The following is a 576,716-nucleotide window of genomic DNA, read 5'->3' as shown; positions in this document are numbered from 1 at the left end:
GTTATAGGTTCTCAGAAGATGAAGGCTCCATACACTATATCCAGAGAGCACAATCTTTTTCTTTCCAATACTTTTTTTTAGTCGGGAGAAATAAAAGAAATGGCTGCTTCTTTGAGTTTAATGGCCTAGCTATGCTCTTCAAAAAGCCACTCAAACTCACTGGACCACTGATGATAAAACCATGTCACAAAACTACTTTTTTTGCTCTCTAATAAAGCAGACATATTGTTTGGATATACTACAATTCCTGACCAGCAAAACTTAAGCTATTTACCTACTCACGTGCTTTTCCTCAAGGGTTGCAGACTAACACACGTGACACTTACTAGAAATGTTTGCAACCATACTCAAACAGATTGCTTCAAAACACTGAAAATAAAACTGCCCTTTCTTCAGGCTCTCAGGCATTCTTAGAAGGCAAAACGCTGCTGAGTGCAAATGAAGGGCCAGATATTGATCTCCTTTACCTATCAGAACTATAAATCCCTTCACATGAACAGAATTAGTATGATTTATTTTAATATATAGAAAAAACCCAGTCCCACAAGTTACTGAGCATACACAGAGTGCAAAGTACATCCAGGGTAGCTGGATGCAAGGGACATCACCCTCAAGGCGTCCTGGTAAAATTTAGATACAGACTGAGCCTTGAATTTGCATTTCCTTGTGTGTATTAGATGATATTACCAGCTGAATATAGCCTAATTGCAGTATACTGCATTTTAATTACAGATATACAAATGCAAATTATAAATTAAATGAATAATTATAGAATAATTACTATTCATCATCAGGAACACTTACTGTTCTATTTCACTTGTTATCTGAGAAGTATTAAAAATGAAAAGCTATGGAGCCTTGCAGGGTAGAAATACCACAATTGCATTTTTAACTAATTTGGAGTTCTCATTCCTTAACTCTCTCAAAGAAATTCAAACACTGTTTTTATAGCTTAATAAACAATGTATTTTTCTAATTAAAAGGTTTGACTACCAATTTATTATTCAGATCCCAAATTCCTTTGCAACACATTCATCTTAAATGAAGAATCTCCACAGACTGCAAGATCATCATAGAAATATTTCCATGGCATCAAGAACAGACAGTTGTCAGTGAGCAGAGACCACATGCCAAACTCCAACGTGTTCAGTTCTCTGCAGCTTTTAACACAAATGACATCTGGGACGCCCTTGACAAAGCGCTACTGAGCAGCTTATATGTCACTGACAGGGTAGACATTCAGCAATAAAAGAGTTTTTTCTCCTATGGGACTTTCAAAGTGGCAATGGGCAACTACTTATTCTCTCCCCTAAAAGATCCACTCTTTTTTTTTTCCTAACTCCAAGCAACCCGTACAAGGGAGGGACAGAAAAAATACTGAAATCAGTATTGAATTTTTTTTTTTGTTAATCTGTAAATAATTGTGTATTTATTTTAATGAAAGACAAAGGAATCCCTTTTCATAAGCTACCATAGAGAGACTAAATATGGGGCAGATTCAGACTGGAATCACCAATGAAAACCTAAAGACACCTAAACTGAATTAACCCAGATCTGTATCAGTGGCCACTGAGTCAGAATCTAGCCTACCAGTTAATAGAATAGATTAAAAAAAAAAAAATAAAATAGATCTAGCCTTGTAGGCAATACATCCTACAATTCATTTTGGAAGAGATAGAGGAAGATTCTGGAAATTGGTACGTGGAATATTTTAAAGTTGCTGTGCTTTTGACACTAAAGTGATGCACAACATTGGTCAACTACAATATCATCTCAAAAATTCTATGGTTTAACACAATAGTTAATTTTCTATATATATTAGCCTGAATCAAATGCCTGAAACATGCTTGCTGGTTTTGATGAAGCTTGTTCATGAAATGTCCAGGTTTATGCTTTGAAGTCTCTATTTTCATGAAAAGGCTAAATAAATGAAAACTCCATGATGTCAGAAATATTTTACATCTGAGACTAGTATATCCAGATATTTTCTTCTTTTATTTTAGTGCTTTCTCCACTTTTGAAAATCACGACTATTTCTAAAACTAAAAGCTTTCAATCACCTGAAAACGGGCCTAAGTACGAATCCTTTCAATTGGTGGGGAAAAAAAAAAACAACTTAGGCTGTTTTTTCCCCTTTATACATTGTCTGACATGATTCATAAACACCCAGAAACCTTCTTGGTTAAATTTTAAAGTGTTCTTATTTTCATAAAATCCTAAGTGGAAAAAACCAAGGCAACATCACCTTCACTGGTTGCTGTAAGTTTATATAACACAGTAAATTTGAGAGAATAAACAGAGGCACCAATGTGCTAGAGTTACATTGGCTTGGTTTGGTTTTTTTTGGTTTTGTTTTTGTTTTTTGGTGGTGGTTGTTTCCCCCCCTCCCCAAGAGCACTATTGTTTTCAGCTGTCACACAATCACTAAAAATCCTAAAGTTTTTAATTAACTTATAACTCCAATTAAATGCGTGTTTGCAAATCAAACAACTTTTCCAAAACACACATTCTTCGCGTGACACGATGACACAAATACCATTTTAATTCACTTTAAATACTTACTTCTCATTGCTCAGTGACCATGAATGAGGGACATTTATTGCTACTGCAGTGACCTAAAATGTAAGCACTTCAGCTTATTATTTCTTGCTCTTTGATCTCATTCAGAGCGGAGTTATGCTCTATGTTTGGGTACCTAGGCCAGTCAGGCTTCTCAACTGCTTAAATATGAGCACGTCAAAACCTGCTTGTTGCTTAGGGCTATGTACATTGCCCTCCCAGTCACTGACAGATACGCATCACTAAAATTGTAATACTAGACCTTTACCACTAGAAAAACTTCTGGTAGGCAGACAATGATACACAGTTACCTAACAGAGGTTCGTCTGTAAACAGTACTGATACATACTGAGCCATCGATGCTGTGGTCTGTAAATCACCAACAGGGTGACGCAAAATACATTGTAGTAAGACTGAAGTAGTATTATCCTTACAGCAAGCAAGTACCTTAAAAACACACTTTGACTTATTTGGAACACTAGGGGATAATTATTTCCCTTTCTTATTTGTTATTCAGAAAATGGTACATGCCTGTGCATTAGGTTGCATGCTTATGGGGCACTCAAAGTATTTTGCCCACAGAATTTGCAGCAGCTTGTGGTGACACCATGATCTATTGTGACATACGGCTTCAGCTTGAAGGATGCTTAATAGAAGAAACCGGGATGACAAAATATAATGCTTTAGTGCTTCTCACAATCAGAAAGATTAAATCACTAAGAAAAAGTGGAATTTACCTCAGATATATACTGAAAGGGATATTTCTTGGAAAAAAGAAATCAGAAAATGACTCTTTGTAAGCGCAAGGAAGGAGCATGTAGTCTCTGTAGATACCTTTCTGAGCGACAAAGCACATGATGTTTATATTTGAGTATTTTCAAGATGATGTAGCACACTAAGTTAAATAGGAGGAGACTGTGCAATCTGTCAACAAACATGTAGGATGAGTTGTTACAAAGTATATACCTGAAGTGGATAATTATCAATGTCAGTGATTCTCAGCACAGCTAAATCACTTGTGTATTCAAATCTTTTTAAATTGTATGCTCAGTACTGGACATTTTAAGTGAAACCACTGCCTCATCTCATTTATATTATCCCTTGATTCCACTGAGGAGACATTGTGTGTGACAACAAAACGTGGCCTTTAATGCACACCCTGACAGCAAATAAATCCCCTGATGACAAAATAGATGGCGCTCTCTTGCACCTCTGGGCTTTCTCAATATATTTTAGTGAACAGTTAATGGTTTTTTTGCATACTTGTGGAAGAAAATATATGATCCTACATATAAAAGTCTCACATGGGGAGTACGTAGTGTTTGTTCCTAAGCGACAGAAAGGAGCGGGGCGGAGGGAGATAAAAAAAAATCAGCATGCAGTTTTGAGCTTTCTAACCTTTCCTATAATCCACTTAAAAAAAGACAGAAGCATGCCCTTGGCACATGTTAGTCAGAACAGCAGTGCAGCAGACATAATGGCACATAACTGACAGATTCTGATCCTGTTGTGGTAGTTACAGCAACAGCTTTATGATTAGGAAGCTCTCTTCACTTTCTCATTTGCATTAATCCTCTTCTATACTTGATTTAGTGCTTCAGTGATACTTATAATTTGTCATTACCTCTGCCTGTCTGATGCTACAGTCCATTCTCAGAGATGCAGAGTTCAGTATTAGTAAGGGGCATGAAGCTGGTCCTTCCTTTGCACTGCTGCTCTAGCCCTGCTCCCACTCACACTTGCATCAGACTCTGTTCTGCGTTCTGCTGTTTAAAGCAGCCCATACCTACTCTCTACAGAAAACTGCTTACAGGCTTTTCAAAAATGGTCTTACTGAATATATTCTTATAAGCCCAATTTACATACAATTTTTACTACACTGAATTTCTCTCCCATTCTTATCTCCCATTACCTTCAATAACTGAGAGACGACTAAGTAGTTCTATTAATTGGTAAGTGTATTACATGTTTTGAACTGTTGCTATAAATAGGGTTCTTTTCTGCTGTGAAAACAGAAAGGCTGAAATGCCTTTCCTAAGGCTTTTTGTTTGATGGGTGCACTTTTCTTGAACAAGAAACCCTGTACTTTGAAACAAAACCTGGACAAGCAGATTTAGCACAGAACTGTCCAAAGCTGTCTTCCTTCCCTACCACAAAGCCAGGAAGAATAGGGCGCTCTGGCTGTGCAGTTCTCTAAGTAGAAGAAAATGGCTGGCAGATCTGCATAGCATGATTTCCCTGATTCTTCACCATTAGTCTTAATATGAATTAAAATACCTGAAATGCTGTCAAAGTGGCGTCTATTACAAAACCTGTTCCTCCTTTGCCTGCTTCCATGTGTCTTGTAAACTCTGCTTCCTCTGCTAAGGCAGGTCTGGCTAGCCAGTGCTTCAATGCTAAAATCAAAATTCAAACCTTTGCTTGCAAATGCTTTGTTGTTGGCACTAATTCAGTTAATTCACAGCTGCAGAGACATTAAGTATGATCTGCCAGGAATAGATCACTGTATTCAACATTATTTTAGATATGTTATTTGTATCTAAAACAGAAGAGGCTTAATGTCTGAAGAATTATCAGTCTACTAAGCCTATAGTTGATTGAGCATGAAATGTTTTTATAATCAAAATGATCATCCCGTATCAAACCCACCTCCCAAAATTCTTTTTGAAATAAAGTATGTACAGATGTCTTCCAATGTATAGGGCACAGAAAGCCTTGAGTGAAGAAGTCAGTAAGTAGAACAGCATGCTGACAGGCAACTGAATCAACTAGAGAGAACTCGTCCAATGACAACAGGTCACCTGCTGACTCTTTGAAATGTTACTCATAAGTACATTACTTACTAATGACATATTCAAAACACCATTTCAGGGATAACCTGAACATAAGTCTTTTTGTGAATTGTATGGAAGATTAATCAGTGTATTAGGAAGCATATGCCACAGTACCTAATAAGTAAGAATTTTATCATGAGAAAAATTATATCATTTCAACTGATTTTCTGCTACACTTACAAGCACAGAAAAGATCTTACGATTTCGTTGACGCTTTTACATAGGCTTTGCACAGCCCATACAGTTGTGTAGTCTTCCATGGCTATAGCTACTCAGCACACGATTGGAACTATCAGAACTGCTTTAGGCAGTTCCCAACATAAGAACTGCTAGATTCAGAAAAAAGACAAAACTGGAAAGGCATACAGTATGTGTTACGTTGCCTTGATCTCCTGAAGGTCACAGCAAGAGAACACAGCTCTCCTGATGTGTAGGGGATGGATTTGTTGCCAAATTTTGGGAGAAAGTCTTTGGGTCACTTCTGGACTCCAGGACATTTTATAGTTAACTGTATTTTAACTACAATACTTTGGCTTTGGAGCAAATCAGCTGCCTTGCTATACTCTAATCATGACATCCAGAAAACAACCAAAAGTAAGACCTTGCTGAAAACCAGATGCATCTGAAAGCAGAACTTTCTGACTACACAAACAGAATAAAAACACCATATACAGAGCAGAACATTAGATTAGCATTTTATTTTGGAAATGGGCACTGTAACATAAAAAAAAAAGACTTCATTTTCTACTTGTCATTTTTAATTGCATCAAATTGCAACGATTTCATTGCATGATGAAAGGCTGAGCTACATTAACCATATGGTGCTAGTTTGAATCACATGATATAACCCTTATTCTCACTACCTGTCACTTTAAGGCAGTGGCATACGAGCAAGCATGAAAAAATATTTTTGTTTGATGGGTTTTTCTTTTTTGTTTTAAACCCACATCCCATGCATCTGACACTTTCTGTGAATTAAGTGTCAGGAGAGAGCAGAATATAACATATTCAGGTGTACTTTCAGATCATAATCTAAGTCATATACCACTTCTTCAGTTAGCCACTTTAAAAAACAAATTTAAAGAACATCCCTGTGATCAAATGTTGCAAATCTGTTTAAATGTTTTGGATTTAATTAAGAGATTGTATTTTGACTGAAAAATTAAAGCCATACTGTGGGCTGGATCTTACTTGATCTGGGAAAGACTAAAAAGACTGCATGAGAAGAAAAGCAAGCTAGACTGGAGTTAATTTAAATATATTTAACCAACCATTGGGAAAATGCATCAAGAAAAATGGTTTTTTTTTCTGTCACTTGAGGCCTTCACCTCAGGATTGCAATATCTCTAAAACATCTTTTCAACTAGAATGTACCGGTGTATGGACAGGCAATGAAATAATCAGAAAATCTTAAAACTCGCTCTATGCATATAAGGTCTATGAGAAAATGAAATCAGGGATTTATGCAGAGCATGTGCATTATGTTCACACTTTCCACATTATCTGTATGCTTTCATATCACCAAAAGTGGTGGTTTTTTTAAGATTTGCAGCAGTATATTTGAGGCATAGCATATTAACTTGGAGTCCACTGAAGCCAATGAGACGTAGCTCCTGCCTTGTGCACTGAAGTTTTGCCACTGGTTCCGGTAAAAGCAGCATTAAGTTCATTATTAGACTAATATCTGACCATTTAAAAAGTGGTGTGTGTTTCAGTTGCAGAGGAAAAAAAGCTGATTTCCAAAAAGCCCTGTCTGCTGATTAATAAGAACCTATATACTGATATACTTCATTGAAGAAGAGTAACACATCACTCAAACTCCGGGTGGATACTCTCAACCCAAGATGGCATTCAATATCAGGAAGAGCACCAATGACTAGCCCTCTTCTCAATCTTTCAAATACTCTCATGGAAGTTGGACCAGCCTTCCCCAGCTACGATCCCCAACAAATAAATAAGTCACAAGAGAAAGCCGGTATGTAGATATAACACATCTTTCCTAATAATCCATTAAATATTATGGCCATAGTTTACACAAGAAATGTATGATTATTCAGCAGGGAAATGTGATGTACTATGGATATATGGAAAATTCCAACGAGAAAGGATTAAGTTGACGGTGTGAGAAAAGGCATGATGCAACAAATATTATATTCCGTAGTATAGATACGGTATGTCTTGTCAAGGAAAGAATTTATGCTCCTTTTACAATTTATACCAAGTTGTCATCATTAAAGAGTGAAACAGAAATAATTAGATTCTCATACAGTCCTAAAACTTTCTACATGCTTTAGGACACAAAGTTCCAGTGAGGGCCAAAATTGCATTAGGGTCATAGCTGCCACCTATCATTAACTTTAAAGGCTCTCTGGATACTAGTACATGAAAGGGTGGGAAGTAAAACTCAAATTCAATGGCTGTAACTCATCGGCGAGTTTGTAGTCAACGCTGTTTGTTCCTGTTGCTGCTGTTTTTACTAAAGTTGTAAAGCATTTGAGGTTATAAAAAAGAAAATAAGTCAAGGTTACTTTAAAACAAAGCTTCATTAACAGATTTTTAGAAAGTTAAACCTTAACACCTAGTCTTAATTAAATTGTACTTGAGAGAGCAAATGGTTAAAGGTTTTGTCTGTGATGGTTATTTAAAATATGAATAACATGAAGATGTACAGAAAAATCTACCTGTAATCAAAAGATGCAAGTTGGATATCAAAATACAGCACTCACCCTAACTTAAAATAATGCTCAGGGTACTTGGTCCACCTAGGAGTCAAAAGAAAGCTATTTCTGAAATATTACTCATCTCACTGCATTATGAGCAACACAGTACAACATTATGGGAAAGATGTAATGGCCAAACTTTTTCTTATACTCTATGCAAAGTCAATACTGCCATGTTCCTACTGTTCAAATTAATCAGGCATTTATTGATTTATCAAAAAACAATGCTTGCCCTTGTACTCACACTTCTAAGTCTTCATAATGCATATTCTGTGTTATATTCTTCTACTGAAAGTTGAGATCCTTGTTCTGAAAATCAAAACCGCACAAATGAAAGTGCAAGTAAATATTACTTTTTCATATTCATTGGTAATTCACTATCACTAGTTGGTAAATACCGATGCTTTTGATCATACTGACTAGCACCCAGTCCATACAATACCCAGCTCACAACTTGATAATCAAGCATCAGACTATCGGTCAGAATAAATTGGTCATACTCATTTCAACTTAATTAAGAAGTTGAACTGACAAGACTGTTGTGACAGTAAATGAAAACAGCAATAGTTAGATACCAGGAGAACATGCATAAGAACAATCATATACCTGCAGCTACAGGATATTAAATAAACCTTTCCAAATTATTTGGGGGGGCCGAGGTGGGGGAAAATAAAAAAAAAAAAAAAAAAAAAAAAGGAAAAAACTTACACCTACCTCTATCTTTGCTGGAACTTAGAATCTTATGTTCCCTAAGAATTGGTCCACGTTACTATGCAATGATACATCCTGAGAAGAGGTTGTGTTCTCGTGAGCTCAGGTGACCTGGAACAACATCAATAAAACAGTTCAAGGTTAGATTTATATGTGCCAAATTTCAAACTGCTGAAGTGTTCTCTGCGTGTACCATCCAGCTTTGGAGGTAAAGGTATTTCAGTCAGAGGCTCTTTAAATTTGCGTATTTTTAAAGTAAAAACAATGGGTTTTGTCAATAAGCCCGCACAAGACCTACATTAAAATGTTTGGTGGTGGTGGTGTTTTTTAAGCCTGCGTAATGTTAGAATGACTGTATTCTTCTGAAATAACTGCGGGCTTCTGGAGTATTCAAACAGCTTTTTCTGCAGTTTAGTTTTACATTAATATTTGCAAACAAAACCTTAATAGTACAGGCCGAATGTTTTTCAGTATAAAAGTAATCAATTCTCTATTTGAATGGAAATGACTGCTATATTTGTATACAATTACACAGCTATAGGCTAACAAATATTATATTTACAGTGTGACTTTGGTTATTTATGGACAGTAAGTGTTCCCAGGAAAGATATTTCAAGACTAGGGATCCACTTAAGCACCACAAGAAGGAATAATGCATTTCACATAGACGTATTTGACACAATGGAATAAGCTTGTTCTTGACTGTCATAGTCAAGAGGAATATGGACATTTGAATTTGCATCTTAATTTTTTATTTTACTGAAACAGCAGCCAATGTACCACATCTCAAAAACCCTTTGCTCTTTCTCAGCTATGAAATATAATTTAAGCACTGATGTTGCAAACTTTAAAACAACTTAGTAATAACAGACTATTAAAATTATCATGCTACATATAATAAATATACTCTTCTGAAAGACCTTAGTATTGAGAACATAAATACCGTACAAAGATCATGGGGTCTGTAGAGCTCATTCTAAGTCAAGAAAATGACAACAGATGATCCAGGAAGGCATTTCAAGGTTTCTTCTTGTGAGTTAGACTTAATAAAATAATCCCTGACAACACTGATGTTACTTTACACCAGGGGTTCAAGTGTATTTGCTTTACGTGCTCAAGGCTGATGACTGATTTTAAATGCTGACTTTTATAGCACATTACAGTATTCAGTTGGACAACAACAGACAACTAAGCAGATGGATTTTAAATCATATAACTGAAATCAGGAAGGGGGCATTCATGTGCAAGTATTAATACATCAGCACTGAAATTTATGACAGAGGAGATACAATGTGTTTTCTCTACAAATTACACAATATTCACTGTGCATACTGTAGTTTTAAGGATGTTTAATCACTAACTCTACATTTTTGCATCCAGTACTAATTTAGAAACTTTCCTTCTTCATTTTCTGTTTTTTGTTTTAAGTATTGAAGCAAATTTTTAAATGCAAAAACTATTACAACTAATTGGGCTAACATACGTGAGAAGCAAAAGATTCAACTTCCCCCCAACCCAATGAAACCTGTGATGACACATGCCAGGGAACACAGCTCGGTATGTTTTATCACAGAAAGGATATCCCAAATCCTCAGAACTCTGTTTCCTATTTTAAATAAATAAACGTAACAGAGTGCTGAGGCCATAACCATGGGCTGAGTAGCGCAAACCACTGAACATTCACAGCAAACCAGACAATCTGTAAACAAGCAAGCAGATGCTCTTAGCATAGCTTGGCAAGGCTGTCCAACTTGCATGAACTAGAAAGCCACTGCTGTTGAAATCCAATTAAATTTTTCCACTGCAACTAAGACACAAAGAAGTTGCTTTATACTGAAAAATTAATGAAAGCATCAGCATAATTGACATAATTCCTGTCAAAGGGAGATCTTCGATTGATTTCGACAACAGATAGATCACATCTTTCGAGAGGAAACCTCACAGCTTGGATAAATGCACTCTGCACTAGGTTAAAAACTGGCTGGACGGCCAAGCCCAGAGAGTGGTGGTTAACGGAGTCAAATCCAGTTGGCAGCCGGTCACGAGTGGTGTTCCCCAGGGCTCAGTGTTGGGGCCGGTCCTGTTCAACATCTTTATCAGTGATCTGGAGGAGGGGATTGAGTGCACCCTCAGTAAGTTTGCAGACAACACCAAGTTGGGTGGAAGTGTCGATCTGCTGGAGGGTAGGAAGGCCCTACAGAGGGACCTGGACAGGCTGGATCGTTGGGCTGAGGCCAACTGTATGAGATTCAACAAGGCTCAGTGCCGGGTCCTGCACTTGGGTCACAACAACCCCATGCAATGCTACAGGCTGGGGGAGGAGTGGCTGGAGAGCTGCCTGGCGGAAAAGGACCTGGGGGTGTTGGTCGACAGCTGCCTGAACGTGAGCCGGCAGTGTACTCAGGTGGCCAAGAGGGCCAATGGCATCCTGGCTTGGATCAGGAATAGTGTGGCCAGCAGGACTAAGGAAGTGATCGTCCCCCTGTACTTGGCACTGGTGAGGCCATACCTTGAGCACTGTGTTCAGTTTTGGGCCCCTCACTCCAAGAAGGACATTGAGGTGCTGGAGCGTGTCCAGAGAAGGGCAACGAAGCTGGTGAAGGGTCTAGAGCACAAGTCTTACGAGGAGCAGCCGAGGGAGCTGGGGTCGTTTAGCCTGGAGAAGAGGAGGCTGAGGGGAGACCTTATTGCTCTCTCCAACTACCTGAAAGCAGGCTGTAGCGAGGTGGGGGTCAGTCTCTTCTCCCTAGTAACAAGCAATAGGATGAGAGGAAACGGCCTCAAGCTGTGCCAGGGCAGGTTTAGGTTGGATATTAGGAAAAACTTCTTCACTGAAAGGGTAGTCAGGCATTGGAACAGGCTGCCCAGGGAAGTGGTTGAGTCTCCATCCCTGGAGGTATTTAAAAGAAGGGTAGACGTGGTGCTCGAGGACATGGTTTAGTGGTGGACTTGGCAGTGATAGGCTAACAGTTGGACTCGATGATCTTAAGGGTCTTTTCCAACCTTAATGATTCTAGAATTCTATGTAAAGGCATAGATAAGATTCCAAATCTGTTTGACAAAATCTTTTAAAACTATTATGTTAATGCCTTACTTCAGCATCTCAGCAATATTAATGATGTGATGAACAGAAAAAATAACTTCAAGTTCATATCTGTATTTCAAGGTGAAAAGCACTTAGACAGACTTTGTGCAAACATTAGGTAGTTTTAAGTAAGCCCCATATCTATGTTAATGAGACTACAAAGGAGACTGCATTGTTAAATACTGTACCCACACAGTCTATTGCCAGTACATTAGGAAGGTAACAGTGTGAGTGACCTTGAAGAACGTTAACACTCACCAGAACAGCACTGAGCCCGCCCCTGCTGCAAAACTACATTCTAAGTATGAACAAATTGATACAAAAGACTCTGTATGTGGAAGGAAAGGAAACTGGAGGTTGAAACTATGGGCTACCTCTGCAGTGAAACCATTCTGCACATTAGCACAAGTAGCTTACTCATGCTTTTACTCAGTTGGTTCATCCTACAAAGTAGTAGTTGTAATTTGCATCTGTTCTTAAGGCGGGGGGGGGGGGGGGGGAATATAGGGAAGATAGGTGAAGTGTTATCAGAAGCCGATTTTGATCATATAAACAGCTTATATAACACTGCAGCAAGTGCCTGGGAAGCCCTGCAGGAAGACTGATAAATGAGATCATGATAATTCTACAAGAACAGATAACTGACATGGTTCATACTGAAAGACAGATTGATTGCACAGAATACAATTCAATAAATATGAGAAAGAGGTGAAGGTAAAAAAAAAAGTATTAGAAACTAACAATATAGTAATAAGGTCATCTGAAATCAGGAATAGCTTGAGGTTCATTTTCTTTAGGAGCTTGTAATTGACTCTGAAGCTGAGACATACAGAGTCAATTGCCATTGAGGTGTCTTTTCCTTTTCAAAGAGTAACTTGATGGTTATGCCAATCCTCTTTCAGTAGCATCATAGTCCATGTACTGCTACTCTTATTATTAGGAACTCTGTGAGCTGTAGTAAAGATTTTTCTACAGGAAAAACAACAGAACTTAAATGAGACACTTTACCATACTGAAAAGGCTCAGTTTAAACTGATAAGTACTAAATCATGAATCATGGAGCTAATCTGATTTAAATTTTAGAAATCATGTCAGAAACTAATATCCAATAGGAATTTTGCTAGAATAAGGCCTATAAGGCCATATGCTATTTGTCAAATACCATAGCAAATGTGTTAATAAATATTATTTACTTTATAAAATTCTTTAAAGGAACGCATTATCCAAACAGCTTGCTGACAGAGAGGGGAAGGCAGAGAACATGAAAGGATCTGAATAGCAAAGCCAGCATAAATTTGTACAGTAATAAAATAGTAATGGTGAAACAGTGACTTAATGTGACATAGAGATGAAAAGAGATCTTGTCATCTCAGACATTTCTGCGAAAAATGCAAAGCATCCTGCCATTTTCCAGTGCAGATATAAGTTTCTACCACTTTCCGGAGCAATCTATGAATTGCCACATAAATTGTATGTGAAGTGTAAGCTGGTTACAAGACTTACAAGAGTAAAACGCTAATAGAAAATATAATTCGTTTGTCACACTAACCATGCAAAGTATATGACAAATTATCTTATTTATGAGGTCTCCTGGTATAAGCACATAGCATACTGATTGATGTGTACAGAGCTTGTGGAGATCTGAGAGAGTTCTGAGCGTTTTGAAAGGGTATATGAATTAGTTTGCAGCTTATACTTTCTTTACCTTCTCACGACTTTTCTTGTTGCTCAGACTCATTTTGTTTCCTCAGTGAATCCATCTCATCCATACTGTATACTGAACTGGTACACAAGAAACGCTTTACTGTCTTATGGTACCACTTCAATAACTGCTACATTCTGTTGACAGCTCACATTCATTCTACCTTAATCCGGACTGTATTTCACCAAAAGATACTTGCTATAGATCACTGTAGATCCTTTGAAAGGATACTTTCTTAATATAAAGTATCTCTCTTTCATCATAATGTTACCCCATTCTTAATTACACTTGCTTCATTATATTCATTTCATGATTAACTGTTGAAAAAAAATTGTCTGGTTCAATAAAAAGCTTTTGGACAATAATAACTGAAACTAAAATTCCAGTTGAGTCGAAGACATGGGGAAAGAAATTATGAAGACCTGTGTACATACAGTGATACAACGTTGTAAATCCAGTTCAGCACAGAACCGATTCCTTTCACATTGAATAGCATCAGAAGGGAACATCTCATGCTATCTCATAAGCACCCTAACCTTAGCCCAAACCTTCAAGCAAAATCTGGACATTGTACCATGCCTTATCACACTTGAATATAAGCTCCTTTGTGCTTATACAATTTTAAATATACAAATCAAAAAAGGAGCAGTGATCTATACTTAAGGGGGTTTATTTGAAAGTAAAAAAGGATGACTGCATGTATTAACTAATTCTTTCTATGTCCTTAAGAAGTCTCACTTTTCTTAACCTTACAATCTAAAATGTTAGTGTTTCTTATTTTAATATTTAGTTCATTATTTTGCTAGATACAAGAAAAACAGCAAATGCATGTAGTTTAAAAGAAATGTGGAGGTGATTGCTCATCTGTGCTACTGAACTGGGACCTTAGTTATCTTCCTCCCAGTCTACTGGTGCTACTTCACTTCCCAAGTTTTAAAATGAGGCTGAGATATTTACGTTTATTATGGATATGATCTATGTATTCCAAATAATGTAAGATCTAAACTGCAGCTCTGGGATGCAAAAGATTGTTCTATGCTTCTTGTGATTGTCCTTAGTTAATACACGAATGTTAAATTTGATGTAAGTTCATTTCACCATTTTAACATTAATATCAAGTATTTATTTCTATGCCCCTGTGAGATGGGACTCTATTTTTTTAAGCTATTTTGAGAGAATAATTTCATTGTCTTCATTTAGTGAAAACATTATTTTTCTCCATGATATATTTGGGAAGAGTTTTAAAATGACATTTCGTCCCTTATCTCCATCAGTCATACTTTATTTCTTCTTTTCAACATATTTATTATTTATTAAAATACACTACATTCACTTTACTAACTCACTCTGGTTCTTAGTCTGATCTAGCTTACAGGGCTGTTCAGTTGCTTTGGTTCCCCCCCCCCCCCCCCCCATGCCTTCCTGCTACCAAAACAACTTTCAGTCCAAGACTTGAGGAGGCAAGAATACTCAACATCCTCTCTCATCTTGAGCATCACAGATTGAACCTGTAATGTCAGCAGTTCAGCAGTGAATTACTATTACAGAGGGAGAACACACCTGTCACCTTCATGAAGCAACATCTCCACACCTCATTGCCGCTTGAAGCCCTAAACTTGACAGTTAAGTACTGAAGGGTTCTAAGGAGGAAGGAGATCAAGGAACTAGAATGATCACAGGCTCATTAAAATTATGGTTACTATGCATATTTGTAATTCAGATTCAATAGCTGAAATATTTATGTGTAGAAAAATAATGAAATATACTAAGGTAGGTGCTGAATATTTTGAAATATACTTCTGAGCAACCACTATGTTGTGATAAAAACAAATAATTTGGTGCTAAGAGAACTCAGAACCTGATAAAATACCCGGTGATTCTCATGAAAGCAGACTTCCATGCCACTGCAGTACATGCTGAACTGACTTTTAACACTTCAATTCTATGGGTTTACCTGAGTAAAAGGACTACACAAACTTGTATACAAAACTAATGAAGCAGTTTAGACAATGCAACTTGAATAGCTCTGAGCTTTTCAGGGTCCCAAACCCACCGTGCATATCTGGAAATATATCTTCTTCCCAGCAGTTCCTATTAGCATATTAATAAATATTTCACTCTCAGAGCTGTCTATGTTCAGAAGTTCAACAGAGCAACTTCTATGGAGTGCAGTTGTAGCAAGATTCATCCTTTTGCTTTCTGAATTCAAAATACAGCAGATGATAGAATAATCTTACATCACATACTAAAGTCTTTGTATTATCAAGTACAAGAAATGACTGGAAAATTACAATTTAAAGCCCCAATAGGGTATACAAGGGAAAACGTGGTTTTCAAAATGAGAGTAATTCTGTATTTTTATAGACAGATGAGGAGCTATGTCTAAGAGACAGTTTGTAATCCTTGAGTACAGTGTGCTTATGCTTGTGCCAAAAAATAGATCCAAGGCTAGTAGATACAGTGCAGGCTGGAGTGCTCAGAGCCTTAAGGATAATGTGGTAAGATTTATTAAATGATAAAAGGACAAGGCTGCCCCTGGGTGATGAATTGGAAAGAACATGAGAAGATAATGAGCAGGTTTTGCTTGTCTCAGCAAAGCCACATTGATATGTCCAAGTAAAATCAGTGAAAGAGTGACTGCACAGACTAGCTGTTCTTGTCAGAAAAAGACAACTACCTACCTGTTGGGATAAAATGATTTAAATTAAATAATACATCAAAAACACTTAATTTGACATACTTCCTCTTATCGTTCATCAGTGCTAGTCAACAGCGATTTTCAGAAAAATGACGGTGTTTCCTCTACTGCTGCCACATTACAACATAATAACCTACATCGCACTTATTAACATGTATTAATTTATAATCTTCTTAACGGTAAAAAAGTTGAGCAGGCTAAGCATTCAGAAACAGAATACACTGGGGAAAACAGACTATTTAGCGTAAAGGAAGTGTACTTCCATAAATTCATAGTTCCAGGAAATTTTAATTTTCAAGAAAAATCATCTACCTAAAAAAGTAACGATCATTGATTTCAAAAATTCTTCACAAAGCATTCCATATATATATAGAATATATATATATAAAATACATAAAATATATTTTAAAACAGTATTAACAGCTTACAAAAGGGTATTTGCCTGCTTATTGAAAGGAGAGATTATAATATTTTTAACTGATTTGTCTATAGTGCAAGGACAGTTAATAGAGAAGAGGTCTGATGCCACATTTGTAGCACATAGTTATGATTGAGACAGTTGTTTCATTCACAAGGGTTCTGTAACTCAAGAGAAATAGGATTGCTAACTCCAGAAACATTGATAATATAAGAAATACCTAGCTAAAACTTGTATTTTGAATGACGAATTTAAACTATAACTCCAGAAACATTGATAATATAAGAAATACCTAGCTAAAATTTGCAGATAATTGTTTTGATTTTAATAATCCATATGGCCATTGCCATGAAAATCATTGCTATTGGATCAATAAGACAGTGCAGAAATAACGACTGTACTTACTCATTGGTACTGTGTTTCATTCACACTATAACATTTAGGTAGTCCCTACATTTTTTGTTGTAGGGACTAAATATTTGCAGATTCATATTGACAAGGAAATGAAGATAAGATGAGCAGGTATTCTTAGTCAAACCTCTAACTTCTGTCCCATTTTTTTCATCTGACAGTTTTAGTCACTAGCATGCAACAGCTACTCAGCACAGCCACAGTGTTTGCCTTCATTCTCTTACGAAGAGTGTGTTCTTGATGCATAGCACACTATGCTCCAGAGATAAGGGATGGGGGTCAACGTTGGACATGAAGGGTTCAGCATTTAATACAAGAAAGTGCAGTTAGAAACCCAATAGCCCATATAAAGGTTCAAGATATCTGAACAAATGCCCTACTGTCTGTTTTGGATCCAGAAGACAGATGCATTTGGGGTCAAGACTTTCACTCCTTCCACATCAGGGAACACATGCCCTACTGTGAGAGATCATTTCAGAAGAAATTAGTGGACTAAATCAGGGAAATCTCCTGTGGTAACTCAGCCATAGTAATATGGTACTATTATCCTCAATCAATAGGTACTCAGAGCTGTTACAGTTTATTATTTTTTTTCTTTTTTAAATAAAATCCTGGGTTTTGCACTATAATTAACCAGGTGCGTTACTAAAAAAAAAAGTCTCTGAATAGGCGGTTCTATCACTTCAGTGCTGATGCATGCCTCAAGATGCAGCAAAACCAAACAAAAAGTAAGAAACCCCAGCCCCTGCAAAAGGCAAAGTCGCTCTACTCATTGTTAAGAGAACAACTTCCATTCATTAAGGCTGGCTCCTGCATTGCTTACGGATGCAATATTTCCAATGTACTCTTCCTAATGAATCATTCCTAATGATTCCTAAACAACCCGAATTCTGCTTGTGTAAAGTTGAGAAAACATATTCAGCATATGAAAAATTGCTCACTCTTCAATCAAAACGCGTGCATCAATTCCATAAGAATTTCTTCCTCATTCTTAACTCCACCAGACCCTTCAAACTTTATCCTGAGTCACTACTCATTCTGTTACACAGAGGTACCCCGAAGCCTGTTCGGGCCTTCCAGACTATGTAGAAATGTTCCCATTCATTCAGCCAAAGTTTTGCTCTAAGGGGTGAAAGTGTAAAATTGTATTTTGAATGACGAATTTAAACTATATGAAGCTAGCTAATGTTCAACATTGCATGGCGTTTGTATACATGTGAAAAATAAAACTGAGCACTGGCAGAAGACACTGTGATGGAGCCCTTGTGAGACCTTCCATTGAACTCAAGTCTCAGCACTGCAGTAACTGTGCCATTTTTACCATAGTGGATGTACAGTGTCATGCAACATTACATACCACCCTGTTAAAGTTCATCGCTCGCAGTCAAAGAAGTGCACATAGCAGGTGGAAAACAACAGGGCATATCAGCACAGAACACACTAAGTCTTTCTACTTTTGTTTTATCCGACAATGATTATGTTATATAACAAGAGATTAAATATGTCAACAAAAGATTTGATAAATGTAAAATGCTACTGTAATTGCTGATGCTTTAAAAAATTTCAGATGATTGTTTCATACTTGTATTTCAAAGCACTGAATGTAGAGCCAGATAAAAGGAACGACTTTTTTTCTTTCCATTAGCTTTTTCACAGCATAAGAATCTTATTACACTTTGATACTGCAATTTAGTAGGAGGTAAGGACTGTAAGACAGCAATTTATACCTGGATATTATCAGAAATCTCTGCTTGACTACAGAAGTGTACTTTGCTAGAAACCTGCAAAGTAATTTGTTAATGTTTTCAACACATACTGAAATTACACATTTGAATTCAAAATCTCTTAGTACCCAAATCCTTTAGAAATGGCAGTTATAGAATTGTGGTGTACTTGCTTTAGGGACAACAGCCTATTTCTTCTGCAGGGTATTTAGTTTGAAAACAACTTTGCAACAAAAAGAAAGTAACAACGTAACAGGTTATCACTATGTAACAGACTTGCTGTCCATTAATTTCCTTCCCTTTCTCCTCCTTTCCCTACCTTAGTATGATCCTTTAGGCAGGAAATTTTCACCTAGTGACGGCAACAGAGCTAAACTAATTTCCCATGGAGAGGTGCATTATTTTTTACCTAAAACATAACAGAAGTGTCTTGTCTTTGCTTACTTGAAGCTGCAGTAAATACTACTGTAACACATCTGCTGAGTGACAATCTGCTTTTGACAGTGTATTGAGTGCTATGGATCAATCCACCGATGCCTTTTTAGCTTGTGAATATTTCTTCTGTTCACTCAGCAATGAAGTGAAGATTCCCATGAGAGCAGGAAGGGAGAGTACTGCGAAAGAACGTATCAAAAGGAGCAGCCTCTGATGAATAAGTTGAAGGTTCATGATTTGGCTGTATGTAGCCAGGTCTATTTTAATTTAGGAATAACGGGAATACTGCACATCAGAAAAACAAATATGTCAGGCCACAATACTCCATGACAAGAATTTCTGCCAAAGAATGAAAATTGCTATGTTCTAAATCCTCAAGAATGTCTGTTTAGGGACATCACTATTATAATTTTATTCTACTTACTATTCAGGCTGCAAAACAGATGAATCCAACCAGCAGAAATTCTGTTCAGTCAGATTATTTGTGACCTACACAGAGCCAGATCACTAACTCTACGTTCTTCAGCTATCATTAGAGGTTTCTCACGCTGACGAATATGAATCTATATACTGCTGTTACTACAGGTTCGCAAAGGTGAGTCGACATCTTGAGATTAAAATCAGAAGATGCAACTTTATTGAGAGGCAACGTATCAAGCAGCATCAGAATCGAATAATGAAAAGGACATGGAAATAAATCATCTCAAACAACAAGATGAGCTGATGCTGCTCAGCAGCCCCTGAACTGAGATGTCTTGGCTAAAGTACTGTGGGATTTTCTCTCTGTCAGTACCTTACAGCATGGATACGCAATTTCATGTCAGAGGTAAGCAAAATGTGTCTTGGTCAGTAGAGTTCTCAATTTTAAATGGTGACCCTAAAGGCAATATTGCGTGTTCTTCAATTTAGCCTTCTTAGCGAAAATAACACGCAAACAAGCACATTAAGCTCATTAGGTGCACAGGGTGCCTGTATTTCTGATGAACAAGACATAAAATTCCGTCTCACACAGGGGGAAAAAAAAAAATCAATGAGAACTTGGTATACATATGCACACATACAGATCATATAAGGACATATGGTCTGAATTTGGGCTATTATTTTACAGGTTTGCCAACGATATTATGTAATATTCTAAGGAGCTTCTACTATTCCAGTGACTAAAAAATCATGCACTTATTAAAAAGTCACAGAACACAGCATAACCTTGAATATATTTACTCTCACACTATATTCTATTCCTCCTCTTTTACAAAAGGAAGGCTGGGGTACACAAGAAGTCGGCAGTGGAGATTTGGTCCTCAGTCTAAGAAGTTTAATGTAATATACATTTTCTCTATTAAGGTACTTTAGAGACCTAGGATATGCAGAAAACTTGAATCCATTTTAACTTGGACAACCCAAAATACCCATTTTTTTGAAGTCTGAATACCAGATGTATTCAGACACATTTTTGTTGCATTTGAGTATTATATACTTAAGAGTGATGAAGCACTGAATCCAAAAGTAGGCTCTAACTACTGCACTAGGATTTTATTTAATTGTATCAAAAATAGTTTCATTTATTTCTCTTTATTTATCTTCATATACACATACACTTGAAAGAAGTACATGTGAATACACAAATAGTGGAAAGCCTCAAAATGTAGCTAAGGTAGATATGTAAATGTTCAATGAAGTTTATGTCCTTCCTTCTGTAAATTCTCACCCCCTTGCCCCAGGTGAGCATCAGCTCAAAAACATTCCAGATCTTGGTTGATAAAGGAAGTTAAGCCCTATGGAAGAACTATATAAATTTCTCTTTGCTAGGTTTTGTGCAGGAGACACCTCTAATAAGGGCAAACAGTTTCCTGGAGTGCATCAGTACTACAAGATTACAGAACTATGAGCTGGGCAGAAATATAAGTCCACCCCAGGCTATGACGTTTGTCATTAGCTGCTGCAGGAGCTTGTAGTATGGACACAAGTCATCAGTTGCTCAGCTGTACTTCAACTGTGAAAATGGCAAGCAAAATCAGTAACACCAGAACATACTGTCTTAGCAAAATTACACTGCTAAATTGGGAGTGACTGATTAGTCAGATTGTAGTCTGCTTCGTGAGGCATGTTTCACAGAACTATATAGAAAGCGTTTATACAAATGTCTCATAACAGCTCTTACTCTGAAATGCAACAAGCTACAATTAAAAAGAAGTTTGCTTGTGTATTCTTGGCACAGCAACACTGCAACCTGTCTTTGGTGAAGACAGACTGCCAGTAATTTTTTTTACGTAACTTCCATACATGCCATCTGTCAATAACTCTCCAGAGACCTCTCATTTATTTCTAAAATTTCCAGCTATATCTGACTCATTAATTAAAATGAGGTATTAAAGAAAACTAGCGAAGAAACATTTGCCTTTAATATCATTTGACTGGAAACCAACTGATGAACTTCAATGTTTCCAAGTTTTACTACATTTTCTCATATTAAAGCTCCAGGTAGTGTTTTAAGCCATAACTATGAAAATACTCAAGGTCTAGCTTTTCCTATATTTATTTTACCAGCCTATGTAAAAACCTTATTTTTTTTCATCTTCCCACTTTCAGTCCATAAAATTTAAAGACAATTCCCATTCTCATGAGCTTTAGCAAATTACCAGCAGTAAAAATGTCGGGTGTCAATACAGACAACTCTTCTGGTATAGAGGAAATCCTCAAATAATAGCATGTAAATGTTTCCATTTTCCCAACACTGTCAGTTTGAGAATAGAAGATGTAATTTAGAAGACCGAGAAAGAAATTATGGAAGGATGTAACTGATGAGTCAGATGCACAAACAGCATACTCAGAAGGTCAAACTTGAACATGCACAGACATCAAATGTGAATTGTGAGTCTTGCTGTAGGATTAACTTGACTTAAGACAAGAATGGTAAGCAAGGATGGATGACAAGATAAGTTGATATGGGTAGCACTTAAACAATCTCTGAGTGAAACAATATAATGATGGGCAGATGTAATGAAACAAGAAGAGAGCTGGTAAGGGAGACAGACGTACAACTTAAGAAATCATCTACTTCAGCCTCCAAAAAGGTTAGCAAAATATTGAACAGAAGGATCATAATCCCCTTCACAAAGCAAATCAGCATCACTTGAAATTGAAGGTAAGATCTCCAGCAACTTTTACTCCCTCAAATATCTGAACAGGAAAGAGGAGGGAGAGTAAGAGAAAGGAAAAAATAAAACAGTGTAAGTGACAAAGAGAGGATCTAGAAAGCATCTAGGTCAAGAAATACATTATAAGAGGGGAACAAAGACTTGTTGACCAGGAGCAGCGCAGAGTTTAGGGAAGAAGGATTAATACTGAAGAAAGACCAGATATACTCAGAGCACTGCACAGGAGATAAAGCATAAGAGATTATCACAGGCAATGTTTTGGTCAGAAACAGCATGAAGCAAAGTAATCAAGCATAAGAAATATGTAGTGGAAATATTTGGTACAATGGCACAAGAACAATAATTTCCAAATGACTGCAGGAAAAGTGATTTTAACTCTTCTTGGTTTATTAAGTTCAAAATGAGAAAAGCTTGTAAGCTTTACATCTTGTTGAAGCTTTCCAAACATCAAAGAGCTGTTTCCGTATGTTAAAGTCAAAAGTGAAGCTGACTACAGATGCTACAAATAGATTACCAGTTTGACCTGCTACCAGAGAGACATGCCATCAATTCTGCCAAGTTTAAGCTGGCATGTCACTACTGCCTTTACTGCACTGCAGTATTTGTTTCCATTTGTATTACTGGAAATCTATGTAAAGGAGATCAAAACTCATAGCGCTAACGTCTGCATACATGGCCATGGCAGACATCCATTTCCCTAAATCTAAATAAAAACCACATAGGTAGAACAGTTATAAAGGCAAAGAAAGCAAATTAGAAATCTCAGTTTTGTCCCTGCGGATATACATTTTCAGCAGCTTTAGTGTAACACCTCTTATAAACACCAAGACACCAGTGTCACACAGCAACTCGCCTACAGAGCTACAGAAAGAACCCAGGGCTGGTACAACCTCTGACCACTGCATTGCTACAAGACAATGCCCTTACATGGGAGACCCAAGCCTGTCTATCAGCAAAAAGGCTCTAATATTAATAGCTACAGTACGACACAAACATCACAGACGTGATGGAGTGAGGTATCAGACTACTAATATGTATCTGAGATATCAAAATATTCAATCAATAACTGTCCATATACATTTTCCTCAAGACCTGTAAATCAACTTTATTCTGTTAGCAGTAACAACCATTTTTAAATTATTTTCTGAATTTCGACCTTTTATTTCTAGCAGTTTAAGCATAGTCCCCCACTCCTTTCTCCCCCCACCCCCCCAAATTAGCAAGAAGGCTGAAGAAATAAAAAAAATAAAGACAATTCAACCTTATTTATAATCCATAAGATTTTGTGAGCACTGAAGGCTAACAACACAAGTTTGGGAATTTTTTATAAGTCCTACTATGTGTTTCTGACAGATGGTTTCCAAAATACAACAACAGTTTAACTGATCATATTACAAAAGGAAGACTCACCAACAGCTAGATTAACACCTGAAAACAACTGGTTACTTCTTATTGAAGCTAACACACAAGAGGCCCAGGCTGGGACACAGATAGTGAGTTATACCACTAATAACTGACATTATTAAATTTTTGTTTGTTTGCCTGCAATTTCAGTGTTAATTTAAAAGACTGAGGGATCTTACCAAAACACATCAAAAGACAGAAAGTCATTATCTTATGGAAGAAGAGTACCTAATTCAAGATAATTGTACTGTAACAGCCCTTTGGCAGTTTTCATTCTCTGGGAAAATTGCCTTCCTTTCATGATATTGTAGAACCCCATCTGCTATTATTGCTCATTTGCATTTTAATTTTATGAGGAATGCCTTCCCCAAAACCAAACACCAGAGTTTGTCTTCTTACAACAAGAATGGAAGGCCTTAATGTCAGAAGACATAAATGACACTGATGTCTCGTTTATATAAACTACAGCAAATTCAGCAGAAGAGCTGAGCAGCACTGCACATTAGGACTATGGATGCAACGATGCAGGCAAGGGGAGAACAGATTCGCAGGTATATTTTTACTGTGTGGTGCAATACTGAAGCAAGAGCATCATGGTTTATGTTTGTGTATAATACTAACTAGGTGATTAGGTAGCAATGAGCAAAACTAGAATGACTCCTATTGTGGTCATCTAGACATATCTAGAGACCTACCTTCCATCTGGATTGTAAACTATCACATATGTGGATACACACACAGAAGCACAAATTGCAAAGGGGTAATGCAGGGCTGCAAGAGCCTGGCCACATGCCTCTTTTTTTATCCAGACACTTCTTAATCACTGCCACATCTCCTCCTAGCTCTGCCATCAGAAAGCCTCCTATTCTACCACTGTGAAACTCCAAATCTTCTGCCTGGTCAGCAAGACCACATGCAGAAGATTTGGCCCTACTTAACTGGGATTCAGCATATTTGGTCCCAGTCACCTCCTGCCCCACCTCTGCCAGTTCTGCATGTAGGCATTATGATTAGGCTGCTCTCCAAGCACTCCCAAGATGTTTCCTAAAGCGGGTCATTAGTTTCAGTTACCTTGTGGCAGGTACACTAATGCTTTAAGCGTATATATTGCAATACATCTGCTAAATGGCACAAAGGTGAAATCTGAACGACACGTTCTGTGGTTCAATTAGTGCTACATTTAGTATCAAGTATGTGCCTGTAGACACGGCTTCCTCCCTCTCAGTATGATTTTCCTGGACTTCCCTAAAGGCAAATAGTTCTAATAGTTGATAAATTTTTCTCATAACTATTAGTCAGTCATAGAATTACCTGGTAATAAATTCTCAAAACCAAAAGTTGGCCTTCACAGGGGGAGGAGAAAACCTTTACTGTTGATATTAACAATAAATTTTGTTTAAATAAACTTTTCTATGATTCCTTTAAGAAGGTCCTTGTTTAACAAGGGGAACCCCCCGTTACTGTAAGTTTCCCCTCACAAATTTAATAAAATGTTGGCTCAGTACAAATATTTTAGTTTCACCAGAAGAAAAAGGAGAAACAATTTCCCAAACAATATTTTTTCAATTTTCCCACTAGGAAAAGTTTTGTTTTGGTTTGTTGGGGGGGGGGTGGGGGGTGTTTTTGTTCTTGTTGTTTTGGTTGATTTTGGTTTTTTTAGGAAAAAACACACAAACAACCAACACTACTCTTTAAAAATGACCTGAAAACAATCTCTTATGTGTAATGATGGAGGGGGGGAAGTAGTTTTCAAAACTACTTTACTTACAAACCCAAATTACTATACAGGAAGGGTACAGGAGGGGGGGGTGGGGGTGGTGGTAAGAAAAGGTAAAGACGGTCGGAATAACATTTTTCTGCCTAGCCAGCTTCACATCTGGTACTGTCTTTATTCTTCTGCTATGTTACACAAAATGTAGCATGATAAACTGGTTTTCAAGAATTTTCTCTAACCACTACTTTGTTTTTCTGTGCTTATGAAGGGAAAAGCCTCCTTTTTGTAGTTAGTGGTTATTGGATATATTTAGGGAAAAAAAATCGTTCAGGACACAGGACTGACATTTTGAGGTCTGTTTCCAGATGAGTCATCATATGATGCCAATAATTTAAATTCTGCCCATCAGTTTCCTCTCTTGCTGGAAATAAGGAAACATACTACACTTTCCAAAACATTAAGATATACAGTATTAGGACTGATTGCCCATCCTAGTGTATACTTCCTACATCTAAAAATTTTGTTCTCCTGAAGTATTCTGATCTCGTACTGTATTTAGAAACACACATAATACCCTGTTCTCTGCTGATCTGCGCAGGCCCCCAAATTCTCTTATTCCAAATTCTCCAAAATTTGCTGCCATGCTTCTGTTAAACAGCAGCAGCAGCCACCCATATTTTTCTCTGCACATAAGATTAGTATAAAATAGAGGATAATTTCATGCTTCCTTATCATTCATGTTTAACATATGACTTATATTCAGCTTGGCATCTTTATGATGCTTCTGTAGCAGGTTTTATACTCAGCTTTTATCAAATATTCTCATCTAATTGTAAATGCCTCTGTGAGTCATGTAGCTGGCTATAGATGTTGTCAGTGAGTCCCACTCTCTGCCAAGTCACTTAGTGCCAGGGGCTGGACAGAGCACATTTACCATACCAGCCCACAACCATACAATGACACTCCATGCAACTCAAATAGCTGTAGCATTCCCTAGCATTGAGCTCTTTTTTGAGACCCTGCCAATATGGTTTACTCGTGGCCAGTATTGCACCATACTATTTGTTGTATATTCTGAGCAATATACATTTTAATTATAAACACGTTCTAGGAAATTGCCACTGGCAGACAAGATGCCAAGTTACAGAAGTTTGGTGTGTCTGCTTGCATCATGAGGTCCGAGTAGATACTACCCCTAATAAAAAAAGTTCTGAAAAAATACATCTTTGAATCTTTTTCTTCTCTTCCTCATTTTTTAAACTGTTCTCCTAGGTCACAGAGTATAATTTCTTTTGAAATTACTACCAAGAACCATTGCATTTCTACAGAAACAGAAGTAGGAGAGTTGCTTCAAAAGTCTACATAACTGTGCAGCTTCTAACCTAGTAATAACTCCTTCAAGGCAAAACAAACTCTCTTAGTAGTTAGTGTTTTTTAACCTCTTCCAAACACATGAACAACAAGGAGAGAGCATTTATCTCTTTGATAATTTAAATTCATCAGCTGTTTCTCAGGGAACCGTTTGCAAAAATAATTTATGTGCAACTGTTTAACCCAGATTGATTACATTGCCAAGTAATATGTCAATTATTTGAGACATCTAATTTACAGTCTCACAATAGATATTTTACTAAATTTTGCATTCATCTGTCACAGCTGCGTTCCATGACTTGACCCTGATCAAAATTCAGACTGTTCCTTTCTGTGGCAATTCTTTTTGATGTCCCATTCATCTTTATAATTTCAATAAAATTGGGAATAAAAGAGGAACATTCTAGCCTCTATTTACTGTATATTTTACCAGCTGTCTGCAGACCCTTGCTATAACAGTACAGCACAAGGGGTTGACTGTGTTAGATCCTTCCCTCCTCCTGAGTCTTTCAGGAATGAGACAAAGCACTCAGCAATATCTCCCTCTTCCACTTGTAAGACGACATGGAGTGTTACAGACAAAAGAAATCAAAAGCTTTAAAACTCCATCACAAGGAAAGTAATCTTCTAACCATACTGTGAGCCAAGACTGAGGAATTATGACTGATGAAGTATTCTAGAACAACTAGAAAGTTGCTTCTAGAAATCTGTGAAAGCAGTGACGTTCTTACTGAATTACTGAGCTTATCATAGCACCAGCAGGGAACAAAATGGGAATGTAAGAATGTACAGTGTTATTATTTAAATAGACATGCTGTCGGTGCCTGACTGTCACCTGCATGAGTTATCTTTTCTTTGTTTGCTCAGGAACAAATGACCCTTCCAATTGCAACTGCATAAGACATTAAAGTAGGTAGAAGATTGAACCAATCTTTCCTCTCACATGAGAGCTTATAGCATATGTTAAATTGCTACAACAGCTTATTTCAGTGACCTGATTGTATTTGGGAGAAATGCAAAGAAATAGGATAAAAGGCTTTGGCAATTGTCAGACTGCATAGAAATCTACTGGCTAAAGCTGTCAACTGAAAGATAAAAAATTATTTTATAAATCAACAGCTGAGTATGGAAAAATAAATAAATTAAAAAAACATCTCTGAAAAAGAAACCGAAAGGAACTGGAAATCGGCCTTGAGAGATGGTATTAGACCGACTCCTACTGCCAAAGCTCAAAACCATTAGGCAGAGATGCTTCCTAACGTAAGAAACAAATGCAGCATGGGTTCTTCAGTAAAGAAAAAAAAGATAGCAAAGACATCTTTTCTTGATGATGAGACAAGCTTTATGTTGAAAGAAAAGAGAACTTCATACAAAAATGTGTATTTGACTAGAATTCCTCCACATCAAGGTATTAATATGCCTCCATTTGCTGTCAGTATAGCAACTCAAAGCATGACAAAAACAATTAAATGGTGACAAATACAAGCAACAAGGTCACCGGCTAGAAGGCCTCAGAAGTTTTTCAAGTGCAATGGGATAAATGAATGCCAGTTTAAGAATTTCCATGTCAGTAAACGCCTTTCCATACTCTTAAGCAAAGAATATGACAGACATCCTCACATAGAACAATTTCCTTGTAATTTAACTAGATTCTTGGTTGCTGCATTTTCCCATCCACAGCAGAAACATTAGTGCAGCTCAACAAAGCTACGAAGAACAGTAATACCAAGAAAACACGTAACATATGCTGATGTTTGGATGGAAAATCCAACTACCCTGAGACACGGTGTTTTCAACATCATGTTACTTGAAGCTGTCACGCTGGCCAAGAGGGAAAATGAGACTTGCTTAATGTTGTGATACTGCTGCTACCTCTAAGCAGTCGGACAAAGATAAACACAGATGCAAGAGACTACAGCCACGCCTGGCAGGAAGCTGGGCTCTAGTACAAAGCGCAATATTACTGGCAATAACTGCCCTTAATCATCAAGGCAGAGGCACAGCTTTACCTGTCAAGCTAAGGCACAGCCCTGCTTGCCAGTGAAGACAAGTTAGGAGCTATACCAAATGTACAGGTTGGATCCGGTCATAAAAAAAGTACTAAAAATATATGTATACCCAATTCCACTCAAATGACCTGTGTTTTGAGCTACTGGTTTTCAGCATCTACTCTCTCAATATAAGTGTGTTTCTGAAGAATCCAGAGTAATGTGATTTTATAATACTTTATCAAAGAAGTAGCAACAGGTGTCTGCAGACAAACTTCTTGTTTCTTGAGGTTCTGCTCCCAGGTTCAGTCATTCTACCATAATGAACATGTGACATGGAAGGGGAGGATAGGGGAGCAGGGCTTGCCTCACCTTGAAAACAGAATGCTGGGCTGGATGGCAGTGGCAGGGAATGCCATGTAACCTGCTTGCTGTCTTCACCCACCCAATAGAGGTTACAGAAAAGATTCTTTTTGGATGTGCACCACAAAAGGTTGAAAGGCAATAGTCACAAGCTGCAGCGTTTTTATTTTGTCAAATAAAAAAAAGACAGGAAGACAGATGGGACAAGCTAATCGATTTTTTTTTTAGCAGCAATCATAGCAAGTATGAAACAGGAAGAGGGAACATCACTGTGACCACAATGCTAATAAAATTATCAATGCATAGTGCACGTATCATTATTTGTTGTACAATGCTTTTTTATTTGATAATCCAATTCTTTTTTATTTTAGCATAGCATCAGTAACAGAAACATGATCAGCAAAGTCTTTGATGAACAGATCTGTTTTGTGTCCTTAGAACAAAAACAAAATACAGGTATTTCAAAAGACAAGAAACAGTCCTTCTTCCAGCCAATATCTAAACCAAAACTGTTTTCCTTGACTGCACTCTGAGAAAAATCAGTTCTTTGGCTGACTGAAGACATGTTTGTATCCTTTAAATTTGCCACCTGAAAGGTTCTTTTACGGGATTCCCTCCCCGACCCTTGTACTTGCAGTATTTCAGTAGAAAGCTAGATATTTTACTTATTTTTAATGATTTCTCCATGCATTTACTAAATGTTGGCTCTAGGCCTTTCCAGACAATGCACAGGACATAATGACAAAATATAGTTTGATAATCCCCACTGAATTGTTAGTTGACATTTCCATCAATAGCCACCATCAAGACAGAGGGGAAAAAAAAAATCCTTACTAAATTACTTCCACCAAAAATGCCAGTTTCAGCAGGTGCTAAGATTAATTACAGACCTTTGCCTTCAGCTACATAGATCTCAAAAGAAAAAAAAAAAAAAGCAACACTTTTTAAAGCCTCTGCTGACAAGAGAAGCTAGGTACTAACTTGGGACCCCCAATTTATGTTAAATCAATGCAAAAATCAGTTACTAAACCTAATTGCTGATCACATCCTCCCATGACGTTAAGAGAAGTCTAGTGCAGACTAACCACACGCACTTGCCCTCCCATATTCACAAGGAAAGGTGTTCTGAGGAACTACCATTCGGAGGACGTTCTTCTAAATATCTGAATCCTGAGCAAGCTGCAACCATTACTCATAAATCCACTGCTAGTAAGATGGGATTTGGATGGTTGATACTATTTATTTCTGAAAATAAGGCAAGAACATTAAAAATTACTGTAGATTAATTTGATACTACCTTTTCTAATTGTTTCAGAGTATCATTTATTCATAAGGTTCTTAGAGAAAACAAATTATTTCATGGACAAAACAGAACTTTTGACCTATTCCACAGCCACTGATGCCACATATCTATGTGTATGTCATTTACTGACAAGGGAAGCAGACATGTACGTATTGCCATCCTTCCTGATTCTTGACATCAATCAGACTGCTAAAGCTAACTGTTGTTTAAAATGTGCTAGATGGCTATTCATTGTTATAAATAATTTAATTTCTATTAATAACATAGTTGGCTGCTAACAAGCTCTGGAATTGCAGTTGTCAAAAAGTAGACATGTGAAACCTGTGAAAGGTACCTTGCTCCCAGCTGATGCATTTCATTCAAACTTAACAGAATTCAAGTCAGCAAGAGCAACACAATTGCCCAGACCTTCTCTGAGCAGTACGATCTTCAAACAAGGCCAAAAGTCAGATTTTTATTTCACCAGGATTGAAACACAGAAGCAACAAGTAAAAAAAATGTAAAGCAAGCAGACAGGTAGAAGAGAAATAAAAAAAGGGGTTTAAATAATTCTTCTCAGGCACACTGTGTTTCAGGAGGCTCGTCCTTTACTTGATTTCAACCAACTCAATGGCTTTCTGAGTACATCTAACTATATACAATCCCCTCTGGTCCCAGAAATTACTTTTTTTGGGTCATGTGTGGGACCTGTCTGCTCTCTCCTCCTCACACAGGCAGTACAAGGAGCTCCTTCAAATTAGCAATTTTACAATACTAAGAACTACTGATGAGACTATTCTTTCCAAAGCTCAAGCAAAACAAAACTGCATTTTTAAAAATATGATCTAGTTTGAAATAGAGAAATTCTCTTACTTTCATCTTTCCAAAAGTATCTCTATTTATAAATGTGCCCCAACATACACCTTGAACCCAGTAACACATATGAAGCTCTTTGTTTCATTCCAAGTAATTCAATACGTTGATGAGTGGCTTCAGGAAACAGAGAAACTCAGTAGACAGAAATTTGACAATAATATTTGATTTCAGTGTTGGCTGATATAAAAAAGTGTATATAACAGGGTTAGATATGTTTTTGTTAATTCCTCAGAGTCTAGAGCAAGCATAAGCAATAACAGCAAACCCTGCGGAGCAATCCCAGGGCAGGCGGATCTCCTACTGTAATTACAAGGTTTCCAAGACTGCTTGCATGGTCCAATTTTAATGCAGAAGTAGCAGTTAAAAATGCTTCATGTATATCCATCAATTTCTTAAAGAAAAATTAAGGCAGATTCCCTGTAATATTGTCTTTGTAGCTAAGTAAAGAAAACCTGAAACATCTGTATGTTGCACTATAGAGTGTTTTCACATGTAATCTTCAAATTCAAGTCCATTTGAGAGAAGCTGGTAATTTTTTTTTTTAATACAGCTCTTTTTTGTACACCTTAAGGAAAGATCAATGGTTTAATCAGTAAATAAATACCAATGTACCATATAAGGCCTAAAACTGAGGAGACATGTAAATTGCAGTAAAAATTTATATAGTCCTGAAACAATTGAACAAAAGTTTTTCAGTGAAACCTGCAGCCTTGAGAGTTGAGACAGTAAATCTTGGTGATGGGTTGAAAATGTGGCAGCTGTAAAGGAGACTTCGAAAGTGACACAAAGATTACTTTTTGACATCTGAAGACTTCTGACAGTCACCTACACAAAACGATGGTAAAATTCATCCACCTCTCATGAAGCCAAGATAATTGCATTTTATGTCAGGAACTCCACAAGAATGAAGAAATTCACTCCTCCTCCCAGATGCTTGCTGACAAACTTCAAACATAAATTGAATTTGCTGAGTGATGGTTTGGAAAGCATACACAGAGACAGCCTTTGCCATCATAGAGATGGTTTGTGAAAGCCATGTATTTTTATGTTTCCACGCATGCTACTGACATCTCCAGATATATATTTGAGCGTCCTGTTATTACTACTCCTCCTGCTGTTTCTCCCAGCTAACAACAATTATAAGAGTACTTTAGAAGATGGACTTTTAGGAAACAAGGCGGAAATACAACAACTGCAAATCACTGCAAACACCATTAACTATCACATCACTGCCCTGCCCACATTTGCAATTCCAGCTGAAGAACTACCAAGCTTCTTGGTTTGAAAAACCTTCTTGCACTTACAGAAGAAAACATGAAAAAAATTCTGACAGCACAAGAAGTTCTTTTCCTAAAATGCTACTGCAACCATTCCCTCAAGTGATTCCATCCAGACTTTCTAGATCAACTCACAGAAATATTAGAGAAGTTTTCTACACATAGATGAATTCTATCATCTAATTTCACATCTTTTGGGTTCTGCATTAGGAAGTTCACAAAGCTAAATCCAAATATTGCTATCTTTTATATCTATAATTGGATTTAATCCAGATGCTGTTATTTATTTCTAAAACAAATAATATTCCCTATCAAAACTTTATACAAGAACGTGATTACATGTTCAAGAAGTCATAGACAAAAGGGGTCATCTTTCATTCTGTTTTGTTGTTTAGTAACTAAAGATTGCCATAATGTATGCAATTAACCTTTTCATCTATTTTTCTAGTAGAATACCTGGAGAGAGTAAGTAGCCCTTTTTTTTTTTTGTTAAGTAAAGAAAACTTCTATGCCATCTGCGTGAACGCACCTGAAGTACAGCAACACAATTTGCAGGGGTTCTACAATAGTGATAAACATGTCTTAAGAGCTATTAAAGTTATACTAAAATGTTTTATATTTGGAGCTTTAAAAGCAGTTGTTAAGCAATGCCTTGTAGTTCTTCTATATAAACTGTATTTTATTTAGATTTGTATTCAAGTATTGGCAGCCCAAATGCTTTACTTCGATGTCATTATGACAAGTTATTGTGGAAATTGTGTAAAATGTTTAAATCAGAAGCCAAGGCTTCAAAATTATTCTTTCTTATACTATTTGTCAATACTCTACTAAATTATAGTCTCTTAAAGAGAAAATGGCTTTTTGATCAAAAAAACTACAGAAGCATTTCAGTAACTTATTAAGTTTTCTTTCAGTTCTTATATTCTCTTTGATTGTACAGAAACAGCAGTAGCAATAACATTCTCATTTTGTGTATAGCCAGCCATATGGCATACATATATACTTTTAAAATAGAAAATCCTGTCTTTTGTCCTATGATTTGTCATGGTTTTTAAAATGCACTATACAACACTAAATTCTATACAATCTGTGTGTGGCAACCAAAAAGTACAGTATAGCTCACAGTCAATAGCCAAATCATCTACCAGCTGTTCCCTGAAGTAAAATGCATTCATGTGAATCGAGCAGATACGACTTACTGATGAAAAAGGTAGCCATCATTCACAGGGAACTTGGTTTTATTTTAAGATTAAAACCAGCACAATGTGTCTTTTCAGAATAAATATTTTTCAATAAGAGACTTCCTTTCTGAATTCTGCTCAGTGCCTGTCAAAAGACATGGTTAGTGATAGTCACGCAAACAGAAATCTGACCACTGTGACAGATTAGGCACATACAGATGGGATGCTAAATAAAAAAAAAGAGTTTGGACCTACCGCATTGGCCGTTGCCTTCCTCCTTGAAAAAGCATTTAGGCCACTGACTATAGTCATACAGCTACCGGATAACTCCTGTCTATCTACAGGTGTATCTTTGGGCTAGAACAAACAAATCTAGAGAAGAAATTTCCAGACTTGGAAAAAAACCTCAGACGTTAGTCTAAAAAGACATGCAGAAGAGTAAAGGAGGAATTCCTGTCAAATGCAAGCACAGAATCTAAGCTCAGAACAATTCTCTGTATTTAGGTATTGGCACGTGCATTCCTCCAATGCTTGTTTTTAATTCCCAATATTGTTTCCAGTCACAGCCAACAAAAAAAGTCTCTGCATGAAGACAGGGAATTGTAAGAAGGTACGGAGTGATCACTGCCCATTTCTGGAGTTAACCTTTTAGGTTTCCTTTATTATGCCTCTTTGAAGAGCAAAGTTACTCAGCAATAATGAGATGGCATTTAACACGGTACATTCAGGACTAAGAATTCTGTAGAATTCTTTCTTTCTTTCCAGAAAGAAGAGAAAGAATTCAGTATTACCTTTCCAAATTTCTCAAATTTTCCATAGGGTAGCCTATATCATAAGGGACACACATAAGCCAGCCTAATGATCAGGCTGCACTTTGCAGGACTCCAAGTCACTTTCCCATTACAGCCAAACAACAGATAAAAGAAAAGTAATTCCTCATTTCATATTCAAATGCAAGTGCATGAGTTAGAAATGAGATGACAACAGCATTATGACACTAGCCCAATTTAAACGTAGTGCAATATGTGACAGTCAAAATAGAAAAGAAGTCCTGATTTCCTAGAACTGGGTTTCTTTTTCAGTAAAACAATAATAATAAAACAATCCTTACTATAAATGAAGAGTAGAATCTGAAGAGTTTAACTCTCATTTGGGCAAGTTACACATACTCTTCATTAATCAAGATTTTTTTTCTTCCAATTTATTACTCTGCATAACAAGCTTTTTCTCTGTTACTTCAGGACTTATTTTCAAGAAATAAACCCAAAAAACCCCTATTGCTTATAACTGGCAAATAATTCAAAGGCAGAGAAGTGGAAAGACATTTTCAGCAAATTATTTTCCCTTTTCCTTTCATGTAATTGCTTAGGGTAGGATTTCACCTCCTTGATAATGGATAAGAATTTCCTAGCATAAAGCCAACTATACTCTAAAGAACAAATTCACACACTTTCAAAAGCTCTGTTAAAAGCATATAGCAGTGGCCAAGAAGCCAGCTGTAACACTGCACTGACAGAATGACAATCAAAAGAAAACAGAATTGCAGTAAAGACCATGAGATTATTATTCTCTTCTGACTTTGTTGACTTGAATTCAGATCAATTAACTTCAATTGAATACTGAAGAACAGAACAAGTTACAGAAGGCAACTAAAATGATAAAATGCTAAACTAAAATGAAATTCACCACCAGAAGAAATGTTAAAAAAAAAAAAGTAAATAATGAAAAGAAGTAGGTTGCTTTAGTCTAACAGTACCCCCAGATAAACAAACCAAAACAATAAGATGCCCCTGCCCCTTCCATCAAAATTCCATCAAGGACACAGAGCAGTGAGATGCCAGGCTGCGCTAAATAATGAAAACACCGCTCTCTAGATGGTTGTAGTCACAGGAAAGCTACTCTGTCAGAAACCTATTAGGCCAAAGAAAGGTTCTTCCTGTAATACATCCTTAGTTGCCCTAATTTCTTTGTCTCTATCAGCCTTAAACCTATTTAAGTTGTCCAGCCTTCCTATTCTACAACATTTCTAGTGATTTTATCCAAAGATGGCAGAATCAATACAAACAGCTTCACAGATATCCTTTGTCTGATGTGGGTTGGTTTATGCTACACAGCTCCCTTGGTTTGCTTTCCAGTTCTCCCTCCTTTAGCAATATTAAAATGACTACTGCAATCTTTCAAGTCAGCTGATATTCAGGCATTAAAATAATCTTTGGAAAAAACTCTGTCATTTTCTGTAAGGTCATACTTTGGACATCCCTCTTATCTCATTCTCTAGAATAAGCACAGTATTTTCAAGAAACTTTAAAGTTATTTCCTGTTTGTACAAGACTATACGAATTTAATTTATAGCTACTTTATTTATAGGTATATACTACAGCACCTCATCCATGGAAAGGCCAAAATTAAACATACTTTCCAAATCTATAAGAGTTGAGGAGCAAAACGTTTCAAGCTCCTGTTGTTTTTCCTTTACTAAGCTGGTATTCCAAATCACTGAAACTGCTGGTCTTCATAGCAATTCCAGAACACAGGAGACATTTGCAATGTAGGTATACCAACTGTAGACCTGTTATAGCACTGTAAGAAGGATTTGATCATTTGGCTATTTCTATTCTTTTCAGGTTACATAATTTTCACTGTTCGAGCCCCTTACAGCCTTTCTTGTTGCAGATAAAGTATACAACGTTTAATCTACAGTTTTACTCATGAGATTTGAATATATAAAATGCAAGATGCACTTTCATGAAAATTAATATAGTAGCATGAACTGCACAGCATACAGCTCTAACAACAGCTTTCAGATAAGATGTTGCTGACCATTCCAGAGAAGCAGAGATGTATGGATAGAAAGCGAACCTGTGCCAACAGTAACTAGAGGCATTACAAGCAATGAAGACTGAAGCTTCAGTTCTGTATGCAGGAAGTGTCTGCTTCATGTCTCATCACCACTGTCCACCAGTCCATCTTCCAGGATACAGCTCCATACCAGGCTGCCTTGTAACTTCCTGCACTCTAAAAGCCGAGGGCTTATACCCACTGGTGCAAACCTAATTTGACCTTATTAATAAGTTAATAAGATACCATTGTTCACTCTTTGCCTTTTGCACTTCCCCAATGAGAACGGATCATTGTCATAACCTGCCTTTCAGTGGGGGTTCAGTAATATTAATCTCAAAAGACAGCTAGCTACCCATTGCTACCAAAAGCATCCCTTAGGTGTGAGTTTGACACGTCTTGCAAATTCTGCTGGTGAAGACAGCAATCTTCCTTTCTTGTTACTAACTGTAATGGTTGGCAGGCAAATGGGGAGGGGAGGTAATAATCTAAAAGATAAGCATCTTTGCTGAGAGGTTTAACAAAGTTTAGTGATTTTTATGTCATAATCAGTGCTGTTAAAATTATTTTCTGGATAAAAATATTAATCAGCATGTGAATTGGGTTTTAAAAATATCAGATATGAGAGAAACTGTTCCATTACAATGCTGCCTAAAGGTTTAAAATCTGCACAATATCTATAAGAACAAAGGAGGAAAAAGAAAAGGTCAGAAAAAGTTGGACAAAAAAAATTAAGCTTTCATCTTGTGAATAATCTGTAGGGGAAAGCTGCATCTAATTAAACTGCAAAGTTGAAAAACAAAAATTCTTGTTTTTAAATAGGAGATAAACTTGGAAATAATCTGAAGAAAAAAAAAAAAATGGAATTTTTGGCTGCATCCCTTAGTTACTCATAATTCTCGCCTGACACTTGCTAACTTAATTCAGCAGCTACTTTTTAACAAAAATGTAGGCAGAGGCAACTCATGGAGTAATTCGTAGAGAAGGACATCTCTGGTACCTGCCACTTCTTTTGTGCTCTTTCTTCTAAACAAGTGAAAGTCAGCTGAAGAATCACACTGCCACCTTCAACAGCTGTTTCTGAAGCAAAGCTCTCCATCACACCAGGAAACTCAGCTCAGAAGTTCTGCAGTGTAATCTAGTTTCCACCACAATATCAGCCAGGAAAATACATTTCTTCGCTTTCTGATTACAGCATTTCTCTGAAACAGCTGCGCAGGACCACTGCTTAAAGCAGTTGATATCCTTTCTCACTGGAATGCGATAGAAAGATAAGCCATCTCAATACAAACATCTCACATATATTACCTTGGCCCAGAACCAAGGCACTCTGGAATGTAATTTCTAGACAGCACAGAAACCTGAGCAAAGAGTGCAAGCACAGAAAATAAAACAAGGACATGGTTCCCTACCAAAGACATTAAGAAACAACTAGCTTCTTGTGACAATACTTGCAAATACCTTCTGCGAAGCAAATTTTAAAAGACAGAAGTGTCACCTCAACACGTAATTCACTCTGATAAAGCCCAGATCTAAAAGCAGACACAAAATCATTAAGTTAGGTGGCTAAGCAGTAGCTGTATACACAGGCTCCAGCTTCTCACTTACTCCTAATGGAAATTAATAGTCAAGAGATCCCTTGTCTTGCAAAAATCTCTCCCTTATAATTATTCTGCTATTTGTGGGCTAAAGCAAGGTAAACACCCTCTTAAATATTTCTCTTCAAAGGGTAAGTGATCCATAACAGGGTCTCAAATAGCCTTATAAGACTATAAGGTCTTTTCTCAAATTATAAGACACACTTGAAACAGGAAGATTTGTAGACAAGAATAAAGCATGCTTATTCCTTTCTTCTTGTATCAGAGGCAGTCCTGACATACCATTTGCTTTTGCTATTTATGAACTACTTGTATGAACCATGGAGGAATAAATGAGATTACACCATTTGTTAATTCTGTTGACTCATCCAGAATGGGAAGATTATTACATTACTTTGGATTTACATCAACTAATACCAGTTTACCCCAGCCCACTTGCATCAGTATACCAAATGATAATGACTGGTTTTAAGCAATCAGGCACACAAATACACTCCATTTTCAGTTTAATTCTGTTATATTGAAACTAATGACAGTAGTAGGTCTAAACTCACTCTTGTTGCAGGTTTTCTATAGTCTGTCAAACTCTGATTACATTTTAGTGAAATACAGATCTACCTGGCATTCACAATGGCAAATCATGATCATCAACATCCTCCTCTGCAGAACATATTTGTCCTTATTGCCTCCCAACTCCCACTATCGTAACAAACACTAAAACATAATTGCCCTCAGAATTTCATTCACAAAGAAAGAGAAAAACCACTTTCTCAGCAACAGTTCTATTAGCTATACTTGGACAAACAGGACTAATCAGCAATAAAGTCATAGGGTTTTGTTATTAAAGGAAGACAACATTCACAGAAAGTATTCTCTATGGGCACAGTATTGTGCTACATAAACTTGCCTACAGCTTAGTGCAGTGCGCCTGGCACGCTCAGCTTACAAAGCTTATGCAGCAGTACTTTAAAATGGCAGGCTATTAAGTGCCAGTTTTTAACTGCTCAAGCAAAAAAAAAAAAAAAAAAAAAAAACACAACCAAACAAAAAAACCCTGGAAGTGTATTTCAGGTAATTGATTTAAAATGCTAAGCCTCTAGATTTAATGAACCAGTACAAGTCTAACAAAGAATTTATGTGCATGTACACACACACGTACACAAAACCCCACCCTCACAAAATTAATACATATTCCTGGATAGACATCCTGCTGGAAGCAGTTTTGAGGCTAACAGCTTCTTTATTGATCAGGGTCTCTGACATAATTTGACACATAGCCATAAGGCTCAAGCATTTTGCTGAAGATGAGTTTGTGCAAGTAGATAGTTAATATGCGTATCATGGGTTTAATGACCCTTCTGGACTGGTTGATTTTTAAATTACTTTCCCCCCTTTTTGCATGTTACCCATCATTTCCAGAAAGGTAGGAATTAACGATCCTTTTAAAATAAGAGAATAGTTTAAGAACTGTGTTTATTACTCAGATAATTTCTCTGAACATGCAATTGGGAGGTTCCATAATGACCAATTCTCAATACTTGTAGTTCCGCTTGTTCAGCCTACAGTAAGACTTTGTTTTCTTCAGCTGTTCTGAAAACTCCTAAAGCCAAGCCACATTGCTCCCTTCTCATGCACTATCAAAAGCAATAAAGATTTACAGGTCAAATTATGACCAACATCCCAGCAGCGCATTACTGATGACAAACTTGCACCAGTGTAACAGAGCAGGAGTATAAAAACTCTCTCACTGATAAAGCCACAGGAAAAGACCTGCATTTCACTCACACTCAGCTGTGCTGGTCTCCAGTGTTTGATCAAAAAGAATATGAAGATGTATTAGAAAAAATAATAAAAATCCTTAAAGTGCCCAAGGAATAGTCCTTGCACTCTCAACGTGACAAAAAAAGGTCACGGAGGGATTCTGAACTGGCCACAGAGATAAGAACCGGACACAAAGGAGCCAGTGGAGAGACAGTTCAGGCTAAGGGCAGCATAGCAAAGACTCAGAACAGGAAAACGGGTGAAGTCATAACAGGAGATAGTTGCTACTTCTGCGAGGTGGTGTATCACCCTGCCTTGTTTCAGTCCTCCCTCTAGCCATAGCTGGCACTGCAGCTTCAGTTAGGATGCAGATTTATGATGACTCCTTGCATGGAGTTCACTCTCACCTTTGGATTCATTAGGAGGAGCTATTCATAGTCATCTTTGCATGTGATAGGTCTAGCTTTAGATTTCCAAATATCCCTCCGCAATGACCAGGAAGCGTATCTTAATATGATTCTAAACACACTTTGCGAAGCTGATGACATTCCACCTTTATTATACTTGGAAATTGGTAGAGTGGATTTGGGAGTTTTTGAGGACCACTTGGAATGGTTACCTTAATTTAAAGGCTGTTTATCTCATTTATTATTAATTAGCTTTTATTTACACACAATTAAGCACACAGCATCTACGTCTAGAAACTAAATTCTATTCATAATAAAAAATTCTATAGACCTTAGGAACTGGGACTGATTAAGATGCAACTGCTGAAGTCAAATGATCAATCCCAGCATTACATATAGAGGTATTTAATTGGTTTTCTTTACAGATGCTATTCAATCTGTTCAACTGCTTGGCAATGTTAAATGGCAGCAATTGACTTGTGTGGAAAAGATCATTTGCAAAGGTCCCAAGAGAGACATCAAGGGCTTCTACATGTACAAAAACTCCAACTTAATAGATGGCTGAAAATAGATAAGAGAGATTATTTTGGTGATGTCTAGCCAGAATGTCTCTCTAATTCTATTTATGTCACAGTACTTCTACCGGTATCACATTTTGCTTCTGCTTATTCAAGTAACAAAAAAGGAAAAGCAAATCTATTGTATCAGAAATGCATTATTACAGAAAATATGTTCAGAGCACTGCTTGGGAAAAAGAATTTGATCATAATTATTCCTATATAATTGATGCAAAATAAGCAGGAAGTGTATCATCAGCAAAATATAAATTTCCATGAAGGAAATGTAACAGGACCGCATCTCATCAAATTTCAGACTTCAATGAGAATATAAGGCTTATGACTTGGTTTCACTGCTTCCCTTGGGATAAACTGATGTTGCAATGTTCATAAATTCTTTAAATTAAAACAATGGCATTGCTAAAACACTATACATTCTTTCTGAAAAATTCAGTTTGTTAATCGAAAATCTACTTTACCTGTATATTAAATATTATTAGTATATATTAGTATTATATATAAATATACTATATTATTCATCCAAGGTACAATAAAGGTGTAAAGTCATCATGCTGTGTACATACAGCTGTGGCTGACAGATCGGTATAGCCCTCTTATCTAGTAAGGCACGAATTGCATATTTACAAAAAAAAAAACCAAAACCAAAACCCTCATAAATGTACAGTTCACTCCTTTCATAGTGTTAAAGGGACCTCACGATCAGTGATGTTGCATAAAATTTTCTATGCTTAATTCTGCTCTCATTTAAATCAATACAGTTTACTCTAACTTCACTGTGCGCCTCATGCATCATCTGAGCGAAGAAAAATTGCTCAGGAAAGTGCCTTCCTAGCAAACCAGGACCTGAGTAATAGCACCATCTAGGGGCATCAGTTTCTGAAGTGACATTTAACCATAAATTATTTGTATAGAGCTATTTTAAAAGCTTTATCTTCATTATATTATCATGAAGCAGTCTGAGGAACTTTGATTTCTTTCTGAAAGCTTGTCTTGCTATCCTGTTCAGAGCGTTGAAGGGTTGGGGGTTTGTTTAAGTTTTCATTTCTCTGTTGTAATATAAACCGCACAAGATAATAGATCAACAAATCAAACTGACAGAAGGAATTTAGAACCACAGCTGAGCAATCATAACTATACTTGACATTTGTTCTTGCAGTATTGCGTAGTCACACTAATAGTTTTAAAGTTAGTTATTTCTGAAATTTAAATGGTGCAATAAAGAGAACCAGACTGTGCATTTGAGGGGTTTCTAGTGAAATTACTGTACTTCTTCCCTTCACTTACAGCAACAGAATATTCCATAGGAAAGAAACTGATGCAATGCAGAGAACTAACTTAATGGGCTTCTTAAAATTTTCAAGCTTAGAAATATCAGGCAAAGTAGACACCTGCAATAAGCAAGCCAGACAACTTGCACAGAGAAATGAAAAGAGGGTGCAGAGCAAGACAATGAAACTCCACTCTTCCCATGGAATGACAAGGCATTTAGAAAAACAGCTTAGGGAAATAAATCCTTGGCAGTTATCACATAACCTGTAGTGAATTTCCCCACAGGTCTCTTAAAATTTGAGTACTGATGTACACTAAATCCAAGTGAGGGTTGTCACTGAAAAAGGTCATTCTGTTTAATTGTCAGCTAATCAGCTCCTGTTCACCATGCAGCTACGTGAGCCCTCCTCCTGACTTCGAGAAGCAACCTGCAAACACATAGTGCTGACAACCCCTTTTGACCACAGCCCACACACAGCTCAGGCTAACCAGCAAACTGTATTTAACACATTTTTTTAACAGTTTCCAAAACGTGCCTGATAATCAGCATGGTGATAAGAAAAGAAGCATGAAAGAGAGCAGTTCGGTTCGTTTATCCCTTATCTCGGAAGTTTAAAACCTCTATCCGCTTCAAGTTGATTGGGAAAAAGGGCATAGTGCATCTCAACGTTTTAAAGTTTTAAAGTTCCTTGTAGAACTGCAGTGAAATAGAAAATAAGTAACAAAAAGCCAAGGGGGAGAAAAGGACACAACAGTACTTGCTTTCTCCATCTGCAACTTTATAATTAAAAAACAAAACAAAACAAAAAAACACAGAGGCTTACATTCCTGTGAAACTTCTTACCACTAGATAGCAATCTGGTAATTAGTGGATTCACCTCAGATTTGGCAGACCACAGGTCGAGCTTACCACTTGCCACATTAAAGTTTGGTTCCAATATCTTTAATGACTGCCATGAGGAGTCTATGGAGTTGTTGTCTCTCTCTGTACTGTGAATATTATTTAACATAAATTTTAGCAGTAAGCGAGCCAAGCGATATGGGGAACACATCAGCACTTAGAATTACTCTCAACTTTTCAGCACTGCAAGACCCATTCTGAAAACTAAAATTAAATAGGTGGACACTGTAAATAAGTTTCCTATATAGAAGTCACATTTACTAGACATTTCCTGATGACCACCATGACTGTATTATATTAGAAACACACTTCCATATATAAATTGTATGTAGAACTACTTTGCACAGGGGAATCCATGCATGCAAATCCTTGATTTTTAATAGTACATCTGATAACATGGCTAATACAATCACTAGCAAAATACATTTCTTAACCTTAACTTGGGATCATTTATGAAAATCAGCTCAAACACCTGTACTCAACCAATATAAATAGATTCAGTAATAATGCACAACAAATACATAATATGTATCTCTCTAGCATCAGCAGAAATCACATCAACAACCTAACCAGACCTATTTATATAATATACTGCTCTCACCATAATTACGTGCACATGCATGAAGATTCTGCCCTGTTTCTCTTTTCCATGGCTCACCCCCCTAGAAAGTTTAGGAAAGTTATGAGCAACTGGAAAACCTCATTAGGAATGTAAATGCTGAGCCACACAAGGGAATGCTCTAGCATACTTCGTCTAAGATCACAAAACTGAACAGAATATATGTTGCCATGTATCTAAAACTAATACTAGTCTAAGTCAGATATACTGCTTTTATATTCAAAACTCTGCTGGAATTTTCTTAGAGGCTCTTCTAACAAATACATTTTCTGCACACATGCACATGATAACCGTCATCTTCACATACAGCAAAGATGTAGTATTGATGTAAAATGCAGCAGCTAATTTCTTTTATTATAAAATATAGTTCATATATCATAATGCCCCCACTGAGAAATTCTTCCGTTTTCGTATTTTAAACCTCATGAAGCAGCCTAGAACGTATTTTATTATGCTACAAATTCCTGTAGCGACATATATTTAGCTACCTTAATTATTATCATCTTTCTGAGTATGGGAAATTCACAGCTCTCCATGATTGCATGCTTTCAGCAATTGCAGGTTCTAGCTGCAGCAACAACACAAAAAACTCGTAACAGACCTGTAGTAACCTCTATTACAAAGAAAATGAGCCATTAATCTGTGCTGCTACCATTAATCAGTATGCATAAAACCACTGGATTAGTGGATGGAGGACGTTTAAATCCTCAATTCTCAATTTACTGGGTCTTGCACACAATGTTTAAGGAGTTCCACTCTGCCTCTGCCCCAAGTGCAACAGATACCTTTTTCTACAGCTCTGCAGGAGGAAGATCGGTACATAATACAGTCCATCATGTTCATACATTGCATCAAGTCACCCTTGTTCTGAACTGCAAGAAGTCGGGCATCTGAAAGCGAGTTAGCCGATCCGTGATTAGAGGCTCCAGTGAAGACCAATCCAGGGTCAATTTTGATAAAAACAGTAACCAGTGTTATTTTTGAACATGGCCCCACAAAGCTGATGCCTCAGGCCATAGTTTGAAAGGTCCTATACAGCCAGCTGTCAGTGTGCAGTAAGTCTGACACATCAGGACTCAGTGTATGAACATAAGACTAAATTAAAGTCCCTGGCAGGTTTTTTTTACATAGTCTTTGACATTTGCAGGCACATTTGCACAATGATTACTTATCTAGCTGATGGTATGTGACCTTTTCTAATGGTATGTTTGAGGTAGAGGGGCAATACACAATGAAAGACTACTAAAAAAAAGACTTTGCCATTTAACCATTGTTAAATATCATTAAATGACAGTGTTTTGATCTACAAGCAACATTTTGCTTTTTTAAGTTCTATTCTGTTCTAATTCTATTCAACAATTTCTAATTGTTGTTCCAGAAAGAGAGCGACATCTTAAATGGTGTAAAACTTGCACCAAAAATCCAAAATACTGGCCATCCAAAGCTTCTGCAAATACACACATAAGTCTGTTACCTTTTGAAACACCAGACCAGAGCTGTGTAACTCCAGAAGAAGAAAGTGTACCAGCAACAAGTACAGAAATAACCAGAAAATATTGTGTACTGCTATCACCACAAGTCAGAGTCCCCACACTATGAATTGTGACTATAATTCTAACAGGCTGTTAGACTTAGCCTGTATAAGCAGGAAATATGGATAGGTAAGATTGCTCCAAGTTATAGGTATATTAAGCATTTTTAAATTATTTAATTCCCTAGGAGCATTCCTTTTTACTAAGGCAAGAAATCCATTATTACTGCAGTGACTAGTCCTAACTGTACTAATTTTTAGAATATTACTAACAGCTGTTTGTAATTTCAAAATAAAAGAAAACAACCCCCCGCTCATTTATATTTTTAGTAAATGAGATGATTGTTTTATTCCCAAGGATTTTTCTTGCCTTTAACATCTCCTGCAGTCTTGATCTATTTTACGCTTTCCTTGGACCTACTTTCATCTTTTGGAAACCAAATAATTTCCTGTGTAACTCAAAGAGAAAAATTACATGTATCTTTCATAGCATAATGTCAACCTTCTCCCTCTGTTTCCCACTTCTAATGAAGTTATTACACACAAAAAAACCCAGTATCTCAGTTATCATCTACTCTCTACAGGAGAAATACACGAAGTATTAATAGTCCCCAATTTCTTTAGACATAACAAACATGGATCTATATCCTATAGCAGTTACCATACACTTAATCATTTTATATACATTAGATAGATACTGAAACACATACACATATACGGAAAAAGAGAGGTACCATCTGTACATGTAGTACTATATAAAATTAATTCTATACCAATAAAGATCTCCTATATCTGAAGATACAGGTAGATTTGTACTGGATATTAAATTGGATTTCTTCTCTTTGTTTACATTATAATACTGTCTAGCTTTGGATAATCCATAGTACAGCCTCTCCTAATCCCCCCTTTTGTTATTAACGATTTGCAATAACTTTCCAACTTCACCTCTGCTGAAAGTATCCTGTCCTACATTGAAATAGTGCAAGACAATTTGTTAAATAAGCATATGTAGTTAACAAAGCTGACATCTCAAGAAAACTTTCTTGTATGATACCAAAGTATCAGCTACTGTATTTTATTATGAATATCTCAAACATTCAGCACTGATGATACCAGATAATTGAACAGCCCTGAAAATGATAAAATGTTCTGAAGACAACACTGTAAACACTCCTAGACCTTCAGAATATTATTTTATTATTTTCAGAATATTTATTATTTTATTTTATTGTTTTATTATTTTCAGAATATTATTTTATTATTTTCTTGAAAGAGCACTACAGTTTCTTATTAAAACTTAATTAATTCTTATTATTTTTCATTGCGATTCTAGTCATTAAAATCTAGTTTAATGGTAACATTCTGCACTGCCAAGATATTAGCATCTTAACAAAAAAAAGCTCAGACCTATTAAGGCTTACATAAAAATTAATGACGAGAGAGTTCGTGTGACTAGTCACACAGAGGAAGGCAGGGTGTCACCTGTTTTTCCTCTTGCAACAATAAACAAGATTTCATCGAGCATTCACCACTAGAACTACAGGACCTCTGATTTATGGCCAAAAATTATTTAGGGGAAAAAAACACTGTGTTGTCTAAGTTGATCCACTATTGAGCACTGCTGTAACTCACCTTGCAGGTTTCCAACCCGAAGTTAGCTTTTTAAGAATGGCATTTGCTAGGCAGTAGAACAACTATTCTGCAATCCTGTAATGTTTGGAGAGCTCCTTCTCACACTGTATGCTCCTTTCACTAGAGGAAGAAATTCACTCGATTCATATAAAGCCCATGGTATTGGAATCTAGACAGACAAACTGGAAAGGCATTATAAGAAGATAAAGCCATTTATGTAATTGGAAAGAGCAAGGTAAATGAATACTTCCCCATTGTGACTCCTAATGTCCAAAACAGACCAGATGGGACTTGACTTTGCAAGGTCTCAGCCAACACATCTGTCACAATAAACTGCAAAAACCCCTTAATTTAGCAGCCAAGAGATAGAGGTTTGAATCATCCCTCCTGGGACTTCAGTCTGAAGCTCCAGAAAGACTTTATATTTCAAAGTTGGTGTTCAGACCCCAAAGGCATCAGTTCTTACTACTGCTGTCATTGAAATAAATAATTTTACAAGTGTCACATTTTTATGGTAGCAAAATAATTCTATCTGTAGTAATGAAAGCACCTCTGTAATAACAACCTTACACAGCATTTATACTCTTTTATAATACTTGAAAAATCACTAAAATGAGCTTTTCTTCTAAAAAATAAATGAGAAATCTACCCCAGTACAATAATGTGCATATTTACATGAGAAAGGAACTTCCTTCTCTAATGTTACTGTATAATAAACGCAATCAGCTTTTTTCCTGAAACACTAAAATCTCCTATTGGTGACTGTTAACACAGACAAAAACAAGCAAATGATGGATTGAAGACATACAAGCACACTTACATCACTATACTTTCTCAAAATGGTAAAAGCATTATAAATTCTAGTACATTCATTTACTGAAGTGCTGTATTCTTTTGATAAACTCAATAAATATTGCTAACGCACCATGTTCCTCATTAAATTAACAGGAGTTTATTGATTGAAGCATATGACTGCAAGCTGTTTCTCTCCCAGAAGGGAGCAGACATTCAAACACAGCACTGGGTAGGTAAACAAAATAATGCCCTGTTCTCTTCTGATGTAACTTAATCTCACTTTGCTAGAGAAAAAAAACCAACATGCTTTTATTGACAAAAAAAAAAAAAAAAAAAGTTAACTGATGTAATCAGAGTTAATTGTAATAAGAGCTAATGGAGGAAAATCAATGGAAAAACCTACCGGGTAACAAGCTCAGGGTAACTCAGTAGCTGAACAGGAAGTATGCCAAATCATGTAGCATAAACCTTGATTCATCAGTGCCTGCAAGGTAACTATGCAGCTTCATTAGCATTTTAAACCAGGAAGACTGCAAGAAGGAAGTTCTCTGAAAATAAAGAGTACTTGCAAGTTATCACAAGAGGCCAAACCCAGAATTACTTACTCAGACCAAACTTTTCTATATTTCCCCCCCAATATTTTTGTCAAGTGCATCTTAATAATATATATGTGTGTGTATACACACACATACATACAAATTCGAATACTTGAAGCAGCTGTGACTGGCACAGGGCAGCCATCGAGCTCCTCCCACAGAGGGTAACCCTGCAGCACCCCCTGCTACCAAACCCTTGCCATTTATGCCCAATACAACAGCTTTGACCTCCAACGCATCACAAATTTCCTTGGACTGTACCCGACTATTCACTCCTTGCAGTTTTGCCTGTCACATATTGTCAAAGCAAAGAAATTTCTGAATGAGTGCCCCTGCCAATGGCTCACTAGGCTGCAGCTTGCTAAGTACCAGCACGCAGATCACCTGTCAAGCCATTGCAATGAATCTGTCATAGCAATATTGACAACAATTAAAAAAGTAATCTTAGAAGCATTTCACCCTTCTAGAGACAAGCCGACAAGTTCATTGTAACTCAGATTTGCAATCCAAACTTACATCTCTTTGCTGTAAGTGTTTACTGCCTAATCACCACTTCTCAAGCGTAACAATACTGTAAATCATTCCTGCCCTTTCCTTCACCCTCAGGTCACCCAGAACACCCTAAAAAAAAACTCTTTTGGACTTGCCACAAATGCCCTATGAAAGAGACAAACCTCTGAAAACCAAGTGCTTTATTAAATATCATATATATCAGCCGAATTTATTGAATAACTGTAAAATTATGTCCTCATCTTTTACATTACTTTACTAAACCACTCTGTGGAACCAATTAATTACAAAATACCTTAAGCTGGGAAAGGGAACGGCATATGCAAATTAATGTCATACTCTTTACTGAGAAAGAAAAGCATATTCTGCTAAGCTCGCCTGTATTGACAGACATGATCCAGTCAAATATCACTGAAAACAGATAAGAAAAAGGGCTGGATTTGCCATTGGAGAACATGCAGTTTGCATCAAAAATTCACACTGTTTGCATGCACTGTTGTTTTGTGTATTTTAATCACCTTGTTTTTCATTGGAAAAAGAAGCAAAATGACTCAGTCTCTAAAATATTAATAATTTATCCTAAAATAGAAACAATTCTAATGTTTCATGAGAAAATGGGCCTATCTTGTTTCTGTAAATGGTCTGCACCTCATACTGACAAAGGCTGTGCTTGGGCAGCTTTCAATCAGAAAAACAGAATGCCTAGTATCCTTTTCCCTATTCTGTTATCTCAGCATTGAAACCTTCAGATAGCCCTCTACGTTATGCTAACCCCCCCCCCCCCCCTTGTTTTGACTGGGATTTGTGTAAAGACCATCAATCCTAACAAGAGGAAAAGAAAAAAATAACAACAACAACATAATTCCACCACTAAAAGAGACAAACATAGTATTAAAGTTCTTTTAAAGTTATGTTTCCTCTATTCTGCCAAAATCATAAAAATGTAGAAGTGAATTGAGCACAAATGGTTCACTGCAGCATTATCATTACCACAGCGAGTGAACAGGAGACTGGCCTAAACAATCTTCCCCTGAAGGTTTAATCTCCAGTTTGTTCAGAGTTCTCAGATACTTCAGGAACTTGGCTATCAGCCTGTTTCCTCAGTCCTGGAAAGTCTGTAGCCACATGATTGCTTGTGTTAATGTTCAATGAATAACTTATAATTTTCTGATATTCTATAGTGCCTAAGTAGTTATCTGCTTGGGAACTAATTATTCATTCGTCTCCTTTGAAGGACATTTTCTCTGATGTCCTTTAAAATTAATGCCATGAAGGCACAGTTCTGCAGCACCCCATTACACTACTTTATACAAGGCTTTCCGCAGTGTGATGACCAAGACACCTGACAACAGAACACCAAAGGCTGATTTGTACACAACTCCCTTTCTTCAGTGGTGGTCTACCACAAATGCCCCAGGTCTCTTCCATGGCATATATAATTACCAATTACCTGTGAAAACAGCTTTCACTGTAGTCACCATGGTATCAAACTTTTGTCCAAAGCACACAGTAATAACTGTGCTCTTCTCCCATTTCAGGAATGAACTCTCACAAGGCCTCAGAAGTCACCTGTGGCATGAAATCCTGTTCACATTAATATCAAACATACTTATCAGGTATGTTCGTAGAAGTTTTCCTTTACCGTCAGGAACAGAAGATCCATTAGAAAAAGCAAGCAGGCCCTGCAGCCAGAATCCTTCTTCCACTTCATGATGAAAAAGAGGTTTTTACACTGATCATATTTATGGCCAACAGTCAGGGGACAAGAAGAATCTTCTCCAATAGTGTCTGTTATCTACCGAGGCTCTCCAGTCTTGTTTTGGGAAACTTGTGGTCACCACTGCCACAATAATTGACTGCTGCCATCTAGTGCATTCCCCCTCTGGCAGCTGCTGCTTGTATTGCAGAACTCTTTCCCTAGACCAGCACTTTTAGTTACTGTCTTCAACATATTACATAAGATTGCCAATAGGTCTCTGTTCCTCAGGATATTATTTTCCCGTTTTTTTTTTTTTTTTTTGGAAAAGCATCTTATCTTCAAAACTATGCATGGATATGAGGAACAGTTATCAGGGCCGTGAGTGTACTAACAGGCCTTAACAGCCCTGACCAGCCTCACCTGGGGCCTCCCTCCACACCCCTTGCAGATGGGCCTAGGGTCTCCATTTCAGCTTGTGCCATTAGTCCCTGCCTGAGCTCTCGGTTACGCCTGTCTCTGCCATTGCCATGCCTATGCCTGGCCGTGAACCCCACTGATCTGGATCCAGACCTGTGGGCCGATTTCCTAGCTGGACCTTGACTCAGCCTCACCACCGTGGAACTGTCCAGTAATCACTGGGCTGTGTCTGACTCTGGTTACCATCGCTGGTCGTGGTCCTGACATGCCAATTAACTTTCTAGCTTGACCTTGGACCTGCCTCATCACCACAAACTTCCCTAGTGATCCGGACATTTGGTTGAACATGGCCACTATCCCCAGTCCTGTCCCACCTGCCTTGGCTGGCAAAGCCCCCATGCCCCCCACCCCTTAGGGAGCAGTCTGACAATCCGTTGCTGCAACCTGACAATGACAACTCCATAATTCACTCACATATTGTTTCCTTTTTAAAGAAGACCGCAAATGCTACTGAAGTATCTTTCACAACCTTGTGAGAGGGCCTCATCTCTGTTTTACATTATAAAGGAAATAAAATGGAGCCAGGTTAAGATATTTCTCCAAGGCTGTATATTGCCTGCCACTACCGAAGTTGACTTATACCGTTGCATTCCTGATGAATCCCAGGGCTATCATAACAAACTCCGAGAAGCAACTTGTGCAAAGACACAGGGTTTGGTAGTATCAAAAAATCCAAAACCCTACAGCACTGTGTAAAATTAGGAAAGTCATAGATAAAATACTTTGAGGTCTAGATATTAAAAATGCGAACCATACTTGCTAATATTTGTAAATGCTTTGATGGAAGTCAAAATTATCTAATTAATCACTGTTCTAAAGAACTGTGAAGTGCACGATTTGACTTCATAATAATAGCATGAAGTCATTATTGTATAATTTCATTGATCATCTGATCTTCTGTTTCATTGGATCATGTTCCCCAAGTATTTATTATAATAGTAAGAATTAATAAGTGCCTTGGACAGAAACTAATTAATTTCAATTTCAAGCCATATCACTGCTACTCAGGTTCTTAAGGAGAAAATAATCCTACATTGCAGCCAATATGAAATATTTTCCTTTTTATGTTCATGGCTGATTCAACATGGGCAAAAGATTTTTATGCTGAAGCTACTTTATTTTTTAAAGTTTCCAATATATCTAGATAAATACTCAAATAGAAAACAGACTGCCAAAGGAGAGTTGATGATTCACCTTGATGCTGAGTCGATACACTCTTAACACTGAGTATCTGCCTTCAGAATAAAAAAGGATTTCTTTCCTGCATGGCACTGAAGACACTGAATAAGGTACAAATCAGTTTGAAAAGATGCATCACAGACAAAAATAATGTTCACCGAAGGAAGCTCACACTGAAAACAAGACATGCACATTTTTCCATTGCAATTTACACTTGCTAGCAAGAAGGGCATACACTATTTCTGAAACACATGAAAGATCCATCTTGTATAATTTCTACTTTCTGAATGGGAAAGATCTTTCTATTTTAGTTACATTCTGCAGAGCCATTAAGTGGCATCCATCATTACTTGCTCACTGAGGCATTATACACAGGAGAGAGGAGCATTTAAAATGATTTAAACCAAACTTAGAAAGACTCTTGATTGCTTTTGAGTCTTTTAACTTCCAATAGACCTTCTGCCTGTAAAAAAAAAAAAAAAAAAAAAATAAAGGAAGCTACCCTGGCTAAAGCAATTTGGCACATTATTGATTTAGATAACTGGCTTCAAGACAGCAATTTTTAAGTCACACTGGAAAGCTGAAATAAGTTAAAGGAAAAGTCTCCCCTTAGCCTCTGCACACATTTTTACCGTAATTGTAACATTTATCTTGGTGTTTGAGAACAAACTGCACAACTCCAAATCATGTCATAACTATAAAAGAACTTTTATCACCCGTTAAAATTCTGTTACATTAGCAGTCACTTGCCTTTAGAATTTTCACTAAAACTAAAGAAATCTTTGGGGCTAACCTATTACCATTCACCTGCATAGAAGAGTTTTTCAAAATACAACTACTTGTTTGTCCTGAGACATGAATATGTGCTGTACATAATCTTATGCACAGTTTTCATGTCAATATACATCTATGATTAACCATTAAGATGACAGCATGAAGATATCAAAAGTTTGCAAAGCTTTTTAAAATGTTTTAGCACTTTATAAATTATTTGCATTTGCATTTACTATTAGCATAACATGTGCCTTGCAAGGAACTTCAGCCATAAATCAGGATCCTGACGTGCAAGGAATCAGAAAAAACACAGAGCAGAAAACATCTCTGTACAACTGATTCTATGAACTACAAGAAAAACAAGTAGCAGAAGAGACTGAAGGCAAACCAGAAAAAATAAAGACATTGCACTAAAGAAGTTTTCACAAAGCAAACCAGCATTGTTTGTTGATGACAGTAAAGCTCAGAATTCAAAAGAACAAAGAAATCTAAGGCTTAATTAATAAAACAAAAGGATGGTTTTACACACTCAGTGTAAATACGGTGGTGCAGATGAGAATAAAGTCACTTTAATCAAATTTTTACACAACATTGGGAAGTAATACCATATATTGTAACTACTACCAGAAAACATCTTTAGTTTCTTAAAATTTAGGTTACAGGGAGTATTTTTTATGGAACACAGCAACTCAAATGAACTAAAGCAAGATTGTAGCTTTTGAAGCTTTTGAGATGCTTGAGATTTACTCCCTGTATTATCCATTTACTGTATGCCCCATCAAGTTGTTTGAACTCTCCAACAGAAGCAACACTTTGGCACAATTATGTGGTACAGAAAACAATAATCTGTTGGTTTGTCATCATTAGTTCCTTCTATAGACACTGTGTTTAAAAAAAATTAATGAAACCAATGACAACATTAATATTTAGTATACAAAGGTCTAGAACAGGGCGGGGGGGAAACAGGTAAACTCCTACAACTGAAAGTCACTGTCCGGTGCTCACAAACTGCACATGTACAGAACCAACTTTCTTGGCAGTTCCCAAGTTCTGAAAGTACAATCTCGTAACATGGATGCAAGGTAACAGATACAAAATAAATAGTGCAAATATATCATATAATAGGAAAAACATCTGCAGAACCATTAATGATACCAAGGTTTATTTAATAAGGAGGATGTTACCAGAATTCAGAAGCAGGCACCTTGGCACAAGAAATCTAATTTAATATCAGGCTGCTTTAAAACTTGCCACTACATTATTAGTTTAATTTAAATGGTTTGCAAACAAAGTGGAACTCCAGATGAAGGCTGCAAACACAAAGTATAACCCACATATTCCTCCTGAAAGGAACGTAAAATAGAATATTGCAATGTTAGGCTTTTGATTCATTTCTATGAAAGGGTGAAATATAGCTCTCTTGTATTCACGTTACAATCTGAATCTGATTTCTCTCAGTGCCAGGAGGCACACAAGGCGCGAACATCGTTCTTCCACTTCGATCGGTCTGCGGCTGCGTGCTCTGGAGTCCAAGGGCCACAGCGCAGTCTTCTGTTGGTTTTTTCCTCAGGACATGACCGATCCCGTTCCATCTCCTCCTCCTCACTTCACTACTGATTTTCTCCATCTCCGCCATTTCGTTTTTTTTGAAAGTTGATGCTCGTCGTTTCTGCAACTTTTTATTTTTTTTTCCGGGAGGAGGTAGTTGGCCTCCTGCCCAATCCCCATGACTTGGAGGGCCAGTGGTTTTTCTGTCAGGGTGGCCTTCCCTCAGGCTGTGTTGGTTTGCGGTACCTTCTTCAATTTTATCCGGTGCACCCTCCAGAGAGGGATCCCCTATCCACCAGCCAGGGGACGCGCCTTCTAGCCATGTAGCCCCAGCCGAAGGATTCACGTTACAATGAGCATATCTAATTAGCTATTTAGACAGGGTTTTCTTTTGTGGGTTTTTTTGTTGTTGTTGTTTTGGGTTTTGTTTGTTTGTTTGTTTTTCTTCTTCCTTCTCCTTCTGGAAGATCCACCTTTACTCAAATCTCTCCCCTATCCCAGTTAGTTCACTGACACCTTTCTGGTGGGTTCACTTATGACTGTTTCATCAACTGTAAACAACCACAGATTTCAAAGCATCTTCACAAAACTGTCTTTTATCATATTCAGAGCTCCACTGTGTCTTAGATGAAACTCCCAAATAAATCTTATTTTTAGCATGCATTCAACCTTTTCTGCCTTAGAAAATACGAAAATCTCCCATTGTTATCCCCTACATATCCATCTTTCTTCGCTTTAAAATCCTAAAAAGAAACTGAATTCTTTCATGCTTGCCTTTCAGCAAAATCCCCCAATGGGTGAGTAGGAAAGTTCAGTGCTTGCTATAATATTAACTCACAGGTAGTAAAAATCTCTGTAGCAGGTCAGGAACAATGCGGATATAAGAGAACAGTGACCCATTATTACGTTCTCCCATACCATCCTGTTCTTAATTAACGCTTCATCATTTTAAAGGATAACTAAAACTACTTAATATTCAATTCTGAAAGCGTTCTTTTAATTGAAGGCCTAGAAGGCTGCTCTTCTTCAGCTGTCTTGAATGCCATTTTTGAAAACTGAATCATGGCTCACCCACTGTTTAGGACTTGTGCCATTTCCTGCTAGAACTTGTTTCATTTCAAAACATTTTTATCACTGTTTGGGACTCCACCTACACTTAAGAAAGGCACTCTACAAGTAGCAAGTCAGTCTCTGCCATTTGACAGTTAAAGACTAGGAAAAGGAGAGGGAAGATGTGGTACTTCCCCCACCACCATCTCCACCGCTGCAATTTCTAGAACAATAGAAATAGTACAAAGAAATTACATAATTGAAGAGTGAACAGAAATCTCCCTACTTTCACTGTAGTACCTCATTCGGAGAGTTCTTTCATCATCTTCCAGTCCACATAGAAATCCTGGCCCACAGAGGTCCTAAGCCACTGCCTTCTGGAAGCCTGAAGGCTATACTAGAGAAAGGATTATTCGCCCATTTGCTTGTTCTTCTGTTTTAAGAATTCATTAGTCAAAACAAGTGTACTTGACTCTACATAGCATGATTCCTACATTGAACAAATCAGTTTAAATCAGCTGATTTCATTAGAAATGGGTTGATTTATTCTAGTTGAGAACTCTGGGCTACTGCTCTTGTTGACAAAATTCTGATGTTACTTTTTGTTCAAGGATTAAGCTTTGAAGATAATTATCGGTATAGGCCTGCTCACAAGTCTGGACAGAATTTAAAAAACAAGCGTATTTTTCTTTTGGACTAATATAAAGGACTTACCTCAGTTTGCACCATTAATCTCTACAAATGAAACAAATGAAAGGATGGAATTTTTCAGCCACTGGAATAGACTCCTGCCAAAGGAAATCACCTACAGCACCTCCAGAAATGCTCTCCTCAGGAGCTTTGAGAAGCTTTGTGCTCCATCTGCACAAACACGGCTTAAAGGCAACATGTGATCTAAGATTTATGTAAATGTTCATTTAATTTAGGACAGAATATTCAATGTAATGTTTTCCAATCACCACCTACTTCAGAAGATGCTGCAGAGTCACCTAATTTACTTTTCCATCCCTGGAGACTCAGTGCTTAGTATTCTAGTCTTATACTTGCCAAATGCAAGACTGCTACTCACTTTGGTATGCAAATCTTAGGAGTCAGGAGACAAAAACATCCAAGTTAACAAAAATAAGGTGGTTAATTATGTTTCATATTTACACACATCAGACAAAAAAAAAAAAAGTCTTTTTCATCTGTGTGTTTCTGCAATTGCTAAAGCAAGAACGTTTCTTTCATAGATAAAATCCTGTTTATTCCAACTTCAGTTTGCTTGCAAAGCTGACCACTGCCTCCATATATACCTTCAGAGATGCCATTTCAAATTCTGAGCCCTGCTTACGTTTTATCATTTAAAAGGAAAACCTGTCATGTTAAGCAGTTCTCAGAACAATTCCTTTCAGGTAGGTTAAGCCCCTGTAGTATGTAGATTAGCACATCATTGTTCTTTGAACACTTACTCATATTGATGTGATGGAAAAAATAGGTCATCCTTTCACACTCAAGCTCTTCACGCTTAGGACTCAGTTTTCATTGTTTATTCATCTGAGTCAACAGGCCTGAATTGCTAGGATTCCTGCAACAGACTTCTAGGCAATAAGAAGAAAAAACACTAAATTTGCCAAAAAAAGATTAATTTGTAATAGACATGAAATAACATGCTCAGATTCATCCAAACTATGTGTTATGCAGACTGCAGATAGAGATGTGTAACTAATACTAGCATAAAGGCCATGCTGTAACAGTCATCTGGAATAAGGTAAAGAACCCTTGTAAACCACGTTAAAAAAACAACCCACCTTGGTCTGCTGTGCCATCCTCCCAAGACTCATTATGGCTTTGCCTTATCACTAAAGCCTGCACAGAATACCCACCCACGCTCCGTTACAAATAGTATGAAAGTTAGAAGTATATAAACTTAAATGATTAATTGCATATATATGAAATATGCAATTAAAAGCTTATACTGCTTTTAGTATTTAGACTACTTTTTTTTCCCTTCAGGATAGCCGTTCTTGGAAATTTTACTTTCACATAGGACATTTGTTGGTTTCCCATAATTTCTGATGAAGAAACCATAACAACATTTATTTTGATACCATTTGTTTGGCATGTCACAGGGACTTTTAGACAAACGAGTTTGTCACTATAAATGCATTTCTCAACCTCTCAAGCTTTTGTTTATTTTCTTAAATCATAACAGATTTTCTTCAAACAGGGTTTGACAGCAAAATATGAGGAAATCAAGTATAGCAAATAAGCCAGAACTGTTCAAACATGATTCCTGTCATCTACCATGCATTAAAAATACAACTGCATACCAAGAAAAATATATTTCATCTTTGCATATTGCAGACAACCTGATTGAACAGCAAAAAAGGGAAAATTATCCATGGGAACATACAGAATCCTAGCTTCTTTCGATACTGGAAATATGGTCTAACACCTTACCTAAGATCTATATGGCACCTGACATTTTATTTTACTCATGGAAGCTCAGAATATTGCATGAATGCATGTCATCCTCCAGAGAAATGAAACTCAGCTGAAATGTATGGTGGGATTAGGTGGCATGTGGTACCATTAGCAACCTACATAAAAAAGCGATTTAAAATTATCATTGGCACACCATCTTTTGTGAATTAGTGCCTCTCCTTTCCCCTGCCACAGATAGCTTATAGCCATGAGGCAGTTTCAAAATATTACCTGTGCTCAATAGATCTAAACACTGAAACGTGTTCTGCATCTCAGCTTACATTCTTATGTGCCTGAATATGAGTACAGAAGCTTTCATCAACTGTTGATGGCTTCCTTAGACATCTACGTCTAAATGTTTTCAAATTTTGAAATTTCCCTAGCAGTGTTCGCAATTTACAAATCCAATGTAAAATTCCTTGGGTTGGGCCAGACAGTGCACAGAAGAAAGCAGCTGTGCACAGACACACCAGTCCCACGTGGACCCTCCTCCAAGACTCTCTGAATTGGAGTTGAGTATGTATGCACTGTTAGAATCTGCTGCCAAACCAGTCTGTATCAAACTGAAATTTCTTTCAATATTTGTAACGTAGCTGTCTTCTAACCCAATCAAAATAAAAGTAATATCTTTCACACCAGAGTATTTTTCAGCCACAGAAGGAAACTGTATGTTTCTCTCTTTAAAAATCTTTCTACTGTATGTGAAGATGGCTGTGCAAAGGCTGGGGACAGCGCAACCATCTTGTATAATCACACCTTCATGTTTAACTATTCCATGCGACATGGAGAAGCTAAGAGAACTAAGAGGAGACACGCACAAAGATTGTAAATATCAAGAACTTTATTAGGACGTATATCTGATACACTATCAGATAGTTGTACCAAATAGTTGTATCAACCAGAATAGTCGTACCAAACTATTCAATTCAGCGTCATTACCCCTAAAAACTAATTGAGTTCTTTCAATTTAAGATGGGAACATGAAGTTACTACTGTATCCTATAAGGCAAAAACAGTTAAATTCCTAAGTCTCTGAAGATGGATAAGATTCAATTTAAATTGCACTAAAATGTAAGAATCAGTTGAGAGAGGCAGTGGATTCTTCTATGCTACAGGATCTACCAATTGTTCAGCACTTTCAATATTACTACAACAAAAAGCAAAACTAACCTATGTTCACGTACATAAGTAATTCTCAAATTACTTTCAGTAGGAAGCCTCAAAGTGGTTTGAATTTTTTTTATGAATCTGCTCAATGCATTCTGAATGGGGTGTTTTAAGTTCTACATTTAAAACCAGTCAAAAGTAACAGACAAGGCCCAAAGCGCATTAATTGCAATGCTAGATCTGAAAAAAAGATTGCCTGCTCTGCAGAGCCCTTCCAAAGCTTTCCAACGTGATCTCTGAAGACCTCTCGCTGTGGTTCCCATACTAAAACACCTTCAGCAATTAACACTAGCCTTACCATGCCTTTTTGACCAATAGCAGAATTAACTATGTGCCTCTATTAATCAAAACTTGTCTATAACAGAAAAAAATCGGTGTCTTCTGGTGGTCTGTGTCTGGAGACAGCTGCACAAGGTCTTTTCATTCAGGTAGAGACAAATCAAAACATATTGCTAATATAATTTGAGGAACATTTTTACATGATCCAGCAGATAACCCATCCCACACATGTCAGGGGCAAAAGATCACACAATCATCTGGGCCTTTCTTACCTGCATATTGGATAATAATTCAAACATAAAAAAAACCTCTCCATTATCACAATAATTGGACCTGAGGAGGGGAACAAAACTTTATGGTGTTTTAAGACAACTGTACGTTTCTCAGGATGCCATTAGCATTGCATGCAGGCGGAGGAGAGGAGAGCACAAAGCAACAGGAAATCAGTCTTTCATATACAGTCAAGGACACCAAGATTTTGCACATTGCAAAATCGGCAAGTAAATGGTTAGGTCTAAGCACTTATTTTTAAATGAAGTGTCTGCATGCAAAAAATTTATAGCTCTGCTCTTTTTTCCCCCCTGTGTAAGCAAAGAAAGAGGTACTAACATTAACTGGTGTAGTCATGGTATTTTCAGAATGCTTCTCAGCCTCCTTTGTTTAAGGATATTTCAACAGTAAAAAGTCACCACAGTTGCCAGCAAAGGATTCAGCCACTAGCAGGAATCACCAAATACCTTTAACTTGATATATATTAGGCAGGCACTGCATTACAAGTACAGTCTTCCAATAATTATTTTCTAAGCAAGGTATTCAACATGCTTGCAAGCCCTTCTGCTACAACCAGTGCTGCTTCTTGATTTATTGATCCATAAAAGATCAAAAGACAAAACTAAAGTTAGAGACTAAATATATGAAAAAAAGTTTTATCAAGAAAGTGGTATGTACTCCAAATACTTATAATCAGCCCATGAAGAGTAAAAGTTTATCCTCTCTAGGTACTTCAGTGGTATTATTTTGATATATTAACCCTGCAAAATTTACTCTGAAATCTGCAACACTATACACGAGCTAAAAATTAAGCACTTCTCTCTGCAAAGGACTGTGTCTTTCCCCTTCCTCCCCCAACACAAATCCTCAGTACAACTGGACTTGGATGACAATTATTTCTGCTTTGAGAAAAGTTTGTTTGCTTCATGCTAACAGTGAACAGGAGCATAACAGTGGAACCAATGGTGACGTTAATCAAATTTAGACTCTCAAAACAAAGGGTTCAGCTGCTGAAGAGATACTGGCATTTGCCTTTGACAGAAGACCTATTTTATTATCATCATCCAGATTAAGGATCAAGAAATAAAGGCCACATTCTTACTTACACTCCTGTGAATTATATATTTAATGGTCCCAGACACGAGCTAAAATTTTGCTAAAAAGGTGAAAAAATTCAATTAATTTCAATTATTTCTAGAGAGAAACTTACATATAACCTGATCTCATCTGAAAAAATGCGCAGGATTTCTACTAAGCTCACATGAGAAAAAAAAAAAAAAAGGAAGAAACTGAAAAAAAGTCTCAAATTTTTAAGACTTGTTTGTTATCTACCCAGGAATGGCACTTGGAAAGGAGTATCTTCTTGGCAGGGAGCTGCCTGTTAGGCAAGGCCACTGACTCATCTAAAAAAGAATAAAAATGACTCATCTAAAAAAAGAATGAAAGATACAGGAAACAATGAAGAAAAAAAAATGAATTTTCCAAAGAAATAGACCCATTTTTACAAAAATATATACTTTTTTTTTTTTTTTTAAAGCTAATGAAAGAAAATAAACTTTCAGTGAAAAAACAGGTCAGTTAACAACTCTCCTAACACAGACCTCAAAGTATGCAACAGTCCTGCTGCACAGCATTGCTCCATCACCAATAGAACCAAAGCTGGGGCTTCCCCATAGCCAAATAAACCCAGTCTTTTAAACCACAAGTCACAACGCACTTCTAAATCTTGTCCAAATGTAGAAGGGCAAACAAGTAGCACTTAAAATATCTGGCTTCTATTAAAACATAATTGCCCTGCTGACAAAATAAAAAGGGTACAATGTAATGCATGTGATAAGAGAATTCTTTCTGCAAAAGGTTTTCTTTACCCTAGAAGAAGTTATAATCTGGTCTCTTTGGCAGATATTAAGACATGATGTTGTTCCTTCAGTAATGACAGTTAACGCTGTGATCACTGATAAAACTGACAGCAATCAGAATACATTTACACTCAAAAAAGTGGGAAACTTTAGTCTTTAAAACTTCTAGAGTCCCATAATGTCCAAACGTAGGTTTGTTTTCTTACAAGAGCTGAGGACAGTTAGTTTCTAATACATAGAAGGAATAAAGCTGAAAAAGCATTGAGACACTATCATCACATGTCCAGACTTGGATCATGGCAGTTAAAGAAAAGGAACAAAGGATTGTCTTCACTCAAGTTAGTAACTAATTATATATCTGCCAAAATCAACTGACACTACCCTAGTACAAGAGGCAAATAAAAGATCAGAACTTAGTCCCTTGTTAAAAGTACCTGCCTTCCACTGCTCGGGACCCCAGTACTTTCAGTCCAGATAAGCAGTCACAGGTGAGCATACCTCAGGTTCATAAATTACTTATATAGGCATTACCATGCCACTTAAAATAATGAAATGCTTTTTCTCCTTGCAAATCTGCCAGAGGCAAAGATGTGAGCCAATCTTCATCTCAAGTGTTCATGTGCATTAACTGCCTTTTGCTATGACTCCATTCCTCCTTCAGTTTTAATTTCTAGAACAGTCATTTGAAAGAAATCTCCATTATCTACTCACACATCCAATCCTCTGAAAAGGGCATTCCAACCTCTTGTTTTTAAAGTCTTTTTGTTATGTAGGGATCACTTCATATTTTATTCTCAGAAAGCAGGCACCTGCTCAGCAAATTGATTACAGATTATTTCACTACATATTAATATAACCTCAGATTTAAGCAATGTAATAATTTAAAATACATAATATCCTGAATAGTTAAAAGCTACCCACAACAAAAGGGAGAGATTTATTTTACAGGGCTGATTAGCCAGCTGCAACTGGAGTCTGCTATTCAGTGTGTCTTCCATCACCAGTCACCTGTTCCAAATTCCTGAGGAAGTGCAGGGTAACAACGCTTAAGAATGCAAAAGTCTGTCATTGAGATTACTACTATACTGCTGTTTGCGAATGAGAGCTCTAAGAAAGCTAATTAGAACTTCTACTTTAAAGCAATATGCTTATTAGCATAAATGAATAAATCTGTCATTAGAAAAGAAGAGATACATCAGACTGTGTTCCATTATTCATATTATAGTCCTGATTTTTTTTTTTTTAAGAGAAAGACACAATTCATGAATTTTAAAAAGAACATACAAAAATGTGATGGTTTGGCCCCAGCTAGGAGCCAATCACCCACACAGCCACTCACTCACACTCTTCCACTAAAAGAACAGGGGAGAAAATAGGAAGAACAAAAGGGAGAGAATTCAAGGGTCAAAACAATGACAGGAAAAATCACTCACCAATTACTGTTGCAAACAAAACAGACTTAACTTGGGGAATTTAACTTAATGTCAGTTAATATTTTAATTACTGATTCAGGTATTCAGAAACAAAGATGACAAACAGTGAAATGAACGCTTACAGAAAATACTTTTCCTCCCCCTCTGCCAGGCTCAACTTCACTCCAGACACATCTTCATCCCCTCACCCCCGCTCCAGTCTCCACTCCCTTGTCAACCCTGCAGGTTGCACTCTGTCCCTTCAGGGCCAGTACCTGCCCTGCTGTGGGTTATCCATGTGCCACAGTCCCTTCGAGGATGTTACTAGCTCCACCATGGAGCACCTCCTACTACTCTGGCCTTATTGTTCCTCTTTCTGGGGACTTTCTGCCCTTTCTTAAATAAGTTCTCACAGAGGCTTGACCAGCTTCACTGATGGGCTCATACATGTCCTGCAGTGGGTCCACTGTGGAGCCAACTGCATCCAGCACAGGGCAGCCCCTGGCCTCTTCTCACAGAGGCCAGCTCTGCAGATCCCTCCCTTCACCACCACCACCAAAAACTTGCCATTTATGCCCAATAAAAAATAAACTATTGAGATAAAAAAAATTCTTGAACTCTTCCTGCCTTTCAATAGTTAATCTGTATGATTATTGGTTGGAATCTTGGAAGAAGAACTTGCATCTAGAGCCAGCCCCATTTATTCTCTTGGCTCTCCCTGCCTACATCCAGGCGTCCTTCACTGATAGAAGCCATGTTCTCTGACTTGGTTCCAGCACATTTGCCCTGCCAAGGACAGCAATGCCTAAAATCCTACTGAGAAAAGAATGAAGCATGCCTCTATATACAAGAATCCCCCATTCCTTAATTCCAAATTCTAATTTCAAACAGCTCTTAATCATTTAACAGCTTTCTGTTAAAGGTATGTACCACATAAACACTCACAAAATCTTCATTTTGTAATAAGTTCCCAGATTCACTGATCAGTTACTACACACATTTTATACCGATTCATTCTTCCCCACCATTTTCTGGGCCAGATCACCAGCAGCCTACAAGGGAAAAGAGCCTTTCCAACAGCTATGTAATAAAGGTAAAAAGGATTCTTGTGACTGTTAGTGCTTCTGAGTGCTAGGGAAAAACAGTACAAAGAGCAGCTCTTCCCCCAGCATCTGTACTCCACCAGGCTCTGTACCTAGGAAACATCTATAAACCCTCACCAACTGAAGCTCATTGCCTGACCCACTCACACTCCGTGAGTCACCTCTACTCACTCCACACACAACCACGTAAATGGTAAAATTATATCGTTCCTAACTAGTTTCCTGTGGATATAAAAGAGACTTTTCTTTTATGCAGCGGTTTGAATTTTGTTATATGTTTACTGCACCAGTGCTTCTGCCTAGCTGACCACAGAAGGTATTCTATGTATATGTATATCCTATATGTATATGTATATCCTGTACACATGTGAAATTAATTGGTTTTATACTAAACCACAATTCCACACTGCAAGGAGAGAAAGTAGAAGAAAAAGATGGTATACACTGACAGTACTCGGCTTAAACATAACGCTTTTCACCTTTCCCTTCCAGGGAAACTGCCACAGTCAAAGCTTACTAATCACATAGCCTTTCTATGACTTGTTACCCTTCTTTTGCAGTGCTACAGCAATAATCAAATAATTAGATTTCCTAGCACACACATTACAAAGTTGATTGATGCTCTTCCCTGACTCCTCTCATCAATTCCCCTTGTGCTGCTGGCAAGTCTGAGCAGAATCTGGTCATAGATAAGCAACTGTATTTCAGATCCTCTCAAAGAAAACATAGCTGTTGAAGCTTCTTTTTCTTTTTAAAATTTTGCTCGTATTAGAAAAATAAAAACCTGTTGAAAAATAAATAACAGAAAAGTTTGTTTCAAAGGAGCATTTAAGACTTTTTAAAAAAATATATTTTTAATATACCTTCTGATTAAGCACAGTAGCAAGGCATAGTTTTCTGGACTTTCTCGACAAGTAAAACAGACACATTGCTCCTTTCAGACGTTATCTCACACTCTTCCAACAGGAACACGCTGAGCCACACCAAAAGGTACCTGCAGCCCAGTACCATTTTTACAAACTCTGCCTCACTCCTGCTCCCTGCCCCAATCCCCTTTTGCCTGCCATCGGAAAAGAATACACTGAAGGCAAAATAGAATGAGAAGCCATGGAAAGCAGCATAAAAAGACAAGGGCTGATACAAAGTCTTTCTGAGCCAGGGTCCAGTTCCAAATGTTTGGAAGTCAGGGACTTTATGAACCGGTCTCTGTCCTTAAAATCACTCAATAAATTTATTTTTCATTAATTTACTTAACCTTAAATAGATATTTGGCATTTGCACATGCTTTGGAGAAGGAGTTTCATAGCTTACATGTCATTGAAAAAGTACCTTTTGTTTGAGCTTACCACCTTCATTCTATGCTCCCTCTGTTATAAAAAAGTACCAATCATATACTCTTTCCATTATTTTACAGACCTTTATCAACATCTCATCTTAGTCATCTGTTTTCCAGCCTTTTCAGTCTAGTACAACTAACATGTTTTTCTCTGTTCCTTTCTCAACAATTCTGGACATTCACATTGCTTTTTACCAGCCCATGATGCTTCCATGGAACTAACGTTACTCCTGAGGAGTTCATGGTGAGCCCACGGCTCATTGCTTCATATGCAACATTAGGATTTCCCCATCCATGTGGACCACTTAAAATTCAATGTAGCTCAACATAAGCTCACATTTTAGCATCCAGTTTCTGGAACTCTTTCAGCCTTCAGAAGTGTAAATTATTTAGTACAATCAGCACTTCTGATTAAACTTTCACTCCTTTACTAAGCCTCTTACACAGACACTGTATTCCCAAACTATAGCCTTTGAGTTCAGTCACTAATGTATTTTCAAAATTCTACAAGACAAACTATCCTTCCTTACGAGCCTTCAATATTCACAGAACTATTCAGTCCCAAGGGCTTGTCTGAGCTTAATGTTGTAGTAGATCCAAGGATTACAGCAAACTCACTAAAGACAAAATAAAGCAATTAATGGATGAGATATGTGAGTTCAACTCCTATGAGCCCTGTAAAAATTAGGAATGCTGGTGGATAAGAAGTCACATTTAGCACAGTGTGCCAGGATCATTTTTCACACAAGTTAACCTGACACAGAAAAAAAAAAAAAAAAAAAAAGATTTCCGAGATAAAAAATGCTCAAGTGTGAAGAAATAAAGTGGTCTATTATTTTTGTCATGAACCATAATAAAATTTTTGCACAGGAATACTGTCCAAACAGAACTTGTAATCAGTTTGACTATAATCAGTTCTAGCATCTAAGAAACACAATCACAGATGACAAACTCAAGTTAGATCAGCTACCACACTGAATTGGTCAACTTAGGCAATTTACATGCCAGAACAAGAAAACCAACAGAACTAGATTCACATTTTTTGTAAAATTAAAATCAAATTACAGCACAGGAAAGCAAAAAAGGCCCTAACAGCTCTCTTGTAACATTTTCAGTCAGAATCAAAGTTATCTAACCATTTAGACTGCACAATTAGAACAAAACAATGTTTTAAATTGGCCTATGAAAATAACCTCCCTGCAAGACATAAGAAAATAATCACAAAAATAGAATGACTTTACAACTATCATAGCAGAGCTTTCTGTGCATACTTCAAGTTACATGAAGTTCTTACCTTTAATAGGGTCTCAAAAGAATCCATACTGCAGATCCAAAGAGAAATTTGTTATCTCAGCACTGTGCAATTCTTTCAGATCTTGTAAGTGGGACACGTGGGTTTGGACTACAGGTATCTAACTTAACCTAACTGTAATACTAAGAGAAAACTAAAATACCACAGAAGGGAAATTTCCTGCCCATTGACACTGGAGCTTCATAAGATGACCAGCAGGAAACACTGATGGCATGTGGATCTATCTTCTCTTGACTTTTGACACATCACTCAGTGCTATTAGGGGTTCTTCCTCCTAGTTGGGAAGAACTACCTGGTACCCTCTCCTGAAGAAAAAAATTTAAAACCATTCTTAAGCTTTAAAGTATCTCCGAGAAGGAAGGCTGCCACTACCATCCTTCTTCTTTCCCCATTAGCTCATTCTTCTAGGAGTCTGATGAGGTTCAATTCCCTCTTCCACCTTAATTTACAGCACCTGTCCCTCGGGAGCACACTTCACAACCAGGCAGTTGCCTGTTGTGAAATTGACCTATTGAAGCTATTGTGTTTTACACACAGAATTTTAAGAGTCAAGAAAAAAGAGCAGGGGCAAGGTCTCTGACCTAGAGAAGAGGCCATGTGCTGTAAGTGCCACATGATATTAAACAGCCTCTGAATAAACTAAACAACAGTACCTGCAGCAAGGATGAGTTCTTCCAACTGAGAATCATAACCACTAGATGAAGGTTCACTCTTCAGTGGTTTCTTTTTGACTCATTTCCTCTACACCAGAACAGATTCGTTAAGAGGAAGAGAAAGTATCTGTACCACAACACACCAGGGTAAGCCTGCTTACAAAGAAAAGGGAATAAAGCTCAAGCCTCCAACACATTCAGAAGGAAAACTTCCCAAGCACAGGGAAAACTTTTTTTTTTGGTGGGGGAGGGCGGGGAGAACCTACGCCTTAGAGCAGGCAACAGCCGAACAAATGTTTAAATATTACAGTTTTGCATTTAGGTGACTGGATTCCAGCTCACGTACACATTATGCTCTCATTTTTTTTTTTATTTAGTCTAGATTTGTGTAACCAACAGTTTTGTCTTCCAAACACAAATACTCTACCATCCCTAGTTCTAGCTACCACAACTGAGAGCCACAATATGTGAGAACATGTATTCATGACACCATGCATGTTTTCTAATGAACAGCCTTCAAACCATACATCAAAAAAGGAAGGGTGTTAACACTCAATACAATGGAAAATGGAAATAAATAGTATACTGTGGCTAGTTTAAACAGACACCTGCTTGAGAAATAAAAACCTACCACCGATAAACTGCAGTAAGAATTGGGATATAAGACTTAAAAACTTATGAACTTGCTAGAGATACATCTACTCTGGCATACCATAAAGCAATCTCAAATTAATATCCTGTAAAGTGATGAATATCCTCTTAATTCTGTTAAATTGAAACATCTTGAAAAGAATATGAAACATGTCAAATCAGCAATTCAAATTTGTGGGCAGCTTAATCTGTCAAAACTGTAACATTAGGAGAGTCGTTATCAGCAAAATGACTCTGCAATTGTTTCAATACAACTCAGTTCATGAACTTACACTAACCTTTAACCATTTTATGCACAAGGCATGCAGCAAATGTCTGCTTTGCTCAGATCAAATTTAAGGTAAATACACGCTTAGATAGCTGTGAATAGCTATGGGCTTTCTTAGAATTCGCATTTATAAGACTGCATGAACTTCCAGATAGATGCTTGTACTGAATTCTGAAGATCTGGGCCCTTATACATTCTTTTTTGAGCCAATATCTTTCCTGCTCAAATTCAGTGACAGAAAGGTTCAAGGATATTGTTTTTTGGGGAAGAATCTGATTATTTCTAAACATAAGAATGTATTCAATTTAAGGTAAACATTCTTTTACATCTTACCACTGCAATTTAAAAGTTCTAAAATGAATTTTTTTGATGTGTTTAAAAAAATTAAGCTCTTAATTCCACCAGTGAAGTACATCATTAAATAAAATTCGAAGAAGCTTGCCTGAGCACTTCACCCCCTCCCCAGTAATTATGCAAGTATCAGGCATTTGGAGTTGTTCAAGAAGCTGTGTAGGAACCTGAAGCTTGAAGGTCAAAGGCTAAAAAAGGAAAAAAAAACCACAAACCAGCAGATCTCTGAGAAGAAAAAAGAAAGAAAAAAAACCCACCACAACAAAAGCAACAATCCTAAGTCATTAACTCATGCCACAAATTATTAGTGTTACATTCAAGTAGGAAATAAGAGCAGTTATAAAGATGTGCAACAAAATGTATCTTTCTGAATATTTTTTAAATATTACAGTTACATGTTTATAGCAACCAAACTCCTAGTTCATCAAGCACCCTATACTCTACTACATGCAATGACACTTCTTTAGATTGTAACTGCAAGATTTGTTTAGGTGTTACACAACTCTCAATGGAACTTCATTTTACTGTATAGTCTCCTCTCCCTATGTGATTCATTTGAATTAGATGTGTAAGATACTGACCTTCTCTTCTTTAAGCAATATTTGAAATTAAACATCTATTTCCACCAATGTTTAAGCACTGACTTAAGCACTGACTGCACAATTTCTATTCTTTCTTGTTCTTCACTACCTCACAAATGATAACATGGAAGAGAATGCCCATTCTAATACGGTTATGTATGTCAATTCTACAGTGCATAACAAGGCTTGCTATCAAATAAATATTAAGTAACAGATGCTAACGTTACTCTCTCTATGTATTAAAAGCCTCAGTCACATTCCAAACATGCACCAATGTTTAAGTTCACTTTTCCCAATTTCTGCACCTTACAAGTCCAGATTTGCTTATTCACTATCCACTCCAATTTTCCTAGTCGGGACAGCCAGGAATTTGCACTTAAGCTGAAGTTCTAGGGTAGTGACATGCCTCCAGGGCCTAGGTCTCTAAAGCAACACTCAAATATCTAGCGAACTGTGCATCCAAGTGGAAGTAACGTTTGTGCTCAGAGGTACTAGAAAAGCGTAAAACGCCACTGTTAACACCACCCTGAATTTAGTCCTCATGTCAGCTACCAGATTTGACTCTCTTGAACAGCTGAGCCCCAACGGAACACTTCTATCTGGCCAGCCACTGAACCTTTATATTAATGGCACATTGCAGAGGGGGGGCACCCACTTGCTACACTATATCTGAGGTGGACTCCACAAATATTATTTAGAATGTGAAAAAATTAGATTAGCAGGTTTCCTTACTTAAAAGAAATATGAATGTATAAGCAGTAACCTCTACTTTTTTATTTTGGAAACTAATTAAAGCAGTCATCGCTCAAATGTCATAGTTTCTCAGCCTTGACAAATCCTCAAAATATTTCTAGCAAACAGAATTGAGCACTGAATTGTCTTATGAATTGATTTTTATTACTTATTGTTTCTATTAAGGTGGTTTGTTTGGTACACTGAGTTCTACTCTGTTTGACGAGGCCATGCGTTCAGATTACACTGGACGGTTTGGATAGTCTAAAATATTTGTGGCACAGAAAACAACACTGTCTATATAAACAGTAGGCAATTGCATTTCAGTTTATGATGCTTCATGTTCTTCTTTATATCACTTTGCAAATATCATGCATAAATTTCCAAAGAGTTCATTTCAGTTAATTCAACACTCAACATCCTAATAGTCTTCTAACATCATACAGTGCACTGGGACCAAAGCCAAGTCTTTTATGAAAGTACAGAACACTAGAAAGGCATTTACAGCCTCAATCTCCAACTGATGTATTCATAGAGCTTCTAGAGCAGAATCTAGACCAAAGTAGGTTTTGGGATAAAATGCTGATTTGAAGGATTTGTCATTTTTTCAAATATCTCATAAAGCAGTATTATTTTTGACAGAATATTCATGCTGTTTTGATGAAGGAATCAGAAGTCTGAACAGTTAACGTACACATAAAAGCTACAGGAGAAGGCATAAAGATGAAAGCAAAGAATGTGCTCATCCTTCCTCCTCCCCAGATAGACAACAGCACAATTCTATTTTTTTGTCCTCCTCCCACAATATATATTTTCTTTTTCCTTGTTCTCTCCTCCCAGTGCTGTATTGTTCCCATAGTCATTACTGCAACATTTAGCTACTGAAGCAAGACCATGTCAGATGCCTTTCACTGCTGTAAAAAATGTTCTGCTTTTAGCCAAGCTCAGGTATACTTGGTTGTCTTGAAGCAAGGGACTCGAGCATGATCTTTTTGCTGGCAACTTTCTGCCCTAGTTCTATCCAGTTAAACTCCAGTGGAATGTTTATGCCTAAATGGCTGTAGACAGATGCAAGAAAAAATTCACTGAAGTGATTTACAGTTAATCCTTCAGAAGAAATAAAGACTACCAGTTTCAACTGGGAACCAAACCCTTAATCCTATCCAGCAGCTGACATTAAATGCTTAGTTAATCAAGCTTAACTGCAACCATCAATCTATCAGTTGCTTAACTGCAACTATCATTGCTTTCTGCTTTCCATGGCACATAAGGGATTAGGCTTTATTATGAATGACTTACAGATGCTAAACTCCTTGCATAAAAAACCGCCAGCCTTTAATGGCAAGGTATACTATGGACAATATCTATTTTACTAGTTTAAAATCCTAAAGATATTACTTCAGTTTTCCTTTTTTCTAAATGAAGATAACAATGTTTAGGTTTATTACCATTATTGCTCTTCATTTGCAAAGGAAGATCACAACAATACACTTTTTAATTCTGCAGACAGTAACACAACTGCAACTCATACCAGCTTGAAAATGCAGGCATTATGTTTCGTAGTAAACTCATCACCAGTAGGTAGCCTGTTGTAATTAATATATAATTAGCTTGAGATAGTACTTTAGGAATATCATGGTGAGCTCATTCAGATACTTGCCACCAACTGCAGCTGCTTCTTAAAATTTAATAAAAACATAATGGAAAAAAAAGTCTTGTTTAAAAAAAAAATCTCTGGACTAGGAATTCTCCAGCACAATCTAGAGAAAGAAACCATTTGAATCCCTTGAAATACTGGCATGCATCCATCTGCTGTACCTTACTGTATCCGACACGTCATGAATTGCATTACCCAACTGTGGTATTTGTCTCAAACAGTGACAGAATACTCACTAAAAACAAAAAGAAGAAATAATCATTATGTTGCCAGACAACTTCCAGGGCCCAGTACTTTCTCTTACCATTGCACCACAGCCACCTTGTAATGGAAACAGATCTTGTATTACCAAGCTCTAAGTATTAACAAGCTCTAAGCTTACTCAATAGTAGTCCCTTTGTACAAAATTCTTCACAAAATTACAAAAATGCTATGCATTCTAATGCGTGCACTTATATCTGTAATTTTAAGATGTCTTGGTAGAAGCCATCTGAAATAGTGGTATAATCACATTATTGATTAAGTGATTTTGCAATAACACACTCAATTAAAAAAGAACCAGAAAATACCTATGAGAAAAAGGGAACAGTGAAACACCCCAACTTGCATTAATGTTCTCCAAAAGTGCAGAGATGCTGTAGCAAGTCTGACATATCTGCCAGGATCAAATAATTGATTAAACTTGTTTTTTGTTAAACCAGCGCTATCTTTGCATCCCTTATTTTTAAATAAATGTTTCCCCATGTTAATCTCTGAAGCAGTCTCCAATAAGCTATTTAATACTTGAAAATTGTCAAAGCACAGTTATTCTGTTAAATATGATCCTCTGAATGGGACTTTGCCCATTTCTGATTTATGACTATTAACTATACTTCAGTTTCAACATCATCTGATAGAAAGACAAATTAGCATGTTCTTAATACAATTTCTTCAGACACAAGAAGTCCAAAACTTGTGTTGGGAAATCTGTAAATGTATATCCCCTTTGTTCAAAAAGTTTTGTCGAGCCATTGTCCTTTGTGTTCCAAGGTAGAGAAGACATTGTTTAAAACAGTGCTGCATAGCAATGCAATAATCTTGGTCACAACCTTGTTTTACTATGTTGTTATAGCAATGGAAAAGAACAAGCAACACCAAAAGGCAATGTTTCTCTACAAATGTTGCTAAAATAATCTGTCAGTTTAAAAGTTCAAACAAAAGCCAGCAAAAATCCAATACAGCTCTCAAAGGGCTCTTCAGGTGCACGCTGGCTACAGAACCATCTCTATTTCAGAACTGAGGAAATGGTTGGCGTGGAATCCACAGGAAAAGACAAGAAATCTCTGTAGTTGGAAATTACAGTATTTATAGAAGCTGCTTGTTGGATCATTTGCTGTGGTGAAAGACACTTGCACGCAAAGGTCCAGCCCTTAAGTCTTCTTCAGAGGCTTCCCATGGCGTGTGTGCATGCTGGACACATGGCAGAATTTTTCCCTGTACAATGTGAAAACTGAGCTAAGCTCTGTTATGGTTTAACCCAGCAGGCAACTAAACACCACAGAACTGTTCACTCACTCCCCCCAAGTGGGATGGGGGAGAGAATCAGAAAAAAAAAAAAGGTAAAACTTGTGGGTTGAGATAAAGACAATTTAATAGGACAGAAAAGAAAGGGAAAATAATAGTAATAATGATAAAAGAATATATGAAACAAGTGATGCACAAAGCAATTGCTCCCCACTCCCTGACCAATGCCCAGCCAGTTCCTGAGCAGCGGACCCCCAGCCAGCTTTTCCCGTAGTTTATATGCTGAGCATGACATCACATGGTGTGGGATAGCCCTGTTGGTCAGTTGGGATCAGCTGTCCCAGCCGTGTTGCCTCCCAACTTCTTGTGCACCCCAAGCCTACTCGATGGTGGGGTGGGGTGGGAAGCAGGAAAAGGCCTTGACTCTGAGTAAGCACTGCTCAGCAGTAACTAAAACATCCCTGTGTTATCAATATTATTCTCATCCTAAATCCAAAACACAGCACTATACTAGCTACTAGAAAGAAAATTAACTCTATCCCAGCCAAAACCAGGACAAGCTCTCACAAAGCAATGTATAGCCCAGTAAGTTCTCATCCCTGAACATCTTCTGAGCCTGTCCACAGCTTCAAAGAAGATTATTTTTTCATTTAGCTTTCAAACAACATTCTCGCCACTTGTAACACAATAGCCGGGAGAGAGGAATTTGTGAGACAGAATATGTAATCATTCCTATGAAAATCTCATGAAAGAGAGAGCACCTTAGAGATTTTTTTTTTTCTTGGGGGGGGAGGGGGATGTTCAGGTGTGACATTGCAGTGTTACAAATCTGACTCAGATTAATGAAATTAGGTACACCGGGCAAACATGCTATACTTTGGATTTCTATATGGAAGTGTTATATTCTCTTCATTATTACTTTATCAGGAAAAAATAGAAATTAACTGCCTGATTCATATCCCTGCTTAGAACCTACCCCTAGCAAAAATGATCTGGATTAGTGGCAGAGAGGGTTTTCTTGGAAGATTCAGTACTCCCACAGTCCTTTGACAGAAGAACAATTGCAGGTCTCTTGCACTAGTTCAACTGAACTCCTTGTGCAGTCTCTTCATTATGAAATAGGCAAGCTACTGTTAAAGAATTTGTGCTCACAACTTTCCCATTTTTTGAAAGCATACTGCAATATTCTGAAAATGAAAGGCACTGTACAAAGAAAACTCATGCTACTTCTCAAGCACGGCTAAATGCTGACTTATGTTGAAAAAATAAAACAAAAACAGACAGTTACAGAAAAAGCACAGCAAAACAAGCCAAAATGATGTATTCACACTGACATTATCATCTGTAGTCACTACTGATTGTCGTCTGGCCTCCTCTATTGTGACGCACCTTCAATCTCAACTGTAGCAAACATTTTCTAACTGAAAAGCTACAAAACATACGTGAATAGAAATCTGAATTAGCAAGTTGCAGAGGAAACATAATTCGTACCTAGAAACAGAGTTTCCATTCCTTCTGTTCTGCAATAGTCAGAATTCCAGTCATGGAAAAGACTGCTTTCCTTAATGGCATTAACTTAAATGAAAATGAATGGATCAAGTTTTATTTCAAAATTCTCTTAGCTCTGTTTCAAGTGCCTGCAGGCTACATGCTGCCTCAGACTATATGCATCTACATCAAGTAAAAGGGAAGTGACCTTCTCATACAGGTGCTCTGTATGAGCACAGACTCTGAAAGGATCTAAGCTTCAGAATTAAATTCCTGTCCAACTTTTCTGTTGTTGGGGACAACTGAAAAAAAAAAAAAAAAAAAAGAAGTTGCACCCAGAATAGGCAGAGCTTGGGATGCATTCAGTTGAAAGCACATTCAAATATTACCATGCAGATTATTAAAACACACTAAACCACAAAATGTGGGTATGTAGCTGAAATACATGTGTTTAAATATGAGGTCCCACAATACTAAATTTATCTAGATGAAAATACTGAAAATATTTATCAAGACTCTTCAAGTCATTTTCAAAGAGTGGCAGATTTTACTTTGCAATAAATATTAATAAACTTCAACTGAAAAAATAAAACTGTTCTCCTTTAGTAAAAAGTGACTTTGCATCCTCTGTGGAATACTAGGAGGCTGTAGAGCCAAACTGAAAGAAGCAAACTAGCTGACAACTACTTTCCAGTATTTTATTGCATTCTTATTCTGAGTGGTAAAGATAAAAAGAAAGATGCAAATGCTGTATTCCATGCAGCTATGCTGCCATTATTATCAATGAATCCAAGACGACTCATGCTGAATTATACAATGTCTTTCCAACACAGGACTGAAAAGATGCCAAATGTACTGATACTGTGTTAATGTGGGGAAACTACAACTTTGCAGCTGGAAGCAGGGTGAGGGGAAGGCAGTCATTCCCTCTGCACTGCTAAAAGAAAAATCACCAGTTTTCAGCAGCAGAAGCTGAAAAGGAATGGCAGAAGTGGCAACTGAGTTTTATAGCACTCTTGATCTGATCAGTCATTGCTCATGTAGACAGCCAAGTGTTTCAGCCTTTTTGCTGAAAACACTCATAATCACAGTGGATTTACTGTTCCATTTCAGTATGTTATTGAAGCAATTCTAGGAAAAGTGACAACTCAGGAACCATAGGACTATGCTAAAATGTTCAAAGTTCTGTTATTTCAGAAATCTCACAACAGAAAAGAAAGTCTGTATTTTCACATCAACACTGTAGAAATTCACACCTAAAGAATGGCATAGCCTAGCAATTTGTGAAGGCATGTTATTTAAGCGAGTGAGCCTTGGATTATATTTCTCTTGCTGTTCAACAGGAAGTGTCTATGGACTGAAAATTCAGCTTGCAAAAGATAGAAAAGGCATGCAAGGAATTAGGAGCAGGTACGTGTCATGGTTTAGCCCCAGTCGGCAACTAGGCATCACACAGCCGCTTGCTCACTCCCCCCACAGTGGGATGGGGGAGAGAATCAGAAAAGTAAAAGTCAGAAAACTCATGGATTGAGATAAAGACAGTTTAACAGGTTAAAGCAAAAGCCACACACGCAAGCAAAGCAAAAGAAAGAATTCATTCACTACTTCCCATCGGCAGGCAGGTGTTCAGCCATCTCCAGGAAAGCAGGGCTCCATCGCACGTAACGGTTACTTGGGAGGACAAACACCATCGCTCCAAACGTCCCCCCCCTTCCTCCTTCTTCCCCCAGCTTTATATGCTGAGCATGACGTCATATGGTGTGGAATAGCCCGTTGGTCAGCTGGGGTCAGCTGTCCCGGCTGTGCCCCCTCCCAGCTTCTTGTGCACCCCCAGCCCACTCGCGGGTGGGGTGGGGTGAGAAGCAGAAAAGGCCTTGACCCTGTGTAAGCGCTGCTCAGCAATAACTAAACCATCCCTGTGCTATCAACACTGTTTCCAGCACAAATCCAAAACATAGCCCCATGCGAGCTACTGTGAAAAAAATGAACTCTATCCCAGCCAAAACCAGCAGAGTATGCAAGAAAGATGATTGAAAGAACGAGTGGAGAAGAGTGGCTTTAAGCAATACAGGCCTTTGGTTGGAAAAATAAATCCACTTAAAGTAAAACTTCAGCCTGTGGTTTCCCAGGCCAGACATCCGAGTTCAACACCAGCATGACAAGAATAAGGGCTTGTACATAAGACGGAACAGAGGTCTCCAGAAAATACAGAAGTGGAGGATCCACTTTTTATAACTAGGGAATGCATAAAAGAACACAATCCATATGAATACATATTTAAAAATACATATTTATTAAAAAAATCCCCAAACAAGCAAAAAAAACCCACCAAACAAAAACATATCCCTGAAGTGGGATACAAATCTAGCTGAATGACAAACTATTGTTCTGTACCACAGAAACAAGTACTCAAGTGAGAGCTCATGAAAATCCAAAGAAATTGGATGCTCTCAGGAAGGGGAGGTTGTACATAAATTTCACCGACTTACTCACTCCTGCTAAATACCCAATCAAAACAATAGTCATTTCTGTCACCATCCCTCTCACTCCAAATACGCCTATTTCCTGAAATTAAGCATAGCTTATTCCCTATTTCACAGGATACAGAACATCCAAGACAAACAGAATCACTTTATTATTTTTATCATTACTGCCGTACTGTACAGTCAAGAACAGAAGTTGTTTCAGAAGACTGCTTAGCCCATCTTCCTGTCCCGAGGCAAGATTCAAAAATAGACATCTGTCTAAACTATCCTTATCCTACAACAATTCCACCATATCCCCCCCAGTCAGAAAATAATTCTGTTATTTACACATGGTAAATGCAATCTTCCTTCTTGAAAATTAAGTTGCCTTTTTCCCCCCCTATCCTTGCAAGACTCTTTTATTGATCACTAGCCTCCTAATGATCAAAACAATTACATCAAAAAACCCAAAATAAATTCACACTGTGGACTGTTAAATCCATGTCCAGGCTTCCTCTTCTAGAATAAACAAACCTAATTCATTTAAAAATTGCTCATAGTGGATAGAGGCAAACACATTTATTTTGGTTTCCCTTTTCCAAACTCCTTTCAATTCACCAGTAATACTTCCCATGTGACACAGGACTGCAGTACAGATGTTATCAATGCTAGTCAGAGAGAAATCATTACTCTCGCATGAACTCAGGTTGTTCAAAAAAAGTCACTGCTGGAAGTGTCACCTGTAGTTATTCATTCAGTGTGATTTTTTGTAATGCAGTTATTCTCCAGTTTGCATTTGATCATTTAATTTCACATTCCAAATGCAGTATTTTATAATGTAACCTTTCTTTATTTTATTTCATTTTATTGATTTCAGATTACAGTTACAATTCACAATTTGGCTTTCTAATCTTCCTTTAAAAGTGCTTGCATAAAACATGGAGATAGCATACGTATTCATACAAGTATACATCAGCAAGAATTAAGAAGAAGCTGATCCATTGTCTGCACGTCTTCCACACACATATTACCTGTTGCCCTCATTCTTTACTTATATTAATAACATAAGAAGCATTTTATGCTCTGCATCTAAGTCCCACAGGTTATACTTACTGACCCGGTACAACAGCATAACTTACCAATTTACATCAAGAAAAGACAGGGCAAGTCAGGCATTTTTAGGATTTTTTTTTTTTTGCTAAGGAAGATTATGACCAATGTAAAAAAAAAAAAAACTGGGGGGAGGGGAATCCAATTATTACAGTTTAGTTTAAAAAAGTGATGTTTTAAGAAAAACAGTACCTCATGCACTAATGACATTTTAAAGTAAAAGAACTATGTGTGAAACTGCTACAGCAAGAACATGATTAAAAATGGACCCTGTGTTCTAAGTGTTAGAATGTGAAGTATGCACGGAATTTCTCTCTCCTTTTTTTGGAAGTACTCTTTCAAATAAACACCTTTTCCCAAGGTTATCTACTAATAACTATAAAGAAGTTATTAGAACATTTGCATGTATGTTTTTCCTTGTTCTCTCCTTCACTACTTCATTGTTAAAATAGCATAAAGGTTTACTGCTGCTATAGGCTCCCAATTCTTCAGACTTTTGAGTCAAAATACATCAGAAAAGTCTGACTGGATACTCGTGCATTTATACAGCTGAGCGCACCACTCACCTATCTCCAGGATGAAAACTGTAAAGTATTCCTACATTTTATTCTCCAATCTTAGCCAAAACTCAGCGCTGAGCAAGTTGGTTCAGTTACCAAGCAAAAATAATTTTTCAGGCAGGTGCTTCTCTGTAATTAAGCTGGACTGAATTTTACAAACTCTCATTTCCCTTTATTCCGCAGCAGCCAACCTAGCCCACCTACCCTAGTGAATTTATGACAGTCTTTTTAAGCAAGCCACATTCCTGGTTTGTCTTCAGCCTGTATCCTTAGTGTACTCTCTCCTTCTAGGGCAACAGCAAGCATTTCCAAGAAAAGTTAACCTTTACTTTGTAAAAAAAAGTAAGCATTCTTTCCACGAAACAAACACGAAAGCCAAAAGACTTTTTCAGACAGCAGGAAATCTGGTTGAAAGAGAACATCCTAGTGGTGGAAATACAGTGTGTGATTATGTTAGCCGTTTGCTCATCTCTACTGCTTGTAAAAACAACCACAGAGTGGGAGAAGCATGTTGGATGCTTCTTGGAGAAACAGTAACATGCTACTTTACTTTGTGTTACCCGTTTTTTGATTTTAACTAAGTAGGCCTTTTGACCTAGCTATCTGAAGTACCTTCTGCAGTCTGACACCACCTGACTGTAAATTAGAACTAGCAGCACCTATTTCAGGTGGCTGCTGAGACCAGCAGCAATAGTTCTGTCACAAATTGCAGGCAAAAAGCTGCAACAGGGGTGGAGAAGACTGTCTGGAACTTAAACAACTTTAAAGTTCTGGAGATGTAATAATGTGAACAGTAATTAAGAAAAAACAACAGAGGATACCTCAGACTTGCTCCAAAGCAGCATCTTTGGCTCCAGTAACATTTTTTTCCACCAGCCTGTTTCTTCCTATTTCACTCTGAAGTCAGACGGTCCATCCCTTCCAAGGCTTATGCAAAGCTGAAGCAACAGCCAGTCATGTCCTAAGGGAAAGAATGCACAGTTTAGCGTACTTCCCAGGGCAACACATTTTCAATTCCATTTTGATATTTTCTTGCAGGTCATAGTAGATCCATTCATACAATAGAAACACTTTTCACCAATACCACTTTTGACTGCCTGGTATTGCAGTCTGGCATAGCTCCCTTAGTTTCAGTGGAATTTTGCCAATTTACTCTCCAACCATCAGATTCATGGTTCTGTAAACTCTTATTACCGATCTCAGAGTTTTCCGGAGAAGGATACCATCACAAAGCTCCACAACATGGTATCAAAATGGTTGTTTCTCCCTGTCAAACCTTGTGCTTTCTTTCAGCCCCACACCGCAGGGACACACGACAATAAAAAAGCCAGCTAGTAACTTGAATTGAGAAGTAGGAACTGTCTGCACGTGTTTACCGTTACCAGAGCCTGAGCAATACAGGCAATAGCTGCTACCTCTTCCTCACAAGGGCTGACTCTTGGTCATACATCTTACTATAAAGCAAAAATAATTACCTAATGCAGACAGTTCCCTATCCCAAAAGGATCCGACTTCCAATGGATTACTATAACACTGCTATCCACTGCCATTTCAGTCACCTGACTTAAGATTTAGGAACTGGAACTAGAGATGCTAAGATCCAGGTAGTTATAATCCATGGAATTGTACCGGATCATTCACTAAGGTTTGAGGTGATTTGTTTTGGTTTTGGTTTTTTTTTTTTTTAAAACATATATAGCAAGAAAATCAAATTGGAATGCTGGGGAATTATATTATTTGCATTTATTTATCAAAAGAATTTGCAAAGGTACAGTTCATAGATACAACTTTCAGATTCCAGCTTACCTACCACACTGGAGAAAGGATTACCTGTGTTCCAAATAGCAGCTACTCTGGCATGAAGTGACTAATGATTTTACAGTTGCTGGACACCAATGAAATTGAAAGCACACAATGTGATTTTCTTGATAATTACTGATATGCTTCTCTGATCCATTTGCATACATATGTCCTAGTAACTCCAATTTCAGTGCAGGTGCATTACATTAATTTCATATTATGTGCACTTTAAATATTTACTTTTCTATGCCTTACTCAAAATTACACAATGAGTAAGTAGGAATGGAGTATGAAAGTTATTTTAATATTAGAGTAAATTTGCTTTTGGTTCCTGATGTACCCTATTGGATTTTTCCTCTTTTGAAAGCCAGAGTCTTCCTTCTTCAAATATTCACTTTTCTTTCAATATATCCCAACCAAAAATGAGTAACAGAGAACAAACAAAATAAAACAGCCCAATGCAACGAAGGAAAGAACAGAAATTATATACAGTCCCCAAAGCTGTGCCAGACATTTCTATGCATTTATTTATTTCCTCTCCTCCACTCAGTAACAGTTTCAACTCTCTACCAGAATCTCTGCTTTGGATCTCAAGATTGCAATCAAATCTTCTCAGGCATTTCAACTGTAGGAGTCACCTGGTCGAAGACAACACAACTGACATCCTGTTCTTAACATTCTTCATAGTTCAGAGAAAGAAACTATGGAACACTTCCCTTCAACTTTCTGAAGACCACCAACAGTAACCAACACTCCAGACTCTCACCTGTTATGCTTTGAATCCACCCTACTTCAGTAAGGACTGAACATTTGTCCATAAGCAGTTAACAAGTCTCCAGAGCTAAAAGCACCTTTTGGTACACATTCAGCAGTGGAAGCCGCTGACTGGAAGCACTGATGCCAGTTCCAAGTTCATCTATGCCTACTGCGTATCTGGTTTCACTTACAGCTGTTCCATATCACTCATTAAGCTTTCAGAAATCCACGCATTTCTAAAAAAATCCATAGATTTCTAGTAAAATAGAAGAGTAATAATAAGAAGGGGTTGTACTACAGCATTTTTCTCCCCTCTTTCATAAATTACATATGGAAAAAACATTGAGAGAAAAAGCTCTACTGAACAGTAATTTGTTCTTGGTAGGGAGCATTAATATCATCCAGACTTAATTTGTCCATGCCTCCACATCACTGGTAAGGAAAAAATCCTTGCATTTTAGAACCACTGGAGTTAATGGGCCTGTTTTTCTTCTGGCAGTTGAAATAGAACTCAAGGTCTAATACAATTTTACTTGGGTCTTATTTTCCTTAGCAATCTAGCATATAGATGATCTCAGTCAGTTAAACACAGAAGTGTTCCCAACTTTATTTAAGAGAAGTATGTGGGGAAAAAAAAGCTCTATTAGAGACAAGTTCAGCGCTTATGCTTGCAAGTGTTAACTCCCACCGAAGTCAATAGCAACTAGCCCCCTGACAAAAGCCTCTCATAGCATTTCACGCAAATGCAAATTAGTAAGCACAGAAGAATTTTCAAAACCAGCAGACCAAGGACACAATTTCCCTTCTCTTCTACCAGTAGCAAATCTAGGAGCAGGATTCAAAAGGAGACATCTTCTTAGAACATACGGGAATGATTCACTTGCATCTAACCTACTGCTCCGGAAAAGACTGACTGCTGCTGCAGTGAAGGAGAATGCACCTTGGAAACCAGAAAACAAAAGCTCAAAACAAAGAGAAGAACTGGCATTTCAGTATGGGTACAACTCCTAAAGAAGGTCAAATTTGAGGCCTTAACATAAAAATTCTTATTTTGTGTCATGACATAGAGAAAATCTAAGATCCACTTCAATCTTCTGAGCACTCATCTACTAAAAAAGAGCTGTTTGACATGTAATTGCAATAAATTGTATTTTTTAGTGTGGTAACAAGTAATAGTTGATGAACAGTAATTCAGTTAAACAAGCTTTAGACAGCACAAATGAGGTATCTATGTGTTTTTAACAAAGCCTCTAGGAAGATTTAAGTCAAAACTCTTATTATTATTATTGTATATCTCATTATCTGTAACCAAAGCCTTGCCTGCTAGCATACGGCCAATTATAGTAAGAAACACAAAATCAGTCAGGGAAATTTAAAAAAAAAAAAAAAAAAAAAAAAAAGACATACTAAAAAAGCTGACAGATTTCAGCACTTACCAGGCTGTTAGGTACGCCTTTTAAGTACATCTTTTATATATTTACTGCCTTCATTTTGGATGCTTTTTTCATCACTGGCCCTTGTCCTAGGTACACCACAAAAATAAGTGCAGTTTCCCACTAGCTGGATTATATTACGCCTTTACAGAGAAGAATATCTTGTGTGCAGTGTCCTGGTTGGCTCACTCAGAATATTAAGGCGTAAGTCATCAGCATCAATTAAGCACAAGGCTCTATCCGAGTACAAGCCAGAGAGAGACTCAGTAGACGGAGTCCAGTGAAGGGTCACAAAGATGATTAAAGGACTGGAGCACCTCTCATACAAGGAGAGGCCAAGAGAGCTGGGACTGTTCAATCTGGAAAAGAGAAGGCTCATGGAGGATCTTATCAATGTGCATAAATACCTGATGGGAAGGACTGAAGATGACGGAGCCAGGCTCTTTGCACGGGTGCGCAGTGACAGGACAAGAGGCAATGGGCACAAACTGAACAACAAACAGGAAATTCCACCTGGAAGTAAGAAAACAAAACCTGATATTCAAAACCTCATATTCAAAACCTGACCGGACACAGCCCTGGGCAACCTGCTGTAGCCGACCCTGCTTTGAGCGGGGGGGCGTTAAAGTAGGTGGTCTCCAGAGGTGTCTTCCAACCTCAACTATTCTGTGAAGAACTTTACACTTTTTTGTGTATAGGTGATATTATACACTCTCTCTCTCTGTGTATATATACCTCAGACTCCCCCCACCAAAACCAACCAAATGAAAGGCTGCTGCTCATTCTTAATCAATGCTCAGACCAGCCTACCTACAGAACTCGCATCTGTGGAGAGCCAAAATGAAGTTTTCTGGTTCTTTTAAGAGCAATTCTTTGATTTTACCTCATCAATAAACTCTCGATAATGGTTTCCTTTGGTTCCCATTTCCTTTTAAGACTATGTGGCTAGCTATGGCTACATAGGACTGCTTGCATAAGAATATTCTGAACTGACAAAGTTTAACATGGAAATAGGGTGTGGAGTAAGGCATTAAAGATGCACATTTTGCTCTCAACAATTAATCAGCGTGGGGTTGCATACAGCTTACACAACCTTGGCCACAGGCTCTGTATTTACCTCTAGACGGGTCCACCCGTTGCATAAATCATGGAAAGCAGAGAACCCACTGCTTGTGGCCTGAAACAGGCGGCTTCTGGCAATATGACATCCTTCTCATGCTGCTCGGGCTTGAAGGCTCTGACAAATCACCACATGTATCATGACCACCTCACTTCTGAACAAAGATGAACAAGAGAAGAAAAAAAAAAAAATACTGCACCTGCCACAGGACTCCTAATTGATTTTAAGCATAAAGAACACATGAGAGAAGAACAAGAAATTTATTATCATGTAATTTTGTGACTTAATAATTCAAGTTCTACTTTTTTTAAAAAACCAAACGTCCATTAAACACTTACAGACACACAGCTCGGCATCTGCAGAGCCCTGCGGGAAAGCGGGGGGAAGGCGGCCCCGGCCGGCGCCCGCCCTGCCGCTGCGCACGCCCAGGCCCGCTCCAGCCCCTAGCGGGGAGCCGCGCCCTGCCGCGCCCGGAGCCCTGCCGCGCCCGGAGCCCTGCCGCGCCCGGAGCCCTGCCGCGCCCGGAGCCCTGCCGCGCCCGGAGCCCTGCCGCGCCCGGAGCCCTGCCCGCCGCGGAAGCCCGCGTACCCGACGCGGCCGCGCGGCACCGCCAGGCGCCCCCTCAGCGCGGGCGGGGGAGGCAGCGGGCTCGCGCCGCCGGGCCGCCGTCGGAGCGGGAAAGGCACGAGGCGGCGCGTGGCGGCGGCAGCGCGCGCCTCGCGCCCCGCCGCGCGCAGGCGCCGGGCGTCCCCGGCCACATCGAGGGCGTTTGAGCTCTTCGATGCAAACAGGAGCATGGATTCCGGAATAAAACACCGGGAACTAACGCTTTTCTTGAACTGTGCAGAATTTCTCGCAACAGCAAAGACGACAGGTCAAATAACATTAAGGTATCTCCATAAAGGTTTAGGTATTGTTTTTCTCCCTTGGAATTTCATTGATTTATAGTGAAATTATAATGAAATTTGTAATGAACTGCCTGTGGTGCTGGTCTGGGTATGCCAGAGTGGGGGAAAAAGGTACGATCCTTCATCAGCTACCCACAGAAATTCTACCTAGAGACTGCACGTTCCCTCAGCACCCAGGGTACTTGTTTTACAGTGTCAAGACATCGTTTTATGGTATGAACCCACTTCAGCTGCATCCACGCTTAGATTATTTTGCTGTTACATTGCTAATTTTTCACTGGTAAAGCACTAACTGAAAAACAGATGCAACTACAAAAAAAGAATTGCAAGATTCCAAAACTGGGAATGCCAGCCCAACCAAGGCACAGCAGGCACTGCTGCGCCAGGGGGTTTATATCCCGCTTCCTGCAAATACAAACCACTTCCTTTGCTGCGTCTATATGGGGAAGGGACACAGCCTTATCCTGTACGTTGACACCGAAGTTGAGCATATCCTGAGAGCAAACCTGCACAGGAGATGAACAGGCCCTGACAGACCAGCGGGAAATGGCCGCCTTTCCCCTGCGTAACACGCGTGGTTGTCTTAGGGGCAGTCTGTCGGGATGTTAATGGTTGGACTCGATGATCTTCAGGGTCTTTTCCAACCTTAACAATTCTAGGATTCTATGATGTTGCTATCACTTCTGTAAGGCAGTAACATAGGTTATGCAGCCTTTTGCAACATGATTGCATTTTGCCCACTCCTGAATTTGCGTAAGGATTCCCTTAGTGTGTTACACCCTTGTTGATGCTTGCGCTTAATTCTGAAGAACCTCTGGAAGAGCAAAAACAACCAAATAAGAAAAAATTCGTCACGTAAATTCTTCTTGAATTACTTTATTTTTCACAATAATAAAAAATAAATTAGTCATAAACAAAAATAGTTAACATTTTTTCATCAAAGAGAAGGTGTATACAATATGAAAAGGATGCTGTACAGTTCTGGTTCAGGTGCACTGCCATGGATACATATTCCTGAACGAGTCAGAAAGCAATTTGCCTATACTCTCCCCCTTTAATTCACTCAAGGAACTGGCTAATCAGAAAGTTTAGAAAAATTGTATTATGGATTTACAGTATGACATATATACAAAAATATATATGTAATACCTGTGCTATAAGATTCCCGAGAAAGCTGGGTTAGTATAGTGAAAGAGCTGGACAAAATTTGAATGGTATATGTAAATAAATACATATTAGGTCCCTTTTAATAAAAAATCTGCCTCTTCTAAATATTTGAAATATTTTGGTGCAGTGGCTTGTTCCATAGACACAGCTCAGAATTACATATTTCCCATAGACATCTTGTATTTACAAATAACAACAAAATAAGTTATAATAAAGTATATCCTTCTGCCAAAATCAATTATGAGGGTCAAGTAGACAATTTTATACATATTTAAAAAGTCAGGGTTTCTTTTGTCTCCAGTCCTTCCTGATCCTCTATGTAGATCCTGAGTGGCTATGATGGGACTTCACAAGCTCGTATGTACCCAACCCCTGCCAAGGCCACTGGTCTCAAGAGACCCAAACACAGCTTGGACAAAACAGTTCAGGGCAAGCAGCAATGACAGACTGTCACTGGAAGGTCAATGATTTCTCAAAAGTAAGCTCCCCTCCTCTCCAGATATAGTGGTAGTTATCTATAACCCATTATAGTAAATGGGGATATAGAAGATTGGGAACTCACATTCTTAAAACTTCTGGTTGCTAAAAGCTGAAAAGCAAAGAGCTGAGTTCAGGCCTGGTACGAGTTCTCTTAAATGGAATTTTCTCCCTTTCACCAGGTTGGAATTTCACCCACGCTATTGAGATACTATAATGATAACAAGTTTGTTTTAAAATATATTGAAAATGCTTAGTGGATGATTTTTCATTTCTGATACAGAAATAATTATTTTACTCCGTTTTCTAAACAACAGCTAATGTATCCCCCACAAACATATTCTGTAAGCTTAGGGATAAAGGAAGTTTACTTTCAGTGTTCAAAATTTCACGTTTTGTGTTCCAATTACAGACATGCACATAAATTATCTGCCCAATACACAAAACAGCTCTTAAAGAAGTCAGAGGCACTAAGTGTAAGTCTCAAGAAAACAAGGTAGACACACAGTTTTTCCTTTTTGAGTGTGAAGAGGAGAATTCTCTTTTTTTATGCAATAGATATTAGATATGAGAATGAAGGGCCACTACATACTTCAATAGCTGTGCAATCACAGGTTCATTGCACAGGAATTAATTCAGTAGGTACTTTAATATTATGCATTTAAAACTAGCCAACATGGACACACATGCACAAAAAAAAAATAAAAAATCACTGGACTGGCAAGCATATAGCTCTCTTAATATCTGCGCTTATTTCTAGCACAGATTCTAATCAAACAAATGGCCAGTTCAGGATTTTCAGTAATTCTGGCAAAACTGAATATTGTCATCCAAAGGACAAGGGGATGGAGGTGAGATAAGAGGAAGAGGAGAACACTTATGGGTGTAAAAGGGAGACAGGTCAGGATGAGGATAAAGAAAAGCAAAGCCCTGGAAAGTACATTTTACTGCTTATGGTGGTATAGATTGTAAAGAGTGGAAGCAAAGTATTTCCTTCAGGAAGGCATAACCTCCCCTTTACTATCCATAAGCTGTTTCCAGCACCTACCTCCTTCCTCCCTCAGTGGTGACCACTGGCACCTTCTAGGACTCGGACGTAAGCAAAGTAAGTAGCAAGGTCCTGGCAATACTGCTGCCCCATACGTTCTGTTCTACACGTTTCATGTACTCACTTGAGTCAGGGCTATACTGACCACTTCCATCAAGCCTATGAACAAGTAACCTAAAATACGTCTTTGCATTAACATGTTATGAACATGCTCTGCAACACATTGGGCTTTTTCCTGTATAAAAGGACCAAACTCTAAACTGCACCATATTGTCATAAAAGTAGGATCTAACCAACAACATAAATGTTAAACACTGCTTTGTTCATACAGAAAGTTCTCCATTTGCTGAAGTATTGGAAAAAAAAGAAAACAGATTATGCATGTAATGAGGAAGACACTAGTTCCCTGTGCAGGGATCCTGAGGTAGTCCTGCATGGAGTCAGTGGGCATACACTACAGCTGGACTTCAAGGCTAGCAGGTGTGCAAGAACACCCACGTCTCCTGCACTGCGCTCCCCAGCACTCGACTGCCTGCTAACAAGCCCCTCCCTAATGCAGAGCCCTGGGGACTGAAGGTCAGAGACACTAAAGCAAATACTAACTCTGTCTCATTGCTGGCCAAGTCAGACACAGGGTCATTCCCACAGGAACAACCCTCATGCTTCCACACCGTCTTCTTCAGTTTTCTCAGCTAGCGAGAGGAAGGGAGAACTCCCCAAATTCAGTGCTGCTAATAAGTGCTCTCAAACTTGGCATGCAATTGCTATACACAAGCAATTCTACCTACATATGCTTGGATCTGACATTGCACAGGACCTAGCAAACCCTGATAGACCCTTGATAACTTGATAAACAACTGCACCAGCAGTCCTCAATTGCAGAAGGAAAGTGCTTTGAGACACAGAGCCTGCTCTGGATGGAGCTGATTTTGGCCAGCTGCAGGTCTGCAAGAAGAAAGCTTATGCTGATTTTACCCCATAAGCAGTTAGACTGCTTAGACTCTTTAAATCAACCATCTACAGCAGTCTTCCTACACTTACTCTGGTCTTACTCGATTATGTAAGGTGAAAATCTTTAAGGCAAGGAAACATTTTTTTTCCACTATTCTGTGGGATTTTGACCGATATTAAAACATCAGAAAAAGAAATTAAAGCATTCAAACTCAGAAGCCTGCATCATTTCTTACTTATATTGGTTTTACACCTGCTCTGAGTCTACTGCATTCATTAAGGGCACCTCTGATTTACAGTGACAGTAAAATCAGGCCCTCTGCAGGCATAATCCTAAATTGGTACACTGCTCTATTAAAACAAACACTTGCTAGAGTCAAAATTTCAAAAGTGCACTTTGTGTGATGGTGAAAACTTAGTGTAGCACTTACTTTGTGTAGATAATTATTAGTACATCAAAGTGCTGAAAAGAAGGGTTCATTTTGCAAGAACAACTATTTTGATTATGCTGACACACGAGAAGAGATGATAAATGATTAAGTTTAGCAGCATTCTGGCAGTTTCCTTATCATTAGATGTTTAATTAGGTGAAACAATCTTGTTTGTTTTATCTGGTACATCTGAAAACTGTCCCTTTACTAAAAAAAAGTACAATTTGTATAACCATAACTCACTGCATTCAATTCACAAAGCTGTACACCTTAGGTGTAACACAGGGTTATATTGCTATGTGTATGTATATATTCTTTGATATTAAGCTCCCATGAACTCTGCTTACTTCAGTGGCAGCTTAATGGAGCCTACAAGATGATCATCTGTGTAAAATAACCCAATGGCCATATATTCCAGAGCAAAATAACATTTTATAAAAGACCAGGATTGCCTATGTGCTGAGTCGCTGACTATCTCACAGCCAAAAGTGTGTGCAAGCAGATTACTTCCTGTGAGCTGATTGCAAACCTGATTACTTCTCTGCATTTCATTCGCCTTGTGGTTTTCAGAAAGCTTTTTTATGGAACAGGTATTTCCCTCAAGCTGACAGGATACACTTCCTTGGGACAAAAGAGACAATACCAAAAATTATATACTGTATGTCAAGATTTGCTGCAATGAGATATCCAGATGAAAATCTGTATTCCAGATTGGATTCCAGAGTTGTTTATGTTGCATTTTCTCCATGTCATTCTTTGGTCAAGAATCTAAGGAATATAGTATGAGCACAAATCTGTAAGTTATCTCCATGGATAAATCCTTGTAATACAAGGGAACAGGACTGTGAAAGATTCATGAACTCAAATGAAAAGTTTTCTAATTAGCATTTCTGTTTCTAACAGCTTTATATCAATTAATTACAGTGAAAAAGCCCAAATCAAGGTGTACAGAAACAACCAATGACATTATTGGTTTATAGTCACAAAGAGTAACTTCAAATTTTAGGGGAAATGCTTCTTCATTTCACTTAGCCGAACAGTGGTAGTTCATCATGTCCAAAATATATTTTTCACAAGTGACCGAATGAAAAAATCTAAGGTTTTTCTCAATCCAAGGCATCTTTCAGACTACAGGAGTTCCACCGTCCTGTGGCTTCCAGCACACAAACTGCCGTGACTAGTACCACACCCAGCAACCTTTGCCTCCCAGTGCCCCATCCTCTCTACCAAAGCAGTAAGAAGAATACACAATGAGGCTCAAACATGGCTCTTCATCAGTAGCAGGACACCTTAATCACTGTTATATCACATCACTGGGAGGGACTTAACATAGATTAAAACTGTTTTTCAACTCGGACAACAGGCACCTTAGAAATAGATGCATAGCTGGGTATCACTAATTTACAAGCAATATGCCATAATAAACAGCTGAACAAGCAGGTGTTTATTTTTTCCCTCGGCCTTATTTACACATTTGAAAGACCTCTCAGGTAAAGGCTAGAGAATGTGTAGATAATGCAAAAACTTTCATCTGCGCTGCATAGCACATTCTATTTGCTTTTAGCAAGTCCCAAGGCTGTGTACAGTAATTGCAGAAATGAAAAATCACCACACAAATTCAGCTCTAAGTCTGGAGCCATTCTTGAGGAGTAGAAAAGGAGTGATATGAATAGATCTGCGGGATGGAACTTGACTAAAGAAAGACAAGTATGTTGTAATCACTGATCAAAACCTGAAGATTGTCAATAGCTAAGATCTCCTTTTTACAGATACTCAGCTACTACACTCATACTGCTGCCTGATACCAAGAGTAACAGACTAGTATAAAGCACAGAGGCCTGCATCCTTTGGTGGTTGTTCCAGAAACTGGTGACATAGCCAGACTAGGTCTGCACAAAGTACTTTGGTACGGTAGTTGTTAAGCAATAGTGCAGAGACAAGACATTAGGCAAGATACCAGTTCACCGAAATAACTGCCCTACAGGAAGGAGACCTTGCCAATGGAAACAATCACTTTTTTTATACCCGCAAAGGCACTTCACCTTTCTGGTCAATCTGTCTTACTGACAGCTGCAGTTGTTGAAGACTTAAGGAGCTAGACACTAGTGGCACTTACATGGCACAGTATTTTAAAATCCATACAGAATTAGAAAAGTGTAACTTCAAGAGTTTATGAATTAAATATAAAGGCACTTTTTGGCAGTCAAGTGTATATATACTTGCTGCCTGAGGACAGGACGTTAGTCAAAAGTACAACCGAGAGAACTTAACAGTGACTCTAATATATTATGAATGGACTGAAGTAATTACAAATATACGTTAGAGTGCTAAGAAACTGATGATAAATGGGTCTTCAAGAGTCTGTTTCTTTGTGAAGTTATTTTTCTTATGTGCATGTTTCACTGATTTAGCCATCTAATTTAAGGCAGTCCAAAATACCAAGTAAGAGTAAGCACTCAGAAAATAATGCAGCAGCTGTATCCATACTGGTCAAATATGTCCAGTAATTGCCTGTGATTGATTTAATTTTCATTAATTTCACAATACTAAGGCTGGTATGTTCTTTAAATAATTATCTGATGAGCAGGTGCAAAGAATAGTATCATTAAAAATTAATGCTTTAAAAAGATCATCGTTTTACAACAAACATTTTAAAAAAGATAACTGCACGATAACTGTAACTGAAAGGGTGTGAGATTTAACCATAGTCTTGATGTACTCAGCAATATAAAAAATCATCTCTAGGAAGCTAAAACCTGCTGTAGTCAAAACAGTAACACTGTTCGAGCTCCATCCGAAGACTGACATTGATGCTTTGAGTAGAAGAATATTTGTTATCTACGTCCTAGAAACCCTGATTGTCTGTTTGCCACACGTGTACAGGATGCACAACAGGCTGTTTTGTAATAGGTGTAGACACAGAGCCGGGCCTGAACCACCACATTGCAATTGTAGTATTTATCTTTGCAGTTCTCATCTGTGGAGAAAAAGGAAGAAAGAGAGAAGAAACTGAAGAAAACAGTATTAGAGCAACAAATAACCAATCCCCTTTCTTTTTACCATGTAAAATCCCTTGGGCCTGTATTTAAACGTTCATTGTCAGGTTAAAATAGGCTACCTATGCAAATAAGCTAGATTATTCAAGATTTTCTAGATGTAATATAAAGATATATAAAACCGGGGAAGAAATGTACCTATCCCCATTTATAGTGTTGTGGGGTTTTTTTGCCGTTTTTTTAAACCCAAGATTTGTCTTGAATAAAGATGTTAGGAAAGTCTCTAGTGTTCTTCACTTCAGTACCTGTCCATACTAATCTCATGTGGCAGTGTACAGATGGCACCAGAAACTGCAAATGTTACTTTCAAGTACTGACAAATCTAAATACTGGAAAATAGTAAACCACCTCCCTCCTTACAAATATTACAGACAGTTTAAAATAACTAGATTAAAAAAGACAGAAGTTGGTGTTCTTAATGTTCCCCATTTTCTAACCTGTCAGGATGTGGTCTATTCACATTCTGAAGTTTTCCTTTACAACCACTAGGGTTAGAAATACTTTTAAAGCGACAACTAAGATTTTCATATGATCAGGTATGTCATCACAGAGACTGAGGTATTAAGGAAAAGACTGAATGACAAAACACTAATAGCAGATGTAAAAATGAGCAATTCTGTACAAACCTGTTTTAAATAAAAAAATAACAACACAAACACAATAAAAAAATTTTAGTAATATTGCTATACCTTTTTTTTATATAGTTATCTTAAGTTGAAGAATAATTCTCAAGTGAAAACTGTTGTAGAACATACGAGTTAAAACTGTTTCTAAATACTTACATCTTCCTTTCCCTAGTCATTCTCATTACTATTAAAATCAAATCTGTATGGATGAATGACTAATTCCAATGCCAAATTATGTGTATGTGTACATTTACTATATATAAAAGAAAATTGCTTAATTGCCCTTAATGTCTTAGTAATGTTAGTGGTTGTTATAGAACCTGTTACCAAACACAGTATATCATACACGATTCTTTTTTTGTTTTAAAGACTCTGCCAAGAGAAACCTTTGAGAATGCAAGGAGGCTGCATAAAAATACCCTGTATGTACCATTTTCACAGAAGAAGATTTCACACATTCTCAGCAACTTTAAAAGTAAGCCAGTTTCTTACATGTTACAAAGAAAACGTTTTTAATCAGAAATGAAAACCTACTTTTACACCATAGAAAAGAGCTGTATTTTGTGTAGAAATAAAACCCTGAACTTGATAAAGAAAATACACTCTAAAACCTCTGCAAGATTAGTAAATATTTTCTCCACTAGATGGAGTTCCATAGTTAAAACAGAAGCTTCCTCTCCCTTACCTATTTCAGGGGTACAATCTTGTGTGTTACACGGTTCTTTTTCTTCAGGTTTAAGCTGTGGATCACACTGAGTACTGGCTGTCATGTCATCCGATAGACATCGTACCTCTCGAACCCGAAATCCTCCTTCACAGGATTTGGAACACTGAAACACAAAAGCTGAAGTTCATGAAGACCATATGAGATGTGCAAATACTGAAAGAAAAAAATGGGAACCTTGAAGCCAGACCCAGGTATTGCTGTAGCCTTTTATCAACTTCACCATTTCTGTTGTTTTTTGTTTTCTAACTATAAAGCCCTTAACATACAGGTGCAATTTTGTTAAAGGTTCAAAAACATTTTTGACCACAGGGGCAACAACTGGACAAGTAAACGTGGCAGACACTGAGCAACTGAAAGCACGGTAGAATATTTCCCTTTCTGAATTTATTAGTTAGCTTCTTGCTTCTCTAATCAGTCTTGTTCTTCTCTGCTTATTTATACATATGTCCCAAACGTACTCTTTCCACAGTGTTCACATTTCTTACTTCAAGAACTTACTGCGCTGAACTTTACTACTTGACTGCAATGCCCTCCACTGCCCTTTTGCCTCCATTTATATACAATCAGGAATAATTTTAATTGCCTTTTTTCTAGCGCTCAATTATTTTTCACTTCTTGCAGCACAACAATTTTACTAAGCATTATCCGTTTCTTTGAATTTCTAAAGAAAACATTTCTGTGCTCCTTCAAAGTCTGTTATGAAGCCAGAGACTTTTGTACTTGCTTGTCACGGTATTTTTAAAGCCAATTATTACACATTTCTGCCCATACTGAAGTAAATCCCCTGTTGACTTCAAGAGTTTCGCCTGAGTGAGGTCTTTGAGATTTGGCTCACTGTCCATTTTGACCTAAATGCTCACAAACTTAATTAAACCTGGGTCATTTATAATGATTAAAACCTTAATAGCCCCAAACTAGTAAGAATGTTTTCTTTCTGACTTTTTTGGCATAAGTATTTCTTCTCCTAACATTGCAAAAACAACTTATCACTATCATAAAATCAGATATTATAGCAAACTAACCAAAATAGTCCCAATAATATATTCTTAAATTGCTCTTTCATCTTTCAGTACAACCTTTCCCCACTTTAGAAAAGACGTAGCCCTGAGGTGGCAGTAATAGAACACTTACGTTTTTTTATATAATCACTCTTGTTACATGCCTGTATAGAATATTGTAATTATCCCACATCCAACAATAAGAACTCCAGTTCAGGTTTGTAGAGATCTTAAGCACTTAAAATGGAACCAAGACAGAATTTAGATGTTACATACAACACACTATACACAAACCCCAGCATTCTGTGTTAGCCAGCCATTTATCTCCATGGCTGAGAGGCCACGCCATTTATCCTAGGTCACATAAAAAGTCTGCTAAAAATACAAACTGGACAGGGCTTTGAACCAGCTCTTCTGCTTACAGGTAACCCAATAATCCTTTCTCTTCAGGTCTAACAGTAAGAACTACCACATACTCTGGCGATACCAGTAACAGAAGGAGTACTGAAAAACGCTTAGAATATGATCTTGTAAAACCCCAGCTAACATACGTCTTTGTTCCTACAATGAAGATGGTCACAAAGGCTTAGACCTTTAAGGATTTTTAGACACCAATTCTTAGGAAGCAGGCACTTAGAAACTAACTAGGGATCTCTAAATACCTATCAGATTCTGAGTCTTAGCACCTTGTTACTTCTATGCCTGCCAAAGAGACCATATATTTCCACTTTCAGAAGGAATCTATCTGCTGCATTCTGTGGTTGCAGACGGCTGTATCTCCTGTGGCTACACACCTGAAGTTTCACATTTGAAAATGGGTTTGCTAAGGGGAAGTTATTTAATCCAAACTAACAGCTCAGTAAAGAATCCAAAGAATTTCCAGCAACATCAAAGAACATACTTCGATCTACATGGCTTTATTATGAGTCTAACTTGGATGTTGTTTTCAAATAAACATCTATATCTGCAATTAAGGAAGAAAAATCAGCATTCCCTTCAGCTGATTTATTTTGTTAAAACCATTCTACCTTCTTTTCTGCTTTCTAGTGCTGCTAGTAGGACAGTCAGATAATTGAGCATTTAGTAAAAGGGAAAACCACAATAATTTTGCTCTTTCATGTCACATGGATGAGGTATTTTCAAAGGTTCCCGACTAATGGAACTTAAAATGAAGGCATCTGAGGTGCTTCCACATTTCAGAGCTGTCGTTGTGAATTTGATTTAAGGCTCAAGGAAGCCACCATTTTTTATTTTATAAGATGACAGTGGACTTTCTAGTTTTCATTTAGGACAAAAATGTTGATTTTATAAAAATCCAATAAGCTTTGTCAGGTATATGAAATGATGGAAAGATAGATGAAACCAAAGCATTTTCTGGCACTGCTGAATGTAGCTGGTCCACTTCCAGGGGAAATTGAAGATACATAAAGCGCTACAGTAGGTTTTCTCTCAGTAAAGTTCGAAGTATTACAGTGAAGAGTTTACAGTAAAATATTATGGTAAAACTGACTTTACAATCTGAATACATCCCTCATTCTCTATTGAATGCTCCTTAATTTTAATGAAACCAGAGGTCTGAAAAGAACTGCACGACATAGCCTCATTAAGGGGCAAACCAACTTCATAAAACAGGAAGATTCTTGGAAGAAGAGATCAGTGATGAAAAGACAACTATGCAGTGTCTCCTTCTGGTCAAGATACTTCCTAACTTTCCTAAGCTCCACTGGGTACTGAAGAGGATGCTTTCTTTTTAGTATCATTCCTGTGCAAGATTAAGTCCATTTCATTTTTCCAAATGGTGTTCCCTTTCCATATACACGGAAAAAGGTGTATCAAACAAAACTAGTTATAGAAAAGCATGATAGACTTACTGTGCTCCATTCTGTATGAAACCACTTAGATCCACAGGGTTTGAGGTAGCAGGATTGCTGGCTGGGAGGTTTTTCCAAATATGAACATTCATAGGGGTTCAAAACATCAAAATTACCTTCAGTTTTCCTAACACAAATGACTTCTCTCTGTTGAGTCCCACTGCCACATTCAGTAGAGCACTGTATCAGAGAATAAAAAACAGTGGCGGAATTTGTTATTCTGCTGATGTCCTTCAACTTGTTTCCAAAGTAACATGTTTCTCCACATTATTAGTTTCTGAAATAAAACAACACACGCACATACACACACATATACTTGCATTTTCAATTAATATTCAAACAGGAAAATGTGTAAAGTTTTGTTTATTCCCTATTCTTGGACACATACCTAGACACTAACATCCAAAATCCATTTCCTTACTTTTATATGTTCTTTCCTCAGTAAAATGAACTTAGCTGTATCTTTCCTTCCATCACTGGCATATGTATGACTTGAAGAGAAAGGAAAAGGGTAAAGTATTCTTTAAGTTCCTGCGGTAGGGTTTTTATCTTTCAGAACCAGAATAGTAGCCTAGATAAATCTTGGGTTATTATTATTATTTGTATGTAGTACTAACATAGTAGCCAGCAGTCCCAGTTAGGAACCAGGACATGAAAATGCTGAAGGATATAGGAATAACTTAATTCATCAAGTGACTACTGACTATAAGTGCCAGGTATTCGGTATTTAATTTTTAATCTTAGAAATGGTTACAGTGGTTAAAACTGTACTTCTGTGAATTTTTATTCCACATGGTACCACAGACTCAAAACATATTTCTAATTATTTTTATGAAGAAGATGACATATGACTGTAAGGGTGCTTTTGGAGAAATCTAAAAGTGTAATTTTACCTGTAGCTACAAAAAGAAACTGGTATTTAGTTTTTTTAATAAAAAGAGAAGCCTAACTTACTTTCTCCATAAACAGTGTTACTGCTTCTTGCTGAAGCAGGATTGTATGCACTGCACTGAAGCTTTGAGGTTATAAGGTTAGAGCACAGTTTTGCAGCTTTACAAATCCCCGCATTCTGTGTGGTTTTTAGAAAATGCCTTGATCTGCCAGGGTGTTCTTTTCATGTTTGCAAGTATCTATGTGATGCAGTGTTGATTCCAGTTCTGAAAAGCAAATTTGACTCACATAGACGCTTACTGCCCATTTAAAGGTTAAATACACACACAATAACCGTTCCTGGCACTTGTAAAAAGGTTTTTATAAAATGATTCCAGCAACATATTCGTTTCTACGTTGCATAAAGGACTACGATTTTAAAGGCTTTTTCTAGCCTAAACCAAGCAAATGTTATTAAAAGTGGGGATTTTGTTTATATTTTGGGTGGAATTTATGATCGCTTTACCAGATACCCACAAAACCCTTGAGCTGAATGAAGAACCTTGAGATGAATGCACCCAAATAAATTCTACAGGAAATACGTAACTGCACTTTCTTTAACACTGAACATCTCTGTCACTGTTCTCTTTTAATGGTTCCCCCAAAAGACAATATCTTAACATTCAGCCTTAGCTCTAGCAGAGCATAATACGGAAGATCATCCACCAGTGCTCTCTCCTGCTCTGGTCTACTGACTGTCTGCTTTCATTTTGGTATTTAGAAGTCAGGATTTGGCTGGTAGAATAGATGTTGTCAGACACTTCTTTCAGGTAACATACAGCAAAGACTTTCTACCCTTGGTATGCATCAAACAACTCAATCTCATGCAAAGAAAGAAGGCGAATTAGCTTAAAAGAACAGGAAATTGTGAAGGATGGAAACTTTCTTATTCAGAGCAGAATGGGGAGAGTTAAGATGACCTTACTGAAGGCTTCTCTCTGCAGTAGCAAGAATGGATACAAAGCTCCTATTCACCTGCATGGAGTGGTGTAAGTAACAAGGCCCAGATTTTATCTGTTATTAGAACTGCAGCTAAGTATGTTTTAAATCTGAATTTGTTATTACTCTTATACAATACAAATAATTATCACTTACACTTGAAAGCATTAGCATAGTAGTAGCCCTGTAATCTCCATCTCAGCTGTACCAGTTTAATTTCCAACTCCTTATCACCTGGAAGGATCTTGGAATCTGAAATGCAGTGAGTTAACAGCACAGCCAAGAGACTTTTCCCTAACAACTCGATCAAGTGCTGGTACCAGCAGTCCAAAAGGCTCTCTAGGCTATATGAGAGCTTACACAAAGGGACAGAAATGTCTGGGCACCAGCTGACAGCTGCTGAAATGCCTTTGTTCCTGACAGCAGGAATGTTTATTTAGAATGAGAAGGACTATTGAGGTGTGGATCAAGGGAAGAATTTACCTTGAGGAAAGAGCATCAGGATACAGGCCACTGACCAAATTTTGTTCTTTTCACCTGTTATCACAAATTTCAGCACAGCCATACTGAAGCTAACTTTTAGGTTTAGCCATTGCTTTTTGTCTTATTTATCTTTTGGAAATTATATACATATATATACACATACATATATATACATATCTCTCTCTCTCTCCATGCAGATATGCATGATCACAAAGGCTCTACTTTAAAAGGTGCAAATCTGTTGCTTTAGCGTTCACCTGAATATGCTAAGCAGCTTTCTGTTAGCTTTCATTTTATCAATACACTGGGTCAGTAGATGAGAAATAAAAATGAAGATACAGAGGAAGAGAAGAACAAAATCTTATCTTCATCAAAGTAAGAAAACAGCAGGTGCTGGAAAGTAGTGAACATCAGCTCAGCAAAATACAGGAAAAAAATATCCAAATACTCCACAGCGATGTAGAAATACCTTACAGCGCACATCTTCATTGCACAAAAATACATTTTTTAAATTAAAATACCAGCAGACAACAAATACATAGGTTAGATATAGAGCTTACCTGTGTCCAGCCCCCAGCAAACCACTCCACTTTACCAGCACAGGGTCCATTATTACAGGCCGTTGTTTCAGAGGGTCTGTTATTGCCACAGCCTTCCAGAGGCAAACTGCTGACATGGTTCGTCATACAAACCACTGAACGTGTACGGACTCCGTCACCACATTCTGCAGAACACTGGGAAGCAAAAGACAGAACGTGTTCACTAATCTGTCCTCCAGGCTGCACAATGAAATGAGGAGAAGCAACAATCATGAAAGTAAATGAATTTATGCAAGTCGATTATTATTACTTGTAATTCAGTTGTAGCAAATCATCTTACAGTTTCATACTTTTGAATACACTACAAGTAGTACCTGTCCTTTACAGTCACAAATGAAAGAAACTGAACGATTAGGGAAGAAAGAAATCTCTTTTTTATAGCTTTTTATTAGCCTTCTTATTTTTCCTTCCTTCTTTCCGTCTGTAAATTCTTCCAGTTTCATTTTATTCATCTTTTTCCATACCAATTAATAGACCCGAAAAGGGATAATTTCAATAAGTAGCTTTTCAGACAGCAGTCATATTTCGGCCTTTGCCTTGTTCTGTGAGTTTCTCCTCCCACCATTCAAACTGTCAGCCAGGTGAACTCTTACACTGGTTAAAAGGACGAGGCTAGGAAGACTCTGAGGGCAGTGGCATTGGTAGTAAAACAACTGCATAGTGCATCCTGGAACTTTTTCATATAACGAGTTGACAGAGTATGAGATCACAATAAAGTAGAGAAATGTAAAATTTTTTGACAGGTGGTTTCAAAAGATTCAGGTAAATCCTCCGCAAATAGCTGTAACTTCCATTAATTATTGCCCAACTTGTTTCAATTTTAAGTTACTAATTAGTTTTAGCAGAAGAGGTGGCCATAGAAGTTTACGTAAATTCAATAATTGCTTTCTAATGATATGACTTCCCAGTAACTAACCTTCACCACTCTCAACTTTCCACTGCTCAATTCTGCAAGCTTAATTTGTTGCTTAATTCTTTCTTAATCTTCCCTTCCTTTCTTTTTCTTTTAAAATGCATTTGTCATTTCATGTCTAGACCATTAAAATAAAGAAAAACCCATGTTCAGCTTGCTGAAAGATACATATATAATTGAATTTAAACAATTACAATTACATTACATATGCAAAGAAAACCACAAATAAGTATGTAGCATATGGGAGAAAAAGATGCATTTGATTGACATCTCAGATTTTATTTTTAACATACAATGTAATTAGTTAGGAGAAACTGTGTATTACTTCCATAATGAACAGTACCCTTCTTGTGAATGAATGTAACCCTGTATTGGAACATTTTTTTAAATTTTATTGAATAAAAGTAAGAATGATTCAAAGAACTAGTAATGAGACACAGATTTGACCACTGGCTTGATTTGGCTCCCATCGGTAATAATGTAAGGGTTCACATCCAGTAGTTCAACTACAGAACAGCAGATGCCATGATAGCACCACTATTAGTAACGGATTAACCAATACAGTCATGCATCTCCTCAAGAGAGAGACCAGTGACTGAACGTACAATTGGTTGCAAACTACTCTTTACTCACTCGCACTGAAGAACACTGGCTATTTGTGTGAAACATGTTATATTTATTCCACAGATACAGCATAGAAAAACATTTTTCCTATCAGAAAGTTGGTTTCTTTCACAAAATGTTCAAAGAGAAGGGCAAAGCTTTACTGAAGTGGAATCCCTAGAAAAATAAAGAAGTGATTCAACTTTTTACAAGTAATTTTTTTAACAAACAAAATACAGTTTTGGAATAACTGGAAATTCAGAATGTAAAGAGATGCTTATGTACTCCACGGGAATAGGAAAAAATTGCTCATAGTTTGGAATGGTTTCTTCCTCCATCTGCAAGATCAAATAATTAAGCTTCTCTTAAATGATGCCTGTAAGTAACATAATGAACTTTTTGTTGGTGGCGCACAACAAAATTTTCCACTTTCACGCAGATATGTAAAATATACTTACCCCCTCAGCAAACCAGATTTGATGGCTAAGGAGGTCTTTTCAAAGTAAACTGGCAAAATCTTGAAAATACAAGAATGATGTAAATTGTGCTAGTAGTGAACATTTTCCTGTTTAGTAAATTAAAACTAAACTAAACTAAACCCATTTCAAACAGTCCACTCCTAGGTAAACTGACTGTTTAACTGAGCCCCATAAAATGGCTACCTTTCAAACCCACTGTACAGAAATAAATTTTGTGGCCGTTCATATTTTATCCTTGGCAAGTATGTTCAATTACATTATGCATAGAGAACTATGCACATACTCTGCAAATACTTTTCTTATTTCTAAGTAATTTTCATTTGACAATCTAATTTGCTTTTCTGCCTTGCAAACCGGAGCTGGGAACAAGTTTAGTCTATAAAGTCATCCAGAAAATCTCCATAGTCTTATGTTTTAAATGATTATGCATGAACTAGGCTTACATATCAAATAACAAAGGAAATACCAAATGGGAAGGTATAGGGTTGTCCCACCCTCTGCTGCAAGATTTTACTACAGATTAACTATCCTCAAAGGATTTACAAAGCAAACTTAAACCTGAATGTTTCTGCGTTAAGTATTTGGGTTTTCATGTTTTTTTTCTTCCTTTCAGTAAAAATCTTCCATGTGAAAGCCATGATTTCCAAAGCCCAAGGCAGGGAGTAGGGAGTGTTTGGATAATGAATCCTCTCCCTTTGGTTTTCACAACTGACACACCCACTACTTTCCATTTTATGCCATTGATTTGTTTCATTAATACCTAGTAACAGCCATAACCTAACATTGTATGACATGAGGAACTTGCACAGGCTGCAAGTTCTCTGTTCTGGTCCTATTATTAAAGATATTTTGTTTCACTGTCTTGTTTTAATTGGCAGAAATTCCTCAGAAACCTTAGTCTGTGGAACACCCTCCCTAGTTTTAAGGAGTCTGCCATTTCTCTTCTTCCTGAGGTCCTTCCCTCATGAGTTCAGTTTCAGAAGCTTTCCATTCCCATTAAAAACTAAAAATGAACACCCCCCTCCCAATCCAGTGCTCTGATAGTTGTCAGAAAACAACTGTAACAGCAGTCCAGGAAAATAAGGCTAGTTCCTGCAAACTTGGAAATGCCTGAATTTTTGTCACAGCCACAGGGCATGGTAGAGCAAAAAAAAACCCTTAACAGTGCCAGTTCCCTTTCACTAATGTGCCAGCCCTACTCATTACCCTCAGCTGGGGCAACAGACCACAAGAAAGAGGCAGCAGGAAATCTACCAGAACTGGAGAGTCCTTTCACCCAGGTCTCAGCATCATTGCTAGCCTTAATTAACTTTTTAGATAGCAACCAATTGAGGTCCAGTAAAACATCCCCATTTGTGCAGGATTTCTGTCTACCACGCTTAAACTTTCATCATCTGAATTATTCCCCACAAGATAGTAAAGTTTTTTATGAATCATCCTCCTGATGTTACACTACTGCAAAAAATAAAAATGATGATCTATGTTTGAAATACATTTATGAAACTCCTTAGCATTATTTGACCTACTCTGAGAAAATCCCTTTCAGAAGGGATTTTAGAAGGATTATGTAATCTTTGTTTTCCCAATAATAAACTAAGAATTGTATTTCAGAAGCTCACTTCTGTCACAACTCCAAGACCGGGGGCAGATTTTCAAAGGACAGAAAACTGTTGAGAACAGTCTTGATTTCGGGGGGGGGGGGAGGCAACGGGGGCAGGGGGTGTAGTCAGAAATATCCTTATGTAATCCTTAGGTATTGCCAAAACACTTTCTGATACCTGGATTTAAATTATTTCCCTTTAGAGCGCATCTATGCATACAGTAGGTGCTGGATCACAAGTCAAACCATCCCTGTATTGAGTCTAGCAGATCCATGATATCCTTCCAAGGTAACAAAAGTTTTGAAATACGGTCTTAGAATTTTTGGACAGACTTCTTCACTACTCTGGCTCATACAATAAATATCACTTGCCATGAGAGCTGTAAGGACTTCTCAGGGCCTGAGTGCACCAATATGCCTTACTGGCCCTGACCAGCCTCACCTGGGGCCTCCACTCACACCCCTGCCCATGGCCCAGGGTCTCCATTTAACCTCAGCCCTGGTCCATCAGTCCCTGTCTGAGCTTTATCAGAGACGTGCCTGTCCCCAGCCACAGCCTGGGCACAGGCCTCGTTGATCCCTCACCCTTGGACTCACTTCCCAGCTTGACCTTGACCCTGCCTCATTACCATGGACCTGCCCCAGGATCACTGGGCTGTGTCCAACCCTGGCCACTGTCACTGGACCTGAGCTGTGGATTGATTTCCCAGCTTGACCTTGGACCTGCCTCATCACCATAATCTTGCCTAATAATCTGGACTTGTTTGCCCCTGCCTGCCACCTAGGAGCCTGCTCTGCTGACCTAACTGGGATCCTGTGGGCCCTAGCTGGCAAGGCGCCTCCCTGCCATGCAGACTTTCATATGCTGATTTTCATCTAAAGCAGCTGAATTGTGGCAAAGAAAGGTCAGCTCTAGAGAAGAAAACAGATATGTCTGTAGGTCTTGGCCACCCTTCTATCAATGTCTCCTTCAAAACCCTCCTGGCTGTATGTTTCATTACAAATCACAAAGTGAGTTACATATTTATACATAAAGAATGCAAAACTTCTATTTCCATATGATTCCCACATGAAATCAATGGAAAGGGATATTTTATCTTGTTTTCATTTTATACTTAAAACAAATAAACGGTGATAATCAAAAATAATGAAAAGCCTGCACAAGCTCCATGGTGGTCTCTCTTCCCCCCGCCCCCCCCCCCGGATCCAGGAGATTTTACGTGAGCTATCCAGATTTAAATAAAAAACAGTGAAAGAGGACTGTGAGCCACAATATTCATTGGTGGTTCCACGTTTGACTGGTCAACAAACCCACTTGTACCTGTTAGGTAATGTTTTAGGATTGTGAGGAATAAAGCGTTGATTTTCGCAAAGCATACTACAGGTCTCTAATGGAAGATATTACAGAAGCATCGCTGTCTCTCCTTTTAATGAAGAGTGAAATCCAGAGCATGTGTTTGATCTGTTTTGATTTTGTTCCCTGATGTGCAGCATTTTTTCTTTCTTCCCAAGATTTTATTTTGGCCTCAGAATCTCATTAACATCTAAGAAATGTTTGTATTTTGGCTTCTTTTCTAAGTATGCTCTAAACATAGAATGAGAAACAAATGAACAGAGGAGATGGCAATGAGGAATAAACAAAAATGCAAGAGGGGAATGCTCCAGTTAGCTGGAAGGAAACACTGGTGAATCTCCCATTGCTGTAAATCAGAAGAATGCAGTTTCCCACTTCTGACCCATAGGAGAAGTAAACTTTCCAGCAATTAGAGCTGTCAAAGAATCAGTCATGTGAAATGTTTGCAAGAATCATCTGCTCCCATCAATCCAATTTTGTTGCTAAGTTCAGTAAGGTTCACCAGCTTTACTGATTAATGGATGCAGTTTGGTGGAACTCTGCCATTTTAACACAGTATGACATCCTAAGAGAATTATCAGACAGGAAGCTACCTTTCTACAAACGCACATAAAAATATCAGAAAAGTGTGTCCAGACTCTATATGATCAAAAGGGGTTAAAGATCATGTAGAAGACAAAGCCATGAAACTGAAGTTAATTCTCTTATTTATACTCAAGATAGAGCAATAAATGTAAAGACAGGAACATACAAAGTAAGATGAGTCTCGCGTTGCTGCTAGAGACTTCTAACCTGTAATCTTTCCCATTGAAATGAGTAGAAATTTCTGCTTCTCTCAAGATTGAGCCTGGGGGATGTGGTGTTTAGATCTACTTCAAAGACAAATAACAGAGCATATACTTTTCAGAAAATAAAGGTTTGATTCTTAAGGATGAATTGCTTTCCTTCCTTCCTTCCTTTATATGTTCCACCAGCGTGCACATGGTGGCCATACAACTCATAAGCTTTGCAGTTAAAAGTGTGTGTGTTACATACATACAATGGACTTTGATAGCTGTTTATCAAAATAGCTCAAATCAAGAACTCTATTGTTTTAAGAACATGGAGGGGTTTTTTTAATTACTTAGGATTAATTATAAGTATAAAGAATCAGCCTGTGCAGAAACTGAATCCAAGAAGGCCAATGCTATGGGGGAAACAGGTAGGCCATAAAATACATAGATCAATGTTGTGGGAAAACAAGACAGGAGCACGTGGCAAGAAGGCAGCCAAGTGTTATTTACGGAGTAAAGCTACATACAGCCCCCCCCGGGAAGCAGAGACAACTCCTACACACAACTCTGTATGTACTCGGCAGGTTTTTAAGTGCACATATGTTTTATTGCAGAAGTTACATTTAGGGAAATTTAATGATATAATCTTCCAGCTCAGAACCACAGAAACTATTAATGAGAATGAAGGCAATTAGCATGATTTTGCATCAATTAAAACTTTGCAAGGTTTCAGTAAAATAAGAAAACCCAAAATCTTTCCACCAATCCTAAATTAGATCCTGTCCTTTTCTTAAAACTCAGATGTGACTATTCATCTCTCTCTCTCCCTGTGTTAAAGAATACCCTTGTCAAATTCTGCACAAATATATAATCACAGTTATCAAATCCTGAAATTTAACATCTGTTGGCAGAAAAGACAATTGTAATTTTTATGTTACTGTGCTTTTTCTTGATGTTTCGCTAATTAACCAAGGCTACATTGTAATGCCCCACACATCACATAAATCTGGACATGGACGTTTGATACATCCCTTGCTGAAAGAGAAAGTATGTGCCTAACTGATCTCTGACAGGCCTCTGGAAATCTCTACTTGCTGCATGTGCAACAGTACACATGAAGTGTTTGCAAAATGGGTTCAGAAAAGTACAGGCCAGGCCTTCTGTTATGGCTGTAACCAAGTTTGAACTCAACCATTTCAAAGTTCCAATGTTCTCAAAAGTTATGATAAGTTCTTTTACCTCTTATTTCTAGACACGGCTGAAATGTCAAAATACAATGGGAAAGACTGTTCTGTGGTATTTCCAGCTGGGACTTGAAGTAGGCATGTAATAAATCTCACAAAGAAGGTCTGTTCTTGTGAGATTTCCACCACAGTTTTGCAGACTCAAGAGGTTTGAACAAGCTTTTTTTACGCATTTGAACTTTTGGCTGCTTATCTGAACCATTTGTGGCTGCCCATCGCTGATCTATGCTTATTGCTGAAGTGTGGCTTGGCTTGAAGTACTTTTTAAAGAATTGTTTGGGGAAATTGCACATGCAAAGTCCATACACCTGGGAATGCCCATTTCCATTCCATGACAGAATTCTCCTCTTGTCTTTCAATAGAAACACACTCCTCTGCAAAGAGAGAGAGACTTCTGATCCTAAAATACAGCCCTTGAAAGGCACAGTAAGAAACCTAATGGCCAAAGGCCTGACTTTGCAAAGCTATTGACTACTCCTATATTCCACTGACTTCCACTGGAACCACTGCCACTAAACATCTCGGAACATCCGAGTTACAAGGGATGCGTGAACCTTAGCAGATTCTGTACATTCTAGCCCAAATCTAATTTCTTCCTGAAATAAGCCGTTCCTTCCATTCTCTTTGTGAATCAAACTCCAAAGCTACTGCTGGCAGAACTGATACTGAATAATGCCAACTACAGTAGCAAGCATTTGGAAGAAATTAATTTGTACCCTTACATAAGCTGAGAAGTTAACAAAATCCATTCGTTACTCTCTGACCCTAAAATGTTTGTGGTAAGAAAAAGCTCCAACATTTTCCACATTACCTGCTTCGTTTTTATGTCTCGTTTAATACATATAAATAAGCACAGTAACATTCTACAGTCATAACCTTCAGCTACAAAAACTACTTTTAATTCTGCAGAGGACAAAATATCAATGTAGAGTAATGAAGAAAACATTGATGCTAGAGTCTTCATTGGAATGTATGTGCTTTATGTGGTGGAACTGCACTAGCTGATAGTAGCTGGGCCAGTTTTTTCAAGAAAGATGTCTTTGAGAGTAGAATGCATTTTTGTTTCTTACTTGTAAAATATCATTTTAATAGCACTGTACAAAGAACAGCTCTACAAGCTAAGGAAAAAAAAAAAAAAAAAAAGGCACTGCCATTTCCCTTACAGCAAAAACATTACCATTTGCACCAATACCTGTACTTTACCTGGTAACTTTCTGTCTGTGCTATGCAAGAGTGTACACTGAGTGAATAACAACTGGGAAAAAAAGTTCAAATGACAACAACAAGATTTATTAGTGTATGGGTTTTTTTTCCTTGATAAAATCTATTTGAGTTGTCCGGAGGCTGAAAATTTTGCAGGCCTTTAATTGTAGCAAGAGTCTGATCAGCCTTTTTAAAATTATGCGACAAATCAGGTACCTGTCCTACTTGTGAAGTTCCTCCTCCTTCTCTGCATCTAAAACGTGGAAAATCTTCCGAGTGTTCAAACTAATGCATAAACTATGATCCAGACATTCCTAGCTTTCAGAGATACTACCACAAAATGATCTAAATAAGGAATCCGTGGAGTTATGAATGTAATCTTACAGCTTCAACGATAAATTATATTATTTGCCTGCCAAAACAACCAGTCAAAGAAAAGGGAGATGCAATCAGGATTTTACAGACTGAAGGCTCAACTTGTCTACAGGTGAAATTGACACGCAAGCATCCACAAGAGGGACCAAAATACCAGGCTTTTCTTAGCCCATGTTTGTGAGCCTTTTAATGAAAGCATATAAATATCCCTACTGAACAACAGCTCTGAGCCCAATCATGAAACACGGTAAATCACCACTGTTTTTATTGCTTTCATGCAGAGAATCTGACTCATTGGAATAAAAAAATACATCCAAAAGCCTGAATCAACCTTGCCTGAGTTTATGAAGTTGTTCCCCTCTTTTCACAGCTATAGGATAATTGTTTTGTGGCTTGAACTTAAACCCAGACATCAGGCCTCAAACCTCCATCCCTTAAAAAAACAGTAGGGAAACTTTTAGAGTATGAATCTTGAGAGACTCAGGGCTAAGCAAGGCAGAATAATAAATCTCAGCACACTCAATATTTTGGGAAGTTCAGACACAGAGCCAATTCTAAATCCAGATGTTTGGCCATGTACCCACAGGCTTGCCCTTTCTATGCATTCTTGTATCTAACACAAACTCAAGACACCCTTGGGACCATTATTGTTTTGTTTGCTCTTGCTTATTTAACAGATCAAGGATAAACATGGAAAATAAGATCACTCCTTTTATGGCTGTACAGATGTCTATTTTTTAATTCTGATGCACTTAAGTTGTTTTAGAAGATTTGTCAGTACAAAGATAATGAGAAGCCTTACCCTGTCACTCCACTCTGTAAGGAACCAGCTCTTAGCACAGGGGCCCATGTCGCAGTTCTCAATATCATTTGGCCGCAGCTTCATGTTACATTCCTCGTCATCAACAATGTCTCCAAGGTTGCTGACACATTTCACATCTCGGGTCCTCTGCCCCACTCCACAAGGCACTGAACACTGTAACAAAACGAAGGTTGCATCAGGACTCTATGCAAGAACTGCAGTGGTTCATCAGGGAGCTGGGAATGTACAGCTCATTCATTGCTGCTAAGACATCTACAGAAGCTATAGAACTACTCTAGATTGCTAGGAATAAGGAATAAAAACACATTAGTAGTTTTAAATCATATTCTCAGCCTGTAGTATTCTACAGCATACTATGCAGGTACATTTGGAAAACATAAAATTACTCCCTATCTTCAACAGGCCATGCTGCACCCTATCAAAATGAACTGCTGGTGTTTGAACAGCAGGCTGACATATTCGGCATAATTTTGATCTTGACCTATAAGCACATATGAAACAAGAGAAATGCAAAGAAACACAACTTCTGAATCCCTCTTACAAGTAAAGGCCGCCTTCTCCTGTTCTCTTTTCTTCAGCCTCAGGGAACACTGACAGCTATTGATATCTCTGCCTGATGATGTGAAGCATCCAGATCATGAAGCAAGATGGGAACATAATTTTCTGCTCTGTACGCATGAAATGTTTTTATGAGTCCTGTAAACACTCTAGAATTAAAGGGGAAAATCTCTGGGAATTTGAATATTAAAAACTGCAGTACCTGCATACAAGGGTACCTAGCAGAGCTTCCAAAGGCAGCCTCATTGTTTTTCCCTCACTTTCGAACGCTTAATCATGTCTACTATATATATATATGTCAAAGTTATTCATCATGTAAAATATATTCCCTACAGCAAGACACCTCACAGACTTCATCTTCAGACTGCAGCTATTTCTTCAACTGTTCACTCTAGAACACTGGCCAAAACCCAGACTAGATGCGAAAGGTCATTAAGTACCAAAATACTAATAAAAACAAACATCCCATTCCTTATGTCATAAAGGAGGCAAGTTGTCCAGAGTTACTCTCGGAGTCTAGTCTGCTGACTCCAAACTTGAAATTACCACAATGCCATTTTTTCTCATCAGATTTAGATCAAAGTTTTTGACATTTGTATGTCAGAAAAAATGTTAAGCACATGAAGATCTTAAGATGGGCTTACTTTTAAGATCACAGACCTGTCTCCAAAGTGAAAATCTAACTGTACTTCAGTAAGCAGAAACACAAACAAATGTTCTACTGAAACCAGTTTGCAAATTCAATTGCTCCTTTCTTTATGTCGGATCTTCCTCATGCCAAGAACTTTAATTTTACTTCCAAGAGGAAATTAATCACAGAATTTTATTGGAATTACACTTATATTCAACCAGCTACAATTTCTAAAGCATTTGTTTAGCTTGATTCACCATATGCAGTAAACCTCTAAAGGCTTCGTACACCAGAATACCTTTCAAAATGCAACAACACACAAAACCAGCTCCCCTTTCTCATCATTAACACAATAAAATAATCAAAACTTTACCTTTAATATCAGTTTTACTGTCCTTTAATTCCAGATGGATTTTAATTCTTCATGAATAATGAATTAACCAACCAACATATCTTTACATTCATCTGTCTAGGTATTTCTAATTTTTTTGTCAGGAATACATCAACATATCACGGATACTTCATGACTAGGAAGCTAACAATGCCACCATCAGCCTCAGAAATGCAGCAACTAAGGGAGTTAACTCACACAGGCTTTACCGTGGGGGAAGACCCACTATAAAGCCACACGAAGTCTGCCGCATGACTCTTTAGCCTACTGTGACTGCGTGGATGGAAAGCTTGCTGCTCCTGCCAGTGCACCTAGGCCACGCACGACACACTGCGTGCTGCGACAGGCGTTCCAGCACAGGCTGGGGCAATTAGGAGCAAGGAAGCACTTCAGCAGAAATGAAAAGGAAAGTTTAGGTTCAGGGTTTAAGCTGGAATTTTTCCCCCCACATAATTCAGCAACTCTAAAATTTTTTTGCTTTGTTTCATGGCTAACTGAAAGCGATTTGTGTATCACTACACCTAAAGCACCATGATATTTTCTCTTTCACACAATGGCCATGAAAGTATCTAGAATGGTTGTTAGGTTGGCCAAACCTTTTGTAAGCAACATTGAAATTAAAGCTCAAAACTACCATCCACATTTATTTGAAAGCCTTGGCATAGCCTCAAACCAGCTACAGTAACAGCAACTACTACTCTATCCTCAATACATACATAAAGTTAAATAACTCCTGAAACTAAACACTACATGCTATGAGAAAGAGGAATAAGTTTGCCACCACAGGCAAACCTATCAGGACTCTCCCAACTCTACTTCATATAGTACTTAAAAAAAAAAAAAGCATTGCTCAGAAAGCTTGTATACTTCTGTACACACATATCTGTGTGTTTTGTACTGTTCAATCGCTCTTTTTCAGCTTCTTTCCGGTTATGAACAATAAACTTTAATGGTCATAATTGAGCAAGGCTTTCTTGATCTAAGATTCACATATTTCCAAGGCTTTTCACATTCCACTTCCCTGTTTTAAACAAAAACAATTTTCATGTTTGATTAGTGATACCTGGAAGAAAATTCATATTCTTTCCTGAGGTTTTATGCCCCACATTAATTAGTCATACTTACTGAAGTCCACTCTGTCCTGATCTGCCATTCACTGCAGATCTTCAGCTGGCAAGTACTGGTTGTCTCTGGTTTCTCCAGGTGATGACAGCGGTATTGCTGAACTGTCAAGGTACGATTGGCATACATTTGCCGGCATAAGATCTGTCGATGCTGCATACCAAGGCCGCATGTTTTGCTGCACTCAGACCACTCTCCTATATCCCAGCTAAAGGAAAAAAAAAAAAAAAAAAAAAAAAGAGGACATATTTTTTCAGTAAAGACTTCTCTAATACTAATCTTAACAGGACTTGAATGACAGGAGTCTGATGCTGGTACAGAATCTTATAAAATAACACTTAAGTCTCTGCATGCATAACTTAATCCTTTATGAAGATAATGTTATATACTTGTAACCAATCTTCCTGTAGTGGTTGATAATAATAAGCATACAAACAGATTGCACAGTTCATGGTTTCAAGACATATTACAAACATTAATTAAGCCACTAATAGCTGTTTGTTTTTTTAAAGAATCTATCTATAATACATATAATTACTCTAATGACACTTCCCAAAAATTGAAGATGTGTTGCATAAAGCTTTTCTGCAGCAAAGGCTTTAAAAAAGGACAATACCACAAAAATCACAAAATGCATCCAGGCATTCATTCATCAGTAAAATTGAAGTAGTAAATTATAAGCAATGAATAAATACATTTAATTTTAGAGATTAAAAAAATCATTTAAGGGATCTTCTCATTCCAAGATTTCACTGTATGTATTTAATCACTTTTGTATAAACATGTCATTTTCCCCTTTCCATTTTCATTTCAAGCATGAAGATAGACACAAATAAGGGAAGTATCTGAACTGTTCATTTTATTTCAGAACTCTTGTGGAGAGCAAGCAAAATCTCTGTACTCTTTTTAATAAATATTTACACATCTTTGTTTACATTCTTGATATTATCCTGTGTAAACAAATTAAGCTGAATTCCTATGAGTTGTTAGAAAGAAACAGGTGAGAAAAATGCTTGGTGAGAGAAGACATCTCCAAGTAAACGGCTTCAGGAGTTCCTGAGTATCTAATATACACTAGGAAATTGCTTGTCAGGCATCGCTAACACCATAACAGCACTTACACCATTAGAAACTTCCATGGGATAAGGAGTGGCCACTTGCTGCTCAGAAGAGAACTGAAAAATGCAACCGCAAGAGAGGTGGAAAATACAGCTGCTGACCTGAAATAAAGTTGCTATAATGGGAACAGGGTTTAACCCTTTTCTCTTCTTGGTATACACCCTGGATGAATTGACCTGGATTGATCGACAGCGGGATCGAGTGCACCCTCAGCAAGTTTGCAGATGACACCAAGCTGAGCAGTGCAGTCGACACGCCTGAGAGACAGGATGCCATCCAGAGGGACCTGGACAAGCTGGAGAAATGGGCCTGTGTGAACCTCATGAGGTTCAACAAGGCCAAGTGCAGGGTCCTGCACTTGGGTCTGGGCAACCCCCAGTATCAGTACAGGCTGGGGGATGAAGGGATTGAGTGCAGCCCTGCCGAGAAGGACTTGGGGGTACTGATAGACAAAAAGCTGGACATGAGCTGGCAATGTGCTCTCGCAGCCCGGAAAGTCAACCATATCCTGGGCTGCATCAAAAGCAGCGTGGCCAGCAGGTCGAGGGAGGTGATTCAGCCCCTCTACTCTGCTCTGGTGAGACCCCACCTGGAGTACTGCGTCCAGCTCTGGGGTCCTCCGTACAAGAAGGACACGGACCTGTTGGAGAAGGGTCCAGAGGAGGGCCACAAAATTGATCAGAGGAATGGAGCACCTCTCCTATGAGGAAAGGCTGAAAGAGCTGGGGTTGTTCAGCCCGGAGAAGAGAAGGCTGCGGGGAGACCTTATTGCGGCCTTTCAATCCTTAAAGGGGGCTTATAAGAAAGATGGGGACAGATTTTTTAGCAGGGCCAGTAGCGATAAGACAAGGGGTAATGGTTTTAAACTAAAAGAGGGTAGATTCAGACTAGATATAAGGAAGAATTTTTCAAAATGAGGGTGGTGAAACACTGGAACAGGTTGCCCAGAGAGGTGGCAGATGCCCCATCCTTGGAAACGTTCAAGGCCAGGCTGGATGGGGCTCTGAGCAACCTGATCTGGTTGTAGATGTCCCTGCCCATGGCAGGGGGGATGGACTGGATGGCCTTTAAAGGTCCCTTCCATCCCAAAGCATTCTATGATTCTATGACTTTTTTTTTTTTTTTTTTTACTATTTAAAAGAAGTTGCTCAGCCAATTGTAAGTCCCAGTTTCCTGCTGGCAGGTGTCTTTTCATAAGGAAATCACACCTGAGCTGGTTGTATCAGTGTGCTGGAAACAAGGACTACCACTTCAGAATCCAGTCTTCAAGCTGAAGAGCTACTGAATTCCAGGAAAGAGAGGTGATGTTTATGAGGGGGCTGTTGGGAGCATTATCGGCCTAATCTCATCTTTAAATATGACACCATGGAATGAACAGGTGGGTACTACAGCACACTAATCCGATGTGGAGTGATACAACCTACAGAGCCTCTTTAGACAGGTATACGCAGAAATCTGTCACCTGAAAAAATGTACCCATAGAGAGACAATGTATAGTGTGCATGCCTGAACAATCACACAAATTCTGAGAAACTACTACACGCGCTTGTTGCCAATTTCCCTTTTGTCTTCTCTAAATGCTATTGCTCCCTGTGAAGGGGAAGAAGGCCACCAACAACTAAGGAAAAAATATCCACTACACTTTATGACAGAAGTGCGTAGTACATAGAAGTTCAAACTAGTTTCCTACTTAGAATAGCCTCTTTCACATGGAAAACTGCAATGACATTGGCTGATTTCACTTGACTTAAATTGTAATATCTTACAAAGCTGGACATGGGAAGAGGTTGCAGGCCTCCTCTTCTGGAATGGGTTTGGTGCTGCTGTCACAGTAACTCTCGGATACCTCCTCGTGAGTGATTCTGTTGACACAGTGGAAAACTGGGTACTGCGACCCTGAAATGAAGAGGAAAATTAGGTGATGCATTGCAAAAGACTCGGCAGTATAAGCCATAACAGTAGCATCCAACATTGATTCAGAAAGGAAAAGCATAAATTAACAGGAAACAGACTAAGATTTTATCCAAAATTTCCAAATGTGAGAGTTGAATGCTATACTGTTTATGTTGTAGTATTAAGGGAAGTCCTTAGTATATAGAAAGCACAGCATGGCATTATAGGAAAGGTTGAGAAAACATGCTCCTTGGTCTTCATGAGATCTTTATAGTGCAGAGAGTATAAACATTAAGTATTCAGGCAATTTAAAAAAATGCAGCCAAGCAGCCACAACACAGGCTTGAGAGGAGGAAAAATCTAGTAGTCATTCTGTTGTGCTTCTGGAAAAAGACTGAGCCTCCTTACTTTAGAGTTACGTGGTGAGTAAACACATGAGAATATTATCACTTTACCTGTTTTTTTTAAAAGATGCATAAGATAAAGCTTACAGGTTAAACATTACTGTAGACTACAGACTCACTAAAAATTACTACTCTCCATATTTAATGCTCGGTCTTTAAATAATTTTCGTTCTGGAGCAGAAAGACAGAACTCTACTTCTATTACTATTGCAAATTGACTACCAAAATGATGACAAAGAGCAAGGTGCTAACATGCCTGCTTGTATCTGGCAAGTGAAAAGTTGGAGTACATTAACAAGTTTCCTGACACAGGTGATCGAGGAGCCAACCAGGAAAGGTGCTCTGCTCGACCTGATACAGGAAAACAAGGAAGAAAAAGCCAGGGATGTGAAAATCAGGGTCAGCTTTGGCTGCAGTGACCATGAAATGGTAGAGTTCAGGATTCTAAGAGGAGGGAGCAAAAAGCAGGACCACAACCCTGAATTTCAGAAGAGCAGACCCAAACCTCTTCAGAGATCTGCTTGGAAGAATCCCATGGGATAAAGCCCTAGAGAGAAGAGGGGTCCAGGAGAGTTGGTTGATATTCAAAGACCACCTCCTCCAAGCTCAAGAAAGGTCTATCTCAACAAGTAGGAAATCAAGCAAAGGTGACAGGAGGCCTGCATGGATAAGCAAGGAGCTCCTAACTAAACTTAGACATAAAAAGGAAGTACAAGAGGTGTAAGCACGGGCAGGTGATCTCAGAGGAGTACAGAGATGCTGTCTGATTGTGCAGGCATGCGGTTAGGAAAGGCGAAGGCCTGCCTGGAGTTGAATCTGGCAAGGAATGTGAAAGGCAACTCTACAAGTACATAAACAGCAAAAGAAAGACTTGGAAAAAATTTCCTTTTAGTTCTTTTTAGAAAGTAGTACAAAAGTCTGCTGATTCTCTCTGCCGTGTCTATACCATGTAAAGTGGCAGCAACCGCTCCTCTCACTGTGGTACAGCAATGGCATAGGACACCTGCATGGTAACAGCAGCCATTTGGTTACAAGAGCAACAGGGCTCAGCCAAAGAGAAGTGGTCAAGGTACAACCCACAACTGCCAGTTCAACCACTTGAAGTTAGACCCACTGACTTAAAAATTGGGTGATTTTAGTTGTTTTAGACTATCCTACAACAAGTAACTCCAAATGACTGATTATTTATTGGTATTGAAGACTTGTTAGTGCAGATATTCAGAATTACACAGAGAAAGAAACCACGAACAGGTGAATTAACTCTGAACTGAAAGAGAAACATTTTGCTTAGGTTAGACCTAACTTTCTTCCACAGAATGCAATAAGCACAACTGGAATGTTATTCAACCAGACAAGCAGATACACAGTTTACACTTCTTTCCTCCCATTTTTCCTGGAACGTTTTCCTATTTTTGCTGGAATGCTCTCCTTCTCAGATGTCACGTTTGTCATTTTGCCTTTGAGATGCATGGATGATGCGTGATCATTCTGAATAAGGCTGTATTTTTCAAGTAAAACTATACTGACTGACCTTGATATTAACAATATACTTCAGAATTTGGGGAAATATAGTGTACATCCTGAAGACAGAGTCATAAATGCCTAATTCTCAGTGTCTGCAACCAGAAATAGAATGAGACAAAACCCAAAATTCAGGTGGTTTAAGCAAGCACTTTTCCAACAGAACTCATATTGCTCACACTCACACTGCTCTTGTCTGAAACACGTTTATCTAGGAAAGCTATCACTCTATCTCAGGAATGCGCCCTATACAACAGTGTCTCTAGACCAAGCATCAGAAAGATTACAGAATAGTGGTTTTTCTCCATGTTACTGGCAAGATAGGAGGAAGCAGGGCACGAGTTATCAGTACAACTTCACCTCTCCAGAAAATAGACCTCTCTTTTCCTTAGATCAAAATATATGTCTACAAAAAAACAAACTGCCATGCCTCTCAGTCAAAGGCAAAAAGAAGTCCCATCTTGCCTAGAAGACCCAAGCAATTTGCACAGAAAACTCAGCTGCATCTTTGCTGGTATTTCTGTCTAAAAAGAGTGTAGAAAAGGCCTAGGTTGTAACAGTTAAAGCTTACATACCTCAAATGTGGGTTTACTAAAGCCTGCGCTGTCAGTGACACTGATTCATAAGATGGTTGACACTACAAGTCTTAGGCCACTGGACTGAAGGTGAGTTTTCTCCAGTTTTCCATTTCTAATTATCTACTTGGACTTGCAGTCTTTGTCTAAGATCTGTGGTTAATTAGCTCCACATTTTTTATCTCCTGGAGCTCAGAACCTCTATAGATTTAACGGTAACTGCTAAATAATTTTTTAAATATTCTGAAATTAACAATTCAAACATCTCATCCTGAGTTTACTGAAATAAATTTCCTTTGTCATGCAACCAACAGGTAACTTACTTGAAGCAATTTTGACTGGTATCAATATCGCTGTTATTGTTTTTAGCTCTATCTGTAGCTATAACATGGACACTCATCTGGCCTTGGACCAAATTCACAAAATGTCCTCTCAAACTAATTAGGAAGCAAATGTTTTCAATGTATACAAACTGGTGACAGTCAGCTGAGATCCCTCACTGGTACGTCTTTATTTCAAAGCTCTGTGATTTTTAAGGTATGGCGATGGGTGGCTATGTATAGTACAAAAGCTTTCACTTTTACTATCACAAAAACTTATTCTTCCAAATAATTGCTTGTGCTATGCAATATTGAATCTGTGGTCACTGTGAATGTCTTACAGCAAAGATTAATCTGGCGAGCTCCAAGTAGTGTATCCATCACATCCCGAAAGCTCACTAATTACCAGTCCCTTTCCGTCCCTCTTCCTTCCCACTTCTCCCCTATGAAAACCTCAGTTTTCTGAAGTCACATTATTGCTGTTCCAGCAATGTCCAATGAAGCAAAGACATGGCTGATGGAATCCCTGTGAAACCTTCCCCTAAAGATCAGAAAACTGTTGACAAAGACACAAAAAGCACTGAGGGTGTGTGTATCTGACAAAGCTGGAGAGGCCAAATGGAAGGATAAAGAATGCCAAAGAATGTTGAGGAAAGCAGCTGTGTATCGAGGGTGAGAGAGAGAGCAGCTTGCCATAAAATCCTGAGATATTTCCTTTCAGAGGCAAATGCCATATATTCCCTTTTAATTTACATACTTTGTATTTCATATTTTTATTTTTGTTGTTTCTACCGATTTAAATATAAGCACACATAATAGCACTGATATGTCTTTTACTTGTAAGATAACAGAAAACACAGGTCCAGCAATGCTTTGTGCACACAAGAGCTGCTGAATAGTCACACTGCTTCTCCCCTCCATGCTTCTCTCCCACGCTGAAACCCTCCCATGGGTCATCTACTTTCTGTGCATGGTGTATGAAGCACTTACCTTTCCCACATGTAGTAGTGCACTCAGTTTTTCCAATCTGTTTCCAGTTGTGCTCTCGGTTTTGTCTTGGTGGTTGCACAGCAGGCACCTGGTTTTCTGGCTGATGAGAAGGAAATCTTCCTGGCTGAATAACTGGAAAAGTTCCAGCTGACTGTCCAGTGAGAGTATCCGTCTCCCTATGCAAATCCTCATCCTCATGATTTGTACTTTCTGGCATTCCTAACTGACCATTCAAGGGCTCCCCTGATGATGGACAATAACAAAAAAGTAAAATCATAAGCCTCACTTGCAAATATCAGTCTGTGTTTTCATCCACTAATAATCACAACTGGAGCATCATAAAACTTGAAAGCAGCTTTCATCTGCTATGCAGAGACCTCCTAATAGTGTCCTGCAAAGATTGTGTTGTTTTAAACTAAGATAACCACGTCTCAGCCAGCAAATACATTAAAAACTGAAGAATCTCCAAACACACTGTAGACTTAATGCACCCAGTGTCAAAATTTCCCAAATCTTTTTTTTTTTTTTTGTACCATATTCTGTGTTCTGTGTCTCCCCATGTCACAGCACAGCTGTTCCTCATTACAGACTGCAAACACACTTAGAAATTTGTCAAGGCGAGTCACAAACATTAGAAATAGGACCAAACTCGCTTGCAAATTTTCTACTGTCCTTCAGAATTTCATACCAGTACACACAGCACAGAACCATAGCTCAGTCGGGAGCACGAGCTGTCCAGATTCTGGCTTGGGAAGGCAACAGTTTTGTGTTTGATCCTCTCCAGTTGGGAGAGGAAAGAGAAACTGTGAAGGGTTGTTTTAAATTATCTCAAACTCTGAAGAGAAAAATCATGTTCTATTTCATTTCTGAGACATGGTTACAACACTCCAGCTCATGCAAAGCCATGGTTAACATTTTAACAACAAAATGGTTACTGAAAGTAGAAATATGTGACCAGATTTCCTGCTACAGCATAAATAATCCCTGCCAGTATTAATTCACTGAAGTTACCAAATCTGTACAGACTTCTCTTTCAACACGTAGGGTGAAATTCTGGGCCTCTCCCATATCAATGGCAGTATTTATGAATTTATTTATGAATTTAATGGTATGAATTTCTCCATTAGCTTGTTGGGTAACAAACTGTGTTTAATAATAGGAAATAGTGGCATTTTACCTGGCCTCCTGTGAGCAAGCAACTGAGGACTAATGACATTGTCTCCTGGAATGATATACTCATAATGTATACCTGGGTTAGGCTGCTGATGTATCATCTAAAAAGAAAAACAGCCATATATTCAGTTCTTCCACTTATTATATTACTAATACTTAAATACATATTTGAACTGATCAACTACGTAACATTATTTATCATTGGTCAGGGTAGAAACAACGGTTAATGACCGTCTCTAAAAAATGCAAAAAAAGATATTTGTTTCTGGAAAAAATAAGAAAATACAGGTCACTGTGTTTGCAAACTGAGCTAGCTGGTGATGGCAGAGAAACTGTTTCTCTAAATCTTCTTTGAAAAATGTAAAACTGACATGCTCGGGGCCAAGGTGTGGCTGTTGCCTGCACCAGCCGTGGCCTCGCCTCTCGCCAGCGTGGGCATCAGAGGCTCACACCAGGCCACAGCAGCAGAAGAGATGGCCCTAAGGTCTCCAAAACATTCTCAGATAGAGGGAGCTTGACAGATGCCTGAGGAAACATAAGCAAGGAAGAAACAAAGCAGAGAAAAATAAATACCACAGACTTCAATCTACAAATCTAGCCAACTGCCTTTTTTAAGGTTTATCAGTTGTACTTGAATGGAGCACATGCAGACAGCACATACGTGTTATTCTGTGTGTACCATCCCACAAATCAAACTGTTCCTTTCATCGCCATGCAGCTACCTCTGCACCACTCAATGAAGACTCAGCAATCAACTAGCTACAATTACTAACATTATGCTGCTCTCACCATAAGCATTGCTCAATAAAGACCACAAGTGAACAGATTACAAAGGCCCATATACTTGTTACAGCAGCTGAAGAGTGCCTGTGCAACCCTCCTGCATCCTTCCATGCTAATTTTCAACTGACTGAAGATGTAACGTAAGTGCAGACTCCCACTGCTTTACAAGCTAGCCACACCAACTCTATCAAAGTGTTCGTTATGAAACACAGGAGGGAACTGTAAGGTTTTCTCCTTTAAATGTGAAAACGAAGCCGAGTGGTTTCCCAACGCTGCTGCACAAGCCCATGTGAGCTGACATGAGCACGCGTGAAAGTCAGCGTCACTTCTTGTGTGCCTGTTTAAGCAGTTAGGCATAATAAGACCTGAGCAAGATATGACTTTATGAAACCTTTTTAGAACTGTTAGCAGCATGCTACGTACGCAACTGGCTTGTATTACGTTGTTGCTGCTGCTGAGAGCCTAAGCATACTCACACTAGAAAGGCAGGGATGCCATCAGATGCTAATTTCACTAGTTTAGCTTTGATTACTTCAGTACTGCTTCTACTGACACCACTGCTTTAAAAGTCCTGAACTCTTTGTGGGGATTGGTCTGGTAGAAGCCTCAGATTACACTTTAAGTACCTTTCTTTTAAAAACCAAACCAAACCAAACAAACACCGGAGCTTGCACTAGCTCTTTGGTTCTGACAAAGCATGGGCTGGAATGAAAAAAGTCATGCTATGCCAATGGCTTTATGACACAGCAGAGCACACTTACGCTTCAAGGTTCCACTAAATTCGTCACACCAATTAACACCAGCTACGGATTCAGACCTTTGTTTTTCCTTGTGTCAAAAACACTTTTTCCTTGCCAAACATAATAGCTGTTCCTCTAAACTCTGTCCCTCAGAGATCATTCACCTTTCTGAACCATCTAATAATGCATTGCCTGTAATATTTTTTGTAAGGGTTGGTCCTTCCCATGTCACTTTGTTATCCAAAAAATACACCCTCTTTGTGTTTGGTCCTGAGAGAACTGAGCACTGTGAAGCTGACTTCAGCGGAAGAGTACCCCCCACCTTCCAGAACCAGGACCTGTTCTTAAGACGGTTCCAGGAACAGCCTTCCAGTGGTTCCCATGGTTTTTCCATCACATTTCTCAAACAACTGACAGGCACATGTTATAAAGAGCTTAACTGATGAAGTCCCTATGAAGATATTGTCATAGCTTTCCTGCAGGAAAACACCTGGAATTATACAAGAGTTTTGCTTTGAGTTAGTGGACCTAAGTCTTTGTAGCCATGTATACTTCACACTTGGACAAAACTTGCATCTCTCTTTATCTTGCTAATTATAACCTGCTGTAACTTGAGAGAGATTTTTTCTCTACATTTTTAGAGTGGAAGAAAGACAGCATGATCTCAGGAAAAAGGAACAGAAAGCCATTTTAAGTTCCCATCTGCAAATCTCTTCATTTTTCTACACAGAGCATAAAGATCGTGAGTATGGATGAAGAGAGAATTATGTGATTCAGGAACTGCAAGACAAAGTCTGAAAAAAAGACACCTGTATCTGCACGGCTACAAATTTCAAACCCGTAAGAGAGGCTGTGGCATACTGATGATTGATTTTCTTTCATCTAGCACTATCCATTTTTATCTTCCCACACTAAAATGAAAAAGACACTAAACTATCAGCTTATAATGAATTATAGTATTCCTCACATCTAAAGGAAACATCTCAGATAAGAGGACAGTCAAATTAGATGTGGCAATCCATAGTAGCAGCCACAGAGCAAAACTGATAAAGCTATGCCCATCAGGCCAGCTTTCTTATATTCATTGCAAAAGCAAAAAAAGAAGAGACTAAGCCTAAACTAAAATGTTAAAATATGATAAATTTAAGCTTAAGGGTTTTTTTTTTTTTATGGTATTATTTTGGAAAAAATCTGTTTAATCCATTTCCTGATCCTTTTCTCTCTGGGTCATTACGTATTAGGCATCAATCAGCTGACAATAGAAACTGAAGACCAAACCTCAGCTCATAGCATTCTGTAACTACACAATGATATGTATATTTTAAAAAACATGCAGTCTGCATTGCAGAATCTAGGAGCCAAACCATTTAATCTTCCAGGCTTTTGCCAGTCTTACATTGCAATCAATCAGAAATTACCTGAAAAGAAGTAATGTTTGCATAATTATTACATTGCTTTAAGACACCATATAGCAGATGGGGAATAACCTTGCCAACTTCTAACTTTTCCGAGTTAAGTAATCAGGGTAGTTACTATTCATTTTTCCACGAAACAACCCAGCACACTCATTTTTCCACCCCATATTGCACTTAAGGGCAAAAAAGCCATAGCTGGATGAAACAACCATATCACCAGTTAATCTAGTTTTTTCAACGAGTGGATTTTACCATGTGAAAGTGTATAATCTCAGAACACATCATTTATTTTTGAATAACTTGTAATCAATTACAGTTATATTTTTTATTTCAATAAGATGCAGTAGAAGTCCTATCTGAAGTAAACAGCTTTTTCAATACGATTCCCCCCTCTTAGGCACAATTTGTCTTCTCTCTTCCTTTCTCAGAAGGTTATTATCTATGGTCTCCTAGCACAGTTTTGTATTAAAACTGCTCTGCTGCAAATCCCACGTTCTAGTTTTTTGGACTTCCGTTTCTTTTAAAGAAAACCGAGATGGTATCACTCTGTGAGAGGCCTTGTCTGATTTAGGTATTTCCTTCAGTTCACTGTAAAATTAAAGTACGCCAAATTTGCTTGCGTAGGAAAGTATCTGGAGAAAATCCAGTTCACAAAAATCCCCAAACCAACCCCAGACATTTGTATGCTTTATCTCTATTTTACTGAGCAAGTAAAATTGGTTTTACTGGATCAGTAAAATCTGAGAGAAAAAGGCTTCATCATTATTTAGATTTCCTACGATCTGGAGCACGATGGGAGCAACAGCAAGCAATAGTAAATATCAAAAATAATGTTTCAAAATTAAAGGAACAAAACAGTAATAAAATATTGGCACTGAATGCAATTTTACTGTTGCATGTTAACAGTGAATTGAACAATTTTTGTCCATCAGGAAGATTAATCTAAATACAAGAAACTTACATAGACATCAAGGACTTCATTTGTTGGACCGTCAGCTAAAAACGACTCTCCTGCAGTGCTGGAGATTTCATTGGGGCGTTTATAAGTGAACATTGTCCCACCACCTTCATATCTTCCAGGTCGATCAATTGCCCAGTTTCCATTGATGATGGACCGTCCTGATCGACTCCGCAATGCTGTAGAGGATGGAGACAGAAACACAAGGACTTTGATCAGAGGAAATCACCTGCACATACTGGTGTCCAAGCAAATCCCCAAAGGTGCATGACACTGTTAGGTGTTCTTTGATGACAGGGGACAAAGCTGTGTGGCTGTTGAAAAGAACAGTTATATCAGTAGTTGTGCAAAAGAAAAAAAAAAGCCTAGAAAACTTTGTCCAAACACTTGGTATGTTTATGTTGCAAGAAAAGAAAGAACAAAGATAGCTTGGAAACCTTTTTCAACAGTTTCTCACAGGTTGCCATGTGACTCTCAGCCAGCCAGCAGCATGCACTGAACACACATGGATGCCGAGGAAGTGGTTTTCCTCCACTTCCTTCCCATTGAATTGACTGTTTTGTGATTTAGACAGAACAAAACACAGAGGCAGATACAGAAAATCAGTACATTATACAATGCAGAAGCAGCAAACAATTTAGGGACACATGAGTATCCTGGGTTGCCAAATATTCCAGTTATTCTTCATGAAGCCATTTAGTTACTCCTTCCATTTCCTTTTCAGAACACAACTTTTTTTTTGCCAGAACATCTGCAGAGCATCTGCAGAGCCCCGATCTGCAGCACTGTTTGGAATGACGAGCTCTCTGAAAATGCCAGGAGGATATCTTGTGTAAGGAAAAGTGACTTTGCAAATCAGATTCTAGCTAGCGAAGGATAAAATATGGATTCAATATCCAGTTGTGCCGCCCATTCCCTTTGTCATCATGGGCAAGTCACCGATTTCCAGGTGCCTCTGTTCCTTCTTGTTCCTACTTTCTCTATCTGTCTATGTGACTATAATATTAAGTCCTTAAGGTCAGAAACTCCAGCCACATACACATACATAATTTTATGCAATATTACAGTTATATTTTTTAAAATACAGTAATACCTTGAAGCTGAAACCACATCAAGACATTGTTTAAGTACACAGGAAAGACAGGACCCTTTCTCTAAAGGCTCTACTCAAAAGATTTTCAATTTTATTACAGAAGAACTTGCTTTTAAATACAGACTTTAAACCAGACAACAAAATCTACTAATATCCTTGGCTGCGGGTCATGGTTCAACCCAGCTGGCAACTAGGCCTCACACAGCCGCTTGCTTACTCCCCCCACAGTGGGATGAGGGAGAGAATCAGAAAAGTAAAAGTGAGAAAACTCATGGATTGAGATAAAGGCAGTTTAACAGGTTAAAGCAAAAGCCACGCATGCAAGCAAAGCAAGGAATTCATTCGCTGCTTCCCATCGGCAGGCAGGTGTTCAGCCACCTCCAGGAAAGCAGGGCTCCATCACACATAACAGTTACTTGGGAGGACAAACACCATCGCTCCAAACGTCCCCCCCTTCCTTCTTCTTCCCCCAGCTTTATATGCTGAGCATGACGTCATATGGTGTGGAATAGCCCGTTGGTCAGTTGGGGTCAGCTGTCCCGGCTGTGCCCCCTCCCAGCTTCTTGTGCACCCCCAGCCCACTCGCGGGTGGGGTGGGGTGAGAAGCAGAAAAGGCCTTGACCCTGTGTAAGCACTGCTCAGCAATAACTAAAGCATCCCTGTGCTATCAACACTGTTTCCAGCACAAATCCAAACCAGCCCCATGCGAGCTACTGTGAAGAAAATGAACTCTATCCCAGCCAAAACCAGCACATTCTATATTGCTTGGCAATTTACTTTTCAATGCAAATTAAAGCTACGAGCTTTGAACTCATAAAAATGTAGGGCTGAGGACCCAGTTATTCCAGAGACTGTTTCTTCTTCTGTCACAACTGCAATGTTCAGTTAATATGCTCTCAGCATTATACACAACTATTTATGCTGCTGGGAAAAACTTAAAAAGCCTACATACATGGCCTAAATGATGGGAAATTATATTAATGTTGTTAATTCCAAAGTAATACACATTAAAGAAGAAACTTAAATTGTTCTTACATATTCCAGACATCTGAATTAAGTGAGTTAGTTAATAGAAGCAGTATTTCTGCTTTTGCTGCAGGCCTCTCAGTGAAGAACATCAGTGTGACTGTGTGGTGAGAAATGGTTACGAAAAGTCAATGTAAAGGCGCATTATGTTAAGATAAGAAAAGACAGCAATAGAGAACCACACTGCAAATATCATTGTTCTTTTACATAAATTAATGATTTTAAGTGCAATACTATTGCCACATTTCAGAAACCGTGTCAATCACTTCATTACTCTTCTTTCAGTACCCCCTCGTTGAAAGCAAACCTTCTGTATTGAGAAAATTCCATAGTTACAGATAAAGATGCAGACAAATATAGACATATGGATTAAAAATCAATTATTCCAATTAAAAAAGAAAAAAAAGGAAAGTAATGAAAAAAAAAGCTTTTAAATTCAAAAAGAATACTTTTCACATGATGTGTGTCTATAGGCCTATCAGCTTCAATCCAACAAGAAGCTGTTGAGGGGAACACTTTAATATAAGGGACTGACTGGACTTGTAGAGATATTTTTTTTTTAATTAATAGAAGTAAATAGCTGCAAAGGAACATCCTAATATTGGAGGTTTGAACTTCATAATATCCTATGTATATTAGGCTAAGACCTAAGAACTCAGAACAGAACATACTGGGCAAAGGGATAGTGACACTGTTAGTGTCCTTGCCTTGCTAAGTTGCAAGATTCAAAGTCTTTTTCCCTTACGGGAGTGGTTGCTGCTGACTAATCAACTATTTTCAATTTGCTTAATATTGATGAAATTGTTTATAGAAGATGACTTCATTGTGGTTTTTGATAAATTCTGTAAATAGTGCTTAGATAACATGATGTACTGATGTCTCTTGTAAGTCCTTACCATTGTTATTCATTAATGAAAAAGCAATGGTTCATTAGACAAAGGGGGTGACTTTATCAGTCTTCAACCAACTAGAATTTTCAGTTATGTTTGTGATTTCAAGTCAGCTTGCATTAGTTTGCCTTATAATACATGCAAAAATAGAGGTATGCAATACTAATATATTATCTAACTACTAATAGATTTGAATTGCAGTTGTATGGGCTTTATTAATTAACCCTGCACTAAACTGATACAGTCACTTTTCTGTATGACTACAGTCATACTTTTTCGAAGTGGGGTAACAAATGACATGAGAACACGTGTGCAATTTGCAAATTTAAAATATAAATTAGTCTTTATTATTAGTGTCCCAGTTTGTGCAATAAAAAATTTTAATAGGATCAAATCTGTTTTTCATTAAAAGGAAAATAAGGTAGTAACTGAATAGAATGGGTATAAAAGTAGATAAATTAATTTAAAAGACTTTATATTATTGCATTCCTTGCTTTCTACACTGTAAAGAAATGTGTTTTTTCATCGTTCTGGACAAAATGTAAGATGTAGGAAGGTTAAGGATTAAAGCAATTGGTTACCACCTGTTCTGAACCTATGAGAAAGCAGCCCATATTGTTGACAAGTCTTTACTCTCAAGGAAATACATAGGACTGTCCCTGGACCACTTGTCCCTGTAAAGAGCTTTGATGGGTGAGGTTTCAGACTTTTACTTCTCCCTATGCAAAACACTCAGTGGATTTGAGTAGCTAGACAGAGCTGCACCCACATAAACTCAGAAGGCACGAGGCGCAGTGGAGAACTTCCCACCTTTTTGGACTTCTAAAGGACAGCAAAGTTAGTCCATATCATCCCCAGAAGAGCACTAAAATAGCTGGCATAATCAAGAACCTGGCACATTTGGCTTGCAACTGAAGTAAAAAATTTAAATGACATTAATGGTTCTGGATCAGACCCTGTAAAAACGCATTCACACATTTTGAAATTTTATTTTAGTTAATGCTACATGTTTATTTTCCCAAGAGCAATCATATACCCACTTGCTTCCCAGGTCTCATTTTCTGACACATTAACAAAACAGTCTCTATACTGTAAACATTAGTTGAAAAATATTTTATACATCAGCCACGAAAATGGCATCATTATTAGTCATATAGTGCTGGGAGGAAAAATTACAGCTCACATACTATTGCATACAGGTTAAATATGAAATCCATTCACACTATTTACATGCTATTTACACTTGTTACATTTTAATTCAAACAACTGTGGAGTAAACGCTTCTGCAAAATTTATTGGAGACTGGTTTTACATTGTTTTTTAATATGGCACACTTCCTTAACTTTATGATTTGAGTATTTTTTCTTATATTGCTGCTAAACAAATAAAATAAATGAATTATCAAGAGCTCTAGCAAATAAAATAAATGAATTATCAAGAGCTCAGAAGAAAGAAAGAGAGCTGGCTAAGATTAAATTGTTGTTAATAATGAAGCTGTAGAAAGATGGCTGTCTGAGAAACTGAGACTCCATTAAACTTTCATTTCAAATCTATCATATGACAGGTCTGAAAGAGGCCTCCCCATAAAAAGGGAAAATGTGCCTCTTTTATGTTTTGATCACTCCGCAGTTGCCACCTCAACTCTGCCCCGTGAAGAATTTTTATGATGCTAATATTTTTAGCCAAAGCATGAGAGATTATGAAAAGCTTTACCGTTAATTCCTCATGAGGAATTCCTCATACAGTCTGTAGCTGATTTCATCTATCTTCCATCCTGGGATCAGCTTCTTAACTAAAACTTTGTTTACAGTGGCCTTCAGTAATGTTTTGCACTAGAGAGATGGAATATTTCAGGATACAAACTCTGATCAACACTTCTACTTGGGCTACAATTCTATGACAAAATCTCAATAGGTCTTCTATTTCAAGTATCTGAAGAGTATTAATTAATTTTCTACAGTTCAGCTTACAGCTCTCCTTTTAAAGATGTTTTGCAGCTCCTGTCTTCCTGTTTAACAATTCTATACAGCCTCCCCTACAACTCAGAAAAAAACTAGCAAAAGAGAATTTAAATCAATGGTAGTCGATGCAGTGGTGCAACGGAGTGAAGTTCTGTAAAAAATGACCTCACATCCACTTTCAAGGTCAGTATTTCCAGTTAGAAGTTGTGTTTGATGGTTTATAAGAGTAGCTTTTGTAATCCTAATTTAAACTACATCACTGCAATCAGAAAATTAAAAAATCAATTTCTCCACTACTTTAAAGATAATTCTATTACTATAGTTCCCTTTTGTTACGTTTTTCAATCTTGCCAACTTTCTCAATTCTAGCTCACTACATGCTCCAGCTCCTGAATGTTAGTGACTACTTCATACTCTCAGGTGCGCTTAAAAAAAGATAAAACCAAAACCTACAAAAAAGTTTGTAACACTCAGAACGAGAAAAATATACGAAGACGTGAACTTAGTATACATCAAAGCTAGGGTCCAAGTAAAAAGACCCCAGTATTATTATTATTATTGTGAAAAACATCATCCAGCCTGTATCAAAACTTTCTATAAAACTTTTAAATATGTAACAACAAATTAAGAATCTTACACAGGAAAAAAGGCACTGCTCCTTAGCATTTACTAACCCAGTTGTTCTGGCATAAATGTGTCACTCCTCTTTCTCCTTTCCCCTCAGCTATAGCTAATTTAACAGCTAAGGTAAGTTTTGGTGTTCCAGATTTTAAAAGTTTCACTCAACTTTTTCAAACAGGCAATTTCTTATTAGAACTACAGCATCTCATTTACAGTATTACCACCAAAAAAGAACAACCCACCTTTAAAAAATCAGAGTGTGGATACAATTCAAGCAAAACCATTTGCTCTTCTGCTCAAAACTCTCCTACCTTAGATTAAGTGCCTAGTGATGCTCAAGCAGATGGAGAAGAACTTGGAAAAAGTTGATACCAATGCATATCTCCTGAAGACAGTTTTCAAAAATGTGCTCTCATTCCCATGACATCAGCGAATACGCATATTATCAGACATAAGATAACTGCCTGATTAATTTTTTGCTCCTCTGTAGTCTCCCTGTTTCCAGAATTATTGTCTGATTTTTAATGACTTGGGGTCCCACTTGGTTAAAACTGACCAGAAAGTCTTTCTAGCCCTTCTCAACTCTGAAAACAGAGTAAATAGCTGGAATTTGGCCATCTTAAGATGCTGCACCTGCAATATAATAATTATTAGCCTGAAAAATAAAATAACTCACTCTGTCATGAATTGTATGTGTGAAAATAACTGCCTTGATGAAAAGAAAATGTTGTGAGTCAGTCACAGTGAAGTAGCGGTGAATCAGTGAAAGAATATTACATGTACAGATCCACTGTAGAGGTTAGAGAAATAACTCTATATGAAAAATCCTAATATACTTCCAGCTACCAAGTTAAGTTTGAACAAAATTAGTTTTCCAGATATTTTAAAGTTGCTAAATTAGTAACAAGACTCATTAAATCTACAGCGGAAAAGGATTTCAAGACTTCCAGAATTTTTCATTTCATAGTAAGTTCACATTATGCAAGAAAAGCCTCTTCGTGTGGCGTTTTCCTAAGTCTTAATTCTGGGAAAAGCCCCAAACATTTGCTTGTGAAAATTAAAGTTCGCCTAAACTCAACGTAAAAATACATTCAGCTTGAGTTACAGGGCAAAGGTTCATATCACATCTTAATTTATCTCATTATTATTATAACATAATACAACAAAAACGACAAAAAGAAAGTGAGCGATTAAGTAGGAACAAATGGCAACTGCCTCTATAAGATACGTAATTTACAGTGTATTCATGTTAATGTGCCAGGTATTGCCAACATTACACATGTGGAATTGTTACATCCCATCAGACAGCATCATTTAAAGATACTCCAAAATATGAAGAGAAAAACAGAGTCTCTGTTTTATTCAGCTTACTTAAATACTTCTGGATATTGACAGAAAAAATGCCAGAAAAAGATTCAAGTACTTGCAATAAATGTAATGATTAATTGAAAGTAAAATTAATAGTTTAGCATTAAATACTAATACAGACATTTTTACACATGCAAAGAAAAAAACCCTGAATTTTATATATGAATGTTTGGCATGAGTGAATGACTTAAAATCTAATGAATTGTTTTTGAACATCTACTATGAAGGTGCTAGACAGTTTTCAAGGGAAACAATTCTGGGCAGCAGAGTATTTACAGATAAAACTTACAGTGAAATTTTGGAACAAACCGTTAGTTTGGATTTGAATTTGGTGGATGGGTAAGGAAAGCAACAATTTCATAGAACTATGTGAAGGACAGCTATCTGAGCAACTTCTACAACAATTAGCAACACGGTGCAAGGTAAAATAAGAGTTTTCAATTTATTTATCCCCATGTTCCTCAAAGTTAGGTTTTGATAGGTCATTTCTGTACACATTCAGTTTTAGCCTACCCAATGTTAAACACACCTTATACTATATGAAGTATGTCCGGTCTGGCATTGAAAATTTATAAAATACATGCTAAAAGCTTTGTATGATCCAGAAAGAATATACGTGCACTATTTCCAGCCCAAAGTCCCACCTGTGCTTCAGAAAACTGGAAACATCCCGATCCATATAAGCAGTTTGATATATTTTGTAAACTTATTACTGAATGACTCCTATTTTTTCTAACCACTTCATACCTGAAGAGAAATATTTTATGTGTGGGCCTAGTTCCTCACTATCTGCAACACATTTTCACCCCAAATTGCATAGGCACAGTACCAATAATGAAATGAAACCTCTCAAACCTGGCAAACAGCACTAATATTGAGTAACACAGTATATTTATTTTCTGTCCTAAGGCCTTTTTGTCTGGGAGAACAGTGTCCTAAGTCCTACTTAATTGCTTTACAAACCACATAAAGTCTTTAGACAGACAGAATCAAAGTTATTTCCCATGTATTAAAATTATTAAGTGTCTCTCATTTGGTTCTGACCCAAACAGAGAAGCAGAGAGTAGTTCCTCTCTGCTGGGAAGAGGACTGCATGGTTGCAACTGTGGTCAGTGGGAAACAAAGTGAAGGCTTGTGTTGTTGAAGTTAATTGCAAATATCTCGCTGGTAATTTAATGGTAATTTAATTTAACTGACAAGGTGCAGATGCACTCAAGATGCAAGACAAAGATTGATAAAACATGGTAAAAAATTATTCGATAAATTTCCTCAACAGAGGCACCTAGAAAAGGCGAGTAGGTGAGATGGATGCGGCTCTCAAGCCACATCTGTTTTGCAGCTGCCAATTAAACCAAAGCATCTTAAGGGCAAAGTGTAGCAACCATCTTATTTTTACACCTCAGCACAATTTTTACTCAACACATCACATTTGGAGCACATTTTTGGCGTTTTACTTTAATAAGCATTTTTAAAAATAAATTCTATTGCTGTTTAAGTTGAATTAAAGTGTAAGAATGTTTTGGCTAAACTAGTTTTCTTTAGAAATAACACTTTCCCAGCATCTTTAAAGAAAGTGCCCAGAAAAAGCTGCAGTAAATAACACTACTTCTGAATAAGTACTATGATGAAAGAAGTGAAAGAAACACACAACTTCTGCTATTTATTTTTCCTGTATGAAAATACATTCTGTGGAGCTTTCAGAGACAAATCTAAAATATTCACACACTGGATTATAAAAATCAGTGCAGAATGGTGCATCTTGTAACACAAAACCATAAAGATACCCTTTGGTGAAATCTCTTGTGAGATAAGTGACTCAGTTTCATGGTGAAAACCATGCATAACTTGGCAGTGGGGAACGTAACAGTAAGAGAGACTTGGAAGGGGGGGTGTTGTTGGAAAAGTCCAACCCATGGACTGCATCAAGCTGGCCATTAACTCTGAACAGCACATGCTTACAGCCTGTTGACCAGCTGTATACCACAAGTTAACTCCTAAAAGCACTGGCTACTTCTGAATGTGTATAGATTGTAAAACTCTCTCTCCAAAAGTACTTGAAGACAACTTCAGATACTTTAAAAAAAAAAAATAAATTCAGTTTTACAAAACATAGCTTGCCTACCTGCCTGTCAGCCTTGCAGTACGGAATACACAACACATTTCAAGTCAATGAAGAAAGAGCCCATTGACCACAGTCTAGAAATACTGTAAGTCATATTATACAGCTACTAGGCTACTCAAAGTATCTCTGATGCGTAAAGAGAAAAAAAGCCAAATGCCTAGACACTCAACTACAGTTTTAAAATAATAAAATATGCATTAGTTCAAATGGATTCTCTGAAATAACTCCTTTCCAAAAGCATAGATACTTGCTATTATTAGAAGACACCTTAGTTAGAGAATATTTAGGAGAAGTTTGGCACACTTCTTGTGAACTGAATTATGCATTATTTGCCTCTGACCTTTTGAATTCAAACTCCTATTGAAGCCATGGCAAAGCTCCCACAGGACTCTGAGCTTAATTCAAGAAATATTAGTAGGGCTAAGAATCTTGTAATCAGCAAGAATCAAATGATCTTTAACAGTCTGATCCTACAAAACCCTTATTCTAGAGCCAACTGAGGATATTAGAAAATGGTCAGCAGTTCACTGACTGGGCCCTAAATTAGTAGCAGATTGTATACACTCAGTCTGAAGACAGTATTTCTGCAGGTGGGACATCTTAATCTCCTGCACTGTATTTGGTTTCTTCACTGGCAAGCAAGAAAGGGTAAGGGTACAGATCTTCCATGACAAAAATGGGGCATCTTCTAACAGTGAATAGCTGAGACAAAGTGTTGCTGAACTTTCAACCATTTTGGAAGTTCAAAGCCATTACTTGTCACTTAAACAGTGTCAGAAAGGACCCAGATCAGAGAGTGGGACTCCCCACTGGGAAGTACTATATGACCTTACATAATCCTAATGCAGATGAATACTTTCTAATACAAACTTTAGGACAAAAAAACCCCTGTGTATACCTCCACTATTCCGCAGTCCAGGGAGGACCAGAAGCAAACATAATACAAAAGCATAACATGACTTTTCACATGTTTTTTTAGATCCTGACTGAAACCAAGAGTAAGCTGGATCCTGTGGTATTTCCAGTCCTTTTTCAAAGCCTAGAAACCAGAATCTTCTGCACAAGTATCCAAATTTGAGATACTTAGTCATATTTGGATCTGGGAAGCATCTGGAATGTTTGTTCTATCTTTCTATACAGTTACCCAAAATAGGGTAATATAGACCCCATCCTTACAAATCTTAATCATTTTTTCACCTACTAGGAACTTAAAAATCTACTTTTTAGAAATCCAGCAAACATCTTTCCTTACATCTTTGAATAGCTTGGGCACATGCTTATTTCCCAAAGTTATTGTTGCATGTCATCCATGAACTGAGTAGTATTCATAACATTGCCAGTTACCTACGACACATAGTGTTATTGCTAACAATAGCATTCAAGCAATTGCTTAAATATTTTCATAGTACAGAGGAAAAATGGTGATAAAAATACTACATTTGCAATACTATTACAAGAAATTATAATTCAAGTATACTATTATTTCCAAGGAAAGACTTGCACAGTTTTCTTTCTTATCTAAAATATTAACAGTAGACTTCAGATCAATATTATGTTCTTCAGCATAATCCTGCCTAAGGAATTTTTCTGGTATTCTACTTGGGGACCTATCAGACCATGTGAAAGAAATCCTGCTTCAAATAAATTTGAAATCCTGCTTTCAAATAAATTTGAAACAGTGAATTGCATTAAACTAATTTTGCCAAATTTGTCCCGAGGTTCTACTTCAGCAGGTTTTATCCTTCCACAGTGACACACTGAAAAAAAGCCAGTACAAGAGATTCCTGCTCTGCTGTCTTAGGTCTAATTTACTGTTGTCTAGTTGTGAGGGAACAGACATCTTCTGAATGCATTTCCTAATTATTATGAGAGCCATCTTCTTTTTTTTTTTTAAACACGGTCTAGTAAATTTGTATCGATTTGAAAGGTGGGCATGTAATCTTTAGTGTTAGAATGGAAATAGATTACTTAATGGTAAGTTAGAACAGGTGGATGAGAAATCAATTGAGCTGATGGAAAATTTATCTTCAACCTCTATTACTGATTATAAGCTGGCTTTTCTGAATCTGCAGTTTCGTACCGCAGTTCTATGTTATATATAGATGTCACAAAACAATCTTCATTACTAACACTAGATGAGTGTGCTGGAATCCAATTCCTTCAGAGCTCATTTACTTTTTGCCATTCATCTTGCTTGGCCACTTTTCTACAATGCATCCAGCAGGCTTAATGAAAACAGCACTGCCGGTTCTACTTCAGTTTCTGGGCAATTTCCTCTTCTGGATTTCATGCAAGTGCTGAGATGTTGGGAATGCAGTTGCTTCCAAGGACATGCTTAAAATAAAGAACATGTTTGTTAAGGTAGTTCTTTAAGACCACATCCTTCTCCTGCCTTATCTGTTTCATTTAACCTCATTTTTGGTCCAAAATAATCTGACAGTATTTTAAAATACTTAAGATTCTCTGGAAATATCCTCTAGTTTTGATACATTTTTCTTTTGTGTTTCACTGTGTTACAAGCAAGTCCAATACTCATGAATTGATAAAGCTAAATTACAAAGGTTTTCTGTGCTTCATCAGCTGTATGCTGTGATCAATCTACATTTCAATTCTGAATTATGTGCAGAGATGTGTCAGTGATTGCAGCACTGCATTCACAGAAGACAGATTATTGTAAACTTTTCCAAGGGTTTGTTGCCTGGAGGAGACATACTCTCTTCTAACTTTTCATTTCAGATTTTCTGACTACTATTCTAAGCTCCCCTGCAGCCCACTGTTAAAAGCAGTCTAAAACCAAACAACTGACTGCCCCTTCTACACTATCTACAGCTGCACTAGATGGTAAAGCTCAGCAAACAAAACCAGACAAACCCCCAAATCCAAATAATATTACTTTGGCACAAAATGAAATGTCTTCCTTTGGTGTCAGAACATTAGTACCTTTGGTCTGGCTCTGAAAAATGTAGCTTGGATTTGAAATTTGTGTCAAAATAAAATTTTGAAAATATCGTGTCACAAACGTCTGTTGCTTTCCTGAAAAAGCTGTGGCCAAGTACTAGAGGAATTTGACACAGATGCATACATAGTTTTCATCCTGCCTCAGCCTTTTGTTGAACTTGCTACTTTTTGGCAGGTATTTCCCAAGTTTTAATTACAATGGCAAGACAATTTTTGTTCACTTGTGTAATCTTCTTTTTTTTCTTTCTATGTATCAATTTATCAAATCTCTGAAGCAGCAGCATGGGTGAGGTCTCACAGTAAAGTACTGCTGTCAACATAATTTCTTTATTTCATGATAGTTCTGAAATTGTTCTCAGAGAAAGAAGTTTAATCTTGCTCAGAGCTCCTCATGTGCCTGTTCTTGCAGATCATCTCAGGCAACAAATCCCACTATAGCTTTCAAAACATTCCCAATTTTTTTCTACCTGCAAAAAGAAAATACTATTTACTTGTTTAAAGGTAAAGGTTCTACAGTTAATCACTGCGAAGAGAAATGCTCATTTTCTGCCACTGCAGCAAACAGTCATTTTCCTTTTCGAGCATTCATTAAACTGTTGCTCTCTTAACTTCCCCCTGCTGATGCAGCCTTCTCTTCACTCAGTTATGCCTGTCCCTTCTTTCACTTCTGACTTCAAAACCCATGTTGATGCATCAGCACAAGGAAAATGCTGGGGCAGCAAAGCAGAACAGACAATTAACTACTGCTGCAATAAATAATACAGGCTTTGAGAAAGAAAACTGATTTATCATATAGCCATACGATCTATTCAGGCCCAGACACTACAGCAGGTTCAAAGTCTTGACAGCTTCGATAAAATCTCCAAACAAATTTCAGATTTAATCTGCACGTCACAAAAGGGCATACATCTTTAGCTCTTATCAGAAGAGGATGCAGTATTTCCCCATGTTTTTGAGTACAGTCTTCCCTGATAGGTATTAATAATAGCCAACTGAAACAAAAACACATTAGCTAGTCTGCCCTTCCTCTTTTGTTATGTCTTTTTGATGAGATGAGGAGCAAAATGAAACAAACACACTCTCTGACTACAGTATTCTCACACTTCAACTTTTGATACTCTGGCACATGCAAGTTACTACAGAATTGCATACAGTGATATCTGACATGACATTTGCAAAATACGTGATTATATGGCATTTATTGTGCTTCAGTGTCGCTACAGCTCTCCCACACATCATACTCAATCCCACTGGGGAACAGAGTGCAACACTGAAAATCTAACCAGGGACCTTTTAAAAACAGATATGAATAGCAGTGTTAATCAATCAGAGGATTTATTTTAATCCAGCTGCTAGAGTAAGACTGTAAATATATGTCCGTATATGGGCTGGAACTTTTGAAACAGGGAGTTCCTGAAGCAGATTAGATGATGCAAGTAAAAAGGTTAATTAAAGCAGAATTTCAGCATTTTGGCAATTCTTCCACTGCAAGGCATAAGCACTCCTTATGAATTACATCTTGGGTTTCATTTTCAGTTTTTTTTTCTATTATTGCTTCGCCTCTTTAAAATTGCTCTAATAAAAAGCCTTTTCCCATTTTTCAAACAGGTGCTTTTAAGTGATTGATGACTTTTCATATTATTATTCATAAGTACAGAATTAATAACACTTACATGATTCCCATGCTTTCCATAGGGAGTAAGTTATGCAGAGGCAATACTCTGCAAAGTTGACATATGACTCTAAATAGCTTACCTGGAGCATACAATTAGTTTCTAAAAGCATTTATTGTAGGACATACTAATATTTACAGAGAAAGAAAATGAAAGAACAAGAAGAAACAACAGAGATGAGGTTCATCTCTATGCTAGTGTTATGTTTACGAGGACTCCAGCACAAAAGTAAACCTGCTTAGTCCTCTTTAGCATGATGGGCTTTATTAAAGTAAGGAAAGTGCGGAGGCATTAATGGTATGCTGTTAACTATATATGCAAATGTGTCAGGATTTCAATAACCACTACCACAATTAAAGATACAACAATCCAATTCTGCACCAAGGGTGTTTCGACTCGCAGTTTGTATCAAAGTGTATAGACTGCAACAAGCAAAAAAATCCCGCAAGAAATGACATCACTCCTAAACACAGTCATTGTATTTTATGAGTAGTATACTACAGTCCTCTGTACTGGAGGGGAAATAAGACACAAGTTATCAAAAGGCGAGCACAGTATTTGCTGAAGGTTAAGAATCATTCCAACATTAATTGAAAATGAGTAGGTTTCCTATTATTCTGTAAATGAGCTAAACTAAAAGGACTTACACAGTCTTCACAATGAGAGCATATGATAAAGAACGATGAGCTTTCCATTTCTTTTTACCTAGCCATTCTCTATAATTATATACCTCAAATACATTTTATTAAGTACTATTAAAATGATCTATAAAAAGCTCATTCTCTTTTAACTTGCACAGAAATTTCCCTCAAGTTGAAAGGGTAGGAGGATATGACCAAATTCCCAATTCCATTAAAGTCAGTGTAAATATTCTGCTATTTTCAATGGTATATAATTTTACCATTGTTCAGGTTTGTCCTGAAAATACTGAAGAGGAAGGACAAAAGGGCTGGCACAAAAGTAGACTGAGTCAAATGAAATGGGAAGAAGATAAAGGACAGCACTAAACCCCAGAGGAATGGAGTAAGAATCATGCATGTCTTGTATCTGTAGAGAAACTATGTTAAATGTATATGCAGTTGCACATCTACTATTCTGTTTTAGGAAATACAGCACCTCCAGGGAACTCTTGTGGTTCAGAAGGACATAGGAATTGATCTGCAGAATAACACACGTGTAACTCATAATTGTGGGGGTTTTCCTACACAGAACTTCAAGAAGTCTTTTCACATTCTTACTTATACATCCTTAATTTCTTTCTTTAAAGAAGGCAGGGTTAAAGGTTAAAGTTTCTAAGTGGCAGTCTCAGAACTTCAGCTCTTACAAGGCTTAACAAAAAATTCAGCCTTATCCCAATGAAAAAGCACGGCTTGAATTTTTAGCAACTTATTTCCTACCATACCTCAGTAACCCTGGGAAATACCCTTCACTGGCAATAGCTGTAAACCAAGTATTTAGAAATAACAAACAACATTCAGGACTAGTAGTCTCCAGGAGAGACACATTTCCAACGTAGCATGTGATATTTTATGCAACTCCCTCTGAACCTGCAGATTATAGTATTTGGCTTGGTTACATAATTTCAGTGAGAATCTGGTTCTTATATTTCAGGAGCTGATGGGACTGGCTGCTAATGGCTCCGAACGTGATAGCTGAGCTTTCTGGCACAGCTCAGCTGCACATTAGTTAGCCCAGCACAGAAACTCAGCACACGTTTGGCGTAAGTCCTATGGGTGGATAAATGCAATTGAATTATCTTCTAATCTAGACACTACTTCAGTCAGAAGGGCCAGATTAGTCAAATGCATATGTGCAAATACCCCACTCTTATCTCCAGCTGGCATAACAAAAAATGTTTTGTACCTCCTTGCACTCCTGACAATTGCCAAGAACTGGAATAGTTGTAAGACAGCTAAGTTAAAACAGCAGATTGTGATACCTCTGCAGAAAAACAGCACTGTATCTCATGAGAATCAAAAGCTGAAGTAGAAAGAATTATAACTGCTTCTTTTGTTTGCTAAATAGCTTTAATTCCTTGCAATAAAAAACTGGAGCTAATGAATATTCCTAAGCTGTTTCACATTTCAAGGGGAATGTCTCAAGAATTTTGGATGCTCTGTGTTGTAAAGTTGAATACTGTAACTCAAAACACACAGATCTGTGAGCTGCAAAGCACTGTTGGGTCCCCTAGCTTAGACATGAATTCCTCTGGCTCTGTGTCTGTCATTCTCACTCTCTGGAGGGCTTTTGAACCTCGTGTCTGATTTCAGGCAAGTCTGGCAAAGGTGCTGAAGTCTTAAATACAGAAGCATTTGAACAAATGCTGACAACAGGATAGAGAAGACATCTAAAATAGTTTTTCCCCTACTGAAAAGCAGGTTACAGCATGAGACCACAGCTATCTGTAACGGTAGGCCAGCCAGTTGGCCTAGCAGCGTATGCAGAGTTTAGAACGAGGGCACAAGGTTCTACACAAGGTAGATCTGAACAGGGCACTGGCACGGAGACTGAAGTTACTAGACCAAAGAGAGATCAGAGGTTATTAAGGCTGGGAGAAGATTGGCTTTGATTAATTTAGTGGCCATTATGGTAAGGATACAGGAGCTTTGATTAGTTCAGTGGCCATTACAGTAAGGATACAGGCCACAAACTAAACCACAGACTTACTTGCACTGTCCATGTTCAGTCCTGAAAAAACATTCAATTCTTCACTTATTCTCTCTTCCAATAGAAGCTGACAACAGTGTAGTAAACCTTGGTCTTCAGCTTAGAACAACATTAATTTATTACAGATCCTCACAAGTATTTGGCTCTTAGCAAATTAAAACAAGATACAGACTAGTGAAAGGCTGTCTCCATTTACCTGAGAACACTTTGCCAGAAGATGAGTCCCTGGCACATCAAAGCTGGGTGGTCAGAGGAAAGCTGGAAGTACAGCAAGTCAATTCAGCATTGGTATCCACTTTCTCATACATTATTTTCTGGCTATAAGGACTCAGGGCAGTCTCACACATGTTATTGTTTATGTCAGTCTGCACATTTAAACATAAAAAAGATGCTTTGGGACTGAACGGATTTGATATTTATTTGACAAAGCTATCAAACCATGTGAAACACACAACTGATACCTGGAGGTAAGCCCAGAAACCTATAGACATGACAAAAATGGAAATAATCTTATTTTATTGATGATTTTTATAGGTCCAAGAACAACAAAGAATATGACTGAATTATTTCACAAAAAGATGTACAGGATTATCCCAAATACAAGTCTATTGCTTGTAATACAGTGTATCACTTCTCATTCTATCACTGTTCTTTATTCTCAAGCTACCTATTAAGCTAATGAAACAATAATTTTCTCTGATCAAACTTTTTCATGGAAATACGGAAAAAAAATATGGATTTGCAAGTTGTGAGTCTATCCCAGGTCACTAAATAAGTCTGGCTAGTTAATGGCAGTATTTTGTCTGCAGCATAGATAAAGCAGTGGAGTCCAGTTCTGAACAGACAGTAGAAGAAAGTGAGTTAAGTATCACTAGTACAAACTATATAATTATTTTGCCATCAGGAATTTAAAGTTTTTCCAACCATATGTGGGAAAGAATATATAAATTAGAAGAAAGTTGGTTTTTTCCTTCTTTTACCAAGAAGTTATTTATTTTCTCCCACCTACACTGTGCAAGTAGATCTCTGGCAAACTGCTCTGCAGACAGTTGTTAGTATTTCACAAGTTTGATCTTCTCGACCTTCTGCTTCCAGTCCCATACGTCTCCTCATCAATACAGTGAGCAGAGACTGTTACATACACAGACTAATACAGGCCCAGATTTTCCAGAGGAGCTAGGGGAATCTCAGTAGCAACAACAGGCCAAGTTTATGCTCCTAAACCATGAAATATGACCACAATGAATTTATCAGGCTGAATATTAAATAGTCAACATTTCAGAAGCAAATTTCTTATTTCTCCTTTACAATTCCACCTTAGAAAAGAAAAATCCTTGTCTTTATGTTTTTGATTAATTCATATTAAAGTTTGATAAGCTCTATCTTCTCCCTTTAATGGAATTTCTCCAGTGTCACTTTTTCAGAACTATAAAAAGTCATTATCTATAGCCCTAATTTTCATTTAAACAAAAGTTCATATAATCCATAATCTATTTTTTCTGCATTTCAGACAGCATTTTTCACACTGTTTAGATTAACAGTGAGTTCAGTTTTTTGTAGAAGTAGAATCATAGAATGCTTTGGGATGGAAGGGACCTTTAAAGGCCATCTAGTCCACCCACCCTGCAACGGGCAGGGACATCTTCAACCAGATCAGGTTGCTCAGAGCCCCATCCAACGTTTCCAAGGATGGGGCATCTACCACCTCTCTGGGCAACACGTTCCAGTGTTTCACCACCCTCATTTTAAAAAATCTCTTCCTTATATCTAGTCTGAATCTACCCTCTTTTAGTTTAAAACCATTACCCCTTGTCTTACCGCTACTGGCCCTGCTAAAAAGTCTATGCTCATCTTTCTTATAAGCCCCCTTTAAGGATTGAAAGGCTGCAATAAGGTCTCCCCGCAGCCTTCTCTTCTCCAGGCTGAACAACCCCAGCTCTTTCAGCCTTTCCTCATAGCAGAGGTGCTCCATCCCTCTGATCATTTTTGTGGCCCTCCTCTGGACCCTTCTCCAACAGGTCCGTGTCCTTCTTGTACTGAGCACCCCAGAGCTGGACGCAGTACTCCAGGTGGGGTCTCACCAGAGCAGAGTAGAGGGGCTGAATCACCTCCCTCGACCTGCCGGCTATGCTTTGGTTGCAAAAAAATACATCTAGTACACTTAGTTTCATACTCAGCTGGGAACATTTTTTTCCGTATTTGAGATAAATAAGTGTGTCTTTTTACGAACACTGTCTATGAGTAAAGAGCTTGTTAAAGATCTACCCTCCCAAAGGACATTTAAACTGGCTTTCTGTTATAAACACAAACTAAATAATCACTGCAATGGCAACGGGTTAAACATGTCTAGAAAAATACTTCATGCTACTGAATGATAGCACAGATTCTTACCAGAGCACAAAAATCTTTAATTTTATATGACCTATTTCAATCTGATTCAAGTCAAAAATAGGAGTTTTATCAGGGAGAGGGTAAATATAGAGAAATCAACCTTCTTAATCCAGTTCTTAATCCAGTGGGCTAGACCATAATGATTGCCATAATTTGAAGTGGTTACATTCACAGGTCACTGCCAAGTCATAAATCAAAGCACTGATATTTCTATGCACATCGTATTCCACTGAGCGAGTACCTTAGAGATCCCCTCCCATACCCTAGTACACTAACAGAGCTAGCTACCACTTCTTTGGTGGGTAAGCTGTTTATCTGCATATACTGTGATCCATAAACGCCTTGTAGTATAATTCTGCAAACAAATTTGACTTCAAGTGCCATCTTGGGATCGAGTGCCACTCAACACATTGGCTCAGAGTCTAGAGTCCTGCTGGGAACAAAAGGAGATCAAAGTGCCTGGCACTGTCTTGGTGAATGTTCATGCTCTATCAGGGAGCACTGCCAGTGCAAAGCCCGACTCCACTCTCTTCTGCAATGTAACAAGAGGGTGAAAGTATGCTGGTTGTTTGCTTTAAAGTGGGAAAGGACATGGCCTGGGAGAAACTCTGCTGTACTGCACTGTAATTTCTGCTGAACAATCCCCTTTCCTTCTCCCCCCCTCCAGTATCGTTTATAGCCTAAGTGACCCAGAATCAAGGATCCAAGATCTCCTTCTGCTCAGTCCCCTTCTTCATTCAGGCTGACCTCTGCCTACAGAATCCTGAAAATTAAGTTTGTCAGGTGACCTCCTTGTAGCATGGAGGTCACTGGCAAAGCACTCCTCATCTTCAAGCAGGAAAACATTTCACCCAACACATCCATTCCACCTGCAGCCTTTTTATGCTTCATAGTGTTGATTCCAATAGTTAACCATGTCAGCATAGTTCAATAGCTACCCTGCTATTACACTACTAATATTAATGATAAAGCACCACTGAAAGCTTGTTGACTTTGTTTAATTTCGACTGTTTAAAGTGGAAGCATACAATGCATCTTCCAATTTAGCTCTTATTCCTGACCAATGAAATACAGAAATAGTCTAACTACTGACCAAAAAGCTAAGAATTTTTTTTTTTTGGAGAGAAGAGAGCCAAAGAGGGTCAACTATATCAACTTAGGAGAGGCTTTAGGATCCTTTAGAGTCTAGGCTTGTGGTATGCAGCTGCTTTATACACTGCACAGCAGGACTGGTGGTAACTGCCAAAGTTTGCAGAGTTTGTATGGTTATTATATAACATAAAGCAATTGAATTTGAGTAAGTCATTCAATAAAGCTATTGAGTCACCTACATTTAAAAAAATGCACAAAATAAATTTAAACAAATTAACTGAACCAAAAAAGTCTTTATCAGAGATTATTATTACCAATCCAAGTAAACAGCAATCCACAGATACTTCTTTGATGACTTTTAGTAGATATGTAAATCCAGGTTAAAATTCTCCCTAGCATTTTAAAGAATGCATTTCCCATTATACTGCCTTTCAATTAGCATCTTCTTTCCTTTACTTTCTCCAGCCCTTTTTTTTCTTTTCTATTTACTCATTTTTTGTTTCTATACTAATTGCAAAAAAAAAAAAAAAACCCTAAACTAAAACACAAACCCTGCACACCTCATGCAAAGAAACCATAAGCAGCTGATCCAACAAGAATGTCTCTTCCACTCAAGCCAATAAAATCATTGCATACATCTGCATTGACGGTCTCTTCTGCTCAAAAAGCAGCACTGCATTGCTAGCCGGGCGAGGGAGGTGATTGTCCCGCTCTACTCTGCACTGGTGCGGCCTCATCTTGAGTACTGGGTGCAGTTTTGGACGCCACAGTAAAAAAAGGATACAAAGCTACTGGAGAGTGTCCAGAGGAGAGCCATGAAGATGGTGAAGGGTTTAGAGGGGAAGCCGTACGAGGAGCGGCTGAAGTCACTTGGTCTGTTCAGCCTAGAGAAGAAGAGACTGAGGGGAGACCTCATCATGGTCTACAGCTTCCTCACAAGTGAAGGAGGAGGGGCAGGCGCTGATCTCTTCTCCCTGATGACCAATGATAGGACCCGAGGGAATGACAGGAAGATATGCCAGGGGAGGTTTAGGTAGGACATTAGGAAAAGGTTCTGCACCCAAAGGGTGGTGGAGCACTGGAACAACCTCCCCGGGGAGGTAGTCACAGCGCCAAGCCTGACAACATTCAAGAAGCATTTGGACAACGCCCTCAGACATATGGTGTGAATTTTGGGGTTGTCCTATGCAGGGACAGGAGATGGACTCGATGATCCTTGTGGGTCCCTTCCAACTCAGGACATTCTATGATCCTATGAAATAAACCCCAAACCATAACCCAAAAACCAACCAAACAAAAAAACCAATGAAACAAAAAAAAACCTCAAAACAAAAACCCACAACCAAAAAAAGCCAAGGTAAAAAAAGACATGGAATAACGCTGCAAACCACTGCAATATAAATAATGTACTGGCTGAGCAACACACATGAAGTCTCATTGGCGTAACACACACAGACAAAAAGCAGCAAACACCGTTCTCTGAACAGTGAAATTCTCTGAAGCTCACTACTGCTGCCCAGCTGATCAGCTAATGGAGTTTTCTGTCAAAGGAGTTGTTCAATACTTTTCTCAAATACATGATGTAAACACAGTTTCTTCCCACTTCTAAATGCATCACGAAGAGAAAAGCTGTAAGGCTTTGTAACACCTTTTTTCAGCTATTACATTCCAGAAAAGACAGATGCTAGGTGCCTCATCGAGACTGAGCTAAATGTTAATCACTCTGGGACGCAGACTTCTATCATCTCTCTCAGTTTGGAGTGCGGCAGGAAGCTCAGCACTTTATCCAGCCAACTGATGCTGTAAACAGCATAAGATCTTCAGTGCACTGATCAATAACCAATAATGGTTTCCAATGCTTATTCAGGCAGGGTAGGAATATTAAAGCAGCAGAAAAAGGGCAACACACAATTGGATTAAATTTCTAGAGAATGAAGATCTTCTACACCTATTGCCCAAAAGCTGTAGTCTCTTAATTTGTGTTTGTGCATACATACAGGCCTGGGAGCCACCAACATATCCATGTTAAAACCCATTCAAAGACAAGAAATATTGCTGCACACTGAGTTGTCTACAAAAATGTTACTGCAACCTCAGCTTTACATAACATACCAAACAACTGATCAATAATTTATTCAACAGCTCTTTTCCCATCTCTTAGGTTCATTTCTGTCTACACTAAATAGGAAGATACCATAAATCTGATACAGTGAAGGTAACATTTCTCATTTAAGTTGGCAGACTGAAATAGTATTCATAGTCTTCAGTATGACATATTTATCTTTCTCCTTTTAATCAGTCCTTGTTTCAGTGTTTCCAAGTTCACAGCCTGCTTAATTAACGATTATTTTACTTCCAAACTAAGTATCATGCTTACATTATTTAAGGACCGTAACTCCTAGGGAAAATATCTGACCGTGAATTGACAATGTGAACTAAATAATAAAGATCTTTCTGGGCGATATTGATACTCGCATATTCCAAGTTCAGTGAGTTTCAACGCTCCATATTTTTCATTTATAATCCTATCACAAATCCACACAGTAACTTCAGTGGTTAACAGCATTTCCTGATTAACTTCAGTGAAGACAAAAACAAACCCCACCCCAAATACCAAAACATGAACTGGTTCCCTTTACAATGACTTACTGTCAGATACAGTTTAGGATAATGGTCACTTGAGAGAGAAAGGAATTTTTGGTAATTCAGTGGAGAGAGAAAGTATTTTCCATTTTCATACTAGGATATACCCACAAATACCGATGACTTTATTTTGTTTTGCCTTTCTTTTCCATTCATTTAATGCGTCTTTCTCTCGACTCTGTCTCACACAAAATCTATTCCATGTGCTTGCAAGCATATCTTCATGAAAGGTATTATTATTATTACTAGGTTTTAAAGTTCTTTATTCAAATCAGGTGTTAATACATATTGCTTTACTTCCCAAGTAAAGAGCCAGGCCTTTCAGCTCGTCTAAGGCAGCACAGTTCCAATGAAATCAATGGCACCATTGTAATTTACAAGCCGCTGAGGATCTGCCCCTGCTTGTTTGAACAGCAGATTTTTTACGTCCACAAGCACATGGGCATAAAAGTCTGCCGAAAGTTCAAAAGCATTTTTAATTTTTGTGCACTTCTTTTCAAACACTTTTAAAGTTATTTGGGTAGTAGAAAAAACACTTTATCCAGCTAGGCTCCAAAAGTGTTTAATACAGTTCATTGCAGGAGGAGTGCTTAATGGGCATTTTCAGGCTGCTCCTTATCCTGCTCACAGGATCGTGAGGATCCAATTAATTAATGTCAGGAAAACACTTTGAAGATAAGAAGTACTTTCTGTGATGATTTTCTCAAAGAACCAAGGAGCTTTTGTTTCAACAGCCGAATTCTGGATGGAGGCGTGAAATACAAACCGATACATGGGTGGATTTCAGCAGAAAACACCACTGAGAGAAGGTGAAGGAGGGCAGCCTTGCACAGCAGGAAGTTTTAGTCACTGTTCCCACCTTCCCTCTGGAACTATTTACCATGCTGAACGGATTTTAAGTGCTAAACAGCTACACTGCTATTTATTATTAATTTTAAAAGGCAGTGTCTTGAAATACTTTTGGAACATCTTGATGCTCTATGAAAGTCTGGGAGCCTTTCAAAGAACAAGAAACCTAGGCGACTCTGCTTATACTCAAAGGCACTATGTATGTAAAACCACGCACAAGATGAAAGGTCTGGCCCATTATTGCATTCTCTCAGAAGATCAGTTCTAGAATTTTTCTTATATTGATGTGGACTCCAAGAAAGCCAGATCACCATGACAGTTAAGAGGTTCAAAATAAGTATTTAACTTGAACCACCATCATTGCTCCTGGGGATGCAAATATGCAACACCTTTGGTAGCACTCTCACTTTCATCTCTGTTGTGAAACCCAATACTTTGCAAAAGATTACTATAATTTATTTGACACACAACACGCCAAAACAGAATCTGTACTTCAGACTCTTAAGTACCTTAGACCAATTAAATACATTATCATTAAGGCTTGAAAATCTCATCTGCATATTGTATTTTTAAGGTTTTAAGTTGCCAGAGTCAGCACATATGCAAGCCCAAAGAATTCCACTATTCCATTATTCTGCATCATTAGGGAGAGTGGAAATTTCACCCTTGCAAGTGGTGGTACTGAACTGCCTTAGAAGAAAAGAACAAGAGGCGAGAACTGCAACTTGGACATTAAAAGCTGTTTTTCAGTTTTCCAGGGAAGAAAGCCATAGGATGGCTGCTATATACTGGAGGAGGGAAGAAAAAGCACAAGCAGGTGGCGATGCATAACAGTTATCAGGTCTTGTTAAAATCTAAATCCAACAGGAATTTGACTCTACGTACACAATATTGTGCCAATTTTAAGACGTAAGTATACTAGAATGAAGGAGCAACAGATGACTTGCGTATGAGCAGATGCTATAGTCAGTGCTTACTGTTCAGTCTTGTTAATTCATTGTACTTCTAACACATGATGAAAAATCAAAGATAGTAAATGAAAATGGCACAATTCAACCAAGTGAAAAGAAAGCAGCATTAGTCCATGACTAAGGACGCTACCTTCAGCAGGAAAATCTGCATCCTCAGATGTATAGGCAAAATATACCAAGGAAATACTAAAGAAAATTTTAGACTTCATTACACAGTAATGTTATATCTGCTCTGTCACTGTATTCCTTTGTTTTAACATGCAGCACTCTCAGTTTTAGATTCTAACCTTGCAACCTAACAGATACCTTATTAACTCTTTAATACTAAGGAGCGTTGAGGGTCTCAGCTTCTTTAGAGGGTACTCATCAGGACCTGCAGAATTAAGGCCAATGGAGATGCATCTACCTAATTCTGAAGCCTAGCTGGGTTCCAACATGCCTGATTTTGGTCGGACTTCATAGGAGTCCTGACCATACTACCATTGTTTTCTGCTTAAAAGAAGTGATGAAGCTAGCAGACTGAAAAAAACCTTCATCAATTCACCTCCAGAAAAGCATTAAATTGTGATTGCTTCATCTGCATTAGGGATGATATTGAAATAAAATGCAAATGCTTACATCCCATTCCACACTCCCTGTCTCTTCCTCTTGAATCTTTAGAGACATTGCAAGGTGGGAAAAAAACTATTCCATTTGATTTCACCTTTGCTTCAAAAGTGTATGCAGTGGAGATGCTAAAGATATAGCACACATTCTAAACTGAAAAACAACAGAGAACAGTGAATTTTAAGATCCCTTGTTTGCTTTGTTTCTCAGTTTAACTTTCAACGTCAGCCAACAAAATCTAACTGAGGAACACGACTCTGGCACGATAGAGTATCAAAGATCCTAAGGCGTCAGTCTCACCTGATTCTCAATAAATACAAAATAACATTCATCTTCCAAGGTGCATACAGAAAGTCACATTGCTGTTTTCTTAAGTGTTTAAGTCTTTGAAATAATTGTCTGGTTTTATTTTTACAATAACATTGTGTTCTACTTGTTAGTATGCTCATTTCACAGCCTGTTAACTGAAGACAAATAAAGGCAAAGAACAAAGATGCAAGCTGCACTGTCCTAAATAGCTTGTGAAAACACTACTTCTGTTTGTTGTATGGTCATTGGACTTACTTCTCCCTGGGTTCCGGGCACCCACCTCTCCCGACACATGAACTACCACACACAGTTTGTTATAAGGAAGCACTCCACAAGGCCACCATCAGTACAAGGTAATTCAAGGTTAACCCGAAAACATTAATAGAATTTCCCGTGTTTATCTTTTTAAATTAAACTATCTACAAGGTTCATGGCAACATACTAAATTACAAATACGTGATACTTCTTCACAAACTAACAGAATGGAATAAAATCCTGGCTTTTCCTTTGCCGTTCTCCAAAATCTGTCTTCTGCACAACTGCTCAGAACTGAGCCCACACTGAGAGGCATGGGGAAGGAACCCTCTGCTTCATCCGTAAACCAGTGAACCTTTGCTTATAAATAACTGACAAACTTTGCAGTTTCAATGCACAATACCTCTCCCTCTAATAGAGCTAACCACTGGTAGTTAACAATAAACTAGGTCCGTTGCTCATTAGGACTGTATGAACAGTTTCAAAACAATCCATGAAGAACAGTTTTGAACCAGAGACTCAAAAGCTTTAGGAATGAACTATGATGTTCTATTAGGAGAGACAAGGGTTATAGGAAAAATTAATTTCTCACTGTATCAATAGATACAGTCTGAAGAAACCACTAAGTTCTTAAGATTACGTGCTTTTTTCAACTGACACATTGGAGACATTTTTTCAAAAGTCCACTTTGTTAAAAATGCAACAGAAAATGACGATATTGGAAATTTACAGTCTCTTAACACAAATTTAAGACAGCATCATGCTTCTTGATCTTTGTTTCATTGGCAGAAGACAACTGAAGAAAGGTATTGTCTGTTTATAATGTAAATTTAAGCTCAAACCAATCCCCATGGCTTGGCCTTCCTCTGCATTAATTCAGCTTGGGGAAGGAAAGAAAAAATATTTGGTAAGAACAAAAAAAATCAGAAGGAACTATCGTTCTGGATATATAACAACCTCTTCTAGCTCTGCCAGACATTTAAGGAAAAGTCAATCCCCCCAGTCCTCTGGAATACAAACCTAAAAGAGAATGATGAAGTGTTATGACAGAAATTCAACAGTAAACTTCTAATTCCACTTACTGAAGGAATCTTTATTCTGCAGTCTGACTGAACATCTGCAGATACACTAAGACGTTGTGGCCTTAGGTCCTTACAAGCAATTTACAAGACAAATGATGGGGCCTCTTTTTGCCAATAAAAATGTATCTCTTTCCCAAGTTTTCCAAAGCTCTGGTATTGCTTACCATTTAAATGTTCTCATGCTTTGGTTAGAAGTACTCCTCCTTAATGGAGCAGCCCTGCTCTTGCTCCTCCCTGAGGTTTACCTCCCATAATTTCAGTAGAAACTGCTACACAGAATCCTTATTTTAAGTTACATTCAGATGTTCCTGCTTTGTACCAGCTACAGACAAAGAGTTTTATAGGCGCGGAGGAAACAGCTGTAGCCTCATGCCATAGCAATCACTTACACCAACTGACTGCATGCTGACTCAAAGCTGTGTATTATTTTCTTCGGTAGGAGTGCTGGTGTAGGTGAATGTAGGTGAATGAGGTGGTATTAACCTCTTAATGCAGATTAGCTGCAGCTGGACAATCATGCCCTTAACAAACCCCTTTATTGGCATTTTGTGGTTACTGGTGGTCAACAGATACCCAGTTTTTCTATCTCAGGGTCCCTAAGCCATGTCTAGATTAGCAGTGCAAGCTGGTAACCTTTGATAAGTAGCTCACTAAAAACAAGTTCATAATCTCACAGCAGACATTCACCTGACCCAGAACTCTCAGTCAGACTACCAAAGTTTTCAGAATTACAGCAGTTTAACTGCAACACAAATATATAAAATAAATGGAGCCATGACCATGAGGTAACTACTGCTGCCATGGGTACAAATAAGAAAGGAATATTGGGTCTGTAAGGCTTCTAAGCACCCAAATTTTTCTGACATAAAATGTTTGAAGTAATATTCAATAGAAAACAAAGACACTGGGCAAGTTAAGAAATAAAGGATAAAGTTTAATCTCCCTTGACTAACTTAATCACACAGTCTATAAATCAAGTTTTAAATCCTCATATATATTGTGTATTAGAAAAGACTTGGATTTCTTTTAGAATTTAATGCTGCAATATAAAAATATTCTCTGCAGATGAAATCTCTTTATTGGATCCAACCATGAAGCCACTAATCATGTAGAATTTCTAATGGGTGATTATTTTACTAGAAGAGATTTTTAAAAGGGCAAGAAACAAAAATGTTGAAACTGAGAAGTTCAAAGGGAAATAAGAGAACCACAGGAAAAAAAAGAGATGAAAATATATTTCTTTTACAGAATCAGACAAAGATATAAGAACACATTCTATCTGACTAGATGAAGGGATGCTTAAGGAACAAAGAAGGGGTTTTGCTATCCAGAAGAGAATTTTGCTCAGAATAAAGTAAGATTAGGGAATCAAAGAATGCTGTACAGAAACACCTATGACGATTGAAACCAGGCTCCTAACCATTTTTTCTGAAGTTTTGTTGTGTAGCATTCAAACAACTATTTAAATTAGTAACAACCTCTCCTTCTGGCAAGAAAAGGAAGAAATGTGTCTTCATGTGATGTGGGAATTTGCCTATGGATAGTTTACGAACTTGGACTGACACTGGTCATTCTCTATGTATAGCTAAGTCAGAGTACAAAATTCATTTTGAATTAAAATTTGTAAGTAAGAGGAGAAAAGTATTGTATCGGACCCATGACTAGCAAGGTAAGATCACTACATCTTGATCACAACTTTAAAAAAGAACATGTTTAGTCAAGGTAGTGTTTACTCCAGGTAAAACCACAACTGAGCAACAGATTACATATGAGGGACTTTAATCAACTCACAAAGCTCATAATTTCCACAGAGTACATGACATTTCCAAGATGATCCCTTGTTGGCCATCTCAGAGACAAAGGAAGAATGGAGTGAAAGCAGAAAGTCAGCTGCATTAGTGAGAGGAGAATCCATGTTACTGAATACTGGTCAGCGCCATGAAATGTATGCATCGTAAGGTGCTCAATTAACACACACTGTTCAGAAGAGCTTAGATTTTTTAAGAAGCCTCGAACAAACCACGTGTTGATATTCCAAACACTGTGCGCTAAGACCAATGTTCAAACAGGTATTTTCCTGCAAATTACTTGATGGTTTGGTCATCAACTGGAAGACAAAAATAATCTAAAGCTTTGAGGTCTACGAAGTTCACATTAATTGGGTTCAGATTAATAATAACTGTTCAAACAGCCCATCTCTTTCATTTTTTAATGCATTTTCTTTGAAATTTTGCATTCAAGTTCCTAGGTTCTGTCCATACCTGGAAACAGAAATATAATCAAAACACTGTGAGAAAGGCTGAAATTAAAGATTTTGGGGTCTGACAAGAGGCAGGAAATACTGAAAATCTTACAAAGTCTGTTCTCCAGAGGCTTCCAGGCCAAGGGGGTCTGCAAAGTTATATAAGCAACCACATTGCTGGGTGCTTTACAAGTCAAACTGAACAACCAGCCTTTCCGAGTTTCCTCTCACTATTTTGCATACTTCTCTTTATCCCTCTCCCTTCCTTTCAAAACAACCTTTCTATATTTCAAGACAAGGACAAAAACATTCCTTTAATATAGAACTTATGAAACAAGCACCTCAGTGGGACTCATTGCTGCTGGCTGTTGTTCAGATGATGTATTTGCAGGGCAGATCATCAAAGCAACAGCAGGCTTCAGCTGGTGAACTGCTGTAGCGATAGCCGTTTTTATAACAACATTGCTTACAAACAAATGGTAAAAAAAAAAACAAAACAACACCTCTGTCAAATGATGACAGAAGTAGGAAACACAGGAAATTAAAACATGATTTCTGTAAGTTCCAAAGCTGGTCATAACAGATAGGAGCCAAAAAGCCTAGCCAATGGGTGCTGGAAAGAAATATTCATATTCTTCTTCAAGATGCAGAGGGAAAAGAGAAAAAAGGCCAGGAAGCCGTTTATCTGGAAAAGCAGCAACACGAAGAACTCTCCTTGAGATTCAGGCCAGATGGAAAGCCACCAGTCTCCCAGGCCAGGCACCCAGGCTTCTTGCTCAGCACCCCAACTTAGGGCTGTCTCCCAGCAGATCTCCCACAATCAGCAAGCAAGGAGAAACTCATTTAGAAGCTTGTAAGTGCAATGGCAGGTGACATGCAGAAGACTGTTTTGTAAGGCAGTGGTGGAAAGCTGTGGCAGAGAAGTTAACCCAGCCGTTAAGGCTTAACCACTTTCCTGAGGCCAGGGGAAAGAGTACTTCCCATCACCCAGACACGTAACACGGTCTGCCTTTTTTTAAGATCTGCCACTTAATATATAGAAAAGAATAAATCAGGTTTTGAGAAAGCATTTCTTTTGTATGTTTTCAAAATGTGCCTGGAACCCTACAGACCACTATACAGTGTTAGATATTAGCTGGCTGTTTAATGAAGGCAGAAGGGAAAAGGTCACCTTGGAATTTACTATAATAAGTATAATAACCTTGCCAGAAACTCTAAAATGTAATTATTTAAGCAACACCAGTATTGAAAAAATATATGGTCAGCAAAGAACAATGTCCTAGATATATTCTGGTTCAACTACAGGTCATTAGACTAGGTAAGACTCTTGTGCAACTTGAATTCAGGGGAGTTGTATTCATTAACGCTAGGGTTGAATTTCATCCAAAGTCTTAACAACTTCAAGGGTTTTAGTAAGTGATCAGCCTAGCCAAGTAATACATGTTGGCTACAATAAGATGAACATTTATTTAGTGAAAGAAACTCTCCCTGCAGAAAATCAATTTGAAACTATTTTAAGGACAATAATTCAAAGGATATGTAAATTTAGGTGTGTGTCCATGAAGAACCAGGCGTCTTAGTAATGAACTTCAGGTAAGAAGTGTTAGAAAGATAGCTGTTGCACATTTCTATCTGTCCTAATATACTGTCTCCTATTAGTTTTTAACTCTTTTGCATTAGAAGCAAACTTGCGACAGTCTTTACTCTCCTTGGTAACTTATCTACACATGCATTATCCTCAAACATAGGCTGAACTCCAAAGGTCAAATACTGACATAACCTGCAAGGACTTCAAGCAGCACTGTATGAGATCATAAGTGAAATCCCCTTAATGCAGCCTCAGGAGTGTTCACACTGGATTTTGGATTGCCTCCCATCCTATACCTTACATGAAGCTGTCCCACAGTAATTCTTCAGTCCTGGATTTTTCTGGTTTTGTTCTTTTAAATTCAGTGATAAGCTCATATGGTTTTCAAAAATCATTATCTTGTAAAGGCTTCACAAGTGAAAGATCCTACGCTCTCCTTGGCTTTGTGTGTCCTAGATTTTTATCTAGCATCACCACAGATGGGTGAAGGCCCACATCTGGGCCTTCCAGATCCCAGAATGAACTAACCCACGTCACAACACACATCCAACTGTGGCTAGAAAGCCCAGGCAGTAATCTCAATTGTCCTGCAACCTAGCATTACCTTTGAGGAAGGAATAGTTTAATAAATAGAATATTATCAATAATGCAATTAGTATGCAGAAGAAATGACAAAGCCTGTTAAATGTACCATAGCGAACACTTCATCCTAGCTATGACTTTTTTAATAGGGAAAAACCACACTCATTGTGACAGGAATATGACCACAGAAGGCGAGATCCAAACTCAGACTGACCCAAAAATTCTTGACAGAATATGCTTCTAAGATTTCTGTCGTCTCCAGGCATAAAGCAGAGACTCCTCGTGCCTCTTCACCATTGTCTTGAATCCTCCCAACAGAATGTGGTAGCCACATAGCCACTGGCTATGTTAAAGGTAATTATCATGACCCAGAATAAGAGTAGGGTGTAGGGCTCACACCCACTGAAACTATAGTTTGCAGAGGAAGACCACGAAATGACCAAAAATCACCCATGTAAACAAGTTTTGCCATAACCAACTAACCACAATACTGTACTTACTTTTCAGCTTAAGGAAATGCAAGTCTCAGGCCAGCATATGTAGTCTAAATGTAAATCCTGAAGCGAATCTGTCAGCAATTAGTGCAATATTAACTCACACACACTGGACTGGGTAGTTGCTAAAAAATGCATGTTTGTCTGATCAGACTCTGAGCCTCTGTCATGGAAAGGCATTTTCCTGGATATGTCAGCATTAGACACTTCAGTACTGAGGCTGTTTTTAAATCCATGTTGAGAAAGACAACTCTCTTAGTAGACCTGTGTTAGCTTTGAATTAAAGCTTGGCCACACAGACAATTAATTCAAATTATTATTAATTCAGATAATCAATATATCTACAACTAAGCAACCAATGCTAACTAAACTGAATTAAGTGGAAAAAATCAGAATCTTCTCTGCTCATCAGGTCTCTTCTAAAACTGACATACAATTGAACCTTTTGAGGTGGCCAAAAATTAGTTAATTTTCTATTAATGGCCAATTTTGGAGAGTCAGAAAACATCTAACCAAACGTAAAATCTGAAGCACTGCAGGAAAAGACTGAGAGTGGAGACAAGGAGATAAGGCAGAAGCAAATAAGCAGGAGTTATCAACTGATATTTTCATTACCATGTTTTTATAGGAATGCTTGATTTTGCAAACATTTCAAAAAAAAACCCAAGTTGTTCCTCCTTCTCTGTAGTATTTCCTGACTCTTCAGTTCAGTATTCAGGAAATAACTACGCAACAGATTTGCTAGGATTCCTAATCATAAAAAGCACATTTAAGGAATATTATTCAAAATATTCTGGTCAAGTTTACACAGAGATTCTAACGCCTCTTCAGATATTAATAATTTCCTCTGAAATTTCCTTATGGCTTGAACTTGCTGTGCTTAATTTCAGTTTGTTTAAGAAGTGATTCCTTAAATCTTTTCTTCACAGTTTGGAGCACATCGTTGTCTGTACAAAGAAATGTCTTTGTTGTTTAACTCCAGCAGAGAACAGGCAAGAGGACCAAGGACAAAAGGTAAAAAAAACAGTTATTCTAATCCAGATATTGTAATTACATAGTTTGTAAGTAATGCATTCAGTAAGCTGTACATATGAGAGAGACACTCCAATTCCAATGCATAAACTGACACATATAGAGATGCACTCAGTGCATAATATACACCGTAAGAAGTACAATGTCAAAGTCCTTGTGGGGGTTTCACAAGTCCGTCACAATAAATATACATAAGAGCATAGCTTTGGGTTGCAGCACTTTGAAAATTCAAATGAAAAAACTGCAGATTTTGTTTGTGAATAGAAATGTAAGAATTATCAATGGTGCACTGATAGCTCTCACTGCTTGTTTGGGACAGCCACTGAACTCAATGCACACCTAAGGACTGTAACAGAAGTATACTATAAGCAGATCCCTTGTATATAAAGTAAGTGAGAAAACAGAAAAACTCCTCTCCTCTGGTATATTCTCGCATGTTCATTCCAAGCCCTGAAAATTCAAACACATACCCTCTCTCCTCCATATTACTATATAGTTTCTGTTGCAGCTTTTTTGCACAGAAACCTTTAATCTTGTATAAAAATTTTTAAAAACCCAAATCATTAAGAGCAATTTAAAAAAATGTATATTTTAAAGTGTATTAATTGATCTATTTAGCACCACATGAAGGAAATCAATGAGTTAATTGCTAATATATAAATTATAAAACTTTTCGTATGATCACGTGATATAGCAGTGCCTCTAACAATGTTTATCTTCTAAATTCTCCGCCAGTGTTCCAATCTAGCTCCTTTCTTTGCTGTAAATTTGAATCTCTAAACTGATTTCAAAATGTTATTTTAAGCTCAAGAGGTGCTAACAATATTTGATCATGAAACATACCGTTTGAATGTTATCTGCTGCAGGGAATACTGAATCAAAATATTTTTTAGAGAATCTTTTCACGGCCCCTTTAGTATCAGCCACTGTTGTTATCATACGACAAATACCTTAAATGCATATTCATGTTCAGGCACACCAATATTCACAAGAATGCTATTAACATCTCTTAGACTTTTGTTTAAAAAAAATATTAATGTGCAACTCCTATTTTAATCGCAAATACTGTATACTGGCTTGTGCTAATAGAAGATGCTAGAATAGCAGAGTATCATTTTACAGAAAGCAGGGGCAATGGATTAGATCCAAAGATGTCCCTATCTCATTTAGTGGCTGAAATAACTTAATTCCATGAAAACCAAAACTGAAATACATAATATATTCCCCTGAAGGAACTGTAAAGCAATTAGCAATGAAATAAATTTCACTATGAAACATCTTTGTAGTAAATAGCATTCAGGTAAGGCACAAAACATTAAGAGACTTGCCAAAACTCTAATGTATATACTTTCCCTTTCATAAGATATTTCATAAACATCTACCGCCAGCCATGGCAGGCAGTATGTCTGGTACCGTTTGCAGAACTGAATCTCAAAGTGATATAACTCCAGATTCAGACAACTGCTCTAAAAACAAACTGTTGCTTGAGTTACGGGACATTACCAGATTCTTTTCAATTAGAATAAGTTCATTACACACGGTAAGTGGATTTCAAAACTAATGCGCTTTCAACCATTGTATCTTTCACTTTTGTATTAAGCTAAATTTCAATTTTTACTGTTGATACCTCCTTCCCATCAGATTCTCTTGCTGTTGAGGCTATGGATGTGGATAACAACCAGCGTCTTTGAATTAGGTTCTCAAGACCCAACATGCAAAAAAGCACCTTCCAAAAAATCACTTCAGATTCATGTCATTTGGCTTTAAAATTTTGCCATTATCCCACATCCCAATGATGCTAAAGTATTGATATTCAAAACCACATGCTTTGCAGCATAAGTGCTGTAACGTACTGGTCCCACTTAAGGTATTATGGTCCTACTTAATTCAGTGGCAAGCTTCCTGCTTCAGTGTATGAGAACTGGCCAGCTGATGATTACCAGTGGGATAAAAAGTATGTCTTTGTCTCTTTTCTGTGCAAGACTAGCATGTGACAGAAGTGCTTTGCCAATGGAAAAGTCTGCCCAAGGTCAGCAGTTCTGTTGCTGAAAGGTCTAACACATCAGCCAGTAAGAAAATATTGCTGAAAACTACTTTGAAAAGCAAGTCATTCTGTACATAGCTCAGGACTGTACAGCCTATAGCCTTGTTTACACTTATAGAGCCCAAACCTAAATTGTAATATGTAGCTTTTGCTTCTAACTGTAAAAAAAATACTGAAGTAAATCTAGACTGATTAATACACAATTAATAATTATTAATAGCTATTATTTAGCAGTCCAAAACTGGACTGCTTCTTTCCAAACATACACACACAAGAAAAAATACAAGATGTTTCCTGGGGAATTTCTGATCTGCCTTATGGCTCTACTAGAGGTAGTTCATTCTGGCTCACTAAGAAAGACCGGTTAATGTCACAGGCCATTCTCAATTCAACTGTTAAAATATTTTCCTTTATCAGATCGACACTCTTCCTACAGTAAAGATCTTCGAGAAATGGAAAATCCAAAAGGATTCTTAGCAGAGGGGCAGGCAGGGAGAAGAAAAGATTATGTTTGTGCTGTATGGAATTCATTCATTCAAAAACAGAACACCCCAAAAAAAGAAAACATAAGCAAAAGAAAACAGAAACAATGTTGTTGAAGGTTTTTAAGGTATACAGAAATAAAATAGTATAGATCACTAGATGCACGAGAAATCTATGATTTTGTAGTTTTTATGAAAAGCTAATTACAAAGTTACATGAACAACCAGTTGAACAACCACTGAAATAGCCTATCTCCTTAAGCTGAATATTCTGACTACCCAGATAATGGCGTGTTCCAGAAACACTAAAAGCTTCATATACCACTGTCATGTTTTTTCTCTTAATGAAAATTTATTGTTTTCAAGTAGCAAGAACTTATAAATTTTATTCTGCAATCACTCCAACTTCTGTGCAAAAACCAAAAATGCAATACTTAAAATTAGTAAACCTTAATAAGCTACCATCATAGTTAGCATCATCATTAGAATTACGCTTTTTATGAGGGTCACAGGTTTTGCAGCCATGAGCAATAGATTACTACAAAAAGTTCACAAAAGCAGCATGGAGAAGCTTTCCAATGTCTGGACGACTTTTAGCTGAGTTTGAAAGTCTTTGGGTGACAAACCTCACATTCTTGCCTGCTTTTTCCAGCACCTCCTGATTTTGCAGAAATACCTCCTTGTGAAAACACACTTTCCTGATTGCTTATTTGCTTAGTACCTTTGACAAAGCAGTGAAAAGGTGGAGAGCTTTGTAAAAATTGTTTAATGAAACCACACGGAACACAAGACAGCCTCCTGAACAGAGACAAGCAGGATAACTCAGATTCCCAGAAACATCTGCTGTCATCTTCTAAAAAAATTTTAGTGACCCTGAGCTGACTTACGATTTTGCACTGAAGAAACCACAAAATGTGCAAAGTGAAAGGAAAACCAAAAGCAACTAACTTAAACCCCTTGCAACAAGATGAATGTTGCTTACAAGCAGCTCTGATGGCTACAGCTGGACTATGACAGAACAGGGACCTGAAACTTCCAAGTTTTGCAAAGCACTCAACTACATGCTGAAAGGAATGGCTGCTGGATTGTTTTTCTTGGTGCTGCTGCAGCATAAGGATGAGTTTGAGATCTTTTTTGTTTTTTAAGGTTCCAGACTTCTGCTTATTATCATAAATACAGAGAAACCAGTAAATACCAGATCTGAGTTTTCAAGATTTCCAGCTCTACCAGCATTACGTGCTCTATAAAAATGTGCATGTATACATTTTGAATGCTGTTTTATCGGTGAGAAATTTGTGACCACCAATATGCCAAAAAACAACCTCCCAACTACCATTTCACTTGTCCAATAAATTGCTTGATAAACCCTTGAATAGCTTTAGTTTTCTGATCTGTTAGAACATGTTCATTCCTGTCCTGGTGCAACTCACCTGCCTCAATAAACCAATTTATCATGTAACGGTGTAAGCAGAGAGACTGGGAGTCCTTCTAGCTGGAACTATAGCCTCAAGAATTCCTAACAGGGGAGGGAGCTGGCAAATTTAGCAGACTAAATCCATACCAGCAGCTTTAAAATGAAACATATGAAATGGATTAAAAAAAAAAAAAAAAGAAAGAAAGAAAAGATGATAGCATAAACCCAAGAGCTCAGGGGATAAGGAGATAAGGAGTAGCATGGGAAATAAAAACTTTGCCACTTTCCCATACATGCCAACAGCCTGGTTATTTTTAAGCAAAAAATGTTACTCTTTTTCTGTCCTGCCCATTCCAAAAATGTTCAAGTGGCTCAGGACATTTTAACATAGTTAAGGGAATTTTTCTGCCAGCTGTGTTCAGATGCTGGCATGTAGATCTACAGAAAAATTACATTCAATGTCATGATTTTGTATATTAGTAACGTGGCTACTTTCACTGTCCTGCCAAGTAAGCTGCATTCTCGCCTGTTTTCTACTGAATGTACAAGTATCTATGGAAGCTCTTTAGACAGAATTATTGGCTTTTTTTTGTCGTCAAACAAGTTAGTGTTGATGGATGCTATACAAACTGTTTGCATCAAAAAATGAATGCTAGTATATATAGGTGTATGTAATGTACCAAAACCACATTTGGATGAAACCAGGACAAATTAGAACTGGTAAGACCACCCTACAAGATGTCCAGAACATGTGGTTTTCTTGGACTGTGGGTAGCTTATATTATTTCTTCACTTTTGAAGAGTCACTTTTTTGGTAAAATTATGGAGTTCACATTACAGTGCAGACTGTTCCCCACAATAAACTCCCATCTACAGGCAAATGTTTCTGTAGAACTAGTTACGGCTCCAGTGGGAATTAAGGAGAAGAAAGCTGAAAAGAGAAGAGAAGCAATTCAATAATGAGCACTTTCCTTTCTTGTACTTGAGCAGTAGCCGAGATGCTTACCAGCCAGAAGTGAGATAAAGCAGCTGTCAAACAAGAGTACTGGGATTTGAAACTTCCAGTACAGCTAGATAGTTCTAGTAATAATTACATCAAGCTAGCAAGAAAGGCCTCGTGTAGCTCCATTTTTATTATTTGCTACGGTAATTTTTAAGACAGATCTAAGGATGGACTGACAGGTGAAGAGAAATTAAAGGGCAAGGGGCAGGTTTTACAAATCTTAATCGGCCCCTTTCTCTCCAGTCCACTCAGCAGAATTGGCTCCAAAACAGAAGCACGAATGTAGGCAAACTAAGGGCTTTGTAACCTGGGAACATGAAAGGTTACACCAGGGAACGGCACAGTTCACAAATGCACGCAAGACAGACATAGATCTGCAGAAATTTCAAATAATCTCTAATTTGCAGCACACTAGACAGATCTAGAAATATGCCACAAGATGCTCTGATGTTAGTATAAACATTCCAGGATCCTTTACGGTTTTGAATTAAGGACCTGCTTCAGAATAAACAATTATACAAATGACCCTGCATTCTGCAGATACCACCTCAATATCACATTATCTCAATACAAATTTGATATACTTTCACTTTAAAAGAACTGAACTTTTTAGGCAATCAGAAGATGCTCTTTTCTCCTCAGGCAGCCTTGATACACTTTACATAAATGAGCATGCCGCTTGGCTGAATTCTTGGTCACTCAAAGAAGGTTAACGATGTGGGAAGCATAATCACCGCTGTGGAACCAACTAATAGGAAAACACCAAAGCCAAGTCAGACAGACAGGAAAATAGATGGTAACAGGTCTATGGTGTTTGTCACGCGAGATCAAGCCAGAATTAACAACTGCCAGTTAGTTCTGATCAAAATGCCTGTTCAATGATTTTTTTTCCTCTCCTCTCTTGCTGTTGACATCTAATTCACACTGCTTAGAAGGCCTTTCAAGGCATAACCTCCACCCAGTTGCACTAGCACACAAAGAATGCTTTATTCACTGAGATGCAACTTACCCAAATAGTTGTTGCTCTTTGACATCTCAGTAATGTTGATTTTAGTAGCTCCTTCAGGAATTTCCACTATCTTGTGGTAGCCAAGATTTGTTAGCGTGTGTTTGAAAACTCCAGACACAACCTTGCAAGCAGTGTTGTCCCCTCCACATATTCCACACTTGTCAATCACCTTGTCTGAACCCAGATAGTCGTCACAACCAATGCTCTGCAAAATAAAATAAGATTTCTTTTTCCAACATCTTACAACTGCAGACTTCAGACATAACAACCGAGGACAGTATGACCTTCATAGAACATTGAATCCTTGAAAAGATTTTGTGAATTAGCATTTCAGCAATTGCTTCCCTTGTTCTTCTGTATGCAAAAAGGCAATAAAAAACAGAGGGTTCACAGACTTGGGATTTCAAGTTAGTGGACAGGTTTTTACAGCCTGTTACCAAAAATACAAGAACACACTAAAGAACACTAATGCATTGATCATTGCTGATTACACCCTCCTCAGCTGAAAGAAAAGAATCTCTTAACAACATAGTTCCGTTAGCTGCTAGTCAGAAAAGAGGTGAAAAGTTACAATTTTGTTATGATCCAAAATGGACTTTTTACAAAAGCAGAACTACTTTATATATATAAAGTGTCGTCTTAATCTCCTCTAAAATTGAGCACTGAGCCTATTGTCACCAAAAGAGCTTTCTAAAAAGTCTTTACACTGCATCTAGACAGTTATAGAAGCGATCCTCCTGTTCACTGAGTAGAAAATCTTCAACCCACTCAGTAACAACCACTGGGATAGGATAGTTTAAAAAAATTAAATAATTTAAAATAATGTAAATTAAAGGGCAGAAAAAAAATGTTAAAGATTTGACACAAAGCAGAAAAAAATCTTTCCAACTTATTGCACTTCAAAAGTGCACATACTGTAGAGACCATCTCCTCTTCTACAGAACCATTTCTGTTCATTGATCTTGCTGTTTTGTATTTACAGACTTCAAACAACATTTATGATGAATGCATCACCTACCTATATGATTAATTGGCACATTGAAAAAAGAACTTCTCATTCTCATTCAGGTGAGAATGAAATATTACATGAGCCAGTAGAACAGAAGCCTATCACATATTTTATGAAATGTAGTAATTTGATGGAAAATATTCAAAATAAATGAGGGAGTACTGTTCTACTATTTCAAGTTGTCAAAAATACTTGCAAATTCTTGATGAAAAAATGGCTAATTATTGTTTTATGGTCTTTCCTGGAAGCAAACATCCAAGTAAGAGGGGGAAGAAAAAGAATTTTTTGATACCACCAACTTACAACGTAGGGAGTATCTTGAGCCTTGGCATCACTGTATGTCTTTCCTATTCCCAATATTAACACTTGGCCCTTGCTGCAAAAAATGTTCTAAACTGCAAGCCAGAGTCTGCTTAGTTCCAATATAAATATTTAACACCCAACATCTTTTTTATGACTATCCAAGAAACACAGATAAAACCATCTAACTCTTCACTGCCAGGATCATATGGAGCTTGACAATGATACCTGTTTGTAGTCATGAAGCAAGAGAACGAAGAAGATTCCCAAGCACTCTGTGTTTCACAGTGGGGTAACCTGATAACTAAAAATCTGTTCCATCCTATCAAATCTCATGTGAGCAGATTGTTGCATGATTTCAAAGAGATTTTGGATTCAAACAGAAACACTTGGTTTAACACCTTGCATTTGCATTGCTTGGTGGAAATCTTAAAATCATGTATGGGTTCAATTTTTGTGTTTTGCCTCAAAATGCCTTTTATTAGTAACAAAGTAATGCATTTTCTTAAACATAGGAATTACAAGTGTCACTACACCAAATCATACAATATGATTTCAGACCTGCTAAAACAATCTGAAGAATGTGAGTGATCTAGATTTAAGACAGCTGTGCCCAATGACTGATTAATCTCTGTACTAGTCCTCCTTGAAAGATATTTTGCTGAGAGTATTTACACTTTCTCTACCACATACTTTTTGGATGGAAATGTAGTGGCACTTATCACCAGCCTATGTTATACAGTGACTTAGCAGGAAATTTCCACTGCCAGCAAGTTGTTTTATGGAGGGAGTGCTTTCAAGTATGAGGTGTTATACAATATGAATTGCTAGCATAAATGTTTAATGGTGTTCTCCATCAGTACTGAGTCCCACACAGGTTAATACAATTTTCTTCCCCTTAGCAAATAAAAGAGAATAGAGAAAAGTGTGTTTTATTCATTGAGACCATAACACAGAACTACTGTGGGTCAGTCTGAACAGAACTACTTTTCACAGAAGAAACACAACCGATCAGTACAGATGGGATTCCTTTGTAGGGAATAAATATCAAACCTTTTTTAAATTCACATGTCATTCTTAGTCAAATGTTGACTGACATACAAAACAGCTGTCAATCTTTGGCTGTACTATTTGGAACTCTTCCCATATAGGGTAAAAGGAGCCTGTGTCACAAAAAGTGCCTGTAATGCTTAAATGCTCTTTCACAGAAATGACTGAGAAAGATACAAAGAATGAATTACTTGAGACAAGGACCTAATAATCTGAAACCAGCAACTGACAATGAGGAAAAAGCCACAGAACGACAAGTATATAAATAAGATAAATAATAAGATAATGAGTAAATAGCACAAGATAAATAAGATAATAAATACAATAAATAATAAGATATAAGTAAATGATATATATTATGCAGCGTGCACTCATATGCATTTTACATACCAATAGAACAGGTATTTAGCAACAAATTACAATTTTACAAAGAAAATTAGAAATCTTTACTGGGGCATCTACTGAGGCTTCCATGGAAATGATGTGCTTTAAAGAGGAATAGGTTTCAGAGGAAGAGGCCAATTATAACTAATACATTCTAGAAAACCTTGACATTTGCTTAATACTGTTTAGGCAGACATAGAAAAATGATTGTGTACTCTAATATTACCAGATCCAGCAAGTATATCATAAAGCAAGCCCGTGTCCCACGTGTTTTATGGGAATCTCCCTTTCTAACTGCATAAAGCATAGATTTCTAGCACTAACAGGTCATGACATATTGGATCAGACACCCGTTACTGGTCCAGGACTCAATACTCAGGATGTCCTGGGCCTTGGTCCAGAGTAATTTTGGGAAGATGAAAGACACACCTTTCTGGCAAGCTGATTCTGTTTTCTTTCTGCTCTTAAAACAGCTGCTTGAAGCTGTGCAGAGATTTGGAATGGTAGTCATCCTTGTAGAACTACACTGGTAAACAGAACTCACCCAAATGAACCAAAAATGTAGAATCCATGCAACTGCACTGAACAGATAATTCAGCATTTTTTTTCTTTTTTTTTTTTCCTTCCTGTTTTGACTATAAATTTAAGAAGTACCACCTTGCTGTTTGGTTAACATACATGCATATAAAAATATGAACTGACTTCTAACATCTCTCAGGATGTGGTATTCATTACATTTAAGCACATGTATACACAGCAAACATAAATCCCCTTATCACATTGCCTAATACACTGTGATACATCAGCAAGAAAAAATGATGTTAAGGAAAGAAGTGATAGAAACTGGAATTCACTGTGAGTGTTCCTTCCAATACTTGCTGTGAGAACATGAATAAGTCTTAACTATGTCAGTAGATATAAAGATCAGAAGTTTTGCTAGATAAGCAGATAGGTCTGAAATCTCAGATAAGTCTCCTTGTACAACTCTGGAAGGTTAAGATGTAAAGTGGGTGCCAAATACATTAACACCCAACTTAACAGCCCAGTACACTCTCACAACGGTGAAAGAAGGTCTCAGTCAATGAAGAATTCACAGTTGTTTTTCATCATGTAAGACACATTTAAGGAATCCAAAAGCAGATGGCACTTTTCGAGCCACATCACACACAACATTCCTACTATGAATGTAAAAATATTAGGATTGTGAATATGAGATGAACAAGAAGACAAAGATAAATGCATTCTGCCCACCAAAAGGATTTTGGACAGGACTACTGCAAGCTGTTCCTTGGCTATCAACATGAGGAAGTCTAGAACACATCTGTCCCTTAAAACATTTTCTTGCAAAGTACTGTTTCTTAGAAGAGGTACTTTTAACGTGCACTATCTATACATCTTCTGTATTGCTCAACTATTTTTGCAAAGTGGTTCAAGAAACTCAAGTTACAAGTTAGCACGAAAGACGCTGTTCAAGAATTACAGCCAACTCTATGCCAAAATTAATTTAAATAAAAACCCTTGAGAGAAACAAGGGACAATCTGGATGAAATATTCAGTGGTGGACTTAATAGGGATTTAGGACTATGTATACAATAGAATGGGGCTGGTGCCAGGCATTTGAAAACATGAAGTGCTGATCCTTGAAATGGAAAACAGATGTTACAATTCCAGTACTAAATGATTGCATTAAAAATTGCGATCTATGTGGTAGAGCGGCATAAATAATATAACATGACAATAACTTGCTTCGATTGCTTTAGCTGCACTGTATTATCAGGTAGGAAAGCCACAGTTATGAGTTGTAGTATAGTAACATGATTTACTTCAAAAATCAGTTATATTGACAGGTAGTTAGCTAAAAGTTGTAATACATAAGTAATTTGGAGTCCGGGCATCCATGGCGCTAGAAGGCAGAAGACTAAAAGGTTTACTAGAAGTCATACTTAACTATAAAGTCAAAAATTCTAAGAAAAGGGTCAGGGACAGTTACAGATGTACCACAGCTGATCCAGCTGCTAAAGAAATGTTAGGCAGGGTAATGTGAGAAGAGTAATCAAGCAAGGTGCATGGTCTAAAACACCACCCACAGTGGGTAGCAGAAGAATACCTGGCTACTGGTGGTAGACCTGTTTTAACACTTTATATTATCAATAAATCCTAGTTCTACAAATTGCTGAGGCCACTGCTAATTAAGTTTTATATCCTACTGTCCTGTGAAACAGAGCTTCATGGGAGCCATCACATTTGCTGTTCTGCTTGAGCAATACCATGCCTTCCCCAACTTGGTATCACTGATTTAGCCACCAAAAAACACAGACTCTTTCACCTGCTCTGTGGAATAAATAGAAGTATTGAGATTAACTATTAGCGTTGTGGGTGATTTCTGGGGGTTAACTACAGGAGATGATGCCTTTACTTTTAAGTTACTGTTTTCTCCTCTCCATGTTCTGAAAAACTTGGTACATGAGTCTTATAGGGTAGCATAATGTAACAGTATCAGAACTAGTCATACCTCCTTTCTCAAACTTCTGGTCATCCTTCCAAAGTAGTTCAACATCCTTTGATAGTGAATCCAACAGAAATCATGATATATCAACACCACTAAAACTAGCTTTGCTAGGTGATAATATCTTTTCAATATTCTAATTTGCAGTTAAAATATTTACCTTTTTTCCCTTCTATAAAGTATCAAATTATGCAAAAACATATTTTGAATATATTGGGATTTATGCTGTTTAATACCATGTAGCTTCTACAGAGAAGCAGGATTACATCAATTGTTAAATATTATACTGACAGGAAATATTTCATAAAAATTACTGGATCTAATACTAAGGATTAATTATTTACTGCATTTAAGGAACAGGAAAAGTAAGATCCTCCAAATCTCACATTAGCTGTTTTGAGTCTCTTTGCCTTGTAAGTATCCAGGTACCTGAGCAGAAACTAGTAAAAATACTCCATGGTTTACATTAGAAAAATACCATGCAAGGGTAAGAATATCTGCATATTGACACAAACCTACCAAAGCAAATGGGTAATCCATGAAGCATTATCAACACATGGAATGACTAATTTTAGCACACATATCCTGTAACATTATTTTGTGTTGAAAATAGAAAGATCTGAAAGAAAAACGACATCCTCTAAGTGTGTCTAGATGCTTCTCTGTTAATACTTAGCTCTCCACTTGCTGTTACCTAGTTTCATTTGTACTGTTAGCGGCTATAAAATGACATAGGTTCATCTTAATAATATATTATTTAACTCTGAAAAGAGATATAGAATGGTGATTGCACGGCATACAGAGAATGAGATTCAAGCGTGAACAGAGTAAGAACTATTCTTAGGCAGTCTGCCACTTAAGACAGAGAATACATAGTCATTAGATGTATATATTAAGGGCAAGCAAGAAGGAACACAGATTATTTAGTTTACCCAGAAGGTAAAATACCCTACAGTTTTCATAGGTACCTTACAAGGACTTTAAATTAACAAGCAAGGATTAAGATCCAAAACAGGATACATGACTCTAGAGAATTCCACACAGAGGGCATGTATTCTCCTAACAGTGACTGCAAGAAATATAGTAGACGGCCCACATTCTTAAGCCTTTAACAAAGACCATTTAATAAAGTATTTTGAAATACTAGGTTTGAGGGTTTTGATGTAGGAATACTAGCTGATAAATCATAAATCATATACTATCATATATGTCATCTAGCTGGTATTATCAAATATGTCACCCTTACAGTAACATTATTTTCTTCTTGTCTTTTTTTCTGGAATATCTATGACATGGCCTAAAAAGAATAAACACTGAGGCAGTAACACTACCATTCAAACTCTCCATGAAACTACTCTCGTCAGACTTCACTTAAAATAAGCCATCTACTGAATTAATTCATAATGATATGAATTTTTGAGGAGAAGATATTTACTAGGACTCATTTAGGATTTTGCAAAAATTATATTTAGCTTCTCATTTACATTCAGATAAGGAAGATGGGATGAATGGGTTCTAACTATGTATCTTTTTTAATTAGGTATCACAGATTCTGATCCAAATGTCAGGAGTCTGGCATTTCCAGCATTCATATTGTAAATCTGCATATATCGCACTATAAAGGAACATCACTTTAAACCAAGCCAAGATAAAGCAGCATTAAAGATAGACTGGTACTGGAATAATTATTTTGAACTTCTACCATTATATGATGCAGAAAAAACAAACAAGAGGAAGAAAATGCTTTAAAGGTGACCTGTAAATAGGTGATAACTTCAAGAATATTTGGTAGATGACTTAAACATGGTCTTCTCAGCACACAGCTATTATTTTGCTTTTTGTGCTTCTCAGGTCCATGAAAAGAGCTGAATTTGTTTTTAAGAAACCCTGCGGGTTTTTTTCCAGGTATCTTGTTATTTCTGTAGCTTATTGTGCTTGCTTATAATTGCACCTGAGTAATCCATTCCAAGGATGCACACTAACAACTTTGAATAAAACACCAGCACAACAACAAAAAAGCAAAAGTCATTGTGCTCTTCATCCATATAAGCAATAAATGGAAATACATAAAAAGCGTGTGTGTGTCTACACAGTTATACATCTGCCCCAAAATGACCCTTATCCTGTCATATCTGCACTACAGGCTATATAGCCTGGTTTCTTTTCTTCCCAAAGGGCGGAATTGACCCATAATAGATCAGCAGTGATACAGGTGATGAATTCTGCAGTTGCAGCTTATGTAGTAGTCATTATTGGTTATTATTGTTGAGGAGATTCTGCCCTACAAACAGCACGGGAACAGTAAATCCAACACGAGTTCAGCATCTGAGATAAGATTCTCAGTTGTCTCGCTTCTCTGCTATTCTCCTAGAAATTACCATTTTCCTTTCATTTTCCTAGATGGTCTACAGGATTATTTTCACTAGTACAGAACAACATGGAGTGCCTTATAGCTCTTGGTCTACTGTTACTATATTCTATCAAATGAAGCATGTAGAGAGTAGACTATACACTGTAATATAACAATTTTCCCACAGAATCATGCTACTAGTTACTACCGCACTATCTTCTTAGGTTCTACTGGCTGTGTGGTGCTGTACAACAACAATTTAGTGCTTCACTTGCCACTAGCTTAATTTAGAATTTGTCAGAGAAACTGAAGTTCCAGTGATCCGTAGCAATGTCAGTAGAAACTGCCTATTCTGAGTTTTCCTCTCTTGGTCTTCCTCTTGAGAAAGACTTCCAAGGTCCCCAGACACATGCCTAACTGAAGTCCATAGAAGAAAATTTTTCTACACTTACCTAATCCCTCCTTTCAAAATAAATTAAATAAACTATGGCATCTCTGAGAACAATGAAGGAGAAAAATAAATTGGGGGGGGGGGGGGGGGCGAACATCACAAATGTTTTTACAGTTAGTTTCATTTGGCTTTTCCCTGAACTCTAAACATTTTCCTGAACATGTTTATTTAGGTCTACCAAAAAAATGCTCATTCAAGCACAAAGAAATCTTTCCCAAAATCTATAATAACGCTAAAACTGAAAGTCAAGAAAGATGCCATAATAAGCTAGAAATACAGCAACGATTTAAAAGAAAAAAGGAAAAAGTTAAGATTCTTAACAGATAAATAAAGGTAATATCAGAGCCACTTATGCTAAAGCTGAAAGGTGATAAAAGCATGTAAACAACAAGACAATTCTTCCATCATTCTTGGTCTTTTCTACCGAATGCTGGAGCCTTAACTTTTTAACTAACCCTGCTCTACATTGTTCATGGTTCTGCTGTTAAGAGAATCATCTTCGACCTTCTTTCATCCCCATTTTAATCAACAGCTTCCTATATTCCAGTCAAATTTCTAAGGTAGTCTGAGCTTTCCTTGCTATGTCAGATATCTTCTCCATATACAGTCTGATGTTTTTACTTCCCAAGCCTTTCAAACAGAAATGGAAAGAAGTTATCTTAATAATTCACTCAGTAATGAAATGGACACAACTGAACTTGCACATTAGAAATTCAGTGTTGCCCCCCGGACGCTTAGGTGAGGTAACCCTATGTACAATAGGTAAAACAGCTTCCCAATAGCTGAGATGCTAACTTAGAGACTTCTTCACTGACCAGGAATATAACTGTATTTTTACAAAAACAGTGCTGCTGTATATTTTTGTACCAGTTTCATTAAAAAATAACTTATCTATAAGAGAAATCAGTTTCTGTTTTGTGACAACATACAAAGCGCTTCACCAGCAAGCCAAGGAAGAGATTTAATGTCCTGGAATTTTCATACTGGTTATGGTCTAAGTATAGCCTGGAGATAAGTAGGAATTTGTGACTGCATGTGCGCAAGCAGTTGGAATGGTTGGCAGATAAATAGCATAAAGACAAACCGCATGGTATTTACTGCTAGAATACAGGCTTGAATTTGAGTTGGCTAGAGGGGAAGCTCCAGATCCTCAAGAGACACTTTTAAGATAAGCAGTGGATACTTAATATACCTTGAATCTGACAACACTATCTTTAAGTTATTAAGAAGCAGAAAAGTAACTACATATAGTTAGAACCTCTATATTCCTCAGAATAAAATTTGGTTTTATTCATGCAAAGCACAGAAATGCCTGAGTCAGGGCTTGCTGTTACAGGCATCATTGTACCTAGGCATTAGAGACAAGACATTCCCCCAAACCCTGTAGAAACATGGCATAGCTGACCCACCCAGCACCATGAGATGTCACAACACCATGTCCCACAGCAGAATACAGCTGCCACAAACACAGGAAACGCCAGGATGTCTGACAAAGAAAACCCTACAACCCACACATAGAGATGCAGACTACCAAGCCACCCTCCGAACACCACAGTCCACCATCACTCGCAAGAAAGTCCCAACCAACATAGGGACGATGATTGAGCTGTTCAAGAGCCACAAATTAGTCACCCATGGACACAGCGAGGAGAAGGGGTGAATAAGCAGCTGCCTTTTCAGATTGTTTTTAAATCTGGAAGGATATGATTGCTAGAACAATCTGCAGTCACACTGGAGATCTCTGGGAGAACCCCAAACTCCTTCCAGACCATGCCTCCATTATACCACTATTTTTACTTGGTTCCCTGTAACCAAACCTAAAGCTGGTATTGACATGTCACTCCACAAGAAAATTGTTTTGCAAGTGGAATCAAGTTAGAAACTCTGTTGATGCAGAAACCAGGAAAAAAGTCTCATTTTCCCTGGCACTGTAGGGCCAACACAGCTATGGGAATGTGAGACTAAATTGTTTCTGGTTTGTGCATCAACTGAAAATAACTAGACTCCAACTGTAGAACAATGACCTGTAGGAATGACACTCCAATAGCAGCTTAACTACATTTTTAATGCTTTTCTAATAACTTGTATTTTCTGCTTCTACAAACATACAATGAATAATATAAATTTCTCTATTATAACTTACAGAAAAACATTGACAAATACTTTCTAGGAAGCTCTCCTTGCAGTATTTAAAGTTCAGAATACACTATATAGAAATCTGCAGGAATCTTCGCAGCTGAAAGAGGCCTTAGGAGGAACAGTCATCTAAGATCCATAGAGCTCCTCCTCTTGGTGCTCTCTTGATCCTGAAAACATATCATTGCGTACTTCTGGTATTATTCATTTTGCCACTTTTTACGCTACAAGCAACATCTTGTTTCTCGCTCCATCGGGGGGGGGGGGGCGGGGCAGGCAGAATTGACTCAATCTTAGCTATTCCTTTCTTCTACCATTATCACCTCCCTCCTGTTGCTGCGCGTTGATATACTACTTCCATTCTTGAGAGCACTAACGACTCAACAGTGTTTTTTCCTCTTGGCTGCTAACATATGTTTCATTTCAAATGGAGACAGAATACAGGCTGATCTAGTTACCACAGCTTAGTAATGTTTTTGAACATGTATGTGGCCATTTGTGTTTACAGAAAATTACTCGAATCCCACCATTCCAATTGACTGCAAATGGTTAGATAGATGGCTGAGGTAAAGGGGAGGAAGACAAAGAGGAAAAATGTAAAAGAGAGCCCAGACACGGCTAATTAAACTGCAGTTTCTTCCTTGTGAATGCAATTCTCCTAGTATTTGCTCAACTTAATGTACTGGTGAAGCAAACGCTGTTGGATGTTTTTTGGCTTTGTTTGATTTTAATTTCTCACCTTCTGTGCTTGAGCAAATAACTGGAACCATTTAGAAGTCATTTACTTTTCCTAAATATACTATTTGTTTCCTTTGTGCATTTTGCTCAAGATGGACAAGGCATTCATTGTCTTGTTAAATCTTCCTTTTCATTTCTGGTTAACAGCATTTTGGTATTACTTAGAGGTGCTGTAATTTTTTAAACAGGCATTATTTGGAAAGCCCACAATAGAGGAAATTAAAATGACTGAATTCAACAACTGTACTTTGCAATGTCCACTATTCCATGATTCTAAGAACATATACTGCAAAGCTTTTATTTGTATTGCCATGATTGAATTTTATTTATTGGCTTTGGGAAATATCAGCTTTTCTGTTCTCTCACACCTATAAGCAAATTCTGAGCACCAAGGTTAGTTGGTTTAAACAGAGAGCTCTGCTTTACATATAAGCTCAACACTGAAATGTTGTCATGCAGTATCAGATTCGGAAATTCCACTTCTCTGACCTACCTGATGCAAGAGAGCCCTATGCATTTTCTGAGGCACTCATTTGCTGGCAGTCAGACTGGCATTCAGAATTTAAAAGCCTTTGGGCAGGAGCATGACAGAAGCAAGAGCTCTTAATAGAAAAAAGTGTATACAGGTAACATGGCATGAACTGCTGACAATTAAAAATTACATGTGCTACTTCATGACATTGTGTGAATTATTACTATCAAGCCACTTTCACACAAGGACATTTGGGGTTACAACATAAAGAGCTTGTCAAATTACCAGGCATCCAGGATTTCACTCCTATGGTATTCCACTGCTGTCTCACTCAGGAGAAGTTGCCAGAAAACACAAGTCTGCTCCGTTACACATTTAGAAAGTACTCTACCCTCCACCTTTACAGGAATTCCTTGCTTTTCCTCCTCAGTCCTTAAATGGATTCTTCTTTCTCCTTCCCATTCAAAAACCATGCAGGGATGAAGTCAGTCACAGGATAAAGCTGCTCAGTTGGTGTTTTGTTTTCTCACCAGCAGTCAGTTGCACTCAGTATCCAACTCTCCTTCCTTTGAATATTCCAGACCTCCTCATGATATAACATCTAGTGGATACTGGACCTTCTTTTTTTTAGCTCCCTTGTAGTGCAATTATGCTAAAAGATGGTGCATCACCTTCATATAAAATGTCTCATTCAGTGACCGTGGTCTAGACACACTCAGCTGAGTCCATGCAGTGGGTTCTTGAGCCAAGAATACGCAGGAAGCTTTGAAAGGATTAGTAAGAATGTTTTCTTCTGAATCTCTTCTAATCCTTCCCCACCCACACCCCCCCCCCCCCCCCCCCCATTTAGTAAGCATAGTATACGTGCAGTAAGTGTTCAGATATTCCAAGATTTGTCCAACAATACCTACTTCGTGGAGAAACACATTTGTATTACATTAGTTACTCTTGATTCAAATCCCACTGAAATCAGTGGAAAGGCTCCCTTTGAAATCAGTGGGAGTTGAGCCTAGGAATTAGCTCTAGTCTCCAGTGAAATGCCATCTACGAAAGATACAAGAATAAGGATAATTCACTGTTCTTGATTCACCAGGAATAGCTTGCTGAGATCACGATTTACTTCATGGCCCTTTGTAAGCCTGGAGGATTTTCAACTTAAAAGTTGTGGGATTCATTGTACCACAAATACAGCATGATTAATGGCCTTTCAGAGCCCTTTCACCTCAGACAATAACTTAGGAGGTCTCCATAGGGACTCTTTGTCTGTATCTATTCTTATAAAGGTCTTGAACTCTGAAGGAATATAATGTTGTTCATTTTCTGGGCTGGTTTATGATTCTACTGTTTAGTCCTCAAATTTCATCTTACGTTAAACAAACCACAAGCCCACCAGGACAACTACAAAAAGCTACATGATACGAAGGAAAAAAATTTGAATGCTATCACCAATAGCCTTTTATACTCAGTGGCTGCTTCACAGATACCTTAATCTCTTTCACACTTTAGCCACTGGAAATGATCATTGCTGTTGTAGCCAGAACCAGATTTGTTTTATCAATCCCAATTTACCCAACAGGTTTACCCACCTCAATGTTAAATTCACACCTGCAAATACTGTTACTGACTTTTTAGCAAAGCATTTAGTATGTAAATATTGTTGTCTATAATACACAACACTTTTTTCCTGTCTATGACAGAGCCTTCAAGCTAAAGCTACAAATATTTGCCTTTCTGGGAGTACTCTTACACACTAGTTCCTTCACTAAGATCTTGCCTTCAAAACTTTTAAGAATCACACCAGTGTTGCTGTCGCAGAGGTTAACTATGCTTTCCCCTGGTAAGTCTGAGACTTCACGTGCATTTTTAGTGATGATATCTGTTCCCCCTTCTGTCATCTATTCACAGAACTTGTTTGCAATTTCTGAAACAAAAGTTTGCACATATGCTCCTGAGGCCAAATTGCATACAGACTCCTTTATTTGTTATTTACAACATTCTCTCTCACATAAACAGAACTGTAACTAACTACAGGATTTATCCTCAGGAGTCTCTAAGAACTGATACAAGATTTAAACTAATTTAGCAAACACTATGCCCACCTTTAATAAAGTATGAAATCTGAACACAAGCTTTGCTGCTTTATCGATCTGTTATTCATCCATCAAATATCCATTTGGGTAAGACAACATCTAGATGTACTATGTAATCCAGTTTAGCCTTTTGACAAAGAAACTTATGAGAAAGTCATTTTATTAGAGTTCTTTTGATTTGAAGACCCGTTTTGAATCAATTCCTTCCTCACTGATCCCACAAAAAGGCAGCAAATATTGTTGGTCCCCAATGCAACACAGAAAATATTGATGTCATTTAATACACAGCCTGGAACACAACTGTGGAAGCTAAGACAGACTGTCAGTGGGAATGGGAAGAGCTGGGGAATCATGCCCGTCACTGAGACTCAATTCCACTGCAACTGGAAACAGGAAAATTGGGCAAATAATTAGCTTGAATAAGCTCTTGGGAAACTAAACATAAAACACAACTCACCAGAGAAGCAGAAAGCAAAACCAGAGTGTTTTTTGGCTCATTGCACCTTTCCAGTTCTGGGCCTGAAGCTGCTTAGGTTTAGTTCCAGTTAAATCAACATCAGTCTAATATAAGTTGGGTAACATGGTTTGGTAAATCAGCCCACATTGCAAAACATGAGAGAAATGAAAAGATCACATGATGAAAGCAGGCTTACAAAAAGGGGCTTTGGCCAGGAAGGCAGATTGGTTCTTTTTCCTGCTTCCTAAACACAGTGTGAGCACCTCGGAGATTTCAGTGCTGCAGCTGCATCTGGTAGTCAGAGCAGGACTGGCTAGGACTTCTGGCATTGCACTCCCTAGGAAGGTGTCCAGACACACTACAACCAGAGCTTGGCAGCTGCAGGATAAAGCCTCTTTAGCCTGTTTTCCCAGGCTCTGAACTAGACAAAGCCGAGTTTTGTTTATTGCCTGTTTCAGGTCTTGTGTACCACTCTTGGGAGGTTAGTGGCCCAGGCTCAAGGCTAACTTTTATAATGCAGCCATCCAGCCTTGAACCACAGAGCTGAGATGCCTCCTGCCCTCCTTTTTCCCAGGAGGTGCTTCTAAGGTCAGGGTCTCACCACTGGTCTCTGTCTGAGCTACGGTGCAGATACACCTGTGCCGGATCTTGTGCCACCCTGATTCTGACCTTGGTCCTGACCTGCTGACTTCATTTTCTGGCTTGACATAAGATCTAGCTCATCATTAGGGACTGACCTTGACATCTGGACTGTTGGCTGAGTCTGGCAACCACCAGCAGACCTGCCCTACTTGCTCTGGAACTGGGGACATGCCAGTTTTTTGTAAGGCCACTGCCTCCCTGGTTTGCTGTGATTCTCAGCTCCAGGCTCACCTTCTCCTATGGATCAGCATGCCCTTGCTGCTCCTGACACTGTAGATGAGACTGACAAAATTAGTATCTCTTTTTCCTCTGGCTGTCAAACTACCCCACCACTCCAAGTTCCGGTGAAAGGAAAAAGAGATCTCCTGCTTTGAGCAATGCAGCTTGCTTACTGAATAGAAAACAGAAACCCCAAATAAGCAAATTAATATTGCTCTAGATAAGCTAAAACTCTCTGAAGCAAAATAAGCAGAAAATGCACAACTTTATTTTTTCCCCCTAATCAGGGGGAGCTTGCACTGTGCAGTTGTTACCCACCTTTTACTGTATGCCATGATGTAACACTGCAATCAACAATGGTTCAAAACCTAGACAGTCTTGAAATTCTTAGTAATGTGTGATAAGAAGAAAACAAATGTAGACTATATCTGTTCCTGCATGCTCCTACATTCTTTTTAAAGTTAAGGGGAAACACTCGTTTTTCTTCTTAATCTAGGAATGTTAAAAGATTTGACCAAAAAAAAGATCCTTGAAAGGTTTTAAATTACTAAACAAAAGGCTGTATTATTTAACACTACTGGGAACAAATGCTCAGTCCCCTCTCGAATACGGTGGGGTTATCTGGTGACGGTTAGACGGAATCTAAAGAGAACCTAGAGCTTGGGTAGCTGAGAAAAAGGGAAACTTACTAATTAAAAGACCTGCTTTTCTGCAATTTACAGTCTTTACTAAAGTTCTACATATCATGTAACAAATTGCCATTTGAACCAGATCTGTGATCCACACAAGCTAACATTCAGGATCTCAGAGTGACCAACAAAGGTGCAAGAACTGCAAAAAATCATAAAGTAGTAAGACTCCACAGTAAGGCTAGCAGAGTTTGGTTTTACTCACAGCCATTGAAGCCAATGTTCTTTGACTTCAGAGACTTCTTACAGAATAGTCATATACTAATTAAGAAGGTTAAAGTCTCAGAACATCAATTAACAATACTGGAAAATACAATAAATCAAAATCCTCCAATCCCCAAAGAAAATGTAACTAATTTCTGTCACAGAATTTGAAACTAAATTTTACTATCCAATCTCACCAATTTGTGTCCCACAATGAGATACAAGGTTAATAATGTTGTCCACAAGGTGGCACTTAAAATCCTTGTGAAATCAAAATGTAGAAGGTCCACGCAAGAAAAAAAAAAAAATTTCATAACACCTAAACACAAAGTTTGTGTTGCTCTTCTGTTCAAATTAGTCTCTACTACGTGAGTAACAAGTACTGCTGTTTTGTTATCAGCAAAATGTTCTTAAAATTTATCAGCCAATCCAAAGATTTATTTTGGTTTGGGAGGCATTTTAACCTGACATAAAATGTTATTCGAGACTGAAATGAAGTAGAAACTCTCAAACTGATTTTTCTTGCGTCACCTGCTCTCCTTGTCTGGAGACCAGGTGGACTTCATTTGTCAATCATAAATATTTTAATCCAAATCCTGCTGTCTTTCTTCAAAAGGAATCCTCATTGACTTCAAAGTCGACATCAACTGGAAATTTGCCAAGTCACAGGAGTTGGCCTCTTTATGGATTTGACATGGCAAAATTATGTCAATTCCATGGTCTTCACAATCCAAAATTTAATAACAAATTTAAATGACTTTTGGTTTTAAGTGTATCAAACAGAAGTATATATTCTAATTTTTTCCACTCACTTGTATTTTTGTGTAAAATTAAAACATTAGGGAGCACTTGAGCAAATCTTATGTACACAAATCTTTGGGACCAGACGGGATGCAGCCAATGGAGTTGGATGACAGCACAGCAAGGTCAGGGTGATTGGTGGCAATGCCCAATGACTGGAAAAAGCAAATGCCACATCCATCTTCATTAAGGGCAAGAAGGAGGACCTGAGGCTCAGTTGCAGGTTGGTCACCCTAATCCCAGCCCTCAGAAAGACTGCAGAGCCAATCCTCCTGGAAGTTATTTCCAAGAACATGAAGGACAAAAAAATTATTGGGAACAACCATCATGGATTTACCAAGGTCAAGTCATGCCTGAACAAGCTACTGTCTTCTATGATTAAATGACTAGTTCAGTGGGTAAGTGGAGAGCAGTGGATGTTTTTTACCTTGACTTTAGCGAGGCCTTCACCATAGTCTCCCACAGTATTCTTAAAGCCAAACTGGAGAAATCCAGACTGGGTAAGTCGGCAATACGGTGGGTGGGAAACCAGTTGGATTGCCAGATTTAAAGGGTAGTGATCACTGCTCCAAAATCCAGCTGACAGTTACTAGTGGCATCCCTCTGGGAGGCCTACTGGAGTCAAAACTGTTTAACATTTCGTTAAGGATCTGGACAAAAAGACAAGATTGTGTTGTCAGCAAATGTACAGATGATACCAAATTGCGGGCAGTAGTCAAGATACTGGAAGCAGGACTGCTACTTAGAGGGACCTTGAGAGGCTGGAGAAATGGGCAGACAGGAACCACATGAAGTTCAAATGCAAAGTCCTGCATCTCGGACAGAATAACTCCATGCACCAGTATGGGCTGGGTGCTCACTGGCTAGGAAGTAGCTCTGCAGACAAGGACCTGGGGGTCCTTGTGGACAACAAGTTGAACATGAGGAAGCAGTGTGCCCTTGCAGCAAAGACAGCAACTGCACTCTGGACTGTACTAGCAAGGGTGTAGCTAGCAGGTCAAGGAAGGTGATTATGCCCTCTATTTGACACTTGAGAAACCACAAATGGAATACTGTGTCCAATTCTGGGCTCCCAGTACAAGGCATTTACTTTAAGAATGTTTTTGAAGAGAAAGCATTAAAAGCTTCTGAATGTGTCAAAGACAAACCCTTCTCTTCCTCTTTTTCCTGTTTTCCTTACCCAAGTCCCTCTTCTACCTTTGCATCCTCCAAAAGAAGAAAAGTGAAAATACCACGAAATGATACAAAGAAATGTGAAACCACATAAAAAAAAGAATGATCATAAAAATAAAACAATACGAGTTATCAACTGTTTCCACTGGACATCTTGTAAGATGATCTGCATCACTTCCTTTTCATATTTTCTTTTCAAAGTTGCACCACCAACTAGCAATGGTTCTTTCTTATCTCTTATTAATTCTAGTTATGTCTCTGTTGGTTTTATGAGACATAGTCATTGTAAAATAGGCAGTAACCTTGATTAAAACTGGCTAGATGTAGACATCTACATTTATACCTTCAAGAATTAAGATTTCATTTATGCACTAGCATTAAAAACCATGCCATCTTTAAACTAAAACGAACATAAAGCAAAGATCCTTTTATTCTTTCAATACCAGATTTCTTTTTCTAAAGAAAGCCTTGAGCATCTTTTTTCAGAGCCAAATTTGTATCACAGACATCTCACAGAAATTAAAAAATTACTTTAAAAGAATACATTCAAAATTTTAAATAGTAAGAAAGGCCAAGGATGTTTGGCAAGAACAGCCCATTGCTCATTTTCTCCAGATGAATATTTATGTCTAAGAACTCCTACTTCTTTTATAACCAAGCAACACCATAAAAATCAAGTCAGGGTTTTTTTCCCCCTAAGTAATGGCTATGTAAGTACGTAGCTGAGAAATAAAATGATAAACATTAAAGTACGCCCCTTTATACCACTAGTACCTCTCTATTCACTCCGAACTCCAACTTCCAGGAGTTTATATTAATATAAACTCAGCTGCCTTATTTCACTTTAGGTTGTACCCCACAGAAGATCTATACCCTGCCCTTCATTTGCATGTGCAACTTAACATTTGTGCGTTCTGTTTCTAATGGCTCAAATCCCCAGCAAGTAGTGAATATACCTTTACAAACCCCAAACACACACAAATTCAAAGTAGTAAATCAGAAAAATGAATGAGAGGCAGTAAGGTTAGTTAATGAAAAAGCAAACACAAACATTAGAATATATATATTTGACACAGAGTTTCAAGCCCTGTTTGAACAACTTGAATTTTCTAAGTTTCTCACTGTAATTAAAAGCATTTGATGCACAATACTGAGGAGAGAATATTAAAAAACAATTTTGGCATACAAATGATGATCTTTTTCTCAGATCAGTCACTTCAACCTGGGTAAAAACTGTAGGATAAAATTTAATGTAAACGTTAGTAAAATCAGATCTTAACAGAATTCTACACCAGAATGGGTGAAGTACTTAGCTACAACAAAATGGTGCAGCTCTGTCTATGGGGTTCTATGGCAATGCACATCACATGAGGATGTCACGCACTCCAGAAGGTATTAGTTCATCCACAAAGTCATTTATGATATTGGACTGGAGGAGTTAAACAAGTCATTAAACGCTTGCAGTAATGTTTTAGTTTGGTGTTTACATTCTAGGCTCCCCTTTTAGAATGTGTACAAGGAAGCTTGGATAAAGAGGGCATCACAAGAGATACTAACTAATAAAGTCCCAGTTTCACTAACTTCACTCAGCTGGAACTCACAGAAGTGCTGCTCATTTAATCCTTTCTCTCCAGGCAGGAGGTACATTAGATTAGTAACAAGAAAGCATATATTGCTTTGGCATCTGAAAGCTTTGGCTCCTCATCTTTCAGAATTACAGTTTGCATTAGTGGACTTATATTCCGTTCCCAGACAGCCCGTTTCTGACACTTCCACCCCAACTCTTGCTTCTTGCCTTTGATACATCTCTCTTCTCTCCGCTAGGGAGGACCCTAGGTTTTTGGGGTCTTTTTTTTGCCCCCAAGCTTAAGCAAGGCTGCCTAGAGATTGGCTGGATGGCTCTCTCCTCAACATGTGAAGAAGCCGAGGATAACAATACTGGTTTTCCCTGGCCGCTGTTAAAACCTTTGACCCTCATGTATGAACTTACAGATTTAACTCCTACAGTTAGATGAAGATTATTCCTTTCATTGCTATCTGTCTGTGACCGGTATTGTATGAGGCATCAGTGAAGATTTTATGACTGCTAGACAGTAATAGCTAGCACGTGCCAGTATATCCCCTCTCCTGGTGGGATTCCCACCAATGTACACCTCATTTACCAGAGCTATTTGTAAATGAGAAGAATTATACAGATTTCCAGGAACTTCTTTCAGCTTTGCTGATCCCTGAGGGAGCCAAAACGTATGTGCTTCATAGCATTCTAACAGAACAGCAAGCAACTTACACCACACAGCCAGCTTTTTAAGCATTTTACTGTATGAGGTAGTTAACGTGTACAAACAAAAGTGCAAGGTTCAGTAGTGCATGTCCTGCAGTGGAAACAAAATAAACCAAGTGTTCAACAGTGAGGAACCATGCCTATACTTGTAGAGCAAGAGATACCTTCAGAAAAATTCCAAAGACAGAACACAACAAAGACAGTACAGCCTGCTTGTCTAACATCTTGCGTGTCTTCAGGATTGCAGCCTAACCCTCATTTGCTTTACAAATCAAAGGAGCTGTGCTGAGAATTTACATTCAACCACAGGATAACAAACAACATTCTAATGGCTCTCATTTGATTTGTGGTTAGCTATAACCATAATTTTTACCCAAACATTTGATCCTGCTTTGGCTTTCCAATATTTCCTGCTGTCCACAGACCTAATGCTCACAAATCTTTGATGCTATTTACAGCCCTTCACAAATAAATTGTGGTCACATCCAGATACCACCCACTTAATTAATCACAGATTTTCTACCTGCACAATAGCTGTTTTCATTACCTATCTGTGCTTTATGTTGAACTTAATTTTGTCAGCTAAATTTCCGACAGCAAGAAGAAACAAACTATTCATTTTTGACAACCTTAAGTATCCAAATGACATTTATGGTATCTAGATATGCACCAGTTTAATGCAAAAAAAAGCTACTCACATAAAGACATATAAAGACTCTTTCAGTAAGACATTCAATGGTTTCTTGCTGGCTAGAGAATTACTTGAGAGAAAAAAGGTTTTATTCTTGTTACAATGGAAAAAGTAAAGCCATCCAGGAAAAGTAATCATGTGAAAAGATGGTCTTAAAGACACCAACCAGTAACAGCTGATATAAAAGGATTAAAAATATAAAGCATGCATCTCACTCACACTGATACCTCTGACAGTTAGCAAAACAATTTCTCTGACATTGTTTTTGTTCTAAGGAAAGATGCTATTAATGGGACTTGTAGCTCTCCCATACACAGAATCAATTTGAGGTGTATGAAATCAATTTGAGGTGTACGAAATTGCAAGCTGATCGCCAGCAATACTGCAGCAATACAAATACAAGCTAATTGTATGAAATTGCAAGCTAATCGCTAGCAATACTGCAGCAATAAAGAGCTGAAATTGAAACAGACCATCGCTGGCTATTGCCTTATCAAAGTACAGACAGCTATTCAACTTTGAGACCTCTACTTTACAAATACCTTATGACAGAAGTTTGTTACTCAAGTGTTTTGAAGTGGCCGTGTTAGTAGCATTTAAGAGTGAAGGAGATTAAGATGCCTCATCATAATATATACATTCCCTTGGAAACGGTAAAACATACATCAAAGGTGAGTGCAAGGCCTGTAGGCCTTTTTCTTCATTTGATCGCATACAATTCAGTCAGCAGCACTCATTTCTGCCTGGGTTAGAAAAAATCTGTCTTAACCATCCAGGAGCCTCTTGGCACTGAATCCAACCACAAACACATGACCATAATACAGGAGGAGACTAGTTTCACCATGCCTGGACCCTAGGGTCAGCCTGTTCACATACGTATCTGCTGCTAGAGCATTCAGCAGAACATCTAGGGTCCTGGGGCTTCAGTTTTGTGTCTTCATACTTTCAAGTGGATCAAATTGCTCACGTTCATTAAGGATGGGAATACTGTGATAGAAAAAACAACTAAAAAGTACCTGAAATTGAAAGTTTGACTATTTTTGTCATCTGAACGTTACATCTGCAACTGGAAGCTCCATATCCAAAAAAGTTCTAATGCTCAAGAGGTACAATAGGTTCAAATGATATATGCATCTCCAGAATGCACTAATTGCTTTTTCACTTCAGAAAACTTAAACCACGAGGATAGTAAAGTTGCTTTAGTCTGAGACCAGACTAAATCTAATCTAAAATAAATATTCCAAATCAAATATAATGAAGCACTCATGTCTGCTTGAATATACTGACCTGCTGCAAATATGGCAAATTATTTGATATCACAGATTCAGCAAGAGTAAGCAAACTTCATGCTTCTATTTATACAACTCAACTGGAAAAGCAGAAAACCATTTCAATATCTAAGGCCAGATACCAACTCCACACATTACAGTTCTTGAAGAAGGGTATCTTGTTTCCTAGAATCCGCACACAAAGATGAAGTGTATGTTTATGATGTGGATCATAAGGCTAAGGCCTTCAAAAATGCAGACAGGGCCTGGATGTACAGATGTACTGAATCCCATAACAGTGCGGTCTGAAAATTCATGAAACATTTCTTAAAATCTAGCCTAATTCGACCTTGTTGGCAATGACAAGAAACAGTTAAATAAAATAATACAATTTATGTCATTGATGTTAACTCTATGCCTTCTTAAAAGACCTCTTATCTAAGTGGCTAAAGCAAATGCATAAGTCAGCACCACCCTGATCATATCTCAGTATTATTGTTGGCAGGTAGTACTATGCCCATTTCAGGACTAAATGAAAGGTCTCCACAATTCTCTTCAAAAGCTTGATACTTCAGAAATTAAGTGTAAAACACAATATAACCCACCCAAAGATACGGCTATTTCCCCAATATAACATATCTACTCCTTGCTGTCCTCGAACAATTGCATTTTAAGTTTTCTCCTGAACTCTTACAATACCTACCATTATTACGTTCTGGTTCATGAACATCATAAAAAGTGTAAACAAACAGTAATAATATTTGAAGACAACATCAGGAAGAGAGCTGAAGAACACAAATAGTCTCAGTTACAACTTAAGTTTAAAATAGCCCCCTGAGCATTACAGGCAAACATTCGCCTCTACCCACACAGCAGTGAGAGTCTCTGCTTCCACAGTAAGTATTTAATTGTTTGAAGAACAGTTCTATGACATGATGACCTCTATGATGCTGTTTTTATCCTGCCATGTAGGAAAAGGCAATGGAAAAATGAACTGGTAGTCTTTCCATTTGAATGATGGAAAAATACAATAAGTTCCTTCTGAAAAATCAGAAGTGGCAGAGCAGCCCCTCCACAATGCAGCAGACGTCTCCAATGTCACAGCCAGGAGTGGAATCCTCCATTCAATACAATTCTATTTTCTCCATCCTTGGTGCTGAACAGCTATATCATATCATATCATATCATATCATATCATATCATATCATATCATATCATATCATCCCAATTAGCATCCATTTAAACAACATGGGTGATTTTGCACAAATTCAAATGCTCTCTCTTTTTGAAGAAACTATATACTACACAGAGCTGCAACAGAGATACTTGTAAAGAAATCTTTCAAACTTAAACGTTCAAGTTTTCTACTTTTTAGTTATCAGACAAACAAAACAGATTTTATCCTTGCAAAGCTCTATTTGAGTTTGCAGTCTTGGAATACTACAATTCTGCCTGTCCTACAGAAAATAACAGCCCTTAAAGCATAAGAAGGGTGAGGGGGGGGGGGTTTATTGCAAATCTCCTGCAAGACAAGTGGAATCTAAACACTCTGGAGCTTTACATACTCTTACTGACCAGAATTTAGGAAAGCAAGCAGTGCACTCTAGCTCTGTTACATGAGTTAATTACAAAGCCCGTTTAATATTGAACCATCTGGATTTTTGGCTGTACATCAATCCTGTAGGGCAAGGAGATGTGTGAATCCAAAAGGGAGGAGACCACAAGAGCAGAGGATGTGATGGCATAGAACAGCTCTTTCCAAGTGTGTGTCTGCAACACAAGTAGCAGAAATAGGAACACCCATTTCCTATAAATGCAAGCAATACCTGAGAAAACGCCTTTCTGGAATACTCCACACAGCTGCAGATCACTTCTCTTTAGGATCTCACGTGGCCCTGAGCATTTGTCAGACTTTTTAGATTTATCTTGAAAGAGACGGTTCTTTGCTCTTCAGCCAGCAAGGACTGGATTTAACTAGTGCTTTTTTCTTAACATGGTGTTATTGTAAGGTTTGTGCCAAAGTACAATGCTGAGATTCAACAAAGCAAACTTGAGAAATATTCCATCTGATAAAAAGAAAAAATGAAATTTACTATTATGTGAAACATAGTCTTTCCAGGAACTGTTTCTTCTTTATGTAAGTTCTTCCTTGATCATCTTGCAACCAAGATGCTACAGGTCTGCAACACATTCCCATGGCTCACATTCTTCACTCATGTTGTTTTACTGTTTCTGGGTTTAAAAGAGTAGCCCAAATAACTTCTTGTCTATACAGTATACTAAAACATTGTTTTAAATACAACTGTTTTTTACTTCAGTGGGAAGTTTCCTCTACTACATGATCTTCACCTACTTGTGAGAAATTATTTGCAGAGATGAGTTTCCTTTTTACAACATGATTTTGCGGTAACAGACATGGGATGAAAGAGTAGCAGCATGCCATCCCTACTTGTAGAGCTCATGTTTGAAGATGGACAGAATACATTTCTGAAAAAAACACTTAACTAAAACTATCCATCTTTCTATACCAACAAATATGACATATAAAAATAATAGTAATATAGAATACTGTAATTTTAGACAAAAACCAGTCCTCCTTTTCACTTCTTTTAATAGACTGCTTATATGGGACTAATCAGTTTACATCATTACGCATTTTTCACGCGCAAACACTATCAAATAATGAACGTAATGTTTTGAGTGACATTTCTGTAGCCAGAAACCAGGGAATTTGATAAAGTCCAGTTCTTAGGATGCTGATTTTCTTCAAACTCGGAGCGGTAGACCAAAATCCCTTTTCTAGGCTCCTAAACCTATTCAGCCAACAGTGAAGCAGTGTCTCACAGAAAATGAAAACTTAAGAATGGTCTTTCTAAAGATAATGACACTGAACGTACTAAGTTCCTTTCCTGATTACCTCTGTATATGATTCATAGGGTTTGCATAGGGATTAGATTTAGAAGCTTGTATTACAAAAGAGTTATTCTTGAAACCTAAGGGTTTTTTTAAGCTGCTGCTTAACTAAGCTGTTTTAAACATCTCAAAGTAGACATGAAAAGGTAAGATATACTAAAATTCACGGGGAAGAGACCTCTTTATCACTAAAAATTTAAAATAACTACTTCCAAACCACAGAATACCTATGTGGAGATAGACAGGTAACACTTGAACTGTCCTGTACAATACAGACTACATACAAATTTTCCACAACTGTTATTAAGTTCTTGAACAACCTTAACCAGAGATGCAAAGTAGTCTGCTGTCCTCACACTCCTCTTCCCTTGTTGGGGTAACTCAAGGGCTGGGAAACATAACCAATACTTGCTTTACGAGTAAAATTTGGACACAAGGAAGAAAATAGCCTCCTGTCAGCTTGTACAAAGCTGTTACAAGAAGGGCCTGATTTGAACAAAAAGACTTTCCTTAGTGATGCAAGAAAAGACAATCCACAGTTAAGCAAAGTCAAGGTCTCAGTTCAGCTTTGCTTTGTCTCTTTGTTTTACTCATCACCACGCCAGTGCTCTTCAAAACAAAATAAAACCTGACAGCCGAATTAGACATGGAGCAATAAAATACAGCTTATTAACTCATTCTCACAGGTTCGTCATTCCAGGATGCAATTTGCTATGTTATGAAGGAAATAATTAACTAAATCCTTGCCTCCTGAACTACATAGAGTATTATTAAGTCTAGAAGATACTGTGAATGGTTTCCACTGACCATATGGTATAGAACTGGAACTACTTATACTAACAACAATCTTGACACTTTCAACATACAGTTTTTAATTCCATTCAAAATTTTTCAACATTTACTTATATTCTAGCACAGTTTCTTGATATTTGCAGGATCAAGACTCAGGGTCAGGCATAAGCAAAAAGCTATATCTACTATCTTAACGTATTTCAATGGTGCAAAGTTTCAAATATTTTTATTTCTGTTCATCAGAGAGAAAATGTGCAAAATATCAGTGACAAGGTCCCTGGAAAACTGTATGCATTTCTTTGTTTTGATTGGCATACAAATAAGGAAAAAAATGGGGACTAATGCCTGCCTTGGAAGAGTATGTTCAACTTCACCATCGTGTTAATAATGACTTCATTCGTAATTTGCACTAGACGTTCCTGGTTCTTAGTATTTTCTTGCTAATGTGAAGATATTCAGGTTAGCAAAGAAGCCCGAGTATGAAGAGCTTCAGAAGAATCTCAAGGCAGTGAATGGTCAGGCCCTTTGAATGACTAGATTCAATGACCAAAATTCTTCAGCTATAGCACAAGAACACAGAAAAATAAGAAAGTCATGTCAAGTCAGATCAAAGGTCCATTATTCAAAGCTATCAACAATGTATGCGTAAGAGAGATCCTAAAACCAGGAAAAATATATGCTATTTTGACAGTATATTTTTCCAGGCTGCATTTTTTCTTTGAGGCACAAAGACTTCCTAAGTCAGATATAATGTGCTTCATATCATTTAGTAGTCTGTTATTGAATATGCTCAGCTTCCTTCCTAAATTTTAGCAGCCCTGATTCCTATGTCAGTGAGTTCCACTGTTTAACTACATGCCATATAATTTTATTTTGAGACTAACACTAGGTAATTTCTGCCAATGCCTTGTATTTCTTGTCTTGAGAAAGACAATGACAATCATTTCCTCTTCACACTCTCCGTGAACTCTCAAGTCTTATGGACTTCACTCAGTCATTGCCACCCAAGTTATCTTTTTTCCAGACTGAAATGTCCAGCCTATTGAATCGCTGCTCATGCTATTCCATTCCCTTGTCATCACCGTTGGCTTAACTGCACCTACTGTAGTTCTAAACAATCCTATTTGAGATGGGGAGGCGCACACATTTGATATGCACATGCACCACGTGTATGTTTGTCTGTCTGTACATACTTATACACAGAACCACACACAGAACAACCGATTCTGTTTTCCATTGCTTTCCTAATTCCTAACTTCTGATTTGCCTTTTTACTATTTTACAGCGAGCTGACATTTTCATAAAAACATCTGTGTAAGTCCGAATGTTTTTTCTGAATGGCAAACTAGTTTACTATCATTATGGTTTTTTTTTTATTGGGGATATCTTTTCTTCTGTGGATGACTTGCCTTTAACTGTGCTGAACAGTATAAGCCTAAGTCAAGACACAGTGATAAAAATAAATATTTTCTTCCATTAAGAAACCTTAGAACCGTATCTTCTCATGCTTGGGGTTTATCTCTTAACCAGGTACTTATCTATGGTATGATCTTTCTTCTTACCCCATCACAAATTAATTTCTTTAAGGGCCTTTATTGAGGGAACTTGCACAGAAGCTGTGGAAATCCAAATAGGATCTTCCTTGTCCCATTATGTTGATATACCCCTTCAAAGAGCTTAAATAGATCACGTGAGCTTGATTCTCCTTTAAAAAGTAAAGCAAGCAGCTACATTCATTACATGTGAAGTGAGATTCTTGAGCACAAGGTCATATGAAGTCAAATTATGACATAGCATTTGTTTATATATGAGAGGATTACTAACACTTGAAAACAGTTTCTAAACATTACAGAGATTTGAGAAAATTCACATTTATATTTGAATTAAAAGATTTTTTGTTTTTCCTAGTCTGTTTGTTTCAACAGACTAGTTCTCCTCCTCTTCCAATCTCATTCTTCGAATATATCTTTAGTGCTTATGCAGAAGGCTGTTACATCTAATAGTTCTTAAAAATCTAATTGTTTTCAAGATACGCTTTTAGGAATGTACATTTTTCAAAGTTCAATCCTGTTTTAAACATCATTATAAGCTCTGTGCAGACAGAGCCACAACCACACTCACAGTGTTTTCTCAGGGTGGAACTCATTAAAGGTTTGGTTAATTTTGGCATGGTAAGAGAAAGTCCGATATACCTGCAAATGAATGCAACTGTACCACTTTCACAATTGATCCAAGTATTTATGAGGTCAGCCCACTGCTGTCCCTCATAGTGTTCTTCCTATATTGTTTGCTCTAAAATGTTTTTAGAAGGTAACTGCCTCTGCTACTACCTTTCTTCAAATCACTTATGAGTGCTTGATCTCAAACACCGTTTCTCTGTTTCAGAAGAATATTTTTCAACATCTTTTTTCTTCTGTCTTGGATATCTTGACAGGTCAAAAGAGATATGAAAACTGCAGGCAGTTTTACAAGGTGAGATCTTTCCCCAGAGCATCAGCCATTTGGAATGCCCTGTAAAAGTCACAGCCACAGCATTTGGATTCTTTTCTGATTTTTGACATAGCTGATTTCTCTCTTTTCCCAGAGCACTCAGGTTCAAAGAGTTGCATTTAGGCTCATGCAGTTCTTCAAACAATTTTTGTGCTATAGGAAAGATAAACAATAACCAATTTTTGAGCTATAGAATTCCATTCAACTTCTATATTCCAGTTGTAAATGCTGAAGAATGCACAGGCTGCAGCACACAGTAACAGGCTATGCCTGAATGAGAGACAAGATTTGAAATTACAATGGACAATTTGAGATTACAAATGCGACCTCAAATTTTATTTCCTTTGGTTTTCCTTTGGTTGTTAGGGAAGAGCTGAGAATCAAGCTAGGTAAATCAAGGGCATCTGAGAACTACTGAGAATCTCTGCAGTGCTGACTCAACAGCTGTTCAAATACTCAAATCTGAGTTTAAGTTTTGTTATGTCAAACATCATCTGAATTTCAAACACAAAGATCCCTTCTCATAAAACAGGAAAACAATTAAAAGGAACGTAATACTGTATCTCCTAGATTACTAGAAAATGGATATATGTGCAACAAAGGTCAGATTTCAGGAATTTGACTTTTGTTTCTTACTGTCCATGGTCACCACATAGTCACCATGTATTTGCTATACACTTTGTATCCCCATCACTACTTTAACACAAATCCTGCCACTAGGATACAAACAAGTGTCATTTGTGGACGGTTCCTGTAAACACATTACATGAGGTGGGGTTCACACCATGAGTACCTACAACTGCACCATGGCCACTGGCCTACTGCTGGAGCTACATCCAGACTGCACAAGGCATTCAGGCAAGGAAGTCATCAATTTATTCAGTCACTGCAGTTTTGTCTGCACGTATTTATACTAGAGAATATATGCAAAAGAAGGATCAAAGTTTGAGCCGGGTTATCTTCCCAGAGAGGTACATATATTACACAAGAGTAGACAGAGAGGACTGTCTGTGTTTTTAACACTATGAAATGTACTCTGAGTCACATGTAGCATCTGTCAGCTCTCAGTCCTTACATTTCCCCAGCTCCAAAGATGACTGCTGATGATTCTGTGTCTTTTAGGCATTTCTGTTTCCTGGACTGATATAGTGCAGAGAGAAAAGGAACGAGCTTTGAGTAGTCATCTAAACATGGATCAGGTATTTGGATTTTTTCAGCAAAGATGAGTTAGAGGACAGAATATAAAAAAAGTTTTTTCTCCTATTATTTGAGAAACATCATTTTGACAACAGCATTCTTTTACATTTCAAATGCAAAGGTTAAAAAACAGAGTTACTACCATTGTCATTCTGTGCCTCATTGATAACATATGGAGGGATTGTGTAGCAAGTTTTATGACTAACTAGATGAGCAAGAAGTGAAAAGATAATGGAAATGCAGCAGTTAATTTTGTCTACTCGAATCTTGGGTTTTTTAATTTCCAAGTGTTTTTTCTCATGATACCAAAAAGGGTCGCTTTTTTGTTATACTATGTAGACACTCCCTCCCCTCCCCAAACCTGCAAAGCAACAGGTCTCAGTGAAGAATTATTTTATATACAATTTTCAAATTCAGGAAATACTTCATTCAACTATTGTGACAAGGATTATATTCCTCTGACAGGCAGTCATTGTATTTGTCACCTTCCCACTATTCAAAAATATCTGGAGGCCATTTATCTTGACGTTGGAATCAAATCAGTAATGCTTCCAATTGGAGTAAAAAAAAAAATTGTAAGAACAAAAAATCAAAGATGTAAGATTTATCCACATTACCTCAGCATTACTCTCCTACATGTATAATCTGTTACCATCAGTACACACATATGTCACAGTTCTAAGAAGCCTGTACAATGAAATGGTGGTTTTCCTTCTATGTGTAAACCACGAATCTCTGAATAAATGAGATATCAAGTTGCATCCTTCCCTTCCTCCTTCCCTTTCTTTTTCAGGTTATCAGCAGGAGGTTTTGCAGACCACATCCTAAAAATAAAAGCTGAAGAAAATTAATGGAAAGCACTGGTCCTTGGTCGGATCCGCATTACATTCCAAGTGGTATCTGTGCACGTTTTATGGTTGTGGTGGGTATCGCAGAAATGTGACCTTAGAAAACTGTTAATAAAGTTGGGCTAAGTTCTCTGAATGATCTGAAGGACCATGCAGAAGAGAGACTGTTGTCTGCATAGATTCTACTCATTGAAACAAGTGCTTTTCTGGTTTTCTAATAAAAACACATTAGGAAAGGCTTTCTAATCAAAACACAACTGAAGACTGTTCTACTAGTCTCTGTATAGGTTTCTTTTATTGCCAAAGGTCATATATGCAATAAATTCTACTCTAGCCACAATATGGTATTAACAGTGTTGTGCTGCTAGGTTGCTACCAGCTTCATATTAAGTGTCAATGGCATGAAAACTGCCACACATTCACTCTCTCAAGTGCACTTAATTACATACTGGAAAAGTGCAGAGAGAGTAACAAGAATTTGCGTATGTGTATATATATTATAAAGAAATACATCTGCATATTCTAGCCTAGCACGTTAAGGACATGTTCACATTCTTTCCATTATCAATTATCTGAGAAAATGCAGTGTGTGTATTCATAAATACCCACGTCCAAGGCAAATGATCCTATCAAGATTTGTTTTAAATTCCATTTCCTAGACTAATCAAAGCTAGCTCATTGTTGGAAAAACTTCATTATACGTACTCATTCTTTTTTTAATTTAGAAACACTACATGCGAGGCAGTGCATGTGATCCTATGCACCTTCTATTAATATTAAAGATTTCTACAGCTGTGACTGTCAAGATAAAAAAAAACGCAACATTGTTGACGTTCAGATGAGATGGGCCTGAATTTTACTATGTAAGCTCACACCTAGTTTTTCTTTTATTTAAGTATTTATTGCAGTCTGTGTTATAAGTGTTGATTCCTCAGGATTCAGTACAGTCCACTCCACTGATAAGCAGAGATAAATGAATGCCAGAAGTCTCTCAGAGCAGCAGAATTTGGATTAAAAATAAAATGCCTAGAGGCAAAGCAAAGCATAGTCATTGCTGACCTGCTTCAATCTTCTCTTCTACTGAAGAACAAAATAAAAGTTAAACTAACATAATCTGTTAAAAAAGCAAATTTCCCGTTTTAACAGGTAACAATTTGGCTACCTCATCCAAATTCTCAGTGGATTGTCGAAACCTAAAATCCCTGAGGCAAATACTACACTGCACACAGTTTACAGACAGGTAAACTGAGGACAAAGGAAGTACATAACTAGTTTCAGCCATTACTAGCATTACAACTCTTGTGACCTGCTGTGACATACAGAGAATCCATCTCTTACAAGATCTTTTTTATGGGAAAGAAATGCATGCAAACTTCTGCAGAATCCAATTCATAGTTAAGTACCATTGCATGCCAACACTGCTCCCCAGAATACACGAATCTCAGCTTGCTAAGCCACTCAGACTTCTGAACTGTCTTTGTTCTGTAACAGGAGTTTTCCAAGTTTACCTGCTTCATATGCGTAAATAACTGTCCCTATGGGTATAGTGTATTTAACAAATACTTGCATGTTTTGAAATTTCAAAGTTAAAAGAAAGAAATATTTAATATTTTCTGAAAAATAACAGACCTAAAGTGGTCTAAGGCTAAATAAAAGTGGCCTAGTGTACTATTCCTGCAAACCTCTGTCTCTTCCATTCTCCTTAATAACACAGAAGTCAAGAACAGAGACTGTGTGAGCTATCCTTGAGATGGGGGAAGTTAGATTCACTGTCTTTCTAATAATTCCCAATGTGAAAAGGACTCTCGCCATTACCAGTAGACTAGTCCCAACTGGCTTTATACTAGGGTTATGTTTATTCAAGTGTTCTCCTTTATGAAGGAAAAACTTGGCTTTATTTCAAGGTAAAGAAAAAACCTCCAAGCAGCAAAATATTTTAAGGACAGATGTCTGATCTTAAAACAGCAGCTAACATAGCCAGACTATATCTAGGCAATAAACACTTACTCATCAGTCCTCCCTTTCAACTGCATGTATTTCTTTTTATCCACTATGTTGCTCACAAGAAAGTAGCACAGAAAACAGTGTTCCCTATTATCTCCCAGGACAGCTTAAATTAATTCCTTTTATTCTAATAAAATTTGAAATTCTATAACAAGTGTTGTTTTTTTTATTTTCCCCCCTCTGGGCGCTTAATTATGCCTATTACACCTGGAACTGTGCTACTGAGAACTATGAGGTGCATGGCCCAAACAGCAGCAACACCCAGGAACTCAAGGCATAGCGGATCTCCTATGAACCCCACTACCGCTTTGACCTTTCTTCACCCTGCTATGCTCACTGCTGCTCCACTTATGTCTTTACTTCCTCACCACCCTGGTGTACCCTTTTGAGACTACTTGCACTGATGCAATTGCATCCCCAGCAATCTTTCAAGTTACAATGTAGCTTTAAAAAAAAAAAAAAAAAAAAAAAAGAAATAAAGGCAGAGCTGGTAACTATAGTAATGGCTAATATTTTCAAATGCTTTCCAATAATATCCCTGTTGCTTTTAGATGGTTATAGCTTGGCCAAAACTTAACAACCCACACTGAAAATTTCCTTGCCAGGTACTTGAAACAAGCTGAACATTTCTTTTCAAAGAAAATAAACAGTAAAAATAATTTCGTTTTTTCCGAAAACTAGGATTACATGAAATATTGTGTTTTGTAAATATTTTTAAAAAGAACTTATAACTGGTTTACTCAGGAATTCTTGTACTTTTCTTTTTTAAGATCAGGGGCTCAAAACTGGCAAGGAGGCTGAGAAAGTATCAAGGATGTGCCCTTTTCTCTTCTTATGAAATGGTGTCCATGTCTAGTCAAGATTTAAACCCGAGTATCACCATGCCATCTAGTCAACACAGACTTGTTAAGAATTAGGCAGCACAACACTAAAAAAATACCCCACCCATACCGTGCATGCTCCAGAGTTTCAAGTAAGTTCAAGACTGCCTGCAATTGCTACCGTCATGAAGGAAAGTGCATGAAAACAGCCTGCTATCACTGAAGCAGTACAAGCAGCTCAGAAAAAGTGTATTTTACTGTACATGACCAAGGAAGAGACAGTCAGTGGGTGATAAGGACAAAAAGAGAAGCTGGAGCACAACTTACAAGAAGCATATTCTCCCAGCACCAGGACAAAAGAGAAGGCGGCAAGTAGTTTACAGCCAGGACCTGCAGAAACTGTAGCAAAGAATCCCGAGTCTCAACACTTTAGCTGTTCAGCAAACAGCTGATATCCAGTGGCTTTTTATCTAATGACTTTTATAAGCTTGCTCGCCTCTGTGAGAGTCAAGGTGATTCCATGATGGAATCTCTGGGGGGGAGCAGGGTTTTGCAGCTTTCCTTCTTCAGAAAACAAAGCAAGTTCATATGACTGTTCCAAACACAGGAAAATGACAACATTAAAGTGTATCTTTCAATATGCTCTCAAACTCTCTTTATCCCCGCCTCCCCAAACTCTGCATTAATTCCCAAGGTCAGACTTGAAGAGCTAGAGGTGCTCCAAAACACAGAGGTGCGGAGACGTACCCCAACACTGAACTCATACTAACTAGGTGGGGTGGCACCACCAGCAGTTAAGAAACATTCTTTCTTAGTAAGAAAATGCTACAGATTTTATTGAAAGGTCTGGCTTACCACTTATTTGGTTAGGTATTCAATAAATGCTCTTTTGCCCCAAGGCATGTTGAAAAGGAAATAGACAGTACCAAGTCTAGGCTTCAGAGCTGGAGTTTCAAATGGGGTAGAGTGCAGGCAGGCAGAACTCTCAGCTTCCTACTTACTTCTCATTCTTGGCTGCTCCAAGCTCACACTCATTTACAACAGGTTTTCATGGTCGCCCCTGGACTTGTCTGAAGGCCGCACGGCCACGTTGATGTTACACAACAGCACTAGGCCTTTCCCTGTCAGGAGAGGAGGTTTACAGACACCTTCTAAGGCCTAACCTCAGCCCTTCCCCGAAGAAATACTTCAGCTCTTTAAATACCAGAAAGTCATAAACAGCCCATGGCAGGAAGTGGCATCACCATGTTTTCAACTTTAGTCTGCCTACATATATCCAGCATCTCTGTCCTCACTGTGGTTTAATTAAGTCACAACCTGCAGTACCAGCCTGCAAAGTCATCCTAATACTCAGGAGCAAGGGACTGAATCCAGCATTCTCCCTGCCCTGAGCTGGAAGTGGTACCTCCCAGACAAGACAAAGTAAATTTTAACAGCACCCCTATCTGCTTTGATGGCACCCCAAAAGCCAAGGGATTATCTAGCACCAATGTACTGCAGCAGCAAGAACGGAGTTGCTTTTTCAAGAAGCTCATATTCAACAATGGGAGGTATTTTCCATGCTTGACTTCTACACTAAAAACTAGAATCTATCATATTTATCATGCTAACAGCAAAGCACATGCATCTTTTTCCCAGCACTTCTGTTCTTAGAACGTACAATCCATCTGTTAGTAAATCAGCTTGGCCTCAGGGATTATGTAATATTCTCACTCACTCGCTGTATGGCACCAATTACACACAATCTCAGTTTCAGTCATATTTTAGTCATTTCAAAATCTCTCACTCCAAACCACCGGTGAACTCACTGATGTAATTTAATTATCACACCTTGTTTGTGCCAAGACATGACAGGATTAACCACACAGTCTGCCCATTCTTGATCCCCAGCTAAATCACAAAAACAACTCTTCTAGGGCTCTTACTCTTTAGGCTTATTCTCTCTACTCCAAGTGCCTAATAAAGTACATTATAGGAAGCCAAAGTAACACCACATTTCTATTCAAGGCAGATCCGTATTTAGGCTCTTGCTGGAAATAAATACAAATTTTCCTCTGGCCCTAAACTGAGGATTTTCTTCCATTTAATTCTGCCTTTTTAAAATTTATTACGCTGCCAGTGAGTGCTTTTCAAATAGAAAACTGTTGATTTCTTTCACTTAGCTCTATTGTATCTACTGTGGCTTGAAGGCAAAAACATTGCTTTGCCAGCTGCTGTGAAGAATCTGAGTCCCACTCCTTTTTCAACCCTGCATGCTTTTCTCCAATCTTTTCTCTCTACTTTATTACTCAAGTATCTGTTTATTCATGATGGCAGGGGGAGAAATGATAAAACACGTGTTGTACTTAACCTTCTAAATACATTATCTGGGTACTGAATTCAACAGTAATTCTGCTACTTCATTTATTGAAAAAAAAAAAGATTTCTCAATCAGGCAAACTCTGTGGAAAAAATGTATCACTTTTCCATGATATTATTCAGCAACAGCTAACGAGATGTGCGTACCACCTAGCTATATTTCCCAGTGCCTTTGGACTGTGATTTATTGAACTGGTCCTACGCAACCAGCAGGCACTCTGACTAATATTTAGGTTGGTATAGCAATTCTAACCGCCCAAATACAACCATACAAATGCTCATCACAATATGAACAGTGCAAATTCTCTGACATCCAGCCAGACACCCCAGACAACTGTTCTCCTGTCCAAGACTGTTCTGCTTGCTCTGTCTTCTAGAAGACCACAGCTCAAAAACTCTGGAATAATTTTTATGCTATTCATCAAAATAGAATTAAAATCCATTTTGAGCACAACTACCCATCTAAGCTTTTATGGCACATACAACTGATGAGAGAATTAACTTCTGTATCCTGGTCAGATTCTAACTTGCCTACAGCTTCTCTCTGAATTTGAAATAGAATTCAATTCCTTATACATGCTATTTAATTATTATTTTCCTAAACACCTTCCCTAACACCCACCACAATATAATCACTAGCCAACTGTAGAGACACAAGACTACCAGGTATGAAGAACAAAGAGATTTTTGATATGTAAAACCATCCAAAAACCTAGGAAAAGCATTCTCTGAGGTAAAGACCTCTAGGAAGTGGGAATAACAAAGCCTTACTGAAAATAAGTCTCTCAGACTAAGGCACATGAGACTTGCACAATCCCAAATAAGAACCCTTCTGCTAAGAAGAAAGAGCACTAAGCTGCATCTCCTATTTTATTATTTTAAATTAGGAGAAAAGGAAAATCCAGAAACAATATGGGCTTTACTTACATGAGAGTTAATGTAATTTGCTGAGAATATGGTGGGAACTCCCTTTGCTTAGAAAAGCTTGTTTCAGAAAATGTATTCTATATAAAGAACAGAGGGGGCCTAAATTCCACCCTACATTATTCCTCTGACTGCCAAAGAAATTGTCAGTACCCAAATGCAAAATTAATCCATACTCTGTGCAGTTCTCTAGGATCAGTTCAATAAAAGGAATAGTCAGTATTTCAGTCAATGAGATCATGTATTTTCTCTTACAACAGGCAAAACTGAAGAAGTAGGTATGTTGTGCTATGAAGACTTCAAAATTTTGAATGACACTGAATTTTGTAGCCCACTATCTCAAAGCAAAATACTAGCAGACAAATTAGATTATTACATGCCCTCTTCTCCAATGCTTTTTTTAATTACAACAAAAATTCTAGTCTAGGTTGAATCAAATTAAATACTAACTACTAACAAATAACTTTAACACAGAAGCATACATATACCACCTCATCCTGGTTATGCCAGTTTAAATGTTGTGCACACATACATGAAATAGAAAGTAAAGCAAATTAACAAAAGGCCAAACTACATAAAACAATATGACCATAGTTACCAATGTGCACAACATAAAATATACGGTGACTGCTAATAAAAAGCACCGCTTGTCTGTAAGTTATCTCACAGTGTCCCACATATTGCAGGTATTTTATACTGTTCCACACAGGGAAACGCATGAACAATTGCTGAATAATAAGTGCCAACCTATGTTAATTCCTATATGATAATTGCTAAAACACTGGTTAAGTAGTCAGGTAAGTTGTAGCCAATGGGATAATTACATATACTGACACAAAACAAAACCTTTAGCTTTATGTTTATGTTGTCTTTAGGCAACATAAGAAACTCATCCACACACATGTATTATTTCTGATCAGGGGAGATATATCTCCACTTTTGCAAGGCTTATGTGCTTATCGTACTCTAAATTTCTTAAGAAGCAGACATTCTCCACTGATAAAGGACAAGGCTTGCAAGACATGATACAGAACTGACCAGCCTCATCATCCTTCCAAGTGTCTGTCACTTTGTTTGCGTCTTTATTTTCACTACTGCTTAAAAGTCTACCCAGATGAAAAAGAAAAGTGATAAAGACCAGAATGTTTTTCACTATACAGCTACTTAATGGTCTTGGGATAACAAACACATTCCGCTCAGGCCTGCTGAGCTTAACTAGACAGCCACTTCTCCAGGATTTGCCTGTCAGACCAAACATTATAAAAGCTAACATGGACATGCAGTGGAACACAGGGCAGATGAAAAACAAAAGCCTAAGCAATGTTAGGGAGCAATTGTCTTTAAACATTTTTAAATGTTTGCTTACCAGGACTACTAAGCACTTTTGTATGAAAGAAAAATCACTTAAATTCTATTAAATTTTTTAAAGCCAAACAAAACATCCCAAAGACCTAACTCCACTGTGAGTTTTGACTACAGTGGAGATCTTAGTCTGAATATGGCCCTGAATGAGGTCTCCAGGACAGAGCTATAACTTAACAAGGTGTGCTACAAATAAGCAGAAGTTAAAAGGAAAGTGTCATAAACGTGTGTATAGCAGCAACAAAAGCTACAATACATCCCAGAAAAATATGCAAAGACATCTGCATTTAAGAGCTAGATATGTCTTACCCAAATGGATGCCACAAGGTATCTCATACTGATATTTCATAAACAGCTTAATAATTAGTCCTCATAAAAATGAGACTAACTATAGCATCCACCCACATGAATTTACACAACTGCAGAAAAAACCAAACACCTAATCATTTCCTCATTCCAGTCCTGCAATATGCCCAGACTCACTTGACGCAACAACAACAACAAAAAAAAAAGGCAAAATAAACTCTGCTCTTTTCCCTAGCACAAAGTAGTACAAAACAAGTAACTGCAAAAGCAGGTAGTACAGTGTCAACAAAATTTCTGGCAAACTTAGGTTCTTCCAATTAGAAAATAGCCAAAAGATATATGAAAACAGCCAACAAAATACCAATGGCAAGCAAGGAAAGAACCAGGCAAGAGAACACACTGTTTGATTTCCTATCTGAGGAAGGAGAGAAGGAAGAGAGGTGAATTTCCACCTGGAACAAATCCATAAAATAGTCCAGAGCACAGAATTCTGGCAGCTGTATTTGCTGTTATATTGAATCAATATCCTGATCAAATTTGCCAACACTCATGCAAGCATCTGTTTTCTGCATTCATACCTATGTAAATATTCAAGAAACACAGCTCTCTCCTAGGCAATGGGAGAGCATACAGCGAAGAGCAGAATTCTCTAACCACAGAAGAACCATAAGAGGCAGGGTTTCCCAGCAGCTCTCCGCAAGAGTAAGTGGAGGGAACAAAATTTTCTATTAGCATGCTATCAGCATGCACAGTCTACATGCAGAACCATTTACAACTAACCATGTCCACCGTTTCACCAGCTGTATTACACAGTAAATTGATCATATGTGCACAAAGCAGCAGAGTGATTGAAAAAGGAAAATTTTCTATGCATCTCATGATACATGAAGCATATGTCATTGAAAAAATGCATGCAATAATACAACAAAGTATTAAAAAACACATAACAAACTAGAGATGAAAGAAAATACAAGCAGGAAGGAAGAAAAAAGGAGGGGAAAAGACTAATTCATCAATAAAACCATACCACTATACAAAGGAAGTAAAGAGCTGCCCTCAGAAATTAACTGAAAGTCAATCAGAAAACTCTTTCATGAGTCCTAAGTCAGCTAGGTGGGTATAAATAAAAAAACAGTAGTAAAATGCAACTTATGCTTTCAAAACATTAAAAATTACAATTCCACGCAATCTGGGTCTTTACTCCTACAAGAGTCACCTGAACAGAACAGCCCGCAGGTATAGTTTCTAAGCAGTTTTATTTTACATAACTTTGGAACCGTAAAGTCACAGGATGATGTGCTCACTAGTCCTTAAAAGCATCAGGGAACACTATCAAAACGTGCAATATCTACGTATGCCAAAATATCTGAAGGGCTATATAAACTGCCATCACCAAGCCATTGTGAATTTGGTGACAATCATTATTCTAATAGCCCCCCAAAGGGACCAGGGGTGGAGATTGTAATGGAAATACCTTTAAATTGTTGTAACCCATGATTTGAGCTGCGTGTTATAGAAATTACTATAGCAGGAACCACCTGAACCAATGGAGGAGAAGCCTTACAAGAAGCAGTGCAAGCGCAGCAGTGACCTGACCTGAGCTGGCTCTGGTGCCCAGGAACTCCACGCAACACACCACCTCTCCTGTCCTGTTATGTCCACCGTAACAGATGGAGCCCAAAGTCAAGGACCAAATGAATTCAGTGGATATTTATGGACATTCAAAAGACATTTTATAGGGGCAGTCCATAGACTAAGGGAAAAATATCTGTGTATTGTATCAAAGGATGGGAAGAGGGGTAGTGGTTAATGAGGATGTATTGGATAGTGTGCGAACTCAGCATGATGTAGAAGGTATGGAATAAAGGGTGGAGGATGTATTGGTTTTGGCTGGGGTAGAGTTCATTTTCTTCACAGTAGCTAGCATGGGGCTATGTTTTGGATTTGTGCTGGAAACAGTGTTGATAGCACAGGGATGCTTCAGTTACTGCTGAGCAGTGCTTACACAGGGTCAAGGCCTTTTCTGCTTCTCACCCCACCCCACCCGCGAGTGGGCTGGGGGTGCACAAGAAGTTGGGAGGGGGCACAGCCGGGACAGCTGACCCCAACTGACCAAAGGGCTATTCCACACCATATAATATCATGGTCAGCATATAAAGCTGGGGGAAGGAGGAGGAAGGCGGGGACGTTCGGAGTTTGTCTTCCCAAGTAACCGTTAGGCCTGATGGAGCCCTGCTTTCCTGAAGATGGCTGAACACCTGCCTGCCGATGGGAAGTAGTGAATGAATTCCTTATTTTGCTTCGCTTGCGTGCACAGCTTTTCTTTTACCTATTAAACTGCCTTTATCTCAATCCACGAGTTTTCTCACTTTTACTCTTCTGATTCTCTCCCCATCCCACTGTGGGGGGAGTAAGTAAGTGGCTGTATGGTGCTTAGTTGCCGGCTGCAGTTAAACCACGACACTATGTTAATATCCAGCATGTGTCTGCAGTCATGCAATACGGACAACTCATTGTGTAAGAACAAATATAATTCCACATGAATATCCTAGACTGCATTTGTGTTGCTTACCTCTACATTTAACATCCATATAATTCACAAATTAAATGAAATAGATGAAAAAATTGCCTGATAGTTCAATTTGGATGAAACTCCAGCGTTGTAATAAAAGATAGATAGTACAATGTTGTTTTAACAAAATTTACTGTAGCCAGGAAACTACTTAAACAGCGTAAAGGAATTAAAAGTATGTTGCATAATACTACTACACTGTGTTTTTAGTGATGACGGACTGGCTGTGAAATTAGAAGAGATTGTCAAGACATCAGTGCTAGCTGAGGAAAATCAGTTTTAAGGTAAAGAGATCAATTAAAAGATTAGCAATTAGATCAGCAGAGGATACAATGAGAGAATTTAATAAGCAAGCAAATTGCACAGACTAGTCTCCATTCTGGTGCCAGTTGATGGCTGGTAAGTGATTCTATTCCTATGGAAAACCTTGAATTATTTTTCATTAGTTGGATTACAGTTATGTGTAGAGAATGGACTGTAAAAACTCTTACAAAAGGAGTTTCTTGAAATATTCCAAAAGACAGTAAGACATAGAGTGTCTTCATAATATTCTCACAGAGGTAAACCATAACACTGAATGACTGGGTGACATCTTCAAAATGAAGTCTGTGCAGAGAATTGTACCAAAAATATTAAGATTGGTATGGATGACAACATATATGAGCTCCAGAAGAAACAGCAAAGCAACAGTTTAAAAAAATGGCCTGTGTTGATAACAAAGGACACTGTTCATTACAATAAAACTGAGGAGCATGATGTTTATGTCAAGACCAGACTCTGGCTAAAGCAGGAGGGCAACGTGGCTACAGCGGGTCACATGTATCATTCCTTTTCCTGTTGGTGCAACAGGAAGACAGACTGTTGCCATGAAGTTATCCCTAACGAGAAAAAAAGGACAATGTGCAGCAACTCTGCTTTGGATTTACGGAGTGAGCTTTTGAGTCAAAAAGTCACTCCTAAATAGCTTTTAGGTTAGAAAAGATCTGTCGAAAACCTAAGTCTTCCTCATTAAGCAAGAGACAACCTAGAAGACAGAGTGAGGACTGGACAGCCAGCATTCCTTGCCTTCCACATTGCACAGAAGTGATCCCATCCAAACCACTTTGACAGATATGTCTTGGTGTTTCAGAGTATATGTGGGTATGTGAGCGGGAGTGGTAAAATCAACTTGCCTCGAGATTTTGCCATAAAAAAACACTTTCTCCTTCCGTAAGATACTGTATTTATCATCTTAATTTCCTACATCTGTAGAAACTAAATACAGCTCTACTGTCCATTTCCTGATGCGAACACAATTGTTATTTATGCTAGTTGAGCCCTTTTCTTGAATTACATTTCATCTGTTGATTTAAATTACTTTAAAAGGACTAGGAAAATGAAGTATTAGAGTAAATAATGAAATACCATCATAGCCCTATGTACTCTTTCTGACTTAATGAGGACACATTCAAAATTCTAGCCAGAAAGAATCTACTTCATGAAGGCAGATGCATACCATTCTTCACTGCTTCAGTATTTTTTTCTCAAGTGTTTTTGCCATCTCCCAGTATAAAATGATTTTTTTTCTGGATACAGTGAAGACATCGCTTACGACAAGAGCAGATAAAGACAACACAAACATTAATGCTTCTAATGGAAGACAGTAGTTTTCAACAAGAACACTGCTGTAATTTCAGCAAATCTTACAGAGCAGTAATAAAAAAGTAAAAGGAAATCACACGCTTCTCAAAGCAAGCTGGTAGAGAGAAAACTGCAAAATTTTTAGTATTACCGCCTCTTTAACCGTGAACCACTTGTTAACTTACACCCACATCCTCTTTCCGTATATTCTTTTGAGGAGTGAATGCAGACTGGACTAATCCATCACTGATTCTTGTAGGTAAGAGATAATTCCTGAAACACCCAATGAAGAAGCAGATGACCAACTATTCTTGAATAAAAAAACCCTTCAATATATTTAAACTTCTACTACCTGCTGAATCCTTAGTAAAACCAAGATACAATACTTGGCACATTCATGGCAATTTTGCTTACCTCTTACTACTATACAGGTTCATAACACCTAAGAATCCAGCACCTATTTTAGTTTTCTAGAATGCACATCTCAAAGCTGTTGCAGCTTCCAAAAGATGCAGTACCACTTAACAATTCTCTTTTATGCTATATACTATTTATTGTCAAGTAAAAAGTGAAGTCTTGCACTAACATAAATGTTATTGGGATTGGCTACAAAAGAACAGTTAAAAAGAACTTAATGAGACCATCTACAATTACCAGCATCTCTAACAACTGAATGGATGATACTGGCTCAATGTTTGGTTAAATCCGGTCTGGTTAAATCCTTTACACCAACTGAAGTACTTGACCTACAAATCTGAGTTCCCTTTACTGTGACTGCATGCTTAGTATCTGCTGAAACTTTAAATATAAAGAAAATGAAGCAAGTGGTTTCCATGGCTTAAGCCTGACTAAAGGAGGTATTGGTATTGATATTCAAGGGTTTGCTGAAGAAATTGCCTTTGTCATCCGTAAGCCTTTCAATCTCAGCCTCAGTGAAATAAAGGAATGAAAAGAAAAAACAGGATAAATAGTTCACATGCAGGACACCCTTCATCAACTATTCATGAGGCAGCATGGAAGGATCTTCCAGCCTCTGTGAAATTCTACAGCAGTTGCCATAGGTTGTTGCATTTGTAAAGCAGTTAACACTTGACTTCTGAAAAGCAGCAGATAGGAACTCAACTCCAGAGGAGAGTGAATGGTTCTAGAAGACCCAACGTTTATACACTGCACATCTGTTTGAACTTTAAACTGAAGAAAGCTGGGGTAAAGATCCTCATGAAGACTCACCATCCTTTACCAACAAAGTGCCGCTTGGCAACAAATGAGTCACACTGAAAAATGTTTATGTAAAAGTTATAATCAGAACTCATTTACAAAACTTACTGTTTCACAATAAGCTGCTGACAATTTTCAGTAAGCCCTAAGATCTTTTCTTAAGATTTGCAGGGTGAGCTCCATAGCAAGCCATATTTTCTTGTTAATTTTGCCCCTAGAAAACCTCTAATCTGTTAGATAAAATTTGGAATACTTCTTTCTAGAATTCTAAAACTTGTCCTTATCTTCAATGAAGTTGAAAATCCATTATTATTATTATCAAGCTAGCCATCAGTTCTAAAACAAACCATTTACAGAAAACAGTTTCTCTGGCACTGTTGAAAGATGTCAATGGTTTAACACTGTTAATCAGAGAGAGACTATATTACTATAACACCAACCACAAGTGTAATTTTAACCCTTAGAGACAATCACTAAATATATGGAATGGTAGACACACAGCAACTTTAAGTAAAGGCTATTTCTTAATGTCAGGCTGGTTCTCCCCCCCCCCCCCCCCCCCCCCCGCTTTTCTTAATCAGTAAGTGTAAGCAAGTACAAGTAATTGAACCACCTGACCACTGGGAGTGGAATTAATTAAAATTTAAAATAATTAAATTAAAAGTACGCTTCAGCAGTTAAGAATTAGAATGCATTTATGTCCTGAAGTAAATTCTCATTCTGATGTTAAATCAATCACTACTTCAGTCTTGCCAAAGTATCAGAATACAAAGCATATCACCTACTCTCATTCTACTTATTGCTCAATTCAAAATTTGTTATCTCACATTTCTAAACTCAGTCAGGACTATGTAAGAGTCTTAATTTCAAGTCTGTGGATTAACAGATACTTTTCCAAGACCTGTCCTCTCAATTTGGAGAATGACTGCAAGTCTTATATATTTTGCTTGATTCACCAAGCATCACTGAGTGTTAACCTTTCTTGCTGAACAGTTAACACCCATTCCCAAACCACTTTTGTAAAAAAGCAGAAATGTTTGACTTTCTATTGATTGACTGATGTGCTTGGCCAGATATTCTCATTCTTTATGGAAATATAATTAGGCATTTAAGCTAGATTTTACTATTTTGCAATCCTGCTTTTAATCGCATAGGTTATAAATAACTGGTGTGTTACATATAAATGACAACAAGATAATGGAATCACTACTAGTAGGGGTAATTACATGAAACCCCTTTAAAATTTCTTCAAATTTTCTTGTTATTTCACACTGATAAAGCACAGCAGTGCTTGCTGTAATGACAGTTACAATGTGAGGTACTTCTCCTTGATTGGAAAATTCTGCCTGATGGTCTTAAAATTCCCAGACCTTTGCAGAATCAGTCCAGATGAGTTTTTGCCAACGACCCTCCTGCTCAAGAAGCAAGGGTGAGCTATGTGGTAGTGGGGACCATTGTACTGTCAGACTACAGAGACAGCATGCTAGAAAAGAAGATTCCATATTCCCATGTCAATGCTGAACAAACCGCCTGAAGTGCAAACTAAGATGAAGCAGAGACAGAAGTTTCCACTATGTGCTCTGTACATGAAGCAGAGCCAAGAGTTTCCACCACTCTGTGCTCTGCAGCATAAGACCAAGCAGATATTCAAGCACACAGGACAGGAGGAAAAGTAATTCTCTGCTCCTCCACTACCGTGAGGAGATCAATGACCAGGAAATTCAAGGAGTTTCTGCAAGGAGCACAGACTTGCAAAGTAGGATCAGGAAACTTTATAAAGACGACAGAATTTGGCCTATTATATACTTACCATATTACTTTTAAAATATTTTCTTTCTGAAGAATTTATCCCAGGTTGCAACCACCATTTCATACGAAGCTTTAAAGAAGTTGCTACATGATGTTTCCTACAATCCATCTATTAAAAATCTCTATGCACAGATCAGAGTTCAAAGAAATCAGGATGTAAATCTGTTTGCCCATATGTGAAGATTAGTTTCCAAAAGAACGATTTGTATTATTCTGGATACAATGCATACAGTCTCAGTATAAATAAAAGTCATATCGTAGAGAGTTTTAGAAACCTGATGCTAGAATTAAGAAAGAGCCTAAATATTCTACTCTCCAGCCTAGAGCAAAATCAGCAGCACTTTGAAGTTCTGACACAAAATCTTCAAAGTCTGCCTAACATTAATGAAGAGTTTGGGTTGATGCACACTGTTTAAAAGGGACTATGAAATCTGTAGGCCTGAATAAACTATCATGGTTTAGGATCCAGCCCTTCCAACCCCTCCCTACAGTCTTGTGTGGCTCCAGACCTTCCTGGCAGACTTCCCTTCTTCCTCCTAGCTTTGGCCACAGGATACACCACAGGATTTATATCCAGAGGCAGGGTTTCAGGATGCCAGGGTTCAGCACGAGGTCTCATCAACGTTTCCCTGTTCTGTTTCCACATTCCTTTATGTTCTCCAGCGCTATACAGAACACCACAGATTAGAGCTACTGTGGTACCTAATCCAGCCACCAACGAAGAGAGGAGATAAACTGCTCCTAGAAAAGCAAACATTCCTGTGCAATTCCTATCAACCACCACCTTGGCTTACTGTAACATTTCAACAGGCCGCATTTATGACATACCCTGCCTCTATGAGCATGAAAGCACAAAAACTAATTTCACATGAAAAATTCCAGGCCTCACATCCTGTTCAGTATTGAACTCATCAACACTATTGTACAAATAGCTAAGAAGATGCTACTGCTACATTTTTGCCATATAAGTACTCCAGGCTTGCTTCTCCAATATCTTGCATTTTGCTTGGACATAGGCACGGGGGAAAAGTGGGTGTAAAACACTAATATTCTGATTTGTTAATATTTAAAGTTCATTTTGCACTGTTGTGTAAAAACTATATGCTCATCTCAGTACCTGGGCAGTAAACACTGTGATGAGGAGAACTGTTCTAACTGCATTTTACTGGATAAGCTTTTAAAGCAAGTTGTAAGCAGTAAATAATTGTAAGATGGACTTTTTGTATATTTATTATATTGGGTAAATAAATAAAAGTTTCCTGGACTTGGTTCAAGATTTTTATATTTGTGGGATAGTTGCCAGTCTTTGTTTTAAACTTCAAGCAAGAGAAAGCAAGTACACTGTTATATTTCACAGAACATCTATTCTGTTACCGCATGACAAAAACACCGACCATACTAATACTTACGCTAATTCATTGAAGAGTATCTCCTTAAACTTGGCAGTAAAGTACAAAGAATTCCAAATGTAATTCTTAACGTCCCCAGTCCCAGACACTGGCAGAGTTTAGAAGCCAGGCTTTCCCAAAAGGAATGCTTTTAACTTCAGCACTAACAGGGCTGAAATTATTGTAGAAAAAAGTGTACTTCCTTTATCCTTCAAACACCCACTGTCTTCTGTGCAATTTAGCCCAAGCTTATAGAAAACTCTATGTTCTAAGTTTGGTGATCCAAATCCTTCAGTCTTTACTTAGGCAGAAGTCCCACTGAAGTCAGTGAAATCAGTGGGAGTTTCGCCTGGGTAAGAACTGCTGCGTTTGGCTCAGAACATACATGGCTCTGTAAGCTAAGAAGAATGTTAGGAGAACGTGAGTTAAAGTCATTGCTGCATGTAAACAGCTCATGTTTCCAGCCATGAAAATCATAAATTACTTTACAATATGCAAATGAGCATCTTAATAATTTCATATTACTTACATGATGTTGTAGAATGCATACGACAAAAGGAATAGAGAAAGGCTTGTGTGACTACTGATAGTCAAGTGACTGCAATGCCACTAATTCTGTGTGCAGTTGCAGCTTTTCACTACAACCTCTTACTTGGCAATCATGAAAAAAAAATCTGGGACCTAAAATAAAAACTCCACTAAAAAAGACAGGCAATGATTAATTGAACGTGCAGCTCTGCTTAGAGCTGTGGATCTCCTGAGTGGGAAGCTCTGCTTAAAGCCGTGTATCTCATCTTATCTGTGTCCTATTGCAACCCATGGGATACTATTCTTGAGTATGTCTCATAGCCCCACTAGAAAACTGTGGAGAATATCTGAGATAAAGAGAGATTTAGGTTCAGAGAAATGCTTCATAGAAAACAAAGCACTCTGTTACTTAATAGGTCGAACAGCACTGTTGTGACATGTCCCTTCTGGGTTTTCAGGGCATCTTAGCATGCCTGCGCTTGCCTGCGTAAGTATATTCTCTCTCACACATATATACGTGCATTCTGTGTGAATTCAGTTTATGTTCTTAGATTTGGACAGCCCTAAACACCAGCAGTATTGTGCGAAAACAGATGTGGGGACTTTAATAATGGTTTAAGAGCGAAAAGTGATTCAAACTGAAGTGAAACAATTAAAACCTTTACAATGAAGCATAAATTTGATTAAACCCATTTTAGACAAGCTTCGACATTCCACAGAACTACATTCTAAGTATCATGCTTCATTTTTAATTTGCTTCTGCATGTTTCCCTTCCCCCTCCTTTACAGCTTCTTTTAAGTTTAGATTCAAATTCATAAATAGGTTTCCAAGCCTCATAAAACTCAACTTTTGATAAATTTAAATAACTTTTTTGCTCACTTCGAGCATGAGACCTTGATAAGACTGCATGACATACCGCTGTCAAAAAATCTAATACCGTAAGTTCTGCCTTTTGATTTTTTTTAAGTCTTACTCTTCTGCTCTGCCAGTATGCACACACAAGAGTTGGATCCGCTACCTGAAATTAACTATCAGAGGCATTTAGGCCTCTCCCTTGCTCCTTGAATGGAGATTTAAGGATTCAGGCTCCACCCAGGCAGCAGAATTTAAGAAGTAATAGGAAACAGATACAAATCTCTTGCACACTGATTTTCCACTCTCCTCAGTATTCTCTGTTCTGCACCTGTAAGAAACCAAGACAAAGCATTCTCACCTGTGTATCAACCACACAGTATTTTTCAAAAGACTTATGTAAGCTGCAATACTCTCTACACGTGATCTTCACAGAAATTCACTGGCTTGCTAACTGGTGGAAAGTCCTCAATTCAAACTCAAATCTGAGGAAGTTATATGTAAAGAGCTCTGAAAGTTTTAAAAACAACTTTTCCCATATTCAGTACATTTCAAAAGGAAGTTTAAATTTTTCTAATGAACTGATGGAGCCAGATGAACTACACAAATATTTCAATTGTCTCATCATTCTCACAGAACTGTATGCAGTCCTACTCCACTAGATACAGAAATAAGATTACTTTTTAAAAAATCTCTCTGTAATCTTTAAGGCCTAAAAACATAAATAATCCTTTTATTTACTTATTTATTCTTTTATTCCTCCCCAGCAGGCCTCTTTCCATCTGGGTTCGTAAGAAGACTTTGGGAGACAATCACATAGGACAAAAGTGGTTGCTGGACTTCAGCAAGAGAAGCCTGTGGAAGACAAGAAGGATTTGCTGCAGAGGAGGGGCCACACAAGCCTGCATTCCAAATATCAAAAAGCTACATTAATGGAAGACTTGTCTGCACCAAAATCCTATATTTCATGATCAGCCAGTGAGTGTTCTCGCCCTCCAAAACCTCAGGGAACAGGGCTACCACCTGTTTGCCTTCACTTCCCATGCTATTCCTACTGCAAGTCCTTCATGACGTGCAGAAAGGGAAAAACTCCAGCTTTCCCATCCAAATCAAATTATTGTATCAAAATCTAAACTAATTATACTTAAGAGGGGAAAAATAGATGCAACAGGATGCAAAATAGTATTTCCAGAAAAGTTCATATCTGTAATACAGGCACAGATTCTCATCTTCCTCATACAAACAGTTGTTTTCAATAAAAACAAATCCGTCTTCTTTGTACCCTTAATATTTTCAAGTAACAGGAACAGAAGGGAAGGGATTCTCTCCCTCAGGTTTATCTGAAAGAAGCTAACAAACACATTGACGTTCCATTTGGGAAGGAAGCCACGTGTGGTAATCTGTTACGATCCCACTGCTGCACTTGCCTAAAAAAATCTGGGTGAAGGCAGCCAAAAAAAGGGAATTTGTAAAGTCAGATGGCCCTGCAAATGGATTAGCATACATGGTTACCATGCACAAAAGCAGTGAGGATGGATTTTATCTGGGAGATGGGAAGAAGGTATGAATTTGTGCTGCTTTACACAGAGTCGGTTTAAACCTCTGTGGCATTTTTCTCCCTTTCTTTTCGTCAAGAGTTCTGAACTATGCTGCAGCAGATGTTACCATTAGTTATGCCTCCACCTGTTTTAAAAGCAGTAGAGGAACTGAACTCTTCACATTGTTGATGCAGACCAGTGCATTTCAGAAGGGACAAAGCTTACAGCAACAGAGAACAAGTCAGAGGACAAATAAATACTACTACTTTAGCCTTCTACATAATTGGAAACCACTAACTCTTCAGATGAAAAATAGACGCTGTTCTACCAGGTTGCCATGGTAGATCTTAGAAAGACACAGACAGTTTTATGGTCTTATAAGTGTTCTTCACTGAAAAGGAAACTTGGAAGTAATAAAGCATTTTCTTACAACTGAAGCCTGACCGCAACTGCTGCCAATTCAACAGTAAACTGGCTTCAAGTATGTGGAGTCAGATGGTTTCAGCTTCACCACTACAGGGAAACCAACTCTGTAGCCTGGCACAACCACCATCTGGAAATCTGCCATGATTGTGCATTGAGTTAAGCTCCAGACAGACTGTAAGGGCTGAACTTTAAACCATTTGTATTCTTAACGTACACAAATAAATTTATAGCCGCATAAAAAAAATGTCATGCTTCAGGGATTAACCTCTAATAACCTCTCTTGCTATGTTAACAAAGATATTTAAAATCTGCCTCTCCAAGTTACACAGGACTCAGGTTAATGAAGGCAATTCAAAAAGAAATTTTAGGGCCTCATTATATCTAATAAGGGATTAGTGACACCAGCAATTTTTAAGACCATTTGTGGACACTTTGATGCTGCCCTGTGGCTTGGGACTCCCTCATTTTACCTCAGGATTCACAGATGAAGGTAAGTTTGGCAAGGTGAATAGAACGTTACAGAAGTGAGTGGCATGAAAATGGAAATAATTTTCAGAATGTCATGACATACTGCTTTCATTGTAGGCATTCTACCATCTAACCCTTTAGTGTCAGCCCTGTTTAACAGATGAGAAAAGTAAGGTCAATCAGGTAAAGCAATCGGCCTTAAGATTCATCGAATCATAGAATACCAGGTTGGAAGGGACCTCAAGGATCATCTGGTCCAACCTTTCTAAGATCATAGTTGTTCTTAGGAAGCAGAGTTTGCCAAGGAAGAATAACTATGGCTGAGCAGTACTTATGTGACACTAATGCAGCTACAGACACTACCAGAAGTTTCCTATTTCTTAAGTCAAGCAAAAGCAAGACAAGAAATACATGGCAGAACAGGGACTAGTTAACGGGAAGTTTTAAGATCTGACCAGTTTTAAACACACTGAAAACTTTAATGGCTTACCTATACACTTGAGACAGGCACCACAGTTTTTGGTAACAGGAGATTACGTAGAAGAAAGTAATCATACATTCCCAGTCAGAAAAAGTTGACAGCGTTAAGTCTGTCTTACCTCTGTTAGAGAATCCATACAGAAATGATCTGTTCTGAACAGAAACAAGGCCCTACAGAGATGTTCATGACCTTATGTATTTTCTGGGAAATTGTCAAATATTCAGACTGTCCAAGTTTTGTAGGTTTATTTCCAAACAAAAGGCATATTCCTAAATTTAACTACTTATCTCAGAACCTTCAAGGACAGAAGGCAAAAAAAAAAAAAAAAAAAAGGGAACAAAGATGGAAATTGTCAGGTTTAGAAGGAAGATCATAACAGAAGGTGACCTGCAACAGAAAGTTGGACATGCTTACCCACAAGGACAATTCTAATCCCATATTCCAACATGACTATTACTGCTTCTATTTGTTGTCTAGACAAAACAGTAAAAATACTTAAAAGTGAAAAATACCAGGGAGAAAATTTAGTTACATTTTTTAGAGCTTCAAGGACATGAAGTTTAGTTTGACTTCTGACCATGAACTATAAGGTTTCCACAGTTTTTATTTTATCTGAAGAAGTTCAACAAATCCCTAGTAGAAACCATTCCACAGGGTAGATGTAAAAAAGAAAAATAAAGCCAAAAACCAGGAAACACCCAGCCACCCAACTGCTAAAGCAATCCATTCAAGCATCTGATAATATTCTACAACTGTTGATGTGACTTCACAAACCGTGGTCTGTAGTCTGGGCTTTATGGAGCCTACACGTACACAAATACACATTAAGGCTGCAATCCATTAAAAATTGTGTATACTTAATTGAGAAGCAAGATTACATTACATTTTCTATCCAGAAGATGCTATAAAATACAATTTAGTAGTTTATATTCACTGGTGTCAAGGACACAATAAATACCAATAGCACATCAAGGACATTTTGTCAATAACAACTGACAGAAGCATGAGTGAAAAACAGCTTTTTTGTCTGATTCAGGAATTATTCTTAAAATGGTATGTTCTGATGAAATGTTAAGAGGCCACGAAGAGACTAAATGCTTGCATTTATACATACATCCAAATACATTGGTAAGCACGTGGATAGATTTTTTAATAGAAACCCAGCTGTTACTCATTTTCTAGAATGACTTTATCACAATTACAGTTAAGTTAATTCTTCATGGTTTAAACACCTTCAAACTCAGAAGTCCATCATTTATACACAAAGTTAAAAGCAGACAAAAGGGAGAGATACACAAGGGAAGTGGGCCTCTATGTAAACATCCCCATAGGCAACTAAACAGAAAAACTCCAGCAAAATTGTTTGTTTGGAACAAATAAATATGAAATTTCTTACATAAATTAGTTGAATGTTGTAGGCCTACCTAAATGTCATTGCAGTAATCCACACTTTTAGGGGTTAACTGCATGTTTACACTCCAAATATCTTAAGATAAAAGTAGAATGTGAGTAGTAATTTGAATTAAAACATGACAAAACTTACCAATGTGACAAATATAATAGCTATTATCAGTATTTTGCTTTCATTACTTTTATTTACATCTGAATCTTAGTAATAAAAGCGCTTGTTATTAACCAGAACACATGTACAAAACATTGTTACATTTAATCCTCTCCATACTACCTTATCTTTAACAAACAGTACAGAGCTTCATTTGATTGATACTACTAGGACCAACAAATTGTTTTTATTTTTATTTGAAGGATCTGTTTTGAAATAAATGTTAAGGTATGATACCTTATCAAAACAACCATATCTAAACAACACAAATACAAGAAAGTAGTATGTATTGTGGGTCCTGTTACTTTACAGACTACAGTGTCTCCTGCTAAGAGGAATCTCTCACGGTTTAGCATTGTAATAATGCATCTGTGGGACAAAAAATTTAGGAAAAAAGATATCTTTTCAAATACAAAAAAATATGAAGACTTCACTTAATTTTTGGTTTACATATCTATGGATTTCTAAATAGAAGTATACTATTAGTAAATTAAAATGCAAAATTTTGATTCAAGCTTTAAGCAAATTTTATAGGAGGAAAAAACCCCACAGGTATTTATTGCATTGAAGAAAATGTCTCTGCTGTCAGCCTGCTTGCCTATAAAACCATGAACAACAGAAAACTGAAACCAAAACTTGTATGGAGGTAAACAGTACCTAAAAAAAATTGTCATTAGCTGGATAGCTCTCTAAATTTTTACACTTGTTCTCCAGAAGCCCTGAATCTTAAAACAAACAAACAACAAAAACAAAAACCAAAAAGCACCCCTCCTCACCCCCCCCCCCCCAAAGCTATGGAAGACTTTTTAATCCTTTCACTGTCATCACTATAACCCTCTGAAGCATCCAAGCAATGATGTCTGAGAGGTCTGTAATTATCAGGTAATTATCATACAATGATTTCAGATCAGATTAAAAATTAACTACCTCTTCATACCTGTAAGTTTGACAATTCAGTGAGTGAATAATGTATTAACTGTGTTAATTAGACAAAGGGTTAATATTCTCATAGACCTACACCAAATCGTGGCAAATGTCTCCTCTTGGGGGGGGGGGGGGGGGGGGGGGGGGATGGGGGGGAGTGGAGTGAGGGGCCCCAAGGGATACAAGTATAAAGGAAGTCATTTCCTGAAGGCAATACTTTATAATACTAAGATAATGACGCTGAGGAAACTATTGGACAAATCTACGAAAAAGATGCATCTTGTTTATTTCCTTTTTTCACTTAGGCTTTAATTAATTCTGAAGTATCAGCAATCAACAGTGAATGAGGATCAATTAATGAAAGAACCCTGATTGTTGTATGGACAAGCAGAGTTGCTTCTACCATGGACTCAGTCAATGAATAAAAACCTATCAAAGCAATAAAACTCATTTTCTTCAGTTATAACTTGGTTAGCTTCTGATATTTTTCATACTGAACTACTGAATTCTGATTAAATAGTTTTTCTCCCAAGCATAAAATTATGAGTACCTTTGAGACTTTATTTTTTCTTTGAGGAAGAAAAGAGTTTTTTTAAACAGGAAGAACAGATGCGATGACTTCATTTTTAAACATCACTACAAAGTCACTCTTAACAATGTCTTCATTATTAATCTCAGCACTAGCTGATTGCAAAAAATGTTACTTCCCTGTATCTGCACCAGCAGGAACCCTTGCCCTAATTCATTTTTCATAAATCTCACATGTCTGAAGACGTCATTTACCACAGCATCCAGGTCTCAAGACGCTGCATAAGAAATACACACTTAGAAAGAATCCTTTACAGTCATGCTTGCAAGTCCCACATAATTAATATTATTCCTAACTTTTCCTTAGTTGCCAGTAACACTGTGGCCTTAACGCTGCTGGAAACATGGTTCCATTGCTTTGTGTAGAAACTCCTATCATCTTCAGAAAGTAATGCTCACTATGGTCCTATCTGAGCACACTATTTCAAGGGAACTTCCACACACTTGAAGCTGTGAACATGTTCAAGTATTTGCTGAATGGGGCATGTCTCTGATAAAGGGGTACAAAAATTTAAGTGGTATATGGTTTCATTTTTAATCACAGCAGATGCTGAAAAGTTAGAAATTATGATCTTCACTAGTTACTGTAACTGTCGTGATTACCAAACAAGACTACTACCAGGAAGATGATCACAACACTGACACAATATTTTCCCTTAAATGTAAACATCCTTTGTACTTAAGACAGATTAAAAAACTTTTTAAAAGGTTAAAAAAAATTCCAAAAAAGGAAAACTGGGATAATCCTGTAATAATTGCTGTAATACCACAAAGTGCTAGGACATAATCACATATTTTTATGTTTCTTAAACACACAATTGGAAAATACTGCGTTTGGTCTTTGACTTGGCCTGAGAACTCAGCTAATACAAGCCCTTTGAAGCCATATGCAAAAACTTCATCACATGCAGTGTGCACATAAGATGACAGAAAAACTTACACTAACCACCAATGATGGCACACACAGCAGTTCTATCATGTAAGAACATTTACCATTTGGAAAAAAGAACAATAAGGCTGAAGTAACACTTTCCCCCCCATGCAGTATTACTAATTATATATTCATCCAGCTTACAACCTAACTCTCCGTGAAACTGGTTTCATTAAAGGTCCAGACTGAAACAGAGTTTGATTCTTCCACCCACTAGCAGAAGGTTGTTATCCAGGCAGAGCTGTATGTGATTAATTGGTACAAGGCACATGCCTGGACGCTCCTTGAATTACACACAAACCATTCACCAGTCTCCACCTTTTGACAATGTATTAAAATTAGATTAAAAAAGAAAAAAAAAATCCAAAACTTGTCATGCCACAGTACTTTTATGAATGAAAAAGGGACAGCATTTCTCCTGAAGTTTTAGCACTGCCATTCTAAAATTGAAAATGGTTTGCACAGAGTTTAGTCAGCTCTTACTATTTTTAGATATGCCCCACATCAGATGTTTTTTTCCTGCCTTATGTTACAGAATACCACATTTATTTCCAGGTCCTCCCAACCAATGCATTTACAACTCAGCCATTGTACAGGTATTTGTACAATGCATATAGGAAAACTTGCATCTAATCAAGGCAGCAGGATTTGGCTAATGACATCTCTTTCCTAAATCCCGAGTTGCCTAGAATGAAACCCCATTTATGACAGTTTTAAATCATTGACAATTTGGCTTTCATCATCTTCGTCTGAGCCAAGGCTTCACCTTGACATTCCCAATGTTGATCCTCTACTTTTTGCTTCCCTGCTATGTCTCCCTAATGAAGTCTCCAGTAGTTTTCACAAGGCTGATTGCTTTTGAGGTCATTTCCTTACATTCCTACAGATCCATGGCCAAATCCTCTTAAGGCAAACAATGTTTTAAGCAATAGTGTTCACTTCTTACTTTCTGAAATTTTGCCAAACTGTTTATGATAAAGCAGAAATTTCCTTCTGACTTGAAGCAGAAGTATTAGAATTTTCTAGCAACATCAGTCTGTTATCCAAGAACTACTTCTCCTTTACAGGGAGATGTGAAAGTTCTACAAATTTTAACTTGCTTGCTAGGTATTCCCAGCTTTCTCTTTAACAGAGAGAAGAACCCAATCCTGAAACTTGAGTGAGAGCAGTGCTATAGTGCTATAAACATTGAAATTTGTTCTTGCAAGTTCTGAAATGTTTCTCCTTCACTAAAATACAGCTTCACCAGCTCTTTAATGCTTCTCTAGCAGCTGGAAACAGCTGCAGATGTTAACTTTTGATGTCATCTGCTCTCAATCAATTCTTAAAATGAATGGTTGCATATACAGCTGGAGCTACACCAACTGCCATTCTTTCCCAGGACTAATGGACTTCTGTGCATCACGATACTGACTTCTGACAACATGGAAAAATGTATTAGATCTTTCCAAGTAACTCCTACTTTTTCAGCACACTGTATCTTGTCTTGTAAACAGGTATTTACTGATTCTTCTTTCCTAAAATTGCCTTTGGGAAAACCATAAAAGAATGAGACAGTTCTTTTTTCACAAGCAGAATCTACGGCAGTGAGAATGACAAAATAAAAATTAGCCTAATGACTCAATGTATCCACTACTAAAGCAAAAATGATGGACAGACAAAAAACATGCTTAACAAACAACATTTATTATCACCTTTAAAATAGTGTGATACTTAGGCAGTTTGTTAGGAGTGAGAACAAAGAAACCAGAACTGTACTTGATAGATTCCTGGCCTGATTCTCACTGAGAGTAACGTTCCTTTAAAGCCTCTCAGTAGTGACACAGCTATGAAAAGAAGTTAGTACACCTAAAAATAAGACTAAGACATCTTTCTAATTTCTTCTGAATAAGTTATTACGATTGTTTACCTTTATTTGAACCCAAAGCATGGTTTTACTTAGCTATTAACAATTTTTATGTGGTTAGAAACTGATTTCTACCATTACAAATAAAGCATCATGATATTAGCTGTCACTCCTTGTATTTCTCACTCTCATATGCCAATGATAAGTGACCGTCATTCAGAAAGAATAGGCAGGACACAACTCAGTCTCTGCTGATTTGCTTTTATCAGAGATAATCCCCAGTAGCCACACTATGACAGCTGGATGCATTAGGTATTTTCTTACTTTCACCATCAGAATGGTCTGATAGTGGAGCTGCTTATCATTTTGCTTTGCATTAGCTTTGTTGATTTCCTGGACCATAATAGAACAGCTGAAGAAATACCTCTGCTTCTTATGTTGATCATTCTTAATTACTGGTTTCTTTGGTAATGCGTTGTTCTTCCGGGTGCCATCATATCACCAATAATGAAGCACCTCTACGAACATAACATGTTACGAGCGTTTGGTGTATGCTCTATCAGGCAGCCTGATAATAACATTGAAGAGCTAACCTTGAAATACTAGACCATCACTTGACTACCTGAAAATTTCAAAAGGATGAGATGCAGCCACAGAGCAAATGATGCTGTAATCACTGCACGTCACGAGCAGGGTATGCGTGCGCTATCCGTAACAGCATGGGGCTACAATGCCCCTATCACTTACCCTCTTCCAGTTCCTCCACAGTACCAAGAAAATCTGTGCCTGATATATAAGCAAATACTTAACAAAATTGTCTTCAGTTCAATAGATTGGCTCAAACAACATAATTTTACCATTTCAGCAAAGAATTTTCCATTTAATGAGGAAATAACAAAAGTCATTTATATAGTTATTCTGTGTCCTTGTGCTTTTCTAGAGGATATTGGCTCATACCTAACATCAAAACAGTTGGTGCCCCTGGCTAGAATACTTCACTATCACCTGCTCATTTGAGCACTAAATAAATCTCAGTTTTCAAGTACTTACAAGCAAGAGTCCAGCACGTGTTTCAAATGCTCTATTCATGTACAGATGTTAATACACCCTCCATACACTGAATGTTATCAAATGTGTTTTTGTTGTTTCTGCAGCAGTTACTTAAAACTCATTTCAAAAGTATACTGAAGTTGTTACATTAAGAGAAAGAAGAGAACTCTCCTTAGAGGGGGCAATTTTTTAATGGTAAATCTATTAACTGTTTGGGATTAAAATGCAGCATTTCCATGTGTTTTTTACCATTGCTTCTATAATTTCAACTTCCAAGGAGCAAGGAGGCAATCTTATATTAAAATACCAAGCTTTCTACTGCTGTGTTATCCTTTACCTGCGATGACTTACATATTAGTCAATATCTTTTCAAAAAACAGTTCTAAAGAACCTTTTCAATTTTTGATGAAAGGATTAGTTTCTAACCGACATATTTTAGCAACAAAAGGATTCTTCCTTTAAGTCAAAAATGTTAAAGGATTTATTCCCACCACCATGACATTTTGGGAAAAATCTCACAAAAAATGGAAGCAAACATTATGCTGCAGTCAAAAAGCAGTTATGGTTGGAAGAATTAATTTTTTGACTCCTAATTCACCTCACTCTCCTGCGTCTGCCAAATAGGTGGGAGTGGAAATTTGTTAAAAACTTCTGTCTCTTGATAAAACCTTCTTCACAACCCACACACTGGGAAAATAATACCTGTAACCCATGAAGAAACAGATCAACAGCTTCAGGCAATCACATACACAGGCAAACCTTTAATTTAATACTCTCTCATGCTCCACTTTCATGTGTCTCATTTAGAAGGGGTCTTTAAAGAGAAGCAATGTAGCTGCTGTCAGTGATATAATTGCTGTGTTGGTGCCTTTGGGTCCTTAAACACACCAGCAGATGATGTTTGATCCCTGCTGCTATCCTTTTGGCAGCAATGCATAGTAAGTGATATGGAAGGAATAATCAAGAAAGCTACAGATCAAATAAGGATAGGGATATGTGTCACACATACCAGCCCCCTTCTATCCACTGTCTTTCAAACACACAATGAAAATTTGCTTTACGTTCCTGATCACTGCATAATTCCCTCCAACTCTTGACTCACAGGCTCTGAGCCTCAGCTCAGTGAGTACTGCTAGTAATCCATCTACAGCAGTCTACCTGCAGGAAAGCTTGTAGCAAAATTACAGTCTTGACTTTTAACAGCAGGGCATTTGTTCAGTTACTTAGCACAGTCTCTTTTGTGTGCCAGGTCTCATTTCCAGAATGGCCCTGGTGGTAAGAGGCTGGGTAATTCTACTGATCAACTACTTTCCTTAAAAAGTGTACATCATCCACATGCAAACATAACAGGGCTGTACATAAAACGAAAGATAATCTCAGACTGGGGTGGGGGGTGGGGGGAAGGCGAGGGGGAGTGTTTTAAGAAGTGATATTACTTAAAGGCAATCACCAGGAGTTTACAAGAACTTCCATTCTTTTAATTAAACATTTTATGAGTCTTGGAACACATTCCTGTGCCCTATTATACATCAGAGCACTTAAAAAAATTCAGAGCCTTATAACATTACCATAAAGAGACAGGAAAACCGAAGAAGTCTTCTTTAGAAGAAAGACCTATTTATACAATGACTTATGATTTAAGAACAATTACAGGGACTTACTTTACTTACTAGATTTTATTCTTCCCTTTTCTGTTGTTTGTGAACACCTTTCAATACATCCTAACATAAACTACTCACCTCCTAAATTCATTGCTCCGCTTATAAGCTCAGCATGTTTGGAACAAATATTAAAAATCTAAGAAATTCAAGATAGACTCACTGTGCCAGAAGAAAAAGCATTTTCATTATAGTGATAAAAATACATTCATTAGCATTCAATTTTAAGTGAATTATTACTTCAAAAAGCAAAGATGAAAAAAAAATAAAGCAAGTAGATCAAGAGAATGGATACTGATAATGAAATACAATAAAGTATTTTGTGAACCATTAGTTTCTAGGTAAAATAGTATTTCCAGGTGTAAAATTAATGCTAAATTCTTTAAAACATATGTCTATCTAATAAGTAATCCAACAAGTTTCTAGGACAGCTTTCCAGAAAATGGTCTATGAACCATGTCTAAGAAACAAATTAGTTCATCCATCACACACAACCATTCATTTGGTAATGACTTAATGAATTTAGCTTAACTATGGTAGGACTGAGCATGATGCTGTAATTACTGTGGGAATTACTGTAGCCCTCAATCTGCCTTTTAGATGTTTATAGCATGGAACAAGAAGCTCAGCATAGCCTGAACCAGAGCCCAAAGTCAAAAGGCTTTGGATCTGGGCCTATGATCTGAGAGCTATTAAGGAGGTATCGTTACAGACTTCTGCCAGTACACACCGCTCTGCTAATATTTCAGTCCTGCCCTTCCCACAAGAATAGGCAAGGATACGCAGTATAGGAAGAACTAAAAGCCCTACAGAAATCTTGAGAAGAAAACTGGAAGAACATTTATTCTATCTGATCATAAAAGGTGAAATAATACCTTTTGAGTAATTTTGCTAGAATGTAATTAACTGTAAACTGAACATCCTACTACACTAAGTTTACATCAAAGTTTTTAAAGCAAAATAGGGTTGTGTTACTAATACTGCAGTTGAGACAGACAGTAAAGCTAGGAAGAGTGAGGCAAGAATGCCAGAGGTCAAATAAACCTGTTCTGTAGTACTTACAGCAACAGGAATACTGAGCATATTCTTATAATTTGGCCACGTCTGTGGATATTTACTTGACAGGATTATTTTTCAACTATAGTATGTCTCACTTTCAGATGTTCTACTGGTGATGTCAGCAATTACTGCCGTATGTAAATTACCATCTGTTTTTTCTAGCTCAGAATAAGGTAATTTTAAAGTAAATCCAAATAACTTTCTTTTACATATGCTAAATAAATAAATGGTTCAATCTCTCCTTAGTTACCAGGCCACAAAGGCTCTCAAACATTCTCATGCTTCATAAACAGAAGGGTTAAGGGTGATGTTTTATGGGAAAATATAGTCAAGGTGACATACCAATTTCTCAGGAGAATCAATGGAAGCCCTATTAACCTTGGCTTGCAGATGGGAACACTCAGGTACAGAGATGAGAAATTATTTTTGTCAGTATGTCAGTGGGAGGAATTATGTTTTCTTATACTCTGGCCCCATGAAAGTCAAAAATGGAAATGCTTGTGTTATTGGGTCATATCATATGTTCCCCGCCTATAACTGAAGAAGTCGTATCAGTAACTGTAGCCTGGTGACTGAGCAGACATAGGTTAACTAGTTCATTTCCTGGCCATACAGACTTACTTTGAGACAGTGCTAGGATACAAAACCATTAAGGTGCTGGAAAGGCTGATTTGGCAAGCATATCTAATAGTTCTTCTTATTGACAACTGTTTTGAGCTTCCAAATGGTATTATACCTCTGCGGCCCAGGAATTTGGAAGTAATAGCTGTGTAACAGCACTCCCCTACCTCACAGGACTATCATAAGGATAAGAAAATTAAAGACAACAAAATCCACAGATACAACCATAATTAAGGCCATGCCAATATGGCTGGTAACGTAAAGCTGAATGCAATAAATGAGGATCATTAACAGTCATGTAGTGTAAGGATTGCCATGCTCATTTCTCCACACTGTCCTTCCACAGAAATGTGCTGAAATTTCATTAGCCTACTCTTGTGTGACCTGCTGATTAGCTGTCAGCCCATGCCTCTTCACACGCACACACCATTTGCCCCACATGCATCAGGTCTGACCGTCTAACACTGGAAGATTCCACTGAGTAAGGTCAGAAATTTTACTCCAACAAGTCAGAAGAAAGAGAGTTCTTCCTTGACAAGAAATAAGTCAGTCAAGAAACACTGTCAAAAAAGCCATGACCTCAAGTTGTTTGTTGTTGTTTTTTTTCCTCTTGCTTAAGCAGTCTATTTCGGAGATCAGCAAAAGAAAAAGCTCCATTCATATTGTACCACACAGAAATAAGTCACAATGCTGGCATGAGCTGTACTCCCCAGCTAACCTCAGAAACCAGCTGGGCAGGCAGGAAAGAATTCTGCACAGGGCTACATGTACCCTGAAGATGTTTTTTAAAATTATTAAGGTTTTTTTTCCACAGCCCAGTAGAGCACAGAGTTAATTCTATACATATATATATGCATGCGTATATGCACACATGCAAAGTTTTAGAAGCAAAATCACAACTTCAAGCTTACAATAGGGATTACAGGTCTTTAACAAGGTAAGAAGGATAATAATTAGGAATGGCAGAAATGGTTCAGTTCTAATAGAAACTCTCTTTAGTCTCTTCTGAAACTAAAACAATGTATCTATTTTTAGGCATGAATGAAAGCAGTTTACCTACAAAGATAGTGTTAAAAGCATTTATTTTCATGTAACTTATTAGTATATTTTCTTTTGGCCAGAAAGGGAACCTTGTCTCTGAGTGCAAAGTGTATATAGTTTGGATTAAGGTCTGAACCAAATCTTCTAAAGTTTGTCATTAATTCCTTTGCCAGTTTTTCAGTTATATATGCGTTAGAGCTCTACATGTTCTTAAGTTTCTTGCAATATGTAGTGGGGATTGTGACACCTGAACCTGTCCAGAACCGAATGCTCTTTTAAAATGTTGACAAGTTCTCTTTGCTTTTCTGGTTCCTGTGGACAAGTTACATACTGCAGAGAGGACAGCCACTACAAAAGTAGAAATGAATGGGGAGCTCACTACAATAGGGTCCTCTGCATTTCTGTGTGTTTACTCCTGGTCTTGCAACTTGGGACACTGTGTGAAACAACTGTTCCAAGTATCAACCCATAAGCCACCGATTAGAACCAGCGGATTCTCTAGCATACAAAGATTCAGACTCCCTTACGCATTTTAGCACATAGAACTTGATGTTTTCACCCTTTTTATGCCCAAATTCCAAAGGGAAGTATCTCACATCTGTGATTAAATAAACACAGCATTTAAAATAAAAATATATATTAAAACTGAACAACGTCCTCAGAGGCTGTATGTTCTAGGCTTCATGTTACCTGCTTTATGCAGAAAGCTACACCGTATCTAGTATTCAGATATTCTTAAAGCTAAATAGTATCCATATATTTAAATCAAAATTTTGGTTCTGTAAACAACTTTATGTATTATATTAACTGTAGCAAAACATCCTGTTATCTGAACAAATACTATTCAAGACCTGAAAAATAATTAGGTTTAAATCTTAAAAACCAATTCCTATTCACTGAAACCTGTTGAAAGTTCTGTGTTAAGTCATATATCATGTATTAATTTGATTAGTCAGATTACGAGTACTTGCCACATTAAAATACAGATCAAATCAACATTTAAGTTACATGTGAGGCTTAGTTCCCTTTGTCTACACGTTTTGTCAGCTAGACTGAATTTTTTAAATGCTAATAGAAAACAACACAAACAAAACTCAAAACTGTACAATTTGATTTTGCTTTTTTGCTGAGGAGGAGAGGCTGGTGACTTTAGTACATTTGCGCAGCTTCACCGACACCTGTACTAGTTCAAGTAGTACTGATAGTACTGATTCATGGCCAATGTGTACAAGATTAAAGAAGCTACTACAGTGGGAGGAGAATTCAGCTGCAACGACTAAAATCTCAAGGAAGGTGAAATTCTCTTCTCAAAATACAAATACCTATCAAATATACTGAGAAATCAATACTTAAAAGGCTACCTGCTTGACAATGAGTGAAGAATAATGATATGCTTAGGAAGACTTGAAAACATGGAGAGAGAGGCTATTCCTCAGGAAGACTCTCTAGTTGCTCCAAGATGTATCTAGTCAAACCAATGATTTTCATACTAGAGATTATTCCAAACCACCAGATTAAAAGAAGTGGGAAGGAAGAAACCTTGATTAAGTATTGTTTTGAAATTAGGAGTTCAGGCCTCATGCATTCTGCATAGTATCACATATCTTTACCCTGCTTCATCTTTACTTTCTAATTCCTCATCACACAGGTTTCCCATCTGATGCCAACTTAGCCTTAGCTCTTTCTCAGTCACAGAAGACAGCAGCACAGTCTGTTGATGAGGACAACTGCTCATGGACACGCCAGAGAGAAGGAAGCTGAACTCCGATCCTCTAGCGAGGCTGAACCTGGAAGCTACCAGCTAGAGCTTCCAGCTATGGATGAAGAGAGTCACGCTCACTTCCTAAGAAGCACACAAAAAAAATTTTGGTCTTGGCCACTGCAAATGTGGTCTAAGTTGCAAAGCTATACAACCTTATTTCCCTCCTGAATGGAAAAGTGATGCAATGCAGTTTCACTGACTCAATGCCAAGTCATTCCTTAACAACAAATGAAAAGCAGAACATAATTATACACACATTAGAACAAGTGTTAGGTTTTCCTTAAGAATTATAAGGATAAAAACATAAGAGTTGGGTTTTTGTAATTGTTTATTTCTTGAATGGTCAAAGTTCTGCAGCATTAAAATACAGAGAGAGCAAGCTCTCAAGAAAAGCAACTTCCCATTAACTTTATAATCTATCACAAACTGACACTTGTATGAACAGAACTTTTAAAAATACATACCTATAAATCAATTAAGATATTCAGAGAAGTAAACAGAACAGTTCAAAGGAGCACAAAACTACAATACAGGTTCCTTTTAAAAATGGCTTCTCACTTATTTTCCCTGTCTTCAATTCACTGCCTGTCCACCACAGGAAAAATCTGAACTGAGTAATTTCCTAGAGAAATAATATTTATATAGCTAAGGTTCTGCAGCTGGAGCAGGGAAATGCACAAGATTATCGGGTGGTCTCTTACAATACAGGACAAAGAATTACTCTATTAATAATAGTAGACAGTATATTTTCTATTATATAATTTTCAAAATTAGCCATACGAACATAATAAAGGAGAAAATTTCTCACTACCTACTAAAACCTACAACCTAAGATTCATTGATAAAGTAACAGGCCATTTTTCATATTCTCTGTGCTGTATTAGCTGAAAAACTAAGAAGAACAGTACAGTTTAAAGTACTTGGCATATGGATCACAGCGCTAAAACATTCCACATTGCACTTTTACTGCAGAAATTCATTTCCAGGTAAGAACACAGCATTGCTTTTATTTTACTTGCTAATGAGGGTAATTGGCAGGCAACACTGCTGCTGCTCTAGATTTGTTCTTTATATGGATCTCTGAAGACCACATGTGCAGGCAGTGGTGACAGAAATATTTTCCATATGAGCCACCACACATTTTAAGGTCCCTCAGTCTGGACAAGGTGAGTCCATCTGTCATTTACTGAGCTCAGTAACAATCAACCAGGAAGTTAAAAACTTCAGTGACAACTAGAGGGCAATGATCACCTTCCAATTGCTCTGATCATCAGTCCATTTAAATTCCCTGAGCCTCTGCTGAAAACTTTTCCCTGCTTTAATTAGAACAAAGGCAGCACAAGATTTCATTAAAAGACATTTTCTTGAATGAAAACCATTACAACTTCTCTTTTTAAAACACCCTGAAAGCAAAATACAGTTTATATCTAGACATCGAGCTACAGAGAGTGTCAACCAGACACTGTTGGACAAGGTGTTTTTTCCAGTTCACTTCCACTTTCTTTTACCAGGGAAAGTAATTGCTCTGGACTTTATTAGGCTACTATAAACTTATGACAGGGCTAACAAAAGACAAAGCTCTAAAGCAGAATCACTGTTTTCAGAAGATTTAGTTAAGGAAGGCATATTATGGAGCAAAACTATCCAATGATCCCTTTAAAATGCATAACTATACATCATATTTCAGTTAGAGTGAGGGGGAATGAGTATCAAATCTGTGTTCTGCTAGTAACTTAATTAGATGGACTATTTCGTATCTAATAGTACTATGCTTGATGAATTATTTCCTAAATGACAAACATTTCCTAAATGACAAAAAAAGCTGAAATTTTCTGCTTTGGTATGAAATAAGAACTTGATGAAAACCTGCTCTGATGAGAACAAAAATCTGCAAAACTGCTCTTTGTAAATCAATTAGCAACTTTTTAGAGCATAGCAAAGGCTATTCTATTCCATTACTTAAGATTTCTCATATTAAGAATGCATAAAGTCCCTCTTTAATGATATGACACACATTTTTAAAAAATAAAAGTTCTTTCTGCCCTGCCACATACTAAACATTACATATATTTGCACAAAAAGAATGTTATTAAAGTAATGGAGCCTGGAATTTTTACATGCTCACATCCCCAAAATATATCCTTTGTAAAAACTTTTTCAATCATGCACGGTTTTTGTACAAAATCTGAACAGTACACTACCATCTACTGCTGCAGAGAGTATCGTATTTCTCTGTATGTTAGCAAAGAAAAATTCACAAATTAGTCATCTCTCACAGAAAGCATACTGTATATCAAATTGAAAGAAGCTAACTTTCAAACTACTCTCCCTTAGTACCTATAGGCTTTGGGGAAAAAAAAAAAACAAACACAACAGACCAAAACAAACCCCTAAAACTGAACCAAAACAAAACAAAAGCTTTTTACACATGAAGCAAACAATGCAATTCTAAAATGTCTAGCAACATAAAAATCATTCACAATCCATCTTAATAGATAGGAAGAAAATACAACTCTTGACAAGACGATTTTTGACAAGGCATTATACTTTGCTTACCTCACCCCCAGGTCTTGCTGACGCTGCTGTTTGAAAGCAGAGCAACGTTAGTATCAGGTAGCTGACAAACATTATTACCCAAAGTGAGAGCTACCCTGGAGGAGAAAACCCTCTGCCAAGTCCTAACAGCTAGCAGATGCACTTGTGTCTCAGTATCACAGCCCTTACTTCTTCTAGGTACGACTCTTTCTCCCTCTCCCCCTTTCTATCGCACTCACTGTACGACCAGGAGCTTTGCTCTCAGCCACTGCTCTGAAGACAACTGGTAAGTTGATCTCTTCATGTAATGACTTCTCCCTGCTGGGGGAGGGGGCTCAGCCAGCAATGAGCTGGGGGGCTGTAGTTAGTATAAAGCAAAGAAGGGGAGGGACAGAAGTGGTCACTGCCAAGTTATGCATCTGCTGTGATTCATGGAACAAGCTAAATGGTAACCTTTAATGCACGAGGAGGTTTGGCAATGCGTTATTGACTTAGGCAGGCATGATTGGAGAAACAGGCTAAAGCAGCTTGCAAAAGATGCCTGTTGATGGTTAGACGGCATGTGCTACTTAAAGGTACAGCACCTCCTTTTCTTGAAGAAGTTTAGAATACATCAATCATAAATTAAAAACTCATCAGGAAGCAGCCTATGGTTTTACAGTGAGCCCTGCATCAGCACAATCCTGCAACCTGAATGGCTTGATCCTGCCAGGGACTCAGTCAGAAGCTGCCGGCTTTCACTCCTGGCCCAGAGGGAACCCAAGTGTCCATTCGCTCTCGAGAATGTCACAACTGCTTCCTGAAAGGGACCCCCATCCTTTAGGATAATCCTGGAGCAGGATATGCATGTAATCTCTCTTTCTTTTTCATATTATAGCTGAATAAAACAGATTTTGATTTATAACAGTCCAACACATCAAATAACCTGCTTTGACTAAGCAAGCAGAAGTACAAGCCTTTGAAAATAAAATCTTTACTTTTAGAAGATGAGTAAGACCTATTTTCAAATAAAGAATAAAGCAGTATTGAAAGCCTGGTACAAAGCTGGATTATTACATCTCGCAAGCAGACCACTGAGTGTTTGTCCCAAAAATGAGTACAATTGTAGAGAGCTATAGAAGTTGGAGGGCTTCCCTTTAGTTGAGTATGTCTGATTGTAATCTACGCAATAGACATTTTCTTGTGGTGAACTAAGCAACATAAAAATACAGAATATAGTTTTGAACCCCAATGTTCTATCACGTTCAACAACGGGAGAGAACAACTGTTTTCTAACATACACGGGACGCTCCAGTCCTGTATTCCCATTCCTTCCCTTTCTCATTTTACTTTTTAACTTCTTCTAACTTTACTGTTGCCTATTTAAGTACTTTATCATGGGAACGTGAGACGTTCTGTCTTTCTTAAAGTTCCAGCTCCTGAAGTCAAGAAATCACACTATATTCTCATCTTTCATGTAAATACATATTTCTTATCCTCATGGTTGCAGGGGAAATCTCAAAAATATGACCCAACAATAACCTGGTCTCATATGTCAGGCAGTAAACCACGTGAGCTCAGAATACAGGTACTTTAAAATATCTCAAGATTTTAGGAGGCAGGAAGTAAAAATTTTGGTGAAATTGAGAAGCACAACATTCCTAGGTATTAGATTTCTTTTTGTAATTTGGTAAGCTGTGTATACACAGCTGAATATGTCAGACACCTCACCCTATTTTTAAACTAGCTTTACCAAGTCTTCTTTTCCTCTGTTATGAGGGATGAAAGATACAAATATTTTCCCTCTTTTTTTAATATTCAAACAAATCATAACAACAGACTACTTTTATGTATTAGAGAGTTTTCAGAATTGTAATTAAATACAGTCAAACTCCTAAACCAGTAGAGAAAATGACCATTCTCACTGTTGCTAAAAGTCCAAATTCTGCTGTATTTGGATTTGGATATCTGGTTCTCCAGCATAGTAAAATCTTACCTGTATTAACTAGACATCATTATCACTGCGCCTCATCCCTCTCAGGCCTTTCCTTTTACGGACTACTACTATTGTCCATAAGGAGTACTCTCTCTTCTCCTGCCTAACCGGACTCACAATGCTGTGTCTCTTTCACATCTACAGAAAAACCTGTCCTTTTTAGCCTCTCAAATCAGCAGACCACCTTTCACAGGTGAACCTTTTTTTTCCCTGTCGTTACACAGCCTTGCAGCGCTGTGGTTCCGACAGCATTACTGCCAATACCTGCTAGCACTGCGTTCAGCAAGGGCATGCCAGGTAGGAAGCAATGCAAGGTAGGCCAAGCAGGACTACGGGTCTCAATGGCAGAAGAGTCCCCTTCAGCTGACTCCCCTCAAGGAAACAGTACAAGCTTAAGATGATTCAAAAAGCCAGAGTGACAGTTTGAGTATGGAGTTCATGAGTAGCTCTTCTGAATGATGGGAATGATCAGAGGCAGCCAGCCACAGAGTTGTAAGAATGGTGACTGACAGCAAAACCTGCAGTTTTTGAAAACTTGACACTATAACCTTAATGGTACTTTCTGACAAAAATCATCCAGAACTCTCTGCTACTATGTTGATTTCACAAATACAACACCTCCCTTCAAGACCTAAATGAAAGAAGCATTTTCCCCCTTTTTAAGGCAAGCTGAAGGTTTAGAGATTACACCATTGTGCTGACAGCTAAATGCAGAGCTGCCATTACAGGTACTTTGTACACTGGTTGCCTATGGCAAAGTCTCTGGACTAAAAATGTAAAGCCAAATAAACTTTAGGAAATTTTCCATCAAAACCCTGTCAGGAAGCCAACCTGTCTTTCCTTATTTTTTTGAAATTATGTAGATGTACCACGAAAGGAAAAGGGATAGTGAGCAAACTGCCAACTAAACCAGAGTTGAAAACACTTCCAACGTGAGAGCTCCAACTATGATACTTAAAACTACAGTTCCAGTGCTTGAAAAAGTTTAAAAAGAATACACCATTTCAGATGTTGCAGTGTGTAACAAAAACTCCAACGACGAAAGTTGCTTCATGCAGATTGACTACTGTTTCTGTAAAACAAAGCTGTGCCTTTTTCTGCAGTTCTTCACAAAGTAAACTGATTTTTGTGAATAAATATATAGCATAGGCACAAAATTGCCAATCCTCTCTTTTTTTAATGGCAGGTAGACAAGCAAAATTAAAAAATTAGGAGTTACTGTGATTTTAGTCTTCTCTCTGCTGATCATTCCAGAAAGCAGTATATCCTCTGTACATAATAAAAATCCTTATCAAAGTCTAACTGAATATTACAAGGATGACTTTCTGAGCACAGAAAACTGTACTACATTCCCATTTAACAAGTCATATAACTAATTCTTTCCATACGCATTTAATTTTTCCTCTACAAAAACATACAGGCAGAGTTCCCTGAAATCCAGAAGCTGCTGTTCTGTTCTCCATGTTAAGACAAGATATCTGTCCATTCCTGCTACTACACTTTCAAGCACTATCCAACTGAACTGGATGGAATTGTGCATGTTCACAGCCACAGCCTTTCTTTGCAGCACAAAGTAATTTGAAATTTAACACTAAGCCAAACTTGCACTGCTGCAACCAAGACCAGAATTTCTCTGCAAACCTTGACAATCACTACAATAGAGATTACAAAACTACTGGTGCAATAGAAAAAGATCAGTTTATGACTGAAGAGCTATTTCAGATACGAAGTTCTGCAGTAGCAGATAAAGAAACCAAAATATCTTGCAATAGTAAAATGGAAGACATGAAATATCTCTAATTTCAACACAAAAGCATCCTTGCTTTTACTTAGAAACATACAAACAAAGCAAAATAATACCCTAAATATTTTGGGTATATAATTTAAATAGAAAATTAAAAACAAAAACAAAAACAAAAAAACACACCAAACCAAACAAAAAACAAACAAACAAACAAACAAAGAAAACCAGAAAACAACTTCAGAACCTTTTGAGGAAAGTTCCTATCTCTTATTCTCAGAAATTAAAATACACAAAACACACAATGGACCTTTGGAAAGTATAGTTCTCATTAAAAAAGTACTGACTTTCATCTGTGAACAAATTCACTGTCTGTCTCAAGGGGTTTGTAAATTTCAGTCCGTTTATGAAGTTTGCTTACTAGCTGCCTCCTGAGGCAATTGCACCTAAATCTCAAACAAGGACAAGTTTGTTAAACTTGTCAAAACCAAGCAATTTCTCTTCTATGTCTCTCAGCCTTCCTGTAATTCCACATGAAATCATGAACAGTATGCTCAGGTACAATCACTCGCAGTTACTTCTTTCTGCTAAAGGTGTATTTGCTTAGAAAGTTGATCAAATTCCTAATATTAAAGTAATAGTAAGAGAAAACATGAGTCAAAACAATATTTTAAAGACTTCCTTTCTACTTCCTACAGCTTTCACGTTTGTAGAGCTTAACTCCCAAAATCTTAAAGCAAGTTAACGTGAAGTATAACTACATATTTTAGGCTGAATTACTTTAGAACAAGACAATGATGATTTCTGTGTATTTCATAGAATCACAGAATCATAAAATCATTAAGGTTGGAAAAGACCCTTAAGATCATTGAGTCCAACCGTTAACCTAGCACTGCCAAGTCCACCACTAAACCATGTCCTCAAGCACCACATCCACCTGTCTTTTAAATACCTCCAGGGATGGAGACTCAACCACTTCCCTGGGCAGCCTGTTCCAATGCCTGACCGCCCTTTCAGTGAAGAATTTTTTCCTAATATCCAACCTAAACCTGCCCTGGTGCAGCTTGAGGACGTTTCCTCTTGTCCTATTGCTTGTTACTAGGGAGAAGAGACCGACCCCCACCTTGCTACAACCTCCTTTCAGGTAGCTGGAGAGAGCAATAAGGTCTCCCCTCAGCCTCCTCTTCTCCAGACTAAACAACCCCAGCTCCCTCAGCCGCTCCTCCTAAGACTTGTGCTCTAGACCCTTCACCAGCTTCGTTGCCCTTCTCTGGACACGCTCCAGCACCTCGATGTCCTTCTTGGAGTGAGGGGCCCAAAACTGAACACAGTACTCGAGGTGCGGCCTCACCAGTGCCGAGTACAGGGGCACTATCACCTCCCTGGTCCTGCTGGCCACACTATTCCTGATCCAAGCCAGGATGCCAGTGGCCTTCTTGGCCACCTGGGCACACTGCCGGCTCATGTTCAGGCGGCTGTCAACCAACACCCCCAGGTCCTTTTCCGCCAGGCAGCTCTCCAGCCACTCCTCCCCAAGCCTGTAGCGTTGCATGGGGTTGTTGTGACCCAAGTGCAGGACCTGGCACTGAGCCTTGTTGAATCTCATACAGTTGGCCCCGGCCCAACGATCCAGCCTGTCCAGGTCCCTCTGTAGGGCCTTCCTACTCTCCAGCAGATTGATACTTCCACCCAACTTGGTGTCATCATTTCAAAGTATTAATACATACAAGTGAAAATCATTAGTCTAATTCGCATTTTGTCACTACGGGTACAACGTCAATGCTACTGAATTGGGGAGGAAACAGAGGGTTGACTGGAATGTCTGCTGGTACTCAGCTGAAGCATGCAAGCCGATGAACTATTTAAAAGGAAAATAAAGGCTGAAACAAGTCTGCTGCTGCAGCATAACCCATAAGCCCTTTAACTGTTTCTTAAAACAAGTATTTAAAATAGCGTTCTTTTAATTCGCTTTGGCCAGACACCATCTTCCTAGAATCACTAACACAAAAAGCAAATTAAGTAGACACTGCATATTCTATTCTTACTTAAGAAAAGGTGTTGGTTTTTTATTTCAATGTTCCATGTAAAAATTTAACAGAGGAGAAAAAAGGCTGAATGTACTAGAAATTTAGTACAAGTTACATGAGATGCTGATGAATAACAAAAGAAAGATCAAGTGGAAAATCTACTATGTTTTGGTTTTATTTAATTGGTCATCTTCCCCAGTTAGTGATCTACAGGCTACTTACAACAAAAAAGGAACAAAAGTTTAACAGAGAAAGTCTTATATGCTTGACAAAGTCATGTATAAAGATGGCTGCCATATTTAAAGCTGTCAGATAGGCATTAGTAATTATCTCATTATCTCATATTAATAATTATCTCATTTCATTTTTTCCAGGAAGCATTACCTTCTGAATTTATTATTCAGTTATTTTAAGGTTAGACTAAATTACTGCTGTCCTTTACCCTGAACTACTGAGAGACACCGACCATAAAACTTCACTTAACATTTCTTCTATGAATTTTCTTGATTTAAAAAAAAAAAAAAAAAGTTTGTGTTTGTTTAAACGCTTGAAATAAAAGAAGTCTCTTGCCACTGCATGTGTGTCTCTGAGCAGTCAGGGAATTTAGACAGCAGAAAGAATGTAGATAAAACAGTGTACTGAGGAGGTTGCATGCAGAAAAATGCCGCTCCCTGCCCTGCCTTCTTGGATTCAGAAAACACTGCAGCTGAATCACCAAGGGATTTCTTTACCCGTATGGAGGCTTTTACATCCACTTCACTGGTTTCTGCATTTCAGTGGCCAGACAGGGTGAAGAAAGAGAGCAAGAGATTCTCTCCTATACTCTCCCTTCTATAGTTAAAGCATTTCTCCTTGCTATTGCAGTCCTTTTGAAAGAGGCATGCTCATACTCACACTGAATCTGAATTTCATCAGCATCTCTCTCTTCTGTTGACCAAGAACAGACGAAATAACAATAGGTACAAGAAGGACCAAGAGGGAGTATTTGGACTTTTATACATGCCATTAAAAAATACAAAACCCACACAGCTTGGGAAGGAAGTCAAAGTGTGAGCTATGTATTACAGCCTAAAGGCTAAGTATATGGAGCTCTATGAGAGTGAACCCCAGACACTAAGCAACTTGGAGGAAACAAGTCCCAGAGCCTCACACGTATTTCAGTGCACCTCAGCATCCTTTCTTGGTTGAAGTTTTAACTCAATTTAAGCATTTCAGACACTAACACTTTTCCAAGTAACTCCCAATGTCTTATTCATATCTTTTGCTCATTTTTTTTGTTAAGAAAGCAGTTGGCTTCACATAATTTCTTGTCAAAAGAAACCTTTAAGGGGATAGTTATGCCCATAAAAGAATTCCTTCCAAAACTGAAATATTGATTGGCTACCAGAATACACCGTTGCATGGGGCAGCATGTCTTCCACTGTTATCTTACATAACAAAGCTAGGGATATTCTTATCTACCTGTATGTCTCATCATTTTTTGATCCCACTGTACAGTTATGGAAAAGACAAAGGGATGCTGTGGAAAAAAGATCTTTAAAGAGTTTTTAATAAATTATTCCATACGGTCGCTTTGTGTCCTTCCTAATACTTTTATTAGGTGACAACTTTCCAACTTACCTTTTAACTTCTATTCCTGCTTATTTCCTTTTCTAAACTGAACAATCCTCATTTTTCCACTTGTTTCTCATCTAAAGTCACTCCAAGTTCTGGCTTTTCCTCTGTTTCTCATCTTTTTGCTTCGTTGTTGTGAGGAAAGAGAGATTTGATCAGATCAGTTTAGAAAGTACACCATTAAAAAGGTATTATTGCATCCTGTGGAAATGGCATTACAAAGTAAGTTTCAAATAGGCGTCTGTGTATAATGAGGTCAGCCCAGCTTACCTTACATCACTGGAAGTTTGTCAGTTACTTCAGTAATAACATGTTAGTCTTCATTATCATCTTCTTTTTCTCCTCTTACCACCATGGTATTGGCAGTGCATGGTGCTTTTATACTACACTCAAACCCTGAAAAGGAAATCTGAGCATTTCCTTCCTCTTCTCCCTACTCTTAACTTCTTAAAGCTCAGACTTTTGATTACAAAGCCAGACTTTACTCAAAAGGTCCACCTTCAAAGAGGTGAGTATTAACCTCAAATTGATTTATCATCTTGAATCTTTCCTTCAGTACTAAATCTATTATCCTTTTCTCTTTTCTGGCACTACAGTGTGCTAGAGGGAGGAAAAGACCCTTGGTCATTACCTGCTCAGGGCTGGGCTAGAATGCATATTTTTCATGGCCATATTCCAATTTTCTGTATTTTGATGATTGAATTCTGGTTTATATCCCAAGTTCTCAAAGCACCTCTTTGCCTCCCCAGACAGTAGTTGCATAGTGCAAGTAGAATAAGATGACATTTATGAGGCATTCCTTCCTCTGCCCAACACTACATTTTGAACAAGTGGGCACCATGCTCTGAACTTCTAATTTTTATGAATACCATTCATTTTGTGACAAAATTTGTTCTCTCTGCATCTGTTAATCAATGTCTTCTGTTTTCCTAGTAAGGCATTAAGATTTTTAGCTCCATATTCTGGACCTCCTCACACTTTATTTTAATATTATTTTCGCACCTATTTTCATAACACAAAATTCAACATTATTCATGCTGTCCTACCTCTTCCTATACATGAAAAAGTGGTGAAACCAAAAGGTAAAGAGTTCTTTCACGGATCGTATTTAATCTCTTTCCTTGTATGCATAAAAAACAGACACACATTTCTAGAAAACTACCTCTCATCACACTAGTTTCACATAAGGCATTTTGATCTGTGTTTCATGTTGAAGTGTAGCAAATGAGAAGCCACATAAAAATAGAAACTAAAGGAAAAAAACATGCCTTACCCTTTAAAATATGTGAACTGGTTCGTTCACACCTACCACAAAACTGGAAATAAACTACTTGGTACCACTGCTATGTTTGCATACTTCATCTAAAATAAGAAATGGGACTAGGCCTGTTTGTCCTTTAAAAAAAAAATCCCCCTGAAAAACTGTAAATAATCTTTAACTAAACCAAATTAATTATAAATTACAGAAATAATGCATGTCTATTTCCTGCAAAATGTAAGCCTCCCCCTAAAGAAAACATTCTAAATATAAATTTGAATCATGGTATTTTCAAATCTTTCACTTCTTCATGAGGGATAAAGGCTTATACTTCTAACTCTACATGTAGAAAGTATTTTAAAGATACAATAAGGAAAAAGGTGAGGCCTCTGGACCATGTAAGTATACTTATTTTTTAATTACAAAAACAAATAAACAGAGGTCCTGGCGACAAAGCACAAAACTGCATGACATAATAGGCCATGACCTATGCTATGAAATATCCTATGAAATCAGAACTATAAAGGAGAGTCTTTTTTCAGGTCCAAAACTAAAACGCATTAAACCTAGATTTTAGCACTAACACACATTTTCCCAAGTGTCCAGCTGGCAAATGACATCAAACATGCCATCATAAAATGATGGGAACAAGCTGTCTCCAAGAAAGAACTAACTAGTTAGGATTGCAAATGTAATCATAATTTTCAATTTTGCTTGGAAATGTTCTTGAAATTCATTCAGAGGAGGAAGCCCTTGTAGAACATGTTTTCATGCATATACTTTACCTGTCCTGTTATTTTCTACGTTGGTAGAAATCTCAAAACCATAATGATACTCTGTCAGACAGGGGAAAACAGATCTAGAAAGAGCTTTGAAAATCATTGTGAGTCCTACCCAAGGGTGGAACAACTATAGCACATACTAGTCCAATATGCAGGTAGGAAATGTGTAAAAAACACTGTGGTAAAAGCTACATTTGTAAGAAATGAGCATCATCATCTGCCAACTAAAGATGAAAAGAAAGCTCAACAAAAGCTGGCCAACATTTTTCATGCTTACTACTTAACTAAAGCAGTAAAACAGTATCAGTCAACCTTCAAAAACTCTGTCAGGTAGCAGCAACAGCTGGCTGCTCCCTAAAGGGATGGAGAGCCAAGTGTCAAGCATGCCAACAAGGGCAGCAAGGAAGTCGCCTTCACTGGCTAGGACTCCATCCCACTGCCACCACAAGACGGAGCAGGGCAGATCCAGGAGTGGCAGTCAAGGTTAAACAAGAGTCAAGATCACCAAACAAGTCTGTGGTGACAAGGCAAGTCCAAGGTTAAGCCAGGAAGTCAGTCCATGGATCAGGGTGCAAATCAGCAGGGTCCATGGCCAGGTGAACGCATGGCTGTGCCTGAGCTGGAGAGAGGCATGCCTCCAAGGTAGCTCAAGCAGGGACTGAAGGTCCAGGGCTGAATTTAAATGGAGCTACTGGTCCCGTGAGCAAAGATGTGAGGGGAGGCCCACTAGGGTGAGGCTGGTCAGGGCTGTTAAGGCTGATTAGCATAATCAGGGCCCTGAAAGTCTGTGCCTATGCCAAAATTCGCATTTCTAACTGTGTGTATACAGGGCTAGCAATAGTAGAAATCAACTAAGCAAAAGGAAGAAGTTACGAGACTGTATCAGGCAGCAGATAAACAGTCTTGAAATGGAGGTAACCTTGAGAAAGGAGCCAGCACTGCATACATTACACACAGTATTTAGGGGAGAGGACTAGATCAGCATTCCTCCTAACAAAAGAAAGTAAACATCAGACCAGGAGTCATACAGCTGGAGCACCACAGCCAAGGACAATTCTGCAGCACAGGCACCTCTGTCCTCTGATGTCACAGAGGTAATGAACTAGAGCTTACTTCCAAAAGAAGAAGAATGGGAAAAAATCTTGGAAGACTTGGATTCATGATCAAATTGTATTTTCTGCAGTTTATGGGAATACCAGGTTTCTCCTCTCCTAACAGAAAAAATTAAAATAGCTGTTGTGTTGCAAAGGGAATTTATATGCTTGGCTAAAGACTCGAGATTTAATTGCAATACTGATCAAAACACACTGGATTAAGCTCTCATCCTGAAACCAAACACAGGAATAAAGAGGAGGAAGATTTCCAAAGTAATTTCATTACACAACCCAGATACCTGAAGTGAGCTGAGAGAACTAATCTCATAGTAATGTAACTTATGCTTTGGGCAGCAACCACATCCCAAATTTTCCCATCTACTTACAAACCTCGGGAGCCAAAGATGCAATTATTCCTTCCCAAAATCTCTTCATGTTCTGTTTGATTCCATCTTCCCAGTTCACCACCTCTTCCAATAAGACCATCTGATTTAGGCATACTATAGCATACAACCTCCCCCTAACTGCATTGCAAATTAAAAGAATTAACACTAGCCTAGGTCAAAATCTACCCTGATAGTAGACTAAAGGCTCATTTTTCATCACTGGAGGTCCATGCCAGGTCAAGAACGCACAGCACCAACAGATCAGTTACACTGCTGGTGCAAATTAGGTACAAATTAGAAGCATAGCTGCAGTGCAAGAACAAGGCTTCTCTTTCTCTGCAGATGTATACCATACAAAAATGAATTAATTCTTTTAATTAAAGAGAAACTGTGTATCTTTACTGTCTTGAAGAAAACAAAATTCTAGGGAAATCTGATTGCTTACATAATAAATTTTTGGATAGTTTATCTTATAAACGTGCTTGTTTTTAAAGTAATCACATGAAACAAATGTTGCCCATAAGAACCAAATGAACTATCAGCCTATGTGGAGTCTTCCAGCTGTCCGGAAAGTGGTCCCACATGCTTAAAAGTTTGGGAAGTACACAGGTAGAGCAGATACCTGGACTTTACTTCATTTTTCTAGGTGTCTTGCAAACACACATGCCATTTACAAAGAGAAAATGGCCAATTCTTGTGCATGGTTGATTTCTGCAACACAGGAAATTGGAAACATACAGCTATAGATTATGCTAAATCTTGAGCTACATCTTGTATATGAATTCTGAAAATTCATATGCAGTTCAAACTAGATAACGAGGATCTTAAAATAATTATGCATTCTTGTGTCTCAAATATTTAATTTACTATAGGATCATCAACACACAAAACTGATAAAACCTTGTATAAACAGCTGATAAGCCTCTGAGTATTCAGAGCATGTCCAGTACAATTTAACTTGAAATTTGTCTTCCTGAAACAAACAAGTGAAACAAGTTCAGTACTGTCAGATTTTCTCCCAGGACAAACAACATGCCTAAATTCAGGAACACTTTTCTACTATATAAGGAGGAGAGTCAAGCCCAAAATGACTGCATGAAATAGTTAGATACTCTGAAAACATTTTTTAGAAAGTTAGTTAGCATGCCATTTTATTTTTAAGCAGTTACGTACAATTATTAGCTACACAGCTAAATCTACAGTATACAGCGTAAAATCTCCACATAATGGCACAAAATGTGGAAACACTGTTTGCTGATAACAAGGTGTAAATAAATGTAATATGAACACTAAGAAAAAAAAAGAATTTCTTAAAAGGCCACATAGAACAAAGGTACTGAGGAAACTTTCTCTAGATATATTTTGAAAGATGCAAATGGTGCTGATTACTTTATCCCCATACTCAGACTGTCTACGTGGGTTAAAGCTAGCAATAACACCAGTTCTAATCTTAAAGGCCCGTAGAGAGACATAAAACTTGACTGTTTGAGAAATCTGGTTGTAAAAGCACATCTGTGCAGCCAACACCATCACACGGCTGGAAAACAATCAGAATTCCAACAAAAAGCAAGTGAACAAAATCACAGAAAATTCCTTCAATGTGGAAGGAAGATTTCCTCTGAAGATTTCCTGCACAGTTCCAAGTCTTTTCAATACAGTAACTTCATATTTGTATGGATCAGGTCTTAAATAATTTTCAGCCAATGTTTCAGGAAGACTTCCTCACAATGAACTGCTTCTCAATGACTATATCACTTAATTTTTATATACAGCTCCATATGCTAGCTCACATTCAATGAAACAAGTCATGGTACTCACCAGTTAGTTATTTTCCTAGCATAACAGCATTATAACCCTGCCGTTCCATTGGTAGCACATTTAGTTTAGATTTGACTTGCCTTTTTCACATGTATTTCACAAACCACATATCACTACTGTTTTAGATATGCTGTCAAGGGATTAGTGCAAGCATCCAAAACAGTTACAAAATTTAGAATTATTAAGAATTATTTATATATATATATAAAATATATTTTTCCTATCCTCAACTTTTTGTTTGGAGCTTTTCAGGGTTTTGTTTAGCTTGCTCATTTCACTGCAGATATTACTGAATTTAAGAAAAGATGACTCTTGAAAGATAATGAGCTTAGTGATACTTCCCATAGGAAAGAAACTCTGGCAGAAAATAGTGTCACATGATACCTGACATTACCATTACACTCAGGAAACCTGGAGAGGGATTTCTCAAGGCATCAAAAGGACACAATTATCCTACAATACAGATCTCCAGATTATCCCAACGGAGCTATTACAACTTCCAGCACTTAAAAGAGAACTTCCCAAGAGAATTCATGAACTTCATCAGAACACCCAGATTTCTAAAGTGTCCTGGTCTAATGGATATGGTCCAAATTGTTAGTGACAGGAATTTGACCAAGCGACTTCAACCCGAGATTAATGATCACTTATTCAGAATCACCAATACACACTAGCCAGGTATGCATTACAATCATGCTCCAATAGGAAAGAAAATGCCATCTTAAGTCATAATTTGTAAGGATTAGGATTCTTCTAAAGCTGCTGATCAATCCAATTACTGATGACCTTAAAGCACTACAGATATTTCAAACTTCACCTCATCAGACAAAACAGATTCCAGAAAAAACACATCTCAAAAAAAAGGCAATTATTATTTTGCTCTCTTCAACTGAGAAAATTTCTGGTACCCAGGGGCCTGCACATTAACAAGTAAGCCTGTGGTGTAACACAGAACCGAATTTTCTTTTAAACATTCTCCTGCATTCAAAGGTTAGTAGTCTAGCCATTGAGTCATCATTCATGCCAGCAGTCTATCCCTTAATTTAAAAAAGAATTACTCAAAGCTATATAGCAACCCAACGACATGAGCTGGTGAAGGATGGTAAGTATAACTAATACCACAGCTACTCTGCTGATGTATTTGGAAACCACTTGAAGATCAAAGTGAGAGCTTGCCATGATACTAGACAGCTGCATGGAGAATGCTATTTATTATTAATACTCATCATCTGGAAAAAGTATACACAGATACATAAATTCCCCAAACTCCAAAAAAGTAAACAAAACCAGACACCACTTCCAAACTGGCAGGGTTTTTTTTTGTCTATATAAGTTTGCAGATTTGTCATTACCTGTTTTAGAAGCAAGTTTACAATTAAGTACAGTCATTTTATCCCTTTCCAAGGAAATACACCAAATAAAGTGCAATGATAAGGTTTTCAGCATGTGTTCAAACCCACACACAATAACAAATATCCAACTAATGTTTTAAACTATTAGGTGTGGAATCTTTTATTTTTGGGGGTCAAAAATTACTGCAAAGTCAGTAATAGTTTTATAGTGTCTCAGTTAATTTATATTTAACCACAAAAGGTGGGATTGACTGGAGATTGATTGCTTCTCTTTCAATCTCAGTAAGCATTTCTTTCATTTTTATAGTATCACAGACAGACTTTTACCTTCTTTCTTTTTACTGAAAATGAGTGATATTCTTCTCTCTTACGAAATGTTTCATAGATAAAAACTCACAGTGCAAAATTCTACATAATATGCTAGAATAGAAGCCTAGTTCATACAAAATATGTATTGTTTCAAGTTTCTAAATGCAATATGTGCAAGTAGATCAAGAGAATACTTTAATATACATGCTAAAATGTGATGGTAAATGGCTTTACACAAATTCAATCTGCCATGGACCACCGACGACTACTTATCCAATGCCAAAATAGACAAAGATTAAATCAAGCATTAATCTATGAATTAAACTATTTATTATGAAGTATTATCATGGAAGACTATGCATTTATCTTAAAAGGGCTTTTAAAATCTCATTCTTTAACCTTCCAAGCACTCCTTTTGCATCAAACAGATTAACGTTAATCTAAATGTAGTATTATCCTGGTACTTTTTTGCAGCTTTTCCAATCCTTCACCTCCATGTTCTCAGTTATCTTTCTTTCTCTGATGTCATTTTCAAGTAGACTCCTCTATAATACCCATTATTAGTCCCTGTTTCCTCACAATCTCTCAGCTTGATTGCTACCATCAGATAACAAAACAGCTACTTTGCCAATATATTAGAGGGAAATAAAAATAACTGCTTCTCCAACAAGTATTTGTAAACAGCCTGACTCCTTGGGGCATGGTCTTATAGATAAATATTAACTTTAAATGTAAAACATTTAATCTAAGTGGCACACATTGCTTATTTTTCTCTCATTTTCATGTCTTGTGACATTGGCACAGTAGAATCAGCGGGTTCTATGTGAACTAATTCTTAGGACATATAATGTATTGCCACTTCTGAAGATTTTTTGCAACCTAGAGACACTAAAGAAAGTGTTTAGTAAAGACTGGATTTTAATTTGTAACCTTTATTTCTAGGAAAAAAACTTACCTTTTGCTTTCCTCTAAAAAACTGTAACTGCAAAGGATTCAAAGTCAGATACTGTACTTAGTTTTACCTATTAAAGTAAATATTCTTATGTCCATATCTAGAAAATCATCAATATATCTAAGAAGAAAGAAAAATTTCCTAGAAATTCCTATCCAAGATCACTATTATATGTATTATTAGGGAGAGCATAATCAACTTTAAGAGTATTAAGAGATTACCAATTAGGTTCTTCAATACATCTATCCTACTACCCTAAAACTTTCAATCATTGCCTTTAAATTTGTGTAGGAGTCATAGACCATATTCCCTTCATTGTGGACAAAAATACAGTACACATACATAATTCCACATCTACCCTTCATGCAATTCACTGCCAAGGTGGTTTGGCAAGCAGTGAAGATATTTCAAAGGAAAACATATAGGGCCTCACTCAGCCATGTTAATGCTCCTTCGCATTCCTCTTGCAATATTATACTGCCCATAAGGCTTACTTAAGTACAAGAACATCTTCGGCAAGCAGGGCTTTCAAAATAAAGACTCATGTGGAGAATCCAACATCAGCACCAGTACTTAGTTTCACCTTCACACAATTGCCATATTACTAAAAGAATTTGTAGTTACATGAGAACAGAAAGTGATGTATAGGTTTAGGATTGCAATCAAATATAACTTTCCCAACAAATTTTAAAATTAAGAAAGTCTGCTGATGTCACCTGGTCATTTTGCATAAAAATAAAAAAATAAACCCCATGCAGACCTAAATATATAAACAAGCATACCACAGCAGCACTGCAGAGAGTAACTCTGGACGAAGAATTTTTTTTTTAATGGGCATAATAGAGGGGAAGTGGGGACTGTCCAATACATGGCTGAAAAAAATAACATTCAGACACCTCTTCCCCATCAAATGTCTTCTCTAAGCATGTTTATGTTATGAGTAGTCTAGCACAGTTTTAATTGGAAGAATACATAGGGTTTTAATCCAAAAGAGAGTAAACACCCATTATGCTTAATTTAACATTCCTCTTACAAACTGAACAACAGGAAAGTTTGATCAGTTACAGCATGGTGCATCTTACACTAAAAGGACAAAAAAAAATTGTCAGAATTATGGTTATGAAAAAAAGTGCTGAAAGCAAAATATCCTCTTGCATTTACATATGGACCAAAAAGCAACTAAGAATCTGAAGCCAAACTCATCAGTGTAATTCCTAAAGCATAATGAGAAAAGACAGCAGATAACAGCTGCTGTGCAATAAATGACTGTTACTAGTTTATCAGACATGATCAGAGTTGACCACAGAAGAGTTTAGAAACATGATTTTAAGGTAGCTTTCTTTTTACTTCGGTTTTAGTGAGACTATAGAGAACATTTTTGTAAGAGTCAAACTTTTGAATGCATTGCATGCTGGACCCATCTTGGTCATAATTTGTAAAGTATGTGTATAAGGGACACATTCGCAACAAATTTCTGAGCTGGAAGTTGCTTTTGAATTACTTTCAAGTTCAGAAAAGTGGATGGAATTATGTTAAAGAAATATAATCATTTAGTTTTACACAAAATTAAGTTCTAATGAATTTGGTCTAGAAGAGACTTGTTATGCAACATATGATAATTCTGCATCTAATTCTGCAGTTCTGCCATAAATTCAATCAGGCTTTAGCATACCAGTTTAATACTGCTATTACTACTCACATCAATCACACAATGCTTAATCTAAACATATGTGTGCTTAGTCTGTGGGGGCACTCTGTAATACAGAAATTGCCAGGAATAAATTGAGCATGTGAACCTATCTATTTAAGGAGATTAAACCCACTACAATAGTAACAGAATAAACACACCACTCCTTTGCAATAGACTGATAGTATTTTTTTTTTATCTCTTGAATCACACTTTTGCAAATACCATCTTAAGATTTTGAGACTAGTTTCCTATCATTTCATATAACAGGCTATGAAGTCTTAAAAATGCACCCAATTCTGTCTCCATTTGAAAAAAAGAAACACAGCAAAACCAAATTCTTGAAAATTATCTTACAGTCCCTCTTTGTAGATCAGAAGCTGGCCAGGGAATAATCTTTCCTTTTACAACTAAAATTCCAATCGAGTCCAAGTTTAAACTTGTATATTCAGAAATATTTTTGAGAAAATAAAAATCTTAAACTTCTGTGATTAATTCTACTTTCTTCTAATAATTGATGTGAAGGTCCTCCTTCCAACTTACATATACAGTCATCTCAACTGTTCTTTGGTGAACACTATACAGTTTAACAGGTACACACTATGCACAGAGCTTTCTTCTTTAGTTCATTAAAATGTGCTCATTGCATCCATCAGCCATAGGAAAGCTGAAGAAAAAAACTGAAATCATGATGATAAAGAGCTTCTTTAGCCTTCAAAAGAAAAGCATACTCAGGGATGCTCCATTTAACACGTAAGCAGCAACAGATAGAGCTACCAAACCCAAATTATCAGAGGACTTCATATTCCGTCAGCAGAGAGGGCAAACTGTGACCATCATCTCTATGGAGATTCAGCACTGGCCTTCATTTTACTGGTGCTATTTCCAAATCTGCCTTTTTTTTTTTTTTTTTTGGCTTGGAGAATCGCAAATGCACAGCACCTCTAGGGTCTGTTGTTCAACTACAGCCTGCTGACAGACTGCTGAACAGCTACCTGTCGATTTACAGATTATCTCACCATGCCCACTTGATGTATTCTGGAAACATTTATCGTCTTAAGCTGTCCTTTGGAATACCTGTTCTATATCTCAAAGTGTCTTTTCCATACATGTAAAAAAGGTTGGTGTAACTCTGTAGAATTCACTAGGTTGTAAAGCTGGGCATAATGTTATACATCTGGATAGCCTGGACAAATACACAAAAGCCTTTAATTCTCTCAGGTCAACATTTCCAGGAAGAATGAAGGACATATTTTAGAGGAAGAGATGAGGCCTGAACATATGGTTGCCATAACCAGTGCAGTATAAGTTAATACAGAAAGACTGGAAAGAAGGATAGGGTAGCTCATCCAATTTCTCTTCATGAATACATTTAAGACACACCCATAGACCTCATATAAACAATCTGAAATATCACATGCATAACAGGCCTAAAGAAAAGGAGAAAAAGAAGGCCTTTTGCTAATTTTCTAGCTAGCAGCAAGTGCAATATCCCTCTTTGGAAAGGGAGCTGGAGGCCAGTGGCAATAACAGAACAAATTAGCTTTATTGGCCTGGAACGTTTATGATTAGCATGGGAGGTCTGAAGCCTGATGATCACTACAAAAATAACATTTCACTTTGATGCACGTCTATCAACTCCCACTATATTAAAACATTTTCCTTTCTAAATGTGGGTTTCAGCTGCTGTGTCTGGCCACCATGTGATATGAAAGTGAAGATCTTTAGCCCGTGTAACATATTGTTTTTCTAATCAGTATTTTGTATAACAAAAGTTAGCAAACACTGAATATTCTGTGTGCTTGTGTGCTTGCAGTGATTTAAAAAGAGTTCAGACTAATAGAAAATACTCATTCTTGGAAACCCATGCTGGAATAAGCAGCACAGGTTTGCCACTAGAAGCAAGACATTTTATGGCACATTGAGTGGACAGTTCTGATTTTTTTTAAATGAAACTATAGAAAAATAGACAAAATTTGACTGCATAAAGCAAGGTCAAAACTGCACATTAAAAGTGTATGAACTACTGAATGTTCACCATATATCCTCTATGAAACATATTGGAAAGAATTAATTTGTGTGTTGGCAGAAGTACAGCACCTTAAGCACTTGTGCAATAAAAATGTCAGACACAACAATCAGAGAGTATGATACAGTATTCTTCTTGAGGGTTTTAATATTTGTTACAAACTGATATATAATATAAGCTAAATCTTTCTTTGCGGCTGTCTTCAGTTTTTTCAGCCAGAGGCAAACAATTCTTTACAAATGTGCCACCTCAGCCTCTCACTTGAGGATGTGGGATTGGCTTCCCTAAACATGGGTTGTCTTAAATTAGGTTTACAGTAATTAAGAAAGAACTGCAGTTGTACTGAGAACCAATTAAGGAAAATATGTCTTGAGAAGGAGGCAAAGACATTTACACAGCTGTTGATAACTTACAGCTTCATGTTTTGTTGTTATACAGCATGTAAACCTCCCTTTGTCCCCTCATCATTGTGCAGTACGAGAAGGGTTAATGGTGGTCTTTTGTCTATGGCAATAGTCAGGAACTCTGGAAAGTTAGGTTCTTACACCTAAGCAGAAGTGAAATGAGCTGTCTATGTTTCTAGATGGACATCCACGTACAAATACAATTCAAGATCAAGTTTAAATTTAAAGGCCAGCATTGAATGAAGACCAAATTTCATAATTTTGGAGAAATTAGTGAATTTACAGAAAAATCAGAGAAATTTAGAGAAATCTGACATAGATTGAAAAACTATCAGGCTGGATTGTGATCTGCAGATGAGGTTCCAATCATCACTTCCAAAACTGTCATGATTTTACATTCAACATTCCTTCTGGCCAATCCCTAAATGAACAGAGAGATGAGAAACAAGTGTTAAAAGTCTCCTAGATCCCACATACACAATGACAGCTTCCCTCTTCCACAGTCTCGGCGCAGTTGTTGCCAAGGAAATTACAGAAAGGCCTCTATCAGTCTTTACTGCTTGTGTGTCTGTCTTCTTATTAGACAGCCATGCAAATGTCCTTGTAACTTCTTTGTGCAATATTCTTTCAGCTAGTGGAGGCACACTGTCCTAGTTCTGGCCAGAACCTTCTGCAAGGTTGTCTTCTAGCCCAATAGCTATTTGCAGGCAATCACAATAGTGACAACTCTGCAAAGACTTTCCAAAAAGTATAAAAAAAATATATACCACTTAAAAGTATTTAGAAGGCTTTGAGTATTAGCTGTCTGCAATATTCTTAGTAACTTCTTTTCTAGAACACTTTTGGTGATCCCCAGTTCTCTTCTTCTGCAAACACATCTTGAATCCTACACAGAAATTAACAGAGATTCCAAACATTTAAAGCTGACAGTTTATATGTGCAGAATAATGTATGGGTTACAAAGTTGATTGGGTATTACAGTTGATGAAAGCATGTACTATACAAACCAATAAAACTTAACAGATTGATTTAAAATTCACATTAGACAGCTCAAGATAAGCTTCTGCATGAACTATTGGTCAAGAACAGCTGTCATGATTCTGTGATCAAATAGCTGGTGACACCAGGGAAATTTAGTATACATATGCAGGTAAGTTGGAAATTATTTTAGACTGCTGTCATTATGCAAACAAAACAAAATGAAAATTAAACGGAATGTTCTTTGTCATAGCTGAAAAAGGGAAGGGCACATTTCAGACTGAAATGTCACTGAATGTCTCTTGGATCTGCTTCTAAAAAGATAATATTCACAATTTTGCCAATGACTTTAATGGGCAATTAGGTGGCTGACATGAATTCATTAGTAACTTTTTGTTTCCCTTGCTAGTCAGATATTCATGTTCTTCATTTCCTGTCTTCTGTTCTACATATTTTTATTCAACAAACAGAACAAAATCTGGCACAAACATCAGTCTCTGATCAACTGAAGAACCAAAACTAGGCAACCTTTCAACCGAAATCAACAGGATTACCCAATGTCAACACAACACTGGAGTATTTGTTGATTTGATGGAAGAAGCACAAGACTGCACATTTAAGATACTTAACTTTGTTTCATGCAAGATTAAATTCAGTTGACTTACTAACTAGCAAATAGCTCACCCATGAAGAGACTTAGAATACTGTGGACAGTTTACCATCTATTAAAAGTTTAAGACAACCAAGATACGGTGATGACATACATGTTGTCAATCTGATAGAGCAAATGGTAAACTCAGACACATGGCTTCTGTTTGCTCTAACCCACTCTGACTGGTCTACTACATTTAAACTTTTTAATGAGCATATTCCTGGCCATGCTTTCAAACCTTTGACTTTTCACCAGATTGTTTCTAAGGTGTGGGCTAGTGCTTATAAAATATGGTCTTACACCAATCAGATTTCTGCTTCTGGCTATACAGTTTTAATGGCTAACTGTAGTTTAATTCAGTTTCCAGCACCATGAGTCAGAATTAGTATGGAAGATATACAGAGCAAGGGAGAAACTTATAATAGCAATTAATGCCATAAATTAATTCAGGACAACATCTTATGTCATTACTGCCCATATAAGCACAGTAAGAATGCAAAAAAAAATGTTAGATATTTTAAAATATTTTTAATTGAACTCTTAAACAGTGGGAAAGTTATTGTTGGTCTGAGTTGGTCATGAGCTAGTAAAAATTTTGCATTTTAATTAGGTGTGATCTAATCACCTTTCACTGCTCCAATGAAAAACCAAATGCTTTATCCTTTCCAAAGCCAGGTTAGATTAAGATATTTTACAGATTATTCTCAATGTTGCTTTTAAATGAACAGACTAGTTGTGTATATAGTAATGACTTTTTAACCAACATCACTACATAAAAATATGATAATGTAGGTATCCGCTGCCCATCCTCGGACACAATATTCCCCAAGACAGAAAATTGCAAATAAAGGGAGACTTGGAATTCTGGAAAGACAAGAAGGCAGTGCAGCTGCATTAGTAAGTTTGCAAATATTAACATTCCAGCTGAATATAAGCGTGCACAGAAAAGGGCCATTAAAAATGGCAAAACAAAGGATGATATTATTTTTGCACTATGTTCTTATTCCCTGCACAGATTTCTTCTATCCGTGTGGTCCCTTGTCTAAAATGAAAAACATTCCTGGAGGATTCTCAAAATTGTAACGATGAGGAGTAAGGAATAAGGAGGGGCTAGAGAACAACTACTGAAGCAGGGGTTAACACTTTGTTAGTAACAAAACCACAGAACTGATATGGGAAAGGAAGAGGCTGATGATGGGAAGATGTGCATAGAGTGGTAGGAGGAGGAGTCAGACTAATACTCATGATTAAAATGAGATGAGAAACTGGAAGATAAGCTTGATGGTGAAGAGAGAAAAGTGCAGGGACTAAATGGTTTAGGGGTGGAGTATCAGGGCTTTAGTATGAACCCATGGGTAAGTGAGGACTTACTCTTCTCAGGCAGAAATAAGCTTTTTAAGGAGAGTTAGGCTGTTCAATTCTCTTCCACCTTCCCATTTCTTGTAATCAGACCAGCTATCCAGCTATTTGTCACCAGAGAAATAAAACTTCTGTTCCCTTCCTGCTATATTCCAGCAAAGGAACCTGAGGATAGAACATAAGCACAACAGGCACTGTCCGTATAACTGGAACCTCTGTGTGCTATACAAACAGAAAAATAATCTGTTCTGTAAATGGAACGTTAATATAGAATGCCCAAAGATTTGTCATGTATTTTAGAAGGATCCTATGTAATAGGAACATAACATCCATTTAGTTGCATACTATTAGCACTTCATATCCAAGTGAAGACATTAGGAATAATACTTTTAAAGTGATTATCTCAGGAAATAATGAAAGACATTATATAAAATTATTCAGGTCACAATATAAAATGCTTGCCAAACAGGCAACAAGGACAAAATGGAAGTGAAAACCATCTTACATGAATCTTATGTCCATCTTAGGAAGGATAATGAACAGCAAGTTAAACATGCTATATTAAAAAAACAAACAGGCCCAAACAAACACTTTCTGGCAAGATAAAACAGTTTATCCTACTATATAAATAACACCAGTGGTCCTTCAGAATACGATTTTAGCTTATAAAGAAAAGATCATTGACTTCTTGTGTAGAACAGGTTGCAGAGGAACAGCAAAAATCTACACAGGCACCACAAACACTGACTGGGCTAAACTACCATGATTTTATCCGGAAGACTTTTTGTTCCTCATTGAGTGTGAAAACTCTAGAATAAAGTATAGATAATTCATCTAAGTATTGCAGCATTTCAATTTTAGCTAACCACTATTTGATAATTTAAAAGTATAGGACTTTTACACATGGCGCACAATTAAGAAAAATATACTAAAATGGAAAATTAAAGAATATATGTAAGAATCACCCTTCATAAAACAATAAAAAACCATACTTGGAAAACTCAATAGAACCCCGTAAATTAGTTATCACACATGTAAGAATGTCCAATAGAAAAACTGTGAGCAAGGCTCAAAGATCTTGGCCAGCTAGAAACAACCAAAGCCAGCTTCTCTCTCCTTACCATTTATAAAAAAGGCTTTCTCTCTCTGCAAATGACAGAGGTACTGTAACAGTGACATTCCATTAACATTATAACCATGAATGGCTTTGATCTGTATTTTATCAAGTAATTAAAAATTATATGGCTTTTCCATTGTTTCCCTGAACTGTTAACCCTTTCCTGACAGGAACTGTGGGTGGCAATAACATTTTCCCTATACAGTAAGACAGAGAGAGCAGATGCAATGCCTACAGAAAAAGACATTCATAAATATCCATCAGCTTTCACAGAAATGCCTTTCCTCTTTGGTAAGCAGAGGCACATCAGTGACAGTGATCAGAATCAGGACGTGCGCTGCTGACCCACAGAGCTACTGAGAATGATTCCTTCACAACCCTCCAGAGATTCTTCTACAAAAAAGCTTGCCAGCAATATCAAAGATAAGGGCAACTAGGAAGCTGGAGCTCACTCTGTGAGATCTGAGTCTCTTCAATTCACGGAAAAATCTACTCATGAAACATGGCACTGCTGCAGAAGATTTCCGAAAGCAAAATTTCATCTTGAATTTCACATTCAAATTTTAATAATGAATCTTCAGTGCCTAGCAAATCCAAAGAAAAGTTGATGAAATCTATTTATTTAAGAAGCCACTTTGCTCTTGGGGAAATTTTCAAAAGTACCTGAAGTGTGATAGAACCACAGATCCTTGTGCAAGTCCACACATCTTTTGTGTTTATACTTCTCCAGTGTTTCAAGAAAATCTCCCCCATAAAGCAACAAGAATATAAAAACATCCCTAAAAGCATTCTTCTCTCTGAAATGACTGTTCCCTTTATTCAGCATTAGACTTCTGCTATGTTTCTGAGAGTGCTACCACCTTTTTCTAATTTGGAGAATAAGCTTGGCATTTTAAATTACAAATGTATTTTCAAACTATTTTTCTAGCAAGCAATTTAGTAAAATATTTCAAAAACAGAACAAAGCACTCAAGAGTAAGTACCTGGAACACATTTTTTTAAACATGGTGACAGTGACTTCAGGACCCAGTTACTCCCAGGTTGCTGAAGGTCTTCACTAACACATGTATTGCAGTGCAATGCAGAGATACCCAAGTCAGTCTTCAGGAGATCTGGTCCAAGTACAGAATATAATTTAGCTGTGACAAAGTAAAGCAGCCACCACTGAGTTAGGTCTATGTTGCCAAATGGCTTCCACCACTGTTCCAAAACTCTCAGACCTTTTACACCATGCTATGCCCAGAGCTATTACAGCTGGTATAACACTGTAAAAGAAATGCTCAACAGGATTAAGAGGGAAGAGTTTGTGCAGGAAGTCTGCAACTGTTTTTTAAAATGAACTCCTGATTACATTTTACATTTCGTATGTAATCAAATAATCATGCTTTCTTTGTCCCTCAAAAAGAAGAGCTTCAAAGAAAAAAAACCTGTCACGAGTCCTCAATAAAAAAAAGCAAGCAGTAAATGGTATAGGGTCAAAAATTTGAAATATATCTGGCTTTTTGTTTTCCAACATACCCACCCTATGAGTAACTTTAGCCCCTGGAGGTTTTAAAGCTAGCCCTGTAAACAGTGATGTAGGTGACTAGTGCTGGAAGAGCAGAGTGCTAGAATTGCTCAGCCTGAGCTCTATGCAGCTGTACCAGCTCTGCGATCCATAATCCTTCTGTGCCAGGAGTCAGGTTTCTGCACACAAGGTTCACCGGCAACAGTGCCAAGGAATTAACCAGACACTGAAGTCACAGAGGGGGTCTATATGATTCCAGAAAAGCCAGTCTGAACACAGTAAACTACTTACTAAGGCTTCTAAAACCTTATAATAGAAATTAATTACTCTCAAGTAGAAGGCTGGCATGCCGAAATGTGTTCAGAACCATAATATTCTCTAGATGATAGCCCTAGGCACAGCTGCGGAAATAATAATCCACCATATGAAAGCTGAGGTTTACTGGTAAAAATTTCCACAAAAGATTTGCATAAATCAGTGCACCCACTCAACACAAACACCACGGAGCAACATCCAAAGATACCTGCTTACAGTTCCCCACTAAGTGAGCAGAGAGCCGCCTGACAGCTAAAGATGGTATGTTTTGCAATTTTTTTTCATACACTGTTACTTCTAAAGAAATGCCTACATGATACTTTGCAGGCAGATGCAACTCACTCTGTCCTCCTTCAAACTGGCCAGACACCAACTCTGTACTGTATAGACAAAGGGCAAAAGGTGTAAAGATTTAACAGTGTTTAGTGTGACTGCATGCCTTTCTGAGAGAAAGTACCAGTACCAGGCACGCTCGGTATCAGCATCATGTGGCTACAAAGCTTCTGGATGGCAAGGAGCATGAGCCAAGAAACCTTGTATCTGTCTGCCAAAAAGCATGGCAAAAGATCACTTCAAAGCAAGCTAGAAATAGATCATTTGAGTGCATGAGGCTTTTGGCTGAAAATTTTTGACCAGATGTCTCATGTATACCTCAGTCTCAGGGGTGCCACTTTATTTTAACTATTATCTTACAAGAGACTAAAACAAAAAAAGAAAAAAGAGAGAAAGAAAAAATGAAGGTACACTAAGGAGGGAAAGATTCTGAATTAAATCTCTCTGCAGAGACACCACATCTTTTGGATCAGCATAGGGAAACAAACTCAAGACATTAACTAATAAAAATTAAAAAACAAACAAAAAAAATTAAGTCAAAAGCTTCCAATCAGAATTTTGTACACTCCTCTGTAACAGCCAAGAGAAATCACATGTTCCAGGCAAGACTTTTTGATTTTGTGGGGGGTTTCAGAAGCTGACCAAATAGCAAGGCAGTAAAACCCGCAGTCCTGTTGAACAGTACATTCGCATTATCTGAAGGACATAAATCACAAATTATACAGAGATGCAAAAGAGCATCATACTCTACTCTGTATTACAAAGGGAGGCAAAAGCAATTGCTGCCATTTGAATTCCTCGCTATTTACTTGCAAACTGTAACCCTATCTACTCTGCGTGTTCAGACTGAAGCACATCTGACTGAGTTCTGCAATGAATTTCTACTGTTACCAATGGCAGTCTCATGTTACTCACTGTAGACCGATAGTGTCTTTTGAGCCATGTTCTGACTTCTCCTAAAACCTTTTATGTTCAATCACCGACAAGTTTTCCTTTTCTGTTTAAGATCCTCTGCAATAAAAGAATGCAAGTTAACACCACCAATTATTTAGGGTTGCTATTTTGTTGTCGTTTCCAATGTTAGGCAGATAATTTTTAGAAACGTATGAGGCGATAGAAACTAAACCTCAGGGACTGGTGATGAGAGGAGGTCATAACTTTTGCAAATGCTGACTTCAACTTTTCAGTGTTACTATTTAGTTATCTGGCAATATCATTTTATCCATAAATCATAGACCACTACATAGCTAGGAAATACAATTGCCAGGTGGACGATGCAGAACAGACTCCTTGTGCTACTCTGACACTACTGAAAACACTTGAAGTAATGAGTTCTGATGCTATGTGTAATGCCCCAGAATAATTTCATTTATAATCTATTAAAAACTACATGAATGTGATTATTGTATTAACAAAAAATAACAGTGTTCTCTCAAGCATTCAGGTTGTGTCCTTTTAAAGACTGGGTGATCGTTTATCTTCTGATGTGTATTTCTTTATATCCTTCCACCCTAAAATTCATGACAAAGCCAGAAAACACAGACTACAATCATCAAAAGATTAGATCCATCCTGATAGCTCCTCAAGTTCTCAGAAGGTTATTACCTGTCTTGTAGAAGTAAATTCTGAAAGCTCTCTAGTGAGCAATGCTGTCTCCCATACCATTAACTCAATAAGGCTGACTCTTCAGCAGGAGGCATGAGGTGCCAGCAATTAGCCTTCATGACTGGCATGCCCAGGCAAAAAGAGCAACCACAGAAATACGTTCTTCCCTAAAGGCTCATCAGTGTAACACAGCCTCATATAAAACCAAGAAACCATCATCCCCACAGAAATACACATCTGCATTCTCTGTTAGCTTGTCAAGAAAGAATGTATTTTCTGAAACTTGGAGGTGCAGCACCGTAGGCATAATTCTTCCTGAAAATTGTCTTAAAATTCTTTTCCATCTGAGTACTCTTCACCTGTATTGTCAATCCTAGAATCAAATAGACATTTTCACCTTCTTCCATTGATGTGCCTTTCAGGTGGGCCTGTACACTCAATTACCTAGTTAGTGCAAGGCATCATGTCATTACTTATTGTGTTCACACCATCACATTAATTAATTATTAATAATCTGTCAAGTAGAGGCTGAATCTAATTACAAAGGGGTTCCTAGGAAAGAAAATCTTCTGTATGTGAACCTTTAATATTCCATTTTGAATAGATGCTCTGACAATAATTTAATGCTTTATTTCCAATTATAGTATTTCACTTCAGGGTAATACAAAGCTTAACTACTTTAAGTCCAGCTCAAACTGAAGTTCTGACAAATGTGTGTTCTCTCTTGCTGAAAAAGAGAAGGCAGCAACACTACAGTTCCTCAGCTCTAAGCAGTTAAATATAGTAGCGGCTGCCAACTTAGAAGAACATCATGGTAATCTTCGAAAAATTAAACTGTGTTTATTTTCACACGCACAGATAAAGGCAGATCTTAATACCTTCTGCAGAAAATCAGTCTTTGCTCTCACTTGTATTCAGAATCACACTGAGTACTCTTACTCCAGGTACAGCAACCTCTTCACTTGCTATATGCAATAAATCATATCTTCAAGTATGTCTGCTAAGGAAGGACTTCCCCAGCCAAGGAAAGGAAAGGATTGCATTTCCATTCAGATAAATGATCACAAATTACTTTTCAATTTTCAATTCCAGGGGGAAAAAAGGGAGGGGTGGGGGTGGGGGGGTGGGGGGGTTGGGGTGTAATTTTTTTCTTCAATTTAGAACCTACAGACCAGCCTCTGAAGATTATTAATGGAAGATAACTGCCCCACCCCATCTTGATTCAGAGATGTACCCTCCAAAGTGCAGGTCATCTGGGAGCAGATCTTGACATAGTCTGATTATTTGTAATTAGGGAAATATACCTACGGTATAAACGTGAGCCTGAACAGTTTGTAACAGTTCTTAATAAAATACAGGCTTTCATGAAAAATACAGACTTATTAATTCAGGCACTTTCTTCCTGTGTGAAGAAACTGTTAATTCATGTCATAAACATCTACAGATTCAAACAGAGGGCAGGTGTGGGCTCTGTTTGTTTGTACCAATTTACGGTACAAATTTATAATTTATTATAAATTTATGTTTATTTATAAATTTAAATTACAACTTATATCTTACAATTTATAATACAATTTACAATATCTTACAATTTATATCTTTTGTACCAATTACCTTGGTACAAAAGGAACAGGTGGGCACTGTAACTACATTGATGGAATAATAAAATTAAAAAAATTCAACTAGCAGTCAAAATAAGAATAAAAATACATTAGTAGCACAATGTAGGTCTAATCCAATATTTAACACTTGAACTCAAGGAAATGCTGCAGAAATAAAAAGCACATCTTATTTTCTTATTCAGGACATATTGGAGGAAGCTGAGAATGTTTCAAACTGGATCTGTGCTATTTTACAGAATTTTCAGAATTTGTAGTCAATGCAATGAATTTTATAACCACTTTTCATTTTAAACACATGACTGTTCAGAAAATCTTTCAGGACACAATTATCTTGAAACAGGCCTGAAATATCTGAATAAAGTCCTATTCCATATGTGTTCTAACTCGTGTATATGAAGCTAAAAATACAGAGCTTCTTGTGTATGTCTGCATATGCAAAGTACAATTAAGTGTAATACCAGAATGTCTTCCATGATCCAAAAGCAGAATATCATGCTAAATATTTAAATATTCTATTTGCCTAACCAGCAAGATAACATCAACTTCCCTAATACAGTAAAGTTAAATTTCATGACTGAGACCACTAAGTATTACTGAGAAGATTTAATGATATACTGAGTTATTACTTATAAAAAAAGATTAAAAAAAACCCTTAACACTAAGTTTGCTGTACTTTGCAGTCCTCAGCAAGGTTCAACTTCATCATAAAAGGAGACGTGGTGTATTGTCAACTCCACCAAAATTTTTAATGTATAGTATTATTTGTGGCCTGTGCTGCCTCCTAAGAGAGTGCTGGACAGTTTACATGAAAACCTTCTGCACTGTTATTTTAAGTGCAAAAATCATGTACTATAAACATTATCCTGATTTGCTGTAGACGTTGTAATGAGAAGAAAACAATGATAAATTAATAATCTCTCAGAAAAAAAGTTATCTGAATTTATACCAACCAAGTTTCTTCTCCCAATCAAAGATGGTGTGCAATTACCACCTAAAGTACAAGTGCCCTTTACATTTTTAAAATACATTTGTACAGAACTGGATTGGGCACTTGAATTACATAGCTAATCCTCGGCATACAGCTTTTCTGTAAATCTCATTCCACAATTACTACTCTGACCAACAGCTGGTTAACATGTGTAACTTATTTTTTTCAAGTTACCTTTTCTTAATTTTCATGTCGCTGCCAAAGTTGCAGCTGTTAGAGCTAGGAGTTGCCTATTTGAAATCCTTAGGAAAAATCAAGGTTGTTTTTTTATCTGGCTAGCCAGTAGGTCCTGATTTAACTTCCTTAGTATGTCTGAGATTCTTTCAGTAAATCAAAATCAGAAATATTAACAAAAACCTTTGTCTGCTATACCAGATAAATTGTTTAATTACCTATTGATTTGCTTAGGTATATGAATGGGTGTGTTGCACTACATATTTAGGCACACAATTTATGTTAAAGCAAGAGTCATTAGATTAAATGATGAGTTAGCTAGACATAATAGATAAGATTTAGACTTCTGAGTCTAATTCAGCAGAAGCAAGGCAAAGGTTAATTGATTAGCGCACTTAGAGCTACTGAAACATATATGAAGACTCGGCATTTCTGCCTTGAATGAAATATCCAGGTACAAATGCTTTTCATCCTCCTTCCTCCTCAAAGCATAAACATCCTTCAGCAGAACTGGTGTGTTCACACTGACTGAGAAGGGAGAGGAGCAGGAGATGGAATGTGAACAAGAAGGTCAGAACCCACTCACAGCATCAGAGGAAAAGGACTAAGAACAAGTGCAAGTATCCATCCATGACAAAATCCACTATTTCACAAGGGATGTGAGGTAGGTGGGGAAGGGAAGAAACACTAGGGCTTCTCTAATTATTCACGTGTCAAACTGTAGACATGGCACTTCAAATTTTGCATGTGCTTATAACAAAACCAAAAAGAAGCCATTGTGTTCATTACTTCAGCTGGTATACTGTGAAGTTACATCATCTCATATAATAGACAAAATTCTCCTGACATTTATACCTGTGCAATCTAAACAGATGGGCTGATATCTATTTTCCATATACTGACATGAATGAAAGTATACCTACTTATATTTTACCTTATATCTTAAATGGCATTTAATAAAAAATTTATAGCCATAGCATATCCAGTTCTCTTCTAGAAGTCTACCCATAGTAGTAAACAATAGGCAACGAAGCCAATTCAGTGACTTATTCAAAGCTCTGCTTAGAAGAGCATACACACCAAACTATTACTGGATCACAGTGAACAACCAACATGCTTTACAAACCTCCAGAACTCTCCCTGGTGTGCAAGAGTCAACATAGCCAATGGCAGTTTCTCTGACAACATTCCCCCACATAATTAGCCTACACTCTTTTAAGAATGAACCAGAACTCCACCACTGCTGGAGGAACTCTGCAGCTGTTGGTTTTGGATCTGTAACTGCTATGTAAATTTCCAACAGCAGCCTATACAGGGTTTTCCGATGTATAACCTTTCCACTTAGCTTTTTTCTGGCTTCATAACAATAACTGCTTAGAGAGACAAAAGCAATTTGCAAAGAGAGCTTTAAAATAAATTCAGTACACTAGGTCATCGTTGTGTCACTCCACAAATACCAGCATGCCATCATCAAGATGCCAACATACTTTGGATTTGAAAATATAGTGTCCATTCTTTTAAAATATGGAAGAACTTCTCCAAATATAAACCACCATATAAATATTCACTGGGTCACAGCACAGAAATAATTTTTGTCAAAAGCTGTTCAACAATCCTTTCAATACTATGCTTAGCGTAAGAAAAATATTTCAGCAAATGCACATGTATCACTGACTTCTGGCTTTTATACCATCCGCTAAATTCTGAAGGTTTTTAAAGCACAGAGGCTTATTATGAAGTTTACCACTCTTGCAGTATTGTTACACCAGTCCTCCCCCTTCTTCCACCTCAAAATGTTTTTACAAAATGTCTTTGAAGTCAGGCATGTCATAATGTGGGCTCCACCACACTAGGTAAGACTAATATGCAATATGCTTATCTAATGGTGTTTTTGAACTAAAGCTAATCACAACAAGTAGATTGATCATAGGTTTTCTGATTATTCATCAAAATTGTTATGAATGATACAGCAGGAATAAATATGCCAGTCCAAGAGAAAAGGCTGCAATTATTGGATCTGAATTACTGAAATCCTCAAAAGTCAGAATATTAAGACAGGATAAATTTACAAAGACCAAATAGCAACACTGACATCAAATTACTCAGTTACTGGGCCAAAACTATCAAATTCCTTCCCGTCCCACCCTAAGAACAAACAGTAAGATATTCTCTCTTACAAAGGAGGCACAATGAAGCATAAAGCATCAGCAGGAGAAAATGATGGGCAGATAAATGGCAGGAGACAGTATACAACTTGTTGAATTGTTTCAGATATTGCTGAAGGAAGGAAACCCAGTAGGAATAGATGACCACTTCTACACCACAGCAGGCCAGAGGTGGCTCAAATAAGAGAGGCCTACCACTATTTAAAACCTAAATATATAAAATAATAAAAACTAAAAAAGCAAGTCAAATATGGAATTGTCATTATAGAAGCTCACAGGAGGGGGTGGGGGGCAGAGGGGAGGTATATTTTCTCATCATTTGGGATTATCATCTGGCTATAATGTGGCTGCTGCAAACATATCCTCAAGGAATCTGACTGAATCTGAATAAATGAAAGATAAAGCCTCCTAAGACTAGTGATATTGAACTGTCACTGTGGGACAGTAAAGCCCACAGTGAAACTTGACCCCTACTGACATTAAATAAATAAAAGGTGTCAGAGTTACCAACTACAGTGAGCATAAAACTGGATTGCTGGTGGACTAAACCAGGATGACACTGCCCTTATAAAAGTGAAATTACATCGTGCTAAAAATACTACCAGAAATACAACCCAAAATAGTAAAAAAAAAAGCTCTAAGTAACAGGAAAGGCTTAAAACAAAAGAGAGTGGTATAGACATTCCATCCTCATACAAGTAAAAAAACCTACAGGTGTAAATATTGATTTTTCTAGCAATTTTATCTGCTCTGATAGTTTTGCAGCACAAATACATGACACAAAATACCTGGGGAAATACATTTGGGCCTATCAGCTATAGCAGAACACTGAAACCTAGATGCTACACTATATTGAAATTTGACGCTACTTAAGTTACATTTGCAAAACCCACTGTTTTAGATTAATCTCTGGCACTATCCTGTTGGGAGTATGTAGAGGGATTAATATCTATGTTGTTATACTTACACTTTTAAAACTCCACAAATACAAAGAAATACAATCCAAGAATTCGTAAGACACCTTATTTATTCTTTGCTGTATATAAAATTCATGCATTTCATTATTAAATCCTGAAACTTAAATTTATGCATTTCCCCAAACTTCTCAAGCCCCCAAGACAAAACAAAAAACCACATATACACACACCCAAAAAAAAAAGCCCAAAAAATAAACCTTGCGATCTCAACACACATTTTTCTTCTCGTAAGCCTTAGCATTGACCTATTTATTCCCTAAAGAAAAATTCAGTCAGAAACAGCAGCAGAGAGCAATTAAACAGTATCATAGCATTCAGTCCATTTGGGGTCATTATTTGTTAGTTTCAACAACTTTGTCACTGTTATTTGAAGTCTGAAACCAACTCTATGCTACAGCTGGGAAAAAACCTCCACACTTAGCATCTGAAAAGCATTCAATTATATAGTAATACCCGATATTGTGTAAAGCAGATGTTCTCAAACTAGAGCCCACTGCCCTCATGAGATGAGTAAAGACCTTCTGGGGGTCTGCAAAGTTCCTTGATTTTGCTTGTAAAATTTGCGCAGTTACCTAACTGCACTTGACAGAGGGAGGAAAGGGTCTCCAGAGAAAACAGTTCTGCAAAGATTAAGAAAAGGTAATCTGATTTCACGGTATGCACACAAGTACAAACTAAAGATTTAAAAGGCTCATATGAGTTAAGATCTGAACAATATTTATTTTGATCATGCTATGGCAATAGAGAAAATTTGGAAATAGAAACAAATCTCTCATCTCCTTGTTCAGGGAGTTACCTGAGCAACCTGGACAGAAGGGGTTTCTCCCTCACCTGTCCACAGCCTCCTTCTGGCCACTGTCACTGTTCCTGCTGTAACTCCTAGTGAGCAAGAGAAGAGACAGCAGCAAGCTGGGGGAATCGAGCAACTTTTCTTGTCTTCTTATGGCTTTTGGCCTTCCCCTCCCAAGCAGAGTCGCATACTTCTCTGCCACATGCAGAATCAGAGAATCATGAAACTATTTCAAGGTCAAGAGACAAAGGTCAGCTCCCACAACTATGAAAGTTGTGGGTTTACTGTCATGCAAGGCCTCGGTCCAAAAAAGGCACCAGCATGGGTATAACTCTGCAAATGAACGCAGCCTTTCTAAATTCGTCTTAGTATCACAGTATATGCTGATCACTAGGCTGCTGTGAGATCTCTTTCAAAGGCTCCAGTTCAGAAATAAACTTATTTGCTTCTTATTTTGTATGAATTCTCTTTTTGATGGGAAACAGTCATGGTATTGCTTTGTTTGTCTGAATGCAGATTTCTGCTCGGGAATCACTGAAAAGCCAAAGAAAATTTTATGTTCAGAAAGTAAGGTCACTCAAGGAAATTGCTAGTTTGCAGTAGTTCAGTAAAAACACAGAGCCAAAAGTCCCATGTGAATAATGACCAGCTCTTAGAATGATGCTGTTCAAGATATAAGCTACTACCATGGTAACTCTCTGTATTAGGTGACTGCTATAATTTCTCACAGATATACACTAAAAAATACAGCATATGATGGAATTCCTATTTCAGTACAACAGCAATACTCATTATTCCTTGAGGATTTTGTGTCATTAATTACTAATTTTTTTCATCTAGTACAACTTTTTTCCCTACTAAATATGTATTTCTGATTCTATCCATGTGAGATACATCAGTTAAGCATTTTCATTAATATATCCGTGCTTAGAAAAGCTTTTTTGTGTTACAATACTCAGTCAGTCAGTAAAGCTTCAATTCATCAAAGCGCTTAAGCCTGCACCTAACGCCAAATATGCACATAATCCCATTGACTTTAATGGGACTGCTTACTTGCTTAGTTAGGCATGTGTTTAAGAATCAAGGCGCACGTAAGCATAATTGTGCTCTTTGGCCTGGACCCAAGCCCTTAAAAAAGGAAATAAGCAGAATGGAGAACAAATGTTCGGTAGAGCCATAAGAAGGCACAGCAGCTTTCTAGGGAATATGCACAACATAAAAAATAATTTAACTATCTTAACAATCCTAACAATCAGAGTTAACTGGGAATCCAGTTATTGAATTCCACCAAGATATTTTCAAACCTAAACTAAGCGTTTTTAAGTACACTTACTCAGTAAAGGTGTTGGAAATCATAACTAAAAGAAAAGCTAATACTAGAACATACAAGCACTTTCTCCAGGTGCATTCATGCTGCTTCACACAACTCATCCAGTTACTAAGGAACATAACTGTCCGATGATGCTGAGCACTGACACTTCCCTCTCTTTTTATGAGCTGAACTTAATTTGAAATATTGTTAGAACAATGTATATTAAGTCTAAATTTGGAATACAATTTCGACTAGGTGCACTAATGTAATCAAGAATTTAGTCCTGCTGCTTGAACTTCTACAAGAATTCAATGCCCCTCTGGGTTAGTAAAAGGCTAACTTAAAAAACGTACTGGATACTGGCAGTGATCTCCTCCTAGTACTCCTCAATGCCCAGAGTGAGGGCACATGCCCAAGATGTGGAAATTCCAAGATCTAGCAAGACTTCCCACAATTTTCATGTGTGTTCTCAAGCAAACACAGCTGATCTGAATGTGGGATAATGCTTTAAATTCCTCAGTGTTTTCTGTGGGAGTTACTCAACGCTGAGGCAAAGAACAAGAAAGAGAAAGGTTCAACAGCCTGCAATGGATACTTACCGGGAAGGTGGGACCCCACTCCAAGTAACAACCATAACTTCTATAGGAAGTGGAACAGCTGCCACAGTATTGGTAGGTAACACCATGCCCAGTGTATCAAGCAGCATGGTGACTGGGATAATTCTCAAAGCGATGGAACATAGCTCCAAATCCCACTGAATTTACTACAATGTCAGAATTGGAAAAAAAATTTCAACCGCCTTTAAGGCTGGTAAGAAATAGAAGATGCTTCCAAAAAATACCCATTTTCAACATTTTCCAACAGAATGCCTTGAAACAATTGTAGTAACAAATTAATCTGATTTAATTTGCATTTACTTGCAGTTTAAATGCTACAGACACTCAAAAGCTGCAGTGTTTTTTGCCAAAACAAGATATGCAACAAAATCTTATAAACAGTGTTTCTCATGTCTAAACACAGCCTCTCTCATTGGAATCTGCTTCATGACAGGAACATCAAAGCAATGTATTTGAGAAACTAAATGAGGTGCCTGGAAGACTCATCCAAGATAAGACTGTTTCACATCCAACCCGATCTAGAAAACTGAGTTATAAAAACTGCACAGAAAAAAATAGGATGTTACATTCCTTTTTTTTTTTTTAAAAAAAAAAAAAAAGGCAAAAGAACAATTCCTCCCGTGTCCATGAAACTCAGGAACTGCTGCTACCAGGCTAGGTTCATTCTTGCCACTGCATAGCAAGTTAAACACAGGAAAACCTGACAGGTGGAACACAATGCAAGTGGTGAAACTGAGGACTTTTGACTTCTTCCCCTTTCCATCACTGATCTTCAAAAGAGTGTAGTGGCAAAGGTAGCAGAAGCCACCAGTACATGAAGTGGCAATGGTTTCATTTATATTATTAAAATTATTTGAAAATACATGAGGAGTGAGATTTTTCTGAGACTGACAAGTCCTCCTCATGCTTCCTAGCAAGCAGGGTAGATAAAGACAGCATGGTTTTGATAAAAACAAAACAAAAAGCTTTCTATTTAACAAGACTGGAATTCTCTCTCTCAGAATGGAACTTAGACATTTGACAGTTCAAATGACCAAACACCTAACAGCTAAGATTTTTATACTTCTATAAAATAGCTACCAGCAAGTTTAACATGAAAAGAACAACTCTACAAAAAACATTTGCTGAGCAACGTGGTCCCAAGTTTCAGTTATACTTTGCAAAGCTGCACTGCGGGAGAAAATAAATAAGATGAACCCATTTTTTAACAATGACTCATAGTGCAAAAATAAGCCTGAAGCTTTTCTTAAGTACTGTTTTCACTGGCTGGTTGATATCGCAGTGCAGAATTTAAAACTAATACAACTACAAAAACACAAGGCTTTAAACCCCTAATATATTAAATTCACAGAAAGCACATCATGGTTTGCTTGTACTGGCTCCTGAATAATACAGAAATATACACTGCTTTAAGTATCTGGTACAACTGAAAGGTTAAGCAACAACAACTGGAAGTCCACGTTTTAAAAAGCACTGTACAGCAGAAGTCAAGCATCTTATAGTCCAGGAAGATCCAGTTAGCTAGCACTGCTGTTCATGATCTACTTTTGGCTGTTTTAATTGGTTCTGTCCAGTATCTGGTCTTGTGAACTATCTTCATCTGGACAAACGACAAGGACAGTAAAGCATCCATGAAGTATACTTTCCACAAAGCTACTTTTAAAAGGCAAGAGGACTCTAGAGCTCCAATGAATGTGTCAGATCATCTTCATGTTTTGGTACTGATGGAAGAAACACTGCATAGGCAAGATAATACTTCTGGAAAATCACATGCAACAAGCAATGACACATATATAGAAATTTTATTCTGAAAATTCTTAGCTTTACCTTTTTTTGATATATAGATTTACTACTTCAGGGGGGCAGAAATCAAATGAAGACTGGAATAAAGAGTGAGCAACTAATACATAAGGAAATACAGAAACAATGATATCGGAATCTAGTTCATCCCATTTGATTTTGTTGCTGAAAACAGCAGTGATCTCAGAACTGTATGGAAGGTGTAAGAAAATCACAATGTACAACTATTACTTCCAAAACAATAACTTTTTTTTTAATGTCTTGCTTTCCTAGAGAACAGAAATTTAAGCCTTGTAAGTACATCAGAGGGGGGAAAACAAACCTACAAAAGCAATTGCAAGCTCCAGCCTAGCCTTAGTAGCTGTACAAATTAATTAGTATCCATAACAGAGGTGAATGACCTTAGAGCAGTCTAAGAGTCCACTGCAAACATTCCAGAGTTCAGAAGTCATGTCCGTCACACTGTGACTCTGTGTTGGCAAAGGGGCTTAACAAACTTCAGGCACATAAGATAAACTGCATCTGCCACATACAGCCAACTGTAAACAAATAAATGTCGCAGTAATAAAATTTATTTGTTTTAATAAAATTCTATGGGCTGTAAAACAATATCCTTGTGCAGGTAGGATTTCCACAGGTCAAAGACTTTTCAGTCATGCCCCATTTCTTGAAATGTGAGCATAAACTGCAACAATCTCTTCAAAATGAAGGCTTGCTGTGGTAGGAGACACATACAATTATGACAACTATTTTCCAGTCTTAAAGAATACAGACATTTTAGGCTGCTTCCATGCAGGCCACTGTACCTATTTAAGGGTTTAAATGCTGAGTATTCAGACACTAATATAGTTTCAATGCATACATATTTCTTCCATTCAATTCAACAATAATCTGATGGAAAGACCATGCCTCTTTATAAAACTCAAGGGTTGCACAAGGCCACCTGAATCGATTTTAAAAGTTGTTTCCTCCCTCTCAGCAAACATTGAAATGAATATTTTAAAATTAAGCAGTCATCTGGCCCAAAATTTAGTGCCCAATTTACCTGTGTTAATATTTTATTTAAATAAGCTTTAGCGAATGCGTAATCCATCAAATCTCTCAATATTTCACATTCAGCCCTTCTCCAGTTTTACTACTGAAGTCACCTTAAGACACACTTTTCTCTACATGAACTGTTTATGAGAATCTTAAATCATGAAACGAGAATATTTCCTAACTGCATAAATATGTGAACTTTTATTTAAAAAACAGTGGAAAAGATTAGCCAAGTTCTTCAGCTTTAGCCACATACACAGCTACAGTAAAATGAGGTTTGGCCTATCAACACAAACCCCAAAAAAGATGTTCTGCAATGGCTAAGGTAAATTCAGACATACTGTTTTTTGCGTCAGTGCCCCTTGCGAGTGTTGGTTTGGATCATGAAAGCTGCTAGAAAAATTAAAAGAGCTATTCTGAAAGATGACATTTCTTCAAAAGGTTAATTTATTTTAGGAAAATTCATTTTCTAATATGAATAAAATCAATACTCAAGCTACAGCTAGTTACTGAAATTTAACATTAATACAGATGAACAGAGCTACAATAATTGTATAACCCTTTGCCCACAGCAAATGAAAGGTAATGCGATTATCTTAAGTCTCTAGTTGCAGCAATTCCAGGCTGCATTATTTCTTACTTGACATGAACAAGCATCATAGTCACAGGTGGTTACTGGTTTTTAGCTAATCTGCAATAATGTGGTCTTGCAACCAACCCCTAAAGTACTTCCAAACCTTAGCAAATACCAGTTGATTTAAAGCCACGTTTTCTTCAAGCTATTTGTTGTACTGCACATACCGCACACCTATGTGAAACATACACATTTCCTTCCCATACTACCCAAGCTGTGTAAGACTTCAAAGCCCTTCATTATCTCCTCTACAGCATGCTCCTTCTTACCAGTGTCACTGCAAATCTATAGCAGAACAGTCTTTATTTGGTTCTGCTCTGATTATCACCAACAGAAGCATCAAGTAAGTTACAACTAGAGAACCCCAATTCTTCCTTTTCTCATACTTTCCACCCTACTAAACTGGTTAAAACTCTGTGTGCTAAAGAGAACAAATCAGCAACACAGCTATGATGTAACACAACCCTTCTAGGAAAGCAAGAATACACATTTTATTGTAATCATATGTCAAGAACGGTGCTGAGGAAGAAGCATCTGCTTTGTAAGAACATGTATTTAACACTATAGCAGGAACTTAGTCCCCTTCAAAAATGTTATACTAAGCAATTCTTCCACCTTGCATTTTATAAGATATCACCAATCCACACTTGAAACATCTACATGAATTCATTAGCCTTGTGTGTAAAGGCTCACACCTCTCTGCAGAAAACAGCTTGGGATACAGGGAATAAACATGGACAGGAAGGGAAAGAAAGTGCCTCTGTCACAGAAGAGTTTTGGACTAGGGGACTGATTTTACTCATAACTAGTTTTTGAAGTTGCTCACTAGTATTCTGCAGATATTTTTCATATTTACACAGGGACCAAATTGATATGCACATTCCTGCTTCTGTCATCACAGTTCCTTGTGTGTTCATGAACTTGAGAAGAATAAGCCAGACTACATATAAATAGCATCAGCAACAGCCCAATATCAGTAACTAACAAGTCTATGCTGTTTCTAATTTCTGTAAGGTCAAATCCTGGCAAAAGACCGTTATTAAAATTATAGGCACAGCTCTAGTATGGAGAGGGAAAGGCAATGTCTGTAAAAACATTTTGCATTTTATAGAAGAAAACAGATTTTTGTTTCAAAGTCATCTTTCCCTGCTATGAGATACTTATGTTTCTAATTTCCACTACACAGGGTTTGTTAAAACTACACACAAGCCAAACTATACTAAAACACTGCCAGTGAACTATTAGGATTGCTTGACTGCGGGCACAACAGCTTTAACCTTGGCCAAGTTTTCATTTCATGAAATGCACTTAGATGCCAGGTTAAGCTGCCTCAAACTACAAAGCTAACAATGTCACATGGCAGACATTATTGATACATTTAAATGCACCATAATTTAAAAAGAAAATCTATCAAGTTTAATGCATGTGCTCAAGTAGGTTTTTACAAGAGACTTTGAACAGATCAGGTGTCACCGTTTGTTACAAAGAGGGAACAGGAAGTTATTCACAGGCATTTTGACGACTTCTTCATTGAGCAACATATAAATACTCTTGCTCAAAGATACAGTATTGTCAGAATTCCAGGAAAATTGGATTATATCATCAGCAACAACACAGTATATTCCTGTGACTGCAGAGGCGCTGTGGCCATAAAAAGGATTAAAAGCCAATCTTATGTAATAACATCACATTTGTTCTGTTTTGTTCAAGTTTTGCCACCGTTTCTCCCAATGTGAAAAACCTGTTGCTGGAGTCTGCAGGACTTCAAGAAAAGTCAAATACTATGGCACTTGTAGGGGAAAAAAAAAAGATAACTGTCAATATCAAGATTCCAGTTTCGCTGCAAAGCCACAAGAAAGTCTGGCTGATTTCAGGTTCTGTTAAAATTTCAATTTCAACCAAGTTTGAACAAGCTCATTTTGATCTAGCTGTACGCCATTTTACAATCTCTGATCTAATCTTATTAAATTTCACAGACTGAGGTGGTACCAGATGACATCCAGAACACTTTTATTTTGAGCTTTTGAGAAAAGCTCAAAAGCCTTATGGGAAAAACTTAACCAGTGTGAAATTTAAACTGAAGGGAACTCTGCATAGGCTCCTGTGAAACTAAACTGTATCTTGTATACATCTTGTAAACATAAGCTGCTGCATCAAAAATGAAACTCTGGTCTCAGCAAAGGATTAAGACTCACATTCTTCCTCTCCCTGAGAATATTCTCCCACACCTTTGTTTTGCTCAAGGGCAAAACACAACTTCCTGCAGATTAATGTGGTCAAAAGATATAGAAAGTCCACAAAAAAATTGTTTTTTTTACAATGAAGTGCAACACTTTGCTATTAATCCAGTCCCTATGTACATTTCACTACCATTAGGTCTCACAAATTGCATTTCTCCTGTAAAACAAAGATTGGCCACACTATTCCCATTTTTGAGATGGGGAATCTAGGCATTAAGAGCACATTTGGGACAAAGATGCATCACGTGGTGGATACAAGAACCAGTTCCCAGCAAGCCACCCAAAGGAAGAAAGTCACAATACTATTGGGCTCCCTCTCCATTAAAAAAATTGGTTCTTAACAGGGCTACAGAGTCTGAAGAAGAGCTTTTGGGTCCAGTTTGCACATTCAGGTATCCTTACACAGTGCTGTATTAACGATAACCAAAGAGGTTAAATGAAATATCCAAGGTCACACAGGAAATCTCCTGCAGAACAGCCCTGCTCGTTTGACTGGAACAGGGATCTGAATCTATACTAGCTCTTAGGAGCAAACAACCAGCCACTCTACATAGTCCAGTGACTTCATCTCTCCATTAGATACTGGCAAGGCTTGAACTTTCCTGCTTTCCAAGTGTCTCTTCTTTTACACGTACACTACCACAAATTTAATGTCTGTGTTCCTAACATGGTAGTACCTTTTTTCATGTCCTTCATTTAAAACAGTAAGGCAACAGTTCAAGCATATTTTAAGACAGAACAGCTCCTTAACTATTTGTTCTGGGTGCATCCATACATGTGTGTCCAAGGGCCTGCATAAAAAGAAAAATATATGCACACACAGCACTACTCTCTCTCTATACGGATCTTCCTCTCAAGGATTTATTTATTCATGTGACAAATTTGCCCAACCCAGTGTATCAAAATTGTAATTTTTGTTTTAAAAGAAGTGCCTAAAAACATACTGGACCGTTTCCAGGCTCTAAAGTAATATTATAATGTAGCTAAATGAAAACAAAGCCTAAATACTTAATTTCCTGCAGACTAGATTTCCAAGATTGCTGTTCCAGTTTCCTGATTAAATAATAGGTATTTTGGAATATTCTGTTCCAGTTCTTATTAGTATTTTCAATTTGCTCCCAAAAATAATCAAAACAAAATTAAGCATTTACTTACTATTTGCCTCCTTAGTAAAAAACAGCTTAGGTCAGACTAAGCTGCACTGTCATCACTTTCTAAAAATTCTTCTACTTTCATTAAGACCTCTGGGTTGTTGGCTCCTGATAGTTTATTATAATTTCTTAGTAGTTTTGTAGTTAACAAAAAAAAAAAAAAATCCTACAGTGCTTAAATTCTAAAGTTTCTGAAATGACTGAATTTGTAATAACATTTCCATCTTATCAGTAATTTATCACTAGTAACAGTAATTAAAATGCTACCAATATTAACCTGTAACCAGTTGGTATAGTAGTGCTATAAAAGAAAAGATGAGCAAACCTTTAGCCAAAAATATACTTTCATACTGTACTTCTAAGAACTCTGACTTGAAGATGAGCTCTGAAATATCACTAATTGCTAACACTACGCTAGCACAAAGGAGGTGCAGCCACAAACTAGCACAGGGCTATCCAACTGCAAACAAAGAAAACCTGATCCCTAGACCATGGACATCACAGGAGACAGCGTGGATTCAAACTGAGAGAGAAAGCAACAAAAAAAAAAATCAAAATGAAAATGAAATACTAATTCCATTTATTGTTTTAATGATTTTTTAGCACTCACCTCATAAATCCTCACACATGCAAGCCTTTATCTTTCCCTACAACCGTTCATAAATAGCCTCCCTCCTACTTCATGATCCCATCTGCCATGTGAACATTTCAATCTGCTAATAAGCTCTCTCTAGCATATATACATTGCCTTTTTAAAAAATTTGTAATAACGTATAGTAGTCTTATTGTACATTCCAACCCCACTGCAGGTAAAACTCTACAAACGGACACTCAACAAGCAAGCAGAGAGAAAGTACACAATCAAATGAGAGTTCTCACAAAATATGCCATACCATATCAAGCCTGCTCTTATACTGTACAACTAAGTGTTCCCCCCCACACCCCAACCCACCCCGGCTTTTCCTATGTTTATCATGACAAAATCATTTGTGGTTGTTTACAGTGACAGTCTTCTAGTATAAACACTACCAGACAACAATGATTTCAAGAACACAGGTTCTTCATTTTTATTTTTGTGCATGACACACACCCTGCAATGATAAAGTTCCCCCATCCAGCATTTCTCTGGGACAATGGCACAAAACTGATGCAGCCCAGTCCTGAACTGACCAGTGCATCACAGCCTCTACTGACATAGATACAACATATAGAGAATAAACCAAAATACCACTCAGTCTACAGGGGGACTACTGACAATGTCTAGTTTTAGGCATCTAATCAAGGTGCCAGGATCTCTTTATACATTCTGCAGAGAGGAATATATAAGCCCTTTTTGGGAATCCTAACCTAATCACCACAATGAGATGCTGAAAGTCAAATGGCTTGAACATTTCCAAGCTGTGATCTCTAGCACAAGAAACATAATCCAGCCAATTAACAGAGAAAAATTCCATAACTTAAACCACAGATCAGTTTGTTCTGATAGTATCATTTATAATTTAGGAATAATTGTGAAGTTTTCATCCATGTTCTAAATAGGAGAACAAGAATGAATATTTATACAGTCAGTCACTTTCTTAAAAATTTTCTCCCCATTGCTTGCTTGTCCAGGTGTTAAACAGACCCCTTACATCTGAGTTTCAGAACATTATTTCTGCTGCAGCCCTCTTTGTTTCTTTGCAATAAAATCTAAATTACTTTGTTTCCTTTTGCTGTTTAACCTCAGAAGAGGGTCTTGTACTAGCTACATGATTCTCTTTTACAATCGCTTTCCCATCTCCCTCGAACGAATTTCAAGTGGTTGAAATTTCTTCTATTTTTTTTCTTTGAACTGCTGTAATGTAACACAAAACAGATTTGGTTCTCTCGGTTACTTAAAAGGCAATAACTATAAATTAGTAATTCCTGCATAAGAGACATCACGTGAAACACTACCACCTCAACCATGGTACAGAGTACACAGTTCTTCATCCGTTTGCCCCTTTTGTGAATGCAGGACCATGCTGCAAGCTATCTTACTACAGGCTATCACAGCTTGTTTTGTTAGTATACATTCATGAATACTCTGAAAAAAGGACTGAGAAAAAGGAAAAGTTTTGAGATCACATTTATTTTGTATTTTTATTTATACTCCCTTTTTCTTGTCTACACTTAATTTCCACATCATGGAAGAAAACTAGTAATTCAGAAGCAGAATCGGTGATCAAGAGCTCAGTTTGTTTATGAGACTGGTGTGTTACTGAATGTTTCTTAATAAACACTCTCAGCATCGTTTGATAGTAGTATATTACTATATTACAGGACTTTATCTTGTTTCTTTAAAAGCGTGTTAGGTGCAGAACATGACTCTACTGGGAGAATTACTAAATTGCATGCACTGCTGTTTGTACTGTGAACTCAAAACAATCAAGTTCATCTCTCTCACTTCCTACCCAGCAAACGCTGCCAGTTGTAGGCCTCAGAAAGACACTTAAAATTACTATCAACAGCTTCAAGCAAAAAAGAGAAACTTTAAACAAGAAATTCAAAACTAAAAGGACTGTCATTGAAAAAAGATGCTACACTAAAATGCTGAAAAAAAGGTCTAAAAGACAGGAACAGAAAAAAAATGACTGGCAGGGAATTACAAAGGTTTGTTTACTCTTCAGCTGCTGTCTTGGAGTCATCATTAGAATCATCATTAGAATCATCAGCTGTCTTGGTGTCAAAGACTGAAGAAGTGAGTATATACTCACTGCTAGACCCAGAGAAAGTCAGTAGCACCCAAGAGTGATCATTTGACTATTCCAACCTAGGGAATACTGACAGATTAATAAACAAACCTGGCTTCACTTGCAGCCTGATATATATCAATCTGTTTAATTAGGGAAAGAAACAAGGCCCAACAACATACAGTATTTTTTATTTTCTATTCCATTAGTAACCCCAGCATTCTTTAAAACTTTGAATTTTCTTAGTTCTATTTTGGAATTTTTAATGTATTATTTTGAAACTAGTTCAGAGAGAAGAGTACCTCAAATGTAGTAAGATTCCCTAATTGTGTCACTTAATCATTAGAGAGAGTAGCATTTACTTTCAGAACTATTTTTGTAGTGATACAATTAAACTCAAAGCTGGTATGTATTTTCTAACACTGTTATCCAGCCTATGAAGACAGATGCATACTGCAGACTAAGGATTACATTCTACCTTTTTAGAAAGACATCTGAATCTGCAAAGTAATTGTTAAAAAGAATTGCAGAAATAAGAACAAATTAAAGCTACACACAACTCCTTCGCTTTCCTACGTCTCAAGCTGCTTCAGATAGGCAGGTTATACATTATTGACTACATTTGACAGGAAAACAAACAGAGACACAGAGTGGAGCACGGAGATAATCAGAATTTAGATTAGCCATTCTATGGTGCATTTCAGCATCTATTTTTGCTCCAAACTGAAGTACACCAAACATTTTCCAAGCAATATGCTATGCAGAATATTTAAAAGCAGTTAAAAAACATTTTAGAATGAAGACATTCTGTAAAACCATTTCAGGTTTGTTTGGGTTTTGGTTCCCCCCCTCAAATTTCACAGTTTTAACTTCATTTTATTTTTATATAATTGCATAACACTACAGCAGTAAGATATAATATAATTGGAAGTTCTAGTGTTTTATTTTTTAAATCTTCAGAGTTACACAAGGAAGATGCTTCCTCTTTGCCATTTAAGAAAATGATCTAGATAATTTGATCTAAAAGAAGGAATATAATTCATACAATTATAAGCATCAGTTAACCTTAATTACACATTCTATTGATATGCTATGGAACTTGAAATGATAAATACAATTTTACAAAGCATTTCATTTTTTAATTTTGGTCAGGACATTTTTCAAGATCGAGATTTTACCTCAGGTATTTGACACTGGAATTTTTTATCACGTAAGAAAAAAGTTTGTTTAATCAGGCTTTTTCTAGCATTAGTATTGTATTTTACTTTTTCCCAGCCACTCTGGTGAAAACATTTTAACATACAATGATAACCTTTTCTCCAATACTTAATCTGCAAGCCAAATTTTAATATTATTGAACTATGTTGTGTCTTTTCACAAGTTTCTTGTCAGGGTGTAGTTCAACAAAACAGTGAAATCTCGCTTTGAGGTTCCAAGTGTTGGAACAAAAAAAAAAAGGTTATGTACACAATTATGACATACAGATCTTATATAAATTCACTCTCATTAAATTACATTTATTTAAAATTTTGATGTCTGCTTAAGGTTATTTCAGTGGGTTTTATTCCATACCTATACTGCATTAATTTAATCAAGAACAGTTTGTCCCCCCATAACTGCCTTAAAATTGGGGAGAAAAAAAACCAAAACCACTAGCATAAATGCTGTATTATATGGGCTGGATAAATATGTCAAATGCCATTGTAAGTAACATCTGACCCTGATCACATCTGTATTACTGAGTTATTTATAATGAGACTAAAGAGTGCAGAATTATAGATTCAGATAGCAGCTTCATGGAAGAGTGAGGAACTCCATCCTTTGGATTATGAGATTCTTCGCAGGACAAGAGGTTGATAGACAAGGGGAGAAGAACAAATACACAGATCTAGGTCTTACTCATTTTGTTTCAACTTAACTGACTTGAATGGTTTGCTATTCACAATTTCCTGTCATCAGATTTTACGCCTGTTTTAGCTCAGTTCAAAGGTAGTAAAGTTATCCTTTCGGTATCTTTTACATGCAGTGATTGCACCTCCTGTGTATCAGCTATCAGAAGTAACTTAAATTAGGTCATGGTCAAAGATCATATACCAAAAAATATTTTAGTGTTTCTTTATAAATGAAGGAAGGCAGAAAGACTTTTTAGACAGGGAGGTCAAGAAACCTTACAGCGGCTCACTTACTCTCTGTAAAACATTTAACAGAAAACCATGCAAGCAAAGGGAAGAAGTGGCAAAAGGAGTTATTTCTTAGCTCCCAGGAATCTGTTTCTGCCATTAACATCTCATTAATGCCAGGCAGGTGTTTCCCAATGCAATGCTTGGCATTAGCAAGTCTTTATGAAGAGAAACAATGAAGAGTCCCATTTCCAACAGTCAAGAAATTATAACGGTGTGTATGAAAAGGCAGAGAGAAAGAGAGCACATTCTATTGTAACTATAGTTTTTCACTTTTATGGTATATTTTACAGATCAACCGTTTTTCCTTGAAAGAAAAAGCCTCCAACAGAGGCTCCATACACAGTATGAGTAAAACTAAATAAAGATCTGGCAAAATGATGATTTTTGCCTCTTTGAATGCATCCTACCTATTTCTGGAAAAGGTCGTGAGCTCAGAGCACAGTGTCCTCAGCTACTATTGATAGAAACCAAACAAAAAATAAGAAAAAAGCAAGCCTTGAATATTAAAAAACTATAGATTTAATTTCCATTTGATTCTGAAATGCATTTCAGCATCTGAATGCCACTAGGCTCCGTAACCTAGTTCTCCACTTCCACAGAGCAAATCTTGTGTGCCATCATATCCTGGGCAAAGCCTTGGTGACAGTTCTCTGCAGCATGTAACTTCTTAACATGGCGGCTCCCACGGTAAAAACAAGGTAAGTGATTCACTATTTCAAGGCCCACTTTTAGGATAAGGTCAAATAACCAGAAACAGTTCATTACATTGGTCCTTCTCAAATGCAAACAATGCTTGACACCAATCTTCACTTGCCTTTCTGCTACTTAGGCTAATACCACAGTACTGATGGCCAGAGCACGCCACTGAGGCACAGACCAATGTTTCATTTGGTACAGTTTCTCAGGCTTTTTTCAAAGTCTTTGTATCTCAAGACATAGAGCTGTACAAAGTTCCTGTGCAGTGAAGAATACACCCCCCTCTTCTGAGCAACCAAGCAAGATGAACAAGCAACCACAAATATTTTCTGTAATTCAGCTGAAGGACAAATACAGATATCCATGTGCCCTTGCTTCTGCTATATTAATCCAGGTATTAGGTTCTTCCTTGTGTTATTATTGATAAAAATGAACACTCTAATGCCTAAGGAACAAGGAGAAAAGCTTCACAGAAGTTAGCACTGTATAGAGTACTTGCTCAGAAGAACCTACAAACTTAATAGAAGAGGATACAGAAAGGACTTAAGTTTGGCTCCAACTTTAAGAAAGTGCACACACAAAAAAAATCCAAATCCACCCCAGACCCTTTTTTTCAGTGTAAGCAATCAACATTACACAAGTAAGCTGAGATTCCTACAGATTCTTTACCCTTACAAGAACAACCATAGGACTACTCTATATTTCAACATATATGAGTTATGAGAACAACCCTAACTTACGGAAAGTACACAGCTCTCATCATTCTGATCTGTTACTCTGATCCTACAGTCATTAAGACTTCCCTAACTTAAAACAATAATGGCACCTATAGTTCTGCTACCTGGACACTAGTGCGCATCAGCAGAGTTCCAAATAGGAGCTCCTTGCCTAACGATGTTTTTCTGATGGAGAGTTAGCTTGCTTGGCAATGCTTCCTATAGCTGACTTAAGTTACCTCCCTATAAAGTTTGCAAGGATTTCAACATCTGATGCAATTTTTTTTTTTTTTTTAAGGCAAATAAAGTCTCTACTGCCAGTCATTTTGCTACTGAAATTAGTCACTGTGTGGATTTTAAAACTGCTCAGATATTTTCAGTTAACTTCGGAAGTTAAATGGAAGATGAAAATAAACTACAATGCAAGAGAAAATGTAATATAAAAGTCAGGAGAGAGAAAATAGTTGTTTCGGGTACCTTTAAAAGATAGCTACAGTTCCCACCCAAATGAAGTTTTATGTGAAATACTAAATGATATTTTTGTAAAGTGCGCCACTGAGTGGTAACTAACATCTCTGCAAAACCAATTTGCTTCACAGCTCACAAATAACCTTTTTTCTGCCTCCAAAACTACAAGTCAGTGCTCATACCTGCCCAAGTACTGGGAAAGACTTCTAGCAGAAGTGTCCTAGATGCATGCAAAAAACGCATGCAACATACTTCCCTATAGGTGCATTTAGTAAACGATTGTCACGGGCAAAATTATGAAGAGCATTCTTTCCTCATACTTTGCTTTATTTATTAAAACCTCCTCAATATTCTACTTGCATTTTTCTTCTAAACTTTAAAGTTACTGAGTAGGATCCTCCCACTGGCTCCGGGAAGAAATAAAAGGATACACTGATTTAAAACAAGCAGAAAAAATATCTCAAAACAAGAAAATACACACCTCAGGCTAAATAGCAAGTTGAAGAAGCCCCATTCGTAGGCATTCTTTAACTTAACTGCATTGTGAAAATTTAGAGTTAGGAGATGGGTAGCAAATGTACTGAAACAAATGACACATACTCAATAATACTGAAACACATTCAAAGCATACGTATTAGCAATAACCAGCTGTGGCACTAAATAAAAGCTAAATAAAAAAAAGTGTGGAACTCAATAAGGCTGTCAATGAAAAAGTTCGTTCACTTTCCAAAATTCACCAGAAAGAACATTGTTCAAATGTGCAGAAAAACAATTTTACACAGAAATAATAAAACTGATTATCAAGATCATTGTTATATTTCTTTCTTCTGCATAGGTAGAATATCACCCGGTTCTTCCTATTTTGCCTAGTTTTTATTTTAAAATTATTTAATTGCTTTAAAAAGGTTTCATTTCATTAGAATTCAGAGTCTAATCTACACCAGGAAGTACAGAATCATTTCAATGATGAGTGAGCTTTTTCTGTAGTACTTGCATTATTATATGTGCCAGTTATTGCAATGTCACAGACAAATAAGAAAGTGAAAAAACCAACAAATTAGCATATTTCACCATAAGAACATACTAAGTTTTGTTAAAGGACTATGTCTGAAAAATGAGCTTTTACGTATCACCTCTTGTGCTGATCAAGTTATAAAGTTTTTACTTCCAGCTCTGGGGGCCAGTTGAACAAAAGAACAGCCAACAGTGAAAAAAGACACTCTCTGGAAGTAAGGAAATGGTTATTGGGATGCTGTTCAGAGGTACTCAGAAATATACTGTTGTTCTAATCTGCCTGCATTATATTGTAATGGCCACAACAACCAGGCTTTAAGAAGGACTTTTGCACACACTACTGTTTTAAAAATCTTCTCTTATGCTATAGCTTATCTTGCTGATAATATTAAACAATACTTTAGGTTTAAAAGGTTATTCTATCTAACATTGGTTAACAACTCAAAAAGGAGAGAATTAATACATTCAACATTCTGGTTTTGACATTAAGACAAAACTTCTCTTTAATGTATTTTTAGTGTTAACAGGTGTGACTGCATTTTATATATTGAGAACTTCCAATTAATGTTACTTGTGGTTGCCTTACATAACATTTTAAATGGTTAAAAACTGAGAAGTGAGAAATACCTTACTTCATACATGTTTAATTTTTATCCCACATGAAGGTAAACCTGTCTCTATCGCATTCTTTATTTTGTTTCTGAGTAATTTTTATTAGAGCAACATTTTCCATCTTTTGTTTCTAAGAATAAGGTAAACTGAAAACACTAACCAGAAACAATGGTCCTGGGAACAAAACAGATCATGTTTTTTTAACACAAGAATGTTATTGTTCTTGTAATGCAGCAAAATGTCCAACAGAGGGTGATAGAGACCATAAATTCGTTAAATGCTTAACTTAAATTATCTGACTCAAAAAAAAAAAACAAAACGTGCAGTTAAGGAAGAGCTACTTACTACAGGGATTTGAATAAGCTTCATTACTTGAGAAACATTTTCAGTTAACTGTAAATGCTGACAAGTTTTCAGAAAAATAGTCTTTTAAGTATCTGACAGTACAAACCAAATTATTTGATTCTCTAATTATTACATCCTTCAGCCACATCCATGTTCACTCCACAGTATATAATATCACTGTTAAGTAAAATTATTTCCTTTATTTTTAATAGTTTTGCTGCCTATGCAAGTGGGATACAAAGTCTCGGAGTCCAAGGAGACAGGCAATATATGCAACTTAATATTCCTTTGTGTATTCAGATTTATTCATCCTTAAATCATAGGGAACATGAGATTTTATATATGGAACAGATAAAAAAGGAACAAGACAAGTAATTTTAATACAGACGAACCTATCCTGAAACATAAAGTACTTTTAAGAAGAATTAAGCATATCTCATCTAACATAAAATAACCGACTTCTCTCAAATGCAAACATGTGATTGACTATTTAGAGGTGAAGCTTCTAATCTTGAACCATGGAAATCACTGAAAAAAGAGTAATTGAGTCAATAATGACAGTGCTTTGAAGCACCATGAAGCTGTAATACTGTATTTTCCTTTAGTCTGACATATATATCTCTGAATACTCCCTCACATACTAACTCAAAACTTTGAAAGAAAGAAAACTAGAGTGTGGCTTACAAACACACAAAATCTCAACATTACTGCATGGTCGAACAGGTCAAGTCTCTTTTCAGCTGACATCCACCTTACAATTTTACTGAGGTTGCAAGTAATGAATAAGGAGTGAATTGCTACAGATCAAAAGAACCAATCACAAGAAGCTGGAAAATGTCTGAATTAAATTCCTCTTCAGAATACAAACACAAACCTTTTAATATTTTAGCTAGATGTGTCTCCCAAAGCCTCCAACGTTCAGCCTTCTGCACAAATGCAGTTAATGCTACTGCATACGAGGACTGTCAACTCCCTCAACTTCTCCCAGCTCACATTCTCATTCTACTTTGCTGTAATGAGAACCACTACAAAGTGCACAGAGTAAGAATTGGCTTTATCTGCTTCATCTTGGCTTTCTCATGGTAATTTATTGCTTATAAGGCACTGAGCACCAGTACAGAACTGGTTCTATTTAAGTCTTTAAGAATGATAGACTACATCACTGAGCATTAAGTAAGCATCACTGTGGAACAGTTTAAATCAACATCGAGATTTTGATTTTTAGGTCTCTTTTCTACACCGGGGGGGGGGGAAGAAAAGAAAAGAAAAGGAAAAAAAAAAAAAAAAACACAAAAAAAACCCACCACCGAACTAGGAATCCCTAGCCTTAAGAGAAGGCTAAGGGAAGGTCTTACTGCCGTCTACATCTAATGGGAGGGTAACAGAGCAGGTGGAGTCGGATTCTCAGAGATGTGCAGTGCTAGGTTGAGAGACCAAGGGCACAAGCTGCAATACAGGGAATGTCAATTGAATAAGAGGAAAAAGATTCCACTGTGATGTTGCTCAAACACTGGAACAGGTTCAAAACTCAACCTGGGAAAGGCCATGATCACTACCTGATACAGCGGGCCCCATTCTCAGTAGGGTGTTGAACTACATGACCTTCCCAGGTACCTTACAAATTGAATTATTCCACGATTCTATGAATCCCAAGATATATATTCACAGTTAGGATTCACAACCTGTTGTTTGTTTATATGCAGCTTTGGGAAGTGGCATTCTGCACAGGCAATGGGTGATTTTCAGAATTCAGAACACTCTCCTAGTAGGCTGCTGAACACCGCCTTTCCCTTCTATCCCAGACCTCCAATACAAATATATCAGTATACACTTTTGTAATTGTACAGTACTGGGAAAATACAACAGCTGGTATACTAAATCTGTTTTTCAGTTTTCTGAGTCATAGATCAGAACTGTAATTAAAACAAATTTCTGGCCCTTTCTGAATTGGTTTGAGATCAAGGAAAGCTTTAAAGAATAATCAACTTCACACAGATTTATCATCTACAAAGGAAATTCAAAGCTATAGCTTTGCTTGCACTAAGAAATACACAACAGAAACATACATGGCATTGTCCAGATGTGCAAAAATAAGAGGAATCTGGACATGCAGAGGTAAAGGTTGTATTCATAACTGATTTCCTCTGGCAAATCAACTATTTAAACTGAACTTGACCTTTCACTATTTGAGTTCATGTGTCACATCTGACCCACTTCTGCTATTTTTGCCAACATATATGGGAAACATCAGCCAAGTGTTAAATGCCCCTTGCTAGGAATTTATTTCTTTCACTAACCTTACTTGAAAGATTACAAACTTTTTTTTTTCTAAATACCATAATATTTTCTTTAAAATTGCTACCATCTTGCAGAAAGCAGTGTATTTGTTCATTACAAAGGGAATCTACACAGTAGACTGCAAAAATTCAACACAGTAGGTCCTTCTGAACCCTTGAAAAATAACCATTCACTCAAGTATTTTCTAAGAGAACATCACCGCTGAGTAAATGGACAGCCAGTAAGACTTGATTCTTAAAAATGGCAAACATGGACCAATCAGAAAAGTTACACTAACACCAGCTAAAAAGCAATCAAAATAAACACATAACTGAATAAACCATTATGTAGCAGATTGAAAAAATACCTCCACTCTAAAGTTTAATCAAAGAAAGATATTATATTTCTCTCTTATTTAAGCTTCCAATCTTTTTGTTCTGATTCTTTCATAGAATCTCTTTTGTAGAAAGCTAAATGTGTGGAAAAAGCTCACTGGAAGTCACCTTAATAGTGGCCAGAACACCTTCTGAATCCAGCCCTTCTGCATTCCATAGTTCGTTCTCAGCAGACAGAAACATTACTTAAAAAATAAAACCTGTGATAACAGTTAACATTTTTCACACCTATTTAAAAAAAAAAAAAAAGAGAGAGTAGTTGAAGACGCCATTTCACAGGTACAGTCATATCAACCTCTCACAGAAATTTAATATGGCATACACAGTCTGCAGGCAGACTTGCTAGAGAGAGTAGCCTTACCTTGCACTGCCCTGCCACACAGATTGAAGTTCCGTTTTGGTCACAGGGCGTCCCATCTATCACCTTTTCAGCTTGTCTCACATAGAATCGGTAACCTATCGCACGGCAATTCAGCTCACACTTCTGACTTCCCTTCACTGCAGAAACAGACAAAAGTCCCCGTTATAAAGACCACAGCAGTAGTTTTAAAAAGTAGAAGCCCATGAAACTTACACTAAGGTCTGAGAGGAAGAAACAAATAGGCAAACTGAATGCAATGTGAATGACTACATCAAATGAATGGTGATAAAGAAACCGGCTCCAAGGTAAGCATTCCAACATACCTTATGGAAATTTAAACAGTATCTCATTTTTTAATGACAGATATTTTCCTAAATGACCAAGAGTATTTTTAGTTTCCTAAAAATTTTGCCAAATTTAGTGTTCCTAAAGCATAATAACATGTTATGACACTTCATAACTCCTAAGTGTCAGCAAAATTACACTGTAATCAGGAAGATGTGCATCAAATTAGGCTCACATATAGTCAATGGTCAGTTCACGTCAAATAAGCATACTAACATTTAGCATTAAGAAACACATAAAACAAGCCAGATGCCAATTTTTTTAAAAATAAGTTCTTTTTTTTCTCTTCATTTTTACAAGTTGCACTTTAGTGACTATTCCTTAGTTCAAGAGAAAATTAACAACAACTTTTTGATTTTTAAAAATATATAGAACACATCATTATTCAAAACCTCGTGATCTCTGTTGACACACAAGAACCAGAAGGAAATCAGTGCATTGAACTCTGGGCAAGAGGAACACAGAAGACAAGAAACAGTTATCTTCTCCTGTGAAAATCTGTTACTTAAACGGATACAGCCTAACACTCCACATATCTTATGCTATCGAGTTTGTTAACACATTTGTGTAGTCTTTCTATTTCAAATCATCTGTCAAGCTGAAGTTGCACACAGTTCATTACCCCTATTTGGCAACTGAAATAACAATATCTTCAGTTTCTTTCCAACCAAGAGTAGCACTGTTACACAGTGGCGGTGAGGTACAAACAGAATTCCTTTTCTTTTGACAATACTTTCCTTGCTGCCATAATCAAGAAGTAAAATTCCCCTGACTTCACCAAGCTTCAGCTCATACCCTCTAATGTAACTGAAACCCACTACTTGATCTATCAAAGGAGATGCTATACACCTAGTTAGCTGCCAGAACATGGTATTCCCAGGATTTTCTACTTGACTTAAGTGTATTTTTGAATCTTCAGCTAAGACATAACAAATACCCAAAATAAATACATGCAATTATTTCAAATATATATTTAACATCTGTTTTCTGTAAAAGCAACAAACTTTCAGCTCAACTTAGTTTAACCCCTGTGTGAACACAGGATTAGTACAGACCAATTCCGAAACCTGGATCTTGGATTTCCCCTCACTCAGCTATTCAATTGCTACTCGTATACATCATCTATTGCGTCTGGCAATCTTTTAAAAAAATCCTCAAAAACCTCTACTAATTTTAAGTGAGGTCAAAGATCTGTTTATCTAGTTCCTTTTTGCAGAAGCTATGCCTGCCATGCTCAACTAGGTATTTCTTCCACTGGCCACTCTTTTAAGATAGATTCACTAGCTTATCATTCCAAGGACTTCATTTAGTTATTTAAAAAAAAAAAAAAAGAAAAAAAAAAGGAAAAAAAGAAGTTAGGTATTTCCTGCAGTTCCATCTCCAAGTATAAGTTAGTTTTAATGATAAACTAAGCATCATTCTTAGCAGCTTTGTCACTTCACACATAACTATTTTCAGAATTCTCAAATAAATATAATCCAGCTTCTGTGATTCATTACGATTGAAATCAACTTGTCCTTTTCTGTGTCTGAAAGTGTCCTATTTTTATAAACTGCAACACTAGCTATCAAGCAGCACCTCTGCAGTATACATTTTCTTATCTTCCCATTCCCTAAAATCAAGTCAAACTAGCCATTTAGGGTTTCTGAAATGTCCTTATCTTCTGTGTTGATTCCCTTTAGTTCAAAGTATCCTGAAGCCTCACATTCCTGAACTCTTCCTCCTCCTAATATCTCTCATTTGGTTTTGATCCTTTAAAATATTTATTTTTGAAATTCTCAGTTTGCCTTCTAGATCCCAAGAAAAGTTTTGTGCTACTCAGAAAGATGAAGAAATTAACTCTTGAAGCATGGTATTTTCTCCTGGACCTCTCTCTTCCTTTACTTATGATTTGATAGGTAAGCCTACTGCATTGCTAATGCAGCATATTAACAACCACAAGCGGACTGAGCTTACTTGCTCTGTAAAATATGACTCCTATTTCATAACTTTTGTCTTTCATTCTTTCATATTAGGAACTGTTCCCGCACATACAAAAAGGAACATTAACACAGCCACAGGCTTTGACCAGTACAAAAAAAAAAAAAAAAAAAAATCAAGCCTTAACAATAAACACACACTAGAATAAAAGTTTGTATGAGCATCTCGCCCTATAACCCTTTGGCTTTCAATATTGAGATTCTTTTGATGAGCAACTGTAAGGCACTGCCTTGATTAGTCATATACCAATTACTACTACCTAAAGACAATGTTCCCAGATGTCAAAGATCTGAAAAAACCTTTTGTCTAAGAAGAACAAAGTCTGCTAACTAAATTGCCCCCATTGAATGAGAGGCATTTCCCATTAGGATTTTACGTAAGCATTGTGTATTTACTATGCATAAATTACAGCAGAAGAAACACATTTTAGAATTCCCTTGTAAAACAAGATACCACAGTAGTAAAAAGTACTCTATTGCCTATTAACCTCACGTGTATCTTGACACCCTCCCTCACCCAGTATTTTGTCACAACTCTTGGGTTTTTATAGTTTAAGCTGTAGGTCAAGCTACACTATTGGCTTGGCAACTGGACATAAAATGTCAATTAAACAATGAGCTGTGAAGCGATTGATTCCACACAGGCAACATATTTCAGTACTATGTCATCTGATCCCAGACTTTACAAAAGGATCTATCTGACCTCAGGGAACAGAGTAAGGCTTCTAGGTGAACACCTTCCAAACTAGCTGGCAGCAAGACACATTTCCACTCAAAAATGGGCTCTTTTAAAGTGTGACAGAGTTGCTAAGACAGTTGACTATACGGGTACTGTTTTACATGTCCTCCTAATATATTTGCTTTTCGTTCTCATGCCCACCTTAGCACAACCAAGTCTTTGTGGAAATTCTCACCTTACCCTACTTTATTAAATAGTGAACTTGGGTGAAATTTAATGCTACCACGCAGGTTCTGCCAGACATATTCATTATTGACTTAACTGAAGGAGGTGCCTTTAGTAAACAAACCTGGTAACATGTAATGTTTGGTTTTCATTTTACAGACTGAAAAAGTATCTAAATCAAAAAAATCAGTAAGTTTCTTATAACGTCCTCGCCAAACTAGCCTTAAGTACCTCAGGAATATACTGGGCTTGCCTAAACTGCAAGACTTGGGAGTTTTTCCTCAAGTCCTCTCTTGAAACTTACCTTCCACCTTTCCTTACAAGGAACAAGACCCAGGCAGGCAAGAAGGGGAGCACAGCACAGTTCTGTCACCTCCCACTTCACCAGTAAGGGTACAGAGACCTCATGTTTAATTACTAACTGCACCTGTTCTGCATCACTGTGCGAATATTGCAGTGAAAACTAACATAAATTAATCCTTTTACATGTTCTACCAAGACACAAAAGCCCTGCAGATGGGCACTAATTTAGAAATCATTAGCCTTCCAGACAGACGAAACCTGAAGTATGTCACTACCAGCAGTGACACCATTAAGTACAAAAACCAACCTCCTTTCCAGTTAATTTGTCCTATTCGCTGATGCACTAAAACTCACACACACAACGTATTTTGCATTGCACATGTACTGACAAATACGTGTGAACCTGGAAAAAGAGGAAACGTGATTTTCTGAAGTGCTATTTATCAAGTTCACGCAGTAAGCCATAGTCAAAATGAATGCAAGAGTAGAGGAGTAAGGGCAACCCATACATGAATTTATAGTTGCTTTTATTCTCCTATCAGTGATTTAATTGATCAAACTTAAATCACAATTAAATATCAACATATTTCATTTCCGCTAAACAACCTGTTTAAACGCAGATTTCAGTGCAGTACAGGTTTGAAAAAAAACTAGGTCTTCAGCAGCATTTCAGGCTAAGGCCTCTTCGCTGACCTGGCTGAGAGGCAGGACAGAGCAGCAGCACGCCTGCTGGGAAGCACAAGCAACCGCGGGAAAAGCTGTCCTCCCCCAGGGTTCACAGGCTGATGCTCAAAGAATCCTAAAGTCCTTTTAATCTCACTAATTAGGAAAACACAGGTTTGTACGAGCCCACGACATGCTCCCAGCGCAAGGCGTTGTCACCCTGAGGAGGAGGCACCGCAGGCCCGACAGGGACGCTGCAGGCAGGCTCCGGTGGCACCGGGGCACCTCAGGGAAAGAGGGGAGCCCTGGAAGCGATCACTTCAGCACAAGCCAAAATGCAGCAATTCCTGATGGAGAAAACTCCTGGATGCGACATTAAAACAAACGGGACAATAAACGAATACTCCCTGCAACTGAACTCCTTTGTTTTTCTCTCGGGCTCGCCCTGGGTCCAGCCACACCCGGGGAGCGCAACCCTCCCCGCGCCGCCTGCCCGCTCCCGCCCGCCTTCTGGAAGGTTCGGCCCCGCTGAGGGGGACGGGCGTGGCCGCAGGTCCCGGGCCCGGGCCGCTGCTGCGGGGAATCAGCGGCGTGGTTGTTACTGTTCCCGCAGCGCTGGGGGCAATTTCTGCCTTGTGCCCTCGCTTGCTACCTGGCGCAGGGGGCGAATTAGCGCCTCTGTGCAAGAACTCTGCATAATTTTACCTCGTCTTGCATCGATCTTGGCCCTCACTGATTTCATTACATGAAAGCACAAGAAAGTAACGTCCTCAAAAAATACCCAGCCCAAAGCTAAAACCTGTAAACGTTTAAAAAGGCAGTCACCATTTTGGAAACATTCCTACTTGCAGAAGCTTTTGAATAGATCTATTTACATTTCATCGAGAAAGAATATTTCCAAATGTTAAAACTTCACTGAAAGTGAGTTCTCCACCCAAATTAAGTGCATTGCTCCTTATGGCACGCTCAGAGGCACGCAGCGGGAGCCCTGAAAGAGCACGGCTTGCAGCAAAGCTCCCCCAAGTTAAATTCGCCTTCCCTCAGTGCTGGTCAAGGCTGACACAACCCTTAAAAACAGGACGGAGAAAGCAAGGCAGCTGCGGTCACTGCGTGCGGCTGCGCATCCTCCACAGGACCAAAACCTCCCACCCTGCAGAGCCCCCGTCTCCTGCCCTCCGCTCAGGCCTTCCCCCTTTCCTCTGGTCTTCTGTCTTCCCTCTGCAGAAGACCTAAAAGGAATTCCCCTCCCTGAAGTGCACCAGAACACGTGCAGGGGGTGCTTTTGGACTTCATGTCAGCTATTCCCTTCCTTCAGCTTCCTCTTCCAATACATTCCTCCATCTTCACCGACCTCTAGCCCAAGGAAATGCGGCAGGGAGGAAAACAGGCACAGTGGATAAGCAGGCCAAGCCGCTGGTAGAGCTACTCGGCAATGAACTTGAAGAGATACAGAGAGAACTCAACAGGCAGCTTGCCAATGCAAGGAATTTCAATCTAATGATATTCTTAGGAAAAAATGTTACAAGAAAGAGCATTCCAACTGCAATACTTTTGCTAAATAATGTATTCAGCTGTTCAAAGTGAAATTAAAAATAGCCACAGAATCAAAAAACCTCAGGAAATAACACGCAAATCAAATCAAAATGCAACTGATAAGTAAACTAATGACATTACGCACAACCGTACACTGACTGCCCTTAAAAAATGTAGGAAGTTCCTCCTTTCTGTTTCAGCTCCTGAGATCGCAAGCCGCTTGGAGCATGTACTGTGTCTTATTGCATGCACATTAAATCTCCCACCACAGACAATGCTAGCTGTAGGTGCAACCAGAATAAATGATACAGCAAAGAAACTTCATGTTCCCCATGCCGTGAGGTAGGGACTGGAATGTTCAAACTCTACTTGATGGTTCCTCAGTCCAAATCTTAATTTAATGTGAGATTCAGACTCCCCATTGTATCTATGTAGCAGTTCTAGTTCTCTGCAGAACATTACAGAATGCTTTTACCATTTGTCAGTTTTTGTAAGTTTGCCTAAATGTCTAAAAATAGTTAATAACAAGCTCTGCAACTTGAGAAACATGCCTTGAGGGTGCCCATAGAGAAGTGGCATGCACACTCTTGCCAAGCAAGTATCACATTCATGCTAATACTGCATTATGGGATTAAGCGAATTTAAATTAGGCTTCATTCTGTGTGCACAGTGCCTTCTAAAGTCAACTTCAGTGCTTCTCCATAACAAGCCAAGATACACTCATCCACAATGTGTCAGAATCGATCGTTCCAGGAACAAGTTGTCTCCACATAGCTCAGTTATTTTCAGGGCCTAGCTTGCCATGGGCTGTAATTCAGTATTTACTCATGATAAAAGCTATGAGTCTGCTTTACAGGAAGTGTAATGGGGCATAGCAGACACTGGAAAAACGTTTAAGAGATGTGCTCATGTCTATCCATGTAACATCTGCTTTAGTCAAAGCGTATCAATGCTGCGGGATTTCGGCGACAGACGTGCAGGTTACTGACATTCTTCTTTATCCCACAGAAGCCCGCAGGGCAGAGAAGGAAGAGCGGTATGGTAAGGAGTCTGGCAAGTCTCAGGCTTCTGTATCCACTATACTTGTTAGTAAAGCTATAGTAAGTCTACAGGCTGATGTCATCTAAGTAAAGCAGCGGTCTCTTCCATTCAGGAGATGTAATTTAATAAGTACTGTATTCACTAAGGCAGAACTTACAGTTTTGTGAAACCAAAGTTTCTGTTCAAAGGTTTTATTTGCATATAGGAAGTGCTTCAAGACACACATACATATAGGAAAACAAAGACAGGTCCAATACACTACTAGCAGAAGCGTAGTCCTTTTGCATACTGCTGTGGCTGTAAGCTGACAGCTACATTGCAGACTTAAGAGTGATACACCATGCCAGATACAGACCTAAACGTGGCAATTCCATACTAAAAAGCATCCACCAGTGATCACCTGCGGAGCTCAGCATGGATGACAAGTGTTGGTGTAGTACTAAATAAAGGTAGGCAACTTTGTTTATGCAGCTTCCTATACAAAAAAGGAAAATGTATAGGAAACAAAAATTACCACATTCCCTACAAAGCTTTCAAGAAAACAGAACTACTTTATTTAAGGTTTCACTGTTTAGGATAATAGACCATGTTGGCTTAGTTATCAGTACTGGAACATTAGTTCAAGTTTTGCCATTTAGCAATGGAGGCTACCAGGTCCATAACAGAAAACTGATTCTGAATCAGCTTGGTTTTCCACTGATGGACAGTTACAAGTTTTTGAAGTGGCCAGAAGGAATAATACTTTTTACAACAGTTACCTGTTGCCAGATCTCTAAATAAAAATATGCAAACATTTTCCAGGAAATAATTATCATGCAAGTACTTTTGGTCTTTCCAATAGAAATACTTGTGTGGTGTGATCTGTTTTATTTGAGTCTCTTTTGATACTTTGTCCTTATTAGGCTTGGGAACAGCTCTTGACAATAACCAGAAAGAGTTGTGTTTATTTTTTACTTTGTCCCTTTCCATTTTGTTAACTTCTTATAAACTTTTATTACTCTGGCTTTAATTTTTTTTTTTTTTTTTTCAAAAATCATTTTCCATTCTTCATTCCAGTGATGGAGGAACATTTCCTTCTTTTTTTTTTTTTTTTTTTTTTTAACTTCCACGTTTCATTTAAAATATTTTCTGCACTGGGGTTCAGATATTAAGTAAGAAAAAAAAAATCAAGCTTTTATAATGAAACTTCAAGTACAATCCAGCTTTTATAATGAAACTTCGAGTACAAAAATCCCAAATCTCTTTGTCATTAAAAGCTATTAATGATACCTTATAGATTTACTGTCATCCAGTACAAATAGCTGGAAGGTTGATTATTATTCCCCAATGAAATTAAAAGAAACCAACTAGAAAGAAGCAATCCATAAAACCACACATTTTCAAGTGTCTCTTAACCAGTTAGAAAGGTGGAAATCAGCAAAAAGTGTAAGTTTGATGTGCTTTTATGAAACTTCTTTTTGTTCTGACTGCCTAAAAATTTGTATTAACAAAGTATGAATGTTCTACCTAGGTCCCGCTGTAACAGGAGAGGAATGTAGCCATTTGGGAAGTTGTGATGTTTAATAAAAGCTTCTGAACTGTCCCCACAATGAGCTCAGTCATGTCTGCCATTTTGAATTACCTGTACAAGAGTGAGAAATCCGAAGAGCTGCCTTAACAACCTTCAAAGTTTTTTTTTCTTTTTTTACAGTATGTAGAAGTAGTGATAACTCATACAATGAGGGATTTTGCACAGTAACAGTAGCACAACTGCTCTATGACATAAACATCAGGCATTTACACTGTGAATGGCAGAGAATCATTATCAGAATGTCTACTTTTCTGCCCTGGTTACAGCTTTTACAGGCATTGGGGAAATCCTATAAATATAATTTTTGACCCATAATTAAATAAAGCATCTGTAAACAATTGTGCCTGCTTCAAATCACTGCATATTGCAAGGTGGCCAGTCTTTCCCAGGTGAGGGTATTTCTGTATCCTCCGATCAGTGCGGAAGTCTAGTCAAAGGCTTTGGGAAATGACAACACAACTCTCCTGTGTCGTCTCACGAATTCCTTGCCTTTGCTGCTTCGTTGTTAACAATGATTTTCTTCAATCGGTGCTCAAAACTGAGTTTTTCATTTAAAGTTTGAATCAATACATACACGTTTGTCTACAAAACCTTTAAGATGTGTTTGCTCATAACAATTTAAAATCTAAACTGTAGACGTCAACGTGCTGTTGGCTTCAGTTCAGCAAAGCACTTAATCAGGTGGTTTACATGAGTACCTGAAGAGTAAGTACTGTTGGCTTCAGTAGAATTGCAACAAGTTATATGTTTAACAGTGGCTCAAGGCCAGTATCCCTTTAAATGACATGACCAGGTAATGTAGTTTCTTCTACAGACCTTAGTTTTTACTGTGTTGCATTTGGAACTCTTTTCTGAATTTAAAGGAAAAAAAAATCCTCCTAAAAATGCCTGTTTTCACATCAGCCTTTCATTTGTTAGGCGGTCAGAATCCAGAGACTACCATTTATCAGTCACTGAAGATACTGGCCACTGGATGTCTCCACTGCCCTATGCAAACTTAGATTAAAGTTCTCAGTGGAAAAAGAAAAAAAAAAAAAAAAAAAAAAAGCTTTTTTAAAAGGCATTTATCTATATTTACAAGCCACCACTTACACTTTGCTTACAGTGCACAGCAGCCACACATACTTGCACTCTCTGGCCCTCAGAACAGCCAGGAGATGGCAGTTTCATGGGGACTGCACTTCTGGTGAAGTTTTGAATAACAGCTCCCAGTATGTAAAATCAAAATTATTAGAATGTTGCTTCAATAAGTAGAAGAAAACCAAACAGCAGTTGCTTAAGCTCAAAACTTTTTGCTTCCCTTTATATCCAGCAACAGCTAAAATTGTATCAGTAAAACCCTCATAAGATGACGGGTGAAGAACTGTCCAAAATGTCAAGCACGGATGCTTCTAAAGGGTAGGGAAGTTTTCTCCTCACCATTTTATTATTTTGCTGGCGTAACTGGCTAATTCATGTAAATCTGATTAAATCAACCATTTAGTAATTGTATGGTTTGACATCCCCTAGAAACTGTTTGTAGAAGATAAGACTATTAGGATTTCGTGGAAGATGCCTTCTCTTGCAGGGATATTGTACAGAATTTATTTAAAAATAAAATTAACGTATTTAGGGAACATATTATTAAAGCCCAAACTACAGAAAAAAAAATTACAACTAAACTAAACAATCTCATTTTCCAGCCAGACTTTTTTTTTTTTTTTTTAATTCTGGCACTAATCAGAGAAGAAAACCTGCTACATGGAGTACAATTTCTCATCTGGAAAATACCACAAAGTGCTCCGTCCCATGAAGTGCTGACCACTTCCTGAGGGAGGCTGAGAGCTATCAGTCCCAAATGCTATTAGTTTGGGATGTTCTGAAAGGAGCTTGATACTGCTTTCTGGCTGTCTTCAAAATTTGAAAGAATCGGGTATTTCTATTTGACTCTGTTAGAATCTTACTGGCCTTTGAAATCTCAGCTTGCATCCAGATCTGTATTTTGAAATACGATTCTATCTCCGTCGGCACACTGGTAGCCCAGAAAAATTTGTAAAGTAGAATAATGTAAAATTGTTGTATAAAATCAATACTTTGGCAACATTAGTAGATATACGTCCAAATCCTGCCTTCAGAGTTTCCACAGAGCACTTGTCCATTTTTATTCAAATCAATTCTACTAAAGAAGGACTTCATGGCACACTTCAGAATAATAAATGCGAAAGGTAGATGGAAGAAAGAAGATTCAAGTTTGGGCTTGTGAAGCCCCCAGCAACATTCCAGACAAAAGCTTTCAGTCATCTCTTAAGGGAGTATGTTTATGCTCACAAATATCTTAGAAGTCTCTCTCCTATTAAAACATGAACACTGTATTTGAACACTAAAAATTCCCAAAGTAATGCTTTTTATGAAAAGACCATGAGTATAATATCCAGATCTCTAGTATTTAATAAAAATCCTAACAAGGATCCACAGAAAGTCTTGCCTCATATTTGCGTATCGGTGGAGTTTTCATGTAAACTAATGGCACGCTTTTACATATGTAAGAAGTCACTCCTCACTGAAGTGCATCCTAACCTTTCTTTGATACGAAGATAAAAAACTACCAAGCAGCCAAATCTGACAGCAGTGGAAGGAGGGAGCACCGAATGCTGCTGTTTCTTGCTATCAAGCTCCTGTACAAAATGAGCCAGCTCTCACTGACTCATTTTGTTGCATGATTGGCAACAAATTTTCCTTTTCTTTCTTAAACAGAACTTGCTCTGAAAAGTAGAGATCACATTAAAGCCAAAATGCTTTCTGAAGTTATGCTTCTCCAAGTTATTTCGGAGGGGGTGGAAGAAACATTTTCTCTTTAAAAATAAAAATTGTTACATCATTATTTACAAGAAATGATGACACGATATCTCTTTAAAATTTTTCTATCTAGGAATCAACTTCCATTTTACTTTAATTACACAGCTTAGAGATAATAATAATGTTTTCAGTCATCACAATTTTTTTAGTTTCTTTAAACAGACTGAATTCGCCAAAATTTCCTAGCCAAATCATTTTGGACAAACCCATAATAATCCTTATCATTCCCCACCTCTTTACCCCTGATTTCTCCATAGGAGGCAGTGACTCTGAAACACATCTTTTTTCCACAAACCCAGTTCCTGGCCTGATTAACACACTGCAAATCATTTCATATCTCTCTGACTGATAACCTCGTTGTTTACAGTTTTCAGTGCTGACATGAACATGGCAGCTTTGATGAATACAGACTTAAAATCCACTACCAGTGGTTGTATAAACTAAGTCGCAGTTGATTTACACAATCTGAGAATAAACCGCCTTTTTAAAATCATAATTATTACAAGTTTGCTTTATTGAGCAATATTATTTTCTTCAGAAGCAAACTGTTGATAAAATAAGCTTTTGTGAAAAGCTCCAGCACCTAGACAAGACAATCATTACTGAGAAAGGATGGCATGCAGATTCTTTAGTGGCAGGCATCTGTGTGTGCTGATGAAATTACAGAGTAAATAAAGGGAAAAACACAGAAAGAAGTTTAAAATTGGGGGGGGCGGGGACGACACAGTAAACCAACCTGATAGTCTCAGTTTCAGAGTCTACAAAAAAGCACTGATGTTATTTTGCTTTTCTGTGATGCCCAGTTATATTGTTGGGGAGTCACAGATACCACATAGTCCTCAGCCGAACGACATGCTGTTCTTGTCACTAAATGTATTGCTATTATACCACTCACCTGTGTGTAAATTAATGCAAATATAAATATGTATAATGAACTAATTTTTACTTATATCCAGCCGAGCTATTTTCCTGCTCCTGTACACTAGAATAAGCAGCTCCATAAATGATTAAACATACTGCAACCCAGGCTGCCAGGGAAGCGCTCACACCTGACACAAGCACACAAGAGTCTTGCTGTGGAAAGGTCTGAGATTCCCATCTTCACAGCTAAGGAGAGCAGCTGTAACTTGTGCTACATATGAAGGCTTTGCAAATGAAAGCAAGCATCTGCTTTTATAGTCTTTATAGAAAGGATCCTTAGCACGTGCATGTATCAATGGGCAAAGCAAGAAAGGAGACTAAATCCCCTTTTTTTAAAGGTTTGTAACTGAGGATTCTTTGCTCTGGAGCAACACCAAGAAATTACCACCTGAGGAGCCACTGCAGAAAGAACAAAATCAGAAACAAGCAGCAGCTAAATGTCAGCCCCATGCTGACTGTCACTGTCCCTTAGGAAATACATGTCAGTATCTTCTGACTAAGCCTTATACACTTAAGGATTGAATTAAGTAAAAAAAATATTATGGGGTGATGAGTGTTCCTGAAATACTAGAAGAGACTTGTACTTATTTAAATATTAATATAGCTGTTATTAGGTCTAAAATGTCCTAAGCGTATTTCTATGGCCTCCTGCCACAGTCCTTTAATAGGCAAATAAATTCTTAAGGATTAGTTAAAACATTCTGTGCTTTTATTTACATACTCATCAAAGATATTTATTTCTTACGTTCTCATAAACATTAGTCAAAAAAAAAGAATGTTCATTAGAATAATGTTTTCACTAGGATGCCAGTGACCTGGAGCTCAGTCAATTAACTTGAAAGCTGCTTTCCCTCTGGTCGCAGATAAAGTCCTGAACAGTCAGTGTTTGGAGATTTGGTTTCACATTATATTTATTTTTAAGACTATTCTTATATAAAAGGCTATAATGATCATTGCCGAGACTCAAGATTTCTTGGTAACTTTGCTTCTAATTTTTCTTTCTTTTTTTTTTATTTAGGTTTTCAAAGTTTTCACGCTTTGATTGCTAGGTGTTAAGACCCCTGCAAAAAACTGAAAGGTACCAACTCAGTCCGATCTGGGAAAATCTAACTGGAAGGCACTGAGAAGCCAGTTATTGCTCCCTGAGGCTGGGAGCTGGTCTCTGCGAGCACTAACCCTAGCACTACTAGCCTCTATGCTCTTAGCAATTGGGCTTCAAAATAACAAAGATTAAGTTCTCTCCTCACCTCCCACATCTCTTTCAGCTAAGGGGAAAATTAAGATGTCTGAGAAAAGACTGTTTTCACGCTGAGAGTTTTGCCCCACAAAACTAGGATCTGTCTCTCTTGCACTCATTTGTGCAATCACCCGAAATCCTACGCCTCCCAGCACAGCACTAGGGTGCCCAGAGCAGGGCTGTACGGCTGCTTCCTGGGAAGGGCTGCAGTCACCGCTGCAGGGAAGTTGCATGCCAGAGTGCTTCCCAATTTGATGTGCCCTTCTGCCTACCAATTTTGCTAGATTATCATTACATGCAATAGAACTAGATACTCTAAACAAACTATGTGGCGACTTCCTCCTCTCATCCCCCATATTCTCCCTGAGAGTTTGCTTTTCTGAGACAGATGGAAAGAGCTGACGATGTAGGTTTTGCCGTCAGACCTTCAAGTGGTCACACAACAGGCCATGCTGCCTGCAGATAAACCTGGGGTGCCTAGAGCAGTCAGGCTCAATGGACTCACCCTTGGGCACTTGCAGAAGCAGTCTCAGAGCAGTTGTTATCTTTGAGAACTGTGGAGGGTGTGTCAGATGACAGAAAACTAGAAAGGGACAAACAGTTTCTGAGCTGGGAAGTGCAGAACAAGGAGGAGCTGAGAAACGCTGAACAAGTCAAGTCAGTTTCAATTCCTGGAAAAACTCCACAAGAATCCAAACCCACTGTTCATAAACACCCATAAAATAATCAGGGCAGCAGTAGCAACCAGTATGGATTTGTCAAGATAAAAATCTTGTCAAACCCATTTAATTTCCTTCTACAAACAGGCTCTGCATGCAGGAGAAGCGGCGGCTGTAATTTAGCTTGCCTTTCCTAAGGTGTTCGACACTTCTTCAAGCTAGGGAAACGCCGCCTAGAAGAAATTGCTATAAGGGATGTGCAAAATTCGTTTGAAAACTATACTTAGTAGTTCACTGGCTGGGTTTTGGTATGTATTGAGTGAGAATCTGCGCGATCTTTCCTAAGTATGGTTCCAGCGTACGTTTTCCTGCACAAAGTTGATGATGGCATGGAGAGATGATATTCACAGATAACACCAAGCTGGGAAAGGCAGCAAGAATATTGGAGGGAAGGATTAGAGTTCAAAAAAGATGTTGACAGCCTGGGAAAGGGTCTGAAAAGGCAGGATGAAATGTAATGGGTATTGGTGCAATATCCTACATTTATGACAGAATACCCACCTGCACAAACACAGGCTGAGTAACTAATGGGGAAGCAGTAATTACACAAGAAATCTGGAGCAGTGACAGTGGATCTCATTTAATGTGAGACATCAAAGGGGTGAACTTACAAAAAAATAAGCAAGTATTGTACAAGTAGGTATAAAACAGAAGGTAGTCTGCAAATCACATCAGTAACTCTAAAATTAAGCCGGAGCACTGCATCCACTTCTGGACACAGGTCCATGTGAAGACCGTCCAGAGGAGAGCATGGGTGACCAGTGCTCTAGATAACATGACTGAAGACGGAAGATTCAAATCATGGTGCTGTTTTGAAAAAACAAAGGGGATGACAGTCTCTAAGTAGAGAAAAAGTACAGAAGGGAATAGAAGTGCGCCTCTGTGCACTGTGAACTGGACAGGAAGTAATGGGCCAAAGTCGTAGCAGGGAGGATTTACATTATACTTCACAGAAAAATTTTCACTGGAAGGAATAGTTAAGCACCATTTACTTATGGAGACTGCAGAATCTCCACCACTGGAGACTGGCACTAGGACAAACTGAATGAAGTCACTGTGCTCTTTTAAAGGGTTCAATTTCCTAACCTAGGATCTTGTAGAGTGCACAAGCCTTCCTATGTTTACTGACTGACTTCTTCCTTCTTCCATGGTGCCTAGTTAAAATAGATACAGCAGTAGCTTTCATTCAAAATATTTTTGCTGTCATACAGTAAACTTTGAGATGCTGTTGTTTACCATCAAGGAAATTGTTACCATTAATACAAACAGTTCGTAGCAGTTTCTGCATGAATCAACCTCACACTGTGGCTTCTCCCCAGAGAAATGTAAATATTCAGGTGCAGTCCTAGATACACATATGTTCAGAGTTCAAAATGAAAAAGAAGGAAGATTTTCTTGCATCTGGCTGGACTCCGTCCCAGAGAATTGCACCAAGGAGTATTAGCCCTTAACTGTGAAAATATTTCTGATAGGTCAGTTTTTGTCTCTGGAAGGCAGTAAATTGGGAAATTCCCGTCTTGCAAATCCTAGCTCTAGCTCTGGACTACAGAAAGTGTTAATTAAAATACATTGTTTTCTGTCACCAAAATTGTATATGAAAAGCATCTTCAGCCTGATCAGTGTACAGCTGTGAGTCTAACAGAGTAGGAGCGATGTAAGTACTGACACTTAAAAATCTTTCTGGAAATATTATCATCATTATGCCAAAAACAACCCATACGGTAACTGCTGCATCAAATGCCTAGATAACATCAAATGCATATATTTGTGTTCAGGCTGTTGATTTAAAGATTGCTGTTCATAATTTTCTTAGTTTATAAGAAAATTACTCTTAAATAATGAAATATGCTGCAACTACTTCGAAACATCTTACATACTCTGAAACACCTTAGTTTCCATCAACCTTAGATTTGCCCCTTAAGCCATCTCAGTATAAATGTCTTCATAGGATGCTGGAGATCAAGCCATGAATCTCTAATAATGAAAATATCAGGATGATCACCTGGCAGTTAAGTACATCCTTCAAAACTAGAAAATCCTTCTCCTGAATGATAACATAATCGTCACCATCATAAGGCAGCAATACAGAGCACATTTGTTTAAAGCTTCACTTCTTAATTTCCATACAACAGTAGCCAACAGTTACCTATGTGTGAAAGTATCAGAACCATTTCCAAGATCTGAAACAATAAAGTTTCTCACTTTTGTGAAATGTAATTTCAAGGTGTTAAAGCCACAATTTATAATCACCTTACAATGAATGTGTGAAGCAAATTAGCCTATTGCTTTGTGTCCATGCAGCCAGGCTACTAGACACAAAACAATACAGAATTTTAGTGGGGACCTGGGACATTGCAAAAATGTTTCCAAGCCCTCAAGAAAGCTAAGTTAATAAACCATGTCCAGCCTAGTTACATTCATTCTTCCCAAAGCAATTAGGGGAGAGAGGGAATGAATGTTTAAACGTGCAAGTAATTTTTAAATGTCTGTATCAATTAATGCTTGTTAACACAGCATAGAAAGAGGGACACACGTTAATACAGCTCCCTGAAAATTTGCTAAAGCTGTTCTCCCCACCCCTACCTCAAGTTGGAGTCAATGCAACACAGTAATGCAGCAATCCTTTCGAGTTTGGCAGTAAGGCTGCAGCCAAATATGTAAGCTATTCACAAATATTATCCAAAAACAGAGGGCAAGCACAGTTTGTGATTTAGGGTTCACCTGGTACAGACCTTACGGAGGAAGAAACTGTTTGTGCTGAAATAGCAGAGGTAGCTTTACTAACTGTAAAGTATCTGAGGGGGAAAGAAGGGGAAACTTCAGCAAAACACTATTGTGAAAAATAATGAATCACACTCACAGACTTTAAATATAAATTACCTCTCCTTTAGCCAAAAAGCAGCTGTACAAAAGCTGATGTTAACCATTATCCATTTTCCATTGAAACCGTTCTGTACTGGCTCAAACACTTTAAAACTATGTATACATACAAGCTTTCAGCAGCTCACCCTCCCCCTTTCTGAATTACTGCCTGCTCTTCTGGTGAAAATAAGCTGGTTACGTCCTTTAAGCAGCCTACTCAATGCGATGCCCAATCCATAGCAAGTAATCAAGGATTTGGGGAAAAAAATCCACTGCTTCTCTTAACGAGAAACACAAGAGGGTTTTGCACTGTTATTCAATACTCAGGCTAATAAAAGCGATTAAATATCCCTCCTCACTCACTACTCTCGTTTATTTGGCATTCTCCTAAATTCTAAAATACTCTGCAGTGAAACAGGAGCGTAGACATGAACTGGCATTACCCTATCATTGCAAGGGAACAGCAAAATTGTATCCAGTGCAATGACTGTGTCTTTAAGAGAGGAAAGTCAGAGGAAAAATATAGCAGCTCTCAAGTTGCATTAGCTGCTATTCTTCTGGAATAAATAATTACTGGACAAGAGATGTTGCCAAGCTAATGACCTATTCAGATAGATTCTGAGAAGGAGATTACTGATGAAATAAATATTTTGAATTTTGTGGCTCTCTAAAAGACCAGTAAGCTTTTGTTAGAATATACCCGAGGATACCAACCCTACCAAGTATTTGTGCTAGATAAACCTTACATGTGCTAACACTTCAGCTATTCCAAAGCTTATTGCCTGTATATTGACCACCTTATACACAACACAAATGTAGAACAAAATCATATATTAAATTAATAGCACACTCTTGAGAACTCCAGTGAAGACGCAAGAGAATTCAAAACATATGGAGGTATTTTCCTTGACTATGGACTATACTAAACAGGAAGATGTATTAGTTACAACTGGGAATTACTGTAGACAGATATCTGCCACAGACATACTGCATGATATTTCACACTAGAACATTTACAGTGCACATGAAGCCTGATCCAGAAATTTGCACTGCCCTAGGATGCACAGATGCATCAGGAAAATTGTTTTGGTTCCTTCATTGTAGAAGACAGCCCTTGCCCTGATTAGAACACCTTCCAAGCTTTAAGTTACGCCACTAAGTAAATAACGTAGATTAGCACAGCTTGTTACACTAATACACAGCCCTGGTGCTCTAGCAGGTATTTCTTACACCAGACCAGTTCTATAACAGTGAGTTTTAGCTAGATTTCAGTTCATGTAGACTACTTGCACAGCACAGAAGACTCATACCTAGGCTGTCTTTCCATTTCCAAAAATAAATAGACTTTATAGTAACAAGCTAACTCACAGCAATTGTGACCAATCATATTGGTTTTGAAAGAGATTATGAGAATGCAGAGGGAAGGACCTATAGACAGACTTATCTGTATAAACTCCAGAAAAAAATAGAACTGGTAGAAGATCAAATGCAAATGTATAGACATTTAACTACATTTTACAATATATATAGTCATTTAAATTGCTTTTTCTTCTAAATATTTTCCATCTCTTTTAAATCTCCAGTCTGTATGTGTTTGGTCAGATTCTTTAACTGATACTAGATGTCTGCTTCCATTTGCAAACATCTCTAAGTACAAGGCCATGATTCCACTCTGCAATGGGCAGCAAATACAGAGTCACAGAAAGTTCCCACAGAATCTCTTTAACGTTGGCTGTGAGTCCTTCAAAAGACAATAAGGATGGCTCATGCAAATGAGATGTGAATGAAATGTATTTCAACTGAGCTAAGCATGTTAGAAGATAATTGGAGTCAGAAAATAATTCTTGATGTAATATTTTATTTCCACTGAAAGACAATCACTTCCATTTTGGTGGTGATTGTGGACAGAGTGGTGATGGTACTGACGTGTGGTTTGGCAGAATGTAGCAGTACTAGAAATAGGACGAAGGATGCCTGCTGGTATTATATATGATTCAATATGCTTAGTTTAGAATCGACTAGCTAACAGCAAAGATGAGCAATTAACAGTATTCTTCTTTTGTATTTACACTGAAAGCAGTTGAGATGGTTTCAGAGTAATTTCCAAAATGCTTACAACATTGGTAAGATAGAACTCTTTCCCGTCAGTGTTTCAACCAAAAACTCATTGATAGTTCTATGAGTTAAATTAATCATGACATTTAGCTTCTCCTTTAATGGCATCAAGAATGATGGATAAATAGAATAAATAGCATTTTAGGCAGGATGCTTCATATTAGATCCTGCCATAGCTAAGACTTGCTTAATTGCATTGGACAAAATAGTAACCAGCCGCGCTCTATAAATTACAAACCACAAAATCAGGCTAAAACTTCCCTTCTCGCAGAATTACTCCTATAGACTGCCGAGATGTTCACATAGTACTGTGAAGAGAGCCAAACAGGTACCCAGACAGGTTAAGTCTCCTTCTCCCTAACACTGGGTAGCATCGTATCTGACAAGATATCACTGTAATCAAAGCAGATTTATGTTCAGAGTGAAATAGCATTCAGACTGAGAAAGCATGACAAACTTGGCATCCGGGTCTTCAAAACAGGTGTAGCTTTTAAAAGCAAGAGCAAGAATTCCTGAGAAGGAGCACTGGACACAAATCTTCATCTGCACACAGCAGACACAGCATCAATTCTATCTGCAGCTGTTTTAGGCAGAAAAAACTAACTCCATAGTTTGGATACTATTGCAAGTATAATCTGACCTTATTTTGAACTGGATTTTATCCAGTGTTCCTGCAATACCCCAAGGAGACTTGATCCACTGACGACTTCTAAACTGATTTTCATAGAACCGATCCAAGATTTTTCAAATATCTTCTTTAATTTCCCAGTGACTAATGTACACTGTTTCCATCAAGATAATGTTTTATTCTAGTAAAGAGAACCAAAGCTTTTCATTTAGTAAGTTCACCTTCTTCCTGCATATGCTGCCTCTTCTCTCTGTTCCCAGCTCCCACCCCAAATGAAAACAGAACTTGAGTCACAGAAGGGCTAAACGTGGCGACCCAGCTAACTGTAAGAATTTTCCATCTTGTCAAATGCAGATTTATGCAGCAAAAGCTGCTGTCCCCAGACAATAGGACGTTTGACATTTTTAAGTTAAACTTTCCAACTTAACTACTATCACTTAGAAAAAGTTTAAATTTTTTCTTTAAAATGAGGATGCTGCAAGCATGCTAGAAAAATGACTGAAAATATTTTTTCTAGATAACTACCACTGATTTTAACGGGAGCTACTCAAACTCCATTGTGGTGGATAATCCCCTCAGCAAACTTATATACATACATGAAAACCAACATGCTAAATTTTACTTACTCAGATTCATACACACTTAAAGTATTTAAATATTGTTTTGCTGAACCAGTACCTAGTGAACCTGCACAATACCTGAAAGAATTTGGTATTTCTTCATGGTTCATTTTGCTCACACTTTCCCTGTGCTCCTACTCTGGAACAGGAACCCAGTCCCTATGTAAATCCCCCTTACACTGCCAAAAAGACCATGCATCGCCAAGACACTTCATCTAGCCACCACCCTCAATAAAGAAGTCCCTTGGTTATGCTTCAAGGACCTGATTTAAACCCTCTTGCTCCCTATACAGATTCGACGTGAAGGAGGACGCGGTTACGCACAGCCATCTCGTTCTCTGCGCAACAGGAAAGGAGAAGACAAACCACAGGTCACTCACCCCACCCCATTCCCCAAGGTGAGCAGCAGTAGCCAAAGGAACTCTGTAATTCCACTTTCTGCCAGTCAGGACACTACATAAATAAATAAGTAAATGCTGCAGAATGATCTTATTGAAAATCCTCCAAATTTCAGTGCAGCAACAATCTCTTAATATTGTTTGAACACAAACCAGAGATTGAATGTTCTGCAATAAAATTTGTCAGTGACGCTAACAAAAATATTAAATTTCAGCAATATGCTGACTTTTTAAAAATGGACATCTGTTTATATTTAGGTTCTTCATGTGACTATATTCAATAACAATGAAAGGATGAGTGCATTCCTTACCCCAAATCCCTCCAAAACTGGTGGGTGACTATCAAGCTGATTAAATCGAGAAATTAGCAGTGGAGGAAATCAAATCGTGCAGTCCTTGTTCAGGGGAAACACTCCTACTGAAATTAAAGGGAAGAACCTGAAGTTCAAGTAACTGAAATCATTTGACGTGAGTAAGGATTGCTGGATTTGGCACAGGATCTGTAAGGGATCCTAGACTATCTCTCAATGCCTCTCCATCCTTGTCTTCTGAAACCTGCCTGGTCCCAGGGCTTTGCGAGCTACACTACGTCGTATCACAGTTTTGAAGCATGTAAAAGCAGAACCTTGCTAGAGTTGAGAAAGTCTGGTTTCACATGTGAATTACAGAAAATTTAAACCACAGGGATGAAAACGCTGAAGTACCTATCTGCTGTGCTCTGCTCTGCTCTACTCACCGCAGCAAGCAATATCAGATCACTGAAGTGGTTGCCATTCAAATCTCCAACCTTATTGCTGTCACACCACTGGCATTGGAGGTATAGCAAAACATGCCAACCAGAGCAGCTGTGCAACACCTAACTACCACCAGTCTCCTGCAGGAAATTTCTGGTTTACTATTTGAAATTCAGACCAGCCCACTTTCAGTGAGCCGCACACCAAAGACAGCTATAGTTTTCTAGTAGGATTAAGGCACTCCAGCCACAACTACCAGCAGCCTTGTCGCTGAGTTTTTGGGGAGTTCCTTGCCAATCATCTGAACATTCATAGCTGGCAAAGAAATCTGGAAAGTCTCAACCTTGGGATGCTGGGTTGTCGTTGCTGTAACCCATTTCAGCGGGTGACTGAATATTTTTGTTCTAATGGAAAATTTTAAAGAAGCCTTTGATGCCATTAGGAATGGAGACAGCCAGTTTCCCAGCAGTTTCAGGTCACATACAAGACTCTATTGCAAAGAGTCCTTGAACTAGGAAATGAGGAAGAGATGTGGACGGACACAGATCATTAGGTCTGCCTGGGAACAAATGAAAAGTGTAAACAATGCCTGTCATTCTCATTATGAAATTGGTATTGTCTTTTTTATAGCTACTGATCTCCTATTTCTCACACTTATTTTTGTGGAGATAAACAAGAACAGTAAATTTTCATAATAATCTAAATATGTTATACATTAAAATTGTATGTTTTCACAATTATCAATAAAACAATTCTTGACAACAAACTGAATTAATGCAGACAATTTAGTCTGCAATACTCAAAGTACTTCTGGAAATAACTAAGATTTTCATGCACTTGAAATTTTAGGAAATGGAGAAAACCACAGTGAGATCAGATTTTTTTGTTGTGTTATGCAAGTATAAATCTGAACTATTTACACGGAAGATTTCAAGTGTTTGAGCAAAGGTTAAGAAGCTGGTTACACAATTTCAAATCAAGAGATGTGAGTAAATTAGATTACAGTTCATAATCAACCCTATATATTAAATACATGTCAGAGGATAGAAAAGAAGTGATGATGATGCAAAACTGTAGGTGTTTTTACTATAAATTTTTATGTATTGCTTTCCTAGATTACCTTTTAAACAAGCTATATATAAACAAACTCCACAGGAATCTGTTCATTCAATATCCCTCTTTAAAGCCATATTTTCTTACACAACTGAAAAGGCAAATGCAATTGGTTTCCTTGGTTATAAATATGCTAGGGATATACATTTCCAGTAAAAAAGGTAATGCCCACTAATATCATGCTTTCAAAAAAGAGCTAGATTCCATAGTAGTGCCACTTTGGTAATATCATCAACACTTCCATAATCCTATTTTCAGAGGTTTATGTTAATGATCTGCCACATTTTGCTGCTGGCTGGCAGAGACTGTACAAAGTTAAGCATTCACACCCACACAAATGAACAACCGACTCTCCCAGCCTGTATTCTGTACAGGACCACAGCCTCATACAATTCGCCTCTCCAGAAGATGTACAAATCCGAGCATCATAAAAAAAAAAATCTTCCATCATCACACGAAACAGGGTAGAATGGAAAAATTCCTATTGAATACCATGAAGTCAGGACTTCACCTACAGAGCTTTTAAACATAACGTCTTTTAGATATGTGTCACTGAAGAAATTACATTTTAATTGCAGGACCAACAGTAGTCACACCAAGCAGTTTATTTTTGTACAGTAGGATGCACAAACTTTTTGTGATATGTAATAGCTTTCCTAATACTGCTCTAATATACTAATAATAGTAGAGCCTCCCATATTGTAAGCATATACAGTGGATTTCACAGGCAAGACACCTGCAAAATCTCAAAATGTATTTTATTTAAAATGATGCATTGGGCATTATATGGGCAGAGAAAGCAGACACAATCAACAACATACACTTTTCTGGGATCTTCGCATCTGCTCAACTTATAGGCTGAATGTTTAAACTAGGTTAGGTGAGAAGCACAGATTTATCTCGGAGATTATTTTGAAATAGTCTCATGTTAGTTAAGCCTTAGTTTTCGCACCTTATGCTGCTCCCAAGGATGTTGTTACACAATTCTCATTAGTGATGAAGTCAGCTTCAGAGGTTTCCGTCATATCACCACCATCTCCCCTGTCACTAGTCACTTGTGAGAATAAGTATCAGGAGATGGGATCATCTTAGTTTGGTTGCACTGCCAAAGCCAATGAACTGTGTGGTCATGCTTCATTGAAGAACGGGTAAAAAAACCTTACAGCAGGCCAAAGACTGGGATTTTTCCTGGCTGTTTAATGTGGAGTAAAATGGTCCTTCAGAAGGTGAATGAGGCAATTACCTCAGGAAAACATCTTTTATAAAAATAGGGAAAACTTCAGCCATCAGCCATTAAATATCAGCAAATACAAAACAAGGAAATGAGGTGACGTTACTTTAGGATTGTGGTTGCGATGCTTATCTCTTCCCTCAACCTCAGAAAGGTAATTTTAAGTTTGAAACATTAGCAACAGTGCTATTGGCTCTGATGATCAGTGTTGATGGATTTGATACTTGGCAGAGCCTGCCTACCTTCTTAGATTTCAATTTTGGACACTGTATACTGTGGGACTGCCCTCTCCCTATGATAAGCTGAGGTGGCCGTGCTTAACCAGTGCATAACCATAGGAAAAGCCATAAAATACACAAATGAGATGGCAGCAAAGCTTATTCTCTTCATTTAGTTTTTGCTGGTTCCCTCTCTGAAATGCCAGTTGAGACTTTTGAAGGTGAATCAGAAGAGGGCACTGCACTTTTCAGATGTCAGCTACCAATAAGTAGGACCAGACTATGCCATTTTTATGCAAGTCGTGACTCCTATTATTGCATTTACTAAATTTCAGACAGTTTGCAAATCAAAAAAATTATTTCCAGTCAGTCAGTCAGCAAGCCTGTGCATATTCTTTGAGACTTTTGACGGTATGGGTTAGTCACAGTTTGGGAGTTCTGGTTTTTTTATGCTAGCCTGTAGACCTCACATCTGGTTACTGGGAGCAGTCAACATAAAATCCTAAAGTAAACAGCACTCTGATTTATTTGCTGCTTCATTTTTAGATTTTGATTCTGCAATCGTATTTATACATGCTTACTTCTAGAACATTAACAGTCCCTCATTTATTTGGAATATTTACCTGACTAAAGTGAAGTACAGACGAGGGTAATAAGAAACATGTACTTTCAGTGGCTCTTGTTTTTGTTGTTGGGATGCTGTAAGGCTCAGCTTTCTTCTCTTTTCTCTTTGGTAGATTACTGTAGAAATCGCAGTTAAGTGATAGCACAGTGTTTGAGCTTGCTTTTTGCCTATTTCCATTTACTGAAGCTCACAGAGATCAAGTTGATTGTCCAAGGTCACACAGGGAGCAAATGACACCATAAGGATTACAGCTCCAACTCCACTCCCTCACGTTCCTGCAGTTCTTTATGCTGAATCACACGGCAAAGTTAACTCTTCCTCCCTGAAAACTTGCTCAAATTCTCCCCCATTCTTCTGTTTTAGAGCACTTCATCGCTCTTCCAAAACACTGAAAACAATATGTGACTCAGTGACCTTTTTTATTCTATTGTATTTCTCAATAATAAGAATTACTGCATTATTAAACCACATATTTGAGTATTTATTTAGTTTCTTTTCTTTAAGAGCTGCCTCTTTGCAACAGCCTTTGGAAGTCTGAGAATAAACTGCTTTTCTCTACCAGTCAATTCCTTTTGAAAAACACTGGATTTTTTTCTTGCACTGCCTTTATTTGGTTTCTGTATTTGTGGACTAGTTTGATTTGGACTCGATGATTTTAAGGGTCTTTTCCAACTAAATGATTCTATGATTGTAGAAGGCTCGGCTGGGATTAGCAACCAACTTCTACACCAGAAAGGCTCTAACCTGTGCTTAAAAATTACCTATTTTATACAGCCCTTAAAAGGATACCTATATTAAAAGACTACGTAAGCACTTACTGACAAGATAGGCCTTCTGCAAAATGGTTACTGCTTGCAGCTTACATTCTTAGACTGTGAGCCCATCATCACTTATATGTAGGTCATTTGTTTCACAGAAGTCTTTACTCCTTTATTTGAACTGATTCCTTCGAAGAAAATATATGGACACACATGGAAACATGCAGCACCTCAACAATAAACTAAAGGTAGCAGAGAGCAAACCTCGCAGACAGACGACTACTTAGCAGAAAAATACTACAGTCTTAGAATTAAACGAATCCTGGTCTGGCCTTCATAGCATAAATGTGCATGGGTAATCTAGCAATTCAGAAAGCATTTCCAGCCCACTGGAAATACTTCCAAATTCAGAACAAGTGAGGCAACTCTTGGAAGAAGCAGCAATGAGCGATTCACATCTTTCTATGAGGTAAACTAGTCATTTCAACTTGTGATTTATTAGAAGTATTAAAGGCAAGCTATTAAAATTTCCACTCTCTGGATCTACAACAAGATCATATTCAGCAGAGATTCCACATGCTCAATAACTTAAATTTGTGTAACTGTCTAGATAGTATCAGAACTCCTGACAATTGTAACCATACCAACATAAAGTGAAGGGTTAAAAAGATACAACAAGACAGCATGACACATACAGTATTAACTATTTGGTTTTGTTACTTATGGCAAACAAAAAATATCACACTCTCCATCCTTCAAGATACTGACAGTCCATATTTCTCGTACATTCAGAAGAACGGACAAGACTTTTCCTGTCTTGATAACCAAAGGGATTATTTATATGTATGTTGGAGATATTTAGTGGCGCTTCACAAAACTACTTTCAGGAATCGCAGGTGCAAGGTCAACTACACTATCGAGCTCCCATTTCCCAAGGCAACCTAAAGACAGAATATATTCCCGAGGGATAAGCGATCATGAAATACACAGCTTGACGCAGTTCATACAAAACCTACAGGAAGCCTCCTCCCACAATGACTAGATCAGGTCCTCAGTGGGATGCAAACTGAGTGTCTCCTTCTCCCTAACACCTCTCTGGCTTATTACGACAGGGCACACATACATGCAGGTATGTGCTGACAGACTCATGTACCAAAGCTGCTTGGATGCAATCCAGGTGTCGCACCTAAACTGTACAGCAGCAGTAGCATGATGAGGTGAACCAATATGCCTCCCTCTATTTTCACTAGACAGACTCCTACAGTCAAGGCAACTTTTTAGCAAAAGACGAAAGTATATATTTGAGATACATCAGCTTTTTGCACATAAGGCGCCTTTGAAAACAATGATCAGCTTTCTCTGCTCCCTTGCCCACCCTGTGCTTGGCTCTTCAAGCATTTTTTTCTTTTGTCCTTAAGGCCTTACCAGAAGCTGACCTACCAGCCCCAAACACCCAATTGCAAGGTCCAGGAACACATTAATTCCTTTTTTCATTAATTTCAGCATATGATGTATGAAAGCAGGGGACTGTTCCATACGAATTTCATAGTTCTACAAGCCTACAGCTAAGGGCAGTAGCATGTGCTGCCCTTCTAGAAAAAGGCAGAGGAATCAATTATCAAGAGATGACTGGGAGGGAGCCAAATTATTCCTACCTAAGGAGGAGTGAATCTACAGGGAGCCTCTTGATTCCTTTGGTAGGCCACAGAGCGAGTCTTATGTCCAAGTAATAAATTAAGCTCTGCAGAAGAGGGGCTGCTTCAGACTCTGGGCGTGGTGTCAACTCCTCCTGGGTTAGGGAGAAGGGCCAACAGTCTCCACCAGCCTCAGAAACCAGAAGTGCTAAATACTTCGCTTAAAAAACACTAATAATGAAACATGTGAACCTTTTGCAACAAAACCTCCAGGTATTACTTGCTGACGTAACACAATTTGTTCCAAATGCTTGAAACAGATATCAAAGCTCTTTGCAAAATAACTTATTTAAGAAGAGAAAAAGAAGAAAAAGGGAAAAAAGAAATTATCTAATTTGATCATTTCTAATGATAAGTTCCCTAAACCTTCACATATATGTAAATACTTAAATTATGTGGCACATCACTGCTTTCATTAAAATCCTTCTAATACGTAATTTTATTAAACAGCTGATATCAAACACATTTTAGATGCACAAGCTGAATAGCAGATTTTCACCCTTAATACTAACAAGAAATTATAAACTCCCCTCTATAAACTGCTAATAAAATAATCGACTGAACATGGAAAGTAATAAGCAACCCAGCGATGAGGTAGGAATTTTCTATAAAATGCCCTATTCACCTTAAAAAGTTTTAATGCCCTAAAAATGGAGGTGCTAAAAGCAATTTCAAGGGTCGTCTTTTTTTCCGAAGCATGATTTTCTTGCAAATGACATCTGTGCCACTTAACGCCATAGTGCTAGAAGAATTAAAGAGAGCGAACATACCTCAATAATCACCACAGCAAGGATACCATCATGCTGAAACTGCTACGCTACTTCCCGGATACACAAGAGTGCCCGGCACAAAAGGCACACCGGAAAGCACCGAGTTTCCCTAAGTGCCAAAGCACTCACCAAGTTCACCAGAGCACTGAGCCTATTCAGGCACAATAATCAAGATGTTTTATGCGAACAATGTGACTCTCTCTGTATGACTCTCTCAGAGAAAAGAATTTCCACTGGAAAGTATGTGCAGATAGGTCTTCTCTCTGTTTGAGTGAAGTAAAATGGACTCAAACTATTTGTATATGTTTGCAACTTGCTCATCACCTATATTTGTTTTTTTAACATAAAGTGAGATTGACTGCAATTCTAGATAGCATATAATCGCATGCTTAGGTTATTTTGTAGTCATTACTATTAAATACATATTTAAAATTAAATACCTGCTTTAGTAGTTTTCTGAGCTGGGACGAGGGCATTTGTAATGGTTTATTGAAGGGCATTGGTAATGACCAATTTCATTCTAGCCAAGGGAAAATGATGCTTTTTAGATGTATGTGAAACATTCATCCAAATACTGTTGTGACAGATAAGCTAAGAAGTCTCTGGAGAAAGAATAAAGAAAATTGTTATCTTGCTATTATCTATTATGTGAATTAAGCTTTGTCATCTTTGGTGCTTTGTCTTGATGAGTTTTAGTTCCAACAGCATGATAATAGGCACAACTCCAGTCTGAACAGCAAAGGGTTTTAGTATGCTTTGATTTTTTATTTTTAAGGGCCTGATCCTGATGCTATTGCATTCATTATGAGTTTTATAATCAACTTTGATGGAAGCAGTTGGATCCTAAGTGAGTTTATATGGGAAACAGAAGATCCTTTTTTATTACTCAAAAAAAAGTTTAACACTGGGCAAATCCTATCTAGTTGTACACAGCCTAAAAGGAGAGGTCATTACCTGTTCCAGCTGACTAAAAAAGTAACTAAAAGTTTTTGTGCTTCCTTTGTTTTCTAGAAAATAGTTCATAATTTGTTTCAAGTTTTTTGGGAGACATTTTCCTTTCAAAAGTTTTCTTACCTGTGTGATTTGTTTGGGACGGTCTTTGCCTTGCACAGTTTCTTTAGGTTTGGGCCAGGAGAAAGATGAGGAACTCTCTGCTGGACTAAGCAACCCTCTAACTCAGTCCTCACCTGCAGGGTAGCTCGCAATTGAAACATCCCCTGGTTAAAGATTCACCACAGTTAGGTTAGATTCACCCAATTAGTTTGTTATTACTGAATACCTTACCTCACACGTGTGTCTGACAAGTGACTGCTCCTCTATTAACCTTTTTGATATAAGAAAGTTTTGGGAGGAGCTCCTTACAAAGAAGAATGAAAACTTTGCTACTGGATTCAAGGCTGCATAAAACCACCTCAGTTTCAGGTTTCGGAAGTAATACAAATCTTATTGTACGCTAATGAACTGGATGGGCACACGGGACCACATCTAAACCTGCAGCTGTCACATCTGCGCGATCCCGATGAGCAATCCAAGCACACCTTCTGGCTTTTGTTTTTGAACGTCCAGGTCCGTTCCATCCAGAAATCTTGTGGGTGCTAAAAACCCACATGAATCAAAAGTAAAACTAAGGGAAAATTTTCCTGATGCCCCTGAGACTGGAAACACCAACTTTCGCATGCACTGCCTCTGGGAACTGCACAATTACATCAGTTGACATATATAACTTCTCTCTTTAAAACATACTTGGGCTTTGAATGTGCAGTTTGGAACCCAGCTGGACCTCTAAATGGCTGGGTAATGATTTTAAAATATGTACTTGCCCAATGGAGTTATTAAGGTGTTTAGTGGTAATACATATTTGCTACTCAGGCATGCACCACTAATAAAGTTTCTTATGAAAACGTCTTTTAACACGTAATTGTTGTAGGAGAGCAGGAGCTACTTTTCAAGCACTCGGCTACATCAGCTTTCTTTGCAAAGTACCAGCCTTAAGAGATCGCCCACTTCTCTCGTTTAAAATAAGCTATATTTTTTTATTCTAGGATATGCAATGGATCTGTTATTTCATGAACCTGTTATTTCAGAACCCGACTGGACATGGTCTTGGGCAGCCTGCTGTAGTTGACCCCACTTGAGCAGGGGAGTTGGACCAGACGATCTCCAGAGGTCCCTTCTGACCTCAACTGTTCTAAGACTTACAACTACAGGTACAGCTTTTATTTCTATCCAAAGACTCCAGTTCCAAGTAGCTCATGTTTTCTTTCAGATTTCCCCTTATGAGTAGGAAAAGCTTACTCTGTGTATCAATAAAAACACCACCTTGACCTGAGATCTTGCCAAAAAAACTCACATGTATTGTACTTATGCATAAAGACACCCATAACCTTTAATTACACGTTCATACCACAGGATCGAAGTAATTTGGGATCGTTCCACGCAATGTACCACAGAATACTAAGCAGTAATAACGACAATCAAAACACACATTTTTAAGTTAAGTGCCTGAAATTAGGGAATCAAATTCATTTTAAAGTTTCTTAAACCACACGAGATTGACAGACAGAACTGCATCCGCAGTTCATCCTGACAGTAAGTCAGAAACATCTCTGCTAGGTATCACATATGTTCTAACTCCTACAGATCTTATCATCGGTATGACTTTCTGTACCAAAAGCAGCCAGTAGTCCTTTCCCAGCTGTTTGGACTTTATCTTAAATGCCACAATATTTGGGATTTTTCTTAAAAATTTTCAGATAAAAATATTACAACTTCTAGGTTCATTTTCAAAATGACTTTTTGATTTTCATGTGTGCAGAGACAGTGTTTTTTAAAAGTAACTCCATTAAAGGCCAAAACTTTAGTAAGTGAACAAAAATCCCTCCCCAAAATGTGGTCTTTGAGGCTTCATTTCAGTGCAGCAGTTATGTTTTTCAAGGCTTTAGTTTGACTATGTACATTGTAAAACAGCTATCCACATGACAGAAGGTGGGGTAAAAGAAGCTTAAAGAAAACAATTGACCCTGGAAAAGGAAATAAACATATTTTTTGTTCTGAAAAGCAATTCTCTTCTTTTCTTTCCTGCAGTACACAGAGCACGATCTACAGGACATGCATCGACACATACTCTAAATATTTTGCATACCTTCTCCACCCTTACACGCAGAAAGGCAGTCCTCCAACTCATGAGCTCATGCAAGCCAAACAGTTCTAACATTTCTAATGCACTTTGGATAATGAGCAGAGCACTCGACAGCACAGGACACTGAATTGCCCTTCGTGCATCTGCACACTCGCACATACAGTCTGTGTTCCAGAAGAGCTCATATCTCTATATGGAGAGGCACATCTCCATCCTGTTCCTGAAACATTGTACCCAGTGTATTTCAGCAGCTCACCTAAGATTATTTCCACAGACTCTTACTAATTTTATTCAATTTATAGATTCAGCTCACCACTTTTGAAATACTTCTATGGGTGTTACTTTTTATATTGCTGAGTGTCTGTTCATCCCTAGAACCATATGAGGACTTGTAGGCATTAAGTCTGATTTCTCTTCCTGTTTTCTTCTCTTTATCCAAAACCAAAGCTCCTGGGCTATCTTCAACTTTTTCTTTTCTTTTATTTTTAACTGATCTTCCATTTATAAGGAGACATATTATGTACTTTTTCCAAATAATTACAGTTCTAGAGGGGAAAAAAAAATCCATGTGTATTGTATACCCTTGGACCAAACTAAACTTGGAATCACAGTGTCAGAATCCTGACTTATGTCTTTTGACCTTTTGGACAAAGTAGTATGCAATCATCTGACTGGGTTCCTCATTACAGACTTAGAAGACAACATCCTTCCTTTATAAAGACAGAAATATAGCATCAGTGTATCTGTCAGTAACAAAACATGGCTTCTTCTCAGTTCTGAGGACTTTTCAGGAATAAGTTCTGATTTCGATCTTATAACTCTTTCTTTGCAGTAGGTAAATCCACTGAATTTAGGAGTTGCAACTGAGTTGCACCTGTAAAAACAAAATCAGATGCCAGCCTACAACTCTATTGGTGAACTCATCTTCCATTCACATATAATTCAGTCCTCCTTTCTTTCACACAAGTTTGATATTCTTTCGGGCTTTCCTGGGGTACAGACCGTAAGCAAGCATTGCAAGCACAAGGGGTCAGGCTTTCACATAACCCCAGTTGTTCCCTACGTTTCAGTTACATATATTTGAAAATATATTATTATAAAATTGAAGAAAATGTCATATTCAAATGCTTTGAATCAGATTTCTTATCTTACATATATTACATATTTCTTACTTTCTTTTTCTCTAAGCTAGCTGAAATTTTATTAAATAACCAAAATATATCAGCATCACTGTGTTTTCCTTTTTTCACCAGAGAAGTTACACATTAAAAAGTCTGTCCGCCTTAGCATAGCTCTGTGCTTCTCTAGCACCGGCATGCAGACAGACTTCGTGTAGTAGTCAAGTCCATTTTATTGATTTATTTTATCTAATTGCACTTTACTCTCTATCCCTATTGAGGAGACAGCACAAGAAGGGAAACTGTGCCCATGCAGAAGTTTGTTTTTTAACAATGATCCCTACAAGAGCCTACTGCTTTCTCCTCATTTCCTGAGAGCACTCCCCTCTTACGGAGTCACAGCCTGTTCGCCCATGGCTATCAGCCATCCAGAGTTAAACTCATTCTGTGACAGAAGCTTGCCTTCAGTCAGTGACCAAATGCAAAGGTCATTCTGGATGATCTTCCAACAGTTCATTCATTTCATTTGCAGTTGTCATATGGGAATTGCTATTTTCACAGCACACCTCCTTAGCCACAGAGAAGAGCAGCACGTTCACTGGACACTGGCTGGAATGTGAGCCGAGGCCTCGCAGCTCAGACAGAAGCAAACTGAGCTCTGGTTTCTCCAGAAAACCATTCTTAAGACTGAACTAATGGAATTGGGATTTCTCAATGACATCACATACATTTTCAAATGCTAATAAACACAACAGATGTAACTACATTATAATTTTAGTTTGGATAAGGAATTTCCTTTTAAAGCAAAACTCCCTCCAAAGCCCCTACTAACCATTGTTAGTTCATATTGCCAAGCAATCTCTAAGCACACAAACTGGATTCCTTTCAGATTAAATTAATCTGGAAGACACTCTACTTCTGATAAATTACATTTAGCTCACGGGATCGGATGACGGCTAACCTAAAGAACAACTCCCAAAATGCACACACTGTAAATACTGGGTCCTCAACATAGCCATTTTTCTCTAAAAAAACTTCATGCTCCCATTGCATGTAGACAAAGCCAATGTCATTATAGCATTGCTTTATGCAGAAATTAAAGTATTGTGTGTTAAGGTGAGGAACACAGCTCTACATTAGACTTTTTTAATGTTTCTTGGACTTTTTAAAATAGATATAAGAAAACAGGAAATTCCCATCACTGTTTGAATGAATAATTTAAAAAAATAAGAATTAATCAATCTCCAAACCATACTTTTCAATAGAATTGGATTCTTTGTGCTATACAGACTTTTACATACATTTAAATAACATTATTTTAAAATATATGCATTTACATTTTACGGATCACATGTTCTTGTTAGATATGTATGCCTGAATTCTATTCCTCATGAAATAGAAATTCAAATGAACTCATGGTTGGAAAATTTTGCTCAGATATTGTATGTAGATAATTAATTGGATGAATGTTGAAGACCCAAAACTTTTGCATCTTAACGATAAGTATTTTCTACTGCCACAGAAGTCTCAATCTATGAAGTTAAAAGAATAATAACATTTTTATTTTCTAACCACTTCTTATGTACCCAAGTATCTTGCTGACCTGCCCCTTTGGTGGCAGCTTGTTTGCATTGGCCCTGGAATGAGATGTCTAATATGAGTAATATTACTGCAGTATAGTTTCGTATGTTATAAACTGATTAAACATGCAAGGTATGTCACATGAACTGTGGCTAAAGGCAAGTAAGGTACAGTAATACAATGAGTGCTTTTACTGAAGTCTTACAATGTCAGATGTAAGTGCAGGGGCCTCTTGTGATATAGACTTTCAAAGAAAAGATTATCATGACTAATACTAGAAAAAAGGTCTTTTAGGTAACAGCGTATTACTTATTTGTCCTTATGCAAACTCTATCTCAAAAAAGTGACAAGAGGCAATAGTCTCAGAAACAATAAGCCTGAGGATTTTTTCGCAGAAGAAAAAAGCTGGTAGCTTTCTTCGTTGCAATTCATAGAAAAAGAAACACAGAAGAATAATCAGCAGAACAGGAACATTAATAAAGTGGCGCTTTGATAATAGCAGGACATGTGTATGATACCTGTATATTCAGAACCACTTGAATCTTAAGAGATCCAATATCCTAGGCTGTAGAAAAATCCTTTTGAAACTCGGATTTGTTTTTAACAACACAGCCTTTTCTTCTTTGAAAACTGAACACCTGCTTTCAAATATCTGTTTGTAGTTCAGGCCCCTGCCCTGCATGGTTCTGTAGAGGATGGCTATAACAGAAAGTGGACGTATAGCCTCTGGCATGTACTAGCATATCCATCTTGCTAATATGATTAGAAACATCTGTGAAGACAAATGTATACAGATTGTAAGCTGTCTGTGGCATAGGTGCATATGCCAGTTGCCAATATATGCAAATCCTCAGGTCATCACATTTTCATTGCAACTGATGGCCATGCTAGCTAGATTAGACTATTACAAGTATCGGAACATATGCTACCTTCACTTTGCCTTCCAAATTCAATATCCAGCAGTAACTGTGATCAATACCCAATATGAACAGGTGCTTTGGTCAACAAAAAGCCAACTTACATGTGAATGCAATAAATATTTCAATAAGCAATTATGCAATAAATATTTATTGAAATATTTAGTGAAATTATTGCAACATTGCAAGAATTTATTGAAATATTTCAATATTTTAAATGCTGCAATAAATATCTTAATACATATTGCAGCATAGTTCCATACATCATAAATGATTAACATTTCGAGTATATGATATGAGCTATACATACATCCAGCATTTCCTTCATATACAAACACCACACAAGCCTGCACACACACAATTCCCCAATTAAATGGTGGGGGTGGATTTACCAATGTATAAATAAGATAAGACTAACTGCTGTTAGCCTTAGCCACATAGTTTTAAAATTTGTTTGTGCACAGTTCAGTGAACTAAAAACCATATTTCAGTGCTGACTACTGGTAACTGTTTACTTTTCTCTCTTTGTAAACATTCATGCCATGAAAATTAAACTCAGATAAACAGATAGATTAGAGGTACACTTCATCAGAATGAATATCAACATGTAAGAATAAAAGCAAAAGCTTATTTGTGCAAACAGTTTTGTCTGCATGCATTGGGCAGTATTCATAGGCCTTGTAAAGTCAGAGAGCTAGCCTGATTTTGAAATTAAAAATACTTTTTAAGTCTTCCGCCATACTTTTCGTTATGATTTTGACTACTGAAAGCTGCTACAACTGACTTGTAGGTTATCAGCTTGGGATTTTAAACTGCCAGACGTGCTAAAGGTACTGATTTTTCCACTCCGTTTATGCCAAATTGAATTTTGCAGGTCTTCAATGCTAACCCACCATTCTTATTATTTCATTTGGAAACAAACAACGTGTTGTCCTTAAGAACTTAAGTAATTTCTGTTGACTGAGGCAATAGTGGTAAAAACCACAGAATTAACGTTACTATTGGATAAGCCAGAGCTGACTTCACAGAATAGTGTCTATTAGAAAAAGGGCCAAAAGCAATCCCATATTAAAAGATCATTCTGATCCCCAAAATTTCCTGAAGCATAATGCTAAATGTTAACTGGAGATTTAAATTTTACTCTAGGCTATACAGTAAGAGCAGGCATACTTTCACGTACAGTACAGAGGATCACATTTCCTCTGTCTCAGCCATGCAGGGCTGATGCTAAGCATGTTTACTGATGAATTCTCCATGCTTTACAGTATGCAGCACAGGAACAATATTTTAAAACTGAAGACAAACTGCTAATACTTTATACAGCTAGGTTTTTTTCTCCTTATAAAATTTGATAAGAAATGTTATCTTTTGCTACAGAATTTTTAAACCAGGTAATAGTGAAACGCCCTAGAGCTGGGCCGTACAAACATGCAGGAAGCTGGCTGGCCCTGCTCGATTTACTGCTGTGAATGAGCAACACATTGCATATTAGCTCCAGGATGTGCCTTTGTATTTGAAATAGAGAAGACTAAGGGATTATCAGTATAAAAGAAAGATAAGTAAGTGACAAAGGGGAGGGAAGAAATTCAATATATCAAGCAAAAAGTAATCCATACTGCTGTCCAGTAACAGCTCTAACCATGGTGCCAGAAAACCAACACTGAAAGCGTATGAACAGTCACTAGAGAAAGCCAACTTTTTGGAAGTCTTAGACCCAGATCTTCCTTTCATAAATGACAAAAGAAACAACCAGACTTTACTTCCAAATATTTTTAAGCTAAACGTATACAGTATAAGTAACAGTCAAACAATTAATGCATAAACACCTGAAAATACTGTAAGTACATAAAGAAAATATGAAGAATGTTCAGTAAAGTTTATATGGGTTTCAGAAGAAGTAAGATCAAAATAAAACCCCCAAGCCCAGAACTCATTAAAAAAAACAAACACCTGACAGTGAGACTATTAATGGAAAATTCTCCCAAGGAGAATTAAGACCATTTAAACTCAGAAAATAAAGTTCTAAATATATAATGAAACAGCAGATGGATAAATTAGGCTAATCAGCACATCTTTTTTGACTCTTTTGCCTATTTCTATATACTCATGGAGATAAAATTAATGTTTATTCTATGTGTTTGCTGCTGAAATTCAGATATGATTAGTGGACAAGCACTGGGAATCACGTTCTCTTACATGCTCTTCAAACTCCATGGCAAAAACTGCTTTTGTGGCAAGCAACAACCACGCTGTAGCCATAGCTCATCAAGCAGATCATTTTCTCAAACACACTATGTTTGATCTAAGGAGGGAAAAGCATGCAAAAAGCATGCTCCTCTTCTGACCTGCTTTTAACTGTCATAGCCAATACCGTCTCTAGCTGGCAAAGTAAAACCAGCCACTTTGCTGAATCAAATTCCACTATTTACACCACAACTGAATTTGCCAGTCTGTTTGTAGACGGCAAATCTAATCATGCTGTATAAAAAACGAGGAATAAGAAAACGGCTGCTATTTTTGCTTACCCATGACAGTTTCTGGACCCATACATAAGGCAAAAGGAATTTTCTTGGGTTGCTCTGGACTCTTAGACTCTCAGATCCGCTTCTATTTTCCAAACCTGTAGAATAGTCCTTGTGTATCTCCTTATAGTAAAATCAAAGATCACGGGGCAGACCCTCAACTGGTAGAAACCACTCTTGCATCATCATGTTAAAACAATGTAGAACCAGCTGAGGGTCTGCTGGAGTGGAGTTTGATTTTTCTTCCTTATGCAATATCATTAATCAATGCAGATTACCCAGATTGAGTAATACATTATACCATTAACCATAACATTAGCATTATTAACCTAAACATAAAGAGTAGAATACCCCAGAATAAACAGCAACATGTTTACTTCAGCAGGAAGTCTAAACTCAAATTTCTGACACAATTCAGTTCAAAAGGTTTTCTGGCTCAAACTAGTTTTGAAAAAGAGCACTGCATCAAGTAAACAGAGGGCCATTTCATTGACGGAAGACCTTCTGGGCATCTAACAAAGCAAAGCATGTTTTCCAAGGTCTGAAAATACATGTGTTACAAATGCAGCATTTAAGGGAGGAAAATCTGGGGGAACAAACCAGGAAATACTGCAAGGGAATTGGTGGAGCTGACCCTACAATGCCAGTGTAAATTGGTTTTGAGGAAAAATGAGAAACTATGCCAAACAACACACTGAATTACTTTCCACGTTATTTTACAAGTGCTTTAGAAGACGATGGTAGTTAAAAAGTAACCTCAACTGAAATGCATCCAACAGCTGAAAACAAACTAGTGGCTTGTTTTCTCTTCTTGTGGTGTCCATTTAACCAGTTCAGAATCAGGCTTCTCTTCTTTTCAAATGACGTGGCCATGGGCAAGAATCTCTTGGAAATGACTGAAGTTCAGGAATATAGTGTACTGTCTATATATTGCCTGTCACTCTGGCATTGAAACATCTTTTAATCTTGGTCAGAGCTGCTTCTGCCCAAAAGACAATCCACTCACAGAACCTCATGAAAAAGATTCCCTCAAAACCCAGAAATCCCTCTATCCTCTATGCTAAGGGCATAAAGGAGAAAAAAAAAACTTTTCTTATTGTTCTTTCTTTTCTCTTTCTGTCTATAGCAGAAGTTACAAATCACAATGAATTCAAAGGTCATGTTCCAAATATCAATTTTTATTCCAGTATTTCTTCTTAACCTCAGATTCAAAGATTTATGGCTGTCATATCCCTCAAAGGTCCAGCGTGATCACTTAATCTCGCTATCTGCATAGTATAGGTTGTACAGTTGAAAACCTTAGGATATGCATTTGTCTGTATGAACTATGATGTATCTTTCAGAATGAAAGTAATTTGACTTTTGACACCCTAATTAATGCCACTAGGTAAATTCTTGCAGTGGAAGAACAGTGAAATAAAAAGGTTTTTTCTCCTTACACCCTTAACATACACAGCCAGGAACTGTTACAGTCCTGAGCTGGTTTTAACTACACCAAACCAACAGGGCCAACTCCAACAGATCCATACTGAACCATAGCCCTCTTGACCTGACTGGTCACACCCGCATGGCATATTGGTGCAGAGTTTTACCAAACACTCCTATCGGTGCACTCAGGCTTCCCAAAAGGAAAGCAATACTCATATCTTCATATTGTATCAGATTACTTCACTTGATAAGAGTTACTGTGATATGAAAACACAGTGGGTTTTGTTTCTGTTCTGGTTTTTTGGATTTCAAGTAGCTAGTGCAACGCTTCTTTGCAATTACCATGCACAGATGTTTGTAGAGTTCCTTGAAAAGTTCTGTATTCTTTTGTCTCCATGCACATTTTTATCTAATTTTAACTTTTCTATATTAACACAAAGCGTCGTGCCCAGTAGTTTAATGTTTCCATAACAAAATTTCATAATGAAGACTTGTCATTTCTCAGACTTACTGGCACAGTTAAAATTAAAAGGAAAAAATCAACTTCTTAAAATGAGCTATTTCAGTATTTTCCAATCTCACATTGCTAACAATGCAGATATCTTCCAGGGAATCTTGTGCTTTGCAAGTAAAGCAGAATGCCCTAGCCCACAGTTTGTTAATATACTTCCCAAATTACATACGTAAAAAACATTTTATATTACTTTTATACAACTCCGAGGCAGTTTAAAGTCTATCTTCAACCTTCTAATATCAAAATGCACCAGACTCACTTCAGAGTGCGTATTTCTTTCAGTGCAGTGATGTATATTGAGAGGTAAGAGGGAAAATGACAATACAGATAAGTGTAACAGTTCGTTCACGGCTTTTTCTTAATTCATTATAAATGACTATTTTATCATTTTCGACTAGCTAAAGCAATTATGCATTGTCAACATATGCAAAAGCAGAAGAAACTGAATTCACATTAAGGTTTCACAAAGCGCAAGTGGCACCAATGATAACCAGGTAACTGTTTAGCCCTGTAAGCAAGAGCACTGATACCAATCCGCAAGAGCTGGCTTTAAGACTCCTCTCGCACAAGGGCTCAGACAGACACCGTGGGCAATGCTGCAGCAGCTGGTCGCGAGGATCCCACCCCAGTTCACTAGGCCCTCTGCTCCCAGACACTGGTCCCACAGCCACAGTGTCTGCTCCCAGACACTGGTCCCACAGCCACACCACAAGAGGCAGATGTGGGTCCCAGCTCCTCAGCTGCCACTGCTCCCCACTGAATGCGACAGGTTCAAACCACCTGTATTAAATAAGAGCTGTAAACTTCCCTGGCTGTGTTAATGACTACAGCAGGCGGCTAACAGCAGCAGCAGCACTTGAGGAGCCAGCCAGCACAGACGTTAACTTCTGCTGTCCCATCGCTGGGAGCAGTTACCTTCAGCAAAGCCCTGGGCAGATAGCTGGGGCAGTAATGCATTACAGCCACGCTGTTACATCAGACAGAGCTTGTCTGTTAGACCCTGTAATATCCTCACTGGGGAGCTCTGACAGATGAAGTTCCTTGCAGTGCTCCCTCCTTGTCTGATCAATCCAACATTCCTGCTTGCCCATCTGAATTCAAGAAGCTTTTACGATTGTGTTTTGAGGGTTTTCTTACGGCATTTTGATGATGATTAAGATTCTTTAGGGTTAAAATTCTGCATTTTTTTGAAAGCAAGTTCAAGGTGTGACTAACTGACTGGACCCTAAAAAATTTAGAATCAAAATACTACCACAAAAACCAACAACAAAAACATACAAACAGAAGGCACTGGTCACCGTCACAGAATGGTAGGGTGTAATACATTGCTATTCAAAGAAGGAACAAGTCTTTGCTTGGCTCTTGCGCAGCAATAATTTCAAAGGAAAATTATAATTTCAGTACCTGCACTTAAGGACATTTCTTATATGTTATATTTTCAGCGTACTTCACAATCTGGTTATAAATACAGCAGACTCATTCAATTGACTTTTTTCCCATTGTTTCCAAAAATTAAATTTTGTGAAAACTGAAATCTTGCCTTGGACTACGTTGGTTTTGCTGAAAATGGACAGAGGGAAGTCAAAATCATTTCCGCTTCCTTGTTTCATTTCAATGCTGAAACATTTTATTTTACGGAAATTAAAAAAAAAAAAAAAAAAAAGAAATGCTAATAACATTACAATCATACATATATTTTTAAGTTTCAACAATACTGACCCCAAATAATTTGATACTTAAAAATGTTTTGTATTCCTGGAGAATTTTCCCATTTTCAGTTCTTGTTCACACTTGGAATGAAAACGAGTAGTCAAGATGTTAACACTGCAACAACAAAAAGCGATCCTTTTCCTAAGACATACAGAGCAGAAACTGATATAGTCACAAAGCAGACAAATAATAAGTATCATTACAACTCATGCCAAATTTTATGTAAACATTGGCCAGTTGTTTGTTTACAGATTATTTAGCTCTTGTCAGTAATGTTAAAGCACCTGATATGCATTACAGAAAACCCATGAGATATAAAAAGGGCATTTTAAACTGAACTTCCAAGTCAGGATCTGGACACAGAAAGATTAACTCACTGTTAGACAGGAAATCTATGCAAGCCAGAAATCTAGTTCTGCATCCCATCCCCCCTCAGAATACCAGTTCCAGTGCCTTAAGCCACATCACCATCAGTCATAGCTATCTGAGCCTGGAGCCAATAGCACTGCTCTGTATTTCACCAGATCTGCATTTGGTGCATTATTTATAATTTTATTACTTCAGTTGATCAAAGTAATGGACTAGATGTTAACTTTTTAGCTATTTTGGCAGCATTGTTGGAGGAACTTGAAATTATTAAGCAGATGTTCTGCAACATAACTGGGGGCTTGTTTTGCTCTAATGAGATACAGTATTTGTTACAATGAAGGAAATTGCTTGCGGATTTGCTATAATGCATTTTACATACACTGGGTTACATTTATATTGGAGTAATGAAAAAAAAAATACAGTAAAAGTCGATATTACTTTTCAGATCTGATGATGTCACCAGACTCGTATTATTATATTTGAAAAAAAGATCAGGCTCAACTTTTTGAGGTCTGTTTCTGGTTTTATACTTGATATCCACCTCAGTGGTGTAATGGATCCAAACAGTTAGCTCTTTGTGATCTCTCTCCAGAGGGATCACTGTACTGTTTCAGCAGAACCAACCATAGTGAGTTGCACCTCAGTATTTTTAGGCCTCTGACCAAAATTATTCAGAAGCAGATCTCCTCTCTTTGCAGATATATGAGCAAATTTAATGCACAGTTTCTCTGGCTCTTTCAAACTTAATTTTAAATTTGTGGCATTTGGATTTAAATTCAGAGTTATACAGTGCAATATGGAAAGCAAATTAACAACTTCACAAGTTGACTCTGTGGACAAATGCCAGAGATTTGTATCTATCTGGGTGTAAGAGGGAGGACTGATCCAGAAAACTATTAGCAAGAACTGTCTCTCCTTTGTAAAAGACCTCAAACTGTGGCTTAGATATTTATTATGCGCCGTGCTTATAAAACTTCCAAGATGTCTAATGGAAACAGAGTACAATAGAAGCCAGTTCTGCTTTTCATTTTATATACTACCACTGGGAATCTCTTTCTTCTGATGTTCATCCATTTTGTAAGCTTTTCTTTCACAGTGGGTAAGATTTTCCTTGCTTTGAAAATAGTAATTCATCATAAGAAGAAGGAATATCAAGCGTATATAAATGCCAGTCCAGCTACTTATGCTGGCTAAATTGGCAAAATCTTCTTAATTCCCTTCATAACACTCAGCACTACCAAAAACCTCCATTCAAAACATTAACAGAACACTCCAGAAACACAGGAACACCTATATTTAAATAATAATGTGCAGCACAGGCACCCACATTCATATTAATACGTAACCTCATTTTTCTAGCAGTTACATCAATGAGAGTTGTAAACTCTGTGCTCCTTTGAAATACTGGGAGATGAAGTTCGAAATTGTCAATCTGAGGGCTTTTAAAGGAATGCCTCATTAAAAATTAGGCTATAATACTTAATCCTTATGAACCCTCTGTACTAGTTTATCTTTACAACCTCCCATTCCTCCCCCGCTCTTAAAGGCTTGCACAGTGAGTCCAGACTAAGACTGAGCTTGGTGAGTCTCAGTACTCAGCTTCAGCCACAGGGACTCACCTTGCAGGCTTTCATCTTATGCTACAAAAGAAAAGATAAAGTCTTCTCCCTCATATCCCACAGAAAGAGGTTTTATCAGAGAGGCTTAAGAAAATAACTTTTACCTTGTGTTTGCCACAGGCTAAAAGTATGGATATTACCAGTTAGCGTGTTTCTAGGGATGTACTTTTGTTAAGCAGCAGTAACTCACAAGCATGTCTTAAACATTCCCACTACTGTGGCTCAGAGGCAGACACTGGGACAGCCCCACCAGAAGCAACCCAGGCATCTCTGTAAACTGGAAAGACTGCAATTATGGCCTTACCTGAGGGAGCTCGGATCTTCTAGTTCAGGCAAAAATTGCTCATGCTTTAAGTGCCCTACACCATGCTTAAACGTCAATCACCAATAAGCCACCTACTATTAAAACATAGCAGCAGAAGACTCGACAGATCTGAAACCTAACACCTTCTGTACTTGAGCAGGCTTCCTAAACTTTTCAGCTAGCTACAGCTTCTGGACTTGTGAACTCACACCATACTGCTATTGATAACTATCATCAAAGCTCCTGGCCCCACTTGCAGACTGACCCAAACCTCAGCTTCAGAACTGATGAGTTAAAGCTAACACATTTATAATCAGGTGAAATCCACAAATTATACTGGAACCAGAACTTGCATATCTACCTTTTCAGTATATGTAGGTGTTAATTTCTAAACCGCACAATGCCATAGAAATTACATTAAGAAAACAAAAATTTGCACATAAATATTCCAGAAAGTGCAAGTTCTACTGCTGAGAGTGTGCATAAGCAATTTTTGAGTGCGCAAATGGAAACTGTGAACATAAATGTTTAGATTCACATTTTAGTCCCTCTGAAGTTAATGTTATCTTTCCTTTTGTATCAGCTGATACTAGAACAGGCTCAAAATGAAAAACCATAAATGAAAAGTATTTTAATATGTAATTCTTTCAACATAATGAAAAATACTCGGAAGAAATCAGTCTCCCAAAGTAGATGGGAAAGAGCCTGTATTTACTAGTACCCCTTTTATAGGTTTTTCTCCAGGAGTTACTTCAGTGTTTGGAGGTTTTTTGAATTAGGAATACATATACTATTTTGATTTTTTAGAACTGTTAATACTTAAAAGGTTCAAAAGTAGAATAAACATTTCATTTAGTAGTCACAATTTTAATTGCTCAGGAACACACACAGTAAAACAAAAGACAGAGATATTTTGGGGAGGATCAAAGACAGAAGTAATTTGGTTTCTGACATGGTCCTAAAACCCCTTCTTTGTGTACTTGTAATTCTTCACAGAATGAAAGAAAATTCTGAATCCCACATTTATGTGCCGCTGCTTTCCGAGGCCCTGCCTGTACACTCACCCAACAGAACCAGGCCCAGACCCAGCAAACTCCTTGAACTGTTGAACAGAGTAGAGCGCGCAGGTGGGCTCTTTGAACCGAGTCCTCTTTTTTCAAAGAAACTGTGAAAATTTCTAGCGAGGTCCTGAGCCTCCATGGAATTAGGTACGTACCAATTCTCTGAATACACAGAAATCTGGATATTATCAACCTGCAACAAAATTTCGCAGGATCAGACCTCAGTTCTGTTCACTTTTTTAGTTACATGGTGAATTTTCTTCTAAATGACCTCATCCAAAAGCCACTGAAGTGAATGGGAAAAACTCCCACTAACCTCAACAATTCTTGGACCATTAGGACCTATAAAAAGTCATATTTATATTACTTTCCTTTAACTTCAGCAGCAACCTGACTGGGAGCTCCGCAGCCTGCTACACACACAGCACCACATTAGGACAATCACTGTTGACCAGAGCAGATAAATGTGAAAGCTTTTTTGAAATCAAACACATGGAAAATATTATGAAACTATTTAAAACCCTTTGAAATGCATAATTGAACCAACAAAAACTATTTCCACATATAAACTGAGGCAAAGATAGTAATTTTTAAAATCTAAGACAGCTTGATAAGTCTTTTTTAGTAGGGAGCCTCTTTTCTACTTTACTTACCAAACTCGCTTGATGTATTTTCTCCCTATGTTTCAGTTGTTCATTTCTTCGTAAACATGAAAAGAATATTTACCAGGCATTTTGCAGTTTTGCCTTCTAGGTTAACCAGGCTACACTGCACAGAAGAAAGTGTTTAAAAATCAAGAATGTATACTTGATGTTAAAAATTGAAAATTGTACAAGAAATGTGTTGAATAAATATGTCATACATTTAACAACAAAGATGGAACACATGTTGATAATCCTTTACTTAATTGTTGCCCTGTTTATTCAATATTCCCCAAAGTTAATGTATACCATGTTAAAATGATTACACAGTCTCGACCTTGCAGCTCTATTTTATTCTCCAGACTGTTTCATGGATCTGAGAGACATGACAGGATCACTGGGGTTTGTGCAAGAAGTGCACACCTGCAAAACACTGCGAGCCCTAAGTTTTCCCCCATTCTAGTGCATTATGCTACAAAACATGGTTGTGCAGATCTGTGTGACAAGGACTCCTAGGACTACAATCATAAAACTTGTAAAAAATAGTTTCCTTGTGAAGCTGTAAAATACATCTGTCCAGAGCATCTGAGCCTGCTTGTCTCTGTCTGCTACAAAAGGAATAAAAGAACAGATTTAGAAGAATTCAGACTAAGATTCATTTTTCATATCCCAAAAGAGGTGTAGGAATAAGGATAGGATGCCCTCGTTACATTGGTGTTTTGCTATAAAGAAGCCAAAGGAAGTGAAATACTTTGATCCAACAGCAAAGGCAAATTTTTGGAGTGACATTTTGGCTCTGAAGCTTAACGAAGGACTTTTCCCATGGACAACAGGAGGGGAAAAAAAAAAAAAGACAATATCATCTCAAAGAAGACTAAAGCATCCCAAAGCACTTATTCTACATAGGTACTTGTATACAGTAACCATGCCAATGCAAACAGCACTAAAAAGTGTGAAAAAAGATACCTTTTGATAAGACAGTCGAGATACTTAATTTGCCCCCTGTTCTGCCGTTTATCTTGACAAACCCAACATACCAAAGGATCTGATGCTACAAAATGGAGATTCAAAAAGATTATAATTCTACCACTGGCCAAGGTTGCCACACAACCCTTGCTAGAACTGATGAAAAAGAGGAATCAGCATTATCTTTATTTCCTAATTCATACGTGGCAGAGGTTTTGGCTCTGAGAAAGTTGTGCTTGGCACAAGATCCAAAGTAGAGGACACAGAGAAGATGGAGACCAACTCCTGAAATTGCCCAAGGCTTGTTAAATTCCTAGGGTATGTTAATTTAAATCAACCTTGCTCTCTGCTAATTTTCACTCCTGGACGATCACTTCCATAACCACACTCTCTGATTCCCAGTAGGACTCTGCTTCTAAGGTATTCCCAAGCCCACCCTTACACAACCCAGACTGTTCCCCAAATCAAAGGGATCCAAATCTTCAGTTGTCCACTTGCAGCAAGTTTCAGACTGCTCTGCACAGCCACTGGACACAATGAAGCTATATAAGGAATATATATGTTTTTAATATATATATGTTTATATATATTATATATATTATTTTTATATATATATAAAAGGACTGTTACAGATTATGTGAGGTCATATACTGTTGGTTCATGTAGTCCTGCTTATTAAAGACTTTGCTTGATAGTTAAGTCAGACATTGAGAAAGCTGTGATAAAGCTACTAAGTACTTTACACCAGTAGGCTGGGTTTTGTGGATCAAAGTATTCCACTGATTCATTTTTACAGGGTGATGTTGCTTTGTTCTGTTTGTTTTTTGGTTTTTTTAATTAATTTCTCAATACTGGGTGTCTGTATCTTGTTCCAAGGGCCACTAACAGGTAAAAATCTACTATAGAAATTCAACAAAGATTTTGTTTACTCATTTGCAGAAGAACAAATAAAAATAGAGAATATTACAGTGGAAAAAAAATTGTTGTGGTTTTTGGTTTCGTTTTTTTTTTTTCAGTTCAAGTAATGAGTGAATGCATTTGCACGGCATTTCTCAGAGATGCCTGCACAGCATCAGGTAATTTGTTGATACTGCAGACATGAATATTGATCTGAACCCATGGAGGTCTTGCTACTGGCAGCAAGTGGAGGGAGTCAAGACAAATTTTATCAAAGTAGGCTTAAAAGGATCTATACCACTCACTTCTACACGTGCTTTGCAAAAATCAGATCTTCCTTCTACATTGTATTCTAGCCTAACAATCTTCATTACCACACAATCTGGATACAATTTTGTTTCTAAATCTGAGCCTGAAAGCCACAACATCCGTTCATAACGTTTTGCTCCCACCAAAGGAACTAAGAAGTGTGCTTTGAAACGAGGGCATAATTCTTCCTGAGATGTTTACCCAACTCTCAATGCAATTAGGCAGGTCAGATACTCTAAAATAAAGCAGTAAATATTGGTCACCTGGATACAGAAGACAACGTGTCTTCTACAGCAAAGCTAGGCTAAATTTATCTAAACTCTGTAATATTAGGACAGATATGGCTTGTCAGCTCGTCTCCTTTCTCTCACTTCCCTTTCTTCTTAAAAATACATTCTGTTTACATGGTTTACATTCAAATCCACTTTAGAGTGTACTGTGTTTACTGCTGAATGATAACATTTGATGGATGCCATTTCCCATTTTCCTAAAGGCACTAACAACCTTTTCCAGTTCTTGAGTGTCATCCAGGTGTCCATCTATAAACACCCAAATCATCTTGCTCTTCTCCTTCTTAACCCATTTTCCCCTCCAAATAGCAAGTAGAAAAGTGGAGAAATTGAGGTATGCACAATGAACTAGAAACATTACAACACATGGTACATGTGACCTATTACAGGGAAATGGTTGACTCCATACATCAGAGTATGGTCTGTGCTTAAAGTAGTACAATTAAAAAAATACACATTATTATTTCAATTGTGACAAACCACAGAATCCCAGGTAAAAGCCAGGCTCTGATATCGCTAAGTTTCTTACAAATGCAAATCAAAACATGTATATTAATAAAATTATAGGAAGAATAACCATAAAAGGTAAGTTGCCATGTGGAAGCATTAGGTTTCCATATATATAAGCATCTAAGCATATTTTTTATTAAAGCTTTCTATAGAAGTAGTTACATATTTCAGTAATACACAGGATATTTACAATTTCCAGGTCAAGCTCAACACAACAGATGTTCAGGAAGAAGATTTATTGATGAAGTCAAAGAAATGTCTCAGATACTTTAGCACAGCCATACTCTTAAAGCTTTGCAAACTTCCATCTGCCTTCTCCTGTGATCCATTCACAAATCAGGAATAAAGGGGAAAAAAGGGACATAGTATAAATGAACTTCTTGTTCTACTGCATTTCAATAAATTCTAGTCTCAAAAGTGAGCAACATTTCAAAGAGATTTCAGTTAAAATGAAACAGAATTTTCAGTAATGTGTGAAAAATGGATACTTCACTGCCTCGGATAGGATTTCTAATGAGTATAAAGGAAATCAGAGCTCATATTCCATCAGAATTCAAGAGAAATTGTATGTCTGTAGTGCTTAAGCTCCTGTCAATAATTTCAGGTATATGCTTCAGGATGTCTCACCTTATACTAATCTGCTACTGGCTTACTGTTCAGTTTAATGTTACTCATTTGCTAAGTAACTGTTCCTGAAACAGCTAGAGATTAAGACTGATCCAACTCAAAATTAGCCCAACAGATAATAGAAAAGGCTGAGCAAAGCAAATTACAGTATGTTTCATGTGTCAACTCATGCTGTAGTTGAAGACCTGAAGCCATCAGTTCTCATAAAATACAAACAGGACAAAGTTTTCACTAAATTTTTGCGAATTTATTTCCTAAATCTCAAATTATGCAAGATCATAACCCTGAATAAAAGTGCATGTGAAATGTACGTGTGAACAGCATGTAGAAGGGAATTATATCAGCATAGTTGTTTAACATTTATTTTAATTGATAGGCATAGACTTAGACTTTTGGTTTGCAGGAAGGAACTGAGACCAACTCCTAGACAGTTGTTTTTTTTTTTTCTACACACATACTACAAACAAGGAAAAAAACAGGTGGTAATAACCCTTTTGGGTTTTTGTGATTAAATGTAAGAATGCCAGTTCTGTTATCACCTATCGTTAGAGAAGTGTTCACTATTTGAGTTGTAGCTAATCAACAAATGCAAACACCACCTACTCATTACATTTCAAACCTCCCAAAACTCCGTCTGTTGCCTCTTTGATGAATCTGTCTGGCTACAGCATTTCACATAAAACAGGAATAACAAAAAAATTGTCATAGAAAATACAGTGCATGCAGTTAAAGTACAAGCTTCAAGAACAGCTAGCCACAAAATGGAATAAAAGCAATCAAGAAGATTTCTAACAGGTGGAGGCAAATAAAAGCAGAGAAGTATGGTCTATTGCGATGAGAAATGAAGACTTCAAACAGCTGCCTCACTGAATATAATACCTTGCAGCTGGATGAACTGCAGCACAGCTGGATTATTTCTTGAGATACTGTGTACGTATTCAAACATCTGTATGTTCACTAACTAGAAGTAACTTACTAGAGAAAGTATAAATAAAACAGTAAAACTTCTTGTCCTTTGGGTGAAAAAATTAGGTTGTCAAAGTATTGCACACAAAACTAAGAGAATACCAGTTCAGCACAGCATATGCTGAGCCACAAGGAACTGGCAGCCACAAATCAGGAAAGACCAAGAGTTCATAAACTGGGACTACGTTACCTTTGCTTCTCAAGGACTGCGCTCCTCTAGCCAAGAAATCCCAGGCAATCAAGAAACATGCACTAGGGCCTACTTTACTAATCTTACGCAAGGATGAATTCTCCAATTACTCTAAACTAAAGTTCCACTTCCAGTTAACCTAAAAAGGTGACACGAATGTAATGTTCCTCCGTATATATCAAACTTTACAATGCTTCTGGAATGGTTTTATATTAAGATGTAATGAAATCCAACAATGGACACTGCATGAATGCTTGCACTAATAACATGCATATAAACAACATATATCTAGAATTTGTTTATACACACATCTCAATTCTAATGGATGAAAAAACAACACACTAAACCACTGAAAACAAGTATAATATATTCAGGGTTGGCCCAGAATATTCACTGATTTGCAACGTTACACAACACCCAATAGGCCTCATTTATATCTGGCCCCAAAACTTATTGCAAAATTATTTGTGCGTATTTGACAGCTATATACAAATAGTCACATGTAGTAACAGAAAACTTAGAATCAACGTCTAGAAATCTGACAAGACAAGAGAAGTGTTACTTCTCAGAATTTTGATATTCATTTAGCAGACTTACAAACACTCCCAGGAAGGGCTGTCCTGGGGTTCACTAGTCCTGGTGGATGATCAACTGAATGGAAAATGCTCCACAAAGCATCTTATTGATGAGACTTTAGAATTGAATAAATGGTTTCCTCACAAGCCTATATACCCTTGTCTGCACAAAGCCCAAGCAAATGAGGCAAAACCTCCCAAACCCTGAAACATCAGCAACACTGCTCCAAGCCTACAGCTGGTTGTCGAGGATCTGTAGGCAGTTTCTGCATTGTCCTGTTCACTGTACTCCCTGTAACAACTCTCTGCAGCCAGCCCTCTCTGACCTCTGAGTACTCCATTCCAGAAGCGCTTAATGCTACTTGCACCTCTCAGTACCTGACCAAGATTTTTAAAAGATCAATTAGGCTTTTCCTCCATTTTATAATTACTTAAATCATATTCATCAGAGCTCCTTCAGTGTCTTCAGTGTCATCAACTACCAGCAGACTGGAGAAGTTTCTTAGCAACTTAACATCTTAAGTTGGGCCACTACATTTTCATCTGTTATGAAAAGCTATTTTGTCATTCAAAATGAGTGAAATCTGTTGTTACAAATCCAGCAACAAAAAAACCCACAAATAAATAAATGTAGCAGCTCTGCATTACTCTTCAGTCTCCATCCTAATACCAAAAATGAATTCAGTCTAAATCGTAAATGCCTCTTATCTGACACAAAGTACTGAAGTTGCAGTATTTGCTAGACACTTGTAGAAGTTATACATTTAATTTTCTTCAGAGCTTGTGTTTTTCACAGCTGTAGCTGGGAGACATCTAGAGCTAGAAGTCAGGTTACTAGAAGGTATTTTAAAACAAAAGTAAACTCATAAAGGATTTTACAGCATGCACAGATCTACCTCTACAGCAAGCTCTCCTCTGAACACAACACAGGCTTCAGGATGGAGCGCTGACATGAAAGTCATTTTAGAGAAAAAGTACCATGAAGTCCAGCGTAAGAAATATGCAGACCAAATATCCTTCCATCCATTCAAAGTTTGGATTCTGATACATCTCAGGGAAACAGAAGCCAGCTGAAATTGCCCAACTGCCCTGCCACAAGGCTGGGTGCTGACACCCGGCGCCTGTCAGCCTCTTTCACTCCAGTTGATTTTGAATCACTCACTAGGGTGCCCATCAGTAGTTCGGTTTGGCAACAACGGTGTCGGGGGAGACTGGGGACCCATTTTTCCCTCCACAGAAAATGCGACAGTGACACTACTGCCATTTCATATATGCTACTGCTGCTTTCAGCTACAGGGATTTTTATTCCAGTTGAAACTCAGCCGGACTTGAACCCTGCTGCAAAGAGCAATGTGGTGTACAGGCTCTGTACAACTTTTGTCTTGCAGCAATCAAATAGAAAAATAAAGAGAAGTCGTAAGAGGAAGCCAGACCTGGCAATCAGAAGGAACCGAATGAACTCTGCCAGGCCTTCCAGAGATCCCTCTCGCTGCCAGAGTTCACCTTCTCTGGCCGACCCTGCAGATCCGGCGCAGGTGAAAGGCGCTGCCCTCGAGGCCAGCCTGCCTGCTAACAGCAGGGAGCAGAGGCCTCTCCACGCATTCTGCGCAGGCTTTCAGGTTCCAGCAACTATCTGCCAGAAACAAACTATTTAAACAGCTTTCAAGATCTGAGCATGGCTCTGTTCCTAGAAACTCATCTGGCTTGATTCAGTGTTTCCAGCCAAAGACGTCTTGACTCTTCCAAGTGGAACTAAATCATCTGTACAGCCACCATGATGATGATCCTTTAGCCACGTCCTCATTCCTATTATTACCTTTGTTCGCTAGTGTCCAGTGAGCTCTCACACAAGTTAAAGCTGCATATGTAAATTAACACATACATTTGAAAGAGCAAGAATTCCCGCTGTCAGTGCAACGCAGGTAAACAAGTGTGCTGCCCTGCAAACAAGAGCATTCACCTGAAAGGGGAACACTGAAACTAGAGCTGGTTTTCAACAAAAACCAAACAAAAACATCATTTGGAGGAAACGCTTGGTCAAGTCTGCATTTTAGAAAACTTCCCATTAAAATTTTGCTCTAAAATAACAAAATGGGGGGAAAAAAAATCAAAAAAGAAAACAGAATCATTTCCATGAAAATTTTGCATTTCTTTTACTGTGAGGGAAGAGGGCAAAGCCTCAATATCTTTCAGGGACAAATCATGTCTGACTTTCAGTGGACCAGGCTCTGATTTGCAAAAACCTCTTTTTTTCTCTTTTTTAAGAAAGTGAAATTGCCTCTCAGGAGAAAATGCTCAAACTTTGCAGTATTTTTCTGCTTGTAAATTGCTATGGTTAAAAGGAAGAAAAAAAGCCAAGTCCCCAAAGAATACCTTTTTAGCTATTTCAAGTTTTACACACCGGAGATGCAATCACAGGTCCTCCTAGACTTTGAAGTCCTCCTCCACGTGGGAAGCAGGCAGAGGCAGCCCTGCCAGCGGCTCCCCTTGCCCGTTACCATGCCAAAGAGCAGCACAGGCCGGGAAAGCCGAATGTCCCTGCAGGACTCCGCACCTGAAGAGAGCGGAGCGCGCGGTGCAGAGCCACAGCGCGCTCTCTGCACGGGTACCCCTCCTACGCCTGCCTGCCTGGCACAGGTGTAGTTCTAACTGCTGTAACAGAAACCCATGCCGGCTAGGATTGCAGTATAAAATACTGTCTATTACAAAAGCCTGGCTGTCAGTATCAAACAGAACTCAAAGCAAGAGGGCCTGCAGTTGACCAGGATTTTCTACAGTTGTTGATTTGAAAATACTACATTTGACAATGTATTTTGGATGCATAAGACTATCCGGGTATCTTCCTGAAGATGAAGTATGAGACAGAGATTTTCCTGGAGAAGACTTTATTTCTTCTTTAACTTTATACAGGATTTCTGACAAAAAATATCTGCAGTTTTCTCCCTCCTCTCAAAAAGTGCAGTTATTCTTCACTAAGAGAGACTCCTGTTGTCAGATTCCCAGTGAGTTATCCTTTTCAATGAACCAGTAGGTTTTCTCCTTTCAATAGATTCTATTCATACAGCCATCAAAATATCAAACACTTTAGGTTACGGATTTTTCACCACAATTAAAAATAAAAGTCAGCTGAAATAAAGAGTTCAAATTAAAGAGTTCAATTATCAGAATGATTAAAACATTTATTCCTTCTGTAGATTTAAACTTCCTTACAGGTTTTATGGTCATGTCACTGTGATGTTTTCCCTTTGTCACAACTGGATCCTTCCTCTCAAATCTTGCCCTTGAAGTCATTATGTGCTATTGGTTCTCCAACACAAACTAGGGTTTTTTCATTAAATACTCTAAATTCATAGGGTTTATAGTCCCTTTAGTATGGCTTTTTTAATAAAGACAAAAGTTTTTGTTGGAGCAGTAGCAGATAAAACAGGGATTAGAAACGCAGCTGCACCAATCTGAACAAGGGAGAAATAAAAATATGTATATTTTTTAAAAATAATAATAATCACACTTAACTCACCATCAAGACAGGGCTGTAAATTATGGTTTAGCTGCCCTTGTTGATCCAACATAAGCATTAGGAGCAAGCATGCTATGCAGGGGAGGCAAAAAGAAATGATTGTGGCATGTTTTAGATCCCCTGAGTCATCTTTCCTGGCACAGGGCAGGGTGAGTCAAAGCTGCTGTGTAGGAAGCAAGGAGATGGAGGTGGGCTGAGCTGGCTCAGCATTGGCTATGTCTTGTCAATAGCAGTTTGAAAAGGGATGCATCAAAGCTAACACATAAGTAGTCTTTGGGACCATGCTGTAGGAGAAGTCATGCTGTCCGCAGAATATGCCTTCAGCCATGGGCTTGCTGGGGTACCAAGCTCTTTTCTGCCAAAATGCATGGCACAAAGTACCAAAGTTGTACAGCTCTGAGACTTCCTTTTGGGCAACTTCACAATGCCGAACAGGACTTTAATTAAAAGCATAGTATATACTGAATGTTCATAATTTGAGGTAAAGAAGTACAGCTCTGCAAGTCTTCCCTATACACACAACAGATAAAACCAGGACTGAGGCATGACTACATCAGAAACAAACATTATTAGATCAATTGGGAGTTAGATATGAACCCTACCTGAATCTGCACTGACTCATGTTGAGCTGTAAAAATAGGTAACATCAATTGTGGATCAAAAGCTGCTCATCTAAAGGAACTACAGAGAGCGTGCTAGCATGCTAAGTAGCCATGGAAATGTCCATTTCTGGGTATAGGAAAAAGGAACTTCACACACTTGCAACACTCCTTGAGTCCCCTGAAAAATAAACGAACAATGACTTCTAGTACTTCCTTCAGCACATCTTTGGAAGGGTCTTTATCGTTACAAAACAGGCATTTTGCCTTTGTGCAATGAGGCAAGGCACAGAACCCTAAAAGCTGGCTCAGAGAGAGCTATTCACACAACGCAGTCCAGCGAGGGGTTCCCTCAGTCCCCAAGAGCAATACAGTGACAGCAGCACATGCTGTCTTCCAGCTGACACACTCAGCTGCAGCCCTACACAGATGTGCTTTTCACTGCTTTTACTTCAAAACTTAGTATCAGGCTCTATACTATGGGATAGACATGACCTCGGGTTATTAACAGCAAAAAATCACCAGTAGCTATCATCCTTTTCTCCTTCTAAATCGATTAGGATGAAGGGAAGGGGAATAAAAACATGAGAATAAGGAGGAATCCCTCCATCATGAAAGAAACTTTGCCATTGCTTTTCCAAATCTCTTCTTTTGCCTCCCTTTTGGAGCTGGGAAAGCAACTTAGCACAATGAGTTAAAGACTGAAGTAAAACATACACAGAACACTAATTGCCCCAGAGCAGATCACTGACACTGAAGATGCACATAATCAGGTAAATCTTGCCACTACGTCAATTTTAGGACATACAGGGGCAGGGCATTGTCATAAAGATAAATCATAGTACACTGAAGCCTTTACTTGTAATGAAGTCTTCTGGCAAAGAGAAATCCCTGCAAACACTGACTGTAAGACATTAAAAGCCATGCATTAAAACCATAACGTATTACTTCTATTTAATTGTGTGGCATTGTATTATATGTAGCTACTTACACAGAAGGCAATAAAAGCCATATTCAAGAGAGATTTAAAAAATACAGGTAAATTCTCTTCCTTCTACTTTGTTCTTCTCAAATCTAGAAAGGATAAGTAGATGGGCCTATATCCTGCATTTCAAAATTTTAAGACTGTGCCTCCATTTGGAGGGGAGACGTTGCACAGAACACGTGGTACAGGGCACACATAGCCTGTTGGTAAAGGAGTCTGTGGGTAATGAAGTCATCATTGTACTCTCCTACTAGTGATTCACGCCAGGTGACAGAATGGCTGCAGGATAATAAAGACAGCTTGTCCACAGTATGCGTACGTATTTCTCTATGCATAAATCCTCTTTGGTCTTTGAAGTTTTGTGGAAAACAACTCTTAAAAAATGTTCATTTAAAAAATGAGACATGAACTAAATTCCTCTGAATCCAGAGACATATTTGAAGAACAAATTATTTACCTCATAAATAATCATGAATCTCAACTGATGTGGGCCCAGCTCTTGTTTACAGAAAGGCAAACAAAATAAGTAACTATTTCACAAAACACGTTTCTGGAGAAAGGTTATAACCCCCAACTGACTGAGATTTTATCTTCCAAGGGTTAGGACTCTAGCGGGGTGGCAGACCACTACTAGAGCTGCTGCTGCTCTGTGTTCCGGGACAATCAGTTCAACATGCAGCTGGGGAAGTCCATAGCACAGGATCCCTCCCATAGTCACCATCCCAACTATCAAACATACCATTAGAAAACACAAATTAGACAGCCAGAGAGTCCTGAAATGAATGCAGAGGGACCATGAGTCACATGCTCAGTTGGCATAAGAAATTTTAACTCTGTTTACTGAAATGGAGCCATACTGAGCCTTTGTCATCAAAAATAAATACATAAAAAAAGAAGATAGTTAACAGCGTAGTAGCTGAAATACTGCTGCAACGCTATACAGAGCCAACAGTATACCATTCAAAGCAGGACTTACATGCTTTCATTCCTGTAAAATATAAGAAATACTGATGTGAGATTATCTACTTGTCTGCCCATGAATAAATGCAGCAGACAAACAGAGCAAAATGAGCAAGACTCAAACAGTAAAAGCCTGATGGCTTCCACTGGGTAAAAACCACATTTGCCTTCCCAAAACACAATCTGTATAATAATGCAAAACCAAGTGGTCTTCCCTTACCTTCTGCAAAAGGTTCCCATTCATAAAATCGACCCATAAATGGCTTGTTATTGTATGATGCACATTGCACTTCTCTAATATTTCTGCTGCTTTCAGGACACGTCTGTTTAAATAAAAAAAGTCACATTATAATCAACAGCGATGTTGTTACTACTTTCTTATTAATTCACTTTAGCAGGTTAATGAAGGCATTGCCAAATTCTAATCCAGATGAACGATATTAACATCAGAAGACTCCTTTTCTTTAAAACAGATAACAGTGTGCTTTTAAGTAACAGTATCAAAAGTGCCTGCAGAAAAAAAGTGAATTTGTGGAGTTCGTGGAACAACAGTTCTACAAAAAAAGCAAATTTTTATTGAGCTGTCATTTTCCTCAGCAAAAAGATGACACTTCAAGATAAATTCAATAAATTAGATCCAAATAATTTCCTTTCCACAATAGTTTCACATTTTTCATTATTAATTTTCTGGGCTCAGATTCAACAGCTGAAACACTTAAATACATGCTTCTACAACTTACTAAAAGCTGGCCACACAAGCTTCTTATTCTCATCCTATGCTTCAATACTATATTACCGCTTTTTCTTTTTTCTTTCTACATGCTGCTATTACAGTCATTGCATTACTTCGTATTTTAACTTGTGCCTTCAAATGCTAGCTTCAGAGTTCTTGAAGCTAAATAGTGGGAAGAGCTTCTTATATACAGGCACGTGCGTGAACACACGCAGGCAGGGCAAATTTTACAGATAGAATTCACATCTTTTATTAGGTCACCTGCAATGCAAGCCTTTGGCAGACAAGCCTTGTTTAGATGTGAAGCAGATTCCAAAAGTAAATACAAGTTAAATACTTAAATACTTAATTGCTTCGTTCTGCCTGTATCCTCACACTACAGCAGTTACAGCAAAAGACTACGCTGTGTGTGGGCACACACAAAGGGGAGAAAAATTGCTGGAAAAGGCGGGGGTTAATTAGAACAATTTCTATGCTTGGAGAAAATAGACAAGCTTTGGTCACAGATGCATTTTTTCAGGTAGCCTTTAGATGATCAAAATGGCTCGTAAAAACACTATTCAAGAACAGCAGAAACCACATGAAGAACCGGACTAGAACAGCAGAGTATTTTTTCCACAGGAGACAGATTTCAAGGGAAAACTAGAGACAATATTATATGAAAGCAGCATGGCTAAATAATTGTGTTTTTGAAGGGAACAACAAGAGAATCAGTAAGAAGAGCTCTTATTGCAACTGCAAGTCCATTCTCTTATATTTGTACAGGGGGAAAGAATGGTGACCTTTGCAGTGAAAGCCAGCACACCAGAGGTCCCAGAGGAGTTCTTGCTTTGTATCCACTATCTATCTATGAAGATGTTTGTAACTGGATCAGTGAGACGTCAAAGTCAAGAGTTTTCAAGTGGGCTATAAACCATACCAAAAACATGCCTGGGGGAAGGTTCATGGACTACTTTATTTTCTATTAGAATCACGGTAACAAATCTTCTAGAATAAACACTGTTTCTGGCCAAACCGCCATCTGTGCTTTGTTCGCCCACCCTTCTGAGATCTCCAAGTACATGCAAATATTGTTTTCCTCAATAAATCCTCTAATGAAAAAAAACAAACAAAAAAGCTTCCCTGAAAATAGGACCACAAGCCACCAAACTACATTGGAAGGGTGGGACCAAAGTCCTTCTAGTGCCAAACGCAGAAAGCAAAGCTACATTCCCACAACTGAAATACGCATCCTTACATCTGGGACCCAGCAATGCAGCAAGGGTAATTCAGCCACAACGACCAACCAACCAAGGCTAGAAAGCTTACATTTTTCATGGAAACCAATTATAGCACATATCCTAAAGGTGAAGGGATAGAACCTGAGCTGGCATAAATTAAGGTCACTACATTAAATTACAGCAGAATGACATCAGTTTGCACCAGCAAAGAACCCAGCCCGAAGGGTTTCTTTTTGGAAAGCTTTTCCCTTTTTTTTGGCATATGTTTTCTGACAGTCTATTGTGAAGTTTTATTGTTTCTTGTTTTTCCTTTTCTAAGCCTTGAGTTCGTGCTCTTGTGTACCAGTATTTCTGGCTTATAAACCATTTCCTGTACACCCTGTTCATACCAACTGCAGACAACGTATGAATAAAAAGATCAAAATATTCATTGTTACTGCCAAAAAACAGTGACACCCGCCCCTTATAAGATCATTTTTATATAGCTACAATTTCTGTTTTTAAACTTACTGAAAGTTGCCCACAGGACAGAGGCCCCATTGCTTTAAAGCAGGACAAAGGACTGACAAATACACTAAAGACTGTGTGGATCAAGCCGAAATCAGAAGAAAAGGCTAACTCAGTAACGTCTCTGCTACTTTAGAAGTCCCAACTTAGATGTCCTTCCTCCATTTCTTTCATCAAAATGTAATTACAAAATAAAATTTTGAGTAAAAATTTGAGAGAGTGACCTGGTTTGCAAAAATTCTTTGCTTTATTCTTTATACAGATTATACTCATTTTTATTTTTAAATGTCTTTTTAAAATATTTTATGAAAGAGTTAACTACAAGGTGCAACTAGTCAAACTTACTACAGTTTATGAATCACCAAGGCTTAAAAGAGTTATACTATATGTATATACTAGCTAACATTTATACATCATTTATTAACCCCACCTAAATTCTTAACGCATAGCTGAACAAAATGACAGTTTTACGCTGCCTACTGCTCAGCGTCCTTGAAAATGAAATCCTTGAGGCTTTCTCAGAAGAGCTAAGAATTCCTCTTGGCCTCTCTGGCTTTTTAGCACATCTTTTACACTGTTATCGCTAAAAGGAGAAAGCATGACCCTGTACAATCAAAAGTGAAACTTTAGCATAGGCGTTTCTGCGGATCCTCATTTTTCATCTATTCCCTGAGAGTACAACCTATTTTACACTTTTATTTAATTACCATTTCTGTCACAAACACATATAACTTGACTATAAACCTCCCAAAAGACAGCAACGAGCATTTGTGATGAGAAGACGACAATCCCAAAGAAAGCTCGTATTGACAATGTCTAACAGTTGGACCTTAGAGAGTTCATCATTTGCTTGCCAGCTCACACATACGGCTGGGAGATACTGGAAGGCGACTGAGGACAAAGCCAGCCTTTCCCATAGCACCATCCCCTGCAGCGTGTGGTCTGCATCATGCAGCAGGTCACACCTGCCCATGACAGCATCCCTACACCCTTCCTGGCCCTCTGCCAAACAAATAGCAATTTTGCTTTAAAAAGCTGGCATGTTGGATATTTACAGATGAAGAATGTTCCTGTGGCTAAGCCAGAGTACTAGGATTTAAACAACCTGGATCTCTTTCCAAAATCTTCCAGAGTGTCCTGGTTTCAGCTGGGATAGAGTTAATTTTCGTCTTGGTAGCCGGTATGGGGCTGTGTTTTGGGTTTAGGATGAGAACAATGTCGATGATACACTGATGCTTTGGTTCTTGCTAAGTAGTGCTAAGCTGTCTCTAAATAGGTGCTAAGTGGCGCTCACACTGGTCAAGGACTTTTCAGCTTCCCCTGCTCTGCCGGGGGCACAAGAAGCTGGGAGGGGGCACAGCCGGGGGGAGGGCTGGCCCAGACTGGCCCAAGGGCTATTCCATACCATATGACGTCATGCTCAGTATATATAAGCTGGGGGAAGAAGAAGGAAGGGGGGGGACATTGGGCGTGATGGCGTTTGTCTTCCCGAGTAACCGTTACGCGTGATGGAGCCCTGCTTTCCTGGGGGTGGCTGAACCCCTGCCTGCCGGTGGGAAGTAGTGAATGAATTCCTTGTTCTGTTTTGTTTGCGTGCACGGTTTTTGCTTTGCCTATTTAACTGTTCTAATTTATTTTACTTCAATTATTAAACTGTTCTTATCTCAACCCAGGAGTTTCCTCCCTTTTACCCTTCCGATTCTCTCCCCATCCCACTGGGGGGGAGTGAGCGAGCGGCTGCGTGGGGCTTAGTTGCTGGCTGGGGTTAAACCACGACAAAATCTCCTTTTTAAACCAGGTCTGGAGAGGCTAGATCAGCAAAAAAGATACGTTACATCTACTAAGATAAATCTCAGATTCCATCGTGTAGAGGCAGATATAAATTATCTCGAAAACTATACTGTATGCTGGGAGAAGCATTTTTATTATTATTATTCTTCCAGTTGTGCACTATAAAATTAGAAACAGCATCTAGAATCCATAATTTTCTATGGTTTTAGACGACGTCTCTCCTACTTAAAATATGCTGCTTGGAAAAACCAATGCTGTAAATTAAGCATGCAGGACTTTATTCAGCTAAATACCTTCAAAGTGCTGGACATTTTCACACAATGTAGGACGCTGTCTGAGCTTCCACTGTTGCATTTTGATACGGCTGTTTCAATGAGTATGACATCTTGGCCAGCTTTTCTTCCTGTGCTTTCAGAATGTGATATCAACAGCAGCAGCACAGCACTGCGTTGATGAGGCAGGCAGTACTTAAGACAAAACATTTTAGAAGTATCCCTCTGTGGTTTGGGACCTCAGGCCAAATTTCGTGAAATGCACTGTGTCTGCAGTTGACAGAAACTTTGCACTTCTGAAACAGTAGCTTTATTTCTTCCTCAATTTCATCTGAGATATGCAGGTATGAATGTGTTCTGAGGAACAGCAACACACAGTATCTCTGTCATGTACCATTACAGCTTTCTTAAAATGAGCTGCTAGTACAGCTAAGACTGCAAAACAAAGAAACCACCCCACTTGCTTTTTAGCTTTTGGGAAACATTCAAAAAGCACAGGTTTTTAACAAATCTTTGACACTTCAGTTAATTAATGAAGTGTTGGCAAAACACCAGAAAATTACCAGTCTGCCAGCAGATGTGTGCTCACACTGGATGCCTGCCTGCCATTAGCAAAGCTGTTTCAAAGCTGCACTGAGATAATGCACTTCAGGAAATGCATAAATGGGCCATTTTGATCCTGAAACCAGCTCTAAAGGCATTTAAAACATTGACTAAGATTTTTGGCACTGTTTCATTCTTATCACCTACAGTAACTGGCAAACTCTTTTTTTCCAAGGCCCCATAGTCCTTCTGGATTCTCCAGGCTCAGGCATAACTCATAATTAATATTTTCTATGTGTGCAATACTAGATATTAAGTTAAGTCCAAGTAATCTAGTTGTACTCTAGTTTTCATTTCTGCAGTGGTTCTATCTAATCATACTAATCCTTTGACATTACAAAGGATAAACACATCTCCAAAGAAAAATAAAATACCTAAAATATTTCTTTCTGAAACAGTAATCTGAAGATTCTTCTTTCATTTTCAGAACATACTCTTAAAAGTGGCATGTCCTTGCAATATGCATACTATATAAATTCCAATTCTTTACACAACAATCCACCATGTCTGCAGTGAACTTCTGCTCTGAAGAGCTGGTGCCTTGTTCCTCCTGAAATATATGGAAGTTCCATGCCCATATCTGAAAACAGAATCTGGGGTCCTTCAAATTTTAATTCTTCTGCTGAGTTGTTTCTCTTTGCATTGCCAAGGACCGCGCACGCCCCTGTAAGTGTTACTTAGAATCAAGGCAACTTACTTTTGTCTAGCTGAACACACACTGAAAGACAGCAACAGATCCATTTAAACTACTGGAGACTCTTTTATGCCCCCAATAGTTCTAACTTTTAGAAATGGTAACAGAACATGAAGACAATTGTCTGCCAACTAAAAAAAGAAATAAGATATATTAAATGTGTCTTGATATCTGTGGCACAAAATATCAGGCAGATTTTTTTATTAAAATGGAATTGATGCTTCTGAAAAACAAAAATATCCAAGAAACTTTAAAATGCAAAATTTTAAAAATTATGTGAAGAACAGCTCTGCAGTAAAAATAGTGCTAGCCAGCTCTAGTTACAGTCCATGACCACAGACAGTACACTATAAATGTCTGGCTTGACGTGGAATGAAAATTAACATCTGTGAATGCAGCAGTATCTGGACAAGTTTATGAGGAACGAGCACCTGTGTTGCTGAAATCTCAGCACTGCCTCAAGCGATGAATTTACACCTACATGTCTGTTGCAATGGAGATTAGGCTTAGTTATGACAATCATCATAAACTACTAACTTCCTTTACTAACCAGAGAGATTCTGAAGCGATGCAGAGTCTAAAGGAGCAAGCAGTACAGGGTCACAGCCTTTCTCTTTTCCCTCACTGCTTTCAAGGGGCTGCCTGTCGTAGATGGAAAAGACCTTAGACGTGTGCACTATACAAAATCATTCTATTTCTGCCCAGATCCCATTCAGCTAGAAACGAGCTTGTGTTTGGAACAAGGAAGATGGTCCGTGGCAGAGCTGCACACCGGGGTGCCTGTCTTTCCAAAGGTACGTGCTGGCTCCCACTACCACGGGTAAGGGAACTGCTACCATCGCAGTCTGGAACTTAAGAACCCTTTTTTCCATTAATGATTTCGGCTTTGCACCAAGAAAGTCCTCTGAATTTAACTAGAAAAGTCTTTGAAGTGTTACCCAAACCTAATCTTTATTAACTTTGCAATGTATCAGACAAATAAGGCACTAAGGCATAATGTGAGAAGTACAGCTATTACTGCTTTACCTTTTTTCCCTTCCATAGCACTTCACAGCTGAAAACACAATATGTCTAACAATGGGGAAGAAAGATCAACCAAACAGATGGAAAAAGAAGTATTTCTGCTTAACTTTACAGGTTTGTGGCTTTTTTTAAGTTAACTTAAGATCTTCAAGAACTTGTAAAAGATTCGACGCCAGCTTCGGTTTTAAATAAAATTTTAGCCGCTCATCCATCCCACACAAGGCACCTATGCTGATCTAATGTGCATGACTGGAAGCATTTGGCACTATAAGCTTAGGAGGGGCTCACCAAAGAGCTATAGTAGGAAAATTAACAGTACAGTTCCTCAGTAGTACCAAAAACGTGTCAAGAAAATCATTCATTTCTGTTTATTGCTAAAATTTTACAAATGCTATTAAAAAAAAACAAAAAACAAAAAAAAACCCAAACAAACAAACAAAAAAATCTGAGAAAAAATAATTGGTTTCTATAACATCTAAGTTTAACAATTAGAAAATAGAAGACAAATACTGAAAACAGACCATGCTGGAACAGAGTATCATCTGGTGTAAAGTGATATGCAAGTATGCTATGGAAGTCAGAGGTATGTCAATTCACACCTGCCAACGATCTAGCTGGTTGACTGTTGCTGGTCTTTTTTTGATCCTGCAAAAGACCAGATGACTATCGACTCATTCCAAAGCCGCTTTTTCAAAATGTAGTTACTATTTTACTGTCCCAAATTTCTCTTAGTGCCCAGTTCCCAAAGCGAAGAAGTACTTCAGTATCAAGACTGGAATGCATATAGGATGTTCTTTACATGATCCCAATCAAGCATCAAAAGCTTGGCATTTGCAACAGAAATCATAACGACTTTGTACCACGGCTGTTCTCAGTCTCAGCAGTGGTATCATTTTTCTATATAAATATGCTGCATAAAAGAATCCACCAAATACAAGAATCCCTCCATTCAAATATCTATTTATAGAAACACTACATAATGCTCAAGGTGCTTAAACTGCACACTATTGCCTCATTTAATGGGAAATCAATGAAAAGTTCTTTCCATTTGACACAACCTGGCTCAAAGTCTGAAGAATGCCTTAACATGGAAGCTTTCAGCCTTGCTGCAGATTCAGTGTCTCATCTGTCTACATTGTTCAAATACACCTGAAAAATAGAGCACGTTTTAATAGTCCTCCTCAGAAAATGTGAGGTTTATGTACTAAGGATAGTTGCTTTAATATAGTAGTAGTAGTAGTAGTATTCGTTATACTAGAAAAATTGGCCACTCCAAAACCCTTTTTGAAAGGCACCACCAGTATCAGCTTTGAAAGACCCCAAGACAAACTCATAATTGATGCAAGTCTAGCGAAATCAACAGACTTAAAGCAAAGATGATATATCTAGCCCTTGTAGTTTGTAGAAGATTATGCCCATGTGATAAAACCATCTACTCCAAGGTTTCCAGCAGTATTTAATTTCATTTTTAAAAAACATTGTTCTTGGAGCAGCCTATTCTTTCTGGGGTGCAGTCTTTATGTCACATAGGTTTCACTACTTTACTCTTTTACTCTACCAGCTTCATCAGTACATGGGAATAATCCTCTACCAGTTTTCTATATGAAAGCCTAATCAATTTAAATGCATTCCATTTAAATGACTGGCCTTTGTGTGGGAGGAGGGACTACCTGAATGGTTCCAGCAGAAGCGACAAAGTTTAGGGAAGTTTCTGATTTGTATTACCATGATATTCCACCATTCAATTAAAAATTCTTATTACAGCAATAATCACAATATTCTTAGAGAAGGATCTCTATTCTAAGTGACAACCAGGCAACAGAAATGTTTATGCAGTGTTATATGAGGCAGAAATGTACAGGCACAAATGTACAGATGTTACATCTAGGGTGAATTCTGCTAAGTCCATTGAGAGAATGCATTTTGTTCTTTCTTGTTTAAAAAAAAAAAAAAAAAAAAAAAAAGACCCACAACGTGGAACAATTTGTTTTCCACAAAAAGTGAACAGTGGTAGAGCACCGTAAATGTAGCTTAAAAATGACTATGAGTTTGCAGGAGCCAAGTGTAACAAATTACAGCATTATTCATATTTCAGAGTTCTTATTTCCATCAAAAATGAGTTTCTGATACAACTCGCTTACACTGTTTCTGCAATATATTCTTTATTCCTAGGTCATACTACTTAAAAGAAAAAAAAAAGGCACCTTAAACTAACTAGCAGATACATTTACCATATTTTATAATGCTTTGGTATAGCTACAGCTGGTAGCACTGTCCATTTACTTATGAGTTCATCAAACTTTAAGCGTTCAGACTAAAACTTTCCACTCCTGGTATCTGTCTTAGTCTCATTTTTGACTGAAGTATTTCATCCAAGAATCAGTCTGAAGGAAAACAAGAGGGGAGAAGTGTTTTATTTTTTTCCCATGCTTGAAATATTCTGATAATTTTTTTTTCAAAATATAAGTGCCTGATTTATTTTAATGAGTGAAATGAAGTCAGACAGGAAAGTGGGGTTTTTTTTGTCAAGAATGCATCTTCTGCCTTTTATATGGAAATCTACCCAAATATATCAAGGCCACAAGATTTTGAAAAAACTGCTGATAATCATACATTGTACACGTTCAGTCAAAACTTACTAAAGTTTTGCAGCTAAGCTACTGGAACAATCTGTTTACAAGAAGTGTGTTCCACATCTGAGGCTAAAAGAGGCTGAGAAGTTTTCCAGCAATTATTGGTATGTGCTCCTGAGGTCTGCATTAGGGGCAGGCACTGGAACTGAAAACAAGACATCTCTCTCTTCTGCTCTTAATAACCCCTTGAGCCCGTTGCAAGCAGCATGGACAAAGCAAGGAAGCAGCCTAATACAAACGCCTGTACCTAAAATGCATGGAATACTTTGGAAAAACTTGGATAAATCTTGGGACTGGGATTCAAGAGATGAGACTGGATGAGCAAGTCAGCTGAAGAAGGTACTGAGAAGAAGAAAGTGAAACTGGATGAAACTGGAAAGAAGCTGGGGAACTTAAGTAGAAGAAGGAGAGACTGGAGACAGAAGAGATGGAAAATATTAGACACGGTACTAAGTGAGAAGTGTGACTGAGCAAGACAATACAGTGGGACAGCTTCTGCTAGAGGGAAGGAGCAGAGATGGGCTGTATTTGGAGGAATGGCAGAAACACCTGTGGTGAGAAAAACCTATGAACACCACGGGAAAGCATTTTCATTGCCCTGTAGTACTAGTAGAGTCTAAAATCCTTCTAGCATTAGCTCAACTGCAATGGTCTGATGAGTCCTGCGAATAGTGACGTATTCACGTGATGGCATTCTGGTTTTGAAGGCGTTTCTGGTTTTGTTTTAAAACTATAAAGTTACATACAGTAAGTCACAGGACATTAAAAGAATGTTTAACCTCAACTTAGAAGAGATTGTCCATGCAATTACTATATAATTTGGCTCTTTTTGCCTGTGAGGTCCATTCTCAACTATATGATTACATACTATTTTTTCCATATGATCTATGACTCATTCAGTGTGCAGAATGGACTTACTCTAGGGATGAACAGGGAATGTTAAGTTAGAAGAGTTATTATATAATCTCTGTCTCGTTCACTGTAGAAGCTAGTAGGTATACAACGGACATACAGAATGAGGAACATGAAAGATGGTCTGCAGTTTCTGGAACTAGCTACTCTACCAGTTTGCGGAAAAAATGTCACCTACGGTGCAATTTACTTAATCCAATCCTTTCTCAGTTTGTGAGCTATGTACTTTCCGTTTTGGGTGTCTGACTGAAATCCTCTGGATCTGATTTGCAGATGAGCTGCCAAATCATAATTACAGTTTTGGCCAATGCAAATTTTGCTTTGACTATTGTCAAGTAATAAATATGATACTGAACACAGAAAAAAAAAATCTAATCCCAATCACTCAACATGGGACATTAAATTATTGAACACTTCTTTTAAACCTCATTCTTCCTTATCTCAGCTCCCTTTCTTACAATAGAGATTAGATCTTGCTATCACACAGCAGCTTTGTGAATGTTAAATCAGACACTGCAGTACTAGTATCAACGACCAGTCCTTAGAGAAGCCATTTTTTCTCATCTTCTGCAAGGAGCACTTTTAAGGCAGGGAATCAAAGGCTGAATAATAAAGAGAATAACATTGAGAAGTGTATCACTAATAACTAAGCTGTTGATCCATGCAGGGTCCCTGGGGTAAAATAATATGTTATCAGGTAATTAAATAATTTTCTTAACACAGAAGAGTTTGCATCATAGAATCATTAAGGTTGGAAAGGACCTCTGAGATCATCAAGTCTACCCTGTTAACCTAACTGCCTGGTCCACCTCTAAACCATGTCCTCAAGCACCACATTCACACGTTTTTTGAACACTTCCAGGGACTGTGATTGCACCACTTCCCAGGGCAGTCTGTTCCAATGCCTGACCACTCTCTCTGTGAAGAAATTTTTCCTAATATCTTATCTCAATCTTCCCTGGTACAACTTGAGCCCATCTCCTCTTGTCCTATCACTTGTTACTTGGGAGAAGAGACCAACCCCCACCTCGCTACAACCTCCTTTCAGGCAGTTGTAGAGAGCAATTAGGGTCTCTCCTCAGCCTCCTCTTCTCCAGGCTAAACAACCCCAGCTCCCTCAGCCGCTCCTCACAAGACTTGTGCTCTAGACCCTTCACCAGCTTCGTTGCCCTTCTCTGGACACGCTCCAGCACCTCGATGTCCTTCTTGGAGTGAGGGGCCCAAAACTGAACACAGTACTCGAGGTGCCGCCTCACCAGTGCCGAGTACAGGGGCACTATCACCTCCCTGGTCCTGCTGGCCACACTATTCCTGATCCAAGCCAGGATGCCAGTGGCCCTCTTGGCCACCTGGGCACACTGCTGGCTCATGTTCAGGCGGCTGTCAACCAGCACCCCCCAGGTCCTTTTCCGCCAGGCAGCTCTCCAGCAACGCTTCCCCAAGCCTGCATTCCCTGCATGGGATGGTTGTGACCCAAGTCCAGGACCCAGCACTGAGCCTTGTTGAACCTCATACAATTGGGCTTGGTCCATCGATCCAGCCTGTCCAGATCCCTCTGTAGGGCCTTCCTACCCTCCAGCAGATCGACACTTCCACCCAACTTGGTGTCATCTGCAAACTTACTGAGGGTGCACTCAATCCCCTCATCCAGATCATCGATAAAGATATTAAACAGGACTGGCCCCAACACTGAGCCCTGGGGAATACCACTCGTGACCGGCCGCCAACTGCATTTGACTCCATTCACCACCACTCTCTGGGCTCGGCCGTCCAGCCAGTTTTTAACCCAGCACAGAGTGCACTTATCCAAGCCGTGAGCAGCCAGCTTCTCCAGGAGAATGCTGTGGGAGACAGTGTCAAAGGCCTTACTAAAGTCCAAGTAGACAACATCCACAGCCTTCCCCTCATCCACTAAGCGGGTCACCTTGTCGTAGAAGGAGATCAGGTTGGTCAAGCAGGATCTTCCCTTCATGAGCCCATGCTGGCTGGGCCTGATCCCCTGATTGTCCCGCACGTGCCACGTAACGGCACTCAAGATGAAATGCTCCATGACCTTTCCCAGCACTGAGGTCAGGCTGACAGGCCTGTAGTTCCCCGAATCCTCCTTCCAACCCTTCTTGTAGATGGGTGTCACATTTGCTAACTTTCAGTCACCCGGGACCTCCCTGGTTAACCAGGACTGCTGATAAATGATAGAGAGTGGCTTGGCAAGCTCCTCTGCCAGCTCCCTCAGTATCCTTGGGTGGATCCCATCTGGTCGCATAGGTTTGTGGGCATCCAGGTGGAAGAGCAGGTCGCTAACTGTTACCTCTTCGATTACTGGCGCTTCATTCTGCTTCCCATCTCCATCTGCCAGCTCAGGGGGCTGAATACCCTGAGGATAACCAGTCTGAGTGTTAAAGACGGAAGCAAAGAAGACATTAAGTACCTCAGCCTTCTCCTCATCCTTTGCGGCGATGTTTCCCTCCACATCCAACAAAGGAGGGAGATTCTCCTTGGCCCGCCTTTTGTCGCTGATATATTCGTAAAAACATTTTTTGTTATCCTTAACTGCAGTGGCCAGTTTAAGTTCTAGATGGGCCTTTGCCCTTCTAATTTTTTCCCTGCATAACCTAACAATATCCTTGTAGTCCTCCTGAGTCGCCTGCCCCTTCTTCCAAAGGTGGTAGGCTGTCCTTTTTTCCTGAGTTCCAGCAAAAGCTCTCTGTTCAGCCAGGCCAGTGTTCTTCCCCGTCTGCTCATCTTATGGCACATGGGGACAGCCTGCTCCTGCCCCTTTAAGACTGCCTTCTTGAAAAATGTCCAGCCTTCCTGGACTCCTTTGCCCTTCAGGACTGCCTCCCAAGGGACTCTGTCAGCCACACTCCTAAACAATCCAAAGTCCGCCCTTCTAAAGTTCAGGGTAGCCGTTTTGCTGACCCCCTTCCTTACTTCTCCAAGAATTGAGGACTCTGTCATTTCATGGTCGCTGAGCCCAAGACAGCCTCCAATCACCACATCGCCCACCAGGCCTTCTCTGTTTGTAAACAGCAGGTCCAGCGGGGCAGCTCCCCTGGTTGGCTCGCTTACCAGCTGCGTCAGGCAGATATCTTCCACACACTCCAGGAACCTCCGAGACTGTTTCCTCTCTGCTGTGTTGTATTTCCAGCAGGTATCTGGTAAGTTGAAGCCTCCCACGAGAACAAGGGCTAGGGATTGTGAGACTTCAGCCAGCCGCTTGTAGAATACTTCGTCTGTTTCCTCATCCTGGTTGGGTGGTCTATAACAGACTCCCACCAGGATATCTGCCTTATTAGCCTTCCCTCTGATCTCTACTCATAAGCACTCAACCTTATCATTACCATCGTTGAGCTCTAGACAACCAAAACACTCTCTAACATATAGAGCTACCCCACCCCCTCTCCTTCCTTGCCTGTCCCTTCTAAAGAGCTTGTAGCCATTGATTGCAGCACTCCAGTTGTGCGGGTCATCCCACCATGTTTCTGTGATGACAACTATATCATAGTTTTCCTGCTGCGCAATGGCTTCCAGCACCTCCTGTTTATCATCCATGCTGCGTGCATTGGTGCAAATGCACTTCAGTTGGGCTATTGATCTCATCTCCAACGCAGGCATGCCACCCCTAGGCTCATCCCTAGCAAGCCTGGTTTTATCCCTTTCCCCCTTCGAATGTAGTTTAAAGCTCTCTCAATGAGGCCTGCTAACTCCTGAGCCAGAATCCTTTTCCCCCTTTGAGACAGGTGAACCCCATCTGTCTCCAGCAGGCCTGGTGCCATGTAAACTGCCCCATGATTGAGAAAAACAAAATTGCACCGCTGGCACACGTTGATGAGGTGAGTTACCTAGGATTGTTGACAGAACTCTAGTTCTGAAAGCTCTAAGCCTTTGCAGGTTTGACTTTGTCACATTAAGAGAGTCCTTTTAGTGGCACTTTGATGCTCAAAGTAAAACTACACACCATCAAAAAAATTTGTCATCAAAAAGTAACCCAAACTGAGGTCTCAAAACAGCTGTCAAGATAATTAGTATGTTTGCTATCTTTAACAAATGATAATGCAAACAAAAATACAGAAAACAGTACATTGCTTGGCTGGGAAATTACCAAATGTTGAAGCCAAAAACCAAAGACCATTGGCCGAAAGAGGCAGGGGATGCTTCCCTGGCTTCTTCCCCCTACAGATCACCCATCGCCTCTCTAATACTGTGGTGACAGATATAAAAAATACAGGATTGGCTTTTCCACAAATATAAGTCAAGAGTTTGAAGATAAACAGCCTTACCAACCTATCACTAGAAAGAAATTCTGTTTTATTAATTACACTTGCATGTCTCTATGTGTGCAATATGCTGCCCGCAAAGGTGTTATTTCTGGACAAACACACAGCACACTTGATGAAGTACTAGCGAAGATGAGACAGAGCACCACAGCCTGTTTGTTTGGGTTTTTTTCTTTTCATTTTTTTTTTAATAACACCACTGCTTTAATTATTTCTGGGGTTTGCATTGTTCTGTATGCAGTTAGCTCTTAACGTATCATATGCAAAAGTCTTATTTAACTGTTCTGGGCACCACAGGGCATGTAGTGCCAGCTTCCATTTTCACCACTTCTGAGGGAGAGGGTTTGGACTACCATCCTTCAACACAACTATTCTGTGGTGAGGCAAAGGAACACACGCTTGCTAGAGGTAATCTCACATTTATGTTTCCTAACTTTCTACATGAGTTTTGGCCATTTGCTGTTTTCAAGCCCTGCTTAAAAATCTAAAATTAAAAAAATCCACAGAACTAAAAACTCTAGCAACAGCATTGCTAACAGACCACTTCTCCTTCAGCACCCTTAGCTTAACTTTGGCAGCTTCTCCTGCATTTCCTTCCTCCTCCGCTCACCTCGGTCAGTACAAGAGAGGATTGGGATTGTACTGGTGGGCACTTTCACTGCAAGTTCCTGTATTCATGTAATTTATGTCCTTTTCCTGCTATCTGGCCTGAAAATGTGCCTTAAACTTGTTCATTATCAGCAGTACTGAACTAATCTCCTAAAAATACCAGGAAAAAATTACAACTTTCATGTACCAAAACAGATGCTGACATCTGACAGTAGGTGTTTTCTATACCTCTAATTAATGGGAATAGTTAACAAATGTTCATAAAAACATTTTTAAAAAATTATTTGTAAATGAATTCAAGGGATTTCCCCTGATCAAAGTTTCTAGACATCTGCAGCTTTCTCTGCTTCGAAAACCTGGATACAATTAAAGTAACATATGAATAAAAAGCAAGTTTCTTGTTCAAATTATAGGAGTGTTGAATAATTACGCACCGGAATTTCAAAGACTTTTGTCAATATGAATTGACAAAAAGAAACAAAGACAAGCTGGAATGCCTTAAAATATCTCCCACAACACTTGTCTATATTGATAAATGACAACTACTCAAATTTACAGTACCCTATTAAACAAATCTACAAATATGTCAGGAACGCAACCGTCTGGTTGCAACTCTGAAGTCACAATTTTCATTGATTAGTTTCCTCTTTAAAACTTGGCACAGAGGTTATGTCTGAACAATAACCAGGCAATGCATCTAAATCACCCTGCAGTCATGTTTTATTGCAGAACAAAAAAAATCACTTCAATTTGACAAGCATCCGAATGAAGTTTCTGAATCACTCCACATTTTAAGTGCTAACGCTGCTATTCAAAACTGATGAAGTGACTGGATAACTGTGGATCTTTTCCCCCTTTCCTCTCCTCTGTGACACATGCATTCCATTTACTCTAAGAATTAGAAAGGTAACTTCTCGGACAATTCCAATTGCTACATGAAACCTACCATTCATAGCTCACCAGGAAGTTAGGAAACAAATGTTTTAGCCAACTGATACACAGTTTGGTTTGATTTTGAGGCACTTAGATGAATTATTAACATTTTTACATCACATTATTACTACACATAAATGAGGCTCTGAATCTTCAGCTATTCTTAGACACAAATTCACTCAACTTCAACCAGTACGCAGACTTCTCCAACTTCACCATGCAACCCATTTAACAGGCTCAGAACTTCAAAATAAACCTCAGAGAAGAAAAATGCAGCTCAATGCTTCCTGAAGTATCGTAAAATACTGAAGTAGTACTGTTAACCATACCTTTTGAAGCACTTCTGTACATTAAAAATCAAGAAAATATATACTGGGAAGTTGACAGAGCCTCTGGAAAATTGAGCTCCCAGAGTGCTCACGCTAAACTCCAGACATACTAATGGCGCTACATGTATATGAATTGGGTCTTATGCTAAAATATGGAAACTGTCTACCACATATAAACACCAAGAACAGACAAGAGAATTCCCCAAGATATTTAGGAGCCATAACATGAAATACAAGAAAGAAGCTGAAAACTTAGGTTGACCACCACAAGGATTATTCGGACATTTTTACAAAAGAAGGGATTTTTACATGGAGAGAGCTTTCACCATGGTACATTGTCCTGCGCTATATTCATAATGGTTTGAGGTACTTCATTTTTAATGTGAAGTTATGTACGGCTACTGCTTCAAAAGCAGTGCTATTGTGTATAGAGTAAACATAATTGCAGTCAGGACGGGCACTCACTACAGATTTTCCAAATTTATGATTGTGAATCCCACTTCTTTCATAACATTTGAGTGGAAAACATGGGTGAAAGGGGTTGGTGCCATTCATTAAAGATCAGAACTCAAACTAGAAGCATGTCACAAAATGCCTCAATCATAAAATTTGTTCTGCATGACAAAAAGCAGAGTTAAGATGGTTTCCTTGATTAATTATGGCAAAGCTGGCATTTCTTGCCTTAAAAAAATATAGTTACTCTATGTATAAACTGAACATTTAAGTTTCTTACTGTGCCTTTCTGATAATTCCCTCAAACATTTTATAAATTTTTATCACTGATACATACTCTCAACCTTTATTTTCCAGTGGAGTATTTCTGCTTTATTGCCTTAAGGTGTTTATTCTATCCTAGGCTCTACTATGTTTTATTTATATCTTATTAAATTGTTTTTGGAGAAACACAGAAATCTCATCATTTCTGTATGATGCAGAGAGTCATCACAAGAACATTACAGATCCCACAGGTCACTTCTCCCTGACCTGGAGAATACAGGCTATGACTGTAGCCATGTATACATTAGCAAATTTTTACCTGCACTTATCCTTTTGGTCTGTGTTTTTATAGTTCTTGGCACAACAGGGCATTAGAGCATGACTCTGGGACTCCTAGATGCTAAATTAGCTTAAAATAACTCAGATTTATTGATCAAAGTAATTGAATTTTCAATTAAAAACCATAAGCCTCTAGACATCAAAATTTTCTGAACTGTGTGATTTTGGCCTTATTATGAACATTTTACTAGATTAGTAAGTAATTAACCTAGCAATAATTAATTTGTGTAAAACAGCTAACTTTGTGTTATGTTACTGCCACAAGTACAGAGCACACTTGTGGAATAAATCTATTTGAGAGAGCTTCTAAAGTTACCCCAACGTATTTTTCCTAATGATTTAAAGCAGACAGTTTCCCGTAATTATTTAAGTTCCAATAAGACCATCATAATGCAAAATATTTCCTAATACAGTGTTCTCAGTTGTTGAAGGGGATGTCATAAAGCCACAGTGCAGAGATACAGAGCAAACAGCTATGGTCCAAGAGCTTTATCCAAGGTGTCTCTATGGGACTCCTGTATACAAGGGACAATTGATCAAACTACGTAGGACATTTTACAAGGGGTATCTCTGTGTCAGTGCCTGGTAAATTAAGCCTGTATTAGCGACAATGCATTCTGAATTAAGATTTATAAAATTCTGCTGCAAATATGAAAACAGTCAAAGAAAGGACAGTACAACTCAAAGTAATGTAAGCTTTTAATAAGTTTCCTATACACCCATGGAATGTCAGACTACCAAACGTACATACAATCCCACAGTGTTTGCAGGGAAAATTCCTCACATAAAGTCAAGGTTAAATTTCCTCAGGAAAAGATATGTCATCATAACCCCACTTTGCCACTTATGTCAAACACCTACTCTATACAAATCTCAAAACGAGAATAAATAAACCACACAGTAGCTCTTTGGGAATAAGAAGGGGCTTTTCAGTTAAAAAAAAAAAAAAACAACACAACTTTTCTTAAAAATACAGAGACATCTATTTGTCTTTACCTCAGTATTTGAGCATCCCAACTACATTAAAGAGTGCACACATCCTTGCAGCACCCCATATCACATCTGAAAAGACCTGTCTGGGAATTACATTTTCTGTTCCATATGAAATTAAACATTTCCACTTCTACCTTTGTTAAAACTTGAAACGTTGGAAATGTTTCATTTTCTATACAGTGGAAAACTTTCAAAAACGCTTGGGCAGAATGCCAGCAAGCTGGTGAAATGGCCCAAGATCCCAGTGCCAAGGAAGCCTGCCAATGCCTACCTATGTGCTTAGGTGACAGAAAAGCACATCAGTTTTTAATGGACTCAACACATTCCTGCAGAACATTTTAATTCTATTTAATTAGGGTTCTGCATCCAAAAAAGCCTTCCAATGGAAAATTTTTAACTCACACCAGTCAAAATTAGTATCATCATCATTAATATTCTTTAGGAAATTAAATATGTTAATTTATCCCATCATGATAGAGCTGGGGATTGGCCCTGAGCCTTTTACCTCACCTCATCTCTTCAACTGTAAAAAAGCTCTTTCCACTTCCAAAATTGTCTTTTCAGATACTTTGCATTCCTTGCTAAGGTACCATTCTCAAGTGCTCTGCACATAGGAGCACAGATCCAAGTAAAGAACTCTTATTCAGAACCAAAAGCTGGATTTTCCATAGCTGTGCTACCAGAATAATAGTATATAAAGCTGAAGAGTCAGGATAAGAAAGTTAAAGTAATCATTGTTTTCTGATCCCATCTGGATACTTCTCCAAAACACAATTGACTTATTGCTAAGGAATCGTCACATAAAATACTGGGAAAGGCAATATAGTCTAACTGGAAACATGACAGTAACCCATGTGAAACAGGGGGCAAGCTAGCAACTGTGAATGGAACTGGACAAGCTCAGCAAAACATCATCCATCAATATCTCATTGAGCTCTCAACAATCAGTCTTTCATACATTTTAGCTTGGTTTTTGCAAATTCATATACAAGGAAAAGTATAAACTTGGTCAAAAACATACCTCAATCCATAGCTAAAAACAATTTAGATTTTACGTCCATTTTGCGTTGCTCTTCGTGGTGAAACTCATATATAAATTTCTCTGCCTATTTTTTCATACGCCTTGCTGCACTGTAACTGAATCACCAAAACAGTCACTATTTTGTTTTACAGGTTTTTCTAACCAGAGCATTTAAGTGGTCGTGATTACTATGTGACTTCAGACTCAACTGTATTGGTGCAATTTGGAAAGCGGGAACTGCAAAAGAGGAGAGGTAACAAGCTGTCAGGATAAGCAGCGCATTCTGACCTGAACTCACCACCAAGGATAACATAGAATCACAGAACAGTTTGGGTTGGAAGGGACCTTTAAAGATCATCAAGTCCAACCCCCTGCCATGGGGAGGGACATGTTTCACCAGACCAGGTTGCTCAAAGCCCCATCCAACCTGACCTTGAATGTTTCTAGTGATGAGGCATCCACAACTTCTCTGGGCAACCTGTTCCAGTGTCTCACCACCCTTATCATACAAAATTTCTCCCTTATGTCCAATCTAAATCCACCCTCTTTTAGTTTAAAATGGTTGGCCCTTGTCCTGACACTACAGGCCTTGGTAAAAAGTCTCTCTCCATCTTTCTTAGAAGGCCTCTTTAAGTACTGAAAGGCTGCAATAAGGTCTCCACGTATTAAGGACAGAGACTTACTAAGACTGAATGTTTCTACCAATAAGACATAATTCACTATACATCTCACAAAAAATAAAATACATCAGATAAAACTGACTTTAAAAAGGAGCACTCCGTATCACCAAATTTACACCGCAAAGCAAGCAGGCTTGAATGTCCAGAACCCTGAAAGCTTCCTTGTGTACACTGCCCAAGCAACCCTCAGCCTGAAGTTAATTTAGAAATATATTCTCACGCATTCAGACACTCACGAAGAGCTAGTGACTTGGCAACACTTCAGACAATTAATAACAAAAAGTGCTCAGTAAACAAATGTTCCATTTGAGTTGCCTCCTTTGTTCTGGTGACAAGCAACGCAAAAAAGTTTGCATTCAAGTTCTACTTCACCCACAAGACCATATAATTCTCTTTCCTTTAATGTAGCGGGAAGTAAGGAAGATTTACTCATCACTCCCCCATTTTGGAGGAATACAGACTACATTTGAGGAATCTTATTGTATTGTGACTAGCTTATGGTTTCAGTAAGATCTGTCGGTACTGTTTGTGTGTAAAAGACAGATGTTCACTGCCTGTTTGCTGCTGAAGGAGATGACAGGCAGCTCTATGTTCGGAGGTGCGCATGTACAAAGCCTATATGCAAGGTGCTGAAGAGGGGAAGCCACTTGTACAATAAGAAAATAGGTTTAACGACCTGCAGAAACACTTGAACAAATACAAGCACTTCCGAGGTTCTCCCTAACCAAAACCCGCAAGTTTAACTTTTATGAATCCAGCTGTCAGTCATGTAAAATGAGTTCAGCTATTAATGAAAAAACAATAAATGTACAATAATGAGGAAATGACCTAATGGACCAAAGCAGATTGACTTAATTTGTTATTAATTAACTGCCCTTAGGAGAAACTGTAGAGGGAGTGGCCAAACACCAGGATAACCGTTAACAGAATACTTTCCTCTCAATAAATGAGATTTTCATTTTTGGTATGCTCCAGGAAGAATTAAAAAAGAAAAAAGAGAAAGACAGAAAAAGATACTGTTCTCTGCATGCTGGCAAGACCACTGGCACATGTCACTGCCGATAAATTAAATTAAAGCCCACGTGCAGAAGCATTTAATCAGGAAGAACAGGCAAACAAAGTAAAACACTGTCGCCCTTGTTTTGCTCTCATCCTGGCCTTTATACTAAAACTGTTCTTAGCAACTTCTTTTTTATAATTATATTAATTACCACATTCTAGGGAGAAAAATAACCCTGAATAGCAATCACAGCTTCTCTGAGGGTAACAGAAACGTTGCTAAATAAAGAATATCACTATGAAGAGTTCCATGCCTGGGAGGAGCTGCATCATCTACAATTTATCTTTGTTATTAAAAGTCTCCTGTAATATAAATGATGATTTCTTTATAACTGCATTTATACATGCAGCAATGGCAAAGATGCAGCAACAGCACGCTCCCCTATTTTTTCCTCTTCATCTATTGAAGTCTTCTGTTTAAATAACAGTTTCTAAAATTAACATGAAAATATTTTCACTCCTTTTCCCCTGCTACCAAAAGAAATTTGCCAATGGCCAGACCACTCATCATACTGACCTGCATGTCTTGTCACTGTCTAATTCACAAGCTCATAGCCCTCTTCTCTGCAGCCCACTTGCCATTTGCAACAGATTTCCTCTACAAACCTTCCTTCTCCATACCTCGGCCATCTGGGCTTGCTCCTTTCTTCTACCGCATTTCTAACTTCCTCACCTCTCACCCCTTGCTCTCTGAAAAGAGATCTTTCCTGGAAATTATTTTGTTACATTTCTTCAGTCAGGCAGAATACTGTCCAACTTTTTGCCTAGACGCAGTAAGGGTTGAAATAAAGACTGGGACGTTTGTGTATCGCTTGGACACCAGTGAGCAAATTCAGCACAGAAAACTTTCCAAATTAATGCCCGTGCACTAAGTTCATATTTTTTTCATTTCATAAATTTCCCATTTCCTTCAAAAAACAGACAGCGTTTTTCAAAAGAGCACTTTGTACCAGAGACTATTCTTAGAGGCTCAAACTAGCCCTTTCAAGTTTTCCATTTCAGACAAATACACTAAAACTTTCTTGACATTCAGTCTCTTCAATCAACTGCTCTAGTCTCAATGGACTTTATTCATAAATAAAGCAAATGTAATAACTGCTACACTAAGAGGCAAAAAGGCAGTCATCTGATTTGCTTGGGTCGTGTTTGTGTTACCCTGATCACATGTTCTGTTGCTACAACTCCACTATGCAGGCTTCCACTAAATGTAACAGGATTTCTAAGACGCAGAAGAATCAGATGTGCACCCACCCAGAAAAATACGGCCTGTTATGTCAACATACTGAGACCACTCTTGAACATTCTGCTTCTAATATCCAGATACAAGCTTCTTCAAGTTTGCCATATTAAGTTAGATTAGTAGCCCAAATAAGACACAAATATTAGGAAGAGATACTTTAGGAAATACTAAAATGACACAGCCAGAAACTGAAAATTTTAGCAGGATGAAAATTGCTTGTGGGGAGAAACAGCAAAACCTCACTAGGCTCCCACATACAATGGGAGACTGCCCCAGAGCATAGAGCTACATCCAGCCAAACATTTTTGAATGAAGTAATAACAGAGTAAGTTTTATTTAAAAATTAACACAGAACAGATTTTCTCTCCAATAAACTAGGAAGCCAAAATCAAAGCATGTAGAGCTTGAATGCTGGTAGAAGTAGCATCTGTCACAGAACGTACACAGCATCATGGAAAGATACTGGAGTGATCTAGGCTACTGGGTGCTGACTCTAAATGCTATTTAGAGCATGACTAGCACTCCCAAAAGGACAGCCTTACCTTATGGGACTGAGAAGTAGGGAGTCTTCATAACATGGTCCACCCCCACTCCATTTTTTTATTTCTTAAATGGAAGAATATTAAACTTGTCTGTGACTCAGTTTCTCCCTCTATCAAATTAGAATTGTATGTATTGGTAGATTTAGTGACTCCTTAAAATCCTTGAAAGTATGGTATTAGGTAACTATAATATTAAGCATCTACTTTCAGTATTCCCCAAGACAGTTTAAAATAAGTTCACAAAAAATTTCGTTAAATTAATAAAAAACAATGTTCAACTTAACTTCTTGACTATGTGAACATTTAGCATACAAGGGAAAACCAATAGCTGTCCAACAAATTAAATCTAGGAAAACCAGACTTACATTTGTGTTGCAGAGTTTATATTGCTTGTAGGTGCCAATGCACACAATTGCTGCAGCCCTTTGAGGCTGGGGCTGACCCTGGGCTGGCGGGTGTGATGCAGACCCATGATGGTTTGAGTCGCTGCTGTGAAACAGGCTTTGAGATACAGGAAATGAAGATGACTGATAAACTGAGGGTCCCAGGACTTGATGTCCAGCCTGAGGCCCACTTTCTTCTTGATAAAGATTCCCGTGTTGAAGTGAAGGACTAGCTGCCTGGCTGTAAGTGTTTATGAGACTTGGACTCTGATGAAATACGTGGTTCCTGGATGACTGTCGCTGCCTCCGAAGCTTCTGAGGCTGCTGACCAGTATCAGTTTGTAAAGGTAAAATGTATGGCACTTTTCCATATCCATACTTTCCTGGACCAATAGGATTTCTGTTTCTGCTTCTAAAAAACAGAGAAAGAGAGAGAAAACAGTTACTGAATTCATAAGTGAAGGAGCAGTTAATTATATGACTTGTTATTTGTCAAAGTTATTCACTGCAAAGCAGCAGGTAACCAGAAATTTCAATCTATTTTACAGAAAATATGTACAAGCTGTAGTCTTGCTTGGTGTATTGGGTATCTCTGAAGAAGTCTACTGGTTGAACTAAATCCTGGGCCCTCTTTGGCTGTGCGTCACATGGGAAGTCACTTAGTGTCAACTAGCAAAGGCAAATGGTTAGGTATAGTATAAAGTAGCAGTTCGGGGGGAGGTGGTTGTTGTTCTTTTAATCCCTAGGACCCTCCTTTAAAATGGAAATTCAGAGAATCAAAGCTGTATATTCCTACAATTCATAACCATGTTTCTGAGGAGCTTGAGATACATAACAGCAGGAAATCCCTACTGTGGATTTGAGTAATGACAGAAGAAATTTGAATTCAGTATGGCAAAGATCATTAAGCATTTTGTATCTATTTAAAAGGCCTCCTGTGGTTCTGCTTCATTTGCTACATAAGAAATAGAAATAGAAATAGGAAGAGGATCAGGAACATCACAATATTACTGAAAGATCTCTGGAAAAGATGACAAATGCAGGAAAATATCCCTGTTATGGTACACAGTTTATTTTCTCTTCTTTGGCCACCAGATTTACTTTTTTTTTTTTTAATATACAAAGTGTGGATTAGCAATATATTTAATTAATAAGTCATGACCCCCCATTTTGTTGTCAGGATAAAAGCCCACCTTTCACTGTACATTACTAAAACATTACACAAGAGCTTGACAGCCGCTAGCACTAATCACAGGAGTTTCAGGTCTGCTCTCTTGCGCACAGGTTTCTCCTTAATTACTGAAGACTCTGTGTTTTGGGCTGTATTACACCTGCACCAGCACTCTCAAACAGCTGGAACTCCCTGGAGGGTAGTTTTATCCTCTGCACACTCACAGCAAGACAATGGACTCAGTCAAAAAAGTCAGCTCCAAATTACAAGTGAAAAATCACAAAGTGAATAATACCACATTTGGGTCACACCATTCAAGAGCGTTAATCCTGGAATTTTATCTGCAAGCAATAGGCTCATTTGCATTTGCTTTTCTTGTCATCTTGTACAGTTCAACATTGCATCACACCTTGACTTTTAATGCTGCAGTCTGAAGAATAAGTTGGCAAAAAAGATTTCTTCCAGTTCAGAGCAATGTATGAATACAGCTGTTTTGGGTAACCTTTGCAGCTCAGGAAGGGAGACACCATTAAAAGAAGGTTATTTTCTTTCTGTCCATAAAATGTATTTACATTTTTTAATATATATAAAATAGACTTGAACTGCAGTGAAAACCAGAGGTTATAAATTGACATACTTATTTTTTAAAAACTGAAGTGTTACAGATGTCAGACAGCCACCAGATCAAAGAGACTTTTCTTTGGCTTTGTTTTTTCTTGTGTTTGTTTTCTTCCCAAGTCTTATATTCTCCCAAGACTCCTGTTACATGGGAACCTGGGAAGTCGTTTACTTAACATTCTAGCTTTATAGCCACGTGGGGCTTTTAATCAATCTTCCTGGCTCAAGGATGTGTGAACAAGAGTGTTGATTTACCCTGGCAGATAAGCGACCAGCACTCTTGAGCTGTTTATACCCGTTAATCTGCTCTGTGACCGTGATGGTCATTGTTGAGGTAGGGTTTTGGTAGTTACAGTAGAGAAAAGTAGTGCAATGGGTTTTGGCATTAAGGGAGGGGGAAAACAGCTTCCTGTAAGTGGACAGGAGAGGAAAGAAAGAGAAATTGCGAATGGGAGTTATTTCAGAAGCTGAGACTAAAACGAACTTGATTTAAATGAGCACAGTTTTGGGTTGCATTTTGAGTTTGGTTTTTTTTTCATAGGCAAATAAATTGATTCTCCCTATGTTGCTGCTATTTTTAATTTTTAACGTAACTTCATTTCTGAGTGAGAGCAAAAACAAACAAACAAAGAAAAATCTTTAAGATTTCTAGTTCTATTCTGCACTCTAAAAACACTTTGATATCATAGTTCTTATGAAGCATCTTAGATTTTGGAGCAAATTGGTTCATGTTGGAAAACAGATACAACAACTTATTTTCACTTGCTTCTGTCTCTAATGATTCTTACAGACAGCAGTTTTCTCAACCTGACCACACCAACTTTGAAGTGTCTGAGATAGAAACCTCGGCAACAGCTCCTGGCATTGAGAAAGTTACTGCTTCATTGCAGGGAGCACAGACTGCATGGGGTGGTGTTTGCTGGGGTGGAGAGAGGGTGGCACGTCTACTTTCAAATTTATCATCTACAGTCAGGTTGCTTGCATCTTTCATCAACAGGAGGAGAAAGCTGCTAATAACTGAGCAATAAGCCACGTGCAGACCAGTGGAATGGTAGGAATATGCCTCTGTCCCAGCCTTCTGAATGCCAAATCCTTTGCAGCAACAAGCACTAGACTCGTCCAGAGAGGAATAGCCTGATGCATCATCCGACCCACCTGGAAGAACTGCTGCCTGGCAAACTAAGAGAGGTCACGCAAAAGGTCAAAAATAAGACTGACGTTTGACTCTTAGTCTCCAGTTCAGGGTCATGAATCAGAACTGAAAAGAACTGAAGGACATGCAAGAAACGGTGACATAAACTAGGACCCTTCAGCGTGGAAAAAATGATGAAATGGGCATATAGTAGTCTTAAACATAGAATGACTAGTATCTGAAAGAAGGACTCATGGTTGAAGGCAGCAAGTGTCCAAAAGCTGCTGGAATCTCAAAATTATTTGCAAAAATTAGAAAAATTTGATTTTGAGGGAAGCCAGACTTTTTTCTTGTAAAATGATTGATCACTGCAACAAACGTACAACGACAGCGCCTAAGAAACAAAAGCAATAACAACATTCTCATACTGTTAGTTCCTGCCTCATCTTGGCTTCTTTTTCTACATTGTAACTTGGAAATGTTGCTGGAATCCCCACTGATGAAGAAACGAGGCACCCTTTCTGGTAGCCTAAGTTTCCAGCACCCTTATGATGACATGCCTCTGGTTGCATCAAGGCCCATGAGGGGCGAGTCCTCACCTTTGCCTCTTCCCCCCTAACAATCAGGGCCAGAATAACCCAAGGCATTGCCAGGTACCACTGAACACACGTTTCAATTTGCTCAGGTTGTGCAGTAATTGTGACCTGGAATTTTCATAGGAACACACTTCCTCTGAAATGGAAGGTTAACTTTTTGTAGCCGGGACCATCACATTTCTTTCAACATGCAAACTTCTGGAAACAAAGTGTAACACAGAACCTCTAATTATTAACATCTTTATCAGTGTTCATGCATTCATTTAAACCAATATTGCCCAGACTGAAACTATTCCAAACACTGTCGGTTTTGCCTTAAAGCATCTTTCATTCAAACTTGGCAACATCCTTATAAATTAGGAATGCAGTTTGTTGCAATGTAATAAAGAAGCTTGTAAAAATAGCTTGGTGGTAATTAACTTTTATAATTCTTGGGGAGTGTCAGGCAGAATTATGATGTCATGCAGCAGTGAGGGAGGGAGTGTTATGTAGGTCCATACACAATGAGAAAACAATGGGGAAAGGGGAATCAGGAAAAGGAAAGTGGGAGGAAAATCAGACAAAATCTACCATTAACTTAATAATCAAATTAAGCTAACCTTGCTGACACTGTTTGCTTTATGCTAAATCAACCCAGCTTTGATCTGCTGGTAGGAGATGGAAGTAGGTCAAGCCCTGATGGCTTGCTGGGAGTTTTCAGTTGCCAGCAGGCCTTTTTCTTACCTGTCATTCATTATGATTACCTATATTCATTATAAGCCACGTAACTCACTCCTCCCCACAGCATTGGCTTGGAAGCTCCTCCTTATTGGTTTGGGTTTTTTTGTTTTGTTTTGTTTTTAAATGCATACTATGATGACCCAGGTCAGAGTTGGAATGCACTCTCATTTAATGCAACAGGTAAAGGAGGAAAATAGAATTAGCAAGTAACAGCACACCCCTAAGCCTTGTGCCTACTTAGCCAGACCTACACTAGAGTGAGATTTTGCAGCATTAGACTTTACATATCCAGGTATGCTAAAAACCAACAGAGTCATCGTTCTTAATGTAGCAGTGGTTAAGAAGAGCATTTGAACAGGATGTTGAGCATGTGTTGCTACAGGAGTGAAGCTGAGTGTATGAACCACAGTCAACAGCTCTCAGACAAACTCTGAAAATCCAGTCTGAGCAAGATCTGAGTTTTAGACTCCAATCTTTCGACAACTTTGACAAAGCTTTTCCAGCAAAGTGTTAGATTCTGTCTTTACAAGTCCATGGTTCCCCAGCATTAATAGAAATAATGACAAGAGTCTGGCAGCAGAATGGAGTCCCATATTTCTCCCACCAGCACAATTCCTAAAATAGCTGTATTTAGAAAGGATTTAATATATTTCCAAAACCTGCAACATGCTGCACTGCACTGACATATCAAGGATATGACTGCATCAATACAAACTCTTCACTTAGCCTATATGAAAACAGCAAAAATGAATAATGTTTAGTTTCCTTCTGATAAACACAGTCCCTGCAGAGCAGATACTGTTTATAATGATTTACTTAGGTATTAAAACCGTAAGTTGGAGCACCGATCATAAGAATGATTGCAGGGTTGAACTCCAATAGGTATGAGAAGTCAACCACTGGCACTAAGATACGAGCACTATCATGCTCAGAACTGAAGCAGTTAAAATAACACTCTACTGCTCATTTAACTATACAATGAATAGTTAAAAATCAAAAGAAACCCAACTCTCAGGGAGAAAACACCAACTGTTTGAAAAACAGGTGACAGGAAAAAGAAGCCTGGGACTTTATTCTGCAATATTACCCAGTGTTTCTCACTGGTAAAATCCAGTGCTCTTTTTGCACATACTTGGGCCCTTGAGGAAGTCACCAATTACATTCTACATCAATCTTTTCAAGCTGAACCAAATATGACTGTATTAGCAGAACAGTCTTGCTAATTTTCCATTGCCTGTAAATTAATGTTCACAGTCAGAAATTTAATAGGTTTGTCAAGTGTACTTCCTTCCCAGGGTCCATCCAGTCCTTAGATGTGCAGAGACAACTTAGGACTGGGGAGAGCTACATTCATATCCTACATCTGTTTCATTTAGAGAAAAGTTCCTCTTCCTAGATCAGCCAGATCAGCTCAGGTAGAGAAACAATATGCTCCCAGGTTTCTCATATTCTAGGCCAGTTAATTTTAGATGAGGGCTTTTGGCTGCATATCTTTATGTCAGTCCAATTTCTGCCACTGCTGATCCGCTTACGTTAATAGAACTATTTAATGTAGGCCAAGCCTTTTATTTAATTGCTTCTAATAAAAAGATACCAATCAATGATTGTCTACAATACTTTGCATGGAGAAAGCTCCTAAATACGCCTTCAAAAATTAGAAGCAACAGAAAGGAAGAAGTACCAAAAAGGCAAGGATATGTAAATGTCACCAGCTCCATCATCTCTTAGGCTCTCTGGTTAAACTGTCTGGTATATCAAATAAACACCTAATAACGAAAAGTTGTTCAGTTCTTTACTGGATTGAAGAAGAGAAAGAGAGAATAAAAAGAGGAAAAGAAGTATTCAGCAATATTTGCAGTCAGTTAGGATGAAGACTACTATGGGACAAGCAAAGGGGGGAAAAAATGCCACCAAGAACAGTGTTATCATCTAAAGGCAAATTACTGCGTAACAGAAAAATGTATGTTGAAAAGCAAGTAGCTGCATTAAGTGTTTCATGTCAGACCATAGCCAGTAGACATCTCTGATCTATTGTGTTCATCTCAAGTTGAGGCATAACAGCTGTTTAATGCAGATCTGGCAATCTTCTTTCTTCAGGCATAATTCTCATAAACACACACACCTCCCTGATGGTTCAGACAAATCTGTTGAGCACTCTGATAACAAAAATGATGGGCCCCTTTAAACTTAAGCCAACCTAAATATATTCTTGAATTCAAAAATACATTTGCCCAGACAAGTATGAAAACCAGGTTTTGTGCTATTAGTGTAAGGATTGTAGCAAACATTTTAAAATAATTATTATTAGCTAGTATTCTTAGTGGTCTAACTATTAACAGTTTCTCTCATGCTGAGGGTAAGTCAGCTGAGAATAGTGAGAACTGGCCCCTCGCTGCATATTTTGAGTGACAAAAAGGAATTTTGTTGTCGTAGCTTTTTCCAGTTTTAGCCATAAGCATACATGTGCCCTGGTCAGCAAATAAATGCATTATCACTGCCTCATAGAGTTTATGCTAAGAACAATGCTTTGAACCTCAAGTGTTCTTAAGGTTCACTACGAATGAAGTACTTTCGGAGCTGATGGGCTGGCTATTTATATGAGTAGAAACCGTCTTTGAACCAAGGATATGCAGCATCTTTAAAATACATAAATAAGATTACAGATTTCCTGGGCCTCCACCTGCTCTTAAGTGCTCTTTACAAAGCCTCTCTCCAAGATACATTTTTCATTTTTTCCCTTTTTTTTCCCTTTCCTTTCTGCTCACATTTCTCCCACCATTCTCTAAACAGAGCTTCCCTGGCTCACTTCCAGCTGAAGCATAACTCGTTTTCTTTCTCTTCTGATGTCAGACAGAATAAAGAATATATTTTACATGAGCTTTGCAGCATTTCATTCAACTTATCTCCTAGTATCAAAATACTTCTTCTCTTGTAAATGAAAACCTGCTAGGTTGAACATTAGCAAAAACTCTCATTTATGACACCACGGAAGACTTGTCCTACTGTTGGAATGTTTTCTTAGAATGAACCTAAAGAAACTGCCAATTTCCCTCATTTTCAACTCACCACCTTTCACTCTGTTTCTCAAGGAGTAATATAATGTTCTGGGAAGTCAAGAGCCTTCAGCCACCAGTTTCACCAGGGATAAGGAGGAAAAACTGCACAAGAATTGCAGGCTTTGTGATATTTTTTCCAAAGTTTTCTCTTGTCTATTGGCAGAAATTATTCCGCAAGCAGAGGAAGACAGTTTTCTTCCCTGTATGCCCAGCCACAACAACCACTGTAATGAAAGACAACAGAATCTCATCACGGAGCATTTGGATAAATGTGAAACCAACGCTTAGCACTTCCTTTAGATTTTGTTGAGAGTTTGGTCGAGTTTGAAGCTTTTTTCAAAATCTTCAGAGGCTTGCTTTACCAACAACGCTGTCCTGCAATTAACAGATAAGTCCTCCAATGCGCTCAGGAAACTCACCTCATCAGTGAGTCTGGTCTAACTGCACGTGTAGCCTGAGGCTGCTCTGGGTGCCCAGGACCCCAGCATTCTTCAGGTGCCTTCCTATTCTTCTCACTTGGGAATTAAGCAGCTGCCTATGACCCAATCTCTGAAGTGTTGCTGGCTGTATTTTTGCCCTATCAACACAGAAATCAATCCACAGCTAGCACCTACTCAAGCTGAACTTAATAGTGATCTATCATCAGAAACAGAGGTTCTACATGCAAGACGAAAGCAGGAGAAAAGAGAGAAGAAATAGTACAAATATGATTTATAGCTTTATTTCCCAAACAATACGTAATAGTGTAACACTGCAATATGTCTTTTAAATTTTACTGATTTGTGCTTTTGCATTGCAGTTATTCATTTCTATTAAAAAAATGCTCCAAAAGTGCATTTCTTTGATTCCCACTAGAAACTTAGTTCTAAAGGAGCTCAGTCCCCTTAGATCCTTATCAAGGCTCTTTAGCTTAAATTTAAGTCCTACTACCCATCATGGTTTTAACAGGACTATACACATGCTTAAGTTAGTAGGCCAAATCCTCTTTAACTAAATCAACTACATATATTCGAACTTAATTAAATCTATTTCTGTGGATAAGCATACCAAGATTTAACCTAGTATTTTAGATCATAGCAAAATATCTATTTAGCAGCATTACATTACTGTAATTGACAGCTTTTAAAGGACACTACCCATTTACATACAGTTCAAGTGTTTAATATAGTTAGCTGTCTTGATTTTGTTTCTGAAGAACTGAAAGTGACTTATTAGCTCTTCCTGCCAGCAATGAAGTTACCGAAATATCACTCTGATATTTAAAATGTAACTAAGAAAAAAATAAAGGGAGACCAAGAAGTCTTTGCAGACACAAAACTTCAAACGGAGAAAACAGGTCCTAATTACATAAGTTTCTGTTAACAGGATAGGTACAGGTATATATATTTTTAATGTACTTTATTATTTTTATTACTCCTAAAATAGTATCCTTAAAATACTTTCAGATATACATTTTTAATCTCTGGCACTTCCTCCATAACTCAAAACTGTAACTGGCCTACAACTGTCCTATTCAATCTTTTACTTTCCAGCCCTCCTGCTGCTTTTAATTTTCTTTCATGTTTTACATATTCTTAGGCACACAGTTAACAAAGTTTACTTTAAAAAGACTGTCCACCATGCATTTTTGGCCCCCTTTTCTGAAGTTTAAATCACGAAATAAACTGTCTTATCCTGGTCATAACTGCTATCAAGTTTACACCTCACAGTATTTTAGCAGATTCTTTCACAAGAATAATTTTATTAAAAATGAATGATTTACTGGTTTGGGAAATATATTTCCATCTTCTCAGAAGGGAGAGCTCTCAACAGTCAGGTTGATTCACATCAAAAGCCACTGTGTAGCCACTCTCAGAACTGTACCATAGCCCTGTGCAGCTTTGCATTCCACGTACTCACTTTTCACCAGCTCTACATCAATCTGGAGAAAATCACTTAAACATGAATGAAAGAAGGGAGCCCTTTGACTCTGTTTTATGTTATGAAAATGCATGCCTATTGGCTGACTGAGCTAGAAAATAGCCTTAAAGCGGTGAGCAGTTATCTTTGTCAAATGTTTGGTCACAAGAGTTAAACCACCCCTTCTGAGAGTGTATCACACATTGGAAAGTGGAACCATCATCACAAACTTCTTTTGCCACATTATAGCATATTATTCACACTTCTTCAGCACATTTCATTGCAATTAAATCGGTGTAGGCATTCACTTCATTTTACTGATTTTCATTATCAAGGTAACTAAACCAATGGAACTAACTAGTTTGTTTTACATTTCTGGTAACTTTGGTAACCACACCATGATTTGTGGATAGTCACTACTTCCCACGTATCATATATGCATACGAGTATTAAAACTATTGTGAGCATATTTGACCTAAAAATTTCAACTGCTAGAAGACACAGAGTAACCAACTATACCTAAAAAGTGCATCTTCTGGAGGAAAATGGATTACACCACAGGGGTGATTCTTCTCTCATTTCTATATTATATAGGGGCAAAAAATATTTACATTTTTCTGACAGAGTAGAATTAATGAATAAAGTCACTACGTAAATTGCCTCTTGGGAACAGGTTTAATTAATTGGATTAATATAAGAGAGATATATGTGGACTATCTTAAATGAAATTTTCCATCCTCTGAGATCACCACTAATACCCCAGTACAGCATAGCTGCAATAAGCCCAGAACAATAACTTACTATATTGGCTTTTGCTGATCTCCCAACAAGTGCTATATAACCTCATTTATGTCACTTTCAACACTGAGATAGGATTCCAGAATTTGAACCCAAATACTACAGTCCTTTTTTTTCTAGAAGTTGAATAACGCCTCTAATCCCAGGAAATTCAGTTACAAGTCTACAAGTTTTTCCCCTTAGCTTCATCTTTAAGGTTTGATTGAATAATGTAACCGTGCAGTTGTCAGGCAAAACGGCAGAAATTCAACGCAAGTAACCACAGAACTCTGCTGAGATGCATTACAACTGTGATGGGAGCTTTGTTGTGTTTCTACCCCTTACTGAACAGGCAATAATTCATTGGTAAAATGCACTGTCTCACATCTGACTGAATGCTAGCGGCGTTCTCACTTCCCCTCCCCTCCCTCGGTCAACCCACTTCAGGAAGGGTTGAAATGTTCAGCAGTAAGATTAAGCAAGCTTCTCAGGTAGCTTGCAATTATAGTATCATGTTAGGTTTTTATTTTTGGTAACACCATTCAAAGTGTGCTTACAGTAGCATGACAAAAATTGATACTAATTAGGTAATAGTAAGCGACACCTAGAGCATATCAGGGGGATTAATAACCAGATGAGAGGTGGGACAGCACAAAGTCAACCCGAGGCCACAGCCACCCCAGCTAGCTCTTCATTTTGCCAGGAAATACCTCACGTGATCTTTATTGCTATTAGAACCTGTTTGGAATTTTATTCAGAAGGAAAATAAACATCTTTCTCATATGGCTTTAAATCCCCCAAGTGCTACCAAAATGAATTCTTTGATTACGACTGCTGCTCTTAGATTTTTCTGGAAAAAATTATCCTCAGAAAAGGATCAAATCCTTCTCCCTCTGTCTTCCTCCTGCACACACACCAACCCCCAACAAGCTTTTATAACCATATTGCGTTTGGGGTAAAATGCATCACATTTTCAGAACTTGAGAAAATAATACCTTCTTGGACCTGAAGGTCCAGCAATCACACACTCATCCACTTCTACGAACTGACACTGACTAGAAGAGGTCACAAAAATTACATCAGAACATGGAGCTAATGATGCTTCAACCGGTTAGGGAAATAACAACTGAATTGTCCCTTTAAAGGTTAATTGTAGACCTGCCAACTGAGTGATCTACATTTGCCTGGTCAAAGCATCTGTGAGAGGGGGCAAAAGAAATACCTTCAGAAAGGAAATTCTGCTTTGACATTAAACGATGCACTCTTCCTTTCCATTGCTCACAGGCCTAGAAATGCAGACTGACCCTATACAGGGTACAAAGCAGCACAACAGACTTTCACGTCAGCTGCTGGCAGCAGAATAAAGACCACAGAGCTATAGCCATGCGAGAAGTTGATGATTTTTTGATTATTTCCTCAGTGCAAATCTTTCCTCTCATTCTTCTTCCAAATACAAAAAGAGCTTCAGGGAAGTCCTTTCCTTATTAACATATTTCTTTAAACTTGCATCATTTATGCAAGCTTGCTTTACTTATTTCATTATTCTGATGGTAAATGTAATTTTGTCTTTCTGCTCCTAAGAACCACATGCAAAGTACACATCGTGCTTACAGAAGCGGACACAGAAGTTTTGCTGCTCCACCATGAAAGTCCTCTTGTAGAGAAAGTGAAAGTGGCAGTTATAAGCATCCTAACACTCAGCACGGTTTCGTCTTCTCTATCACCAAAACAGAGAATTGGAAATGCCACATTTAAGAAGTACTAAAGCCTAGTCCACTGATGATATTTCCTTTTGAGATGTGTTTTCTCTCTTAAAGCATGTTATCCTTTTGCATGCCCTTATTACTTTTCCATATATGCTTCTCTATAAAGATGTCTAAATGCTTTGATATTTTTTCACTATCTCCTCATTCCTGTTTGTTCTTATCATATGGTGTGCTCCATGCATTTTATCTGGGTGAAATAAAAAACAAGGCTATGCTAATGGGAACTCAACTCCTCAAAGCTGAGAAGAGCTCCCTTCCTTTGCCAGCGGACAACTCAGAGAACCATCAGCTTTCTTTTTGTGTTTCCATCCTCGTTCCAGTGACTGACTCTAATTTCCTAACACATTTCAGTTATGCAAGAACTCTACTTACAGCACTATGATAAAAAGGTGAGCACTTAAACTTTTTAAATTAGACTTCTAATTGTAGGTACCTCAAATCTCTCTCTCCCTGAGCTTCAAGTGCAGCCCTGGGTCTCTAAAGCCTAACTGAATCACACGTGAACTAAATTTCAAAAGCTGAAAATGTGAATATCCTCTTCACAGACAAGGTATGTCAAAATTTATGATATATAAATTATCTTTTGAATTTTGCTAAAGAAACTGAACAGCTCTTTTTCAGCTGCCTCGAAGCAGGCAGAGAACTTTTCCACTTGTTGCTAAATGACACAAACATATTCAGTGCCTTTGAAGGACTGCTATTGCTGTCAAAACGTATTTGCCTTGGCAGCTATCCAATTTCATCTTACCATGCTATCAAACGCGAGCTTATCTGAGTCACAAATGTCCATTCCTCTTTTATTGTTTTATGGAAGTCTGCTAAAATTACAGCTCTTATATAAGTCCAGTACAGTAAATAGGAATACCCCAAAAAGTTTCCACCGACTGTACATACTGTGAAAACATAGATGTTATTTTTTTCTAATAGCCTGACACCAATTTCCAATATCACTCATTTAGTGAACACTGAACACTGTTCTGCAATATAAAAATCATGTCTAGAGTAACTTACGTTTTGAAATCTGTTTTCCATATATCTGGTAGAGTCACTAATCTCCTTTGTAAAGAAGGTTTGTACTCTGGATTTTGTAAATTAAGGAAAATTATTAGGTTTGTCATTCTAATAATTTCATTTTCAAATAATATTTTTTGTTCTCATTCTGTTTTTACAGTCACCACCAAAGAATCTGAAAGTTATGCAATACAGCAGACTTTAAGGCCACCAGGGACCCTCCTAACACAAGATGGAAATAACTTATTACGCAAATAAGATTAAACCACTGACCTTGAATCCACAGTCTTTTGCCAAGAGGCAACACGTAGGTGGGTGGAAAATCAACTGTGGTACAGAAGCTTGCACTGTGCTTAGGAAAGCACAAGAATTTTCAAAAGCAAAGGCCTCCATCACACAGGAAAGCAGAGGCACAACAGACATGATCATTTTAGTATTTCATAGGGCAAGGCATTTATTAGGAAATAACATAGCTTCACTTCTGTACACAGTCAATATTATTTTCTGCTCATTGTCCTCTTGTGTTCCAGCCATAACTGCAGTGATTGTTTCAAACTGTTCCAGTGTCTCCTGGCCTGCAGAGGCCACCACAGCAGCAGGGGATAGCCTGCGGGGATGGAAGCCCAGCTGTGCCAGCAGCCTGGCAGCAGGTCTGCTGCATAGGCCAGGCCAGCTGGGATTCCCTTGGAGACTGAGGGTGCCAAGGGGCTGGAGCAAAAAGGCTTTGAATGACTTTGTTCTGACGGTTCAAGGCCAAGCTTCCAATATTAGTAATAACCCAGCTATGTACTACAACCTGTATCTGTTACGCTGGGCAGCTGAGAACAGAAGTGCATTATAGTAAATGATTAAGTAGGAAAACAGAAAAAAGAAAATATGACTTTTGTCTCAATGCAGTCACGTTAACAGTGCTACTAAAAAGCCTGCCTCTGGCACTCTCTGAATTTTTACAAGATCGACAGTGCCATATTGAAGTTATGCTCAATAAGTCTAAGCTATCCATTTGCATGGGTTTGAAAGAAAGACAAAGCAGTGATTAAAGGAAATGGCCAACACCTAGGAAGATCAACATCTGAACAGCTGGTCTCGCTTTTTGAAACTTATGCTTCACTGAGCCAAACAGGAGGCTTACAGGTTAATTTCTATTTTCAAATATTCTTTTAGATGGAGAGAGTTTCTTGCAGGGGCTGAGGATGTCTATCACCAGCAACAGAGAGTCCTACTGTCTTACTCCAGTCAGGCTGGAATATTGCCTCAAGGCAACATTCTTTGTTTTTTTTTGTTTGGGTCAGCAAGATGTCTTTAAAAAGGGAATTACAGTTGACTGCTTCACCTAAGAATCTTAAAGAAGCAGATGATATGAAGGAAGGTTTTTTGGTTTTGCCTTTTGGGTTCTTTTTTTGTTCAGTTTGTTTTGGGTTTTTTGTTAACTACCACAAAAAAAAAAAAAATCTCTCCATGCAGCTCCCAGAAGAGGGCTGAGATGGAAAGAACCAGAGAACTGCTGGAATACATATTCTGAGGAAAGACAAACAAAATAGAGACGTTTCAGGAGCACTCCCTCCCAGGGGATCTCCATGCCCATTCTCCTCAGTTTCCAAACTGGAAACACATCTATTTTCCTTTCATACACATTAAAAAATCTGATAGATTGGTATCTAAGAAGAGAAAAAAGTGTTTCTCCAGAAACTGGAGAAGTAATTGGAATTAATTGTAACAGCACAGTTCCACCCAACCTTAAAGACTGAACAGCTAGTATTATGAAATTGGTATAAATATATATGGTGTTTAAAATATTCCATGTATTAAACAACCACATCTTTTTAGTTTCATCAAACAGGAAATTTTGCTAAAAGATGTGGTAGAAAACAAAAAGGGGAAAAGAGAAAACAAAAAGCCCATAAGTAGAAACTCTGAAAAATACAAAACAAACGTAGAATTTTGACTAGAAAAAAAGAATGGACAGTTGGCCATTCTTTATGAAAAAAAGTTTGGTGAATCTTTTTTCCAACCAATTAAAATCAGAATGGCTGTTGAAGTCAAGAATCCAATTATAGAGCTGTTAGCTGTTCTGATTTTTATTATTATGGTGAAGATGGAAATGGCAAATGAGAGTGTAGTAGAAAAGGAAAAATACCTCAATACATCATAAAACAAATCTTAAAGGGAAATAAGATAATCTGCCTAGTACAATTGTAGAATAATTATATCTGTCCTTGGGTATTATCATATAAGTAGTCAACAGGGAAGATAGCCTTCCACAGAAGATGGTAAACATTGTAAAAGTCAGTCTTTAATAACTTTTCCGTAAGTATTTAAAAATATCAACTCTAATCTGACATGTCATTCTTAAGATACATCATTCATAGCAAGAATAAAATGTGTGCATAGACACATACCTCTTTTCTGGCTTGGCGTTCTGCCTCTGGGACTGAGAATGCCTGCTGCCTCTCAATGCTCCTCTGCTCAGATGGCTGTTATTATGGCCTCCAGAAGAAGCAGAGGCCCAAAGGCCAGCCCAAAGCTGCTCTTCATTCCTGTGAAGTGGCACAGATGTACGGATGGCAGAAATGACATGGCCAGGATAAGCAGTCAGCGAGTCCTCGCGGTGGCGGGAATTCTGATGAGCAAGAGTTCTGTCTGAGGCCGGGTACTGCCGCCCTGGCCTTCGGTAGCCCCTTTCACGGTAGTAGGCTGGGAGGCAGGGCCGCGTTTGCTCCATCACACCGCCACTGCAGCTCCGAGAGCAGGCAGACCAGGGGCCCCAACTTCCCCACATGCCTGGGATTCCTGCGCTGCTATCCTCAGATGCATCTCTTTGCTCTTCTATCCTCTGGGGAACCTGTAGACACAACAGATTGACTTAGGAACAAGAATTCACACTGTAATAGGAGGAGAGCACTAATATCCTTTTTAAGCCATTCACGCTGCAGTCACAAGTGAAACTGAATGACATAGGAAGTAACTTGTCTTATTCATTCCCTGTCAAATGGCTGCCTGTTCTGCCAGCATAGGAGGAGGTCTCCTACAGCCATCAACCATTCAGACCAAAAGTAATTTTTGGACTACCTTGATAGGAACAGATTTTCCTTAGTTTTCAGCAATGGAAAACTTTGCGTAATGCAAAGCTTGGAAACGTGGAGATTGAAAACTGTTATAATATTAGCAAAGTCAGGAAGTAAGGTCATTTTTGGTGACGAACTTGGGTCAGCAGACACTGACTGCTCTCTTCCACTCTGACGCCTCAACAATGGAGATTGCTAGTGGTTGCAATAATATTTCAGAACTCCCAGCTAGTGTGGAACTTTGTAGGAAAGCAATAACGTAAGAGGACAGGCTGATTTCCAACCAGCTAAAAATACTGCAATAGTTGACTTGTATATTACCACTTTTCCCCCACCCCCCATATTAATGCTCCAAGGAAAAGAGCCATTCAAGATGACCCACCCAATCCTACATTCACAGAAATCCGCATCAAATTCAATAAAAGACAGGACAAATTGTTGGTCTTGGGTGTTCAGTGCCACTTAGCCCATACTCACCATTCAGCAGCACAGGGAAAGAGAAACAAAGGACCCCACAGAGAGGGGAGTTTTCTCTTGAAGGAAGCTAGGAAGGATTAGGAAGGGCAGGGACTGTTACTGTAAGGAGAGTCAACGCCTCAAGCTGTGGCCAAATATTTAAACATCCTGACCCTGTGGTTGGCAAGGTACCAGGACAGCCTAGAAGTTACAACCACCCATCCCCATCTCCCTGTGGACTTGTGCCCCAAGCTTTACCCATTCCTGGAGCTAGATATAGTCAGGATTTCTCAGTGTTACGCGCTGGGCAGAGTGCTCAACTTTGTCGCACAGAAATTTGATCCATTTTCATTAAACGCATAGTTTTTCTGTTGCTTCCCTTGTCCAACTGGCTGAATCACAAGTTTTCAAAGCAGGCTTCCAATGCCTGATTCTCACAATTATTAATATGCAGAACAGTCTTTTAAATGAGCATCCTTTAATTATTTATATTCTGAATAACCTTTGTATCAACAAGCACACACACATATCAATTCAATTAGGAGACAAAAAAGGCACTGTCTACAAACAAATGCTTGCCATACCTCTCCAGCCCTATTCCAAGTGTGTAGCTACCTCAAAATGAGCTTTGGAAAGACAGCCTTGTCTGTCTGTATATCCCTTCTCCCCCTCTCAAAGGATGACCTCCTAAACACGTAACTTCCATTAATAATTTTGCCTCAAACATTATTGTGTAATAGCAAAAGATTAACATCTACATACTTTGCCTCTAGTCACAGATAACATGCGCAGTCACTATCTGAACTGCAAACCACCTATGCCAGTGAGCATACATTACTGATCAGCTAGCTATGAATATGGCAGGCTTTGGCGGAATGTGGTTTGCAAACATGGGTTGAATACACCCTTACAATATGAAAAGCCAAGCCAGCGCAGGGTTTGCGGTGCTGCTGTGTAATAGTCAGTTGTGGTCTCCGTAATCTGAAACATTTCCCCCTCCCGAGGTTGCTCTCACACTTTCATCACCAACCACAGAAAAAACTGCATTTAATTATAACTTGTGAATAATAAAAAGCATCTGCATTAGTGTGATATGTTACCCATTTCTCCAATGTTATTTGAAAACAGGAGCAGATGTCTCTATTTAATATGTCTTTTTTTCTGTGGGTACCCCATTTGGCATCAGCCTTTTAAATCCAATAGCCTATACAACCTAATACCGCATAATGTCAAGATTATGAATAACATGCAACAAGGTCTTGGTTTCTGGCTGTTACATTTGCTTTCATATCCAATAACAGAACACCACTGGCTTACAATTTGACCAACAAGCTATTCTTCAGTTTGTGATTTGTTCAGTGAATATTCACTGTTCGTACTTACACGACCTATTAATGTAGCTCTACCACAGATATAAAATGATAACGGTTACACACAGAGACACTCTTCTGGTCTGACCCCAGTTTGCAGTAAAATTTACTTCTTATAAAACTAATAGTCCTTTGTTATCAGACAAGTCAGGTTTCATCTGTCTGGACTATTTCTTAATCATTTCTATGATGGTCCAGTACATCTTTTTTTTAAAAGCCAAAGACATTCATGCAGGCAACAACTACAATCTATTAGTCTGCAAGCAACTCAAGTCACCACTAACATAAGAAATATTTCTTTATGCAGAAATAGAAACCGATATAATAGTGGCAAGTGTTAACCTGTTACAGGGAGAACTTTCTGGCTGCCAAACTTCATGGCAGCAAGAATTGCTTCAGATAAAATGATACTTCAAATGACTGAATGCGATGTAAAGTAATTTCACACCCCTTAATCTTCACAGTAAAAGAGTTCTAGATGTAGCACAAAAAGGTTTAATTGAGCTCATTAAGTAAGATCATAATAATAAAAGTAACCAAAAAGTAACAATATAATGTCTTATACTGATGTACAAACTCATCAATACTACTTAGTTATGACAAACTTCTGAGACAGGAATTTTCAGTAGCAAATCAGGTTATGCACTTTCATTTTTAATTAAAGTCTCTGTTTTCTTACTTTGAGAAAGAAGGGGACTACAGACGAATCTTTAGAGAAGATGACGTGATTAATGGCACAATCTACTCAGTGAAACCTACTACGAAAGACTGAATAAATTGAAGCTGCTTAGCTTAAGGAATGGAAAACGTAGGGGGCAATAATAAGTCTTCCAAACAGTTTACATAAATAAATACGAAGAGCTGTTCCTTTTCTCTTTGCAGCAAATTGTTCTCCATGTCTATAGCCAACACAAAAGTAACAGTGGATTTAAATTTAATCAGGGGTGATCCAAATTAGCTGGTAGGAAAAACTACTTAGTGGAACGACAAACAAAGCACAGGAACAGATTGCCTGAGGAGATCCCGGCACCATGGACGTCAATCCCGAAGCTCTACCAGGAACAACTACAGTATAACTGATCCTCCCCAGTGCAGAGGAGCTGAACTGCAGGACTCACAGGTCACTTCTCATCCTTCGGTCCTGTGATTTCCAAGTTACTTTGTAGCCAGTAATGAATTCTACCACAGCCCTAGGATGTAGCCAAGAAATTACAGGTAGCTATGGGAGACAGATGAAGTATTCCAGAACATCTCAGAAACACCACATATTCAGAGATTCCTGATGGCAGGTCCCTCCTCCTCTCCCTTTAAAAACTACCCATTAAACAACACAATTTCTAAAGGGAAGAGTTTGAGCCTGCACTGGGGAACAGTGAAATGCATACTGAATTTTCCTTGCCAAGTCAAGTCATGAAACTAATTTCTTTAATAGAATCACATAGCCTGCAAAAGGGAGAGATCAACTAACCCATCTAATCTACTTCCCCGTAGTTCATGATTGATTCCTTCTCTAGGTGACCTAGTAATAATCCTTCTAACTATAAATGCACCATCAAGAAGATTTGTATCTACTGCAAGTTAATCAACAACCAAATATTTTGCTCTACAAATCAATCTATTTTTCCCCTTAATTTCACCCCATAATTCTAGCCCTTTCTTTCTTTCTTTCTTTCTCATACATTTTTCAGTTATTTGGCAGGACAACGTTTGTAAGTGGAAGTAATATCTTTGACTAGGTACAGCTGCGTAGTAAACAATGTAAAGTAAGACAAGCTTTCAGCTTACAATTTCTACATCTGCAGTAACTCTATCAAGTTGCTATCAAAGATTCTTTAAATCAGAAATTTTCTTCATAATGACTGTTATGCACCAAATATCTCCCAATCTGTTACCCTCCTAACAGTGAGTGGCAAACTGAACTGAGGCTATTTATTTACCTAAATGAACCTGGTTGAACTGAAAACAAAAAGCCAGAAAAAGACCCTTATTTTAAGCGGTCACAAATGATCAGATTTAATCAGAACTTGTTAGAAGCTCAGGACTTCTCAATATTGGGATCATTTATTTAGAAATAATGTAAGAGAGAAACATCAATACCAGCCCAAAGTCTGTTTCAGGCACAGTGAAGCAGATAAGAGAATCCCCCAAAATCTTAGCGAAAATATCACTGTGGGCAGGCAGTCTATGGAAAAACGTAATTTCAATTTTATTTTTTATTTTCCCAAGAGATACTAAGAATCTCCCTCTTTCTTGGAGGTTTTTTTCCTACCTGTTTCTTTGGGTTTTGTTTATAAATTTGTTTGCTGTAAAAGATCTGCAAGATGATACTTGTGATTTAAGCTACTGTTTTTGAACACCAAACAGAGCAAGCTAATAAACTTATTAAGACAGCAGAAGTCAACAGAGAAAAGAAGGAGGAGATGTTTATGCACATGGCAGACAAGAACACAAATTCTAATTCCTCTGTTTTCCTTCATTTTCCTGAGGTCCATGCAACATGCATCATATTTGCTTCCTTGGGTTAACTAATCAAGTTAAGACAGATAATTAAAAACATATCACCAAAATCTTCTCTGAAATGAACTGTGTACAACTCCCATGGATTTAAATGGTAACTAGGCATTTGTTTTGTTCTGCATACAAAACCTTCAATACTGATTCCATGCAGAACTAAATAAATGCACAGAGAATATTTAAGTCCATGGTATTTAATCCTAAATGCATAACTAAAAATCCGTAAGTAGCATTCAACATTACCATGAATTGTAAAGGAACTACAGCGCAATTAAGTTTCTTTGATTTTAAATATTTCACACACACATTTTACTTATCTTCAATGCAACAGGCATGAGTATGTAGATTACAGAGTTACAAAAACTCTGTATATCATGGGTAATAAATTGAAAAAAACTGAAAGCACAATACTTTAGAATACATCTCTTGCTTCCTTAATTACATCCACTATTTTTTACTTTCTCAAAAACAAATCTAACTTTATACTCTTTACTTGCTTACTTCCAAATTTTAAGGATTTCAGAAATTTAAAGTTACCCTATAGAATTTTAACAGGTTTAGTAGCTTTTAGGCAGACTAATGCTCCATTCAATCACTGCCTAATGCAAGAGTTGTCATTCCTGTAGCTTTAGACTTACGACAAGAATTGTCTCTTTCCTCACTTTTACTATATTACAACCTTAGATCTCGTGGAATTAAACATGCTACCAGTAGGTTGACATAGATTGCATTTTAAATAGAAAAATAGTTTATCTCGAATTCATATAATTCAGCAATCACTATGATCCAGAATCAAAAATTCCAGCAAAAACTAGGAGTGCACAAGCTACTGAAATACAATGCAAATTTCCAGTACCGCCTCTGTCAGAATTTAGAAATAAGATCCACATCTCGGGATTTCAGCAGCAGTTGTTGAAACTATACTATGCAAGAACGTCCCCGAAGAGGAAATATCGCTTGAACTGAAAGCCATGAATATTTCAAATGTAACTAGTTTTGCGTGAAGACAATGACTGACAATGCAGTACTGATCTGAGAAACACTGGTTTTAAATACTGTAGGATACTTCATCCTACTAAACTATAGCTTACATACAAATTAACTGTTCAGGAAAGTAGCAAAAACGTGGATAAATCAGAGGCCCATTTAACCCAGTATTATGTTTCTGAGTGTATGGAAGAAGCAAAGGTTTAGGCAACAGTATAAGAACCAGGACACGTTCAGAGACATCCACGGACCCTCTGCTTCCAGCTCATCAGTAATTTAAGGGCCTCCTTCAGCTAAACGCCATATTCAAATTGTTTTTCATACCCACAACTGGACTTAATTGCCATGAATACAATTATTCCCTTTTTTAGCATATTTCTAATCTTGGCTTCCAAAAGATTGTGCATTTTACATTGGAAAAGTGCTTCTTTTTCCTCTGGTTAAACATACAGCCTGACAATTTCACTGTCTCTCCCAAATTTTTTCATATTGATAAACGAAGAATGATCATTCTGTATTCTCCTTCACCATACCATGATGTTTGATTTGAAATCACTAATACAATCCAGTTCCGGGATCTCTCTCTGAAATTCAGCTGTCCTAATCTGTTCAGTCTCTTTTTGTAAGGAAAACGGGGCAGAGTTTGGACCGTCCTCATTCTCAGCATCTTTTCCACTCCTACATTTTGACATGGGTGTGCAATGCTGCATACGGTACTCCAAATGGGAATTAGTGATGGACTTTCACACTAATAATGATCATAATGCTTGGAGACAATATATACCTTTTTAAGCAGCTACATAATTAAGTAAGCTGCTATAGCCACAGCCAATGTTACTAAGTATTTTGCAGATACTGAACATGTTATAGCAGTCCAAATTCAAAACTGAAAAGGGATACAAGACAATGGCAACCTTTAAACCTGAAGATATCTGAACCAAATGAGACATTTCTGTTTTTTTCCAATTTCAGTTTAGATACAATAATGTTATATTCCATAGATTTAATTTCTAACATGTTATCCAGTAATCCTTTTTCCTGGTTAAATGTCCTGAATTTAAATGGATTCATGAAAAAATTAACTACAGCATATTCCTAATTATACATCTGAAAGGGATGTAACAGGCATGAATGTACCTTTTGGTATTCACTCAGTAAACTCACATTCACGTGCTGGATGCAAAGTGGAATTAACAGAAGCCAGCATGCCATTTTTTATTTTAAACTACTACTATCATATTTGTCCTGTGCTTCCCAGAGCAAAGAGCCCTAATCCTGTTAATATTACTCAACACCCTTCAGGATTTAGGCATTTTTTCATTGTCCCTTCCACAGTCCTTCTTCTCATTATGCCACACATGATAACCCATGCTATGACACCAAACTGTCACCATCGTTATTAAAGGAGTGTCAAGGCACTTGGAAAACATGACCTCTTCTTATTTATTCCATTACCGCAGAGTCGCACCTCCTTTATTTTATAGTACTGACTGATGGAAGATTTCACCAGGGCACAGCCTGTCACAAAAGACGTGCATGCAGCTTTTATCACAGCCAGGCTCAGCCTGACTGAGGATTCAAAATATATTATATTTTGTAATATATAGTATGATATATATTATAAATATAACATAGCATATTATATTTTGCAATATACAGTATAATAGTATATTGTTGTTGTTATTAAAAATGCATATGTCATATTTGGGATGAGATGAACATAGTATTCTTCATGAACATTCACCATCTTCTTATATAATTCATCAATGATCAATTCCACAAAGTAAGAGCTGGTCTTTGCCCTCTTAAAATTTCAAGAGTGTAAAAACAAAAGCAGGCAGACTCACAGAAACTACAACTGAACTGCAGTTCAGAGCAGACCATGCCAAATTTTGAATGGGCTGAGGAAATTATAGTTTAGATTTAGAACCTGTTCAAGTGTAACATTATTGTATTTCCCTGCCAGTGTTGTAAACACATCTACGGAACTGGTTTAATTCTTTCACCAGTCTAAGCATCTTAAAGGAATATTCTTCCAGTATTAGCTCAGCTGATTTCCAATAAAGGCCATACCTATACAGCCACGACAATTTCCCAGCAGAAAGTCTTTACAGTCCATTTTATTGATGTTCATTTGCAACAACCATATTTTTTATGCCTCTTACCAGAAACACGTGGAACATTGGTGGTTTGATAAAAAACAATCTACCAAAAAACCCCTAAAACTTGCAGATAACAACTTCTCAGATCTCTCAAGGCTAGCAGAAAAATGGAACAGAGGCCAAATAAAACATTGTGACACAATGTGTACATGTCTGCCTGGTTAGTATGCTCAGCTATTTTAATCCTTCAGTGCATTTTGGAAGCCTTTAATCAGAGATGTAGTAAACCGTTTGAATTTTACAGTACGTGGTAAGTGTAAATATTACCAGCTTAAACGATTTGGGTTTCCGTTCTTTGTATAAAAACTCTGTCTGAACATCTGTGCCTGTGAAGATTAAAGGGCTAAAAAGCCTGGAAATAGAAGACCTTTGTATTCACAAATCACTGAAGGGAGTTACAATGCCTGGAAAGCTTAACTGCCCCTTCAACCAACTTTGACCACATCTGAAGAAACTGTAACATTATTTAAATAGTCTAGAAAGTAAACAGCTCTGAAAAAGTTCAGAACAGTTTTTGTGCCAACAGAGCTTGAAGCTTCCTCCAAGTTTGGCTAATTTTTTTCACACCAAGACCACCTCCATTGCACTCTGTGAGCCTAGTGTTTTAAAGCAGAGGTTTCCTTCCATTTTTCTGTGAGACCATTAAGTAGTCTCAAGTAAACAGATGGCTCACTCCTGACCTCACTTCTACCAGTTCTATGTAATCACTCCTTATCTACAGTAGGATTGCTTCCAATTTACGGTAAGATAAAGATGATAAGCATCAGGCCCTCACGGTATCACAAGTCAGGCTTCTTTATTAGAATAAACTATTTCCTCACCATTGACTATCATCTGCGACCTAAGTCACTCAGCTTGTACTACCCTAGGCCTTTTCCAGGTCAACCATCTTCAGCTGTGACAAATCTGTTGCCATTCTATCATATTTCTACACTCAGAAAAATTCTTTGGGATCCACATGTGGTGGAAATATGGATTTTATTTATTCAGTAATTGACATAACACCTCTCAGCAAGTCATCCACCCATCACTCCAGAAGCAGAGAGGACAAGCTGTCATAAAATAGAAAGCAACATTCCCCAACAGGAGAAGTCATCTGTGAATTCAAAAAACTTCTCATCTTTATCATCGCTCTGATCCAAAGCCTGGGACAGAACCAGCATGCAATACTGCTCTGAAGGAAGATCAGAAGATTATCCATGACCATGTAAGTTCATCTGCTCTGGAATCCAAATGGAACAAAGATCCTTCCATTTTTTCCAGAGAAACACAGAAGGAGCTTTAAGCCCCTCATGCTCCAAGCTTAAAGAAGTCAGTATTTTTTAATTAAAAAGAAAGAAAGAAATAAAATCAGAGGTCCATGATAAAGCACATTGAAAATAACAAAACCATTGGCCCTGATTTTTCAAAGAGTATACTTGCATAAAATAATGTATGCTTATCCTGTCTCCTTTCCCCAAACAAAGAAGAACTTTATTTCCTAACCATTTTAATCCACAACATCAAGGACAGGGAATTAGTAACAATGCAGAGATAGCAAGAAAATTCTTTCAGCTGTTGTTCTAAATATTCTGTTGCACCAAAAGGCTAATTTTAAAGGAAAAGTCTTGGCATGGAATAAATTGGCAGGATCCTGTTTCCTAAAGATCACTGTAATTAGAATAGCAACATCATTAGCTAGAAAGGCTCTATTTTACCAAAGTTTCAATAAATGCAACAGCATGTGTATCTATACAGTTAAAGTCAAGCAACTGTGCTGAAGGCAAGCAGATATACTGACCAGTGGAAAACCGCAAGAGGAAAATGGACTACATTTCAGTTGGTAGTGTTTTATGGAACCGATGTGTATGAGAATACAATAACGGACAGCCATTATCTTATAAACAAGAAAAACATTACAAGAAAAAAAAAGTGACACCTGTAAACACTTGTTGCAAGGAACACATACACAGCAGCTGTACGCAGGTACGTAGTGACTGAGCTGCCCTAGTAAAATTCAGTTTAGCGCAGGCAGCCCAGCAGGACAGAACCAGAGTAACTTTGTAGTAGGCCTGTTAGCAAAAGCTGAGTTCCAGCAAGTCCTGACAAGGTATACATTTCAGTCACTTGACCTTAGGGCAGGGCTTCACCCTACTTGGACTGCAAGGAAGAACACAGCCTTCTGTTACATGCTTCTGCTTCTCAGGATATGTAAAAGCAAGGTGGTGACCAGCTGCGGTGGAGATCCCATGGTACTCCTTAGAACTATTAGGCATTAGCCCTGGTGTCTTGGCCAAAAGCCAAGCTTAGATATTAACTACTTTGTCTAACTCCAATTTCCTCCAGTGTTTCAAGGATATAGTAGACTTGCTTCATGCTTCACATTTTACTCTATTATAGTGCGTTCAGCTGTATGAGGCAGCTGTACCCTTTTCGGTTAACAGAATACTGACTTTAATGGGGTGCAGCAGAGTAAAAGAACAATGGAAATGAAGAAGCATTGCATTTAATGTCATTATGACAATATAAATGAAGGTGCAGGATCACATTTATACAGCAAATTTCCTATACGAATCCTAAAAATGATATCACGGTCAGATTTAGTAACCAAATTCTTATGACTTGAAATAGTACTCTTAAAGTTATCATCCTCTCTGTTACAGTCTCCCTCTACCTTCCCAATTTACATCTCCATCATCCTCTGTCTACAGCCCAGTAGAAGGAATCATTCCTAGTATCTTAAGCCCTTTGCAGTAGTGCAATGTACTGGAGCAAGCAAGCAAGATTGCCAGGGAAAGCAAAAATGGAAAGACAGAAAGATGAAAAGAAATCAGTGGCCTACTTCGTGATTTTTTCAAAGACAGAGGAGAGCAAGACCAAAACTAGTCTCCTTGCTTTTGCCCCTCAAAGTAGGTAGTCCAATTAATCTACGAATATGCCAGAATTCCTTTAAGTCTTAGCATTTCATTTTACTTGTCACATATAAATGTTCCGTTCCTAGGACAAACTTCAGGGAAGTATATGACTGCCCAGAAAAAGGTCTATCCTACAGCGAACAAATGTAGATGTTAAGCAACTTAAAAACTCTAGATAAGGGCATGGGCAAGCAGGGGAGATGCAGTATTTTTAATCATCTTGTCCTGAAGCAAAGGGAAAGTGCATACATCCTCACTGTCAATCCACAGTGACAGATTAATTTGTTTAAAAGAACTTCCGATAAGCTCCTAATTCAATTTCGTGTATTCAACGCAGTGCTATTATGTGGTGGATTTAAGGGGAAAAACGAAAACAGACGTAACTCAGAAATTACTCCTCCTAGAGGTAAGGGAAACTTCTGTGTCTACTGAAAAGAACAGAAGAATACCGAGCCGCACCCCCACACCTCCAACCAAACCAGAAAAACTCACCCTCTCCAAAAACCAGTATCCTACAGATAGGAAAGCTGCTCTGAAGTAAATGGTAATTGTAGAAATTCCCTTTTATGAACAGAACTGCTATTTGAATACATTGCATTGCTACTCAGGCTACATTTCCACAAGTAACTGAACTGCTCTGACAGCTCACCAGACCAAATGAGGGACCTTGGCCACCTTTCCCTTCCCCCATTCCTCTCTTTTCCATCAGCTTCTGCTCCTGCTCCTTCTTTGTCCTGACTTAGCAGTGATGACCCTTCAACAAGCATATTCAAATCCAGCACAAGGGGGGGGGGGGGGACGGGACCCACACAAAAAACCCAAACACCACACATCTTAAAGCACATTCACCTCCAAATTTTGTGGGGAGTATAGTCACATTCACTTGATACATAGTTGCTTTTCAGAGAGAGATTGTGTGTCTGACAACAAGAGATAACACCCAGTTTGTTTCTTTAATTTAGAGCCAGCATAAACTAACAACACTAAGCTCAAACAGGCTCAAAATTCTTGAACAATACTGTAGCGCTCCAATGAAATGCTTGTAAAAATAAATCCTGACACTTCTTCCATACATTGAAAATTAGTTTAAGATACTGTACCTCCATTGAAGTCAATACTAATCTACAACTGAGTGACAAAAAGATACGCATAAATTCAAAGCAACTCCATTGCTTCAATGCTATTATTTAATGCTATAACAGAAGCAAGATGTTAAAACAAAGCAATATTTACATCAGAAATTTTATTTGAACAAACTTCACTACTATGTACGTTACCAATTTTACTAAAATAAACAAGCCATAAATATAACTACAGCTTACTTTCTTAACACAGCAACATACGATTACTTAAAAATCCACCCAGGAATGACTTCTGAAAAACTGGGAATACAGACTTCAGTGGTTGTCTGGGAGAAGGACTGTTATGTTTCATAGTTTAATCTTCTGTTCATCACAGTATGACACTTATCAGATAAGGTTAAACAATATTTATTCAATAAAATAAGCACAGGGAGGGAGAACAGAGAGCTTGACTGCCTGATGAGCAGCAGGAGGGCTGTTCATATGTCCAGTACTGACGGACACGGGAAAGTAATTGTTCAAATACTAAGAAACATTTCAGTTTAACCAGTTTCAGACAGCTTGGTTGATTTTTAAAGGCAAGTGGCAATTCTTTGGTTTCACGTAACATTTCCTCTTTTTTTGCTAATATTGATGAGTATTTTGGCCTTATGGAGGAGTACACTTGATATTTAAAAATTATATACTATGAATGAGGAATAAGTAAGTTAGATCATGAAAAAAAAACAACCTCCAAGAAGCTACCGACCAACACTACAACCCCTGTCTTCAGCAAGAAACCATGAAAGTCTTTTGCATAGGAATTTTTATTTCTATCTAATGAACATACCATGTTTAATGTATTTGTATTACCGTCCAACCTGTGCTATTTACAGATACGATTAACAAACAGAGCAGTACCATATGCTCAGATGTAGGAAGATGTAAAGATGCTCTTTGCTTTCAGGTTTTGTGCACTTCTGACAGAAGAGACAGCATTCTTCAAAGTAAATAAGCATAAAAGCTACTTCTATATAAAAATCAGGTAGCCATGTATTTCTGAAACTAGAAATTCTGTATTGGTCAATTCTGACTTTGTATGACAGACAAGCTTCCAAGACTTTAATTCCAAAATTATAAAACCTAAAAGCAGAAAACATTGCCCAGTCAAATGTGTTCCCCAAAAGAAGTATCTTCTTACTAGCTAGTGTTCAAAATATTTTTACTTTAATAGCAAAGCTTAAGTTTCCCCAGAGTAACAAAATAAGGGGAACTGAAATGGAATAGTATTGCATTTAGTCCTGAAAGCAGAAGAGTTACAGAATAAACTGCAATTGAGAGAAAAAAAAAAAAAAACAACCCACAACTTTCCCACTTGGTCCTGTCATTCCCCCCAAGTCTTAATTCCACTATCTGCGCTTCCCTGCTATGGAAGTGATTTGGCTCATTTTTCTAGCTAACAGCCCCCAGGCTGTCATGCCAGAAATAGATTTTTGTGTGTGCGTCTGAGGAAAGCAACCTGTTGAGCTCTGCTTTTCCAGATCTTGTTGATGAAACTTCCCTTAAAAAAAAAATTTTTTTTAATTGTTGCTTGAAAAGATAAACTGCTTTCTTCATGTTAAAGTCCTAAACATATGCCACTAAGGCAAGAGTAGCTAAATGGTACTTTAAGCAGCTTTAATATACTGAGGCCAAATAAAAACTTAAGAGTTAGGAAACCACAAACAGATTTTTGTTCAAAAATCTACATTATGTCAGCCTCTCTGAAACTAGTATGACATTAAACATGAATTCAAAAAAAAAGAAGAAAGAAAAGATTAAAATCTAGCAAGATTTTAAAAACAATCAGAAAATAGTATTTCCTGATGTTTTTAAGTGTTCAAGTCCTAAAAAAACCAACATCTCAGCTGAACTGTGAGTATCCAGAGGCAGTTACAACTGGATTTCCATCAGCTGTTTTGGAGATTGTCCGGGGTTTTATTTCATTTTCCCCAAAAGTTTTAGTGCAAGAAAAAAATCTAGACTATTTGGAAATATTTTAATGAACTACTCAGCCAAATACCCAAGTTAAATTCCCTGATTTTATTTCCCTGTCCATAGCCTTCAGAGCAAAAAATAACTACATGCAGGGTGCACAAGACAGAATCCAAACGCTCTCCAACACTGCATGTTCAAGCATCGTGCACACATGCTTAACTTTAAGCTGCAAAATAAACACACAATAAGGACTGGGGTATAAGCTAATGTTTTATTAGAATTCAGCTCTAGTTACTCAGTTTCCACATACTGTACCCTCTGAGTGTGTATAGGAAAGCTACCAAACACCACTTTTGTTATTCACTACATTGTTAAAATGACACTGTTCAAATCCTTCCCTCCTTCTCTCCCTTTCTTACCACAAACCTGACCTCCTCTCACATAGAAGGAACTCTGCCAAACAGCAGAGAAATCCATGCAGAAATAAACAGGAGATGCTGGCTAGGGATGCCAGCAAACACACGTCTAGGTTACTGCATAAAAAGAATGGGTACACCTTCCAGAGCTACAAAGCTGAGAACTCACAGTTAGAAACATGTCTGACTTGGCCTTCAGAGCTACTAACAGCCCTTCTTGTCTGGAGCCGATAGGTGGGTCAGAAGGTTTCCGAAAAGTTTAATAAATACAGACTTCCAGTCTAAGGACAGTTTGGCATGAATAGAATCCTCTCCTGTAGTGTAAGAGCTGAGAATGACAGACAGCCTTGGAGCCCATATGAAATCGTCACTAGGAAACTTCTGCCTCTCTTGTTTTCAGTAAAAAGAACAGCTCCAAGGTGGCTACCATGCCCCTTAGTGCCATGCCTTCAGTCCTTTTAACTAGTACAGAAGACACTCCAGACCCGTGGCTTTTCTCATTCAACTGAAAACAAAGAATCTGATTTTATCAGAATTAATTCCGGAGCTTCACAGAATGAAGCAATTGTTTCTCTGACTTACTCTATTTTAGTTAGTAGATTTTTTTTTTCCCCTAAGGCCATTTGGAAGATGAATTGCAGCATCTCTCCACTGTCAGTGTTACAAAAGAATGTCTAATTAGACAGAATACTGGAAACAGAGCAGCAGCATGACCATCTCAACTGCACAACAAAATAGAAGAGATCTAAAATAGGGAAAAATACTATGTTGTACTCAGATTTAGAATACAGCACTCGGGCAGCTTGAGAAATGCTGCAGACTGCCAGTTGCAGACTGCATCGTTACTGACCTCATTTAACTTGTCTTACAATTAGGCTGAACAAGGAGCTGAACATGACAGCTCTGTTCTTCAGGAACTATGACTATCAGGCGACTTCAGGTTTCTAGTCCATACCTATGGAGCTACTGTCCAAATACTCTTTTACCCTAAAGACAGTGGCATATGCACATAAAAAAGGAAACCCCCCAAACTTGCCTTTTATCTCCTTTAAAAAGTACAGTTTAAAAATAAATATGCATCTTGCATTATTAGTGAAAAATCTATAGTAAAAAGCAAACTTTTTAAAAATAGGTTATTTGATGCATTTAATAATGAATTGTTTGTGTTTGAATACCAATTAAGAGATGAGAACAACATTGATATAAGGTCACAGCCCATAAGGAGACAGAAGAATATTCAAGGGGTCTCCCCTCATGTCTCTGGTAGAATCAGCAATACCTACACATCATTCCTGACCAACATTTGTCCAACACATTCACAAGAGACCTCCATCATGGAACTTCTAAACATTATCCAGTCAATATGATCTATTCTTCCCTATATCCTTACTGTGAGAAGTTTTTTTCTAACCTCAAACCTAAGTTTCCCTTGCCCCAGTTTAAATCCATTTCTTCTCATCTACTCCACCACAGACAGAAAGAATAGCCTTCTCTTTAGCACTTGTAAGTATCTGGAGATTATATCTGCCTCCCCCACCAGTCTCCTAATCTTTAGACTAAACAACCTGAATTCATCCAAACTTCCCTCAGAGGTAAGATTTTAAGACCTCTTGAGGATAATCACTGCTGCCCTCTGTTTCTCTCTAAATTGTCCACTACTTTCCTGCAAAGCAGTGCAAAAACCTAACCTAAGCATTCCAGCCGAGATCTCACTAATGCTGAGCAGGATGGGAAGTGTGCAGGCTGCAAGCCTTGTTAGACATGTCAATGTCTATGATGGGTGAACCATTGACAAGAGCACAACAGGGAAGTTCAGCAGTGTCCAGCTCTGATCTCTACCAATTTAAATCTAGCAGCAGAGTGTGGTTTGGGTCCAACTTCTGTTTCAGACATCTCCATCTCTGTAAGAGAAAGAGCTACCTATGAGCAACTCGATGCTTCTGCTAATCCATGTTTGAGCGCTGCTCTCACTGACATGAATTCTTCTTCCCCTTTGCTTACATGATGAAAATGCTCCAAAGTTCAAGTAAGCTGACATGGACCTATTTGTGACCTACAACACTCCATACAATTACTCAGCTAATTAACCGTGATAAGCCTCTTTTAACCAAGTATATGTTTATATTAAAAAAACAACCAACCAACCAACCAAAAAAAACCACACACACAAAACAAAAGCCACATTATTCCCAGAACTTTATGTAGATTGCATTGCTTTACGCATCTTACTCTAATGTTTTCTACGTTTACCTTCAAGTATAGAAAATCTGACTATTCCTAATGCTTACCTTTCTGTGTTCAATTGAAGGCTGTGGGATGACAAACTGAAATCCCAGCACTGCTAGGGAACTGAGAAGTCTGAAAAAGCAAATAGTGAAACAGAAGATATAATTACCACTAATACAAACCACACATCTACAATCTATTACAGGGCTTCATACTGCAAGAACCTTATTTAGACACTTGAATACCATTACTAACCACAGCAGACTCATGACACTGTAGGAAACATTCTTATGACATTCTCTTCACAGCAGGCAGTACCAGGTACATACATATATTTGTCTCTCTATAAAGCAAAGGTGCACTAGGTAGAATTCAGTGATAGTATTTCACATAAATTTATGTTTAAATTAAAATATTTTTGGCAGTGCATATTTTAACACCTCAGCATTTGGTGTCAAACTGACATATACTTTGCAAGTTTTCTAAAGTGCTAAGTAAAAATTCACCATCTGTGGACTAAGCCTGCTTCTAGCTCTGGCTCCTCATTTTACAGATGAACACTCCACCTCCAGCACACAGGAAACATGCAAAGAATCACCATGATTTTGCAGAAAATAGGTTCTTCCCCAGCTGCCTAACACTTGTAGAAATTGAATAACCTAATGGGCACAGAAGATGGAAAGTAGTGGACACAGCTCACCAGAGACTCAGGATAAGCAGCCAAGCATCACCCCAGTCCCCACATCTTCAATCTGAAAGGAGTCATAATGGGAACCAAGCCCAAACAAACTTTGTTCTGTCAAGCCTCACCACTGTAATGACTCCTAGGAGCCCATTACAAGTTAGGCTCAGTTAGCTCAGTCTTTTGTTTGCTATAATTTGCACTGGGAACTGGTTTGCCCCCTTCTAGCAAGCTCCTTCATCAGAAAACACAGAAAGGTATGAGAAGTAGGATCAAGAGATCTTTATTTCTACCAGGAGTTTGACTTTTCAGGTTACAAAGAGTATGCTTCGGAACCTCTATAAAGGGGAAAGCTGCTAATGATTTGCTGAATTTCAATGCAGAAGTAAAACCTGATGGATCTGGACACAAAATCCATCTGCAAACTAATGGACCAGACAAAATCCAGCTGTGCTGCCTACTCACAGCTCCTTCTTTTGCTCCCTACACAGAAACCCTTTAAATATTTCTCATTGTTTCAGGTATTCTCAGAGACGGACCTCCTAAACAGAAAGAGTTTTTCTCATACTAAGCATTTCATTACCACCAATACAAATATTCTTCTACTAGGCAGAATGTTTTTCTTTATTTTTTTTGTGTTTGCACTTGCTAACATACTGCAAAAGGTACCATTAGGTAAGTATTGATTGCACAAGGCCTATCATCACCTCATCACCACAGTCTATGCCCCTCTCTCAAAGCAAGAAACCATTCAAAGCCAAGAAAAAGTCATTACTTCCTTACTGCTACATCAATGTAGGAAAAAAAAAAACAAAACCAAAAACAATTAAAATACTTTAAAAAAGTCTGTTAGAAGGAAGTATTATATTTCACAAAGCTATCATTTGTGATAAAGCAAAATACAGAGGAGGTGGCTGAAATCAGAGCCAGGGTAAAGCACTATAAAGAAACCACAGTAAGAGTCAAAACGTGCAGTGCAGAGCAAGGCCCAATAACACAGTGGTGGATGGAAGCCAAAGGCATGAGTGAAGAAACTGATTTGCCAATCACACCTGAAATCAAAGGTAGAAATAGAAACAGAACTCAGACCTCCAAAGTGCAAAATGACAGCATCAAGTCTGTCTTTAGCTGACCTCCATATCCCTTTTTCAAGTGCTCAAGTGATCTCGTAAGTATTCTCAATGAAAACATGACAAGCTTCTAAGCAGGCAGAGCGCAGTCTCCGACAGGCCCAACCTACATCCTCTGCAAATCATATTTAACGTCCTCTTCAGAATCTTCCTACTCACTCCCTTCTCCCTCATGGCTTCTGCTCCCTATAATCCCTCAGAGCATGCGAAAGTTTGTTCAGACTTTGCATAAGGAAATGAATGCTTTCATCCTCAACAGGACGGGATTTTTCTGATCAGTCTAAAGGACTACAGATTTCCATGCGTAAATGCTTCTGAAATCATGCACAAGGTTGGGAGTTCTGAACTGAGTGAGAACTGTAATCTTCAAAGCAAATTACTTACCAGATTAAAGTTTTTAGTTCTATAACACAGACTCTTAGTATATGTGTGATTAGTCCATGCCAAGCATTTCCTGACCATTCTTTAATGAGGTTGCACTGTAATCACCATCTGTACGTACATGCTCAAGGACAACGAAGCCAGTTTTTAAGTTTGCTTCTGTATCTGCAATTGGATCTCTCAGAAGCAATGGTATCAACCCACTATTTCAGACACACAGGAAATCCGCCAGGAATACTTAAGCTATCCTGAGGTAAGCCTCAAGCTTCAAATCAGCGTGTGGCAATTTAATTTTTTTAATGTTGTTTCCCTCAGTAGCTTGCTTTGGCTAACATCTCTGGACTAGGCTTTTTTATTTGTCATGCTTGACTAATGTTAGGCCTCCCAGGCTACAAAAATAGGCTTCTCCAGTTTCAATGGGTTTGTTTCAGGTATTCTTACTGTGCAGAAAAGCCAAAAAGAACAAGTGCTCCTCAAAATAAGGCAAAACTTTTCAAGTGTACATGAACAGGTCAGGTACCAATTGCCGCTGATTGATGGCTGTTTAACTCAGGCCTCTGTGTAAGAACCTTGCTGGTACAGCCCGTGCTCTCACAGTTATGGCACTATTTGGAGCCAAGTACCTAGTTTAAAGCAAAATCAGGCTTTAAATTGTCAATCTATCCAAGTTGCAAAGAGCAAACACGCTCACTTTCTTTTACTGGCAATACTAATTTCTGTCTAACTGGTGGGGCGCAGAGCAAAGTGAAGTGGTGTTAGCTCTATTGTAGAAGTAGCAAGAAAAAGTTTGCTATTTAACACCTCATTTCGGAACACCGCTCAGAGTTCTTCCTCTGGCATTGCAGTGAGTATTAGCTTTCCATGAATGAAGCTGGAGGGTACCAAAATAGATTTCTTGCATGGTTTTGTTGCCTCTTAGTAGTTGATTTTATGAAGGGCTATCATGGTCAACTGTGGATTGTCCAGATAGAAGTGAAAGTATTTTAGCCAAGTGATTAGTACTGATGAGTGCAGTATGGCTCTTCTCTCATATTCCCGACTTCCCCCTCAAATGAATGTCTGCAGAACAGCCTAAGTCTGGGACAGCTTGGGAGCAGCTATGCAGGGAGAAGGCTCAATAGGAAAGATAACACAGGTAGTGTCAATAATATGCGACAGATCCATTTTGACGTGGAATCTGCCCTGGCATATTAGGAGGGTGCCAGAATTGCAATTCAAAGATTGATGTCTGAAATTCACAAGAAGGAATACTTGTGATCAGAGGTGTTACTGACAGTATCTCCATACAAATGAAACAGCATGCAGCTGTCATTCCTCACAGGAGGTCAACTTTTGTTCATGTAGCATCACAGCTGCCTGTTTTCTCTGAATCTGCTTGCTCAACTACAGAACTGGACAGACCAGCTTAGAAACAGCTGAGTGTTTCTTTTGTCAGGAAAGCTGTTTGAAAGGTCTTTCCTATGTTTGCCTATTGGAAAACTGTTTCAGGAATGCATAATATAAATCCCTGAATCAACTGCAGCACAGGTACTAAAACAGGTGTCGTGGTTTAACCCCAGCCAGCAACTAAGCACCACACAGCCGCTCGCTCACTCCCCACCAGTGGGATGGGGGAGAGAATCAGAAGGGTAAAAGGGAGAAAACTCCTGGGTTGAGATAAGAACAGTTTAATAATTGAAGTAAAATAAATTAGAACAGTTAAATAGGCAAAGCAAAAACCGTGCACGCAAACAAAACAGAACAAGGAATTCATTCACTACTTCCCACCGGCAGGCAGGGGTTCAGCCACCCCCAGGAAAGCAGGGCTCCATCACGCGTAATGGTTACTTGGGAAGACAAACGCCATCACGCCCAATGTCCCCCTCCTTCCTTCTTCTTCCCCCAGCTTATATATACTGAGCATGATGTCATATGGTATGGAATAGCCCTTGGGCCAGTCTGGGCCAGCTGTCCTGGCTGTGCCCCCTCCCAGCTTCTTGTGCACCCGGCAGAGCATGGGCAGTTGAAAAGTCCTTTACCACTGTGAGCACCACTTAGCACCTATTTAGAGACAGCTTAGCACTACTTAGCAAGAACCAAAGCATCAGTGTATCATCGACATTGTTCTCATCCTAAACCCAAAACACAGCCCCCATACCGGCTACCAAGATGAAAGTTAACTCTATCCCAGCTGAAACCAGGACAACAGGTAAATCAGTAATTTAAGCCCAGTGACTGTAGTTGTACAGCCTCATCAAAAAAAAAAAAAAAAAGGAACTTTCCAATAATATATGCCATCACATTGGCACACAGTAACAGATATTCTAAGCATAAACAAACACTGAGGACTTTATTTTTTTACTATCACCAAAGAATGCTATGTCTGGTATGCATGTACTTGATTATTTGGTCTTTGGACAAGACTTTTATTTACCCTCCTATGATACAAACACTTTTAACACCAAAGCAAGAGACAACCAAATGGATATTTACCACAGTGTGTTAAGAGCATATTAAATAAGATTTTAAATGTTTTATTGCATCACTTACCTCAAAGAAACTATTAAACTGTCTACCATGATCCTTTAATGCAAGGTGTCTTGAAGTGAAAAATACCTCTTCACTGTGGTACAGCACAATGGCAATCACACACAAATCCTACAGAAAGAAAAGATAAAAACATGTAACACTGCTTATTCAGTATTTTCCAGGATGTCTATGAAACTGGATACAGCCTGACATTAGTCATCTCTTCCTCAATTCTTGGGACTTTACAGCCATTCAAGCCAGAAACCCAGTGTATGTTACACGAATAGACTGGACACACCTCATTTTTTGCAACAGGACTCCAACAGTGCCAAAGTGCTTTGCTGAAAGGCTATGGGATGCAAAATCTGGGTTTGATTCCCAAGGATGCAAACTTGATGTTAAACTTACTTGCCGTTTTATCTCACATTCCTGGTACGTCACTTGTATGACAACAAAGCAAACGGCTTTATTTAAAGTCTTGTGTTAATAGAATTCATAGAACTGAAACTGGGTTACCAATTTCTAGTGTATAGTAATATTATTAATACACTCTTCATTTTGTGAGCAATGTAAGGATGATTCTGTTGTGAGTGCTCATACAGTCTGCCGAAAAAAACAGAGAAGAGCAGTGTTGTTCCCTCTCCACTACAGATGGCAAACCCAGCCACAATGAAGTTAAATGCCTTGCCCACGGTCACGGAGGAAATCTGGGGTTAAACGCCATTCTGAATACAAATTCAGCTGATCCTTATTTCTAAGTACTATCATTGCATCATGACTACCGCAAATGCAGAGAAGTCCTACCAGCCCTTGAGAGTGTTATTACCTAGGTACACTCTCATTTGTCTGGAAATACTCTCAAACGTTCAGACATCAGGGGAGTTCTTATTTTGGTAAATTTGTAATCATATATGGGACACCTAAAATGCTGCACCGGAATGTTCAGGCAGGAAAGAGATCCTTACAGCGGGGAAATACAATATAAATCGAGGGGGGGGAAGGAGGGAGGATAAAGGAAATAAAACAGTATTAGGACTGAACCTAAATCCATGTATTTCAGAACTTGGTCAGCCACTGTCTGTATCTTGCCATTTACAAGTGGTTACAGGTTGAAATGCAGTGGAGTGAACGGAAACAAGAGAACATTGCTGTTCCTAGATAGAGAGCTCTCAATTTCTGTCAGACAGCCAGATAATTAAAATCTGCCTAGAAAGCGACAAGACTTACAAGGACTTAAGAAATGTGCAGTTAAAGTACAGATCCTGCTGCTAGAAAATGTGGATTGTTTGCAGGTAACTGGACAAGCCAAATATTCCCCCCCAATAAAAATCAAAAGCACAACAAATTTGTTTTAGGAAATCACAAAATACTTCTAACAACTTTAAAAGAAAATTCCTCTTTTTTTTATTGTTTGTTTTTTAAATGGAAGGCATTCAAAGTTGAGTACTTGTGAAAGTATCATGGCTAAAGTTCTGCATGTAACAGGTTTGAGTTAGTCATGAGGAAGAAAGCATTAGGGCTCAGCTAAACGTCATCCTTTCCTTCTGCAGTTCCATGGTTCTCAGTAGATCTAAGAGGCCTTCTCAAACGTACTCACCATTTTCACTGCTTAATGTTGTACAATTGTTTCTTAAAACACGGGCAACACTTCTGAAAACAGATTTTTAATCTAGTTCTCCTGCAACACTTTACACTATTTGAGCTTTTAGCACAGTTTCAGAAAAAGCTACATTCCTTTAAATGTTAGGCAAGTCCACATATACAGCACTAGCACAAAGCATTTAGACAGATCCCATAGGATACTATTTACTAACAGGCATTTTGAATTGTGAAGGAAACAAATGTCTCACTTCCTGCAACCTGACTCTTAATTACCAGGCATACTGAGGCAATAGTCTTTTCTATCAATTATTGAAAATGGAGGATATGCATGTAACATGGACTGTAACCAACATGGTTTCAAGTTCTTATCATTCTGATTTTTCCAGATGTATTCTCTTTAGATTTTTTTCACTGCACAATAATCTTTTTATCCAACATCCTTGTACAGAGGGACACAGTCTCAGCAGAACATTGTTACAGGATACAAACTCATAGAAAAAGAAATATGCACTCCCCTAATCCACTTTGTAAACTGCACCTTATTTGAAAAGCAGAAAAGATACTATTACAGATCTAGTTTCGTGAAGAAGCAGGGAAGGGACCTCCAGTGTTTCTGGAGATTGTTCTTAAAAAGAATGCTTAAAGTCCATGCATATGTTTTCAATTTTTTCAGTTCATCTGTATCCTCATTGTCAATGGCAGGTTGCATTACAAACTCAACTTTCAACAGTATTTCAATGCCTTTTTCAAAACACTTCTTACTGCAACTCATAGATGCATTTGTTTTGAAATAGCATTTGTAGCACACAGTGTAAAAACTGCTAAGTATCTAAGTGACTTAAGAGCTTGTTTTCAAAAATTATTTAAGTGCTTAGGTGCTTACAATCTATTGAAAGAAATGTCATTCTGGCAGTGGTGTTTTTGATATGAAAATGTGCAAACGTGACAATCATTTTCCCCCCTAGAAGATCCGGGACAAAATGAATACCTGAAATGGCTAGACAGTTAACACTAGGATTAAATAACATGAATTTTTGCATGGAAACTTTCAAAAGCCTGATGAGGTGTGCTATGTGCTAGTCACTGCAATAAGTCTTGCAAATGTAAAAGTCAAATTACCTTCCCACAAGGGGCTTCCCACAAGACCTATCTAGCAAAAGACTTTCTAGTAACCCTGTTTACAGCATAATAGATGTTAATATCTCAACTGGAACAACCCACACTCCTGTACTTCAGCAGAGTTAGCAATACTTATTCCACTGCATTAACGTATTTCACATTTCATCAATCTTCCCCATTTCACCTCCAAGTGGGATGAAAACAAAATCTGTGAAACTGGGTCGGGGAAAAAACAAAACATACACACATGCCCCCCAAAAAACAAACAAACCAAGCCACCACACAGGATGGAACAGAATTCAAACCTCCCCTCCAAAGCAACCATGGCATGACAATCAAAGGGAGAGTATTTCATTGCATGTAATAAAATGTGCATCAGGTCACAGAAAATAAGACTGGATAAAAAGTCTCTGGTTAAGGTCTCCTCCCCTTTTACACTGCAGGTGAGTGACCCTAACACCTTCAAACTGCTGCTGCCAGTCTCAGCGGTTATATTACCCGGTTATGAGCTAATAATAACCATCCTTTGTCTTGTTATTTACTGAAATCTACTCTGACACTTACTCTCAACATTACCTGTGGAGTCTCCTTAATCATCTCAGCCTAGCAGCCCACCTGTAGTCAGACGCTGCTGGCCTTTGTCAGCAGGGCTCAGATGGGTGTCTAAGTGAAATCAGAGAACAAAAATACTAATTTGTAATGGAGATTTCAAAAAGGGGCAGAGATGGATAATAGCAGTAACTCAGAAAAAAATAATCTAGTAGGCTCATAGGCAATCCCAGAAATTTGCTGAAACAGACACAATAAGATTTCTCAAATTGTTAACTGATGCAATACACAGAATTATCAAGACAGACACCACGGATGCTGTACAGGAAGTTAAGAGGAAGAAAGCCTCCTGGGAAGTCAACAGTGAGATTTCCCCCTCGGCTAATTAACTTAAAGAAATGTCTTCCTACAAAGTGGCTTGAAAATTTACAGAAAGTCAATGAATTAGTTATCCTAACCTCTTAAATGGGGACCACTCACATGCAATTTTTCATGTGACCATACTCTTTGTGTATTGTGAGTGGATAGGATTTCACTTTCATGAATTCCAATGTCATTTTAGCATCAGCCTATGCTTCTTTTAAGTCCTGTCAACTCACATATATCCATATGCATCTATGTACTAACTGTAACAGAAATTTTTTAACATGTGCATATGTACAGTACCTACTGAAACAATCCAAGACCCTCTATTTTAACTCACAACAAGGATGCGAGATATATCATGTAGAAACATATGGTAACTCAACAAAGTTCAGAATTGCTCTGAGCTTTTAGCCTATTTTATCGTGTTGACTTAAATATATAGCAAGCCAACTTACATTTCCTTCAATATTTATCTTTCTGGTTAGATTATGTATCTTGCCAGCTACTGGCAATGGCAACTTGAAGTAGCTATGAAACTTGAGCATCATTGTGAAGTCATGTTTCAACTGATGTGCAAAGCTCATTTCTTGCATTATTTAGGGAAAAAATCATAAATAAATAATATTTAGAAATACTTAAAGAAAAAAATATTATACCCTTTAAGACTGCCTTTGAATCTGTTGCCTTGCACACTGGTAAAGCATAGTGTATCTATTAGTTTAGTTGTTCACACCTATTAAACAATGTTCAATGCAAGTCCTTTGGATTGCATCCAAAATTCACTAAATTCACAAGACTTTGATAAAGCACCTCACCGTGCACCAGCTTTATCTAGCTACATAATTTGTGGATACATCCAGCAGCTTGGACTGCAGCTGTTGACACCTACCACCAGTTTTAACCTCTTCAAATATTCATTAACTACAATAAAACATACACTTGTCTCTGAAAGCTGCATAACAGAGAAATCTAGCATCAGATCCGATGAAAACTTCTGATGCTTACGTGGAGCAAACATTTTCATTAAAACAAAAATTGCAAGTTACTCCACCTAACCCTGAAGGTGCCTCTCTGTTTTACTTTAAATGCTTTGAAAACTTTAAAGTTCTCTGGGTGTGCCCAGAACTACTGCAGTCCAAGAAAGCTCACTGCCTCTCTCCAATCTAAGCTTGATCAAGATCCAGAAGTTTTCATTTCTTTGCCTAAAATGTCACAAAGGAAAAAAAAACACCGTCCAGTAAGTATACCCCACAAACAACAACATACACAGAGTCAGGATCAAGCCTCTTACATTCACAGGTGCAACTACTATTGTCTTTTAAACATAGCCTCCGGAATCATCTGCTTTTGCATAACAGCTTGGTGACTCACGCCCCTGTGATAGGCAGCCGTGACTCAACTCTGCACGAAGAGGAGAAGCACTCCCTGCTGCCCCAGGGCCGCACCTTACCCACTGCCTTACAGACTCATCTAGGTCAAGGTGCCTACATTTCTAGAAAGTTGTGCTTCTACATAGAAGCACCAAAGACCCTAAATAAAACAATAACTGTGAGGTTGAGGGCCATCCTGGAGTAGTCTGAAATTTTGGTCCCATTTCGATAGCTGCTTCTTAATTCAGTGGACATACTGCTTCTCAAAGAACAGTTTCAGCTCGTTTCTTTAGAATTCAGTGGAAAAATGTGTAACCCGATTATTTGGCATCCAATTCTATAACATTTAATTGTCCTCTGAAAAATCTAGGGGACAAACTCAAAGTTGGTGAAATCCAACAGTGACCATACACACGATTTCCCAAAATATCCATTCGCCAGATGCAAATTTTGCCTTGTAAAAATATTGTTATGCTGGAGGGTGCCACAATTCAAACAATTCCGCTTCAGTCTTTGTTGAAGTACATATAATTTAATTAAAGATCTAACAGGGTTTGTGACATTAATCTTGTAAGTAAAGGGGGGAAGCAAGAAAGGGATTGTTTATAGCTTGTGAGCTGCAGTCATATTATATATGACTAGTAGGATTTGTTTCTTTAATTTTTCCTCTAGATTTCATTTTTCTTAATCTTTTTTCACAACACTGGTTATGTATTTGCTGAATGCGCACTAGTAATAAAAACATCATAAAAGTGAAAATATGATAATAATGAACCTGATCTAAAATTCACTAAAGACCCCTTAAACTCAATAATAAGCTTAAATATGGATATAACACCATAACAATAGGTTTGATAATCAAATAAAGTATACTGTTGTGGCATGAATTATGACATATGGTTAGTTAATTGAGATCAATTGCAAAGGGAGTGTGCTGGAGTAGCAGTGCTAAGTTGATTAGTAATTCTGATATGATTTATAATTCTCAAATCCTGAAAAGGTAGTTTATGTGGAAATCAGATTTATCCAACTTTAAAAAAAAAAAAAAAAAAAAAAACAACCAGAAAACACAAAATCATATTGAGTGTCAGAAAAATTGAATTAATTGTTCTTTTTTACTTCTTTGAAATAATAACCCAGAAAGATGACTCTTTCTCAAGATTCAGGCTGCACCAAAATTGCCATTTTTAGTCTGATTTTGCCCCCTCTTTCACCTTTTGAAAGCATTAGCTAATTCTCACAAACACTTACTGCATTTGAAGTTCTCCTGTGTGGTTTCCAGGCATAAGACAATTATGTAAAAGGTAAAATGAATCACAAAAATGAGATCATATACTCTCCAAATCGACAGAGAGATTCTTGGGATATAGCTGTGTGGAAACTATTGCAAACCTATCTCAAGTTCATTTCAAGATTTCAAATTGACAGGCTGTGCAATTTTAGCCAAATCCCCAGCATTATTTTTAAAACTGTGCTTAGTAACTACAATTTTCAGAAGAATGATTTCTTATGAGGACACTGTAGATGGACAACTTCATTTCTAACTGAACGATGTTTTGTCAAGAAATCATAACTCAAAGTGCATCTTTCAGTTCTTGAATCTATGTTATTTTCTACAACAGACAATATAGAAAACATTATTAAGCTCCAAATTAGGGGCCTATAGAGCTTCATCAGGTCATGGACCTTTCCCTGACTTTATTGTGTTATTTTCTAAGGACAGTCTGAAGTCAAGCTAACATTTTCCACAATCTTCTATGAAGTAGTAAAGCCAGATACTATATTTTACTGAAAAGATCCCTCAACTCCTCAAAAGCCTTTGCAGGCAGAATAAAAGGAAACTAGAAAGCACCTCCAATAAACAGAGGATAGACCAACTGGTTGCAGCATGTATTTAGTATTCTATTTTATACAAGTTGATTGGTATTACTGCTTAGGGGACGCATACAAAATATGCACTCATGTATCTGTCGGTATATAAAAAGAAGCCCAGCACACAATTAACAAAGCTAAGGTAGCCAAGCCACATGGTGCTTGGGTTTTTTTACCTTCCCTTCTTTCTGTAAGGATGCTACTATAAGAATCTTGATACCAGCTTGTCACCATTCACCGATTTAAGAATTCCAACTCTTGCCATAGCTGTTCTGTATCACTAGTGCAGAACAAACTGGAGAGACCTTAAATAAGACGAGTATGTGTAAGGACCTGAGCAATTCTGTTCCCATCTGAAAGTACTTACTCAACTTACTTCAACTAGTACATTTGACTTGTGTCATGTAAATGTGGCTGCAAATTCCCTTGGCTCACAGATCCACTAATAAGCATTGCACACACAACCATTAAGAGCAGCCTGTTCCACACTTAATCAGTCCAGAGAACTGGAAGAAGTTCCAGCATTTGAAAACTATTGCAGGTGCTACTTATCACAGCTCTACATATTAGAAACCATCACCTCTCCTAACAAGACACATTCCATATATTTTAATAAATTTTGCTCACCTTTTAAGGAACTTTTTTGGTACAACCTCCGTATTCCAAACCAAGGATGTAGAAGGGACTGCACGTGTAAGAGGGAGGGGGAGATTACATGTTAAAGACCTTTTTCATAAAACAATCTTTTAACCTTTCCACAATCCTGATCAACATTAATCTGATTATTGATATTGAAAGATATGGAAAAGGGAATGGTTAACAGCCTAAAAAGACAGGTGGAAATACCTGTCATCTCTATAAGCACTGAGTCAAAATATAGGTGAATCATTGTTATGACAAGCAAGAGAAACAGACTTGCATGAACTCCGCTATGACTAAACAACTACAGTCTTGCCTGCAAAGTGAGCAGGAAGAGCACAAATTTATTTTCAGCAAGTTACTGTTCTAGATACTTTTCTACCAAGCCTAAGTAGCTAGAGTGGTGTTTTAGATTCAGTTCATATACTGCTTCAAGACCCCCTCCATGTTGTGGAGACTCAGGTAAAACTGTGTGCTGTGACTGATAGTTAGAATGCCCTGGCTAGAAATATTTAATTGAGGGAAGTAGTATGTATGAAATGTCAGCTCCAAGTCTATTTATTTAGCAAAAGTCTTAACAATACTGATATTGCAAAGCGTATAGCTGTATTTCAGAGCAACTAGGAATACTAGAAAATTTCTTAGAGCCTCTTTTAGCCATACTAATTTCTTTACCTGTAAATATGTCCAAAACAAAATGAGCTTTTTTTATGTTCCTTTCCTGACTTGCTGAATGAAAGCTGTTTTCAGAACACAAGGTGTCTCTGAAATCAAAGAAAAGCTTCTAAATTCAATCTATGTTAGTCTAAGTTTCTTCAAAATAGGCCTGCAACAGTGCTTAATTGGAGTTTACATCAAGAAGTGGATGATGGTTCTGAGGACCTACCGTCTTTTGCATGAAAACCAAGGACCCACCAGCCTCACTCAAGGAGTTATAACACATCCTATTTGAAAAGGTCATAGAAAACAAGTATTTTAGCAAAGCTAATTGAAGGCACATGTAGAAGGAAAGTTACACACAACATATTTCAGCAGTATAATCAGCTATTTCTTAGTAACGCAGCTGGGAGACACCCCTCTCATCAAGTAAAAATCACATATCTTACATAATTATTGTGCAGTTAGAAGATACCTTCCTTTTGCAAAGAGGAAACATTGTTTTTCAGCCATCTGTTTAACGAGAACGTCTATCTGGCAGAACACAAGTCTTTTTTTCTTTTTTTTTTTAAACCACTTACCATGAGAATTAACTTTCACGCTGTTCAGTAAACATTGTAAATACATGCCCAAGCATCAATATCCTCCACGTAGAAAAAAAAAGGAACAAAATATAGGAGGCTGTGCTTCAGAGAATAAATTTTTTGGCCTGAGTATCAGGCAACCTTCAACAGCACACAAAGGTGAAGATCAAGTGTTCCTGGTGACAAGGTACCCTTCGAAATAAGTATATCATTTACTGGTAAATAGATGTGTGTATCATTAGCCTACCATAGCTAACTCTGCCTGGCTCCAACACAAATAGAAAACCTGATGTGAAACTGCCTGTTCTCTAAGTTAGGGCTGATTCACACTAACAGGACAGTATAAAGAGCCAGCAATGCTCTGTGAACACACAGAAACATTTCTAACGATATAAAAATCCTGAACTTCATAGCTCGGATTTTCTAAGGAAGAAATTAAATAGCAGATGAATGCTTAAATCTACCACTGTCCTCACCAAAAAAAAAAAAAAAAAAAAAAAAAATTGGTGTCCCTGTCAAGGTACTACCTGAACACGTGCAATCTCAAAGTATTAGCTTTCACAAAGTTCCTTCTGTTCTGCTTGCAAGATTTCTGAGGTGCTTGGGGTACCAGTGTTAGAACATAACAGGGAGGAGAGTATGCAATGGGGACTTGAAATCTTTGCTTGCTTATTCAGAAACGAAATATTTTCTTTGGAGTATCAGTGGAGGAAACATCTCCCTGCATAAGTAAGACCTCCAAATAACAATGCTTTCTGGGAATATTCATACATTGTTCCAGAGCAGAGAAATGATAAAGCTGTATCTGTACAGGGACACTCCAAAAGTCAAACCAAACCACTTTTCAAACTTGTTAGCCAACCTCCAATGGAAGCCTTCTTAGTCTTTGGAAGAGATCACTATAGATCACCCAGGTTACCAGAGGGAACACAATCTTGTCAAGATTGACTATTTCTCTTCTGGGTAGCTATTCATATCCACTATTGTCAGAGATGCTTAATTTTCTAAAGTAAAACCCTATGCAGCGGAACAGATACTAACTGGAACATGTATCTATAAATATAACAGAGGCATCCATTAAAATTACCATTAAGATCCTTGGGGCTCAATTCCAAACTTCGGCTACAGTGACTCCAAGGGCTTCTGTAGTATTATTCTCTGCATACAGAACTATAAATGAGATAAAAATCATTCCCAGGGAACTTGCAGAGATTTCTCTGCCTGTTATGTAGTTCTCTGGTTTGGGTTAAGCATTCTAAAGAAAGGCTGGCATTCCCTCAAGACTTGAATGGGACTTTGACACAGAACAATAATTAAAAAAAAAAAAAAAACAAAAAAAAACAAAACAAAAAAAAAACCCAACAAAAAACGAACCCCAAACCTATTTGTTAGTACAGGTAAAAGCAAGGCAATTCAGTGTCACTTTCTTAGCCCATCTACTTACAAAAAAAATACATTTCTAAATGGATATGCCAGGCCACAGCCAAACGAGTATCTCTCCCCCATGCATTCCAGCAGCAAGGAAAGAAGGTCTTAGTAGTCCAGCAACGATACCACTGTGATTCAATGCAGTGCTGCACTGCAGACCACTGGCTTCCTGTGCGCTCTCTAATGGAGATTAATGTGGGCACACATCCCAAAATAACTCATCAAATCCTTTTCTACACAAGATTTCAAGGACAAGTGTTTTAACATACATTTCAATACTGCTGTAACTGGAGGGAAAAACAGCAGCGACTACCTACTGATGTACATTTTGTACTAACCAACATACAAAAAAGTGACCAGGGCTTTCGTAACAAACATTAAACATGATGAAAGTCCTCTTCCCTTCGGTCCTCTCCTGCAGTCAGCAAACCCAACTGCTTTATTTTGGCAAAAAGAAGAGATTTCTTTTTTCCTTCATGCAATTCTCACCTGAATTGAGCTCCACTTAAATCAAAGTGACTAGCACTGCTCAGGTAACAGTATTGCTGCAACCCAGTTGTCATGAAGGAACTGGGCAATGTCTTTAAGTCACTGTACTGTACTGGGGCATGGAGGGGGCAGAGGTGTACCATCTTCTTAAAAGCTCAAAGATTCAAACAACAGAGTGTCCTCTAACATTTGGGAATATTTGGGCACTAAACACCTTCTAAATAGGTGCAGTATATGAGAGCAACATAGGGTTTCAACTGACTAGTGGCCAGATGCAAGGATGTAGAAGCTTCTCAAGAACCCATGTGGGGATATGTTTTAGGGACCACTGAAAAATACGTGACATGTCCAAAACAAATAGTACTGTGATACTATGGCATTCAGATAAATCCTAAACATGCCTTTGCCGAATAAAATGTAACAAATCAACTGCTCAGGTCTGTTCTGAAGGAAATTTCATATACCTAATAGCAAGACTTCTGTGCTTTATCTTTAAGAGGCAGTACAGATAACAACTGCTAGATCATGGACAGAAACACAGCTCACCATGCAGCTTATGCATCTTGCATTGTAGATTTCAGAGTCCAGGCTCCTGAAACATCTTGAAGTGAGCTAGTTATAAAAGACTGTTTAAATTACTTTGTTGTTAAATAATACTATAAGAATGACAAGATTCTAATTTATTTCTCATTAAAATCCTCTCTGATGTGAAGCTCCCCACATACTGCTATGGAAATGCAACCATGGAATGTGAAGATTTATTGTTTTCTTTTATGTTCCTACATAATGATGAATAATAGGTCTAATGAGAGGTCTTACAAGAGCACTGTGAAATTCAGTATTTCTTTCATAATTTTGAAACAGAATACCAGGGACTTTAAACCCAACATGAAACAGTAAGCTACCAATGGATCTGCGACAGCCAACTGGAAGAATGACGATAAGTCATCTTGTATATCTTTTGCAAATATTACATTATACATGCAAATAAATACAGGTATAACTCAGAGAACACACTGAAGAACTGTTTCAGAGAGTTCTATTTAGCTTTCACCTACAATAAAATTTAGATGAGGGCTCCAGCACAACAACATAGACGCTAAATATCCTTATCCTCTGGGCTTGGTATATACAGAATCTTACAAAAAGTTCACAGCTACAAAACTGGATAGGGAACCAAGATAGTAGCATCAGATGCCAATTGTGCTGTTAGGCGTTTACCATATAAAGGGGTACATTTGCAGAGGTGCATCTCTTCTTATGGGAAGATGATGTTAATAGGGATAAAAAGGAAAATGCTAAGTTAGCCAGCTTTAAATTAATAAGGATGACAAACAACAGTATCATTGTGTCTTTGTAAGAAAGAGAAATGAAGATTCTGTTATGATTAGTGACAGCAGAAGAAATGTAAAATTCATATTTTCAGAAACCCAAAAACAATTTATGTTCTCAATTCTACCCCTTGAGACTGAAGACACTGAATATAATTTTCCCAAAGTCTTTATTCAGTTCAGACTTCCAGAAATATCCTAACGCTTGTATCAATCATACCTCCATGTGGTGAACCCTTCAGCCTCCTGCATTTTAAAACTGAACTGCAACATCCTTTAAGGGTGGGGAGCGAGAGCTGTTTATTCTTATACTGTCAGTTTGAAAGGGATTTTAGACATCCTACAAATCTTGTCTTGCTGCTATGCCTCATGTGCTCTGGTGGTCTAGATGACAGTTAGTATTTCAGTCCATTTAATGTAAACTGCATAAACTGTTACACTCCTACAGGAGATATCAGTCCTTGACACAAAAACACAGAGATAATCATACATACAAGGAATCTCGGGCTATCAATCACTGAGCAGCAAAGTTGAAACATTTCACTTGCTGTAGATTAAAATCTCCCTATTAGGAAATATATAGTTTGGCAGATACTGTCCCGTGGCCTGTGAAGAATGAGTTTATGGTTGACAGATAAAAGATACTAACCTCACAGAATCACCAACAACCCTTGTCACCCTTGCTAATATCATTATGCAAAAAACTAAACTAATGAGTCGGGAAGACTGTATTCCTTTTTGACTTCCAGTCACCCTTTCCAGGTCAGGTTCTAGTCTTGAGTTTTTCTAAGCCTATAAGTAAATCTGCTACTGCTTTCAAGAGGAGTTTGCCTGACAGTAGGTCTAAGACCTCACTGTATAATCTGACTTCAAAAGAACCAAATTGACTTTGCTACTTGCAAAGTCATTCACTGGAGGTGATGCATATGAGTACCTACTCTCATATCTGCAAAAGCCAGAAGAGTTGAAGAGAAAAAACAGTAAGAAATACCAAAATATCATACTTCTCTACAACCCCTGCATGGGCTTGCAAAGAAAGGCAGGTTAATGGAAATCCCCTTTTTAACAAAACAGTGGAAATCAGCAGTACAATTAGTCACAGCATAGTAGAAAGGTGACTGTATCCTGCCTCCCCATTTAGCTATACACTACTTTATTCAGGATAAACGAGCCTATTCGCAATCCCATCTTGCAACTCAGCAGTTTGGGCAAAATTATAACACTTCGTTTTGAGGGACCCTGCACCTCACAGCAAAACAGCATACCTGGATTAGGAGGATACCAAGAGCGGGAAAGCGTGACTACCACAATACAGGTCTACCCACTGACAGCATACACAGCCTGGCTAAAATCAATGATGACTTCAGATTAAAGTATTATCTTCTGCTTATATATAACAAATGTTTTAATGCATAAACACCTTTGCTCACTATCTCTGTTGATCAGATGTAGCTTAGAAACAGTACTTAGTAGCAGTAGTTTCAGAGTTGGCAGCCATGCAAGTCATAATAAAATCCACTCTCACCTTTCACTTCTCTTTTCTGACCACAATAAATGCTGAATCTAATTCAGCCATCATCATACCATGCTTAGGGAACTTTTGTAACCATTCTTGCTCAAGCAAACATATTCAAGTACTCTGAGTAAAGTGAGAGTGAAGAATTCTGACTAGGGCCCTTATTGCATCAGGTAAAAAGAAATCAAAGGTCATCTCTTGGCAGTAGAGCCTGAACTTATTTGTGCTTGAGGGCAGGTTATTATAGTGCACTGACCTTCACCTGACATCACTTAATGCTTCAGGCAAAATATCCATGTGTCTACAACCTGAAAAATGGGGACTTAAAATGTGAATGGGAGACTTCTTAAATTTGCACAACAACAAAAAGAGCCAATTACAAAGTGCTGACAAAGAAAACCGAGTAGCTCCTCCAACACTGTGGACTTCAGTTGCTGCTTTAAATAGTTCCTATGCCACAGGCAGAGCATGCAATATCAGCGATCTTCAAAAGAACATGACAAAGTTTTGTATGCTTTTTGTTTTTTAAATAGGAGTCTACTGCTGTTGTGCATACTGCTTAAAGTCAGAAAAGCAGGGTTTTATACAGTGACTTGCAATCTTCTACTTGAGTACTTGCTGTCGGAGATAGGTGAAGACTTGCTGAAAGGAATGCAACTCGAATGTAATTGCTCTTTGGGCACTGCTTGATACTGTGTGTCCTGGTTAAGCATAAAATCTGTATGGTCTGAGTAAACAGGAATTTTGAAAAGCCCAGAGTTTTGAAAAGTCCTTCTAACATAACTTTAGGAAAAGGGCAAAACAAAAAGCAGAAACAAGCAAACCCTACTTTTCTGAACCCTCAATTGCCAGCAAGATACATTTGGAAACAGTTTCTCCCCCTCTTCCATTTCAAAGCAGTAGAAACAATCACAATTTAATCACAAGCAGCATGGTTCAAAGGAAGGCAGATCAGTTTCTGTCCAATTCTAACAGTATGAAAGCAGCAAAGACATTTTAGTCCTTTCATGCCCTCATAATTCAAAACTGCATTGGGATTTTTTTTCTTGTTTAAAATAATTATTAATTATTACTATTTAAATTTTAAACCTGCTCACAAACTATCACTCTGCTTTCTGCCCAGGTGTGATGAATTTGGCCAGCAAATACAGGCAGAAGGGACAGCTTTATGACAACTGATTAACCACAGCAGCATTGTCAGTGCCTAAGTAATAAATCTAAACCTGATCCTGCAAAATTGTAAACATTCCTATGAGAAGCAACAAAAGTACTCCAAACTCCTTAATGCCAATGTGAGCAAACCCCTGAACTGGGGGGGGAGGGGAGGGGGGAAGGACAGAAAGAAAAAGAGACAGTCTTTTTGATGTGCAATATGTATTAACAAGTACAAGCAATGCCTGAAGAAGTAAAGGAATATAGGAAATTACATTTTTAATGGCTGCTTATCACTACAAAAAAATCAGAACTGACATCCTGTCTTAACCCCATGTTTCAACACATGAACAGTACTTCCTGGGCCATCAAAGCTGAACAATACTAATAGTTAATGGTTAACACACTCTATTCTTTTAAATCCTTATTCTTATACTGTTCTAGTTAAGCCCTTAAATTCCACATACAGGCCCTGAAGATCTGCAAGGAGGTTTGCCCGCTGTTCCACGCTCACTTTCCCAGTGAACGTAGCCCCATGGAAGTACAGGAAAATGAGACAGAGCTTTCATTGCTGCCAGATTAAGTAACTGCATCCATTCCATATAATTTATCACCCTTTTGGGCAGCTTGTGTCATGGGATGTCATTTTATTGTAATTATGCAGGGTGGGATTGGACAGGCTTTTGCTTCTCTTTGCCAATCTGATAAGCAAAATCATTTCTTCTTTTTACTTTCGTAGAAACTACATGCTTTAGATATAAATAACCAAACAAAAATACAAGTATAATATATAACCAACTAATAGCAGCCTGCTGTTACCAAGCCAGGACCACAGCAATCACCTTTACCATGGAAAAAAAATCTGGAACATCTGAAAACTTTCCAAGTCAACATTTACTCTCACATTATCGTCAACAGTTTCGCTGAATTTGCCATTTAGAGATAGGTTTGTACTTCCATGCACTTCTCTACAGCTAATCCAAATGAAGTATCAGGGGAATCCGCTTGATTCAGGATTACAGATTTTAGTCATGGGATATTCGAGTATCTAAGTGACGTTTTTCTCCTGAGGGAGTAGTATTCCATGCTCACACATATCCAAGTGCTGATCCAGCAAGGCCAGGCACAACAAATGTTTTTCACCGAGAAGCAGTTTTCATGAAGAAGGGGTTTTGAAAAGGGCTTCTTTATCCATGCTCTTCCCAAAGCAAGAGCAGAGAAAACACATTCCAACTTGGGTATCATGACTCACATAGAAGGCAACGAGCAGGAAACCACACTACTTCTACACATCCTTACGGACAGTATCCTTAGGCTCACAACAACCATTTAACTTTGGGCAGCCTTCTCCTCCTGTTCTTTTATCTCACTAGGCCATGCAGTCACAAAGGTCAGACCTTGTCCCACCTCTTGGGCAAGCAAGGTCCAAGGTGTCACGTCAGCTTCTACATTGACAGAGACGAATTTGGAAAGATTCTGCTCGCTACCAGGTTTCTCCGCTAAGCTTCATTCCTATACAAGAAGAGGCCGATACAACCCTCAGACACAGATAAAGAAAGTTCAGAAGTTGAAACTGCTGTTGTCACAACAGTTATCCCTCGAATTTAACAAAAAGGGAGTATTCTTCTCTTATTTATTGTAATATTTTAAGAAGTTTGGGTTTAGGAAAAAAGCACAATTAAGTAAGCAAAGTGAAGTCAACAGAAACGCAGTAAAAAAAGGTAGCTTTCTCAAGAACTGTATTTCTCTCTACACTTAATCACATATAGCTACATATAACTTGTGAGTTTATAGCAGTCTTAAAGGAATGGGAATACAGGATCACAGTTATGAACAAGGGGATCCTCTGAAAAGGCTTGAATTTTATCTACCAAGTCCTTTAATTTAAACATAATTTTTTTTGTACCCAGAGAGTCTCCCAAAGGCCCCAGTTCCAGGAACCGACCATACAACAAGCATAACTCCCATTAAAAGAACAAGTTACTAGCTCTTGCACTGTCAAAGAAAAGACTGCAAACTCTAAGGGCTCCAAAAACATAAAGTCAGATATATCCATTTTAGCATTTCAGGATTTGTAAGCCAATCTAATGATTCTGGGGCAGACCTACCTCCTGATTCCTAAATGCTCCATGAGGTAGTACTGCACACTAACAAACTGCCACTGGACCACAAATGTAGCTTCTGTGACTCTGCTAAATGTCACCACCTGATCAGTAAAATTTATTTCCAGATCTCTGAAGCTTAGCCATTTCTTTCCACAAATCAGATGACGATATTAAATGTATCTGTGCTGTTAAAGCCTCCCTCCCCGCTCCTTTTATAAATACATTATAACTTGTTGATTTGATTTTGTGTTCGTCAAAATTCACAATTCTTATGTTGTAGGGCATTCCCTGCTCCTGTTGAAACAGGATTTCATTTTGATTTCTGTTTCACAGACAGTTGTGTTGAAGTGACGATATGGAAAAATGTTTGAGGAAAGTAGGGCTCCACGCTTTAGGCAGGGCTGAACTCCAAGATTGCAGTCATATCAACACTTGAAAATTTTCATGTTTAACACCAACTGATTAATGCAAATGAGGAATATGAGCCAATGCCTGAGAACAGTTGCATTTATGTGTTCTGTCAAGTCATTCTACCAGCAGAGAATGAGCTTGTACCACAGCTCAGACACGGCGCTAGTCCCATTGGAGAAATAAAGCGCGCTGCCTGCTTGTAAAACCAGGAGATACACAGACGTAGTTCCTTACATGTGAATGCAAGCATATCAACAGATAGGCTTTAAAGAAATACTGAAATGATGGCTTAAAATGCCACTAAGATTTCATGGCTGAAACCAGCGGTCATTCTTTCCAATGACAAGAGCACATCACATGGGAATGCCTTGATCCGAAAGCCACTGAAGTTAGTGATAACCTTTTCCTTGTCTTTATTGGCCCTGAGATCAGAGCTTTAAAGAAAAGAGATAGTGGCTCTTGCACTTACTGAGAAAAGAATCTACAGAACTGATGGAAAAAAAGGTCTTTTTTTTAAATAAATTTTTCCATATAAGGAGCATGGAATCTTCCTGTGAAGGGAAATTCCAAAACCAGGACCAAAATAAATACTGAAGTGGGATGCCAAGTAGCAGCAGCACAGGACTGATGTGAAATAGCCAACAAGCAAGTCCTTAAGCTGTGATTTGAAGAAACACAGTAATAAACCTATAAGGCACATACTACACAATTTGGTTTTGTTCATATACAATAGATATTTTTATTCCAGTGCCTTTTTTTTAAAGCATAAAGCACTTCGCATGCAAATTATCTTCAAGAAATTTAACAGTTGGCCAATACCCTGTAATTATCATACCTTGTTCAGAGATAAAGGAAATGGAGCAAGATGCCAATAAGACTTGATCAGCAACACACAGCAGGTCAATGGTAGTGGTGAAAACAGAAGCCCGCATTCCAGCAACTCGCACATATATCACCTAACCAACAGATAAGGCTACTTTCTCTCACAAGGATCATATTGAGATCATATCAACATTGGAATATTACCTAATGCAAGAGCAGTTCCTGCCAAGAAGCCCCACATTTAACGCTTGGTACTACCATTTAAAAAAATACGTAACGGATGTCTGTAGATGGTGTTGACAAGTGCTGATTGTTTAACAGCAACCAAAATTATGAACACTGACCCATCTCTGGGAATGCCATAACCCTGCAGGGAGAGGCTACACAAATTTGATGTGTGACATGACACTCACAAGTCCCTAGGAGGAAAATGGGTGGGACAGAACATTCCAGGAGGAGATAACTGAGTTGTTTTAAATTACAGAATTTGTATCTGTTATTTTCAACTAACACAAAGAACAAAGCAAAACAAAAAAAATAATAAGGCAACACTGAAGCACAGTTTCAGCTACGCTCCCTTTATACAGAGTCAGATATGAGGCCAAATTCAGTGCCCATCAGATCATTCTGTTAACCAGTCTTTTTTAGTTCTATCTGCTTAACATCTCCTTATTAACCTTCTAAATGAAGTATTAGACCACGCATTCTCCCTAAAAATCTAATATATGTAAACATATTTTTCTAGTGTAATATACCATCCTGAATGCAAGAGAAGTTATTTAAATGCAAAACACACAATAATCCACTCTTACTTAACCTACTATAGATTAGCAATGTAATCATGGCGATTGATCAGGTATTTAAACCACAAATATTCATAACTGAATTAGCTTTACAATTACCTGATTCATCCTCGAAACTGCATTTATATCAGGTTAAGCTCCTTTCCGAAAACAAAAGAACTAATAACTGAACTGTATATGTGCCTACTTACAGGAACAGACTTTTCATAGAGTATGTTCTCCAGCTAGCACTATGACCATCGGAAGTATTTCACAATTAAAAGCTACAAAATGCTTTGCCTGTCTACAGTGGTAGAAGTGATACTATCAAGGTCCAAACTATTTAAGAAGTTGGTCTGATACAGTAAGTTCTCTGCTCTTACTTTTTTCCTACTTCTAAAACTGAAGCCTGTTATGACAATACAACACTACGGAGGACACAGTTAAAATTGCTTATGCATGGTTGACTTTGGAGTTCCCTGGTTTTTCTAGTGCTTAACCATCAAACCTTAATTTTCTCTAACAGAACAACTCAAAGCCCACGGAAGTCTCTATACTGAGTGCACTTAACTGTAGATGATAAACCTGAGTTTTAAAGTCAAAAAATCCAAACAAAGTATCACTACTAAGTGTCTGACCAGTGCTTCTTCACCTCCATTTTCAGTACAACTGCCATTGTGAATTGTCTGAATATCACACATTTGATGTCACATTACAGAGATTGAGACTACTATGTGGAAAACCAGCTTTTCTGCTGTCATTGTCTGCACAGAACCACACACTCAGGCCAGTCTAAGTCTTCAGGATGATTCTGTTCATTTTTGTTTTTCTTTCAGGCTTCGTTTAATGCATGTTTGCCTAGCACAGTTTTTCAGTTTGTTCTACAGCAAAAGCAAAGGTTTTATACTGCAATCATAAAACTCACCACTGCCTATCAGCAACCTAATTAATTTTCTGCAATTAAATTGGCTGGAGCTCTGAATGAACCTGTTGTATGAGGTGTGAAAAGACAGAAATCTTGCACCATGCAACACCTCCAAGTCCTTCTGAGAGTTAAGAGTCGGGAATCAGAAGTTGCTCTTTCAATTCCAATGGAGCTATTTCAGATTACAGTCATCATCAGCAAGGCCTGGGATTAGCCCAGCTCCTAAATAAAACCTGACAAGCTATGTTCAGGGCACAATTATGACAAATAATCCATGCTTCCTACCTACACTCACTTGGAAGGCCTCTATATGATAACCCAAACCAGCTGACCTCTTATTTCTAACTTTGCTAAAAATCCTCATTTTATAGCACTTTACTCCTTGAAAAGCAGTCTCTCCTCCTAGTCTGCTTAACTCCATTGTCCCACTAGATTCCCTGGGAGAGAGGTGATGGAAAAGAAAGCATCAAGAATTACAGCTGTCTAATGAATTTCAGCTGTATCAGGTTTCATTTTAAACCCCTGGTGATACTGCATGGGTGGAAATCACATCAACCACTAGATTACTACTAAATTTACACTAGAAAGAAGGCCGAGTTGGTAAATTACAGCTTGATAGATCAAGTTGGCAAGAGTGCATTTGCAGTTCCACAAACAGCACTAAACTTGCACAAATTTGGGCTATTTTCAGTTCCTGCTCATGCCACAGAAGACAGAAGAAATATGCACAGCAGACTGACAAAAAATTAAGAGCCCATCAGGCAACTAAATGATTTTCATGGATGAAAATCCATGGCATTATACCCTTGTATTGAGCTACAACTAGTTACTTAGACAGTGGTTTCTGATTAAAAAAAATAAACCACAGTGATTCATCAACAGATGACCACACAGTGAGTTACAAATATTTCTATTACTTTTGTTGGCTACTCACATCGTTGATGCACCGACTTAAATCTGTCATCTCTGCTAGCAGACATCATCATGCTGCTACGTAACCCATGTTGTACTGAAATCTTAAATACAACGCTTAGCTTTGCTGATCCCTTGATTAAAAAATATAAAAGAATGAAAATATACAGAAAAAGGTAATGACACTGGCAAGAGATATGGAAGAACTCCCATACAATAAGTGACTAAAAAGTTAAGAATTCTTTACCTTGAAATAAGAGATAGCTGAGGAGACCGATAACAAAAGTACACAACCCTGAAATAGCACAAAGATAGCGAGCAGAGAACAAATATAATTCATTTTATAAAGACTGAATAGTATCAGGCAGCAGATTTAAAAGAAGCAAAAGGAAGTCGTTTTTCCACACAATATATTAACCTGTGGAACTCAGTGCTGCCAGGTTTTCTAAACTGTTCATGCTTCTAGCAAGAAAAAAACATTTGGACGAATTAATGGCAAGCGTGTCAAGAGCTATTAAACACACAAGTGTGGACACACTGACAGTTGAAAAAATGTAAAGCTACAGCTGGAGGAGAAAAGGTGTTCTGAGCTTCCCCTCTGCTGCGGCACGTACCACTGCAGCCCGAGGAGTGAGCGCGAACAGCTCAGGTGTTGCTAGAATCTGAGCACAGGGGAGAGCGTACAAAGCCAGAAGCAGGAGAGCGTGAAGGGAAACGCCAAACGCAGTTCATGCTTTGCACGCTGTACTTAGATAGACCAAAAGATCTGGCCCAAAACAAGAACAATTGCGACACACATTCTTCGCGAGGAAAGTTATTCACGTCTTTTACTCTCTCATACAAACTGCTGGATTCAGCTCAGGCTACGTGCAGTTACTGCTTCTGGTGGGACACCGAGGCAAAACGAAGCAGCTCCTTACACACCCTCTGGATGCAGCCCCTGGAAACCGAGCGTGCAAGGAAAGCGGCTCGGAAATGGCTACGTACACAGCCAAAACCAGGCAAAAACACCAGGCGCAGGAATCTCGCAGCGCAGAGGAGAAAGCTCTCTCACAGCCGGGAGAGAGCGAAAGCTCCTCGGGCCGCGGCTCCGAACGCAAACCCAGACTGCAGCAGCCCTCACCGCGGCCTCGCGGCTCCGGCCATCCCCAGCGGCCGGTCTCCGAGCCGCCCCGAGCCCCAGCCGCCCCGGGGCACTGCCCGCACACCCCAGCCGCACCGGCACCGCCGCCCGGACGCCCTCTCCGCGCTCCCCCCGGCGAAGGCGCCGAGCCCGCCCGCCCGCCCGCCGCCCACCTGGCGCGGGGCTCCCTCCTCAGGGCGCTGCCGCCGCGGGGGCGGCCGGGCCTTGCCTCACCGCGCCGCTCCGCGCCGGCGTCCCTCGCGGCGCACGTCCCGTCCGGTCGCCCCACGACGAGGCGCTCTCCGTGCGGCGGGGGCGAGAGGGCTGACACCCGCACGGCCTCCGGCGCATGGGAGGCGGCGCCCCCTCCGCCGGGAATGCCGGAGCGCGGCTGCAGGGCGCCCCGCAGGACCCGAGGCAGGTTCCCGGCGGCTCCGGGGCTGAGGGACAGCCTCTCCCCTCGCTCCCGCCTGCCTCCCGCGCAAGGGGAACGGCGGCGCGCCGCCCCTGCTGCCACCTGGCGGCCGCGCCGCCCAGCGGCGCCCCGCGGAGCCGCCGGGCGCGCCCGCCTGAGGCGCGCAGCCGCCCCGGCCCTCCCGCCCGGCCTCCCTCCCCCGGGCCGGCACGGCGACGCCCAGCCCCGCTCTCCCCCGGCTCGGCCAAGCCCGCCAGCCCGGCGCGGGGAAGGGGGCGCAGGTGCTACCGCGCCCGTTGGGCGCGGTAGCACCTGCGCCCCCTTCCCCGCGCCCACCCGTGTCCGTCCACACCCGGTAATAACGGCACGTAGAAGACGGCAGGGAAGAAGATGCCACCGGCCACCCACAGGCGCAGAGCAACGCCTCTGCACTGAGCGCCCGGGACAGGGGCTGACTGCCGGGGCTGCACAGGCCCCGGGGCTTCCCTGGGCGGCGGAGGACGGCCTCCACTCATACAGCCATTCTGCACGTTTATAATATCTATAACACAGTATATTATACCCTATAATTTTTCGGTTCCTACAGTGACGAGGGCACTAACGCACCCCATACTGCTGCCCTCAGATGCAACAAGAAAACAAGAGAAAGACAACTGCCATCTTCCTACTCGCTGGCTGGATGAAAGACCACCTGCTTCTAGCAAAAATACTCACGACTAGAAGATAAGGCGTGATTCCTGCCAGTGTTTGCCCAGAAGTCTGAGATTTGAAACAAAGCCAGTAACGGTGATACACTGGCACTGTGAAAAGCAAACCACAGACAAGCATATATGAGGAGGATTTTTTCGTGATAACTTTTGAGTCAGCATCTGAGGAAAAAATTGGATTTCTCTCTCTGTTCCTGCTTTATATTAAGTGTACTGGACCTAAGATCCCTAAGGGCATTTTTATTGAACAGTGCAATAAAGTGTCCAGCATGAGCTCTAAACCTTAGAACCAGATAGTCACTGGCAACAGTTCATTGCAACATTTAGTTTTATGCTTCAAAAAAAATCCAGAACTATTATTCTTGTGCTGGAACTGACCCAACCAGGTGAACCCATTTGCTTTAAAGCACAGCAAACAGGTTGTTTTTTCTTGGCAACATTTTGGGCTCGATTACACTTGAACCCGGCTGAACCAGTAAAAGATGATGTGTTGACTGTGCTATTCATTGCACCAAAAAGCCTACTCCATTCCCAAGCCCATGTATAGCAAAAGGCTCTAAGCAAAAGATCTACTGCAGAAAACTTACTTTTTTCCTGTATATTCATCAGGCAATTGCCACAGCATAGCACTCCTAAGCAGTTTCAGACGCCTTGTGGGCACCACGGCAGATCTTGGCTGTAAAAAGACAGCTGTACACAGCTGCATGTTAAAGATTTCTCACAGGCAAAGAAAGGCTGCATTATAACGCTAAGAGAAGGGTAGCTATGCTATCTCCAAGAGATCAAGGTCTCACTTGTAGTAAGTAAATGGGTTTGGAAACCACAGATTTAATCTTGAGAGAATTCCTTCAGTCCCTCCTGAGTTATGCTGTGGTTTCGTATCAGGTGAACCTGTATCTGCACTTCAGAAGCCTGTTCGGCAGCAGTAGACAACCTAGCAGGAAGCAAATGCTGCGCTACTCTAGCCATGATCTAATGAAGGACATAAATAAGTGACTAATTGCTAAGCCAGGTAGCATGTGGGCAAGAATAGCTCTGGCAGATCACAGCATTTTGGTTTTAATCTCTACTAGAGAGTAGATGTTCTACTTCCTCTACTCTGCCAGTTATATGACTACTGTTTGCTTCTAGGGGAGACACAACTGCGGCCAGGTGGACTAGAGACAAGAGTTTCTTTTCAACAGCAAAGACTTAAGTACTTAGGTATTAATAAATTAATTAATGTGTTTAGCCAACATGGTGGGATTGCTCTGCTTGAGACAGTTCCTAACTCCTGACATTGAGGAAAGATTATTTAACCTATGCCAGTCTGAAAATTAGCTACCTAACTCTACTAGCCCTCAGGGAGAGAAGGACTTGATGCTACATTTAGGGAAGCTGAACAGCATTAGCCTCCACCCTGGAGGTCCCAAAGGCCGGTTCAGCTGGGCGCTAATAGCATCAGAAGGGTTGGAGCCTCGGTACATTAAAGCAGCGACCACAAGGAGGCCTTTTGAAAAGGCAAGGAACGTACACTTGTCACGGTTTTCCCTTCCTTTCTCTTTTGCTGCCCTTACTCTAATTTCCCTAATCTCTCTCTTGTTTTCTGTTTGACTTTCAGAATGATTGCTCCCTCCCAAGGGCTAATGCAGAGTCCTGTCTCTCATCCCTCCATCTCCTCCTCCCCTTGCCGATGAACTGTTCAGAACAGCATGCACCGTGTTTTCCCAGCAGTGCAAGAGGAAGTTGTCATGCTGCTGAGGGGGAGAGGAGCAGGCCTTCCCACACCTTATCTGTGCATCAGGGCAGCTGACGCTCACTTTGTTCTGAACAATTGCAGAGCTACAGTCTCCCTTCTCATTATACTGCAATGTTATCTGAAGTCTTTCATGGTCTCGCATAACAAATGTGGCTATCTAAGAAAAAACCCCAATATACTCAGGCTATTGGCTGCTCTTTTCTAAGAGATGGACATGAAGGGGATTGTGAAATGGCATCATTCTTTTAAATAGAGAGCAAAACATAAACGCTTGAAAGAAAACATCATTCACTAGGAGTTTAAATGTAATTTTTCCTGCAGTAATCCACAAAAGAAATGCTTGTTTAAAGTTTTAGTTTGCTAGCAGAAGATGTAGTAGAAAATAATGCATTTGAGGGAGGTATCAACTCACCAAGCAAAGGAAGATCTGGGTGAGGACAAGAATCAACCTACTTGATCACTTGTTCAGCACATGGTGATCCAGCCACATCTTGTCTCCTTGTGTGAGGGCAGGGATAGCTACCAGCACCACTCACCCAGCAAGTTGCAATGATTCAGGTTTGAGATGCAAGAGGTATGTCAGTATTTTTACTTCCAAAGCTGAAAGACTTCCCTGCCCATGAGCCAGTTCTTTGGCCAGCTGCCTCAGTGAAAGAATAGGAATCTATTTCAGTTAGTTTAATTAAAATTCTTTTGGTTACAGCAGCCTGGGAACAAGACATTAGTGCTACTTTGAAAATTCAGACTAGATTACAGCATAAAATGATAAGACTGGCAAACAGATAAAAGGGTAGAAGAGGGGTCTGCCCTGCAGGACTGAACTGCTGCTTGCTAGTCACAAAGAATCATCTCGCACTAACAGCGGGAATGAAAGTGTGTGAAAATCCCCATTGGGATAGGGAAGGAGAGAATCTGAGAAAGAAGATCAGATTGTGGTAGAGTAGGAAGCTAGAGTTTCCCTCCCTTGAATTGTTTCAGCCACTTATTATTTGTTTCAATACTTCTCTGTGAGCCACTAATTGTCGCAGTGGGATCTTTCTGCTTCATTTCCTTCTCTTTGTGAGAGCAGGCGTCAACATTGCAAAGAGTTAGAAATCTGCTGCCTAGTATATGGAAGACAATGTCAGATTTGCAAGACGTCCAGCACAGGTCAGTGGCACAGTTAAGCCTTGGAAAGTGCCTTTTATACAAGCATTAGATTTCAAGATCTGGGGGAAAAAAAAAAACACTATTGCAAAAACCAAAAACAAAGAGAAAAAAAAATTAAAAATGGAGACATGAGTTAGCTTGCTGGCCTGGAAGAAGACAGTGTAGTTCTACAAGTTTTCTCTTCACCTCTAGATCTGCTACTCTTTAAGCAGGAGTACTAGAAAGAGTACATGACACCAAAGGAAAAGAATAGTAGCTAGCTCAGTTGCAGCTTAGCTGTCCTGAACAACAGTAGTGCTTTGTAGTTCACACCCAGAAACTGTGTTCAGAAAAGCATCTGTTTTATGTCCCCTGTCTATGCCTTTCCCCAGTGCTAGGAGGTCAATTGTCCCTGTCAGATCCTTGCCCGAGAACAGCAGAGATGCATAGAAGATGGAAAGTTTTTCAATTGATATGTCACATTACAGAAGTAGGAGAACATGCCTGTTTTATGCTTATTCTGCTTTGCATGTGAGGGCAAGTTCCAGGAATGGCGCTTCCCTGGGACCAGCAGCCACTCTGGGCTGTGGTATCACTGCCTCACTCTTAAGGAAAACTCCGCAACGGCACAGTGGGGCAAGGTGACTTTCTAGCCAAACAAAAAAGGACATCCCCCTTCCTCCTCCATACCAAATATTTCTCTTTGGTCACACTGAAAGACTTCTCCATGTTTTGGGTGAGCACCAGCCAGATCACGTACAACTACACAGACCACATCCCTTGCTCTTACTACTGTGCTACATATAAATACCTCAATAGTTTTCTTTATGTGGACATATGCACTACTTTTTTCCATTACCTTTTGCTAATCACCATCTTTAGTCCCTTAGAGCTAGTATTGCAAAGTGTGTGTCAAATAACCTGTCTACACGTGTTTCCTGCTTAAGCCTTCCTTTTAAAACACCTTCTTCACAGCAGGGAATATGAATGAAAGACGAGGAGAAGGTTACATAGATTTAGGTGAAGCAAAAATATGCATTCGGGAAAACATGAGAGTCATTCAACTAAGTGGCCTTTTTAGCTTGTGTTTCTTATCTTTACTATCTAATAGCAAGACTGTAGACCTACAGCACACACAGCATGTGCTGTTTTACATTTATTTTCCTTTGTTTTTTCTCAGCTGTATAATTTAAACCTTTCTTTTACTATATCTGTAACTACAACACATTCTAATATTTACAAATGGAGAGTGACTTGGCACAATATTGGGTGCAGCCTGTCTGCCATCAGAGAGGCATTCTCTAAATGGGCCTGCCCACATCAAGAGCTGGGAGATCTGAACTGTTTGTTTAAAACCTAACTTCCTCCCAAAATAGCCATGCACAGCTGTAGGTCTACTGACAACTGTTAAATAACTGGAGATTTAGACCAAAACATTGGAGCAGGGTTAGAAACCTTTTAATGACCAACTAGATATCCCGTGGTAAGTGGGAGCAAAGGGTACCCAAGTTGTTCAGAAACAAGCAGCCGGGAAGAAAGCCACTGTGCTAGGCAGCAAGCCTATTAATGCTTAATACTGCCATGCAAAAGAGGTAAGAACTCAACTTGTGGACCTTAGAAATAATCATGGACTTTATCATCTTTCACAGGTTAGAAACTGTAGATGCCCAGTCACCAACAATCTTCGCCTAAGACATCTTTATTTCCTCTTGATGCAAAGGGATAGTTACAAAGACCTAAGAACAAGACTCAAAATGCCCTATATTCTAGCTGAAAAGCAGCTATGAGACAAAGGATAGGAAATACTGAGTAGAAGAGTAGTTATAAACACTCAGCTCCCTCAAGATGTCCTTAAATCGGGGATTTATCGGTGAGAAAGCATAAATAGCAGTACTTGTAGTGCAAACATGTAGTGCTGCTTGCCACAATGGGCAGCACGTGGCTAGAAGCTTCCAGTAGAGAAGCTCTGCAGCCGAGATAACCACCTCCATTAAGCGCCACAAAGACAGAGGGGAGAGAATCCACACACCGGTTCTCCTTGCTCTGCACCTCCTCAGGCATCACAAATTTGTGCTTTTCTCCCCACAATGGAGCTCTACAATTGAGCCTTCTAAGCAGTGTGAGAATAACAGGATGATACTGAGGAAATTGTTCTTGAGCATGAGCTTTGACCCTTCTGGGCAGTGAATATGAGACACATGGTCTGGACGAGTCCCTGGCACATTAGCTGCCTTTGTGAAGTTATTTGCTGATTCAGAGGTGTGAAACTCTAAAAAACACTGTGGAAGCAATGGCACTGCTTGTGGTACTGAAACAGCATGGATTCCTCCCGGGCTGTTACGACTTCATAAATATTGACTTTGGATAAATCTTCTGACAAAATTCTGTTGGTTTTTTTTTTTTCTTTTTCCTCCCAAGTGGGTTCCCAGAGCTAATTTGCTTAAGGCAACATACATGACACAAGAATAAGCCCTTTGAATAGTGATGCAATTGCTTGGTCATGAAATGAAAAAAGGCTGGGTTTTGATTGATAGTTGGAGTTCATGCTGTTTGTTGGATTTACTCTGGATTCTTTGTCACCTCAGTGCCATTCCTGCCAACACATGTCAAGAGCACAATTGATTATGGGCTGAAATACTGTTTTAAAGTCTTTTTTGAATTTTACACTTATCAGTTTTTCTTCCCTCCCTCCTCCCCATAGAAGCAATGCAATTTTACCCATGAATCTTTTTTTCTTCAAGAAGTCTTCTAAGCTACAACTTAGCCACATGCTGGGCCTTGTTCTTTTCTCATTTGCAGCAGTATGAAAATTAAAGCAACATAATTTACTTCAATGAAATGATTCCTATGCAGTACATTAGAATTAGGTCTAATATACTTTAGAAAAGTATTATTTTTCACTCTGCAACATGATTGCAATTGCCTTAGTGCACTACTATACTAGTTGGCAGTCACAACAACTGTCACCCACTCAACACCAGCACATGATTCTCCCAGTGTCATGCACAGGAAAGCTCCAATCCTGTGCAAAAGTGTCAGGAGGTTACAGTGAAGACAAATGCACTGAGGAACTGACTGTTTCCCTGCTTTGGAGAGAAAAATCAGACACTTCTTCCCCTAGAAAAGCACTTCAGTGTTAAACGTGCTTATGTGTTTTGCTGAATTGGGCCCAAATTTCTAGTCTTTTATTCTCAACAGAACAGGTTGAGAGAAGAACCAAGGGAAGAATGACGGCAGACAATAACTACATCTGAGAAGACAGGAGATTATGACATAAGGCACTTAGCTATGCTCTCCCTTGGCAATGGCAAAGGTAGCTTGGTAGACTCCAGCAATATTTCCAGGAATGCAAGTCACGTACTAATATTTAATTTGTACTCATTATTTCTTGCCCCTGCACTTCAGTACGCATCACTGCGCCTGTATCAGACACACACACACACAGACCAAACTCTCATATCTAGCTTGGAATAGAGGCTGTTTTCAGACAGTTTTTCTCTTCAACATTACCCACGGTCCTGATTTACTGATTCTTGGCTGAACTTAAAATTATCTAAACACCATTGCCACTGGGAAAAACTTTAGTATCCATACTCAAGCACTTGCTGAATGTCTAACCTGGAGAACAACATCCAGAGATCCAGACTTTGTGATGTGGCTCTGATCAGATACTTGAATGCAAGTCATTGGCAGGAGCACTCCTATCATCATTTCTTGTCATGCTGTCTGCTGGCAACTTGATGCTAAATAGTTTAACATTTGTATCAGCCACTCAATCAGGATATTAATTTGAAGCAGAAGAGAGTTGTTTACCAAAAATAAATAAAAGGCTTATGGATGATGTAAGCACTGAGCTATGGGGCTTGCCTGCCCATACAGTGGACATGCCTAGCTGTTTTTCCGCTGATTCATGAAAACAGTTGGACCACAGGCAACCTGTGTACTGATCTGCAGGCAAATCTTATGTCAAAACATTGGTCTATCCTCAAAACATTTCCAATGCACGAGGAACAGCATGAAAGAAAACACTGTGGTTGCCCCCTCCCCTGTACCTCCTGAGCATTAATAGGTCTGCATCATCTTTTACTCTCACTGGAGGGTGTTAGCCCTCATACAGACAAGCTTTCCATTCTACACTGGGAAGAATAACAGTGCAATTGAACACTGTGTACTGACTGAATTATTAGGTTATTAAAGAGAGAAAAAGACAGGACAGTGGAAAATGGATGTGTGCTCAATTTCCCTTTTTGAAAAGAAGGGTTTTTTAGGATGAGGCATATGCACGCAGCAGTTCAGGGAGGGTATGTACGAATTATTCTTTTACATAAATGGCCAAGACTATCCAGCTGCTTTGTAACACACTTTCTACACTGAAAAGTCATCTTTACAGCCAAATCCCTATGAGCATAATGTGAACAAGTTTTTATCCTGTCCTCTGTAGAAAGAGGGAGTCATTTTGGGGCAAGAAACCAAGACATGTTCCACATAACTCATGAACAAAAATTCCTTCATCTAATAAGCCCGCTCTAGGGTTTATTCTTGAAAAGTTTACCAACAGAGTAACTAGAAGTCCTAACACAGTTGAATATATTTTCTATGCTAAAGATTCAGACCATAAATTTAGCAATATATAATCTAGCAACTACAGCATGCACAATTTTTAACTGCCTCATATTCAACAGTTTAAGTGAGTCCGATTAACCGCAAGTACCAAACACTTAATGTACAAAACACAGACTCTTCCTTTTATTTCAGTTTGGGTTCTTTAGAAGCATTAGGCTGTAGTGAACTGTTAAAATCCTGCCTTTTTTTTCCTCTTTATTTATCCCTACATAGAGGTGTAAAATAGGTTGTCAGTATAGTCTTCTTCCTGGCTTCCTCCGAACACCCCACACAAATGACAGATATTTCATAGCAGAAAGAATCTTTTCCCTGAGATGATACAGCATAGTCGAGCTACACAAGAATCTCAGGTGGCACAGCCCATCCAGCCTTACTGTGTTTCTCTCATCGAGCTATGCAGAGCCCCATCTATCTCCAGCTTGCTCCCTAGCCAGGCATAGCACAAGGATGAGCTGTCAACATGAAGCTTGACCCAAACAGAGCTGGAGTCCACACAGCCAAAGGCTGAGCCCCGGTGATAATCCCTCCCAACAAGCACTTGTGCAACAGCTCGTTAGCTGCCCGTTCTCTGCCTGCCCTCTGAAGTAACACACACAGTCTGGCCTCTCAAAAAGGCTGTTGCTTCTAAAACTTGAATCAAATTTAATTTATCATCTGCTACAGTGAAATAAAGGGAGAAACAAAGAGGGTGGGGAGGAGAGAGAAAACATTCTATTTCATTTAAAGATTAACATGAGGATAATTTAGTAAACTAGACTTCCTATGTTGTCTGTCTTTGTGCGTAATGTAAACAGAACTCAGTTCACTTCAGATGGTCTACAGACTCCAAGCACTTGACACGAGGGACGAGCACAGGCAAGCACAAGTGGATGAGGAGGACCAGGGTTCTCGGAACATCTCAGTGTAGGCATATTCTTAGGGCCATTAGGCACTACGTACCGCATAACAAAACACCCAGACTCTGCTTCACTGATCTACCTTCCCATAAAACCTAACCTACATAATATCAACATCTGTTCAGTAGGACAACTATACGTGTAAGTATACTTTATACACACACACATACAGCCTCAGATTAGATAGCGTCTCACACTCTATAAAGAAGTAAATAGAAGTACTATTGTGGAAGGCACTTTTCTCATGCTGGAAGAACAACTTAGAGATGTTTAGAGGGTGAGTGCAATACTCCTCACTATCTAAATATCTCTAATTCCCAAATTCCTTAAAGTAGGCGTTGCTAATTTTTTTCAGGAAAAATATTTCTTTATGCATTTCAGCTGCACAGAGAAGAAAAGAAGTTTACATGCAGCTTTGAACAGATGTGTTCACAGGCATAAAAGAAGAAAAACATAACCTTACAGCTATGTAGCAATTTTTCTATTTGTAGTGTTTCTGGATGTTAACTTTACAGTTCCTGTAGTTTATTGCAGTTCTGTGGGGTTAATTAAAATCCTTCTACAAAATCAGATAAACAAGAGGAACGTGGGAGGGAAAGTGTGCATTTTATGTACTGTCTATTCATCTCAGATGAAGCCTGCCCCATGTGTACAATCAAACATCTGTGGAAAGCCTGCTCTTTGACCAGAGCAATCACTCTTTGCATTCCAGTTTTGGTAGCGAGTTCTTTTCTTGAATTTTGTGTGTATGTATGCATGCACACATATGTGGTTTCAGCATACTTTTCACAAATGAAAGAAAAAAGTAAGAGAGTTTACATTACTTTTATTAATGTAAAAGCCAAAAAAATCTTCAGTCCTTACATTGTAGACAGATAATGTTTTAGAAACTTCTACTCTGAGATTTTATAGGAATTAAGAAGTAGCTTTTAGAAGTCATATGTACCAGTCACATACTGATGTGAGAACTATCAATACAATCAAATAAATCAATCTAGATTATCTTTACCCTCTACATATGTATAGGATCTTCCAATACATGAGATGATCCAAAATGGAATTAAATCAATAAAGAAATACCATGTGGATTTCAGCCAGCTGGGTCAGACCCTTACACTGCAAGCAAGAAACAGCTTACATTCAACTTTTAAGTAATCATTTTATGCAGAAAGATGGGCCCATGATTGCTTAAGAGCTCATATTCCTCAGGGCTCTAAAGAGCACAGTTTGTTTCCTAGTTGTGGTATCTCCACCTGTCATAAATTCATTCATTTTGGTAACGAAATGTTACTCCTTCTGATGGAACCTGGTATTTTACTCTTCTCAGGTACAACATGCAACATATAGAATACAGAATGGCACTGATAAGCCCTGAATGAAATTTCTTTAGTCACACCAACATCCTTGCCTCAGGACTTTGAGAGCTGTTAGGTGAACTGAACATTTTAGGCCAACTTCACCAGTGAATTAAGAGCATCATATCAATAGAGAAGGCACATCTATTTCTGGCTGAGAAAGAAGAATCTGCCTAGTTTTCCATACCTGAACTTTAAACAGACAGATGTAAAGAGCTACAATGAATTCTGCCTGTTCTGGTCTCATTTGTCAAGTTTGAGCTGCATCCACGAGTGACAGAGTTCCACATCTACATTCATGGCACAACACTGTGCTGTGATAAACACAGAACAGAGTAAAACATCTTCACCGAAACAGCATTTGCGTGCACGTCAGCTGTGCAGTTTAAAAGGCAGGCAATGTGTAAAAGAGCAGAAAAAAATTATGGTAACATAAAAGTAGCTCTTTGCATAACAGATTTTTAGATACTTTTACCTGAAGTCAAAATAATCAAAAAAGATTTTTCATGTCATCAAGAAGATAGAGATTTTATTTAAATTTTGAAGATTATTTTTGATAAATCGTTCTGGGATAAGATGCTGCAATTCCTTTGATCCAGTAGGACACTACCGTATTCTAAAGTGACACAACAACCAGTAAGAGAATCTGCCCCTGTTAACAATCTCTCTTTCCACAAAGTAACGGTTCTCCAGTTTAGCATCTCAGATAATTTTTGCAGTTTAGCATCTCAGTATTTTTGGTACTTACATAACTACCAAGTAGGTTGCAGTAAAACAGACTTTTTAATGGGCTATTAACATTGCTCCAAGTCACTTGGTTATTACTTTCCATATTATTATGTAATTTACTTCCACTATTTCTTTAGCAACCATGGCATCTTTTGGAACATTTTGCTGCTCAGAGCCAGAGACAACTGGACCAAATCCCTAAATTCCATACTGCACCACTGAAGCATCTATACGTCTTGCCTACCTTATGTCATGTTTTTCCAGGGTTCAGTGTTCATCTATAAAAAACAGTATAGTTCCATTTATTTTTCTTCAATAGCCTTCCTCTTGAAAGTTTAGCATTTTCTATTAAAATTATGGATGTAATTTCAACTTCAAGCAAGCTAGAGAGAAACCTCCATCTCTCTGTATATTATACATACTGTCTGCACAGTGAGTCAGAGCCTAAGCACAGCTTGTCAACGCAAGTACCTAGAGCCAAATCATAACCTCCACTTTAAGGTGGGGACTAGATGAAAGGAATAGAAAATGCATTACAATGTCCAGAAATCTGTCAGAGGTTGAGAGAGGTCTTCAATCTTAACTAGCACTATGCTCTGCTTCCCACGTTCCCAGGGTACTGCACATTTGGGGATTCCAGGTTACAGCGGGGTGTAGCTGGCTGGAGCGGAAGGATAGCTAGAGAACCCTGGCTCTGCACAGCTGAGGTTTTTGACACATCCATAGAAATGCTCTGCAGAAGTAACTCTGAGTCAACTACAATGTTTGTTTTTCTACCTGCACAAACTCACAGTTCCCTGGTATGTGCAATGAAGAATATGAAGCTGTTCAGCTAGGGCATTCTGTTTTGGATGGGACGATCCTCTGCATGCTTTGAGATCTAGAGAATTTCCTGACAGATTATGAAATAATTAGTTGGCCAGAGATCCAGCCCTGGGCCCATTCAGTAGGAAGGCAAACTTTATTCCCTCACAATCTCTGGCTGGAGCTGGATAGAAAAGCTGGGGTTTTTTTTTAATCCCTAGGGGAAAGCTGATAGTTTCGAGATGATGGGTTTTCCAAAGAAGTTTAAGTTACAGTGAAAAATTATAAGTTTCCTATTTGTTTTTTTTTCTATACTTTCCTGGTTTTCCCACTTTTGTCTTATAATTTCCTGTAGAAAGAAAGGAGTTGGAGGGAAAGGAGACTGGAGGAGGAGAGGATAAAAGTGACCCTCCCCTCCTGCTAGTTTTCATGTATTTAATAAAACTGTTTAATAGGAGAAAAGATGGAGATTAGTAAGAAAATGTGTAAGTGCGAAAACAGCGTTTTTCTAATTGCTAAGATAACCCAAATGTAACCCAGAAAAGTGTCAAGATTCAAACTGTAAAGTACAATCCATCAAAGTCATGAAATGCAAATAATTACAGAGTTTTTGGAATTCCAAGATTACTGTTAGTACAAGGTAAAACCAAGCTCCAAAAGAACTTCTTTAGCAGCAGGCAGAAGAAAACTTATCATAAACTTTTGATAACCCAAAGAATAATGAGGCCTTTTGAACTTTGCTGACACCAGATGGAAATATTTGGGGAAAAAAGAAAAAAAAACAGAAACAAAAACCAAACCTAAACACACATGATTTAGAAACACTTCTGCTTTATAATCACAGTAGACTGATGCAGAAAATACTATAATGTCATAAGGAATTAGAACTTCAAGCAATGAAAAGGCAATGGGAGTACAATGTTCCAGAATTATAAAACTTGAAACAAAAGAATTAAACAGAATTTGTGGTAAAATTGTTTTTAAAAGACATTGGGCTTTATGTTGTGTTTTGGTTTGTTTGTTTTTTGGGGTTTGGGCTTGGGGGGGGGGGGGGGAGGGGGGAAGGGGAAGTGAGGCATGTCTATCAGAATATCAGAATCCACTACACAGTCCCATACCAAAGACACTGACTGACAACATTTAATGCCTAAAAGAAGTTGAAAAATTACTTCTGTAGTCACTTGTGTAATACAGAAGTGGGAAATAAAAAGTGGGGCAAATAAATGAAGTCAGATGCAAGCAGTTTCTTAGTAGGTACTACTACTTCTAGGTTCTTTCAATCAGATTAATTCTGATTCACATTACTTTGGGCTCTGACAGCAACATCAAAAGTTACCTTAGAAAGCTCAATTGTAAGAAGTGCTAGAAACACTACTGTTGAAAAGTGAGAATATTTGACTTCAATTGCTAGAAAGATTCAGTACCTTCCAACAGAAAATTTCCCGGTATCTTGCAAAATTAGGTGTTTCAGTGGATAGATACAATTTTTCCAAATATGCTAAGAAGAGGTCTTTTTTATCTGGTGGTAAATGAAGTTCTACACAACTTCTTCCACTGTTGAGAGATCAAGACATAAAATTAAGGGCTATTGATCTAGGTAATAAAAGGTGTGTTAGGTTGCAAACACATTAGCGTCCTTTGCATTGTTCAAAATTGGTTGAAATTAAATTAAATCCTTTATCTCAGCCATGATTGTTCTGTTGAGAGCATCTTTTTAGCCAGGAAGTACAATAGCCTAGTATTTCAAAGGCATTTATCTTGAGTGTGTTCTGTACACACACTGTTCAGAAGTGTGTAGTACCTAAATAGTCAGAAAGCAACTGTACAAGCAAACTCATGTTTTCTTCATAAGGTTCCACAGGACACCCAGCCCACCTGTGGAGTGTAGGTTCTCAAAGACCCTGCCTGCTCTCCTGCTCTCCTACTGCACCAAGTTCCTGCTCAGAAAGACAGCTCTTTCTTTGAATCATACAGCTATGGGTAACAAAAAACAAAAGAACATGAATCAGAGCAACACCTCTATGATTTTGTACCTCACTAGTTGCAACTTTAGCAACACCACCTGGGAGAAAGGCCATTGCTCAAGTAGGGCAATAAATCAAAAGCCCACATACTACAAGTAATAGCACATACACAATGTAGAAGCCAGTGGTACAGATCCTAAAGCACACCTTATGAAGGGTTCAGCGCTCTTCATTTACCAAGAAAGCTACTGCCTCCTCGCTTGCTTCTCCATGAAGTTACAGGTTAGCCCAGCAAAGACCATCTGCCCATCCTTGCACAGGGCAGAGTAAGATTATGGTCACGTGCAGACATTTTCCTGAGCTATTGCTTAGTTGACTAGACAAGAAATACAACACGGAACTCAGCCTGCTATAACAGACCCTTCAACAGCATACACCTTCTCTATGTAACCTAGTATAGCTTACAAAATACCAAATCCTGACATACTTACTGGTCCATGTTTTATCAGACAAGATTTGGAATATGCATTACTTAGAAACAAACACCTTTATAATAGAAAGAGGAAAATATATCTGTGTCTCTTTTTACAAAGAGACTGGCTATTGTTTGAAGATGCTCATAAACTTTGAAAGCTAATAATCACCTTTGATGGGAAGAAGTGATAGGAAGAACCGATAGGAAGAACCTACAAAAAAGAATCAAGCCTTGAGACTGTTAAGTATGTTTCAGGAAACAACACCATTTCACTGCAGGAGATAGGGGAACATATAAGAAACACTGAAATCTGTAGTGCATCTATGAACACCTCTGTAACCATGCCACAAATGGAAGGATCTCACACATCAGTGGACTTTCTGACAAGGTAGAAGAACTGTCTCTTCCTAGAGCCCTGTCTTAAAGTGATCCCAAACCCTGTTCAGCTTGGCTGTCCAAGAATGGTTCAGTTGTGAATGAACTCTAGGAAATGAGATACGCATCATCCAAGGCTATCATAATTCTGCACTTTCAAGGCTCCTGCGAGACTGGAGGATCCCATGGCCCATGACACAAAATCAACACAAAGTAGAGACTCAGCATGTCACTTAATCAGATTTACTTCTTCAGATTTTTTTTTTCTTTACTTTCCCTTGGAAATATTTTCCTCCAGGGAATCCAAGAGCATTCTAGATCTTCTTTCTTCTGTTTTGCTTCTCCTAGGGGCCTGGCCTGTAGAGCCATCAGAACCATTATGAAAGGCCTCTTAGCTCAAAGGAAAGCATAAGAACTTTTCCATTGACTTCTGAAAAGTAGCACTAAGACCTGTTCCATTCAGGACATAATCAGTAACATTTATAAACACACAACATCCAACTTTTTAAATCCTTATGTCAATGCACAGGGTTGTGAGAATCACATGTTTACACTCGGCATTCTCACGCTTCTCTTCATGACAGGATACCGAGGCCAGGAATAACAGAGCACTTTTTTTCTGTTGCGGAAGATAGAAAGGCTGAAAGTGACAGGAGATGGAGTGAGAAGGAAAAAGTCTTCTCTAGACTAAAGAACATAGAAGAGAGTCTTATATTCCCTTTTAAAACATAGAAGGCTTCAAATGTGTCCATTCTATTACAGACATTCACACCTGCCTACACCATTTTGCTTGGCTCATAGCATATAGCAATGTGTCATGGGAAAGGGATCACTTACAAAGCTCAGCTGTAACATAACAAGGTAAGTCATGATCCAGATATGTATCACTGATAATCACACACCTCGAGAGAAAAGCCAGAGCACCAAGAAGCAGATGAGAACTGCAGGCCCCTAGGTGCTGAAGGATGAATTAAACAGCAAGTCAATTGAAAGTAAGTGACAGAAGAAATCTGTATCAGCTTCCTCCCGTACTTCATTTCCCATGGACAGATTTACATCCAAGGTCTGATGCTGTCTAGAAAGCTTCTGCCAGCTCATCTTGAACAACCACCACTCTGCTTGAAATAGAAAAAAAAAAAAAAAAAAGTTCCTAGTTGTTGAAAGCTTTCCAGGGTGCCAACATTAACTGTCAACTCCTGTTGAAGTAGTCCCCATTTCTTACTCCTATGCTTCTTTATCCTTATTTTACTGTCTACTCTCTCATAAGGGCAAATGCTTAATGAAAAATAAAATAGATACATACATACAGATACACACACACACACACACACAGTCTATTCCTAATCTTGCCATTGCTGCAACCCATTTAGTTTTGGAAAAAGGAGCCTGGACATATTTTAATCACAAAAAGCTGATTAGATAAATCTGGCCTGATTTGTTGTTTATATGATAAATTGCTGCAACAGTTTCACCTACTATGGCACATTGCCAGCGCTGGCCCACAAAGCAGATATGAGTGCCAGCTTTAGCTCGCTCACACTCCCTCCTCAGTATTTACTCCAACAGTCATTCCTTTGCCCTCCCTGTTCTTCCATGACTGTGGGTACTCACTGTCATAGGACCATAAACATGAAAACTGTTGAGGCTGTAATTGTTGTTCTTTTACCAGCATTGTTGGGTTTTTTGTTTGTTTTGTTTTCAAACAAAAAAAGAAACCCACTGCTGTTGTCAGTACATACATTTCAACAGGTTTGTTTCTAACTCCAACATATGGTTTTTGATGCCAGTGCACTGCTTTACCAGTCAGTAATGTGCTCATTCACCCCTAATGAAAGGTCACAGAAAAGTTCAGCAATCAAGGGAGAAATAGCATCACTTATACCCCGGTCACAACTGCCAGGCAATAGGAGATGTGGAGCTTGTTGTCAAGTCACACAGTTCTAATAAGGTTTTCAAAAGCAAACCCCTGCTCAGCACTGGCCAAGTACACATCTTACACATTTTTCCTGTACTCTGACTTGTTATCAAAGTTATGATGTGTGAAGATAAAGCTGATCAAAAATAGCATGGACTTTATGTTCAAGCCAGAAGTTATTTCTCAAGCCCTGTAGTACAAAAATAATCCTAAATATCAGTTGAAGATTATTATATAATAAACTACACCCTGAAATGTGACTTGAGATATTTGATATGTATTTTGCAATAGCCCTGAAGAACAATATGCTATAGGAGCTTAAGTCATCAAGTCAGCCTCTCAGTACCATCATGCCCTACTCAGGCACATAATAAAAGTCACTGACAGAAAACACTGATGGAGGCAGGCTATTCGTCTGCCCACCCGAATTGTTCTTATACTACATGTTGTTAGCCCATTTTAGTTTTTAAGTCTCAAGGAACAGGAGCAACATTTTAATTTTGCCTGTAAAACTATCCTACATTTTAGGCTGACTCTTTTCCTTGTCTTCAACAGATACTAAATTCCCATCCGAATTCACCTCCTTCCTGGAATTTGTCTAGATGTCATTAATCTAAGGAGAGAATTTTGTCACAGCAGGAGTTAGTAAGCATCAGCTATGGACAGCAAAAAGAAGTAACTCCCCAAAGCTTATGTGCAGACATTCTGGCACCTGAACGCAGACTAAACTATTTCTATACTGTCCTTGCAATCTCACAGTATTTCTTATATTTAATCAAAATAGCCATAATTTTCTTAATCTCTTTAAATTTATGACTCCTTGTCTCTCTAGTGTCTTCATTTGTGTCTGTTATTAAATTGCCCAGTAATTCTACTTCAAAGATAAGCTGAATAACCAAACCCACAGAGGCTATGAATCTTATAATCACAGAATCATAGAAAATGCTAATGGCAGGGACTCTAGGGACTTCTGCCCCACAGCAGGATCAGATCTACCTGACAGTTGCCTGTTAGAGCTGTTCTTAAAAGTCCAAGTGATAGAGATTTTACAATCTCCTAAAGAAAGAGTAGTACGTTATCTCTAACTAAGCATTAGCCAAACCTAAGCAGAATTTATCTTATTGCAATTCAAGCCCTTTATTTCTTTTCCTATCAAAACTTGAAAACATATTATTCTTTGTACTTTATAGTAGTTTTCTAGGTATCTGAAGGCATTATTTAAGGAGGGAATTTTTGTTCGCTCAGAGAATTTAGCTTTTTGAGAAAGTACTGTCACTATTGGAAGATAAAAGAAACATATTTGGACCTTCTGGGAGCTCCAAAATATTGGTTTATTTCCTAGCATATTTGACACAGCTGTTTCTACACTAAGTGTTGAGTAAGTATGAATGACATATAACTGATTTTGACCACACCAGAAGTGTGTCAGTCAGAAGTGACTCACCGACCCTTTTCCTTCCACGCAACTAAGAAATTAGTAACTTCTAGCATGTTCTTACTTTGGGTTACTCGTGTACTGGTCCTTTGGCACAAGTCAGAAAAGCATATTGTATGACAGCACTGCAGGGTCTCTGACGAGCAGCTGGAACACCTAAGAGCTGCAACTATGTCTTCTTTCATTTACCTCCTATCCTTTTTTATTCTGGCCAATGTAAGGAGCAGGATAGAGCAATCGTGCATATCAGACAACTTTGTGCTGGCCATCGGAGCACAAAAACCAACTGTCTGGGGAGAGCATAGGTACATCATTGTATTTGCATACTTCGCAATTGAAACTTAACATACATGAGTGAATGATGACAAATACCTACCCTTGTCTTTCTCCCCTCTAATCTTCCCATGCTATGGTTTATGATACATGCGGTTCCTGATGTCAAGCCTTTCAAGAACCTAAACAGCAAAGAACTGTTACCCTGCCCGACTGTAATTCAACCCATGAAATGACAGCTTTCTGACAATAACATGCTCTCACTGTAGCTGTGAATATGTACACCAAGCAGGGAGAAAAACTGTTCTCAAACTCTATCCAGTAGTGAAACAAGCCAAAGTCAGGTACCATATTCTGTAAGTCTCAATAAACACAGTCATTTGCTTCCATTTCTCTCTAGCAGGAATGAATATGTATCGTTGTTCCATCAATACAATGAATAGGTGTTATTGCTTTCTCTAACAGGAATTGGTATCTATCGTTGTAGAGTTTAAAGGAATACTCTTTAAAGGAAGATACCTGCTTTTTAAAGACAAACATTTTGATATTAAGATCTTTCAACTGTATGAGATTCAACAAGGCTCAGTGCCGGGTCCTGCACTTGGGTGACAACAACCCCATGCAACGCTACAGGCTGGGGGAGGAGTGGCTGGAGAGCTGCCTGGCGGAAAAGGACCTGGGGGTGTTGGTTGACAGCTGCCTGAACATGAGCCAGCAGTGTGCCCAGGTGGCCAAGAGGGCCACTGGCATCCTGGCTTGGATCAGCAACAGTGTGGCCAGCAGGACCAGGGAGGTGATAGTGCCCCTGTACTCGGCACTGGTGAGGCCGCACCTCGAGTACTGTGTTCAGTTTTGGGCCCCTCACTCCAAGAAGGACATCGAGGTGCTGGAGCGTGTCCAGAGAAGGGCAACGAAGCTGGTGAAGGGTCTAGAGCACAAGTCTTATGAGGAGCGGCTGAGGGAGCTGGGGTTGTTTAGTCTGGAGAAGAGGAGGCTGAGGGGAGACCTTATTGCTCTCTCCAACTACCTGAAAGGAGGTTGTAGCAAGGTGGGGGTCAGTCTCTTCTCCCTAGTAACAAGCGATAGGACAAGAAGAAATGGCCTCAAGCTGCGCCAGGGGAGATTTAGATTGGATATTAGGAAAAACTTCTTCACTGAAAGGGCAGTCAGGCCCTGGAACAGGCTGCCCAGGGAAGTGGTTGAGTCTCCATCCCTGGAGGTATTTAAAAGAAGGGTAGACGTGGTGCTCGAGGACATGGTTTAGTGGTGGACTTGGCAGCACCAGGTTAACAGCTGGACTTTATGATCTTGAAGGTCTTTTCCAAACTAGACGATTCTATGATTCTATGAATTCAGCAGTTCTTTTGGCCTCACTGACATCTGATGGTGACAAGTTTTATTGTTCATCCACAAAAAAGAAGAAGAAAAAAAAAAAGCAACTGTAAAAACACTGCTTTCCAATCTGTTTGAATGTTCTTGTCCATGTGTTATGGAAAAGGCAAAAAGAAACACAGGTGGGCTTATTCAGAGGACGCATCATTACAAACACACCAGTCAGGCCTTCTCTCATCTCTTCAACAGTAACAGTCCTACTTTCCTCTCACATAGGTCTTTCTGTGACTTCAGTTCACTTTTTTCCCCTTCCATTTCCTAGTAATACAGAGGGGCAGCCACAGTACGCTTCACTCTCAAAGCATTGTAATAAGCTCAGTATTACTTTCTGTCCCTTTCTTTAAACATCTACACAGCTTGTTTGCTTCTCTGATTGCTGATTCATATTGAGCAGATAATTTTATAGAGTACAATGATATTTCAGAGTACAATGATATTTCATCTTTTTCCTGAGATTTTCAGCCAATTTATGTGTGACTGGCTAAAATTATTCCTTACGCTGCCTGTTACTGAGCATTTGAGCATGGTGCCTGAGCCTGTGACTTCACTTTGTACACCTAAGTCTTTTGCAGTTTTCTCTAGTACTGTGTATTTCACAAAGCCTTTTTAAAACTTCTATGCCAAATGTCAGCCCTCTGCCCATTCAATTTTCTTCCATCAATTTCTTCAAAATGTCAAGGTCACAACAGGCTTCAACACTAATCCTGAGATATTCCTTTAAACACCAGTGATTCAATTCACTGTCAGCTGTCTGCATCCTGTACCCTAGAAGATCTTCACTTCATTCTCATACTATGCAGCATTTATGTAAAATATAATATGTTGTGTTGAGATTTGCATTCAAATTGTCAAAATATATCACCATTCCCAACAACTTCAAAATTTAAAGGAAGTCCCAATATGACTATTTTAACACCTTAGAAAAACACATTTAGTAATCTTTTATTCACTGAGCTTCTTCAGAATGCGTAATGGCATCTGCAGACTTTGAGAAAGCTGCTGCGAGGGCAATCACTCCTTCTCAGTAGTTGCTTCACTGGTTTCCTGTTTGTTAGGCAACTGGACTATGAAATTGCTCTGCATCAACAGATGTTGTCCTGCTTTACTCCTTTGACTTCAGATTATTTTCTTTTTCATGGTGTTTTCTGATCAGTCCCTTTATCCTCGTTTACACTAGAGAAATTACTTATTGCTGGTTTGGAGTGCAGAAGAGGACACAACTGCAAGCTAAGTGCAGAATGTGCCAGATTAATGCCAGTTCCCAAAATAGTTCTGAGCAGACTTTGTCCTTGTGTATGCTGGCAGCAAACCCACATTCATCTGTGATTCTGCTCCAATACTGCTGACATTTAATATCAGCAAGAGATAATTTTCCTAGTATAGACATGTATTTTTTCTTGCCAAATATTAAACTTGGGTCATTCATAAATACTACACAAAGTCACTTTGCCGTAGAACCCTTGGGAATAATTTCTACTTGAGCTCATTTTGCCTCTCACTGTTGAAAGGTTTGAAAAGTCGTCAATGAAATAGAAGGCCAGATTTCTGAATGGTCTAAATCTGTGCATTTCTGTTGATGGTGCCGATAAGGCCCATACAAGAGCATGGACCATATTTTAAATTTTCCTTTCCTTTCGTTAATGTAGTATGCTCTGGTCATCTTCATGCTGACGTCATATGAAAAACGTTTTGGATTAGAAGTCAAAGCCCCATGAGCATGCAAAACTTCTGAAAATGTGTACTTGGGCGCAAGAGCCAATCCATGTTCACAATCAAAGGCTGCTGTAAATTGCTCACTAACTTTCAAAACCCAGCTTGATGGAGGTTTCTACTTGCTCTGCCCCTTTCATTTAGAGGGCATGAATTGTAGACTGGAAACAATGCAAGGCAAAGATCGTTTTTACACTGAGCACTGTTTGGCATGAGTTTTGACTATTGCTCTGGGTGTGAGCAACAACAATGAAATAACCAGACTCTCCTCCTAAACTAAATTCAGCTAGTTATTATGTGCACCCCACATACTACATACATATCAGCAAGCCAGGGCCCAATAGCTGGCAGTCACCTGGCAGAAGCAGCAGTCAAAACCACTTCAAATGCTAGTTATACTTATTCAAAGGCTAGTTATACTTATTCAAATGCATCCTTCTGGTTTCAGGGAGCTAAATCTTAAAGCTAGTGTCAGTATATTGCTTTCAGGTATTTTTACATGCCTTACTCATTTACAGTTATTTTTCAGCTGTCCTGAGTACAAATCAGCGATACAGGAAAGTCCTGCAATTCCACTCCTCTTTTCTTTCCTTCCCTACAATAGCGATACGTTTGGTTTGCCTTCCAACTCATCGTTCACCTGCGTATCTGTGACTGAACAGAGGGCTGCATATAGATCCTTTATAAATTTTCAAAGACCAACACATGCATAAGGACTCTGTACCCAAGCAATCCAGTAAATACTTTAGGAAGACCTCTTTTGGCTACCCAGACAAATTAGCAAAAACCCTGGGAAAGCTGCATATGTTTGAACCACAAACAACAGGAATATCTGCATTAAAAACCCTGCTTAAGGAGAGTTTTGTGGTAAGAGAGACACGTAAAAGAAATAAATCCCACCTAAAAGGCCCTACAGCATCTTCAGCAAAAATCCAAAGGAACCTCAGATCTTCACATAAAGACTTACACTGTAAATTGCAATGCATTATACTGAAAAAGATCTCTTCTCCACAGTTTGAAGAAAACATGTCTAACGAACAAGTAGTTGACTAAGCAAAGATAAGCATTCAGTATCAAGTATTGAAACCCTCAAGATTTTTAGTCAATCCCTATACAGTTTTGATTCCAACAATTTCAGGAGTTGTCCATGGGCATCCACCAATTCATCTGTTGAGTTTATCCAAAAGGTGTAACAGCATATTACAGGGTCATTATTTTTAGTACACCAATTTCCACCACACTCACAAAGTTCTCCACATCCCGAAGAACTGCAGGTTTGTACCAGAGTCTTTTCTTTTTTTTTTTTTTTTCCATCAGCTGCTGGATATGATATTTTATGGAGACTTAATATCCTACAGGCTAGATGTGGAGAATGCACAACTGCATTCCTCAGAATAGAGGGCATCTCTGTTGTTGCATTAATCTTTAGAAGGTATACTGATTTCTGGCCTTTTCCAAAGTTTCGCTCTGCTAGTAAGAGGTCAAATGCAATTTTTCCTCAAGTACGTAACCAGGAAGAGGATGCTTGTATCTCACTTAGCTGATGAAACTGCCAGGGAAAGAGTCCAGTTGCAGGGACAGACTTTCCAAGAGAGACATCTGTTCACTAACAACTGGACTGCAATTACCGAACATTTTCTTCAGATGTTACTGACCAGCAAGGAATCAGAAAACAGCTACACAACTGTATTTTCTACATTAGTTTAAGTTTTTGGAGGCCTTCTAAAAACTAGAAGTAGCAGTAGTGTAACAGTAGCTTTTATGAGCGCTGAGAAAGATTACCAAGACCCATAATACCAGACCAGTACAAATGACAAGTGAAAACCACCATCCCTAAAGCTAATAGCCTAGCTAAGCAAAAGTAAGATGAACCACAGACAGGATATTCTTACTTAAGGCTAGGGAAACATGGCACAGAGAGACTGAACAGCCTGCCTAGCTCTCTGGGAACTGAACCCTGGTGCTCTAAATTAGCACCATAACTAAACAACCATCCTTCTTGCGTAATTTTCACTAAACTAAACAGCAGAAAGCATTCTGTGATTTTCTTTTTTCTTTGTTCCAGGACAACCTACTACAGCCCAGGGCACACTAAAGTAGTACAGCAAAGCCCTTCCATTCCCCTGCTGTGGTCTAGCCTAACCATCATTGAAACTGCAGCCCAAACACTGCAGCATTTAGGTAGTGTTTCACATACCATACTCCGCATAATAATCTGAGAAATCAATAATCCTACTAATTGGCTCCAAATCCATCTTAGCATGTGCCTTCCAGGTCCTTCTCTAGACACCCATACATGAATGGGACTAGATTCAGCTGTGCTGGAAAAAAGACAAATACACTTGCAGTGCAAGATGCTGCACCCTCCTTTATCCTACCATGAGAAAATCACTTTCAAGGAGGGCAGCTACTGGATGCTACCTTGGTATCTTCTTCCCCAAAAGAATAGATGTAAGGATTGTGGAGGTCAAAGCTGCTAACAAGATATGCCGAAATGAAGTCAGCTGGCCCAGCAGCTGCATTACCCTGGTAAAAGAGGCCAAGGGAAGGTACAAAGGGCATAGTTGTCTTAGTCAAGAAACACACTGCTTCAGAGTATGTTGGTTACAGCATCCATTGTCTGGACTAAGCAAGCATCCTCTGAATGAACATTTGCAGCTGTCTTCTCCTTTATTCCTCTCTGAATTTCATCAATACTCACCCAACCTCTTTGCTAGCATCTAGGTATTAAGAAGCTGATTTCAAATTACTAGCCTGACAAAAAACGTTTTTATGAATTATACTGGAGTTAGAAACCAAACCTACCATTAAGTCATGATTTTCAACTTTTACAACTTGGAAAAGCTGTTTTTCCCCCCTTGTAGTTTTATAGTGGAGGATTTGCAGGAGTGTTCACACCACAGTTCCTTAGAGCCTTAGATTTCCTGTAATGCACTCTAAGTTTCTGCCCTGTGATTAGAGGTTCTCCACTACAGAAACTTTCTAAGAAAACCCATACATTTCCAAGACTGGTGCTGTGATTGTACAGCAAAACTGAAATTACCACTGTAGACAAGGATCCTATGACTAGAGTAATTATTAATTCCATATCTCTTCTCCTAATAGATTCTGAACAGGTTTAAATGACACTTTGAAAATAGCTACTGAACTAAGAGCCTTGCTTCTTAGGTTCACAGTACTGCAGTGGTGATAGTTTTAGCAGAATCAGGCAATCTCATGTGAAGATAAGGTTGTAGTTTGCACCTGAAATGAATATGTTGCTGTGTCCCAAAACGTCCATAAAGTGCTTTTATTAGACAGGAAGTTAGACTTGTCCTCCTGTGATATTTTAGCTTAGTGAAAAGACTGACCGGCAATTTTCAGGAAATCACTGCTTTGCACCAGCCTGAAACCTATGAACAATCCTAAATTATCAGTGGAAGGCTTGTATGCAATACCCATAAAACCTGAAGCCTGTCAAGCTTTGAGCTTGATCTGGATGTTCTTTTCTTATAAAGCTTTCTTTCTTCAGTACACAGCATTGTATGAAGCAAGCCTCCCATGACAGATTAAAAAAAAAATCAGCACACACTACAACACACAGTTAGAACACACAGTAAGAATGAAGGAATGTCAAGTTAATTTCCTTACCCAAATCTGTCACAGCTGCTTGGCTATTTTCAACTACAGTAATAACAGTAATAAAAAAATCATGGTGAAATTAATGAAATTGACTTAATGATTACCCATACATTTTAAAAATCCATTAGTAATAGGTAAGCAAATGTTATTTCAGAGGAACACCCACAGAAAGAATGTCTGTTGCAAGATAAAAAAATTTAGCTTAGAATTGCTTAACCACTTTTTTAGCATCAGTTTAAATCTTGAAAGTAATTGTTTGTTTAAGAGGACTAATAAGAGGGACTATAAGACAGGACAATACAACTGGGAATCTAATTCTGCTCCTATTGACAATACAGAATAACAGACATCTCAGGAGTTCATCTGGTTCAATCCCTGTTCAAAGCACGGCTAACTTTGACACTGGATCAGGTTGCTCAGGGACCTGAGTTAACAGGAATAAAACCCCAGTATCTACCAGTAAAATTACACTCATTCAAGTGAATATAGGAATAAGCCTAGTTCAAGGAAGTTCTTTCCAGTTTTGCTATCACACTTGAACTACTGCTTCCCCAGAATGGGAAAAATAACATCATCTAGCTGATCTAGATTAAAAGTATGAGGAATTTTTTTTTTTCATCTATTAATCTAAAATTATTATCTTATTTCAACTAAGTATTATCACATCCTTGGGAAGTGCACCAGCAATACCAAATATTGGTATCCCTATCAAAGATCAACAAGTATAATTCTATTTGAGGAATTGCCTGCTTTGATAAAGATGAAGATTTGGTAATTATTAATAAGTGGCAAATGCAGTGTAAAGGCTAGAGTGTGGGATAATGAGCCAAAATACTTCGCTCTCCTCCCACCTTGGCCATGTAATTAGTGTGTGATCTTGAACAAGATATTCTAGTATTTAAGAGTAATTCACTGATTTTGGAATTGAAAGTCTAAATACATGAAACTTCAGGTGTGAGACAACTGGCTCTGTAGGAGAAGAAAGGACAGCTGATGTTGCCTCGCAGTCAAGCCACAAATACTTCATGAATATAGCTTCTGGAATGCCTCATACTAATACCTACAACATTCAAGAACGTTGGTATGTTCATAGCAGTTTACTCTTGACTTACAGTCTCCACATGTTCACTTCATAGTTATTCCTTTAAAGCTACTATCAAGAGTATTACAAGTACAAATTCCACCCTTATGCATGACTGGATTCAGCATTTAATCACTAAGATACTCGAAATACAAGAAAACAATTCTTTACCTTCTTGTGTATCTCTTTCAGGGGAATGCCAGAGTTAAAAATTTCTTTTTTTCTCTCTCCATTTCTTCTGTAATGCTTGTCCAATCTTTGTCCTGTCTCAAGCAACAAGAGTAGTAGTTGCAAAAGGACTCTTGACATTATGAACAACTGTCACTATACTTGAGAATAACAATAATAATCTACTACTCAGTGCCAAGAAAAATGCTCTGTAAATCTTTAGCAGTTACCTGAACTATTGCTTGGCTCTGAGCAGAACAATGTTTTGTTGAAGAAAGAAAAGTTACCACTAAATTTTTAATTACACATTAGTCTCCCACATAATTTATTTTCCATTTCCTTGGTTCTTACTGTGATCAGTGCTCTGAGTCATATTTCATCCCCAAGTCTAGCATTTGGAGCATGCAAGCCTTTCCAAGGAAGAGTTCCAAAAGCTTTCTGATGTTTTGGTCCTACGTGCTCATAGGCTGCCTTTAGCCCTGCTCCCAGTGCTCTTGGACAGCTTCCTCCCGAACAGATCAAGATTTTTAGAGAACCTGCCATTGCCTAGGCAGCAGTCAGTGAAATCACACAGACGTGCATGCTGTTGAACAAAACGTTCCAAGCGTATTAAAAAAAAAAAAAAAAAAAAAAAAAAAAGCTAGCATCTAGCATGCTTTTTACTCAGTTTCTTATTCCCCCCACCCTGTAAAAAAATCTCCGGTTTTATAAGATAGCAGAACTTGTGGAAAGACATGGAAAAGACATTACTATTATAGTATTAAACACACCACAGTGTCTGTGCACGTGTATTTTTGCTTTTAAAAAGAAAAGCTAAAAGAATATTTTAAAAGTTAAGGGGAAAACATTTCTAACTTTTTAGAATCAATTGAATTCTATTTCTTACAAGATTCCTCTACAGCCCCCCTTTTCTTCTTTCACCCCTTCTTTTCTTCTTTTTTCCCTTCATTAAAAAAAACAATCAACAAACAAAACCCAGAAAGACAAAACCCCAAAGAACCTTCTGAAGGTTCCCTGAGACACAAGGTAAGCAAACAGGACACGCTTTTTCTCCAAACCCCACAAGGCAGAGGAACTCCTCCGCTTAGTGACAGAGCTCTTGGGAGGAGGTGAATAGGTTGAGGAGTATCAGGGAGTGAGAGAGAGACTACTGGAATCACACCCAACCTTCCCTGAGCCAGGCCCAACAGGCAGACGGACCCATGATACGGAGAATTCCCTACCCTCTGTCTGCCTGGCTGAACACAGTGACTGAAGGGATAGGGAGCAATGGTGACAAGTTCCTGCCCGGCGCAGCAGGCGTGTCTCCTCTGTGACCACCCCACCTTCCCAGGTGCCCTCACATAACAGCTATGAGGCTCTGCAAGTGCAACCAAACAATAACGAGGACGATGGTTCATCTAACTTGGAAGTGTTGCCGAGGTTAAGTCAGCCTATGCCCTGCATCAGAACTGCTTCCATAAAGAAAAAAAAAAAAAAAAAAAAAAAAAGATGGGTCATTGTCATGGGAAACTCTCTCCTGAGGGGAACAGGAGGCCCAATATACAGACCAGACCCACTTCTTAGGCAAGTCTGCTGCCTTCCTAACGCCCAGGTAAAAGACACAAAGAGAAAACTTCTTACTCTGGTACAGTCCTCAGATTACCATCCGTTATTGATTTTTCAGGTAGGCGGTGATGAAGTTGCAACTAGAAGTCCAAGGGCAATCAAGAGACTTCAGGGCCTTGGGATGACTGGTTAAGGGATCAGGAGCACAAGTAGTGTTCTCCTCTATCCTTCCAGTTGCAGGGAATGATGAGGGAAGAAACAAGAAGAGCCAGCAGAGCAACACCTGGCTCTGAGTCTGGTGTCTCCTGCAGAATTTTGGGTTTTTTGATCATTGGTTTGTTTACACAACACCAGGCCTGCTGGTGATAGACAGGGTACATCTGTCTCAAAGGGGGGGAAAAGATCTTTGCACAGGAGTTAGCAGGGCTCACTGAAAGAGCTTCAAACTAGATTTGAAGGGGAGAAGGGATAAAACCAAAGCCTGAGGGTGGCACGCCAACGTTTGAGGGACCATGTGCTAGCAAGGTCCTTTGGTCTGCCGTCTCAGTGGAGGTAGGGGATGAAGATCCATGCGGCAGTGAAGATGCAAGGTTATTGATGTGGTAGAAACCACAGAATCACCTGAGAATAGTCACATAGGGATTAGGATTTCTTCCCCCCAAAAGGTGGTGGGATCAATAGCCCAACTGAAGTGCATCTACACCAATGCACACAGCACGGGCAACAAAGAGGAGGAGCTGGAAGCCATTGCGCAGCAGGAAAACTATGATATAGTTGCCATCACGGAAACATGGTGGGATGACCCGCACAACTCGAGTGCTGCAATGGACAGCTATAAACACTTCAGAAGGGATAGGCAAGGAAGGAGAGGCAGTGGGGTAGCCTTGTATGTTAGAAAGTGTTTTGATTGTCTAGAGCTTAACAATGGTGATGAGGGCGTGAATCTTTGCTCTTTGTAAGTGACAGCTAACAGATGAACAATTTTGGAAGGGGGGGGAGGGAATAATCAAATAAATACGTTTATCTAGTATAGTGAATTTTATGTCCTGTAAGGGAGAACAAAAATGCAACAGGGCTTACCTGAAATTTTCTATTGCAGAGAAAAAGAAAACTCAGCAGACAAAAATGAATTATTTTAAAGTCTATGGAACTGACTGCAGAATTTCAGAACTGCCTTTGTCTTTTTTTTTTTTTTCCCCTCTTTTCTTTTTTCTTATCACTTCCAATATCCAATCTTACAGTCTTTGCAAAGATAAACTTAGTCTTTTACTTTTGGGACAGGGCCCTTATGAAGATTACAGGTTCTCATGTACACATGTAGATACAGGTTTTAAAGTTTCTGTGCTGCTACTTTACCTTTTCCTGATCTCCAGGAACTGATACAAATTATTCATTTACTAGTTGTCCAAACAAACACTAAATCAACCTCATTCATTTTTTTAAAGCCTTGTGGAAAACTATATATACTCACTTAACACTTCTTGAAACTTTGCTTGGAACTTTTCAGGTAGAAGCTCTGGAATGAAGAGTTTGGAAACAGCTGAAAAACAACAGCAAACTGAGGGAGACCCTGCTAAGCAAATCATCCTCAAGATAAAAGGTGCGAGGTCGTGCCTTTTTCACATAGTTGCCAGGCTCAAACAACTCTTGAGGGACGATTGCGGTGTTTAGGTGCACAGACAAGGGGTTTTTTGTCTGCTAAGCTCCTGCCCTCATTAGTTGTTTCATGGAAGATGTTGCTTCAAATTTGGTGATGGATTTTAAAAAAAAAAAGAGAAAAAAAAAGAGATTGACAGATCACATTGAGGTAAAAAGAGGTGGTAAACAGAGGGATTTATAATCCTACGAAAGAACTGTAGAATGGTGGAAGTCCTGGTGGAAGATTAAAGTGCTCATACTTGTCTGCAAGAAAATTGCAATGGCTTCAAAGTGGCATATTACAGTCATTCTCCTATTGTGTGGTCTCATGTCCCATGGCAAAACTAGTTTTCTTCTTTCTTTCAACAGATGCTCTGGTTTTCCAGGTTTGTTCCAGCGTCCTAAAAGGCCTTTCATATGTCTGTTTAATAACCCTGTCTTGGGTTATTAAACCCTGCAACTGCTTGGCCCCTGGTTCTAAACAAAACGAACCAAAAAAATCTTTCCTCAAGCACTGTTAGTAAATATAAGGAAATGATCTGCACTCCAACACCACTAGAGAAGAGAATGTTCTCACTCTTGTGGTTTCAAATTTGAAAAGGAGTAGAAGAAATCTGTATCACCCCCTCCACCTGGAAGGAGCGGAGCATGCAACCATAATCTCACTGAGGAAGAAGATTAGATTGCTACTACTATCACTAGCAGAGTCCTGACTCAACAACAAATCTAAACTCAAGCTTGGCTGTAAGCACTTACTGCAATATTTAAGTACATGACTGAAAACTTTCACATAAATCCTGTGTTGAAATGTGACCCAAGTACAGACAGATGCATTAAGTTAATATTTATGGCAACACTTAGTACATGTTTTTGTGAAAGACAATAGTAACAAAAAATGGGCCAAGGTTTATTATTTAAAATTTAATTCTACAGGAATTTCAGAAATGCATTCAAGAACAATTGTATTAACATTTGAAGAATAAACTACTTAATGGAGTATATTTCCCATCAGAACTCTCTCTTTCACAATATCCTTACAGCTGTCAGAGACAGGGAAAATATCTAGGGTGAAATGTAAAGTATTGTCTAAAAATAGGATTTATCTATTTAAAACAATTTATGCTACAGAAGTTAAATGCAATAGAAACAGTTCAATCAATTGGATTTCTCCTTACAAAAAAATGTAAAATGACATTTAATGGAACAGTGGAAGGGTTATTATTCTTAACTGTAAATAATCAATGGAAGAAAATTAAGCTCCTGCAGGTCTGCATTAAGAGAATTGTGTGGGTTATATTTCCACTTATGAATGAAAAAAGTAAACTAGTATGTTTATAGTAGATCTGTATAAAATGTCAGAGACAACCAGCTCTGGGTGATTCATAAAATCACAAGATAAAGTTCCAGTGCTTCCACCTAATAAAATGTTGGTGATGTCTGCTGAACCATTAAGTGTTCTATCAAGATCTTTGGTATGAGATAAATTGTTCAGTATTATGACCTACTACTTTATAAGATAGATTCAGGTTACTCTAGAATGTACGTCACTGGGAAACACACAACTGCACTTCCTGTCGTTGGTAACTACTTCATAAAATTATTTGAGATACAGTGTATACAAAAGCATGCATGCAAACACATGCATAAACATGCATGTGCATACACACTCAACCTAAGTATTAATCTATCAACTCAGCTTCTGAGAAAAGCATGACAGAAGGGAACGTAAAGACAAGCTTTTAGTTACCTTGTGAATTTCTAGGCTAAATTCTATTCTTTGTAGACTAGAATTTTTCTTTCTCTCTTTTTTTGTTAAATGTAGATGCTTTACGAGCAAAGAAGAAAAAACTTTAAAAAGTGGATTTGTATTTGCATTTTGTTTGTTTGTTTGTATTAAACACCTGGCCTAGATGTCTACCACCATGAAATATGATCTTTCACTTAAAAATTTTGGGGTTGTGGACTGTTTTACAGTTCCCACAACAGAGCAGTTCTTATTCTTACAAAGACAAGTCTGAATGTGGGACTGATCCAAAGGTGACTTCAGACTGACTGCATTCATCAAATACACAAAGCTGCTACAAGCATATAAGTAAAGAGGGGACTACCTGCATGATCAAAGCATAGGAGTTGGTGCAGTAGATAAGACAGGCTAAACTCCTTCTTTCAGATTTTTTAGCTTGCTAGGCTTCTGATAAATGTTATAGACCGAGAAGGGTGGGTGGAGTGGACAAAACTGTATGCACAAAATGAAACACTTAATAAAAGAGAGAATGAGATTCAGGGAAGTAGGTTTATGCACTTTAACATACTTGCTTCTAGAAAAATAAAACAAAAAACCCTGCACAAATATGAGGAGGCAAGTAGTTTGCACAGGTATGAAAATTAGCCATAGACTATTCTATGGGGAGGAACAGCTTTAGCATGGTAAGTAGTATATACAGCATAGAACTAAAAAATAATAAATAATATTTGAAGGAATCATATAAAGTTCCATGTAATTCTGCAGAATATAAAATAAGCAATTTTAGGGGATTGTGGAATTAAGTACTTGCTGGGCTTAATTTGTGAGCATCTTTAGAACAATTAGGATTCCTAACACTAGCAAAATACTATTATCCAAAACACTACGGATGACTGTTAAAGAAACATTTGTTTGTTTTGCTTTTTATGCTTGTAACAGAATGATGCTTTTGTGCTCCTAGTAATGAAACACTAACTCTGTATTGTGTTGGCTATGTTTTAAGAAAGTACCTAACCCCCATTCTACAGTTCAAATCTCTTGCTGACCTTCAAACTCTGCTTTGGGTAAGCAGCTTTATGGAGAAAGCATGCACCTGATGTGTGCATACAACATGGTATGGCCCTAACATGCACACTGCAAAAAAAGGAACAGCTGCAGTCAGTCATCCAGCAAGTCATTAACTCACTGAAGTTAAAGAATCAACTGCAGCACTGGACCCAAACAAGGTGATATGGATGCAATTTTTCCTTTATAAAGAAGCTTGTTTCCACCTTCCTCATCTCCCATATCCACGGATTGGTACATATAGTCCTATTTGATCAAGTTCCAAACAGAGCTCATTAAAGGAAAAAGGACTGAAGAAGGTGATAGGCACCAAGGTTAAAAACAAACAAACAAACAAAAAAAAAAACAAAAAACAACAAAAAAACCAACCAACCAAACAAACAAAAAAAACCCAACCAACCAGGAAGCGTTCAGGACTTCAGGAAGGAGTGTTTCATTTCAGTCTTGGAAGTGTTTTAATACTTCCCTGTTTAATGATAGTGCGAGTAGGAATATAGATGAAGGGTGACAGGATTTCTACCTACAGGATAAACTACACCTCAGAGCTGCCAAAAATCTATCAGCCCTGCTCCTTGGTTCCCATCCCACCAAAGCTTAATGTTTGACTTCTCCTTTTTAACTCCAACAACCAGGAGCAACTCCCAAATGCCACTAGCTTGAGCCAAAGTGAGATGCCTCCTACCAGACATAATGCAGCTCTGTGGTCTTTTGTAACTTTTTTCTAACTTAAGGAATGAAATACTTAATATACATGATTAGACACCACTGCTGAATATTTGAGCTAACACCCAATAGAGGTAAAGGCAGTAGTTCACACCTCCCACTGTTGTTACAAGCTCTGTGCAAACTTCTGTCTGCACCTCCTACATCCAACTTCACATTTTTGAGGTTTTCTTTGCTACTACAACAGCTAAGGCCTAAATTTCTTTAAAGAAAGAATATCAAAGCTGAGACTGAGGGGAACATCATGGAAGTCTCAAAGATTTATTTATGTGGGAACCTCCAGGCCCTTTTCAATTCCAGATACAGATCAAGCAAACAAGACAGACAGAAAGGAGTTCTCTGCAGCATTGTCTATGCTTAAGTTCTTGCAAAAGCAAGAAGTATTTTTAGTACTTGCACCTCCACTAATAATAAAAGCAGAAACACTAGCAGTGTTGTATTTTTATCATGAAGCGTCCAAGAAGGCCTGGATGTTGCTGCAAAGTCAGCCAAATTTCAGCAATGCAAAAACCAGCTGCATTCTCCAGCAGTACAGTTGTAAGGACAAAGCTTTGTAGAATCAAAGACAGCTGCAACGTGCTTTAAGTAACTGCATGCAATCCTAACGCCATTCCCTGTTGCATGCAGGTACATTAGAAGAATGAGGATTAATGTTGCTACATGTTGGACATTGATTTTAGTTGCAGCTCCAGAAAAGAAGAGCTAACAGAGCTCAAAGCCAATGAAGTAGCATTTAAATACTTGTTTAGTGTTGGAAACTTCCAAAAGTCTTGAGACAAAACTCCTGTAACATCTTGCAAGCACAACCCCACATTTCAGGATGAAAATATACATCTCTTACTAGCTTGGTTAAACAAGACTAAAGATTTTTGTCTGTGTATCAAGACTGTTGGCCAGACCACACTGAAATATAATATGAGTAGATGTTGATGGGAATATAAAGGAATCAATCAAAAAAATTACTAAATTGAAGATGAAGGGGGGGGGGGGGGGAGGGGGGGAAGGCCAGAAGAATGTTTGAACCTGTTTGATCTATAGCCTAAAGTTCAGGTCCTGCCAGAGAAAATACTTTTTTTTTTTTTTTTTTTAAATATCTGGGAGAGGCATAATGGAGTAACAGCACCATTTTCTGTAAAGTAAATGGTCTGTTTAATAGACATTTCAGGCCAGTTTGAAGATTCTCTGCATGTTTGTCCCTGATTTTCCAAGCCACCAAATCATTCAGGAGTCTTCTCAGATCAGAGACCTTTGATTTGCACAGGTTCTACAAGCATGTCTTGCAACATAATAATCTCCGAGAGAATCCTGAAATAATAGCTCACCCTCTTAAATCCCATGTATGAGGAAGACACTGAGCACTGGACTGCTGGCAGGTTAGCAAATGATCTCCCAGACAACATTAAAAGATGAGTGGTCCTATTCTGTCCTTAGATACTAATATGAGCCAGCTCAAACTATAAACTTCTCCCCACCAAAGGGGAATACGTGTCTGGGCTGGACATTTCCCTGCTACGTGTCTGGAAAGGGAGCGGTATAGTAAATTTACATGTGCATGACATTTGCCCGTAGAATGTTTTCTGTTCATATCTGAATAGCACCAAGCAAAGATGTCTGTTGATCGCCAGCTGCTGTCATCCACCACTTCATTCACTTGCAGTGCTTTTCAAATTAGGACTAGGGGTACTTTATCCTAGATGCCATCTTTTATCTCTGCAGGAATGATCTGCCACCTTCCCAGCAAAGGCAGCAGATGGGAACAAGCTGCTGCCCTGGCAGAACAATTCACCTAGCTTGAATTTCTCTTGAGTTTATCTGCTCTAACACAGAACAGAACTATGAAAATGCTTTTCAAGGAATTTATTAACCCTTTAATAGCAGGGAGCAAATAACTGCTCCCTCTAGAAAACATGAAGATGATTGGTGCCACAGACTTGTATAAAAGTTTGCAGTTACTGGTTTTCAAAAGACACAATGCTGCCTGGGATTGTCTCTGGCGGAGGACCAGGAAAGAGAGAGACATCAGGTAGCAAGGATTATCACTACCACTCGTAAAGCATCTGTAAAGGGCCTACCCTTTCTCAAGTGAGATAGATATTCATACGATACAGCTATTCTTTATCATTTTATAAAGTGATCACTAGGAGTTCCTAGAGTAAATAAAGTAGTAGAAAATACTCAATAGTGAGCTAAATCACTGACCTGACAAATGGCAGAGGCATCCTGTTCTAACACACTGTCTGCAGAAAGCCGCCTTCTGGAATGAATTGGGAAAGCAACCAAAGAGAACAGTTAAAGAATGTTATGAGAAAAAGATGAGCATTCATTGAGGTTGGGGTGCACATATTTCCCACTGAAAATTACAGAGACCTGCCAAGCTGTATAGGCCTGAAATCAAAAGTTGCAATCCTGGCTCCCAGCTCACTCTTTCTTGTGTCTAGCCCTCTATTTCACTCAATTGCAGTGCCATAGGCCTTCCTCTGCTCCACAGCTCCATGCACTAGAGGCAGCTGGTTTGCCCCATTCCCCATGTTCTAGAAGAAGCCCTTCAAAAAAAGTGTATTTCCTGACTTCAGATTACCATTCTAGTCTCTCCCTATCTCATAGCCTGCAATCCTCCACTTTCGCCACCCATCCACTTTTCCTCCCCTTCTCAACACAGAGAGGTGAAAATAGGAAGACCTAAATTACAGATGTTGAGCTGTTTTGCTCCTGATCTCCATTCCAGCCGCAAAAATAACCAGTTCCTTCACCTACGTATGATCAGAAGTGAGCCTAAACTTCTAGATGCAGCTGCAAGAGCCTTTCAAAGCTCATCCTAGGAACAGAGGGATATAATTTGCTACTAGTCCAGGCACCCATTTCTCAGATCTGGAAGTAGATGCAAATTTTCCAAGAATCCCAGTAACTTAAAAAAATTTAAAGATCTGGCCCCACAGTAAACAAGCTGTCCGTAACTGCTTGGTTTCACTGCGTACAAGTAACTGGTATTCTTCATTTCCAGGAGACGACCCTGGAGCTTACCCTAGCCAAAATCCTCATCCCAGTATCATAATTCCTGCCAAAAATATGTTGTACCTTCAAGCTCTTAATTATCTCTGATGTGAAGACTGATGTCATCACACAATGTGAGAATGAAGGAAAGCCAAACAGCATCTGACATCATACTACTTTAGTCCAGAATTAAAACAAGATAAACAGTTATACTCACCAAGCTAATCTCTAGAACATTCTGTAAATCACTCTGAAAAAAAAATATACTTTATGAAATAAGTAGTCTTGAGCACATCACAAAACTGTGTTTTGAATGGTTAAGAAAATACACGTCTTTGAATGCTTTGTCTAAAATAGGTGAAAAAATTTCAGCCAAAATTTTGAAACAATTTTTAATTGGGCTGCTAGAGACAATTTCCAGGAACCTACTTAAAGTTTTACAACATTTTTAGCTGTATCATAAATTGCCATAAAAAATTAAAATACTGCAAGACCAAAAGCCAAGAACTTGGCAATCCTGTTCTAGATCTCCAAATGCTCCTGATTAGGAATTACTGAATTGATTGCATTCTGAAACAAATGCGTATGAAAGAACCCACAGCAAAAGACTTCTCTAAATCAGCAAATATTTCAAAGAGATGTTAAATATTTAGCACATAAGCTCACACAAAAATACCTACTTTCAGTGCATTTTATTTATCACAAATTCCATTCATTCTATAGGTGCAACGAGCAATAAAAAAAACAGTGGCATGATTCCTCCCTAGAACATAAGGCAGACTAGTTTAAAAAATAAAAGTAAAAAATCCAGGCAGTACTTGACCTGTGACTGTTACAGGTGAAAGTGCTAGTTAATGAAGTCTGTGTTAGTAGCAGCCAAGTAATGGATTCCCTCATCTGCTGATTCAATTGAAATGAGAGCAATAAAAAAAAAAAAAAAAAAAAAAAAAAAGGTGCCAGGAAAAAAGAAATCCCACTGAATGTGCTGGAACTATTTTGCTCCACACCGACAGGTGCCCCGACCGCTAGCATTCTTCCTCTTGGCTTCTCCACATAACGCAGCTGTGCCACTTTAGCTTTACACCAATAACTATTACTAATTAAGCAATAGCTTCTCTGTAGCTGTTCCCCACTTTAGAGATGGGGAAAAGGAAAAAGTTGCCCGTGCCTGCCTTCTGTTGAACCAAGCACTGAAGCTACAAGTAATGCTGACAATATTTTCCTTAAATAACAACAGAATACATTGGAGCTTGGACACAAAGGGTGGGGAAAGTGAGAGCCTCCTAAGGGGAGTAGGGGAGGAGAAATATAGAAGGATTTGGCTTCCCACAACAGTTCTCACACCTCTAAAAATACGCAAGGCTGCCTCACTCTCTGTAGCTGCCCAACACTTGACGTACGCTACAGATGAGATATACAGCACCTGGCTACCTTAACACCTTTGTCAGCTCATTACCAGATATCTAATGCAACCAAGTGTTTTTATTTCACATTTGCTGCTGTTAAAATGTAGGCCATCAGGGGATGATCCTCTCCAACGCACTGCTTTTTATCCTATGGCCTCCTTTGAACACCATTTCAGATGAGTTTGACAAGTGTATTTTATAAGATGTAGCTGTCAGACAAATACTGAAGACAGAAGAAATGAAACCTCTAAAGATACATTGGTTGTTCATTGCATTATCATAAAAGCATTAGAGTGTTTGTTAGTTGGTGGTTCCAAAAAAAAAACAAAACCAAAACAAACAAAAAACCACAAAACAAACCACAACAAAACAACACAAGTAAATGCCACAACATCAGCAAGAGGTTTTCATGCTCATGTCTTTTAGGGAGTGATTATGTCTATTGCCACGGGTTTGTATATTCCAGGTTCCATGCATTCATATGCAGTCTCCAGAAGAATGCAAAATCACTTTAATAATGTTCTCTTCACTATTCACTCTGTATTCCAATAGCACTTGTCACACCTGGGAATCCTTCCCTCTAATATTTACCCAGTTCTTCTCTTCTCTAAACTGACAAGCCAGTTCACATTTTCTGGATTACAAAAACTTGAATGTTTACATTTTATTACAATTATTAACATCTCTTTGGAATCTAAGTAACATTTCCCTAGACGATCTTGTTTGTAGATTTATACAAAAGCTTTGTAGTCAAATGACTCTCAGAGCTTCAACATGCATACTTTACCCAGGATGAGCCAGTTGCACGAAGCTTAATATATTCTTTGTCAGTGCCGAGTTAGAAACTGGAAGAAAGCTATACTTTGTGCTCTTGGTTTCTTTCATTACTCTTCAGAATTATTTCTTTACTTTATTAGAAAACATAGATCATTGAAGCCTAATGCAAATAGGCAGCAAATGTGCTACATATCCATATAGAACACAAACCACAGCACATATTGTCTCACAATATTATTTCTAAGTGTAATATAATAGTTAATCAATGAACTCAGCATTTATTACTGTAAAGTTATGGCTTCTCTACGTATCGCTATGCTTTCTTTCATCGAGTGTGTGAATTACATTAATACCACTGTTACTTGCATAACCAAGTAAGATGTCCAGACTACGTGAGCATGTAATACAAACACACCACAATCACGGGCACAATTTCTTCACCACTGAAGTTTAAATTAACTTTACAATCTCTTGTCTAATGATATATTATAAGTAGATGGAAACCATATGTCATTCCAGGCTATCTTCTCCTGTGCTTAAGTGTTAAACGCTCAATACTACACACAGAAAGACTTTTTGTTACTTTGATTCTTGAAAGGTATCATTTTCACTGCTTTGAAAAGCTTAGTGCTGTTTATGTTATCCATGTCTAGTATGCCAGAAAGAATGAACTTGTTTATAATCTGCTCAGTGTTCTTGTAAAGTTCCGGATTTGTTAGGTGTAAAACAAAATACTGCTTAGTAGCAGCATTTAAACTCTGGGATACCCATATTAGTCAAAAAAAAGTGAAAGGAATAGTTTGTCTGAAATTAGAAAGCATCCTATTTATGGACATAGCAATACACTAGATGCTATGCACTATATAATATGAACAAAGATTGCACACGAGATTTTCGTTAATATGAAAGTAGCTGCCTAATTAGGAAGACTGCAACAAAAGGTGGAATTAAGCACTGTCATCCTGTTAACCAACAGATGACAGCATCAAGAAATCTGATCCTGCAGTCTTGATTACATTATTTTATACCATACCAATCAACCAAAGTCCAGAGCAATCATGAAGCCATCAGTTTGCATTTTGCAAAAAGCTGGATAAAACAGTTACATACAAGGGCCTCCTCAAATCAATGTAGTCAGCAGTAAGGAATATAGGGTTGTCTTGTACAAACACATTTCTTGGGGATATTGGATACTTCTAATGCTGGATTTGGTATAAATATTCTAACCTGCAGTTTTCCAGGTTGTTTTTGTATGTTTCTGCTTGCAATACATCTACCTATAACTGAAAAAAGCCCACCAAACCCAAACAACTCAGAACTTGAGTCAGTTTTTCCCCTATTAAGACGTCTCAATTCTTCACTAGGGCTTCCTGACATTTGATATAATAAGCAGAAGCATCTGTCCACCCCATCTGTACACAAGTATGGCATATGAGGTCCAATACACAGCTTGTAAAGAAATGCTGTTTTCATCACAGTAAACAGAGACGAGAGTTCCTCCAGATGAGCTTATCTATCTTCCCCCGAGAGCAGAAGCCTAGCAAAGCTAGCCAACAAAATTAGATACTTGGGTTGTATAAACAGTCCCTTAGATTCAATTTCTTTTAGCTCATGCTCAAGAAAATCCAGCTCTGAGGTAATGTGTGTAAGCAGATACCAATTAGCCTTTTGTAAGATTGTTTAAAGTCTGTGTAGCCTACACACTCTACTTTTTAGTATGCAAAAATCAAACCATTCATATTCACTTTTAAGTAAAACCAACTTCATCACACCACAGAGCAAAATGATAGCTAGTCTCCTCTTTTCCCTCTCCTTGTTCTACACGTGTAACAAAACACAAAGTCCTACAAATCCCCAAAAGACTGATGCCTCCAACTTAAAGAGAAAAATAATTTCACTGAAACTGGACTTCAAGATGTAGCAGAGTTTGTGTGATGTGGGAACAGAAACATATTCAAATGGTCTGTTTTCCCAATCAAAACAAATAGCTGTTATTGTCATTTTGAATATGCACACTGACCTCCCAATCCAAATCACATCTTTGTGAATGTTGCTTAATAATATGAAATAGCAACTATTTGCCTCAGCTTCTTTAAATAAACTAGCTAACAAAAAGCAGTTCATCCTGATGTGTCGCTATGATAAAAAGTAGCAACAGAAAGCATCAGTTTGTCACTTTTACAGCCTACAGGTCTGATAAAAAATAGTTGCTTGTCCTGAATTTGCAGAATGTATAGACAGATTCTGGACTCACTACTGTTTGCACAATAGCCTAACTTAATCTGCAGATGGCCAGTGTTTTAATAAGTTAATCTTTTTTTTGTTATTATTATTATTTTAAATAGTTTACATGATAAAAGTATGACCATTTGTAGCAGTAGAATGAGATATTTCACTTTTATATCACTGATCTATGCAGACCAGAAAACAAAGTTTTCAGCTATTTCCAGATTCAGATCTCACACTTGGTCCCAGGCAGTAAAGCAGTTTTACTTCCTTTACAATACTCAGTTAAAACCTCTTCCCAATACCTTTTTTTCCTCAAAACTGACAGGATCAGCTTTTGGTTTGCAGAAGTGAATCACTTCTCCCTTTGTTCCACTGTGGTAGCATATCTGCAGCTCTATTAGTTTTTCAGATCCTATATCAAAAGGAGTGTATGAAATACAGCTTTTCATCAGACTCCTTACTGAAGATCACATTTCAGCTGCCTAATAAACAATGACTCGGCGTGACATAATGGGGCCTTCATGCATGATACGGCTAAACTGAAACTGGAAAAAAAAAAAAAAAGATACATCATTGTCTGCCCTTGTCTGGACACAGAGGAAATTTGTCTCAGAAAATAAGCAAATTGTGTAAATAATCCAAAAATCAATGGAAAAAAAGTTATCAAAAGATTTAGAAGTCAAAACAATATCTTTTTAACCCTTAAGATGATTTCTGGTTAACATATGGAATTTTTACAATAGCTCCTGTCCTGTGCAGAAAGTCAGGCTGCATGAGGGGATCACAGCAGTCCATTTTGGATGGGATATCAATGAAATAGTAACAATATCAAAATTCCATTTTATGCAGCATTTGAAGGCTTTTGAAACAGAAAAAAATAACTGCTTTCAGCCTGTACGTTTTATTAAAAGGTCCCCAGCTTCAAAATCAATGGCTATTTTAACTCCTCATTAATATCTGTAACCACAGAAAGTTTATAAACGTAGTACTTAGATGTTCTAAAACTTCAGAAATTGCTGCTTATACCAACTTCAAATTTTTAGGTACTCAGAAACACCTTAATAAGCAATTACAGTAATGTATCCCACAAGTCTGTATGAATTGACAAATAATTTTGATAAACACAAACAACATGTAGCATGCTAACAATTTTAATATCACCTGGCTGCTCAAAGTTCTATGTACTCTTAGGTCTAACATCACTTCAGTCCATCATTCACTTGTTTCCTAAAAAGAATTAGTAAAAATGTAAGTTTTTTTGTTCCTACTGGTTCTATGTGAAAAAAACTGTATGCAGCCCAACATTAATCTTTTCTTCATTTATAAGAGCCGCCTAGCTACCCTTGCTTCAGCTGTTTAGCAATCCTGTTATGAAACAGCTGCTATTAGTGAAAGAGGTCCAAACTGGCAGCATTCACAGACCACTGGGAACACAGAGCATTTTAAGGAGATGTTTCTACAACTCACAGTCAATACCCTCTGATTCATTTAACTTATTTTTTTCAAGACCCTACCTTAAAGCCTCCTATCAGGATTATGCTTCTAAAACCTCAGTATCAGAAAGTCTGGTTTTTCTCTGGATTTTCCCATGGAGAACTTCCTGTTCCTCTAGACCAATCCACCCTTCTTAAAACATTTTTTTCCAGTCTTTTATTGCTGCTGAATCTGATTCAAAAGAGGCCCATCTGCTCCAGCTACATCATCAGGAGAGTTCTGCACTTTCACACAGCTGCTGAGGTTTCTGTCCCCATGCAGAAGCTGGAATTGCTCTACCCACCCCCTTTGCACAGAAATGATGTAAAGGAACTGATGGATCCAAAAAAACTTTTGTGCGATCATTTCTATACTGACTGTATTTCTATAACGTAAACTCTCCTTTTCTCACATTTCACACGGTCTTAATTTGTTCCCTTAATAAAATGCACCACAAGACTTGAGTGCAATTTTCCAATGGAAAGAAATAAAAATCATATCAAATACACTAATCTTCCTATAAATTCCATGAAACAGTTCAAAAAGCCTGGAGGGGTGATTGTTTCTATTAAATTCTATCAACTGCTGGAGCAGTTTCTTCAGGACTTTTAACATTTCCTTAGAATTTAAGTGACTTAACCTCCATTGAATTCTGTAAAGACTGAAAAGCAACTACCTGCAAGTATGCTTTAGAAGATCACATATAACATAAACCAAATTGGAAATTATGTTTAACAGCATGCATGCCATTGTTAACCTGTAACATGCTCTGAAAATGGATTCTCTCTGACAACTTAGATGCACCAGCTTGACCTCAATGCAAGTAGACTACATTCCAAAACACCTACAACCACCTGACTCCTGCTACTCATTCAAGGCTATTTTCAGGGTGTAGAAACTTACAAAACTCTACTTGCATCTCTGCTTTGCCAGAGAGTCTTGTCCAGGTAAAGTTTAAAAATAAACTTGGTTTTGAGCCATAGAAACCCTTGCAGGAAGTTTTCTTTGGTTATGAACATTTCTTTTTTATAAATGAGGTTAAGTAAAATAAGATCAATTTGAACTGAGTAAAAGAATGCACAAAGGTTCTGGATTATTTTAGTGAAGATACAATGAAACTATAAAATTAAGTTTAAGTGGCACAACTTTCTACCTGCATATAAACACTAGCCATGGGAATCAGCTGGACTTGCTAACAGTTCCTAAATTCAACTTCTGGGCAGAAGCTGGCAAGGTGTTTACAGTGGAAGTTATTGTACTACGGAACGTGTTTTTTCTACCCATTCACAGCTGATTTGGGGGACAAGTTGTGTCTCATCTCTTCATGCAGCTTTAAGGACAAATCTTTTCTTTGCACACAGTACTTCTTTACAGTATCTGTGAAGGGCAAAAGTGAAGAATTTATTTTTATTGATAACAAATACGAAATTTTCACACAGTCACAGAAATTAATTACAACTGAATAGTAGTCGTCAGGTTCCTTACCAAATGTAATGCGTGCATTTTAGCTCATTTGACCTTGGCAAACCTTAAAAATTGATCATTTAGCAATCAGGAAACAAAAGAAATATTATTAACATATTTTAACAGAACAAAAATAAAGCTTAAGTGAGTATACCTCAAATTCATATTTTAACTATAATTCATACAAACTAATACAAATGAAATTAATGACAAACACTTGAAATCAAGTTTGGGCAGTTTGTTCAGTTGAGAATTAGGCTCATTAAATGTTGATATACTCAGCACTGTGATGGAATTAATGTGAAAACGTGTTCTATAATCTCACAAATTAAGCAACAATAATAAGCCTTCATCAAGTTCAGGGTGTAAAAATAATTTATTAGCTTTTGCTCATAAAAAAATCAGCTACTAGTCTTGATTTTTTTTTAAACAGCAGCAAACAGTCAAAAAGGTGACAACTGAAAAGTGTTCAATAAAAATAAGGTAAGCGGAGTGTAAATTTGTTCTTTAAAAATCAATGCTGTAGCACTATAGAAGCAAGGGTAGCAGAAAAAAATAAACAAGAACTTAGTAAAACATGACAATCGCCAAGTCACTTCTATGCTACCTCATCACTTCAGCCAAGGAAGCATTGTTAAAGCAGTATGCAAGTAAACTTTTATTTCAAAACTATCAAGAGCTAATTAAGATTTAAAGGCATCCCTTTGCGGGGGGGGGGGGGGTGGGGGGGGGGTGGGGGGGTGAAGTATGCCATAGATGGTAATTTTATATTCTATTGTTTTAAGTTTGTAAAACATCATAGAATACTGAAACCAAAAGCTTGCAAAACAACAAGCCTTGACTACTGTTTTTGATCAGTGATCCGCTGTAAGCAGAGTTTCATGTAGGAATTTTTATTGCGTATTTCTATCACTGCATCTCTGACAAGCTCAATGAACATTTGAGGCCAGAGCTTCTGCAACGACTCATTTTTCATATTGATGTCAGCTGCTTCTTTCACTAAGTTCTCGACGTATGTCTGGCAAAATGTTTTTCTTTCCTTGATTTCCTGCATGAGAGAACCATTACACATTGTATGAGACAAAGGAAGAAAAGGTTAAACAAGAGCAAACCCAAAGAACAACCACAAAAATTTAATGAATTAAAAAAACATAGCAATTAGCAGGCAAAGAGGCCATTGCACGCTTTTTCCTGTTGGTTTTGTTGCATGTCCCAGGGTCTAAGTCAAGCTTTTATGAGTGTGGCCACAGAATCTTAGTGTATTCATAATATCCATATTATATGCATTAATTAATTTATCCAAAATCCACTTTTAAGTAGTCATATAAACATCTTTTAACAGCATTATGATTTTTGTTGCCTTCTGGCATAGCAGCGAAAATTTTCAGAAATTAAGCAGCACCAGACTACTTACTTTCCTTCTCTCCCTTCCTTTCCCTTCCTGGCTTTTCGTGATTGTAGTACAACAGTTGGAAAGTATATCTACCTGCCCTAAGAAGAACTAAGCATATTGTCACAGACAAATATGCCGGTATGTATCCTTTCCACAGGTTCCCTGATGGACTCTGGCAAGTGCGTGGTTCCTAACATGTACTACAATAGATACCAAAGTAACCTGAAACTTTAAAAAATAATAATAAAACCAACATTGCACGTTGTGCAACTACTAGCTCTGCATTTTAGTCACTCAAACTGTATTAATCCCCATTTCTGCAGAGTTTCTATAAAATGCCATAATAAGCTTTGAACAGTAAGTTATAATGGTGCTAAATATCTAACTAGTTTGATTTATGGCACTGTTAAAAATGTTAAGTCATGCTTCAGGCCATCAAAACAGAAATTTTCTTAAATGAGTGATAAAGCAGAGAAAATACTTTCCAGCTGTTTCATCCAAAAAACCAAATTATTAATCAATGACTCAGACTGTCATCTTTAGCAATAAACTTATTCAATCGCATTTATTACTTTAGTTTAGTGCTGACGGGGAACTGGAATCAGTCCTTTTTGCCTATCTTACTCCTCTCCTGTGACATCCTGTAATACCTGCTGCCACATACGTAATGCTATAACAAAGGACAAGGTGTGAACTGGGAAGAGAAAACAATGCATATATTTAATGCAGTGTACAAATACCAAGCTTATTTTATTATAGTGCTTGTTCCATGGTAAAGAACAAGAGGAATGCCTCACTGTCTTACTCTATACCATTCAAAGTTTTAAGAGCTACTATCACAGCTTTTGAAACTGAAATGTTTTCTTAATTTAATCTCACCACACATGCAGTCACTGTCTCTTTTTTATGCTATGGATCTGAGATAACAAAATCACAATGCAATAACTGAATTTGGCGTTTACTGAACTTGATTTAATTTCTTGCCCTAGAGGATTTATAAGTAAATAATGGGACAAATGTGGGAAGCAGGGTGCATACAGCTAGAACTCACACTGATTGCTCAGAAAGGAGATAGTGGCTGAAAGAAGCATGTTCTCCCTGGGAACAATTTCCCTCTGCCCAAGCAAAAGAGTTAGCAGATCAGAGACACAAACTAAAACAAGCATGACTGATGCACTTGTCTGAAACAAGCCAGCTTGCAATTTTATTAAGAATTAAACCTAATTCATTTCCTATATATTTATTTTTCTGTAGCTCATTTAAAAGCTAGGAAACAGCTCTTTATTACTACAGCCTGCACTATCTCAAATCTTTTCTGAAGGTGTTCTTCACCAATTTGTTTGGGGATATACTTTCTGACTTTCTAATTCCATTAGAAAATCCTAATGTGTGCAATATACATTTTCTCCATAAAAAACTGTGCTTACTTCTTATATTTTACTAATGCAGGTACATTTCATTACAAACATAAGGCTTGTAGGCGAGAATGCATTTCTCAGACTGTGGCACTGTTCAGGAACCACTTCACTAAAGACAGAAACTGACCATTATCCAGTATTCTGGAAATGATCAGTTAGATGAAATGTTTGGTCATACATGTAGATATGGTAAGCAGTAATATTAAAACCACCGTTCTCAATAGCAGAACTGAAACTTGATATATAGACAAATTCCACGAGTAGTAGTCTCAGGTTATATAATAGAGGATGAAAGTATTTTATAATGATATACTTACCTCAAGCTTTTCCATATGAAAGTCCTTTGTCATGTAACTCAATGTTGCTCGAGTTGTGCTTTCTTCTCCATTTCTTCTGTTATCACTACTTTCCTCACTTCCAATGCCAGGTTTCTTTCCCTTTCCCTCCAGCAGACAATGGAATTGCTTCCTCCTGTGAAAAGACAATAAAGAGATTTACAGTTTTAATTACTGGAAATTTTTTTTTTAAGTGTAGATGCTTCTAGTGATTGTGAGGTTTTTTTCCTTTTCTCCCTTTGAACATGCACTTTATGAGTTTTCAAGTTTATTGCATCCTCAAGTTACTCAAAATACAGATGACTCTAGATATTCCTCCATTAATTTGCTTCTATACAATTGAACTTTTGACATATATCACATTGCATCTCCTAAATAGGAAATCTTGCAGCTTAAACTTTTACTAAGTATGTATCTATAGAAGATTAACAATAGTTTTTTTAAGCACCTTTTTTCTTACAGCACTAACTCTTAAATCTGTTAACTGTTATTATCACCCACTATAAAATACCAACTAAAAATAGTCAATCTTCATTGTGAAAGCCCCTAAGCCTTCACCAATACCAGTACAATTGGAGAATTAAACAAGCAGTGCATCTGTGTGCATGTGCCTTTTAATCTTACTCAGCAGACTTCATACAACAACTGTGAAAACCTCTGTCTACATGGATCAGGAGATGCTAATATTGCTGCAACAAGCAGAGAACCTATCTTCTGTAAGATGTTATTTGTGAAATTTTTATCTTTTTACCTAGACAGAATTTATCACGAGAGTGCGCAAAAGAATTTAACAATACATTCCGGACAAAATCCAGTTCTGTTCATTGTATTTTACCTAGATTCTCCAAATAATGAAAGCATGCGATAATGTGGCAGCTCAGAAGATGCTACATATGCCAGAATGCCAAAGAGCCTTTCTGCCATTACAATATCATTTTCAGTAACCTGTGAGGGAAGGGGGAGAAGGGGAAGAAAAAAGAAAAAAAGTTTCAAAACTGGCACATTCATATTTCATTACATATGCACATTGAAGAATTAACTGAAATTTGTTATACAGAACACTGCATACAGATCTGTTCCAGGCATACCTTCAAAACATAGAGTTGCTTTTACTGGCACTTTAAACGTACTTTAAAAGAAACCAAATGAGGTACTTGTGCTTGTTTTATTTCCTGTAATTCTGGAAACTTTAATGTATATGCATGCTACCCTGTGCTTCATGATAGTCTTCATGAAATGAGGAATTTTATAACTATTTCTTACAGTGAGTATCTGAAGGCCAGACATATTAATTCTGCTCCATACTGCATGCACTTACAAAGGTCTACTGGAAAATTTCTGATGAAGTTATGCTGCAAAAATGAAAAGATTCTGGGCACCCACATGTGAAAAGATAAGTTACGATCTCTCTTACTTTGGCAGCATCATAGAGAAGACTTTACAGAAAGAGAGGCTTTAGAAGGAAAAAAAAAAAAAAGAAAAAAGAAAAAAGACTACTATCTTCTCTGCATTTTTCAACCCCCAAAAATAAGTGTTCCTCCATTATACTTCTCTAAATACCATCCATACTGTTGTGTCAATATTAAGTTACAGATGTATCTTTAAACTAATTTTCAACAGCTGAAAAATTTTCAGGATTAATTTTACACATTTCCATTTTGTATAAAGAAGGTGGAAAGGATTTATTTTTTGGTGGTTGTTATTGTTTTTTGTTTGTCTTGGCTCATAACCCCTGGGAGACCACGGCCTGTGTTTCTCCTGTCCTGATGGCCAGACTATGAACTGACTTCAACTGCCAAAAGTTTGTTGGCACAGTTTCTAGACTCCTGGCTTTCCACTGAGTGCAAAAGGAATCTTTATGATCATCTAAATCTGACCTGGATAACACAGGACAATGAAACTCACTCAGTGACTTCTTAACTTCTGGATCAAATTTAATTTCCGTTCATCTTGTAACATATTTTTGGAAAGCAAACCATTATTAAACAAACTTCTATACTCACAATATTTACTAAGCACTTCCAGACAATTTTTGTGTTCTGTGTTGTTCAAATGTGTGAGTAAAATGGAATTTTGATCCAAATTAACATAATTTTATTATATTCTCATTTAACGTTTATAGACTATACAGTCTACCCTTGCCTAAAGTATACTGCAACAGCATAACGCAGGGAGAAATTCACCAGAGAAAACATAAATCAGGGAATTAGAAAGGTAAAGTCAATTCCATTTTCACAGTGTTTAGCTTTGCTCATTTTCACTTAAAATTAAATGTCTTACTTAGTAGCCTGAGAGTAGATGACCTTGCTAAACAGTCTGTTAACAGAAACAAGGTCTAAAACAAAGAGTGCAGAAGGCAGCTAGGGAAACAAAGACCACTGCAGGCAGAAATGTCTGCTGGAGAAATAAGTGATTTTAATTTATTTATTTATGTTAAGAGAAGCATAAGGACCAGGTCAACAGAGACAGCAATGCTGAATACACTCTCTAGTTCACAGAAACTCATGTTCTCTATCTTATTCCAGGACATTGTTTGCTCCATTAATCACAAAAAGATTATAACGGTAATATCACATAAATCTAAGTCTATTATGCCTGCTTCTTGCCAAGTACAGAAAACAGGCACTAATTCAGCAAATGTGAGGCATCTGTTATATTGTATGCCATACCACGTGGCGTAAAACATTTTGTAAAGTTTAGTAACTTCAAACCTTGACAACTCTTAATTGAGCTGAGATTACTATCACTGGGAAAGACTTCAAATAGTGTATATCAACAAAGAGAATTTGCTTCTTCACAGTTAGTAAATATAACAGTTTGACAGGGGAACAAAATCATTGTTAGGGGGAGACTGACACTCAGCTTCTAGCCTGGAACATAAGTGGAATGGAAGGGGGAAGTTGGGGAGAAAATAAAAGCTTCCTTACTTTTTTTTTTTTTTTTTTTTAAAGTTTAAAAGTGCTAGAGTTATGCAATTTATTTAGTTAATTCAGTTAGTATATATTGCTTTTACTGCCCAACTATATGTACCTCAGTGCTGGCAACACAATAGTCTTCACAAACTTTGCACACAAACGATAATCAGAATAGCAGAATATGCACATTTCCCTTTCCATCATCTGAATCTATTATTTAGGGCTGATCTAAGATCTGAAAGCACATTTCAGGGGTTTGTATTCTTTACATTGAAACAGGATTTTCTATTATTGATTTTAAAAGAAAAGGTAACATATATCTGCAAAGCTGGATACCATGACTTGTGCTGTAGACTAATGAAAAACAGCGATCAGAGTTCATTCTTTCTTCTGCTTGGCTATGACACTTTTCAAATGATTAATGACACTAGGAAAAAATTTCTGCATGCACATCTTCATATAGTGCGGTCTGGCTGAAAAAAAAGAGTTCGTTGAGGATAGAAGTATTCTTCAGTCATGTGTATTTAAGATTTGATATATGTCCTACATAAAAAGCATGCCGTGCTACATGTAAATCCATTTACTAAATTCATCCCCAAGCACTATTAAATTCAAAGTTTTCCTTCAAAGACTGAATTTGCTGACCTTGAGATCGTAATAAAACATCTACTTAAATAGTTGTGTTATTTTCTTTTTTCTTTCTCCATGAAGACCAAACAGTTAAGACTATTCTTCTATTTTCTTTTAATCTGAATCACTAGTGTTCATTTTGAAAATATGGTGCAGTAAAAAAGAAAAACTTTAAACCCACATTCAACCTTTTTTTTTTTTTTAAATCAACTTTGATGGGCATGTTTTGTAAAGTACTAAATTCAAGGTTATTTTTTAAGTTCTCATAGGATTACTGACTATCACTTTTTTTTTCCCTTTTCAAGATACTGTGCTGTTGGGGTGAGTCATATTTGCCTTCATCCTTCATCTTTTGTCATCCTTTCTCTGCTAGTTAATTCAGGTAAGCTCTTTAACCCACTCCTGCTCTTCTGTGCAACTAATGCATGTTTTACAGAACTAAAACCAAGTAAACCACAACATTCATACTATGGCTGTATCAGATAACAAATAAATATCTAATCCAAAACATATGATGATGATGACCAAATTAAAACACCAGATCTAAATACTAACGCTATGTATTATTTTTGCTCTAATTAACTTCCATAACACCACTTAATTTAGCATTTAAAATTGAATGCACAAACATAACTATTCTTGCTCCCTTTATGATCAAAGTCCAAGTATACAATAACCATTTTATATGCTTGAATAAATTTACTTTCAATTGATGTAAAGGGAAATACAAAGTACAAAGAATAGCAGTATCACTGTCCTAACTTTCTATTTATTTAAACATAAAACACGCACCCAACAAAAAAAACCCCACACATTAATGATCTTGAACATAGCAAGCAGAAAAAAAAAAAAAGGACAGACTTTTTCCTATGATAGGCTTAAAGAAAATACGATTTTCACTATATTTTATAACACTGGAAAACATAATCATATACTATAAACTACTAAGCAGTCTGTCAAATGCACATTTTTTCACAAGTATTCAATGTCAGCACTGTGATAGTTTTGAATGATTTTTTTTTTTAGAAACATATGCAGAAATAATAATAAAAAGTCTTCCCTTCAGGTATATCCCTACCACTCAGGTATAGATTTGGACTGTCATTTGCAATTGCAAACATCTGAGACAATACAACATTTTTATGGCAGCTAGGAATCTTATCAACTTTGCTAATTGTAACACAGTGCAGTTGGATTTAACGAATGCACAGCACAAGAAATGATATGGTGAAGTCTATTTAAAATTTTTTTTCCCCCCTAATACTGAAAGGACACTGACAAGATCCTGCTCATTTTATCAGCATTTCATCTGCTTTTTGAAAACAATGCTAATTTATCTTGTAATACCAATAATAAGAAGGAAGCAATACTGTCCTACCTTTACTCCATTTATCTTCTGTAGATTAAAATGGTTCAGTCTAAATAGAACATAGTATTTCCACAAAGTAAAGTTGACAACTGGATTTCCCTGAGGATCAACCGTCAACTGTTCAATGTGATGCATCTGGGCTAATGCATTGAATTGCTGCAGTGTCACAAGATTTGTCTCCTTAAACTTCAGGTGCTTAAAAAAAAGGTCAAACCACAATAAATTAAATAAGGAAACAAAGAGCGAACACAATGGTTCCTATTCTGTGCCACTCAAACAATTTTCAAACTCAAATAAACAGTCTTTAGGTCTGATAAGCAACTGAGCTCACTTCATTTGAGGTCTTTGTGGCAAAACACATCAATGTATAAACCAATTGGTGTATTACATATATTTAGAAATGTCAACGTTACAAGCCCCTAAGCAATTTATAAACCCTTTAGTATCAGCACTAATATTTTCAATGTTACAAAAAGCAGTGATACTACTTGAGCAATATTTATTTTAATTCTGCAAGTAAAGCAATTGCAACATCCACACATAAAAAGAAGTACAATATGTGTTTTTAAATATTCTGCTTTTTTGGCCATAGCAGGCTGGCATTAAGTCATACCCTCTTTGGACCACGCCCTACACTAGTGCTCCTATGAGCATGGTATATTTGGCTACACAGTAGCATTATTGAGTAGCATCATTGAAGGGGAAGGAGGAAAAATTAATGGTGAAGATAAAAATTTAGTTGAGATTCTGCTACACCCCACAAATTCCTCCCCCAAAGAAACAATTGTTTCATTGAGATAGGTAAATTTGTCTTAAGTTCCCCACAAATTTATTTATTTCAATGAAACCATTAAGTTCTGTTATACTCAAAACCTTAAAAAGAAGCAGGGAGCTCAAGAGTCATATCATCTGAGTAACAAGTTGCTTTATGTATGTCATCACTATTTTACTATTTGCTTCAAAATGACTGATTTAAATGTCCAGGAAAAAAAAAGAAAAAAGTACTAAAGGGACATCTCATTCATGTTGTTTTGCTTCATCAAGAACTGAGGAATTCCAAGAGCTGTTCTAGCTAGCTATTTAGCTAGCTATTCCCTTTGAATTTCACCTCTCTCTTTTTATCCTGTCACCTGTTTGATCTTTGAACTCACAACACAAACGAAGGTGTCCTGATACCATGGATCTGTAACAATACTGTGGACTAGCAATATTGTATTTACATACCAGTTTTGCAACTTAGAAATAATCAGCTAGGTCAAAAGGAATTAAGAAACGAAACTGAAAAGTCTGAAAAGAAAACACCATCCTGTGTGAGAATCTAAATTAAAGCCTTGATTTCTAAGAAGTATCAAGTTACAGTTAGCACTATAGGATAAGACCAAGCAAATATGTAATTCACAAACATATCTATTTATATGAAAGCATTCAAGGATGACTGTGCCAAATTAAGGTTCTATTAGAGAATACATATTCCATAGCTGTTCACACAGCTGAAGTTTGAGGAATTCTTACCACAGAATTAGGAAATTTTATCTTGAGTTTTGTTAACACTTGAACAATTTCATCAAATTCTATGAACATAAAGGAGACTGTGACAATAATTCCAGCTGTCTGAACACTCCAGTTTCGATCCAGGCACTCCAATGCTCCAGCACCATACAAGCAAAGAGTGTCTCCTTCCACTTCCACTAAATGAGACTCAAGAACAGACAAGCCTTGTACTGCACTGCTCAATATTGTGTCAAGAGACCTGTGGAGGAAAAAAATGCAGTGAGATAAATAAGATTATTTTGAGATAGTAACATCATTCTATTGAATGATAGTCCTTTCATTTACCAAAACCCAACTGTCAAATACGATTGCATTTCTCAGCATTCATTCATTTGCAGTACCCAATCTGGTTCAAAAACATTAAGGGCTGGAAAATCCTCTTTCCATCAAGTAACGTTGCAAATGCTCTACTACTTTGGCAGAAAGGCTCTGGGTGTATTCCAGTTGGATGGGGCCGGGGGGGTGGGGAGTGGGTGGAATTTAAATAAATAATTACTTTTATTTAATAACCTGCTTAATAATTTTAACTCAGAATGCTAACTTAACATATTTTGTGTTGCTTTAGATATCTAAAGTCAACTTCAAACAATATATTCATTCAAGCAAAGTCACCTTCACATTCTGTTTGCTATATAAAATGTAAAAGTTATGACAACAGTAAGCACTTTAAGAACAGACAGTTGTAAAACCAATCCAGGATAACGCTATTCACAGTACTCAACAGTTGTTTTTATTCTTGACAAGAGTATCACTCCTTCCTCAAACCCTTACGTCACGTTATCTGATCAGGATATCAGGATTCATTATTCTGTGTAGAGATGAGAAAAATCTCATGGCTTGTTATCCTTCTTTAATCCTTAATTAATAGGGATGAATAAGCATTTCTTTAAAATAATGTGAGCTTTCCAATTCACAAGAGCAATTTTAAGATTAAGCAATAAGTCCAGGTATTCTCAACTCTCATCTCTTTGCGTCTTACTTCCAGCATGATACACTCAGCTGACTGGACCTGAAGTGCACAGAGAATTCAAAATGAGCACAAACCACAGGTTTTGAAGTTGCGTAATGATTGTTACTATTTTATTCTTTACTACCTTCCTAGTATTTTTAATGTATTTTGCTTTTTTAACTACTAGTGATCAGTTGACTGATGTTTTCTTGACAAAATCAACCAGAACTCTTAAGATTTCACTCTTGACTAGAAATGTTGAGAGCCCATCACTTCAACGTGAAGTTGTAATTACTTATCTATGCTGAATTTCACCTGCCATGTTATTGCTTAGTCACTCATCTTGAAAATATCTTCTGAAATTCTTCACTATTATAAAACATAGTAGTAGATCAATGTCAATTTTAACTTAAAGTGGGTTAAAGTGCAATAAGGCTTCAAGACAAAAAACGTCAGTGTTACCTACAGCTTCTTAATTCTAACACATATTGCCACATCTTCATTAATCTGTTTAAACTAATATAAATCGGTGATAAAGATCACTATTACACTCCCATTTCTCTAACCAGTCATGAAGAAAAATTCCAAACCTATGTCTCCAATTCAGAAAACTAAATGCACTGTAATTTGCATAACATAATTATAATATATGCAAATAAAGCACATGGCTTATTTTGTTAACATCTGGGGGGGGGTTGAAATTTTATATTTCATGAAAGCAACCACTTTGATTTCTACAATGCATTCTACAAATCTTCAACTACAAAAACTTTCACAAGAACTTGGAAACAGATTTTATGCATTGTATTTTATTACTGTAGATTTGACAAAAGAATCCTAACATTTGTGGTCAAGAGCTACAAGGAATAACCACCAAGTTGGTTTATTATTGTTTATTTATTTATTTACTATTATTTATTTGCACTGTGTGCAGCAAATGCAGAGGTAGCATTACCCCAAGATCTTTCCTACAATTCCATGGTAAAAGTCTTAATACGTTACTTAAAAGCATGATTTCTCAAGCAATGAGAATCTGTTCATTAACAGGACGATGCTCAAGCTACCATAGTTACATTGACTTGGTCACGGGGAATGATTACTAGCACCGAATTAAATTGTGAAGAAACCAAGAAGGCAGGAAAGCGGTGGCTAAACATATGTTCGGGGGAAAGCTTTGGAAGCATGAGAACAGAAAGGGCTATAGCAATTTAAAAATGCTAAGGAAAAAAAAAGTTTCACAAGATGCAGCACTCAACTGGAGATAAAAACCAGGTCTAGCCAATACTAGACTGAAACTCAGATAGGTTCTGTTTGTGAGAGGCAAAGACTTCCTGCCCATACCTGACATTTCCAGTGTTGATTAGGCACAGCAGGAAGCTCTACTTGCTATTGAATTCATGCAGACTATTTTTTCAGGCTTTTGCCTGAGCTAGCTAGGTTGAAAGTGTGCTAGTTTGGTTTTAGCCAATCCAAGGCACACATTGTTCATTAGGTCCTGCCTTTGGTTTTTAAATTATATAGAATGCCAGGTGACCACCTTTTAGATGCAAATAAGAAAGCCACAAAGCGTGTCACAAAAATACTATATTTAAACCAACAATACAAAACTTAGGAAGAATTATCTTAGCAATAAAACTAAGTCAAAGAACTGTTCTTGTTAAAACAGCATGGGTATGAAAGTGGTCCAATAAGAGATGCTGCTGTTCAAACTGAGAACATGAATTCAACACTCGGTTTATGAAACCTCTTGATACACACAGAGGTTACAAACATTTGTAATGCACATACGTGTGCATTTTGGTCATTTCAACTGAAGGCAACAATCTAAGTTGCCAAGGAAATGAACAGCCTTGAGAAGGCTCAAGAATTCATATTTAACATTTCCTGTAAACATGAAGTCCTCCCTTATTTAGCAAAATTATATAATAATTTAGCCTGTACTTCTTTAGTCAATGAGTTGCTATTACTTATCAGTAATGGCCAACAGGTTTAATCATGAAGTAAAACACCTTTTCAGGATTGATTTGGATATATTATTTTTGATAATGAAATACAGTGAGATCTCAGAGGTGAGAAGTAGCAACTTGGAATATAAGACATGAACAAAAAGAAATATTTCCCAATAAAATACCTGCTTTCTTCAGGAAATACATATGCAGCACTGCCATTGATCTGACAGGGTTCGTTATCTTTATCTTGGTTTAAGGAAGCCACAAGAGCTATTCGATTCTGCTGTATCTCCCACTGACGTGCAATATTAGAAATCGTTAACCGTTTCTTTTCCTGAAACAAGATATAAAAGTCATAATAAGATATGACAGTGCAGTATCAACACACTTGTTTGTTCTGGAAGAAATATTCTGATTAATCAAAACATTTTAAACGTTTTAAATTGAAGAAATGATAGTACTAGTTGGTGGTTATGCATTAAAACCAAGGCATCATTCTAGTGCTATTTTGCATAACTGCCAGCAAACAATGATTTCACAAAATTTGCAAATAACAGAAAAAAGAAAAGTAACATAATAAATCCACAACTTTTGAAAGAATAAAGTTAAATTCTTTAGTTTGGATAACCACAGAAGTCTCATTTTGACAGTCTGGAGCTGCTTGTAACACTCCTTCCACAAAACAGAGCAGACTGCTTGCACTTTCCTCCATGCTGCTAGAGTGACACTAGCACTTAAGCTAAGACAGTTATGCAACTGCTGTAAGTCTTAGCAGTAACTGCAACATACTCTGCGTAGGGGAAAAAGTTATCTTCTAAAAAATGGAAAAAGTCAATTTTATAAAAACAGAAAATGAAATTACCTTCTGGATAGACACAAGGACTACAAGAGATCTAAGTTCAAATATTTTGTAATAGTTTTTAAGTAGTTTTTACATTCTAGACAGGGCTTGTCAATGAACCAGTATTTCAAAAGTCTCTTAAGTACTTGTTCTTGTACAGTCATGCTAATCCTGTCAATTACCTATGATTCTATATATACGTTATTTTTCTATTGTATCATACAGATCTATATGTTTTAATACATCCCATTTAGCACACTTTAAAAGGTTAAAGAACAACGTGCTTTGTAAGAGCTCACGGACTGGCAGCTGGACTCTCATCAAATGAAAACTGCATAATACAAATAATATCAAAGGGTAAATTCATTGTTAGTTTCACTTCATTTGTTTTTTCTGACCCAGAGCTAATTCTCCAGGAGTCAGCCATCTCACTGTTACACTACTCTCAAACTTAAATGGTGACTTAGAATTCCTGAGAGGATAATATTATAGAGGAGCTTAGCATAAAATAAATTTACATCCACAAAACATGGAGAAAACAGAGTATCAGTCAAAGCCAATGATTTCTTGGTTTATAATACCATACTCTAAATTGATGTTGCTGTAGAAATGTAGCTTTCAAGTCCATACAAACTAACAACCTTAATTTCAAGCTTCCCACTCTTAGGAAGTATTAAAAAAACCATGATATTCTAAGAATCCTTTAATTTCTCCTTTATACTCCAGAACATCACTACTGGAACTGGAATACAAACAAACACCCTGATATTTTGGAATGAAGGGGAAAAAAGGCAAACCTGAATTTGCCCTAAGTAGTATAAACAACAGTTCACAGGCAGCCTGTGTATTTGTCACTAATTTTACCCATGAACAGGGGAAGGATAAAAGGTGCGTACTCTTCAGATGTACTAATGAATATTCTACTTCAATGCTATGACATTTTGGATTGAAACAGCAAGTACTTGTTACCTTCAAGTTGCAATGACCTCAAATTGGGTCTAAAAGGATTTCAGGCAAGGTAAATCCCTGTTACCAATTATTTCCTTAGAGCATAAGCTCAACACCTTTATCAATTTCTTACCAGTGTTAAAACCCTATCTAATATCATAATTTTAAATATCATTACATTAGTTCCTGTCTCCTTTAAAATATTTTGTTAGGCTGATTAAGATACAAGGAAACAACACAGTATTGATTAGGATTTAGAAGGCTGTACCAAAAATCCTGAAGGCTTGAAAGGCTTTACTTGTTTTAAAATTGAACATTTACGTTTCTGTTTTAAGACGGACTCTGTGGCTGGGGGGGAAAAAAAAAAAAAAAAAAAAAATCAAACACAACACACAAGGTTTTATTACAGCCCCCTTTTCCAAATGGGGGGGGGGGTGGGAAGAGAACTTATTTGATATGCCTATGGAGAAAGGCAGCGGACCAGGGTAAACCTAATTTTACAATTTGAAATTAACACTTCTGATATATTAAGTTTGACCTATATTCAGTATGCTCCTAGGGTTTTTTATATAAAAGTAACACGCGACCACCATGTTTTTTAATTCCTTTCACAGTGGGCGAGTTGTGGATGTCACTGCAAAAGTAGTTCACTAAGAATGTTCCTCACAGTCCTCAGTGTTGGAGATGTGAAGTGTAAAGCACTACAAATGACTATTTCTTTGAAAAACAGAAAATAGTAGATCAACAAAAAAAGCAAGCATTTCATCATCTGTGACTGCTAAATTGCAGAGCTTAAGAAATCCTTTATTCCTTAAGAATAAAGAAGAACTGCATATAAACATTTCACAGTAAAACATTTAATATCTACATGCAAATCCCTCATGCTGCAGCTACTAAACTTAGAGTAAACACCATGATCTGTTTCAATGACTGACAATGCAGAGATAGATCTTCAAGCACTGATAAAAATTATGGCCATAACTGTCTACAACTGACACTGAAAGTACATGGAAACTACTTTAAAAATTTTCCTCTTCTGAAAGTTTTTCCATTTTAAAGAGCTCAAAACTCCATTTCACATTCAATTTGCCCAAAGAGTTGTGATGTTATCTGGTTAGAGAACACTAAATGCCCAGCATTTACAGAGTTCAGTGATGATTGGGCTCCATGTCACAAAGCAGGGGACACTGAAATAGTCAGCACTTTCTTCCAATCACATTTGGAAAATTCTGTTTGTTCTGGAGGGTGAGGGTCTCCTCATAACCTCAACTACCGTACAGCTCTACTACTTTGTCAGTCCTCAGTAGTGGGCTGCTGGATTCCTACTGAATTCATTTTACAAAAAGCAAATTTTAGAAGTGTGAAGATTCTGCTAACAATAACTATTTCTTGTTCCAGTATATACTAAGTTCAGCCTCTGTTGGAAAGGAATTACTTTCTCTGTACATTTTTAAGTACATGTCAAACTTTCCCAGAGGAGTGGGTTTTAAGCAATAAAAAAATAGTCGGGGGGGGGGGGGGGGAAGAGAGATGAAGAAACTCTGCTGTTTGGCTAGACAAGTATCAGTAAGAGAAAAAGAAGAGATGACATTGCTGAAATTAACTTTTTTTTTGATGCAGTGAATACAGGAAAGAAAAGCAATTGTTTGCTACTGAATGAGTGCTTATAATTTCATTTACACTGCATATAGTTTAAGACAGTTTGGACGAAAGTGACAACAAAAATTGCAGAATATGATTCTCTAAATATTTTCTTCAGATTTAACTATGAAGAAAGTCCTAGAGTTCACAGCTTTTTTCACTGGGCATTGTATCTATGAGCAGATTTGTTCCTTTCAATTCAAACGTGCGGAACAGGAAAGAAACAACCAGAATCATAACACACAAGAACAAAGGAAAAGTATACAAAAAATCACTGAATCATGCAAAAGATATTGGTATTTGGCTCTTATGCCACTTAACTATTTGAAGATACCTTGATTAAAATACAAAATCTACAATTTAATGTTGAAATCTGAGTAACAATGGCATTATAGATTAATTTATTTTTTTTTTCTTCTAAGGGAAGTTTCCACTAGCAAAATGCACGGAGAAATCTAGGCCATCAAGACAAACAATCCCTCTGCTACAAGGAAACATCACATCAATGGTTAAAAACATGAACTACAAATAAACACTTTCAATAAACAGCTACTTTTTTTCCAGTCCAGAGACACAGTTAGCTTTTCAACAGCATAAAATAACAGCATGTGTGAATATTATTTACTGATTTCCCATTTCTTTACGTTGCTAAGAACTGGCACCAAAACTTGAAACCTGAAGAGACTTTAAATACATCAGTATCTAACAAGAAAAACAAAACAAAACAAACACACACAAAACCCCCCAAAAAACAAAAAAACATGACACTGCTAAAAAAAAAAAAAAAAAAGGCTGTATTTAAGACTTTTTGTTTGTTTGTTTGTTTTTAAACAGAAAATCAAAATATATATGGATACAAATATACAGGAAACCAAAATACATTCTTAGGCACTAGACATGGAATTCTTTTTTTTCCCCATTCATATTATTTAGGCTCTTGGAGTTTTTTTTATATACTTAAAACATCTTTTTAATATACTCCTAACATTCTGTTTGTGTCTTTTTATTTTTCAGTTATATGTATTTGCTACACTTCTTACAGCCTCCTGCAACTACCTTCAGTCTAATCCCCCTCATTAAATATGATTTTACCTAGGCAACCTAACAATATGGACACATGAAAATTGTTTGTTTGTTTGTTTACCTGCCAAATTGAAAGAGCTTTTTGTACAACCATTACCGGATGACAAAAAGTTTCAGGGACCTCTCCTTCCTCTAAAGAAAAATGATGCGGACACAAATGGCGATGCGATACACAACAAATGAAACGCAGATACTCAGATCCTTGAACTTTGGTCTCCTATTAGCAACATAGGTCATTTAGTCACCAGCCCCATAAGAGTATTCTGGAGTGCACCTCAGTCTCCCCTGTTAGAGCTATTCCATCTCATGTATACAAGCATTTACCAGGCCAGGTGGTCTGGTAGGTAAGCATTCTTCTGAATAAGAAGACAGCTGGAGTCTAGCTGCTGCTCTGATGACTGCTTAACTCTTTCTACAAAAAGGAACAACTTCAACAGGAAAGAATGAAGGAAAAACTACTTCAGAACACCCTGCATGGCAGCAGTTAGAGCACTCACCTGAAATGGGGGAGACCAAGTTCAAGGAATTTGAAATCACTGAAAAGTCCTTTACTTTACTCTGGATTTACTTTATCTCTGGATTTGTGAAAATGAAGTTTGCCATCCTTTTACATATATCACACTCATATTCAACTGGGGTTTTTTTGCTAAAGTGTAACTTGCATAGTTGACTGAAGAGAGTTTCAGTTGTGGAGTGCACTGTTTAAGCTGTAAAAAAAAGTTTAAAGAGACAGAGGCATATTGGGATATGTAAGAACTACGGCAAAAAAACATTAGGATATAGATTATTGCTGTAAACTGTTTTACAGTAGGCTTAGAACAGCCACAGAAAATACCTTAAGCAAGGTCTGTTTATGGCTTTCACGCTTCCTTTCTTCCTCTTTCCTTGCTGCAACAGATGCCATACGTCTTTCTTCTTCCTGGATGGAAAAAAGAAACAGCTTCATAAAAGGAGGAATTACTCAGGTTCTGAAAAGTACTACTGGCAAATTATTAATATATTTTTGTGTTTGTATTTGAAACACAATTTTTAATTTTAATACAATTTTAGGATTTTTAACATTTTAATGTTTCTAAACATTATTAAAACAATGAAATAGGTAATTATAAATAAATCAAGCAATACAGAAGAAATAGATAACTACTCATATGCAAATGCTGAAGATAAAGCTATTTAAAACTAGTATTTGTAAGGGTCTTTGGAAAAAAGTATACAGCATATGGTGAGTATGACAGTGAAAAAGAACATTTGTAAATATAACAGTGCATTATATCTTTGTAGTAGTTTTTGCAATTAGTAGAATTTTTTTATAAGAAAAGACAGAGCAAATGAGCTGAACTCTATTTATGCTCGAATCATAATCTAAGATTGATTTTGATCATTGTAAACTGTTTCCAGGGGCTTACTTTTCTCAATCACAAACAGAACTTGAGAAGAAAAACAATATTTTCAAAGTTAACTACTATAGTACATTAACATTATTTCTTGTCAATATTATTACCTATTCAAGAAGAAGTTTCAAGAAGAAAGCCATTGATTCCTCACTAATTAAAGTCACGTAAGTGAAGATGCTTAATTTTCCTGGTACAGCAATTTAATGCTGCAATACACCCATATTAGGTTGAATGGCCCTGTTTACAGAAGTCTAAACGTTCTCACAGCACGGTATTTTTAGAACATATATTTTCCAAGTAACAAAAGAAATGTTCACTATGAAGTAAAAAGTGTACAGTCCTTCCAACACAAATATTTGGGAAGCATACTTTAACTTATTTTGATTTACTTCACTTGCCATTTGGGTGTTTCTATTAAAGTATCTTCCCAGAACATACAGAAAGTGTTTTGATTTCCCTCAAAATAGAAAGCCCTTGCCCTAACCTTTTCAATTTCACTTTCCAGGAAGTTATGTGTTAAGAAAATTAACAAACAAAAATGAACAGAAAACATCATCAACCATGAAGACATATCGATATGTCAAAGTTTCTATATAAATAAAACATCCTACATTTAGAGCATTGTAAGAAACCCTAAGCACATGGGTGAAAGCTTACTAGACGATGAAATAAAACAGTATCATCACACTTAGCATCGCTATTACATTTTTAAGAAAATAATTTCCGAAGCATAAGAAGTTAGGTTCACATAGCAAACTTACTCTTATCCGTGTACAGCTCCCCTGAAACCCACTGACATACCACGAATTTTGACATCAATCTGAAAGGTGATTAAACAACAAACTTCCAAATTGTTCCTCCATGACTTTAACCTAATATGCATATATTAAATAAGAGGAATACCTTAATGCAGATTAAGGCACGAGGCTTCGGATAGAGTAAGCTTCTCTAACCCAACTGTATGCAAGAATTTCCCTGGAACGCTAACTGGAAAGCCTAACTTTTTTCTTTTTTGTTCTGAAAGCAACTTCTGGCCTTTTGAGGGTGAAGTTCTGTTAGCAGCCTCCTCGGCTACTGGGCTTTTCGGTTCTTCCTAAGCAGAGTATTACCAAGGTGCTGGTGTCATAAAATCACAGAATAACCCAGGTTAGAAGGGACCCCAAGAGGTCATTAGTCCATGTTGATGATGAACAATAAATAATTAATTAAATAAAATGACACACAGATACAGAAGGCGTTCTAGATCCTAATACAACAAAATACCATGCAATGAAACCCAATACCTGAATGGGGAAGTTCAGGGGGAGGCTGTGAAAATCGTTAAACAAAACCCATATAGGTAATATGCCACAAATATGAGTATATAATTAATAATGCAAAATAAAAATGTACTGTTCAGCAAGAGATGATTCAAAATGTTAAGAACTACAAACACGATTGTCATGACAGCCATTTACCCCAATTACATGTTACAGTGTATTAAGTTTGTGTTTACTTAAAAAACTCTGAAGTGTTAAAATATAAACACTAGCAAAAAAAATTTTTTTTCAAGCTTTAAGGCAAATATCCACAAAGTTCCCTAATTCAGTTTTCCCTCAGCTTCCACAAATATCTCTTCTTACTCTATCTTCCATCTCAAAGCCTTCTCTTAGTCCAGCCCAAATGCACACTTTATGACACCATCTTCCATACGTGAGGGTCTACTGCTCTCATTCAAGTCAGTCCAGTACTTTCCCTGCCAACAGAGTCTCAATACAAAGAATTAAATGAACTAATCCAAATCACATTCTAACAAGAGTCTTTTATTAACTAAGACTTTTTTCTTGATCAAGAGTTTATCCTAATTACAGACATTTAAAAAAATACTATTTCTTTTACAAAAGAAATTAGCTCAGCCTAAAAAGGAAATATATCCTAGTTTTACTCACTATTCATAAAGGCAGAATGACAGAGAAAACATCTGAAGAAAGATCAAGGGCCAAATCTGCTTTTTATGGAAATCAAATCCGTATATATTTCTTGATTAATCTTACACAGCACATGCAATCCATCTTGAAAAACACAACATCCCCCCCAAAAAACGTAAAAATAACCCCAGAAAACCCACAAAGTTATAAAACAAAGCCCTTAATAACCTTGCCACAATTAATTTTTACTATCACCCCTTCCCTTGTTTTAGCTCCATCTCTTTTGAAATTCTTCCTGTCTCTCTTTTCCTTTGTTCCCCCTCACTATTCTGCTGCTATTGTCTATAATTTTGTTTTGTCTTTATATCAAACCCTGGTGGACAAGGCGCATGCTTTTCCAGAAGGTCGAAGTGCCAGATCACTACAAAAGGATTTGGATGTCCTCTTGTGTATTGAAATCTCCTCCATTTATTAGTTCTCCACTTCCCATCGCGGGGGGGGGAGGGGGGGAGAAAAAGAAAGAGGGCAGAAATATATTTCCTAAAGAAGCACAAGTCTTACTTTCTGCAATGAGATTTTGAGGCTGCAGGTTTACATTCTCAGCGTGAAGCAACAGTAGCGACAGAACACAAGAAGAATAAGGCACATCAAAGCTATTACCACCCTTATAAAAACTTTCCATTAGAGCTGTACCAGAGCTGTATCTGTAGCTTTGGCATGCTGATAGCTCCCCCTGCTGCTACATAAGCACTACCGTAACTGCAACACCACAGATTCTGGCCAACTTACTGTATCATCAGTCTTTCGAAGAGGTATCATCCAGCAAGACCCGAGAAGGACCGTAAAGAGACCACAGTGGAATGCATGTTTTCTTCCTCACTACAACTTTACTATTATTCAAACGAGGTTTTTTTCAACAAATGATACCATTTATGTCACAGGAGAAAAAGACGCTAAGTTAGTACACAAGGAATGCAGCATTTCATTTCCATAGTACATCTACCTTAAAATTATTCAAATAATTTTACTGTAGATTAGAAACAGCTACAGTATACTTGATATAAACTACTTTAGGTAATAAAAAAAAAAAAAAAAAAAGGAGAATATGAAGAATGGCCTGGAACATACATTTAAGCTTTCAAGGCATAAAGAGACTCAACGCAGTACACTTAAAATACACAAAATTCAGCTCACTTATACTTGCAGAAAGCAGACTACTTTTTGTTATGTATACCACAGAGGCTGATCTTCCACAAGAATGAAGTAAGAATGTAAGGATGTTTCTAGTAGAAATATAGCCATGGAAAATAACAAGTACAAAATTTTTGACTAATCATTGATATTTCACAATGAGATACATCTCCATTTTTTACTTTTAGTATTAAATTTACTATATTTTCACAAGACCTGCTTTAAGAGAGAGGATTATGATCCACAAAAATGACTTTAGAAGTGCCTGAAGTAAAAATTAGTGATCCTTCCCTAAAAAAACCAGACCACTTCACAGTGGTGATGGAATCGATAATGAATTCTGTTCTGGATAAACCAGTAGAACCTACTCCCCGATCAGCAGAGAAAGGTCTAAGCAAATAATCAAAACCAAACACAGCTCTCTAAGCATCCAAAACCTATAAAACCTCAATGAAAAGAAGCAAAGTTTTACTGTTAAAAATATGCAGCTTGTCTTTCAATTTGGGAATGACAGCACATTTAGGGAAAAAAAAAATATATATATATACACTATATATTATAAATACACACACATATAAATATATATACACACACACATTTAGCAAATTCTGTTGATAAAGTGTATTTGAAGTGACAAGATAGCAAGTGTTCCTTGTTAAATAATTTCTCAGTAAGAAATATGTACACAATATCTGCTTATTGTTATGAAAGCCTGGAAAAAGAAAAAGATAAGTCACAGCTAAAACGTAAGCACCACTGGATAGGTCTGCTTTTTCAAAAGCTCAAACTACAAAACACATTCAAAAAGCTTCAATGCCCAGAAAAACAGCCATTATAGTATGTTAGCCAAACAATGTAAATGACTACATATGCAACCTGAGCGTGCTTTGACTGTAACACACTTCAATTTCACATAAGCCTATTTTATTGAGCCATGAATCAAGTCACATTAGTCCGCCTTAGCTGTGAGGTAAATGTGTTAACTGTTACAGACAGTTACTGATGGTTAGCACAGGTGACACACAGTAACCTGTCCAGCCACTGTAATTCAGCCTCCTTCCCAGTCTTCAAGCCTCTAGGTTGATCTATCAAAGTTTGAGGAAGTAAAAGGTTTCCATTGAGTTGATGCACAAAGTGGATGGGTTTTTCAGCTGAAAATAATTTTCCAGTGTGGACAACAAATACATGTTCACAGTCTTACAGTGAAACTCGTTACAGGTGACTAACCTCCACTGATTTCACCACCAATAGGGCCATACCTCAGTGGTCCAAGAGTTTAAATCTTACATTCAAAAATGGCTTATGAATGAGACGGCCCAAGAAAACACTAACTTCCTCATGGGTCAGGGTTTAAAAGTTGTCATAATATGATGCAATCCTTTGAATAAAGGCAAATCTGCCCTGACTTAAAGAAATATTAGAACAATTACGATGCAAAAAAAGTTTTATTCAAAGTGCAGAGTATCTGATTTTCATGGTAGCTATATGTTTCTGAATAGCTCCCTAAGGCAGAGGCAGTTACCACCAGGCTTTTGCTCCAAGGTTCCCTTTCTCCAGAGAATCCTATAGAAAAGGCCTGGCACCAAAGAGTATGTGTCTTCTTGAAAACCAATATGAATAAAGCTTCAAAGTCTCTTACAAACTTTTGAAAATAGCCTTCATATTTTATTTTCTTGAAACAATTTTCTTGTCCCAGTGAAGCCAGCAAGTAAAAGAAGTAATAATTGTGTAAAACTCAGTTCTCGTGCAGAAGAGCTTCTGAACAGGTTAGTGAAGAATTCCTAGTCAGAAATAACCAACATCCTGGTCCAACTCTCAGTTCTTTACAAGACAAAGCAACGCTTAAGTTCACAATGGTCTGGACGCTCTTCAGACTAATGAAGAAAAGATCCTATAAATGTAATTAGAGTTCAGGTATACTAATCGAGTGAGAAAAAGCACATACCCAATATTGTACTTCCATTCCCCACCAAGTTACATTTACCCTTACAGCCAATGGCAACAGCATGTTGCATTACTAGGCAGAACAGCTGGATTTGGCCTTGCCAACTCTTTAATTTCATCACAGATCTCATGATACTTGTTATTTTTCTTAAAAGCCCAGTTTCTTAAGTCATATGATTATCTGGGTAACACAGTTTTTATTGGAGAAAAACATAGCACCCTCCACACGAAGAAAATGTTTAAAAAAGTTCTCAAGGCTCAAAAACCAGAAGGCAAATAAAAAGAACGCAAAACACATTCTTTTTACAAGTTGATTTATGAGCAGCACAACTGGTGAAGCCTGGTTTTCTGTCGCTTTTTGTCTTGTGGTTGATTCTCTGATGTTTAACAAGGTGCGAACCCAGATTAAGTTTCTCCCATGGCTATACATTTCTAATAGTTTTTTTCCCCATACAGATCCCATAGAGTCTAAAAAGTAGTTTGAGCTCTTTCTACAGTTTTTCCCATCACTGAGAGTTCTACCAGGATGTGTCTCCTCTCGAAAAGGGGTGGGGGGGAAGGAGGGAGAGACATTTTCTTTATGTGACTCAAGTTTCTGAAATAATACTGAGGAAACGATCTTTTTAAAAGCAAAGCAATTAGCAAGTATTCAATTAACTCAGTATAAATTTGCAAAAGATAAAGGAAAAACAACCCATAGAATACCTGTGAACAAACAAGTATTTAGTATTTTCGATGCTGGGAGTAAAATTCTCATGTCCCAACGCACTTCATTTTTAAAATTAATGTTTTCCACATACATGTTATATTTTACATCATAATTGGCTCTATTTTATACTCATGGTGGATTGGCAGCAGGACAACATGATAGATGGTAAAACAGCAGGTTCAATTTATAATGCAGTACAGCCTTCGTACAAAGCAAATGAGCATTTAAAATAAGGTACATGTATCAGCACCTGGTCAAAAGAGATAACACTGCAACACTGTTGCTTGTAAAGCATACTATATTTGTTATCTTGGTGTTGGATGCATTTCTCTTGTAAGAAGGTAATGCTTACACATCACTTTTGAGTAGACACAGAAGAATTAGCATGACTATTCCTGTATTAAGAGATAAAATAGTTGATTTAATGGTAAGGCCCCCAGTGACTGCCCTTCATCCTCTACCTTACAGTGTATTTTCAAGAAGTCTGTAGGAGACTTAGCTGTCTGCAAGTCCTCTCTTCCTTATCAGGGTTACTTGAACATGAGCAGCAGAGACAGAAATGACTAGGGAGAGTAGGTTAAGTAAGGAAGGGAGAAATACAGACACACACACAGAAACAGTGTGGTCACCAGGTTTCCTTAGGGAGGCAGGCTAAAGAAACTAACAAGATTTTTAAATGAAACAAGATACCAATAACACCAATTTTAGGGTAAACAGACTATTCCTTTCGAAGAAATATGCTGTTCCTTTTCAGCTATAGAGCAAACCAATAGAGACTGTGTTGAGAAAGTTCTACCAAAAGCTTTGCAGATTCTCTCACGTCACCTGGCAATTGATCGCACGGTGTTTACTAATGAAGAGTTTAAGCATTTAAAAATAAACATGCTAAAATGAAGTAAAAAAGCACACCCTTACATAATACTGAACAAAAGAAAAAAGGTTAAAGTTTTAAATATTGCAATGTCTATACACTGTTCAATTCCATAGTAAATTAAGAAAAAAATGTGGTATTTTTAACACATACACAGAAAACCCTACATTTTACTTCTGAATTTAAGGATCTAGTAAGTTTGACGAAAACAGAAATTTCTTACTGTGATTCTCTTCATATCTAGCTGTCGGAGCTGCATCATATGATGGAGAACAGTGTGTTTGTACCATGTCTCCTGAGCTATTGGATTGCCATCAAGGGTGATATCTGACAAAGATGAGGAATCAGCAAGGCACAGAATATCCTCAAAACTGTAACCAAAAAAGTTTAAAGTTTTAATGTCATAGAGTAGGAATAATTTTGAGATGGAAGATTTTATTTCTTAAGGATAGAACATTAGTATTTATCTGTACTGAAAAAACCCCACCCATCAATACTGTGTAGGATAAATCAAATTGTAACCATTTTGAAATACCAACAGCTGCTGCGGTTAAACTTTTTAGTCTCTTCACATACAGGTAAAAAGAGATGCAGAATAAGGAGTATTTGTTAAATGTAGGAGTATAGTTTCACCTAATCCCCCCCTAAAATAGGATACATATCAACTCGTATGAAAAAAAAAAAAATTACAAGGCGTATTTGCTATCAAAGCCAGCATGAAAACCATGGAAAATACAAGAAAAAAGACAACCACAATTACCACAGAACGATCCTGGATGTTCGCGACATCATTAAATACGGGAAGAAAAACAATTACAAAAGCATCATATTATCTTCAAAACAGATCTGTCTATTGTTCCAAGTTCAGTCTACAAACACTAACAAGTTGGTTTTTTAGACAACATCTGATTTGGTTTCCTGACAAAAATAACTGGCCTGCGTAAAATGTATGTAGAGATGTACAGCCTGTATCATGTTCCTTTCATTGAAGATGACATGTGAAAAGAGAGCAGCTGCCTCAGATAAATAGTATTTTTAAACAATAGAGAACTATTTAACTTGATTTCAAAAAAAGCTGAACAGTTACAGAAGTAAATTTGACTCCCCAACACCTTTTAAGAAATTGATTACAGTGTATGAACGTACAACTGTGCACCCCATCCTTATGCAGTTTGGCCTTCAAAAGTTGAGTCTGTGTTACGAAGTCAATTAAGTTCAAGTGGAAAGCATGAAATAATTTGACTAGGTACTTTGGAGAATGAAGTAAAAAAAAAAAAATCTGAAAATTACAAAAGAACCAATGATGATCACAAAAATATAAACAGAGGAACACTTTACTAGATAAACAAATACTTAATGGCATTCTGAAATAAGAGACCATTTCTGAAGTGGAAAATATAGAATGATTGCCATTTTTAATATTCAGACAATCTTATTGATTGCATCAACTGGTTATAGTTTGTCTCACTCTTGGTGGTAGGAAAAGTCTTCCTCCACTAATACTTGGAAGGATACCAAACCTTAAGTATGCCCTGAACTTAGGGATCAGAAATCATATGCAGTACAGATGCTCATATTAAAGACTGTCATTGAATGAAGTAGCAACTGCCTGTTGTGGTTTAACCCCAGTCAGCAACGAAGCACCACACAGCCGCTCGCTCACCCTCCCCCCACCCTGGTGGGATGGAGGAGAGAATCAGAAAAAAAAAGTAAAACCCATGGGTTGAGATAAAGACAGTTTAATAGGAGAGCAGAGGAGGAAAAAATAACAATAATAATGATAAAAGAATATACAAAACAAGTGATACACAATGCAACTGCTCACTACCCGCTGACTGATGCCCAGCCCATCCCCAAGCAGCAATCCCTTCCCCCAGTTTATATACTGGGCATGACGCCATACGGTATGGAACAGCCCTTTGGCCAGGCTGGGTCAGCCCCCCTGGCTGTGCCCCCTCCCAGCTGCTTGTGCACCCGGCAGAGCAGGGGGAGCTGAAAAGTCCTTGACCAGTGTAAGCGCTACTTTGTGACAACTAAAACACCAGTGTATTATCAACATTATTCTCATACTAAATCCAAAACACAGCACTCTACCAGCTACAAGGAAGAAAATTAACTGTATCCCAACCAAAACCAGGACACTGCCTTTATCATTGGTATCACCCAAGTTTCAAAAAAGCATACGATAATCTGCTGAGGACTAACATTCAGCTGCAAAGGGCTTCAGGTCTACCAGAATGTCAGGTTTTAAAATCAGATATCCCTGAAAGATTCTAGACATTAGGTAAAACAACTTCTGCAAAAGCAACAAAAACAACAAAATGGATAAAATATAAAAATAGTATCACCGAGTAACAATCAATCTCAACCAGCAGAAGAAAGGCCTGGATAACGGCATAAGCGATCAGGAGTAAAGAACAGAAATCACCCAACACAAATCTCAAAAAACCAAACACAATTAGCACAGCATGCAAGTAACTCCTACACAATATACCCAACAGATGCAGCACAAAAATGACAGAGTGAAGTGGAAGATACTACTACCTTTCTGCTTAGTGTATTAAAACAACATAAAAACTGATGGAAAATGAACTATGTACAGATTCCAATGAAGGCAGTGAAGGTGCTTAGCATATCTGAAGAATTAGGTGTTTTGTACATGTGGTTAAGATGACAAATTTGATTATCATTTTCTGCTTCTTTTTGTGATTTGGTTTCCTTTCCATGAAAGGGCTTGCGTAACCACATTTTTGGAAGATCAGGCTGACATATTACTTAAAATACATACTCACTATGTCCTGAAGATAAAAGATAACCTTCCCAAATGACACAGAAGTTAGTAAAGCAAACTTGTAAACATGTTAGAATAAAAAAAGATAACTACATTTCCATTGGGCTAGAATAGATTTTGCTTGACAAATATGAAAGCCTTCTGGTCTTCAAAATGGGTTTCAAATAATGTAAATATATTTATTAAAAGCATTAAATATATTTACTCCAAGTACTTCCCACTAAACATTTAACCAAACAGTACTTCTGCCATTACACAGGATTTACCTATTTTTAATAAAACCAATCTCTTCAGGAAATGACAGAAAAGTTAAGTTTGCTAGTGTTTTCAAGAGCTTCCACTTACACATACCACTGTGCTTTGAAATTCTCAGTACTTCAGCATACGAGAACATTCATTCTGGAGCTAAAACACACGTGCTTGCTTTATCTTGCTTTTAGCTGCCCTATTAGCTGCTCAATTTTAGAGCAAAACAGTAGTGCAAAACAGCTATGTTTTCACATTTTTTTTTATACACATATGAAAAAGTTTTAGAATTTCAATGTAGAAAACTTAATATACTGTACTTGTCACACTGGCATCCCAATCCTAAGCCAAGCAAAGCTTTAGTGTAATACACTTACCAAACAGACTGCATACTTTACAACCAAGCTTCTGTCTGCTTCCCAGCACGCACACTGCTGTGACAGAGCCAAGTGGTGACCACCCTATGGGAATCAGAGGCCATGTCTCAATGTTCTCTGTAGCCTCTGTTCACCACAAAGGAGTCTTTAACCTGCTCACGAAATACAAAGCAGCTGTGGATGATGCTGTTTCAGACTGCCTCAGTCAATCTTCATGAGTGGAATGTCTGCTTCTTTCCAAAAAAACCTTCTCCTGCAGGACTCCCACCAAACTACGTCAACCACTTCCCTGTCCTTCTTTCGTCCTAGATGAATTTATCTTTGCTAAAATGGTAGTTTCAGCAATGCAGAAAGAAGTTGTGAATTTGGGCTAAAGTATCAAAAACTGTTTTCTGGAAATCTTTTCAGAATAGATCAGTTTTACATTTTGTGTGCATGCTCAGAATCCTGCATCCAATTCTCCCCTCTGCCAGAGGGAATACAAACCCACTTCTCCTGCCTCATACAAGAACATGGCAATCACTAAGCAGCAGAGTATTCTGGAGTGGTGTAAGCTCAACCTCCACCAGTTGAGACGCATTCACATTTACACATTTAGTAGGCAAGAACAGGACACAGGAACACTTGTCCTCTGTTACAGCCTACTTGCTTAGGAAGACAGTTGTTCCTTCTCTATACATTTGCATGAATGACTTTTTTAAAGCATGTTCCATAAAGGGGAAAAACTCTGGAGAAGAGAAGGAAGGCAACATACTTGCTCGTCTGATAGAACACTCAAGAGGGAACTGTATGTTCAAAATATATTCAGTCAGAAGAACTTGGGTTTTCCCAGGTTTCTAACCACTAAACTACTGACGAAAACAGATGTTACGACAGTCAACCTTCCATTCCCCTTGTACTGCTCTCATTCATGTATTTAACAATGTATTTATAAATTTTCATTCTGCTAAGAATAGAAAGATATTTTCTTGTTTTTATTAGGCTAAGAACATTCCTTCTCTCAGGTTTCCAATTCAGCAACCAAACGAAGAAAAACAATTACGTGTCCTTTGAGCTTGTATCCAACTTTTTCCATATGGCTAGACAACCTGCCTTACTAAATGAAGAAGCCAACATAGCGCTGACCTGGACAGCAGTGTAACAGTGAAAATATGTATTTTGTTTCAAAGATTAAAAAATGGTCTTCCCTGGTTTCACATTTTGAAATATGAGTGATAACTCTCTTTCTGAATCTCAGTGGCATTATCTTTCCTGAAGAAAAGTTTCTGTAATCTCTTCCCAGTACCACATGACAAATTTAAAATGGGATTTCTCTCCATTCTTTATAGCTAGTTCTAGAGATATATATTATCTTCAGCCATCAGGTATGAATGCCTTCAGTTTGTAACTGCTAAATTTTTTTGGGCTGAAGCCAGTAGTAGGACTTCTTTTGTTTCAGATCAGCATCAACTTCTACAGCATTTGGTTTTACATTATATCTTGCCAATACATCTTTCTTTACTAAAAGCTCTGCAGAGAAGCAGCAGCATTTTGAGGCCTCCTCTGAAGCATGAGGGAAAAAGAATGTCAGTCATTAAACTCATGATAGATTCTCAGCCTTAAATAGTGACAATTTTTAAAAGGCATTCCCAAATCTTTTAGTGAAGTATTAATTCATATATGTCACTATGTTTCAATTTAAGACTCAAGGATTTTTGCTGACATACAAAAACAGGAAGCAGCAAAACTTTCCATGGGAGCACTGCCTCAAAAATGCTACCTTTTTTTAATGATCACAAATAAAACAGTTTAATGAACCTGTAACATAAATAAATCCAGGTTTTGGCACTATAATTTGTTGTTTGCTTCCATTTACAGGTTTTCTCTATGCACCTACAGATAATTAGAATATCTGTGTATCAATTTGATTCTCTAAGGAAAAGTCAGTTTTATAGACACAGCTGTTTCTAGGAAAAATAACTTTAAAATTACCATTTGACACACAGTAAACCCAGGTAAGTGACTCAAAAACCACACAAAATCATTTAAAAGGGTTGTAGGAATGTTCAGATGTAGCACGGCAATTCACTAGTACTATGATTGCATATAACTTCTTCAGTCAGTTCAAACAGTATCAAGCCAAGTATCAGAACACAGATGGTCAACAGTATACTTTTATATTTAATCATTTTCTTGTTAGAAGACTTACCTACTACATAACTCAAAATCAGGAATTAATGGGGTTTTTAGCCTTCAAAAGTGCTATATGCAATAGAAGGTTATTATTTAAAAAACCCAAGCTAAATGTGATCATCAAAAGAAATTTTTCATTAGTTTTAGAATAACGTCTGGCAAATAAAGAGTTAAACTGATCCATCCACCTACCTACCCACATACGTATACAAAATTTATAGAAGAGCAGTGTCTTTTGTTTGACATTAAGATTTTATTTTTATACCTATTCCAACTACATATTAAAACCAAATTATATATTTACATGAATGTTCTAAATAACTATATCTAGCTTACATGAAAACTAAGACTAGATTTATCAATAGCTCAATTGAAGACCCAGTGAATAAATGACAACAATCATGATAAAGTACCAAGAAGCAAGCCACTGATTACATAAAGTTTGAGAAATCTACTTTAAAACCTCACAGGAAAATAAACATTTTTCCTTCTTGAACACTGTAAAAATAACATGAATTTGCATAAAACAACATGAGAAAGGAGTCAGAAAGCTACACAAAATATACCAAGTATAGAAAAAGATACAGAAATTCCGCTGACTGCAGTGATGCTCCCTGATGGCAAGGGAGCCAGCTACTGCAGTCCCCTCATTGTTCTTGCCAAGCTAAGACATTTTTTAGAAAAACGGAAACAAAAGGCATGTTTCAATTCTGGAAATTATTCCAGAAAGGCAAAATGCTAAGCCCCTCTCTAGCAGATTAATTAAGGGAAAGGCATATTAAAGTTTCCTGCAGTTCATCGCTGATTTTTTTTAAATGCTTAATACCCATGAGTATTTAAGGAGATCTACTGCATTGGTACTTTAAGAACCTAAGGAACACAGACAAGTAGGTTGGAGGTGTCTGCAAAAAACATAATGCAGGTCAACTTAAAATGTTCAAGTAGCTATTACAATAAAAGCTCATACTAAGTATAACATTTTACAGAGAAAGCAGATACCACAAGAACAGCACAGTATTTCCACTAATTAGAGCATGAAGCATCTTTCCTCTATCCCACATAAAATTATTTGATTCTAAGCAAAGGTGGCTTGTGGTGATTAAGGGATTTAAAAAAAGGACATACCAAACTGAACATAATGCAGGCACTTTTTTTTTTTTTTAAATACTGGCACTAGTATAAATGCAGACTCCAGAAATACAGGAATATGAAAAAGCATAGAAGACAAACATTTCTTTCTATTCATAACAAAATGCACTTAGTTACTTGAAACTATAGAAGCCCTGCTTTGAAAGTTGAGCTATTCTGCTTCTGCCATCTGGTTTGAAAGAGAAATAACCGTGAATATACCTTTCAGACTTTATTAATATATGGACAAGTAAAATACAAGCATGAAATAATCTAATCATTGTAAGCAGAACCTGACTCAGCAGTTTGTGTAACTCCATAAATGCAGTGATGATACGTTAAATATAGTATGTACCTTGTGTAATGTTGCTTTAATAGATATCTAGTTTAACAGTAAAACAACATACTTATAAAGCTATTTTTAATTTTGATCATCATTGTAAACAATATGATATTTTTAAAAATAAAAATGTACGTTTCTTGGTAGAATATTCATAGTACAATGACATTTAAATGCAAAGGGTTTCAACAATTTTTATGTTTAAAGTAGAAAATACACAATGGCTTGATTATGCTATCTGATATTTTAGGAAAAAAAAAGTATCTGCACTCAGTATTTGAATTTAAATTTTAATGAAATACAGCTCTAATAGGATACTTCAAATTACTGATAGGAAGCAAACTGCTATTTCCCTTACCTAGATATATTGTTGAAGCTGAGGAAGAGACGTTGGAGACAGGGCAAAGTATCCACATCTTTCTAGAAGGAAAGATAGAGGCATAAATTCAGTAGCTGAAAGTAGCTTTTGAACCTCTCTACTTTGCCTGATGAAATGCTTTCTTTTCTATACGCTATAACCTTGCTGCAACATTGATTTCTGTTGAACGTGCAGCTCCATTTCTCCCTAGTGCAGACTGCAAGGGAGTGTTTCAGTGCAGATATCCACTCTGCAGAACAAGCTGCATCACTTGCAAAGCAAATGATGTTAAAGAAAAGAGGATAAGGCTGCTGCTGGTTTCTGAACAGGCTTTTGGGAAATAAGCCAAGGTGCTGTCTCAGCATTTAAGCTGCAGGATAAACACACTGTAAAAAAAAAAAAAAAAAAAAAGAGAGAGAGAGAGAGAGAGAGAAGTTTATTTTGCGACCACGCTGAAATAAGGTTTTTGAAGTGCAATATAGCAGTGCCATTAGCAGTACCGAACAGCAGTGACTCTTCTACCAGAGAACGATCTGAAGGACTCTGTCACCTTTACAATTAAAATTTATAAGGAGGAATTAGTTTCCAGAATGACTGATTGTGAATTTAATATATGCCTCTAAAGACCTTTGCAGAAAACCTCTAAATAGCAAACAGCTCAAATACTAGCAAGATGAAACATATCAAGTAAGATCAAACTTCATTTATGAAATACAAATCCATAATGGCCAGACAGCAGTCTGCAGTGATTCATATACCATTCCGACCGCACACCTAACCCCTCAGTTACATCTACATCTCCTTATCCTACAAAGGAGCACACTCCAACTTGCAACCAGTGGAGGCAAACCTGTTACTTGCAGCACGGGGAAGTGTCACAGGGCTCGCTACTTTGATTTTAGCCACAAAATCAACTCTACAGCCCTTCCTCCCTCCATTTGAGTTGTGACGTGTCTACATAGCATTCCAGAAACAAAAACAGTTCATTCTATCCAAACAGGTGAACACAAGGCAGCTCTAAACAAATTGTGTAGCTGCTATTAATGAAACACTAAATGTAAGCTAGCAAGCATTGCTGAGAGTCACAGCTCTGTATACAATAAGCAGGGCTTATTAGCTCAGGTCTGCAGTTGCAAAACCCCTGGTTCAGAGCTGTTCTGAACCCTTCCAGATGACACCGTGGAAAGACTGAGTTCACAACAGAATTACATCTGGACATTCCCTCTGTCCCTAAGACCACTTAGTGTTGATGCTTAAAGGGGTGGGTGCGCATGATACAGGTGGATATACACATGAAGACAGGCATTATAGGGTTGTGCACAGCAACTCCTAGGCAGCAAGGATTTTAACTAATCAAAGAATTTTGCATTGGAGAATACAAAGTAATTTCTGCTGAAGACAAATTTCCATAACTAGCATAATACATTGGAAGTCTCACAGGTGTGACAGCAAACACCTTATGTAGGACAGAAAAAAAAGCCTCCAGCTACTTCAGTTTTGACACAAAGTCATATAGGGCAGTGGACATACAGGACAGGAGTTCTTTCGTGAAAAGACGGTGACCACCTTGACCAGTCCTCCTTCAGGTCTAAGGTCAAGCTGCAGATGACAAAACCCAAAATTCTAAGCTTTTAACACCTCAAAGTAATCAGGCAGGTCCGTCTTTCAAATAAAAACACAGTTCACCTTCCTAACAGTGGACCCTAATTCACAACTGGATGAAAAGTGTAGACATTCCATATGTGCTTTTAATGCCATATGAGACACATGGTAATCATTTATTCTGTCTGTTTGCTGTTCTTCAGAATAGTCAGACTTCTTGAAGACACTTCCAATCCTATAAGAGATTATTCTGCTATAAACCAAGCCTCAGGACTGCCTTTTTAAATCCTACAGCTTTGGACAAACTACAGTTTATTCTTACAAAAATAACTACCTGTGATTCAAGGATTTCAGTCTCTAATGAATACCTCAAGGACAAAAAATGGTCCCCAAATTGCTAATCTAAGGCCAGTGGATTGTAAGAGATGATTATATGTTTAATTGCTCAAACTATAAATCTAGTTGGACAACTTGAATTACTCAATATACTTAACTGCAACAAGTATGGAGTTCAGTATGGAACCTCATTTTGTTTGACAAATGAGAATATTATCTTTCCTACACAAGAATAACACCCTTAGTGCCGGGGGGGGGGTGGGGGTGGGGGTGGGTGGGTGGGTGGGTGGGTGGGTGGGGGTGTGTGTGTGTGTGTGTGAAAAATAAGGAAGGTTCACAAAAAATGTACTGGAAGTTATTTAAATTATATTGATTTTATTTCACAATTTTGCGAGAGCAAACTTTTTAAAATTGAGGTTAGATTCTTTCATTTAAAGGAATCATCAAGTTTAAAAAGCTTTGTTCATGACAGTGTTGTCATAGTCACTGAGTAACTAAAACACCGTCCAAAAACTAAAACACAGAAACTAAATTCTTTCAATGAACTCGGAGTAAAAATTTTGCAGTTAAGTGCTACATCATAACTATATCATGATTAAAATGACACACATCCCTGCACAGTCAACCATAAGAAAACCTAAACCTCATCTTAAAGGAAATAAATCTAAACCCCCTTCCTCAACTACGCAAGTACTCCAGCAATAACAACTATATCTTGGATTTTCTTTCCCTAAAGTGACACATTTTTTCCTATGTTTCTGGATTTTCAGTAATTTCATATTGCAGCAGATTCTGAATTTCAATACAAAAGCAGTGCAGCTTTCATTTTTTCCAAAAAATTAAAACAAATTTAAGTAAAGAAATACATGTACATGGTTGTGCACAGAGAAAAAGACAATACCTATCATTAAAGTAAGAAAAAGATTTTATTGTAGGAAGACGACACAGTTCAGGTTTGACAGTATGACATGTCCAAGATATGACGTCATATGATTTAAGAGTCCTCTAGAGGAAGGAGAGTTAGTGTCATCCTTGCTAAAATTACCATCCAATTAAAAACAAACACCCCCCCCACACACACACACACCATTCCATTAGAATATAACCAGGGTAAAAAAAAAAAAAAAAAAAAAAAAAAAACAACCAAACCAAAAAACCCCAACAACAAACAAAACACCAAACAATTAGACAAAATAAAGTACTTCCCTGAACAGAACATCATCTTCTGAAACACTGCCTCTGGCCAGGAAAGACTAAAACATTGCGATACAGCACAGAGTCCAAGCCTGTAACTTACTAATTTAAATTTCATGCTGACTCTCTGTTTGTGACAACAGGAAGCAAGGAGAAAGTACAAGCTACACCTGAGAGGAGTGAAAGGGCAAGAACTACAAGCAAGGAAGAGAATTCCAGGTAACATAACTGATGTAGGGGGAAGGTACAGCAACAAAATCAGCAATGAGCAGAAGTTGCTTATTTTTGAAGTGTAAAAACAATTAATATATGGCAAGTAGCAGAAATTCAAGAAAGAAAAGGCTCAGCCGCAATAAATAAATAAATAAATCAGTTCCTCAGCCAAGAACTAAAGGAATTGAGGGCCAGAAAAATATAGCTATTTAAGTAGATTTACTGTATTATTTTAAAAAGGGCTTGTTCAAATAATCTACTTGCCATACCTGAAGTACAACTCAAATTGCAAAGTGAAAAGCTTTATTTTTTAGAACAGAGAGACTTACAATGCTAAGTTAAAGCTTCAATTGGGAAATTCTGCTTTTAAGATCAATACTTATTTTCTCTGCATTTGCCCCAGAAATATTCATAAGGAGATGAAATTTAAAATGGTCTGAACTGCTTAGCTGAGCTACAGAAATTGAGAGGGTTTGTTTCTAGGAAACAAACTTGTATGGAAGAAAAAGTATCTAAATTTGTATGTTTGAACCACAAAGCTTCTTCAGAATCTCCCTCCGCCCTCTCCCAGAGAACCATCATGAGCTATCAAGATTTGAATCACTACAAGTGATCATATTTAAACAAAGAAACACCAAAAAAAATTTGCTGTTTGTTTCACCTTTATGTTGCAAAAGTAAGTATTGCAGCAGAACAACATAAGCAACACAAGACAGGAAAACACAAGATTTCACAAATCTGAAACGCTGATATGGTTTAAACAAGTTACAGTAATAGTGCATTTTGTTAAAAGACAAAAAAGAAAAATATAAGAGAAAAAGACCAGAGTTTTGTTCCTTACTATAGCAGAGACTTGATTATGACGAAGGTTGAGCTCTGTGAGCGAATCCAGTCCATTAAGGTTTTCTACAATGGTTAGTAGGTTCCTGGCAAGGTTTAAGACTCTCAGTTCACTCAAATGACTGATGTTTTCTATTTTAGTAATCTGCGAAAGAGGTATAATTATAAAACATGTATACTGTGTTTTATAGATATACAATAGATATACGTAGCACAAACATGTTCTTTAAAAAAGTATACGTGAACAATCAACTTAATACAACAGTGTGCTTCTAGTGTATTTTTCTAAACCATGATAATCATGTCATAAATTGCTGAAAACAAGCTACAGTCTGCTAGAGGTTAAATATAGTATTCACTTCACTAATACCTTTCTAGTCATACTGCAGTAAAAATCAGTCAACACTTCGTTCCTTACCATCAGGAATTAGGTTACTTCAGCTGTGCTGTTCTGTAGCAGCAACCTCAAAAACACTATAGAACTAAGATGACACTGATGATATCACGCTATGCCAAAATGGGAAAATTTTGTGCACTGTTGATCCTTAATCTGTCTGCAAAGGCACTCAAACATACATCCAAATCTCCTGGTACCTATGCTACAAGAATATGTAGCATTGTATCTCCCTACCATCACAGAACTCTGCACCAATTTCCCTTCATGCCTCTTAAGCCAGTAGCAGCATTCACAGCTCTATCTACAGGAGCTCCACAGACAGACTTGCCAGCAGGTCATGAGGACAGGAACCTGCTGTGAGTCACGGGCAAGGAGCAGCCACAGCCCTCTGGAGAAGAAAGCAATTATTCTGAAATTGAAACTTGTAAGGAAGTTTTATGAGCAGGTAATTGCTAGAATCAGTAAGACATACTCAAAAGAGGAAACAAAGCAGCAGCATCCTTAGTTTGGATACACAGCACATTTGTTTGACAGTCCCCAGCACTTCTTCAGCAACTCATGGCTTCCTGTGATTAGAAAATGGAGGGATCAAACAAAGTGACTAAACTAAACAGCCGCCCAAGGTTTGTTTTTATACTTAACACCCTATTTTAAAGATTCAGGTGATACTGGGGGTGGGAATCAAAAGAGTAACAATAGCTACGGTCCCTTAGTTTTGACTTCTAGAAAGGCAACTGTGTTTTACCAAGGCATTAATTATTGCTCTGTTGACATAATCTGGGTTCATTTTCTGCTGTTTGTATTTCTCAGTGATCCACTCAAGGATCTCTATCCAGATACTTATTTCTCATAGTGGCCTGGGATCTGTCCTCTAGTATCTATCGAGACATTTATGCAGGACTTGCATACAGCAACATATCATGGAGAAGATGAAGTATTCCCACTGCACAGGGCGGATATTCCTATCATATTCTTACTGAAACTCATGCTGTATGGAAGAAAGAAAGCAGCAGGTTTTCCTGTGGAAAAGGCTTCAGCCTTCCACCATGTGTGGCAGTGCATCCAAGGATACAGTGCACAAAGCTACTAACAAGTATAACGAACTCCGTTTCAATTGGAAAGATCATCTGCTGGGCCACTGTAAGCTCCCTTCAACATCCTCTCCTCAGGCAGACTATTCCTCCTGAAAGCCGCCAACAGCACTTAGATGCAGACAAGCAAGATAGCGACTGGTGTCACACACCTTCCCAGTAATAATAAACTTTCTGATGCTTTAGACCAGTACAAATCTGGCCATGCCAATTTCCAAAAAGTGTCTAGCAGCTCCTGGAATGGGAGAAGAGGTAAGGTAGCTGTTATTTAACAGTTTCAGAACATATAACGTGGTTGGTGATTTTCATATATATACACACACACACGTATGTACACATATATATGCATGTATATATCTATAACTCTGACATATAACTTGAATATTCTGCTATAAAAAGTATTTTAGCATTTTTTCCATTAAAAAGCATACAAAAAGATAGCAAAATCAAAATTAAATAACATATTAAACCAACTTTTGATTCAACTGCTAATTAAACTATTATGCATCATCCATTTATTTGCATTATACACAGAAAATAAAAATTATCAGGATACAAAAATATTACAGCTAAAGGAACAGAGAATGCCACCATTTAGAACAATATATTTAGACAAAAAGACTTGTAAAAGCAAAGCCAAGAGCAGATGGTTAGCATGAAGAGCACAGACCTCTGCAGATGTCTGCTTAGCTAGAATTACAGCATGCCACAATGTAGAATATTAATCCTGGCATTTCACTGCTACTGCAAAGATAATGATTTCATCAGCAATATATAGAGATACTCTTTATCACTTTGCAGTTTTAAGAGTAACTCTACCGGATTTTCTCTTTTTCAATTATGCATGCACACATGAAGATACACCAGCTTTCAGTACATTCTATTAGGTGCGGATTAGATAACAAGCCATTATCGCCTCTTTTTAGAGTATTAAAATAATATTTCTTCTACTAAAAAGAAATCATATCTATGACTATTTGCTATTAATTATAAATAAAGAAAGATTATTATTAACCATTTTTAGTTGCTTTCTCAAATACAAAAGTCAAAGACTTGTAAATATCGAACAGAAACACTATTACATTTTTCTTGTTTACTTGGATGTTTGAATACTTAGCTATGAAACAGATTTATTTCAGAAAAGATTGTTATGCACCACGTTAATTATTGATGAGTGATCAACTGCACAAAAGTTGCATCCTTTAACACACATTTCTGAGATTATTGAAAAGAAGTCCATGCCTGAAAATATCAAGTTGCATTTTTGTTTTCCTTTTACTTACAATCCTTGAACTTTTGGCAAGGAAAGTGATTCAGAGAATTAAACAGAACACAAAAAAATAACTCTAATGACTTTTTAAAATTTAAAGCGTTATAGAATAAATTTAATTCTAAAAGTTAGAATGAAATTCAAGTTCAACTTGACTCAACTTTAATGCATTAGCTCATTGGAAGACAAAGTCAACCCTACCTAAAATAAAAAGGTTTTAAAGAGATTTATATAGAACATATACCATTTATACTATTTACCTTGACAGCAACGATCAAGCCAACCATCAGTGGTCTCTCCATAGACTATTCAGAGTGCTTGGAAGCACGCTATTTAGAAATTAAATGTTTAGTTCAAAATAAAATGTAAGTTGTAGTGCATTAAATATACTGTGCACACAATCATGTGCAAGGTCTCTGAATGATGTAGTGTTTATGTCCATATAAGCATATTAATAACCACAGAAACAGTCTCTACATAAAAATTTAATTAAATGTTATTAAGATGCTGTATTTTCTTACTTTTTTTTTTACTGGGCTGTATTAAAAGCAAGAGCCTTACTAAATCATGTAGGAAAACAGGCAGAGTAGTAATATCACCAGGGAATTCACATTTTGTCGTTTTTGTAAAGCGTAGGCATTGAGTGCAATGTTTCACTAGGCATTACATTGATTTTCTTTTTTTAACCTTCTTTTGGATATTTATTATTTGAAGGGATTTTCTTTAAATAATAATGCATTTAAAAGCTTGATTTGGGAAAAAAAGAAATCATACAAGGTTTATCATTAAGCATTGTGGAATACTATACCTCAAAATGTTCTAAAGCACATCCAGTTCCCAGTACATTTCTCACTTGGGTGGGAGAAGTCTCAAAGTTCAGACCAAACCGTATAATCCAAAAAACCCAGCACCCAAGTAAATAAAAATATTTTCCCAAAAGTGAACAAAAAGGAAATTTTCCTCCTCCTGTATTTCCTCACCTCCAACCTCTTGGAAACATTCCAGTCTCAGAAGTTTCACAATCTGCATTCCATCTATGGGACTGATTTACACCCCAGGAGGGAGGGAGGGAGGGACTAAGACTGAAACAGGAAACTAGCTTTCCTCTTAACTGCTACTACTCCATGAACATTAATAAAAAAAAATAATTTCTAGCTAGGCTTTAGCACTATTTTTGAAAGATAAGATTAAGAATACTGATATTTTGGCCATAACCTATTTGAGTGTTTATATTCTGCCTCTATTGAGAGTGACTGCTGAGATTTCTTACCTCATGTAGAACTACCTTGTATAATGAAAGAGTTAACATTTTTTGTTAGTCTAATGCATTTCAAATACCTTTAATATAACTTGTACACAAGATTTAATTGTTCAATGATCCTCTGGGATCACAGGTAACATATAAGAGATACTGTGCATTAACAATAGCTTTGAACACCAAAAAAATTAAAACTATGGCAAGCACCTCAGATTATTCCTGTAGTGAACTACTGAACTAAGAATGAAACTATTTGGTCAGATACTATGTAATGGATACTACACACACGATATTTTAGTATTTTATTGTAACTATGTTCTATAACACACACAAACCATAAAGGGGAAAAATGGTAGCTGAAAGAATAATACTTTTTTCTTGCCAGATATGTGAGCACCTTCAATGTCCTCAGAAAGAACTGTGGAATATCACATTCACTTAAGAGTCAATCTGGTAAAATGACTTGGCAGAAGGTATCAGGAGGATTTACTGGGTTTTGCTATAACCTGCTACATTGAATTTTATGGCTTTTATTGAATGACATCAGAGAAGCCAAACCATGAAAAAAAAGGCTATAGAAAAGCTCTGTTCTGTATCATAACTCAGAAGTAGTAATACTACTGTAGCAATTTATATTCCATAGTCTATTGTTGCCAAGCAATATCATTTAAATGGTAGCATATTACTCATATGACTCTTCTCATCTACTGGAGTCTAACAAACATGTTAAAACACCTTCTGGAATTGTCTGTCCGACTACAGAGGAAAGCTGATGATACCAGAATCACTGAATGCAAGTTAACTCATATCTCAAGTAAACCACACTCAAGCAGCAACTATTCAGCTAATCCTCTACTGTGAGAGGACTGCTCACTAGATTTTCTCCCCTTAATAGAACTGTCTTTACTACAAAAAAAAAAAAAAAAAAAAAAAAAAAAAGAGATGTGTCCTTATCTTCTATTAACTAAGACATAGCAACTTCAAAAGGCAAAACTCCCAGTCAAAACAGAGCTGCTATATACATTAATACAAAGAATAAAAAAGCTGTAAAATAGATTACTGTTCTAATACATATATAAATATGAACCACAGAGGATGACTCTATAAACAGACAAATCAACAAGCTTGAAGAAAATTCAACTGTCCTATTTCTCAACAAATAAATCACCAAAATACTCTATAAAGCCACTTGCAATCAACCTTTACTCTCAAGCAGTAACAGAATTGATGAATAGAAGCAATCAGTGAAAACTGCACAGAAAGTGCTCTCAAGACCAACAGATTCAATGCATAATTTCATCAAATGTGTGGGATTTATGAATATCAAAACCACAGGAACACTCCTATCCTAACCCCAAATACAGAGTGCCATTCAATGAGTACTGTAGTAGGATGTTGATTCAGTGCACTACAGCTCAATCAACTGCCACATTCATCCAATAAAGAGGTTTTTCATGGTTTTACAGGGGACAATTTTGCAATAAAGAATTGTTACTTTACTAGTATCCTCAAAATAATTCTTCTCTCCTATTGTTTTCTTCTTCTATTTCCCCTACCACCAAAAAGGGAAAATAGGAAAAGGAAAGATAATGAATTTAATCTGAAGTAACCCTAGCCAGAGAATCAGAGCATCAGTTGAGGTCAGAAGGGACCTCTGGAGATCGTCCTTTCCAACTCCCCAGCTCAAAGCAGGGTCAACTACAGCAGGCTGCCCAGGACCGTGTCCAGTCAGGCTTAGATCGCCTCCAGGGATGGAGATTCCACCACCTGTCTGGGCAACCTTCTCCAGTGTTCAGCCACCCTGACAATAACATTTTTCTTAAGTTTGAACAAGTTTTCCTTTTCAGTTCATGCTCAATGATTCTTGTCCTTTATGCGGGACACCACTGAGGTAAGTCTGGCTCCATCTTATTTAGACCCTCCCATCAGCTATTTATATACACAGATAAGAACTCCCTGAGGCTTCTCTTCTCCAGACAAAGCAACTGTCAGCTCTCTCAGCCTCTCCTCATATGAGACATGCTCCAGTCCCTTCATCCCTCTTCGCTGGACTCACTCCCCTAAGTTCATGTCTGTTTTGCACCAGGGAGCCTGAAGGATCACCTCCTACAACCTGCTAGCAACATTCTTCCTAGCGCAGCCCAGGACGCTGTTGGCCGCCTTTGCCATACAGGCACACTGCTGGCACATGGCCAGCTTGCTGTCCACCGGAGCCCCTACGTTCTTTACTACAAAGCTGCTTTTCAGCTGCTCAGCACCCAGCCCGGACTGACTGGTGCAGGGCATTATTCTTCCCTAAGTGCAGGACTTTGCATTTCCCTCTCTTGAATTTAATGAGATTTCTCTCAGCCCATTTCTCCAACCTGCCAAGATGCCATTGAACGACAGCACAAACGCCTCATGTATAAAGCTGTCCTTCCAGTTTCTTGCATTGTTAATAATGCAGGTCATCAATGATGGTGTTAAGAACTACTGACCTAGTATCAACGTCTAGGGTACAATGATAGTGACTGGCCTCCAGTTAGACTTTGTGTCACTGATCACAACCCTTTGAGCCTGGCAGTCCAGCCAGTTTTCATTTCACCTCGCTGTCCATCTATCTAGTCCTAATTTAATTTAATTTAAGTTTGTCTATAAAGACATATTGGGACACAGTGTCAAATACCTTTCTAAATTCAAGATAAAAACATCCATTGCGCTCTACTCATCCACTGCACTCGTCATTTTGTTGTAAAATGCTATTTCCTACATAAATTCATGGTGACTACTCCTGGTTGCCTTCTTGCTGTAATATGTTTGGAAACAGTTTCCAGGACTATTTGTTCCATCACCTTCCCAGGGATTGAGGTGAGGCTGTCTTGTTTCATAGCATCTGACATATACTCATTTATGTCATCCCTGTTTTAAGCCAATTACAGTCTATGCAACAATTTGCTCATTGAGCAGACAGCATTCAGGCAAAACTTATATCCAAGTTTTAGCTTATCAATAGCTTTCCTGAAAGAATCTATTATTTCTTCCTGGAGAGTTTGGTATCAAACCCCCTTCTACTAACTTAACTACAATGACAGATTTTGTAGTAAAGTTACAAATGTTTTCTTCAAAAACATCTTTTTAAATTAATACAATCAAAAAATAAATACAAACCCAACTGTGCAAGTCTGAGTAGTGCCTTTAACAGTATGAATTTTGCATTGTGGCCCAAGAATATCACATTAAGAAAATCCTGAAAATATTCATGGCAACAAGATATAGGTGACACCACAAAGACAGATGTCTTTTCTAGAAAATAGCCTTAAAGTTTTGTGCTGAATCAAGAATATCTGTTTTCCATGTACATAGCATTAAATAATTTCTCACATCTGTAAGAAACACAGAACTTGGAATGTAAAATGAAAACAAAAGTACCATAAAAGTATCCATAAGCATAAGAAATGGAGTATGACTGAAAAGATCGTAACATGAAGTAACCTATACAGCCTGTTTCACAGGTACTGGAAGTGAGCAACGGAAAATGATGCCCAGAGGAAATCTCATATTCACACAGCACATACAGATATTCATACTACACTAGGAGTCAATGACACTTTTGTACACCAAAAGTGAATTACATTTTTCCATAGTTACAAGAAAAGAAGACATAAGTGATGCACACCACAAAAGTGCCGTTACACCTTTTACTTGAAATAAGAACCATCCTGATAAAGGAAAATTGCTGCCCATTGCTGGTTCCAAACTGTAAAACTGACTAGATTTATTGTACAATTTTTGACTTTCCTGTGAGAGCTGAGTGCAGGATAATGCCACAACCAATCTAAGGAAACAGATCTATCAAGAGCTTGTTAAGATAAAGCAAATCCTGTTTTCTACTATTTTTCATTATGACTGACAATCAGGATATTCTGTTTCTGCATTCTTGATTCTAATTGATCTGTACTGAATCAAAGAAAAAAAAAAATCACGTACATGTTAGAGACAGGACATTATATCAACAGAACAATGATCAGAATCCACTGTTTTGAACTATATACCACCACTTCATTTTTAATTCTACTGATCTGTTGAAGTGGTTGAAATCTGTTCTTGGAAAATTTACGGTGTGGAAGAAATACCATTTAAGGTAGACCAGAAGGCTGCCATAAATAAAGATCCCACAAATCTAAGAAAAGTTAAAAGACAGAACCCCCCTATTCATTATTAAATAAGCAAACAACAACAACCACCCCCTCCCCAGACGTCAAAACAAGACACTAGTACACTAAGCTGATATGTCTTAAACTCATCATTTCTTCCTTTCTTCATTTCTTCCCTTATGCCTTCAAAAATAATTAATAATACGTACGGCAGATTGGTGTTTTAATTTTGAATTCCTCAAAGACAGGAAAAAAAAGAATGTTAATATGAAAACTTGCATATCTTTAAATGGAAAGGAACAGAAAGATAATTTATTAATGGAAGAGAAGTTCATAGTCTTTATTTGGTCTTTCCACGAAAAATACACTAAACCTAAAAAAAAAATGCCGAAAACAATTAATTCCATTTCCTAACATTTGTGCCCTTCACATGTACATTTATGATTAAAACTTTCCAAAAAACAAAAGCACTTATTACGCTCTAGAAATCTAATATTTAACTCCTGATACAGGAAAATTTCTTGTGTTCTCTAGACCAAAGTAGGCCTATTATTATGAAGTTGATCTAGCAGCAGCCAGTTGGGTACTATCACCAAAACTCCTAATAAAGTTCTAATTAATATAAAGGGAGTTGAACAGACACTTGAAGGAAAAAAAAAAAAAAAAAAAAAAAAAAAACACAAAAGATCTATTTCACAATCATCAGTAGGAGTTGTGCATGACCTATGTTTCATTTCCATTAGTGATTCCTCCACTTGTGCTATAAAAGTGTGCTGACTGGCACAGCTACATGTCTAGTCTGCAAGTATTTTTATCAAAAACATACCCCCCCCCCCAAACTTAGAACAGCAATAAGAAAAGGATCATAACTACACAAACACTTAGCCATCTCCAAACATAGTCACTCTAAGACTCCAAGGGCAATGTCATTATCTGTTCCTGTACTGCCCCTGTCACCGTACAACATGCATACTAGCGGACTAATTTTTTTCAAAGAAGCCACAAACTTATCACATCACATAAAACAATAACTCATTATAGTGCTAGCTTGTCTTTTTCTTTTCCTTAAAAAAAAAAAAAAAAAAAAAAGGCATTCCCATTCCCCATTGTCAAGCAATTGTATAATAAAGAACACACAGAGAGAGAAATCAGTAAAACGTCAAAACTGTCAGAACAGGAATCCAGAAAATTCACACATTGGTCTTATATAGGCACAATAACCATATGTTGTTTTAAACAGCTCAATTATGGAACATTTTGTATCATGTGTTTTAAATTTATTGTACAAAAGAATACTATATCTGGCTTGCCCGTAATACTCCATGCTGCTTCTGACATACCCGTTAAGCAAGAATCTTCCTCTTATACGTACTACAGCTAAAACTTTATGCGGCACTTGAAACAAATGACTTCTTAGTCTCAGATGGGGGAAATTGAAGAGACATTAAGTGACTTAAGTCCATTCAGAAGAATGAATCAGTCAAGAGCTTGGACCCATTCTGCTTTTTCCTGTACAAATTTAAGTCTTCTAGAGACATGTAAGGGATCTTGTTTTGTAAGATCATCGATAGTAGAAACAACACAACAATCAATGGGACCTTAAATTCTTCTATGACTTCTAAGACTGTGTTACTTTAACTACACCATAACTACTTATGCTGGGTTACCATTCTGTAGGTGCGAGTGCTGTTACACTCAGTTGACTCAGCATTTTAATCTCTGTAACTTTCCAAAATTACAATGCTGAAAGTGCAAAAGACTTGATACCAAGATTCAAAACAACTTCATAGGGTCTTTTACTAATTTACTGATTTCTGTGACCTCAAGAGCTGCAAAATTTGCCACCAGTTCCCTTTCAAAAAGCAATAGTTTGGTAAAAGACATAGGAAATGCATGATGCCTACACAAGAAATGTAACTAATCAAGTTATTGTACCGTACCTGATTTCCATGAAGATCTAAAACATCGAGGTTTTTTAGGTTCTCCAGATTTGAGATCTTCTTTATTCTGCAAGATTTCAATTATGACATGAATAATTTTTCATATTAGATAAAAAGTATCTTTCATTTTCCAGCTAATACAAAACTTAGCCATTTGTTCCTGCCTACCAAGAGTTACAGAAGAATAACAAAGTTCTGAACCATACAAAAAAAAAAAAAAAAAAAAAAAGAATAAATGAATAAGTATGCCTCAGACTATCACTTTCCTTTCTGACTGTCAATAATGCAATAGCAGGAGTATGTATGTGGCTCTTCTAGGAAAATGAAAAGAGAAGGAATACTTGCACCACTACAAAACAAAGTCAACAACCAAATAATCAAAAAAACATTATTACTGGCAAACGGCTAATTCCAAACCAGTTCAAAGAAAGACTACAGTGACACAGGCTTTTGAGCGTTTGTTAGAAGAACACAGAATAAAAAAAACCTGAAAGCCACAGACCCTGTCTAGACAATACAGATCTCTAGATCTGGCAGTATTTCTTCTCCTCCTGTACAACTTCACTGTCTTAAAACTTTTCTGTCCTATCCTATTTTCTCAGATTCCAAACCTTAGTTATATACTCAACAGCATCATCTACTGGCTGATGATATTAAACATCATGTGTATTATGCATTTGCTTTGAGAATAATCAAAGATCACATATAGATCAAGCTGGAAACAAGTTGCTAGCAACCGTGTCTGACTTGTAATCATTTATGAGTATGTCTTGTCCTAACTACCTCCAAACCATACAGCACTCAAAGTACTTATGATTTGGAAAATAATAATTCTTTAAAGCACCTTAAAATTATCATTCCCATGCCCCAATATTTTGCTATAAACAAAAGTACTTTATACAAGTGAGATTTTTTAATATAAAAGCTATAAGCTCTAGTAACATACTGCCCTATTGAAAGTTGTCAGTTTTGAATACAGGCTGAGTTAGGAGACACATTCTTTGTAATGTGCACATAACTGAAGTTTGTTTACCAGTTCTTCCTTTACTGAATATAAAGAAAATAAGGAAACTGAACAAAACCAGAGCATAACCCTTAGATGTGTGAGCAATTCCACAGATACTTCTATTAAATTATTAAAGGCTACAGGATTTGAACTGTATTTTTAAAAAAGTAATACAACTAGCAAGTTGTATCTCCCAACAGAATAGAATGTATAAATAAGCAATAAAATCCATGATTCATCTGTCTCATTTTTTTCCGAGCTAAGTACAACAGGCAGAAATACTTTTTACAGATTATAAAGAATCAATGAATACTTTATGTGATGTGAAAAGAGATTCCACCTGTCACACAAATCTAAGAACACATATTTAATAGCCGATCAGAAACACATAAAATACTTAGAACTGTTGCTAAAATTTACATAAGAAAGTAAGTTTCTGAAGAACATTACAAGCAAAAACTGTGTGCTTCCTCAGTGGGATCCCTAACACTTGACTAGTGTTAGGGACCAGCTCACTGGTCTCACAGCCAACATCACAATCTGAAAACTCTGTAAGTAACAGAAACAATGATAGATCACAGTTGTTACAGCATAAGGAAGTAAGGTGTTTAAGTTAGTCTTATTATTTTTACCTGTTCTTTCCCAACAAAAGGACTCTGAGGGATCTCAGAGTTGAAAGCCCACTTATTTCCTCTATCTGATTATCATATAAATCTAAGAAAACAAGATGCTGCAGATTAGAAATATTTTGGATCCGGGTTATAAAGTTATGTTGGAAATTCAAAAGGCGAAGATGATCTTCCCCATCGATAACTGGGCACACTGTGAGCTTTTGCCTGGAAGGAAAAAGAAACAAAACAAAACTCATGTAAGTAACAAACTGGTAATCCATCTTCTACTCACTTACTCTGACTGAACCAAGGAAAGCATATTATCTTGATTAAGGTAATATTAAGAGCTAATTAAGCTCTGTAAATAAGGCAGTAACTCCTGTTAGCATGAAAATATAGCAGAAGTGCTTCCAAAATTCTCTGAAAGTCTGTCCTCTTAATCAGGGATGTGCTTGTTACATGGAAACTACATGGAAGTTTCGTGTTGTGACCATATTAAAATTTCAGTAGACACAGCCTGCCAATTTTTTAATTTTTTCATCAGACACCACATAAGCAGCCTGTTTAGATCAGAATTCAAAGCGTTCTACGTCTATGCAATTTTTTTTTTGGTTTATAGAACTTTACATTTGAAATATAAATACATGAAATATTAAGTGTTAGTGTGAAAAGTAAGAGAGATCGGACATTATGCTGAAAATGGTTATTCTTATTTTAGGATTATTCCAGAAGGAGTCCTGACCTGACAAAACTTTTTAGACTACATGAACCTTACCCCCAGATAAGGAAAAAAAAAAAACCACACACACACAAAAAAAAAAAAACAAACAAAAAAAAACAAAACCAAAAACCATCACCACCAACCAAAACACCACCAAAAAAAAAGTCAAGTTAAAGACTTGTTGAAACAGTTAAATGTCTTTCAGATAAAACTTTTTTCTGTGTCCTGGTTAAGGAAAAAAAAACCAAAAAACACCATTCTACAGTCAATGCATCACATTAGAACTAATGGAGACATAGCCTCTTTCTATAGATTGCTTGCATGACCTTGCATTCGACTCTTAAGCTAGCTCCTTAGTTTACAATGAAAAGCCCTAATTGCCTTAGATGACTGCTGTATGGATATATTCATCACAAGGACACACAGAATTTCTCTATGGGACACAGTTCTTCTCTCAAAAACACACACACGCAAAACACAAACCATCTCATTGACCACAGGCATTACTGGGTTACTCATCAGTTTAGACCATCAGACACCAGAGGCGCAAGCTATGGTGTGTGTACTCCATAGCCTTCTCACCTTTCCAGGGTAAGTCTATCAGAGTTCAGTATTTTTTCTTCAGCAGTACGTTGCAATACAGGAAATGTTATTGATGAACTACTCCCAAAATTTGTGTTATCTATCAGAAAATCATACAGAGAACATATGAACTACTACTTTGTAAAATCATTTAAATAACTACGGATAATAAAAGCAGATTTTTCTTTCTTATTAAAAGTAAAGAGTTACACAGTACATGAAAGTGCTGAGTTCCCAGTTTTCTTTCCTGCCATTTTTGTTTACATCTCTCTATATCCTCTTTCCAAAGTACATCCATTTGTTTTATTTCTGAGAGCTTTTTATCAAGTTTGTTTTAAGCAGATATTTTGTAGATGCTTTTGTTTTGATTAAAATTACCCAATTATGTTTTAAGGTAAGGTTGTACACTTGTTTCACAATTTCAGCATCTGAACTTAAAAAAGACATCATCTAACTTAAGATGAATTTAAAGACACAGATCAAGTAGATATTGATAGAACTAGAAACTAAAGCACCAAAACATTGAAACAGTCCCACTGAGCCACAAACAAATGCAAAGTAAACGCATGCAATACCTAGTAATCATTGGTATTATATTTCACTCCATTATCAAGAAAGAAACAGGCAGCACTTAAAACATATTTACAAAGCTATCCATCTTTACCCATTTTGTTAACATAAGGGGAAAGAGGGAGGATGACTAAAAATACCTGCAATATAAATCAACAAAAATGTCTGCGAGCTTTGGCTTATTTGGAAAACGATCCACTGAAAAATATTGGTCAAAAATAAAACATAGAATATTTAGGTTGGAAAAGACCTTTAAGATCACGTCCAACCGCAAAAATCATCGTGCATGCATGCTACCACAAGAATATAGGCTCAACTTCCACGTGTTTGCCCCACCCTTTTTTTTTTTCTTCCTTCAAATAAATCAAATATGTTAACAGGAACAACATTAATTCTTCAATAAACAAAGATCAGTTGCTCTACTACTACAGAGAGAATAAGTTCATTGTTGTCTAAAATATGCCATTAGAAGATATACCTATATAAGTAAAATTGTTGTTCAATTTAGAATCTTTTCAGTGCTACTCTAACATTTTATCACTAGCTACTCTAACAAACCAGTATAACAACCAACATTCTCTATGCATCCTTCAAAGAGAAAAAAACTGTAAAGGAAAAAAAATAATCATCGAGACCAAAAATAATCAATTCACATGGTTGCAAAAGTCTTAAATTAGTTGTGTCTCAGGTTTTTAAGCCAATAAACATAACACCAGAGAAAAATCAGTCTGAAACATGACATGATGGCAGTACAGTGACTTTTTTCTGCTAACGCCATCCTCTTTAAGAGATGCACGAATGATCCCTATTACTGCCCTTTTGTTAAGGAAAAGTGTATAAAAAGCCTATATTTAAATGCCTATATTACCTTTTGGAAAATATTTCTAGTGGTTTCCTGACAATATATCTGAATACCCAAAGGGAACAGTAGGCAACACTTGCTATTCAGTCATACACTCTGACAGCCAGAAGCAGCTCATCTTGCAGGTCATAACTTTTCAATAAGACATCCAGTTTGAGAGAGAGCCGAGACACAGAGAGAGCCGAGACACAGAGAGAGCCGAGACACAGAGAGAGCCGAGACACAGAGAGAGCCGAGACACAGAGAGAGCCGAGACACAGAGAGAGCCGAGACACAGAGAGAGCCGAGACACAGAGAGAGCCGAGACACAGAGAGAGCCGAGACACAGAGAGAGCCGAGACACAGAGAGAGCCGAGACACAGAGAGAGCCGAGACACAGAGAGAGCCGAGACACAGAGAGAGCCGAGACACAGAGAGAGCCGAGACACAGAGAGAGCCGAGACACAGAGAGAGCCGAGACACAGAGAGAGCCGAGACACAGAGAGAGCCGAGACACAGAGAGAGAGCAGTTTTCACTGTTACCTGAAGCATGTGAACTAATACTGTGGCTGCTTTGTCGGGATCTGGATTTTGTAGGTGTGTGAATAGAAGACTCGCCAAATCCTGATAAAGAACCTGTATTCTGCTTCAACTCCAAACCAGAAAGTTCTGTCAGACTGGATGGTACTGGAAGATATATCTGCTTATTACGCACCAAAGGACTTAATACTCTTTGGTCTCCTGTAGGGGGAACAAAACCAAACTGCAGACTTAAATTCACTCCATAAGTTGCATAATATCCCTAAACATCAATCCATTCTGAACAGCTGTTGGTCTTTATTTTTTACCAGAATGAATAAAAAATTGCCACAATAATTAAACTGATCTCCTATCCTAACCAATCACTGTTTTTATATGACAGGCAAGCAGCAGCAGTGTGGCAAGAAGTGGTGTGTTTCAAGGCTCTTCCAGGCTTCACCACAGTTAGCAGTGATATCACCGAGTATCTTGCTTTTCAAAGCCAAAAACACACCAGCACAATAGAATCATAGAATGCTTTGGGATGGAAGGGACCTTTAAAGGCCATCTAGTCCATCCCCCCTGCCATGGGCAGGGACATCTTCAACCAGATCAGGTTGCTCAGAGCCCCATCCAGCCTGGCCTTGAACGTTTCCAAGGATGGGGCATCTGCCACCTCTCTGGGCAACCCGTTCCAGTGTTTCACCACTGTCATTGTAAAAAATGTCTTCCTTATATCTAGTCTGAAATAGGAAAACTCTTTCTTCATATCAGGGTTCCAAATTAGAAACTAGTTTTGTCTAAATACATTAAAATGTTAAGCATCCAATAAAATGTTACAGTAGAGAATTGTGTGGCTTCTGAGGGAATGTATAATAGGGCACTTGATAGATTGTGGCTTTGTAGGTAGAAGAAAGGATGCTCTTCCATGGACAGAATGAGGGACAAAAAGTGATTAAAAAAGCCATCTGCACTAGGCAGTAGAAGGATAGCAGTTTCAGGACATAATGCAGCTGTAATTACACTGAATTACTGTAGCCAATTAGGAAAAGCTGTCACTCTTACGTATTCTAGTCATAATACAGTCTTTCTTTACTGTTTAGTTAATAAAAAGAGATAAAAAAGATAAACAAACCAAACTCTACTGAATATCACCTTGCCTTCCTGAATAGTTTTTTTCTAGATCATGCTGCAGAAGTCTATTGTGGAAAGATGACTGCTCTTTATTTATCCTGAATTCAAACTGTAACACAATATTTAAGACAAATGTTAGAAGATTTCAAATGCAAATAACGTCTTTACACAGACAAACACAACCTTAGTAACAACTACAGTTCTCAGGGAACTCTGCAAATGCTTTGAAAAAATAAAATAATTGCTCCAATAAAAAGAGTATTCATTCTATTAAGATCCTACGACTGAAAAGGTTCACTGTTGGAAACCAAAATGAAAATATGGAAGTTACCAGCACATTTATCTGCAGCTGACTAAATAAAGAAAAAAACCCCCACCCCATAAGAAGTACCGCAATTACAGGAGGAAGAGAGGTACAGATGGAAGCAGAAGAAATCATATATATATACACACTAAGTTTATTGCAGGCTATAGTACACCCCTGTGTTTTTACTTTATGCATCTTTAATAGGATGAAATAAGTTACCAAAAGACTACCAGATACATCAGATATTACATTAAAAGTCAACATATTACTACTGAAAAGGCAATTCCTATGTGAAACCATACAAATTTGGCTATACCATACAACTGCGTTAATTAATGTAACTATTAAAGAAAAAGTAATAATTACTGGTTTGCTTTTATCTGTTATCGATGAGGTCTGGATAACCAGCTGAAGACCACAATTATTAACCTGCAAGTTGGAAGAAAAAGAAATGAAATATTGCATTTTTCAAAAACACGTATCAATAGAAAAAGTTGGATGTAACTTTTTTTTTAAACAATAAAGGTATTTTCAACAGCAAAATCTGCCAAGAAAGGAACTATTTTGCAAAACTAAGAATACGTCACAGCACTAAGTAACACTAAATAATTTTTAGTTAAAAAAAACAAAAAACACTGGTTTTAGTTTTAAAAATACACTGAAAGTGTGACTTTCATGGGGATGTTATCCTCATTATGAGGAAAAGAAAGTGCCTACATTTAAATATAAGAATTTTTTTTAAAAGCAAAACGGGCTGGTCTTTTAATTGGATTTAGATGACAAAACGTAGCACCTACCTGCTAAATAACGAAACCATTTAACAGGAATATTTAACCAAATGGCTTATACATCCACTTCCCAGCAAATAACAGGAGGCATACAAATAACGTCAAGGAAGCTTCCTCACGCCAGTCACGGCCCAGAGGAGACCGAGCTCCCCTCGCCCGCGTTTGCCTGGCTGCCGCTGCCCTGGAAGCGCGAAGCGGCAGGGGCCGCCCGCAGGGGCCGCCGCCAGCTGCGAGGCACCCACCGCGCAGGGCCCGCACACAGCCGCCTCCTCCGCGCCCGCAGCCCCCAGGCGGCCGGTCACACACAGCCTCAGGGCGCCGGGGCCGCGCCCTCACAGACGCCGCCGTCCCGCCCCGGTCCCGCCCTGCCGAGGAGCGGCGGGGCTCGGCGGGGCGCCCCGGCCCGGGAGCGGCACAGCGCGAGGGCGCGCCCGCGCAGCGGCGGCATACGACCGGCCCGCCGCCCCACCCCACGCCCCGAAGGCTGAGGAGAAGGGGCGGCTGCTGCCCGCCACCCCCCAGCGGCAGCACCTACCGGGCCGGGCGCGGCCCGAGGGCCCCTGCCGGGCCGGCACTTGCTGGGCACCATGTAAACCTGCTCCCTCGGGGCCGCCGAACACCTCACACCTCCGCGCCGGCCGCCGCCCCTGTCGGAAATCGCTCCGCTGTTACCGGGGCAACCGCCGCTTCCGGCCCGCTCCCGGCGAGCCTCGCTCGTGCCCCGCCTGCCGGCCGAGGCGGCGCCCGGCGGCGGGAGGCCGTGAGGTGATGCCGCCCCGTGCGGCCGCTCCGCCGTTCCCCGGTGCCTGCTCCGGCGGCGATGCTCGGCACCGGCTGCCCGGCGAGGCGGCCTCAGGTAGGGGGCCGGCGGTAGGGTTCGTGGAGGCGCGGGAGGGGGCCTCGCAAGTGCGCGGCTGTCCGCCCGTCCGCCTCCCCCCAGTAGCAGAAAGACGCTGGTACGATTGTGTTTTTCTGATTCCTAAATGCAAGTGACTATGCATGAAAACCCGTGAAAAGGCAAGAAGCTGGACGTAGCTTCCAGGTTCCTGTTCTGCTCAAGACGTTGACTTGCAGGCACATAATGGTCACAGAACGGCCAACCTGCCTGGGAGAGCTTGGGCGGTGCGCTGAGAGGCCCCCCTGTTGCCTGGTCAGTGCTTCGCTCTGGTGTCAGCTCTTGCTGCTGGCAGGTCAGTACCTGCTAACCCCAAGCAGCGCTTGGAGCCCAGAAGCCCCACGGACGGGTAGTGGATGCTTTTAAACACACACATCAAGGACTCGGTGGCTAGAAAAGCAACGGCGTGACCGTTGTGGAAGGGCTGTGAATCGCCTCACGGTGTCTTCCCCATCCATATCCCGGGTTTAGCTTTGTGTATTGTCATTTTAGTTACCGTTTGCTGAAAGGCTGACAGAAAAATAATGTAATTATGGCTTACTTTGTGAGAAATATAAAATATGCATGTGGTTTTTTGTGGTATGTAGACAATACTGCGGCAACAACGAACACGCCATAAGAAATCTGTGAAAGTTTTGCCCAGTTGAGGTTCATGGGATTATAATCCTAACTGGGTATCAGAAGCTCAGCTGAGATGTGAGTTCCCCACTAAGGGACTTGTCTACATTATTCATTTAGTTTTAAGTTCTCCCATGGTTACAAATACTGCTTAATCTCTGCTGGTAGTTAAGCATTATAGAATATTGCTATATTAAAAAAAAAGCAACATTAACCTGGTAATTTCAATGGAGATCTAATCAACACAGTGTTTGAAATGACATCAATCTTCTACACTAATTCTCTCAACATCATTAACATATTTGTAGCAGACTAGGTGATAACGATAGCAGGACTCTTCAAAGAAATGAGCTAAACATTGACAAAGCCAAAGGCCAATTCTGTGCAGCGACCGGTGGTAAAGCAAAAAAACGGATCGAGTGTCCTTCTCTATAAAATCAAGTTCACTTAACCTCGACAGAAGGAGTCATCAGATAAACTGAAATGTCTCTCTCAAACATCATTTAGGTCCGATGTGGCACAAAATAGTTCTTTATTCATACTGGTCCTGATCTTGTTCCTACCCAGGGAGGCAAACGACTCGCATGAACTCAAATACAAAATCAGACCCACAATCCCTGTACGTACTCTCTCCTAGAAGGTGTATTTTGTGTTTGCATTTCTGCTCCCACTGAAATCAATAGCGAAGTGATGCCCTACTCAAGACATTACACAATGCTGTTCCATTAGCAGAGAAGTGGAGATTTGGTTAGTGCTGCATGTGAGCGTATTTCATAAACAAAATATTTCATTGCTTAAGGCATGTTAAAAAACAAGCCAAACGCACTGAGGCAGAGCGGTACTCCCATTAGGTGATCATGCCAGCAAACCTGACTCATGAGGACTGTTGGTCACAGTGATGAGAACTGGCCCCCGAGTGCAGCCTCGCTTTTTGCCAATCCAAATTTTTAAGAAGAAAACATTGAAGCAATACAGTGGAGTACACTTCAGATGAATTGTACAGACAAAAACAAGGATGCTACAAATGAGGTGAGGACTTAAAGATCCTACCTCCTTTCAGCAGTGCGGGTTTGGATAGTATTGAAAGAAAGATCTTCCCTGACTGAAGAATGAATATTTACACAGTAGACTGAAATGCTTTAGATTCTAATCCTGAAAACACTAATATTAATTTCACTTTAATAGCTGAAACAGTCCACTGAAATATAGTGCAATAGTCTTCAAGTTCAAAATAAATCAATGCATACGTGTTTCAGAAAAGGGGCCTCTGTATTTTAATAAGTTCTTACGGGGGAATGTTTTTATTCTGTTTACGTAGCGTACAGAATTATGGAGGAGCGCTCTACAAAAAATAACATATATCCAATCATATCCTCGTTCACTCGGTTTTCTTATTTCCAGTTCTCATCCTCGGCATTTAAAACCGCACTTACCCCAGCGTAACCTTCCTGAATTCCTTGAAACGCAACGCTCTAGTCAGGAGGCAGCAGCGCAGCCCCGCGGCTCTACAAGCGGATGAGCGGCTGGGACGCGGCTCGTCGGCGAGGACCCAGTTGTTTTCTGTTGAAATAAAAGCACTCCCAACTCCATCGTTAACGGGGAAGAAACTTCAGCTGGGCGGCGGGCCCGGGGGCCTGCAGCCGGCCCGCCCGCCCCGCAGCGGGGGCAGCGTCGCCGGAGGAGGGACGGGCCCTGCCGCTGCCGCGCCGGGGCCCGCCCGGGGGAGTGGAGCTGGCGGCGCCGCCCCAGCGCCGCTCGCCCCGCGCCGCCGCCGCAGCGGAGGAGCGGAAAGGAGAGGGGGCGGCGGCGGCGGTGCCGCAGCCCGGGGCGTCGCTGCTGTCGCGGCGGCGGCGGCGGGCTGAGCCGGGCCGGCGGCACGGCGCGCTCTGCCCCGAGCGCCATGGCCCAGCGGCAGCCGGACGCCCCTGGGGACCCCGAGGCGGCGGAGCCCGGGGCTGGGGCCGCCGGCCCGGAGCTGGCGGCGGGGAGCGGCCCCGTGCAGATCCGAGTGGCCGTCCAGGCGGCCGCGGAGGAGGAGGAGGAGGAGGAGGAGGGCGGCGGCGGCGCGCCGTGCCCGGCGGCGCGGGGCGGCGGCAGCGGCAGCGAGGAGGACGCGGGGCGGTGCGGGCGCTCCAGGTGAGCCCGCCGGGGCGCCGGCCGGGCGGCGGCGGGGGGGGCGGCCGGCGGCGGGGGGGGCCCGGCCGGCGCCCGCCTCTCCCTGCGGGCCTGGCTGTGCGGGCGGGGAGCGGGGCCGCCGCGGGCACCCACGTAACGGTGCGGCCGCGGCTGATGCAACGCCGGCGGGGAGGGGTGGGAGAGGCGGGAAGCCTTCCAGCGGGGGCAGCCGCAGCGGCGACTCCGGCCGGGCTGCGAGTCCCCCCCGGGGAACGGCCGGGGCCGGGGCCAGGCTGCCGGCGGCCGCCCGGCGCGGCGGCGCGGGATGTGGCTTCCCCGCAGCGAGAAGCGCCGGGCTGTGGTGCCCCCGACTTTTCCATTTCACTGCCTTTTACAGACAGGGGTTTAGCGTTGGTTGTTGTGGTGGCTTTTTTTATTTTCCCGTTTGGTTTTTATTGCATAGAATTGTAGAGATTTTCTTGAGTAGAATTAAGACATGGACAAGCAGACCTGTTCTATGCCTTTGGAAACAAGCTGACCAGACATGAAACCAAGACCAGTTTAAATGCAGAAGAAACTACCACTTCATAATCTGCTCTACACTTCACTGTTTGATAAAGCCTATAGCGGTGTCTGTATTTAATGATAAGTTGCAGGAATTGCTGATGCCTGAAGTTGCTTTGCTGTCTACCAGAATCTCTTACTTCTGAAAGGAACATCCAGGATTTTTGTGCCAGAAAGCTGCGGAGAGACAAAGCACGCTAGTTGTAGTTCATGTTGTGTTTCGTACTAAAGCTGACGATGCAGTAAGAAATTCAGTCACATACAGATTAGGTACAGTAGCATGAAATTCAGTGTTCTGTTTGAAGATCAATTGTTTCTAATCGACTCTAACGCCACGTCCTAGCACTGACTCAGAATGAACTGCAGGGCATTGTTTTAAATCACAGAGGGGTAATCGGGGAGGGGGCGTTTTCTGCAGCTGCCCAAGTTGTCAACTATGTACTGCAGAAGCAGAAAGCGAGCGTAGCTAGACACAAGTAAAATGTTTAAACTGAGTCTACTTAGTCTTTCCACAATCATACATCACTGTTGTATTTTTATAAATCAAATGTGTACAGCAGTCTACAGTGTTGCATTCCAATTACCGATTTCTTAAATTCAGAATATTTTTTACATTTGTTTTCTTTACAATGTTACTTGTGTCAGAGCTTCTAGCCCTGGCTTAGACTAGAAAAAAGGGTGGTGGTTTTTTCAAGTTTTGTAACACATAATAGCTAACTCTTAAATGCCGCTTATTTAATCCTCTACAGTAGGTGCTATCTTCAGAAATGTTTGCTGACAGTGCTGATGTATATTCAGTTCTTGTGGAGGTTGCCTTTTTGTAAATGGCCTCTTCCTGATCCAGGAAAGGCCAGAGGTATTGCCATGGACAGAACTATAAAGGCTCTGCATCAAAAGTAGGTGAGTGGACTTCACACATGCTTTTGCCATTTACATGTAGTCTTAGCTAAGGATTTACTTCTGGGAATGCAACATCTGATAGGAAACTATTTACCCAAGCATTTGGAAAATTGTCAGTGATGGTCTAAAACTTCTGGGAATGAGCCATTTCACTCTCCAGCTAAGCTAGCAGACAATTTAGATTTTTTTCCCCTCAATTTCTAGGTTTTATAACTTAGGAAATGAAAAACATTTCCTCACGGTCAAGACACCACACTTCTTTGGGAGATATCTGAGTATTTGTGACATTCGGTCCTCAGCCATTTAGCTGCCAGGTGCTTTAGAAAGATCTTCAGACTTGATAACAAACAAGTGGTTCTCCAAAGTAAAGCTACTTCTTGCTCAACTTAGGTTTATTTTGGATGCAGACAGCTACAGGAAGAATCTGAGCTTGAACGGTGAATGTTTTTATGATGTCAGTCTAAAATGTAATGTTTCAGAATAGAAATTGAAATTTAATGATTGCGGCAGCCACGTGTCCCATTAGTAGGCACCCAGTATTGTATCCGCTAGTTTTTGTTAACAGACTTGCACTGCTTTTGAGTGATCGTACTGTTGGAACATCAACTTCGTGCTGTAAATTGTATTGCCACATACTGCTTATTAATACAATACCTTATTCTTTTTGAGACTCAGCAAAAACTTGTCAAAAGCTTAGGACTCGAGTGTGATGCCTGCTCCCTTTTTAATGACTTCACAAGCTCTGCTGAGGTACATGGGAGACCAAAGTAGTACATGATTTAAAGGGTCTAGGGAGCTTAGTGGATGATTTTTTTATTTGGTTTTTTGAACACAAGCTTTCATGATGGTCCCACAGCAAAACTAGACTGCTAACAGCTTTAAAAAAACGGCTCTGGCTTAAGGTAGACTTATGCATTATAGTTCTTATAGCAACATCTGTGGCTGTAGTCTGTGGGTGAACTATTTGCCTCAATGCTAGATAACAATTTAAATGGTCGTTTGTATTTCAGCAACAAACATGTTGCTGTAACTGTACGTGGCAAGAAGTTTATCTCAAATCCATGGTTGCAATATCTTTTTTTTGGGATAGGATGCTCAGTAGTGCTCCAATTTGCAGAGATAGATACCTAGACAACGTGATGGAGGGGCAGAGAGGAAATGGGAATGACTTCTTAGCAAGCTGTGTACGTGTGCGTACCCAGCTGTTCCTGAGGTGCATGAGCTGCTACTGCACCAAAGTCCTTAATCTGAAACGTACATACAGTTTAAGCCCCTTGGTAAACTTCTAGTTAAGTTACTCTTATCTCTTTGGAAGTGACCTGTAAAAACTGCAGTAGTCCTGTCAGTCTTTCTTGCTCCCTGCATACTGGCGCCTGCATTCATGCAGTGACAAGGCTTGAGAAATCATGATTGTGTCAAGTTTGAATATTCATTCCCTGGTATGTGACACTACTCATGAAGCACATAAATGTCAAGCCTATGCTTAATAGCTTCATACTGAAAAATAAAACAGTGTCACTGGAGGAACTTTGTACAGCACCAAGTGTCCGTGCGCTTGCGTCTCATGTTTTGGTGTAGGATTTGAGTTGGCAGAGTGTTTTCAAGATGCTAGTGTACATGTCTCATTGTTCTATGCTGAGATGAGCTTCTGGAATGAGCTCAGGAACTTGACTCCTTATGCTGACTGGAAAGCTTCATCCTCTGAGCTGGCCTCCTGCCTCAGATGGATAGGGCGATACCTGTTCAGTGCCTACATATAAAGTAAGTTGGAATCAGCATTACGGTTATGCCTTTTCATTTTGAAAGACTATTTGAATCCACTAATAGAAGACGAAGATCTGTTAGTAAATGATTTAACTGTTTTCCAGTGGTGGGGAAAATGATGATGACTCTGACCAGAACTGGAAGCCACCAGAAAATGACCTGATCCAGAAGTTAATAGCACAGATTGAATATTACTTCTCAGATGAGAACCTTGAGAAAGATGCCTTCCTTCTAAAGCACGTGAGAAGAAATAAGATGGGCTATGTCAGTGTTAAACTCCTCACTTCTTTTAAGAAGGTAAGCTAACTTTTTAAGTCTTGAAGTGCCTTGTGTAAGCCTCATGAATCTAAAAACATTAGGAGAGATTAGATGAAAATAACTTATTTTATAGAGGCAGTTTTACAGTCTTCCTCCTTATGTACCTCTCTCGGGGGTTGATTCAGTTTTGATGTGATGGTTACGTTCGTTCTCATCCAGAACTTCAATTACTGAACTCGTTCATGATTGGCTCGGGAACTCATAGGCTTTTAAGCAACTACACTTTTAAATTGCCATTCTGGGAGAGAGTAGGGCATAGTAAATGGGACATTGGATAAAATTCATTTCTAGATCAGCTACTCACAAGTAGCTAAGTAATCCTGGTAAAGGTACTTTCTTGTCTCGGAGAAGGGATGGTGAATCTGACCTTTGCAAATGTATGGAGATCCAAAAATTAAGAGTTGTAGAAAGTATCTGGTAACTGAAGTCACTTAAAGGTGAGGTGGGTTTTATTCTTTCTTTTCTTTTTTTAAACATTAGGAGCTCCTATGCAAATATGCGTATGTAACTGATTTCTAAAATTACATTAGAAACACTTTGTCAAGTTTCTAGGTCTGACAGTTTTGCAGAGCTATTCAGTCTAGAAGTTAAAGCACTCCCAGTTTCTTCAGACCACTTCAAACATATTATACTGATAACATAAACTCTTCAAAACACTCCTTGGAAATGGAGAAGCTTGGGTTTTTTTTTTTTAAACTAAGATTTTTGTGGGAGGAAAAATCAGTTCAATAAAATGAAGTCCTAAACTTGGCAAAACTACTTGTTTGGCAAATGTAACAAAATAAAAACTACGGAACAGGCATTTTGTCATGGCTCAGACCTAGATATGGAATGACTGAACAGCACTTGAGCAGTCTTTAAGATAGTGATTTTCAGTTTGAGATTTAGTGTCAGTTCCTATTTTCAGTAGATTCAACAGGACATGAGCTTTACAGGAGCTCACCGATGCCCATTATAGCAGGAAAACTGTTTACTTTTTCACTCAAGTCTGCTACATAAAACTTAAATCCAGGTTTCTGTTCAGAGGCTGGAGCCTGCATCTGCCTTACGCTTTCTGTATGTAGTTTGAGTGGGTTTGATCAGTTGTGCTGCTTAAGCTGTGTCTGTCTTCAAGGTAAAACACCTTACCCGTGACTGGAGAACCACAGCCTATGCACTGAAGTACTCGGACACTCTTGAGCTCAATGATGACAACAGAAAGGTTAGAAGAAGTACTCCAGTTCCAGTGTTTCCAAGTGAAAACCTCCCTACCAGGATGTTACTGGTGTACGATATCCACATGAGTTCTGAGCTGCAGGCTCTTAACAAACAACAAGAAAATGGCTGTGTGCAAGAAAGGATAATGGAACATCTCCTCAAAGCCTTTGTAACTTTTGGTGCAATTTCATCAGTTCGTATTCTCAAGCCTGGTAGGGATCTGCCACCCGATATCAGGAGGGTCAGCAATCGGTACACCCAACTGGGAACTCAGGAATGTGCAATTATAGAATTTGAAGAAATAGATGCTGCCGTACGTGCTCATGACTTCATGTGTGCTGAAAAGAAAGAGACTGGCATGAAAGTTGTCTTAATAGGCATGAAACCTCCAAAGAAAAAAGTTCCTAAAGACAAGAACCGTGATGAAGATACCAGCAAGAGTCTTAAGAAGGCTAGATCCCTTAATAAGAGAGTTGAGGAACTTCAGTTTGTTGGTGATGAATCTTCAGCAAATAGCTCTTCTGACCCAGAGAGTAATCCTACGTCACCGTTGTCAGGACGCAAAAGTACTGCAACAAATACAAGTAATTTGAGCCCCGTCATTCACCCAACCAACCATTTGAGTCCTAATGTGTCACCCAGATCAAGTCCTTGGAACAGTCCATCTTTACTAAGAAAAGTAACCAAAAAGTCTCCGCTGGCTGAAGACAGCAAGCTTAACCCAAGCACTAGCCCTGAAACGCCAAGGAAATGTACAGATTATTCTTCGGATAGCAGCATCACTCCTTCTGGTAGCCCCTGGGTACAGAGAAGAAAAGCTCAAACTGTAACACAAGAGAAGAGTCCCATCAGTAGCCCCCTGTTAGCTCGGAAAATACAAAATGCAGATGGCCTGCCTGTAGGGGTGCTGCGGCTGCCTAAAGGCCCTGATGGCACTAAGGGATTCCACAGTGGATGGGAAAGAAGGAAGGCTACGAAGAATGAATAAATCATTCTTTAAAAACAATTTCACAAGTCAGTCAACTGCTTTTGTTTAAGCCTGGTGAAAAGTTGTCACAAGAGTGACCGAGTTAAGTCAGTATTTAATTTTAAAAGTTTTTTTTTATTCATATAGAGACTTTATCATTTGTATATTTGTATATTCACTTCACAGACTCACAGAATAGTTGAGGTTGGAAGGCATCTCTGGAGATGTCCAGTCCACCTCCTTGGCTCGAGCAGGGTCCACTACAGCAGGTCACTTAGGGTTTTGAATATCTGCAAGGACAGAGACTCCCCAACCTGTCTGGGCAACGTGTTCCCACGTTCAACCATCCACACGGTAAAAAAGTGTTTCCTTACGTGCAGGTGGAATTCCCTGTTTGGGTTTGAGCCCCTTTTCCCGTTATTGGGTATCACTGAGAAGGGCCTAGCTCCATCTTCTTCACTCCTTCCCATCAGATACTTAAACACGTTGATGAGATCTGCCCCCTGAGCCTTCTCTTCCCCAGTCTGAACAGCCCCAGGTCCCGAAGCCTCTCATATGAGAGATGCTCCAGTCTCTTAATCATCTTATGCACTTATCTAATGCAATGGCCTTATCTGCATTATTATTTCTTTAATGTATTAGTTTGAAACGGGCATATAAATCATTCATGTAACTAGATGATTTGCAGAGCTGTGATCCTGAAGAGCAGTGTGTAAATACTTAGGGTTTAGCGGCTGTGTTACGATAGGCTGTGGTATGTTACCAGCCTAATCATAAGGAATAGAGGTTTTGAAGACCGTGTTTGTCTCAAAAGGAACTCTGAGAAACTTATGCTACAGTGAGCAGTTGCTCTCTGCTTGCATACGTCTCCAAAGACAATATTGTTTAGTAGGACCAAAGTGTATATTTTCATGTGATGTGAATGAAGACTGAGCATTGAAGACTGTTCTGTGTGTGTTATCTCATATAATCAGACGGAAATAAACAAAACTATTAAGTAAGTCGGGCTAGATTTATTTTGTTTACTTAAAGAATAAGTTGAGCTGCACCTGAATAGACACTTAAACCTCATCTTGTACCATATGAAATTCTAGAAATAGTTACTTGGAATTTCCACCGCATTCAGGGGGAGAAAAACTGGTCCTCTGCCCTACTACTGATGGTTACTTCAGTGGTGATGCTTCACTCTGACCGTATGTCACAGTCACTTTAATACAATATTATAAACTAAATAATGGTTATCTCACCGTTAAGTCTGAATTTAACAAGCAAGCTCAGCAAGAAGCACTTAAATTAAAAGTAACTATAATCCTCCCTGAAGCCAAATAAGGAACCTCTGTGGTTTTACTTATAAAAGTTATACTCCTGAAAAATAGCCCAGCGATAGTAAGAAGGTAAGGTTTCACCTTCTAATGTGCACAATAAAGTTCCCATCAGATGATGGTTCTTCATTCCAAAACTTTTCCCCATCCTTTCCAACTTTCATTTCCACGCTAAGCGTAACGCCTCTGCAGTGTAACTACCTGCAGTAACACACAGTTAGAAACCAATATACAGAACTCCCCCGGTTCTGTGTATCATTCTTTAGCCGCCCAAATACATTCCTGGTTCTTTTACTTCACACAGACGGAATCCTCCCAGTTACCTCCCGTTACCAGCTGAGTCACTATTCATACTGTGAAACGCAAAGTGTGTGGGGAGGCTTTAAATCAGCAGTGGATCTGCAAGTATCTAAGTGACAGGGTAAGTACAGTGTCTTCAGAAGAGTGATTCCATAACTCTAGATTACGTGTAACAGCACTGCTTCGCTATGTATCCAGAACACTGTTGTTTCATTAATAATCAGGGAAGTTGGTTGGTTTTTTCATTACAAAACTACGCAGCATCCGTGTGTCGTCACGTACCACACTGTTTGGGGGCAGCACTACAGCTGATGCAAGGCAGTATTTTGATGAAACACAGAAGTCAATTAAATGGAAATATTGAGAACTGTAACAGTCCATAATGTTAAAAATCTCGAAGACTGCTTGCAGGAAAAATAGGAAGTTGAAAATGGCAGCGTTTACCAGGGCTACGCTCTCTGAATGAGCACACCTACATGTTACGTTCAACAGGTAAACCTTAAAAATCAAACTTACGTCTGTATGACACCAGCGGTTTGAAACTAAAAACCTCACCAGACACTACTTTAGATTCTAAAGCTTTAGACGTGACAGATAAAATGAACACTGAGGATGAGCCCTGAGTAAATAAACAGGAAGTCGACAGTTTTTCTTCACTAATAAACCAAATACTATGTTATTGCAGAGTTATTAGAAGACCATAACTTATACTACTATAGCAGCTTATTTTACAAGAGAATGCCATCTCACTTGCGCGTAGGCCCACTTGTCCTGAGACTAAGATATACATAACTGTAACATTCCAGAAAGCTGCTCAGCCTGTCTTTGCAGACCTTTCCAATAAGAAAGGAGAAAGAATTCACTACATTTACTGCAATAATTATTTTTGTAGAAAGAAAATACAGACAAACTTTATCCAACAGCAAGTGATAATGCAACTTGATCAAACAATGAAAGGTGCTGTGAGCAGTGAAACTATTTGGGAAGTAATTTAAAGTACCGTTTATAAGTAAAAAGTCAGCAGGAGGTCTTACTCTGAGTTCAGATAAGAATATGTAAAACCACAGTTCTGCTTCACATAATTTCCCCCCCCCCCTCCCCAATCTCCAAAAGTAATGCTTTCTGCTCAGAAAACATTCTGTGGAAACCCCAGGTAGCCAGACAGACGTGCCAACTTCTTTGCTATCCTGCCCCCTGCCTGCCTTTTTTTTTTTTTATTTTCCCTTTTTGTTTCTTACTGCCACTTTGGAGCCAGAACAACTACTTTGTGCTGATTTCACTACAAAAGACCAAAACGGAAGTCACGAACAGCTTTTGTATCATTGTATTTATCATCAGTGTTCCTTGTAGAGCCCAGAATGGTTGCTTGTTTAATCAATCAATGTAAAAATATTCCAGGTATGAAATACCGTCTCTCTGGATACTTCCTGCGCGAGCTACCAGTATCTAGTAGTAGATACTGTTGCACGTATGTGTTCACATACATTTGGAGATCTCGGTATGAAAATGCACACGCACGCGCGCAGAGACGGGCGGAGCGAACCCCGTCGCTGCCGGAGCCAGGGAGCACCCTCCGCTCCCAGAGCGGACAGCGGGTGCGCCCCGGGGGCTCCCCCTTACGAACCCTGCCGCAGGCTCCCCGCACTTCGCCTCTGTGGAACTCACACGCGTGCGCACTGGAAGTAGTGGTTTTGAAAACATGGAGATTGAGGCTATTTTTATTGCTTTTTTACCAGAAACAAGCAGCAATTATAAAAAGCATTTTAAGAATTAGACCATTTCCCCCAAGTAGCTCACAATTTGCTGAGGCGTTCAAGATTCCCAACTTCAAATACTACAGGTGCCGAGTGCATCAGTAGGCACCACCGCATACGCTACACAATCCACAGCAGGCTTCAGTCCTACACGTACGCCAATAAAAACAGATGCAATATTTCCTTTGCGACAAATATTTCGTTCTCCCTGAGTTTGTTTCTGTCTTCACATTCAATCAATTGCTCAAAACTTCTGTTTAAAAACAATACAAAAAACCAAATATACGCACCATACACACAAACTGCTTGGCGCAATGTTGCCAACAGAGGCATCTGAAACCCTAACAGTTGTGCCTTTATTTTGTTCTGACTCTCAAATGTTCGTAGTATGATGACACATTTCAACTAAGTATTTTTAAAAAATGTCCTATCAACTGGAGAGGAACGATGTGACGACACATTTGGGATCTTAGTGACTGGTTTGACAGCCCTTTGCCAACTGCGAAAGCACACTAAGAGAGGATGCATTCCTGTCGTCTTCGTTTTGCACAGGCACTGTTTATGGGCTGGATTTGTAAACCTGAAGTCTGAAAAAAGCCAGGGACTTCAGTAAAAAAATGCTTCTTAACTAAGCTAACACACCCGAGCTGTTTAGAACAACCCATCGATTAATCAAACAGAGTTGGCTTCAGTTTACACCACTGTTCCCTTAGCTTTGATTTTACTACACCTGAAGCAAAGATATAGTTGATTGATTCATAGGAAAGATCCCACATCTGTGATCGAGTCAGATTAAATGTTTTTGCAACCAGCTCGTATTCTTGTGACAGATCTGTTGCAAAGACGCCTTTATCATCAGTCTGGAGTTAAATTGAAAGAAAAGAAAAAAAAAAAGTTTAAATTAGTTCCTCTACATCAAAAAGGGGTTTTTCTACACATTACAAACCAGTTTTATCTTGCTGTTTCACACTTTATTCCATGGTTCTTTCATCTGTTGGTAATTATTTCATACTTTATTTGCCGTATTTTCACTCAAAATTAATTAATCATTCAAACATACAAGAAAACCTCTTAAAGTGATGGCACAATTTATCAGGAAAATAGGATTTCCTATTAAAATTGCTAGAAAGATGGCTATCAAATGCTGCACACATGCAAGCTATGTCAGTATGTGCGCATCTCCTTATTCCTCTCTTCCCTTTCCTCAGACCCGGGAACTAGAGCATACTCTCTGTTCTTACATCTTCAGGGACGAAACTGTCTCACTCTCCGTACTTAGTGTCAACTAGAGTAATTTCTTGATACTGACTGAAGTACTGGGCTAGCATCAAAAACATGATCAAAAGCCACCTAAAGATTATTCATCTAAAAGGAGCAAGTTAGGATTATTTCAGGGTTAATGAGATTACCCATCTGCAACTCAGAGTCCTTGTGTCCCCACAGAGAAGAATGCTAACTATGTCCTGGTAAACGTCAGACACTGTATTATCTCCTCCTTCTACTACTCTTGTTTTTATAGGCCTTTGTGGGTAAACTGCTCTCTTACGTGACTTCATGGGTTATCTAGACTTTTCACAATTGAAAATCTCAGAAATAATCTCTAATCAGGAATTATTTTTCACCTAATACAAGAGAGTTCAAACGCAGTAGTAAATACTTTATACAGTAAAGGATTGAGACTTACTTGAATAATAAGCACAACGCTCTAATATATATATACACACGCTTGGACAATGCTACAAATTACAGGGGTTAAACCAACAGGTTGATAGTAAAATCCTGCCAAGGCCGGCAAAAGTACTTGGCACCTCAACATTTAAGGACCTTAATTAGCTGTCAAGAGAACTCAGGAACTCTCATCCAGCACGATAAATACCCAGGTAAGCACAAGCTTAAATGCAAGCACTGGACCAATACGTTTAAGAGAAATCTGTCAGTATGCAAACAGTTAAGAAGTTCATTGCATGCACAGCTGATCATCTTCCCTACACAGAAAAAAAGGTCTGGCTTTACGATAAAACCAAGACAAATACTAAAAATTCCCATTTGTATTACAAGCATTTCTCAAACAGAACATTAGGATTTCCTATCAGCAGATGATTTGCTGCAAGGTCAGAAATTGTTAGTAAGTCAGCTCTGATCCACAAAAGGAGATATACTTCTCCAGTTTCACACTAGTTTGGCTCTTTGCCTAAATACGTGGTTAATATCAAAAAACTTACACAAAGCACTGCCGGGTGGCCCATGTTGTACCAGTATCCAAAATGGTGTTTGTCACAGGAAGGCACTGTCTGAGTTTTGATGTTTGAGGTCATGCAAAGTTCTAAGGGAAAAAAAGAAGAAACAAGGATATATGTATCAAAACAAAAGACATGTTATGTTTTTGACACATTAACTGACTTCTTTCTGTTCCTGAATGAAAATTAAAATCAGCTATTGTTATTTCCTTGATTTTCTATGCTTCAAATATTCAGTAATATGTTCTGAGGAAAGTTTGGTAATCAATTTCTTCTTAACTACCGGCTGGGTATAAAATTTAGGGAGCTTACAAACCAGATAGAGAAACACCACACAGCCTTGCACGGTAAGTGAAAGTTATGATTAGGTTTTGTTTTCATCCAAGACATCAGTTGTTGTCTGCTGCCACAAATACGTCAAATACACAAAAGCGTTACCAGTGTACCTTTACAGGCTGTTCTCTCACGTACACTGCCACGTTTTTCTAAGTCACCTCTGGTCAAAGACAAACCAGAGTTACTAGATCAGCAGCACATACGATATTCTGAAACCTAGAGATCACCAAGTAACTTGCTTAACTTTTTTTCTTACCAATAGGTATATGATTCTGTCGAACAAGAGGCACTAACTCTTCTGAACCTGTTGTTGCAGAGTTGAGAAATGTTCCATGTCCAATTCTGTCAGGAGGCAGGCCCAGGAGAATTTTGGTCTCCTCTTCTTGATTTGGAATCTAGAGAGGATACATTTTACATTCAGTCAAGGCAGCATAAAACAGCACATTAAATAATTACAATGGACTTCCAGTTCTATTTTCACAGAATATCTTATCCAAAAGAAAGCATTAGTGAGACTAAATATCTGCATTACTACCCTGTAAAGACAGAAGTAGTGCATGAAAGCGACTCTCAACTTGGAATTACAAACCGACGAAGCCATAATCCTGAACTGTTATGTAAAAACAGATAGTTGCTATTTGCAGTTCTGAAGTACTTTCAGTTGGAGGCCTCAAATCAGCTTTGTATGCTTCCGTTTCAAAACGACCCTGTCAAGACAACCTTTAACACTTGTTTTACACAGGGATTAAAAAAATGGTGCATGAAGAACTTAGCCAAAACCAACCAACCAACCAACCAAAAGGAAACAAAACCAAAAGACCACTGAAGCATTAAGAAATATATTTTCAGAGAAGCATGCAGGAATATCCTGCAAAAACCTCCTTAATGAAACAGAAACAAGTATAAATAGGCCTCTGACATCACATATTATGCTTAATTTCCTGAAGAAATAAAAATATTTTCAGTATTTATCAGACTCATCAGAGTAAACTTCAGCCCTTTCAACAGATCGTATGGAGAGGCCCAACTTTTTCCACTGATACAAGCAGAGCTAACAGAACTACTCATGAAAACGGGCAAATTTTACTATACATGGCTTCTGATAAAATACCTGGAAGAAAACAGTGGGTCTCTTGGAATGTTACTCATTTTCAAATTCACACCTAACCCCCCAATACAGTACAGTGAGAAATAGTTTGCCAGTTCTGATTCAAACAGATTGTTGAATAGTTCTCCTTGTTTTCTTCTCTCTTGTCAAAACACCCCAAACCATTACTACTTTGGCCTGAGAAGTTCAAAAGGCACAGAAGTTAATTTTAGTTTCATCAAGGTTTTTATAAAACGGGAATTACAGAAAAGGACCAAAATAAAGCAGACTTTTACCTCTGAAAGATGCAACGCCAGCTTTAGACCTGCTTTTTTTGCTTCTGAAAGTGGTTCCAAAAAGTCTTGACCATGTCCTGCCTTGAAGACAGAAACACATCACCATTCTACAGCTTGCTTTACAAAACTCCTCCCGTCACAATAATTAAGAAGTCTAGCAATATCAAAATACTTAATTCAAATACAGTTACACTGAATTGTTTCTCTTTTCCCATTACTTCAGTTCTGAATGCAGCAAGTCACATAATGTCCTGCTATATGGGCACAATTTAGACCAACTGGTGAAATGTCAGTAGTTCAGACAATGCTCAACGCTGACAAAGGCAATTGTCTTGATTTTGATATCCTTTCTACAACTATCACCTAGAGCTACTTCATTTCAACTTGACAGCTATCCTCAAACATTTTTGCTTTCTTAATATGCAATAAGCATTTGGTGTGTCTAAACAAAATTTAAACTAGTGGCAGCCTGCAATATTATTTAACTTGCCTCAGCCCAGTCAATCTGACTGGGACAATTTAGTAATGGACACTTCCCAGATAAACACTGCTTTTCAGTGGCTCTTTTTTCAGTGTCATATATTAATCTATTGATTCTTTGTTAGAGTCTCTGTCCCTTACAGCAACAGGGATTAACCTGGTATCAAGATTATGAGCAATCCATTCAAACTAGCAACAAACATCGGACAAAAACTTGTAACAACAAAGCATGATTAGAACCGCTTGCTGTTACACAACATTATGTATTTCTCCTCAAGAACAGAGCAAAGCAAAACAAAAACTTACGGTGGGATCGCCACTGAGGTCAAGTCCTACTACAACCCCATCAGTGGAAAGAAGGAACTCTTCAGCAAGTTTAACGGTCTGCTTAGCAACTGCCGGGCCACCTCTTCTATTTATGGCTATTAACAATCTAGGATAGAAACGTACGTATTAAGTTAAATACAAGCTGTAATATCAGGAGACCAATAAATCTGATACCAACAAAAATGGCACTTCACATCTTTCACGGCTGAGCATAAAGAGTATTTGTATAGGAAACTGTTCAAGGAATGAAGGTACCGGAGTGCAGAGGGACACAACTTAGATAAATCCGTTAGGCTGTGAAATGCAACAGCCACGGTGAGAGGCAGGGCAGGGAACAACACACTGCACATTTGCTGCCTGCACTATCAGGCGAGCAACCTCTCAGAGGAGCACACGTGAAGAATGAGAGCTCTTCAGCATCCACAAATAAATCTAACAAGGGTTGCTACTGAGAGTGTAAGAGACAGGCAAGCAGACTGCCTCACGCAACCACTGACACCTTCTGAAACTTGCCTGCTGGTTAGGACCACCTCTCCTTTACAGCAGGCTGCCTGTACAGCTACGCAAGCAAAATCTTTGCAATGAATCTAAGCTGTGAGAAAGGACTCTTTAATGCAATTTCCATCAAAAACACTGCTTTTCCTGAAAATGTTGCAGAGAATGGACAGTCTTAGAGCTGAAAAGCTTTACCCAGTTTCATTCTCTATCAGGAAAAAGGCAAGATAACAATTCGGGTTTCCATATGAATTACCTGTTTCCGTTCCATGTAGTCTAGTTTAAGCACAATTTTCTTTCCTACACTGATGGTTCGTAAACCTCTCTGCAAACCATGACCAAGCATCAGGCTACGCAAGACCTTGAAACAGAGGTACTCCATGTGCTTTATTTACCTTACATCTATATCCAAGCCTTCTTCTTTACACTGCTTTATACCCTCAAGTACAGTTTCAACATACATCCTTTTGGTCATACCTACAAACACATGTACACATTTGGAATAAACATATTTGAATTCATTTTATTATGTTGCAGACCCAGCTCTAGCCTCCTAAGTTTCATTTTGCACCTTTGATTTTAGTCCATAGTCTTCTAATCTATACAGTTCTGTTTATAAATATAGCTTTACTTTGAAGCATACATTTGAATTAAGCCTCCTCCTAACCATCTGGAAGAAAGAAAATAACTTAGTGCCAACCAAAGAGTAGCAACAGGACTTCTCTTATGTGTTCCTATTAAACCACATCTAAAAGAAAATAAAAAACAAAGTAACAAAAAGAAATTATATCAGCTATTAAAAATATTACCAGACTCAGATGTCATACTAAAGTGAATAACCCAAATTCTTGGGTAGTGGAGTTATAACCAACACATTTTTGTCCTCAAAAATCTAAGAATAAAGTGACATGTTTTTACATGGTTAAATCTTTGCTTTTATATTTAAAGTAGATTTTTACTGAACCAACTAAATTTGACTTTACTTGTTATTAACATAGTCTTAACTAAGTTTTATAGCACATCAGACTTACGAATTAAAAACCAGAACAGACCGTACCTGTGGACTTTTCTTCTCTAGGAGTGCTCCTCAGTTCCAGGTACTTGACACCATCATCAGCAAATTCTTTAATAACATCTTTAGTTATCTGATCAAGAAGCAGTGTGTTCAACATCATGAAAGTAATGCTGGTAATTGGTTATATTTTCCTTTACAACTAAAAGACCCAGATATCTTTTGGTGTGAAACACTTGCAAAATTTTCAGGCCCGATGTGTTTTCAGCGCTCTCCACCTCTGGCAATACTGCCCCACAGAGGGTACCTTAAGTTCCCTCAGTGATACTAAAGAGAGTTAGGACAAATGAGAATTTCCTCATCTGAACAAGAATACCCTGCAACTGCTGCAGTCAAAACCCCTTTCACAGCTACCGTACCTTTCTGTAAGTTTAACAGGCTGCCTACAAGCCCCTTTACAGAAGGAAAGAAGATGACACTACACCACTTTCTGCTCCCTATTTTGATCACACAACAGTTCTCCTTGACGCTTTTGTAACCCGAGGTGAACAAAGGGCAACTCTAGTTCTGTAGCTTTGGTATGTAATGAACCACAGAAGAAACAGGAGACTACGGTAAATCAAAGCTTTGGTAACAATGAACAGACATCACACTTTTCAGACATCATCAGCCCAAGCATCTCAGTGGTCATAACGACCACCATATTCAAAGCTCACTGCTTTCACAAAAATTAAATGTAGAACTTATATAAAATCCTGTGTTTCTAAATTAATGTGTTTTACAACAATAATTCTGACCTCTGATTGAAGGGACCGTTGTTCATATTGTTACTTGGAATCCAATGCTGTTAATCCAACTAATTCTGACTGCGTGTATTGCTTGCTTGTTTTAAGTGAACTTTTAATTAACTTACCAGTAAAATATCTTCAGTCCTAGTGGTAATCTGATAGATGATCTGAAACATCTGAAAACATCTAAAATAAAAAGTTAAAAAATAGACTGGACAAATGTTGAACAGTAAAATGAGTACTCAAAAAAAAAAAACCTACACTTTGAAAACATGTACTCATTATGCTCGGTTAACCAGCTTGTAGCTTAAAATACAAAGACCATCTGAATGGCGATTTCTGATTTTAGATGCTAACAATGCATTTGCAACAGAAACTATCATTATTACCACAAAGCTTTTTGAAGCACAAAGGAAAACATGAAGTTTCCAAAAAAGGAAACTATACGAGTCAATTTTCTCTGAAAAGCATATGCTACAAGTGAAAATTTTCAATCCTTTAAAAAGGGAATTAATCAACACGAGATTTCCATTTGGTCTGCAAACATCTAAGAAGTTATTCTATAGATACAAGTAGCAAAAAATCTAACAGACTGTACTGTAACTAAAACTTGAAAATGTATTTTCTGCAGTCAGTGTATAAGGCCATACATTTCTCTGTTTTGAACTTCATTAAAAGACACTCGGTAAACATTCATCACGCACAGGCATACACTCACTCATCTAAGGTTCTCTTCTTTCCTTTGTCAATCACAGTCATTCCATTCTGGATCTGAAGGTACGGCTTCTGGGCCATAAGTTTCTTCATAGTGGCAGAACTGATACAGCCGTTCAAATGAGCATGAAGTTCCTAGAGAAAAAATAAAATCCTATGGATTTGTGTCCGGTGAAAAGGGCGGTTTCCACATCTTGTTTGTGTTACTGTTCTTGTATCCTACATTATCGCTTCACTCTGAGTTTGAAAATAAGGCAACAGTTGTCTCTGTGTTTGGCTAATAATTGTTTCCTGCGGCTTTTGCACGCAGCGGTTCAACTGGGACTGTCCTCTTTGCGCCTTCTCCCTTGGCAGGCTGCTGCTAGCGCTGAGCTCCGGGGGAGCACAGCCGAAAAAGGGCTCTCCCGCTCACTGCCGGAGCGGTGCGATTCAAGGGGAGGAGGACGCGAACCGCCGCCTCAGCGTTAAGAAAAGTGTAATAGGGATTCAAGAACTCTTTCCCCATCCACTGCAATGTACGTGGACATTGTTTGAAAAGAGCAACATCTGTATATCCACTCACCTTTCTTTTTTTCATACTTTGCAGCTTTAACTCACACCAGAAATCCAACAAGATGCTACCTCTACCCATTAACAGCAACTGGAGTAATTGCCCTCCTTTGTCAGAGACTGCTTTCTGCCTGACGTTCTCTTGACAGCCCACCTTTGGGGTCCAAACCTGGGATCCTCAGCTCCATTCCTCACCTCACCTTTGCTCCTTCTGACCATCTCTTGGCTCCCAACGTATGGAACAGGTCCCGAGTGCCCTCCCAGCTCCTTCAAAACCTATCTGCAAAGCACCTGCTTTGTTACCCACCCCCTCGCCCCCCCGGGACGCATCCCTTCCCACTGGGAAAAGAAAAACTGGAGAAATATTTTTTTCAAGCCTTTGACTGGAAAACATGTTGAAATTGTAACTCCTTCAAGATTTAATTATTTTAATTTTGTGAAGTAGTGTATTTCAGATTCCCATTTCAAAGTACTAAGTTCACAAGCAGAGGAAAAGGGGCCAGATTATCTTAAACTGGGAAGGTGCACAACTCCAACGAACCACCGGGAGCTATGGCTGCTTACCGCGTGTGGAAATCAAACCAGGTACATACTATTACTGCATTAAATTCTTCAGTCTGACAAGTGAAATACCTCACAGAATTCAGTTAGACATCAAACACGAACCCTGAAAAACATCTTACAGAAAAGGAGCATGAGAATACAAGGATGGTGTGATTTGATGTGGTTTTGATTCTGCACCTGTGCCTTTACAGGATCAGCTCTCCGCCACAGTACGTGCCATTTGCTGTTTTGCAAGTCCAGAACGGCCACACCGATAAAAATGCAGTAACACGTAGCAAAGGATAGCACAGATACGCTAAAAGTAAGGCACACCCTTCGGGACGTGGAAAAAAAAGGGTTATCTGAGACAGACTTCTTGGGCTAGCCTCGGCGAAAAACAGGACAAAAAAAAAAAAAAAAAAAAAGATGCTCAATTGATTTAATTGGAAGAAGACCAGACACTAAGAACCGCAAACGAGCTGGCCAGGCAAGCACCTACCGCATTTTCCTGTGGGATAAAGGACCTCAGAGAAAGTGCACGTTCGATAAAAACTCTGAGAAAACGGCAGCTGTCTGTCCGTCCGTCCGTCCGTCCGTCAGCCCCTCAGCCTCAGCCCCCGCTCCCGCCCGAGGCCGCCGGCACCGCGGGCTCCCGCACCGGCGAGCAGCGCCCGGGGCCGCCCGGGCCCGCACCCGCGGCACAGGCAGGGGCCCCCCGCCGCCGCCGGCTGCTTCACCGCCCCCTCCCGCCCCGCCCCGCCCCGCCGAGCCGAGCCCCCGCCGCCCCCGCCGCTCACCACTTTGGGCAGCTGCCGGTAGAAGCGCAGCTCCCGCTCCCGCTCCCGCTCCGCCGCCATGACGGCGCCTGTGCCGGCGGAGGGCGGGCTGCGGGCTGCGGCCGGGCGCTCGGCGGAGGCACCGCCCGGCCCGGCCCGGCCCCGCGGCCCGCGTTCCGCCCCCGGGGCCCGCGTTCCGCCCCCGGCAGCAGCCGGGCCCCGCTTCTGCGCGCCCCAGCCGGGGGCGGCACCGCCTCGGGCGAGCCCGCCGATGCGGGGCAGCAGCCGCCGCTCCCCCCGCCCCCCAGCGGCGCACGGACAGACGGGCGCAGCAGGGCGAGGGCGAGGCCGTAAGAGGCACCATTAGCATTTAACTCCATGAAAGCTCCAAGTGCAAGTTTATTCCCGTGATACGATTTTCAGAGTGACTGCACCTCAGTACTACACAAGCGACAGTGCAAGCCCAGCGGGAGGGGGCGGGCACGGCAAGAGGCCGCCGGGCCGGGAGGCGGGCAGCCACCCTCGGGGGCTTCGGTCAACTCAACGAAGTGATTCTTCCTAACGGCACTACAGTTTGCTACGTTAGCTTGTTACAAAGCCGTAAGTGGATAAACGCACCGATTATATTGGCAACCCTTTTTTAAAATGAGCTTGGCAAGCTTACCAGCACAGGAATACGAGTTGTACCTTTGACCGATATGCAGGTCAAACCCAACCAAAATAAAGACATTCTGGAACAATCCCAAAACCTATTTCAATTATTTCATATTTAGATTTTAGTGCTACTGCAATCTAATTCTAAAAACCCCGCAATTTTAAGCCGACAAGTCACTACGCAAATGTTAGCTCTTGCTATATCCCAAAAGAGAGATGAATGTAATTAACATCCTAAAACATGGTGATCTACATACTGCTAGAGTGATTCAGGCAAATAAATTATCCTCTCACAAACATGAAAAAAGAATATATTACTGACATATTTAGGTAAGTTAGCTTTAAAGTTAAATTCAAGCATACAAATATGAAGTAAACAACTCAATATTCAAGTTAGTTTGCATCTCTTTGGTGCTTGACAGATCATCCAAGTTCAAGCACAGTGCAGAATTTGGTTAGCTGTTCAACTGTTTTCATAGAAAAACAGCATGTCCATAGAAGGAAGAAAATGAATTTCAACTTACTCAGTGATCCACTCCTTTATTTTACCTTAGTTAAAGGCAAACTAAGTACAGATACTGTACATTAAAATATATGCACATAAAAAGAACAGTCGTTCTTCATTCTACCTTAAAGGCTCAAATCTCTACATTCGTCTATTTAAAGCCCTTTCCAAGCAACTACTCCCCTCTGAAAGGTCTTGCACCCACATTTAAATATAAAGAGAACCATCTGCAGGTCCCACATAGCCAACGCCTATTAGCAGCACATCAATTAGTGTCCATATGCCCAGTCCACCAAAGCTGAAGAGTTTTCCCAGACCTTCCCGCCACTGGCCCAAATAGAAACGATCGGCACCAAATCCACCAAGGGTGATGCTGTAAGAACAGAAACACAATTCGTTATTATTATTTTTAGATGAACTCAGTTTGGGTATCCATACACACTTCTTTCTGACATACCCACAAGCTGACGATAGTTTTGCTCTACATCAGTCAAGAAACTATACAGTTTTTGCACAAAAAGAGCTGACTGGGTTATTAAATGAGACAGCTTTTGATGAAGTAGCGCTATTTCGTAGCTAATTAATACTACCCAGAGACTTGACAGTTTTTCATTCATGACAAGCAATAAAAACCACAACTCTCACATTTATAAACGTATTTTGACTTTTCTAAGCTATCAGAAGCTAAAAAAACCCCAACAACCAAGCTATAGAAACAGACCCAAACGCTCTATTCAGCCCCATGCAGCAGTAAGGCAACAGTAAGTTTCTCCAGCTGGCGGCAGAGAGAACAACTCTTGCTATAAAGGAAAGTGCGTTAGATCACTTTCTTCATCAGAGTCTTATTCTGTCTTTGGCTCCAGGAACAGAGAGTCTTACTACCTAATTGATCATATTAACCACTTTGGAAATATTAAAACTTAATGAAAAAGGTCTTACCTCCAAGAGAACTTCAGTTACTTTCAAATCGCTACTGTGGTGCTCCAGTGGCTTAACATTCCAAAAATAACCTAAATAGTTTCTTTCAACACTGCTACACTGGTCTCTTCCCTAATAATTTAAAATGCAAGAAACTCCATCTTAAGGCATTTCCAGCTGTTACAGTTGGGAAGGAAGCCGTAACAAATGTTACGTATACCAAATAGCCAGCTCAGCGACACCTATCCAATTCAGAAACTGCTGCATTCATTTCAGATGCCAGTAAGTAATTTGGACAATTTTCAGTCCTCATTGTTTAAAACATATAAAAAACTGGGAGAAAAACATAAATCTGCAGGTTTTTTGAGCATTTGCACCTCATTTGATACCATACAGAATGAAAGCAAGCGTGCCCTCTCTACTCAGCAAATGGATCACTTTGTGAAGCCTAAGAACCACTGGTGTTTACTCTGAAGAAAGTACATTCCATGCAGAAGCAGGGTAAATGTTTTCTCTCGAGCTCTATTTACTGAAGACAGCTAGTATCGCTGCGTATGAAATCTTCGGGCAGCCTACACCTCCGAATTCTAAGCTAGACTATATGAACTATTGGTTACTCAAGTACACCAGTAAAAAATGCCAAGCAGAAAAACACACAAACTAAAGATTTTCTAGACAATTAATCTATTTCTAATAATATTATCTATTTTAGCTTGACCTTATCTAACAGTTCTCATGTACCTTAGTGCCAAGGCAGTAGACCACTTATAACCTCCGGTCCAGTTGCAGTAGAGCATCTTAGGAAAGACACGATTACCTAAACATTAAAAAACATTCAAACCTTAATGTAACAAACAAAGAGCACATAATGAGTAAGAAAATGACAAGCAAGAAGATACTGCATTTCTCTAACAAGAGTCTAAAAGGGTTGACATTAGTCGAAACAAACACCGTCAACACAAAAGCATATATATCCTCCATCAGTCTATGTCCCGCATCAGAAAACATGCAAGGTCACTGAAGAAATAAGGGGAAAATTAAACTAGTTGGGTGAAACCAGCATGAATTTTGTTTAATTACCCCACTGAGACATTTGATATTGATTCTATTAGTGGTGTCCAAATTAGTTTTATTCACAGAGGCTGACAAAAATGAAACAGATCTATTTTCTCTCATGTGAAGGTATACGACAGCATTAAAAGCCAATGTTTACAGTTAAATGTCACTATTATGCTTAAAAATCAAAATGTAACTATAAAACTGTCAATAGATTAATCAAGGTGCAGGCTGTTACTGCAATGGACATAAACAATCATTGTATTGACCCATGACAAAAAATGTTCAGAAATTCTTTAGGAAAAAAGCTTCTTTACAGAATCTGTTTCAGCCCACCTTACCTAGACAATGAATATGATCCCGTACTGTACAAGTGGCATTATATCGTTGTCGTGGACAAGAAACCGTCATGCAGTTTGTAGAATTGGTACATACATAATCAGTTGTTGCAAGCTGCCAGCAAAACTGGCATGTCATGTTAATTGTAAAGTTCTCCTGCTCGTGGTTATTCTGATCCTATAAACGGACAGCATTATCACTTCACTAGTAGTAAAAAAAAAATCACAGTGTGCAGTACCAAATTACATTTAATGGAAAGACATTTTGGGAAAAATAACAATTACCCTCTTTGCTACCTCTATGTAATCAAGTCAAATAGGAAAATCAACATTAGAAAACAGAGTTATTAATGCGCAGTTTAACATTACTGCTTCCTCCAGCGTAGGGCTACTGCCAAAAGGAGGACTCGTTCAGTCTCACCTGTAAAGATCAGCCTGCAGCTCTGAGAGATATTTAGCCTCCTCACTCTCAAAATGGTTCAGTTTTGATTGGTCAACAAATTGATTCAACTCAATTGCATGGCTGCATAACAAAAAGATCCAATGCCAGAAATGGAAAACAGAGAAGGGTAGGTCTGCTTCTTCAGCAACGGCCTACAGCTGAATGATTAACTACATCGCAGACCTGCAAAACTGCCTATGTAAAAACCCGGAAAACAATTTTTTATATTTTATGACTAGATGCCACAGTTTAATTAAATTAAATATGGGTTATAAAGTAACAGGTTACTTACAACACAATGAACATGCGGCTTGACTTTGCAATCAAAAGTGGCCGGCTTCCCATATACACAGGAATAGTTTGTGTTACATGTCATACAGTCTGGTGGCAATCTACTGCAAAGCCCGTTGCTAGGACATTTAGTCACATAAGGTGGAATTTCTGTACTTTCTGAAAGGTGAAACACGTGAATAAAATTAAGAAAGCGAATAAAAAAAGCTATATAAAGTATATATATACGTATGTTTTTCTTTTATACATATGTATACACACACGTGCACCAACACTGCATAAAGGGCTTTCCTTCTACAGCGAGCAGCATTAGGAGTTTGCATTGTGGGAACCACTGTGTCTGTCAAGTGAGCTACACGACACAGCGGGGTACCCTGCAAGGGTCTCTCGGGTGTCCTGACCAGGACAGCACAGCAGCACGCTTCAGGACAGCACCAGAACAGAGCTCAGCACGGATTAGTGCCGCCTCCGCCAGTATTTCTCAGCGGAAGTAATCAGTTTAGGTATAAAAGCAGGTTGACACGCGTAACCTACTTTTAGTTCAGATCTAATTGTTTACAGCTAGCTCAGCCATTGCTGTTTGCATGTGCGCAGAACCACCTCTTAAATTACTAGCAAGAACAGCGTTTCAGCCAATCCTGACGCATCCCTTAGCTAAAAAAACTGTATTTATGTTGCACAGGGAACAGTAACAAGTTCTTGCAGAATGCTGGAGTCTTTCGAGAACTTCCACCATCCTGACAGGGTGCAAAACACGTGAACCACAACGGCAGTTTAACCGGTCGTCTTCTAGTTGTAAGATCTTATATGGACCGATTTTCTAACTATATAATCCAAACTAGTTGTTAAGGTCATTGAAGAGTAATTCACAATGTGTTATACTATAATGTGTTTTACCACTGTGAAAGCATGTACAGGTTTCTAAGACGTAATTCAAGAATTTTACTGTTAAACTCAAGACACTGAGGAAAAAGGTCCACAGAAGAAAAACGAAAGAAACAACATAATATTGTACCTGTGGCTTTAAAATAGGGAGTATTTGTACTTGTTGAAGTTAGACTTTTTGCAAATGTAGACTGTGGCTGTGAATGCTTTGTGGTCATCAAAGATCCTGCTACAAGAAAAAAAGATACGGAGAAAGTGATATTTCTAGAATAAAATTAATCTTCAGACACAGTTTGATTTCAGCACACTGATGTGAAATTACAAGTGGAAAGTGTAATGAGAATAAAAAAAATTATAAACATCTGTTTCCCTATTCTATAAATAGTAGGATGTTTACCTTAAATATTAAAATGAGCATCAGAAGTAAATCTTTCCTCTTAGAGAAGAAATCATGTTTATTTCAATTCAATCATATTTTTTGATTCTTGAGAATTAAAAAACATTGCTCAGAAAGCAGATTTTACACTGTATTCGCTACTGAACAAAACCATTTAATCAAGCAACGCAGCTAGTTCTTTGACAGAAAGCTAGAGCAGAAGCACTGGCGGGCAACCGCGGCTGTATTTGGGCACGCACTTCGCGTTTGTCTCTGCGCAAATCCCACGATTCCAAGGACTGGGGCTGTGCAGAGCCGAGAGGCGGGCAGATCCGTGCCCGAGCGTGTAAGGCAGCGCAAATGCACGGACACACGGACACACAGACACAGACACAGACACCCCCACCCCCCCGAGCGGGCCGTGCCCGGCTGGAAGCACGAAGGCAGGTCCATCGCGCCTGCCTCCCCAGCTGCTCGCCAGGTACGCTTTGGATGGCAGGCAGTTCAGGACAAGGAGCACGCACAAAAGAGGCGACGTAAGCGCGGAGCAGCGGGTGAGCGGGGCCCAGCCCGTCTTTTGTCCTAACACCGAGCATCTCAGCGCGAAGCACCGGCGCTGCAGCGCACGACTGAACCCAGCCATGCCCCAAGCACCCGGTTCCACCCCGCCCGGCGAGGGAAGCGGCAACGCTTCTTCCACCGAGCGAGGTCACGGCCACCTCCCCCGCCCGGCCGCTCAGAGGCCGGACCCGCCAGGGGCGCGCTCAGCCCCCGCCCCGGGGACCGGCTGAAGGCACCGGGGAGAGCGGCCCCCACCCGCAGGCGAGGCGCTGAGGCGCCGCCGCGCCTCCCCCGCCGAGCCGGGGGCTGGAGCGCCCGGCCCGCCCGAGCCGGCCGCGGGGCCGCAGGCAGGCGGCCGCTCCCTCCCCTGCCCCCCCTTCTCCCACCCCACCCGCCCCGCCTCGGCCTCGGGGAGCCCGGGCAAAGCGGCGGCGGCCGCGCTCACCGCGGCCGGAGAGGACGTAGAGCTGGGAGAGGAAGAGCGCGACGCCGCAGAGCCGCCGCAGGGCGCGCAGCCCCGCCAGCGCCGCCATCTTGTCCGCCGGCTCCGCCGCTGCCGGCGAGGGGCGGGGCGGGGAGGCGGGGAGCCCCGCGCGGGGCCCGGCCCCTCGGCAGCCCGGGGATGGGGGGGGGGGGGGCCCCCGCCGCCGGCCGGCAGCGCCACGGGCGGACCGGGCCCCGGCCCGCCCGCCCCTGCGCCTGGCCCGCCCCGCCAGCTGCAGCTGCCGGCGTTGCGGGCCGCCTGCGGCTTTCGAAACGTCACGCGTCCCGGCGGCGCCCGCCCCTCAGCCGCGCTGCTCCCCTCCCCCGCTCCTGGGCCCACGCATTTCTCCCTGCAGCCCATTTTAATTTATGCTATTTTTATTCATTTATATCCTTCAATGACATCTGTCATTGCTGCAGGTCATCTGAAAACCTACATGGCGGCGGCACAGATACAGGACTAACTTTTTACCATACATGTGTTTGCAAAACCTAGAAATTCACCGTAAAAAAAAACCCTAAAGTGTTAATTCTGCAGTCTGAATACATCACGTGTATCGTGGAGGCTGTAGTCCCTAAAAGCATGGTATTTTATATATAAAATGTATTATTAATAATAAATACACATAAAAAGCACCCTCCACAGTGCATGTTAATTCTGCAAAGTGGAACAGAAAGCTTTCCCAGCACTTGTTCCTGCAAATTATTCTTTTTTTCTTTTCTTTTAAAAGCAGGGGATAATCAGTTGGTAAAAACAGATACACAAAACCAAACTCATACAAACCCAAAAATAGGCCTATCGAACACAAGTCTGTACAAGTGTGTCAGGCAGAAGGAAAACGCTAGCTTTGTATTTGTATAACATTTCTGCACTATATAGTATTTTCTGTTTCATTTCACTGATATTTAAATCACAACTGCAGTTGTATAGCTTAGATAACTGAGTAACATATTTAATGCTATCTAAGCCTTGTAACGAAAAACGGTATTAAAAAAGTGAAAAAATCGTGGTAAAAATTAATCTCGAAAAAATCTGATTCAATTGCCTGCAACAGTAACTTTAAAATCATTTATAAGCATAAAGAAGTCAGATAAATATGGCCAATTTAAATTCCAACATGCTGTGTTCTAAAATGAAAATTGTCATCTGCCCCTTTTCAGCGTTCTCAGTATCCCAAGCAAATACAGCAATAAATTGCACACAGGAAGTTTTTTCAAAGGTTGGTTTGTTTTAGAAAAAAGCCAAATCAACAGCAAACACAGGAAAAAATAAAACACTTTCCACACAGATATGGTGAGTAATTCAACTTCATTCTTGGCAATCACCTTTACAGCAACCAGTTATCACACCAACTCAATCAGTGCCTCGTTCCACTGAGATTTCCAACAAAGACACCAATGTATTTGTAGCCTGTGAACATAAATTCAGAAAGAATCAAGCTATTCCCTCCCCCCCCCAAAAAAAAAAACCCTGACATAATCTGGAGTTAGAAAAAAACTAAACCAAAATGCTCCTGATGCACCTAGCAACTGCCAAGCTTTGGACTCCAGGCGACGTCAGTTATGCAATGGCTGCGTGACTGAGAGAGCTGGGCAACCGCAGCAGCAGCCAGCGCACTTCCCAGCCTCCTGTTCCTTGACTTCTTGCAGCCCCGATTTACTTCCACAGCAAACACAACATATTTTAGCAGAGGTGTAGGACTTATTTAAATAAGCATTCTGCAACTCACGCACATTGGAATCCCATGGGATCGTTAAAGGAGTTGGCAGTTGCATCTGTCCTCTCATGCTATCCCTGGAGCACCAACATTGCTACATTTGCTTATTTTGTTTATCCATTAACTGAAAATTCTCCCAGATGAGCATTACTGCTGTACAGGAGGAAAGAAACACCGTTTCACACGGGCAGCTAGTAATTTTTTTTTCCTAACAGCAACATCAGAATTCTTCTTCTGCATTTGGAATATGTGAACTCTTAAATTTCTTGAGTTTTTCGATAGCAGAAGACACTGAAATCTCTCCGTGAACTTTGTTGTCTCTTGTTCGCACGTTGACAGCATTATTTGCTTTCTCCTTTTCTCCAACCACTGCAAGACACATCAAAAGCAACGTTAAACTGATTACCTACATTACAAAATGAAAGTCTAGATGCCCAACATTAAAACTTAAATAATATTCAGAAATGTAAGATGCTGTAATTACCTAGGATAAAGTTATACTGGGCCAGCTGTGCATTTCTAATTTTCTTGTTTAATGTGCAACTTTGATCTAGATCCACATCTGACATAAATCCTGCTTCAAAAAATTCACTGCAAACCTAAAAGAAAACCAAACACCAAAAAACTCTGATTTCATATTACAGTGTATGTTCTACAACGTAAATTTTTACATGCTGTAATCCCTGATCTCTTCCAATAATTAATTAATGTATGTGCATAATTTTGCTCTTGCGAATCCTTGTAAGGAAGTCAATGAAGTTATTTGAAGAAAACTGCACACACACTTAAGGGCTTAGCAGGACTCCAGTTGGAAGAAAATACAAGGTAACATCCATATCAAATATTTGCTGATCTCCTCAGACAGCTACACTGCTGAATGTCAAAAATGTTTCTTCAGTCTGAGAAAGGAGAAAGAGGAGAAGGAACAAAACCGCTTATGCTTGCATTAAAAGAAAAGCAGGGGAGAGGGGCAAAAACAACGATGGTCAAATGTAATGTAGTCAGGAGTCTACATGCTGGGAAATGGAAGAAACCAGCTCTGCCCCTGCTTTAAGCAGATAATTCTGTAATGAAACATTAGTCAGTATATAAGGTTTGTCATCCAGAATGTTTTTTCCTTCAATAATTACTGAAGTATGTGCATAATAACAGAACCCAAAACACTTAAAGTTACATATCAATTTCTCAGGCTTTTACAAATTTTAGACTATATGGAAGAATCTACACACACACCCCCGCCTCCAAAATTATTAAAGCATTCATTCTTTGTTCTAGGACAAGTGCTTAAGGAGCTATTCAAATCGCTTGCTACTATAAAAAGGAAGGCCCTACTCTCACCTGCCGGGCATACTCTTCAGAAGTAGGTCCCACAGGCACAACCATGACCTGCCGTGGAGACAGCCAGAACGGCCTGGCAAGCAGGACAAGAAAAATATGAAATAAACGTGCATTTTACATTTGCATTCATATCCATAGTCACATCCCCCAATAATAATTTCTTTACTTTATAAAAATATTTATGTTAGCTAAGGATGTTGGATAATATGTTATCTTCCTCTTTTCAGGTTCACATAAAATAGCAAATAGATTGATTCCAGTAAAATGACATACACAGAACTTTGACCTTCTGTTCACTTCCTAGCTGACTTCACAATTTTAAACAGAAATTTATTTTTTCACATAATTTCCGCTTTTATTTATAACTTTATAGTGAAAGGTGGACAGTCAGATAGGTGGCTGAAAGTAAGAATTAACTCTTCCTTAATACTTTAAATACATTAATGAAGAAATATCTTCAGAGCTTATTCAAGATGAAACAATACATCTTACAAGTTAAAAAAATATTTGACATATTAGGACTAATTAATGTCTGTATAAATAATTGCTTTACATATGTCTAACATCTTCTCAGTACAAAAGCATGATTTTCAAGAAAAAAGGAACAAGAATAATGCAGCACATATACATTCAATTACATTTCTTATTTCTGCTTTATTGTATAATTTTTCCTGCAATCTCATGAAATTCAATTTCTAATAATGAACTATTAATAAAAGGATATCATACAACTCAGACCATAAAATTAGACTTCTTTTCTTGTGATCTTACCTACTAACTTTGAGAAAATTCTAGGGATATTATTTTGCATTATAATACATGGGACATTAGGGAGGATCTGTATTTTCTACGTTGTTAAACATTTCTTCGAACTGCATTTGTGCCACATACCATTTTCCTCCATAATTTTCTGCTAGAATAGCTATCATTCTCTCCACAGATCCCAAAATAGCTCTGTGAATAATCACTGGCCTTTTCTTATCATCGCCATCCTTACTGAAAAAGAGTAAGTAAAGTTGGTTTAAAAAAAAAAAAAAAAAAAACAAAAACAACCCCAAAAAACCAAAAAAACCAAAACCCAAACATCTCTTAGCTCACACAGAGATAATCCTACTAATATTTTTGGTTCTACTTTTCATGGAAAGACAAAACTTAGTTATTTATACTCACACAAAATCTATAATTGTTATTAGAAATGTGCTTTCTTTAAGTCACCAGGGCTTTTAAAGGAATAATGAATAATCATAGTGACTTAAAATAATCATGCCTCTAGCTAGTGGCACAGGCACACACTTCTAAGCTTGAAAAGATGCTCGACTGACTCGGCTCCATTTCGGTGCATTTTATGTTCTTCCTTGCTCTTTCTTTTCTGCTATGTCTTGCTTTTATTTTGTTGCACAGGATCTTACCTGCCCTCTCTGTTCATTTCTTGCCTTAAATTACAATCCTGTGATTAAAAAAAAGCCAGCTGCTGTTCGTAACAGTATTATCACCTACCAAAGAGCTACGACATCTACTGTAGAACATGCAGCAGGACCAAAAAATAACAAAGATTCTTATTCTATCTTCCCTATCAAACTCTTCATAATAAGAATAACCCTCTTCCTAGCTGGAAGCCAAAGTGAGATTTTCGTTAAAAACTGCAGACATTTGGTTTATGTTCATCAAAGTTAACTAACTTTATCTGATAAAAAAAATTAAGTACTTGTTACAAACATACTAGCTCCTTAAGGCATGTTTGAATTTGTATGCAATGTCTTCAAAGGAGACACAGTGACTAGGCTGAAATTGAAAACTGACTCAACTGAGTTTTCCTTAGCATTATATGTGATCAGTTTTCTTCAGAACGGGCAGACAAGACCACTCATAAAATTTTCCTGCAATCAGTAGCATTTACAATTAAAGTGAGCTAACATTACATTGAGGAAATATCTTCAAGTTCATGACTCTGTCCTCTACCAGGACCAAGTCTCTGTCCTCTCTGTCCTCTACTCTGCCCCTCAGCACGGATGTTTCCCCTCCTAACCAGGCTACTGATACACAGGCTAATCATTTGTTAAGTGAGCAACAGAGCATTAATGCATCTCAGTTTAATGGGAATTACAGATAATGAAAGTAACCAATTTTTAAAAAATTATTTCATTTAAAAGAGGAAGATATTTAGCTTAACCACTCACCCAACATAAGTAAGATTAAATCGAATGGGTAGTTGGAAGTCAAGTTGGATTGTAGCACATTGATGGTACCTGCCAATAGCATCTTTGATTTTAATATCAATCTGTGAAGCAAAATAACACAATTACTAAATACAGTTTTGCCTGCATTGTGTCTGTATTCTTGTCCGTCCCAAAGGTGTATTAAAATGCTGATTCACTAACCTTAGGACCATAAAATGCTCCATCTCCTGGATTCAAACTCCATTGCTCTCCAAAGTTATTCAAGCTGTTCTGAAGTTGCTAATCATAAACATCAGAGAAAAATTAAAAAAGGTATAGCAGGGCCTTTCATTACTGTAAGACAAAGCATTTGCCTTTGAAATACAAAGGGAATCACCCGGCAGCACAGCTCCTATTGTTCAAGCATTTAGTCATTTATGATAAATAATCTTGAAATAAGAGTGGTTCCTATACAAATGTTGTGATTAACTGGAAAAAAACATTAATAAAAATCACATCAGTTCAAGATAGGGGGCTAAGTAAGAATCAAAAAGTTCTCATTTTATATAGAAACTTCACCTTTAATGTGACGTTTTTCAACAAGTATTTCCACTAAGGACAATAACTGGCATCTGATTTAAGCAATTTCACTGATTTCACTATTCAACATGAAAGAACTTAGTTAAATATCCACCTCTGCAAATACAAATATTAAGGGATTTGTTTGTTTGCTTGCTTTTAAATTAATTACCTTTTCTGCATGATCCCAGATCTCTAACTCTCCTAGATAATTTTCTGGTCTTGTAGAAAGATGTAGTTGAAAGGTAAAACCAAAGACAGCGTAAACTGACTTCAAGAAATCAAGACAGCCCTTGATTTCTTCTTCAATCTTAAACATAAACAAAATGTATTAGTTAAAGTTTACTTACATAAAAATGTAATTGGATTTACTGAATTCCTCATAATCAGAATATAAAAGTCCGTTAAATAAAAAAAAAAAAATTAAAATCACATGAAAATTACATCCTACAAACCCAAATCTACGTAATAGGTGAAGAGAAAACTGAGGTGTTGTGGCTTCAAAGCACGGCAAGAAAAGGAATATTCTTGTGGAGCCAAGTTGCATGAGTCAGATTTGGCAAGAGTACATTGCTTTATTCATATACCTCCACTAAAATCTATGGCATTACTGGCAAAATAATGTATTTATTCAGCATTACTATGGAAAACAAAATGTGGTCAACAGCTTTTTTCTTTGCAGGGGGAGATGGGAGATGCAAAAGATTTTACCTCTGGGGATTTAGTTGCCCAATATATCTTTCTAAAGGGAAAAATGCTATACAGAAAATCTTATTATGTAATTCGCAATCAACAATGTCCCTCAAATAACATTGTTTTCTTCTTTTGATATAAGCATTTTTTAATTTCAGACAGAAAAATAAGTAACACAAACTATGGCACTGCTATTTGAGAAACTTGTAACAGAGAAGCTAAGTTCAACAGGCTATTGACTTAAGCAATATTGCAGAAGGTTAAGAAATATGGAATACCAGATGACTAAGAAGGAAGCACCTAAACCTATCAAAAAACCCCATCAAAAGCAGCATTATGCTACAAAGCAACACAATAGAAGAAGCCAGAGTTTAAGTACTTTGGGCATTTTTTCTTGTTTAATGTTGGTTTGCACTGGGAGGGAGGGGAAGGGGTTCTTTTTTTTTAGTTGACTGGTGGGGGGAGGCTTGTTGTTAGGTTTTTTTGGGTTCGTTTTTTTTTTTACCTGTTCTATTGTGCAAAAGATGTGAGCATCGTCTTGTTGGAAGCGCCTTACACGAGTCAAGCCACTTAAAGTCCCAGAGAGTTCATTTCTGTGAAGAACTCCGAAATCTGCAAGTCTAAGAGGCATTTCCCTCCAGGATCGTGGACGATGGGCAAACATCAAGCTAGAAGGAACGCGAAAGAACCTTCCTTTTATCTTTCTTATAGAAGCTTTAAGACAACAGAGAAACTAAAACAACATCAGTACAGACATTAACCACATTTTTAAGTATTTATTCATTCAGGTTGTCTGCATCCTAAAAGGCAGGAGAACAGAAAAAGTGCAGCACTCAGAACGTACTGCTAAAGCCCACCTAGAAAAAAACACTGTGAGAGTAACAATCAAGACTGGTTCATCTGGACCTTCTTTTGGTACACCACATCTGATGTCTATCTCTATCCAACATAATTTGTACTTACTAGTGGTACAGACTAGTATTAGCATGGACAAACCTAGCTCACTTAGTGCAGACTTACTGAAAGATCCTCCTACAATAATTATATTTTGTCTGCTTTGGGACACAGTCAGGGGCACTCTCTGGACACACTAATTGGTTAGTAGTCTATTGCACACATACATGATAACGTGTATTAATACTCCCATTTATTTCCCCTCAGCCCCACAAAGGATAAATATAGTAAAATAAGAAGTTTTTTCAGTTGAGAGTACGAACCAATGTCCTGGACAATTCATTGGTTTAAGGGCAAAAGTTTCCTTCTCAATCTCAAAAGAGAACATATTTTCACTGTAGTGCTGCCAGTGTCCTGAAGCTTCCCAGAGTTTACTGTTGAAGATGTTTGGAGACACAACTTCAGTAAAATTACGCTTGTGATATTCCTCCTATAAAACAAATTCAACATTTAAAATGTGACACGAGCTATGGACAAGTGTCCTGGTTTCAGCTGGGATAGAGTTGGTTTTCTTCTTAGTAGCTGGTATAGCGCGGTGTTTTGGATTTAGTGTGAGAATAGTGTTAGCAACAACTAAAACACCAGCGAGTTGTCAAGTAGTGCTCACATGAGTCAAGGACTTTTCAGCTCCCCATGCTCTGCCAGGTGCACAAGAATCTGGGAGGGGGCACAGCCAGGGGGACTGACCCAGCCTGGCCAAAGGGCTGTTCCATACCGTATGGCGTCATGCCCAGTATATAAACTGGGGGAGTTGGCTGGGGGGGCAGCAACTGCTGCTCAGGGACGGGCTGGGCATCAGTCAGGGGGCGGTGAGCAACTGCACTGTGCAGCACTTGTTTTGTATATTCTTTTACCATTATTTTTTTTTCTTCTGCTGTCCTATTAAACTGCCTTTATCTCAACCCATAGTTTGTTTGTTTTTTGGTTTGGTTGTTCCCCCCCGATTCTCTCCCCCATCCCACCGGGATGGAAAGAAGGTGAGTGAGGGGCTGTGTGGCGCTTCACTGCTGACTGGGGTTAAACCAAGACACAAGCAAAAGCCTGATTCTTCTTAACTGTGTTCTTATGATGGCGATTTAGTGGGAGACTAAAGGACTACTGCACATGTAGGTTTTGCACAACTGGAAAAAGCACAGGCCAATGCCTTACTCTGCCCTATTTTCCAAAAGGTTAGACCCGTATAATCATAGCGAAAATCTGGTATACGTTTACATACACAGATGTTTCTCTTTCTGGGGATAGCTCAGTGCTATGAATGGCCTATCACTTAAGATCAACAACTGATATTAAACTTGTTAGTAGTTACATTAGTATATACTCACTCGTATGAAATCCACGAGTGTGTTATAAAGAAAGGCACCTCTGGGGAGGAAAAAGCAGCTTCCAGGACTCAAATCATGAAAGAAGAAGAGTTCTTGCTCCTAGGTAAATTAAAACCAGAATGCTGTAACACCACTTCAGATGGAACTGCAGCAGAACTGCAGCAGAACTGCAGCAGAACTTGACTTGCTTTGCACATGTTGAGACGCTGTTCACAAAAATGAAATATTACAGCAACAAGATGATTTCCAGAACTCTACAAGTTCTCAGCAACAGTAGTTAATTTTTCCGTAGTTCTTACTCTTAGAAGTTTGTAATAACACTGGAATTCCATTTGACTCTGTGACTATATGTAAATACACATTTCTTCAAAAATCTTGAAGCCTTAACCAAATCTTACCTTTAGTAACCAAAGTAGTTAATATAATCATAAACCCATCAGATCTGAGGGTTGATGGCTGAAGCTTGTGAGCCAGTCATTCTTTATCAGAATTCTGCCTCAAAACCAGAAGCTCAGCAGTATGACTCTGATACATCTTTGGAGAACCTTAGCCTCTTCAGTATCATAGATATTAGATACATAGACACTAGATAAGTTGTTTGATTGATACTAGATAATTTGTTTTTGAAAAGGCATAGAAGTAATCGTCAAACAAATACTATACAAATATTCAAGACTTAGTGAGTTAAGCATGAGCACTTCTGTAAAGATCATTTTTCTGCTTCTTCCCTTTGTCGCTGTTTTCTGTAAATTCCTCATTGTCTCTTCCTCTTCCGAGTCACCCTCAGTTGTTCATCTCTGCTTATAAAGGCCCTTCACAGTCTCTTCTTTCACATCTGCCAGTAAGTAGTGAGAGGTTCATGCCTGCATCCTCTTGGCCAATGATGCTGACCTTCACTTTGAGTTTTTCAAATAAATGTCTCCCTGCTTTCACCTGTACTACCCATTGTGCCTTTAAACATCCACAAAGCTGCTTGTCTTCTCTCAAATACCCTCCCTATAACTCCACCTTCTCTACAAAACTACAGCAACAGTGACAACAATTAGGAGATGGCATGCCAACATGACCGGTATTAGGTCACAATCTTCCTCTGTGTCAATTTAACGTCTTCCAACTTACACTCAGTTTAAGATTAAATCCGTTAATTTAAATCTAGTAGGGGAATATATGAACAACATGCACAACAACAGCTGAAGTACTGCATGTACATACACTTAACTATTACCTTATTTATGCCTATAACAAAGAATGACCAAGCCATACTATTTACACAATTTTCAATTTCTCTCTTGTATGAAAAATATAGCGGTTTAGGTAGGATCTGAAAAGACTCTACATTAAAAGGTTTAAGATACACTTCCCTACACCGAGGGACTACCCTATTACTTCTTCCCAACATTAGTTTAATGTTTGTATATAAGTGACAAGTTGAATTTGTAGAATTAAAATTTTAAAATATGACTGACACCAATAAGTTCATAGAACTGACTCCCATTCAAACTGTCAAAAAATGGGGGGGGGGGGGGGGGGGGGGGGAAACCACAACAAAAGAGAAGTAGTATAAAAGAGAAGTAGACCATGAAATAGTGTACCTTTCCAATTTTCCTATGGTCCCGGTTTCTGGCTTCTTCCTGGAATTTTTCCCATTCCTTCATCATTTTGTTATCAGGAAAGGATATTCCATATATTCTCTGCAGAGTTTCCATGTCGGATTTTCCCTCCCAATACGTAGAGGAATTCTGATGCACAAAACCCGTACTTTAAGATAATATTATATAATCTCAGGGAAAGGAGGAATAAACAGTAATGCATTCAAATGTTGATTTTTTTTTTCCCTTGGAAAAAGTTACATGCAGTCATCCAGCATTTGTTTATAATACAAAGATACTTGCACAGCATACTAATACAGAAGACAAATTAAAGTGCCTGGTCAAGTCATACTTTTATTCTACTTAGGTATCTTGTTTTAACTCACATTATGGCATGTTTTATTATCTCACATTATACCTTCTGAAAAAGCAGCACTTGTTTACGTTCAAAGCATAATGCAGTAGGGAAACACAAAAGACAAAATGAAACTAACTCACTCTCACAGTTAAATCCTAGCTGTTTTAACAATCTAACATTTAATCCCTGGAACTCAGAGTTCCATAAATTTCAGTGAGGAAGCTAGCAAAAGCAACTACGATGAATGTTCCAAGGAGGTCAGTCTAATAAGGTTGCCAAAATTAGCATTTGCAAGTAACTTAAACTACATCATAACCAGAGGCATCTGCAAACACTGTCTCTGGCTTTCCTGTAAGCAATACCATTTTTAAACAGCAGCACTTGCAGATCTGCCAGGGTCTATTTTGCCTCCTGTACCTGAAAGATACCATCTTACAAGGTCAAAATACTATTTTCTGACCCAATGAATATTTTGGATGTTCATTTACTGCAGAATAGAGCACCCCCCACCCCCCGCAGATGTGACAGCTAGTACAGACTCAGACTAGGACATATGTACTACAAAGTGCAGTGCTGGTTGGAGATACTAGCATAGTACTGCCACGTTAGCTTAGGCACTGCACTTCTCTACTGAGCATGGTATAATTGGTTCCACAGCTAATCCAGTCACTACTAGCTTGAGTATTTTTGCAGTGCTCTTCATTATAGCCTAAGCATGCATGTTACTGCACCAATACTCTGATCAAAAAAGATGCTGTTAACTTTCACTGATGTGCTACTGTGACGGCTAAGAATCAGTAAACCTTGGAAGCAGATGAATTATGAAAGTCTGTAGTTCTGCTTGTGCCATGGGAGCTGGGAAGGAAATGAAGGACTGTTTTCAGAGTAAGTAAAGAAAACAATACAAAGGACCCTAGCATAATCACTTCAGGAGAAATAAATACATAAATAAATCAATCAACTGACCCATCGTTTAATTAAGTTTTAATGCACAGTTAATTTAAACGTACCTTAAATATATTAAGGGCCTTAATTTTTCCAGTGTGTCTCACATGTGGACCCCTACAGAGATCAATCAGCGGACCACATCTATACACCAAAAGAAAAAAAGCATTTATTTCAAAACACTCCAACATGCTTAAATACACTCACTAGTGACATACAAGTTAACGCTTGACATGTTTAACTCAGCAAATTCAGTGCATCTTAAATGTAATTGTGCCTTCTACCTGAAGCAGAATACTCACTCAGTGAATACTCAGCACACTTGATCCATTATCAAGAGCATCGTAACACAATCAGCAATTCATATAGTTGCATATGTAAACTTTGTTAAAGTTGGCCAGGAAATTTCAAACTATGCACATCAAACAGAAAAAGTGTTTTTGCCATTTTCCAACTAACTAGCTTTATCCCTGCCTGGCAATTGAATAAACGGGTTCCTCACCCCACACTGAACTAAGAGTTAGCTTTACCCATTATCCAGCGATTCAATGTCATGGGTGGTAACTTATTTAATCTGTTTATTGAAACCAGAGGGAACGAGTGAAAAGTGGATTTGCCATTTGTCCACAAATTGAGACCTAATCTGTCCCAGCAGAGAAAGAAAAGATCTGATTTTACATAAATCGCAATGTTAATTGCAAACTTAAGTCCCAAACACTCAAGTATTCAGAAGTTAGAATAAAAAAAAAATTCTCCTCTCAATTTAAATGAAATATCCCTAACTACAGAAATATTTTCTAATACCTTTTAACTTAATTTTCTTTACCTGTATATTGTGGTAGTTGGTGTGTTCACCTTTTCATTAAGGATACGACACTTAAACTTGTTATACTGTGTGGGGAAACATGAAAAATCAGAAACATCAACAAAAGAGCTAATAAAATTCTATTTTAAAATTATGTATTAATAATGCAAATGCATCAGTAAAAGACACTCACAACTGAAAAAAAAAAAATCACATCATCACATATATGTATGCAAAAGTTCAACATCCTTTCAGAAGAGTTATAGAACAACAGGAGAAAGAGACAAAAATATCAATTTCCCTGAGGGTGTGTTAAGCATAGTGATTACCACCTGAACACCTCAAAGCACTTCTGAAAGGCAATTAAAACACACTACAGTGAGACTGGTAACACTCACTGTATAAAACACAGGAATAGAGGACAAAGCTTTTTTTGACTTGTCTCTGCAAGTGAGCCAGAATGAATGTAAGCCTTTCGTGTACTAATTTCTTTGTCATCTTATTGAGTTTGAGGTGTTCTTGCAGAATAAGAAATTGTTTTTATTATTGCCTGAAAACATCACGAATACTTGAGAGGGATATGGAGAGGGGGGAAAAGAATGCTGCTCTTTGTTTTACTAGACAGGTACTATTCTGATGAGTCAGTCACATGCAGTATTTCATAAAAGTTACATTTTAAAAGATGACTGCACCAGAATCACAGCTACTCCAAAGATTTACCTTAAACATGTCTAACAGGATCTCCTTTTTGACTTCCAGTCTTTCAAAAGCCTGTTTCTCTTTTATGATATTTTTACAGCGGTTCTCTAGTAGTGGGAGTTCAGTACTAGATACACATCTAAACAAAAAGACACAGGCAAAAGAAATATAAATTAATTATTTTTATATTCCCATTTTTTAAGCGACCACTTTCTAGTGGTCTAATCTGAAAAGCATGGGATGCGTTGTTGGGATTTGTCACAGTATTTTCTTAGTTTCTTATAATCCACTGTACTTTCAGACACTAAACTCAAACACAAATGCTATCACCCTGAACAAACCCACTGCAATCACTTCTAGAACAGTCTTTGACATGTTCAAACGTCTGGAAGATCTGTAGCTGAAAGTATATATGATTTAAGAAAAAAGAAAAAAAAAAAAGGCTCAACCCAGTTGCAAGAGCTAGTTTATCAGCTGATGCAGATTCAGTATTCTCCCTGACTACGGAAAGATAAACAAGGAAAAAACAGAATTGTAAAGCTGTGCACAAGGATTAGAAAAGTAGTAAACACCTATACGAGTCACATGCATACGTGCCATTTCTACAAGTGACTATGGCACTTTGAAACCAAACTCCCATGATTCTTCAAGGAAACTGTCTCCTGTATCTCCCTGGAACTTCAGAAAGTTTTATGCAAACACTCTACATTTTTTCACAGAACATTCAACAGCTGCAAGTCTTGTGGAGCAGGTGTCTGAACACGGCTCTTGAATTTAAATATACACGCACACTCAATATATATGTATACACAGATCAGTACTACGAAGAAGACTAACCTGTCGGTTTTAAACCATACCAGATACACAATTTTACTTTTAACATGCAGAAACATGACTGAACAAAAATAATTCTAGTACTGAGCTTCAATATGTTGTATTAAAGTTCTCAGACGCTGAAATTTTACCTGTCTTCAGTGTACATGTCATAATAAAATCCGTTCTCAATTGGTGGCCCATAGCATAAGCAGCCCCCAAAATAACCTTCCATGGCCTCTCCAAGAATATGAGCACTTGAATGCCAATAAACCTGCAAATAAAGTCAGGTGAGCAAGTCATGGGGTCACTGGCATTGCATAACTAAAAAGAAAAAAACAAAACAGAGGTGCATCTGCAGATGGCAAATACACTGCAATCAATGTTGTTTAAATTCTGTTAGAAGTATAACGATTTTCTGTTCTCATTTTGAAGTACGCTAAATGACTAATATAACGGCAGATGTAGCAATAAAGCCCCATTGTATTTCAGTCTGAAAGATGATCATACCTCTGCATGATTCCATCACCTTAGTACTTATTGTACCTTGTTCATTTGTAAGTTAGTTTCCGGTCAGTTAAAAGGCCATGCAATACTAACCACATCTAAAGCAATGTAGCCAATTAAGTTATCATTGTTCACATACAGTACATTTATTAATAGGACTGTAAACCACATTACCTGAAATGTCAGAAGAGGGGAGTCAACAACCCAGTAGATCAATATAAGTCTTACGTTCTAAGTCCCTATTAGTTCAGACCACTTCATAGCCACTGCTACAAGATAAAGCCTTTACAGGCTCCTGAAATGCCTCAAACAAGCTTAATCACATGAATAATTCTTGGCAAAATGAAGTCTAATTCTAGTGCATAAAGATAAACATAGGCTTAAGACTGAATCCCATAAAAAAAGATCTTGGGTGTGTCGCTAAGTATATTCATAGCTGAATTGACTAAGATATGCCTACTTAAGTTTCTAATAAACAGTGTCGGTACAAGGAGGTGTAGATTTCATTTATGACTCAAATCTGATATTAGACAATTTTTAGAAAACTGTAAGACAACCTCACTGTTGCTTTCAGTGTCTGATCTTCAAACGCAGAGTCAAACCATAGAACATGTGTCTTAGAAGACATCAAACTATTTCAAGTTAGCATACAAATCAAGACATTCCATATGATCTTGTTTGAGAAATAACCTTTTTATGTAAAAGAGAAGGGAAGGAAAGAACACTAAGATTTTATTCATCTATAGATTACAGGTACTTAGTATCTAATCTTTGTCAAATCATGACAAATACATTACTTCAATAGTTTTGGGGATTTTTTTTTTTTTAATTCAAGATTTTAAAAGCCTAAGGCTGCAATCAGTTTCATGTCATTAGTTCCTTTAATCAAGCAGAAAGCAGTCAGCGTTCTACTCACAGCTTTTGCTTCTTCATTATCAAACATAAGCAGCTCCAGAGTACAATCTCCCTCCAGTGGACGATCCAGGTCCCACAATTCACCATTCACTTTGGCTATGACTGCATTTGAAGCCAACACTTGACTAAAAAACACAAATGATGACAAAAGACCAAAATATTTAGGTTCAGATTTGCAAAAGTGCTTAGGTTTCTAAACCCTATGAGACCCCACCCGTATCTTGCAGCACCTAAAGACCATTCATTTTTGTTTCTGTAGTCGTCTTAACCACTTTTGTACTTTTAAGGTACAGACCCTTAAGGTCTTAAAGTTTCATACAACAGTTTTCAGTGCTGGGGATCTGGAGGAAAGACTGCTTCTAACAACAGTTTCTACTGTTATCTGGTAACTCACAAAACTTCATCTGTCTCTCTTAATTCCTAGCAGTCTCACTGGTTGTTATATTTTTTTAATTGGAAGCAAGCATTATGATCCCAGCACAGAACCTCAAGCATCACTCAGAACAGTAACTTTACCCAGCTGTTTCTTCTGCATCAAGCTGAAGTTTCGATGCTTTCCAAATAAACCAACTTAAGAGAGTCACCATTCACTGACCGTGACATATGACAAATGATAGTAACAGATTTATCCCTGCAAAAGTACAACTCCTTGAATCTGCAGGTTACCTAATTCCTACAGCTAATTGATGTGGCGTGGTTTTCCAAGATTCCCCTTCAGCCGTCTTTCCATCCGTCAGAGTAATTTTGATAGGTTTGCTCTGGTTGGCCGCTCTGTAAGCTAGCAAAGCATCATGTTCTTTTTTCAGTACTTCGTAAAGCTTCAGTCTGTCTTCTATGAAGCTTGGCTCAGACTGTAGCTGTAACAAATAAATTAAATCATACACATATATATTTGTGAGAGAAATGGAATACAAGGATTCACAGTGTTCATGCAACCCTAGAGGTTCCAAGTGAGACCAGATTTCACTGTACTAGAATTTATACTAATATGCAGTAAAGCATTTGTAAATGATTATACACAGGATAGTCCCATCCAACTTGCCGACTATTTTACAGTGGCTTTCCAATCTTCCAATGCACCTTCATCAATCTGGGCCTAAATGGCTTTGTGAATTTGACCTCAGCCTATATTCCTGCCCCAGAATTTGTATTGGGCTGACACCCTAGAGAAGTTTGGATCACTCCAACAAGCCCTCACTTCTGCCAGTCCATTCAAAGCATGAGATTCAAATAAGAGAGCTCACGGGAAGCTTCCTTTAGTTTAGCATAAGGTGAATTATTAAGATCTACTGAACTACAGCTGGTGCTGCCAAGATCCTCTTTCAGTCATCATGCACGCTGTTTAACTATTCATGAACCATCACCCTCTTTAGGAAGCACAGTATCTTGACCCTGATTTCCGAATAGCCCAAATCCTTTTGTTACATAAAAAGTAGAGATCTAAGAATGTATAAGTAACCCTACTAATTACATGCAAGAGGAAGCTCTTAGATAATGATTTTTGCTATATGCACGCTATAGCAAGCCTTCTTCCCAAAATCTGGAATTTCAAAATACAGCAAAGTATTTCAGATTTCAGCACCTTTTCTGAACCTACCCAAACAATACTCCTTCTGTTATTATGTGGTATAAAATAACCACTTACATCATTTCGATGTCGGTTCACAACTTCGTTTTCTTTTTTCTTCTCCTCTTTATTTTGATTCACTGCAACAGCTGGACTTGCACTGGAGACTTTCTGAAAACAGTGATTATATGAAGGATACCCCTATGCCTTTAAGACTTTTCCCAGCAATCATTGAAAAAACCAAACCAGATCAGTGCAATATTGGGCTACAAAGGCAATTACAAGTCGAATAAGAGATGTCCTTAGTAGAGAGGAAAGACTTCTCATGACACGTCTAAATTGCATCCTTTTGATGTTCAGCAGACACAGCAAAACTGCTCACCAAGCAAAATCTTGTCAACACAATTTCCCCAATTTTACTACTGCAACCATCACCGGCAAAATCACCCCAGCGAGACCCTGGGAGATTAAAACGGCCTAGCGAGCAATGAAAACAACTTTCGGCGGTCCGATAAACTTACTCCACCTTTGCGAGAAGGCAGGAACTACCGGGAGCAGCGCTGCTCGCTGCAGCGGGCACACGAGAAGCGCGGAGAGAGACCGAGACAGGCTTCCATCCCGCAGGCCACCGCCGACCCCGCTGCCCGGGGCCAGGCGTTCCGCCGCCCAGTCCCTCTGCCCCTTCCCTCCCCGCAGAGGCCCGGCCCACCCCAGGGCGATGCGGCCGCTCGCCCCCGCCGCCGTCCCCGCCAGGGCCCCGGGGCCGTCCCCGCCGCGGGCGCTACCTGGCCGCCGGCCGGGGGCTCCGCCGGCGCTGCCCTGCCCAGCTCGGCCGCCAGGCTGCGGCGCAGGTGCAGGAGGCGGTAGCGCAGCTTCTCGTTCTCGGCCCTCAGCCGCTGCAGCTCGGGGCTGCAGCTCGCGGGGCAGCACGGCGCCTCCTGCTCCTTCAGTCGGCCGACCTCCGCCGTCAGCCAGCGCAGCTCCTGCTCCTGCCGCGACAGGCGCAGCGCCGCCAGCTCGGCGGCCGCCATCTTCCCCCGGCGGCAGCGGGCTGCCTCCGCCCTCCTGCGGCGGGACGCCCCCGGCCCGCTCCGCCTCCCCGGTCCCACCCCGCCGCCGCCGCCGGGTCCGGCTCCGGCCCCGGCCCTGCCCTCCTCGGCGGAGGGGCTCAGGCCGCTCGCTGCGGAGCTGGCCCCGCCCGGGCCCGGTGGGGCTTCAGAGCCTTGCAGGAGGGTTAAGTGTTCGTTCTTCTACGTGGTAAAGGCCTCCTTGTAGCCCTCGCTGCTGCGGCGGTAATAAAACACACTCGCCGCCTGCTCCGAGCCGTGAGCGACTGGGGAGTGTCGGTATCCACAGCTCGTGTCTGAGTCCCACTTCAATGTACCTGAAACTGAAGACCCCCATAAACAAGCAGCCGAATAAACTGGGGCTGCAGTGAAGAACCACATCACTAATTGTCAACACCCTGATCGTGCCATTTCGTGGAGAGCATGACAGGCACAAGTAGTTTGGAGTAGGGAGGGGAAAAAACACACCAAGTTTGTTTTATGTCCCCAACTGTCCAATTAGGCATCTGTGGAGCTCATTTGCTATTAAAAACACAGAAAAGCAACAGTTAAACAATACTTAATATTGCAGTAAGTACATACTTTCAAAGGACCTACATGTAACATCACCAATGTCTTGGTCCTTCAAAGGACTGTTCAACCAAAAAAGGAGGATAATTACCAGGTGCCTTGGAAAGACAGAGACATGGTCAGAGCATGGAAAATATGGATGGCGCCCCGCTGAACGCAGCCCCCCAGCCCGCTCATCAGCGTAGGCCGCCGGTGGCCCACCCTCCACGCTGCTGAGGCCCAGCCCAGGGTCTTGTCAGCCCCGACGCTCAGCTGCGGCTGGTTTATTGTCCTTTCTCGCTGATGGCCAGCCATTAAACACATCCACCTGTGAGAGCTGCCTACAGCCACACTTCCTCCAAAAACCAGCTTGGATCCAGGCATTACAATGGGAATTGAGGTTTACAGACAAGAGAGGAACATTGGAAAATGAATAAAAAGTGGCAAAAGCAAGATGGGCAGAGGAATTAAAACCCAAAATACTGTCACATAAGCAATAGTTCATACAGCCTGTGCCCTCCCACCCCTGTAACAGATCTCACTCCAGCCCAAGCCACCCTGTGGCCCCCATCGCTATTCTCATTACAAAACAATGTCAATGTCAAGAAGTGCGGGTTGGACTGCATCCTTATTTCACTACAATGTCAAATAAACACTGCCAGAACTTATTTCTAGTGGATGCTTCCAGTTTGACACCAATCCTTACGAGATTAGGCTGTCTGAACTAAAGAGCATCTTTGCACAAATTGCGGAACTTGGCACCAAAGTAAACCATTTGAAGAGGTTTGAGTTGCTAGGCAGTTAGGACCCAGAGCTTGGAAAGATTGTACATCTTCTATTGCACAGCCAGTCTGCATTGTATCATGTCCAGGTCATTGCAGTTAAATCCCTCAGTTCCTTGACCCTGGGAAAACAATAGTTCTCCATCACAAATCCTTTATTTCCACCATGTATTTTGAGGTATCCTTTTGTCTCAAATACTTTGTCATCTTCCATTTCTCTAGTTTCCTCCCTTGATTATACTTTACATCCACTTCTCTGTTTTCAGTTTCTCAACACACACTTTCAAATTTTTGCCTTTACCCAATACTCAGATTTTGCAAGGTGTCGATTTTTATTAGAATTCTGGCAATTACTAGATCAGAATTTTAGCATTTTATTCTCTAGCTTACACAACTGGAAATAACTACATGGTATGTGAGAAGGTAGAGAGTGAAGTTTTGTATTTGTCCACAATTTGTTACAATTCCTGCGATGTCACCCATTTTTCTTTGTGGTTTTAAGATTTTATAAAAATATATTTGAGATTAAGAGGATATATTCTTTTACCAACAAAAATAATGGGGACATTTCTGGCTCAAAACATTGTACCTCTTTAGAAAAAAACCTGCAAATTATTCAGTGCATGGAGCCCAAAGACACTCCTATGTTGTATACTCACAAATTTCAAGCTGTCATTTATGTCTCCCTGTGATGATGACTGTGGGTAGTACAATTCACTGTCTATATTAACCATTTCATATCATACCAACTTTTCTTCTCATTTTCATTGCAAAGTACTGTTTTCTCTCTCATGAATGCCCAGAATTTTCTAACAACAGCTTTGTAGTTAATTCTTTTAGTAATTCTGCCCCAGCAAAACTTTTTTTTTTAAAACTAGTTTTGTTATGTAATGTGTATTGAGAATACCCCTCAGCAAACTGATACCTTTGTATGTTTTTCATTTGCACCAATTCTTCCTTACGTTTCTGAAGAGATGCATCTTACCAACACCTATGTCTATCACTTATTATAGCAAGGTTACTCTTCTTTGAGGATGGGCTGTCATGGGCAGAACTGCCATGGACATGTGTAAAAACAAGATGTACTCTATAGCTTCCTTTAAAAATTCATTTCATGATTAATCTGACAGGTTACCTGTTTTTTTAACTTCTAAATTCACTACTGAGCAGAATTTAATGAATCTTCCATTTAGGATACTGATGACCATCAGTGTGATCAGCACAATAAAATAAACACAGATTTAGTTTTGAGGTTAAACTCTGAGAAATGTATTCAGGTTATATCCCCTGTATCTCATCTCTGGGCACTGTCTTATGAACCCCAAACCTGTAACTTTGGGCTTGCTGTAGCATTTATTGAAGTAATGGAAAATACTTACCATCAGAAGTCTTAGTGGCTGAGAAGGCTGATTCGTAAGATGCTGTCTAACATGTGGAGCACTAAGCTTTATCAGGATCTTTTACCTGCTGAGATATTGCAGCATTAATATTAGTAGAACTTCCGAGAGAGAAACAAGTTGGAGAGAAAAAAAAAAGCATGAGGTGTCATTGAGAATATGGAAAGAAGGGGTGTGTGTAGTATTTTTACTACCCCTATGGAGGTTCAAAAATCAAAGGGAATCTTAAGAATTAGGCTTACAAAGGAGCCCTTACTTTTAAAGGTTGCCTAGAAGATGTGCCAGGCCTTTCAGATAGGCTGGCTGCTTCCTCTGCCTACTGCGTGTTACCCTTGTTTACCTGTACTACCTGACTAATAGGATAGCAGATGCCTTTCACCACCTATCTATCTTCCCCCTAGTGGGTCGTCTGTCCTGTGGTGTGTGATGCCATGCAATGCATAGGTAGCTCTACCTGAGTACATTCAAGATGATTGCAGAAACAGCATGAGAATCTCACTGCTATGGTCAATAAGCCATAACATTCTAAACTGGGACCATTAATATGGCTTAAAATAACACATAATTCCACTCGTCCTTACTCCAGATAATGGGTCACATACGAGGCTTGTTGTATCTACAAATAACCACAAGGTGACAGGCAATGCTTCCAAACAATTCTGTGAAGCCTGGCTAGTTAATTGTTTGGATGGTGATATACACAATAAAATTCCTGAATTATTATATGGTCAGTGGTCAACTTTAATGCTGACTGATGAATGCTTGAAATTTCAGAAACAGAAGCAGCCTGGCAGGAGGACACAGTGGTTGCATCTGAAGATCATAAGGACTAAAAATATGAAACTTATTTTCCTAAAAGCTTGGCAAAATATTTTTGTCTGCTACACAACAGGTAAAGTACCCTTAAGAAAACTGCAGATAAGGCCGCACGAGTGAGGCCATGGATGCATCATCAGTTGGAGGTAATGGAAATAATACAAAAAATAGACTAAGAAACAGGAGGAGGAGGAGGCAGGAAGTACCCACAGCTTCTCTATACAGGGAATTTATGTTGACAGAAAGTATGAAAACAAGAGCACAACGTCCATGTATTAAGCAGCATTTGCATAAGGGAGGTTATATAATGTGTGATCCTCAACGAGTGATTATCGGTGGCAGAACACCTCCACTGGGATTGCAGTAATCTCCACTGTTAAACCTCGTCCGTGAAATGGATGCTATATGGTGTTTTATTTTGCTTGGACGCAACTTAAAGATCTAAACATGCAGAAATGTTGTTATTCTTAACAGTGACATATTTACCTTCGCAAAAAAGGTCTTATTCTGTAACCTTTTCTTTACCTTTTGCATATAGGATTACAATATATTTACAGAAACATGCTTCCTAAATGTGTAATTCCATTGCATTGTAAAGCTAATATTTTATGAGAGAAGTGGAGGGCATTTATACTGTGGTTTGGGTATGGCCTCTGAGGAATACCAAATTAAAGTGTACAGAAGACACCTTATTTTATGTCCTGTACTAGCTTGTACAGATTATTTCAGTTTGATCAGCTGTCTTCTTGAATGAATTATTTTTTGCAAAGGAATATCTTTGAAGATCGGTTACAGAATTAAAAAGTAACAGTAACTAAGCAATTTTCAGTCTCATCATTACGGTTCAGAAGCTGTTAACAGTTGTAAAGGGCTAATTAGTGTAATGTAATCCTCTTAGGAGGCTGCAGGCACTGAGCTAGATTTCTTTAGAATTTGTATGTAGGCCTTCTTTATTGCATTAGAATTATAATAATTACAGACAGCAGTATGTATTTGCATTCTATCCATCCACATTATGTTTACTTTGCATACTGAATACTGCACAATAAATGCAGAAGCAGAATTTTCTATTTTCTATTTAACTATCAAAATGTTTGGAAGAACAGCCAAATCTTGGTTTTATAACTGTGCAAAACCTACCAAAAGAGAAAATGAAAACAGGAATAAGTGGCTTTCTGAAATCCCAAGCAATCAGAGAGAGAAAATACTGGAAGAGCTGGATGTGAACAAAGTGCTGTCATATTTGGTTTACAAGAGAGTCTTTTCCTTGGAGGAATACAAAGACATTTGGTCTCAGGAGAGCTACAAGAAAAGAACTGAATATTTTTTAGATAAACTCTCTTTAAAAGGCCCAAGTGCTTTCTCTGCTTTTTATTCCATTTTGGAGGAGGTCTGTCCTAACTTACTGGCATGCTTTCTCCTTGGCTATGAAGGTAAGGTCACTGTCTGCTCTGAAATGCTTAAGTGTATATTGGTAATGTCTTGGAATCCTTTGACACTAATAGTTATTTGCTATAATTAGTGTTTACTTTCTCTCTTACACTAAACAAGAGAGAGTATTTGCCATCTTTATGGTTCTTTATTATAAAAGAGAAAATAACAGGAAGGAAAAATTATTTTAAAAATATATGTTATGGTTATACTTTGAACATTTAAATTGGTAGCAAAATACTGTATATTAACATTGCTGCTACTACTGAATAAGAGTCAGGATAGGGAAAAGGATTCCTAAGTACTACTGATAATACTTAGCTCAGACATGTAACACTGATCTTTTACTTTCCTTCCCATTTCTGAAATATTTAAAAATAGATGGAGAAGTTCTGTTGTCATAGTGCCAGAGTGATCCCTTTCACATTTTTCTTGTAAGTCACATTATTTACTATACCTGTCTGTAAACAACTGCATGAAAAAGATTGCATTACTAAATATCAACGATACAATTGAAGTTAATCAAAATGTTATTTGGACATCAGGCACAATTCATACCTATTTGAGAAACAATGTTTTACTAGACATATTAGCAAGATAATGTGAAAAAATATGTGCAGAGTGTTTACAATTATATCCTAGTGACCTATTTTTATTTTTTGTGTCTGTTATATTTCAAATTTGAGTCTTTCAAGTCAGCTAGAGTTTTCTCAGCAACGACTGCAGGGTTGTGCTGAAAGGTTATATACAGAATGTCCTTTTAGAATTTAATTAAAATAGTCATGTCTTTTACCAATCCATTCAGTAACAGGTTTAAACACCTTAGTATTACAACTATTTATAAATAAAAACCAGTAAGTCTGAGTACTGTAAGAATTTTAATACATTAAGTAAGAAAAATTAAAATAAAAACCAATTTTGACCTTTAAAATAGCTGTAGTCGGTGTCCTCTCTTGAAAATCTGATTACTTTTAAAATTGACAGTTAGAGAGCCAATTACTCAAGAAGGCAATAGATATTTTACCCTGATTTACTTATGAACAGATGCCCATTTAGTGTATCTTTTCAAGATCAATTTACAGTACAGTTTTATGGCAGTTACAAGAAAATCAAAGGAGGTTCACAAATGTTATTGTGGCTTTTAATACATGTAGAATGTACTTCATGGACAGCCACGTTATGAAAAGGCTACTTAGGGCCTCTTTACGCTATCATTTAAAAAAAAAAAACATACAAATATAAATAAAATGGATTATAAATACATTATAAAGCCAGGTCTTTCAGAATACACATTTTGGAGTGAAGTTTTGGCTTCCTCTGAATTAACTGCAGAGACGGTGCAGGAAGATTTTTATTCTATACCACCTAAACATTTCATGCAGGGGCCTGTCACAGAACAGACTTAAATCTTCCGGTGGGTACAAGGTTTGGGGGGTAGTATTGTTATAACGGGTGATGGCCTCGGCAGTTGGGTGCAAGTCAAGGACTCTGTCTCCCTGACAACATCATAGTAGATACTGAGAAAAAAAGGCGAAAGCCAATGCTGCACATTTCCCAAAGAGTAAAGGATACTGTTGGAACAGCGTCCCCAATCCATTCTGTCTGTCTGTGCCTTGTGTAGGCAGAAAAATGCCTCAGGCTGCCTCAGCTCAGCCACTATTACACTCTTTCCTCCTTCCCCTCCCCCAGTAGCATACATCAAATGTGCAAAGCTAGTTTTAGAATCCGTTATTGCTAATAATAATCTACTGGATAGCAGGGAAAGAAAAACCCATGCTATATATTCACATTAATTCATGCACATAATCTGTTTAAATTCACGCACGCATATGTTGCAGATTCAGTTAAATGGATTATGCAGTGTGGATTTTCATGCATTGTGGATTTTTATAGATTGATTTCGATAAACCCTGTTAGAAGGTACACAGAAAGGTATGATGAAAAAGAGCATTGTTTATTATTTCCATTAAAAGAATATTCTTCTCCACTCTATAAAAGCTGATTGGTAGGACAAAGGAATCAAAATGGAAGGAATACTATCTAGATGAATGATGAGAAGTTGCTATGCCTGTGCTATGTGGCTTCAACACCCCAGCTAACATAGCAGTTGTGTGCCATGCCGTCCACTGTACTTGTTAAAGAGACTCTTTATGGCAGGCTGACTGAGCACACAGAATAGAATCAATCCCCGTTATTGATCAACTGCATGTACAGCAGGGGCCAATTTCTGTTTTCTGGACCTGCCCATGTTGGCAGATCTGGGTATTTTAATGTGTTTCCATCGCCTTCATGCCCTACAGAAAGAACCATTTGACAGGTACTGGAAATGCGGCATGGTTCCAAGAGGCCACTCGGTCCCTGTACTAACATAGTTCACTGCAAAAACTGTAAACTGTGCTAGTGAAATGTGGCCAGTGAATGATGTACTGTCGCTTGCACGCAGTTGATTTAACACCACTTTGAACTCTTCCATCTCATTATTTCAAAGAATTACACCCACAGTAATTTAAGGGGTGTTATAACAGTATTTATTCTTCAAGACATGAGTGACTTGATTCTTCTACTCTTCTCTTATAAAATTCTCATTATAGTATAAAGCAAAGCTCCTAGTGACTCCATGTGGAGAAACATTTGGTTGTTACTTGTCCATATGATACGGTAGGAAATCAATTCTTCATTGGCCAGACAGGAGTTTATATGGAATAAGAATTTCAGGTTTATTTCCAAAATTCCTATAAATTGTCTGACCTGTACCTCTCAAGTCTATTGGAAATATGAATATGGAAACAACTTTATCTATAAAAGGTCAAAAAAAATTATGTTTACCTAAAAAAGCCACCTACACAAATGCAACATCACAGAGAGAATTACATCAAGCTGTAGGTGTTATTTTGAACTATGTATCAGCTATTAGAGAAATTTCTTTATTGTTATCCAGACCGTCTGCATAGGCGTTTCCCAGCATTATCAGAGCAAACAAAACTGAGGGCTGTATCAGAGATGGAGCCGCATGAAACCTGTCAGATGAGTGACCAAGACGGAAGCCCTTCTGCTGAGGAGCGACTGAATCAATCATTCAACAAATACAGGTTAAAATTATCAGTGTCATGATATCTTTAATGATCACAATATTTCCTGTCGCTTAGTTTCCATGTAAGTGAAGTACACCACTGATGCTTTCAAGAAGTTTTTCATTGGCATCTGATTTTACTTGGCATTTGTAAACTATGATTCTATTTTGTATAATGAACATCTTTTGATGCTGATGAGTGCTGGGGGTCACCTCTGGTGTCTACTACAGGTATTCAGTAGTGATGTAATGCATTGATGACACTGCTAGTTTTCAGTGTTTGAGGACTACGTACATACAGAGAAGTACATTTTACTCATAAACTTTCTTGGAATGTGAGACACAACCTAAGTTAATATCACAGTTCCTGTTATTTTTATTTATTTTAAGAGGAATAGAATCTGAGGAAGACCTCTGTAAGAACAGCATGTAACTTGATACATGCTGGGATACTGGGATTTAAGTCTCTGCTTCAGAGATTTGAACGTAAAAAGAGGACACAAACAAAACTTTGGAAAGTCCTAAAATGCTGCATTTTATGTAGATAGTATTCAGTTCAGGCATTTGCAGTTGTGTGTTTGGAATCATGTTTTGCTTAATTCAATAAGGAATCTAGCTGAGAGTAGACTGGAGCTGTCAATAGCTCATTAGCTGTTAAGAAATACTGTAGACAATTTACATATGTCCAGCTAAGATAGACACATTCTGAGAAAAACGCTTGAAAAGTAGTTAAAAGCTGTACTGCTGCTTTGATGTGTCAGTAGCATATAAACAGTAAATTATGGAGCCTCAATATCTTTGCATGTCTAGGTTAGTTTTGTTAAGTTTCAGCTAGGGACTGGTTACAGTAGCTTGTAGAACTGTAGTAAAACTTAATGACTGTGAAGTGATTGAAAAAATTGTGGTCATAAGAGGTTAAGTTCATCTTGAGTAGCAGTGAAACATGAAATGGTAGAATAGAAAGACACTTGATACAATACAGTATGGGCCCAAATTGTACAGTATGGGCTGATCTATACCCACAACTATTGAAATCCCAGTCAGATCTCCTTTCTCCATATATATATTCACAAGAGTTCCAGGAGACTTGCAGTCATTCATAATCTGAATATGTGCCGTTTGGTTTTAAATAGATTAATTCTGTAGCACTGGTCCTGTAACATCACAAGACAATTCACTTACAAAACCAAACCAATTAAGAAGTGCCTGCAGCTAAAGAACCACATTAGGGAAGTAGTAGACAAATATGGAAGCTTTCCTGAAGCTAGTCTATGCTGGAAATACTTGATAGCTCTAAAAAATCAACCAGGTATCATAAAACGTGACAGTATCAGTATTTGCAGAGTCAGGTACTCTTACTATAAGAATGTTATATACATTCCACCTGATAAGAAAGCATATGGTCTATCAGTCCTCCATGTACGCTCGAAGAAGAAAGAAAGATGCTGGGGCTATGCTCTCCTGGCAGTGTATCAGTTGTAAGTGTCGAAGTTGATGTAGCCCCAGTAGTCCCCAAGAAGGGAACAGCCACCTCTACTGGAAACAGAGAACTCCATGAGAAGACAAACTGGTGTGCAATAGCACACAATTTACTTCAACACCAGTGCCCTGGGGAAAAAATATACCTCGACACTAGGTTAAAAAAGCGCCAATCTTTCCCCACCTTCTGTTGTATGTTGACACTCATCTCCTCCATCCAAGAGAAAAATATAATAGCTAACTGGTTTATGCTAGTTTTTTCTTAAGTACCACACTTGTGTCAAACACCAGAAAGAAAATCTTACACTATCAATATGGTATTGGTGGAGAAGAGAGTCTCAAGTGCTTGTAACAATTCATGAAAATGACAACCCCACTTTTGAAGAAAACAATATAGCTGGAAACAATGCAAATGGGCCGCCCACATGTATCTTGCATAAATGCACACATTACAAACCACAGTTGCAGGGACCCGATCAACAAGGCAACCAATCAGAGACAGAAAGTACCATCTATAAATACAGCAGTGCACAACTACAGGATGCATAAAGACAACTAGAAATACATAGCAGTAATGAGAAAAGAAGAGATGAACATAAAGAGAAAATGGAAAATAGCTTCACTGCCCTTTCCTCAATATTTGTAAATATTCTCAATCATTTGCAGAGTATTTTTTCCAATGCTAGAAAAATGTCAGACACACAGACACTCTAAGGACAAGAACTTCCCGTCTCTGAAGTAAATGACAAAATTCCAGACAATGTTAGTGGGAGCATCATGGTGAGCTACAGTACTTTGATAATACAGATAATAATAGATGTTACACAATTACATAGCAATTGTAAAGCTATGTTTTTGTATTTATGTTTATACAAGTTATCAGAGTATTACCACTGCAGAATAGATGGTACATATGGTTCCTTTTCATGTCTGGGAAGAGCAGTATCACCTCAGTTCTAAACACTAAGATGGTCCTGTTAGTTAAGAGTCAACCAGCTATAGTCATTACAAAGTTCACTCAGTAAAGCACCTTGGGCAAAAAGAAAACAAAATTAAAGATGCAAAAGGTATGTGGATTCACACTCAATTTTAAAGGTGAGAGCCCTAATAAGGATACTGTGCTCTACTTTCACAATTTCCCCTCTTGAGACAGCTCCAGCATCTCTGATGAATACAGTAAAAATGTGATCTTTAACACAAGTGAAACTGAGTAAGTTCGGGGTTTGCATATTGTGATTTGGTCTAGGACTTCACAGGGCAAGCAGCTTATCTACAAACACCCTCACAAAGATGCCAGACAGAAGTACCATATCACATGTCTTCTACAAATCAATGTTAAGGACATGTTCTTGGTCCGGTTTTGGATCAGAAAACGTTGTCCCTGGTACTGTTTATTGTCCTCTCTGTACCCAGAATACCCTTTCCAAAAAGGACAATCCCTATTAGACAAGTGGATGGAATTATAGGTTGGGTCAGTAATTGCCTGAATATGACCTCAAATTAATTAGTACTGCTTTCAACACTTTTTTTTTTTTTTTTTTTGCTACTTTCCTTTATCTCTCAAGCATCACTAGACATTTGATGCTGGCCCTGTGAAAATCATGCAGATAGCATAAAAGAAAATCGTTAATTATTTTCCTCAGGCTTTCTGTTTTGTCCTCCAACAACAGTTTTTATTCTCTCATTGATTGAGAACTAAAATGCTGAAGCAGACAACTCTCAGTAGCATTAATAGTACACATATGTGTTACTTTCCCATGTATTAAGATTGTGTCACAATGTCTGTCAAATAAATTATCAGAATAAGTAATACCCAAACTATGAAAATCAGATGCTATTTTTGCAGTTGTTATAACACAGGCCATTTATTTTCACACTGCGAGCAACAACAAATTTTTGCATGCAGCTTTTCCATTTTCATGTAAATGGATTATGTTTGCATGTATACATGCTTTATAGTGCATGTAATTAATTTGTATTTGAAGTCTGCTTTATGGATTTCCCATTATATTTAAAATTTTGGAATGGCTCAGTTCTATTGTAG

The 576,716-nt window shown here is 38.2% G+C and overlaps 6 protein-coding genes across 12 annotated transcripts; 1 reads left to right on the top strand and 5 right to left on the bottom strand.

The window, feature by feature from the left end:
* Positions 1 to 91,778: 91,778 nt before the first annotated feature.
* THSD4 (thrombospondin type 1 domain containing 4) lies at positions 91,779 to 398,891 on the bottom strand (the record flags this gene model as incomplete). Its single annotated transcript, XM_082321424.1, has 17 exons — positions 91,779 to 91,964; positions 93,355 to 93,499; positions 96,266 to 96,445; positions 99,178 to 99,351; positions 108,563 to 108,736; positions 111,289 to 111,493; positions 114,171 to 114,300; positions 118,108 to 118,350; positions 119,285 to 119,381; positions 123,180 to 123,355; positions 161,644 to 161,848; positions 282,627 to 282,763; positions 338,977 to 339,079; positions 362,249 to 362,678; positions 377,412 to 377,854; positions 394,203 to 394,272; positions 398,863 to 398,891. 17 exons carry the CDS (start codon positions 398,889 to 398,891, stop codon positions 91,822 to 91,824), a joined length of 3,084 nt encoding a protein of 1,027 aa, XP_082177550.1. The 3' UTR covers positions 91,779 to 91,821.
* Positions 398,892 to 464,808: 65,917 nt separating this feature from the next.
* On the bottom strand, positions 464,809 to 518,849 carry LRRC49 (leucine rich repeat containing 49; the record flags this gene model as incomplete). 4 transcript variants are annotated; one of them, XM_082321425.1, is made up of 17 exons in its annotated part: positions 464,809 to 465,505; positions 467,586 to 467,739; positions 468,439 to 468,548; positions 472,527 to 472,712; positions 474,030 to 474,267; positions 477,149 to 477,300; positions 482,315 to 482,398; positions 489,719 to 489,866; positions 496,908 to 496,969; positions 501,094 to 501,237; positions 511,182 to 511,248; positions 512,820 to 513,023; positions 514,102 to 514,201; positions 516,056 to 516,253; positions 517,187 to 517,274; positions 517,839 to 517,901; positions 518,769 to 518,849. In XM_082321425.1, the coding sequence occupies 17 exons, from the start codon at positions 518,847 to 518,849 to the stop codon at positions 465,299 to 465,301; spliced, it is 2,286 nt and encodes a 761-aa protein (XP_082177551.1). In that variant the 3' UTR covers positions 464,809 to 465,298. The 4 variants fall into 4 exon arrangements, with proteins under 4 accessions (XP_082177551.1, XP_082177552.1, XP_082177553.1 ...); XM_082321426.1 differs by having other exon boundaries at positions 518,796 to 518,849; XM_082321427.1 differs by having other exon boundaries at positions 516,131 to 516,253; positions 518,796 to 518,849.
* Positions 518,850 to 521,673: 2,824 nt separating this feature from the next.
* Positions 521,674 to 528,556, top strand: LARP6 (La ribonucleoprotein 6, translational regulator; the record flags this gene model as incomplete). Its single annotated transcript, XM_082321429.1, has 3 exons — positions 521,674 to 521,909; positions 525,221 to 525,413; positions 526,549 to 528,556. The coding sequence occupies 3 exons, from the start codon at positions 521,674 to 521,676 to the stop codon at positions 527,617 to 527,619; spliced, it is 1,500 nt and encodes a 499-aa protein (XP_082177555.1). The 3' UTR covers positions 527,620 to 528,556.
* Positions 528,557 to 530,867: 2,311 nt separating this feature from the next.
* On the bottom strand, positions 530,868 to 540,743 carry MAPDA (N6-Methyl-AMP deaminase). Of its 3 annotated transcripts, none has more exons than XM_082322011.1 (10): positions 540,636 to 540,743; positions 538,751 to 538,881; positions 538,158 to 538,218; positions 537,290 to 537,377; positions 536,628 to 536,709; positions 535,717 to 535,843; positions 534,931 to 535,011; positions 533,804 to 533,942; positions 533,197 to 533,297; positions 530,868 to 531,834 (listed from the first exon to the last, which is right to left on the bottom strand). In XM_082322011.1, exons 1-10 carry the CDS (start codon positions 540,693 to 540,695, stop codon positions 531,643 to 531,645), a joined length of 1,062 nt encoding a protein of 353 aa, XP_082178137.1. In that variant the 5' UTR covers positions 540,696 to 540,743; the 3' UTR covers positions 530,868 to 531,642. The 3 variants fall into 3 exon arrangements, with proteins under 3 accessions (XP_082178137.1, XP_082178139.1, XP_082178138.1); XM_082322013.1 differs by having other exon boundaries at positions 530,869 to 531,834; positions 538,751 to 539,973; positions 540,636 to 540,685; XM_082322012.1 differs by lacking the exon at positions 540,636 to 540,743 and adding an exon at positions 539,860 to 540,116 and having other exon boundaries at positions 530,869 to 531,834.
* Positions 540,744 to 540,921: 178 nt separating this feature from the next.
* On the bottom strand, positions 540,922 to 547,189 carry TM2D3 (TM2 domain containing 3). Of its 2 annotated transcripts, none has more exons than XM_082322143.1 (6): positions 547,086 to 547,189; positions 545,834 to 545,932; positions 544,820 to 544,977; positions 544,089 to 544,263; positions 543,433 to 543,508; positions 540,922 to 542,146 (listed from the first exon to the last, which is right to left on the bottom strand). In XM_082322143.1, the coding sequence occupies exons 1-6, from the start codon at positions 547,171 to 547,173 to the stop codon at positions 541,981 to 541,983; spliced, it is 762 nt and encodes a 253-aa protein (XP_082178269.1). In that variant the 5' UTR covers positions 547,174 to 547,189; the 3' UTR covers positions 540,922 to 541,980. The 2 variants fall into 2 exon arrangements, with proteins under 2 accessions (XP_082178269.1, XP_082178270.1); XM_082322144.1 differs by having other exon boundaries at positions 545,834 to 545,929.
* Positions 547,190 to 548,598: 1,409 nt separating this feature from the next.
* Positions 548,599 to 565,115, bottom strand: TARS3 (threonyl-tRNA synthetase 3). The gene is made up of 19 exons (XM_082322014.1): positions 564,867 to 565,115; positions 564,160 to 564,252; positions 563,181 to 563,371; positions 562,516 to 562,639; positions 561,245 to 561,366; positions 560,301 to 560,418; positions 559,602 to 559,666; positions 558,841 to 558,919; positions 557,476 to 557,622; positions 555,884 to 555,982; positions 554,825 to 554,991; positions 554,113 to 554,275; positions 553,087 to 553,224; positions 552,558 to 552,635; positions 552,357 to 552,457; positions 551,071 to 551,175; positions 550,180 to 550,252; positions 549,326 to 549,440; positions 548,599 to 549,210 (listed from the first exon to the last, which is right to left on the bottom strand). The coding sequence occupies exons 1-19, from the start codon at positions 565,110 to 565,112 to the stop codon at positions 549,062 to 549,064; spliced, it is 2,373 nt and encodes a 790-aa protein (XP_082178140.1). The 5' UTR covers positions 565,113 to 565,115; the 3' UTR covers positions 548,599 to 549,061.
* Between the last annotated feature and the right edge of the window lie 11,601 nt (positions 565,116 to 576,716).

The sequence above is a fragment of the Platalea leucorodia genome, assembly GCF_965183815.1.
Source record: "Platalea leucorodia genome assembly, chromosome: 9".
In the NCBI taxonomy this organism is placed as follows: Eukaryota; Metazoa; Chordata; class Aves; order Pelecaniformes; family Threskiornithidae; genus Platalea; species Platalea leucorodia.
Note: the sequence above shows the minus strand (reverse complement) of the source record. Positions and strands in the feature narration are given on the sequence as shown.

What these genes read in the sequence shown, in the direction of transcription:
- TARS3 (XM_082322014.1), bottom strand. Translation starts at nt 565,112, where the DNA reads ATGGCGGCCGCCGAGCTGGCGGCGCTGCGCCTGTCGCGGCAGGAGCAG. An exon ending in TGAACCGACATCGAAATGAT is followed by an intron (nt 563,372 to 564,159) that starts GTAAGTGGTTAT and finishes TATTTGTTACAG; the next exon opens with CTACAGTCTGAGCCAAGCTT. An exon ending in TTTAATCTTACTTATGTTGG is followed by an intron (nt 551,176 to 552,356) that starts GTGAGTGGTTAA and finishes ACTCTTTTTCAG; the next exon opens with TAAGGATGGCGATGATAAGA.
- MAPDA (XM_082322011.1), bottom strand. Translation starts at nt 540,695, where the DNA reads ATGGCGGCGGAGCGGGAGCGGGAGCGGGAGCTGCGCTTCTACCGGCAG. An exon ending in AAGAAGAGAACCTTAGATGA is followed by an intron (nt 538,219 to 538,750) that starts GTGAGTGTATGC and finishes TTTTTATTTTAG; the next exon opens with ATGTTTTCAGATGTTTCAGA. An exon ending in ACCTCAGTGGCGATCCCACC is followed by an intron (nt 535,012 to 535,716) that starts GTAAGTTTTTGT and finishes TCTGTCTTCAAG; the next exon opens with GCAGGACATGGTCAAGACTT.
- TM2D3 (XM_082322143.1), bottom strand. Translation starts at nt 547,173, where the DNA reads ATGGCGGCGCTGGCGGGGCTGCGCGCCCTGCGGCGGCTCTGCGGCGTC. An exon ending in CTACGTCCTCTCCGGCCGCG is followed by an intron (nt 545,933 to 547,085) that starts GTGAGCGCGGCC and finishes TTTTTCTTGTAG; the next exon opens with CAGGATCTTTGATGACCACA. An exon ending in GGATCATATTCATTGTCTAG is followed by an intron (nt 543,509 to 544,088) that starts GTAAGGTGGGCT and finishes TTTAATGTTTAG; the next exon opens with GTAATCGTGTCTTTCCTAAG.